The sequence below is a fragment of the Rattus norvegicus genome, chromosome 18, assembly GCF_036323735.1.
Source record: "Rattus norvegicus strain BN/NHsdMcwi chromosome 18, GRCr8, whole genome shotgun sequence".
NCBI classification, from domain to species: domain Eukaryota; kingdom Metazoa; phylum Chordata; class Mammalia; order Rodentia; family Muridae; genus Rattus; species Rattus norvegicus.
The window spans coordinates 63,095,609-63,608,091 of NC_086036.1; the positions used below are offsets into that span (position 1 = coordinate 63,095,609).

Below are 512,483 nucleotides of genomic sequence, written 5' to 3' on the forward strand. Positions count from 1 at the left end.
GTGTGTGTGTGTGTGTGTGTGTGTGTGTGTATGTGTTAGAGTTCCAGAACACTGAAAGACTCTATGGAGATTTTAATCAGCCCTTGGTCACATTTGGGACTGCAGCCCTGGCTAGAACCAAGCAGGTGTGGAGTATGTGTGTGTGGGCGGGGGGAGGGTGTTAAAGGAAAAAGGCAAATTTGTGCCTTTCACAGATTCCAATTCTTGTGGACATGAACCCTGGGTCCTTTGCATTCCTTGAATTCCTGGACTTTTCTACTGACTCAAGTTGCTGACATGCCAGTCTCAGACCTTTTGGATGGTTGCTTTAGTCAAAAATGGTGTCATTTTAGCTGCAAAATATACATTAAAGGGGATTTATAGCCTGACGTGGTGGTGCACACCTTTGATCCCAGCACTTGGGAGCAGAGGCAGGCAGATCTCTGTGAGATTGAGGCCAGCCTGTTCTGCGAAGTGAGTTCTAGGACTGCCAGGGCTATTATACAGAGAAACCCTGTCTCAAAAAAACAAAAATTAAAAAAGGGGGGAGAGGGAGCTATTAGAGTGGCTTACAGGCTGCAGTGTGGTCCAGCTAGTCGAACAATAACTGTCTACCAACAGGAAGTCCAAGAAACCAGTAGCTATTCAGTCCACAGAGCTACATGTCTCAGCTAGTCTTAAGAAGTAGGCCCTAGGGGTTGGGGATTTAGCTCAATGGTAGAGCGCTTGCCTAAGAAGCGCAAGGCCCTGGGTTCGGTCCCCAGCTCCGAAAAAAAGAACCAAAAAAAAAAGAAAAAAAAAAGAAAAGAAGTAGGCCCTAGGGCTGGAGAGATGGCTCAGTGGTTAAGAGCACAGACTGCTCTTCCAAAGGACCTGAGTTCAATTCCCAGCAACCACATGGTGGCTCACAACCATCTGTAATGGGATCCAATGCCCTCTTCTGGTCTGTCCAAAGACAGTGACAGTGTACTCACATACATGGAATAAATAAATAAATCTTTAAAAAAAAAAAAACAACTAGAGAATAAAAAAGAAGCAGGTCCTAATATCAACAAAAAAGAAAAAAAAAAAAAGAATGCTTCAGCAGTAGAATGCTTTGCCTATAAGAGTGAGGGCAAGAGGGCAAAAAAAAAAAGCTTCCTGTGGGATGATGTTACAGGTGAGGAAGATACAGGGTAGAACGAGGCCTGTCATTGAACGAGAAGGAAGGATGGGCAGGAGAAAAGTTTGAAGGAAGGGGAGGGGACTCCAGAGAAGCCACCATAGGGAGAGAACATGGAGGCTGACGTTAAGACTCCACACTGTACCTTTACAGGTTGTTATGAATGTTCTTAAGGGATGGATGTGTACAGGGCTTTGTATGTTTAGGTGGGCAATTATATCAATTATTGGATCAGAGGTCATTGTGGTGTGTGTTCTTTCTTGTGGTGAATTAAGTTTAAGAGTATGTGGCGGTTTAAGAGTACTAAGCCGCCACAGAATTGGGATGTGCGTTTCTGGCATGGAAACCTGCCTTGGGAACTAGGTAGGTAGAGAGATTGCTGCCAGGCTCAGAGAGAGGTAGCAGTGTGATATGGGATGGAGCAAAGCGGGTGAGAGGCTTTGCTGACTGAGACTAAGATATCTAGCAGATATCTTGGGGCGCTGTGGTAACGGACCTAGTAGGGGATGAAAGACAGCTTTTTATTATTTATAATTTTACAACAACAGCTTCCTTCTTCCTGGATCTTTTATGTAGGCTGCCACCAGAAGGTGTGGCCCCAATTTATGAATGATCGAATTAAGAAAATTCCTCAGCTGGGCATGATCACACATCTTTGATCCTAGCGCTTGGAAGCAGAGGCAGGCAGATATCTGTGAGTTCAAGGCTAGCCTGGTTTACAAATCGAGTTCCAGGACAACCGGGGGAACTCTGTTACGAGACAGAGAGAGGGGGGTGGGGAATTCCCTCACAGCTTAGGTTTTAGTTGATTCCATTCCAGATGTGGTCAAGTTGACAACCAAGATTAGCCACCATACCCACCCTGCAGGGTGGGGCAGGCATTGGTTGGAGGAAGAACTCCGAACAGAGCCAAGTCTTGTAGTACAGCTCTGATAAAGAATATAATAAGCAAACTGACAAAGATAAGAGACGGTGTGGGAAACTCTCTGGGAGCTCTCTGAACCTTTCTGAACCTTCCTCTTCATTTTGTTGTCAACCTATAACAAGAAAACAAAATAACAACAACAACAAAAATCCAAGAGGAAAGCATCTTCCTTGCACACATGAGACCCTGGCTTTATTCCCAGCACCACGGGATATTAAAACATATCTAGGATGGAGATGAAGAACCAGACTGCCTCGCCTCCACTCTAGGCTAAAAAGCCATCGTAAGCTAAAGGCAAACTAGGCTTGTTTTTGTTTATGATTAAACCTCTGTTTCTCAAGGATAGGACTATGCCCCAGCTGTAACCTTACCAACAAGTGGTCTGTACTGCCTCTTCCAGGAATGGCAACTGTGTCTTTGTTTCAAAAAGTTTATAATCATCTTGCAACCCTACCTTTGTTTCAAAAGGGTTGTTATGACTACCTTGTACCTTGTTGTGACTACCTGTTGTTAAGTCCACCTTTGTTTCAGGAGGTCCTTAGGACTAACTTATCATCTTCTGCTCCTGTAAATCTGCCTATTTTACCGGTCAAATCCCCCTACCCCTGAGCTCTAGAAAAGTCTTGTCTTCCTCAAATGCAATACTGACCTCCCAAACTCCACCCTAGTGGGAGGCAGCCTGTTGGGGTAGAAATCTTGGCTTGCCTCTGGACAAACCACAGCAGGCCAACATGGTTCCATATGAAGAGGTTTAATGAGTGAAGAAGAATAGAAGAGGAGAGGAATAAAGGCCAGCCTTGATCACATGGAGGGAAGTGGGGAAGGGAATGGGGAGAGAAGGGACAAAGGGGAAGAGAGGAAGAGCTAGAGGGAAGAGAGCAAGAGAAGACAGCAAAGAGAGTGAGGAGGGGGCAAGCAGGCCCTTTTATAGTGGGGCATAGCTGGCTGTTACCAGGTAACCATGGGGCAGAGCACACCTGGCTGTTGCCAGGTAACTGTGGGAGTGCAGCTTAGACAGAATGCCAACATAGCTCATGTACACTAATTTAAAAAAGCTTGCTTTAATTAACTTGGCCATGATAATTTGGGTCAGTGGTCTTTCTCCTCCCATCTTTAGAATAGCAGAGGGAGGTGTACCGACACAACCTGACCTCTCCTCCCGTGGCCCTGAGTCAGAAGAGGTAGATATAGGACCATCACATAGCCAGAGAGGCTTTGGGCTGAGGCTCTAACCAGGCAACCTGCCCTGACAGGAGCAAAGAGGTGTCAAAGTGCAGGATAGCTCTTCTGGAAATAGTTAGGTCTCAAGACTGTCTATGATACTAGGGAAGCAAGCTCCTAGCTTCCATCAACAGGATGTCTGCATGAGAAAAGGTTGAAGAACAAAGTGGAATATTCCACCCAAAGAGTGTGGCAGGCATCCCAGGCGCTTGAGGGGTGGGACAAGAGACCAGAGTCATAGAGATCACTAGCTCTCAACCTTCCTGATGCTTCAGCTCTTTAATACAATTCCTTTTTTCTTTTTTCTTTTTTTTCAGAACTGGGAACCGAACCCAGGGCCTTGCGCTCGCTAGGCAAGCGCTCTACCGCTGAGCTAAATCCCCAACCCCAATACAATTCTTTATATTGTAGTGACTCCCAACCATGAAACTATTCTCGTTGCTACCTCATAACTCTAATTTTGCTACTGGTATAAATCATATCTGTGCTTTCCACTGATCTTAGGTGACCCCTGTGAAAGAGTTGTCCAACCCCAAAGGGTTGCACCCCACATCTTGAGAACCACTGCTCTAGAGAACCCTAATACACACATCAATCACCAATCAAGAAAATGCCTCACAGATTCGCCTGCAGGCCAGTCTTACGGGGGAATTTTCCAATTAAGGTTCTGTCCTTCCAGAAGACTCTAGGTTATGTCAAACTGACAAAAACTAACACACCAGTCTGGTCATTCATATTTCGTCAGAATAATCTACTTTCTACTTTTCTTTTACTTATTCTTTTAAATATTTTTATTTATATGAGTACACTGTAGCTTCAGACACACCAGAAGAGGACATCGGATCCTATTACAGATGGTTGTGAAACACCATGTGGTTGCTGAGAATTGAACTCAGGGTTTCTGGAAGAGCAGTCAGTGCTCCTAACCACTGAGTCATCTCTCCAGCCCTCTACTTTTCTTTTAAAACAGAGTTCTTGCTTTCCATGAACATGTCTGAATTGTTTGAGAGCAAGCAGGCTGTTTTCATTCTATCAGGAGAAAAGGAGGCAAGAAAGTCAACTTCACTGTGGGGAAACAGAGAGAGCTACAATGCCATAGAACTGAGTCTGTGGACCACAGAGTGTCAAATGCAACGTTAGCATTGTTAATTTCTATTGACGTCATCATGAACAATTACAGATGAAAAGTTTAGAGGACTCAGGCCTTAATAGTTCAAGTTTAATAGAATGTAGGTGTGACCACAATTAAAGGGCCATTTCACAGCATCCAAGATCTTTAGATTTGGAAGACCAAGGAGTGACTGACTGCAGGGCAGAGCAAAGGTGTAAGGCAAGTCCAGGAAAGGTTTGTTACTGAGTTCTCAGGGAGAATCCTGGATGAAGTTACACTCAGCAGGAAAGAGGCTGATGACCACGTTAGCCCTCTTCTGTGTTGGAGTGTTGGGGGGAGGAGCGATATGGGAGATTTTCCCGGAAGAAAAATACTTCTAGTTTTCTAGTAGAAAGAAGTGAGAAATAAACTAGCCCTTAGGAGAATTATTTAACACATGACTCTTCCAGGGAAGAGCTACAAAGGGGCTCCAAGATTTGTTCCTATCGAAGACCCACCTGGCCAGTTCCAATTCAACTGAATTACCCCTTTAAAGCTGTTTTCAGCTGGCTGGTAGTGGCACCAGCGCTCTGGGAGGCAGACAGATGTCTATGAGACAGGGTTGCTCTGTGTAGCCCTGGCTGTCCTGGAACTCACTCTGTAGACCAGGCTGGCCTCGAGCTCAGAGATCCACCTGCCTCTGCTTCCTGAGTGCTGGGCTTAAAGCCATGGACCATCAACTCCTGGGTGATTTGTGAGTGTGGTGGTGGGAGACCGGCAGGTGTGGGGAGACATCATGCAATTCAGCCCCAGATCGTGGCTTTGTATACATAAGGTTATTAATAGTCAGACATTATGAGGAGTCCACTTCTAGGTATGTGTTAAGAAGATGAAAACAGGGGCTGGAGAGATGGCTCAGTGGTTAGGAGCACTGACTGCTCTTCCAGAGGTCCTGAGTTCAAATCCCAGCACCATATGGTGGCTCACAACCATCTGTAAATGAGATTTGATACCCTCTTCTGGTGTATCTGAAGACAGCTACAGTATACTCATATATAATAAATAAATCTTAAAAAAAAAAAAAAAGAAAATGCCTCCAGGAGACCAGACTAAGGCAAAACTGTAGGGCATTTTCTTTATAAAAAAAAAAAAAAGAAGATGAAAACAACTAAAAAATGAATATACTGGACAGGCCAGATTCTTTGATTTATGTAGCCCTGGAACATAGTATCTGGTTTCAGTGTAACCTGTCAGAGAAGCAGATAGAAGAAACTTTCACCTGGCATTTTACTTCTTTAGCCTTTGTTCTGCTTCAGAAAGGACAGGAAGGGAGTTCTTGCACATGGCTATCCCCCGGCTTTCGGGCTCCTGCCAAGCACTTTGCATGAGGCCTCCTGGTGACCAAAGCACACGTTTAAGGGTGTGCCCTGGGGACATCGAAGGAAAGGGAAGTTGAAAAAGGTTTTCAAGACAGAGCACAGGGCAAGCACATGTGGCTTGCTGAGATTAACATGGCTTCTAGCTTCTGTACTCGGCAACACATGAGCAGGAAGCAGGTGGAGAGCTGTCTCACATGTCCACTGAGACTGTCATTTAGACATGGAAGGGGTGTGATCTTTCGTTTGTTTGTTTTTGTCTGTTTGGTTTGGTTTTTCAAGACCGGGTTTCTCCGAGTAGCCCTGGCTGTCCTGGAACTTCTGTAGACCAGCCTGGCCTCAACTCACAAAAGTCTGCCTTAAAGACATGTACCAACAATGCCTGGCCCAGAAAGGGTGTGCTATTTCAGTATTCAGTGAGTAACAGATTTTTTTTTAAGATTTATTTATTTATTATATATAAGTACACTGTAGCTGTCTTCAGACACCTCAGAAGAGGGCATCAGATCTCATTATAGATGGTTGTGAGCCACCATGTGGTTGCTGGGATTTGAACTCAGGACCTCTGGAAGACCAGTCAGTGCTCTTAACCACTAAGCCATCTCTCCAGCCCTTTTTTTTTTTTTTTTTTTACTAATTTATTTAACTTTTGTAATGCCAGGGATTGAATTTAGGGCCTCAAGCATCCAAGGCAAGTAATTTAGACTTATTAAATATCAATTATCTGGCACACAGCATATTACTCTCTTGAGGCTATGCTGGGGCATGAATGAATATCTCTATCTATCTGTCTATCTATCTATCTATCTATCTATCTATCTATCTATCTATCTATCTATTTATTTTTGATTTGGTGCTAAGGACAGAATCCAATCCCCCCTCACAGGCTAGGCATGAGTTCTGCCACTAACTCAAATCATAGTCACAAAGACCATTGTATATTTGAATGGAGGTAAGAAAAAAAGAGAGACCTGGCTGGTCGCCCAATCTTCCTACCTGTCACAAAACACACTATTATACCTTAAGAGATTTGCCAGTTAGACGAAGAAGTTACCGATGTTTTCTGCAGGAGGGTTGCTATCTATCTATAATAAAAATTTTATACCGTTATAACTGAGCTTCTAGATTGAGCGGAGTGACGGGGGAGAGGAGCTAGAAAGAGCCAAAGTCAAATCTTATCATCCCTCCTTTTAATCTCCAATGAAAAATAGCAATGCAACACCTACCACTTTTAAAAATTTTGTTAGTTTTCAAATAAACCCGGACAAGTCTCACTCAGTACCTGAGGCTCCTCTGAGCAGTCCTCACCCCACCAGCTACCCTAAACCTCTCCCTTCCAGGAACTGGGCTTTAGCTTCCCCTCCCCCAGCTTCTCTTCCCTATATAACTCAGTCATTTTGGCTACAGGATCTCTCTGGTTCTTTTTGCTCCTGGCTGGCTCTTCTGGGATCCCCTTGCTCTCACTCCCAACACACCCCACACCGTCTTGGTTCAGTCTGCTCACCTGGTTCAGTCTGGCTGTGCTCTCCCTCATTTGAACCACGCTTTGGGGTGGTCATGTCCTCATTTTTTATACAATTTTTTCAAAACTACGCGTATTTATTTTTGTACACACCTGTGTACACGGCACACCACTGTGCATGTAGTCAGAGGACAATTTTCAGGGTGGGTTCTTCCCCCCATCCCCCCTGTAGATGCCAAGGATGGACCTCAGTTTATTGGGCTATGCAGCGTACACTTTCGGAGCCATGTTCACCTGCCTCATGATTCGTTTGTAAAAGAAACAACTCAACGCAGTTTCAAGCGTTTTCAGTAGTCCGACACTCTTCTCTTGAATATTACGGGGGAAAAATGGACAAAGATGGAGGAGAAAATGCCTTTAGCGGCCACATACTGATCTCAGCAATCCTGGGTCCTCCTTTCCGTGTCATAGGACGAGGTAGGTCGTGAAGCTGACCCTAGCTAAAAGGGCTTACCTCCATCCTTAGGTTAACTTAGAAAAATAAAGTCCCGTCAAGGTTTTTACACAAAAGTCCTCCCAGACTGAGAAGTGACACTCCGGAATAATTTTATATGGGTCGACTTTTATAAAAGCGGTGGATAGAGGGACTCATAAAGTTTAACTCTTGAACACTCCGGGGAAATGCCTTCCTAGCATTTTGTATTTCACAATAGGCGTGGAATCGTTTTCAAGGTTAAAAAGGTCACTCCTCGCTATAGAAATTCCAATCACAGTCATAGCTAGGGCTCCACACAAGTTTGGAGTTTAAACAGTTTACAAAACCCAGGGACGGCCCCTGTTGTTTGGCTTGCAGTTCCCACGCACCTCACACCTGGGGACGCGGCAGTTATACGTGCCCGCAGGAATGAGTTCCGAGGCCTCGCCAGCGGCCAAGGACTAAAGGTGCCCACCTAGGGTTCCCAATAGTCACCTGGCCAGGACCGGCTGGAAAGTGCGCCTGGATTGGCGCGTGGATGGGCGGGGCGAGCATGGAGTAGGGAGGGGGGAGCGGGACGGGGCGGGGCGAGAAGTGGAGGCGGTGAGAGGGCGGGGCTAGCACTACACTGGACGCAGAGGTGGGGCGGGGCAGGGCCTGGGCTAGGAAGGCAGTGGGGGTGGGGCAAAGAACGCAGGGCGGGGCCTGTTGTGGAAGGCGGGGCTGGTGGTGAAGGGCGTGGTCTGGAAAAGGGAAGGCGGGGCAAGGGCTTGAATTGGGAGCCGGGGGCGGGGCGGGGCGCGAGGCGCGCCTACTTGGGCTGCAGCCCCTTGCGGGCCTTCCTGCTGCAAGGCGCGCTGGAGGACGCACGGCTTGGCGGGAAGGCGAGGGGACCGTGCGGAGCCTCCGGTGCTGGCGGCGGCCACCAGTTCGGGAGCCGGGAGCCGGCCGCAGCACGCGGAACAGAGCAGAGGGTGGCGGGGCCCGGCGAAACCACGATGAAGCCGAACAGCGAGGAAGAGGAGGAGTTGGTGCAGGGCGTGGGCCCCTGGGACGAGTGCTTCGAGGTGGCCGTGCAGTTGGCGTTGCGTGCGGGACAAGTGAGTGCGGTGGCAGCGTCCAGCCCCTCAGAGCTCCAAGGAACACCCTAGATGGGCGGCGTGGGCGTGCTGCGGGCACGTGGGCAGGAGCGGAGTGAGTTGCAAGGACAGGGCCTGTGTTGTTTCAGGACTCACCTTTCTCTGGCCCTTCACCCCCTGCAGCGGAGGGAGGCTTGCTTGGGGAGAAGGGGGGTCAGCACCACAGGGTAGAGGGCGCAGCCATCGGGAAAGCATGAGGGATGCACTCCTCATTGGGCGATGGAATGACCAAGCGCTGGGTTCTTGACCTTGGCGTTTGAGTCACCTGGATCACAAACGTCCCTACGAGGCTAGAATACCGCAGTTTCTTTTTAAGGATCAATCCTGCAGCCAAGTTGTGGGCGTTCCCTGCTTCAATCTCAGGCGCGTGGAGCTCTGGCTGGGTTGCAGCTGGTTGTCCTTCTCCAGGCATCCTGAGCCCAGACAGCCTAGGCTCACAGCCTGAGAGCGCCTCCAGGGAGTGACTGGCACCGACCCGAGTTCAGGAGGAACTCGTTAGACTGCCGGAAGGATGGAAACCAGCGCAAAGCTGAAAAAAACCAGACTGGGTTTGAAAACTAACTGTGGCGCCTCTGTTTTTCTTTTTCGTTCTTGTGTTCGCTCTCTCACTGTTCCTCCGTCTCTAAAAGCAGCGCCGAATTTACAAGATTAGTGGAGTAAATGTGCAGATGTCCCCAAGACCGTCAGAGCAGGCCCCGTTTAAGTGAGGGCTCGTTCTGTGCTCTGCTCCTTAGAACATGTGTTTGTGCTCTGCTGACTTGGGGGAGGGGGCAGGAGTTACAATAGTGCTGTGGACAGAAAGGCTTATATCCAAAAAGCATTATATTCAGGTGTATCTAAAGAGACTCTAAAGAAATGCCTGTATTTAAAAATATCAGGGTGCTGGGGATGGAGCCCAGTGGTACAGTGATAGCTAGAGATGTGCACATCCCCAACACAGCAAAAAGCAGAACAAATGCTTTGAGACTACCCTGTGCAATATGCAGTGAAAAAGGCCCTTCCCTGACAGCTGATAAAGCATGAAGCTCAGGGCAGATAGTCTTCCTGGAAAGTAGATCCTCTGTCAGCCGGAACTGACAACCCTCTTTGCCTTCCCTGTTTCAGAGCATCCTTTTAGAGAGCCTTGTCAGTGTGTGCAGGAACTTTAAGGTTCCACTACAACATTGTGTTGTTTTTTTCCCCCTGGTGCCTTTGAGAAGCACATTTAGGACTCAGGCACTACTGTGTAAAAGCTGGTGAGTGGAGTGATAGGTCCTTGGCCTCTCAGATTTAAATCTTTAAAGAAATAGAGGCTTGAGTGGTTTTCAGTGTTCAGTGACACTCATTGGAAGCTCGCAGCGCCACACGCACAGTTCCCAAGGGGTTTTCTAAATTTTAACTTAAAAGAGATTGTTTTTGCAATTTCCCAACCACAAAAAAAAAAAAAAGCTTAAAAAAAAAAGAGGCAGTCAAATAAAGATTCTGACATTAGGAGTCTGGTCAGGAAGCTCAGGGCTCTAGGCTCCCTCTAGGGAATTATGCAGCTTCCTGCCTGCCTGGCATTGAGTGAGGGAAAGGCTGAGAGTGAGCGAAGGCGCACAAGGTCATGGTAACCTGTGAAAAGAGGGTAAGAGTCTTTAAATGATGCTCTTTAGTAAACCAGTCCTGACTGGAGAAAACAGCCTTGAGCTAGGCAGCCTGCGGACGGAGGAGAGACGGTGAGTGGCCTCTCTGCGCCCTCCTTAGCCACATGCTCCACCTGTGCCAACGCCCTACCATTTCATTGTGGGCTGCTCACAATTACCAGCTGAGGGTCTGGGTGCCGAGTGATAAAAGGTCAGGGAACTCCCAAGGCATGCCTAGTGTCTCCGGACCACACTGTCTGCTCCCAAGTTTTCTCTACTACATCATGAGAGACCTTCCTGTTTCAGGGGTGCCCCCTTGCCTTGCAGTCTCCCTGTTCTCCCCCTTACCTTCTTTTTGAGCCACTCTCCCTTTATCCCTAGCCTGCTGGAGTCATTCTTCCCTTCAGAAGTGCCTCTGTCTGTCTGTCTATCCATCCATCTGTCTGTCTGTGTTGCAGGGGACCCCAGCCAGGGCCTCTAGCACATGCTCTACCATAGAGCTACACTCTTAGTCCTTACATTATTTTCTCCCTCTTTCCTTCTGTTCTTTCCTTCTCTCCCTCCTCACAGGGTCTCCATATTTAGCTCAGGTTGGCCTCATTATCCCCTTGGCTCTGCCTCCCCCAGTACTGGGATTATAGCCGTACAGCATAATGCCTGCACACTGTAGTGTTTCCCACAAGGGAATAGAAAGGTAAACAGTTTTTCCTATTGCAAAACTGAAATTTATTCCCGATAGTTTAGAAAAATTGTGCCGCTACAGTTGAAATTTTCACAGATGTCATCAACTGAAAACTTCGGATTTTCTTTAATGCGGCCACTTTTTACGTATTACTTGTTTCTTTTTTTTTTTTTTTTTTTTTTTGGGTTCTTTTTTTCGGAGCTGGGGACCGAAGCCAGGGCCTTGCGCTTCCTAGGCAAGCGCTCTACCACTGAGCTAAATCCCCAACCCTTTACGTATTACTTGTAACATGAAGGATGTTAAGCAGGCTTCGATTCCGGCTGCATGCGTTTAAAACCTCTCTTCTAGCCTATCAGTACCCTTCTCGTTGCCAGCTGTCCTATACAGGCATATTCCTCTCTCTGTGCCAAGTGCTGGTAGCAGCAGGCCAGGCCAAACGGTGTGGGGGACAGGAGGAACACTTCTGAGAGCCATCCCTTTATAGGTTAGCTAACAATAACTTACAGACTGCTGTGCTCGTACACGCCACAGATAGGTCTCATGTAACCTAAATATCTGTACTTAGATTCTTGCCCAAATTGTTCGTACCCACTTCAGTACCAGCTGATGCCGGGTCTGAGGGGGGCTGGGTTTCGAATCCAGGAGACAAGGTCAGATCTACAGCTGACTTCTGCCCGATTGCAGAAAAAAGGGGGGGTAGGGGATTCTGGGGAGGTAAGACTATAGTTCAAAAATGATTTTTCAATATTTATTTGCTTCTTTGCATACGATTTACTTTTAAACCGTGGTGCTAAATCAGTGAAATTTGTTCACCAGGCAATACCGGCTGAGCAACTCAAGGTCTGTGTGTAGCCTTCACTCTGAATGTGATGTGTGAGGTGCGGTTTGGAGTCCTGTCTGAAACTCTACAGCTGCAGCCTACCTGGCTGCTGTGTCGATCCTACCTAATATGACTGAGCTGGGTAAAGAAAGGTGATGGATGATAAAGGATTGATTTCAAAGCCTGACGTGACGGTTTGGGTTGGATGTGGGTCGTGAGGGAATGGTATTAGAGCGATATCAGGGATTTGAGCCTGAAAGTCAGGGATCACCCAGGACGGTGTCTTGAGAAAATGAGTTGCAGGTGCGGCACGTGTGGGAGCGTTCTGAGCTTATGGCCCATGGACGGCCAGTGGATTTCCCAGCCGAGCATTAGAGGTAGAATGGGAGGAGGCTTGTCAGCTGGCAGCCCACAGGATGCCATGACCCCAGCCTTGGGCTCCTGCTCTTCTCTTTGGGAGAGTCCCAAATGCCCCTGTATGAAGTCTTCCTCTGATGGACTCCGTTCTCCTGCCCGGGCTGGACGGAGACATTTACCATGAAAGGAAGTACGGAGAAAGAGGGTAGTGATCTCACACTTCCACAGTCAGCCCCTGAGTTAGTCTACAACTGTCCTCCACCCCCACCATTCCCCGTTTTCTCAGGAGCCAGCCTGTGAGGGGAACTCTGAAACTTCTGCACCACATGTAGAGCCATCAGTAGGTAAGGGTCCCTGTGAGGCAACAGGTCAGTAGCACTGACAGGCAGGCACCCTGTGGAAGCTGTGCTGGTTTTCCAGTATCCTGACCCCACCCTCGAAGCCAGCTGTTTCCCTTATATACAAAGTCATGATAAAGGGGGTGTGTTTCTTTTCATATATTTAGGTTTTTCTTTTTTTCTTTTTTTTTTTTTTTTTTGGTTCTTTTTTTTCGGAGCTGGGGACCGAACCCAGGGCCTTGCGCTTCCCAGGCAAGCGCTCTACCACTGAGCTAAATCCCCAACCCCTTTTTTTTTTTTTTTTTTTTGAGACAGGGTCTTACTATGTAGCCCAGGCTGGTCTTGACCTCAGGATCTTTATCCCCTCAGTGTCAGTATTGAGTTTCATCTTCCTCCTTGTTTTTTTTCTTCTGGTTCATTTCCTTTATTCAGATTTTTCTTTAAATGAAAAAAAAAACAAAGATATGTGTATGTATTTGAAAACAAAAGCTGAGGTCAGGTGTCTTCCTCTGCTGCCTCCCACTGTAATTTATTTAAGATTTTCTATTTCCGTACGTGGGTGTCTTGCCTGCATGTATGTGCACCACACGAGTGCAGTGCTGAAGAAGGCGAGGAGAGGGCGCTAGATCCCCTGGACCTGGAGTTACAGAAGTTAACTGCATGTAGATGCTGGGAATCAAACCTGGGTCCTGTGCCAGAACAGTTAATGCTATAAACCCCTGAGCCATCTCTCTATCTCACTCTACCAATGTTGTATTTTTTGAGACAGAATTTCTCAGTGTCTAAGCTAGACTGACTGGCCAGCAAGCCTCAGGAACCCCCCCCCCCCCCACACACACACACACGCGCGCGCGCCCGCCACCATCACACACACACACACACACACACCCCCCCCCCCCCCCCCCCGTCTTCGTCTCCCTGGTTCTTGGATCCCAGGTGTGTATGTTGGTGGCGGGAACGCAGACTCAGGTGATCACACTCATATGACAAACACTTCATTGACTGAACCTTCACCCCAGCCCCAAATTCTATTTAACTTTAATTTTGTTTGGTTTTTTCCCCCTAGTGGGGAAAGGACTCGGGAACTTTGGATCCCCGTCTTCATGTTCCTCATACTCCTTTTGCTAACAAAAGCTTCCTGAGAAAAATGGGGCACCTTTAAGAAGAGAAAGACTTATGTCTGTGTCTGGTGCCTTTGGTTTCTGGCAAGTAGAGAGCCTGGTGGAATTCCTCTTTGGTGTCACCTGAGGAAAAGCTGGTGGAGAGCGGGTTCTGATACCTGAGTCTGTGAGGTGGTCCTTTGCTAACCCAAATGGGGGAAGCTCTGCCTTGTGCCGGTGATAAGTCCTTGGGGCCAGGGGAGGGTGTGGCAGGGGAGGGCGTGGCCATGTAGCTGGAAGAGTGAAAAGTTGATAACCAGTTCCAGGCATTCCCCTTCTAAGTTCATCCTAACACTGGAACCAAGTGGGGTGCAGAAGAGGGGATCCTGGCCCAGCCTTAGCTGGCCTGACTCTTAGCTAGCCTGGAGTCAAGGAGGGACTTCAGCTGAGGGGAGGCTTTGGTTTCTACAGACTGGGTCAGTCTCAGGATCTCAGCAATCCCAATGTGGCCGCCTCTGCTTACTCCTAGTCTCTGATGAGCACTGCCCCATATCCCTCTGCCGTGGATGGATACTAGTCATAGAAGCGTGTCCTAAGACCACAGAGGAGGTCCTAAGAGAGCCTCAGGGGGGCAGCTTCCTGAAAGACTCACAGTTAATTTGCATCTTCAAGAGGATCGAGGTGATGGGCTGGGGGGTGTGGGGTGGAGGAGAAGACACAAAAGGTCAGGCAAAGGTGCATATGAAGATGGCGTGGCTGAAATAGATAAGAATCCAGGAGCTGCTGAGAGCCTTAGCCTAAGCCTGAGGTGAGACTGTGGTGGGGGAGGGGTGTCAGTTAGCCGCCAGGCTGTGAGAAAGGGAGGTGCACAGTTGGCTAGGAGAGGCTCTTGGCTTAGGTGGTCTGACACTAGGGGAGATGCAAACCTTTCTTTTTAGAGTTTAGAATTCAGGCTTCAGCGACTTAGGTACACATTTTATATATTAAATATTAACCGAGGGCTCTTTGGACAGGGGAGAAGGTCATGCCAGAAGGTCTCTGAATCACGTGCTGTAGATAGTACCTCTGAGGTTTTTTTTAAGTGCACGCTAACTTGTTGCTGGTAGAATTATTAAGCTATCTTATGAGTAAAGGGAAAGGAGTCACAGAAAAGGGCTTTGAAAATAACAGTACACACTAACCTGTTGCTGGCAGAATGATTAAAGTCTCTAAGATTACGGGGGAATGAGTCATGGGAAAGGGCTTTAGCTGGTACTCAGCATGCACCCCCATATCCCACTGCAGCTTAGCTATGACTACGGAGCAGGGTGGCAGGTTTTTAAATCTTACCGCTTGGCTGAAAACATTCTGTCACCTTTCCTCTCAGTGTGTGAAGATTAAGAGTTAAGAGTTGAAATTCTTTTGCACCCTTTTTCTTTTAATGTATAGAACTAGTCCCAGCTACATCATTACTTTTATATATTTTATATGTATTATATTATTTTTCTATATTTAACTTATTTATATACTTATAAGTTTATAAATTATTTGTAGATATTATTTTCTCAACCTCGGAGTTTAGGTTCCTATTTGACATTTGCATATGGTGTATGTGAAATGTCTGGTCATAAGCCATTAAATCTTGTCAGATTTATGTTCTAATGAAAGCCAGAGTAGTGGGAGTTGGAGTGTTACCAGTCAGCACAGGCGCCTGGCCTGAACTCTGAAAGCAATGCCACCGTGTCTCAGATGCCACTGTTGCTGTAAACAAGGACACTGTGGCTCTGGCCCCAAGTGGCTGTCGAACTCAGAGCTCTGGTTGTGAAAGGTCTCTACTCTGTCAGCAATAGGAAATGGGCGAGAGCAAGAAGGTAGCTGAGCCCACAGTCGTTGACTCACTGGCTGAGGTACGTGACTTTGTGTAGCTGCCCCAGGTGTGGGTCCACAGGGCTGGCACCGTCCACATGATGCTTGCTGAGCTTTATCTGCTTGTGGAGGATGAGCTTATGCTGGAGCTGCTGTGATGCAAGGCTCACTCGCTGCCTTGAAAAGCACACAGTCCTGGGAAGAGACAAGACGGTCAGTGTCCCTTCCCCCTTCCCCCTAGTAGTCAAATGCTATGGCTACCAGCCACTGACTCAGAAGGAGGGCTTAGCCAAGGCCTAAATGTGCTACAGTGTGACTGGGAGAGCAAACCTGTGGTCAGGGGAGCTAGGGGTGTCATTATAACTGAAAGGGACATTGTGTCTGGAGAGGCAGATGAGAGGATCATGCAGGAGGGACCAGCGAGAGACTTGGGGTGGCCTCACGGCCTAATGCAGTTCAGGCTGGCTCTGAAGGGCTTGCCACGCAAGAAACAACAGGCTAGTAACCTCACCGAATTCATCCGGATCCCCATGTTCCAGAAGTTGAAGCAGAAGGAGCACGGTTCAGTGCTAGCCCAGACTGCATAGTAAGACTCTGTCTCCAAAAACAAGGGCAGGACAGGAAGAAGGCATATACAAGGATTAGTATGAAGCCAGGACCTGATAGAAGGGATATACTAGGTAAGGGGACATACCTGTCCCATTATTGGAAGGCACAGGCATGCTCTATTCACTAGGGCATCCACAATAACACAACAAAAGTATCGTACCCCTCTTATAGAACCTGTGGTGAGGTGAGGCCTGGTGTGTGGATAGAGGCTTTTGGGTCATAGTAACCAACCCCACGTGATCCCTGAGCTTCACACTAGGGGGGCAGGACTTTTAGACTGAAAAGCCAAGCTTGTTAACTTTCCCTGGGGCTAGGCATGGCATCCCAAGTGTTCTAACTAAAGCCTTCCGGTGTGGTTAGCAGGCAGCTCAGCGTATGGTGTGGTTAGCAGGCAGCTCAGCATACAACAGCGAGACATCTTTATCTGCTCTCTCAGCAAGTGTTCATGGAGAAGGCTCACCTGCAGAGGCTCACACCTGCTGTGGGAGGTGGACATAGAATGAAGGAGTCCTCACCAAGTGCTCTGGAGAACCCCTGGGCTGCGTTGTGCTGAAGTGCTGTGGCACAAATGCTGGTCTCTGTGAGAGGCCCCTGGTGGAGGGGGTGCTTCTCTGGCTGAGTCAGAAGAAGGATGTCTTAGTCACTGACCTATCGCTGTGAAGAGACGCCGTGACCAAAGCAACTCTTATGAAAGACAGCATTTAACTGTTTTGCTTGCTTACAGTACCAGCGGCTTCGGCATCACCGGAAGAGTAGCTGTTAGCTACAACCTGATCCACGGACAGACACAGAGAAACTCTAGAACTGTTGGGCTTTCGAAACCTACCTACTCCAAAAAGGCCACACCTCCTGATCCTTCTAATCTTTCAAACAGTTCCACTCCTTGGTGACCAAGCATTCAAATATAGGAGCCTATGGTGGCCGTTCTCATTTGAGCCACCACAAACGGGAACATCTGGCAAAGAAAGCCTCGTCGAAGGATACCACCCTTAGAGTGACAACATAGGAGTGAGGGTGTACATGACAGACAAGGCACTTGCCAATCTTGAAGCTCTTCAGACCCCTATAGCAAGAGCAGGATGATGTGCAGTACGTGCATGGTCCAGTGAGTGGCTCTGCTTGTGGAACCCCCCAGGAGTTAAGGTTCTCTGTCCCATGCCTAGGGCCTCTTCCTGTGACCACCCTGGCTGTCATTAGCAAGGATCACAAACTCTAGAAAGGAGGAAACGCACTGAAGGGAAAGTTCGAGGACACGGCACCAAAGATAACAGAGGTTCTCCATTCATACCTCAGAAGCAGGGCTTGCCACGCCCAGGAGTACAAGGGGGGAATTTAGGGTAACCTCTGGAGGCAGCTATGGGCCGTTCTGAAACATGGGGGCTTTGTTCCTAAAAGGAAAAGGGGGAGATAGACGTCTAAGGCCAAGTTCAGAAAGGTGCCCCATGCCTCCCTTGGGACCTTGACCACCCAGGGTAGTGAGGGCCATCTATGCTTTATGCTGGGGAAATGTGTGGTTATGGAGGTAACAGCTGGTCAGCTATGGTGGGGTGAGTATCTAAGGCAGACTGAGCATGGCTTTGAAAGCAGAATAGTAGATGAGGCCATGTTCTAGGAAAGTCCAGAGGATAGTAGGTTCTGGGCACGTTGGAACCCTCGCTAGCACGACCAGAGGAAGAGCCAAGAGAACAGACACGGGGTAGCTAGTGTTCACGCAGACATTGGTGGTCCTGTTGGGAGAGAGGCCGCAGCAATCACTCCAGCAGCCCCTGGGCCTTATGTTCCTCCACAGTTAGCGTATGCCAGGCGCAGCTCCACATAGGCAGCTAGACAAACTGTAGAAGAGCTCATACTGCAATGAAGAGACACAGCCAAGTACTAGCCATATAAGACAACAGAAGGTGAGAAGGAGGGATGGGTTGAGGGCCAGGCTGTGGAGAGGCCCTGAATAGAAACAGATCAGCAGGGAAATCTGAAACGGATGAAGAACAACTTAAGTATGTTGGGCTGTGCAGGATGAGCCGTGCAGCATTCGGGGGTTTGGGCAGCCGTAGGAAGCCACTGGGGAGTCTTCAGAAGTTTTCTAATCTTTGTCTTAAATCCTCCATCCAGCTTCTGTGTGGAGGCCACGGGGGTGTGCAATTGGGATAACCAGCTGGTTTCCGCGTCTGCTTCCTCTTAAGCAGGTCCCAGGAGGCACTGGTTCAAAATGGAGATTTCTGTTATGTGCACACACACTTGAACACACACATTACCTGCCAAGTAAGACTGTGTAAGACTGTCCCAGCCTCCTGGTGCCCCTCCTTGCTCCGAGGTATGAAAACTGCCCTGGCCTCTTACCACAATGGAACTTGCCAGGAATGTTGATTTCAGACCCCAACCTAGAAACCAGCCTTCTTTGAACAGGATTCCAGAAGCTCTGCAGCTGTGTCGTCCTGTCAGACTCTTGAGATGGATCCCTCTCCCCTGCCAACCCCACCACAGCGTGCACGTTACCCAGCTACACTTGCACCCATACACTGAGTAAGAGACACAACAGTGCCAAGTAGCCTGCCTGGACTGGCCTAGACCTTGAAATTCCTGAAGGGTGTCAGGCTTCGTGGGAGAGACTTTGGAGAGTGTTGAATCTATGAGCACCTGTGGAGATGGCTCTGGCTGTGTGTAAATCGGTGTTGTCAGAGAATTAACATAATGCTAATGGGCAGGATATTGCACATTCAAGACAGGAAACCCTGCAGTGCAGGAGGAGGCTGGCAGGATGTGACCAGTAGGGGTGAGCTGAAGCGAATGGACTGGGCTGATCTCTTGGGCTTTTGTATTACCCATCATTTTCAAATCTCTGTCCCACATATCTGTTTATTTTTGCAGCCCAGATTAAAAACAGTACCACCTAGGTAGGCTCGTCTGGGAAGAACATTGAGGCTAAGCAGGAGAGAGCTGCTGCAGGGAATGTTGCGGTAGAAATCTTCTGCTCGAGTCCGGACAAAGCACATCCAGCCAACATGGTTCCACGTGGAGAGGTTTAATGAGAGAAGAGTAGAGGAGGGGAAAGGCCGGCCATGAGCGCGAGCGTGTGTGTGTGTGTGTGTGTGTGTGTGTGTGTGTGTGTGTGTGTGTGTGTGTGTGTGTGTGTGTGTTGGGGGGAGGGGGAGATGGGGCAGGGAAGAGGGCAAGAGAGCAGAGCAGAGAAGACCAAAGAGGAAGAGGAGGGGGCAAGCAGCCTCTTTATAGTCAGGCGTGCCTGGCTGTTGCCAGACAACTGTGGGGCGGAGCTTAGCCAAAATACCACCAGGGAATGTGGAGTGTAGGGACCGCTGGATGTCTTGTTTCTGTTTTTTAAGATTCCATTTGTGGGCCAGATAGATGGATCAACAGGTAGAGGTACCTGCCACGGACCCTGAGGGCCTGGGTTTATATCTGGGACACACCAACTCCCGCAAACTGTCTGTCTCTGACTTTCCCACATACATTGTGGCTCATGTGTGCCCGCACAGATGGACAGACAAGCACAGAATGTGGAAGTAAACTGTAACTCATTCCCACTGAAGACCTCTTCGCCTTGGCATCCTTGGTACACACTGAGGGCCAAGTAGTGCTTCTCAGATGCCCCCCAAGTGTCACAGTGGGTAAAGGGTGTCACGTCTGAGTAGCCAGTCTGGGTCATACTTTTTTATGAAGTTAGTATGTGTGTGCATATGGTGGGGCCAGATGTGTCCCATGATGCACACGTGGGGACAGAAGGACAACTTTGTGTATCATTTTTTTCTCCTTCCACCTTTATGAAGATTCCGGAGACTGGACTCAAGTCAAGAGAGATGTGATTTGGGGAGGTAGCTGGTTCTGGAGGGAATATGTCAATTCTATTTAGGTACCCTGACTTCACTTTTATCCAGGTTTGGACAGATGGACGGACAGACAGACAGACATGAAGAAAACAGCCCAGACAGAACTGGAGGTGTCGTTTTCTTCCACAAGCTGTCACTGATCCTCCTGAAGCATTCAGTGATGGCTTGACTATGTTCTGGTTTCCTGTTTGGGTCTCTAGGGGTTCCTGGAACTACACCAGGGCAGCAGAAATGGTGCCAACCTAGGCCTTAGTCATAGTGGGTTCGATCCAGATGTCCTGGCAGCCTGCCCAGCTGTAGAGGCTACACTTGTGGTCCCTGAGAATCCTTCAGTCCTTTCTTTTGCTGTGCCCCTGTAGGTGGCTGGTGCTCTTTTGCATACAACAGCCTCAGCCTCAATTCCTATGGCATAGCTCAGCTCTCCTGAGCATGTTTGTAGCCTGTATTCACAAGCATAGTGTGTGTGTGTGTGTGTGTGTGTGTGTGTGTGTGTGTGTGTGTGTGTGTGTGAAATCATGGGATTCTCAAAAGCAAACCTGTGTTCTACCATCTTTTGGGGGGGGGCTCCTGCTGATGACACCCCAAGCCTTTTTCAAATCTTTTCTCTTCCAGAGAAAACTTGTTTCAAAGGTAGAGCTTCAAGTGGAATTTGAATGTAGAGAGAGTTTCAGGTGGGGAGTCCGAGGAGTAAGGTCTGATGGTTAAGGTTCCTAGAAGAACCCTGGGAAGCGGGTGAGATGCCATGAGTCAGTGAAGGAGGAGAGGAGAAAGTCCAGGCCCTGGTCAAGGCCAGGCAGTCCCCTAAGAAGGCTGAGACCAGTGAGGGGGCCTGCAGACTTCACTGCCTTCTGTGGTTTATTTCAGATCATCAGAAAGGCCCTCACTGAGGAAAAACACGTCTCGACGAAAACATCTGCTGCAGATCTTGTGACAGAAACAGATCACCGAGTAGAAGACTTAATTGTTTCTGAGTTGCGAAAGCGGTTCCCTTCACACAGGTGAGCGCTCTCTTCTGGAGGCACACCCCAGTAACTCACCACAGGGAGGAGGAGGCCAGGAAGGAGATCACAGTCCTGCTGGGAGGCAGGTAGATGGGGAACCCCAAGTTCCCAAGCCCAGAGAGAGATCTTTCTATTTTTAGGGATGTGAGTTGATTGCTTCAATTCTCTTCACTGTGACTTAACAACCGCCCAGCTCTTATGTCTCCTTAGGGATACAGAAGAGCCTCCACTTTTTTATAATGTATGTATAATCTTTTTATTAGACTATTCTGTAGGTTTCTTTTCCATAATTGTGTGTGTATGTGAGTGTGTGACACGCACACACACATACACACACACACACACACAAATCAACCAGGTCATACCTGGAAGATAGCAATTTCACAAGCTCCGCCCCTTCCTCTGACCTTGAAATTCATTCTGCTCCCTCTTCTTCTGTTCCCTGAGCCTTAGAGGGGATGATGAACCACATTTAGGGCATGCTCACTTATTCTCACTTACAATGGTGCTTAGACTAGTTGTAAGATACTCAGTAACTGTCATCCACTACAACAAGAAATCTCTCTCCTCAAAGTTCTATAGACTTATACGTAAACTTTTTTAAAATTTATTTACTCTCTTATGTTATGAGTACACTGTCACTGTCTTCAGACACACCAGAAGAGGGCCTCGGATCCCATTACACATTGGTTGTGAGCCACCATGTGGTTGCTGGGATTTGAACTCAGGACCTTTGGAAGAGCAGTCAGTGCTCTTAACTGTTGAGCCACCTCTCCAGCCCCATACATAAACATTTTAAAAGGCAATTTGACAGGTAAATCATGCACATTCACTGAAACAATAGTAACTTCTTTACTTGGGACTACAATGGCCCCAGCCATAGACTGTCAGTGACACTATATATAACTTTTCTTCCTGTTCAATGGGCCTCAAATCCAGTCAGAAAGTGTGCACATCTTGCCTGGCAGGTTGGTAAGATGCTTACAGTGTCTGCAGCCAAATAAGACCACTGACATTTCTCCCCTCAGAAGCCTCCATTGCACCTCCTAGCTCTGTGAAAGCTAGTGACAACAGGGCAGCTTCCAGATCAGTTTCAACTTGGTTTCTCTTAAGTCCTTCAACCAAAGCATGTGGTATCTCCAGCCTTAGGGGTTTGCCATGGAGTCTGGTGGGCAACCAGCAACAGTGGCAATAGCCTGTATTGTTTTAAAGGCATCAGGGATCTCCCTGGCCACACCTTATAAGGAGGTAACCCATCCCAGCACTGGGTTTTTAATTTAATAATCTTATTTAGTTTTTTTAAAATGTGTGTATGTGTGTGTGTGTGTGTGTGTGTGTGTGTGTGTGTGTGTGTGTGTGTGTGTGTCCTGGTTAGGGTTTTACTGCTGTGAACAGACACCATGACCAAGGCAACTCTTATAAAGGACAACATTTAATTGGGGCTGGCTTACAGTTTTAGAGGTTCAGTCCATTATCATCATGGCGGGAAGCATGATAGCATCCAAGTAGACATGATGCTGGAGGAGTCAAGAGGTCTACATCTCGATCTAAAGGCAGCCAGGGGACTATCTTCTGCACTGGGTGGAGCTTGACCACTAGTAGCCCCCAAAAGCCTGCCCATCCAGTGACACACTTCCTCCAACAAGTGACTCCTAATAGTGTCACTTCCCATGGGCCCAGCGTATTTGAACAACCACGTTGTTTGTGTGTGTCAGAAATTCTACTTTCAATAGCACATGCCCAGAAACCCTCCCTGCCTCTACCTCCAGAGGGATCTGCGAAAGTTTTTTGCCCCACTTCTAAAACTTAGCGGTGCCTTCCATGCCACCCAGGGTCGTATGTTAAGAGCACAGGGTAAGAGGTGAGCTGTGTCAGACTCCGTTCACTGCCAGTGTTCAGTAAGTAACACCGACACACACCCCTTGCTGGGGTCAAAGTAGATGAAGAGACCCGGGTCTTTACAAGGGTGTCTCTTTTCACCAAAGGCCAGAGTTGTTTTGTCTTCTTGGGCCATCTTGTGCAAGATTGAATATAAGACATTCATCTTTACCTTAGAAAAGTTAAACTCTTTGCTTGGCATTTTGTGCATAGCTCTAGAAGTTCCATGGGCTCTAGAGTAGGACCGTAGAGCAGTCCCTCCCTGGACCCTGGTTTCTATATGACAGAGCTTGAAGAAAGGGCTTTGGATTCAGGACCTCCCTCTCTTTCCTCATGTGATGTCTCGTAAAGATGCTGCCCTTCTAAAACTGGGAGAGCAGTTCCTAGAGTTTCGGGTATTGATTATTCTAGTCTGGCTGTGTATCTGTGTGGCCGTGAGTGACACATAGTAGTCTCCTCGGGGTCTATTTGGAGCACGATAGGTGTCACCCATTTTTCTCCCCTGTGGAAAAATATATGAATTAAAGAACGAGTTTTGGTTAAAATACATACATTCTTTTACTGCTTTTTAGCGCTCTCTGATGGGGAGGGGTATCAGTTGAACTCATGGCCTAAGCAAGTTTTCAACCACCAAGCTAAATCCCCAGGGGGGTTGGGAGGATGATACAGTGTACAACCAGCCTTGAAGGGACACCATGACCGTGGCAACTCTTATGAAAGAAAGCATTTAGTTGGAGCTGGCTTACTGTTTAAGAAGCTTAGTCCGTCGTCATGGTAGAGCATGGTGGACATGGTGCTGGAGGAGGAGCTGTGAGATCTACCTATGGATCAAGAGACAACAGGAAGAGAGACACTGGGCTTGAGCTTTGGAAACCTCAAAGCCCACCTCCAACAAGGCTTCCTCCTGATCCTCTTAAATAGTGCTGCTCTCTGATGACCAAGCATTCACGTATGAGTCACGCAAACCACACTTTCACTTCTTTCCTGTTTTTAACCTTTATATCGTTCAGCATATGACTCTGAACGCTTCATTGGGTAAGAATGGAGAACGTTGGCACTGTCCTTGTCCTGTTCCAAGTTTTAGAGGAAAAGCTCAGGTTTCAGTATTGCATGTAACTGCCTATAGGGTTTGTTTTTTTTAACTTTTATCCCCCCCTGCCTATAGGTTTGTCAGGTATACTTTTTATTCCTTTGAGGTTGTGGTTCATCTATTCCTAGTTTCTTCTGGACTTTAATCATGACGTCATGTGGACTTTGCCAAACGCCTCTTTTTCACTTATCAAGATGGTCTCCGTCCTTCCGTCTGTCTCTGTGATGTATAACACTTGTGTCATCCTAAAGGGTAGTTATATGGAGTATTCCATGACTTGCAGTATTGAAGCAACTTTGTATCCTTAGGCTGGAGCCACCATGTTGGTGAGGTAGGACCTTTTTTTTTTTTTCATCTTTATTAAATTGGATATTTCTTATTTACATTTCGATTGTTATTTCCTTTCCCGGTTTCCGGGCCAACATCCCCCTAGCCCCTCCCCCTCCCCTTCTCGATGGGTGTTCCCCTCCCCATCCTCCCCTCACTACTGCCCTCCCCCCAGCAATCACGTTCACTGGGGGTTCGGTCTTGGCAGGACCAAGGGCTTCCCCTTCCACTGGTGCTCTTACTAGGCTATTCATTGCTACCTATGAGGTTGGAGCCTGGGGTCAGTCCATGTATAGTCTTTGGGTAGTGGCTTAATCCCTGGAAGCTCTGGTTGGTTGGCATTGGAGGTAGGACCTTCTTAATGTGTTCTCGAACCATTTGCCGATACTTTGTTGTGAATGTATGCATCTTGTAGTGTTGGTTTTTTAAGTCTTTATCCAGTGTGGGTATTTAGATACTACTGTATTTAATTATTTAGATAATATTGACTTGGTAGAATGAATTTGGTAGCGGTCGGTCTCTCTCTGCTCTGTTAGAATAGTTGAAAAGTGCTGTCATTAGGTCTTCCTTAAAGGTTTAGTGGTATTCAGTAGTGGATTCGTCCAATCCTGGACTTGTGGAAAACTGCTTCAATCTCATTGTCTGCCTGTGTGAACTGTTTATATCTTCTGGGTTTAATTTGGGCAGGTCTATAATTAGAAAATTTGTGAGTTTCTTTTAGATGAAAATCTGGAATATTCTGTGGTCTCCTGGATTTTACTGGAATCTGTTCTAACAACTCTTTTTTCATCTCTAGTCTTATTAATTTGCATTTCTTCCTTTTGCTTGGATAGGCGCTTGTCAGTTTTGTTAATCTTCTTTAAAGTGGGGCTGGGGATTTAGCTCAGTGGTAGAGTGCTTACCTAGGAAGCACAAGGCCCTGGGTTCGGTCCCCAGCTCCGGAAAAAAAGAACCAAAAAGAAAAAAAAAAAAGTTAAAGAACTAGCTGTCTGTTTGGTTCTGTGTTTTCTCCTTGTCTCTTTCACCCACTCTGGTGACTTATAGTCATCAATACCCTCCTGAGTGATCCATACAAGATGGCGAGGTTGTCTGAAGCTGGGGAAAAGTCACTCAGTATGCCCTGCTGCCTTCTGCCCCCTTCTGCCCCCTCGAGGTCATGGTAGCCTGTGCCCTGTGGTGTGTTCAGCACAGAGCCATCCATGTCTGTTGGACGCTTAAGTCGGTCAGGACATAAAGCAGCATCCTTGACATAGGAAAGCCCTTCCCTGCCACCCAAGCTGGACATTCGTGTCCATTCTCTTCCTGCTGGGCTTCACCCTGTGGGCCAGCTGGTGGATGCAGAGCTGCAGCTTGGGAAGGGAGGACCTCGTGGTATCAATCAGCTCCTTCATGGACTGAAGAGACAGTCGTGACTGACGTAACACCACACTCAAGTGCCAGAAGAGAAGAAAGTCTCAGAAGCAGCCAATGGTCGAAGTCACATGGGGAACTTGTTACCTCTTGACTTGAGGTGTGTCTTTTCACCATTTTTATCTGCCTGGTCCTCCATTCAAGGGTGCTTTGGCACCCATTCCTTGTGTTTTTAAGAGTTCAGTGTGTTTTGAGGGGCCTAGAAAGATGATTCATTGGCTAAGAACAACAGCATTGGCTGCTCTTCCAGAAGACCTAGGTTCAATTCCCAGAACCCACATGGCAGCTCACAACTGTCTGTAACTCTAGTTCCAGGGGACCCAACACCCTCACATAGATATATATGTAGGCAAAACACCAGTACATATAAAATAAATAAGTCTTTAAAAAAATAGAGTATGGTTTGTTTTCGTTGAAAAAAATTTTTTTAAAAAGTGACTCTAGGACACTTTAGGAATATCAAGTACCTTCAGAAGACAGTTCTGGGAATGGTATGACTCTTAAGTCTTTGTCCTATGGCCAAGCATTTGTCACATTTAGTGTCACCTAAGAGGGCCCCTTCTCTCTGAGCCTACATGTGGGTAGAAAAGAAGTAGAAGGAGCTTCCCTACCTTTGGCCTGGGCAGCTGGTGCTTGTTGGCCCCATTTGTACTAATGACATCCCCTTCTGTGGTGGTTTGAATACGCTTGGCCCATGGGAAGTGGCACTATTAGGAGGTGCGGCCTTGCTGGAAAAAGCCTATCACTGTGTAGGCGGGCTCTTTGCAGGCTCCTAGTGCTCAAGCTCCACCCAGTGCTGACGAGAAAGCCTCCTCCTGGCTCCTTCAGGTCAAGGTGTAGACCTCTCAGCTCCTCCTCCAGTACCATGTCTGCCTGGTTGCCACCATGATGATAATGGACTGAACCACTGAAACTGTAAGCCAGCTCCAATTAAATGTTGTTCTTCACAAGAGTAGCCTTGGTCACGGCAACAAGAATCCTAACTAAGACACCTGCAAATATTCAGCTTAAGGTTTTGTCTCCTAGTAGGATAGAGATCACACTCCTGAGGAAAGTTAAGGGAGCCTTATTTACATAGGGCCTTATAACAAAGGAGGGGCCAGCCCAGAGCCCCCTTATCAAGAACCTCTGATCTGGAGACAGCCAGAGTGGCCCTGAAGGAGCATGTCAAGGTGACACTATGAGGACAGGGTCTGCTTTGACACTGAGGACAAGGGGGGCATGAAGCATCCTGCTAACTCTACTGCTCCCTTGTCCAGCTCTTATTTTCTCCCAAAGGGGAGCAGAGACCAAGGAGGGAAGAGTAAAGGGTCCAAGTGGGGAAGGGAGATGTAGGTGACCGTTTCCCTTCTACGGTCCAGGTTCTGCTCTGCACACTAGCAAGACCTCTTGGGCCTCTGCTGCCTCCCCTCCATCTGTAGCTCCATGCTGAACTGGGAACCAAGTTTTGCTTGCCTCTGTGCTCTTTCAGGTGCTCTGCACTCCCGCATCTCTGCCTGGCCTGCTCCATTTCCCCTGTGTGCCTCCAAAACTGCAGCTGTGAGAGTCAGTCTGGTGTGGGGGGTGTTTTGGTACTGGGGCTGGAACCCAGAGCCTTGTGCCTGCTACATACGCTCGTCTGCTGAGTGTTGGACTTGACTCAGGCTGAGCCCCCTGCCCCAGCAGGTTCATTGCAGAAGAGGCCACAGCCTCCGGGGCCAAGTGTGTGCTCACCCACAGCCCGACCTGGATCATCGACCCCATCGACGGCACCTGCAACTTTGTGCACAGGTAAGCAGGAGCTGGGAAACATGAAGTTACGGGGCTCTGTGGGACCCCTAGGTTTTCTTTACAATAGCATAAGCATCTAAAATACTTACGTAATGTAAAATATTGTAAAATATTGAAATTTCTAGTCTTGTTAAGAGGAAATCAGAACTTGATATTTTTAAAAGGTTTTCTATTTATGACTCTAAAGAATATGTAAGGAAAATCTGTCTTAGAAAAATTTTTGGCAAGGCATGTTGGCACGTGGCTTTTAATTTTAGTATTTGGGAAACAGAGGTAGGTAGATTTCTGAGTTCCAAGTCAGCTAGGTCCATACAGTAAGACCTTGTGTGTGTTCGTGTATGTGTGTGCATGTGTGTGTGTGTATGTGTGTGCATGTGTGTGCGTGTGTGTGTGTGTGTATGTGTACATGTGTGCGTGTGTGTATGTGTACTGTGTGTGTGTGTGTGTGTGTGTGTGTGTGTGTTATGTGTGTGTGTTGTAGGGGGTGACTACTTATGGTGGCGAGCACCTGTAATCCCAGCATTTGAGAGGTGGAGATAAGAAAGTCAGAAGTTCAAGGCCAGCTTGAGCTATGTTTTGGGGGATTCTTTATTTCTTTAAGTGTTTTTGGTTACTCCTGACCTATAGCACAAAGGCCAAGATAGGATCACAAGTTTGAGATCAATTTTCCCTATACTTAAATATTTTACTATACTTTAAAAACTGGAAACATAATTGCCTAAGAATGAAGCTCATTTGGGAGACTGTTTACAGCTGTAAGACACTGAATTCCATTGTGTTGCGGCTCCTTTAAGAAGTTGCCCCTAGAAAACAGGTAGAGTTGGAGCAGGAATCCTGGGCCTCAGGTACAGAACCAAGACATGCCAGTGAGATTTGAGAAGTCATTCTCTCAGGAGCCAACCTTGTGGCTGCAGATAGGGCTTACAGGAGTAAGCCTGAAGGCCTACCAGTCCCTAACGGTGACAGGTATGAGAGCTATGTATACTTGCTGAAAGGCACGTAAAAGGAGCCAAAGACCCAGCCACACAATAGGCATCATGGCTTCCCTGGGGGCGGGGGGGGGGTGTTAGCTTGCTGTTCTCTGCAGATATTTCTATGCTGCGAGCACTTCCCCACTCATACTCAAAAGTTACTATAGGGCACGTTGAGGAAGTAACGTGAGCAGAGCTGGGTGTGGGGCGCCTAGCTCTCTGGCCTCCGTGCTGTGCTTATCTGCTGAGTAGCACACGGTAAGCATGACCACTGTAGTGCCCGTTGCCTTGAGAACCCAGTCGTGCATGAACAAGGGGACCCTTTTGATGCTTCGGAGCAGTGCCATCTGCTGCCACCAGGCCGTCACTTCACGCTTCGCTAAGTGAGGCGCCTTTCACCTCTGAACCGTTTGTCACCCAAGGTGGTCATAACGGGGATGCAGCGGCTACACCACATTCCAGCTAAAGGCCACGATGGTTCGTGCTAAGGTGTCCCAGGGCTCTGGTGTCCTTGGGATCTACAGTACTTCCTGATCTGCAGCCCTCAGGGAAATCCGGGCTGGAAAGAATGTCCTCTGAGAAACAGGCTCTAATATTGACCTGACAGTTCCAGTATATCCAGGCCACAGCTGGGCCTGAGACCTGAGCCATTAGAAAGGCTGCGGTGCTGGGCCACAGCCAATGAGGCTGAGGAAAAGCTGAGAGATGCCTGCCTTAGGACGCGCGCAGGGAGACTCGGCCCGGCCTTTGAGGGTTTCTGCACAGGGTTCTGCCCACTCGTGGTCTGGGTTGGTATTTTCCCCAGCCAGTTCACAGTACTTGGTCTTTCCTGGCCCCTTCCTGTTTTTTAAGTCTCACAAAGGAGAGACTATTTTGAAACACAGCAACAAACTGGCGAAACTAAAACCATGGTCAAGCTGTGGCATCAGAACCATCCCTCTACCGCTGGCTCACCCTGCTGTTGCCTTCTGGGAGCTCAAACCGGAGACGGGATGGGGATATTATTGGCATTGTCGAAAGGTCACATCTGTGTGGTGGCTGCAGTCCAGGGTCTGTGATATCATCTACTGGGCCCTCCACATACATTCTGAATTTGGGGTTGGTCTTTTGCGAATTCTCTACCTGCTTAGGTTGCTGAGAACCAGGACTGTGGTTATTATAGTCATGTTGATTAGTATTATGTGGTCGCTGTTAAGTTGCCTCAGTCTTACCACGGCTCCCAGAGCGCTACGGTTGCTTTAAGTTCGCTATTTTACAGCATGGCGAGCTGAGCCTGTTTATTTTGGAAGCAGTAAGTGAAACTGGAAAGTCATTTTGAAAATCAAACCTAGCCAGAGTGCCGAAAGGTCCTTGTGGGGCGGGAGGGAAGCCTTCACACAGCTACACACAAGAGCTTTTGAGAGCCAGTGTTCTATGTAACCCATTCTGCCTTCCCTCACAGATTCCCCACTGTGGCAGTTAGCATCGGATTTGCTGTTCACCAGGAGGTAATGCGGCCCTCCTTGCCTGGTTTCAGTTTCTGTGTTGCTCTTTGACACTTACCGTAACCGTGACTAGTGTGTCGGGGTGTGGGTTTGGGTCTTATGTCTCCTGGGGTGGACTGGCTCTTTTTTTTTTTTTTTTTCTTCTTCCGTGGTCCAGTCATAGCTGCTGTGGAAAGCAATGTTCTGAGCAGATGGCCCGATGAGTCTCCATCTGACCCCTAGAGCGTGTGATCTAGTCACAGACAAAAGACAACTCCTATTTTTGGATGACATCTCAATATTTCATTAATTCTTCTTTTCCTCCTGGCTATTAGTATGAGAATGTGGCCCTATCAGGATTCCCAGGGACTTTCTGGACTAAGCCATGGCGTGAGACCTAAAAGAAAGGCAGACAGAGGGCGAAGGCTTATGCAGGAAGACAAGAGCCTTCATTTCTTGTAGTCATATGAGCAGAGTTGGGGTACAATGTCTCCTACAACTGCCCCCATTCAGAGCAGTGTAGCAATATCGACGAATGTTCCTCTCATGGGGACAGTAAGTTTGCATTATACCTCAGGGTATATACTTTTGGTATATTGGTAAAACTTTTCAATATTGCCAGTTGGGTAAGGAATTGATGATCCATCGGTTTCTTTGCATCATCACAGAGATCTGTTAACATTAATGCTCTCCTAACCACCAGGTTATTATAATAGGAGTCAGGGCTGCCAGGAAAGAAAACTGGGGCCACAAAGCTCAGACAGGTCCTTGTCCTGGCTGGGCCGTCCTATTCTGTCCTGCGTTTCTAGTTCCAGAGCACAGGAATACTTCTAATCAGTCATGGTCCAATCCAGGAATCAACTCTCCCTTCCCCACAGCTCACTGGACATTCCCCTTGATAATGGGGCCTCATCACAGGTGACCACACAATACGGTGACGCCTAGATCTGGATATCATGTTGGGGCCAGGGGTGGGGGTAGGTGTAGGGCAGGTAAGTATTGCTAGAGAACCACGGACTGTCGGGAAGCCCCTTCCAGAAATACAACTTGTTCTATAGGCTGAGTGGCGAAGATTCTAAGGGCTGCCTAAGACTCTGCTAAGGCACTGAAGATGACCACCCTGAAGATGGGCATATGGTACCAAGCACAGACACATATTCACCCCAGGGTTGTGAGAAGCAGGCAGAGAGAGACAGGAGTGCTGGACACAAGGCTTATCGCTTCCATATTGACCTCTTCCTCCTGCTAGCCAGTGGTCATGCCCCTGGGGATGTCTGTGGGTTCTTTACTTACCAGTAACGTGGAGGATACCTAAGAGTTGTTTTTTTTTTTTTTTTTATTCAGTCACAATTATGGGTGGAGAGGGGAGAGAGTTCATTACGATAATTTTAATACTCTTATTAGTATTAATATAGTTTTGATATGTTCGTTTATGAAACAGCTCGCTTTCATGACCAGAAGTAGTTCGAAGTCTGCCTGTCTCCATTCCTCTTTGGAAGACAATTCTGTCCCCTTGTCACAGTGCTAGTTCCTGCTCTAAGAGGAGTGTCCCTCTTTAGATCACTGTTGCCTTTGTGTCAAGAAGTGACGTTGTCCACTTTCTTCCTGCCCCCTCTAGCTGGAATTCGGAGTGATTCACCACTGCACAGAGGAGCGGCTGTACACCGGCAGGAGGGGCCAGGGCGCCTTTTGCAATGGCCAGAGGCTCCAGGTCTCCAGGGAGACAGGTGAGCTTCATCCAGCTCTTTTTGGGTCGTTTCAGATAGAGCTAGATGCCCAGGGACTATTACACATAGTGGTGGCCATCTTCTTCTTCTTTTTTTTTTTAATTTTATTTTATTTTATTTTTTAAAGATTTATTCATTTATTATATATAAGTACACTGTAGCTGTCTTCACACACACCAGAAGAGGGCATCGGATCTCTTTACAGATGGCTATGAGCCACCATGTGGTTGCTGGGAATTGAACTCATGACCTCTGGAAGAGCAGTCAGGTGCTCTTAACCGCTGAGCCATCTCTCCAGCCCTGGTGGCCATCTTCTACAGAGAGTGCTAGCTCTTTTTTAGGAATACAGTGTCCCTAGTGGAAATCGACAACATTTATTCTGTGTAGGTGCTCAATACTTTGAATACATTATCAGAGCCTCTTGTATCTATTGTCTTTAAAATGGTAGTTACTGGTGAACAGTTTGGTCTGGTGGGACCAAGAGAGCGGCTTAGACCAAGGGCCCGCAGAGCATCCAGGCACAACTTGGTGGGGGACCCATGACCACAGCATGTATCTGGTCTCTGACCTTGCTGTTGGAAGCGGAAGCACGGTGGAGAGGAACAGTGTTTGAACGTGCCCCGGGGCCTGCCACCAGGATTATGTCTGTCCTTTGTTTTCCTTAAATGTAGAGGTCTAAGGACATTGTTTGCTTGCAGGAGGTAGCCCATGGAATGGCACACCGAGGGTGTTCTCTCTCCTCCACCCTTTAACCCACAATGATTAAACTAGTAGTTTGTTTTTGGTTTGTTTGTTTTTTTATCGGGTATAGGATAGGTGTGGTAGGCAACAGATAAAGCCAGGGTTTTTTGTGTATGTTGGCCAAGGTGGAGACATGGTAGTGAACAGAGTCAGGGAAGAAAAGGGATCCTAGAAGAGCAGCCAGCCGTGGAAGAGGAAGACTTTCAAAGCCCCTGAGTGGCCACGTAATTGAGTTTGGAAAGGCAGTGAGGATGGGAGCGAAGCTGGCCGTGGAGTGGCTCCCCTAGCATCCCCTAGTTCCTTCTGCAACTCTGAGCAGGACACGGACGGCAATTGCAGCCTCTGCTCTTTACGTGTCAGAGGCCGCATATCATAACGTGTCCCAGCCTCAGTCCCTGCTTTCTGTTGGCTGACACTGGCCTCAGTCCCAAGATGTCAGCACTTGACTCTCAGCCCGTCTACTTTCTTTACCAGCCATTTCTCTGTGCCTGTTGTTGGTTTATCTTTTCACAGTTCCTTCCTCTCATCTCCCTCCTGGGTAGCTTCCTGGTTAACACTGGCATGCTGAGCCAGCCTGTGAGCATCTAGCTTACTGTGTGAAGGCACAGTGTGGATGTGCTCATAGGCCCGTGGGGAGGAGAGGTTGCTGGTGAGAGTCCCGCATGGACCCAGATCGGGGGGCTAGAACTCACAGGAGCCCTGTGAGATACCCCAGCAGGACGATTGGCAAACCAGCGCTCTGAGCCCGGAGCGGGCCAGGAAAAGCACCTTGCCCCATTTCTCCTTCTGCCAGAGTGTTTAGTTTGGCTGTGGAGTGATGTTAATTCCAGCCATGCTGGCAAAAGGCATCCATCCAAGCCTAGCTGGGAAAGGCAGGGAGGAAGCCAGCCATTAAACATGCCTGGGTGAACTTTGCTCCAGTTTTCATTTGATAGGACACTAAACTATTCACACGCCCGCTTCCTGGTTGACTGCCTTCACAGCTCAGTCAGGTGGTGACGGCTCGCTCTGATGGCTCCACCCACCTTTGCTGTGCTTGCTCCTAACCCCAGAAGGGCGAGACTTGGCCTGACTTCCCTCTGCTGGGCCCCAGGAAACACCCAGAGCAGAAAGAAGCTGCTTGCTGTCTCTAAAGCTCCTGCCCCTACTGGTTACCTGCCTCCCTTCTGCCTCCTCGCACTGCCACGCTATGTCCTTACCTCACCAAAGCACGGTTGTGACTTGGAGTCCGGGTGGTGAGCTGTTCTCACCTCTGGTCACAGATGTCAGAGTGCTCGCACTGGCTTCAGGTCCCCACTCTGATGCCTGAGGCTGTACATAGAGCAGGCAGCATCTGGTGGAAAATAATTAGTTACAAAGGTGGGACGTGGTCTTGTAGGACTATAATCCAGTACTTGGGAGACAGAGGCAGGTGATCTCTGTGAGTTCAAAGCCATCCCAATCTGCATGGTGAACCCCAGGACTGCCAGAGCTGTATACTAGAGAGACAATGTCTCAAAAAACAATCAGCTGGGAGTGTTGCACGCCTCTAATCCCAGCACTTGGGAGGCAGAAGAGGGCGCTTTCTGTGAATTCAAGGTCAGTCTGGTCTACAAAGTGAAGGCAGGACAGTCGGGGTTCTGCTATGCAAAGAAACCCTGTCTTTAAAAAAAAAAAAGAAAAGAAAGTGTGCTCTGATTGTATAGGTGGCAGGGGTGTGGTGCTGTGTGCTTATAATCCCAGCACATGGTGGGTGGAAGCAGGAGACCTCGAGTCTTTAACTGTTGGAAAACATACAAGTTTTCCAAAGTTCTCTTAATTTTTGAAATGGGCTCTCACTGATAGACCAGGCCAACCCTGAGCTGGTAGCGTCCTCTCTCTCTGCCTCTTCCGTGTCGGGTCACAGGCATGCACTGCCTCCCCTGACACAAGTTCTCTCAGGTTGTAAGCCCCACTTGAGTTTATGTCTGGTGGCACTGGTAACAGAAGTGGCAGGCTCACTTTTTCTTTCTCACTTCCAAACACTCAAGGCCTAACAATCTTAGTTTATCAAAATCCTTTGGCTACCTGTTTCCTTACTGTAAAGGTTATTTCCAAAGAAAAAAATACACACACACACACACACACACACACACACACACACACACACAAATTCAAGATTAATGCATTTGATGATGTTCATAGCTTCCTAATTGGGAAGGACATCTGCTGCCAGTGACTTACATAGGAACTTCCTGCCTATTAGCGCCAGCTGGGATGGTGACATCACCGGTTACCTTGCTGGAGACACCACCACCTCCCATTGTTACTGTTGTTTTCTGGATGTGCAGGGCAGTGAGGATTGATACATTGTATCTTGATTTAATGGGGGAAGTGCTCCTAATAGAGCTGCCCAGGGGAAGCAATGAAGGTCGAGGGTCGCACTTGTGATGAGAGTAGAATCCTAGTTGACATCTCAGGGCAGAATCATGGGAACCGTGCCCCGATTCCTGTGTTCTCTACAGATTATCATTGTTCTTGCTACTTGTCACCTCTTCTTGTGTAGAATCTCTAAAATGTCCCTGCCATGTGCTGGCAGAGTTGGTGAACAGTAAACTGTTCAAAAGATGGATTTTCTTTTTACGACTGGATCTCACTGTGTAACCCGTTCTGGCCTTAAAACCCCAATCTTCCTGCCTCACCTTCTGAGAACTGAGATTACAAAAGGGCAGCCATACCTGAGATGGGTTGGTTTTCTTTTTTTTTTTTTTTGGTTTTCTTCCACATGTAAGGGATTTTCTTTTTCTTCTGGACACACATGGACCTTGTAGTGTTTTGTTTTAGGGATTTGGGGTTTTGTTTTCTTGTTTTGTGGAGTGTTTTTTGTTTGTTTTTGTATCCAGACTCCAGAACCGAGCCAGTTCTGGGGGCATAGTTCTTTGAACATTTCCTATCTTTTCTCACTTCAAAAAATTATTTTTTAATTATAATCCACAGTATTTTTTTTCCCTAGCTCATTGCTTCGTGTTCTGTCTTTTGGGACATCTATAATTGGAAATTGGTGTCCTTTACTTAAATCCGTAACAGGCAGATGCCCTCAGAGTCCAGAAGAGGGCATCTAGTCCCCAGAGGCTGGAGTTATGAGCTATCCATTGTGGGTACTGGAAACCAACCATAGCCCGGGAAGAGCAGGAAGTATAACCGCTGAGCCATCCTCCCCTCAGCCCCTAGTTCATGTTCTCTTTATTTACTATCTGAAATATTTTCAGGTTTGTTTCCTAAGCTCTGCGCCCTCTAGTTTTGAGTCTTGCTGTTTTTCATGCTTTTTCTGTCCCATGGGCAGGTCTTCAAGTGCCCACTGACTGTCGACATGTTACTCTGCCTGTTTTGTTTGCCCTCCATATCGTTGTGTACGGGATTCACCATAGTTCATTGCAGTGTAAAACATGAGTTTGCTTGTATAGAAAGGGGCAAGGGGCTCTGGAATATGGAAGATTCTGCCGGAGGTGTTATACTGAATAAGGGCTGCAGTACAATACCATCGTAGAGGCTGGTTCCCCGTAGTCATGTGGTAGCCAAGGTTTTAACCTGGGCACACCTACTATGACTCCACCCTGCCCGTGGTGTGACCTTCTGAGGTAGAACCAGCTTAGCATCTGTAGCAAAGCAAGGACAAGCTGCTCCTGACCCTGCTACAGTGAGCCTCAGCCATGTTCCTGACCCACAAGCCAGGCTTGTCACCCCCTCATATTTCTCATAGCTGTCATTGGCGCGAGCACTTATATGGCCCCTGGTAAAGGTAGCCATGAGTTTCCAGATGTCGGCCCCTCTTCGTCCAGATCACAGCAGATCACGTTCACCCTCTCCATCGGAAGATGTCCATTTCTGTGATCAGAGCAGACAGACAAAAGTTTTTAAACCCTCATAGCAAGATTTATCTGGTGAGGTGTTTTCTCGTCTTCAGTCATGGCATACTGCTGTTATGACAGCTATTTTTATACACCACTGGAGGTCTTTGTGTCCCTCTGTGTGACGGAGCGTCCCTGAGAGGAGACTGGCAAGGGTTCTTCAGCAGGCAATCCCAACCAACACAGCTCCCCGGGGTAGTGACAACTTGAATTAGAGCAGGTTAGACCACCTCTGCCCATCACCGCAGAAAGACCACATAGAATCAGCCGCTCTTGAGGGAACTCAGATGATTCCGTTAGAACCGGGGCTTCTCGTTGACGGGGACTTCTTTCTTGCAGATCTCGCAAAGGCCTTGGTTCTGACAGAAATCGGGCCCAAACGTGACCCCGATACTCTGAAAGTATTCCTGAGCAACATGGAGCGGCTGCTGCACGCCAAGGCTCATGGGTACAGGTCCTCAGTCCCGTAGCCAGTGGGTTGAAAACCAAATATGCTCTTGGCTAAACACTCCCAAGGCATGTGAAGAGGAGGCACGGAGAGGTAGGACAGGAGGCTGCTGGCACCAGGCTTGAGGCACGCCATGCACCATCATCCACCGAACACTCTGGCTGTCAGGTGTCAGGAAACAGATGGGTCCTGTGTCCTAGTCTGTATTGGAAAGCTGAGTAGTGAAGCATGGGTCCCTCCATCAGTGAACCTTATGGATCTTTAGAGTGTCTCAGTGGCCTTGTGCTGGACCATGGGTGTCTTTCTTAGATACCTTTCTATTGCTATAATCAGACTCCATGACCAAGGCAACTTACAGAAGGGTTTATTTGGAGCTCACAGTTTCGGAGGATTAGAGTCCACGACCGCCATGAGAAACGTGGCGGCAGGCAGATGTGGCACTGGAGCAACAGCTGAGAAACTCAAGAGAAAGAACTGAGAATGGGGTGGGCTTTTGAAACGTCACAGTTCGCCCCTGGTGACAGACTCCCTCCAACAAGGCCACACCTCCCAATCTTTTCCAAAAGTCCCACAAGCTGGGGACCATGTACTGAAATAGACGTGCCTCCAGGGGCCACTCTCCTTTAAACCACGGCGTCTGACCGTTTGAGGTTGTGTCTGGCATTCCCGTTTATACACAGGTTGGGTCACATTCATAACTAGCCTAGGACTAATGGGATCTACTAGCCGCAGGTTAAGCAGGCCTGCTAGATAAACTTTGGTTATTTATTTCTCCTACATGCTTAGGTCAAAATTACTTCACCCTCCCCTCCCCCTCATCTATGTGGCAACCACCAGCCACTTGAAGGCCCTGCGTGTAACCTTCTAATGTTCAGTAGAGTAAGAACTTCAGGCCTCTCTGGCTGCCCTGGCCACAGTTCACACTCAGGAGCCCCTCGTGACCGGGTCTTAGTGCATGCAACATGCTAATGTCGTTGTGGAAAGGTCATCTGCCCGGGCCATTCACTCCAGGCCTGCTCTCTGCAGCCTGAGCTGTTGGCAGAGTCCCATGACTTCATTCCTGAGAGCTGAATGTGCCTAGCAAGGGGTGAGGGGTCAGGGTCAAGCATGCCTTGCCAGGTGTCCCCTCACTCACCGGCATCTGTCCTCCCACCCACCCACCCCACAGGGTCCGAGTGATTGGCAGCTCCACCTTGGCGCTCTGCTACTTGGCCTCGGGGGCTGCTGATGCCTATTACCAGTTCGGCCTCCACTGCTGGGATCTGGCAGCTGCCACAGTCATCATCAGAGAAGCAGGTGGCATTGTGATTGACACCTCAGGTGAGCTCTATAGCCTTGGGCTACCCTCCCCTCGATGTACCCAGCGGCAGACACCAAAGCAGGTGACACTGAATAATGTACCCAAGATCAGAACCACATTGGATTCCTCCACTTCCTCTGAATTCTGCAGATGGAGACCACACCAGGGTGCGTGGCAAGCAGTGGCCATCCATGGTGGGCCTTGGTTCTGCCCTTCCGACACTTGGCTGGTAACAGAAACAGCCACATTCCACACTCACCACCACCCACACTTTCCCGTGGCTTCTGCAACAATCCTGTGGGTTAGACAGAGCAGACACTTCCCCACGATCTCAGCTCAGAGCCCAGAGCCGGGACAGCCCAGTGCCCAGCAAGAACTGTCCTGTTCTTCTGCCTTTGTGCCTCCGAGTCCCAGGCACTGGTCTTTCTTTATAGAGCATACCTGAGCTCCATTCGCGTCTGCTCATCCACTTAAGACCCGAAACAGTCCTCCCCTCAGTTCTAACAGAGATGGTTAGACTCGTTTTTCCTTCTTGATTTTAGAGTTTGTTACTGAAAATGCCGTGTCCCACTTTTAACTGTTGGGTGTAGGACGTGGATCTCCTGCAGTCTAGCTTCTACCTCCGTCCTATTTCTCTTTCGAGAGACTTGAATCTCCTGGCGATGTACAAAAGTGAAGTGGTGCTGGCCTTTGGCAGTGAACTGTACAGGATGAGCTCACACTAAAAAGCACCTTGAGGCCCAAATCTGCATTTTTATCGTGCACCCAGGAAGGGGCATGGGAAATCTGGGAACACAGGCGTGGCCCTCCCAGGCTCACTGAGTCAGGGAAGTACATCATCCCTCTGCTGTGTGTCAAAATACAGGATATCCCACCCCCATCCTGGTCTCTTCCAGTTTTACGTTTTGCAGAACCATCCTAACTCTAAGATTGGGGGGGTCAACTTCAGTGCTCAGTGCAGCCCTGGCTCTGTTCCCGCGAGGGCAGGGTAGGTATCGAGAGTTACCATGCCTCCCACACAGCCGGCTTTATTCCTTGGCTGCTGGTAGGGACCCCGCCTTTGCCTGTGGACTGTTTTCCTCTGCACAAACATGTGAAGTTGCTGTGTAAGGCTGCAAGACTGACTGACGTACAGGCTTCCCTAACTCAGACGCCCGCCCTCCTCTCTGTCCACAGGTGGACCCCTTGACCTCATGTCGTGCAGAGTGGTGGCTGCTGGCACCAGAGAGATGGCAGTGCTCATAGCTCAGGCCCTACAAACCATTAACTACGGCCGGGACGATGAGAAGTGAGCCGTACAGAGCTCTAAGGCTGACATGAGCAGCTCCCTGGGAAAGAGCTGTCCAGGGGCTTGAGTTCCGGGATAGTCTACCATAGCTGTCCCCGGACCTCGGTGCTTAGCTGATCCTCTCTAATCTCGGGTAGCCCCTTTCCAGGTCGGTACATGGTCTTTCATCAGAGCCAAACCCAAATCTTGTGAGGTGTGTTAGTCACCCATCCTGGTTGTTCGGAATGCAAATCTCAGGTAATAAAGCTTTAGAACGAGTTCTCAGGCCCTCCCCTGCCCGTGGTGATACAGAACGCAATAAATCAGAACTTTAGTGTCGTGCTCTGGGTCTTCCTCCAGCCCCTGGTTCTCAGGCCGGGCTGCTCCTGCTGTTACCCTGCAGGTCTTCGCTCAGCTTGGGTGTCTGGCAACCCCGACCGACCGTGGCAACGGTGAAAACTTTCCCTAAATATCAGTCTCCTGATCTACAGGCTCTGTTTAACCACATGGAGATAATCTCTAGCCGTTTTTTTTTTTTTTTTTATACCGCCTTCAGTTGACCTTCAGGGAGTACGTGTACTGTATAAACTAAAATGCTGTGTGCAGAACCTTTGACATGGAAAAAATGAGAAACTGAAAAACAATGCTAAAATATTTTGTGACGAGCGTTTTTTATAAACATAAAATCTTTTAGGAATTGCAACTTTTAAACAATGAAGTTTTTTTTGGGGGGGGGGTGTCACTGGGGTAGAACTCAGGCCCTGGTGTAGATTAGACAGACTGTATACCACTGAGTGAGGTCCCAGCACGAGGGACCAGAATTCTGGTTCCAGGTTAAGCTGTGGCCCTAGACTGTTGAGCCAGGTGGCGTAGACAAGGCCCAGATGATTCTGAAACATCTGGGCGAGCAAGGCCTTGGGTCCTTTTCTATCTTGAGAACCCGGTCAGTTCTACACCTGCCGGGCCACAGGTGCTGTCAGGGAGACAGCACTTCCTCCCTTCTGTGCTAGAAAAAGCATTTTTCTTAATTAGTAGGAAGTTTGCATGTTTCCCTTGTTCTGGCTATAACATAACATGAGCTCTGTGCTTGTCAAGCACCCTTTCTCTTTGAGGAAAAGGTCTGTCACCTGTGGCTACACCGGCCACACGGAGCTCTCCGTCCATTTTCTTCCTGAGATCAGTCGCCCTGGTCTTTTCAAGCTACTGAATGCACCCAAAAGCAGCTGAGCCCCTTTGAGATGGCCGTCGGGTTCATCTCCAGAAACCGTTTTCTGTCTTAATGGGATTGTATATACGTAGTCATTCTCCATGGGTGAACTGTTCTGTTTCTATGAGAAGGGATTTCATGAACCCCAGGCTGGCCTGGAACTTTCTATATAACCAAGGATGGCCTTGAATTCCTGATCTTCCAGGCTCTACCCTCCCCTCCCCCTCACTGCTGGGATTACAGACGTGTGCTACCGTGCCTGCCAGTAAGATGCTTCCTGATTTACCCCAGTAGGCCGGCATTTGTACCTTTTTTTCCCCTCAGAATAGCACTAACATTTGCACAGATACACAAGAAATTCCTCAGACCCTTCAACAATTATGAATTGGGCTGAATGATTATGAGGGTTATTTTCAAATTATCCTCAGGAACAAGCTGCCCTTGGGTCCTCAGAGCACTCACACAAGCTGTGTCTGCGCTAATCCAAGAGAGGGCTCTGGGGAACAGGGAAGCCCCGAGGTTGGGCCAGGCAGGGACCCTTGCTTGTTTGCCTTCACTCATTACTTGAAGGACCTGCTAGGAACAGAGCTGTGCTGCTTCAGGTCACCCACCCAACCTCCCACTCAGGACATTTTTATTTCTGTTTCAAACAGTATCCATCTTGCTTGGTGGTCAGTGAGTCCATCCCTTCAGAATTCTAATCAGCTTCCACACACTTTCCCATAACTCCCCTCTCTATCTCAAAAGCTTCGCTGATAGCATCCTGTAGGGCAGTGGTTCTTAACCTGTGGATCACGACTCCTCTGGGGGGAGTTACCTGAGACCATCAGAACACACATTTATACTATGGTTTGTAACAGTAGCCAAGTCTCAGTTATAAAATGGCAACAGAAATAATTTTAGGGTCAACATGAGGAACTGTGTTAAAGGCTCGCAGCACTGGGAAGGTTGAGAACCACTGCCGTAAAGGAAAGACCTGTCTTTATCAATTAACCAAATGATAAAACCCTGCCATCCTTAGCAGAGTGTCAGTCAGGTGTGGGTCTGTGTTCTGGTTCGTGTCCTCAGGAAAGCCACTGGCCTCTCGCTTCCGGCATGCCCTTCTATCAGGACTCTTGAGGGACGTCACTGGGCATTATAGAAAAGCCAACACGTGCAAAGCACCAGGTAGTGGATTATCTCCAACGTTCTCGTAACAACCACAGCACAGTGTCCTGCACAAGTTCTTCCGTGAAGCTGAGGGAAGGGGCTGGTTAGTCCGATGGTCAAGAACAGTGGTGTCTGTCACATTTTATCAAAGTAATGGCCTGTTGCTGTCTTGTCTGTTCTTTTAAAAATAATTTGACACATAACAATGTAAAAGTTATATGTTTATGAGAGATGTAGTGTTTCTATGTGCGTTATATAATGTTTAAGTCAGTAAAGCCTACCCAGTGATTTGCCATTTCTTTTTTGAGAAAACATTCAAGCGGTTTGTTCTAGCACTTTAAAGATATGACACTAATCATTATAGTCAGGCACTTTACTGTGCACAGTTAATGACTAGATTTTTGCTATTGTTATTTAAAGGTTCAAAGATTACAACCTCTCCCATAGCTCACTAGGGTACCTCACCCGTTAGAGGAAACCAGAATTGTCTTGCTGGGCTGCCCTACAGCTTACGTGGGCTTCGACTGATTGGAAAACCATTTATAATCTGCACTCCAGGTTCTAGGGATAACCTCAGAATTTCCTGTGCCTCTCCTCATCAGGAAACAACATTAATCTCTGTCTTTTCCTACGGAGGCAAAATGTAACTACAGCAAACGTTTAAAAATGTGAGCAGGGCCTGGGGAGGTGGCTCAGTCGGGAAGTTTCTGCCTGCAGGCACAAGGACCTGCTTTGAGATGCCACGTTGGAGAAGAGCATCAGGGGGCGCTCTGGGGCTCACTGGCAAGCTACTGTAGCCAAATGGTGACCTTCCGGTTCAGGGAGAGCCTGTCTGAGAAACTGAGATGGAGAATGACTGAGGGAGAATGACTGAGGGAGACTCCTAATGTCAACCTCTGGCCTCCACACGCAGGGTGCACAATCAAAAGACCCAATGTCCTTAGCCCCAGTCCTTCAGAGCCGATGGGATGGGCAGGGCTGTGTGTGAGGATACAGTTAACCACTGAGCATACACTGTTGTAGGCTTGGGAGTGGAGGTTCTACAGACAGATTAAATGGTGCTCCAGTAGAGACCAGGAGAAGTGTGTGCATCAACGCAGACTTCCATGAAGGGCAGGGCCTGTGGAAACCACCCCCAAATCAGGGCTTTTCGTCCTGGCTGCTTTACACCGTTCTCTCTCAGGCTTCCCAATTCAGCCCCACAAGTCACTTTCCTGGCTATCCGTGGACGGATCAGGATAGTTCTATGCCTGGTCCCCAGTGAGTGGACCTGTTTGGGAGGGTTAGAAGGTGTGTCACTTGGTGGGTGGGCTTTAAGGTTTTTGAAAGCCCACACCATTCCCAGTTAAGTCTGTTTTGTGGATCAAAGTGTAAGCTCTCAGTTACTGCTCCAGCGAGCGCACTTTCCCCCATGACGGTCATGAAGTCTAACCCTCTAGAGCTGTAAGCCCCAAATAAACTCTTGGACAGAATGCCTCGGTCACCGTGTCATAACGCAGCAGTGGAAAAGTAACTTGAGACTGTGGTGATGCAGAATCACTTGGAAAAGCTGTCTGTTGAGGCCATGAGGAGATGTAGCCAGCCGGGGGAGAGATTGGGCCAACACTGACACCACTCAACCTGTGCACGACAGCAGCTGCCCCAGGACAGATAGGTCAGGGGGAGTTAGAGCTAGAATGCAAGTAGGGCTGGGTGGGAGGTAATCACCTTTAAATGCATCACTCAGGAAGCATACATAGGCAGGCCTCTGAGTTGGAGGCCACTCTGGTCTACATAGTGAGTTCTAGGACAGCCAGGGCTACATAGTAAGACTCTGTCTTAAAAGACCAAAAAACAAAAGGAAGAAGTATTAAAACAAGGAGTTTGCACACAGTATCCAAGCCAAGATGCGGGACAGACACCCCAGTCACCACCAAGGGGACTGAAGAGCATTTCAACCTGAAGTCCAAACAGTGAGTGTCTGAGGAAAAATGAAGATGGAGCTGATGCAGCCCAACCATGGGGAGGTTTGAGGATGCTGCTTGAAGTGCTAAGTGTGGCCTGAACCAGAACCTTTGGTTGGAAGTTCTGCTTGGGTCAACTGATCGTGAACCAACATCTCGTGGGCGCATGTGTCCCGGGAGCCAGTCACCCAGTCTGCAGATTCACAGCACCCAGGGAGGCATTGGACGTGGTGGGAAAGCTGGACAAGAGCACAGCATGGGCAAGCAACCAGGCTTCATAGCGGCCATGTGAATGACCTTGGAACCGAGTGGGGTTGGGTGAGAACCCAGAGCAAGCCATCAGGTGGGGTGCTGGCTGGTTTCTCTGTGTCAACTTGACACAAGCTGGAGTTATCACAGAAAAGAGCCTCAGTTGAGAAAACACCTCCGTGAGATCCAGCTGTAAGGCATTTTCTCAGTGATCAAGGGTGTGAGAGCCCATTGTGGGTGGTGCCATCCCTGCGCTGGTAGTCCTGGGTTCTATAAGAGAGCAAACTGAGAAAGCCAGGGGAAGCAAGCCAGTAAGAAACATCCCTCCATGGCCTCTGCATCAGCTCCTGCTTCCTGACCTGCTTGAGTTCCAGTCCTGACTTCCTTTGGTGATGAACAGCAATGTGGAAGTGTAAGCTGAATGAACCCTTTCCTCCCCAACTTGCTTCTTGGTCATGATGTTTGTGCAGGTGGGTGAGGGAGGAAAGGTGTGGAGAGGGACAAGGAAATGCTTATAAGAAGCAGGGGCTCCCATGTAGCAAATACAATGCCACTTGGGGACAATGCTTCCAGTCATATGATGATGTGCCCTCTTTGGCAGAAGGACCCTACATATAGATAAGTAAAGAAAGCTGAGACTCACAATGTCTCGGACTGATGGACTCCCTTCAGGATGACCCAATTCTCCCAGTGCCATTAGGCTGAGTGTACTGCAGACATACGGACATGTTCAACATTGGGAAAGCCAATATTGGTAAACCAATCCCTGGATGTTTGGAGGAGAGACAAGGTTGTGTGCGGCTCAGGTCAAGTACAATCTTCCAACCACCTCCTGCCGGGAGACTGGATCATCAGCAGAAAGGAGCCCAGCTTGTCTCAGTGAAGACATAGCTCTCTGTCCAGCATCATCCAGGAACCTTCTGCAGCCAGTGCAGTTTCCTGGAACGATGGCAAAAAAATGTCAGGGTGCTGACAAGCCCTCCACCCGCCTGTGAGTTCACCCCAACTGCTAGTGACTGCAGGAGTGTCCATATTCTCTCTAAGAAATGCCATTAAGGTGTTACACCCACTGCTGTCCCTCTAAAGGTGAAGGGCTGCTGGACAGACACAAGTCACCCCCCCCAACACATACCCTTAGAGTATGTCAACAGGACTGAGGGTCACACTGCACACACATATGAAGTATCACAATCTGGAGCTTGAGGTGTTTTTCAGCTTTCAACAAGGGTTGACTGGAAGCCTTTGATAGATACAGCTATTAAAATGGGTCCCCAGGGTCCCATCCCTATAGTGTGGCCTGTTTGTTTCCACCTATAATTTCGTTTGACCTTCCTGGGATTGTAATAAAATTGACATTCCTAGGGAGATGTTTACCAGTGTTTCTCTTTCTGTGTGCTTTGGACTCAGGTCTGCATACCCCAGGTTCCCCTGGAGGCAGAGGGATGTCTGGACTGGATTGGGAAAGTGACTCCCGGGTGGTGGGCCAGGTCTGATTGAGAAGGGATGGTAAGTAGACTAGTCTGAAGGGGTCGAGCACCTAGGGACTATGCTAGAACTTCTCCTGCAGTTCCCAATGGAAGATTCCATCCTGTGCAGTCTCTGTAAGGGCTACTGGGGCACAGGAACTGGCCTTGCTTAAAGATATGGGGTGGGAGAAACGGAGAGATGGACTTACCTGCCGCTTTTGACTTTGTCCCGACTGCATCTGTTGTCAGCTTTGTCCTTAGATCCCTTTTCTCCACAGTGCAGCAGGCAGGTAAGAGAGGAGAAGCAGGCAGGTTTTTCAGGCCCTTCTATTGTCTCCTAAGCCAAAGGTGAGTGCTGACCTTTGAGGTCAGCTTCCCAAGGAGAAGCAGGGAGGCCAATCCAGTCTCAGGACCCCATGAACTATAATACTTAAACAAACAAATAAAATAATACCTCGAAGCTTCCAAATGCCCCCAGGGTGCGGCTCTCGGGTCCCTACGTGGGACCACACCCAAAGCATCTGTGCTGGGATGGAGAGTTGAGAAGTAACCTGTCATCTTTGTCCTCAGTACTCACGGAGCTTCAAGCTGCAGTGTGAGAGCACAGTTCTACATTACTGGGTCCCAGTTAACCCGGCCCAGGACAAGCCGTTGTCAGAAGATTCTGTACACACCAACTTTCTGCAATCTATCATCCCAAATGGCCTTGATGGTGCTGACAGCCTAATGGAGAGTCGTCTTCCTAAGGGTAAATCGCCCTCTGGTGTCCGTACTGGTGAACTGCACCACACGCTCGGACCACAGTTCCCTGGACGGAGCATTAGGGTGTTTGAGGTTTTGTCTGTCCCTGGAAGTTGGGCAATTTTAGCAGCAGTACTCCTCTGTCTCTATGGTTGTATGGGCACAAGGTGACAGGATTATGATGGATTGTATGTTGTTTTGTGTCCTGTGATAGATGGTCTCTGAAAAACCAAAAAGTATCAACAGGAACCGTGTTAAAATGCGTGAAATCAAAATTCAAGTCTAACAGGAAAAAGAAGGGCTGGAGAGATGGCTCAGTGGTTAAGAGCACTGACTGCTCTTCCAGAGGTCCTGAGTTCAATTCCCAGCAACCACATGGTGGCTCACAACCATCTGTAATGGGATCTGATGCCCTCTTCTGGTGTGTCTCAAGACAGTGATTAGTGTACATAAAATTAAAAAAAAAGAGTTTTGTTGTTATAGTTTGTTTTTGTTGTTGTTTTGTGGGGGTGGGGGTGGGGGGTTGTTTCTTTCTGAAACAGAGTCTCCCAGGTAGCCCTGTCTAGACCGGAACTTGCTCTGTAGACTAGGCTAAACTCACAGAGATCCGTCTGTCTCTGACTCCTGAGGGATGCCCTCTGGTACCCAGCTCTGTTACGTTTTGGATGTGTGTTTCGGTTTTGTTGTTTGTGGCTGTGGTGATGACTTGGGAGAGTTACTTCTTCAGTCTCTGTTAAACATAAGATGGAGACAGAGCTGTGTGATCTGGGCATAGGGATCCGGGGTTCGATTTTTTTTTTTTCCAAAATCTCTCCAGAGTACTAGAAAAAAAAAATCTTAATTCATCTGACTTAAACATGCTCACATTGACCATATTCTTGGATATTTTTTATTTACATTTCAAATGTTATTCCCTTTCCTGGTTTCCTGGCCATAAGCCCCCTATCCCATCCCCCTCCCCTTCTTCAATGAGGGTGTTTCCTCCTCCCCAACCCCCCTTCCCACCCTCCCTGACATTCCGATGCACTGGGGGTCCAGCCTCAGCAGGACCAAGGGCTTCTCCTCCCATTGGTGCCCAACAAGGCCAGCCTCTGCTACATGTGCAGCTGGAGCCATGGGTCTGTCCATGTGTACTCTTTGGGTAGTCATTTACCATATTCTAATGATACTGTTTACTAGTATGTACATAGCCACAGTGTAATGATCCTTGTGTAACGGTGACCATATAGTGACCACTGTGTTATGACTAATGTGGGATGGCTACTGGGTGATGATCACTGGGTGATGGCCTCCGTGTGGGGTAACTGGTAGTCACAGTGTGATGACCACTGTGATGTTCTGTATGTGATGACAACTGTGAGCGTGTGGACCGCTGTGTGGTGGCCGCTGTGTGGTAGTCATTTTGTAGTGATCACAATGGTGGGATGACCACAGAGTAATGGCCACTGTGCGACTGTCACTGTGTCTTGGTCAGTGTGAAACTTGAAAAAGTATTCTTATACTACCTCTGCCTGCTTAATCATCAGTGAGGTAAGGACAACATAATAACAGGGCCTACTTCAGGGCAGGGGTCAAATGAGATGCAAATTGATGGACAAGAAGAAAAAGATTTCCTCACCCCTTCTGGACTCAACTAATACAAGCAACAAATTTTAACTCTAAGCATTAACAGGAGAAAGATGTGCCATTTTAGTCATACTTATGTGTGACAATTAGATCAGGTAATGTGTGCCATTTAACAAAGCAAGTGAGAGGCTGAGCTTCGAGTGACCGTGGAGTGTAACTGGGAACGGTAGAGAGAGGTTGCATACGTGTCTACGTGTATGCAACGTGGGCCCTGACTCTCCTGTAACAAGAGTCACTTTCCTCCTAGGAAGGAGGAAGGGGACACCATCACAAGAGACGTTTTTGTCACTTTGCAAAGGGAAGTTCATGTCCTGTTCTTAGAAAAGAAGTGGGCAAAAAGCCATGGGCTGTCAAATAAAAAGCCCAGTGCCAGGCATGGGACGTCTCCTTCCAGTCGCTGGTCACAGACGTGCTGAAGCCCTCCAAAACAAGGCAGGCTACTGCCATTGCTCTTGGGTGTTTGCCAGAACTTGGGGGTGAGACTCTATGACTAAAAACACCATACGTTTTGGTCACAGGACTTAGAAAAATCAACCTGGTACTAACCAGGGTGCTTCTTCCCTGACGGCTGGTTTTCATAATAGTAGGGCATGCTAGGGAGAGTGCTGGGGGAGGAGTTATCAACAGATGCACCCAGCTTGTGAGCCCTGTGAACCATAATAATGAGTGTCCCAGCAAGACGTGTCCATGGACATGCAATGGTGCCATGAACGTTACAGGGGTGACTAACTGCTTTGTGGTTTGATTTAAGGTGCTCTCCACTGGAAAACTGCATACCCAGTAGCGTAAATCTGACCAAGAACCCAACTGTGGAACCTGTAGGTCCCATAGATCAACCTACTACTACTATTTTGTTAAATGGACGCCTAGATTAGTGCAACCCACTGGCTTACCTCTCCAGTTCCCTTGTGCAGTGAATGACAATTAATGCAGAAACTCATAATTAATCAAAATTCAGAGAATAAGTGTCTGTAGGGTGCCAGAGAGGGGACATCTACATCGGGAGGATTGTAAGAGCCGGAAACTGGGGAAGGCGGTGTCTTCCAGATGCAGCAAGACCATTGCACTCATGAACGCACAGCAGTTGTGGTTTGTATTAAAACCTCAAAAAGGAAAAAAAAAGACACCTGTACAAGATCAAGACACTCAACATTCTAGCATGGAGCACGGAAAGACAAAGGAACCAAACCCCCATCTAAAGAACCATTGACAACTGGAGGCTCTTAGAAGAGAAACATTTTTCCTTAGGAGTTCCCCTGGTAGGTTTGCCCTGCAGCTGTGTATTGACAGTACAAACTGGACTCAGTGGATTATTTTTTTATTTAAAAAAAGTATATGAGGGACTGGAGAGATGGCTCAGCGTTTAAGAGCACTGACTGCTCTTCAAGAGGGTCCTGAGTTCAATTCCCAGCAACCACATGGTGGCTCACAACCATCTGTAATGGGATCTGATGCCCTCTTCTGGTGTGTCTGAAGACAGCTACAGTGTACTCATATACATAAAATAAATACATCTTTAAAAAAATAAAATAACAGGGTTGGGGATTTAGCTCAGCGGTAGAGCGCTTGCCTAGCGAGCGCAAGGCCCTGGGTTCGGTCCCCAGCTCTGAAAAAAGAAAAAAAATAAAATAACAAGGATAGACTATTAGCCACCAATAGTCCCATAGGAAAGGGGACGTCATAAGCCCCTCCGTCCATGAAGAGTTGATATAGACATCTCTTGTAGGGCCAAGCACTCGACAGTCATTTCTCCTTAGTCTGAGCAGCTGTGAATCCATTGGAAAAAGAAGCTTCTCCTACCAAGGCTGAATGCAGCAGGGATGGATGGGTATGAATTTAAGTATTTAGAATACGGTTTGACGGGGTTGGGGATTTAGCTCAGTGGTAGAGTGCTTGCCCAAGGCCCTGGGTTCGGTCCCCAGCTCTGAAAAAAAGAAAAAAAAAAAAGAAAGAATACAGTTTGACACTGTACCAGATAGTTTTGTGTCGACTTGACATAAGCTAGAGTTATCTGAAAGGAGAAAATGCCTCCTTAAAATTCATCTGTGGAATTTCTTAATTAGTGATTGATGGGAGCTGGGGGCGTTTCCAGGTCATTGTAAGTGGTGTGATCCCTGGGCTGGTGGTCCTGGGCTCTGTAAGAAAGCAGGCTGAGCAAGCCATGAGGAGCAAGCCAGTAAGCAGCACCCCTCCATAGCCTCTGCATCAGCTCCTGCCTCCAGGTTCCTGCCCTGCGTGAGTTCCTGTCCTGGCTTGACTACAGAAGTGCAGAAGTGTAAGCCAAATAAACCCTTTTCTCCCCAATTCACAGCAACAGAAACCCTAAGGCAGATACTGTGACCATTTAGCAAATCAACACTAAGGTCCACGACTTCCCTAGCCCGGGGTTTTTGAATGGTTTTATAGCACTAGACACAACTGGCATACTGTGGTAGGCCTCAAATTCAATTAGAAAACATTTGGTCACCCCAGCATATAGTCAGATGACTACCGTACCACGGTCTTATTTGTAGGTTGTCATTGCTACTCAGAGAGTTCACCACTGGGGAAGTTGACCTTTCTCCCACAGCTGTCTGCAGCTATAATTAGATTCTGACCTAAGTGCCAGAGTCACGTTTAACACACATCATTCCTCTCCTCACAGAGCGTACAGTCCCGTGCAGAGGTAGGCAGCGTGTGTACAAACAGACACCCGAGGTTGCAGTACCAGCTCTCCTGGTGCTGTACTTGAAAGTGAGGCAGGGGGACTGGGGATTTAGCTGGGGCTGGGGATTTAGCTCAGTGGTAGAGCGCTTACCTAGGAAGTGCAAGGCCCTGGGTTCAGTCCCCAGCTCCGAAAAAAAGAACCAAAAAAAAAAAAAAAAAAAAAAAAAGTGAGGCAGGCTCCTTGCTAAGAAATGAGCTTCATTTAGCTTACGGTTTGGGAGGTTCAAAGTCCAAACAGCATGGCGCAGACACTGGCAATGGGCCCTCTTGGCTTCGTTACCTCATGCATTGGGAACACATAGGGGACCAAGAGGTCACAGGGCAAGACTGGAACCCAGAGAGATGTGAGCTTCCCTTCCCTTCCTAGAGCCTTTTTCCCAACTCGCCTCACCAGCTCCCTCTAGGCTCCACCTCTTAAAGGGACCCTTGCCCGGTATCACCACCCTGAGGGCTGAGGTCCCAGGACAGGAAGCTTTGGGAGCACGAAGCACGGCCATACCACAGCAGTTGTCAGCTAGCATCGGAGGAGAAAGACATAACAGTGTTGGAAGGAGGAGAAACAAGTCGCTGAGGAGAGTCCACTCCAAGCCTCAGCATGTTACATTAAAGGTCACCTTTGCACTGGATCCCAAAGGGTGGATGACATTTAGACAGGATGAAATTCAGTTCTAAGAAGAGAAAGTATAAATGTTACAGAATCGTGAACTGGGAAGACGGCTCAGTGGTTAAGAGCACTGGCTGCTCTCCCAGACAACTTGAGTTTGATACCCCAGCACCCACATGGCAGCTCACAACCATCTGTAATTCCAGTTCCGGGAGACCTGACATCCTCACACAGACATACATACAGACAAAACATCAACGCATGATAGACACATACAGGTAAGGAGGCCTGCTGTGACCAGCCTGAGAGAAAGCTACGGTGCCAGGCACAGCCCTGGGAACGCGTGGTGCCTCGTGACGTCATCACAGACAGTGAAAAGCTGTTCAAGGTAATGGCGGACGGACCGATGCCTGCTTGGGAAGGGAAATGCCTCGACCGGCTTCCGGTAAGCATGTGGTGAGTTGCAGTGTCCTAAGTGGAAGCAGGGCGTGTCTGGGGGCAAGTCCCGTGTAACCACGGCAGAGTGTGAAGGCAGAGACCACAGTAGTAGAGTAGACCAAAGGCGGTGGGTAAGTAGCCACAGTGAGACGTTCAGGACTCGCGGCTTGGGCTGGAGAGATGGCTCAGCGCACTGGCTGCTCTTCCCTACACCCACCCAGCAGCTCATAACCATCTGTGTCTCCAGTTCCAGGAGAGCCAACATCTTCTTCTGGACTCCTTGGGTATTTCACACATAGTGCAGTGCACAGACATGCAGACAAAACACACATGCACCGAAAATGAATTTTTTTCTCCATCTTTATTAAATTGGGTATTTCTTATTTACATTTCAATTATTATTATCTTTCCCGGTTTCCAGGCAAACATCCCCCTAACCCCTCCCCTTCTATATGGGTGTTCCCCTCCCCATCCTCCCCCCATTGCCGCCCTCCCCCCCAACAATCACATTCACTGGGGGTTCAGTCTTAGCAGGACCAAGGGCTTCCCCTTCCACTGGTGCTCTTACTAGGCTATTCATTGCTACCTATGAGGTCAGAGTCCAGGGTCAGTCCATGTATAGTCTTTAGGTAGTGACTTAGTCCCTGGAAGCTCTTTTTTTTTTTAGATTTATTTATTTATTTATTTTATATGAGTACACCATAGCTGTTTTCAAACAGACCAGAAGAGGGCATCTGGTCCCACTACAGATGGTTGTGAGCTACCATGTGGTTGCTGGGAATTGAACTCAGGACCTTTGGAAGGCGAGTCAGTGTTCTTAACTGCTGAACCATCTCTCCAGCGATTTTTTTTTTTTTTAAGTGAAAGACTTGCGGCTTATTTCAGAAAACCTGAAAACCCAGAGGTGCTGCAGAAAGCCAGTGTCTTTGGAAATGACCCCTCCCTATGCCTGTCCAGTGAGGGAAAGGCCTCTGAGTATTGTTTCCTGTTGCTGGGAGAGTGGGGAAGAAGATTAACCAGTGTTCGTGACAGAGGGGAGTGTACGGTGGGGGATGTGTGTGGTCTCCATCTGGCTCTGAAGGTATGGGGATGAAAACCTAGATCGGAGCTTGAAGCTTCCGGAGCCGACTAGAGCAGATGCATTCAGGGTTGAGCTTCGTTTTGCTCCAGCTGGTTCCCACAGCCTTGCTCGGGTGTGTGTGGGAGGAGGGGCACTGCACTGGGACCTGTCTGCGCGCCCTGAGGAATCGACTCATTGTTCGATCCTCCCTGAAAAGCCCTACCCACCGGGCTACACTAGTTAGAACCACTTCTGTTCTAGAGTGGAACAGAGAACACAAGCTTGCAGCCCATCAGAGGCGTTCCTAAGTCCCCGGACCTCCCCAGGGGTGTCACTAACTGTCACGTATGGCTGCAGGGGGTTGAAGCCCAGACTGTGAGGAGGTGGCGATGGGGCAGGCCAGAGAAAATTCAGCTACTTAAGTGACACTGTGTTTAACACTGCCAATCTACGCCCAGAAAGGGTTGGCTGTAGGCAAGGGTTGCACCTTCTTCTCCCTGGGGGCTAGTCACAGGTTGCAGCCTCTCCCTAGGGCTTTCTGGTCCCACTGCCCCATCTCCCCAAAGGGCAGAGGGCCACTTGAAGAGCCAACCAGGCCAGGAGTGAGCGTTGTGTAAGGATCCCACAGGGCTTTAGAGTCACCGCTTCATTTCGTCCTTTGGACAGAAGGCGGCTTTGCATGGCCAAGGTCACTGTCAAAAATCCCTTTCAGCTGCAAGGCCGGTCAGTGCCCAGAAGAACAGGGAAAGTGAGGAAAGACATCCCTTATTTCTTGCTTACACAGCCGCCTCCCCATGCCCAATATCAAGGAGGAGAAATCAGTCCGCATACGGCTCAGCCCTGAAAATGACGGACATACTCGGTTGCGTGTTGATGGAATATGAGGGAAATGGGCCAGCCCGTGGTGTTCAGAGCCATCAGACCCAAAGAGACAGAAAGTGGTGGGGAGGGGTGGTAGGCAGAGACTGGGTATGGAAGCTGCAACTGCTGTCTTGTGGATGAAGCAATTCCACTCGGGAACCTAAAGGATTTGGGCCACAAAGCACCATGTGACTGACTGTACATGAGGCTGTTTACCAAAGATGGTTGGTGGACTGGGTGAGGCTCAGGTGAGCTCAGGGTGGGCGCCAGCCTAGTCTGAGGAGGCCCTGCACCTGATCCTCAGGATTGTAGGAAAAGACAAAAGGTTAGGATAGCTGGCTTTATGTTAGGAATATTTTTTTGTCACAATAAAAGACTCTTCTTTAAAAAAGATTTATTTCTTTTCAATTTCATATGTATCAGTGTTTTGCCTGCATGTATATAAGAGCACTACATGTGGACTTAGTGCTCACAGAGGCCAGAAGACGTCATTGGGTCATCTGGGACTGGAGTGACAGATGTTGTGAGCCGCCATGTGGGTGCTAGGAATCAAGCCCAGGTCCTCTAGGAGAGCAGCCAGTACTCTAACCACTGAGCCATCTCTTCAGCCCAACTAAAGGGTTTTTTGTTTGTTTGGTTGGTTTTTTTTGTTTGTTTGTTTTTGTTTTTATTTAGAGATTAATTTATTTAAAGTCCACTGTATCTGTCTTCAGACACACCAGAAGAGGGCATCAGATCCCATTACAGATGGTTGTGAGCCACCATGTGGTTGCTGGGATTTCAACTCAGGACCCCCAGAAGAACAGGCAGTGCTCTTAACTGCTGAGCTGTCTCTCCAGCCCCGTTGGTTGGTTTTTTGAGACAGGGTTTCTCTGTGTAGCCCTAGCTGTCTTAGAACTCACTCTGCAGACCAACTGGCCTCAAACTCCTAGAAATCCACCTGCCTCTATCTATGCTGGGATTAAAGGTGTGCGTCACCACCATCACCCAGCAGATTCTTAAAATTACTTTTTAAATATGATGCCCGCATTGAGCTTTTTGCAGCGTTATAGTTTGTATTTTATATTCTATTGTGTTAAGATGGAGTTTAATCTGAACTAGACTACACTGTTATGTGTTTAGCTCAGAGGTTTGCTAGACTTGTTCATTTGTTTGTTTTATTTTTTTGTTGTAGTTTTTCTGTGCAGTGTCCAAAGTTTCAACTTCTCCAAACTAAATACAAACAACCCCATTAGCCTAAAAAGTGCCCTGTGTCACATTCCCCTCGGCTCCCAACCCAGGCTCTGTCACTCATCCAGAGGAGGCTACAGGCACATGTACTCTTTTTTTTTTTTCCGGAGCTGAGGACCGAACCCAGGGCCTTGCGCTTCCTAGGCAAGCGCTCTACCACTGAGCTAAATCCCCAACCCCTTCGGCACATGTACTCTTTGGGGGAAGTGTCAGTGTAGCTCTCCATACCCTGTCACCTCCCAGACTCCTCCTTAGGCAGATGCTCACTTCTCTCCTCACGGGCACTGCCTGCTCGACCCTTCACAGTCTCGGTGCTTTGTGGCTGGTTTTTGCTCTGCCCAGTGTTTGAGACCCAGCCATGTTGCAGCATAGATTAGCCACTCGCCCCTCTTTAGTACAGAGTCCAATGTGTGAGCTCACCCGCCTTTGCTTAAGTCGCCAGTGTTTGCTGCCTGTTCCCTGTGAGCCCGGCTTTTTGAGGACACATGTTGAATTCTTTTGGATAAATACCTGTGAGTATTGGAGTTCCTGGGTAATTAGATAACTGTACGTTTAATTCTATCGTTTTTAAATTGCCAAGAGCTTTCCTAACTAGTTATAGCATTTTGCACTAAGATCTTCGCAAAAAAGAAACTATGACTGGGGCCAGTGAGTTGATTCAGCAGGTAAAGGTGCCTGCCTCATAGGCCTGACGACCTGAATTGAATTCCCAGGACCATGTAAAGGCCCAAGGATAGAAGAAACCCAAAAAAACTAGTCCTCTGACCTCAGCATGCACACAGTGGCAAACACAGAAAGATAGACAGACAGACAGACCCACACGAATAAGTAAATACATTTTTAAAGTTAAATATGTATTTGCCTCATGTTCACCTCAAATTTTGACAACACCGTTCTGCGACTTCTACTTCAATCGAAATAAACAACAAGCCCCTCATCCCCAGAGCCCATGTGTGCCCCCAGGGAGCCCCCCCCCGCCCCTCCAGCCCCAGGGCCACTGCCTTCCAGCCCCAGGGAAGATCTGTTCCCAGATGTTCCAGAACCTGATGGAGTTGGGCTCACACAGCACATGGTCGTTTGACTCTGGCTTCCTGCACCTGCAGTAACACATCCGAGGTTCATCTGTGGAGTTTCCCGTATCCGCAGTTCATGTTTCCCACCAAACACTCCATTCCCTACATATGCTAAGCTGTCTATCCTTCCCCAGGTAACACACCTTTCTCTATAAATATTCACTTAAAGATTTTGAGGAAAGCTGAGGGTTTTTTGTTTACTTAAATACTGGAAAGTGGGATTGCTGGATTGTGGTTGAAGGACTGTTTAACTTTTATAAGAAACAGAGACACTGTGGTCCAATTTGCATTCCTGTGGGAAACGACTAAGGTGAGAGGTGAGAGGTGACAGAGTCACATGACAAATCCCCAGAAATGAGACTCCAGAGACCAGCATTAGGGTGCAGCTTATTGTGCAGCACATACAGTGTTTGAGCCAATCCCAAGTCTCTAAATCCTCTGCCAATCATGTCTCACCATACTATCATGGTGCTCCAATGAAAACCCTACCTGGTGAGGTAACTCAGAAGTAGTGGGGGGAGTATAGTCACCTGTCAGGGCTTCCTTGTTGGGGGAGGGGAGGAAGCAGCCATCGCCCTGGCCTCCGGTCCTTTTTGCTGTCTCACCGGTGTTTTAATAATCCCATCTCCCGCAGATCAGGATTCTTCAAGGAGACTCAGGAGCCTGTGGCACCTCAGCCCTCCATCACACTTTGTCCTTCACAAGGTTGACCTCCACATGCCCCACACATCCTCCTTGGCCACTCTGAGAACCTCAGTGTGCTGCTTCCTTGTCAGCACTTGGGATTGTCAAGACTTTAGCTTTCCAGAGAACCTCGGTGTGCTGCTTCCTTGTCAACACTTGGGGTTGTCAGGACTTCAGCTTTTCGTTTTACACAGCTAACAGCTAACGGGGCTATCTCCCTGCTGTTTTAGCCTGTATTCCCCCAAGGACTATTGTTAGTCACCACTCCGAGCTCTGATCTGCACGTGAACCATCTTCCTTAGTGAAATGCGTGTTCATAACCTCCTACCTTTGCCTTGTTGCTCACTCCTCAGCACAGAATTAGAGACGTCTTTGCACATGATGCACAGAAATCAGAATAGCAGGTCTGTGGGTTTGTGCATTTGCTTCAGGTCCATCGCCTGTTGAAGTGGAAACTTAAGGGTTCTTTGGGGCAAACACACGAAGTGACGTTTAACTGAGGTGGATACAGGTGAAAGACTAAGGCAGACTCATGAAGGAACATTTAGCTGAAGAAGACACAGGAGAAAGGATGTTCTGCTAAAGCACGCATGTGAAAGGACACAGATGAAAGATTCTTTTCTAAGAACACACATGTATCAGTCCGCCTTACTTTGTGTAGTTGAGCTGCATTTGTCTGGACTCCATAGAGAGAAAAATCACCAGAAAACTTCTAGTAGGTGTGCTGCAGTTTCTTACCACTTCTGCAGACTTGACCTGATGGGCAGAGTGATGTCAGCTGAGGCAAGGCCCGTGGAGGACGTGTGATGTTTGGAGGGTATAAATAGGACTCAACAGATAGTGACAGGGACTAAGCTAGGCTTGCTTAGAGAGCTAGCTATGCAACAATAGTGGGTCTCATGTCTTCACTGATCTTCCTTCTCTGAGAGAGGCACAGCTGAGAGCTTCTCTTGGCGTTCCTCCCGGTCCCCCCTGCTGACTCAAGCTGAGGCTGAGGCCTGACTGTCCCTGCTAGATCATGCCACTGCTGCTGATCCAGTATTTCCGTGAGGTGGACCAAACTGCCTCTGATAACCTGTGAAACGAGCTGCCGATTTCCAGACAACACACATGGGAGTTGCTCCAAAGAACCTTTCTAAACAGGTCCACTTCCCCTGTGTTCCTTCTTTTTCACTACCTCTGGTGGGTGGTGGGCTATAAGGGAGGTTAAAGCGTTTAAGAGCCGCCATTAAAAACAGGTTTTGAAAAAAAATTAAAGTTACAGCCTGCCTTCCTTTTCTTCTTGGAAGGCGAGCAACTGAGTCTTGGAGTCCTACCTCCTTTTTTCCTTCCATGAACTATGACTTTACGTTTAGGTAGAGCTAAGAATTTTCCTTCTAAACTAAGATTTTTTTTTCTTTAGCTTTCCTGTTAGCTCTGGGAGGTAGCTGCAGTCTGGCGCTTGGCTAACGTGTGAGCTCTGACTTCCGGTGCTGGCGCTGAAATGGTAGATAGAAGATCAGGCAGCTGTGTTGGTGTTAGCCTGTCAGGAGGCTGAGGTAAGCGGACTGAGTGAGCCAAGCCTGGCTTCATAGTAAGATTTGTCGTTACAAAACAACTCTGCTGTGTGTGCAAGGGTCAAGCTTCAGGCCTGCGCTGGGCACACGGACTTGGTCTTGAATACAGAAACAAAGCAAAGGAGCCTCCCTCTTAAGCTTCTAAAACGTAGTTTTTTGTTGTGCATTTAGATCCATGGTTCAATGCGAGTCACGTCGCACACGGTCAGCATGCAAGATGGCTCAGCAGGTAACACCACGTGCCACCAAGCCTGAGGACCCGAGTTCCACCTCCAGGAGCCACGTGGTGAAAGAAAGTTCTAAGACCCACAAGTTGTCCTCTGACCTCCACAAGTGCACTGTGGCACGTGAATGAGTCCTGTCTCCACGCCTGCCTCTACCGAAAAGATTAAATTCAAAAATAAAGATGTAAATACAGAAATTCACTCTATACAAGTATGGGTCAAAGTTCATCTTCAGACAGGAGGCCTTGTTCTAGAGCCCCTTGCTGCAGGGCCTGATCCCTGCCCTCCCCGTCCTTGTTCTACTGAAAGTCAATGCGTGGCTCTAACTCTGAACTCGCAGCTTCCTTTTGACCCACATCTGTTTATCTCACCAATACCACACAAGCACTGCTGCTTTTGCTGGAAATTAGGAGGAGGGAGTCCTTCCACGCTGCCCTTTTTCAAGATTGCCTGGCTTGGTTCTTTTCTATAGAAAGTTTAGATCGGTTTTTTGGCTTGCTTCTTTAAAATTATGCACACACATACATATATGTGCATGCATGTTCACATACATACACACTTATGCACACATACATCTCTTTCTCTCTGTCACACACACACACATTTCTCCCTCACATACACATACATACACACACATGCACATACACATCTCTCTCAAACATGCAAACACATACAGAAACACACGTGCACATATCTGTCTCTCACACACATACATATTCAAACATGCATACATGTACCTCTCACACATACATGCACGTGTGCGCACACATATACACTCATGTGTGTACACATATGTGTACATGTACATATGCATGCACACATCTCACACACATATGCACACTCATGTCTAACATACATAGACATCTCTCTCTCTCTCTCTCTCTCTCTCTCTCATAGACACTCATAAGTGTGGGTGCCTTCAGAACCCAGAGACCATCAGTTCCCCTGGAACTAGAGTTACAGGTGGTTGTGAGTCATCCAGTATGAGATCCGGACCCTGAACCCTGATCTTCTATAAGAGCAGTAAATACTCCCCACCACTGAGCCATCTTTCCAGCCCCTGATGTTGCCTTTTGAAGGTTAACTACTGAATGTACACAGCACCTTCTGCTCATGCATTCTCTTGATGGACATGTGAGTTGCTTCTGCCTCTTGGCTGTTGTGAATATATAAACATTAAACAATGATCGTGAGTACACAAGTATTTGTCTGAGTGTCTGCTGCAATGTTTTGGAGATGTTGTGGGGCTTGAACCCACAGCCCCACATGTGACAGTGAGCTCTGCCCCATCTCAACCATACCTGTTTTGAAGAACAGACACACCTTGCTCCAGACAACTATGTCACCTCCCTTCCCATCAGCAGCGGGATATGAGTTCCAGTTTATTCACATATTCACCAGTACTTGGAGGAGGAGGAGGAGGAGGAGGAGGAGGAGGAGGAGGAGGAGGAGGAGGAAGAGGAGGAAGAGGAGGAGGAGGGAGGAGGAGGAAGAAGCAGAAGCAGAAGAAGCAGAAGCAGGAGAAGGAGAAGGAGAAGGAGGAGGTGGAGGAAGAGGAGGAGGAGGAGGAGGAGGAGGAGGAGGAGGAGGAGAAGAAGAAGAAGAAGAAGAAGAAGAAGAAGAAGAAGAAGAAGAAGAAGAAGAAGAAGAAGAAGAAGAAGAAGAAGAAGTTCTCCCAGTGAGTGTGAGTGGAATCGTACCTTGTTATGGTTTGGCTTTCATTTCTCTGATCAGTTGGGTTGTAGGTGAGCATTGTATTAGTTGCTTTGCTCTCTGCTGCAACCAAATGTCTGACAAGATTTCACCTAAGGGAGTGTTGCCTTTGGCTCCTAGTCTGGGAAACACAATGTGCTGTGGTAGGTAGACACCGTGCCAGAAGCAGGGGGTGGCAGGTCATATTGCCTCTGGAGTCAGAGAGCAGAGAGCAGAAAGAAAGCCAGACCAGACTACTGACGCTCAGGTTTGACCCCAGTGACACACTTCCTCCAGTGAGGCTCCACCTGCTAAAGGTTCCACAACCTTTCCACACCAACATCACCAGCCATGGGCAGTGCTCAACACACAGCACTTCTTATACTGTGGACCAATGGGAAATTGCCAATGTTCAAATGGGAGGAGATATTGAATACCCTGTGTCGTGCATATGCTTTGAAAATGATATGATATGAGGCAGAGGTAAGTTCCTACATCCTCAGAGGAAGAGCCCATATTGTTATGGGAAGCACATTGTGGAATGTGATCCACGATGCCAGTCATATAAACAAACAAGAACAGCACACAGCATGTCCACGTGTATCATCCATCAAGGAGATCAGCAGGAGTCCGTGTGAACTGAGGGAGTGAGCAGGAAAGGGCCCAGAGCCAATGCTGTACGGGATCCAGGGGATTCTTGCTTTATCCATGATGTCTCCATAAAGGTGGCCTGCAAGAGCACAGTGCTTCTGCCACACAGACTGACAAGAATCTCTCCCAGCCAGGCATGGCAACTCATGTTTGTAATCCCAGCACTTGGGAGGTGGAGCTGGGAAGTTCAGGGAAGCCTGGGCCATAGGCTTTTCTGTCTCTGAAAAGAAATCTCTTGGGGCTGGCGAAATGGTTTCCCATTCAGAGCACTGTCTGCTGCTCCAGGGGTCCTGAGTTCAAATCCCAGCAACCACATGGTGGCTCGCAGCTATCGGTAACAGAATCTGATGGCCTCTTCTGGTGTGCAGCACACATATAGATAGATCAAGCATTATACAGAAATAAGTAGTAGTAACAGCGATTATCACGATGATGATGATGAAGGTGGTGATGATGAAGAGGAAGAAGAAGAGGAAGAAGAACAAGGGGAGGAGGAAGAAGGAGGAGGAAGGAGAAGAAGAAGCAGAAGCAGAAGAAGGAGGAAGAGGAGAAGGAGAAGAAGAGGAAGAGGAAGAAGGGAGGAGGAAGGAGGAGGAGAAGGAGGAGGAAGGAGGAGGAGGAAGCAGAAGCAGAAGAAGCAGAAGCAGGAGGAGGAGGAGGAGGAGGAGGAGAAGAAGAAGAATAAGAAGAAGAAGAAGAAGAAGAAGAAGAAGAAGAAGAAGAAGAAGAAGAAGAAGAAGAAGAAGAAGAAGAAATCTCTTCAAAAGACCAAACCAATCACGAGAAAACCAGAGCTAGGAGCTGACACACTTTGCCCTTCTGCTCAGTTAAGAAAGACCTGGAATCTCTAACCCTAACCCTGACACAGAGGCTTCTCTGGACATATCAGAGACAGAACGAACCAAAAAACACCTTCCACTGAACTCAGCAGCAAAGGACATCACGGTTGTTCCTATACTTGGAAGGAAAACAAAAATCCAGCAACAGCAACAACCAGAGAGGCGCCAGGCAACAAGACGCCAGCACTCGGGGTTATTAATAGCGCTGGCTGAGGGTCTGCCAGCTGCCCGGATAACCCTTTCAACAGAGCAGGCTTCCAAGTGGAGCTCCAGGGACTTCTGGGTGTTGGCACACTGCTGGGGGGAAGGTCATGTGAGCCCTTTCGGCAAGAGAGTCCATGGCCTTTGTTAGATGTATGTGACCTTGAACCCCAAAAAGTTGCAGGCCATAAAGATCTCCAGTGCCTGTGGTGTTTAATACTGAGTTTCGGTTTTGCTTTATTTACGGTCTTGGTTTGGCTTACACTATACGTAACTTGCCTCATACTGACTAGGCAAGTCCTCTATCCCTGAACTGTATCCCGTCCCAATATGAAGGTTTTGTTGTTGTTGTTGGGTTTGTATTTGTTTGTTTCTGACACAGGGTCTCACTGTGTCGCCCTGGCTGTCCTGGAACTTACTATGTAGACCAGGCTGGCCTCGAACTCACAAAGGTCCACCTGCCTCTGTCTGCCGAATGCTGTCATTAAAAGTGTGCACTACCATACCTGGCTTCCCATATATTATGTTTTAAGGCAATTTATACACAAAATTGTGAAGCTACTCATCCCCACTCTAGAATGCAAGGCATATTTCTTCTAATCTAGTAGAAGTAACTTCATGAAGCAAGAGCGCCTTGCCCAAGTGTCCCAACCACCCCCACCTTTCCACGCAGCCTCCCTCAGTCTCTCACTCACATCCCCCACCCCAAGGCTCTCATTCATAGGACAGTGAAGACGACTTTCTTCATATTCCTCAGAGTGAAGCTGGCCTTGGAAAGAGTAGAGGACTTGAGCCAGTCAAGAGCAAGCCATTCATCTCTAAACCTGACGGTGCCCCCACTTACGGTGTTGTCCATTCTGTGGTAGAACTGAGAGTTACTGTCTGTAATCCAGAGAAAGCCTGTGACGGGATATAATTACAGAGAAAGGGATGAAGGACTCGCCTACCTTGGGACTTAAAGTGTAATTGGTCAATGCTCCAGTCACAGCCCTGGGCTCTCTGGCTATAAACACCTGCACTGGGTACCCCCCACACACACACACACACTCACACCCAGATTTCTCTCCTCCGTCTCTCAGGAGATTGAGATGCACTTCTTCAAGGCTTTGCTGTCACTTGCTCAGAACCTTGGCATTGTGTGTATGATGTGACCTGGTCTCAGAGGCCCCTGAACCCAAACCGAGCCTCCTCAAGCTGCAGGTGGCGGGGCCCGACCACCAAGCCGGCCCCCAAGTCTTCCTCCCATACCTGCTCCTGAGGGACTAGGCTTCTCCATCCAACCTGCATTCCTGAGATTCTCGCTCTTGTGCCACTCAGATGTGAGGGAGCAGTACATAGAGAAAACCCATTAGCAGCATAGATGGAGTTTTCTAGTCCCAGGCTCACAGATGTACCTAATTCTTCTTCAATGATACCTTAAGGTAAGTTAGGTGCACTGAAACCAGGACATTCACTTTTGTCCTTGGCCATAAATACACCTTTCTTCCTGCGGCGGTCTGAATGAGAACGGCCTCAGAAGCCCATATGTTTGAATGCTAGGTCAGTGGAGCTGTTTTAGGAAGGATTACGTGTTGTGGCTTTGATGGAGAAGTCATGTCCTTGATGGAGAAAGCATGTCACTGGGGATGATCTATGAGGTTTGAAACGCCACAACAGGCCCAGTCTCGCTCTTTCTGCCTCCACCTTTTGAATCAGGCTCTTAACTACTGCTTCATCCCCACGCCTTCCTGCCTGCTGGCAGCTATGGTCCCCACTATGATGATCATGGACTCACCTCCGAAACTGTAAGCAAGCCCCCAGTTAAAATGCTTTTCTAATGCTCCAGTCTTGGTGTCTCTTCATAGTAGTAAATAGTAGCTAAGACACTTTCTCTTTTTTAAAAAGATTTATTTATTTTATTTATACGAGTACACTGTAGATGTCTTCAGACACATCAGAAGAGGGCATCGGATCCCATTACAGATGGTTGCGAGCCACCATGTGGTTGCTGGGAATTGAACTCAGGACCTAGCAGTCAGTGCTCTTAATGGCTGAGCCATCTCTCCAGCCCACTAAGATACTTTCTGATCCAAAATTCAGGAGTTCACATGATCTTGCTGCTGGTCAGACCCATGCCCATGCTTCTGTGATGAATAAGTCCCACACTAAATTGATCTGTCTGCCTCTTTGGTCAGTTTCACAGTACCTAGCAGGGAATCCTTACATAACAGAATTGAATCACTTCATAACACGCATCCTTATTTCCCAGGGCCTCTGTGCAAGAGGAAACAGTGTACACACACACAAACACACACACACGTACACACACACACACACACACACGCACACACACCACACACATAGACACACCACACAGACATACACACATGCACACCACACACACACACCACACACACACACACACACACACATTCTCTCTCTCTCTCTCTCTCTCTCTCTCTCTCTCTCTCTCTCTCTCTCTCCATACATATAAAGTTTTTTGCAACTGTACCTTAGCCTTATCACCCAGGCCATAACAGTAGAATGTATAGATATGTATTTGATGTGTCCCTCAGTGGAATTCTACTTGGCAAGAAAATAACAACAATAGTAACAGTGTATCAATGTGAATGAGTCTCAGGGTAGGGAACAAGCAGCCAGCCACAGAGGAGACCTTCTCATTACATGTCTGTAGTCCCAGCTTTGGAGAGGCTGAGACAGGAGAGTCATGGGTTTGAGGTTAACCTGACAACCCAATAGGACTCTAACTCTAATTCCTCTGGCCTCCACTGGCAACTAGGCACAAGTGTGGCACACATACATGTATGTAGCCAACATGTACCTACACATAAGATAAATCTTTTTTTTTCAAATTTTTTTTTTTGGTTCTTTTTTTCGGAGCTGGGGACCGAACCCAGGGCCTTGCGCTTCCTAGGTAAGCGCTCTACCACTGAGCTAAATCCCCAGCCCCTCAAATTTTTAAGAGAGCTGGGGAGATGGCAATAGTAGAATAGACTGAAATTGTTCACCTTCCTGACGATGCTGATAGGACAGCCTTGGTTAGGTCCCCGGCTGAGTGTGAGTCCATCTCTTCAGAGCTTGGTTTCTGACAGGCTGTACCATAATCTACGTTGTGCTAGTGTAAAACTTGTACTTCAGACCCCATCCCACCCAAACCACACTGGGACCCTCTGAGAACGGGTAAGGAACCCACACCATCAGGGGTTAGTAGTCATTTTGATTAACTTACACTAATTGTCTACAAAAGAATAGTTTTCGCTGGGATCCTTTCACACATGTATGTAATATTTTGATTATGTTCACCCTCATCACAGATGGTGAGGAAGAAAGAATGAAGCTAGGTGGTGGGGACGCAAGTCTTTAATCTCCGCATTCTGGGAGGCAGAGGCAGGCAGATCTCTGAGTTCAAGGTCAGCCTGGCCTACAGAGTGAGTTTCAGGACAACCAGGGTTACACAGAGAAATCCTGTTCAAAACAAACAAACAAACAAACAAACAAACAAACACAAACTGAAAAGGATGGCTGGATGGATGGAAGTGCACTGAAATTGAAAGAAAGAAAGGAAGAAAGAAAGAAAGAGAGAAAGAAAGAAAGAAAGAAAGAAAGAAAGAAAGAAAGAAAGAAAGGAGGAAGGGAGGGAGGGAGGGAGGAAGGAAGGAAGGAAGGAAGGAAGGAAGGAAGGAAGGAAGCTTTCTCCTTGTGTCTCTTGAATTGCTGTGAGAAATATGACCAAAAGCAACTTGGGGAGGAAAGGGTTTATTTCAGTTCCCATTACAGCATGAAGGGAAGTCAGTGCAGAAGCTGAAGGAGAACCTATGGAGGAGAACCATTTACTAGTTTGCTAGCTATCTTCTTTAAGAGTTATTTGTTTATTTTTTGGTATTTGAGTGCTCTATCTGCACGTATGCCTGCACACCAGAAGAGGGCACCAGGTCCCAGGAAAGATGGCTGTGAGCCACCATGTGATTGACTGGGAATTGAACTTAGGACCTCTGGAAGAGTAGCCAGTGAGTGCTCTTAACCACTGAGCCATCTCTCCAGTCCCATCATTACAAATATGGTTTGCATTCTTATACAACCCAGGACCACCTGTCTAGGGATGTGCTGGCCCACACCAATCATCAATCAAGAAAATGCCCCACAGATGTGCCCACAGGCTAATCTAATGGAGGCTCTTCTCAGTCTAGGGTCTCTCTTCCCAGATGACCCCAGTGTCAAATTGAACCCTCCCCCAAAACAACAAAACCTAATTAACCAGTGCATTTAGCCATGGTATTCAAGGTAGCAAGACAGGAATCAGACTCAGAATTCATTGTTGTTTTCCAAACACACACACAATTTTGAGCAGGTGACTACTAAGCTTTCTCTGATTCTCAAGCACCTATGTTCTCCACAGTGATTCCTGTACTGAGAAGGCACATGGCCTTTATTTATTTCTAGTGAGACCTCCCCTGAGCCACAGTGAGGAATTGGAGATGAGGGACAGCTCCTACCAGAGTAGATTGAGTTTAATCTCTACTCCAACCTCAAACTGACCTTCCTACTGTCTCTCCTCTGTCAGGGCGTTGTGGTGTCTCTCCAGCAACCCAACTAAAAATACCAGGGGATCCTTGAACTCAGTCCCCTTTGCTATCATCATGTCTGTGATCGTCATGCCAGTGAAATGCCCCCAGCTTCCCTCATGTCCATGCCCATGGACGGCACTTGGCATCTTTCTTTGGTTCACTGAAGTTCCTTCCCCTACCTAGTCCAGTCTCCTTGCTCCCACTCCATTGGCTTTCTCAAACCCAGATCTGAACAGCCATGTCTGCAGGCTCGCCACCGCTCACCTACGACCCACACCTACCTGCCCTGGACAGCTTTATAGGTAACTGATGTCCCGTGGGGCGTTTGCTCTTCCTAAAAGCAACATAGAACAGCCTTGCAGCCTCTCCCATCTCCAACTCCTTTTCTTCTCCTCTTCTTTTTTTTTCGTCCCTCCCTCTTGCCCCTCTTCTCCTTTTCTTGATTCTCCTCCCCCATCTATAGCTCCTCCTCTCCCTCCTCTCCCTCCTCTCCCTCCTCTCCCTCCTCCCCTCCTCCCCATCCCCAATTCCTACTCCTCTCCCTCCTCCCCATCTCCAACTCCTCCTCCCCTATCTCTAACTTCTCCTCCCCATCCCCAACTCCTACTCCAACTCCCACTCCCCCTTCTCCCTCCCCTCCTCCCCCCTCCTCCTTTTCCTCACCTTCTCCCTCCCCCTCTTCCTCCCCCCCCCTCCAGCTCCTTCAGCCTCAGCATCACTTCACTGCTTCACTGCCCTCAGGACTGAATTTCTTGCTTTGTTTTTCTACAATTTGTAGTCAGATATTACATGGGACCTCATCCATTCCTTTGCTTTCAAGTCTGCAAGACTTCTGAGTCAAGCAGTTCTCTAGGTCATAGAGATGAATATTCTCATGACCTTGACCTTGACTGTCCAGACGCTCACCCCAGTACATGGCTAGTGCCTTATTCATTCAAATCAACTACCTGGATGGTTAGGGCATAGAGCATGGACGAGCATTTTTTTTGTTAGGAATGAGCCCGCTGGTCTATGGGAATGTTTCCTCATTCTTTTATTAATTTTGCTACTTGAGAACTCCAAACTTTCTATAGTACATTCTGGTTACTCTCTATTCCCCACCCCCTCCTGTCTCCCTCTTATACCCAACCCCTAATCAGCTCTTTCCAGATTCCCGGCTTGGTTTTGTTCTGTGACCCACTTAGCATACACAGGGCCAATCTGTATGACAATCAGATTAGAGCTGTCCATCAGAACCTGGTGTGGCCATCCGTGGGTGCTGAAGGTGATATCATCACTAGCAAATCGTCCAGTAGTGAAGACAGGGCTCCTCCATCCATGCCTCATGTGAAAGTATTTGTGTTATGTATGTATAGCGAATTGCGTGATGGGGGAGCAGAAGGGGAATATCCTGCACTATCCTCTCCTTATTTTCCTAGAACTAGCTTGGTGGCCAGCAAGCGGCAGCAACCCTTCCTGTCTTTACAGCCCTGCCTCCAGGACGCTGGGGTTACAGGCTTCTCTAGCCTCTGTTTTGTTCTGTTTTGTTTTGGAGATAGGATCTCTCTAGGTAGCCCTGGCTGTCCTGGAACTTACTATGTAGACCAGGCTAGCCTCGAACTCATAGAGATCTTCCTGCTTCTGTCTCCCAAGTGCTGGGATTAAAGATGTGTACCACTATACCTAGGCCCTTCCCCCAGCTTTATTTTTTTTTCTTTTTTCCGGAGCTGGGAACTGAACCCAGGGCCTTGCGTTTGCTAGGCAAGCGCTCTACCACTGGGCTAAATCCCCAACCCCTTCCCCCAGCTTTATATGGGATCCAAACTTAACATTTTTCCAGCCCTGAGACAGCCCCTTGTTTTTTTAGAAATGCAAATTTGCTGGACGTAGAGACACAAACCTTTAAGGACAGAACTCAAGAGGAAGAGGTCAGGAGGATCTCTCTGTGAGCTTGAGGCCAGCCTGGTCTAGAGGGGTGGGAGAGACTAAGGATTTATATCAAAGGCGTTTAAATGAACAAGCAAATCCTTCAGAGGGCTGGGTTCTGAACCTGACTAAGCAGATGTTCACTCCCGTACCCTGTGCATCTGGACATTAGAATTTCTCTACAGTGATACTTTTTCCGAATAGGTGGTTTGAATGGATCAGTTCCATTTTCTCACCTCCTCTATGAGGTGTCAGTGGAAGGGTCTGCTAATGACCTCAGGTGGCTTTGGCCAGCCCCATAGCTCTGGGCAGGAAAGGCAGCTCTGAGGGCCTCTTGTAGGGTGTTCACGGGAAATTGCTTTTGGCTTCTACTTCCCTGCAAGGTCAGGTGAGGTGTGTTGACACCAATGACCCTGAGGAAGGAGCAGTCTCTGCTCCTGTGAGCTGTACTGGAGAAAAGGGCGATGACCGAGCCTGGAACACAGTAACAAGCTCTTGGACAGCGACTGTGAGCAGAGAGGAGCTTCCAGCAACTTATTCCAGAGTTTGTAGCTTGAGAAGAAAGTCAACTTTCTTCAACTTTGTAGCGAAACTCCGGTGAATGCTCGCCAACTCGGCTTTTCCTGGGCAGTGGCTGTTTACTGAGTGCACGAAAATCTTCCACCTTCCGGACCGATAAACTTTGCGCTTTCCTTCTGTGTCTCAGAAACTGCCAATAATTAGGAGGCAGGCTTATGCTTCCTCCACTCCCTCTACTCAGACTCTCTACTTACACCCACAGGGAAGCCCTGGCACCTCCGAGAACCCGAAGTGCTGAGGGTACGCGTGTCCCCAGAAACTTCCTCCTGTCCCCTAGGAACTCGCTGGCCAGCCGCCCAGCCCTGGTCCGGGCTTTGGAGACTCCAGCAGCAGACAGCCTGTTCGGACACTGCTCGCCCCACGCGCACCTGCTTTTCTACTGCCAAGCGATACCCCTGGCACTGGTGATTCACCAGTGTCCCCAGCCCCCAGAAGAGAAAAACAATACTGACAATAGCCACCAACACCACCAAATCTGGGGTCCTGGGGCCCTCTGTACCGTTTGTCCACGAAGGGGCGTGGCCCCGGGACCCAGGCGTGGGAGCCGGAACTACTCGCTGCTCGCAGAAGCGCAGCCTGTCGCCAAGATCTGGGCTCGATCGGGTCAAGTCATCGCGGGGCGGGGCGGACAGGGCAGTGATTTAAGAGGCGCGGCCTTGGGACCCGAGGACCCACACCAATGGAGACCGCCAGGGACTACGCGGGAGCCCTCATCAGGCGAGTGCTGCCCGTGTACCCCTGCGCGCGGTCACCCTTCTTTCCGAGTACTCTGCTCCTCTCCATTTCTTCTGCTCCCCAGTTCCTCCTGAGCCCCAAGTCACCATCTCCCCGAGCGTTCCCGTGAACCCCGAGCTCCTCCTCCCTTTCACACCCCATAGGCCATCCCTGTCTCTGCTCCCTCAGACGGCTATAGTCCCCCTGCCAGTCCGCACAGCCAGGCCTGTTCCCGCCCAGCAGCCCAAGGTTCCTCCGGAAAAGGGCTACAGCTGCCCAGTGGTGCGCTCTCGAGGTGCGTGGGAGTCCGCAAGTGGCAGTGGTGAACGTGGGGGTAGCCTCATTCTGTTGCACCTCTTGCAGGAGATGAGGAACTCGGGAGTGTCTGTGCTGGATAGGGCTTCTCTAGGGCTTAGAATCAAACTGGAGGGCTAGGAAGGAGTCCAGGCTTAGGTCCTCCGGGTGAGTGCGACTCTGCCTATCCCGGGGTGGGGGATGGGGCTGGATTCATCAGGTTTTGGAGCCGCATTTTTGGCTCCCAGCCAACCCCACTGGTCCCATTCCCCTTCGGTTTATCTCTATATGCTGACAGAACATTTTGGTTCTTGGTACTAGGACAGTATGAGGGTGTGTGTCCGTGTCTATGTAAGAAAGAGACAGAGACACAAGAGAGACGCTAAGGCAAGAGAGTTGGAGACACAGATTTGGAGAGAGAGACACAGAGACAGGGAACAAGAGACAGACAACGAGAATGAGAGACAGGGAGACAAAGAATAAGATATAGAGAGAAGAAACTGGAAACACAGAGAGAAAGAAAGACTGACAGACATACAGGCTCTCCCTATAAGGCCCAGTTTAGCTTAGAACTGGCTATATAATCCAGGCTGGTCTCCAACTTGTAGTCCTCTTGCCTCTGTTTCTGTAATCTAGATGACTGGCTTTCAGAGTCAGGGCAGTGACTTTACAGAACAGGTTGAACAGTGGGATCTTGATTCTCTAAAAACAGAGAAAGTGCTACAAAAGGAAACCTGGGTGCATAAAAATACAGGCTCCACCGTGACAGACCTCACTGTGTATCTCTTGCAGAGAAATGTGGGGAGAATAGGAGAATAGGGCCACCAAACTTGGATGCTCTGACAGCTGATGAGTCAGGGACATAAGAGAAACTGTGTGTCAGTTCATATGGTTAAAAAAGTAGTCACTAAAATGAAAAGGGGCTGGTCTTCCTGGATGGTTCCTGCTTCCTCTCTGGGAGTTGGGGGATTTGTAAAGGCTCTCAAATAACCAGGTATCCTACCTATGAGCAGCAGGAGATGTGTGGGTAGAACATCAATGTTTAGATGGGGAGGATCTCACAGCATGAGAGCAGCTCTGCCGGATTTCTTTTTTTTTTTTTTTTTTTTTTTTTTATATATATATATATATATAAGTACACTGTAGCTGTCTTCAGATACACCAGAAGAGGGCATCAGATCTCTTTACAGATGGTTGTGAGCCACCATGTGGTCGCTGGGAATTGAACTCATGACCTCTGGAAGAGCAGTCGGGCGCTCTCAACCGCTGAGCCATCTCTCCAGCCCATCTGACGGATTTCTTAATTCCTCCTGCAGTCTTCTCTTAAGCTCCTCCTGCTTCCTCTGCTCCTGTCTGTGCTTGTCCTGAGAAACCTTGTTTTTCCCCCCATCACTGTGTCCTGGTGCTTAGACTGGTCAGGGAACAGGGGCTGCTGTTTTCTGTCTTTACAGCAAAACGTGCTGTCTGCCCTCACAACACTTCAAAGCTCAAGGCCAAGAGCCGTGGTTCTGGGGTTCTTTTTCCCTTCTTCAAGGGCTGAGGTTTACAGATGTTAGCATTCAGTAAGCATCATTTTGCCTCAGAGTAGGATGTATGGAGTCTGGGTTTCCCCTTGAGTCTGATCATGAAATCGTTTACTGAAATCCAAAATGTATCCAGACCTGGGTGAGGTCTCTATGGTGTCATGTGTGAGGCGGAAGTGACTCAGTAAATCTAAACTCTGTGGAATATATGATCTACGATGACTCCTCCCTTGCAACCTGACAAGTCTGAGGGGCTTATGGCTTTTTGTTAGTGACAAGCTTGCTTCAGTCCTCAAAAAAAAAAAAAAAAAAAAAAAAATCTACCTACTTCCAAACCAGCCTGCTCTAATCCTTTGGCATGACTCAATTCCAAACGAAACTGGAAGAAAACCTATAGTACTTACTGGTTGGAGGAAAAGAAAAAGTTTTTCCCCTGCCCCATCCCTCTTTAAAATCCTAACGAGGGGGTTGGGGATTTGGCTCAGTGGTAGAGCGCTTACCTAGGAAGCGCAAGGTCCTGGGTTCGGTCCCCAGCCCCGGAAAAAAGAAAAAAAAAAATCCTAATGAGCCACAGGCAAGGCCCACAGCACACTGTGGTCTCACTGCAGTTTTACTTCTTGTCCGTGAATTTAAACAGCCCAGCGCGGTACACTGTAATTGTCACTCATTAGCTAATAACTGGATTCTGCCAGGGGAGTAACTTAATCAATAAGCACAGTATGAAAGACATACTTGTACTGAGGGTGTGGCTCAGTAAACCCGCAGGAAGGAAGCCCTGGGCCGAGATGGGAAAGACGGATACTTGTAAATAATTTGGAGCTCTTTGGGGGCAGAAGGACTAGCTCCAGGGGTAAGAGAGCTTGCTGCCAAAGCATGAAGACCTCAGTTCAGATCCCAGCTCCTGCATATAAAGCCAGGCCTGGTCACAGGCAATCAGAACCCCAGACCTGTGGAAGACAGAGCCAAGCGGGTGCTTAGGGGCTCACCGGCCACCAGCCTGGCTCCAGGTTCAGTAAAGACCTGGTCTCAAAAGAATGAAGCAGAGGGGATGATAGAGGACACCGGGTGTCCTCCTCGCCTTTGTGCGTGCTCCCGGATGCCTGGGCACATACCACCATCACAAATGACAAATTCTTCTTTAATGACTTTTAAAGTTTTTATTAGTGTGCGCATGTGCACACTATAAGTGTATGGGATGCCTGAAGAGGAAAAAACGATGTTTGGGGTCCCCTGGAGCTGGAGTTACAAATAGTTGTCAGCCACCTGACGTGGGCACTGGGTTCCCAACTCTCAGCTGCTGGGTCATCTCTCCAGCCCTAACTGCAGGTCCTGAAACAGCTCGTTGACAAACCTGTAACCACAGGAGACCTTGGTAATAAGGAAAGGGATTGGAGGCTTCTAGTGGAACTCTTGATGTTTGTAGGTGTTTATTATTACAGATGAGGTCTGCTTCGGCCAAAACTCTGAAGCTGTAACAAGGCTGATTTTTACCCTGGAAGGCCAACATGAGGACATGTAACTAACTATTCAGGCGATCCTCTATGGCTGGGCCCTGCTCAGGGGTACAGTGAGCGTTGTGTTAGAATGTTGGCTCATCCGGACAGATCACACTAAGCCAGTACAGTTCCTCCACCGGAGAGAGGTTTATTGTGGGGGAAAGGACAAAGGGGACGATGAAGAAGAAGGAAAGAGAGGGAAGGTCAGAGCTCTCTGCCTTTTATTTGGACTGTGATGTAACCAAATGCTTGGTAAAGGTGGGCCAGGTGGACGCTGGGAATCTATGGCGATTGCCATGGCAACAGAGGCCTGAGTCCTTTCTAGTCGCCTAGGGGTGACATCACTGTCATCGCTGGATTCAGAGGTGACCTACGACTTTAAAGCCGGTTCCTGACTGTAAAACCAGTTCCCGATGCCAGGAGCGAGTGCTTAACAAGTCTGATACCATGGGCTCCACTCCAGCACGGTTCAAAAAAGAATCAGAATGGCGTCCCTTTTGTAAGAATGTGGTTTTCAGCAGCTGCTCTTCCAGCTCAGAATTTATCTCGGCTTCACTGGTGACCTTAGAAAGACAACAAGTTTGCTACAAACAAATTTCAAGACCTAGTTTCTGGTCTGTTCCTGGGACCAAACCTCCTTTTACAATGTTACAAAGTGTCCAAGGGCTTCGGTCTGTTCTTAGAGTAAGCGTTCTGTCAGATTTCAAAAATAGATGAGGGTCAGGCAGACTCTTGAGACTTGTGGGCAAGCATGTTCCAATTGTGTGTGCTACCTACAAGGAGTCTTGTGGGGAGCTTGGCGATGGGAAGTCTGATCTGCTGGCTCTTGCCATTGGTCCTAGTACCCTTGGACTCCACCCTACAGAGAATAGACCCCCTCTAAACCTGATGGGCACCTCCGGATCCTCATCCCTCTCTCCACTTGCTGAAGTGTGACCTCACCATTGCCTACCTTAACGTTTTCACATATTCTTGCCCCTGTGGTGTTTGGCTGATAAAGTTCTGGCCTTCCCTTATCTTCATTCCTCATTTTCTGAACAACAGTGAAATATACAGTAATCACCAATTAGCCTCTATCAATAATATCATCAAAAATCACAGCTGGGGGGTTGGGGATTTAGCTCAGAGGTAGAGCGCTTGCCTAAGAAGCGCAAGGCCCTGGGTTCGGTCCCCAGCTCCGAAAAAAAGAACCAAAAAAAAAAAAAAAAATCACAGCTGGCCTCCATACATTCAGTGTCTGCCTCCAAGGATCCAACCAACTGCAAGGGGGGCAGGGGGGTTGATTGATCTTGTTTGGAGATGAGGTTGGTTGGTTGCCTTTCTTGTTACTAAGATTAGATTCTTCCATGTAGCCCAGGTTGGCCTCGGATTTGTGATCTGCCTGCTTCTGCCTCTTCAGGTATGGAGAGTGCAGTCATTTTGTACCATCTGCAGGTGAGTACAACCTGAGAGTGCAGGTGTGTACCACCTGAGGGTACAGGTGTATACCACCTGAGGGTACAGATGGTACCACCTGAGGATGCAGGTGTGTACCACCTGAGGGTACAGGTGTGTACCACCTGAGAGTGCAGGTGTGTACCACCTGAGAGTGCAGGTGTGTACCACCTGAGAGTGCAGGTGTGTACCACCTGAGAGTGCAGGTGTGCACCACCATCTCTGGCTCTTGAAAATATCTGTATTTTTCAGTTGTACCTGTGTAGACATGGCCTGTCCCGCTATGCTATCCAGTAGAACAGCTATTTACGTTGTGCTTGGTGTATTCAGTAGTGTAGAGATGGTCAAAATATACAAGAGGATGTGTGTAGGTTCTACAAACATTACATTTTATAAAGGAGCTTGAACATCTGTGAATTTGGAGATACTGGGGCCCTGGGGACCCACCCCCTGTGGATACAAGGAGAGAGCTATATTTTTCTCTAAGACCTAGTTTCAGGGACTTTCTTCTAGTGCTTTCAGGATAGACATCAGTCCATGGGTAGCCTACAAAGAAAGCTTTCTATGGGCTTTGAGGATGTTCCGTGTAGAATAGTGAGGAAGGCCAGTGGAGCAGCTGGTAAAAGAACCTACCAAAGGCAGAAAGGGCAGAGGGTTGGTCACAATACACTACAAAGAAGCCCCAGGTGAGCTCCCAGAGATGGATAAAAGTCTTTCATAGTAGCCGAGGGGGGTTACTTAGTCTTGTCTTGTGGGCCCTTGGTATGTGGCCCAAATCTGGTGAGCATTTGCCTATCCTGTAAAACGATACGTTTTATAGAACACGTGTTACTTCCCCCTTGAGACTGCTCTTGCTCAGGTGCATTGGATCATGGGAGTTGGGCTCCTGTGTAAGACACGTCAGTCCATGCGAACAGGTTCCACATAGTCATGTTAGCATGCGGGGAGTTTTTGATCTTGGTTTTGGCCTTTTCCCTCTGGTGTGGAAGTGTATGTCCAAGGGGAGGGGTAGCCATCTTACTGGAGAACATCCATGTGGACTGTCGTCAGTCTGTGGCTTCTTCTTCTAGTCATATTTTCACAAGTTCCCTCAGAGAAGAGTATGAAGCTCCCTCATTAGCCCCTCTTCTGGGAGAGCTGATGTATGACAACTTTCGAGAATATTCTAGGAAGTCTGATTTCTATAATTGATTTTATTTCCTCTGAACAATCTACTTCCTTAAACGCCGTTTCCTTATTAGTTTTCCTCAATGAGTTACTTCCCTTCCAATTTCATGGAACCGTCTGCACCCATTTTCCAAGGAACTAGGGAGCAGTGGCTCTCACTGAGGACAAGGTGAGAAGCGTCTGAGAATTCTGAGGCTTCTCAGTGGTCTTACTGTTTTGATTTTGGGGAGCTATCAAAGAAGAACCAACCCTTCTTGGAAGAAGGCCTTATGTTCTGCTCACGGCTAAGCCACACCCTCAGCTCTTCAGGTCCCCTGTCTTAACGTGGAGAAGTCAGGATATTGGGGGGTGGGGTGGAAATAGAAACCCCACTTTCAGAAGTGTGACAATGGCCAGATACAGCATTCCGTCTTTCCCATGGGACAGAGAGAGCAGAGGCTGCTCAAACCCTGTTCATTAACACCTTGCCCTGTGCGTTTAGCAGCTTGACCAACTGATCATTTAGTTGGGGCAGTCAGTACTCACGCATGTTTGTTACTTGGGTTTAGTGTGCATAAAAGTTCGATCTTAAGTAATCCCTCCATGTGTTAAAAGACAGTCTTGTTGTTGTTGTTGTTGTTGTATTGGTTCGGTTTGCTTTAGTTTGGTTTTTTCCAATACAGGGTTTCTCTGCATAGCCCTGGCTGTCCTGGAACTAGCTCTGTAGACCAGGCTATTCTTAAAAAAAAAAAAAAAAACACACAGAGAGAGAGAAACTGTTGAAGGAGGGTTTCTATTTAGGACTTGGGGTCACAGTGAGCCCAAAGAATCCAAAAGTTTTTGATTTTTGTTTTTCCATCTGAGCCTGATTTTTTTTTTAATACTTTGACACATTAAGACACTCATCCTTGATAAAAAGAAATGGTTGGAGTTTGATTTCTATGTGTGGGGTGTGTGTGTGTGTGGTGTGTGTGTGTATGTGTGTGTGTGTGGTGTATGTGTGTGTATGTGTGTGTATGTGTGTGTGTGTATGTGGTGTGTGAGTGGTGTGTGTGTGGTGTGTATATGTGTGAGTGGTGTGTGTGTGTGGTGTGTGTGTGTGTGTAGTGTGTGTGTGGTGTGTGGTATGTGTGTGTGTGGTGTATGTGGTGTGTGTGTGTGTATGTGTGTGTGGTGTGTGTGGGGTATGTGTGTGGTGTGTGTGTGTGTGGTATGTGTGGTGTGTGTGTGTGTGTGTGATGTGTGTATGTGTGTGTGTCTGTGTGTGGTGTGTGTGTGTGGTGTGTGTGATGTGTGTATATGTGTATGTGTGTGTGTGGTGTGTGTGAGTGGTGTGTGTATATGTGTGAATGTGGTATGTGTGGTGTGTTTGTGTATGTGTGTGTGTGTGTTCTAAGAGTCTTATCTCCAGCAGTGAGCCAGTTCTTGCTTAGGAAATAGAAGGCTAAGAACAATAGATCCACTGTTCTTCCTAGCCAGGAAGGCTACCCTGAGGTCAGGAGAGGTAGGGAAGACCACTGGTGATTGCCAACCCTTATCTTGTCAGACGGGAAAAGACAATGGGACTTCTGAACTCCTCAGCTGGGCCAGGTTACTGGAGTGGTTCTTGGGAAGACGTAAGTGTCTTTTACCAATGAGGAGACCTGAGGCCCAGGTAACTAGGTCAAAGATATGCCTTCTGCTGCTAGCGGCTAGACCTGGCATTTTTGGTTTTTCAATACGGGGCCCTGTTCTCTTGTGTCTCCTACTTTATTCTGCCATACTTTTGACTTAGCCAATAAATGGAGTGCAGTGGGGGTGGGGAGGACACTTAGGCAGACCCTGGGCTCGCTGAGCAGTTTCCAGAGGCTTCATGGGAACAGCAAAGGCCTCTTACTCAGAAGTAGGAGATACACTCTCTACAGGGGGTTCCGAGTCTCCTGTGGGAAGGACATAATTTGGTGGGACTGACACCAAGGTAAGAAAGTTCTGGTTAGAGAGCCAGGTGTGGTAACACCAGATGCGATTATAGCACTCAGGAGGCAAGGCAAAGGCAGGGGATCAGGTGTTCTTGGTCAGCTTGAACTACATAGTGAGACCCTGTTTCAAAATACCCCTGGCCCCCCAAAAAATCTGGCCCCCCCAAAAAAGCTGGCTGTATATTCCTAACTCTGAAACTGGCACTGCTTAATGACCTTCTCCATTGCCTGCTGTCCCCGGGCCACTGTCTCATAACTCATAACTGTGACTTAGAGGTGTCTTGCTAGTCCGTTAGTGTGCACAGGATGTAGAACTCTTGTCGTCCTCTCCTCCTCTAGAAGATATGACCAGCTGGCTAGAGCTTCACTTGGTATGAGTAGGTTGAGAACAAAGTTGGGATTATGACTGGGATGCATAAACATAACTAGTCCCCAACTGCTGCCTTCCAAGCCACCAGGTGTGGTGGCACTGCACGCATTCTGCCCTAGTGTCAGCTCAGCCCTATGTGGACATCTTGTGCCTTGGGTTGTGCAATAGAGACCTGGTACAACTCCTCCGAATCAAGGCAGAAGTTCAGGAGCCAAATGCCAGGGCCACTGCTATGCTAGACCCATCTAGGTCTACGGTCAAGGTTCCACGGTCATTCAGATGGGAGGGCTGGGTCAGGGCCCCGTGGGTCTAGCCCAGTCCCCTCCACACAGTCTCGAGGGAAGCATCTATTGTGCAGCCACTTTACACTTCTGAAAAGGGAAAGAATCCAGTATATAATATAAGCTGTGCTTGGGACTGGAGAGAGAGCTCTGCGGTCAGGAGCGCTTGCCGCTCTTACAAGGGACCTGAGTTTAATTCCTAGCTTGGATATCAGGAAGCTCACAGCCATTTGTAATTTCAGCTTCAGGACTTTTGAGCCTCTGACCTCCTTGGGCACCTGCCTTCACTTGCATATACCCGAAAGCAAGCATACACACCGATACCTAATTAAAAATGATTAAAAAATAGGCTGGATGTGGTGGTACAAAACTTTAATCATAGCACTCAGGAGGCAGAAGCAGGCAGATCTTCACAAGTTCGAGACCAGACTGGTCTGCAACGCAAGTTCCAGGCCAGCTAGGACTACATAGAGAGATTCTGTCCGCCCTAAAAGAGAATTATTATTGTAATAATAATAAAATAATCACGATTTGAGCTGCTGTGCTCTCGACCTGGTTGCTTCAGGATGTTGTAGATTGTTTGTGATCCAGTTCTTCCACCCAACAGAAACTTTTGGCTTAGGAGGGCAGATGCCACATCCCATCCCGTCACTTACCTTTATCACTTTGGATGACCTTGAGACACCGTGTTGGGTCTCAGCCTTCCCATCTGAGAAATGGGGTATGGTGCTGTGGTGACCGTGGTGCGTTTGAAGAATCACCATGACGGGTGCTCAGAGGCGAGCAGTATGGGGTCCTGGGGAGGCTGGTTGTGTGCATTTCAGACCAAATCGTTGCTGACAACCTAGGTCTAATTTCAGAGTGTCAACTTGTTGGTGGAGCTATAGGAGGGGGAGAGGAATGGAGGAGAAAAGGGAATAAGAAGTTACAAGTGGCCAGTGTTGATTGGCAGTCCCCTCTTCTAAACTTCCTTACATGCATCAACACAGATAGCAACCTGACTTAACCTGACAGGGTTTTTTTTTTTTTCCTTAATTTTTATTTTACGCGTATGACTGTTTTACTTGAATGTATATATGTGCACCCCATGCATGTAGTACCCAAAAATGCCAGAAGAGGGCACCATATCCCTTAGAACTGGAACTACCACTGCGACCCACAATGTGGGCGCTGAGACTCAAAACCAGGTCCTCTGAAAGAGCACCTACTGCTTCTTACCTGCTGAGCCATCTTTCCAGCTCCTTGGAATATCTTTTCTCATTTTATATTTTCTTAAAGATTTATTTACTTATTTAATGTATATGAATACACTGTAGCTGTCTTCAGACACACCAGAAGAGGGCATCAGATCTCACTACAGATGGTTGTGAGCCACCACGTGGTTGCTGGGACTTGAACTCAGGACCTCTGGAAGAGCAGTCGGTGTTCTTAACCACTGAGCCATCTCTCCAGCCCTCCTTGGGATATCTTTATGGGTCTGTTCCCACGTGAGGAAGAGCCCTTGGGTTAAAGCTCCCTGTGTGTCACACCCCTGCTTTCCACAGAGGCTTAGCCATCGGCAGGCTCAACAGCACACCTGTCACCTGATGGAGCTGTGTTTAGGGCGTGTCTTAATGCTCCATTTCCCAGGATTATTTCTCTCCTTTGTTGAATACAGGCTTGCAAGTCGTTTGAGGGCATGCAGTAGCATTTCAGAGGCACTCTTTCATGGCGACCAACGTGTCTTGCATTTAATCGCGTGCCCTTCGTTTGTGCCCTTGCTGCTTAGCTCACGGTGGACAGTGACAGTGAATGCCTGGGGCTGAATCTGAAGTTTAAGGTTGTCCTCTGCTGCATAGGGGATTAATTGAAGGCTAACCTGGGTTACATGAGAGGCTAACCTGGGCTACATGAGAGGCTAACCTGGGTTACATGAGAGGCTAACCTGGGTTACATGAGAGGCTAACCTGGGTTACATGAGAGGCTAACCTGGGCTACATGAGAGGCTAACCTGGGTTACACGAGAACCTTGACTTAAAACAGCAACAGGAACAGGCCCATCACACTTTGAAATTTAATTAAATATTAACCCCAAAATGAAACAAATTTTGTTTTCCTAATTAACTACTAAAAGGGTGCCTATCTTTTTCGTTTTCACTAATCCACCACACTACTTCTTCATAGTTTCCCGTTAACAAAAACTGAATAATGGAGGGTTGGGTCGTTCTCAGAAAATGTTTTGATGTTGCTGTAGTCATTTCTTTGGTCCACGTTGGCGTGATTTGGGGGGTACATTTTTTTAAAAGTCATCAGTAAAGATCTGCCTCAGCTGAAGTCTGTGACTTAGTCTCTGCTTAGGGAAGAGAATATTAAATGATAGTAATTATCTCTGAGAGCAGACATGAACAGAATACACCAGAGGGCCTGCTGTTTCCCATGTGGTAACCTGGCTTAGCAGAAGGTGTAAAATTTCACATTCTCCAAAGAATTAAAACTAAATACATGGGCTGGAGAGATGGCTCAGCAGTTAAGAGCGCCGACTGCACTTCCAGAGGTCCTGGGTTCAAATCCCAGCAACCACATGGTGTCTCACAACTATCTGTAATGGGATCCGATGCCCTCTTCTGGTGTGTCTGAAGACAGCTACAGTGTATATAATGAATAAATCTTTAAAAATAAAAACTAAATACAAAAATTCATGGAACTCAGGACCTAGAGTTTCCCCCTTCTGTTCTTCTGGTGACATTCATGATGTTTGTTATTGATAAGGCCTAGGTAAAATGTTAAGGCCTAGGTAACTGTTACTTGGCTACCCTGGGGTTATAAGGAAATTTTTTTATATGTCTTTGCTGTTACTAGGAAACTTTCTAATGCCAAGATCGATTACATCTTTTGTTATATTTTGTGCCCTTGGAAACCAATCATGATGAAAGTCAATAGAACTGTTCTGTATAGTTACCCACGACAAGCTTGGACCCAAACCAACCACCCAACAGCCCTTCCTGCTCCTGTGTAAACTTTCATGGCATAAACTGCCCCAGGGAAGGACCCCAACACAAGAGAGACACCCACACCAATGTAAGAAACTATTTGGAATAAGACCTCCATTTTGAATAGTGGCCCAGGAAAGTTTAAGTTCCCAAGGGGGAAACCCCATTTTTAAGAACAGACAGATCTGTTTGATCTGTGGCAAAGGGATCCGAGTCTTAGGACTCTCCGAAAAGCAATTAGCAGGTATCTATAAGAGCAGGAGTAGAATTTGAGATCTAATAAAAGAGGTGTGTGAGTGTGTGTGTGTGTGTGTGTGTGTGTGTGTGTGTCTGTGTCTGTGTGTGTCTGTGTGTGTGTGTGTGTGTGTTTGTCTGTGTGTGTTTGGGTTAAAGGTCATGGAACATTTAGTGCAAAGGGTTAGATGTACAGATTGAGCAGAGATGGTTTTAGAATGATGAGAAGCATCTTTAAGTCTATTCCGCAGACAACCAAAGAGAGTACCAAACCTCAAAGCTACAACTGAGCTGTGAGCACCCAGCGTCCATCCGGTTATCAGAACTCCACTGATCGATGCTAAAATAACAACAGCATGGGGGAGAACTATGAAACGTCTTTTCGTATTTTACATATCCTATAGTGTTTTTAATATCTTTATAACTTGTATGTATATGTTTTAAAACATCCTTTTAGGCCCTCTAATCTTTTTTATAACATACTGAGCTTTTGAATATTCTCAGCAACTTTTATAGCCTTACATTTTATATATCATATGTATAAAGTTAATATATAATGTATATAATTTTAAATTTTGTAATTTTTATTTAATTGTTAATCATGAGTCATAGATGGTAGCATGAAACCCGTGGGCAAAGCAAATCTGTCTGTCCTTCTTCATAAGAGATTAGTAGTTTTGATTAATTAATAAACTGATTAGTAGTTTAATTAATTAATAAGCAAACCCGGTGAGGGATTACCTTGAGGTAAGGAGCTAGTTGTCTGTTGTTCTCTAGCTGTCAAGCTACAGTTGGCATAGCTGTCAATTTGATCAGAGACTTGAAGAAGGATCAATTTTAATGCCAGAGACTTGTCCACATTTATTACCCAGGCAGATGCCCAAGGCTCCTGCATCTCTATGGCACCAGGGGCAGAGGCCGACTCTGGCCATCCAGCCCAGAAGATGAAGAGGCTTTTCCTGTGGAGGAGGAACATGAGAGAAACTGACCTCACCTTGTCAAAGCGTGGCAATCCGTTCTCCAATGTCCTCTGTCCACAGTTCAGGCTAGCCCTGGCAGCCCTGGCAAGACATTGGGGGTAGTTATGCCCAGTGGTTATTGTACCAGGTAGTGCCTTTGTGACCATATCTTCTTGGAGACCTTGGCAGGGGTGGGGCGGTGTCACTATCAGGCTTTGGGAGTCTCTGTCATGGTAAGTTTAAACATATTAAATGCCTTATTCAGCTGATCTCTGACAGGTTTGAGGGCCAGTATTTACCTAGTATATCTGAGTTAAACAATCTTTGTCTGTTTTTAGTTATCTGTTTTAAACTATGCCTTGCAAATATAAAATAGGAGACTAAATAAAGCTTTAATCTTATAATTAATTTATTTTTTTTCTTTTTCTTTCTTTCTTTTTTTTTTCTTTTTTTTTTTTTTTCGGAGCTGGGGACCGAACCCAGGGCCTTGCGCTTGCTAGGCAAGCGCTCTACCACTGAACTAAATCCCCAACCCCATAATTAATTTATTTATTTCATGTATGTGAGTACACTCGCTGTCTTCAGACACACCAGAAGAGGGCATCAGATCCTGTCACACATGGTTGTGAGCCACCACGTGGTTGCTGGGAATTGAACTTGGGACCTCTGGAAGAGCAACTGGTGCTCTTAACCACTGAGCCATCTCTCCAGCCCAATAGCATCAGTTTTTAGCCTGATTTTAAATGTATTTTTAACATGTTTAAAGGATCTGATCATTTCCTCACTATCAATTCCTGTTAAATTTGAGCCTTAACAATTGCAGTTTTGAATTGAAGCTCTTTTAATATCAAAATAAAATAACCTATAAAAACCTCCACATTTTATAGAGACTAGGAACTTTCCTGACCTTGGCTGAGAGAACTTTTGCCAGAGCTCAGGCAAACTGAAAGGGGGCCAAGGGGTGGTGGATTCCAAGAGCCAGTGATTTTTAACCTCTTCAATGTTGTACACTTCCAAAATTTTTAGAAGGCAAAACCGAGTTTGGACAGTGCAAAAGCCTCATCAAGTGGGCTATTTTCATGTTACAAAGTTTGGTTTTCAACAAGAAAGGTTTTTGTATACAAATATGTGGAGGTGTAATTTTAATACCCCATTAAAGAAACATTGTTTTAAACCCTATCTTTTTAAGTGTGGTTTTAAGACAGGACAGAAATTGCACATCCCAGTTTAAAAGTATCTTTAGAGATCTGTTTCTTCGGTCAGTTCACGCCATGTGTTGTTGCCCAGAATGGCTTTAACTCCTGAATGACTTGTTTTAAGCCAACTTTTTGTTATAGGTGTTACAGATTTTTAACCATACCAAACTACCCTTCTAGGCTGATCTCAAAACCTTGGCTGGGACTCTGCTCAGGGGCAGAGTACTAACCTAGCAGTCACAGAACCCTGAGTTCTAACCCTACACTAAAAATAGAACAAACGAAAACCCTGGACTGACTAACACGTTGAACAGTATTTGGCTTTTAAATTAATTCTGCGCCAGTGTTATACAAATATATACCTACTTGTCTGTCTAGCGACACCAACTCTCTAACTTGGCTTAGCTGCTTTTAGTCACTAGAAATCATATTCTCAAATGTTTAGCTTTACAACCCATCCAGTGAGGTGGCTCAGAGGGGAAAGGCTCTTGATCCACAAGACTGGCAACCTGTGTTTGATCCCCAAACCCACATAAAATAAAAGGTGAGGACCATCCCCCGGAAACTGGTCCTCTGACTGCCCCTCACACACTTCAGCATGTGTACCTACACGGACACAGCATATACATGCGGACACACATGACAACAATAATAATAAAATACATTTATATTTGGGGGCTGGAGAGATGGCTTGGAGAGTACACATCATTCTTGCAGAGGACCCAGGTTCGAGGCTCAGCAACCCCATGTAACCCCAGTTCCAGGGAATTCAATGCTCTCTTCCAAACTCGACAGGTACCAGGCACACGTGTGGTACACCTGTATATGTACAGGCAAAACGCTCCTGCGCATAAAATAAATAAATCTAACATGTTTTGAATCAACATTTGATGAATATAGTTTGGAGAGGAGCTGAGGACCACACTGAGGCCATGCCCGGGTGCGCTAAGCTGATCAGTTACTAGCTTGCTCTTTGGAGGTATGGATAGATTAACAGTTAGTAATTCCTATGTGGTGTGTTTCTTTTAGACACAAGTATTAAAATTGCATTATCTGTGTGTGTCTCAAACCCCTTCTTAAAAGCCTGGGAGCTGGTGGCACATGCCTTTAATCCCAGCACTCAGGATGCAGAGTCACACAGATGTCTGTGAGTTTGAAGCCGGCCTGGTCTTCAGCTCAAGACTAGGACAGCCAGGGCTATTACAAAGAGAAATCCTCTGTGTGCGTGTGCGTGTGCGTGTGCATGTGTGGTGTGTGTGTGTGTGTGTGAGAGAGAGAGAGAGAGTGTGTGGTGTGTGTGTGCATGTGAGTGTGTGTGCGTGTGCGTGCATGTGCGTGTGTGTGTGTTGGGGGTGGGTTGCAGGAAGCAGAAACCAGACCCTGTCTGAACAGTGCTCTCCTCTGTGCCTCCTTCATAGGCCCCTGACATTCATGGGGTTGCAGACGAAAAAGGTCCTGCTTACCCCCCTCATACACCCTGCTCGTCCTTTCCGGGTTTCAAACCATGACCGAAGCAGCCGGCGTGGGGTGATGGCCAGCAGCCTGCGGGAACTTATCAGCAAGGTACTGTGGTCACAGCCTCAGGTACCCTTTGCTAGCTCAGAGTCCGGGCCTGGGGCACTAAGCCAGTGATAAGACACAAGCGTTAAAGGAGACCGTATCAGCTGGGTAGTGGTGGCACAGGCCTTTAATCCCAGGACTCTGAGTTCGAGGCCAGCCTGGTCTACAGAGTGAGTTGCAGGGCAGATAGGGTTACATAGAGAGCTTGTCTCAAAAAGGGGGGGGGGTGGGAGGGGAAGGGAAGAGGGGAGGGGAAGAGGGAGAAAGGGAGGGAGGAAGAGAGGATGGGAGAGAGGGAAGGAGGAATAGAGGAAAGGAGGGAGGGAAGGAGGGAAAGGAAGAGGGAAGGAAGAAAGGGAGGAAGGAGAAAGGGAGGGAAGAAGAAAAGAAAGACAGTATAGTGGTAGAGCGCTTGCCTAGGAAGCGCATGTTAGCTCAGTGGTAGAGCGCTTGCCTAGGAAGTGCAAGGCCCTGGGTTCGGTCCCCAGCTCTGAAAAAAAGAACCAAAAAAAAAAGAAAGAAAGAAAGAAAGACAGTATATCAAACTCATCAGTCTGTTCGTAGGCTCCAGGGCTTTGGGAGGAGACATAACAAGCAAGTGAAGGAAGGGGTCAAAGTGACATTCTATCTCTGCATATGGATGACTGGGGCCCAGAGGTGAACAACTGAAAATGTAACTGTTCTTCTTTGACAAGGGAAACTATGACCTAGGAGATCTGACCAGGATAGACAGTGTTCTCAGCCAAGTCCCAGAGAGATTCCTACAGAAATGAGACGTAGGCATGACGTGGGCATCCAGCCCATGAAGCAGGGGTTGAGGTGTTGCATGAGGCCATGCACTTAAAGTACAAGGTGTGCAAGGCCATCTGCTTATTCCTGTACATGATAGGCAATCTCGGAAACTGTAGACATGCACTAGGTCACTCTAGGAAGAGAGCGCTCTTAATCTGTCCTTCTGAATGAAGGTTGAATCACAGATGCCTGTCAATGGGTTTCTTCACCAGCACGGCTTTATCCCGGTCAGCCAGACCCCCTGAAACCTTAACATAAACGTCATCCTGTTCCCTTCATCCTCTTCCTGTGCTCCCTTGCAAACCTAGACTCTGGATGTCTTGGTCATCACAACTGGCCTGGTCACGCTGGTGCTGGAGGAGGATGGTACCGTGGTGGACACAGAGGAGTTCTTTCAGACCCTAAGAGACAACACACACTTCATGATCTTGGAAAAGGGACAGAAATGGACACCGGTAAGTACAGCCTTGCTATGCAAACAACTGGGTAGATGGTCTACCTACAAGTGCACTGAGCAAGCCACATCTTAATCATAATTAAATACTTTATACTCACCTCTCACCTACCAGCTATAGCTACAACCCTCAAAGGCATTCTCACACATTTCTAGAAAAATCTGATGTCTGAATTTAGACTGTGTGATTTCTTTTTTTTTTTTAAGATGTATTTATTATATGTAAGTACTCTGTAGCTGTCTTCAGACACACCAGAAGAGGGCATCAGATCCCATTACAGATGGTTGTAAGCCACCATGTGGTTGCTGGGACTTGAACTCAGGACCTCTGGAAGAGCAGTCAGTGCTCTTAACCACTGAGCCATCTCTCCAGCCCAACTATGTGATTTCAAATAAATTATTTTGAATCATGAGCTTTATTTAGTCAGTGACCTACCCTAATCTTGTGTGTGTGTGTGTGTGTGTGTGTGTGTGTGTGTGTCTGTACTCATCAACCTTCCACACTATAATAAAATACTTGAGACAATTAACTTAGAAAGAAGAAAGGTTTATCTTGTCTCACGGTCAACAAACAATGCAGCCTCCTTGCTGAGACAGCAGATCCTTGCAGGAGCAAGCAATGGGGCAAAGCCACTTGTATTAGAGGCAGGAAATGAAGACAGCAAAGAAGAAGTGGGTGCCCCATGATCCCTTTTTCCATCTTCAAGACATAGGACAAGCTTCCCTACCCCCCTACAAATCGATGTCTAAAACAACAGGGTTGAAACATAGTTTGCAACCTAGAAACATGGATCCACCCCTGGAGCACACTAACATCAGTATGACAGATGTGCATCAGGACCACCCGTGTCACCTTTGTGAACGGTGGCAGATATTGTCAACAAACCACAGGTCCATTGCGGTGGCATGAAGATGTAATACAGCCATCACTGTATGTCCAGTGGGATGCAGACGTACAGACAGCCATCACCGTGTGCTCGTTTAACTGCATATAGGTTGACCTGCCAATGCCTATTTACTGAGTAGATTGCCCTTCAACCTTGAAGACACATGGCTGCAGCTACAGGCATTGTCTGTGGAAATCCCATCACTGTGCTGAGAGAGCAGCACATCAGAAGTCTTCATTCCGGGATTCACAAAGGGTCATGAAGACTCTGAGTACCTGTCCTTAACAAGGTTTTCACCAAAACAGTCAACAGATCCAACCAGAGGTTCTTACCTGGGGATATTTTGCCTGTAGGAGCCGTGGTGTAACAACTAAAGACGGTCTAGAATGACAGACTGGGGACACTGTTGTTACTGTCGAGAAGGGAAATTGCAATGCACACCCCTTGCAACAAGAAATCACCCAGTTCCAAATGTCATTTGTGCCAAGGTTGAGAAACTAGAAGCCATAAGTACAGACATTCCCAATCCTCAAGACTAAAGTTGAGAAATTAGAAATATGTGTTGACTAATAATAACAGTAAAGGCTATAGCTTAAACCACATATTCTAATAAGAAGATATATTTAAAAAAATTTTTTTAAATAGATTTTATTTATTCCCTTAATATATGCGTGCTCTATCTGTAGGTACACATACATGCCAGAAGAGGGCATGAGATCCCAGTACAGATGGTTATGAGCCACCACGTGGTTGTTGGGAATTAAACTAAATTAAGGGCCTCTGGAAGAGCAGATAGCGCTCCAGCTTCAGAAACTATTTTCTTTCTTTCTTTTTTTTTTTCCTTTTCTTTTTTTCGGAGCTGGGAACCGAACCCAGGGCCTTGTGCCTGCTAGGCAAACGCTCTACCACTGAGCTAAATCCCCAACCCCAGAAACTATTTTCTTAAAGTAAATAAAAACAAACAACCACTCTCCAAAAGAGAGCAAGGAACTATACTTTTTGTATTTTTGCAAACCTCTTTAATGTCTAGAAGACATTTGAATTCTCAGAGCTGGAGAAATGGCTCTGCAGTTAGGAGCATTCGCTGTTCTCGGAGAGGACCCAGGTTCAGTTTCCAGAACCCATATGGTGGCCCGCAGTCATCTGTATCTCCAGTTCCAGGGATCTGATGCCTCTTCTGATCTCTGAGTAGGGGTGCTTCATATACTCAGGTACGCACGCACGCACCATAAGTGATTGTCAGAGATATTTTTGCGTTTAACCTGCTATACTCTATTGTTTGGGTGGAATTATGAAGGAAATCTGGCTGCAGATATGAAGACAGAGAGGAAACAGTGAGGGTACTCACGGTCTTTTCACACCATTGAGAATGCTCTGCTTTGATTCAGCGTGAGAGCCAACAGGTGCCGGTTCCACAAAGCTCAGCTTCCATGGAGAATCTGAGGAGGTCCCAGTGGAGTTGATTACTCTGCTCCACTGAGCTCTTCGGTCTGTCTTGCGTTTTGAAAGGATCTTTCATCAAAGTGATCTTGAAGCATTATGCTTAGATCATTTGGAAAACCCTGACTTTGAACCGAGGTGTAACTTGGTGGTGAATGAAATTCACGAGCATGAGGCCCTAGGTTGGGTCTCGAAGCCCAAAGGAAAAACAGCAGAAAAAGAAAAAGAACAAAATAAAATAATGGTTCACTGAGCCACACATGTTCCCTAAGCATGCTGTAGAAAATCAGGACCTAGGGGAACAGAGAAGGACAATTGTCTTTTCGTATTTATTGTATAAATAGCTTTAACCCGGAAGGGATCTTAAGCTTGATCCTCTCTCTCCAGACCACACTGTGAGAACTTCTGCATTAAACCATTTCTAGGTCATTCAAAACTATACAAAGTTGGCAATATAGTGTTCGTGGGAAAGCCAAGGTGGTTTCCTCCTGCGTGCTGGTGAGATAGCCAGAGGAGACTCACAGGACCTCTGGGATAGATAAGATCTTGTTTTATCTTATTATGACATTAAAGCAAGCTTTATTTGTCCACAATGGCTGCATCCTACCGAGGTAGGCTTTAAGAGATCAGTGATGGGCATGGAGAAGGTAAGATTCTTGTAGTTTAGGAGTAGGGGCTTTCCAAATGGGGGATTGGGCAAGCAAATAAATTGGGTTGCAGGAGCAGAACATAAGGCAGGGTTGGTCCAAACCTCCCGAAACAAAGAGGTGGTTGTTGTTTCCTGGAAAGGGCAGTACAGAAGCATTAGGAGTCAAGGTTACAGGTTGGATATAACGTAATCTTTGAAAAACAGATTTAATCATACGCAGGAATGACTTAGTTTGAGTTTCCTATAAGATGGCTTCAAAGCCCAAGATGGCGGCTGGTTTATCAGATGTGCACCATGTATGTGCTTGGCACCCGCGGGTAGTGTTGGGTCCCCTGGACCTGGAGTTTCAAATGGTTGTGAGCCTTCATGTGGGTGCTGGGAACCGAACCTGGGTACCCTGTAAGAGCCATCCTGCATCCTCCTTAAATGCTATTCTTAAAATAGGCAACTAACTGTCTTAGTGAGGGTTTTATTGCTGTGAAAGGACACCATTACCGTGGCAACTCATAAAGGAAAACGTTTAATTGGGGCTGGCTTGCAGTTCAGAGGTTAAGCCCATTGTCATGGCAGGAAGCATGGTGGCACACAGTCAGACACGGTGCTAGAGAAGGGGTTGAGATTTCTACATCCAGATCCACAGGCAGCAGGGAAAGAGAGTGAGACACTGGGCCTGAGCATCTTAAACCTCAAAGCCAGCCCCTTAGTGACATACTTCCTCCAACAAGCCATGCCTATTCCAACAAGGCCACACCTCCTACTACTGCTACTCCCTGTGTGTCTGTGGGGACCACCACAGAAACCATGCCTATAAAATACCTTCCTCTTCCTCTTCTTCTCCCTCTTCCTCTTCTTCCTTTTCTTCCTCTTCTTCCTCTTCCTCTTTTTCCTCTTCCTCTTCCTCTTCTTCCTCTTCCTCTTCTTCTACTTCTTCCTCTTCTCCATCTTCTTCCTCCTCTTTTTCTTTCTCTTCTGTCTCAACTTCCTCCTATTCTTCTCCCTCTTCCTCTTCTTCCTATTCTTCCTCTTCTTCCTCTTCCTCTTCTTCCTCTTCCTCTTCCTCTTCTTCTACTTCTTCCTCTTCTCCATCTTCTTCCTCCTCCTCTTCTCTCTCTTCCTCTTCTCCCTCTTCCTCTTCTTCCTCTTCTTCCACTTCCTCTTCATCTTCTTCCTCCTATTCTTCTTTCTCTTCTTTCTCTTCTTCCTCCTTCCTCCTTTGTCGTCATCATCGTCATCGTCATCCTCTTCCTCCCCCTCCCCCTCCCCCTCTTCCTCCTCCTCCTCCTCTTCCTCCTCCTCCTCCCTCCTCTTCCTCCTCCTCCTCCTCCTCCTCCTCCTCCTCCTCCTCCTCTTCCTCCTTCCCCTGGAACTCACTATATAGACCAGGCTGTCCTGGAACTGACAGAGATCCACCTGCTTCTGCCTCCAGGAGCTGAGATTAAAGATGTGCACCACCACTGCCAAGCTTCCAATTCCTTCTTCTCCTGAGCTTTTTTCTTTTGACTGTTACTGCTGGGAACAAGCTACCTGTGGCTTGTCACAGGTCAGGCTGGTGTTCTCCCAGAGTGGTTCCTCTATCCCTGTCTTTCTGTGTGAGACCTCCAGAGCGTCTGCTCTCATTCTCAGAATGGTTCCCAGCAGAGGGCCTTGGCAGATGTGTGTCCTGAGATGGGAAGGTCACCTCACTATTCCTGAGGCTGGTGTCACCACAGCGTTCTCATGGGGTGGTGAAGCCAGAGGATATGGGCCAGGTTGAGGTTCAGGGGGAAAGGAGAACCACATGCCAAGGAAGGTGGGAACACTGGTCAGGACCCCTGTTCCCGGCACCTTTAGAGCAGAAGCATGTGACTTCTAAGCTGTGGTTCTGGGAACTTATTATAGCAGCGATAGAAAGCTAACACGGATGGAAAAGGTGTTTGCTGTTGGTTTATACAAAGAGAGTTTAGAGGCAAATTCAGAAGTGGCACATTTAAGTCCTACACAGTAATGGGACCTAAGAAATTCAGCACAGTGCCAAGTCATGCTAAGATGTAGTAATTGTGTACCACACTGAAGGGTCAGCTCAGGCCCTGTGAATCTGAAATACTTGGTTGGTTTGAGGACTGGATTTTGAGGGTGGAGTTGGGGTGGTAAGAATGGAACCCAGGCTTTCACAGATAGGTACCTCTCATGCTCTACCACTAAGCCCCATCAAAGATTCTGGAGTCCTCTCCTGGCTTACCTCCTCAGCCATTTTCCTGTAGGGTAGAAATGGTGGCTTCCTGAAGAGGACAGATTGCCACATTGCCTCAGGAAGGTTATCCCAGAGGCTCCTTCTAAAGGGAACAAAGATTTCAACCAAGAAACAGCCACCAGATGTCTCCCTTGCTCAGTCCCAGAATCCTAAAATCCCAGGGGAATATGCTGTCTGCCACCCTGGAAGAAGACAGTGTGTCTTCCAGCTGTGCCCTTCCTCTCTGAGAGGCTGTAGGATCCTGAATGCCCACATGTGAGGACCCCTAGCCTAGCACTGTGATAGCATCTTGGTCAATTCTACAGGCAGCCTAAAAGGAGCGTCAGGTAAACTTTGAAAAGCCAGAAAGCAACGTGAGGCAGTAAAATAGAAGCAGAGGGAGGCAATAGATTTAATTCCTTCTATTCCTTAGCTTTGAATTTGTTTGTTTGTTTGGAGAAAGGGTCTCTTTTCATAACCACAACTGTTCTGATGCTTGCTATGTAGCACAGGCTGGCCTCAAACTCATGGAGATCTTCTGTCTGCCTCTGCCTCTGCCTCACAAGTATTGGGAATAAAGATGTGTGCCACCATGTCAGACTCAGTTTTGGATTTTTAAAACTTTTTTTTTAATTTTTATTTATCTAATGTATATTACAGATGGTTGTGAGCCACCATGTGGTTGCTGGGATTTGAACTCAGAACCTCTGGAAGAGCAATCAGTGCTCTTAACCACTGAGCCATCTCTCCAGCCCCAGTTTTGGATTTTTAAATGATGTTTCTTTCTTGGGTGATGGATGGTAGGTTTAGAAGTGACACAGGCTCTTATGCGGGGTACACTGGGCAACAACCAAAATCACTTGTCATCATGATCTGGGTGGTAGGAAGAGGGGGACACCGACAGTGGCTTCAGCAAGAAGGACTGGCACGCTTTTAGGGGTTACTTATGTTTTAATTTCAAGATTGATTGATTGATTGATTTCATGTATATGAGTACGCTGCTGTCCTTGACATACCAGACAAGGGCATCGGATCTCATTACACATGGTTGTGAGCCACCACGTGGTTGCTGGAAATTGAACTCATGACCTTTGGAAGAGCAGCCAGTGCTCTTAACCATTGAGCCATCTCTCCAGCCCCATGTTTTAATTTCAAATGTATTTGATCATGTTGTGTAATACTCGAAGTTTTCCAGCACTCCCAACCCCCAAAGCTCCTGAGGCGTATGGGCTCTTGCATCATCTAAGCCTGACCCTGAAAACAGTGGGGCCTGTGTGTGGTAGGGAAAAAAAAAACCCACTTAGGAAAGCAGCTCTTGAGCCCCTCCTACCCTGCGACTGGGACTAGAGATTGTACTTGAACCCAGAACCTTGCACATGCGAGGCAAGTTCTCTCTCACTGAGCCATCTCCCTGGACTTAGCATTTGAATCTTGGGATGCCTTTGTTCTCTCAGGGTGTGACAGAGCTATCTACAAGTTTTTGTAGTACGTGTCTCTCCCAACCTGAAGGGTCACCTGGTATCCCTGGGACAGAGTGATTCCTTAAGTGGCTAATGTTTCCACACAGTCATCTGTCCTCCTCGGCAGTTACTGGAAAATAGGAGACACCCCAAGAGACACGAGTTCCAGCATTTGCTTCATCAGAGGCACTTGTGAAGTGAAACAGAAATAGTGCTTTCTGTTCCTCCATGGCTATGTGACAGTTGCAAAGGAGTCCTTTCATCCTCAAGGTCTGGCCTCAGGGCTCTATGCAAACAAGCAAGGAGGCTCCCTAAGACAGGTACACCTCTCTACATCAGACACTAAATCCTCAAAACCAAAGCAACGTATCCGGAATCACAAAACTGTAAGTTGTTGAGGGAAGAGATAAGGGCACTTGTAGTATAACACGTCAGCCTGATGGTCACTTGGCAGGAATAATTAGAACTGACAGTTAGGAGACCCAAACTTTGCCATCGCCCCAGAACTGTGTGGTTTTTGACTGTCTTTGCCAGCATGGGTTCGAAGCCTGTTCCTTGCTTCTTTACTTCAGGGCAATAAGTATGTCTGCACACAAACAAAGAAGTCAGGAATAGCCAGAGTCACCTTCGACCTATACAGGCTGAATCCCAAGGACTTCCTCGGCTGTCTCAATGTCAAAGCCACCATGTATGAGATGTACTCAGTGTCGTATGATATCCGCTGCACAAGCTTCAAGGCCTTGTTAAGGTAACAAACTCCAGGGGATATCGTGGGGGCACAGTGGGGGTCTGGACACACCCACGTGTGGGACAGGTGGCTCCTCCTAACTTGTCTTCTGCCCCAGAGCCCAACAACAGGGCTTGGATCCTCTGTTGTCAACCGGTGTGCTCTGACCCACGTGGTCTTCAACTTAACTTTTAGATCACAGACTTATACCAAAAAGCGCAAAGCTACATCCCCAACTGGACTTTGTGCTTTTTGATGTAAGTGTGAAATAGCTCAGTGGTAAGTCATTTGCCTGGCGTGTTAGAGGCCCTAGGTCCAATACCCAGCAAGGGACACACCCATGCTGGCACCACGCTCGCACCACGCTCGCACCACGCTCGCACCACGCTCACACCACGCTCGCACCACGCTCGCACCACGCTCGCACCACGCGCTCGCACGCCATGGGACCTGGCCCAGACGTTCCGCTGATGTGAAAACTGGAGAGAAAACTTCGGAGACCAGGAAGAGAATTAGAACATGAGGAAACACTTTTTGTTGGACCTAATCTGAAATGAGACTAGTTCAGTCTCGGGACTTCAGAGGCTAGGACAGGGCAAAGTGTCCTCTTGTTGTGAGGAGCAAGTTGAAACACCCCCAACGACCTAGCCTCCACATGCCCTATCAGAGGATCATAATTCTGGTTCTTTCAACCATTTTCCTCAGTTTTACTGGTCTTGTCACCTTGACCTTGGGGTTGTAGGAGCAAGCCCCTCACAGTCACCTGGCTGCTAGAATCCTCGGATAGCAAGCACATGCTCTGTGCCGAGGTTCTGTGGGAGTTTCTACTTAGGCAGGCCCCTGCCAAAGTTGCTTGAGGGCCCTGTCCCCAGTAGGTGGCGCTGGAGAGTACTGGCAGCCCACCAGGGAGCAATCAGACACTGTGTGCTTTGAAAGTGGTATTACATGGATGCCGCAACTCCCAACATGATTGGTGCCCCCTTGGAGCTTAGTAAGGTGGGGTGGGGTAAGGCATTCCCATCATTCCATCTCTGGCCAGCCCAGAGAATCGCACGCCTGATGTGTCTTTCTCTTGCTTTCTTGCAGGAGTCTGCTGCGGTTCGCATCCTATGCTGCCCAGGTGACCGGACAGTTCCTGGTTTATGCGGGCGCTTATGTGCTCCGAGCACTGGGTGACACAGAAGAGCAGCCATCCCCCAAGGCTAGCGCCAAAGGCTGGTTCATGTAATCAGATCACAGATACAGAGGTCCAGGGACCCAGCTTTCACGCAAATTCTCTACCATCTGTTACAGGCTGTGGGATGTCAGAGGAAGGAACGGGGTTTGGTGGTGGTACCCAGGGCAGGACCGAGCAGCAGGATTCCCGCAAGAGAAAGGAGGCAGATGGGCCTTTCAAGAGCTTTAGGAAGCGACTAACAGCAGAGTGTCTGGGAACATACGAATCAGTCTCTTGCATATTGTAATAAACCAAACACAAGACTCGCCATTAATACTTGCCGTGCTTCCTTGCAACTGGTTTGTCTCTCTGGAGAGGACCACTCACACAGAACGAAAACCAGAGCCAAAGACAGAAAGATAGATACCACTGCTGTTTGATCTTTCTTTTTAACTTTATTATATTATTTGGCGTGTGTGTATGTGTGTGTGTGTGTGTGTGTGTGTGTGTGTGTGTGTGTGTGTGTTTACTTGTGTGGTGTCTATGCAACATGTGCATGCGCTGCCCCAGAAGGCCAGAAGAGGGCGCCAGATCTCTTCAGAGGAGTTCTAGACAGTTGTGAGTGGGTGCTTGGAATGGAACCTGGGTCCTCTGGAAAGCCAGGGCTCTTAACCACTGAGTCATTGCTCCAGCCCCATTGTTGTTTAATCCTTATCAGTACTCAGTGCAAAAGTAACAAGCCTGGATTATATTTGATTTACTTTTTCCCACCAAAGAATCTCTGCCTCTCTCCTGTGTGTGTATACATATAGTGTGAGTGCAAGCACACGGGTACCATGGCATATGTGTGGAGGACAAAGGACGACCTGGGGGGGGGGGGGTCAGTCCTCACCCTGTTTAGAAAGCCACACAGGCTAGCACACACTTCTGGGGATTCTTGGGTCTCCACCTCCAGCTGGCCGTAGGAGTGCTGGGATTGTAGATCCATGGTACATGTAAACCAACGGTTCTCAGCCTTCCTAATGCTTCAACTCTTTTTTTTTTTTCTTTTTTTCGGAGCTGGGGACCGAACCCAGGGCCTTGCGCTTGCTAGGCAAGCGCTCTACCACTGAGCTAAATCCCCAACTCCGCTTCAACTCTTTAATACAGTTCCTCATGCTGTGGTGACCCCACAACCACCATAAAATTATTTCTTTGCTGCTCCATAGCTGTAACTTTGCGGCTGTTGTGAATCCTAATGTAAATATCTGATAATGCAGGATGTCTGATAGGCCACCCCTGTGGTAGTCTCGACCCACAAGTTGAGAACCACTGATTTTAAGTATCAGCCTTACGTGGGTTCTGGGGATTCAGACTCAGATCTGCAATCATATACAGCAAGCCCTTCATCTACGTGCTATTTTCTGCCCCTGCCCCTGCCCCTGCCCCTGCCCCTGCCCCTGCCCCTGCCCCTGCCCCTGCCCCTGCTCTCGCTCCCAACCCCGCCCCCGCCCCCGCCCCCACTCCCACCCCCCACCCCCCGCCTCTGCCCCTTTAAAGGCTTTTAATGAGTCCCAAAGTCCCTAAAGCTTAAGGACCTGCATAAAGGGCTTTCTGGGGGTGGCCGGTAGTTTCAGCTTTGCTTCTAGAAAGCAACAGAACTATGAGAACTCGCGTTGGAGGCAAAGTGTTGCCATGCTGCCAAGAGAACCTTTGCGGCCAAGAGCCAAGCTCTGCCTATCACCGGCCAAGGCAAAAGCCCTGCTGGCTGTGGGTTCTCGCTGATGCTCAGCTGGGTGTAGGCCCTCAAAGCGCCTTGTGAGAAGCCTGTTTCTCACCTGGTTCTTCCTTTGAAGGGAGCTTTATCACTGGGTCACCGTGCTCAAAAGAAAGCCAGTGAGTGTCGCCCTGGGCCTCTGTGTGGGAGTCTCTGTGTCTCTCCTACCCTGTCATCAAAGCAGGGAGTAGACTCCCCAGAGGAAAAGAGGTGCGGTCCCCTGACTGAAGAGTAATAGTCCCCGGGAGAGACACATCGGGAGACACATCTGCTCCTGTTAGATCCATCCTGTTGAGTCAGCCTCTTCCCTAGCGGTGACTTTGCTGATGAGAACTGTGGTCCAGAGGCCTATTCTCACTCTACTGAAAAGACACTAAGACTAGGAGTCCCCCTGTTCACCATCTCACTCGCGTGTACACACACACACACACACACACACACACACACACACACACATATACGGCGCGCGCGCACGCGCGTCCTTGGATGTCAATCCTATAAAAGGAGCGGGGTGCGGGAGCTCTGCAGTGACAGCCCAGGAGGGAAGGGGGTGGGATCTGAATGGGCGGCCTCAGAACTCAGTTCCCCGCCCCCCCTCGGGTTCGCATCACTTCCCCAGGATCCCACCCTCCTGGGAAGCCACAGCCTGGCTTCCAAAAAAGGAATTTTCACTCCGGATTGCTCCTGCTGAGTCAGCCACTTCTCTGACTCCCATTACTCAGTTGCCAGCGAGAGGGGCTTGTCCTTCTCCTCGCAGAATGCGAGTCAGGGAGGGTGGGGGAGTGAAGGATGCCACCAAGGGAGACCTGGGGAGGGACCGGGCTCCCTGTGAGAAGGGACTTGTGGCCAGGAGGACCACCTGGCTCCGAACAGGTGGTGGTCTGCCCGCTTTTGACTCCAGCTAACTGAGTGAGTCAATGACCCTGAAAGGTCAGCTTCTCCCAGAATACTCAGAGACAGGAAGACCTGCTGGGAGGAAGCCACAAAGATTGGTATTGTGTCATCAAAGACTCCCTGCAGAGGGCTCTTTAAAGAGCCTTTGAAGCTGTGTGTGGTGTGGTGTGGTGTGTGTGTGTGTGTGTGTGTGTGTGTGTGTGTGAGAGAGAGAGAGAGAGAGAGAGAGAGAGAGAGAGAGAGAGAACAGTTAATAATCACCCTATATAGCTATATATGGGAGGGCCTTAGCAAGACACAGCTCTTTCTCTGGGTCTAATTGGGCAGCCGTTTTTCCAAACGTAACACTTTCACTTTAATCTTGGTTTTTCTCCCACCAAACATCTTGGAGAAAAGCAGGAGCAGGCAGAACTGGCTCAGCAGGAGAAGGCCGTGCCGGGTGTCTGGTGCTAGCCCACTCCTTGTCAAGAGCTGTGTATCCTGGATGATGAATAGAGACAAGCACACGAATTCTAATTTGTGTCTAGAATAACAACTCAGGGGGGAAAAAGAAAGAAAGAAAGGTTCTCATGAGCTCAGAGTTCATGACCCTGACACTATGTTGATCTTGATATTCCTTTTCCCCATATTTTTACATTTTATTTTATGTATATGGACGTTTTATCTACATGTATGTATGTGTACCATGTGTGTGCTTGGTGCCCATAGTGGTCAGAGGAGGGTATAAGATCACCTGGAACTGGAGTTACGGATGGTTCTGAGCAACTCCATGGGTGCCGGGAACAGAACCCAGGTCCTCTGCAAGAACAAGACTCTTCCATGAGCAGAGTCCCATGAGCCTCACCTTGATGTTTCTAAGTGGATCTCTTTCTTCAGACAAACTAAAAACAGCTGCCTATGCCCACTGTGGCTGTCCCCATATACACAAAGACATGCCAGTGCCTCTACCGTGTGGCCGGTGGCCTGATCCCAAGTGTTTTGCCACAGTGGGGTCCATGTGTCATCCAAACTCTAAGAACATAGAATGAAGTAGTCCATAAGTTATTCCCTCATGGCCAAAGCCAGGCTCCAGTGTAAACCCCCACTGCAGGAGCAGAATGTGCTGTCCAAGCCTCTATCTGTAAAATTAGGATTCAACTTAAGTGGCCCAGAAATTCCATTCCTGGAAAACTCACTTTGCACAAAACTTATCTTTATCACCACCACCACCATCATCATCACCATCATCATCATCACCACCATCATAATCAACATCATCATCACCACCATCATCACCGCCATCATCATCACCACCATCACCACCATCATCACCACCACCATCACCATTATCACCATCACCACCATCACCACCACCATCATCACCACCATCATCACCATCACCATCACCACCATCATCATCATCACCATCACCATCACCACCACCATCATCACCATCGTCATCATCACCATCATCATCGAGATGGTCCCATTACATAGCCTTACCTGATCTAGAACTCACTATGTAGACCAGGCTGGCCCCAAATTCACAAAGAACCCCCTGCCTCTGCCTCCTGAGTGCTGGGATTAAAGGTATGCTGCACCAGCATGGTGTTTGCAGAAATTTTCAATGTGAGCATCATGCCTTTGGTTGGCAGCATCTGTCCCTGGGCCACACACAATTCCTCTGCCACTCTTATCCACTCTTTGTAAAACAATTGCTTCCCACGAGACACACAGGCCACCCCCCCCCCAAAGACACCAGAGCCTACAGCTGGGGCTCCTCTCATCCAAGTTCTTCCTACTCACACAGCCACAGACTTCCTGCTCTTTCTTTTCTTTTCCTTTTTGGGGGTGGGGTGTTTTGTTGTTTGTTTTGTTTCAAGACAGGGTCTGTGTAGCAGCCCTGGCTGTCCTGGAACTCACTCTGTAGACAGGGCTATTGTTAGTGTTCCTTCTAGACTATGCCCAACAGTTACCACCACCACCTCTCCCTCTCTCCCTGTCTCTCTCTTCTCTCTCCTCTTTCTTCTCTCTCTACCCTTTTTGCTGCCCTCTCTCCTCTCCTCTCCTTCCTCTCCTTCCTCTCTCTCTCTCTCTCTCTCTCTCTCTCTCTCTCTCTCTCTCTCTCTCTCATATTTTGACGTAAGTTGATCGAGGGAGTTTCCGTCAATCAGGATAGGAGTCGGTCGATTCCTGGACCTGGGACCATGAACTTAGTGTGACCCCGACAGCGAGATGGAGAAGTTGTCCCTGGGGTATCTGGACTCAAACAACTTTCTCCTTACAGCAGAAGCTGTTCAGCTACTGGAAGTCCCCAGCTCCCCTAGGGCCTGAGACCTTGAATTTACTTTCTCCCTATAATTAAATGGAGTCTGCAAATGAAATGGTAGTACTTAGAATACAGTTCTTTTGCTTGTTCCCAACACCTAACAGACTGTCACTGCTGTCTCTCCCGTTCTGAGTCACCTTCGTCCCAGGGTGGGGTGGGTGATGCAGGAGGACTGACCTTTCTAAGCAGTTCAAGGAGAAGGGGATTTTGCACGTTTGAGCCAGGACTCACAGAGTCACTGTGGAGGGGCTCGACCTGGACCACAAGCTGAGCTCTGCTTCTGTAGATTCCCATGGCTGCATGAGCTGTAGGTGCCGTTGTTGTTGTTGTTGTTGTTGTTGTTGTTGTTGTTGTTGTTGTTGTTGTTGCTGCTGCTGCTGCTGCTGCTGCTGCAACTACCCTGGGCACTGTTTGTCTCTCTTGAACCAGGAACGTAAAGAGGAGAGTTTTGCTTCCAGAGTAAACCGAGAGCCTTTCATCATTGCTCTCGGATTGTTATCTTCCCCCCTCCTGGTTCAGGTCTTCAAAACAACTCAAGTTCCACACAGCAAGGCCCCCAGCTTCCTGAGTGAGAGCCTTCCTTCCAGCCCAGGAGTTCGAAGCCAGAGAATTTTAAAACTATCTTTTTGAGCAGAGCATGGTGATGTGCACCACACTTAATGTCAGCACTCAGAAGGCAGAGGCTGGTGGATCTCCGAGAGTCTACATAGTGAGTCTGTGGTCCGCACGGCAAATTCCTGTCCAACAGAGTTACACAGTGAGGCCGTACCTTAAAATATATAATTTTTTTTTTTGCTTCTTTTTTTTCGGAGCTGGGGACCGAACCCAGGGCCTTGCGCTTCCTAAGCAAGCGCTCTACCACTGAGCTAAATCCCCAACCCCAAAATATATAATTTTTTAGATTATAAAGTATTTACAGACTTGATAACTGTATTTAATATTGAAACAAGACAGCTAAGGTCAATATTATGATCGTTCCACTTGTGAGGAAACCTTTAGGCCTGGAACCTGGGTTCGCCAGGACACACGTGAACGCGGTTGGAACCACACCAGGGCTGCGGACACCTACCATTCTCCCTTGGCCTCCAAGATCAAGCTGGTGTTCTAAGACAGAGCTGACGGAAGCTTGGTCAATAGACACTGTAGACACCTTTTCATTCTCACTGAGGAGAAGAAAAAAAAAACAACAGAAAAATTTGATGTCTTTTAACATACCTTACCCATCTTTCCTCCCTAAAAATGAAAAACAAAAACATTTACTATAATTAGATGCAAGCATTCTGTTTTTCTTTTCCCATTTCCTTTTTAGGAAGTAGATATAAGTTTTAAGAAAACAAAACATGACCTTGAATGATGATATGTGGAGGTTCATCATTCTAGTTTCTAGAATATGTTTAGAATGTTCTAGAATGAGTTTTTTAAAAAAATGTTCATACCTCCCTCTCAAAAAGCTGAGTGAAATAAAACCTTTTATCCTCAACTCTGATGACTGCTGTCTCCCAGGCACCCCATCTCATAGCAGCCACTGGGGTTGGGGGACAGAACCACCACCCTGACCATACCAGGCTTTGTGGACCTGGGCTACAAGCTCTGTAGGGGCTTGTCACCAGCGAAGCCACATGCTTTCTGCTGATTGGAGTAGTTTCTTGTAAGGTTGGTAGCAGGAGGGTCAGCAGAGTCCGCTGGCCAGCACTGGACCCACACTCTGGCCAGGCCACCCTTACCAGGATCACAACATTTCCTCAGATGGTTCAGGAAGGAGGCCGCCGCACCATCCTGTGTTATGATGGGCAGAGGACCCTTCTGGTTTCTATTCTCAGCCACATTTCCAGCATCCTTGGCTCCATGGTCCATGAAGGGTTGGCCCAGGGAGTGGAGCAGGGGGAGGATCCTCAGCTGTCTGGGTGTCACCACCTGCCCTGGATTCTTAGGCCTGTGTTTGTCTGCCAGACCTGGCCTAGGTGGCAAATGGTCGCATAAAAATAGCTACACAGTCCTTAATGGGCCACTTCTCCAGCTGTTCTTCTGAGTGGAAGGCAGCTGAGAGGGTGGAGGAGGAGTGTCCCCAGCTAGGCACAAGGGTGGTGCCCAACCACTCTGAGTATTGTCACTATGGGGCAGTGAAAGCTCTACCCAGGCAGGGCACCTCAGAGACACAGGCTAGGATTTGCAGCTCAGCCAACAAAGTGTGGTGAGCCCAGCTCTCCCTGGTAGAATTCCTCCCTCCCGCTGTTATGGGACTGAGACAATCCACTGAGGCTGAAGGCAGTCTGGTGGCCCTCCCAGCACAAGGATAGCCTGATGTAGGGGCTGCTGAACTTGTTTAAAGATATAGGGGCTGGAGCGTGATTGAAGCCTTATGTATCACCCTCAGCTCTCTAAACAAATGGAAAGGCAAAAGGAGAAGTTGAGGGGTGAGGAGGGGTGGGGAAGGGAACACAGTGGATAAAAGCCACTTGCCACCATGTGTGACGATATAGAAGTAAAGAACGGACTCCCCCTATGACCTCCCTGTATGTGGTGTGGAGTATACACACACGCGCGCGTGCACACACACACACACACATACACATGGTGGAGGGGGAAGACAGACAGACAGAGACATACAGACAGACAGAGACAGACAGAGAGACAGACAGACAGAGACAGAGAGACAGAGAGAGAGAGAGAGAGAAAAGAGAGAAAGGGGGAATCAAAGGAAGAGACAGCACAAAATGTCTGGCTGAGGTTAGATTACGGGCCTCCCCAGCCTTCGTTTCCACCTCTGAAAACACCAGTCAGTTTACAACCTGTCTTGGACGGGATAACCATCAAAAGAGGTGGAGTGGACACTTGACACATTCCACTCTGCCTTCCCATAGATTCTGGCCCACATATTTGGGAGTTAATAACAAATGTAACTTGGAAGGGAAGGGAAGGGTTAAAGATACAGAGGGTGAGAGCTTTAGGGTGGGTGGGGGAAAGAGGTTTTCTGGCTCCCTGGGCCAGCTGAGAGCTAGGGAGTGGCTGCTGCAGAATTCCAAAGAACAGCTGAGCCAGCTGGGGAGGGGCGGACTCCTGTGTGAACTGAGTCAACTCTCCCCACAGCCACAGTTTTAGGTTAAAAAGTTACAAGAGACAGAGAGAATGCCTGCCCCATCCCTGGAGCTTGTCCAGGGAAAAAGCAGAGATATAAGGAGGGTAAAAACAAACACTGCCGCTCGTGCCTTTGATAGTGAACGAGTCACACGGCAGTATGTGATCGTACAATTGGTGATGGGGGAGGGGAGAGACAGACAGATCCAAACGTTTCAGTACAGTCCAGGGGCAGAATGAGCTGAGAGGGAGTGGTGCAAGCGACCTGGGGGGGGGGGGGCTCTTGCAGAAGTTTTGGAAGTTGATGAACACACAGTCAGGCATCCGGGCAGAGTCTGGAGGTAGAAACCTGAACCCAGGGACAGATACTGTGGCTGTGGAGAAAGCAGGTGACAGGAAATGGGTCTTTCCCAAGGAGTGGCCCTGGTAGTCTAACAGGACTCTGGAAATTCAAGATAGGGGAGCCAGGCAAGGTCTACATCTCAGGAAAATAGAGGTACATGTGAGTGGACCAGGACAAGACTGAGGTAGCCATTCCACAGACAACATCACTACCCAAAGATGAGAGGAGCCAATTCAGGCACAGATTCTGGTGTACAGAACTTTGATCAGGAAAGGTTCTTTGCTGGTGACAGGAAAACTTGTCCATTGTGAGCACAGTTTGGAAAGCCATGGAGAGCTTGGGGAGGCAGGGCAGAGGTCATCGGGCTAGCCTGGATGAAATGGGTATGAGCTCCACTCGGCCACATGGCCTGAGGCCTGTCTCATACCAGGTGGTATTGCACCAGCAGCTTCCAGGCTGAAGAGGCTGGCAGCAGCCCTCGCCTCTGAGACACTTGGGGGTCCACAGACCCTAGGGTTCACTAGATCCCTACGTTCGTAGGTCCAGTCAGTCCAGTCTAGCTTACCTGAGGGGTCTGCTGGATTCACACAAATAAATCCCACTGAAGACCCCCCTGTCCCCTCACATCCCCAAGGCAGCCTTCTGGCGCACTCCTTCTTCTTCAGCAGTAATGTAAAAACTACTTAATTAATTCATGCCTCCTATGATGACTAGATGTAGTGATGTATTCCTGTGATCTTAGCACTTGGGAGGCTGAGGCAGGAGGATTGTGAGTTTGAGACCAGGCTGAGACTACAGGGAATTGTTCTGATGCTAAGGTTCTATTCCCCAGTTGGTTCTTGATCCATCAGTAAAGATGCCAGGGCCTAATTGCTGGGCAAAAGGAAAGAAGAGGAACTTCTGGGTCCCCAGAGAAGGGGTGAAGAGACTCGAGTAGAAGAAAGGTGTCTTTGACATGCTTTGAAGGGACAAAAGGTGACCAGCCATGTGAGATCTTGGGTAGAGTGGCCATTAGGATGTTGACCTGGGACTGTAGGTAACTCAGCAACTAAAGCTGAGAGCAGGTTGAGAGGTGCTGAGCTAAGTGTGGGGAAGGGCACGCTGGCAGAGGAAGGATTAGAAGAGCCCAGCAGTTGAGCCAATAAGGCAGGTTGAACTTGAGCAGTGTGTGTGTGTGTGTGTAAGTGTGTGTGTGTCTGTGTGTGTGTGTGTGTCTGTGTCTGTGTCTGTGTGAGTGTGTGTGAGTGTGTGTATGTCTGTGTGAGTGTGTGTATGTCTGTGTGTGTGTCTGTGTGTCTGTGTGTGTGAGTATGAGTGTGAGTGAGTGTGAGTGTGTGAGTATGTGTATGTCTGTGTGAGTGTGTGTATGTCTGTGTGTGTCTGTGTGTCTGTGTGTATATGTGTGAGTGTACGTGTATGTGTGTGTGAGTGTGTGAGCATGAGTGTATGTAAGTGTGTGAGTGTGAGTGTGTGTGAGTATGTGTGTGTGTGAGTGTATGTCTATATGTGTGTCTGTATGTATGTCTCTGTGTGTGTGTCTGTGTGTCTCTGTGTGTGAGTATGTGTGTATCTGTGTTCCTCATCCATGGATCAGTATTCTCTGGGTGAGGACTGGTAGCACAGACTACCTGGAGCTTAAGGCAGGGTAGCAAAAGCCACACACTGCATGAGACCATGCCTCATTCAAGAAACGAACAAACAAACAAATGATGATGAAAATCACCGGATCATCCTGTCGTTCTATTTTTCTCTTTTGCTGACACATAAACATTGTGCACGTTGAGGAAGCACAGCATGATACTTTGATTCCACTCTGTTCCTGCTAGCTTTCTATTGCTGTGATAAACACCATAACTCAAAGAAACTCGGGAAAGAAAGGGCTTATTTCCACTTACAGCTTACCATGAAGGGAAGTCAGGGCAGCTGAAGCAGAGGCCATGGAGGGGTGCTGCTTCCTGGCTTGGGCCCCATGGTTTTCTCACTCTGTTTTCTTATAGAACCCAGGACCACCTGCCTAGGGGCAGCACCACCCACAGTGGACCCCCCCATCAATCATTAATCAAGAAAATGCCCCATAGATTTGCTCACTGAGATCTACTTAAAACTGACAAGCCGTCTTCACCCATCCTTCCCTCCTGAGCACCCTCCCCATCCTCTGGTAACCACTGTTCTGCACTCCATGTCTTATAATTATATATATGTACATATATAATTTTTTCAGTGATGGGAACTAAAATAATGGTCTTGGGTGTGCTAGACACATGCTGTACGACAGAGCTGCATTCCTGGCCCGACATCTGAGAATTATTTTTTATCTTTCAGATGTTCCCAACTGTGCCTAAGGATGGCGATTAGCACCTAGCACTGGGGTTGCAAGGCTGTAAGCACTCGCTATTTTTGGAAGAAAAGAGTGAGCAAATTGTGAATCATTATTAAACACGAAAAATAGTATTTTATAATGAAAGAGGTGTGCCTTGCTCACATGGCCATGACCATCAACGTTCTACAGAATAGGCCTTTGAGCTCTGGGTCCTGTTTGTGAGGGGCCTAGTAGGAGTTAAGGGCCATGGGACAGACAAGTCAGGAGCCCTAGGGGAAGCCTCTGGGGAACACCAGCCATAGGGTGCCTCTCCTCTTTCTTCTCCCACACCCTCTTCTCACTCCTAGCTGAAATAGTAAACAGAACACTTACTGTTTCTTCTGTTATCTTGGGTAGGTACATGTTTAATTGCAAATTTAAGGGTTTGAGAGAACATCTCATCTCTCTGTATTATACACACAAGGTCACAACACAGTTCCCATCCTGAAGTGATAGTATCCTTCACAGCCAGTGTGGTCTTCAAAAATATTTTTTAAAATTTATTGTGTGTGTGCATTTGTGTGTATGGGCATTTGTGTGTGTGTGTGTGTGTGTGTGTGTGTGTGTGTGTGTGTACACGAGTGCACAATTAGAGGACAACTTTCAAGAGCAGATGGTTTCTCCTTCCCAAGTGGGAGTCAATTAGAAAGGCTTACGTGATAATTACTTCTACACACTGACCATCTCCTTGGCCCTCGATCTGGTTTTGATTCTGTGATGAAGTCAGTGCCCCAAGGAGGGTGGAGTGTCTTTGCTGAGGCCTGTCCTGTGGGTTCACAGTCCTCTTTCTCAAACCCATCGGGGAGCTGGGCCCCTAACCTCACGAATGATCCTCAGGGGTAGGTCCCATAAAGATGGGAGCTGTCTTCCAGAAGTGTCTCTCACATCATGGAGGTTGCACAGGAGAGGGCACAGCAGCGCTGCCAGGTTCCTCTTCCATTAGACTTGCTTCTCAGCAGGATCTCAATCTCCCTTAACCTGCCCCTAACTAGGGGCAATATGGCCCCATGAGTGCTCTGCTATCCTGCTGGCAGCCCTACCGGTCTCCCTCAGAGGAATCCAGAAAGGAAATGGAGGCTAGGGTACAGTTGGGAATTTCCTTTCTCACCAGGTAACCTTGAGCCTCAGGTTCTGAGAAGCCCCTACAGCAATGCTACTGTGCCTTTTCTAGAATGTTCCTTTTCTGGACCAAGAACTGACATCTGCCTAACTCTTCACACCAGTTACCCAGGAACCAGTCCTCAGTCCTAAATTCAAAACACACCATGGGTACAAAGATGTCTACTGAAATGTTCTAATGCTACTAATAGGAATCCAGAAACACTCCGACTGTCCACACACAAGGACCAACTAAAACCCCAGAGCGGGCAAGACGGCTCAGCTGGTAAAGGAACTTGCTCCCGGGAACTCATGACTGATGGCCTGGATTTGATCCCTGGAATCCATAGGAGTGTAGTAGAGAACAGAATTCACAAAGTCGTTCTCTGACTCCACGTGTGCTGTCTCACATGGGTGCACGTGTGCTCACACAGATAAAAATAATAATTTAAAAATTGAAGCAAACACCAGCACCCACATTGAGGTACAGTTCAATGGTGTTATCTTGCCTAGCATGAATAATGATTGTCTTACATAAAAAACTCAACATTCTATGCCTAGTAACACGTGCATGCGCACACACACATGCACGCACACACACACATACACACACGCACATGCACAAGCACATATACACACACACACACACACATATGCATGCACACACAAAAGGGTAGGGGTAAGGAACAAAAATTAAAAGGCTAAAGCACTTTTTATTTCCTCTTCTTTTTACTCTAAATCATCTGATTGGGCTATCCCAGATGAGACTTCACTAGGCTTCTCTCTGCCCAGGCCTCTGTCCTTCCCACCTCTGTCCTTCCCACTCCCACAGTTCTTTCCTTAGTCCATATGGGTGTATTCAATGTGTGTGTTTGTGCATGTGTGCGTGTATGTGTGTGTGTGTGTGTGTGTGTGTGTGTACAGGAGGGGGGGCCTCCTGAAGGAGCAGGAGAAAGGTCCACCATTATCTGAGAGCTGCCAATGCAGCCCAGGACATCTGGGCTCAGGAATGTTCACAACCATGTATCACAGAGGGAAAACTGAGGCTTGGAGGTTGTGAGGTTGTAGAGATAGTTAGGGGTCTCTTAAGGAATAATCTCAGTGTTCTCTCACCTTGATCAGGCCTCTTCTACCAAGCCACACTACAGACCTGAGTTGGTTTTGGGAAAGCCACTGGCTGCAGTCCTGTGTGAACGCCACTCCTCCACATGCACTACCTCGCTCAGAAACACTGCTACCTTCCAGAGTTAGCAGGTCTCAGAAACAGGTAGCAGGCCTCTTCTGTCACAGGCTGGGTTTGCTGCAGTCCCTGTCTACACATTGTGTGACTTCCCCTGGAGAGGTGCACAGAAGTGTCTGCTTCCTCCAGGGAAGATACCAAGAGACCAGAGAAATTACCTCATCTAGGTCCAGCTTGCTGAACCGGTGAGTTTATTGGGGTTACTTAGGGGAACATGGGTAACTTCAGGCAACTAACTACATCATCAAAAAAGCCCCAGTTCAGCATGGTACAACTCACTTGAGGCCTGCCCCCCGCAATAACTTAATGTTACTACAAGACTCAGCTGCAGGGGAGTCCACCTGGAGGAAATTGCTGGCCTCTCAGGCAAGGGTCTCCTGACCCTCACCCCTTCTACAAAAGGGTGAGCCCTTACCTCCCAAAGGGGGAGTGCGGGCTCCTCTCATTGCTCTAATTTGAGAATGGCAACAGCTATGCCATTCTGAAGGGCATCCATCCCCATCATATACTACACGGATGTGTGCCTCTGCTTTCTTGGAAACAGAGGAAAGAGGGGCTTAGGAAAGATGGGGGTCAGAGGAAACAAAGGTTCAGTAAGAGGAGACAACTCAAGGCAGTGGCTGTGCCAATGTCAGGAGCTAACAAGAGTGCACCTCCTACCTCCTCCATGAACCTTGCTGAGAGTAGATTTTAAAGCGTAGTTTTCCTTAGAAGAATGTCACATGTAGTAATGCATATTAATTGACTTAATTTGATCAGTTTATGATGTATACATATATCAAGGCAAACAAAATACGTGAGAGATAAATACACAACATACACATATATATATACATATACATATGTATATATATATATACATACATATACTAAGCCTATTGTCAATTAGAAAAATAAGCGGTGTTATGTTTTGTTTTGTTTTAGAAATCCCTTTAAACTAGAATTGGCACACAAGGGTACAGCTCTGTGGTAGCACAAGCCCAGCATACCTGAGGCTCCGGTTTTGTCCTTAGTACTGCAAAAAAGCAAACTAAGGATGAAAGAAAGCTGGGTGTGGAGGCCCTGCTCGTAATCCCAGCACCCAGAGAGCTCAGCCAGGAGGATCTTGAGTTTGAGGCTGGGCTGAGACCAGGCAGCTGTGGGGGTTGGAGGGAGCACCATCTTTGACTGTGTTAGCCTCGGCAGATGCCCATTAGTCACAGGATGTGACCAGGAACGACTCAGAGGTCATCTGGCTTTGTTCACAGGCTGATGGGGAAACTGGTGCTCTCTACACCCAGAATGTCCAGAATCCAGGACAAAAGGGACGCAAACTTCTGAACTCCTTTTCCGTGTTTGGCAGACTCACATGAGACCTCCTCAGGTACAGACCAGAAATACATCCTAATTGAACCTCCCAAACATGTGTGGACTCTCTTGTATAGAGAGATATGCACATAGGATCTTGTTTGTCTCCTGTCCTGGGCAAAAGTATTCTGATGAGGGAGTCAGGGGAGCTGTGGCCTGTTCCCCAAGCATAACATTGTCCAAATGACCTGGGAGATGGTGGTGTGTGCCTTCAATCCCAGCATTCAGGAGGCAGAGGCAGGCAGATCTCTGTGCTTGAGGCCGGCTTGGTGTACTGAACAAGTTCCAAGACAGCCAGGGCTACATAAAGAAACTCTGTCTCAAAAGAAGCAGACCAAACCAAACCAAAACAACAACAACAAAAACCAAACCAAACAAACAAACAAAATAAAAACCACTGTCCAAAATGAACCCAAACTTAAGACTCAGGGGTGTGGAGTGGGAGTGTACTGCTTACCCTTGGCTGTGCAGTGAAGCCCCTACACAGACCATCACTAACAAAGGCTGAGACAGACACCATGACACTGAGCTTGTCCAGAGCCAGAGAGTGCAGAGCTGTCCAAGAGTTGACAGCCACTGCCTGTGTCCACCGACAAGGTGGATCCTGCCCAGGGTCTTAGGCTCAGGCAGGCTGATAAAAGCCCTTGGGTACCACAGGCACATAAAGGGCCGGTCTAGCAGCTACTAGAATGGGGTTTTCATTAGATACAATGTTTCAAAGATACCTTAAGATGTTCCTGTCCCTTGTACTTCCCTGGGTATTTCCTGTAGTTACAGTCAAAATTATCGTGACTATTAGCTGGGCATGGTAGTGCAGGGCTTCAATCCCGGCACTTGGGAGCAGAGGCAGGCCGATCTCTGTGAGTTTGAGGCCAGCCTGATCTATAAAGTGAATTCCACAGCTAGGGTTACACAGAGAAACTCCATCTCAAAAAATCAAAATAATAAAAAAGTAAAATAATTATTATGACTATAATTTACTGTGGTTGACAATGTTTTCCAAATAAGAATTCCTGGCCGCTGGTGCCTCTTGCCACCTGTCCTGACCACCTCCATATGCCCTGCCTCTCCATATTGAATCCTCTATCTTATCCCCACAGTGTCTCCCATGTTTTCTATAATTTCTTTCTTTTTTTATACAATTCATGCATATTATTCTTTTTTCTTTTTCAGTAGATCTCCAGCATGTGAATTGTAGTTGGTTAAAGTCCTTGTCAGTCAGAGAGTTTTAACATCTGGCTACAGCGCTTAATCCCGAGATCTTACCAATTCTATGACCTATTTTGGTTGTCCTGGACCCAGTTGGGGAGCCCTCCAGGCTGTGCTCTCATAGCTTCTTCACATGATGGCTGTGCCTCTCTGTCCTCAACTCTTCTCAGGCCTGGTGTCTCTCCTCTCCTCCACATTCTCCCAGCATGACAGACCTCTTCCTTTTTCTTCCTCCCAGTCTCAAGCCCAGGAATCCTAAACCCCCGTCTCTGCCTGCCCTCTGCAGCTATTGGCTGTTGACATCTTTATTTACTAATCGGAACCAACTAGGGGCAGGCTCCCAGAAGTTACACGCAGACCCTCTCATGTAAGCAGTTTTATAATTAGCATTCATAATACAAACAGCTCTAATCTCTCCAACCCACTGAGCCATCTCCTCAGCTTTAGGTCTTCTTCTTCTTCCTCTTCTTCTTCTTCTTCTTCTTCTTCTTCTTCTTCTTCTTCTTCTTCTTCTTCTTCTTCTTCTTCTTCCTCCTCCTCCTCCTCCTCCTCCTCCTCCTCCTCCTCCTCCACCTTCTTCTTTCTCCCCTCCTCCCCCTCCTCCCCCTTCTCCTCCTCTTCTTTCTCTTCCTCCACCTCTTCCTCTTCCTCATCTTTCTCCTCCTCTTCTTCTTCCTTCTCCTCCTCCTCCTCTTTTCTTTCACTCTTGTTTATGGAGTTGAGGTAAGTGACATCAGTGTCCTGGAAGGATCATGCATCTTGCCTTAGTGTGGGAGTTGGAGTTAATCTGACCCGGTGTGGGTTTTAGCCCCATGGCTAGTTACCTCTGCCTCCTGAGTGCTGGGCTTAAAGGTATGGATTACTCACCCAGGTTTACTGATAGTTTTTTTTTTAATATTTTTTGAATATCGAAGCCAAGAGGCAGACAGATCTCTGAGAGTTTCAGGCCAGTCAGAGTGACATGACGAGGTCCTGTCTCAAAAAAGAGCTTTAATGAGCTCCAACTCACTTACATCTGCTCATCTGAAGGATCAATGTGATGGTTATTAGTACAGGCACAGATCAGTATTCCAACCCCACATGTCTATCTTTGAACATTTTTACCTCTTAGAAGGAAACCACTCCTTAGAAATCCATTCACTCTCCCTCCCTCCCTAGACATGACAAACATTATTCCACTCTGCAATTTCACTGGAGTGGAATCTCACAACCTCTACACAGCATGCTTTTCCCAGTTTACCCACCTCAGTGCACACACCACTTCTCCATTCTTTTTTTTTTTTTGGTTCTTTTTTTCGGAGCTGGGGACCGAACCCAGGGCCTTGCGCTTCCTAGGCAAGCGCTCTACCACTGAGCTAAATCCCCAACCCCCCACTTCTCCATTCTTGTTTCCAAGTGGTGTTCTACCTTATGCGAGAGGGTATCCTGTGTGGTTCCTACTCCAGCCTCAGCTTTCATGCCCTTACATGACTCTATCCATGGTACTCCGTTAACCTCAGATAAAGGCTCTGAACAAACCCCAGTCTATTCACGAGGTCCTGTCCCACTCCTGATTAGGTTGGCTGAGCCTGGGCCTGAACCTGAGACTTTGATTTCTCAGATTTCCAGTTCTTTCTTCCAGAGCAGTGATGTTCCTCCTGGCCCCCATGGGCCTGCTCCTACCCCAATAGTGTGGTCCTTCCTGGGTATACCTACAGCAGGAAGGGATGCTCTGGTCCACATCCTACCCACTTTATCTGGAAGGAAGCCCCTAAAGCAGGGACTGCCATGAGTTTCTTCATGTTCTGGGCCTTCCAGGAACCCTGAACAGGTCCCATGAAATTGTTCAAAGAACCTCTTAGAGTTTTAGCTACCATTCATAATCATTCCTTTTTGTTGTTGTTGTTGTTGTTTGTTTGTTTCTGGTTGGTTGGTTGGTTGGTTGGGGTTTTGTTTGTTTGTTTGTTTGCTTTTGTTTTTGTTTTTGTTTGATTGATCTCTCCCTACCTTGCCATAAGTGAAGCATCTTGTTCTCTCTCTGGGGGTGGCCTGACCACACCACTTGGAACTCAGTGCAAACTCCTCCACACCCACCAGATTGCTACTGCTGCCTTCTTTCCAGCCTGTGGTGCTCTTGGACACACCTACTCAGTCTAGGGTCTGCCTCAGGCATCACTGTAGTCCCAGAGCCAAGGGCAGTTCATGGTGTGCAGTAGACACAGTAATGTGTGCAGTTTTAAGAGAGAATTTTAAAGGAGAAATAAATCAGTGGTTTCTAGCCAAGGATGAACATTTCTTAATACTTAGCTCACTATGCTGGAGACACAGAAGCTCTATCCAGCATGGCTGGGCGGTTTAGTTCCCATGTGATAGAAGGTCTGTCTTAGTTAGGGTTACTATTGCTGTGATGAAACAAACACCATGAACAAAAGCAACTTGGGGAGGAACTGTTTTGTTTGGCTTACAAATCTTGAATCACAATCTACTGAGGGAATCCAAGACAGGAACTCAAACAGGGCAGGAACCCGAGGGCAGGAGCCGATGCAGAGGCCATGGAGGGGTGCTGCTTACTGGCTTACTCCTTATGGCTTGCTCAGCCTGCTTTCTTAGAGAACCCAGGACCACCAGCCCAGAGGTGGCACCACCCACAATGGACTGGGCCCTCCCACATCAATCACTAATTAAGAAAGGCCTGCCTACAGCCCAGTCTGATGGAGGCATTTTCTCAATTGAAGTTCCCTCCTCTCAAATGTCTTGTGTCAAGTCGACATAAACCCAACAAACATAGATTTTGAAATAAATAATCAAGATGGAGAAAAGGAATAACACAGTGATGAGGGTTCCACACTTGCCACAGTTTAAGCAAATTATAATCTCAGTCTCCATTATTGTCTGAAAGGAAAGATGTCTGAGATACCCAGGAGTTGAAAGCCCCATGAACAGTTTTGACTTAATGACCTAACTAACCCAGAGGAACCGGGACCTTGGAGAAGTGGTCCAGGAGCCAGGGTGGAGACAGGAGGTGCTAGGCTGGTGTGGTAGAACCAGCAGCATCCCCCTGCAGTTCAGACAGGCCCTTCATGCTTCCTACAAAACAAATGGTTGTCCTGTGTGGTGGGTCTCTAACCACTGCCTTTGAAGGGACTACTGGCTCAGGAAGGGGTACCATTTGAAGAACAGGACCTAATGTCTACCTAATATGCAAGGTACTGAGCAGAGCTGCCAAGCAAAGGCAAGTCAGTCAGGCACAGGGCTTCAATACCCTTTGGTGTCTAACCCCATCCAGCAAATGATGCAGAATATTGTATCAGAAAATTCCAAATTCCAGCCTGGCCTTCCTGAGTGTCATGAGGGGCAGGCTTATCAAGTGTGAAGATAGGTCATGCTACATGAAACAGAAATGGTTTCCTGGGGTCTGGGGCTGCAGCATAGTCTAGAGCAGTGAGCACATTGGGTAGGCAGCCCAAGGGCTCTTATCTGGGTCAACGGCAGCAGTGGTTCTGACTCGGACCCTGGCCTGCTGCCTGGGGGTTGAGGACACGCATATGATGGGCAAGTTTCTAACTGTCCAGTTATCCTGGACTCTGCAGATTTGGGGAGGAGAACTGTGATGCGCTCAGTCCAAGGAGTGGCACTATTAGAGGGTGTGGCCCTGTTGGAGTAGGTGTGTCACTGTGGGTGTGGGCTATAAGACCCTCATCCTAGCTGTCTAAAAGTCAGTATTCTGCTAGCAGCCTTCAGATGAAGATGTAGAACTCTCAGCTCCTCCTGCACCATGCCTGCCTGGACACTGCCCTGCTCCCACCTTGATGATATTAGACTGAACATATGAACCTGTAAGCCAGCCCCAATGAAATGTTATAAGAGTTGCCTTGGGCGGGGCGGGGGGGGGGCTGAAGAGATGGCTCAGTGGTTAAGAGTACTGACTGCTCTTCCAGAGGTCCTGAGTTCAAATCCCAGCAACCACATGGTGGCTCACAACCATCTGTAATGGGATCCAATACCCTCTTCTGGTGTATCTGAAGACAGCTACAGTGAGTGTGCTTACATATAATAAATAAATATACCTTAAAAAAAAAAAAAAGAGGGGTTGGGGATTTGGCTCAGTGGTAGAGTGCTTGCCTAGCAACTGCAAGGCCCTGGGTTCGGTCCCCAGCTCCGAAAAAAAGAAAAAAGAAAAAAGAAAAAAAAAAAAAAGAATTGCCTTGGTCATGGTGTCTGTTCACAGCAGTAAAACCCTAAGACAGGGACCTACCTGTACTCTGTTTCTGCCACCACCCAGCTATCGAAAAGGTTATTCACAGTGCAGCTACTGGGCACTGTTTTGTCTAATTTGCAATGTATAGACAAGACGCCTGAGACATCTGAGGCAAGTCACGAGCCTGTGATAACAATATGGCTGCTTCCCTGCAGCAGAAAACCCATTCTGTGTTTTATTGTCTCCCAGAGCATCCTGCAGTGTTCTGGGCTCCTCATCTGTGAGCCTCTTCTATTCCCTCAGCTCGTGAGCACCGTGGTCTGGTTGGTTTTTAAAAAAATGTTTTAGTTCCTTTACATGAAGTAATTGGAACCAGGAAATGCTTTTACAATGATCTGGACACAGTCCACCAGCCTGTCTCTGGCCAACAGCCTTGAAATGGGCCATATCTATGTCCACACACACTGGAAATAACCCCCAGGCCTTTTTCTTTTCACTTTTAAAAAAAGATTTATTTCTTTATTTTATATATAAGTATACTGTAGCTGTCTTCAGACACACCAGAAGAGGGCATCAGATCTCATTACAGATGGTTGTGAGCCACCATGTGTTTGCTGGGATTTGAACTCTCTTAACCACGGAGCCGGAGCCGGAGCCAGCTCTCCAGCCCCACCCCACTTCCAGGCCTTTTAAATACAAAGCACATGCTCTGCTTAAGCTAAGCTCCCCCAGTACCCTGGGCAGGCCTCAGACCTAGGGTAGAGACTTTCATCCAGTTGTTAGCAAGGATGATGGGGTCTAAGCTGTCCCCCATTTTTCTCACCTGCTAGAACACCTACTAGGACTATGATAATCCCATGAATTCCAGACAAAAACATCCAGCAATAGGTCTCATTATTTTCTTACCCTCTCCCACCACAGTGTAAGGGGCAGGCGGGAGGAGGAGACCTCCAGAAACTTCCTTAAGATATGTTATTCCTTAATGAATCCTTATCTTCCTGGTAGAGTTCCTGGAGCTGCTCTGGCACCCACTTTCTAGCCCAACAGGAAACTATAGGCTCAGATCACAGCCTCAGGACCACCTGGTAGAAATGGTCGCCTCGGAAGAAGTGGGAGGTGTCCTTTAAACTGCTCAAGACTGAGGAGGAAGAGCGGAGCCCCGGGAACTGCACAACTCCTCTATGGCCTCCTCCTACCCTAGACTCCGCTCTGAGCAGAAGGAAAGGGTAGCATTTACTGGGAGTCACTAATTACATTGAGCGAGGGCCAGAGAGAGCTCTTACACTGGGGAGGCTGCTGAGACAGCTGAATGTCCCGTATGGGGAGCTGGGTAGGTTCAGGCTCATGGTTCCCGGGCACCTGGGTAAGGTGGTGGCCTCTTCCCAGCTTCTCCAGGAATATTACTGGAGAGCTCTGCACGGGGAGGTCCCGGAGACCATAAGAAGGCAGGAGAACAGCGCTGGAGTGGTGGAGGTGGGAGGGAGAAGATCCCAACAATACCCAAATTTGGAAACATTTGAAAAGCTCTAGAAGAAAACTGTTTTTGGATGTCTTTTGCCCTCTTTCAAAGGCAGGTAGATATATTGTCTCAGGGTCAACATCCACACACACAATGCTGGGCCCTCCCCCATCATTGCTAATTAAGAAAATGTCTTACAGCTGGATCTTATAGGAGTCTCTTCTCAATTGGGCTTTTCTCCTTTCAGGTGACTCTAGCCAGGAAACACAGGTTCACCCACATTTGTGTTCTCTCTCTCTCTCTCTCTCTCTCTCTCTCTCTCTCTCTCTCTCTCTCTCTCACACACACACACACACACACACACACACACACACACACACACACACACAACCCAAGTTTGTCTCAAATGTATTTCTAGCCTAGATCAGTCCTAACCTCTGAGCACGGGGAATACTGGAGATCTGACGCAGGGCTTCTCGCATGCATACAGGCAAACACTACCAACGGAGCACTTCCCCAGCTCCACACTACGGTGTTGTTAGTTTTCGCAGATCTAAAAAGAAACCACTGCTACAAATTACCGATCGTGATCTTGCTGCTTCCTCATTTTTGTGTGGCATTTCTGCCTGGCTTGGGGTCAGGAGGACACAGGAGGTCCTGACAGGAAGCGTTTTGAGAACACCTGGGAATCTCTGACGGCTGCACAGACTACAGGTGGCAAAGAATCCTGGCACCTGAGAGCCAGTCAGGTGTCTCCAGGACAAGCCTTTCATTTTACAAACAAGGAAGGTGAAGCCTGGAGTGTTACCACCAGAACCGAAAAGCAAGTCGTTTCAGTTAGGGCTCGTTCCTCTCAGGGTCCCTAAGGATACACTGATTTTCACCTGTTGGTCTTTTCCCCTGGCATTGGACCGGACCCTTGCCAGATGAGCCTCCGATGGGATTCCAGAGCATTCTAGGCTCCCTGGTGTCAGGACATGCCTACCATCCCTGCTGGTGACTAGTCCTTGTGGGTTAAGTAAGGGCATCTGCGGAACAAGAAGAGGCTGCCTGCTGGAGGGGCCGGGGACAGCCTCCTAGGTTGGAATGCCCAGCAGTGGCAAAGTTGCTGAGGCCAAGAACAGACCGGGAGCCATCATACAAGAAACTTGGGGCCTTGGGCATCAGAGTCGTAGCCTCCTAGGTTGGAATGCCCAGCAGTGGCAAAGTTGCTGAGGCCAAGAACAGACCGGGAGCCATCATACAAGAAACTTGGGGCCTTGGGCATCAGAGTCGTAAGGCACTCCCGCATCTCTGAGGGGCCCCTTGCCCCTGCTGAGACTGATTACTTTCCTCTTGGTCCTCTCTCTCCAGCAGCACCGCGCCTGTGTATTGCCCCTCCCTCAGAACAGTGCTCAGTTTTGTTTTGCTTTCTTTCAAAAGTTGAGGGGGTGAGTGAGGGTGGGAGCGAGTCCTGTCGTTGGGAGGCCGCGTGGATGAGGGTGTTGCTAGCCAAACGCAGAGGTGGAGTCACTTTATAGACGGGGCTGAGAGGTAAAGCGGTGCAAGCTAAACACGCGTGTCTTGGGTAGAGCTACAACCAAAAGAATCCACATCGGGTCCGAAAGGTCGCCTTCCACCCGCAGGGTTATGGGTGGCTCTCTCAGCTCTCTTGGAGAGTTGTAACTCACCCGATGACAGGTGACCAATACCCTGGGTACTAATAGCACCGTGATGCAGTGAGAGTCTAGGGCTTCCCTCCTCTCTTCGGGAGTCCCCGCCAGTCCATCCTGCTCCCCCTAGTCCGACGGACAGGGTTCCAGCAGTCAGGACCGCGAGCCTGGCTTGGGATCCGCCCGCTAGCCTTTGGGAGGGGGCGGGGACTGCCAGCGGGACAGCCAGCTGCCATTGGAGGGGAAGGCGAGGGCGGAGGGCCGAGCGGGGTCGAGTCCCGGGAGCGCGCGGCGGGCCGCAGTCACGCCTCAGTCGGGAGAGCCAGCGCCCGAGCGCAAACGCGCCCGCCATGAGGGAGATTGTGCACATCCAGGCGGGCCAGTGTGGGAACCAGATCGGTACCAAGGTGGGTCCCGGCGAGCGTTTCCACCCACGGGTGGGCAGTTAGTGTCGCCGCTTTCGGAGGACCCCGCCTTGCTCCTCCGAGCCCGGCTGACCGTGCGCACTCCTGGGAGAGCAAGCCCCGGAGAGCCCACCCTGTGTCCCCGCGGGCAGACCCGGAGATCCGGCCCAGAGAGTGGGCCAGCTGGCCCTCGGGATCCGGCTCCAAGTGGGCCACCGGTCCCAGCCGTGTGTTCTAGAGGGTGCGCCCCGGAGCTCGGACTCGGAGAGCGGGCCAGCGGTCCCGAAGGGCGCGCCCTCGAGAACTGGCCCCGGGGACTGAACCCCAGGTTCAGGGGGCTGACTCAGGGTTCCGACCCAGGACTCTGAGACCCAGGGGAGCTGGCTCTGGAGAGCGGGTCACAGGTCCCGGTGCGGGTGGCGGGGACTTCTCAGGCTCCGGGTCTGACTCTCTCTATCCCTTCGCCGTCCCCTCGCAAGTTTTGGGAAGTGATCAGCGATGAGCACGGCATCGACCCGGCCGGAGGCTACGTGGGCGACTCGGCGCTGCAGCTGGAGAGGATCAGCGTCTACTACAATGAGTCATCCTGTGAGTCGCGCGGCTTCGGGCTGTCTCCCCCAACCCCCGCCTCCGGCGCCGGCACCTGGCCTTTCCCGGCTGCCTCTCGGGCTTGCCCTGACAGGACCCGACCGTACCCTGCCGGGACCCCGGGCTGGATCCGAAGGGGGGAGGCTCGCGGGGTGCGGTCTTGGCGCCGGGAGAATTTGTTCAGGGAAAAGTTAGGGCGGGATGGAGCTGGATGCCCGGCCACTCCCTCACTCCCCCTGGAGCGGGAAACCCGCCCTAGGTCTGTTCAAACTGTGGGATCCGGCCTATCCCGAAGGCTCGAACCAAACCATCCGTTGAGGTTGTGAAATAACCTCATCGCTCCCAGGCCCTCTTTTTAAGCTTTGAAAGAATAGAGCGGCGGAAACGAATGGAATGGGGTTTTTAAAGGGCGTCTTTTATTAAGGATGCTTAGCTAAAAGTTTGAGAAACACTTGCTTAAGTGATTTTTTTTTTCCTGGTCTTTCACCTGAAGTTATATTCATTGGACGCCAAAACTGTAGGCGGCTCTGATAATTAATGGGGAGATTAGTAAAATTCTAGACTCTGGCTAATCCCAGTTTGGGAATAATAGCGCCTCTGTGCTCTGAAGGCTACTTTAAGACAGGGCAAGTTTTATTATAAGAGTGTGACACACACCTCACGAACCAACGAAATCGCAGGACGCAGAGAGAACACTCAGAATGGCAGACGTTCCCACTGAATGACACTGAAAGTGTGCAAAGACACTCTGGAGTCACCAGTTACTTCCCACCTGTTCACCCAGAACCGGGAAGGGCGGTAGAAATGAATCATGGGATATTGCTCATCTAAGGAGACCTGAAACACATGGAAGCTTTAGGCAGCTCTTAAGAGACACTCCAGCGTTCACTTCCTCTTATTCACTGGGCGACATTTTGTTGACCCTTTCCTCAACTTGGTTCTGGGCAGAGCCAAGCAGGATGTGGTGGAACTCGCTGTAAAGCCTGTCCTCACCGGATGGGAATTAAAGCTTGCCCTGGTGTCATGTGGTGCTACACGGCACATTTTCTACTCAAACGAGTGAAGAGCTCATTCGAGTTTGAAGACGAGGGACTCGGCGCCCCTGGGCCGGCGCCTGGGAGCTGCTCAGAGAGCTTAGGTACCTGTATGTACACCATTATCTGTAGGGCAGGTGCCCAAAAGCAAACGGAAGGCCACGCTGCTGCCACAAATCTTACTTATTTCTCTGCAGCTAGAGGAGTGCAGCGGTCTAATAGGAGTGTTGGAGGTGAGCTGGAAAATCCAGTGGACACGAAGTAGGCCGTAGTGTTGATTTCCCACTAGTCCTGCCTTTTTGGCTTAGTAGTTATGATAGAGAAACTCACAGTACCCTCTCTGAAAAGACACGGGTCATCCCTGCCAGTCCGCTCTGGCCTAGTGGGACTTGCTGAGTCGATTTTTCCAGAAACCTGGAAGTAACTCTGGTGGGCTTTTCCCCCTCCAGCTAAGAAGTACGTACCCAGGGCTGCCCTGGTGGACTTGGAGCCCGGCACCATGGACAGCGTGAGGTCTGGGCCTTTTGGGCAGCTCTTCCGGCCTGACAACTTCATCTTCGGTAGGTTCCACCTGCTCGCCTGCGTTTCTTGTTTCATTTTTATGTGTTTGTTGTGGTACCAGGGGTTGAATTGGGGTGGTCCACTTGTGGCACTTTGTAGATGATAAAAAAGATTTCAGATTTGGAGCACGGCACAGCATTCCTAACCTGTAAATTCAAAATGCTACAAATCTGAAATCTTTTTATGCATTATGTAGCTGAGGATGACTGTGAACTGAGCCTCCTGCCTCAAACTCTCATGCGTCGGGATTATAGACGCTGGCCTCCATGCCTGGTTTCTGCTGTGTATGCATAAAGCAAGTGGGTTTCCATGCCTGGTTTGTGCTGCATGGGTATATTTTTGATTGTGAGGCTAGCTTTAAATGGCTGAGCCATCTCTTCAGCCCATATGTGCATAGGTATAAATGCACACACACACACACACACACACACACACACACACACACACATATATATGATCCCTGATACCTCAGAACCCCAGTGTACACCTATAATCCCAGTGGCAGGGGAGATGAAGCCAGGATACCTGGGATACCTGAGGTTTACTCAGCCAATCAGAGAGTTCCAGTTAATCCAGAGACCCTGTTAATGGAGGAAGGCTCTCTGGCCTCCTCTCATGCATGTGTTCACACACAGACTAATGGTCTGGGAGGGGTGGCATGGGCCTGAAATCCTAGCACATCAGATTTGGAGGTAGAAAGTTTGGGAGTTCAACGCCAGGCTGGGCTATGTGAGATCCTGTCTCAAATGAGCCAGCAGAAGAATACTGTGAGAACTGAATATTGAGCTCAGATCTCCAGTTCTCACAGAACAAGCCTAGTATCCCACACACACTTGTAATGAAAGCTCCAAGGAAAGTAGAGACAGGAGGATTGCTGGGAATAGAGAGGAAACAAAACAGGCCCCAGATTTGCAGAGAATGATAGAGAAGTCCTGAAAGCTGTCTCTGTCTTCTGGGCATGTATGCGCTCAGACATGGACATACATACACTCACAAACATAGGTCCATGCAGAAATCTTTTTTAAAATAGAAGATGAACATATTGTCCCACATAGGGTTTTTTTCCTGACTTTAATTTCAGAGTCGACTCTCAAAAGTCAAATATTTAAGAAGTCTTGGTCAGTTTTCCCACTGGATAAGTACCACCACAGCACAGTTTACCTCTGCCTCTACCTGAACTTGATATTCGAATGTTCTGAGAACTCAAACCACTGAGCCTGAGCTTTACCAGGAATGGGGTGTGGCTCAGGGGCAGAGCATGTGTTCAGGATATAGAAAGTCCTGGGTTTGATCCCAGGACCACAAAAAACAAGCCAAGGAAAAAAGTTCACTCAGTAGGAATCATAAAAAACAACCCTGAAAGTGGCTGTTCTGTGTGTAAAGTGTCCACACCCAAGTATCTACACTGAAAAGAGAAACTGAGCCCTGTAACAAAAGGCTCACCCCAGAGAAACCCGAACAGATCAAGCCTAGTATCCCACACACACTTGTAATTGAAGTGACCCAATGCTGACCTCACAAATGTAAGAAAATGGCATTAGGGGGGCTAGGGAGATGGCATAGTCATCTCGGTTAGTAAAGAGCTTGCTGGACAGACATGAGGTCTACGTTCAATCCCCAGCATCCAGTTTAAAAAAAAGTTGGGTACTTTGTGTGTTCCCCTGGAGATGGGGGCCCTGGTACTTTTTTCCTTGGCCAGCCAGTGTACCTGAACCAGCCAGCTCCAGGTTCAGTGAGAGCTTGTCCAATAAAGAAGGAGGAGGAGGAGGAGAAGGTGGGGGTAGCAATTGTCAGCCTCTCACTTGTATACTGTACACACATACACAGGTACATATGTATATGCACACATGCAGAAGAAAATAGCATTTGGCATTTAAAGCTGTCCCTAAAATTTCTTGTACCTTTATGCATTCTCTTTCCCTTTTAAATATTTTTAAAAAGGCAGTACACAGGAATACATACTTAGGAAAATATTTATTCCATGTGTCCTAGTGCTCTGTTCCCATGCACACCAGAAGGAATCGGATACCGTTATTGATGGCTGTGAGCCACCATGTGGTTGCTGGGAATTGAACTCGGGTTCTCTGGAAGAGCAGCCAGTGCGCTCTTAACTGCTGAGCCATCTTGCCACCCTCCCTTTTAAATATCTATAGAGAGAGATAGCTATAGATATAAATATAGATAGATATAGATATATGTAGATATATAGATATAAATATAGATAGGGTCTCACTGTGTAACTCTGGCTGACCTGGAACTTGAATATACTACCATACTCAGTCTTTTTTTTTTTTTTAAATTCTATTTGTGTGGTGTATGGCAACAGGTAGGAGAGTGTGTGTGTGTGTGTGTGTGTGTGTGTGTGTGTGTGCCCACAAAGGTCAGAAGGTGTTAAGTCCTTGGAGCTGGGGCTTCTAGGCGCTCATGAGCACCTGAAGTAGGTATGGGGAACTGAACCTGGGTCTCTGGAAGAGCAACGGCAGGTGTTCTTAACCACTGAGCTACCTCTGCAGCCGCCACCCACTCCCAGTTACGAATTAATTACATGGGGCGGTATAATTAAAGGTGGTGAATGCCTTTAATCCTAGCACTCAGGAGGCAGAGGCAGGTGGATCTCTATGAAGTTTGAGGCCAGCCAGGTCTACAGAGCGAGCTCCAGGCAGCCAAGGGTAGACACAGAGAAACCCTATCCTGGAAAAGAAAAAAATAAAAAAATAAAAAATGTATTTATTTGAAGTTACCGCTGACTGGTGGATGGCTCATCTCAGCTGGTTCACAGCCTTCAGCCAGCTTTGGTAAATTAAAACAGCGTTGTCAAGCAGAGCTTAGTGAGTGGACCAACGTGAGTAAGGGCCCTTCCTCAACAACAGAAGACTGAATCAGGAAGCCGGCGTCATCTCAGTTCTGGATAGAGTTTGAAATGGCGACCACCTTTTGTCCCAGCACAGAAGCAGGTGAAACTCTACGAGTTCAAGGCCAGCCTAGTCTACCTATTGACTTCCAGGATAGCCAGGGCTACATAGAGAGACCCTGTTTCAGACCAGACAGAGAGAGAGAGAGAGAGAGGAAGGAGAGAGGTGATTGCATTAGTAATATATAATTTTAAAAGTGAGAGTTCCCAATGATGTGATCATACTCTCATCTGTAATTGCTGGTCATCACATGGCACCCCTGCCAAGAAGACAGGGAAAGAAGCTAAGCCCCTTTGTGGGTTCATAGTTTTCCTTCAGATGAGCGACTCGCTGAGGAGCCAGGGAGCACGGGGAGCTGGCAGACTTAATTCTTCACCCGGTGTGAGTTGGAGGAACACCAGAGGGAGGGTTGTGAGGAAAGCCTAGGCGTCTGCAGTGTGCCTGCCAAGCTTCAGGTTTGCAGCCCGTGTTTAACAAGCCGGAGTCACTGATTAATGGCCAAATGCACTGTGTGGATGTTCAACTTATGACCCCCAGATAATTTAAGCAGGGATGATCTGTTGCTAGGAGACAATGGCAAAATATTTTTTCAAAAAGTCACCAGCTTCCTTCTTTTGTCAAGCGTAGAGAATACTTCGGAGCTAATCCGTGCTTCGGGTTGCGAGGGATCTGAGTTGCTGGCATAAACTGGAGTTCAGTGTCACTGGAATACTTAAAGCTTGAGCAAGCTTCATTTAAGGTTCTGTCTTGCCTTCAGCTGCCCTCTACGCTTTCTGCGCTTTTAATGAATGTTTCTAGCTCTGACCGTGCGTGCAGTCCTTCTGTGAAGAAGTGTTGGTTCCACATGCAGTTCCCAGTACAAGGTCAAACCTGAGTTCCGAGTTGACCTCAGGGTTTGTTCCTCTCACTGCCTGGCTTGGGGTCTAGCCTGGCTGATGCCTGCTGAGTTGTGTGGGAAGGGGTAGACATGGGTCTGTGAGTGCTTAAGAAGGACAATGACAATCTGTGCTGGCTAGTGCTTGGTCAACTTGACTGATAAGAGCTAGAGGCTTTTGGGATGAGAAAGAAAGAAAAGAAAAGAGAAGAAAACCGATTGCATTAATGATATGTAATTTTAAAAGGTGAGAGTTCCCAATGACATGATCAGTTGAGAAAATACCCCATCACATTGGCCTGTAGGCAAGCCAGTCTGATGACATTTCCTTCTTTCCTCCCCTTCCCTTCCCTTCCCTTCCCTCCCCTTCCCTCCCCTTCCCTCCCCTTCCCTCCCCTTCCCTCCCTTCTTTCTTTGCTTTCTCCTCCATCTTTTCATCCTTGTCCTCCTCTTCTTCCTCTTCTTTTCTGGTGGTTGTTGCTGTGTGTGACAGGGTGTCTCTGTGTAGTTCCAGCTGTCCTGGAACTCCCTCTGTAGGCCAAGCTGGCCTTGTACTTGCAGAAACCTGCCTACAACTGGGATCAGAGGCATGCACCACCACCCAGCCAGTGGGACATTTTCTTGATTAATGATTGACGTGGGAGGGTCCAGCCCATTGTGGGCGGTGCCAGCCCTGGGCAGGTGGTCCTGGGTTCTGTAAGAAAGCAGGCTGAGCAAGCCAGTAAACAACACCCCTTCATGGTCTGTGCATCAGCTCCTGCCTTGAGTACCAGCCCTGGCTTCTTTCCATGATGGACTTAAACCAAAAGGTGAAACAACTCTCCTCTCCAAGTTGCCTTTTGGTCACGGTGTTTTATCGAAGCTGTAGAAACCCAAGACATCATCTGAGAGACAGCCAGGCTTCACCAAGTAGCACAGCTGGACAGAATGGAAGAGAGGCCCATCTTAAACAAGGTTAGGCCAGGGAAAAGCAAAGCAAGAAAATGGCTACCTCAGAGGCTAGAGGGACCAGTGTCTATCAGATGTGCTGTAGTCATGGAGTGGGCATCTGCCCAGACCACCATGGAGCGATGATCTTGGTACCTCCCTGTACACAGAGAGACAAAAATGGCAGGACCAAGAGTCTGAGCACCCTCCTGAGGCTGGCAAGAGGGAGGTCACTCTGGTCATGCGGGGTGCCCACTCAAAATCCACCTTTTAATATTGAAAGGTGATTGGGGCTGGGGATTTAGCTCAGTGGTAGAGCGCTTACCTAGGAAGCGCAAGGCCCTGGGTTCGGTCCCCAGCTCCGAAAAAAAAGAACCAAAAAAAAAAAATATTGAAAGGTGATTAATGTTTTCATCACTGAGTGAAATCAGAGTGTCTTCACGTGGCATGAGTGTGTAACAGCGAATTGCTGTCTTGAGAAGGAAGTAAGTGTGTGTTCCTTTATCTAAACACTCTTGAAGCCGGGGAGTGTTGAAACAGTTGCATGTCTCCAGGGAGCTTCGTTGCAGACCCGATTGGGAACATGAATTGTATCATACACTTTAGACATAGAACCTGAAGGCAGTCCATGCACTGTTGTCAGAGTTTCTGCCTTTGTTAGACCTTTCACATGAGGTCAGGTTTGAAACTTCCCATTGTGGCATCAGATCAAAGCTCAGAAAGTTTGGGTTTTGAAGTGTTTTTGGATTAGTACAAAGTTTAGAAAGCTCAGAACCATGATGTATACATTGTATCCTCTTTGAACCATGAACCGTGTGCCAAAATTATTTAAAAATAAGGTCTGAGCCTGGCCTGGTGGGGCTACATGAGTTTGAGGCCAGCCTGGGCTATATAGGCAGACTGACTCAAAACAAAAAGAAATGACATTACCAGGTCGAGACACATGTACCTTAAAATTTTGTATTGTTTAATATAATGTCCTAAGGTTGATTCCAGGTTCAGGGCCTCAGTGAATTAAGTGCACTCTTTTAGTGAGCAGGACCCCAGATTTATAGTTAGCCTCTGAGGAGGTCCCTGCTCATTTGCTGTCTAGGCACGGTGATGGGTACCTGTTACAGCCTGATTCCTGTTCCTTTGCTCCAGTCTCTCACTAAAAAAAATATGGTTGGAGAAATGAGGTCACTGATAACCCCCTTGGACTCTTCCTGCCTTACAGGACAGACGGGTGCCGGGAACAACTGGGCCAAGGGCCACTACACGGAGGGCGCGGAGCTGGTGGACTCGGTGCTGGATGTGGTGCGCAAGGAGTGTGAGCACTGCGACTGCCTGCAGGGCTTCCAGCTCACTCACTCGCTGGGCGGTGGCACGGGCTCGGGCATGGGCACGCTGCTCATCAGCAAGATCCGAGAGGAGTACCCAGACCGCATCATGAACACCTTCAGCGTCATGCCGTCTCCCAAGGTCTCAGACACCGTGGTGGAACCCTACAATGCCACACTGTCGGTGCACCAGCTGGTGGAGAACACCGATGAGACCTACTGCATCGACAATGAGGCCCTCTACGACATCTGCTTCCGCACGCTCAAGCTGACCACACCCACTTACGGGGACCTCAACCACTTGGTATCTGCTACCATGAGTGGTGTCACCACATCACTGCGTTTCCCTGGCCAACTCAATGCCGACCTGCGCAAGCTGGCTGTGAACATGGTGCCCTTCCCGCGCCTGCATTTCTTCATGCCCGGATTCGCCCCGCTCACAGCCCGGGGTAGTCAGCAGTACCGTGCCCTGACAGTGCCTGAGCTCACACAGCAGATGTTCGATGCCAAGAACATGATGGCTGCCTGTGACCCACGCCATGGCCGCTACCTGACCGTCGCCACTGTCTTCCGGGGCCCCATGTCCATGAAGGAGGTGGACGAGCAGATGCTGGCCATCCAGAACAAGAACAGCAGCTACTTTGTGGAGTGGATTCCCAACAACGTGAAGGTAGCCGTGTGTGACATCCCACCACGGGGCCTGAAGATGGCCTCCACCTTCATAGGCAATAGCACTGCCATCCAGGAGCTATTCAAGCGCATCTCAGAGCAGTTCTCAGCCATGTTCCGCCGCAAGGCCTTCCTGCACTGGTTCACCGGCGAGGGCATGGATGAGATGGAGTTCACCGAGGCCGAGAGCAACATGAATGACCTGGTGTCCGAGTACCAGCAGTACCAGGACGCCACAGTCAACGATGGGGAAGAGGCTTTTGAAGATGAGGATGAAGAAGAGATCAACGAATAGGGGCCGTAAGATGCTACAGTGCATATCTACTTAGCCCTGATGGTGTGCCAATGGTGCCCTGGTCTGTCACAGGCCCCTCTCAAACCAAATGTACCACACTGTTCCCCAGGTTACCTGGACAGAGAACTTTATCAGAGAATTGGCAGTCCCAGCAGCCCAGGGAGACTTTATATAGGAACACTGCAAGCTAAGTACGGGGCCATACAGGGCTAAAGAAAGTGACCACCCCCGGCCCCATCAGAGTTAGCGGGGGAGTTAGAATAAGGATTTGTTTTTCATCCTTGGTGATAAAAACTGAAGCCACACCGTGCTGCCTTAATTGAATACATAATATGGAACTTGATGACAATCCATTCATAATAAAATGCTAAACCTGCCCATTGGTCTCTTGAATTTCATCAAAATATGTGTGATATGTAGGTCTCATTCTTCAGATACCTGTTTTGTGAGGTACCAGACCATTACATCTGTCCTGGAAATAGCTGTTTGGAGTAGGCCTTGCTGTGGGTCAGGCTTCGATTGCTACCCATTCCTGTGCAGAAGAGGGAAAGGGTGAGGTGGGTACCACTGACATTGCCCACGTGCAAACTTGGTGTCATTTTCCCAGGACAAGAGAGACACCATTCTCCTGCACCCGGGCTTGCCAGGACCTGGCATCTGCTGGTCCCTCGATTACTGTGAGGCAGGTAGGAACCACCACACGAGGGCAGGAGAGCCCTTGGACACTTGTAAGGGCCCAAAGTCTCAGCTCTACCTGCTTGAAAACTTGAGTTCTTTCAGGCAAGCGAAGACCTGGCCACTCTACAAGCCACTGAAGGACATTTCTTCCACTGTTCTTCAAGCAATCTGGTCTCTGGCCAGTTATTTCCCTTCACAGGAGAGGCTCAAGTTCCATTACTACATGGGCTTCTCTTCATAGGACCCAGGGTCCATTACCAGCATCCACATCCAGGGCAGCTCTCAACTGTTTATAATTGCAGTCTCAGGAGATCTAATACTCTGCTCTATCGTCAGGGGACAGGCATGCATGTAGTACACAGACAAATTCAGGCACAATACTCACATTAAAAAAGATAAAAATCTCTAAAGAAAACCAAAGCAGAGAGATTGCTGTAAGTTCAGTGTATAGTGACTTTTGGGCCAGCCTGGGCTACATAGTAAATCCGATTTTAAAAAAAGGAAAAATAGATAGTAGTACCTTGAAGCTCAAACAATGGCATCTCAAGATGAATCAATCTTCACTGGGCAACCTTTATAACCCTCTCTAGTGACTGACAAGAGCAACAGTCACCACACGCCCCCAGCATCGTCAGGGACCTTGATCTACCATCCCCTCCCTGAACTTGAGACGGCTCAGGGCAGCCTCGCTTAGATGGCACAACGTACCTAGTCATGAGCAGCTCAGGGAGAGCCCAGTGATGTAGTCACCAGAGCTGCTCCCAATGCCTGGCTCTTGGATCCAACAGTACTGATCCAGGACATGAACCTGGAAGGCTGCGGGTTTCTGTGGGAGCTGATGAGACCAGAAAGGTGAGATTTTGAGGAATCCATCTCCAAGGCAACGCTTAATTTCTTGACATTGTTTTCTAAACAGAACATAATATGGCAACCCTTCATATGCTCAGGAAAAAAGTACAATGTCCACCTTTTATTTCTAATGTAAAGAATCCATATTTACACAATACATTCATGTTTTTAAATATGTTACAGTTCTCTATAGAAAACCACTCCATTAAAACATCAACGAGTGATCTGAATTCAAATTTGAAAATATTTGGTTGAATCAAAATATTCTCATCAGGACTCCAACCGAATTTCACAGCACTCCTGCAGAGATATCGCAGGAAGAGGACTGAAGAGGGCCATCGATGGGAAGAGTCTTCTCCCTCGTGATAGAGTCCACGGGACAGGCGATGGCAGGTGGTGCTGTCTCTCCTGTTCCAGCCAGTGTTCGTGAGGCCAGGCTGAGGGCGGGCAGTGCTGACACTGCAGCTCAGTGGAGGCCGTCCTCAGCCTGGCTGAGTCAGCAGCGGGCTGCATCAGGGCTGCTGTTCTGACGGCCCGAGAGGGGAAGGTAAATGGGCCTCCAGCCCTGGGAGAGCCTAGCTGACCACCTTCTCATTCACGGGCTCCTCCTTCTCCTTCTTCTCCTTCTTCTCCTTCTCCCGCTCCTTGTTCCAATCCTGAAGGCCTTCAGGAAGAGAAGTGTCCTCATCTAAGCTGCCAGTGCCTTCCACAAATTCTTCATATGTGGATTTTTCTGTAAATGGTCTGGGACCCAGAAGTTCAACCATGTCGTTCTTGTCTAATACTTCTTTCTCTAACAGTAGGAGAGCAACCTGAAATACAAGCAATCCATTGAGTTACTTAGCAAAATCTACTCAGAAGTTAAGATTTCCACTTATAGCTGCTCTTTCTAATAAAAACCTCAGGTACTGGGGAGACAGCTCAATGATTACAGCACATACTGCTCTTGCAGAGGACCTGGGTTCAGTTCCCAGCAAGCCACCTTCTTGTCACTCTAGTCCCTACTTCTGGTCACTGAGAGCACCAGACATGCACACTTGCACACACATACATTCAGGCAAACACTCATACACATCAAAAAACTTTAATATTAAAAAGTAAAGAGATAAAAAGGACCTAAGATAACAGAACATGTCTCATAAATAAGGTCACACGATTTTAGAGTAAGATGTGCATTATATGGAAGTCACAAATATCCTTTATAAGCAAGCAGGCATTTTGATACATCTATATGATTAAGGACTGTAGCTGTAATAAAGGAATGCACATAGTTGCATGAAGATAAGAAAAGCACAGGACACGTAACACATTGACACACGTAACACACACTATGCTTGCTTTTAGGAGGACGAGGAGATTGTGTGCCACGGAGGAGGCTGTCACCTTGGGCTATTAGTCATCTGAAACCCTTACACAATTAACCAAACTGTATGCATTTCTCATTATTTTTAAATGGAGCACAGGAGAAATGAGAGCTTTAGGATTCCTTCTAATTCTAATTCTAATTCTCAACCTGCTCCTACACATGCAAGTACACAGCACAGTCATGGGTGACCACTGAAACCTTAGTCACAGTTACCATGGGACGTCTGATCACATAAACTGAGCACCCCACCAGCATGTCACATTCAAGCACCTCTCAAACCGGTCCTATCCAAATGGTAACTACCCCCAGTGATCATGGGCACAGCATAGGCTGAGGTGATGTGCAAAGGCTCCCAGCTGGTCAGAACGCTGCCTCTGCTACTCACTCACTCACTCACCGACTTTGTGACCTTAAGCCATCACATGACCTCTCTCTGTTGTTTGTCTCTGGAAAGTGGGGATAATGACTCTATGTACCTCAGGAAGCTGCAGGTTTTAGCTGGTACTGTTAGCTACTTCCCCTTATCTTGAAGAAGGACCTCAGACAACCTGCCAAGTCCTTCCTCCACAGGTGAGGCCCTGAGCAAAGCCCTCAGCCCCTCTCCTTGAAGTAGACTACTTCCCGGCTGGCTCAACTTTCTTCATTTGCTTCCTTTTCTCTGTTGGGTCAGAAAGTACTTCTAAAACCCAGTGTTTCAGGATCCTTACCCCATTCCACGGATTTTCCTCCCAGCAAGCATTCTTTTGCTACACACTGTAAGCTCATGCATCTGGGTAGGGATGCAGTAAGTGCACCCCACCTCCCCCGCTCACTTACATCATGTTGCCATCCTCTCTGCAGCACAGACATAGTGATCTCATTTTTAACTACTTGGTTCACGGGTGTTCTGGCAAAGCCCCTGGGAATGAGGCTGGCGTGAAGCAGTTCTTTACAGTTTCCCCTCAGCTAACACAGTACCAGAACAGTTCTGCTTCTGTTCCCAGGCACGGGGAAGACACTCAGCCTCAGAGAGGAGGAGCACAGCAAGCAGATGGAAGGAAGGGGCTAAAAGCTCTTCAGATGCCAGATGTGGTGACTCACCCTGCAATTCCAGTACTCAGGAGGCAGAGGCAGGGCAATCACAGCAAGAATGGTGCCAGCCTGTTCTCCCCAATGAGTTCCAGGCCAGCCAGGGTTACACAGCAAAATTCTGTCTCAAAAAACAAGGCTGGCAAGAAGGCTCAGCAGGTAAAGACACGAGCTGAGCAGTCTTGATGACCTCAGTTAAATTCCTAGAACCCACAAAAGGTAGGACAGAACCAACTCCACAGAATTATCATTTAATTGACATTTGTGCACACGCGCATGCACACACACACACACACACACACACACACACACACACACACACACACACAAGCAAACAAAGCAGCGTGCAGACCTATCCATATGCTGGCACCCACCTTCTCCACGTCAGCCTTCTTCTCTGTGAGAAGAGCCACAGTTCTTTTATAGGCTTCACTAATGAGTATCCTCACTTCATCGTCTATCATTCTTGCAGTGGCTTCACTGTAAGGCTTCTCTAATACCATGTCCCCCTGTCGTGGGAGGTCAAAGGAGATCTGCCCCACTTTCTCATTCATGCCAAACTGAACAATCTGAAAAAGATCCAGGACTAATAGGTTAGACAGAGGACCTTCACCCCTAAAGACTGACACAGGGGCTAGCGGAGTGGACAAAGATACTCTGTAGATGGTGGCAAGAGTAGCAGATGGTTTAAGCTCATCTGGGAGTACATTCAGGAAACAGTGGGCAAACTTCAACAGCTCTAAAGCCTATAGGCTACTCCACTGTGGAGAGAAGACAAGAGCTAAAAGCTCTTGATGTGAGCAAACTGCCAACGAGTTCTTCCTGTGAATGGACAGCCACACCCAGAGAACATGGGACACAGGGTGACATCTCCATTTTTTTCACAAACTGTATGTCCATAGAGCAAAGGGACAACATGAAGAGGCTGATGTACTATGACTCATGTGAGGCTCCCAAACTAGACAGCTCTGGTGAGGGAGAAACTTCTGGAAGTAAAGCACAAACTGACCTGGAAAGAGAAGGACCAGGGTCAGAGATGGCTCAATGGTCAAGAGCACTGCATGCTATTCCAGAGGTCCCAGGTTCAGTTCCCAGCACCCACACAGAGGCTCTCTGCTATCTGTGACTCCAGTTCCCAGAGTGAGGAAAAGCACAGGCTTCCCCACTTCCACACCCCAGCCCTCCCCACTCCTGAGGTCAAAATGGACAACAGGAAGTTACTGGAGAAAAAGAAATAAGATGCAGAATAATGTTTCCTGGATGAAAGGGCAGGTCTGCAGCAGAGGAAACTGACCCACTGTTGCAGAAATGAGGCCAGCAAGGAAGCAGAAAGGAAGCCATGAATCAAACACAGGACTCATGGGTGCTAGAAGGCAGGAAAAAAATACACACAGATTAGAAAGAAATAAGAGCAAATAATAAGCAACAATGTCTTAGGAAATGTAACATTAAAAAATTAGAAAATATTACTTTCAAAAAAAGACATGGAGGATAGACAGGCAAAGAGCTGTCAGTGGAGAGCAGTTCCTGAAGGAGCTGTTCATGTCAGCCTAAAGAAAACAGCCTACTGCTGGGCCAAACCTGTGGTAGAAGCTGAAGAAAACAGGAAAGGTTACAGTTAGGAGAGGCAGCTGCTCGGGGAGTGGCAAGGGATAGGTGCAGGAAGACCCCGAGTTCAGTTGTCAACTGCTGTGAGGACACGGAGTGTAAACCTTAAATGCCGGGGCCTTAGAGGAGCAGAGTTTAGTTCCCAGCATCTGTGCGGCAGCTCAGTCATTGGACTCCAGTTCTAGGAGGTCCAACGCCCTCTTCTGACCTCCAAGGGCCCCAGCACACATGTGGTATACATGTATGTACACAGCCAAGACACTCATATACTTCAAATGACAAAAGAATTCGTTTTTAAAAATGAAGGCTTTACAGCTGGGCATTGCGGCACATGCCAAAACCCCAACACTTGGGAGGACTGAGAGTCCAAGGTCACCTTCAGCTACTTAACAAGTAGTGAGGACTAGGCTGGGCTACATGAGAGCCCATCTCAAAAATATACTTTGAAAAATTAATTTTAAACTACCTGTAAGCATTACACGCAGGACCCTAAGGGAAAACTTTGAAAACCATGGTACAATTTTTTCTTCTGTAAGTTTTTATTATTTTAAAGTGGATTTTTTAAAGTATTTAAATTAGTTCTATGTATGTCTGTATTGTGTCTTTACCCATGAGTTCAGGTGCCCTTAGAGGCCAAAGGGGTCAGATTTGATCTGGAGTTCTGGGTCTTCTGCAAAAACAATACGAACTATCTGTCAACCGCTGAGTCCTGTCTCCAGCCACCCCCGAGCATTTAAGAAAGAATCTCTGCTGCACAAACCTAGCCCGGTGACCCCTGTGTACTTCAGTGACCCACAAAGGCTACCTTTCCAGGCTGGTAAGAAAGGGAGGCAGAGCCCAGCTCCAGACTCACCTGGGCATAGGCACTCTGGGTAACCTTCCTCAAGTCATCCTGGGCACCGGTCGTAATTCTTCCAAAGAAGATCTCCTCGGAGACACGGCCACCCAGAGTCATGCACATCCTGTCCAGCAGCTGCTCCTTTGTGTACAGATACTGCTCCTTGGGCAAGTACTGAGCATAGCCCAGCCCCTTTCCACGCGGGATGATGGACACCTGGTGAGCAGAAAGCACACACTGCCAATGCAGACCTGAGCAGAGTGTCTGCAAGGACACTCACTGATGAAAAGGCAGTACAGTGCTGGGCTGCACACCCACATCACTGCCACGAGACCTAGCAATGACCAGGAGAGTTCCAAAAAGCATTTACTGCCCTTACATAAAGGCAAACTAAAACCAGTCTTTAACAGAGAAGTCTTGATGACTGCGGGCTGGGGTCCCTTCTGCAGACCACAGCGCTGACTCAACTCCTGCACAACCACTTGTGTCTCAGAGGACAAAGGGACCAAGACACTCAAGAGCTGTCACTGTCCTTCCAGGTCACTTTTATGAAATTAGGTGAGTTCTGTTTTCTTTAGAAGTTAACTATATTGAAGGAATTTTCTATATAAACTGTTAACCACTCTAAGTATAAAACAGAGTTTTATAAACAACTTCCAACCACAACTAATAAATAAAATGGGGGCCACCATACCCCCTAGCTGCTACACAGAGCTCCCAGCAACTGCATGACCACTGACTGACAAGTCTGCCCTTCTAGAATGGCATCTAAGTGCCACTGCACAAAGTGTGCTTTGGGTCTGGTTTCATTGCGTTTGTGCGATTCATCCATATTGTTGTGTATACTAACTGCCTGCTTATTCATTTTTACAGCTTTATAGCATGCCACTGGATGAACATCAGGGATCCATTCTTTGTTTTCTGAGACAAGGTCTCAGACTTCCCTAAGCTGGCCTTCAACTCATGGCAAGTTAATTCTACTGCTCCACCCTCTGAAGTGCTGAGATTCCAAGCATCAGTGTCCCCCACCACCTTGCACACAGCTCCAGTTTTTGATGGACAGCCAGATTGTTTCCAGCCTACAGACACTATAAACACAGCAGGAAAATTCTTGTGTGGAATCCATTCTCACTCATCTTGGGTGAGGGCCATTTGATCACTTTCATAGAACCCAGCAAACAGAGCCATTTACTATGTCAGCAGTGCACACAGCCTGTAAGTGGCTCTGGTATCTAGTTATGATTCCTTTGCAACTTCTCGGCTTGATGTCAGTTCCTATGTCCTATTCTAACAGAGTCTGTATGGAAGTCTTGCCCACTGCTTTACTGTGCCAGCTTTAAGACTTGTTTTTCCAGATATAACTCTCCTTTGTTGCACATATTTACTGAAAATCATTTTCAGAATGATTACATTTTTGAGACAGGAAATCAGTATACAGCCCAGGCTGACCTGAAACTCCTATCTTCCTGCCTGCACCCCCTGAGTGTACCACCATGTGCTCACCCCACCTTTTACATTTCTTCATGGCCTTTCTCTAAGTCACGGGTGCTGTTTGTTTTTCCTTGAGTCAGGGTCTCATTCTGTGCCCAGGCTGGGCTCACCATGCATGCTGGTCACATGTTCTGCCACTGAGTTACATCCTCCAGTAGTGCGGTGTCTTCATATAGCCCAGATTGGCCATAATTTTAAAATCCTCGTCTCTGCCTCTCGAATGCTGAGATTACAGGCATGTGATAGATACCATGCCTGGAGCTCAGTAACCATCGTAAATTTCAATTTTTAAAGGGAGAGGTTCCATTTATAAACTCTCCCTTTTCATTTATTTATTGATCGATCCCATGTATGTGTGGCTGTGTGCATATAAGAATATGCTCTCTTGTTCCCCATTAAGTGGCTCCTAGCATTGAACTCAAACTGTCAGGTTTGGTGGCAAGCACCCACTGAGCCATCCTGTCTACCCATTCACCAACCTTTCATGCTTTTCATGTTCCAAGAAAATTCCTACATATTCTGTGAGAAGTTTCATCATTTTACATTTTAGCTTCTCTACTCCGTCTATTTCCTGGCACACGATGCAAGGGTTAATGTTGATTTTTCATACGAGCCCAGAGTTATCAGAATCACGTGTTAAGAAGACAGTCCTTCCTTCTGTCTCTCCCTCCCTGTCTCCCTCATCTTTTGACTTTATGAAGTTAAGAGTCTCAAAAGGCCAGACTGACCTCAAAAGTCAAGGGTGACTTTAAGCCCACTGGAGATCTTACTGCTTCAGCCCCCAAGTGCTATTATTACAGGCAGGCACCACCACACCCAGCTTCCCACCTAAGAAGGCACCTCACCTGTCCCCTCACCAGTGCCACAGGCTTGAATGCAGCAGTACATAGTCTGAAAGTCAGGCAGGGTCATTCTCCCACCTAGCTGTTCCCACGGTTCCAGCTGCATCTCCAGAAAACTACAATTCAGCTTCACAATTAAAAAAAAAAAAAAAAAAGCCTGTCTGGGCTGAGAGTGTGGCTGAGACTTGGAGTGTTGGCCTAGCATGTGTGAGCCTAGGTTCTGCAAAAGAACGCTATAATCCTGACAGAGATTGCAATGAGGCTACGGGTCAGCTTGGGAAGAAACAGCACATGATTCTATAAACAGAATGCACTTTTATTTATACCTTAATTCAATGTATAAACCCTAGGATATTTTCTTTTTCTTTTTTCTTTTTTTTGGTTCTTTTTTTTGGAGCTGGGGACCGAACCCAGGGCCTTGCGCTTCCTAGGTAAGCGCTCTACCGCTGAGCTAAATCCCCAACCCCAGGATATTTTCTTAAATTTATATTTTATGTGTTCAGAAGCTAGTGAAAATGCAATTGAAATGTTTTTTTCTTTTTTGAGACAGGGTTTCCCTATGCAGATGTAGCTGACCTGGAACCTGCTATGTAGGCCAGGCTGGCCTCAGATTTAGAGAGCTATACCTGCCTCCACATGCACACGATGGGATTAAAGAGATGGGCTACTACACCTGGCTAATCTCTGCATTTGCCAAAAAAAATTAAAATTAAACAAAAACTTATTTTCCAATTATCCATTAACAAATACAGAGACATCACAGGTCTTTGTGTATTAGCCCTGGATTCTGCACATTTCTTCACTCATTAATTCTAGTGGCTTCTCTGTAGATTCCTTGGGTATTTTATGTGTATGTGAATGTGACCTCCTCTGTGACTCCTTTCCAGCTGACCCCATCAACCATCTTCTGACATCACAAGGCAGCTGGAAGTCCCAGAGGGAGACCTTGCTAGCCTCTGCTGTGCTGTGGCCAGGATCTCTGGGATTCCCCATTCCATACATAGCTCTATCAGTATGGTCAGTTCCTGCTCAGATCTGGGTTTCAACTCTGCAGTATTTTTTTTGTTTCTAGAATTTTCCTGTTAAATTTCCAGTATTTTTGGAATTTTGAACCCTCTTCTCTGGTGTTGTGGTTTGCCCTGGAGTAATCTGTATTTTGATGCTAATTCCACTGCCCCAAGGACAGCTGCCTAGTCCTGTACTCAGAAGTCAGATGACTTCACCAGAACCACCTCCCCAACGAATTTGTAAAGTACAGGTGAGGGGCAGGTACAGGATAGAAGGAGGCCTGTCATTGGAGGAGGAGGAAAAATGGGCGGGAGAGAAGTTTGAAGGAGGAGGAGACTAGGAGAGAGAGGAAGAGACAGGACAGAAGGAGAGGAGAGGGTGAGAAGCCATGGCAGGTGATGTTAAGATTCTGCTCTGTGTATTTACAGGTTGTTATCAATGTTCCTAAGGGATGGATGGTACCGGGCTTTGTATGTTTAAGTGGGCAATTATATCTTACCAATTGGGTCAAAGGTTATTGTGTTGTGTGTTCTTTTATGTGAGGGTTTGAGTGTAGGAAAGTGTGTGGCGACAAGAGACACTGGGCCGCTGAGGAGTTTCCACCCAGATATCTAGCAGATATCCTGGGCACCGCTGTGCGGATCTAGCGGGGTAAAAGACAACTATACTTTTTTATTTTTATATTTTTACAACACTCTGGCACCTCAAGATGGCCAATACCTTCACCCACTGTGGTGTAATTACAGAAGCGCTCAGGCCAATGCCAACACTGCTGCTCACTATGGCTCAGCTCTCTCCCAACTCTGCTCTGCCTCTGGCTGTGGCTTTCTGAACCAGGCATAGTAGCACAGGCCTCACTCTAAGAATCTTGAGAGGCTGAAACAGAAGAGTGAAAACTCAAGGTCTGCCTTGGCTACAGAGTGAAACATAGTGAGACTCTACCTCAAAATAGAAAGTAGAGAGGTTGGGGCAGTCAGTGAAGTGACTGCTGGGCATGCATTACGACGTAGATTCAGACCCCAGCACCTACCTCATGTTATGTGCCTGTAATCCTAGCACTCAGAAGGCAGAGACAGGAGGATCCCTGGCTGCAGCTAGTCTGGCCACATCAGTGAGTCCCAGGTGAGTGAGATATTTTGTTGATAATATTGATGATGGTAATAAAAGTAATGTAGAGAGCAATGGAGAAAGATACTCTACATTCAAGTGTACACATGAGAGCAGGTGTTTATGTGTGCACACACTTGAACACAAATACACATATACACCACACATACTTCAAAAGTAAGATAAAATTTTGAAAGGGCTAGAGGTATAACTCAGTGGCAGAGCATTTATCCATCATGAATGAGGTCCTAGGTTCAATCTCCAGGACAGCAAACAGGAAAAGTGTGCTGTCTGAACGTGGGCAGTGTCTGCAGGAGGGTAAGTACCTCCTTCAACCTCATCAGTCTCTGCTACATCCCTCCAAAGCTACACTGTGTCTGCTATTTCTTGAGTCACTGCTTACACACTAAGCTGGCTTGCCTATTGAAATACACGCTGCGGCACCTTTAAGAGTGGGTCTGCATGCTCCAGATACCAGCCGGCGACTGCGTGGCCTGCTTCGTGGTAAGCCACAGTCTTCTTCTCCTCGGGTTGCAGAACTTGGGTTTTTTTCTCCAAGCCTAACAATAACAAAATCCCCAAACCACTGTTTTAGTGATAATGACATTAAAAAATAGCAATACAGTACTATACACCTCCTTACCAAAGACATAAGTAGGCTGCCTAAACTTCCTGACTGAAATCAGGCTAAGAGACAAAGTCTAAAATATATCCAACTGCAACACAAATGTATTTCTCATCTCTGCCTCAAGCTCGTTCCTAAGCCCCATACCTCTCTTGGGAAAATCAACAGACATGTAAATATAATTCGCATCTAGGTCATATGAAACAGGAAACTCATAGGAAAGAGAGAAGACCAGAAGAGTCTTCTGCTTGGCTTTGTTATGTAGAACCCTCAAGTCCTTGGAACACAAGGATGCTTGCTGTGGCTGCCAGTGGAAGGCAGAGGACAGGAAAGATCATTCTAGTCAAAGACCTGAAATTCCTACTCAAAGCTGGCCAGGCCATCACACAGGCCAGACAGTTAAAGGGATGAAGGAGTTTGTCAAGAAACACTCTAGGAAGGTCAGGTCCCAGATCCACAGCCCAAATGACCCTGTGTAAGAGTTCAATACCAGGGCTGGAGAGATGGCTCAGTGGTTAAGAGCACTGCCCTTCGGGGGGAGGGGGATGTTTGCCCGGATACCGGGAAAGGGAATAACACTTGAAATGTATATAAGAAATACTCAAGTTAATAAAATATATATATATATATATATATATATATATAAAAAAAAAAGAGCACTGCCCTTCCACAGGTCCTGAGTTCAAATCCCAGCAACCACATGGTGGCTCCCAACCATCTGTAATGAGATCTGCTGCCCTCTTCTGGTGTTTCTGAAGACAGCTCCAGTGTACTCATATACATTAAATAAATGAATCTTTAAAAAAAAAAAAAAGTTCAATACCAACTGTAGAGCTCAAAGACCTGAAATTTCAGCTTCTCCAGACCGCAGAGAGGTAGACCCCAAGGCTCATTTTATATCATGATCTATAATTGCAAACCCTAATAGTGCTCATTCTGTAGTGGGCAAACCATCACCCTCTAAGTATTTTCTCTGTTTAAAGTAATTCATGTGAAGGGGAAAAAAGCTATGCTCCCAATGGTATAACCCAAGATAAGTATACTCCACAAAGCTACTAGGGTCAAAAGTTACTAAGGATGAGTTAATGCACCTTCTGTTTCCACAAGCATTTCTTTTTTTGGGTGCTAGGGATGGAACCCAGAGCTGTGTGCATGCTAAGCAGGCACTTCACCATTATTTGATAAACCATAACCTTCGTGCTTATCTGACTTTACAAACCATCTCCTCATACTTCATCACAGGCTTCCTCTCTGTCTCAGTGTGCCCCATTATTACAAAGCATGAGGCTTTGGCTCAGAGAGGCAGCAGAGTCAACAGGCAAACTCCCTTCTACCTCCCGATGGGGAAGGGTTCAGGTGCAAGAAAGCAGGAGGCAGGACTGGAGATGGCACGGCAAGCCCCAAGACCACATGGATACACTTTTTCTTTGGTAGCTCTTGGAAAAACAGAGAAATAATGGACTGGAAAGTCCTATCATGAGCTTTTAAAAAAAGAGTCATGCTCTCACCATTCACCATTTAACCTAGACTGGGCTCAAATCTGAGATTCTCCTCTCACCTCCTGAGTGCTGGGATTATAGCCACAGACCACCTATCACCTTGACTACAACCATCCTTTTGACCCGAGTAATGCTCAGCTGCCTTACCTCCAATCACTCGCTCAATCGCTTGTTCGAAGTGCTTCTCGTTAATGGCATCTGAAAGGTGTCTGGCAGCAATCAAAGCAGCTTCATTACAGACATTGGCAACATCAGCGCCTGCAAAACAAACACACGGAATCATCTCACACTGACCGGTCACACACTGACACCCATGGGACTGACAAAAGGTTTAACTGAAATACAATGGGAAGTGTGTAGGAACTCTAAACTATTCTGGTATTAAGTACAACCTATATAATCTTGGCCCTGTGAGCTAAAACAAGAGGACCAGTCGTAAACAGGTAACTTTAGAAAACTATTTACCTTAATAGATATGATTCATGTAAGAGCAAAATATGATAGCATTTAAAAATGTTCATTTTATTTATGTCTATAGTGTTTTGCCTACATGTACATCTGTATATTGATTGCATGCAATGCCAACAGAGACCAGAAAAGGGCGGTGAATCACCTGGAGTCACAGAGTTGTTAACTCTGTGAGTGCTGGGAATAGAACCTGGGTACCTGGGAAGAAGAGCCTTTTTTTTTTTAAAGATTTATTTATTTATGTAATTTATGAATAGGAGTGCTCTATTGCAGGTGTGCTTGCATAACAGAAGAAAACATCAGGGGTTGGGGATTTAGCTCAGTGGTAGAGTGCTCGCCCAGCAAACGCAAGGCCCTGGGTTCGGTCCTCAGCTCCAGGGGGGAAAAAAAGGAGAAAACATCAGATCCCAGGACAAGTCAGTTGTGAGCCACCATGTGGTTGCTGGGATCTGATCTCAGGCTCTCTGGAAAAGCAACCCGTGCTCTTAACCACTGAGCCATCTCTCCAACTCACAGCCAGTGCTGTTAACTCTGAGCTTTCTCCCCAGCACAATGACAATATTTTTAAATGTTCATTAATTTTTTTAGTCTCACCCATCTTTACTGAGAACGACTCACAGGCATGTTAAACAAAATGCTTATATAAGGTATAATAAACATACATTATTAAAGTAATCTATATTTGGTAACGAACTAAATTTACATAACGTGAAGCTTGTCAAATGCTTGTTTGGCCAATAGTGGCTCTATGTGGATTTTTCAGATTAAGTATGTGTTAACTCAAGTAAGCTACAACATGTGCTAAATAAACAAGTTTTAAACAGTACAGTGGGTAAGGTGACCCACAGAAACTGCCCCTGAAGGAGAAGAATCTCAGGGGTAAGAAGAAAGACAGTGGGGCTGGGGATTTAGCTCAGTGGTAGAGCGCTTACCTAGGAAGCGCAAGGCCCTGGGTTCGGTCCCCAGCTCCGAAAAAAAGAACCAAAAAAAAAAAAAAAAAAAAAACAGCTTCACAAGGTCACAAAGGTCTTGACTCCAGCTGAGACACAGAGCACAGAAGGGTGACATGGGAGAAACCAGGCCATGAGAACACTGCTCCAGCTCTGCAGCTCCCAGGCGGCAGCAGCAGCAGCCTCGTCCAGACGGCAGCAGACACTGCTACCACAGAACGGGCACAGGCCGCACAGCATCTATTTTGGTGGCAAGTTTCAGCAGAGGAGAGGAATCCTAGTCCATATGACTTGGAACAGTCAGGTGCCATCTTGGAAGGAACCTAGTTGTTTTTAAATTTCTGCTTTCCCAGTGGTCTGAGAACACAGAACAATAGCTATCAGGACTTGAATTAACCCACTACAGTCCTAGGGTAAGCCACAGCTCTGAAGGACACCGCAGCAAATATGAGGACCAGGAGCTGACAACCAAACCCGCAGGCAGCAATGCAGGCTGAGAGCACTCAGGGGCAGGCAGCGCCCCACCCCCAGTGGCTGGAAGAAGACACCACTCACTGAGGACAACTGAGAACACGGGGCCTTCAGTGAGCAGGCAGAACCATTTGCCAGCTGCTTTCTGCTGTAGAGATCAAGCACACCGACTCTCCAACAAACCCTTGGCATCCACAGCTCCAGCAGGGTGATGGGCAGGTAGGGGACTTTGAAAATGAGAACACAGGTCTCATGCCTGTACAGATTTCTTCCCCAACCCTCAATACCCTTGAGAAGCCCCCAGCTTCCAGCCAGACCCTTAAGAACCCCAGGGGACATAGTTCAGGTCTGTGGAGCGGGACAGAGCCTACACAGCTGGCAGCTGGCAAAGCACAGCTAGCAGGGGCCCTAGGGACACAAAAGGGAAGCCACATGAATCGACACTTCCTTACAACATGCCCAACACCTACAATCAGTCACTTAAAAGAGTCACTGGCTAGTCCCCAGTGCTCATACCTGGCACCAATTCCTGCACACTCAGAGACTACTCAGATTTTGGTTTTCCTGAAACATTATGGTTCACTATCAGGGCCAGTCACGGTGACTCAGGAAAGTGCTTCCAGCGCAATCCTGATGACCTGAGTTCAAGCCGAGAACACAGGTAAAGGTAGGAGAAAGTGACCTGACAACTTTGTCCTCTGACGGCCACACATGTGCCACAGAATGCACATGTGCCTCCCTTACTCCCAAATAAACACAAAGACTGGAAGGAGATTTCTGCTGTCCAGGCTGGAGGTGGAAGGAAGGGCTGCTGACAGATTCCTCTCAGAGCGATATGGTGTTTCCAAGTTAAATTATAGTGATGGCTGCACTACAATGTCAGTACACTAAACCCACATGCACACTTGGTAGTGGTGGGCATTACAACATGCTATCTACTCAAATAACTGTTGAAAGACAGCTGGGAGCAGATCCTAAAGACGTTTGGATAAAGTGATGTCTGCCTCTATCAGGAGCTGATGATAATGCACTATGCAGGCAGAGGATGGGGCCCAGATGTTAAGTGCCACCCGCTCTCCCAAAGCTGCTAACGTGCTCGGCGTTCAATCTACTGCATCCTCTAATTATTGCATCTGTGACGTTTCCCATAACTAAAAGGTAAAAACAAGTGATGGGGCCCCAAGTGAAAGGAACTACCATGACCTGGCCTTACCAGTGACTGAAATACAGTGAGAACAGCAGCAATTTCCACTCACCTGAAAACCCTGGAGTCAAGGACGCCAGTTTTCTGGCCAATTTATCTTTTTCCAAGGCACTGTCTAGTTTCAATGGTCGAAGGTGAACTTTGAAGATTGAAGCTCGTCCTTTTATGTCTGGGGGTCCTTTAGAATTATATTTAAGGGGAAAAGGGTCACAGTGAGACACAGCTCTACCACAAAAGTGATCTACTGAACCCAGTGACTACCATCTCACCAATGAAGATCTGCCTGTCAAAGCGGCCTGGTCTCAGCAGAGCTGGATCAAGGATGTCTGGTCGATTTGTGCCTGCCAGGATGACCACGTTGGTGGTGGTGTTGAAGCCTAAAGCAGGGGTAGTGGAAACGCAGAGTCAGAACCAAACAACGAAGGCCGAAAACAAGACTGGCGGCGGTGGCAGGACATCAGAGCCATAGCTGTAGACGCTGTTTTCTATTCTCACCTAAAACGTTTGAAAGTCTCATGTGCACAGGTAGGTGCTTTGTCGGCCCGAGGAGGGCATCTGACCCCCTGGGACTGGAGACAGATTATAGTGAGCTGTCATGTGTGTGCCAAGGACCAAACCAAACCCTTCGGAAGAGCAGCTGGTGCTCTGACCTGTCTCTCTAGACTCTCTCTCTCTCTCTTTCTCTCTCTCTCTCTCTCTCTTTTTGCCGCTGCTGCCCCCACCCCCACCCCGACTCTTATTTAGCACTTTTTAAGCCAAAACCTTGAATTATTTTTCTCATTTGTTACCTTGTTCTTAGACATAAAAATCACATATTAAAGTTTTGGCCAATATTATTCCTATTTTCAGAAATGCCTACTTACTAACACACACGTTTGCCTGTAAATGATGCACAACGTGACACTTCAGCATGAGAGACAATGGGTGATTATTGGCACTTGTGCTGGGAACACGGAAAATGCCCTCTGCTAGCTATTCTGAAAGGTAAACAATTGTTCACTGCTGTGCTGGCTATTCTTGGTTGTCAGCTTAACTTCATCTGGAGCTAACTAAAGTCCAATGGCTGGCTACACCCCTGAGGGATTTTTTCTTAATTAGATCATTTGAGGTGTGAAGATCCACCTTTAATCTGGACCACACCTTCTACTGGTAGTCTACACATCCAGTCCATTCCTTCACTGGCATTAGCCTATCCTAAAGACCAGCCAAGGCACCCAGCCTCATGGACTGAACAACTACTGGACTCTTGGACATCCATTGGCAGACATCCCTGGCTGGGCTAGCTGGATCACAGCCTGTAGGTTACTCACTCTAATAAACTCCATATGTGTGTGTGTTCTCTCTGTGTCTCTCTCCCTCAGTTCTGCTCCTCTAGGGTATTTTCAAACCCACAGAGGTCAAAAACCACCTGCAGTCAACATCTGCCAAATCCACACTTTACTGTGCTTCAGTTTTCATGTTCCTGCCTGGTAACTACAACTGTGGTCCCTGCTGTAAGAGACTAGAAATTACTCCTCTATAACTACACTAATACCCACCACTCATTCTCTCTCCAGCACTTTCCTTACATGGCAGTTTTAACAATCAATTTCCTTATTTTTAAATCATTTTTTCCTTGTAAAGATACAGAGAGTAGTAGGTGGGTTGAAGAAGGAACTACAATCAGGATGCAAAGTGAATAGATAGATAGATAGATAGATAGATAGATAGATAGATAGATAGATAGATAGATAGATAGATAAAGGGAAAAGAATATTCAGGACAAGAAATCCAGTTTGAGTGGTCAAAAACTGGCTAAAGAATAGTGGTGATAACATGAGTTCATACCGTGATGAATCAGCTAACCAATCATGAGTCAATAAACAAGTAAAAGAAAAAGAGACACACAGAGGCCACTCTGTGTTCTGGACTGGCCTAGAACTTACCGTGTGGACCAACTTGTGGTGAGTCTCTTAGCTCTGCCTCCCAAGTGCTGTGCCCTATGCCCAGAATACTTGCTTTGTTTTCAGATTTTTATTATTTTTAACTACATGTGTGTATCTGCATGTAACTTAGAGTACATTTAGAGTGCAGAGGCTGGAGTTACAGGCATTTATGAGCTGCCCAAGTTACAGACAGTTCTAAGGTACAAACAACTTAGGTTGCTGAAAACAAAACTGGGGTCCTCGGCAGCTGTACATACTCTTTCTTAACCATTACGCCGTCTCTCCCACCATCAATCGGCTCAATTTTATTAACCATTCTCAAATGTTCAAACCCTTCCCGCAACCTTGCCCCTTGCCCACAGGCACTAAAGCATTCCTGGGTGGTACCCCAGTGTGGCACTCTGATTTGAACTCAAGAGCTTGGAGGGTAAACTGACTGTCAGAGGATGGGCAAGGTCTCCACCCTCACACACACTGATACTGTGTCTGCTTCCTCATCTAAGCCAGTGTGATGCCTGGCACTGTGCCTTCCCTTTCTGTAAACAGAAGCAAGCATCCACACACCTCCCAGCAGGAGGATGCAGCCCTAGAAATTGTGTCTTTAACTGAAAGACAGGCTGCCCAGCATGGAAAGACTGCTACTTCCTGGGTTAAGAAGTACAGGTAGCTCGTACCTTCGGATTTTTTAACCTGAAAGATGGGGTGAAAGTGGTTAAGGCTGTACTTCAGATTCTGAATCTGCTTCTTCCCAGGACCAGCAGTTTGGCTTGATCCTCTCTAGCTATGCAGGTGGCAGCAAGGAGCTGCAGCTTCCAGTTAGCCACACCACCCTTAGGAAACTCCACAGAGTGCTGTGCTGCTCAATAGAAGCTCTGTGCACCAGAGATACTCACTGTATTTTGGACTTAGGGTATTTTCAACTTAAATGCAAACCCACAGAGGTCAAAAACCACCTGTAGTCAACATCTGCCAAATCCACACTTTACTGTGCTTCAGTTTTCATGTTCCAGAACCACCTTCAACTCTGAGGACGAGACAGACATTAGCTCTTGGTTGATGATTACTTCACCAGTTTTCTTAGTCAGCATCATCTTATCGCCAATACTGAGGCAAATGCGAGCTAAGGGACTGGTATAGAATAACGTTAGATGCATGGATGTACGTGCATCAGGTGTGTGTGCCTGTGGAGACCAAAAGAGGAGGTGGATCCCTTGAACTGGAGTTGCAGATGGTGGTGAGCCAAAGCACTTGTATATTTCTCTTCAGGCAGCTGCCATGCAGGGTCGTCCCCTGGAGGAGCAGCAGCTGCTGTCATTAGACTCTCATCTCTAATGATTCAATGTTCTTTTACTCTTTAAAGTTTGTCACAGTTAAAATTCTCATTCAGGGGGCTGGGGATTTAGCTCAGTGGTAGAGCGCTTGCCTAGGAAGCGCAAGGCCCTGGGTTCGGTCCCCAGCTCCGAAAAAAAGAAAAGAAAAAAAAAAATTCTCATTCAGAAAGAGTTGGGGATTTAGCTCAGTGGTAGAGCACTTGTCTACCGAGCGCAAGGCCCTGGGTTCGGTCCCCAGCTCCAAAAAAAAAAAAAAGAAAAAAAAAACTTCTCATTCAGAGATGTGAGACAACTAGAACTCAGTTTGACACAGATGGTTGACCGCTCACCGTCCATCTCCACGAGCAGCTGATTGAGTGTGTTCTCCTGCTCACTCTGTCCTCCAAAGTTGCCTCTACCACGCTTCCTTCCCACAGCATCAATCTCGTCAATGAAGAGAATGCAAGGAGCATTCTTCCGTGCAAGGGCAAATAAGTCTCGGACCTTGACAGAAAGAAATCTGAGTTACTCTGCTGACTCGATGTTACTAGTTCAGCAAAGCTAACCTCAAAACAGGGCATGGTGGCACACACCTGTCCTTGTAGCACTCAGGAGGCTGGGGGAGGAGGACTGAAAAAGGGAGGGCAGCCTGGGCTACACTGTAAAACACTGCTCCCTCCCTAAAGACAATTAAATCCTAATCTTTCTGTGATTCACATTACATATCCAGATACTGTTTCAGTTATAAGTAGTAAAGCTGGTGAAATGACTCAGTGAGTAAAGGTGCCTGCCACTGAGCTTGCTGACCCAAGTTTGACCCCCTGGACCCACCCAGTGGAAAGAGAACTGACTTCCTGGAGGTGTCCTCTTCCATTTATATATATGCTGTGGAACACACTTGCCTACACACAAAAATAAATGAAAACATAATTTAAAAAGTCATGACGAGTAAAGGAGCAGGAAATGAGAGTATTAAGCAGCTGACGTAAGACGGGTCAATATCATTCCTATAATCCATAAATTACTATGCTGACCACATCGGCTGTTTTTATAGCATACTCAGTACTGTGCAAGATGCCCTGCAGATACACTGTAGTTGGCCTCTCCTCTGACCCTGAGCTAGTCAGTTAGCTTCTTCCATGCTCACACTTCATGCCCAGGACAGCTATTAACAACCAAGGCTCTTAACAGGCTTCACACAGAGCTCAATTTCCACACCCACCAGCTCACCAACAGAACTGGCAATGGCGGTTCTTACCCACAACTCACAACAGAGGCCACTTCTGCAGCTAGCTGCTCCCCTTAAGGCTATAACTTGGAAACATAGAAAGGGAAATAGCCCTGGGCCTCACCATCAGCCCTGGCAAGTGCACAGTCCAGTTTCCCATGCTCAGATTCATGTCCTTTCCCAGCCTAGATTCTAGATTTTCATTCCAACTCTGCCCTGAAACGATTCATCCCTGCTTGTGAACTCCCAACCCCAGCTTCAGAGCTGTGATCAAAAGACCTCTTGCCCTCAAGCCCAATCCTTCAGCTCCTGGCCTTAACTGGAACTTGGCACCCTTGCAAAGCTCTCAAGTGGGGTCTACCCTATGCCCCACTACTACTGCTCCTCCTTTTTAAAAATTTTAACCTATGTTGACTTAAATGGAAAAAAAATGTTATGAAAGGGCAAGGTGGTGTTACTTTCCAAACAAGAAGATATAGCTTTTAATTTGTAGGAAAGTTTCAGAATTCTACTGCAAAGTCTTATTCCTGCCATGTGGAAGGCCCCACCCTCCTTGCTAAGATCCTCCACACTCCTGATGCCTGCTGGGCACTCTTCCCTTTGTGGATATACACATGCACATGATTGCTGGACCCACTGAAGGCCAGCACCACCACTGGCCTTCAGTAAAGTCAGCCAAAAGCTGTCCATCCTGCCTACTCCCACCTGCCAGACCAATTCACCACGTACAGCCCAAGCACCTCATATGACCAAGGCTTCATCCCCTTTCGGCTCCCCACCGTCCAGCACCATTCACACACCTCCCTTCTTCAACACCCCTGTGCATGTAAGGGTTAGTGGTATGTCACCTATCACCTGACTCCATCTTCTGTTGTTCTAGGGAATATCTGTCCTGCAAATCCATAATAATCCACCTGCTCCATTAACTGTGACCATCACTGACACTAAGATCCCCACAGTATACTCGCTACCAGATAACACACTTTCCTACAGATTAAAAGCTATCTCTATCAGCGTGTTTGCAGAGTGCTGTGACACCACCTCACACACTGACAGCTTTTTTTTCATTTAGGTTAACATTTTTGACACAGGTAAAATACATTAAAAATATCTCTTTAAAATTAAACTATCCCCATACCTTCTGATTTCAAACTTTATAGAACTATAGTAATTGTTTGGTTTCAGACCCTAGGGCAAAGGATTTAAGTGCATATTTTACATTCCAAGGCAGATCTGGCCTCAGGTTTCTCTCAGCATCCTGCAGTCCCTAGCTGGCAATATCCTGCCCCCAACCTTGAACTTTCCAGACTAGGGGATGGGCTGCCCTTCCCCCAGAGGCTCTTCCCTATACATTCCAGTCATTATGGTTTTCTCTCTCCTCCCTCCCTCTCTCTCCTCCTCTCTTCTCTCTCTGTGAGAGCTCTTTTTCTCTCTTCCCTTTCCTCTCTTTCTCCCTCCTCATGGCAGTAAAGCTGCCTATGTGTATTTTAGTCTAGCTTCAACTGGCCCATTTTACCTTACAGGTAATCAGAGCATGGTGCTAGTTAAGGAACAGATGTGCAGATCAGCAAGAGAACTGAGAGTCTAGCAAAAAATGCATGAATCTGTGGTTGACAGTGCAAGACCATTCAGTAGGGGAAATGGTATTTTCAACAATAACGCTGTGAGAGTTGGATGTATATGTGTGTGTGTATATATATATATATATATATATATATATATATATATATATATGTATATATGTATGTATGTATATATGTGTGTGTATGTGTATATGTGTATATATATGTATGTATGTATATGTATATGTATATGTATATGTATATGTATATGTATATGTATATGTATATGTAAGGAGCCAGGCAGTGGTGGCACATGCCCTTAATTGCACACACAGGAGGCAGAGGCAGGTGCCTCTGAGTTTAAGGTCAGCCTGGCAGATAGAATGAGTTCCAGGATATCCAAGGCTACATAGAGAAACCTAGTCTCAAAAAACTAAAAGAAAGAAAGAGAGAAAAAAAGAAAAAGAAAGAAAGAGAGAAAGAGCGAGTGAGCCACACTGCCTTGTCCATAGGTCAATCTCCCCTTTCCTTTCAGACACATACATATTCTTCCTCCTTCTCTCTCCTCCCCAACACAATACATTCTTATTCCTCCCACCCCTACTTACTTACACACACACACACACACACACACACACACACACACACACACACCTTAAGAAATCTTTTTTAGGGCTGGAGAGATGGTTCAGAGGTTAAGAGCACTGACTCCTCTTCCAGAGGTCCTGAGTTCAATTCCCAGCAACCACATGGTGGCTCACAACCATCTGTAATGAGATCTGATGCCCTCTTCTGGTGTGTATGAAGACAGCGAGAATGTACTCACACACATGAAATAAGTAAATAAACCTTTAAAAAAATCTTTAAAAACAAACAAACAAACAAGGAAACAAGTCCTTGCTTCAGGGTGTGCTGAGCATGGTAGCTTACATCTTTTATCCCAGAACACAGGAAGCTGATTTTTGTGATTTAATACAAAAGACCTCTCCATTGCCTAAAATTATAATCCATTAGGTTAAGAATTCAATGATGGGCTGGAGAGATGGCTCAGAGGTGAAGAGGACTATTTGCTCTTCCAGAAGTCCTTAAGTTCAATTCCCAGCAACCATATGATGGTACATAACCATCTACAATGAGATCTGGTGCCCTCTTCTGGCCTGCAGGTATACATGCAGGCAGAATGCTGTATACATAAATAAATCTTAAAAGAACAATTTAAGGACTTTTTGCTGAACATTGGTGGCTAATGCCTTTAATTCCAGCACACAGGCAGTAGCAGATGGATCGCTGTGAATCTGAGGCCAGTCTAGTTTACATAGCAAGTCTCAAAGAAAAAAGTGTTCATAAACCAATTATATAACAAGGAATTAGTAGCCAAATGAAACTTTTGACCACTCAATTAACAAAAGCATCAATAAATAAATTAATAAAAGAAGAACCAGGAGGTGAGGCCAGGGAGACAGCTCAACAGTTATAAAAGCACTTGCCACACCAGCCTAACACCTTGAAGCTGCTAATCCCAAACCCCATGTAAAAAGGCAGATACAGGGACAAATCCAGCACTCCTCTAGTGAAATGGGAGGCAGAGGCAGGAAGTACAAGCCTACACAGGCAGTACAAACAAGAAAAACCATCTCAAGCAGAATGAAAACGGACTCCACAAAGCTGCCATCTGACTTCCGCATGCACACCATAGCACAGGCATGTCCATAGGCATGCAATAAATAAAGGCAGGCCAGGAATGACGGTGTACATCTATGAGCCTATCCTTTGGGAGGCTGAGGCAAAAACACTGCTGTGAGTTCAAGCCAAGCAGAGCTACAAAGCTAACACAAGGCTAGCCAGGGCTACACAGCAAGGCCCTGTCTCAAAACACAAAGCAAGGTCTCAAAACACAAAGCAAGGTCCACATGACGACGTAGAGGTCTTCTTCCAGAGGACCCAGGTTCAATTCCCAGCACCCATGTGGTAGATCACATAGTTTGCCTTAGACCTAAAACAATTCCTCCTTCTCTTCCTCTTCCCCCTTCCCCACCCCTGTAACTCCAGTTCAAAGAGATCTGACACAGATATTTACTGAGGCAAAACAGCAAAGCACATTAAAAAAAAAAAAAAGCTCAAAACAGAACAGATCACACATTTATTTGAAATGTCTGAAAATATGAAATCTATAGATGTTAGTCTCTGCTTACGGATGGGAGAAAGAGAAGACTAAAGGACCTGGGCATTTTTTTATCATGACTAAAATGAGTTAGCTGTTCTAACAGTTGCACAGATCTAAAACCCATTTAATTGTACACTCTAGGACAGCGTGTCAATTACCCAACATGCCTCAAGAGCCACTACACACAAAGTAAAGCTGTTTACTGAAACCTATCCATCAGAATTATCTTGAGAAGGAACTACAAGACTGGCTGGGGCGGGGGGGGAGGGGTAGATGGGAGTCGCACAGCCCTGCTAGTGTAGCTGAAGACCTAATGAGGGCATTACCAGTGAGGGGTCCCTCTGGGAACTCAGGAATGGTCATCCTCACCAGCCACCCAGGGGCAAAACAAGACTTACCCTGGCTGGACCAACACCGACAAACATCTCCAGAAACTCAGATCCACTGACAGTGATGAAGGGGACATTGGCTTCTCCAGCTGTGGCCTTAGCTAGCAGTGTCTTCCCAGTACCTGGGGGACCAGTGAGAATGGCACCCTTCAGACACAGAAATGAAAGAGTACATGGAATCAGAATTTTGAAAACGTACACTGAACATTCCTAACAATTCCAAAGGATACCTCTGTTTCTAAATCCTACTGATAAATGAAATACTTACATTATAGCAGAATGTCTTTACAGCAGTAAGGTTAAGAAAGGGATTGTTAGAGACAATTCTATTTCTAAATACTATGGTAACAATGTGTTGTGAAGTCTCACACATCCCTCTTATCCAGACCGTTGGTGCTGAGCTGTGCAGTAGCTTGGTGCTGATTTGGCTAGCACGTACAGCACGAACAGCACGTACAAGCACGTACAAGCACGTACAGCACGTACAAGCATCCGCAACACTCCAAGGTTTGGGGGCTGTTTCTTTTTTTTTTAATGGTTTGGGTTTTGTGGTAATGGTTGTCTTTAAAACTTTCAACCTAATGGTATAAAAAGAAACTTCAGCTAGGCTCTAATAAACTGCTGTTTAAATAATAAAGAAATATAAATACCACACTCCCAATTTATAAAATTCTTTTGCTTTTTACAGGTAAAACTGGTTTTTGAAACTGTATAAACACAACCACTGACTTTTACGTCCATGAAAATGTACAAGTCAGGAACTTCTTAGCACAGATGCACATCTACCTTAAAGCCTAACTGTATTGTGGTAGTTTGAATGAGAAATGTCCTCCCCAGTCTTGGATATTTGAAAACTTTGTCCCCAGCTAAGGTACTATTTGGGAAGGGTAAGGGGGTATGGCCTCAAAGAAGAAAGTATGCCCTGCAGGTGTTCTTTGAAAGTTTAAAGGTCTGCAACATTGCTGGGAATGGTAGATCACACCTTTAATCCCAATGTTAGGTTGGCAGAGGCAGACAGACCTCTGAGTTTGAGGCCAGCCTAGTCTACAGGGTGAGATCCAGGACAGCCAGGGCTACAGAGAAACCCTGTCTCAAAAAAAAGACCTGCATCAACCCTAGTTCATGCTGTGCTTTGTGATTGTGATTCAAAATGTGAGCCCTCAGCTTCCCACTCCTTCCACCATCATTGGCTTCTAGGCCCTAGAATCATGAGCCCAAATAAACTCTTTTATAAACTGTCTTGTCTATTGCAGCAACAGAAAAGGACCCAACACCTGTGTGAATTCACTGTTTACTTTCTATTACTGTTATAAATATACATACGACTCTTATTTCCAAATACTGTGTGTGGAGAGATGAATAATATGGCCAAAAATGCTTTTTTCAAGGTTGTAATACAACACTCAAATACTTTTTAAAGTTTGTTTATTTCCATCTGCCTAGGCATTATGTAAATCTTTTACTAAGTAAATTATTTTTATCAGGAACATGAATTTTTAATTCATACAGGTAAGACATGAAATCACAAGAACAATTGGCTTTACAGAGCTTTCATCAGCCCAGATGTGGTGGAGTGCACCTTAAAGGCAGATCTGTGAGTCTGACACCAGCCTGGTCTATGTACCCAGACCAGGGCAACAAGAGCTATACCTCCAAACAAAAACATTTCTTTTACAAAATATTTACCTGTACTTAGTGTATGTGTGTGTACATGTATGCAAGTGCCTACAGAGGCCAGAAGATGCCATTAGACTTCCTGGAACTAGAGTGATGTTTGTGAGCCACCAGACACGGGTACTAGGAACCAAACTCCAGCTCCCTCAAAGAACAGCAGAGGCCTGAGCATAACTACTGAGCCATCTTTCCAGAGCCTAAGCATTTCTTAAAGTAAACTTTATTGATGAAGATGAAGTATTTTATCCAGTTACTTACTAGCTAGTCCCAGATGGCCTTATGGCCTAGATCTATAACCCCAACTCCCTGGAAGGCTGGTGCAAGAGGACAGTAAATTCAAGGCCTACCCGGCCATAGGAAGAGCTCAAGGCCAGCTCAGATAACTTAATGAGACTTGCAAAGAGGGCTGGAGTACCCACCGCTCAATGATAAAGTACTTGGTGAGCTAGCACACATCCTAGGTCCGTCAACAGGACCTCCACCTATAAGCAAGCTACTTGACAAACGGGAAGTTGCTACTTTATGCCTAGCCAAGGGCTATATATAGGGCTGACACAATATAGGCACAGCATTAACACAGCAGCTATGAGATATACGTGTTAGAAGTGAATATTAGCATTGTCTCTTCTTCAACACACACTGTGCCAAGACCATCAGTCTCAGGTACGAGCAGACGGCCTATCACTCTGTGGAAGATGAGATTGGAGCCCTGCAGTATGAATATGCTACCAGGTGGTATAGCTGCCACAGGAAGGGAGGTGTCTAAATCAGATGGAGGGAGAACAAAGCCCAATCAAAGAAGGCTTCTGGGGAGAACAACACTTGTAGGAATACACAACATTTATAAATGAGATATAGAAAACAGGCTACAGAACTGAATCAGACAGAAACAAAATCTGGAAAGAAGAATGAAAATTTAATTGAATAGGCCATAGGTGACATCTTGATAGACATACACCTTGAACTTAGTCCTCTCCAAGTATCTTTTTACCTTTGGGATTTTTGCTCCTAGGTCTTGATACTGCTTTGGATTTTTCAAGAAATTCACAAATTCCATTATTTCTAGCTTGGCCTCCTCACAGCCAGCCACATCTTTAAACTTCACATCTATCTCATCCTTTAAGACCTTGGCTGTCGTTTCCCCAACACTGAAGAGTCCACCCATTCCCCGACCGGTCCGACCAATGCCAGCGGGCCCTCTTCTTATGGTGTAGAGTAGAAAAGCAATAATGAGTACCGTGGGCAACATGCTCAGCAGGAAGGAGCTAGAGAGACAACACACAACAGTTCAGCTGGTAAGTTTCCTATGCTTCAGATATCAGGGCAAACATTGACAAGTTCCAAAAATCTAGTAGTTTAAAATAATCTAGTAATTTATCTGAGGCACGGGAGAATCTTGGCATGTTTATATCTCTAAAGCAATAACAAGTAACGCACAGTGAGTGTGTGAACACACGGGCTCTCAGTGTCTTGTTCCTGCGTAAGTGCGCACAGGCCTGCTGGCTACTACTATGGTCTCCAAGTTTCTTTTCTTTCCAGTTACTCACTTAGATGCTGAGCATAATCCCGGTGTTAGCCTCAGACTCCGGTTCTCTTATGAGGAGGCCTCAACCTCCAGAAAAGCCTTCGTCAGACAGCATGCCGGTGTGGAAAGTAACGCATACAATGTTTAACCTCCGTGCATGAAGCTGCACAGGCCGCTCTGGCCTGACACTCTTTCAGCAGAACGTCTCCAGCAGAACGTCTCCAGCATGGTGCCTGCAAAGACGCCTCAGAGCCTGGGGAAGAATCTGTCTTTTGACTGAGTGACTGTTATTCAACCTAACTTTCGAGTACAAACTTACTAAATGTTTATACATTTTTAAACACTGTTAAAGAATCAGGGGGAAATAACCTGCACTACAAAACAAGTTTATGAAAGAATGAAATGCAACTGTCTATGAGTATGCCTAACCTAAAAAACATGGATCTGAGATACCAGAGAACCTGTACTTTTCAGTGCCAACAGATGTTTACAAAATTTAGAATTTTGGAGATATCTGAATTTCAAGTTTTGAATGAGGAATGCTCAATCAGCAAAGTCTACGTACATTCCAAAACCTGAAACAGTTCAGGCCCCAGGCGTACCACATAAGGGTTATCCAGCTTGTGAAATTCTAGCCTATTACACCCATAACAGCTTATCAACTTGGGCAACCACCTTAAGATCTCATGCAAAAGCATCCCATCAGCTGGGAGGCATCATACTAGAGGGAGGTGAGCTGCCAGAGCCCAATTCCAGAAGTCTCTAGTTATGAGTGACACCAACAGTGAAATTAACACACTAGCTGGTTTTGTTCTCACACACAGAGAAAAATGATACACTGTAGACCTGCCTGTCTCACAGCAGGACACAGTTTCTGCATTCAATGAAAAGGACCCAGCACTGGGATTACACGTATGCACACCACAACAGATGAACAGTCTACTATTCATTCCCCAGCCCATATATCTTCAACATACAGGAGTATCTGCTCAAACTATAAGTGGAGTTATTCAGATAAACCCTAGGAGAAGTAGTTCTGAAGAAAGATAAAAAATTTTTTAATAGGGGCTGGGGATTTAGCTCAGTGGTAGAGCGCTTACCTAGGAAGCGCAAGGCCCTGGGTTCGGTCCCCAGCTCCGAAAAAAAGAACCAAAAAAAAAAAATTATTTTTAATGTACGAATGTTTTATCTGCATAGATATCTGTGCACTGTGTGCATGCCTTGTGTTTATAGAGACTCAAGTAGGCACTGGATCTCCCAGGATGAGAATTACCGGTGGCTGTGAGTCACCGAGTGGTTGCTGGGAATTGAATCAAAGGTCCTCTGGAAGAGCAGCCAGTGCTCTCATTCACTGGGCCACCTCTCTAGTCTGGGAAATTTTCTTTCTTTTTTTTTCTTTTCTTTTTTTCTTTTTTTTTCTGGTTTTTCAACACAGGGTCTGTCTGTGTAGCCCTAGCTGTCCTGGCAAGCTCTGCACACCAGGCTGGCCTCGAACTCCTAGAGATTCACTTGCCTATGCTTCCTGAGAGCGGGGATTAAAGGTGTGTGCCACCACTGTCCAGCACTGAAAACTTTCTTAAATCCTGAAAGACTGTCAACTAGAAAGGTAAACAACAGCTAAAGGTAGGATGCTACTCCTTCACATGGGGCTGTTCATGCAAAACTTATACAAGGACAGCACACTGGACTGTAACACTAAATCCTGCTTAACCGAGAGAACATAATCATGTAGAAAAGACAGTAGTCATATGCAAAGACTAAACTACTAATGATTTATTTTTCAATATAGCTAAAAAGAGCAAGGCCTGCTTAAGACTTGCTTGAGAGATGACTCAGCAATTTAGAGCACTGGCTGCTCTTCCAACGTCCTGAGTTCAACTCCCAGCAACCACATGGTGGTGGTTTACAACCACTTTACAATGCGACCTGATGCCTTCTTCTCGTGTGCAGGTGTACACACAAAGCACTCACTTACATAAAATACATGAACAAATAAACCTTAAAAATTAAAGAGACTTTAAATTTATAACCCTGTCACTTAATGACAAGGGACAGCGAACCATCCATAGCATAGTAAATGGTACTCAAATCTGTCTTTTTATTGTTTGTTTTTCCAGCTTTTTGAGACAAGGTCTTTCTATGTACCCAGGGCTGACCTCAAACTCATGGCAATATTCTTGCTTCAGGCTCCCAAGTGCCAGGATTATAGGTATACGCACCCTATCTGGCACAAATCATGTATTTTAAATGATTTCTTACCCATCGCTTTCAGCAATGTAAACCACAGGCACCCGGTTCTCCCCTTCTATGCCCAATTCTTGCTGCAAAGTCTCCAGATTCCGCTCAAATGTGTCAACACTGCCAATATTAAACCAGACGTATTGCTATAAAAACAGAAAAACAAATATCCTAAGAATGAAGAACAAACAGAATTTTGATTTTTCTAAAGCATTTAACCTGCTAAGAATTTTTCAGAAACCCCAAAGACTTCAACAATAATAAAAGTCTGGCTGCAAAGACATGGTGACTGTTTAATTTGCTGAGAACATGTGGCAATCCTTAGCCATCTTCCTCACTGGCTTAATAATTATAAACTCAGAACAACACTGACACTACAGGATGCTCAGCGGTTAGAAGCACTGGCTGTTCTTTAGAAGACCCAGCTTCAATTCCCAGCACCCACATATCAACTAACAACTCCTAACTCCAGCTCCACAAGACCTAGCACCCTCTTCTGGCCTCCACACTCACTGCATGAACACAGCGCACAGACAGATGCAGGCAAAACACTCACACACACAATAAAAATAAAATATAAAAAACCACAAATCGTTAAAAGAGAAAAGCATTTAAAAACCTACTTGAAAGCAGGTGAACAAGTACTCTTTCCTTCTTGTGCACTTCCCACAGGCCTATTTCCACAGTAAAACCCAGTCTGACACAGCAGGAACAGGTTAAGGCAGCCGTGCACACACTGCTCTAAGCCCTGATGGGTACATCAACTCATTTCACCCTGAGAATATTCCTAAGAAGTGGGATCAGGAATAATCAAAACCTGGCTAGTAGAAAGTACCAGAAATGCTATGCTGGGCATTACCCTTCTAATACCTAGGACTGGAGACTTCCTGAGGTCCTGGAAGAATATGGAAGAGACAGCTATTCCACAAGAAACACAAAAATAATGATAACCCCCCCCTCCCCAAGATGCATAGGGAAATGATTCCAAATCCTAAGAAAATCTCAAACAAAGATGTGAGATACACAAGTCCCTTCTCTGAAATGGAACAGTATCTGAATACTGTATCTTATATACTTTAATTCTAGATGACATAAAATACTGACACCATGGAAATGCTACAGAAAATCTTCATGTTCTCCTAGTTAAGGACAGTGATGGGGAAAAGCCTCAGTGCAACCAAGAATGACTCTGAAGTCCTAACTCAAGCATTAGGATTACAGTGTGTACACCAGACAGACTATGATCTTAAGATTTAGGGCTAGGGACACAGCTCGGTGGTAAAGTACTTGCTATGAGATAAAAGTATCTATGAGGCGACTAGGTTCAATCCCCAATACCACAAAACGAACAAACAAACAAAGCCAACAAGCTTGAGATAGAAACCTTTACTGTGGCATAATGGAGAAATAAAAATAACACAATGCTATCAATTTTAGATGTAAACATTTGTGAATGTTAGTCCTAGAAATGAGGCTTCTCCATTATCAAAGTTGTCCTTTGGAGATAGTCCCACAGGACAGTACTAACAGGGTGGAAACAGACAGTTAGGGAGGGTAATCTCAAAAAGCAGGTGCCTGATGTGGCTAGAAAATGGTTAGAGAACAGGCCACGGTGCGAAGTCTGGCCTGGCAGAGACAGTAGGGTGGCAGGACACCCAAGAACTGGGAGTAGGGTCGGACCAGGGAAGGGCTGACATTACCTGAGTCTTCCTCCCCTATGCATTACCTCCCCTGATCATCTGACACTTCTGCTGTCTCTACAGAGTCCAAACTAGGTGGAGGAGAAACACAGATCACATGAGAAGAGCAAAGCCCAGTGTGATGGTTTATGTCTGTGCTCTGTAGGGGCTGAAGCATGGAGACTTCTGTGAGTCCACAGGCAGCCCGGTCACAGAGAAAGACCCTGTTTCAAAAATACACAAATAAAAACTGGGAAAACAAACGGCTACCACAAAAAGGTTGAAGGAAAATAAGCAGAAAGACTCCGAAATTGGCTTGAAAGAATCCACCTCAAAACACATGGGATTCAAAAGTTAATGCTTTGCCCAACTGAGCAAATGTTTTTCTGTGTTCAAGAATCGGAAATTATTCTGGAATGCTGAACACTGAGGTCCTCCTCGCTGTGCCCTAGGTGTGAAACTACAATAACGACCAACACCAGCCCAACACTGAAGCCTCTCCATGTGTCAGCAATGCACACGCCAGCTGCCAGTGAGCATCCGCCTGCGCTCGCAGACCCCACTGTCCCCAATACGCAGCTAATGCAATGCCAGGGATGTTTTCTTGTCTAAACCTGAGAAAGCTTAATTCTGACTGACTCATGTCAATTTATAAAATTACTTACCCCATCAACTGGAGTTTTTCCTGGAGTAAAGGTCACACGAACAAAACGTTTGTTGACAACTTCTAGTCTGTCCACCTAGAATGTTAAAAAGGCAAATATTTAAACTTAAGATTATAAAAAATACTTGAGATTTTATTTTATTCTCATTTTTAAAAGACATATGACAGGCTGGGCATGGTGATCCCAGCACTTGGCAGGCAGAGCCAGCCAGTCTCTACAGAAGTCAGCCAGAACTACCATACTATAGGGCTGAGACCCTTTATCAAGAGGTAGAGCAGCTGGGCAGTGGATGCGAGATGGCTCGGAGGTGAAGAGCCCTTGCTGCCTTCCCACAGGACCTGGATTCAGTTCTCAGCATCCACACAGGGGATGCCCACCCCCTGGAACTGCAGTCCCAGAGGCTAAGACAGCTCTTGCCTTTGGGCTAACCCTGAATGGCATCTACATTCACTCCAGCCTGCTTTCAAACTTTTACATGGCTGTTTTTATTCCCCTTTTTTCTTCCTCCCATCACTACATTTGCAAGGTTCACTACATCGGCATTTGGGTTCTGTGGAGCCTTGCCTTGCCTTTGATGAGCATACTCCAGGTTACCTCCATGTTCATCAACAGTTTTTCAGATTGTACAGTCCTCCCCAATGCTGCAATAAACACCCTTGTGGATAATTTCTGGAACATCTCTTCAAGTTTTTCCAGGGTACACAGTCTACAGACAGATGCAGATGCACTGGTAAGAGGTAGACTGCAGTCCTTCAGCTTCCCTAGGTATTGTCAAACTGCTCTCCACAGTGCCTCTGCAATCTACACTCTTTAGCCAAGGATTCTTATTGCTTTCCTCTCTAATACTCGCTACTATAAGATATTACTTCTTCCCCATTCCCTGAATATCAAATAGTACAGACTTTGCTTTACTCTAATTATTTCCGATTTTTAAACTATTATCATTTGTATTATTTTATATGTGCTCATTTGTTACTGTATGAGAAGACACATGCTGACCTGGAATTCCCAAACAGTTTTAGAACGCAGATCTTTTAGCCATTCCTTCCCAGACAGAGTAACCCCTTGTGCTAGCTTCTCTGGAACACCCTCGCTTTTGGTTTGCCACTATCACTTGGAGGACTTACTGACAGCAGATCATGAGAAATAAATGTCTTAAAGGACACCTTCTGTCACTGTCCTTCAGATATGGTATTTCAAAAGTATTATTAAAAGTGCAGAGGAAAGAATATCATTAAGAATTAGATATAGGTTGGGGTTGGGGATTTAGCTCAGTGATAGAGCGCTTGCCTAGGAAGCGCAAGGCCCTGGGTTCGGTCCCCAGCTCCAAAAAAAAGAACCAAAAAAAAAAAAAAAAAAAAAAAAAAAAGAATTAGATATAGGGTGCTGGAGAGATGGCTCAGTGGTTTAAAACACTTGCTATGAAACCTGATGAATTTAGTCCCAGTAGCCCATGTAAGGTAGGAGGAGTTGACCTCTGACCTCCATTTGTACCCTGTGGCAGCTAATGCTGAGCCATACCCCGCCACCTTACATTTTGAAATGACAAAGAAGGACATTTCAAGACAAGCACAAATGAAGGAACTTCATGACCAACGACATGGCACTACAAAAGATGCTTATGGAAACAGTACACACAAAAGAGGAAGAAAGGAAACAGGAGCACGAGAAGCTTACATTTTAGGACAGGAATAGCTCAACAGGGGTGAAACAAGGAAAGCACCTACCACGTCCTCCACCGTGTCAGCAGGTCGGACACTAAAGAGGAAAGGCCAAGAGCAAACACTCGGACCAGAAAACAAACCAAAAGAAACATCCCACAAAACCCCCAGGATTTACTAAGCATCTCTCTATAATAACTTTATACATAAATGGCCCAAATTCATCAGTAAAGAGACAGGCTGGGGGGGGAAGAGGCGGCTTAGCAGTTAAGAGCACAGAACCCAGGCTGGATTCTCAGCACCTACACCAGATGGCTCACAAGTCTGTAACTCAAGTTTCAGGGATCCAGTGATCTCTGCAGGCACTGGCAAGCATACGGTACACAAAAATCATATAGGTACACACAAATATGCATAAATAAGAAAAATCTATTAAAAAAGACAGGCTTAGGGGTTGGGGATTTAGCTCAGTGGTACAGTGCTTGCCTAGCAAGCACAAGGCCCTGGGTTCGGTCCCCAGCTCCGGGGGGGGGGGGGAGGGGGGGAAAGACAGCATTACTAGATTCAAAAAATGAATGAAAGAACAGCATGGCAGTTCCAAGGTATGGTTGAAGAGAAAGCTTTTATTATACATAAGAAGTAGGATATAACCAGAGGCATCTGAAGAGTCTAGAGTAGGGAGAGAAAGTACAAAACTAGTTATGGACACAGTGAACTGGACCATGAGAGGAGAGGGAAGAGAGAAGAAAGAGGGCCAAGAAGACCAAGAGCAGAGACCAAGAGGGCAGAGAACCAGGAGATATAAGGGAGGCCATAGCCAAAATGGCAGGGTTATATGAGAATGAGAAGCGAGGGGAAAGGAAGCCCAGGAACCAGAGAGGTTTAGGAAGTAGAGGAGGCCACCATTTGCTTTGATGTATTAATGGACGCACAGTTAGCCATTTGTTCTGGGTTTCTTTCAGGCCTGACAAAACTGTATCTAACTTTGTTGTCTCTACGAAACACATCTTACTGGTTAAAGGCACCAACAAATTGAGAGTAAAAGGATGGAAGACATTTATCACGCTAATAGAAACTAAAACTGGAGTAGCTATTGTAGAAAATGCTGCAAATACCACACACACACCTCTAAACCTGGAACAAATATATGAATTCAGAACATAGCAGGATTCAAAGTCAGCTCACAACAGCCAACACACCGCCAGGCAGGGTGGTACCCGGCAGGTTTGAAGGAAACTCCACCCACCCCCTATTCTCTCTACCTAAGGAGCCATTCCTTATCACTGGCAGAGGGACAAATGGCTGTCTTTGATAACCTGCTGGTTATAAACCTCCCGACTCATGGGCTTCCCTTCCCCTCTCCTTCCCATATAACCCTCTGTTTAGGCCATGCTCTCTCTTTCATCTCTGGGCCCCTTCTCCTTTGCCTACACTTTGTCTCCCTCTCTCACTCTGCCCAGCTCTCTCCTCCATGGCCAATTCCAGTCTGCAGGCCATGTTCAAGCTACTACTTTCTCTCCCTGCACCAGACCTCTAGACGCCTTTGGCTGTAGTCTCTCTCACAGCTACAATAAAACCTTCTCCTCAACCATCTTTTGGAGTGGTCACAGTGTCATTTTATACAACACATGCCTATAATTACAGCACCTGGAAAGCAAAAGGCAGGAGGATTGCTATAAGTTTGAGGCCAGCCTGGACTACATCACAAGCTCCAGGTTAGCCAAGGCTACACATAAGGAGACCCTGTTGCCCCCTCATGTGTAGCCTTAGGAGTAGTGGGATGGCTAAGTAAGCAGACACTTTCTGCCAAGCAGATAACTTAAGATTGATCCCTGAGACCTTCAGAGTAGAAGGCAAGAACTAATTCCCATAAGGTGTCCTCTGACCTGCACATATGTACACACATACACAGGGAAACACATTAAAAAACTGTAAAACCAGCACTTGGGAGCCAGAGGCGGATGGATCTCTGAATTCAAGGCCAGCCTGGTCTACAGAGTGAGTTCCAGGATAGCCAGGGCTTACATGGAAAAACCCTGTCTTGCAAAAAAACACAAAACCAAAACAAAGCAAAGAATTAATAATAATAATAACAACAACAACAATAATAATAAATTAGTAATATTTCTATTTACTAACAAGAATTAAGAAAATAGTTATAAATTACAATAGCAACCAGAATAAAATGTATAGGGACTAAATTAATTTAAGCAAAGGGCGAAAGAAATGTGCAATGAAAGCTATTTAGAAATAAGAAAGATAAAAGAAAATCTGCACTCATAGATTAGAAGACTGTATACTGTTATGAAAGTGATCCACAGACTTAATGTCTAAAAATGTTTTTTTGTAGAAATAGAAAACCATTCTTACAATTTGTATGGACTCCCAAAGGAACAGCCAAAACAAACCAGAAAAAGGTAACAAAGTTGAAAGACCTACACAACTACACAGCTACAGCACTCAAAACTGTGAAAAAAGATAATGGAAAGGGGGCTGGAGAGATGGTTCAGTGGTTAAGAGCACTGACTGCTCTTCCAGAGGTCTTGAGTTCAATTCCCAGCAACCACATGGTGGCTCACAACCATCTGTAATGAGATCTGATGCCCTCTTCTGGTGTGTCTGAAGACAGGTACAGTGTACATATACATTAAAAAAATAATCTTTAAAAAAAGACAATGGTATAGAACAGACAACACAGAAACAAATGGAATCAAATGATTTTTGACATGAATGTCAAGACCATGCAATGAGAAAAGGAATGTTTCCAACAAACATGGATACTCAGTTTAAGACCTGTGATGGTTTATATATGCTTGGCCCAGGGAATAGCACTATTAGAAGGTGTGGCCTTGTTGAAGTAGATGTGACCTTGTTGGAGTAGATGTGTCACTATGGGTATGGGCTTGAGACCCTCATCCTAGGTGCCTGGAAGTCAGTATTCTGCTAGCAGCCTTCAGATGAAGATGTAGAACTCTCAGTTCCTCCTGCACCATGCCTGCCTGGATGCTGCCATGTTCCCACCTTGATGATGACTGAGTCTCTGAAACTCTAAGTCAGCCCCAAGTAAATGTTGTCCTTATAAGACTTGCCTTGGTCATGTTGTCTGTTCACAGCAGTAAAACCCTAACTAGGATAAGGCCCATTCCAAGATTTGGAACCCATGCCTGACACTGCTCAGGTGCCCAAGATTCTGAGACTAGGTAGACCATGGGCCTAGGGGAAAAGGAACATAACAGTAAAATGACTCCTAATGACATTCTGCTATGCCCATAGATCAGCATCTTTCTTAGCTGTCATCAGAGAAGCTTCTTCCTAACATAGAAGGAACAAACACAGAGTCTCACAACTGGACAGAGAGAAACTCTGTCCAGCACACTTGTTCCTAAATGGGATGTCCATCAAATCCTTCCCTTCAGGGCTCAGGCAACCCTGTGGAAGAGGAAGCAGGAAGACTATTAAAGCTGAGGAGATGAACGGAATCCAGGAAACACTGCCTTACAGACAAAACTGACAGACATGTGAATCCACAGGTTCAAGACAGAATGGGTGGGTCCCAGTGCTGAGAGTGGGAGAGGACACGAGCTTGAATCCCTAACCAAGAAGCTATCTCCAAATCACAATCGCTTTTGAAGGAAAAGTTAGTTTCTCCAATCAAATCTCACTGGGAATTAACTACATTTAAGGGGGGCCCTTATATGGGTACATAAGTATATAAACTATACTACACTTATATGTTGGGCCCAGCAGCAGATGGCCAACACAAAACAAACTCAATGGTGTTTTTGTAGATATTTTTTAAAATCTCATTTCTTGTTTTGACTGGGAATATTTTAACTTCTTGGTCTTTTGTGGCTTTTGATTTAGTGATTTTTATGAGATTTTTGTGTGTGTGTATCTGTCTTTGTTTCTTATGTTTTGTTTTCTTTTTTAAAGATTTATTTATTATATATAAGTACACTGTAGCTGTCTTCAGACACACCAGAAGAGGGCATCAGATCTCATTACAGATGGTTGTGGGCCACAATGTGGTTGCTGGGATTTGAACTCAGGACTTCTGGAAGAGCAGTCAGTGCTCTTAACTGCTGAGCCATCTCTCCAGCCCTGTTTCTTGTGTGTGGTTTTTTTTTTTTTTTTTTTTTTTCCTTTTCTTCGGAGCTGGGGACCGAACCCAGGATTTACCCACTGAGGTAAATCCCCAACCCCGCTCTTGTGTTTTTTAACTGTATTTTTTTTTCCATCTTTATTAAATTGGGTATTTCTTATTTACATTTCAATTGTCATTCCCTTTCCCGGTTTCCAGGCCAACATCTCCCTAAACCCTCCCCTTCCCCTTCTACATGGGTGTTCCCCTCCCCATCCTCCCTTAACTGTATTTTTTAATTATTCTGTTTTTATTTGGTTTTGCCTGTTTGTTTTCTAAAGAGAACAAGAGAATGAAGACATGAAGTTGGACAGGTGAGGAGTTAGGATGGATCTCGGGGAAGGGAAACTATAATGAGAATATATTATATGAAAGGAATTATTTTCAGTAATAAGCAATAAAAAAAAAAACTAGATATCCATGAGCAAAAGAATAGGGTTGAACTTTATGTAACTACATAAATCTTTTATCTAAGTATATGAAAAATTAACCCAAGTCAAAGACTTGACTATCAGAAGAAAATACAGCATAAAATTTTCATGACATGGGATTCATCAATGATTCTTAAAATGCTAACAACAGGAAACAAAAGATACATGAAATGTAAGAATGTAGAGCTGGGGGTTGGGGGGAGTGGTGGAGAGATGGCTCAGCGGTTAAGAGCACTGACTGTTCTTCCAGAGGTCCTGAGTTCAATTCCCAGCAACCACACGGAATCTGATATCCCTTCTGGTGCATCTGAATACAGCAACAGTGTACTTACATACATAAAACATAAATCTATTTAAAAAAAAAAAAAAGAATGTGGAGCTGGGAAGATGGCTCTGTAAATAGAGGTGCTTGGAATGCAAGGCCTAGCACAATCTTCAGGACCCACATAAAGGTAGGGGAAGAGTCCACAAAGCTGTCCTGTGACCTCCACACACATGCCATGATACATGCATGCCCCCTCCATAATAACTGTAAACTAATTAAAAAAAATTCAAGGAAAATATTTGCAAAGTTATTTATGATGGCCACTCTATGGTCTAACACAATTGCATTTCACCATCTAAAGCACGACACCCCCAGCCCCACATTACTCACCACTCCTTTAGAAAGATAGTTATTGACAAAGTCTTTCCATGTGATTTCTCTCCCAGAGCTCTTGAACAGGAAGTAAATCATGACTCCACTCCAAAAAAGAGCAGTCCAGAGAAAGTACATCCTGAAATCCTTGTCATCCCATGGAAAGTCACCCTAGACAGAAAGGGACAACAGTTTCTGTGTAGAAATACGATCTGTGCTATGTGGGATTTTCTTGGGGCCACCAACCCAACCTCAAAAGTAAACAGTTTGAAATCAAACCTTCTGGAACCTGGACCACCAGTGAGAATCTTCTTTCTTGCCACGGCGCTTCCCTCCCCCACCACTTGCACCTCCAGAAGACTGGGGACCGGAGAGTTGTGATTCTATAAACAGAGAGCAGCACGTCCAGCATGAAGCATGTCCAGCGTGCAGCACCCCTGCTGTCGGCAAGGCCTGCACAGCTCCACACTGAGACTGAGGACCTAAAAGAAACCACTGACTGGCTAGCACATCAGTTACTGCAGAAAGCACTATGAAGAAAGCCATTGATACAAAGTGGCAAAGGCCAAGAGGCTCCAATGCACTTGCCTAGGACCTCAGCAAGTACACAGTCACCCAACAACCCCAGAAGATCGCTACTGTTACACACATTGTACAGAGAAGACCTGAGCGTAAGTAACTTGCTGGGTAATTTGTTGCCATGTGACATGTGTGAATAAACAGGGCGGTTTAAACATGAGCAAATTCTTGAGTCCACATCCAATATTGAAAAGTGTGGGCTGGGCTGGGAATGTAAGAGGGAGAGCAGAGGAACATGGGAGGGAGACTAACTGGCTTGGCTGTATGGGCCTAACACACACAAAACTGAGGTTTCTGCCTCCAGCACCACAAAAGCCAAGCCTGGTGGCCTCCAGAACTTGAGGTGACAGTCTGTTCTCTAACCTCCTCCCCAAAGAGCTGACCCCTTGGTAAAGGAGCCCAGACAAATTGACACAGTCACTGATTCTGTCACTTCTCTATCTTCCCAGTGACCTACCATTCTAATGTCACCAACCACCATGAAACAACCTCTCTCACAGAGCAGACAGTAAGGCCACGGGGTGCCTGTCACCCCGAGTGGCTTCATGACACATTCACCGAACCACTGCCTGCACAGAGGCAGACGTGACATACGCCAGCTCAGGGCACCCTACAGCACAGCACTGAGAAACTGAGTTGGCACAGGTTGGGTGACGGTATTCCTGACTGCTCTGGTAAGGTCGCATCCAAAGGGCTGTAATGTAAGTATATGTCGCTGGTGAGCCTGCCAACTACTGGACTATGCCCGTGTAAATCCCGCAGCGCTGCCCATGTAACCAACACTGCAACCCGGAGCTTGGGCTGGGCTCATTAAAAACAAGGGCTGGCCCGGGGAAGCCACTCAATGGTCTGCTTAGCATAGGTGAAGACCTGGGTTCAATGACCAGGACCACCAATAACAAAAGGCCAAAGGTCTGACTTACATTTCCCTTATGTTTCCCTGAAAGGGCCACCACTGGATACCAATAGGTGTCAAAGATTATGCTCAACTGCACAATACTTATGAAATGGGACCGGAAGACTTGGTGCCACAGTATCTGTCCACCTGCCCAGCCTTGTAAAACCTTCTCCAAGCCAGTAGACAGGGCTCTCTTAAGGTTCAAGATTTTCATTTTTAAATTTAAGTTTTTAATTTAAAAATTTAAAACACTGTACTGTGAAACTAGAGTGATGGCTAAGTGGTTAAAGAGCACGTCTTACTCTTCCAGACAATCCAGGTTGGTTCTCAGTACCCAAGTTACCCCAGGCAGCTCACAACCACCTGTAACCAACACTAGGGGATTAACGGCCTCTTCCGACTCCACAGACACCTGCACTCACATGTGCACACACTCATACACAAACATACATAATCTAAAATAAGTCTTTAGCCAGGCAATGATGGCACGTGCCTTTAATCCCAGTATTCGGGAAGCAAAGGATGAAGGAGCTCTGAGTTCCTGTAGTATAGTCTACAGTGTAAGTTTCAGAACAGCCAGAGCTACACAGGGAAACCCTGTCTCGAAAGACAAAAACAAACAAGCAAACAAAAATAAAAATAATGTAAAAATATAATTATTAATAAATATAATTACTATTATCATTTAAAAAATCTTTATTAAAAACAAACAAAACCCCAGCCTGCACTATCCCACAGTAAGTTGCATGTGTTCTGTTCCTAAGATTTTTCTCAATAGTTTAAATTATATGTCCAGAATTCCTACCAAACAGTGTTAGTTTGAGCAGTCAGTCTCTCTACAAGTGAAATGAACTACTTCAATGTGTAAAGTGGCAAGAAAATAGAGAGACTCAAGGAACAAAACAGGACCCATGGAATTTTGGATGTGTGTATAACTACAGTTACATAGCCAACTTCTGGCGACTCTCTGATAGAAAAGCAAAGGAAATAAAAACTCAGTCTTCTTTCCCAACTACCTTTTTTTTCTCCAACAGCTTCCTTAGATTCGCTGGCCTTTTTTCCATTTTTCCCATTAGGAAAGTATTTTTCAAATCCTGTTAAAAAAGATAAAATATATCTTCAAACTAAATTTCATCAGGTTTTGTGCATATTGTTATAAAGCTGCTGACACACCACTAGAAATCATAATATCCCTCTCATAGAAATATAGCAAAGTCTAAATAATACAGTTCACAATCCAGAGGTGTCAATTCCACCACCTGTAAGATGTTCACTTGTAGGTCACATAATTATCCCTGCTACCATCAGACAGAAGCTGAAGTCAGAGTGAGGACAGAGCAGACAACAGTTAGTCACCCTGAAGTCAACCTATGTACCCACACAGGAAGCCCCTCCTCCTGGGGTATGTACCTTTAGCAAGAACACACAGCACTGGAGTCAGACTGAAGCACTCACCTTTGGGAGGTCGAGAACAGAATCTTTGATAAGCAGCAATTACATCCCTTAGAAGAGAACTTCTGCTGTTTGCTGTTTGGACCGTAGCGTACTGATAAAGCTGCAACATGACATTAAATAAGAGCATGAGGTTATTTTACAAAACAGAGGGAAAGGACCTCACTCCTGACACCCTGAAGTGAGATGTGAACTTCCCTTTGGGAAGAACTAAGGCTTGATGTCACAAAGCTACTCATCTATTTGAGCAACAGAAGCAGGAGATAGGCAGTAACTACTCCAAAAACATGTGTGCTTCTACGTCAGGCACAACCCAGGGCGCAGTCCAAGTATAAAGACCTAAGAACACATTCATTGGCAATGTTTATCTTATTTATAGCACCCAAAACTTTACCCCAAGGTCTGCTGATTCATGCTGAGTCATTTTTGGGTACTAGCTGAAGTTACAAGCCAGTGTTGCTTATAAACAATGCTAACTCTATCACACTGCTGTGATGAGAAAAATCAGAGCTAAATGTCACTGGTTTGGCAAATCCCAACATGTTTAATGTGTGTGTGTGTGTGTGTGTGTGTGTGTGTGTGTGTGAGAGAGAGAGAGAGAGAGAGAGAGAGATCGAGAAATAAATCAATCTATCTATCTATCTATCTATCTATCTATCTATCTATCTATCTATCTATCTATCTATCTATCTTTGGGAAGTGTTTTCTGAGAGCACAAAGAAGCTGTGTTCCAGAGATAGCCAAGGTTGTACCTCACGCTGCAGCTGGACTTGGTAATGTTCTAAGAGTCACCCAGGTGGTGCTGGTTTTGAAGACATGAAGGAGTCATAAAGAGTAGCTGAGGCTTGGCACTGTGAGAGGCTTTTGGTGAAGGTACAGCCCCAGTTGCAGTTGATGGCTCAGGAGTGAAGGAGTCATGCAAAGGAGTTGAGGCTTGGCACCATGAAGAGAGCCTATGAAAGACTATAGGTGAAGCCTAGTTGCAAAGGAAGACCCCAGTGCATGGGAGATGTCAGAACCATGGGATGGTCACCAAGAACAGCACCAGCAGTGGAGTGGATTAGCCGGGGTAGAGTGCTACAGAGGGCAGAGCTGGAGAAGTGATCTGATCCCTATGGAGGAGGCCTGAAGATCATGTGTGGATACCAGACATTGGAACAAGAAACTGTGAAGGTGACATTGCCTTGGAGACCCAAAGATTTTTAAAGATGCCACAGCTGGGATATCTGCTGAGGAAAGCTGCTAACAGGGAGTGGAACCTACACAGGAGAGAGAAATTTGTTGCAGTCCTCAAAGATGAAAAAGGAGTTGAGATGTGAAACTGCTCTGCCATCAGACATGGAGATGCAGTCTGGGTTTGCCCAGCTGGTTTCCTGTCTGGCTTTGGAGATTACAGTGAACTGATTGGATGACTCTCAGAAGCGACACTGAACTTTGGAGTTAACATTGTTGAGACTGCTATAGAGTATGGGGACTTTGGAAGTTGGACTAAATGTATTTTTTATTATACTATGACTAGGTATTCATCCCATAGACTTGAGTGTTTGAACAAGCCTTTGGGGGCCAGGGAGTGGAATGTGGTTTGAATATGCTTGGCCCAGGGAATGGCACTATTTGGAGGTGTGGCCTTGTTGGAGTAGGTGTGTCACCATGGGCGTGGACTTTAATACCCTAGTCCTAGTTGCCTGGAAGTCTGTCTTCTGCTGGCAGTCTTTAGATGAAGATGTAGAACTCTCAGCTCCTCCTGCACCATGCCTGCCTGAACGCTGCCATGTTCCCACCTTGATGATAATGGACTGAACCTCTGAACCTGTAAGCCAACCCCAATTAAATGTCCTTATAAGAGTTGCTTTGGTCATAGTGTCTGTTCACAGCAGTGAAACTCTAAGACACCACCTTTATATTACTTATAATGCATAATACAAGAGAGTTGTTCTCTAACTTGTTGTTGGACTGCATCTTCTAGGAACGATACTGTATTTTCCAGAAGGAAAGTTTCTCCATGTTTAATGCTCTCAAAGTACTGATGTGGAGGGTCAGCTCAGAAGCGAGGGGATACTTCTCCATGTCATGACATGTGACAGGACTCTGCAGCTTGGCATGGAACCAGACACACAAGTTATACTCCACAAATATTTGTCACCTCCAAATGCCCTATGGGGGGTGGGGTGGAGAGTTTAATGCCCTCTGGAGGCTGAGGATATAGCAGTTGGAATGGTTGTCTAGAATGCACAAGCCCTGGGTTTGATGCTCCAACACCACTAATAAACCAGGCACGGGCCACATTCCAACATATAGGAAACAGACAGGAGGATAACATGTTCAAGGCTATCCTGGGCTATATACATTCTGTACAGCAAAGAAAGGCATACCAATTAACTGTAGCTGTCCAAACGAGGACTGTGTCTCAGCGTGCGCTGGTGACTCACTGGGACAACAGTCCCGCTAAGGCCTTTTATGAGATTCAATCTCACAAGGTAGATCCCTGAGTCCAATGTCCACTGATGATAAAAGGGAAGGGATCAGATGAGCAAGGTAAGATGGGAAAATGGTCAAACACTGAACAGATGGCCTAGAGCAGGGCAGTTCACAGTAGAAACGAGGACTCAGACACGAGGGTGACAAATGAGTTTCACAATAAATGTCACAAACAGGCACCCTCAGCCATCTTTACCCATGGCTTCCTCTCTCATATCCACCAGCCTGTGGTGGAAAACAACCAGAAAAGAACACACACACAACCAAACAAAAATTTACACGAGTTGGTGTGGTGATGCACAATTGTAACCCCTACACTTGAGAGATGGAAGAGAGGATCAGTAGGTCAAGGCCAACCTCAGCATGAGGAATGTTTGAGGTCAATTTAGGGGTTTCTTGTTGTTTCCTGTGTGGGGAAGAGTGGGTTGGGTTGGGTTTTGGTCACTGTTCATTGAGTGTTAGGATGTAAAGTCTACTTACTAACGGTTTACGACCACATTAGGTACTGAAACAATCTAGAAATGAGCGGATAAGCGAAGAGCCAGCATGATTAGGAGGATCGGGTGGGAGATCCTGGAGGCTAGCCTGGGCTATACAGTAAGACCTCATCTCAAAAATCCCCAAACAAAACATAAACAAACCAAAGCCCATAGGAGGGCATGCATCCTTTAAGTTTGGTAAGGGTCCATGCATTAATCCCCTCCAGAAACTGAAAGGCTGCTGTATTATTACCTCTAGCTTCTAAGTGAAGAGGCTAGACTAATCACCTCAAAGACGCTGGACAGTAAGTTGTCTAGCCAGGTTCAAGCAACCAATCACATTTCTCAACCGCCATGCTATGTACCTCCGGGTAAAACCTATGCTGGACTGGCACACAGCAAGAAGCTGTGTCATGGTCCTGCCAACACAACACAACATCACTTCAATAAAAGGTACTAGGTAGTTAGTGTGTGGCCCTACAAGAGCAGCGAAGCCTCCGGATAGGCGCTGTTATGCAACTAAATACATAGGCCCTAACCTGAACTATATATATATATATATATATATATATATATATATATATATATATATATATATATATATGAATGACACCAGTGGCATTTGTATTCCGGATGCCAGCAACGGCCCTCCAAATTCAACAGATGTTCGGAAAGGGAAGTTCCACAGCCCTCTCTCTCCCCTCCAGCTCGCCGGTGCAGTCCACTCGACTGTCCTTTTCCAGTGGCACGAAAGCCAACGAGACCACGGCAGCGAGTAGCAAAGCAGAGGCGTGACCTTCCCGGGCTCAGAGCGCCACTCACCACAGCGCGGTCCACAGGGCCCCGGGGTCAGGAGAAATACCACCCACGGGGACCAGGAGACTCAGGCCGTCACGCGTCCCCGGCCGGTGACCTTGACACCTGCGCCCTAGCCGGAAGCTGGCCGGAGGGAGCAGCAGCGACGCGGGACTCACCGTACGGAGGCAGGGCCGCCGGCCGGGACCCAGGCAGCCGCTGGGCACGAGCAGGGGAGGAAGGCCGCGACGGCAGCCGCCCCGACCCCACAGCAGCAGGCAGCGGTGAGCCATGATGGGCCCGGCCCGCTCCGGGGCGCGCGCAGGGACCGAGCCAAAGCCGGCGGTCGGCAACCCTCAGCTTCCGCAACTTATCCGGGAGCTGCGCGCCACCGGCGCAGGAGACCCGCGGCAGAACGCGAACCCACGCTCCACGCGCGCTCGTCAGGCCCCGCCCCAGCGTGCGGACGTCGACGTGCCCTCCAGGCGGCGGACCACGCTCTCGGGTAGGGAAGGGGTAGGACTGGAGGCCGGAGTAAAGGAAGAGTGGAGCGGGGGTGAAGGGCGTGGCCTACTAAAGAACTGGAGGGGCGTGGTTGGGTGAGCCCAAAGGAGGCGGGTCAGAGGAGAAATAGTTGATGGCGGGGCTGGGCGGGGCTGGGGCGGAGTTGGAAGACTGTGGTGGGGAGGGGCTGGCGGTGGTAGCAAATGAGAGCTTTGGAGGCGAGGTCAAGGCGGGGTAAAGCTGGTGCGAAGGGCAGTGTGGAGGCGGGCAGGAGGCGGGGCCTAAAGAGGATCGGCACAGGAGAGGCGGGTCTGAGGGAGGGACCGAAGAAGGAAAGCAGGAGGGGCCAAATAAGGAGAGCAAAGGTTCGAGGGCGGACCTTAAAGAGTTGACCCGAGGCTCTATGGAAAAGGACCATTTTTCATTCAGGACTAGAGACCACTGGTCTTGTTTGACATTTTAGCATTCATCTCTGACTACTTACCGAGTAGTTAACTGATTGCTCACTGACGGGCATGAGGCAAGTTCCGCAAAGGCCAAGACATCTACTTACTTATTTTCTCCTGGTGCTATTTGGGACAGGCTCATAGCTCTGGCTGTCCTCAAACACTACTGTGAACTGAGGTTGTGTTAAAGATTCTGCAATGCTGAGTGACTGGTCAGAACTACCTGATCGTGAAGAGTTGGGGTGTTGCAAAACCAGAGCCAAATTGTCTCGGGCTGTGTTTAGTCCCTTTAATAACCCCAAGCATTATTCATCCTCGTGTCTAACCCAGCATCACAATGACTAAACTAAACCTAGTTGATATTTATAGAAAATTTCCACATGACTTGCATGTGTGAATGCCTAAGTTCAATTCCCAGCACCACAGACAAGGACAGAAAAAGAAATTTCCTGGGCACAGTATTTTCAGGTTTATTTACCCAGACAACCATGAATCATAAGTAGTGAGACCCTACAATGTATACTTGCTAGCCACAACAGAACCAAACCAGAAATCGGGATCAGAGAAAGACCAACAGTGGGGCTGGGTGATGACTCAGTGACAGGTTTCCATAAAGAAGGCTCATAGTTGTTCCTTTGGGTCTAACCTTCCCTTCGACTTTCTCTTCACTACTATACCCTTTTGCCCCAATCTCCCCTTCCACGTTGCTCTACTGTCTGCACCACCACCTTCCCTCAAAGCCTTTTTTTGTCCAGTTTCATGGCTGCCTTTCTGGATTCCTAGCCTTAACCCTTGTTTACTTCCAGAATATTTCACAGAGACTAGGGGCCACATATGAGGGAAAACGCACAGTATTTGTTTGGATTACCTTGATTAATGTTTGTCAGTTCCATCCATTTTCCTGCAAGTTCCTTCCTTCCTTTCTTTCTTTTCCTTTTTTCCCCTTAGTTTGTTTGTTACCAACAGTGTGCTTTTAAGCAACCCATGTGTCAAAAGGAAATTGAACGTTAGGAATCATTTTAATATAAATAAAAATAATAAAACATCTCATCTCAGAGAGAAATTGTAGATGAAGTGAGAGCTGTAATTACATGGATTTTTTTTTTATTACACTTACAGGTTTATGTTAGATCAGTGTCCTCAGCTTCCGCTCTAGGCAAAGAAACTGAAGTGAGGCTCGGAGATGTGGCTCAGTCAAATGTATTTATAGTTTATAGAACGACTTGGGCTCGATTCCTCCGTGCACACAAACTGGACATGATAGCACACACCCGTAATCTCAGCACTTAGGAGGGAGAAGCAGTAAGGTCAGGATTTCAGGGTCATCCTCAGCTTTGTCACCCTCACATACAGGAGATGCTGCCTCAGATAAGTAAATGAGTAAAATTACAGCAGAAAGAAAAAAAGACATAAAGGCAGATCCACAGGGGCTGGAGAAATGGCTCCGTGGTTAAGAGCACTGCCTGCTCTTCCAGAGGTCCTGAGTTCAATTCCCAGCAACCACATGGTGGCTCACAACCATCTGTCATGGGATCTGATGCCCTCTTCTGGTGTGTCTGAAGACAGCTACAGTACATTCATATACATAAAATAAATAAATCTTTTTTAAAAAATCATAAAGAAGAAGGGGTCAAATGGAGGGCAGACCCGCAGTTGCAGCATCAAGTGGGTGGCGGGATGGTTTTCGAATGTGGTGTTATGATGCTACAGGATTCAGTAAACTGGAGTTAATGCGAGATGATACAGTACATGAAACTGAAGATGTAAAAGAAGCCATAAGAAGGCTTCCTGAGGACCTTTATAAGGACAATGTTTCAAACGAAGAGAGCCCTAGACCTGACTGTGAGGCATCAGATCTCGCCTAAGGACCAGTGGACAAAATATGAGGAGGACTAATTCCACCTTGAACCCTATCAGAGAGAGGTTATTCAGGAAAGAAAGGAGAGAGAAGAGTGGTCTTGTAGTGATCTTGTAGTTAAGATCTGTGGGTGCGCCTGGCCTCCCCATATCTTTATGAGGTTATTTCAACCCCAATCACAATTTAAGAATTATTTGCTGGGGTTGGGGATTTAGCTCAGTGGTAGAGCGCTTGCCTAGCAAGCGCAAGGCCCTGGGTTCGGTCCCCAGCTCCGAAAAAAAAAAAAAGAAAAAGAAAAAGAATTATTTGCTCTACATATGTCTCACTTTAAATACATGTCTATTGTAACCGGAAGAAGGAGGAGAAGAAGGAGAAAAAGAAGGAGAAGAAGAAGATGAAGAAGAAGATGATGAAGAAAAAGGAGGAGGAGGAGGAGGAGGAGGAAGATGAAGAGGAGAAGCTCCATAGAACATGAGAGCTCATAGCCTTAATCTCGGCATTGTAGAAGCAGTGGCAGTTGGATCTCTGAGTTCCCAGTCAGCCTGGTCTGCATAACGAGTTCCTGAATAGTCAGGGCTGCACAGAAAAATCCTGTTTCACACCTCCAAAAAATGTATAGAATTGAATCTTTAATAAAAATAGTGAAAATGCCTACAACGGCAGGGTGGGCCGCTCAGTGGCAGAACACCACCTCTAACGTGCTCACGCTTCTGGTTCCATCCCAACATCACAGAAACAAATAAATACGATTGGAAATGAAAGTGGGTCACTACCATCAGCCTAAAGATGTAAATGTTCTAAAAGAAAAAACAAAAACTCGGCAGAATGATGGTAAAAGTACGGTTTTAAACAATCAAATACAAGAGAGATGAACAAGTCCGCTTTCTTTTCTTTTTAAAAAAAAAGGTTTATTTATTTTATGCATACACTGTAGCTGTCTTCAGACACACCAGAAGAGGGCATCAGATCTCATTACAGATGGTTGTGAGCCACCATGTTGTTGCTGGGAATTGAACTCAGGACCTCTGGAAGCGGAGTCAGTGCTCTTAACCGCTGAGCCATCTCTCCAGCCCCACAAGTCTGCTTTCTTATATTTAAACAGAACAAGTCCCTAGGACTAAAGGAATTTAAATAGAAACAAGTTTTTAATGGACTGCAAGAGATTGAAGCAAAAATTAAAAACATTGAAACTTTTAAGTCTTTTTTTAAGATTTATTTATTTATTATATATAAGTACACTGTTGCTGTCTTCAGACACACCAGAAAAGGCATTGGATCCCATCTCTCTATCCCAATTTCTTTATTGTATGTGTATGAGTGTTTTGCTTGCATGTTTGTATGTACATCACATGTGTGACAGAAGAGAGTGTTGGGTCCCCTGGAACTGGACCTCCAGACACTTGTGAGCTGCCAGTGAGTGCTGGGAACTGAACGGGGGCCTCTGTGAGATCCACAAGCGCTCCTAACCACTGAGCCGTCTCTGCATTTTAAGAAAGAAAATCCAGGATGTCTTAGTTGGAGTCTTATTGCTGTGAACAGACACCATGACCAATATAAGTTTTATAAGGACAACATTTAATCGGGGCTGGCTTACAGGTTCAGAGGTTCAGTCCATTATCATCAAGGAGGGAACATGGCAGCATCCAGGCAGGCCTGGTGCAGGAGGAGCTGAGAGTTCTACATCTTCAACCCAAGGAAGCCAGGAACAGACTGAGCATCCCCAGGCTGCTAGGAGGAGGGCCTCCAAGCCCACTCCACAGTGACACACTTCCTCCAACAAGGCCACACCTTCTAGTAGTGCCACTCCCTGGGCCAAGCATATGCAAACCATCACACAGGACCAGGTGACTTTTGTGGTAAATTTTACCAAGCAATTAAAAAAGACATTAACTTTAAGCCAGGAGTGGTGGTACACACTTTTAATCCTAGCACTTGGTCTGAAGAAGCTAGTGAATTCTTGTGAGTTCAAGGCCAGTCTGGTCTACAGAGTGAGTTCCAGGACAGTCAGGGTTGTTACTCAGAGAAATCCTGTGTGTGTATGTGGAGGGCTGGGGGTGGGAGGCGGTCATTAACTTTAATCTTTGACAAAGTGTTTAAAGAAGAGAAGAGAAAGGGATTCTCTAACTCTTTGATTACTGGCACCAAAACCCAGAATACAAACAATAATCTTAGCCAACATATCTTACAGACAGCTATGCACGAGAAGCCTGAACAAAATTCCCGAAAACTAAACACAGAGTTAGGCGCACTCTTACATATTTAAAATACACATCATGACCAAGTGAGATTTACTTAGAAATGGAAAGTTGGTGAGGGGGGATGTCAGATCAATAGAATGATGAGAAAATTGTACAATCATATCAGTTGATAGAGACAAAGTATTGGCGGACACGCACCTAGCACCATTGCGTGATGAAAACACTCGTCACCCTGGGACCAAATGGGACATTCCTTAATTCGATTAGAAAAGATAACTGTGGGAAAGCCCAGTTAGCATCCGATTCAGAGGTGAAAGACTGAACGTCCAGTGAGACATGACTTCATATTTACCATGACAGGCAGTAAGTATGCGCAAGATGAGGAGAAGCTGGGCTGGGGATTTAGCTCAGTGGTAGAGCGCTTGCCTAGGAAGCGCAAGGCCCTGGGTTCGGTCCCCAGCTCCGAAAAAAAGAACCAAAAAAAAAAAAAAAAAAAAAAAGATGAGGAGAAGCTGAAACATCCAGGCAGGAGTGTCAGGAGTGTTGCTGCTATGGAAAGATGCGAGCTGTTCTTCCAAAAGCTGAACGTAGTCGCTGCATGACAATATGGTGTCCCGAATCCCCACCCTATGCCAGTGCCTTGTCTTCGTTTGGGCTTTATGGTTGTTGCTGTCCTGGAGCTCACTTTGTAGACCAAGCTGGCCTGAAACTCAAGATCTGCCTGCCTCTGACGCCCAAGTTCTGGGATAAAAGATGTGAGCCACCACTACCGGGTCAACTGCAACTCTTCTAAAGAAAAATACTTCACCGGGGCTGGTTTCAGAGGTTCAATCCATTATCACGGTGGGAAGAAGCATGGCGCCATGCAGGGTGACACAATGTGTAGTGGTAAATATTAAACACAGGAACTCCACCTCACGTTAGCGCTGGCATCCGTGGGCCACCTGGTGCCAGCGGTCTCACTCGGTCAGCCAGACTCGGCAGACTCTTTGGCTGGCCCAGAACTCTCAAAATGTCTCCACCCGACTTGCTAAGTTCCCTTGGCAGGTTGCTTCTTCACCGGCCCCACAGTCACAATTCCCAGTAACCCGGTAAAATCAAAACTCTAGAAGCTTGTAATTTATCAGTCAGATTTATATCCGTAAATTCTCACTCCACAAAACGTCCACACAATAAACTCAGAGCCAATTGATATTGATATAAGCTGCCCACCCAGATAAGTCAAATTGTCCTGTAACAATCCATCCCTTACAGGATTTTCATAGCTACCTGTGGCTAATTAAAGCCACACATGGATGGGTCATCCTTCTCCTCCTCCTTCTCTTCTTCTTTCCTCCTCTCTCTCCTCTCTCCAAAACTCTGCGCCCGCCTTACTTTTTCACTGTCCAGTCACAGGCCTTGCCTTATCTTGTGCCCGCCCTCACCTGCATACAGACATCAGTCCACAATGTGGTGCTGGAGAAGGAGTCCACAGGCAGCAGGAGGAGACTGTGAGCCACGCTGGGAGTGGCTCAAGTATACACGACCTCAAAACCCAGCTCCAGAGTGGCATATCCTCCAACAAGTCCATGCCTCCTAATAGTGCTGTTCCCTATGGCCAAGCATTCAAAACCATGAATCTGTGGGAGTCACGTCTATTCAAACCACAACATACCTCTTATGGTTTATGTTGCATGTTAACTGGACAGGATCTAGAATCACCTGGGAGACAAACTCCTGGGCACATCTGTGAGGGCGCTTCTAAAGTGGTGTAATTGAGAAGGGAGGACCCTCCCTAAATGTAGGTGGCTTCATCCCACAGATTGAAGGTCTTGTACTATGTAGACTAGTTGCACTAGGAACCATTCCCTAGTTAAGAGCTCTTCTTGCTTCTACAGAAAATCTGAGTTCCCAACACCCACACAATCGCTTAGAAAAACAATGCCCCCCCTTTTTAATATTTATTTATTTCAGTTATATGAGTACACTGTAGCTGTCTTTAGACAGACCAGAAGAGTGCATCAGATCCCATTACAGATGGTTGTGAGCCACCATGTGGTTGCTGGGGATTGAACTCAGGTCCTCTGGAAGAACAATCAGTACTCTTAACCACTAAGCCATCTCTCCAGCCCAGATCAACAGTTCTTAATCTGCGGAGTGCAACCATTTTGGGGGGGGGGCAAATGATCCTTTCACAGGGGTCACCTAAGTCCATTGGAAAACACACAGATTTATAAAAGTAGCAGAATTACAGTTTAAACAGAGCAGCAAAAATAATTTTATGGTTTGGGGAGCAAGGTGGGGGGCGGGGGTCGCCACAACATGAGAAACTATGAGAGAGTCACAGTATTAGGAAGGTTGAAAGTCTGGCTTAGAACCTTCTGTGACTGCACTTCCAGGAAACCAGCGCCATCTTCTGGCCTTCTTGGACACTGCAGGCACATGATGTACAGATATTCACAGGGGCAAAACACTCAGACTACTGGGCACGGTGTGGTGCACTCCTTCAACCCAAGACCTTTTAGACAAAGGCAGGTAGATCTCTGTGAGTTCAAGGCCAACCTGGTGTACAGACTGTGTTGTAGGGCAGCCAAGCCTACATAGTGAGACTCTCTCAAAAACAAAAACAAGGGGTTGGGGATTTAGCTCAGTGGTAGAGTGCTCGCCTAGCAAGTCCCCAGCTCCAAAAAAAAAAACAAAAAAAAAACAAAAAAAAACAAAAAAAAAAACAAAAACAAAACAAAATCTCCACTCATATGTATAAAACAAAAACAAATAAAACTTGTAAAGAAAAGTAAGTCAAAAAGTGGGAAAAGGCAGACAAAAGGGTCACATATTGGATGACCCCACCTAAATGAAAGTTCTAGAATAGGCCACTTCTTAGAAATGCAATGTATTAGGTAAATGCATTAGAAGGGAGGCTGAGAGGGGGTGCTCAGTGACTACAGTTTCTGTTTGGAGGGGGAAAAAAGTTCCGAGAGTAGATGGTGAGCAGAATTGTGACATTAATTAGTTTTACATTTTGGTAAGTGGCCAAGATGGCAAATTCTATGTTGTTAGTGTTTTCCACAATGAAGGGGGGTATCAGTTAGGAGCTGAAGGCGTGGCTCGGTGGTTAAGAGCACTTTCTATTCTTGCAGAGGACCTGAGTCCACAGGGTAGCTCACGACCATCTGAGAAGCCAGTTCCCGGAGAGCTGATCCTCTTTTGCCCGCCTCCGGCTCCAGGAATGCATGAGGTGCACAGATGTAAAAGTGCTCAGAGACAAAGTAAGCCGGGGGCGGTGGTCCACATCTTTAACCCAGCACTCAGAAGACAGAGCAGGTGGGTAGATCTGTGTCGTTTAGGTCAGCCTGGTCTACCTAGTGAGTTCTGAGGTAGCCAGGGCTACAGAGAGAGACCCTAACTCAGGATAATGATAATAATTTTAAAAGATGATGACAATAGTGTAAAAAGAAAGCAAGTGGGGTGGCACTGTAGGAGCCTGGGGGTGGGTGGAGGATGGAGAATTCAAGGCTACTCTGGACTGCAGAGTGAATCTGGTCTCAAAAACAAGCAAGGGCTGGTAAGATGAGTCAGCCTGTGAAAGTGCTTGCTGTGCAAGCCGGAGACCTAAATTTAATACCAAGAACCCACAGAAGGGTGAGGAGACAACCAACTCTGAAGGAGGGCAACACACACAGATACAGACACACACACATATACAAATAAAGACAGACACACACAAATACAGACACACACAGATACAGACACACACACAGATATAGGCACACACAGATACAGACACACAGAGATAAAAACAGACACACACAAATACAGACACACACAGATACAGACACACACACAGATACAGACACACACAGATACAGACACACACACAGATACAGACACACACATAGATAAAGACACACACAGATACAGACACACACACAGATACAGACACACACAGATACAGACACACACAGATACAGATACAGACACACACACAGATACAGACACACACATATACAGATAAAGACAGATACACACAAATACAGACACACACACAGATACAGACACACACACACAAATACAGACACACACAGATACAGACACACACACAGATACAGACACACACACAGATACAGACACACACAGATACAAACACACAGAGAGATATACAGTCTCTTTCTCTCTCTCTCTCTCTCTCTCTCTCTCTCTCTCTCTCTCTCACACACACACACACACACACACACTCTTCACATCGGAAGGGGAGCACTTTTCCCCCTGAATTGGCAAAGGCCCTAAGGGTAGAAACACAAACACCTCAGAAGCCTACGGGTGCTGCTCAGTGCCACTATCTATCAGGGTCAGGCAGGTCAAAGGCAGAGCTGGGCGTGGCTGTGCACATTTATGGTCTCAGAAGTGGAGAGACTGAGACAGGAGGGTGGCAAGTTCAAGGACAGCCTGAGCTGCATAGCCAGCCCTCATCTCAAACTCTATGTAGGCAGAGCTGGGCTTAGCAGCTCGTGTCTCTAACCCCAGCATTTGGGAAGCAGAGGCTCACTGCAAGTATGAAGCTAGCCTGGTCTACAGAATGAGGTCAGGGCCAGCCTGAGCTATCTCATAAAAAAGCAAGAAAAAAAAAGCCCTCTTAATTTCTCATCCTTCTTCCCTAAACAGACAGCTTTTCCATGCCTGATTTATGTTTTGTATGTGTTTGCAAGCAAACACACTTTATTTTCCAGGGAGTTCTACTTTATACACATGGCATTTTGCTTTATATACATTTTTGTATGTTAATAACAATGAATATTTTCTTTGCCCCCCTCCCCCAGTACTGGGGATTAAAAACAGTGCTCATAGAACTGGACGTGTAAGCCACAGCCCAGGCCTCTCTCAGATTTTAGTCAGCTCCATTATATTCCGCAATGGTTTGTAAGCTTCCCAACCAGCGTTGAACGTCTCTTTATTGCTCTCCACCTTGCTCTCTGAGGCTGGGCTGCTTGCTGAACTTGGAGCTCACTATTTAAGCTGGTCTCACTGGCCAGCAGACCATCAGGAGCCTTTGGTCTCTTTCCACACTTCCCAGCTGGGGGTTACAGGCATTTGCCAACACACCCTGCATCTTACAAAGGTTCTGGTGATCTGAACTCAGGTCCGCACGTTTGTGGAACAAGCAATTTACCCACTAGGAGCATGTAAACAACTCCCCAGGGGTTTCCAGTTCAGATGATAAAATGAACATGTACATTTTATCTATGCAAGCGAGCGAGCATCTGCAGCGTGTTTCTTCTGAGACAGGTTCACTATACAGGCCAGACTGCCTTGAACCTCACTGCATAGACCAGGCTTGCCTCTGCCTCCTGAGGGATGGGCTTACAGGACGGTGCTACACACAGTGCGTACTCCACAGAGTACAGACTTGTTTGCTGGAGATGAGCCCAGAGCCTCACACCTTAGTTAGACAGGCCCTGAACTATATCCCCAGCCTTAAAACACACACACACACACACACACACACACACACACACACACACATATACATATATACATACACACAAATATACACACATATATATTCATATATACTTTCTGCTTAGCTAGTTTATTTTTTTATTTATTCTTGTATTTATTTATTTGTTTTTTTCAAGACAGGGTTTCTCTGTGTAGTCCTTGTTGTCCTGGACCTAGCTGTGTAGACCAAACTAGCCTTGAACTCACAGAGATCTGCCTGCCTCTTGGGATTGGAGGTGTGATGCCACTTCCACACTTGGCTCATTTTATTTATTTTTTTTTAATTTGAGACTAAATTGCTTGATGTAACCTTGAATGTACAGTGTTAGCTCAAGCAGGCTCTGAATTTGTGATCCCCTTGCTTCTCATAGGACCTTGGGATTGCCTAACCGAGCAGTGCCGCATGTTTGTCCACTAGATGTCAGGAGAGAGCTACAAAGCTCTTCAAGATGCTCAAGCAGCTTAGCTGCATTAAAAAAAAAACACACACAACAAACAAACAAAAATGTAAAATAAAGCAGGACTTGGTGGCAGAGACTGGCAGATCTCTGAGTTTGAGGTCAGCCTGGTCTACAGAGCAAGTTACTGGACAACCAGGACTACACAGAGAAACCCTGTCTCAAGAATCCAAACCAGGGTTGGGGATTTAACTCAGTGGTAGAGCGCTTGCTTAGCAAGCCCAAGGCCCTGGGTTCGGTCCTCAGCTCCGGAAAAAAAAAGAAACCAAACCAAAAACCCTTAAAATAGGTTTACAAGATTGGCCTGCGGTTCTTTTGAAATTATCATTAAATGATTTTACTATTGCCCATAGTTTATCTTTCGAGATCCTACGATTTTTTCCACAAGACAAAGCTGTGTGCAAGATCTGCCTCCAGATAACGTGTCTCGGGTAAAGTACTCTAAAAATGTCCACTTAATTTTCACAGGACAATGAAAAATATCAGGAGTTACAACAGTAGCCCTGAGGGTTAGCAACACAAGCTGTGTGAACGGTGCCAGCAGAGCATTTAGAATTCCTTAACCAGTCCTTTCCTCGGAGCGAGTCAGTATTTCCTTGCACTGTTTCCTCAATAGTACAGTAAAATAAACCAGTAATGTCACAATGTCCCTAGATTTAGAGCTGGAGCACAGCTCAGAGACGGAGTGCTTTCCGAAGATGTACAAGACCCCGAGTTCAGTCCTCGGCAAAGCAAAAAGCCGGATGTGTCTCCTTGCCAGAGAATGGGTATATCAGACTCCTTGGTGTTTGCCACCTTACAGTATGATATACTGCAATGCCAGAGGCACAGCGGAGAAAGGTTTGCAAGGAAACGGCTTCCCAGGTTCCCAGTGGAAAACTATGTGCAGTAAACTATATAGAATTGATGTGTGTACGACAGAAATAAGGAGGAAAACTTAAGGCATGTGTTGGCGAGACTCCATTCAGATTCCGAGCAGGCCTTGGGAGAAGAAAGCATCCCAAAAAGAAAAGGATCACACTTAGGAAGCAGGGCTGTGGTATCACATTGCCTTTGATCCCCGCACTCGGGCAGGCAGATCTCTGAATGTGAGGCTGGTGTGGTCTACAGAGTGAGTTCCAGGACAGCTAAGGCTACACAGAGAGACCCTGTCTCAAAACAAACAAGCAAACAAATAAACAACAACAAAAAAAACCCTGACAACAATAACAACAACAGCAACAGCAATAATAATAATAATAATAATAATAATAATAATAGTACTATGCTTGGATACCTTTGCAAAATAAGGCTCAAGATAGATATGATTATGTCTGGGTCTGGATTCCAGAAATTCCTTTAAGATTTATTTATTTATTGCCTTATGTGTTACGAGTGTTTTGCCTAAATGTATCTATGTACACCACATGCACACAGTGCCTGTGGAGGTTAGAAGAGGGCATCAGATCCCCCTCAGACTGGAGTTAGAGATGGTTGCTAGCCACCATGGGGGTGCTGGGAACCAAACCCAGATCTCTGCGAGCACATAGTGCTCTTACCCTCTGAACCTTCTCTCTAGCTCCTCCAGTGATTTCTTTTCCAGTGCTGGCATTTAAACCCAAAGCACCAGGGCCTAGGCAAGTTATACCACAGGCTACATCCGCAGCCCCTCCCAGCGTATTCTGTCAGGAAGAGCTCAGTAAACCTCCACAGGGCAAGGCACTCTGTGGTGCTGGTGCTCTGTTTGCTCTGACAACACAACAGAGCAGTAAGGCTCTACAAACGGAGTCTTTACTGCTGTTGACTTAGTTGGTGATACACCCGAGCCTGTGTCTTCTTGTAGTTCTGGGGAAATGAATGAAACAAATATCTGTGGGAAACAGGCAGGGAGCAACTCCAAACGTGTGTTGTGTTGTTGTTGTTTTTCTTTCTAAGTTAAAAACAAAACAAAACAAAACAAACAAACAACAACTACCTGGGTATAGCACTTCTCAAATATTGCACTCATTTTTAGGAACAGAGTCTTTAATTTAAAAAAAGAAGAAGAGGGGGGCTGGAGAGATGGCTCAGTGGTTAAGAGCACTGACTGCTCTTCCTGAGGTCCTGAGTTCAATTCCCAGCAACCACATGGTGGCTCACAACCATCTGTAATGAGATCCGATGCCCTCTTCTGGTGTGTCTGAAGGCAGCTACAGTGTACTCATATACAATAAAAAAATAAAATCTTTTAAAAAAAATAGAAGAAGAGGAAGAAGGAGGGGGAGGACAAGGAGGAGGAGGAGAAAAGGAAAGAAGGAAGGAAGGAAGGAAGGAAGGAAGGAAGGAAATGCTTGAGTTATACCTGGTGGCTCAGGCCTTTAATTCTGACATTCAGGAGGTAGAGGCAGGAAGATGAAGACCAGATTGATCATACTTCTATCTCTATCTATCTATCTATCTATCTATCTATCTATCTATCTATTTTAATATTAGCCCAGGTTTCACTGAAACTCTGCCAAGAAAGAGAAAGAATTAGAAGTGTGTGCCACCATGCCTGGCCCAAAAATAGATGTTGAAAGAGTGGGAGAATGTATCCTAGTAGTAGAGGGCATACTTAATACCCTGGGTTTAATCTCCAACACACACACACACACACACACACACACACACACACACACACACACACACTGCAGGCCTATAATTCCAGCACTGGGAAGTTGAGGCAGGAGGATCAGGACTCTGAGACCAGTCTGGACCACAAAGTGTGTCTCAAACAGCTAAAGAGCAAGGCCACTGCTGGACTCGCCTGTAGGTTTCCCCAGGGGGCAGTAGGGTCGAACAGGGCTGGAAACACTGCACTAGCTGACTGCTGGGAGTTACCCTGGGTGGTGTGCCTGCCACGCAGGGCCAGGCCCCTCTTGACCTTATCACTCCCGAGGAATGATTCTTGAGTCACTGAACAAGCAATTGCCAGATACTGCCTGTTTGCTAGAGACTGGGTTAGGTCTTGTGTGCACAGCAAATGGGGTTCTGATCCTGTCCTTGGAGAGCTCAAAGAAGCTGAGACCCGCTTTCTAAACTTTGCTCAGCATTTAAATGGCTCAGGACAATCACAAAGAAGAAGAAGGAGGAGGAGGAGGAAGAGGAGGAGGAGGAGGAGAAGGGGAGGAGGAGGAGGAAGAGGAGGAAGAAGAGGAGGAAGAAGAGGAGGAAGAGAAGGAGGAGGAGGAGGAGAAGAGGAGGAGGAGGAGAAGAAGAGGAGGAGGAGGAGGAAGAGGAGGAGGAGGAGAAGAAGAGGAGGAGGAGGAGGAGAAGGGGAGGAGGAGGAAGAGGAGGAAGAAGAGGAAGAAGAGGAGGAAGAGAAGGAGGAGGAGGAGAAGGGGAGGAGGAGGAAGAGGAGGAGGAGGAGGAGGAGGAGAAGGGGAGGAAGAGAAGGAGGAGGAGGAGGAGAAGGGGAGGAGGAGGAGGAAGAAGAGGAGGAGGAGGAGGAGGAGGAGAAGGGGAGGAGGAGAAGAAGAGGAGGAGGAGGAGAAGAAGAGGAGGAGGAGGAGGAGGAGAAGGGGAGGAGGAGGAGGAGGAAGAGGAGGAGGAGGAGGAGGAAGAAGAGGAGGAAGAGAAGGAGGAGGAGAAGAAGAGGAGGAGGAGGAGAAGAAGAAGAGGAGGAGGAGGAGAAGAGGAGGAGGAGGGGAGGAAGGGGAGGAGGAGAAGGAGGAGGAGGAGGAAGAAGGGGAAAGATAATTTCTGAATATTGCCCCAGAAATGCCCACTCAAGAGGCTTTGAGAAGGCCTGAGCCCAGCCCAGTGTGAGTCTGGTAGGAGGGACAGACCATCAAGTCCAGCAGCCAAGGAGTTTGTTGAGTAGGGCCAGAGGTGCAGGAGGGCTTCTGAGCCTTAGGAGTGAGGGAGGGGCACCCAAGGGCAGCCCTGATGTCTATAGGGCATGCCTACAGAGGCATGAGACAGGTCCTGAGGGACAAGGCACAGCTGTCAGGTATGGGGTAGCACCATGTATTCAGGCAGGCTGATAGGAGGCAGAAACCAGTCATGAGGAGGAAGCGGGTGGGGTTAGGATGGCAATGACAGCTGTCAGGCCACTCTGCGGAAGGAAGCTAGTCTCATGGTTCCATTCCAGTCTCTCCCACTCTTGGGGTAGCTGCTGCTGGTCAGCTTCTTTCTTAGATAAAGGCCCTAAGGTTTAGAGAAAAGTAACTCATGAAGGGGGTGGGGGGATGGGGGGGGTGGGGGGCGTGGGAGGGGCGACCTTAGCCCAAGACTGCTGTGTCCTGTAGGATGGAGATAGAGGAGTGGCTTAGCACCCTGTGCGAGCGGTAGATTTCAAAAGGCTGTGGCTGACTGGCTTTAAGGGTGTCTAGCTTGGGGACCCTAAGGAATACTGTGCATGGAGCCTGCTGCGAGACTGTAGGCACCCAGGCCGCTGGAGCGAGACTAAAGCTTGAGGAAGTATGACACGGAGACCGTCCAGTCAGGGTTTCTAGTGCTGTGATGAAACCACGATGACCGGAAGCAACTCGGGGAGGGGAGGGTTTATTCAGCGCACACTTCCACATCACTGTTCATCACTGAAGGAAGTCAGGACAGAACTCAAACAGGCAGGAACCTGGAGGCAGGGGCTGATCCAGAGCCCATGGAGGGGCGCTGCTTAATGGTTTGCTTCCCCCTGGCCTGCTAAACCTGCTTTCTTATAGAACCAGGACCACCAGCCCAGGCCCATAATGGGCTGGGCCCTTCCCCATCAATCACCAACGAAAATGTCTTACATTTTACGGACCGTCTCATCTTATGAGAACGTTTTTTATCAACAGAGGCTCCTTCCTCTCCAGTGACTCTAGCCTATGTCCGTGACGTAATATCAGTCAGCATAGAGGTACAGGAGGCTTGGGACATGCTTTCAGGGAGAGTGCTGAGAAAGAAGAAAGTGCTGAGAAAGTGTGGGAAGAACACAGGGAAAACACTGAGTGAGGGACCCATACAGTGTGCTGCCAGTCCAGCACCATACAGAGGGCCAGTGAGACACAGGGCTGAGCTGCTGTGTGTGTGTGTGGTTGAGGTGCTGGGTGGCCTTGGCTGAATGAGAAGCCCTTCAGGAACCCATCCCATGTGGACTACATAAGCCATTAAAATGAAACGAGAGCCATTTTATGGCAGTTTACTCCTATAATCCCAACACTCGGGGAGCAGAGGACCAAGAATTGCTAGTTTGAGGCCACAAATAGTGAGATTCTGCCACAAAACAAAAAGAAAGAGATGGACCCACGTTTTCCCTTTTCTGTCTGATGGAGTCGCTGGTCTTGGTAGTTGTAAATGGGGAAGATCACACCTGCTGTCCTCGCTGAGATGCAGTCTGGTATAGAGCTTGTGGGCCAGAATCCAACGGGCCTGAAACTTCCTTTGTAAAATGGGGTAATTGAGGATTAAATAGATGAACGTGAAGAAACAACCACACCTTAAGCTTGGTTTAATCAAATAATGCATAGCCAGTGGCCATGTCTCTTGTCAACGAAGGGGGAGACTCTCCCTTTTCTCCTTCCTCTCCCACCTCTACCTCCCCATTTTATCTTTCTTAGGGGATTTATTTTAGAAAACTTGTAATCGCACACCTCGCCGTTAGAGTCAGGGTCTCTTGTATCTCAAGCTGGCCTTGAACTCACTATGTAACTTAGGTTGACTTAATTCCTGATCCTCCCCCAAAATACTGAGATGTGACTGTGCACCACCACACCCAGCTTGGTTTTTATCTTAATTGTGATTATCTGAGAGCAGGTTTGCTGTGGTAGGCATGAGGTCAGAGGACAACTTTCAGGAGTTCGTTCTCTCCGTCCACTGTGAGACCAGAGGAGCAAATTCAAGGTTTACATAAAGTGCTTTTCTTTTCTTTTTTTCTTTCTTTACTTTAAAACCTTCCTAAGATTTATTTATTTTTTTATGTGAGTACACTGGAGCTGTCTTAAGATGCACCAGAAGAGGGCATCAGATTCCACTACAGATGGTTGTGAGCCACCATGTGGATGCTGGGATTTGAACTCAGGACTTCTGGAAGAGCAGTCAGTGCTCATAACCACTGAGCCACCTCTCCAGCCTTAGAAAGTGCTTTTAACCACTGAGCCAATGTTTGCTTTTGAGCCAGGGTCTCACACAGCTCAGGGCCAGGGCCGTCTCAGCTTAGACTCCCGATGATCTTCCAAGCCTCTGAATCTGAGGGATAACCGGCGTGAGCAGCCACCCCTGGCAGCAGAGGCCTTCGCTTCTTGAAATGCATGCACGCGTTTGCAGGGAGTTAAATAAAACCCTTTCAGTTTTAACCCACCAGGGCCAGTCTTTCTCAAAGATTTTGAAGCCATCCCTTTGAAATGGTGACATCAAAGATAGAGAGCTTCCTTTTCCCTAGGATCAGAGGATGACTTTGGAGACCACGAGATTTCAATTTGCAGGTATACCTCGTGTCCGAAAGAGGTGCTGAATTTCTGATATTTGTCTCCTATTCGGGGAATTAAGCCATGCGTATTGCTCATTCTAGGCAGTTGCTTCACCGCTAAGATATATTCCCAACCTCTTTTTACTCTCTTTTTTTTTTTTTTTTTTTTTTTTTTTGCATGTTTGTTGCCTCTGTTTGTCTTGACAAGATTTTGTGCTGTCCAGGCCGCAGACTCCATCTATAGCTGAAGATGTCCCAGGTGAGGTGTGCCCTGCTAAGCTCAGTTTACACCAGGCCACACCACGTCTGGCACATCTTACTTCGTATTTAACACTTGCTATGTAGTCCAACCTGGCCTCTCTCACTCCTAGTCTTTCTCTACCCTACTAAGTGCTGGGATTATAAACACGAGCCACCCTGCCAGCCTAATTTATGATCAATCTATTTTTCTGAAGTTCCCAGGGAAAAGAAAAGCCACACCTTGTTAAAGACTCCAAGGCGGACTGACTGAACTTAGTGCTTACGGAGAGTTAAAATGTTGCCGATTAGAGCCAAATTATCTAGAGCGATTTTTAGTCCTTTTTAAATTTTTCTTTTTCGTTTGTGTTTGTGTGTGATGTTTATGCTCCTATTTGCATGTGTGTGGGCACATGGTGCGTGTGTCGGCATGTATGTATATATGTATGCATGCATGTATGTAATCTCTTGCTAAACTGTAGCTTCTTAGTCTAGCTAGCCATCTTGTTTGCTAGATTCCATATCTACCTCCAGTGAACTGGGCTGCCATACCCACCCAGCAGCCTGGTTTTCAGTCCCTCTGAAGACAATTCATTGCATACCCGTGTATCTGACCAAATATCCTTGCCTATCAGAACCTTTACACTGACTTTTTTTTTTCTTTTTTTCGGAGCTGGGGACCGAACCCAGGGCCTTGCGCTTGCTAGGCAAGTGCTCTACCACTGAGCTAAATCCCCAACCCCTACACTGACTTTTTACCAATCCAAATGCTAAGAATGTTAACATCTGAGGCCTATAGCCCTACGGGCCTAGAGTTCCCTAGTTGCCCTGGTCCCTGCTGACTTGGTAAATGCCACGATTTGTGATTTTCTTTGTTCTGAAACTAATTCAGGCTCACATAAGTAACCACATCCGCTGTGGGTCATGCCTTTCAGGGAAACCTCAATCCTTGTTCCTGAATCATGATCACTCATATTTGGCTCAAAAATAAACTGGGTCTTACTCCCCTCGAGGCGAGAACTGTTTTGTGTCTCCAGGATAAATGTAATTAGTTCCTCTGGAGCAGTGCTCCAGTTACTAATAACTTTAGGACGAAGTCTCTTTTTGTCCCCAACCCTTTTGGGGCAGCCCCATAATATATTGTTCACGTAAAAAGCGTTCGCAGAACTGGCTACTTCTGTTTCTTAGCAGGAGAGCTCCGTCTTTGTAGCCTCTCTAGTAGGTTGCCTGTGACGGGCTTTGATAGGATTGGGGTGTTAAGCTTATTCAATACCCAGACTTTATTTTGAATTGGCAATTCTAGTTTGTCCACGACGTTCGCGTGTGGTTGGAAAGGGCAGGGCCGTGATTTGGACAGCGTCAAAGAACCCAGAGCTGCGGTTTGTGGCTGCGCACTCGCGAATGTCCCTGCGGCAGCGCCGCTCTGGGTACCACTCGCCTCCCACTTCCCTATTTTTAGCCGCCGCAGTCCGGACCACGTGACGGGGGAGGCGGTACAGCGGGCGCCCCGCCCCCACGGCGCCGCGCAGCATCCCGCAGAGCGCCGAACTCGCGCCCTGGGCCTGCGGCTGCGGCGATGAAGATCTGGAGCTCGGAGCACGTGTTCGGGTGAGCCATCCGAGGGCTGCGCTGGGAAATGCGCGGACGTGGCCATAGCCGTGCGGCCTCGGGGAGGGGCGGGGAGCCGGGACCCGCAGCGGCTCCGGGGCCGGGGTCCTGCCGGGGCGAGGAGCCGGGTGTCAGGTGCGTGGGGAGGCCTCCTCATCCTCAGCCGGTTTGTACCGACTGCGAGCTGCGCGGGGTCGTCGCGATCCATCCGGAGTAGGGCAGCGGCCTACGGCCAGCTCCCCTTGCAGCGGGTGTCACCCACGGTGCCCTAGGGGCTTAGGTTCCCCCGAGAAATCTAGACATGAGGAAGGCATTTGGGGCGTTTGGTCCTGAATACGTTGTGCACACGGACGCCTCTAAGCCCCCACCAGGGAGACTGCGAACTGCCTCGAGTGCTCCCCCGACCCTTGGGGCGCCTTCCACCGTGTCATGGAGTGTTTTGATATCTTTTCAAAGGATTTTTGAGACTTTCTGATCCCGATTAGAGAAGCTTTTCGTTCCGAGCGAGGGTGGACGTGAAGAGACTGCATGAAACAGAACTGTCGTCCATTGTCCTTTAAAGTGTAAAATTTCTAATAAAAATTGACCACCTGGCTTCAGAACTCCTGGCTTCTTTATTTTTATTTTTCGATGGTGCTGGGCCCCGACCCAGTGTTTCGAGCTTGCTAGAAAAGTGTTCCATCATTGAACTATAGCATCCGCCTTTAGAAAAAAATCCCTTTTAAATATGGAACCTTAGACAGGTGGTATGTAGATTTTTGGAAAAGTTGGCAGGCTTTCTGAAGGTTTCCCCAAGATTCAGACATGATTTGTACGGGCCAGAAGCAGAGACGGGTAGAAAGTCATCAAATGCTGAGATGCCAAGAGTATTGACTTGGGCCGGCTGAGAGTTACCCTAAGGGTCCTGAAATGTTGACTGCCACTGGAAAATCACTGTTGACAATTTTGACCATTTTTGCAGCGTCCGTTCTTTTTTTTTTTTAATCATTATTATTTACATTTTGTAATCTGTAATGTGTTACCACTCATTTTAATGTGTGTGTGTTTGGGGGAGATTATTTTTCTTTTTTTGAGATAGGGTTTCACTGTGTGGACTTAGACCAGGAGGGCCCCGAGCTCACATAGATCTGCTTGCCTCTGCCTCCCCAGTGCTGGGATTAAATACATGTGACACTAAGGTTGGCTCTTTTTAATAATTTTAAAATTACATTTAATTAATTAGTGTGTGTGTGTGTGTGTGTGTGTGTGTGTGTGTGTGTGTGTGTGTGCGCGCATGTGCATGCACTCAAGCGCAAGCTGCGGTCAAGATAACATGGGGGATTCGGTTCTCAGCTCCTACCTTGTGGATCAGGAGATCCCACTGAGATTTCGAGGTTTGACAGCAGACATCTTTAGCAGCCGATCCATCTTGTTGGCCTCAAGTCATCCACTTAAAAGTGTATTCTACAGTTCTGGGCTGGGGAGATGGCTCACTGGCTAGTCTTTGCCATGAGTGCGTGAGGGCTGTAGTTCAGATCTCCAGAACTCAGGCAACTCAGTGATTGGAGAGGCCGGCCTGTGAGTCTAGCTTGGTTAGATGGAGATGGGGATGCCTGGAGCAAGCTAGCTGGCAGGACTGCCCTGCCTCAGTGAAAAGGGGTAAGAGGATCTCTGCATCGGTCTCCGGCCTCCACAGGCACGCACACCCCACGCACAGCACTCACCCTCATACATGTGAAAGAGAACATGAGAAAAACTTTAAATATATTATATAGTTGACTAATTTTTAGTACAGTTACAGAAATTGGTTTTTGTCATTTTTAGTTTTTTGCAGATTGTGCAGCCATCACTGTGGTGGTCCAGTTTTAGAACATTCCTGTTATCGTCTAAAGATATACTGAACTTTATGTGGGAGATGTACTCCCTCCCCATTCCTGCCCCGAGGAACCACTGATCTGTTCCTGTAGATTTATCTCCTGGATATTTTATATAAATAGTCAACATCATAAGTGCTTTCCTGTGTCTGGTGTCTTGTGATAAGCATTGTCGTCGTCGTCGTCGTCGTCGTCATCATCATCATCATTTTTGAGGCTCACCCATATGGTAGCTAGCATGTGTTGGTTCTTTGTTTTATGACCCAGGTCCCCTGCCAGTGCCTGACCCTGGCACTGCTCACGGGGAGAAGCTCACAGGAAGACCACATGCCCCTCCAGAATAAGGGCAGCAGTAGACTCTGGCAGGCCATCAGCACCCACTCATGGTAGTGGGGCTTTGAGAAAAACCTACAGCTAGCTTGCTTTCTAGTGAGGAGCTGGGAAAGAAGTAACCTTCCAGAGAGGCAGAAAATGTCCACTTTACCTTCTCAGTTTTATCTCTTCTTTTTCTTTTCAACAAAGGCAACTGAGATGGCAAATGTCGAAAACATGCTGACACATGTAAACATGCCAGCATCCACGCCATCACATACGTGTATGCCTATGTGTAAATCCGCATAATGTGGTTTGTTTTTCCCAAATAGGGATCACCGACATCATCCCGCAAGGGTCTTTGGCAGTTTCTTTTTCCTCCAATCATGTGTGTTTTTGAGCTCTAAGCTGATACATATGGATATAAGTTGATGTACATATACCTTGATTACACTAGCCGTATAACCTACCTTATGAATGCGATAATTTGCCCTATCTTATGAAAGGACACATGTGCTTGTTCTGTACTTACGGCCTGTGATGGCCAATACGGTTATCTTGGATTGAGAGACACCCGGAGATTGGTAAGGCACGCCTCTGAGTATGTTTGCAAGAGCTTTTCTATACAGTGGCTTTGAACCTTCCAATCCTGCAACCCTTTAATATAGTTCCTCGTGTTGTGGTGACCGCCAACCATAAAATTCTTTTCATTGCTGCTTCCTAACTAGTTTTGCTACTGTTATGATTTGTAATGTAAATATCTGATATGCAGGATGTCTGATCTATGACCCCCGAAGAGGTTGTGACCCAGAGATTGAGAACCACTGCCAAAGGAGATGAGTTTGTGAGCTCTCTGACCTAATATTGATCTCCTACATTGAGAATGGGAAATGGTGGACCCATGTAAGCTGGGATCTTGTTGGAGGGAGTCCCCTGAAGTGTGCCTTGGCCCTCACTCCTTCTCTTACTTCTTTCTGCTCTCTCTGTCTTGAGGGGAGCTGCTCCTGTACTCCATGATCTTTTAAAAAATATTTTACTACTTTATTCTTTTTTAAAATATATTTATGTTTATTTAATTTTATGTATATGGATTCACTGTAGCTGTCTTCAGACACACCAGAAGAGGGCATCAGATCCCATTACAGATGGTTATGAGCCACCATGTGGTTGCTGGGATTTGAACTCAGGACCTCTGGAAGAGCAGTCAGTGCTGTTAACCCCCGAGCCATCTCTCCATAGTCTTTGTCATTGTGTTCTGCCTTGTCCCAGGCACAGAGACAAGTGGCCATAGACTGAATCTTGGAGATATTGAGGCCCTCAGTTTTGTTTATGTTGATTATATCTTATATTAATTACTATATCAGAGAGCCAGGTATAGTGTCACAGCCTGTAACCCCAGCATTTAGGAGGAAGTGTCTTAAAACATACAGAGACCCTATCTTAAAAAAGAACCAACTAACTATATATTACCATTAGAAATTGTAATTGAAATTTTAAAATATTAATTCCTTACATTAAACAATAGTAACCCTGCTCCCTTTTGGTTTTGGACACAGGGTTTCATGTAGCCCAGGCTGTCCTCACTATGGAGCTAAGGATGACTTTGAATTCGTGATGCTTCTGTGTCCGTTTCCTGAGTGCGCCATCATGCCTGGTTTTAAGCCTCTACTACTTACTACTATACAATTTAGAGTAAAAATTGGGATGAGGATGATGGATGTTTGCCTTGAATGCATGAATTCTGGGTTCAGTCTCCAACCCCAAAAGCTTGACTTAATGGTACATGCCTGTAGTCCCAGCAGTTGGGAGGTAGAGGCAGGAAAATCAGGAGTTCAAGGTCAGCTGAGTATATATGAGACCCTCTGTCAACAATTAAAAAAAAATCAAAAACATAACTATTTTGCAGAAATTGGGAGACTCTGGTACTTTAAAAACAATATCCACGATTCCTGTATTTCTGTAGTTTGACTCTCTTATCTACGCCTGTATCTGGTGTTTTGTAATGTATAGCCTTTGTTAGGGTGTATGGGTAGAGTCCAGCATCACACAGATAAGGAGTTGTAAAACATGAATATGTCTGACCTCAGTTAGGGTTTCTGTTGCTGTGACTGAGAACAGCATGACCAGAAAGTGGTGCATCCGTCCTGTGGGTGTGTGTGAGCCCCCCAGGTTTGTAGTGTGGGCTGGTCATGCTCATGGTAATGGATACAAGTTTCCTAAGATTCCAGCTTTCATTCAGAAGCCCAGGTTTTATCTTTGGACAACGAACACTAAAGATGTTTGCCTTAAAGTGACAGGCTCGCTCCCTTCACTTCCCAGAAAACACCCGCCAAGTCCCCAAATCTGAGCGAACAGTTTGTGCATTGTTCCTGCAAGGGCAAGCAGGGGTGTTGAGAGGCAGCTTGTTGTGTGTGCTCTCAACAGAACAGCTGCCTGACATACCCAGGGCAGCCTGAGATCGGCTTGTCCTGCGCAGATATTTCTGGCACGCTTCCTGTTCTCTTGCAGATTGTCAAAGAGAAGAGTCCTCAGGGTCAAGTGATGATCAGATTAACCACTTTACCATTTCATCACCTACTCCTTAGAGAATCCTGAGTTGTTTCCCTAAGTGCGTGTGTGAGCAGCAGTGTGACAGACTGCGGTTTGGAGCCTGCGTTGCTGGGAGAGCCCAGTACTTTCCCCTACTGCTCTAAGAGTCATCAGTAGAAATATTGATATGGTAAAAGCTAGTACTGTCCCAGTCACATTGTGACAGCCAGGTCCAGAATCCCCAGGGTGCGGCCCACGCTCTGCAGAACCCACTGGAGGTAGGATAGAGCTGATAGTCCTGTGACTGCCTCTTAACCTCCAAACTTACAACTTCTAGAAATAAGCAAGAGTGGGAAGAGCAGAATCCTGGATCCTTGGTGGATCTTCTGGGCTAACTTCCTCTCATAGCGCGATTGATTCTATGTTGTATTCGCACCTTGGCCTTTTTACTAAATGACTTAGACAAATCATTTGTTTGTTTGTTTGTTTGTTTGTTTTGATTTGGTTTTTGTCTTGTTTTTCATGACTGGCCTTCTCTTTTGTAGTCTTGGCTGTAATGGAACTTGCTCTGTAAACCAGGCTGGCCTTGAACTCACAGAGGTCTGCCTGTCTCTGCCTCTGCTGGGATCAAAGGCCTGTGCCACCACTGCCTGGCTGATTTAGGCAGATCTTGGACACTGGTTTCTACCACCCTGCTATTGCCTGGGCTTCTTTCCCCCTTAGACACTCTCGCTCCTTAGCATGTGCGATGAGTCTTCATTGCTGAATTTACTGGACCTCAGGTCAACTGAAGTGTAAGCTACTGAACACTCCTTCGAGGGACTTTCTTGACCAGATGACTTGAAGCAGAAGACACACCACAAGGGTGAGAAGCATCTTCTGATTGCTACACAGATCAAAGGACATGAAAAAGGGGAGCTTCGCATTCTGTCTGCTTGCTTGCTCTCACTCCTGCTGGCAAGTTCATCCTTCCTGTCGATATGGTATTCCTCCATGGACATTCGACATTAGGATCAGTTCTTCAAGATTCCAATGCCTTGAAGACCAGCAGCTCTGTAGTTGTCCTCTAGGCATTCAGCACCAGATGGGGACTGCTGGGATCAGCCTTGTGGGTTGAGCAGGTACCAGCCTCTCAGCCTCTCCAGTGAGACAGCCACTGAGGGGGCTACCTAGATAGGATCATGTAAGCCAATCCAACAGATCCCCTTGAATATATATAATCAAATAATTCGTATACATTCTCTCCCTCTTTCTGTCTCTCTCTGTTCTCTTCCTTCAAAGAACTATAATACAGCACAGAAGCCAGAATTAGTCCTCCCATTGCTTCGTTGTTCCAGGCAGACCTTGCTATGGATGCTTGGGACCATTCTGGAATGGGGGTTGGCAGAGGCCTCCCTTCCTTTGGGATAGGACACAGTCACCCCAGTCTCTGTGTAGCTGGGACTTTGCCTCTGGAGATTGGCCTCCATTCAGCTTCTTATCTGCCAGAGAGAGCTTTGTGCCCTTGCAGCTTCTTCCTGCAGGCTAATGAGCAGCAGCCCCTCCACGAGCAGCTCAGATGCCTACAGCCAGCCGTGCCATTCTCAGCTCCTAATGTACGAGGTTTGCACGCTGGCTGTATAGTACTGTTTTCTTAGCCAGTGGGTGCACTTTGTGCCTAGAATTTGCTGCTTAATTTTATGTTTTGTTTTTCCATACACAGTTTCTCTATGTGGCCTTGGTTGTTTGGAACTTGCTCTATAACCAGGTTACCCTCAAATCCAGATCTCTTCTGTCTGCCTCTGCCTCCCTGCTGGGATGAAGGCTGGGGCTGGGTTTTGTCACCTTAGACATAGCTTTAGGGACAGCTCTCAGCAGGTAACTCCTGTTCAGGGGATCTGATACTCTTTTAGCCTCCATGGGTACCAGATACACATGGGTACACATATAAACATGAGGATAAAACACAACACATCCAGGTGGTGGTGGAGGAGCACACCTTTAATACCAGCACTAAGGAGGCAGAGGCAGGCACATATATCAAGGCCAGCCTGGTCTACAGAGGAAGTTCCAGGACACTTAGGACTACACAAAGAAACCCTGTCTTGAAATCCAAAAATCCAACAACAAAATACAATTTATAACTTACACATATCTACAATAACTTCTGTGGTTATTTTGCTGCAAGTAAACAAGTTGTTTATCTTTGAGTCTGAGTCAGAAAGAGATATGATGGCATGGTGGTGATACACTCCTCTTTGCAAGGGAGACTTCCAGGACAGGTAAGAGGAAGGAAGGGAAGGCTAGCTGACCTGACAGTAGTTCTCAGCAGTGGGGGAAGGCCTATGTTGAACATCTGGAAGGATGGCTCCTTTAACTTTGCTCCATCTCAGGGGTCTGAGGTCTGAGGTTAGGTCCATCCTAACCAAGGGCATTGCTCTGGACAGGAGTAGACTGCTGTCTGAGGCTTTGGCATCTCTGAGAGCAAGAGGTAAATTAGGAGGAAAGTTCTTCACCCTTTAGCTCTAAGCTCTGACTTAGAGAAGTGTGACTCTAAAAGGGATACCTTGGGGAGTTCTTGGGACATCCTTAAGATTCCTTGGTATTCTGCCGGATAGCCAGGCCATCCTAGGTAAGGCCATGAACCCAACGGGAAGTCAGGGGCCATCCTGCATTGAGGACTGCAGCGAGGTGCAAATAGGGAGCTGGTCTCACTGTTGAGAAGTGCCCACAAAAGGTTTCTGCCTCCGTGGACAGGAGGAGGACCTGGACAGGAAAAGCCAGAGATCAACTAAGCTTGATGAACCCGTGTAGCCTCAGTACAGACACCCCTCGCAGCGCCCCTGGACCCCCGGCCAGAAGACACGGGTTTAGACGGCACCCAGGACAGCCTGGCCGGAGTAAACACGGGAACCTGAGCCCCAGGACCACTTCCTATACTGATTGTGTTCTCTTGACAGCCATCCCTGGGACACGGTGATCAAGGCAGCCATGCGGAAGTACCCTAACCCGATGAACCCGTGCGTGGTGGGTGTGGATGTGCTGGAGCGCAGCGTGGATGGCTATGGGCGCCTGCACAGCCTACGCCTGCTCAGCACCGAATGGGGGCTGCCTGGCCTCGTGCGTGCGGTGAGAATTCCCTGCGTGTTCCCTGGGTGGCCGCAGGCACTTACTGTGGTCGGATGCTACAAATGGCTGGGTAGAGTGGGTCTCTGCAGCCCCTCCCCCCTTCTCCTTAGACTGTCCATGGATCCCATTCTGTTGTCTGGGAAGGACTCTAGTCCCCCTGGGTTAGGTGAGCTGGGTGACCTTTCTTCAGTGACACATGTGAAGGCGCAGAATCCCACATTTGCAGTTACACCTTTTACATGTGCGCTTCGGGTAGACACAACTCAGCCTACACTCGCTTTTAGAGCCAAAAAATGGGGGTGGGATGGGGTCGGGTGGAGAGCTGTGAGAATGTAGACCTTCTCTCTACTCCAAGTGCAGGCCCTTGTATAGCCCCAGGGTCTCCTTGGGGCTCCTTTGCCACTCCTGGATTGTGTGTAGGATGTGGAAACCATTCCCGCAGGCCGATTCTTGCCTTCAAAACTGTCGGCAGGGAGCCTCTTTCCTCGGATCTCAGGTTTCCCTGGTTCAAGTTTTGTCGAAACGTTCTCATGTTCTAAACTCTTAGCTCCACTTTCTAATATCTGCTGGGGGATTGATCTCTTTGCCCGTCTTTGAATCCATAGAGGGTTTGTTGTAAGGAAATGCATAACTGGTCCTTAGCATGGTGCTCTACTCTATCGTCTCTTAGATTTTGGGAGCCAACAGGACCTTGACGTACATCAAAGAGCGCTCTGTCGTGGATCCCGCTGCCAGGAAAATGGAGCTGTGTTCCACCAATGTAAGCAGTGGTCTAGGATGAGAAGGTGCTTAATGTTGCTCCCCGATGGTGCGTAACGCCTCCCTGAAACCGTACTTCCAGCTTGCCTTTTGCTCGCTCTGAGCGCACTTGTTTTTAGGAAGTGTATTTTATAAATAATAATAATCGCAATCGTAATCATAAAACAGGGTCTCACCATGTAGCTCCAGCTGGCCTAGCACTTGCTATGAAGACCAGGCTGGCTTGGAACTCACAGATATCCTTCAGATATCCCAGGTATGTGTGTGTGTGTGTGTGTGTGTGTGTGTGTGTGTGTGTGTGTGTGTATTAAAAGAACTAAAAGAAAATATTTAGAAATTTAGAATGTCTCTACCACAAAGATATAAATATTTGAGGAATCAGAAATGTTTATGCTGATTTTTTAAATTTTATTTATTTTGATACAGGGTCTAACTAAGTACGTAGACCAGGCTGACCTGGAACGCCAAGAGATCTTCCTAGTGTGGGATTAGCCACTTCTTACCCTGATTTGAATGTTATGCAATGTGTTCAGTTTTCTTGTATTAATACAAATAGGATGAAGAATGAGACGGAAGTGCACACAATTTTCACAAAGTGTGAACAGTTAGATAAAGCAACAGCCATGATCGAACCCAGTCTGTCCTGAGTCACAGTGGTGGAGTGTGAGGTGGCTGGCACACCACAGCCAGAAGTGATAATCCCGGGGGACAAGAAGGCAGTTGGGTTCAACAGAACTCAGTAGCTGGTATTGGTTCAAACTTTGAGAGTCTGACCCCAGGTAGTTTGAGACATATTTAGCACAGCACAACTTGGTGAGGTTTTCCAGTGGTAATGAACTCAATGCATGACAAAGCTTAAGACGGGACTACATCGGATCTCTTTGTAAAGAACAAGTGACATTGTCCGTAAGGATAGCTTCCTGTGGTCTGACTGAGAAAAACAAGCTCAAGATGAGGAGGAGGAGGATCCTGTGTAGTCAGTGCCACAGACAGCACAAAAGTCACCAGGCTATTAGCTATGTTGGCTCCCAGCCTTCTAGGCAGAAAACAGGTTATGCATCTCTCTCTTTGAAGAGACAACCTGTGTGTTAACGTCGTTCCTGTTTCCCTGGTGCCATTCTCCAGTCTGCATCCTGGGCATTCATTAGCCACACACAAATGGAACGCCGTAGTGCTGTAGCGAGCTCTGCTCACCAGGATAGTCTAGAGGCATTTTTTTTTAGGTAGTTTTTTTTTATTTTTAATTTTTATTACTGTATGTGAGCATGCCACTGAATGCATGTGGAGGTCAGGAGACAGCTTTATGAAGTCAGTTCTCTCCTTTCTTCTTTAAGTGGATTCCAGGAATCAAACTCATGTTGGTAGGCCCATGTGGCAAGCACCTTTATTTGCTGAGCTATCTCACTGGCTCTAGGAAGGTTTTAATAGAAAAGACAAACAGTAAGTTAGTTTGCTGAAGGAAGTAGGACTGACTGGAGACAAGGCTGCTGATGCTTCTGTGCAGATCCCGGCATTTAGAGAGTCCATGAGGGCTGGAAATTTGGCTACTGAGTGGACTCTAGCCTACAGCTGGTGACAGGCTTGGCGATGGATGGGTACCTTGAAGGTAGATCCTGCCTCGGGTGTAGGGAGAGATCTATAATCATCATCAAAAGGAGCCGCCCCGTGGTGTCCCTAAAGCCAGTGGTGTTTTCTTTTAATGTGTGTGTGTTTGTTTTAAAGATCACGCTCACGAATCTGGTGTCAGTGAATGAGAGGTTGGTGTACACGCCTCATCCAGAGAACCCTGAAAAGTGAGTCACCTCATCCTGGGACACACTGAACAACCGGGGTGGGTGGAGCCTCCCTCCTGGGGTTGGTCAGCCACTTACTTCTGCTCTTCTGAAGGACTGTGCTCACTCAAGAAGCCATCATCACTGTGAAGGGGATCAGCCTTGGGAGCTACCTGGAAAGTCTAATGGCCACCACGATATCCTCCAATGCCAAGAAGGTGCACACCTCAGTAGAGGGCCCTGGTATACTCCATGGTTATGTGCCAGGTGAAGTGGGGACGTGTCTGGTCCTTGGGTCCTCCTGAGGACTAGGATCTTTGTAGTTGAGCTTCTCTGGCCATAGAATCCCCCTCCAGCTCTATAGAGATACAGAAGGGCTGGCCAGGTTCTGAGGGGAAAGACATCTGTCCCAGTAAGTATTACTATTGCTTTGAAGTTCATCCTGGTCTCTCTGGTCTCCACACGGCAGTTTGGCTCTGGGAGTTTGGGATGTCTTAGGTCTCTCTCAGATGTGGATTGGCTGTGTTATTCCAAGAGGGTGTTGACCTTGAGATGACCAGCTCAAGCTGGTACATTCTTTAACTCTAGAGAAATTTAGGTATCGGAAACATCCCATTGTGTTTCTGAGCTTGAATAGCTTGCGTATGGGGATTGTTTTAGTTAAGGTTTCTATTGCTTAAAGAGATACAGTGACCATCTCAAGACTTAAAAGGAAAACATTTAATAGGGGCTGGCTTACAGTTCAGAGGATTAGTCCATTGTCATAGTAGGAAGCATGGCATTGTGCTGGCAGACATGGTGCTGGAGAGCAGCCGAGAGCTCTACACTTGCGGTATCTGGAAGAGGCAGTGAGCCCACTAGGCCTGGCTTGACCTTCTGAGACCTCTAAGCCCACCCCTAACAACCCACTTCCTCTAGCAAGGCCATACCTACTCCAACAGGTTACACCTCCTGTTAGTGTCACTCCCTATGGGCCTGTGTGGGCCATGTTTATTCAGACCACCTCATTGTCCATGGTTCAGGGAGATTATTGGTACATTTTACCACAGCAGTTCCCTCCTGCATGTGCAAGAACTGAAGTCCTTCTGTGTTGTTGCAGGGGTGGGCTGCCATTGAGTGGATAATTGAACATTCCGAGAGCGCCATAAGCTAACAGGTCTGCACCCATGCCTGGTGACACAAGGGGCAGTCACAGAAACTTCTTAACCTGGTACAGTTTTAGCTTTTCATTACCTGTGTGCATGGCGTGCATGAGAGATTGCTGCATACTGTCTGTCACAGTGGACAGCTCCACCCTTTTCTTGCCCTTAGTCTGTGCCAAGGCTTCTTTCCAGGAAACACCTAAGCTCTTGCCAGCCGGAGTCTGGGAAGGAAGGCGGTGTAGCAGTTGCTTCCCTGAGGTCTCAGCACCTGGCTGTCTGAACATTCTTCAGGACTGTCATGGCTGTTGAAGAGCCTCTGCGATTAGGTTCACAGTGTTATCAGCAAATTTAATCTGGAGTGTTTCGTCTTGGTAAAATTTGTACTTCTTGAAAAACAATTCATTGTTATTATTTTTATTATGCTGGGGAGTGGACTGAGGACCTCACGCCTGCTAGGCTTGGGTAAGCCCTCTACCTCTGAGCACCAACCCGTTTGTACACGTCTCTATGAAGAATGCTTTGTGCCTGTTCACTCATCACTGTAGTGGCAAAAGCAGCTCCTCACAGATGTTCCTTGGTCTCTTCAGCCCTCAGATCTTTGACACTTAATTGGTTGGCATTTGTCTTATGTCCTCACAGAGAGCATCCTACTTCCCTTTAGGTGAGACCTCCTCACTTCCTGCCTGAATGTCCCTGCTGACAGTGGTGGCTTGCATCCCTCTGTTGCCTCCAGTCATGTTTGCTTCCTCATTTCCCTCAGCCAACAAGCTGTGGGGTTTGAGGTATCTTTAAGATTTTCTTGCTTTTTCCTGTCAACAAAACATGGCAGAGAAGTTTCCCTTGAATCCAAGGCCAAGACCTGCTTTGGGGTCTCTAAGCATCAATCTGAGCTGAGCTTGTGGGAGCTGTGTGCAGGTCTGTGTGTGTGTGTGTGTGTGTGTGTGTGTGTGTGTGTGTGTGTGTAGAGAGAGAGAGAGAGAGACAGAGGGAGAGACAGAGAGAGAGACAGAGAGAGAGAGAGAGAGAGCGCGTGAGCGAGCCCTGATGTGATGTCTAAGCTCTGCAGGTTGTTTCTTCATCAACTAGAGCTAACCCACCCCTCTCTTCACTCAGATGTCTCACCAAAAAGAGTCAAAGAAGAAAGGAAAGAAGGAAGTGTGGACAAATAAGACGAGAGGCAAGTGTGGAGTGGCTCCCGCCAAGTCTGGAAGAGGTATCTGCTGGAATCCTCCTTGTCCACGATAACCTCCCAGTGTAGCATCAGGCCAAGGCGCCAGCTCTGCGAGGCTGTTTGTGAGAGGCTCTTTCTCGGGAGTGGCGTGGAGCCCTCGTCTGCTGGGCTCTGCTGTAGGTCCTGTGCTAGGCTGTACTGCCCATGTTGGTTTTAAGCTTTTATTTGCTTCTGGAAGGAGTGTCACTTCTTTGTGCTGGCTCTGGACACTCCACCAAGAGAAGAGCTCCCCTTTCCTCATGCCCTGCAGGCTAAGCTGGGGTAGATCCTGCAAACCTTCTCTAGGGGCCTGGCTGTTGTCCTCTGTTCCTGGTGACCCTATGTCCTTTATAGTGTCCCACTTGCCTCTGGGAAGGAGAATGAGAAATTGCTCTCTAGCCCTCAGGGTCCCCATCATGCACTGCATCCAAAAACAGTTCAGGAGCTCTCTACACAGGCCACTATGAGTTCCAGCAGCAACTGGGATTTTCAAACTCAAAACTGGCCTTGAACTCTGTGTGACTGAAGATGGTCTTGAACTCTTCCTCCTGCTTCCCCATTCCCAAGTCCTGAGATTACAGACTTGGGCCGCAATGCTTGACTCTTTTTGGTTGTTGTTATTGAGACAGATCTTGCTATGTAGGTAGCCCTGGCTGCTCTGAAACTCATGGCATTCCTCCTGCCTCAGCATCTCAAGTGCTGGAATCACAGGTCTGTACCACCATGCTCGTCATGGAATCCTTGTCAAGTTCCAACTGTCTTTTCATCAGGTTCTCCTGACAAGCCTGGTTGTCCCTGAAGGTGGGAATCTCCTGCTAGGTACCAGGAGCTGTCCAGCTAATTCCCTCTCTGTAGCCTGGGCTTCTGGGTCTTGCTGGGGTATGAGTGCTTTTGTGATCTTGTCCTAGACTGAAGCCCCTCCCCCATACCTACATCGCCTTCCTGCCTCAGAGTTTCTGTGTTCCTCATTTTTTTGTGGTCTTTAGTCTGTCAGTGTTTCAGTCAGGGACGTGGGCATGAGGTACTGCCTACTGTATTCTGTTTTGAGACAAGGTCTCATGTAACTCAGTTGGCCTTCAACTCACTATAAATGCGCTGGCTTCCTCCATCTTCTTCCACCTCTTATGAATTACGAGTCTGTCAGGTCTGGCTTCCTACCATCAAGGTTGTTTAAAACACACACACACACACACACACACACACACACACACACACACACACTCCATATTTGTAGTTTTAAAAAGAGGTACTGAATCTGTTGAATAGTATAGACTTCTGCTCTCCCTCTGTTGGTCCACTCACTATTTTTAGACCCCTCTAGAACTTTCCTATGACTATTCCTATGTCTTTTTCTTTCATTAAACCTGGTTCATACTATAACTATTTTTGTGACTGACTCTTTTCTACTTTTAAACAACAGTGTCTTGAAAAGTCCCCTTTGAGAACTCATTGCCAAGAGCCTAGGCCTTAGTTCCTGAGGTCACTGAAGGCTTCTTGCCACAGTCACTGGGTTAGCCACCGTTTGGCTGAAAGGACACCTCCTCTGACCATGGGCAGCACCATTCCCCCCACAGGCAACTGGGGAAAGGCAAAAGCCACCAGAGTGCAGGGTTCTCATTGTTTGCTTGGCACCTCAGACCACACCACTTCTGCAGCCACAATGGACTATACTCTTCTGAACTGTGTCAAACCCATAAGCTGCCTCCTGTCACAGCAGTGAGAAAAGTAGGTAATTCTTGTTTGAAGTTCAATCAAATTAAGGAGTATAGTTGTGTTCAATGTTTGTTCTGTGTAAAGCCATTTGGCTTTATAACTTCTGTTTTAGTTGGAAGTGGATTCCACAACCCTCCTTCCTTTTGGGATTCATCATCATAAGAGTTAATGGTTTATGATCTAGTGTTATAAGAGGTTAGACCTTAATTTTTTCCATTTGTCTCTGTTTTACTTTAAAACCTTCTGCTACCATATCCACCACTTCCACCTCCAGATCCATAGCCACCATAGGGACTGCCTGAGCTTCTGCCATCAAAACTACCCCCTTCATGGGACCATAATTAGACTGTCTCTGTCCACTATAATTTCCAAAGTCATTATAGTTCCCACCACCACCATAGTTACCTCCACCAAACTTTCCTCCTCCATTGTAACCATAATGTCCTCCACCATCACCATATCCACCACCTTGGTTTCCACATCCTGGTCCACCACCTCCATAACCTCCTCTACTACTGTAACTAGAACCAGCACCATAGTTGCCAGCATCAACTCCAAATCAATGATATCCACCATTGCCACCTCCATAACTGCCTCTGCTGCCACCACCTCCACCACCATAGCCTCCTCCTCCACCAAAGTTTCCTCTATGACCCATAACGTTGCCAGGTCCACCTCCGTGACCTCTCTGTGATGGAGCAGACTGCATCTCCTGTTTAGAAAGGGCCTTTCTCACTTCACAATTATGCCCATTAATAGTGTGGTGTTTCTGAACAACAATTTTATCAACTGTGTCCTGATCTTCAAAAGTTACAAAAGCAAATCCTCTCTCTTTCCACTCTGCCTGTCTTCCATAACTTCTATGGTTTCAATCTTGCCATACTTTTCAAAGTAGTCTCTCAGATTATATTCTTCTCTATCCTCTCTAATACCACCAACAAAAATTTTCTTCACCATTAAATGGGCAACAGGCTTTACAGAATCCTCTCTAGAAACAGCTCTTTGGTTCCACCACACGTCCATCAACCTTGTGTGGCTGAGCACACATTGCAGCATCCACCTCTTCCACATAAGAGTAGGTCACAAAACCAAAGCCTCTGGAATGTTGTGTTTGAGGATCTCTCATTACCACAGTCTGTAAGTGTGCCCCATTTCTCAAAATGTTCTCTTAAGCTATCACCTGTGCTTTCAAAGCTCAACCACCAATAAACGGCTTCCTCACTGCTCTGGCTCCTTTGCATCCGCCCCCAACCCCAACCCCACCTCTACTCCAGCCTACTGAGGCTGGAGTCAGGCTGGGGGGCGGGTGGTTTTACCTCCATTTTGAGACCGGGCATGCCTCTTCCAACTCGAGTTCAGTATGGGACCGAGAGCTAGACCTTAATTTTAAGTTAAGAAAACAGACACAAGTCAGCTCAAAAAAATACAGTATCACATCAGCCTCACACATCCCACTCCACAGCTAGTCAGTGCTCAAGTACCTGGAAGAAACATCTCAAAGGACAGCCTCATATTCCAGTATGTTCCACTGAAGGATCCCATAAACCCCCAAAGTAACAAAACCCACAGAAAAAACACAAACTAGGAGCCTAACAGGCAAAACCCAGAATATAGTGTGTGAGGAAGCCCCACTCGTCTCTAGGAAGTGCCACAGTGGGGCGGTCTTGGCAGGGTTGAGAGCCTGTGGAGCCAGGCCTTTGTGCACTCAGAAATGTGGGCTGCAGCCGTGAGAGTGCATGAGACTACGCAGGGGACGGAGGCTTGAGTTGGGCTTACTGCCAGGGTGCTGTCCCTGTCTGCTGTCACACTAGGGAAGGTGTGCCAGGAAGCCAGTGGCCTCACTGCTTGCCACTATGCCGGACTGTTTTCCACACGTGCTGGGGATCTGAGTTAGGCCCTCATGCTTGTGTGCTAAGCACTTTACTGTCTGAGCTGTCTTTGTAGTCACCAAACTGCTGTTTTAAAGATTTACTTTTATTTATGGATATGTCACAAGAGTGCAGACGCCTGAGGAAGCAGGCGGATTGGTGGGGGGTAGGTCTTCCTGGAGCTGGAACCAGAGGCAGTTGTGAGCTGCTTGAGTGGGTGCTAGGAATGGAGCGTTGGTCCTCTGGAAGAGCTCGACTGCTGTCATCTCTCCCATCACTCACGAGAGAAGTCTTTATGGGACTTGGTGTTACAACAGTCCCATGCTCAAGCCCAAGACAACCATGAAGTTGCTTTTATCTAGTGCTTTCCTGCCTAGTGATTCTTCTTGGGCACGAGAGCTGGCTAATGTTGGATGGAGCTCCTTGATCTAGAAACTAACTTCCCTTTCTAGAAACCCGTAAGAGAAGGCACTCAGAAATCCTTGGAGGGCACTCCCTTGCCAGAAACTTGTAAGAGAGGGCAATCCTTTAGTTACTTTGGAATTGAAGGCTGTTTCCCTGAGACTCATGTGCAACTCTGACACACTTTATAATGGAGGGGATCGACAGCTTTTCCTTCAGGACCCTTGATGGCTACCCCTTCCAGTGAAACTCATCTTGGCTTGCCCTCCTCCTTTGGTGCCTCATGGCTGCCTGAGTCCATGTGCTATAACTTGTCCTTATAAATTCTTCTAAAGACAATTTGTTTCAGCTTTTTTTTTTCATGAAATGACAATGTTTTTAATTTTAAGACTTTCTCAATGATAAAATACCTAAGTCTGGGATGGAGAGATGGCTCAGTGGTTAAGAGTACTGACTGCTCTTCCAGAGGTCATGAGTTCAAATCCCAGCAACCACATGGTGGCTCACAACCATCTGTAACAAGATCCGATGCTCTCTTCTGGTGTGTCTGAAGACAGTGACAGTGTACATGTCATATATAAAATGAATAAATAAAATCTTTGAAAAAAATACCTAATTCTATACATTACATAAATACTATTACAGTGTGTTGTTTAAGGGATAATGACAAGAAAGCTTCTAGGTTCTATCATCAGATAGTATTGGCAAGTAAGGAGTGTGTTAAGCATCTGAAGTGGCTGCCACTCTTGAGGAGAGCCACACAGTGCTAGACCAGCATTCAAGGGAAGATAGTGTTCCCTCTCAGAAGCTGGGCTTCTGGAACCCAGGAAAGAGGCTTAGCAGGCTTCTTTGTAGAGAATCACTGGCATTCATTTTCAAAGTTTCTCTACCTATTTGGTTTAGGGATCAAAATTCTATCTATAGGACTGGAAATGTGGCCCAGCTCTTAAAGAGCAGGAGGATCCCAGTGTCTAGCACCTACATGGTGGCTCATAACTACCTGTAACTCCAGTTCCAGGGATCTGATACCCTCTTCTGGTTCTTAGCCATCAGGCAAACATATAGTACCAGATATACATTCAGACAAACATTTATACACATAAAATACAAATCTTTACACATATGCATGCACGTGCACACATAGTGTCTGATTACCTCTCTGTGCCAGTGGGTTTTAGCTTCTGAAGAGGTCTTTCAACTCAACTCATATTCAGGTGGCCTGAGTGTTGATATGGAAGTTTGCTAACTTTTTTTTTTTTTTTTTGGTTCTTTTTTTTTTTTTTTTGGAGCTGGGGACCGAACCCAGGGCCTTGCGCTTCCTAGGTAAGCGCTCTACCACTGAGCTAAATCCCCAGCCGGAAGTTTGCTAACTCTTTTCTCTGCCATTTTCTCTCCAACTTATGGGCTTCCTTAGGGCTGAGCCTACCAAACACTTTTTCTTTGGTGTGCTCTCGCTGAGCCACAATTCTAGGCTCGAAACATTTGTTAGAACTTTGGTATCCCTAGGATTTGAAACTGGATTGTGCTGGGAATTTGAGGTAGCCAGGCATCATCTGGTCTTTACAGTGATCTGAGAAAACTCAGTTGGCCTGTGCCTGCTGAACATGCAAGAAACAAGGACATGGAGACATACTCCAAAGGGCTGTGAGCATCAGAGCAGAGTGAGGGGCTCCCAGGCTATGGGGCTGCTGGTGCTGAGGAAGCTGTAGTGACAGAGCTTGCACAGTGGGCGAGGGTACTCTTTCTTTGTGTTAACTTTGAAGTCATTAGTAAGAAGGGTCAACTGTGACACCATCCAGTAGTAATCAGCACTTCCCAGAATCCATGTAGGTCTCCATCCTGCTCTTTCACATTCTGTGCTACTTGCTGGTAAGAGCACACAGGCAGACAAGCTTACTGCTGGGATAGTTTTGCTATTTTCAGAGGGTTATGGAAAATAATCTCTCAACTCCAGGCTATCTGGCAGAGACATGGACGCCCACAGTGCCCAGTTTTCTAAGGGCCCCACTGTGTTCGGTCATTGTAAATAAAACCAATTTTTCTCCCACCAGACAGCTTTCCTCTCTTGATATACAGTTATATTTCCATCAACATAAAACTCCTACTAAGACACTTTCTCCTGAGGTTCCTGCGCAGCCATTTGGACAAGAAAGCCTCCCTAGGAAGACCTTAGATCCATCTGCTTCATATTCTCACTGTCTCATTCTGCACCAATCTGTCACTTCCATGATGGTCCCAGGAGGCTGTGCCTCATGACCTCTCCTGAGCTGTCTGTCTGCATGTATATGGGCTGCTGCACTCAGCCATGTAAGGCAGGCAGTGCCTGTGGTGCCGTGACTCAGTCTGCCATATGGTAAGGTCACTGAGGAGCCCAGAAGGCCCATAGCGCACTTAGCTGTGCAAGCAGCCACGTTGGAAGCAGAGTTGCAGCCCAGTGCAGCCTTCAGATGAAGATAGGTCCATTGTCGTCTCTAATGTCACTCTGCATGTAAGTACAGTAGGTCCTCCCTTTCACAACGATCCAGTCACTCTAAGTTTTCCCTCAAATAATACTATCCTGACTAGGAAGCCTCTTTTAGGGAGATTTAACTCCATTCGTTTATTTATTGTACTCTTTTCTGATGAAGAAAGATCTCTGAAATCTAAGCTGAGGTCCTGGCACAGGTGGTGATGTGGCTGGCAGATGGCCCTTGCTCTCCCTCTGAGCTGCCTTGCCTCCACGTGCCATTGTTCTGTGCTACAGCTGGCAGTTCACTGCACATGTGAGCAGACTCTGTGAGGATGCATCCCAGACCCATCATCAGGTGAACTACTTTGCACACAGAGCTGTGCCTCGTGATGCCCACCTGTGATCCTAACACTTGGGCGGGAGAAGAAGAAAGTCAGGAATTCAAGGCAGCCTGGGCTACATGAGGTCCATCTCAACCAACAGCCTCTCACTCTTCTCTCTAGGCTTACTTTTCATTCTACTGCACCTTTCTGCAGGAGCACCTCATCCTATCCCACCTCCATCCATGCCCTGCAGACATGCTGTGGACCCCAGTTCCCCCTGGCACCCAGTGCCCCCTTCAGCCTTTCCTCTTGGTCCATTTCCATTTTTTGTGGCATCTGCAGATGAGAAAGTACTCTGTACCAAGGATCCCAGAACCACCAGACATGCTTAGGATTCAGGGTGGGCAACAGCAATCAAAGATCAGAACAGGGGTTGGGGATTTAGCTCAGTGGTAGAGCGCTTGCCTAGCAAGCGCAAGGCCCTGGGTTCAGTCCCCAGCTCTGGAAAAAAAAAAAAAAAAAAAAGATCAGAACAAAGACAAGACCAACAAACACCTCGAATATACGAATAGTCAAGCAAATGTCTCTTCCAGCAGTGGGAAACACTGAAGCAGGCTGAGACAAGACTCAGCTGAAGCACAAGACCTTTGAAATAGCTATTATGAACATGTCCAGGGACCTTAGAGAGAGTATGACTAGCATCTAAGTGAAAGAACATGGGGACAAACAATTGAGTCAAAGAAAACCTGAACTAAAGTAAAACTGGAAATGAGAAGCTTAGAATATAAAACAAGCTTAGAATATCTAGACAAGGAAGAGAAATCTCAAGTTTTGAAGATAGGAAGATAAATGGCCAGATGGTGGTGGCATATACATTTAATCCCAGCACCCAGGAGGCAGAGGCAGGTAGACCTCTGAGTTCAAGACCAGCCTGGTTTACAAAGCAAGTTCCTGGACATCCAGGGACACAGAGAAACCTTGTCTCAAAAATCAAACAAACAAACCACACACACACACACACACACACACACACACACACACACACACACACAGAGGATAATTCAATGTGGTGATTTCAATAGATATGGCCCCATAGATGCATGCATTTGGATGGTTAGTTCATATGGAGTGGTATTATAGAAGGCGAGGCCTTGTTAGAGTAGGTGTGGCTTTGTTTTGACCCACTATGATCAAAGGTAGGCTTGATGTCTTAGAAGACCAAGTCTAGATAGTGTGTCTCAGTCAGTTTGGCTGCCTGTAAATCAAGATGCAGAACTCTTAGCTCCTCTAGCACCATGTCTACCTGGAAGCTATTATGCTTCCTGCCTCGAAGATAGTGGACTAAAACTCTGAATTGTAAGCCAGCCCCAATTAAATGTTTTACTTTATAAGAGTTGCCATGGTCATGGTGTCTTTTCACAGTAATAAAATTCTAACTAAGACACTCAGTCAAAGAAAAAAAAATCCAATCATAAAACAATTAGAAAATCTGGGACATTATGAGAAGATTAAACCTATGAGTAATAGAGATAGAGAAAGGAGAAAAAAAAAACTAAGGTCAAAAGCTCAGAAAATATTTTAACAAAAAATCAAAGAATTTCCCCAATTTGGCCAGGTGTGGTGGCACACACTTGTAATCCCAGTACTTCAGAGGCAGACGCAAGTCAATCTTTGTGAGTTCCAGGACAGCATGGTCTACATGGTGAGTTTCAGAACAGCCAGGAATATGTAGGAAGATCCTGTCTCAAAAAAACCAAAGGGGGAAAATGTCCCCAGTTTGTAAGAGGTACCTTAATATAAGGTACAAGAACACCAAATAGGACCAGAAAAGAAATACTCCATGATACACAATATAATCAAAACACTTAATGTACAGAGCAAGAAATAATATTAAAAAGTGAAGGGGAGGGCTGGAGGGATGGCTCAGTGGTTAAGAGCACCGACTGCTCTTCCAGAGGTCCTGAGTTCAATTCCCAGCAACCACATGGTGGCTCACAACCATCTGTAATGAGATTCGATGCCTTCTTCCGGTGTGTCTGAAGACAACGACAGTGTACACATATACATAAAATAAATAAATTAAAAAAAAAAAAGAGTACTGACTGCCCTTCCAGAGGTCCTGAGTTCAATTCCCAGCAACCACATGGCGGCTCACAACCATCTGTAATGAGATTTGATGCCCTCGTGTGTCTGAAGATAGCTACATTGTACTTACATGTAATAAATAAATAAATAATAAATAAATAAATCTTTTTTTAAAAAAAAAGTGAAGGGGAAAAGGGCAAGTAACACAAAAGACAGGCCCATTAGAATAACACTTGAGTTTTCAATGGTGAGTCTGAAAATCAGAAGGCCCTAGATGCATGTTCTACAAAGTCTGAGATACTACAGATGCCAGCTCATACTACTATACCCAGCAAAACTATCAAGCACAATTGATGGAGAAAGAAAAAAAAGTTCAATGATAAGACCAAATTTAAGTGATTTCTATCGATGGATCCAGCTTTAAGAATGCACTAGAAGGAAAACTTCACTCTGAAGAAGTTAACTACACCCAAGAAGACAAAAGGAACATATAATTGCCAAACAGTAAATCAGAAGGGATAAAAAAACTACACACAACAAAATAACAGGAACCAATAAAAACTACCCATAACTATTATAGTCTCAATTTCACATCAAAAAGACACATACTAACGGACTGAATTAGAAAGTAGGATCCAGTTAGGTGTGGTGGTGCATGCCTTTAGTTGCATGGTGCATGCCCAGCAGTTGGAAAGCAGAGGTAGGCAGATGTATGTGAGTTAGAGGCCAATCTAATCTACAGAGTGAATTCCAGGACAAGAGAAATCTTGTCTTGAAACGCACGTACATGCAACGCCCCCCCCCCCCACACAGACAGAGACAGACAAAGAGAGAGAGATTCTGCCATATCCAAGAAACAAACACACTTCACCTCACCATTAAGGGCAGGTTGGAAAAAGCTATTCCAAGCAGTGGAACCAAGAAGCCATCTTAGTACCAGACAAAATAGATTTCAAACCAAGTTCATAAAAGAAACACTACAGCTCAAATTGCATACTGACCTTCACAGAGATAGTGTGTAACTTCCAACATCTACTCACCATTAGACTTGTCATAGAAACAAAAACTAAACCTAGAAATTATGACATTCACACCATAAATCAAATGGACCTTACAGACATCTATAGAACATTCCACCCAACCATGAAATATACTTCCTTTCCAGAAGCTACTGAGTTTTCTTTAAAACTGACCACACACTAAGACAACAAATATAAGAAAACTGACATAACATTCTGTATCCTATCTGACCATCATGGTAAGATTAAAGGTGGTTATCAATAGAAACAACAGAAGTATACAAAAACGTGGAAAATCAGCCTAGTCTGGTTGGTAAGCAATGATAGACCCTTTCCCAAAGATGTGGGCAGCATTCTTGATAATGATACCCGAGACCCATGTTTGCACTTTCCCCCTCTCCTGTTAAGATGGCCGATGGGTGACAAGCCAAGTGGATGCACACAGTGGAGGGAAGACGGAGGACCACGGCTGCTGCACCATGGCCACACTGCCCAGGCTAACTTCAACTCACGATCCTTCTGTTTCCGTGTCCCAAACACTGGAATCACAGATGCTCCACCGTCCCTGGCAATCCCTCTTTAGTCACATAGCTTCACAACAGCAGTCCCTGATGGTGGAGCTGTTTTAATTTGTTTGGTCCTTGGGAACTGTATTTATAAAGTTGTTTGTTTGAAGACAAAGTCTCTCCCTAGCTGTCCTGGAACTCATTCTGCTGACCAGACTGGCCTCAAACTTGGAGGTCCACCTGCCATTGCTTCTAGAGTGCTGAGAGTAAAGGTGTGAGCCACCACCACTTGGCTTTCAAATATGTTTAAACTGCTGCTTCAAGAACCTACCTTTTCTTTACAGCCTGAGTGATATCTAAAAGCTTGTTAATCCCTGGAAACATCACAATTTTACAATAGGAATTCAACACAGAAGGTATGATAAAAGCCAGTTTATCTTCCCTCTTCATAAGTTCTAAAATAAAATACCTTAAAAAAAAAAAAAAAGACCAAGTCTTACTGTGTAGACCGGGCTGGCCCTGAAGTCACACAGATTTTCTGCCTCTGCTCCTGGAATGCTGGACCTAAATGCTGGCGTCACACCTGGCTGAAATACTCACTCTGTGGAGCACACTGAGCACTGTCACCTCCCCTGGAATATCAGCCATCCTCTGCTCATACACTGGTCCTTCAAATGTGTAAAATTTTCTGTTTTATTTGAACAAATAGCAACAAAGGTTAAAGCTTCCATGCCTCCTGCACTCACCTAAAGTCCAGTCCTCTATAGTACAGTTAGGAAAATAAAATCTTGCGGATTTCATGGCGGGAGTTCATGGTACTAACCACTCTTTAAAACACATCATTTTAGGGGTTGGGGATTTAGCTCAGTGGTAGAGCGCTTGCCTAGGAAGCGCAAGGCCCTGGGTTCGGTCCCCAGCTCCGAAAAAAAGAACCAAAAAAAAAAAAAAAAAAACCACATCATTTTAAGAATTACTGTATAATAACTTTTGGGTTTAATTTTAAAGGTCAGAGACTTGAAATCAAGTAATTAAGGTCATTAAGTCAATGTGCAAATCAATTATTTAATTTTACTTATCTTGGGAGAATTAATTTCCATTGCCAATGACAAAATGCCTTTCAAATATTAATGAGTATGTTACAATATTTACAGCAGTTTTACATACTCGACCTCAGGGACATGGGACCACTGGTTGGTGCTCACACTTGGAGGCTCAGGAACGACGTACAGCTGTATCCAGGAGAGGCATCGGACTCTGGGGTCAGCCATAAACAACTGTTGATCGGAGAGAGCAACACAGCAGGGAAGCAGGACAAGGGGCCCTGCACAAGGTTACTGGAGGAGCAGGAAACTCTAACTGTTGTCAGCTAGGACTTTAATCGAGCCACACTGGCAGCACCCGCTCTCTGGCCAAAGCCCTAGCCTATGGAACCCTAGTTTAGTATGAGTGCTGAGGGGAAGAGTCAGTCTTGCAGAAAAGACACAGTTAAATGCACATTTTTTTTTTTTTGGTGTCTCCCAAACAATGTTAATTTTATTTCTGTAATTTCTACCTTGCCACCTGCCATTTTTTCCACTATTCCCTGCAGGTTGTTTACTGGGCATGGCATATACTTGAACTCCTAACACAGTTGGCAAATCCATTAATGTGCTGAAGAATTTATATCCTGATGTTCTGGTACAAGGGGCCGTAATGTTCAAAACACTGTGCACAGTGCTGTGCGCCTGAAGGAATGGAGTCAAATGTGTGACAGTTACTAGATCACTGAGTTGTGAATGTGAATACAATTTTCACTTGTGGAGTTGTGGGCTCCGTATCTTACGTGGGAAGTCAAACACTAGTCACCATTTTGCAGAAGCATGTTACCCTATATGCATGCTTATAAACCCACACAGGTATACTCCTTCTTCCTTGCTTCCTTCCAGGAGATCATTTTAGAATACAGACCTGGGGCCATAGCAGCAGTGGTCCCACCTAACTGCAGTCTAAAGTTCTGGTGGTCTTCAGGAAAACTGTAGAAACGGAATTCACACACTGCAATTTTTACAGCTCTTAGTCTTAAAAATAGCTGGAATGTGAGGGTTTTCTGGCGGCCCACTTCTACATGCATACAGATGAACTACTAACATGCATTAAATCAGTCAACTGGTAAAGTTTATTTCGTCAGTATAAGGAATTTAAAGCCATTTACTAAACTATAAATTCCAGTGCATTAGAAATGACTGTTGGAGCATTTCTGAGGTGTTGCTGTCAATTTAATGGGAAATGTTACTGTCTGGATGTTGGTATGAAATGCAGCTGTCATGCCTTTTATTAAACAGAACTGTCATCAGTGGTGATTACGATGGTGGGTTTTTATAGCTTTCAGGAGTTAGACTGTGCATGTGCTTTACATCATTTTCCAAACATTAGTGGTGATTTGGTTGACTGGTTATTTCTAACTAAGCTTGTGGAAGTGAGGGGCAGCCATGATATGTGTCACAGGAGCTGAGGAATTTCAGGCACACAACACTACCTGTCAGTCACCCTTCATCAGAAACTCAGTGACATTTACAAGACAACTAGTGCAAAAAGCATCAAAAAATTATGCATGGCAGCAGATTAATTTTCTTGAAATTTTAAAACAGCCAAGGTTTTTCTTTTAAAATTCATTTATAAAAATAAATTTCAGTTTGAGACTCAGGTACCAAACTGTGGTTAATTTAGTCACGATGGCCACACTATAAAGTTATGGAAAATGTAGGTGAAAAGGTAGGAGACACAGCTCCTTTCTGCTGGCACCCCTGCTGTTACAGCCTATCAGTTACCACACCTGCTCAGCTGCTTGACAAAACTGTAGTCTTCCTTTTTCCTCAAACGTCCACAAAGTCTTAATTCTTAGACATGTGTTATAAAACTATCCAAAACCGTAATACATTCACAATAGGCCTGTTAGCAGCTCAGGAAACACTGAGGCTTGTGCCTGGGCAGACCCCGAGCTCAGAGAAGTGGCTACCCATGCAGTGTACAGCTTACATGATTGTTCCGCACTGGATGTAGCAGAGCCCCAAAAGAGAATTATCATCAAGGCCTTCTAGACTTGTGCTGTGAGACTGAACCAACCTGGCCCACCCCAGGGAGCCGGTGTGTGGCAGGGCTTTGGGCCACTCTGTCTGTGCATGAGATAGGGACACTGTGGTGTGGAATGCAGTGTGACTTACTGCTTACAACTGTGCTAACGTCAACACTCCAGCAGACTGACTTCACACACAAGAAGCTTTTTGCCTTAGTCAGGAAATTATCCGAAGAACATTGAGGAACCGAACTAAGGAAGTTTCTGGCTTCCCTACTCACATACACAAAATCAAGTTTTAGGCTTTCTGAGTGCAAATGAACAAGTGGCTGACCTGCCGCGTACCATCAGCTGATAGGAATACAGCCTTGAGTCTGTGTCTCATGGTACAGCCCAAGCCTGAGCTGCTGCCGACGGAGCCTGGGAAGTAAACCCCTGGGAAGAGAGTCAGTCCTGCAGCCCTGCTGCACTGCCCGCCTCTGGACACAAAGAACGGGAAGGCACAGGGCTCAGATCTCGTTGATAGTCCGTTCTGAAGGGCAGTACTCCGAGGGGCCCGCTGAGGACATGTAGAAAGACTGTGTCTTCCTTTTCAACCTGGCTCTTTTGTTGGCCAACACCAGGCTGCGCCGGCTTGAGCTGATGATCTCTGAAATGAACTTTTTGCAGTCTACACACACCTCCATTGTGCTCCAATCTTCCATGAACTCTTTGGGAAACTGGAGTTCTTCATCTGATTTGTCCACAGACTTTGATTTTGAAGAGAATCTGGGGTGGGGAGAGCCGACAAAAAATATTTAGGTTTTTTTTTATTTTTTCTGGGAGAGTGCAACACAGTCCCTCACTACCACAAATTAAGTAGTCGAGCTTCCTCTCATTTGGGGAAATTGCAGGGGTCAGTACATCCGGAGTGCAATGGACAAGCCTTGCCCTGGGAAAATCACCTTTGTGATCATGGTATCTTCCCATGCCAGCTAAGTGTAATATTTAGTATTTTTAATAGTTTAAATGAAATATTAAAAATTGATAAAAGAAAAAACCTTAAAAGGGTTGACAAAACAACACAGAAAAGGGTGTGTGATTATGTCATAGCTATGAAGGAATTTATTATTGCAGATAGAGTTCAACAACCTTTTTAGAAATCAGGTACACGTTTTATTAAGAAGTAATACTAAGGGGTTGGGGATTTAGCTCAGTGGTAGAGCGCTTGCCTAGGAAGCGCAAGGCCCTGGGTTCGGTCCCCAGCTCCGAAAAAAAGAACCAAAAAAAAAAAAAAAAAAAAAAAGAAGAAGTAATACTAGCTGAGCATGGTGGTCCATGCCTTTAATCCTAGCACTTGGGAGACAGAGGCAAGTGGATCTCCGAGTTTGAGGCCAGCCTGGTCTACAGAGTGAGTTCCAGGTCAGTTAGAGGCCAAGGCAACACAGAAAAACACTGTTTCCAAAAACATACAACAAAAGAAGGAAGGAGGAGGAGAAGAAAGAAGAGGAAGAAAGGGAAGGAGAAGAAAAATAACAGGGCTGGAGAGATGGCTCAGTGGTTAAGAGCCCCGACTGCTCTTCCAGAGGTCCTGAGTTCAATTCCCAGCAACCACATGGTGGCTCAAACCATCTGTAAAGAGATCTGATGCCCTCTTTTGGTGTATCTGAAGACAGCTACGGTGTACTTATATATAATAAATGAATAAATCTTTAAAAAAAAAAGAAAGAAAAATAATAATACTCTAGGATAGGGTGGAGTTGGAGAGATGACTCAGGGATTAAGAGCACTGGTTCTTCTTCCAGAAAACCTGGATCTGATTCCCAGAACCCATGGTAGGTCACAGGCACCTGCAGCTCTAGACCATGGGGGTGTGAAACCTTCTGGGCTCCATAGGTACCAGGCACTCAAGAGGTGACAGACTTCCTTGCAAGCAGAATACCTTTATGCATAAAGTAATACAAAAGTCAAGAGCAGAGCTGAGTGATGGGTCAGCAGGTTACAGCTCCTGCTATACAAAGTGAGGACCAGGAGTGCTGATACCCAAGTGGGCATGGTAGTTTGCCTTTAGTCCTAGTACCCAGGAGGCAAAGTTTGGGGACCCTGCAGCAAGAGGACAGCTAGAGGGAGGGCCCAAGTTCAGACCCAGTCTCAATATATGAGACAGAGAATGATTGAGGAAGACACTACTCATCAACTTCTGACCTTTACACACACACTTGTGTGCCCATACACATGCAAACACACATAAACACTCAAAACCAAAACAGAGCCAACAGCAAAAACCAATACTGTGGTTGGGTGCTGCTTGGGTGCTCAATGGTAAATTTGTCTAGGGAGAGAAGCCCCTGGGTTCAACCCCAGGACCACAACAAACAAGAAACAAAGAAAATGAGATCTCATTTTGTAGGATTCTCATCTTGTAGAATTTTTGGAAAATAGGGTGTCCAGGTATTTTCTTGATCACCACACATCATGGACTGAGTTTAAATACCTGAATGGAATACAAATATGTGTTGTAAAAACTCTATTGATGACTCAGAAGGCCTTAAGGTCCTTTTCCAAGGTCCAGCTCCCTGTGTCATTACCAATCAACTTTAGTAGGTGGTAGACAGTAAGTCAGACTATAGGAAGCTAAAGAGCTTATGTGTCTTATTCTGAAAAACACCCTTTCACCATTGTTCTTATCTTAACAAATGTGTTCACTTCTCCCCAACAACTCTATTAAGAGTGACTGGCTAGGTAAATCCAGAGAGCTGAATTATAATCATGTTTTCAAGTCTGAGGTAATCAACCTGGGGATCATCTAACTCATTACTACATCAATTAACTAATTCCCAAAGGGGAAAGCAAAAAGGAAGTCACAGAAGGCTCAAGGTCATCACTGAATAGAAAAAATGCCCTGACCATGGATGGCTGTCCTGGCTTGTCTTTGCCCTACCAGTGCTCAGTATGGGCACCCAAAGACCTGGAGGGCAAGTCAAGACCCAAGGCTTCAGGATCCAGGTTCAATGCATGAGGTGTTCTTACCCCACAGTCCAGAGCCAGGGATATCTTGGCCCAGCCAGCATGTGGCCTGAGTGGACCTTTCTGTTAAGAACGATACTGCCTTACCCTGTACAGAGTGCAACAGTTTGAGACTCTGTTCTTGGCATAAAGCCTTTACAATAAGCAGAGCAACTCAAAACTATAGCAGTCATTATAAACATAGGTGTCAATGGGTTTTATCTTAGCTAGACACGGAGGGCTGGACTGGGGAAAAGGACTTTTTCTGTTTTACTGTTGTTTTGTTTTGTGAATAGGCTCTCAGGAAACCCAGCCTGCTCTTATTATCTGAAGATGAACTATTTTTTTTCAGCCTTTACATTTTAACGTGCCTTAAAGAGCACAACAGATGGGCCACTACCTAACCTCCGCTACCTCCTACTGATAACCCCAAGTTACTTACTACATTCTGTGTTCTAACTTGGCTGCTCTGGACCCAGTTGAACAGCCCTCTGGGCTGCGATCTCCTGGCTCCTTCACATGGGGACTATGCCTCTCTGTCCTGCACTCTTCTCAGGCATGGTGGATGTCTGTAATTTATTTTTTTAAGATTTATTTTCTTATGTGTATGAGGATTTTGCCTACATGCATGTGTATAGTGCCTGTACAGGCTGGAATAGCACCAAAGTCCCTAGACCTGGAATTATAGTTGTGAGGTCTCATGTCAGTGCTGGGCACTGAACTTAGGCCCTCTGTAGGCCCTCTGGAGAATGTAGGTCTACTGAAGAGTCTACTGAAGGGGGTTTGGAAGCCCTGTGAGTATGTATGGCAGTGCTGACACACTGGGACCAGCTGCATGGAAGCAGATCAAGTTACTTGGGGCGACTTAAAGCTTATATAGTTCTGGGGGTGGAGGGGTTATGGGTATCCAGAAAGTCATAGGTTGAAGGCGGAAGATACCAAGGTGCCTCATTGACACAGAGAAGCATTTCAGGAATCCCAGGTGCTAGCTGAACGGGTTCTAATCCGGAGATAGGAAGTTGAACCTGTAATCTAATTAAGGCTAAGTAATGTTCCACAGGTAGAGGTGTGTGGAGGATTTTAAACTCCCCAGACAAAGTTAGAGAAGGAGAAGCCCTGCTGCTAAAGAGAGTCTGTCATCTTGTGCCACCTCTGGAAGGCCGCTCAGACAATGGTAGGCTTCATTAGCAGGGCAACAAGAGTAGCAAATGCTTAAGCACTGAGCCTCTCTTCAATCCCAGTGACTTCCTTTCCATTCTTTCTGTCTCCCTCTCCCAACTGTTGGGATCACATGCATGGCTCATTTAGCCTAAAAGTCAGTTTTAAAGATGTCTTTGAAAATGTATAAAAGTTATTACAAAATCTAATTAAAACAAAGCTATGCTAAAATAACTTTAAGGAAATAGCCATTATCACCTAAAAAGTACCTTGGGAAACTCTGAAGAATTGTGCTAGACTAAAACTATTGAAAACCAATGAACCGGCAACATGCCCCGAGTCAAACCCTAGCCCTGGTCATGACCACCCTAACCCCAAGCGTTCTTTCTTCAGAGGATGCTCTAGGAGATCCAGGTCCCCACTCACCTGGTAATACTTCGAAGCGGCCGATGGTGACCAGTAGAAGGTTTTTCTGACCTCGAACAACTTTCCCCTCTTTGCAAGGCAGAAGGTCCCAAAGAGAAGATAGGTAAAGTGGAGTATGGCTTCGAAGGCAGCCGCATCTGTTATCCCAAATGAGGAGAAAATGAGCTCCAGCACTTGCAGAGGCCCTAACCAGATGCACTGGTGATTTCACCGAGTTCAGCTTACCTTTTTGCAACACTGTGAGCACACGGGCCTGTGGATAAAACGAGAAGTGTTACTTGGTGGACACAGTGAATGTAAGTGAAGCCAGGGCTACAGAGCTGTGCTGTTCTGTCAGACATTATCGGTCTGTTGGAATGTAATGATACAAGTGTAGACTGCCAAAGAGACAATCTATAAAATTTAGCTACTACACTGCTTCATAAAAACAGGATCAGCTAGCAGGGTGGTGGTGGTGCACACCTTTAATCCTAGCACTCCAGAGGCAGAGGCAGGCTGATCTCTGTGAGTTTAAGGGCAGCCTGGTCTACAGAGTGAGTTCCAGGACACCCAAGGCTACACAAAGAAATCCTGTCTTCAAAAACCAAAAACCAAACTAAGCCAAATCAAACCAACAAAAAACTCAGGTCAGTCAAGCATGGTGGCTCATGTCTGTAATTTCAGTACTTGGGACACTAGAGGGAGACCATTGAGAGTCTGAGGCCAACTACAGCCTCATAATGAGTTCCAGACCAACTTATACTATAATATGATCTATCTTAAAAAACAAACAACCAAAAAGGGGTGCTGGAGAGTGGGTCTGGAGAAATGCTCAGTAGTTAAGAGTGCCTACTACTCTTCCAAAGGGAGGACCTGAGTTCAGTTCCCTGCACCCATATTAAGAGGCTCATGATGGATCGTAACTCTAGATCCAAGGGATCCATGCCTCTGGCCTCCATGGCACCGCACTGTGGGGTTTCACTCATAGAGCACACATATGCACATAATAAGAATAATATAAAGAAATCTTTTTCGTTTTGAGACAGTCTTACCATGTAGGCCTGGCTGGCCTGAACTCACCAGGCTGGCCTTGAACTCACAGAGCACTTCTTGCCTTTGAGTACTGGGATTAAAGACCTGTGCCACCACCACCACCACCTAAAAATTAACCTTAAAACAACAACGTAACAACAAACAAATAAATAAAGAGGATCAACGTCCATGCGGAATTTTAGTAGTGTGTCCAGGGATCATATGATAACCATGGCTGGTTTTTGTTTTTGTCCTGTTCGAGGACGACAGTCTCGGTTTGCTTATATAAAAGAAACAGACCAGGCATGGTGGTATGCACCCGTACTCCAGCATTTGGGAGGTAGAGGCAGGAGGATCAGGAGCTGAAGCTCCCCCAAGGCTATGGAATGAGTTTGAGACTGGTGGCCACATGAAACCTCCTTTCAACAACAATAAAAAAGAAAGAAGTAACATGCAGAGTAACATTTCCACCCAGGTTTATCAAGTGTTAGGATCCACTATGCCAAGCCAGTAAGGAGGCAGAGCAAAGCCACAGACCGGGCCACCTCTAACTCCTCTCCCAAGCGGGGAAAGACGGAACCAAAAAGGCAAGTGCATTTCTCGGTGCCGCTGGACCCCCAGTGACAGAACCCTTACCTCTTACAGAACTGACAGGTGTAGGACCAGGTGAAGAAGGAAAACCTCCGGGTTCGGCAACAGAAGCAGAGCTAAAAAATACAAAGTTAAAGGAGAAGAGAGGTGGGGCCACTGCTTGCAGGCTCCTGGGATGGAGCCACTTCCTGGTCATCTAGGGATGGTCCAGGTACATTTGCAGAAAGATGAGGGTGAGGAACACAAACCTGGGCTTTATGCTTGGTTTGGTCATGAAAGGTCACAGTGCTCAAGCATCCCGTGGTCACAGGATCAATTCTGAGGAAAAGTAACTAACTTCTGCTTCTCAGGCATGTTTTCTTTCCTGATACTTTATTTTATTACTTTTTAAAAGATTTATTTTATGTATATGAGTACACTGTCGCTATCTTCAGACACACCAGAAGGGGGCATCAGATCTCATTACAGATGGTTGTGAGCCACCATGTGGTTGCTGGGATTTGAACTCAGGACCTTTGGAAGAGCAGTCAGTGCTCATAACCACTGAGCCATCTCTCCAGCCCCTCCTGATCCTTTAAAATTACAACTCTAGTGCACATGGCCTTAGGAAGCCATACTATTATCTTTTAGGGTGGTTTTTAAACTTCCACTAATTTTGCCAAGGAAAAACAAAAATCCCATCTTGTAAGTGAGGAAGAACAGGGATCAGCCTAGAATATAAATACCTCACCTCTAAGACCCCTAAAATCCTGTACCACCTGTCTAAGCACACAGGCCTCTTACAGAAGACCATGCCTGGGACTGGCCATTCTCATACAGGTCAATCAACGTTAAACAGTTCTACCTTTCCTTTTTTCAGGGCAGTGTAGACATCCTTATACTGTTGGTACTTTTCCAGCTCCGCTTTCACCAGGACCTGACGAATGTGCATCACTTCCTCCACAGTGAGAGCGAGGCATTCCACTGGGTAGCAGAATTCCTCCTGCAATTCAAAGTTCCTCGTGAGCAAGGCGCACCCGCTCTGCTCTAGGGCTGCCGTGCTCCCTTCAAATCAGACACCTGGTTAGTAGCTCCAGAGAACAGGATTCCCATGATCACTGGGACAGAGCTGGCTCCCTCTGGGGACCACATCACTCCTAAGCCCATGGTAGAGAACAGGACCTTGGCAGAGTGAAACACTGTAGCACTTTCTAATAAACCAGTTCCTCACATTAAGGCAGGTATTTTGCCTCCAGCAGAGCTGAGAACTTGAGAAAGCATTGTTATGCTAAACCAGTTTTGTGTCACAGAAGATTATGCAAATGTGCTGTGAGTTATACTCTTATTAGAAATGCAGCAAATTCACAAGTTTGGTCCTGTTTTCAAAACTGCAGGATTTTGTTTGTGGTACCCAGAGTAGCCAAGCGAAGGTGGTTAGTACTTTATATGGACAAGCATTACTGAGTGATCAGTTACATCAGCACACTTTCAAAAATCCCTGAAGGCTTGAGTGGAATTGTAACAGGAAGCGGGAGGCAGGACAGCTCACTCCAGAAGCCCATCTCTCTCGTTGCCCCAGGTCTTTTCAACGCTGCTGAATGCACAGTCAGCACAGATGGAGACAGAGCCTTTCGTGATAAATATTTATGTTGGGTTCTTATGTTAATGGCTTCCTTACAAACAGCTGTGAAAAATGTTGATGTAACTGATCCACTGAATAAGAGCCTCGAACCATCCGTTCTCCATCCGGCGCTGCTGATTGGTGGATCTAAGAGAAAGACAGAACAGCCCTGTGCACTCAGGCCCTGCCAGGCTTCAAGGGGCCATTGTGGTGTATTGACACTGAAACTCAATGTTCTCAGCACACACATTACAATTCACTCCCACACACCACAGCACTGCTCCCAGGCATTCTGGAACCAAACAAGCCAAATGAGAAAGCACATGACCACGAGGGCAGTCAGTTTATGGAGTGTTAGCATTCAGTTCTGTCTTTCAATCAGAGAGACAAACATAAATCTAGGTTGCAAACTTGAAAAACATTAGCATTTACTAAAAAAAAAAAAAACAGTAGTCTGGCTAACTTGTTTCAGTTCAATACAGAATCCGATTGAGCTAACTTAGGGAAGGCTATGCTTGCTTTGGAAAGAATCACTACGCTGTTGAGTTGTTAGGAGGGCTTCTCGTAGCTGGGGGCCAGCTGAAGAAGACTGTGTCATTTACTTTACGATGCCAACAATGGGCATTCAAAAAAGAGCTGCCCATCTCACAGTTTCCCATTTAGTGGGAACAGCTTTCAGAGATGACAGTTAAGCAGTATGCTCAATTTATATATGTGTTTGTTTAACCCACTGAACAGAGCTATGTCAAAGGACAACTTAGACACCTCTAAGTTAGATCATCTAAGCGGGCTAGTAAATAAGCAGTGTTGGCTGAACACGCTCACAGGAGTTTTCAGCTTTAGCTTTTGTAGAAGTTTTCCCACCAGTATTTAATAAAAGGTGGCTGACAGCTAACTATGACCAAACTGCTAAGCTGCACCAAAATACTGTACTGATCTAACCAGCCAACCAACCAACCACCCAACCAACCAACCTAGTCTAACCTAAGGAGGCACTCAGACCCCTGTGCCCTGTAGGTCCCTGGCTGCTGAGTGTTTTAACTTGGGGACAGACTTCCACGGAACAAGCTGACGGCTTGCTCCTTCCTTCTCTGCAGTCTAAGTCACAAGACTTTTGTCCTTTGTCAAGTGCACCCTCAACTTTCAGCTCTGAACCATTTTAAATCTGTACAGCATTGTAAGAGATCATGAAGTTTGTGTATTTCCTTACTCTTTTTAAAAATTTCACTCATACCATCCTTTAATAAAATGATTTCCATCAGGTCAAATGCTAATGTTAAATCTGGAGCTTGCCCAAGGACAACAAGACTTCAATGCAACACGAAATAAAAAGATAAATTAACTAGAATAGTTTCAATTATTTTTCCAATTGACAAGAACATTTAAGAGAGTACCTTGTCCACCATGACCCTGTACGTCTCCTGCTGTGGGTTCAGTGGGTTGGGTTATGCCAGCCAGCCTGACACCATCACCCTTGGAGCTCTATGTCCCAAAGTAACTCAAAGTGTGGGGAAAGCAGCAAAGGCGTTGGCAGTGGGGCAGTTATGTCATAGCTTATTTACAAGTTGAGCTTTACTGAATATTCTGGTTAACTCTTAGACAAATGGAGTCAGAATGAGGCAGCACAGAAACCAGAGAGCAGAAAGTGAAACTGATTATTAGTGACTGGGCCACAGAGAAATGAGCTAGATCTACCTCCTATCTATCTATCTATCTATCTATCTATCTATCTATCTATCTATCTATCACATGCTAGGCGTGGGACATATATATAACAGTGAGGTGTGGACTGATCACTGTGGTTCTCTTTTCCACCATGTGGGTCGTGGGGACTGAGTTCAGGCTGGCAGGCTCGGCAGGTAACAGACGCCTTAACCTGCTGCGCGCCGTGCGGGCTTCAAACAGACATCTTTCATATGATGGCTTCCGTTAGAAAGAAGCTCCATACACCAGCTGTAAAACCATCAGTTAAGAACCATCGAAAGGGAAGTCAATTTAAATAGAAAATTTGACATATACTTAACCACTTCTTCAAATCCAATTTTAAAACTCAAAGTGAATTTGTTTTTTCCTTAAAACAGTCTATGGACCGCATGTAGATATTTCTGTTTGAGGGTGTTCATAGTAAAAATGTCAACCTGTGGCTGTAAGAGGAATTAAGAGAGCCACCCATTTTGTCTATGGAGCTAATCTAAAATTAGGTGGGGAGTGTTGGACAGAAGACAGGACATAGAGATTTCATGACAAATGATAAATATAGGATCAGGCTCTCTGTGCCCCATGTGTTTTATATTCAGATGAATAACAATGAGTAAAGAATGAGTCATCTGTCCAGAGTTTGTTCTATAACATAGATCCTTGAAGAGCCAGGTCCTGGCTGCTCTCTACACTGGGGAATGAGTGGGGGATTTTAATGTGTTTTTTGTTTTTTTTGTAAACATTCAAATGATAGTGACATTTATTATTCTGTGAGGAGAAAAATCCCCCAAAAGTAATGAGAAATAATAAAAAATGTTTTGAATAACTATCAGTAAAAAGACAACTCACTTCTCTCTGGAGAAGCAGCACTCCGAGAGGGGTGGGGTATTGGGCCACAGAGCTGATGATGAAGTGTAGAGGAAATGCCAGGGACACACCTCTATAGGTGTGGCAGGCTGTCCATCATGGCTGTTTGGCTAGCAAGGGGCTGGTTTGCCAGCTGGGCGAGTGAATAAACCCTTCCCAAAACTCCACTGGTGGGAGAGCATGAGTCAGGAGGAAGCAATGCCCTGCTGACAGGGAGCCATTCCCAGAGACTAACACCCACAGGCTCTCTAGCTGATGCTGCATTTTGAGTTTGTTGTCCTTTCAGCTATTTTCTTCTCCAATGAGATCACAGCATGATCTATGCGTCCTATACAAGATTGGAATCAGCAATCAAAAGCAGAGTGCCCATCTGAGCTGTTAATTCTTGCAGAGTGTAGTAGCTGAGGTGTCACTGTCAGACAGAGAGTAAAGGAATTCCCAGAACCAGCAGAAAGAGGCCAACCTTTGAGGGTTTCCACCTGCTGGTAAAAGCTCTCTCAAACAGATAATACATAGCCCCTGCTACCCCAAACATGGCTGCTTCAAAAGGATGAGAGCTCAGCAGAGAAGCTGTTTGTATGGCAGAGAAAAGTGGTCGGAAAGGCGTCCTTGGCCATACACTGGTTATCCTAGGAACCTGAACAATGGAGGGAGAAAGAAAACAGCAGGGAAAAGAAAAGGAGAAAATGCTGAACAAGTGACCTGCAAACAGCAATTACAGACCGTGAAAGAAAAACAAAACAAAGCACAACAGAAACCATGAGGATGGCAATGGTCCACGAGACATCCCACTCATTCTCACCGTCAGGATCAGCAGTAAGCCATGCCCCGGGGTCACACAGCAGAGACACTGATGGCTGTTCTAACTTGGTGGTCTGTGAGCACTGATTCTCCCAAAAGAGGCTGGCTGAGATGCAGGGCAGGGCAGAGTGCCTGGGTTCTGTGCCCACAGGCCCAGCTGCTGTGCCTGAGCAGGTCCTTAAAGGCAACTGCTTTTCACTTGAATGGGCAATCAGTATCAGTAATTTCACCAAATAATAAAAGAGCATTTAAACATAATAAAATGTATTAACTGCAATAGCATCCTGACATTTTCAGTTGAAGGGACGAAAGGGAAACTATTCCTAACTGCACTGCAGAGTACAGCGAGAGTTTCCCAGGACATCCTGTAAGAACTTCACTGTCAGTGATTTTCATAAACTCACCAAGCTACTAGTGAGGAGTTATTAGTGAGAAAAGCCATTATGTGGAGGAGGCTTTCTTTCTCTCATCTGGGGCCCCTGTGCACTTGAGGGAGCTGCCCCCAGCATGACCTCCTTCCCTGCCCTTTAACCTGCACTATCTGTGTGGCCCAGGGCTCCTTTCCCACTGCCTGTTCGCAAGACCCTTCTCGGTGACTCCCAGCAGGTTTCTTTGTTTTCTTTCCTTCTCCACAGAGAGCTCACAATCTGACCCGGCTCACACCACAGTTCACCTTCATCACAGACAGTTTTTGTCTGCACTGCATGTGGCTGCAGGTCTTGGCATCGCTTAGTATGAGATCGAACTCCTTTATGCTGACCCCCCATCCCCCGAGAGACAGGGTCTCATGGAACCTTGGAGGCTGTAGCCAAGGGTGACCCTGACCTTCTGACCTTCACTGTCTCAGCTTCCCAAGGGTCAGAATTACAGGTGTGCACCACCATATCCAGCTGTGTATTTGGGTAATAATTTATCCATATTCACTAACAGAGTTAAAGTCCGAGCTTCTTGTGCTGAGTTATTTTATATCTAATAGGCCATTAACAAGGCTGTATTTCAAAGAGCAATTTCTATTTTTTAAACAAATTCCTATTCTGTAGCCCAGGTTGGCCTGGACCTTGTGGCGACCCTCTACATGTACAATACTAAGTCAGGCAAGAACAGTGGCTCAATGACTATGTAGGAGTTAGAAAAAATTCATAAAAATACGGCCATAACCCCATGAATGCTTTAACAGTACCATTTTGGACCAGAGGTGACAGCAAATGCCAGCACTCTAAGCTCTGCTCATACTTCCTGTCTACACTGACTACCGTGTCTCCTCCTTGAACAACTTATGACTCATCGCAGGTAAAGACGGAGCTATAAGCACGCTCATGTGATTTTCCTTCCTCAGAATTTGAAGAAAACAAGAGCTGTCAGACTGTGGGCAGAATGTTGGTGGACACCTTGGAAGCTCATGAGGAAACCAAAAGGAAATTCTGCACACTTCTGGCTGCTAGGTCAATAAACTCCCCTACTGCAACGAGCAGTTAGAAGCTGTTAAGCGGCTCACATAACAGCTCTCCCCCTGCATTATAAACACACTAGAACACAAGTTACAGTGGCTATGTGTGGTCGACTCTTCTGTTTTGCTCAGATAAAATAATCTACTCTAGTCAGATTATGCTAAGATGTCTTTGACAATTTTAAGTGGATTAATATCCTCTAAGAGAAAGAAAACATTTCTTTAATAATAACTCACCGATAAAGCTTTTGAAAATGAGTGCATAAAATAAACCAAAGGCTGGGCCAGTGTAGCCAGAGCCCACCCCTTAGATCTTGAGCAGAGAGATGTTACAGTGCAGCTAACTTGTGGGGCTCTCCGCCCTGTTCTTTGCAAACAGGCTTGCTGCCTTCCTAGGCACATCCCTGCTCATCCTTTGGTACTTACAAGAGAACGTGAGCTCTGCCTGGATGGGGGCAGAAACTGCCTCACATTTGTAGGAGTTTCCTTCTCAATGGAGTGGCGCCTCTGTGGTGGTTGCCTTCTCTCGGGCTGGGGTGTTGATGAGATGGGCAAGAATTTTGGAGGCTCTGAAGATTTAATCAAATAAATGAACTCTCTTACAAAATAAAATCTTGGACTCTGAGATTCCCAACAGAACCTTTGTATCACGCAGGGCCATTGCATTCAGATGAAGGACTTACTTCAGTAGAAAGCTATTTTAGGCCAGCAGCTCAGGAGGAAGAGGCAGAATTGTTTCAAATATTTTTGAAAGATACATTGGTACAGAACAGCAAGGAAAATGGGGGTGGGGTGGGGAGAGTTCTGTTTGAGTTCGCATTAAAACACATTATGATAGCTTTAAGATGTGTATGTGCAGATGCCCTCATGCTACTTCCAGAAACTTTCCAACTGGGCTCTCTACTCCTACTTATAAACACAGAAATACAGGAATTCATGGATTTGGATCAACCCATGAAGGCAAGCTACTAAGACAAACAAAAGACTAAAAGTAATTTCCAGTCAAGAAATTGTACTGAAATTCACTGCACAATATGATGGGTACTCTATAATATTTATTTATTTACTTATTCATTCATTTTGAGCAGGATCTCATGTAGTCCAGGCTGGCCTCAAATCTACTACATGGCTAAGGATGACCTCAAACTACTGACCTGATCCGATTACATCTACCTCCTGACTGTTTAGATTATAAACTCGATCCACCGTTCCTGGTTTAATTCAGTGTTAGAGTTCAAATCTAAGCCTTCGCGTGTACAAGGCACTCACCACTCTTCGACTGAGCTAGAGCTCCAGCTCTTGCCTCCATATGTGCAACAGGCCTGGCCAAGTACTAATCACAGGAAACGATCAAAGCCAACTCCTACTGACTTAAGTTTTTTTCATTTATTGTGTGTGCATGTGTGTGTGTGTTGTCCGTGTGTGTGTGTGTGTGTATGTGTGTCTCTGTGCATGTGTGTCTGTGTGTTGTCCGTGTGTGTGTATGTGTGTCTGTGTGTGTTGTCCGTGTGTGTGTGTCTCTGTGTGTGTCTCTGTGTGTGTTGTCTGTGTGTGTTGTCCGTGTGTGTGTGTGTGTGTGTGTGTGTGTGTGTGTGTGTGTGTGATATGAATACAGATGTGCACCTGCCACCATTCTCCCCATCCACAATGGGATCTATGGACAGAAAGCAGGTTGTCAGGTTTGCACGGCAAGTGCTTTTCCCCTCTAAGTCATCTTGCCTGCACCGCCCCCACACTGTTTTTTATATAATCTGTTTAAGTAACTGAAATGCTACGTAATTCCCACACTTGGGAAGGAGAGTCAGAAGGATCAAGAGTCCAAGGCCAGACTTAGCTATGAATCAAGTTCAAGGCCACCCTGCAGTACATGAGACTCTGTTTTAAAAGAATATGGAAAATCAAGCCAACATTCTAAGGATATCTTAAATTTTTTTGTTTCTGTCTTATGTGTATAAGTATTTTGTCCCCATGTTCATATTTGCACAGTGTGTGCCTGATGCCTTAGGGGCCAGAAGAGAGTGACAGATGAGTCTGAGCAGCTATGTGGGTGCTGGGAACCTAACCTAGGTTCTCTGCAAGAGCAGCCAGTGCTCTTAACTTCTGAGCCGTCTCTCCATCCCCCAAGAATAGCTTAATATTCAATGAATTAATTTTTAGCTCTTCACAATGATTTCACATTACTAGAGGCCTTTAGAAATCTCTTAATTTTAGACACTGTGTTTACAATCCACTACCCAATAGCTGTAAAGTGTTTTCCCTACCTATACATACACTGGGCATGGCTGTATATATGGGGAGGTAGGGAGCAAATATGGTTATTTAGTGCTTCTGAGCTTAAATTCAGACTAGGAGGTCATTAATCTAAAAAGCATGCATGCATGTACATCGCTGACTTATCCATATGTATGCTATGTTTAAATCAATCAATCAATCAATCAACCAGTATGATTGAGTTAACGTAACTGTTCATGCAGTGTGGGAAGACATCTGAGCCTGTCATTAATCTAAAAAGTATGCATGCATGCATGCATATACACTGTTGACTTATCCATATGTGTGCTGTGGATGGACAGGTGGATGGACGGACGGATAGATGCACCTGATCGAGCTAAGGGAAGACACCTGACCCTGTCTGCTCCTGACACTGAAGGGTTAGCTTTATCTATTCCAAATGATCAGTGCACTGTGGGGTCCTTGCTCTAGGCCACGTGTTTTACAGTGTGCACTCACTCTTCTTGGAGCACATGGCCTCCAGTACTGGGTCCTCATAGAGGGAGGGAGATGCACTGCTGCTGCTGGTTGACTTGTGCAGAGTTTCCTCCTGAAAAAGGCAAATTCATGAGCTTCAGATTAATAGCATTCTAGTAAACAGATACATTAACAGGAGACACCAAATTACATTGTCAAAGGCTCCAGACAAACGAGAAAGGGTCTAAAATTAGGGATTAGCTGATGTCCTCACTTTGCCTAATTAAAAGTGATGGGACAGGGCTGGAGAGATCCAGGCAGTAAGGTCCTTCCTGCCTTCAGGTTCCTGCCTTGAGTGCTAACCATGAATTCCCTCAATGGTGGACCTGTAACCTAACCTATGGGCTGAAATAAATGCATGAACATGGTGTTTATCATAACAACAGGAAAACAGACTAGAACAAGAGCTTTATCCACTGGGCCCCAGCCTCGACACTTGCTCTTAAAGTGGAAGATGAACTAACCAGTGTTCCCTACGGTCCTGAAAGGTGAGGTGCTGGGTGGACTTAGCTGTAGTTCCATCCCATTCTGAGCTGTTGGACGTATACTTCTCTGGGAATCTGATGTAAAAATGTGTCTTGACGTTTAAAAACAAGGAATCTGGATGTTCCTCAAGATGGGGAAATGTTCAGATAAACTGGAAAAACGAGTGGAAAGGGAAGAAGGATAAGGATGAGGATGAGGAAGAGGAGCAAGAGAGGGACAGAAGGACAGTTCATTGTACAGACTCACAGCAGAGCCAGAGACACAGACACACAGTCAGGATCAGTTCTGAGGAAGGTGTGTGCATGAGTCTAGTGGGGAGAATCAGATGAGCATTCCACGACACAGCAAGACCAACCAACATCACACAGAAACATGGGAAGTGCCCTGTCGGTCTGAGGTATGCACCAATCAATCTTGAGGCTTCCCTAGCTCTTCCAGACTATTCAAGCTCTGAATTCTGCAGGATTTAGCTGCACAGCCAAGGTGCTGCTGAGCAAACGTGTCTCACCAGGCATGCTTTGTTCAATTAGAAGCAACAGGTGTGAACGCCATCACACTTCTGCCTCTGCATTTGATACTTACTATGGGAACATGGAAACTTTCACTGGAAAAAACTGAGGAAAAGTTGGAAAAGAAAAAGAAGAGTGAAAGAATACATGAAGTAGGAAACAAACTTTACCATATAAAGTGAATAGAGTCTGCTATGGATATGAGGACACCAGCAGCTTTGCTTTTATGGCCACTATTAGAAAGCAAATATGGCCAAGCAAATCAATATTGTTTTAGGGTATCCTTTACCAAGGCTGTAAAGGCTGCAGACATCCAGTCACGACACTGTACGCAGTAATGCTGCAAATGTGTGATGGGGGCTGGACAAGGACGTGGACAGAGGTGACGTGGCGGACACTGAAGGAATGCAAATTCCCAGGAGAATAGATCAGTGAATTCCCCACTGAATAGATCAGTGGGGCCCAAAGAAATTTCGTGAGCGGACGGTCATATCTTCATTGTCCTCTTTGGTACCCCCTGTGACTGACAATGAAGATCCTTAATTTAATTATAACCTATTTAAATAAAAATAGCGACAAGGAACACTGTTCCAGATAGCACAGAGCTCCACTTAGATAGCACTAAGCTAAATGCTTTCACAATTTAAATTATCCTTATAAAGTTTGCAAAGATTTATTTAAATCCTTGAGTGTCTCCTGCTGGGCCATAGTAGTTATGGTTCAAAGCAGAGAGAGAGATGGAGATCAGCAGTCAATGACGTGACAAGAGGTTAGGGGCTATGCTTTCACTGATGCAAGCTAGGGTCACTTGGGAAGAAGGAATCTTAACTGAGAAAATGCCTTCGTAGGATTAGGCTATAGGCAAGTCTACAGGTCATGTCCTTGACTGATGTGAGGCAGAGCAGCTTACTGTGGTGGTGCCACCCACGAGCTAGCAGTTCTGGGTGCTATAAACAATTAGACTGAACAAGCCATGGGGAGAAAGCCAGGAGGCAGTGCTCCTCCATGGCCTCTGCAGCTCCTGTCTCCAGGTTCCTGCCTTGACTTCCATGAGTGATGGACTGAGTTGTAGAATATTGGCTAAAACAAACCCTTTCCTCCCACAAGCTGCTTTTGGTCTTTTTTTTTTTCTTTTTTAAATAATCACAGCAATAGAAACCCTAACGAAGACAGGGGCTCTAGAGCAGTGGTTGTCAATCTTCCTAATACTGTTACCTTTTAATACAGTTCCTCATGTTGCGGTGATCCCCAACTACCAAATTATTTAACTGCTACTTCAAAACTGTAATTTTGCTACTGTTACTACTTATGAATCATAATATAACTGTCTAGGTTTTCCAATCTCTATGTTAGACAATCTCTATGAAAGGGTCATTTGATACCCCCAAGGGGTCTTGACCTACAGGGTGAGAACCACTACTTGAGGGGAACAGAGCCATTGAAGGGTTAGCACAGAACCACAGGAAGAGCCCGAGTAGCATGGGAAATACACTAAAATACAAAGACGCCTTCTGACTCCTCAGGGCTGAACAGATCTCAGGAGTACAGACAAATTGTGGGCACAGATAAGCACAGAGCTGAGGAACTGAAGACTGTTTAGGGAAGACAATGGCCACACCTGTGGTCACATAAAATGGGAGGCTAGGAGAGTGTGGGACAAGGATAGAGGGGTCATAAGCATCTCTCTGCAGGGGATTGGGGAAGGGCTCTCTAACATCTGTATCCTTCGGAAACATGAAGTATCTGCTATATAGGATGGGGGCCTTCAAACTCTTGAGTGAAAAAGGATCCCTGCAGGGTGTGATTTGGGAAACTTGAAAAGAAAATCAAACAGAAGAGGTAGTGAGACATTCATTAATGTCAGCAATAAGGATATTTGCTGTGTGTGTGTGGTTCATGGGCACATTTATATGCCCTCAATTGCACAAATACACAAAAGCCTTCAAAGAAGCCCAAGGAAGAGGTCTGTTACCTGTCAATATCATTCTCTGCCTTGTTCCCTGGAGGCAGGGTCTCTCACTGAACCTGGAGCTTAGCTGACAGCCAGCATGCCCCAGTGATCCTCTTGTCTATACCCTCATGATACTGGGCTTACAGACATGGGTGCATCCATGCCTTGCCTTCTACTTAGGTGCTGGGGGTTTGAACTCAGTTCCTCATGCTTACACAGCAAATACTCTTACCCACTGGACCATCTTCCTAGCCCTATTGGGAAAACTTCTAGTAGAAAGACCGTATTATTGGTGTTGTTTGGGATGGTGGTGAAGACTGAAAATAAAACAATTAAGTAGCATTTTCTGACGTGGATAGACATGAGGAAGATGGAGCCAGCAATACAACAATGTGTGTGCATCCATGCAGCATGGAGAAGAGTGGGGGATCATCTCGTTTTGTCTAAGTTTGGGTGAGGCAATGGAGACCAAGCAATGTGCACCGTGACACTCATAGCTCAGCAGAAGCTGGTGAAGGCTCAGCATGAATGGAGGTAAACTGAGGTACACTGAACGGATGAGCATTCATGAATGCAGGGCACGGAGTAGAGCAAAGACTCAGGGAAGGCAGCCTCTTTTTGAAGGCTTGTCTGTTGGCATTGCTGTTATGGAAAGAAGAAGCCCACATGTGTCTATGTGCACTGCAGAGGGACAAGAGCCTACAGAAACATGTCTCGACCTCAGTTTCTCCTTTTCTCACAACGATGGAGGCCGTGCCAGTTTAAGATTGTCGATTTATCTTAATCCTACTTCTAATCTAAGACTACAGACCTCAAGTTCAGTAGCCATTTTCTAAGCATATCCACCACACTGGTCTATAGTAAGAACAGTAACTAATCTCCCTGCCAGCCACATTAACTTCAGCCTTACCTTTACTGATTGGAACATGAGAAGAGATGAGGAAACAGCTCAAGGAACTGGGAGAGGGACAGGGTCAGAGGGCATCTGAGTGCCTGGCAGCCTTACCTCAGAGTCAGAGCTGTCCAGCTCAGCCAGCGTCGGGGCTTTGAGGAGCCTCTTTGGCTGTGCAGGCCCCGGCTGGGCAGCACCCAGCCCATTTTCTTTCGTTTGAGATGTTAAGTCTCCATTCACCACAGATGATTTCCCCACATTCTTTGGAGATTCTGGTGTAGTAACATCTAGTAAGAGAAAGACAAAAGTTTACCTTTTCTGGAGCCAGGAAAGGTAATCTGTGTTAGAAGCACAACCAGGTGACAGCATTTCTCTGTCACACGAATAAAAATACAAAGGCCCGGCACAGTGATGCCATGCCTATTCATATGGAATATTTGTTAAAGCTATGGTCAGATTAAAGGAAAACTTAAAATGAATAACTATATATCCACATCTGTAGTTCAGAACTCAAGGAGTTCTGGGAGGAATCCTAGAGAAGTGACCTTGACCTCTTGTTTCCCAGATAAATAAAAGGAGTCTCAGAGAAGAGAAGCTAGCTGTGCTCATTTAAAGGGGCTAGCAGTGGGTGGAGGGAAGATACAGTACACATAGTCTTCCTACGGATAAGATCTAAAAATGTTTTGTCCTAAAAATCAAAGTAGTTAAGAATCTTCACTCATATAAATACATTTATATAAGCACAGAGAATCTGGGGCAGGTCCCCTCAATACATCAGATTTAAATGATTAAGGGCTCACATCTGAATGAGGAAGGAAGCTCTCCAGTATATGGGAGAAGACAAAGCAGTATACAGTTGGTGTAATGCAGACAGGACTCAAAGTCTACCTCTGATGTTAGCTGTCTGGGCAAGCTACCTAACCTCTGCTCCTCCCCTGGAAAGCAGAGTGGTAACATACAGCTACCTGTGAAGATTAAGGAGGGTAGCAACAGAATGACATACTGTGCCTAGTACAATGTTAGCCAAGAGTAACACTGGTTTTCAGTTCTCCAAGTAACTCAGTCCCTTGACTGACAGTGATGTGGGCCAGAGCTGATTCCAAGGCCTGCTCTTGGTACTCTAGCCTAGAATAATCCCATGCAAACAGAATTGATTTTCCTGAGCATTTCAGATAAAGACAACATGGGTTACTGCTAATAGCTAACTATAAAATCAGAGAAGTAAAAATGTGACAATCAGTGCAGAATTTAATGTGCAGATCAGGGCAATCAATTGCTCTTTGCATATAGAAACATCTACGAAGCTTCTGTTGGGTAATGGGACTTCTAAACACCAGACAGAGAAAGACTTTGAGATGGGAAAGCTTTGTAATTAAAGGTTAATTTTCTCTCATCTACATGCCTGAAGTAGAAAACATTCAGTGTGTAGCTATCATCTTTTCCTCTTCCTCTTCCTCCTCCTCTTTTCCTTTTTTTTTTCCCCTGAGATGGGGTCTCATGCTTACCAGGCTGGCCTTGAACTTACGATGTAGCTGAGAAGGATCAACTTCTGATCATCTAACCTCCACTTCCCTTATGCTGGGATTACAAGTGTATACCACCAGGCTCAGTTTATATGATACTGGAAGATTAATTTCTATTTAAGAAAAAAGAAGCCAGACTTGGTAGCTCAGACCTATGATCCCAGCACTTGAGAGGCTAAGGCAGGAGGATTGCTAGGTGGCTAGATTGGGTTAGGGAATAAGACCTATTTCAGAACAAAACAAACAATAAGAACAAAAAAAGGAAAAAGAAAAAAGGTACCGTAGTTCATACCTCCTACAAAAATTACTTTTGTAGTTAATCAACAAAAATAGTAGTAAAACAACTGTTGAGCCAGGCAGAGTCCCAGCACTCATGGGCAGAAGCAAGAAGATAAGGCCAGCCTAGTCTACACAGCTCCAGGACACCCAGGGCTACATAGTAAGACCTCATCTCAAAAAATAAACAAACCCAAAAAGGAATAAACATATAGACAAACTGCATTTGTGTCCTTTCTCAGTTACCTGTGTTCCGGCAGCAAAAGTCAGTGACCTAGCTGACCTCCTAGACAGAGATTTAAGACTCCCAGCTTCCACGACTGGGCTCGCACTGTCAAGGCAAACAGACTTTACTGGCCATATATTCATTTACTATCTTGTAAAAAACTATGATATCAGACCCACATTTTTGTGGGTGCTATTGCTGAAGAAAATTTAGAAGTTATTTAAGGATTAAAAATTTTTAAGATTTTTTTTTTGTGTGTATGCGTGTTTTTGCCTAAATGTAGGTAAGTGCATCAGGCATGTACCTGTGGAGATCAGAAGTGTGTGTTGGATCCCCAGGACTGAAATGACAGAGGGCTGTGAGCTGCCACAACCCTCCTCTGCAGACTAGCCATGAGTCTCCCCTCAATCACCAAGTCATCTCTGCAGAGCCAGGGTAGACTAAAAATGTTAAACTGTTGAGAGCTGGACATGGTGACAGACACCTTTAATCTCAGCATTTGGAAGGCAGAGGTAGGCATTTCTCTGTGAGTTCGAGGACAGCCTGGTCTACAAATAGAGTCCAAGGTGGCCAGGGCTGTTACACAGAGAAACCCTATCTTGAAAAACAAAACAAAATAAAAAAATTTAAAGATGTGTTGATAGTATTTAATTTAGATTAAAAATATTTAAGTAGTGTTGGTGTGATGGTTATTCTGTTTATTAACTTGAGTATATCTAGATTTAGCTAAACCCAAGAGGCTGGATCCACCTGTGAGGGATTTTTCTTAATTAAATCCCGTGAATGGGGTGGGAAGACCCACCTTCACTGCGGCGGCGGTCTATAGAAGGACCACGGAGGAGGAAGTGCTGGCTCTCTGCCTGCTTGGCCTCTCACTGGCAAGTTCATCCCCTCCCAAGCATAGTGACTGCCATCAGAGACCAGCATCTTGGACCAAACAACACTGGATTTTTGGACTTTTTGTCAGAGGATTGTCATTGTTGGAACACTGGGAACACAACTTGTAAGCCAAGAACTTATTAAATCATGTGTATATATTATATACATACAATGCAGATTTCATAATAACCCATTCTTTGAGTTCCATATCTCTAGAGAATCCTGAAGAATTTCAACTGGCAAAATCCAAAGCCTGGTGTGGTGGTGGCAGGAGGGTCGACAAGTTCAGTGACCAAGGTCTGCTTGAGACACAAAGTGAACTCAAAACAAGCCTGAGCGACCCTGCTTCAAAATGAAATGGACTCCACTGGTCCAGTGCTTATTCAGTATATCCAGGTTCCGGGTTCAATCCTCAGCACCACATAAAACCAGGCATAGGAGCCAGCCTGAGTTACATGAGACCCTGCCTTAACAAACAAAACACACTTCAAAAAAGAAAAGAGCAAGGGAGTAACTCAGGTGCTGTAGCACTTTGCCACACTGTGCAACTCTCTGGGGTTTAGTTCACATTAGTTACACACACACACACACACACACACACACACACACACACACACACACACACGAGGAAGTTGGTAAAATGACATATAAACTTCAGTTTAGGGAAATCCACTAAATGACATCGTGATATTGTGATACAGCGGCAGGAAGAGCTTTCCCAGCAGCTGTCATGTGGTTCACTGACTAAGATGACTGAAACAAACGTCTGTATTAAGTGAAGCTTTGCGAACGATGTGACTGGTAATGGTCCTGCCAGGAGGCTTCTGGTGACTCCAACACTAGACACTGTGTAGTTTCATTTCCTATAAGGCTTGGCACAATGTATTTTAAGGAGTTTGATTACTTGTATCTAATATTGAAATAATATATATGATTCAGTATATTAAGTGAGATGAGTCAAACTCTTAAAGACAGAATTTCTTGAGGGGAAAAATGTTATCTATATTTAGAGCACATGTTAAAATATAAAATAGAGATTTTTCTTTTTTAGAAATTATCATGTCTTAGATTCAGGCACGTCCAAGATATTAAATACTTGAATAATTCTGTCTGTCCCTTTATTCAGTTGGAGGAAATATGATTGGAACATGGATTATATATTTAATATTTGCATAAGAAAAATAAACCAGACTTACCTCAGTTGATGTTGAATGGCTTATTAGGATTCTCACTAAAAGATATTTCTAAGGTTCACGTGAACGGCAGAACACACTTCCTTATGTCCCGCTCTGCACTGAAGGTCAGTCATTTACTAGGCTACATGCTTAGGCTGTTTACTCCTAGTCATTTCCCTACTAAGAGGATGTTCTCCCATCTTCAGAGTTGGAAGAATGGATTACTCTTCCCACTTATGATCTGGGGCGATTTAATGAAGAGTGAAGGGCAGCGATGAGAAACCAAGCAGCACGAGAGGTCAGCAGTGAGCGCCGGCCCACAGGGCAGGCACACAGCACAGCACCAAGGCACAGAGAGATGACAGCAAACAAGGAACACTGACAACACGAACCTAGGCTGCCCGGCTACGCCCGCCGGTCTGGGACATGTGCTCAGGCATTCCTACTCCTTATACAATCAGTGCAAGTGCGGCCAGCACATATCCAGAGTGACAGGACAGGAAATGGATGTGGCCAGCTTTTAGAGATCAGTCATAACACACATGGTCCAAATTTTGGCTTTATTTTTCAGTCTAAATTTTTTACAGATTCACTACACAAATGATTCATAAAATAAATAAAATCAGCCAAATGGATAAAGAAAATAGAAAAGGCTCTTTGGTGGTCAGTCAAAAAGCAGTTTAAGACCAAAATATTAGTCATGCCTGAGAGCTACAAAAATAAACAGAAAAGTGTGGAGACTAGCCTGTGGTCACAAGACAGTAGACAGTCAATAATGTAGAAAATCTGCTGGCTTATTAAGGATAAATTTGTATGTCAACAATTCTTTGTAACTTAAGAGGTAGTCTGTAACATTTCAAAGAACATTCTGAAAGAATACATCTTAATCTCATGTTAGTCTGAATCCGTGACTTGTGAAATTAAAAAACTGAATTTGCAAAATATCTTAAGAATTAAGAAAAATATGAAAATTTACTCATAAATATATTTAAATTTTTATTTAAAAAAGCTAGTTTTATAATCAAATATAGCCATTTTCAGTTATTCATTTAACCATTATCCTGGCCCACTCAACACAAACCGTTAAGCACGCTGTAAACTTAGGGCACATGACAGAAGGTAGTGACAGTGAGCTTCTGGGTATAATCGGCAGAGACATGAGGACAGGCTCTACCACTATGCAGAGTGGTGCAGAAACAGTTTCTGCCCCCCAAGGCTCTCGGTGTTTCAGAGAAAGGAGCACTTTAAAACTTTCTTTACAGTTTTCTCTGCTCCCTTACAGGAAAGGTCTGACCCAGTGAGAGCAACCATATACGGGGTGGCCACATCCACCGCCTTCTGTGAGGCTGGGAGGCTGCACGTTCACTGTGGTTTAATTACATGCACTGCTTTGAAAGAGGTAGGCTACTTTATTTTAAGCTGACCACAGCTCAGAAGAAAGCTTTTCAATTTTCCTTTCTGACATGTTTAAACAAGCAGACAAATGAATGTGATTCACAGAAACCACGCAACCAGGTCAGGTGTGAAAGTGCTTTTTTTTTTTTACCTGACAAGTCAAAACTGTGAGACATGCTAAGTGGCCGAACTGCTGCAAAAAAGAAAACAAACAAAGAGAAAGTAATTCAGCCATCAGGGATCCAAAGACAGACAGGGCAGGGAGGGCCAGAGCTCTCACTGGCTCTCCTTGGGAGTCTAGCTAGAAGCTAGTGGATGCAAGTCTGACATGTAAAACAACTATAAGAGTCTTAATTCCAGTTTTATGACAACAAACTAACAATAAAAAGTAAAAGTAATACTTTAAATACACTGAAAATGACAACAAGATAAACAAGATACAGAGAAAAGATAAGAACCTAGTCTTCCCAGACGTGACGGCATCCTTCTGTATGCAGTGCTCAGTTTCATTCAAAAGTTATGTTCATGACAAAATAAATGAAAGAATGTTTAATGGGCAGGAACCACCCCAATGTGCAAGTTAGATGTTTAGATGTTTCAGGAAAGTAGATAGAGACTTTGTATTGATGAGAATAATTTTTCACTTGCCATCTAAAAATAAAATAAAATACTTAGTTCTTAATTCAAATATATTCCAGATTTCCCTTTCTAAGTATAGCCAATAAAATAACATACATTCTCAAACCACTCTTTAATCAAGTTTGCTAATATCTTTTGTTGAGCTCTTCTCTGGTATATGAATATAACTTTTGAATAAACTGGCCACCACACACAAAAGAAATGCTATCCCTTCTTAGGAGATGTGGTTCATTTTTCTCCTCTCCTTTTTTTTTGTATTTGTTAAGCTAACTGAACTGGGGGGCTTTATGCAGGGAGGATAGTATACCATAAACTGAGCTGCACTCCTGGCTTCTCCTCTTGTTACTTGCTTGCTTGGGGTCTGAGTGAATTTCCCTAACTGAGGCTCTTGTTTTCTCAGCTATAATCATATACCACCAAGAGGACCACAGTGAAGGATCACTGTAACTAAGAAGTTTAGAACAGAAAAATATCAGTGACATGAACAGATTGAGGAACAATAATAATTTCAGATTTGTTAGAAAAAAAAAAAGAAATGGCTCATGTAACAGTAAGGGAGTAGGTAAATAAATCACTTAGGCATTGTTGGGAGACCATGTCCAAATAAATCATGTTTGATTCATGTTTAATGATGAAAAATGTTCAGGCCATACCCAGTATTAAACTAAAAGAATAGTTTTTGTCATTATTTTTTGTTTGTTTGGCTGGTTTTTGCTTTTGTTTTTTTCTTCTTTGTACTTCCTTCTCTTTTTTGTTTTTTAAGACATTCTCTGTTTAGCCTTGGCTTTTCTGGAACTTACCAGAAAACCAGGCTAGCCTAGAACTCAAAGATCTGCCTGCATCTGCCTCCTGAGTGCTGGGGTTAAAGGGTAAGACCACCACCCATTTAAAATTTTTAATTTTACTTTTTATGCGTGGAAGGGTGTCCAGAAGCTGAAGGACAGGCTTGGGTGACAGCACTGGGAAGGCCTCTAGCTCCTTTAAGTAATGTCTTTCAGTGCCTGCAGTTCAGGAATAGACGGGGTGGCCGAGGAGCCTCAGGGATCCTCTTCCTCCTCCATCCCTCAATGCAGGGATTCTGGGCACCGACTACCTTCTGGGCATTGTGCATGGCTTCTAGGATTGAACACAAGCCCTCCTGCTTGAAGGCAAGGGCTTACGGACTGAGCCATTCCTTAGCCCTCACCGTGATTTTGTAAGGCACAAGTTCACAGTGGATGCCCACAGATTAAAGTAGAGGTAATACTCTCTGTGGGCATTAAGACTTTCCCAAACATCAGCATTGTTTCTACTTGCAAATACAAGGAAGAAATATAAAAATATTCAGAGAAATTTGTTTTTTTCAAGGTAATCCTACTAATCCAATCTTAACCAAATACCATAAAATACAAGTCTATAGGAAAACCCAACACAGTGGGGTAGGGGTTGGGGAGTAAAATTTCTTACTTTCCATTTGAGGTTTAAGATTAGTTTAAACTCAGAATTCTAGAAGCAAGAATCCCAGAGTAATCACTTTTCTTCAAAAATTTATAATTTATTTTATTTGTGTGTGTGTGTGTGTGTGTGTGTGTGTGTGTCTGTCTGTCTGTCTGTCTGTCTGTCTGTGTCTGTCTCAAAGAACAACTTGAGGAGTCTCTTCTGCCGAGTGTGTCCTACTGGAGATCATCTTGTATCGCAGGCTTGGGCAAGGGTTGTAAGAGCTGAGCCAGCTCACCGGCGTCTGAATAATCACTTTCCACAACCATCGATGCTAGACACTGAAATACCAACCTCAGGTTTAAATACAGTAAACAACATAAACCTGTCCTTCAGCTTTTCTGAAGCAGCGTTAGCCTTTACATAAACTCTTAAGAGGTGAAATAGAAGGAGTGTGTATGAGAAGGCCTGCCATGACAGACTGAATGTATCAGTAGTCCGCAAGCTCCCAACCTGAGATTTCAGCACTCAGGAGGACCACTGCCAAGGTTGGGCCCATCATGGTCTATACATGAGGCCTGTCAGAGCTGTGACCTTGTCTCAGGAAAACAAACAAAAGTGTAGGAGTGGTGGCACAGCCTGTGACATCAGCACCTGAATCAATCAATCCTCAGCTACAGAGCAAGTCCGAGAAGCACCTGACACTGTCTCAAAAGACAAATCAAACAGGAAACCTCCCAAGAAGAAAACTCCCAAAATAGATTGCTTCACCCATGACTCTACCAAACTTTGAAAGATGAATTAATTCCAATCTTTCCAAATTGTTCTAAAACACAGAAGAACACTAAAGCTAAAACACAAAGAAAGAAAACAAAACCTTGAAAGGTCATACACCATGACTAACTAGGATTTATTTCTGGGACACAAGGATGGTATCTTGTTTAGTTTTTGTTACCTTGACAAAACCTAAATTCATTTGGGAAAAGAGAACTCAACTGAAGAGTTGCCTCAAGCAGACTGGTCTGTCAGAGATTGTCTTGAATGATGAGTGACGTGAGAAGGCTCATCTCGGTGCAGGTGGACCTCTGCTGTGTAAGAATACTAGCTGAGGGCTGGAGAGATGGCTCAGTGGGTAAGAGCACTGACTGCTCTTCCAGAGGTCCTGAGTTCAATTCCCAGCCACCACATGGTGGCTCACAACCATCTGTAATGGGATCCTATGCCCTCTTCTGGTGTGTCTGAAGACAGCAAACACCGTGCACTCACATATATAAAATAAATAAATCCTTAAATAAATCCATAAATAAACAAACAAACAAACAAACAAACAAACAAACACTGGCTGAACAGGAGCTAGTGAGCAAGCCACTGTGATCCTCCATGGCTTCTGCTTGAGTTCCTGCTTGAGTGCAGCCCTGACAGACCCTCCATGATGGACTGTGATCTGCAAGTGTGAGCTGCAATAAATCCTTTCCTCCCCTAAACTGCTTTTGGTCAAAGTATCTATTTATTAAAGCAAGAGAAAGTAATTAATGTGATACACATTTAACAGACTAGAGGATTAAAAAAAATATGGTCATCTCAAGAACTGCAGAAAAAGCATTTCACAAAACAACCTTCTCAGGCCGAAAACTCAGCAAGCTGGAAATACAAAGAAACCGTCTTGCCAGAATGAGGCCTTCCTGTGAGAAGACCACATTACACTACTCACAGTGAAAACCTGAAAGGTCCTCTGACATCCGAAATAAAGACACACGGCCTTTCTTGTGTTCCTTATAATACTAGGAGTCCTAATTAAAGCAACTAGGCAAGAAAAACAATACAGAGAGAATGAGGATATATGACTGAACTGATACCCGAATTGGAAAGAAAGAATAAAATTATCCCAGTTTATAGATATAATCTTATAAAGAAAATCCTACAAGTGCCATTAAAACCAAACTAAAATGAAGCTGTTAAAGCAGGACTGGAGAGATGGCCCAGCAGCTAAGGGACCGGGTGCTCTTCCAGAGAATGCGGCCTTGATTCCCAGCACCCATGTGGCAACTCAAGTATCTTTAACTCCACAGGTACCGGGCATGTGTACGGTATATGAACTTACATACAGACAAAACACCAGCACACATAAAGGAAAATAGTAATAAAAATCTCTTTAAAAGTGCTACTAAATTCAGCCAAGTTTCTTGATAGAAAATCAGCATAAAACAAATGTACTGTGTGTTAATTTAACCCATGTGAAAAGTAACACAGGAAAACAAGCCCATTGGTTACATCACTAAAAATAATCAGCTATTCAGGAACATCAGTAATGTGGGAAACTCTGAGACATAAACAAATGCAAAGATGGTTTGTGCTCCCGGATTGGAAGAACTAATACTGTTAAGGTAGCCAGGTACCTTCTGGGCATAGTAGCACATGTTCTTAGTCCCTGCACTTGGGAGGCAGAGGCAGGGCTATCTCTCTGAGTTCCAGGACAGCTAGAGCTACATGGTGACTGTGTCTCAAAACCAAACCAAACCAAACAAACCCCCAAAATCAATATACCCAAACTACCTACAGATTCAACTCAATCCCAGTAAAAAGAAAAAAAAAATCAGTGTTTCTTCTTTCTCTCTGTGCCTATTTATTCCTCTTCTTCCTCTTCTCTCCTCTTTTTAAGGCTACACACCATATATAGCCCAGGCTGGCCTCAAGTTAATGATCTTTCTGCCATCAAAACTAGTGCTGGGACTACAGATGTGTGTTCCCATGAAAATCCTTTTCCTTTTTTTTTTTTTTTTTTTTTTTTTTTTTGAGACAGGGTCTCAGCATGCAGACCTGGTTGGCCTCAAACTGCTTCTGCCTCTAGAGTGTTAGCATTAATGGTGTGCACCACCACACCCAAGGAGTAAACTCAGGGCCTTGTTCATGATAAATGCTCTACCATGGAGCTATACTCCTAGGCTCCCAGAGAATCTTTTTAAAATTTTTTTAAAGATTTATTTAATTTTATGTTGTCTGAGTGTTTTGCTTGCATGAAAGTGTGTATACTACTTATATACGTATGTGGGCCCTCAGGGCCAGAAGCATGGGGTGGAAGGCTGGCAGCAGCAGATCCTCTGGAACTGTGGCTGTAGACAGTTGAAGCTGCCATGTGAGTGGACTGGACCCATGTCCTCTGGAAGAACAGCCAGTGCTCCTACCCACTCAGCCATCCCTCCAGTCTCCTCCTGCCTATGCCATGGGGATCTCCAATAGTAGTTTCCCCAGAAGAACCTAAAAAGACAATCCCAAGGTTACACGGAAACTGTTCATAACTTCATGAAAGAACGTTCAAGTATCAATTATCAATCACTAGGGAAATGAAAATCCAAACCACAATTGGAAATCACCTTAGACATGTCAGGATAGTTATCAACTTCATGAAAGAACGTTCAAGTATCAATTATCAATCACTAGGGAAATGAAAATCCAAACCACAATTGGAAATCACCTTAGACATGTCAGGATAGTTATCGTCAACAAACAAGTCCCTCCAAGCCCCCCGTGGTGGAGCAAGGATGTACAACTAGAGCTTTTGCTGTTGCTGGAGAGAACACAATGGTATGGTCACTACGGAAAGTCCTGCAAAATCGAGTTCAGTGGGTAAAGGGCTCGATGCACAGGCCTGAGGCCCTGAGTCTGGACCCTGGCACTCCTGTAAGAGCTGTGCTGAGAGGGGTGGAGACAGATGGATTCCAGGGGCTACTGGGCCAGCTAGCGTACCTGCAACAGTGCAGTGAAAACTTTTTCTCAAAACATATGGTAGATGATGGAGAAGCCCTCCTTATGTTGACCTCTGGCCTGTGTCTGTGCATACAGAGAAGTACACACACGCACATGCGCACACATGCACACATGTACACACAGAGGCAAGCAGGCAGTCAGACAAGACACGTACACACACACATACATGTACACACAAACATACACACAAGTGCGCGAGCACACACACACACGCACACGCATAATCAGAAGGATTCTGAAAGAAGTGAAGTAATGCTATGTCTCTATCATCTCTTATTGCACACATGTCAGTTTATAAGGTTTTTCTTTCCTTTTTACCAAGATCCTATTTAGTTCTCATAGAAAAAAATATAACAGAGGTAAGATCCTTTATCCTCCTTTCTGGTGATGAAGGCAGTTATGTTTAGAAGGGGAAAGCATGCTATCTTAGAGTTTTATTGCTGTAAAGAGCCCATGACCATGGCAACTCACAAAGCACAGCATTTAGCTGGGACGAGCTTACCGCCTCAGAGGAAAGTCATCACTGCTGGGGTAAGAAGCACTGAGCTATGCAGGCAGATGTGCTGGAGAAGGAGCCGAGTTCTACAACTTGATCTGCAGGTAGCCGCAGGTGACTGCGCTACACTGGGTACAGCTTGAGCACAGGAGACCTCAGAGCCGGCCCCCACAGAGAGGTATTCTCCAGCAAGGCCACACCTGCTATTAGTGCCCCTTCCTATGTATGGCTCAGCATTCTCACACATGAGTCTAAGGGGCCATTCCTATGGAAACCACCACAAGTGTCATCCTTAAACCTCAGCTCTTGCCATTGTGCCACAATGCTCTCATGTAGTCCAACATCAGAGAAGGGGAACACTGCCATGTCACATAAATTTCAAGTGTAAACAAATGTGAGGGTATACGTACGCAAGCTAGGTGGAGAGGAGAGGAGAGGAGGAGACAGGAACAGGAGGTCTAGACAAGGACCGAGAAGTCTGTGGGTTAACGTCTATGTGTGTAAGTATAAACAATTTTCCTAGCGGTGACTCATGAGTAAAGGAAGCGGAGACTCACCTAGTCTGCTCCGTCTAATTTCTTCTGGTGAGACAGGCCGAAGCTTTCTTTCTGCTTTAATTTCTTCTAGTATTCTTTCATGGAGGCTCCGTGGCCGTGGTGGGGTTGGTTTCAGTTTTCTGGCTGAAGCCTTGAAAAGGCAGTACAATGGTTAGAGACTTGATTAACTATTCTTTATTTAATAAAGTCATTCATATAATGCAGAATTATGAACTTTATGTCACTGGCTGTAATGTTGCCTAATAAAAGGCTAATCAGGTCATTCAATATCAAGACATACATACATACATACATACATACATACATACATACATACATAGTGTGTGTGTGTGTAATTTACTTTGTGTGCTTGCACAGGAGTGGAGGTCAGACAATAACAGAGTTTTGAGTGAAGACATACCAAATAATTACATTAAAAAACTGAAGGTATGGGGCTGGGGATTTAGCTCAGTGGTAGAGCGCTTACCTAGGAAGCGCAAGGCCCTGGGTTCGGTCCCCAGCTCCGAAAAAAAAGAACCAAAAAAAAAAAAAAAAAAAAACCCAAAAAAAACTGAAGGTATGTCTCTGTGCTTTAGTTTGTAATTTATAGGTGGGCTTCCTACTGTCAGGGGAGAATGTGGTGGAGTGCTACAGACCCATCCTTGGAGAGAGTGTGTTAAGTTACATACTGGATTTAAAGGGGGTCTTGATCTGATGAAGTCGAGGATGATCTCATGAGCACTCTTTCTTAACCGAGGGGGAATGTCACCATTTACCTAAAAGGAGACAAAAACAAGAACAAATCAGATCATGTGAAGAGAGGAGTCACCACTGTTCATTTAATAACAGAGAGTCTGCTTTCCTGATAGCACAGTTGTCACCACTTTACCATGTGGTAGGTTTTTGTAGTAAGGCCTTGTGTATTCCAGGCTGGTTTTGAACTTGATATGCAGTGGACTTCCACTCTTCTTGTTTCTACAGCCTAAGTGCTGGGTCACAGGGGTGCTCCATTGTACATGGCTTTGTTTCCCAGTCTTTACTTAAACAGAACAGGTGGAACTGCCGCCTCAGGCCTGGTTCTTCCCCTATGACAACTGCACTGGGATCTACCTAACACCATCCCCTTAAAAACCAGCTCAAAAAATCAAAAGGGTGTGTGTGTACTTGCACGTGGGCTTGCACACATAGCGCTGTGGGACTTAGCCTGTTGTGGTGTGACCCTTACCTGTGGATTTCCCAGTGTGTAACATTTTTAAAAACCTGTGATATATACAACTTAACCAGATATTCCTATTCTTAGGATTCTACTTTTTTTTTTTTTTTTTTTTTTGGAGCTGGGGACCGAACCCAGGGCCTTGCGCTTGCTAGGCAAGCGCTCTACCACTGAGCTAAATCCCCAACCCCAGGATTCTACTTTTAAATAGGAGTAATCCTTCTAAATAATTTTCATATGCCTTTAATATTTTCCATCACCAGAAAACTGAGAAAAAATGGAAAAAAAATGAGATTGGCTTGCAAGTGCCAACATCCACAGAAGCGTGTCCCATGAGATACTTTCCTGGTATTTCTGGCTTTTCAGTCAGGGTCTTATGTAGTAGCCTGGGCTGACCTCAAGTTGCTATGCCTCAAATTCCTAATCCTTCTGTTGTCAACTCCTGTGTGCATGAACCAACACTGCTGGCTTTATCTTCAGTGTCCAAGAGCTACAACATGGGTCTCAACTGTGCGCTGACTCCTGCTGAGGACCCCAGTGATGGACACAAAGGAAGCTACAGTGTGTGGAGAGCACTGTAGGGCCAGCAGATGCATTCTCAGGTCACAGAACCACTGCCAAAACAAAAGGCAGTCCCAACCGAGATAAGAAATGATTCCAGATGGACAAATTGTCAATTCAAAGAAAATAGGATCAATTACAGGAAACTGATCATATTTTAAGGGCACAATGGTTTACAAACAAAAATCTTGTAGTATACAAAAAGTGATTTCTTTGAAGTATTTTAAAACTACCCTGAACCCTGTCTAGTTTCTTAAATAAATATTTTGAGGCAGCTGAATTTGAAGTAAAGCAGATAAAGTAATTGCTTTACTGCCGTCCCCTTGGTTCTCACAGGTCATAGCCTTCCCTTTTAGCAGCTCTCTGGACGTGAAGTCTCACAATTCACTGATGCGCACTTCAGTAAGCTGCAATGTACACTTCAACTAGTGCCAAACATGGAGAGGGCTGAAAAACCCCATGCCCTGACCTGAGACCCTGGCTCATGTAGAGAAAACAGCTTCTTTAGAACTATGGGAAGCTATAGTCTTAGAACTCAGAATTACTTCAAATATGTGTATCTGACTTTCAAATCACAAAGAGGCTTACAATTATATTAGACAATCTGGCAATATTTATTAGTTTTAGAGCAGACCTTTTCAACCTATGGATAGAGACCCCTTTAGGAATAGAATATCAGATATTCTGTATACCAGATATTTGCATTACAATTCATAACAGTAGCAAAATTATAGTTATGAAGTAGCAACAAAAAGAATTGTATGGTTGGGGTCACCACACATGAGGAGGAACTGTATTAAAGGGCTGTAGGTTCAGAACCACTGCCTAGAAACATGTATGTCCACTGAGCCAGTAGCTGTGGCTACAGCTTATATTAAGAAGGTTTACAAACAGTAAATTAACAACAGATAAGCTCAACTATGGTTTGCCCACTTCTAGATTACTCTGGAATATTAGAAATTGTAAACCATGGGCTGGGCTGGGGTGGCAGTTAAGAGCACTTGCTGCCCTTCCAGAGGACCTGAGTCCAGTTCCCAACCCCCGCATGGGGTGGTTCACAGCTGTCTATGTGAGGGTCCTGGCAGGTGTCCATGCAGGCAGTGATGTGAGAAGAGATGAGAATAAAAACCCAGAGCAAACCGACTGTGTCAACTGATCAGACTTGGGGGACTCTAGTGCCAGGCAGGTCACGGTCAGCATACTCAAGACACTCTACATGGTTTCCAGGAAACAATCATTCCAACTCCAGGTACACAATAAAGCTTAAGGTGTGACTACATAGAAACTCCTTTACAAAATGCATGTGACCATGAGGGTGGGTTCTATAGCTAAAAGGCCTAGAATCTAGTGTGACCTCTGACTGATAGCACAGAGGTCAGCAGGTCATAAAGTACATGTGACATCTCCCTTAAGAGCGAGTAACAGTTTAGGGAGGGAAGAGTCTGGAAAAACCATTCTGGAGAATTTGGGTGAAGTCGGCCTCTTTAGCAAAAGGTAGGTGAGGTCTGCCTTCACAGATGGCAAAAAGGTCACCAGGTTGTTAGCAAACTCCATTTGCAGACTTGTGGATGGGAAAGCAGGTATTTTTATCTCCTCCACTAGGAAGAGGCCTCTGTGTATTTAACATTCCTGGTGTTCCTTAAAGCTTTTCTGTGAGTACAAAGACCTCTGTGCCCCCGACATCTCCAGCTTTAGGGGATCTGATCCCTCTGGCCTCCATGAGCACCTGCACTCATGTGCGCTTACCTACACACAGACACACATATCTATTCATAATTAAGATGTAGTAAAATACATCTTTTAAAAATTCTAGACTGCCTTGGCTACTGAATGGGTGTAGCTTATAAGCGCAGGAGTGGGACTGTTTGAAAGACGGGCTCTGGCATGGAGGAGGGAAGGAGCCCAGGACAGCACCATGTAAGTATGACAACGCACAGTGAAACTCCGCATGCTAATTAGAAACAATGGAAAAGAAGGCTACAATGTGAAAGGCTCTGCACATGCTGCTTCACAATGCAGTCATCAGATACAGACACAGACATCTGTAATGTGCCAGAGATGTTCCCTGTTAATTAACAGGGAAGCACATCCACACGGAAAACAATACAAAGAAATAACGTTGGTTGTCTCTAAGAAACAAACTTATGAAAGAGCAACTTTTCAAAAGTAAACCATAATTTGTTCATATAGAATAAAATGCATTGTGTACGTAAACCAAATTATTTTCAAATTTTAAATCAGCTAGGAATGCTGGCATGTTTATAATTCTAGGTAGCAAGAGGTGTAGCTAGGAGGATCAGGAGTTCAAGGGCATCCTTAGCTACACTCAGAGTTCAAAGCCAGGCAGGGTTCTATGAAACTCTGTCTCAAAACAATAATGAAAAGAGCCTTTTTAAATGACTTAAAAATAAATAAAAAGGCTGGAGAGATGGCCCATGTTCAAGAGCACTGGCTGCTCTTGCAGAGGACCTGGATTTGGTTCCCAGCACCCACATGGGAGCTCATGACCATTTATAACTCCAATTCCAGGGGCTCCAATGCCTTCTTCTGATGTCTATGGGTACCAGGTTTGCACACCACATAAACAGCTGCAGGCAAAATACTGATGGACATGGAATCTTCTTAAAATGACATAAACTATATTTTATGATATAGAAACAAGTTTACCCCATATTCAACAGAAGGGAAAGTTTACATGGTATTACAAGAGTATATAATTTAATTATATTATATAATAGTATATAAAATATCAAGAAGTAAACACATTACAAAATGATAGAACTGAATTTTATTTTATATATATTTTGTAATATTTATAGTGAGCGAATTACTTTTAAGATAAAATAAAAAATTAGGGGTTGGGGATTTAGCTCAGTAGTAGAGCGCTTGCCTAGGAAGCGCAAGGCCCTGGGTTCGGTCCCCAGCTCCGAAAAAAAGAACCAAAAAAAAAAAAAAAATTAAAAAGAGGGGCTGGAGAGAGGACTCAGGGAGAGCACTGGCTGCAGAAGACCTAGGTTCCTTTCCCAACACCCAAGTAGTTCCTCACAACTATTCGTAACTCCAGTTCCAGGGGATCTGACACCTTCTGCTCCCTTAGATACCAGGCAAACACACGGTGCACATACATACATTCAGGCAAAGCACTCAAATGTATAAAACAGATAAGTCTTTAAAAAGAAAAAAAGAAATTTGCATGGATAAGCTTGAGAGTGAGGGGTGGAGAGGAATGCCAATGTAAACCGTAAGCAATGGAAGAAAAGAGCTGGGTCAGCAGCATTGCAGCCAGGCAAACACGTCTGGCAAACATCTCTCACGAAAGACAACAGACACCAGTTACTGAAAATGTAACAACTGTTAGTAAATATGAACCAAATTCCAGTCCAAGATACATGAGCAGACAGACAACGAGAGGGAAAGGAGCAACTGCACAACAGCTGCGTCCCTTAATCCTTCACTTACAACAGTGCCCTGAACCAGACAGATCAACCAGAAAACAAAAAGAGGGATTTGAAAGTTTTCATAAATTAACTAGAACTCTCCACCTAATAAGGAATATTCTTCTCTTTCTGCCTTTCTGTGATATTCCTGAGAGGTAACTTATGTGGCCTTGAACTCCTGACCCTTTTACCTCTATGTCCTGAGTGCTGGGAATCACAGATGTATGTCACCACACCTGGCAGCTTTAGAATACACATTTTTCCCTAAGGGTACATGATTTCTTCAAGACAGACCATATGTCAGGGGAAAAAGACTAAAAATTTAAAGATGTAGTATTATACACTTGTAGTCCCAGCGAGCAGGAGAACAGTGAGGCCTGTGACAGTCTCAATGAGAGGTGAGGTGACAAGGACAGGAGATGGGACTGAGAGGAAGTGGTTTAACACAGGAGACATTTTCAAGCCAGAGCTTCTAGGATTTGCTGATCAGCTAGAAGTTCCTTAGAACTTCGCTCAAGGGCTTCACTGTATAGCTATTACTAAAGATGTGTAGAACAGGATACATTAAACAGCCTGCCTATACCTGATACTGACCTGCTTAATGACCTCTGATATATCCATAAGCTAGAAAATATATAATCATTTATAATTAGTAATGTTGAACTAATGACATGGAAGAATATTGATAACATGAAACTAGCTTAATAAGTTATAAACTGAAATCAGCCCATCTTGTCTAATAAAGTGCAGAAAAAAAGACTGAGGATTGATTAAGCCAGGCATAGTGGTAAATGTTTGGATCGCTGGCACTCAGGAGGCGGAGGGAGAGGCATGTGGATCGCTCTTGAGTTGCTTTGGTCTACACAAGGGCTTCCAGGCCAGCCAGGGTAACACAAGACCCTGTTTCAAAACAAGAACAATAAAACTCACCAGAAAACATGGGGTGGGGGGGGTTGTTAATGAGTATGAATGCAAATGGTAAAGCAAGATAATAAAAAGATTCTTCTTGGTTATGAAATCACATGTTCATAACTTTCCTTCTTTGATCTTAAAGTACTTTCCAAGTTTCCACAGCGGTCAAATATTTTATGAGAAGAAGTACCTGACTGGCCCATCTCTAACAAACACAGTACAGGCGACCATTTGTGTGCTTACCATTACTTTTCTCAAGGTGTATCTTTTGCACCGAATGTCGTCCATGAGCATCTCATACGGGGTGAGCTGGTATTCAATGGGCAATGGGTTGTACTGCCGCTGTTGGACTTTCTTAAGTTTTACCCCATTTCGCAAATCCCTCATCACCTGTACCCAGAACCGTGCCTGAAAGAACCAAGAAAGGATAGTTATCAAGAAATAATCCACTCGTTTTCTTTGAATGGTTACAGTCATAGAGAATCAAGGAAAGGCATGGATTATAAAACACCAAATAAAAGAAACACGTTACATTTTAGAAAATTATGGAATGGGTAGAAAGCCAGTAGGCTGTGTTAAAAGGCGTGTCCCTAATACACACTACTGTGAGACTCCGCTTACTGCAGGGAGTATTCCCCACATCTTGACTTGGAGTTTGGCCATGTGGGGTGTGTGTGTGTGTGTGTGTAAGGGGGGGGGGACAGTACAAGTACAGCAAGCTATCCTCCTTGTACTTCTTCTTCATGCAGCAAGAAATACCAAGTGTCAAGCCTGGTGGCTCTGTTCCTAGGACAGAGCAGAGGTGCCACAGCTGACCTGAAGAATGGTGAGCGAGCTAGGTAGGTTCACTGCTTTACACTCTAGACTGCGTCCTGGTCAGTGTCACAGCACGGCTGCAGCTACAGCCGACGGACACAAGCATTTCTCTTAGCTGCTGACATCCAGCAGTGCCTTTATGTTTCCGAGTTCATCTCATCAAGAAGAAATAACTAATAATGAAGACTCGACATGTTGTCTTTTATATAAATCAAATGCTCAAAATGACAAATTTTCAATATATACTAAAATATATATAATTGTTTCTTTTTTTTTCTTTTTTTCTTTTTTTTAAAGATTTATTTATTTATTATATATAAGTACACTGTAGCTGTCTTCAGACATCAGAAGAGGGCATCAGATCCCATTACAGATGGTTGTGAGCCACCATGTGGTTGCTGGGAATTGAACTCAGGACCTCTGGAAGAGCAGTCCGTGCTCTTATCCGCTGAGCCATCTCTCCAGCCCATATAATTGTTTCTTAATCTGTTTGTTCTCTTGTCTTACAATGTATCATTGTCTATTTCAGTGAAAAGTCAATTGATAACAGTTTTTAATTAAACCGTTCCCTATTAAAGTTAAAGTGATTTCAGTAGCTCTCTAAATGTATTTGTTATAAAGTCGAGTCACAGGAATTTCCACATTCAGGTGTGTTGCTCTCTGACAGACGAGGTGGTTGGTGTGTATGAGTTTCTAGGTCCTATCTGCAATACCAAAACATTTTTCTATTTAAAATAAGTGACTACATTTCTAAAAAAGCCCTCCAGACAGTATTCATTTACAACATGTAACGGTACACTCCACACTCTCTTCTGAGGATGGATGTACTTGTTGGGCTGCTGGCCTGCCTTTACAATAACCAGGTTCTCCACCTTTCCCTCCTTCCACTCTCACCTTTCTACATAATTCACCTGAGTGGTGTCATGAAGAAGAGGTGGAGTCCCCACGACATTTGTCAGGTTCTGGTCAGTGACTGCTGTAGTTTGGATTGTTATTTTAATTACTATATTTTTTGACTTTTTTTAAAAAAGATTTATTTATTTTATGTATGTGAGTACACTGTTGCTGTCTTCAGACACACCAGAAGAGGGCATCAGATTCCATGACAGATGGTTGTGAGCCACCATGTGGCTGCTGGGAATTGAATTCAGGACTCTGGATGAGCAATCAGTGCTCTTAACCACTGAGCCATCTCTCCAGCCCCTTAATTATTATTTTTAAAAACGAGTGATTCCTTACTATTATTATTAGGTATGATGTGCACATACATGGGTGTAACACTCCCACCCCCGCCCTGTGGAGCACGTGTAAGTCAGAAGACAACTTTGTAAGTCAGTTCTCTCTTTCCACCTATTTTTCTTTCTTGATTAAAAATGATGTTGGTGTGTGTGTGTGTGTGTGTGTGTGTGTGTGTGTGTGTGTGTGTGTGTGTGAGAGAGAGAGAGAGAGAGAGAGAGAGAGAGAGAGAGAGAGAGAGAGCGCATCTATGTGAGGTCTGAAGACAACTCCCAGGAGTCAGTTCTTTCCTTCCACTGTGTGGGTTCTGTGGATTAAACTGAGGCTTGAAGTCAGGCTACAGAGCAAGTTCCAGGCCAACCAAGGCTACACAGAGCTTCCATTTTGAGTACATGAGTATTATTTAAAGTCTTTATAATTATAAATGTTAATACAAATATCTCCAGACACAATGGAAACAACTTTGTCAAAAGAAAAGTTTTAATAATGAAAATATTTACTTACTTGTAAAATCAAGTGTGCAAATTTATGTACTAACTCATGCTTCGGTCCTTAGTGGCCAGCATTTTTTTCAAGCTAAACCAAGCAGCAGCTCATCCATTTCCTTACCCAGTCTGCATTTTTCAGGTCCTCCAGATCTGTGCTACAGTCATCACTCTTTTCCATTTCTTGAATCTTCTTAAGGTTCTACCAGTTAAAATAAAAATTAAAAACCAACATGAAAAATATATTGAGCTACTTTCTCAAATTATAACTGCAAACAGTTATCTTTAGATCTCTGGCTTGGCCTCTCTCTCACTGTCCACTCCTTGTCTGTAGACATCACGTTCAACTGAAACCTGCCCCTCAGTCCGGCCTTCCTTTCTCCCACGTTACAAACCTCTTGACATCTGTGGGCTCTTGGCATCCATCCTGCTAGTGTCACACTTGTCTGGGGCTCCCCTCTAGGCTTCCCGAGGCAGAAGTCCACCCACAGAGCTAATATGAGCTTTGGAACTACTAGATGCTTGGCATGCATTTGTAATGGTTAATCTTGATGGTCAACATGATGGGATTTAGAATCACCATGGAAACAAGTCTCAGGGCATGTCTGGAGTGGTTTCTTAAAACTAGGTTAATTGAGGTGTACTCACTTTAAATGTGGATTATACCATTCCATGGACTGGTGTTCTAGGCTGAATAAAAGGAAGAACAGTAGCATCCCCATCCCACCCCACCCCACCCCACCCCACCACACCCCCCGACGGTGATGCAGTGTAAACAGCCCCGCCTCAAGCTCCAGTTGCCATGCTTCCCTGTCTTAAGGACTACACACTTACACATTGTGTGGACACAAACTTTCCTTCCTTGGGTTGCTTTTTCAGGTATTTTGGCTAGCAACAAGAAAAGCAACTAGCACAGTATTTATCAAGTAATTTATTTATAAACTTCAATTAATAAAATGCATTTTAAATAGTACCAACCATACATTTCTAACTTGTAAGAAAATCTGACTAATAAAAGATATGGGGCAGTGAGATGGCCTACTAAAGGCACTTGCCACCAAGCCCAATGATGTGAGTTAGAGCTCTAGGACCCACATGGTGGAAAGAGGAACCTCAGTGCTAATAAGTTGCCCTCTGACCTCTACACAAATGAACAAACATGTATGTACACACATACACACCGACACACAAATGTAATAAAAAATTTGGTTCTTTTTTTTTTTTTTTTTCGGAGCTGGGGACCGAATCCAGGGCCTTGCGCTTCCTAGGCAAGCGCTCTACCACTGAGCTAAATCCCCAACCCCAAAAATTTGAAATGAATATTTACAAGTTAATTATAAGCTTTCTGTATTCCATTCCTACTAATAGCAACTCAATCTTAATATACTTTACCTTTGGCTCAATTATTTGCCTGCTTGTCCAGAGAATGGATTTAAATGTACTATATGAAAACTTAGCTCGTTTTATATGACAATATAAACAAACATTTCTAAACCATTTATTTTTACCTTCCCAAGAACTCATATTATCCATCTGCAAAATGAGGATAACATCACCAGCTTTTTAAAATACTCTAATAAAGAAGTGCTAATGAGAGGAAAAAAGAAAAATTACTGTGAACACTGTAGATGTGATATAAGTAATGTGTTCTTTCTTCTCTCCCTTGGGGAAAAAAAAGAAAAAACCCCACCCATTTCTAGCTATTGCAGAATGTGTTTACACAATGTTCTTTAAAAGCCAAGATTCCTTCTGAGATGCAGAACGACCTGCACCGTTCTTGGACTGCAGGCCTGTCTGAGTCACCTAGTCTGGGTGCTGTCCACTCCCCAGCCCTCTACTTTCTAAGGACTAAAGGGACTGTCACATTAAATCACGGACACACTGCTTGGCACAGGAAAGGGGTCCAGCTTAATTCCTTGTACTTCAATCAATCATAATTCATTATGCCATAGGATATATCAAAACTTAAAACACAATCAATTATTCAAATTTGCATTTGCAGTCTCTTCAGAAGAGCAATTTCACCAACTACAGATGGTTTCCGTGCTATCTCAGCTCTACTCCCTACTTTTATCTGAACATCCTCTTTTCTAGAACATCACAGCTCTTTAAAAAAGATTTATTTATGTATTTATGTATTTATATATTTATGTATTTATGTATTTATTTATTTATTATATATGAGTACACTGTAGCTGTCCTCAGACACACCAGAAGAGGGCATCAGATCCCATTAGTGATGGCTGTGAGCTACCATGTGGTTGCTAAGAATTGAACTCAGGACCTCTGGAAGAGCAGTCAATGCTCTTACCCACTGAGCCATCTCTCCAGCCCCCTAGCTCTTTCCTAATGTATCTATCTACCGGACTCACCTAGAGTAGGGTCCTGGGGCAATAATCATGGCAGCTACTAAGTGATGAGACAAGTGAAATCCACCCTAATCCACATTGCTGAGGATCTGAGGCTCAGAAGGGCTAACTCCCAACACTGTGGCCTGTCTGCAATGAGTGAGGCCTTTTGCTTCAGAAGCAAAAGGGATGCAGACACGCTGATGATGTTTGGAAGCTGATGAGAAGAATGGTCACCCATTACCAACAAACCCACCCCACCTCACCCTGGCTGAGAGTCCTCATGAGATAGCTAGGCCCAGTTCTAATGAATTCATTAAAAGGAACCTTCAGGAATACTTAGAATTCTAGTAACACACAAGAAAATGTAACAAAACCTATGACTACTAACTGGTCTTTCTAAAAAGTAACATGATCTTACATCAATTTTGAATAGGAATTATTATTATTAAATCAGGATTTTTCATTCTCTATTAAGATGTGTCAGGTGCTAGCCTAGAGAATAGTATTTGTGATATTCAAAAACCCTGCTTTCCCATCCCCCAAATTAGTTTTTTTTTAATTTGTTTTTAATAGCTGAATAGTAGTCCATTGTGTAGAGGTACCACATTTCCATTATCCATTCTTCAGTTGAGGGACATCTAGGTTGGTTCCAGTTTCTGGCTATTATGAATAAAACTGCTATGGGCTTTATTGAGGTGTCCTTGTGAGATGTTGGAGCATCTTCTGGGTGTCTGTGCAGATGTGGGACAGCTGGGTCCTGAGGTAGAACTATAAGCAGTTTTCTGAAAAACCTCCAAATTGATTTCCAAAGTGGTTGTACAAGTTTGCAATTCCACCAGCAATGAATAAGTGTTGCCATTGCTCCACATCCCTCCCAGAATGTGCTATCACTCGAGTATTTGCTCTTAGCCATTCTGATGGGTACAAAATGGAACCTCAGGGATGTTCTGATTTGTATTTTCTTGATGAGAAAGGACTTTGACCATTTCTTTAAGTGCTTCTCAGCCGTTCAAGATTCCTCTATTGAGAATTCTCTGTTTAGATCGGAACCCCATCTAAACTACCAGCCAAAGAACATACAAAGGCTAGACCTAGACCTCCCCGCACATATATAACAGACGTGCAACTTGGTCTTCATGTGGGTCCTGAACAACTGGAACAGGGGTTATCCCCAAAGCTGTTTCCTGTACATGGGCTGGCTACCCTGTCTGGCCTCAGTAGGAGAGGAAGCACTTAGCCTCAGAGGGATTTGAAGTGCCAGGGTAAGGGTATATGGGAGAGGAGGGTGCAATAGTTCAGCAAAGATGGGGATGGGGGAAGGATTGTGGGAGGGGGTAAAGGGGGGTGCAGTGAGCAGGATGTAAAGTGAATAAGTAGAAAAATAAAATAAAATTTAAAAAATTCTGATGATTCAAAACCACAGTCTGAAGTACATGATCTCCATGAAGTATCAAAATCACAGCTAAGTGGGGAGGGGCCCACACACAGGTACAAGTTCTTATTTGTTTTCCCTGGTGTTATTGAAGTTCTGTGCAAAAAGGATTAATGACTGAGAGTACACACTATTCTACTGACTGAAAGATGTTGGAGTGACCTCTTTTCACATTGTGTGAAGGAGTGTCTCTGTATTTTCAATTGTTAACTCTGTACCTGCAGAGGGTTAAGTGCTGGCAGGATTGTGGTACTGTCGTTTCTATGGTCCATCACTGGGTTTCCTATTTGTAAATATTCGTCCTTCTTCACCTGCCTAAAAGCAATCTAGAAATGTATCAGAGGTTGTCTCGATACTGATTGGTTGTAATAAAGATCTGAAAGCCAACAGCTGGGCAGGAAGTAGGGAGCAAAACTTATGGGCAGAGGAGTGACAGAGAGAAAGAAAAGCAGAAGTAAGACAATCCAGAGTGGACTTGGAGGGGACAGGCCTGGAGCAGGGCAGAGCAGAGCTGAGAGGTACAGAGCCGGCCATGGCAGGTGGTGGGCAGGATAGTAGGGTTAGGTTAGGTGAGGCAGCTGGGGTGCTGCCCTAGCAGACGCTAAGCTTTACTTTATTAGCAGGCTCCATGTCTTAGTCATACTGCTGGCGGGTCTGAGGAGGTGCAGTCTTTAGGGGTCTTAGATTACAACAAAGAAGCAAAGGGGGTTAGGAGGTGAACTGCTTCTGGGCACCTGGGGTTTTACCTTACAGACTGAGGGTTTAGGGAAAGAGCACTGCCTAGACCACTAAGCCAGAAGATGCCCATTTCCTGCCTCTTTTGAGCAACTGCTGAGGGCTCCCTCTGCTCTCCTCAGATACCCACCAAGAACTCTTTCCTGCCCTTCAGAGTCTTGCCCTTCAGAGTCTCTCCAATGCCATCTTCTCAATAGGCCCAACCTCACAGCCTAAGTCCCCCTAGCCTCTAGCACTTAACCTAGTCTACACTGTTTTCAAAGGACACTGTGCCATTACAAGTCTGTGTTTTGTGTGTTTTCTTTCTACCTTCTGTAACAAGAACAGCATTGTTTAATCATTTACTTTGCTTAGTGATGGGATTCTCCAATATGTATAACACTTAATAATTGTCCAATAATAGATTAAGACACTTTACAGCAAGAAGTTAAATGCTTAAATGTCTTCAACAGCTCTTTACTAAGTCAACTTCAATTGGAACAAATTAAATTGGAAGGAAAATAATTCAAAGGAAATCTCAGGCCTTTAAACTCAGAATACTATGAGAGAACTAGAGGTAGAAATGCTCCTGTTCAGGAAAATACTTAACTTGAGCTCATACTCTGCTTAAATGTTACATTCGACCAATAGATAATGAATAATAAAAAGGAAATACATTCCTAAGAATGAAGTAATTATGTTAGCAGCACAGGAGGCTAGCTCCTTAAGGGCAAACTTGTATGTGAACATATCTTTAAAATATCCTTTCAATTTGTTTCAGCTGAAGACTTTTGGGGAAAAGTTAAGAATTCCCTTAAGAATTCCCATCTGACATCTTTATAAAGCAAGGTAAACACACCCAGAAGTGTTCTTGTCTATTACTAACTTTCACACGGTTGTATGTGCCCCTCCTTGTCTATTACTAACTTTCACATGGTTGTATGTGCCCCTTCTTGTCTATTACTAACTTTCACACGGTGTGTATGTGCCCCTTCTTGTCTATTACTAACTTTCACACGGTTGTATGTGCCCCTTCTTGTCTATTACTAACTTTCACACGGTTGTATGTGCCCTTTCTTGTCTATTACTAACTTTCACACGGTTGTATGTGCCGCATGACTCTGGGCTAATCAGGTTCAGGGATGCATCTACCATCTTCCCCGGTTAAATTGAACACGCTTAACAGCGTGCTTCTTAAATACAGCATGCTCAGAAGTAACTTTAAGCATACGTATGTTCAGACTTCCTGAATAAAAATCTGCTTGCTTCCGTTGTCTGAAAGGCACTGGCTGCTTTCAGAACAACTACAGTGGTCTCCTGGCTGGGTGCAGGCAATAAGCCTTCCTCTATTCTTTGACCTAGCTTTGCAGTCTCCAAGAAAGAGCCCATTGTGTTTGATTATAATTGCAATACTAATCAGGCCAGCAAGATTCAACCAGCATCAAAACGAACTGACTTGAAATCGCAGTGCCCGAGAAAAATCTAACCAATACTCCCGTGCCAGCACATAACTGAGAGTTCAGCATGGGGGCTGCTCAGGGCCAACAGGAATTAAGTTTGTTCTATCATGTTCTTCTTGTCATTTAAAGGTTCATCCCATAGCAAGCACTACAGTTTGTTCAAAACCAAAAGGTAACAAAATTCAGGAGGCACAGTAGAGCAAAATGCTGGATTATGCAGATGCAGCAGAGGCTAGCAACTGAAAGTCATGACTCAGTGTGCTCATGTAATTCCGGAAATATCAGTTCCTGCTTCTGTGACGTTTAGTCCTGGGGTGGAATGGCATGAGAAGCAGTAATTAGATATATTCACTTCGAACTCTTGCTTTAAACCTGCCATGGCTCATTCTCCATTCGTCCTTTTTTAGTTATTATTCACTTACATATTTCTGACTGAATATAGGTCTTTACACTTCTTGCCTTCACTTTACTAGGATCAAGTTCTTACCTGCCTACTGCTAAGAAAAAAGATGTTTCTTATAATATTAAATATGTTAATATTATATTTATAAATTTATAATAGTAATATAAAATATAATATAAATTTAAATGACTGGCTCAAGAACTTCGTGTGTCTTAACAGCAGCAGCATATATGGTTAACAGATGCTTTCCAGCTGTGTGACTTTACATATCTTAGCTCTAATCCTCAGCTGATTTTATCATGTGTAGAAATGGCCACAATACAAACTTTTAGATTTTAGTCAGGTGGTGGTGGTGGCCTATGTCTTTAACCCCAGTACTTGGAAGGCAGAAGCAGGTGGATCTCTGAGTTTGAGGCCAATCTGGTCTACAGAGTGAGTTCCAGGACAGCCAGGGCTACACAGAAACCTTCTCTCCAAAACCCAACCAACCAACCAACCCACCAACCAACCAACCAACCAACCAACCAAAATGTAACAAAAAACAAAAGCTAAGAATGCTTAGCTTTTAGTACAGCCTGGTTTCTATGCAGAGCCTTAGTAGCCAAATAGGTGGTCTGTGCGAGCCAGCTGAGGGCATGGGCGGATGATTAGGAAGCCACATTTCATCCCTAAAGATTTTCATTCTTACAGATTTGTTTCACTAGCTGATACCTCCTTCTAATATCTTCATGAAATTAAACTCTTAACTCAGAACAAATCAACAAATTTGTTTTAAATACTATAATTGTACAAGTTTGATCAAATATGTGACTTGAAACTTCTGGTTGTCTAGTTAATAAAAAAAAGAAATTGAATTATTTGGAAATAAACTACAAATTGGTCTTATTTCAGAGATGAGCGTCTGTCCTCTAGTTTATTTTAACTTCTGAATGAGTTTTTTTTTTTCTTGCATAAATGTAATGACAGATGCCAGCCTATGCTTAGAAGGCAGTGAGAAAACTCTAATTGGGAGTACACACATGCCAATTAACTCTTCCCATTTCTGGTGAAACCGTTCTCAGCTAGCAATTAGAAGATCTCTGTGATGGTTTGTATATGCTTGGCCTAGGGAGTGGCCCTATTAGGAGGCACCAGGGACTGGGGTACTGCTGTGATAGGCCTGACCATGATTTTGTGTGGAAGAATGTGGATTTTGGGACTTTGGATTTGGAAAGCAGTGGAATGCTTTAAGTAGGCCTTAATGGGCTATCCTAGAAGGAATATGCAAGACTTTGTTGCTGCAAGTGATTTGAACTGTGCAGACCCAAGAGGTTTCAGAGGAGAAGAATTTCAGTATGTAGCATAGAGAATATTTTGTGGTATTTTGGTGAAGAATGTGATTATTTTTTTGGCCTTGTCTGAAGAGTCTGCCTGAGTCTAAGGTAAAGAGACTCAGATTAATTGCATTGACAAAGGAAGTCTCAGAAATGCCCATCATAGACTTTGATCTCTGGTTAAGTCTCATGAAGAGCATTTTAAACAAGCATAGGAAGCTGAGAAAGGAAAAATATCAATGAAATATACGGCTTGAGTATTAAAGGGGTACCAGGAAGTGAAATGGAGCTAAATCCTGTATTCCAGGATATTAAATTAAATTAAGGGAGTAATGACCTTGAGGTAAGATTCCACCCAGCTAGATTTAGATCCAGGAATGGTAGTGTAAGCCTTTAGTCCCAGGAGGCAAAGACAAGCAGATCTCAGGCCAAGCCTAGAACAGAGCAAATTCTAGGTAAAGAAAAACTTAAATCCAGGTTTGGTGGACCACACCTTTAATCCCAGTGCTTAGGAGACAGACACACAGATCTCCGAGTTCAGTCTACAGAGGAAGTTCCAGGATAGCCAAGTTTAGGCAGTGAAGGAGTTGGAAAACAGGAAGAGATACTGTAATAGAACAAGGAGGCCATGCTCCAGCCCCAGTAAGCAGCAGAACTCCGTAGCTTTGGCCACATGGCTCTGACTTTAGAGTCCAGAATAGAAGGAACTACTGGGGCAATTGATGCTGGCTAGCTGGAGCTAAGAAAGTAGTCATGATTAAGAAGAGACCAGTGTCGCTGAGGTGAAATCTTATAGGAAGTGTTTTCTGAGAGCACAAAGAAGCTGTGTTCCAAAGATAGCCAAGGTTGTACCTCATGCTGCAGCTGAACTTGGTAATGTGTAAGAGTCACTCAGGTGGTACTGGTTTTGAAGGCATGAAGGAGTCATGAAGAATAGCTGAGGCTTGGCGCTGAGAGGCCATGAAAGGCCATTGGTGAAGGTACAGCCTCATTTGCAGTTGATGTCCCAGGAGTGAAGGAGTCATGCAAAGGAGTTGAGTCTTGGTACCATGAAGAGAGCCTAGGAGAGGCTATATGTGAAGCCTAGTTGCAGAGGAAGACTCCAGCGTACTGGAGATGCCAGTACCATGGGATGGTCACCAAGAACAGCAGCAGCAGTGGAATAGATCAACCTGAGCTTAGAGTGCTGCAGAGGGCAGAGCTGGAGAAGTGACAATAGCGCTTTAGAGGAGCCCAGAAGATCATGTGTGGATCCCAGACATTCAGAGAAGCTGTAACATTGAAGTTGCTTTGGAGACCCTAAGATGTTTGAGATGCCAGAGCTGTGGACTATCTGCTGAGGAGAAGCTGCTAACAGGGAGTGAAAACAGCCCAGGAGAAAGAAGACTGTTGCAGTCCACAAAGACGAAAAAGGAGTTGAGATCTGAAAACTGCTTTGACATCAGACTTGGAGATGCAGGGTTTGGAGTTTGCCCAGCTGGTTTCCTGTCTGGCTTTGAGGATTACAGTGAAGTGATTGGATGAATCTCAGAAGAGATCTTGAACTTTGGACTTTTAACATTGTTAAGACTGCTATAGACTATGGGAACTCTAGAAGTTAGACTAAATGTATTTTGCATTATGCTTTTTTTAGGCATGGCCCCCCATAGACTCATATGTTTGAACATGTCTATGGGAGCCAGGGTGAGGAATGTGATGGTCTGTATATGTCTGGCCCAGGGAGTGGCCTTATTAGGAGGTGTGGCCTTGTTGAAGTAGGTGTGTCACTGTGGGCATGGGCTTAAGACCCTCATCCTAGCTACCTGGAAACCAGTCTTCCTCTAGCAGCCTTCAGATGAAGAGTAGCACTCTCAGCTCCTCCTGCACCATGCCTGCCTGGATGCTGTTATGTCCCTGCCTTGATGATAATGGACTGAACCTCTGAACCTGTAAGCCAGCCCCAATTAAATGTTGTCTTTTATAAGACTTGCATTGGTCATGGTATCTGTTCACAGCAGTAAAACCCTAACTAAGACAATCTCTATGCCAACATAATTGTTTATTGGCATATTCAAAACAAGTAAATAAAATGTACTTTGTAAATCACACATATGCCAAATACTCAAGAGTACAATTCATTTTAGTAAGTTCAAGGTCAATTCATATCTAAGTGCCCCTTTTGATTAAGTCTCTCTTACATTTTAAAGATCACTGTTTTTCTCAAGGTGGTAACCATTTTCTTTCATGTGTCATTTCCTCTCTGCATGGGTATTTGGAGGAGTTTTTTCATCATCTTTCATGCAAAGTATTCTTGAGACACACTTTTAAAGTGGGACAATAGTGACAACAGCAAGGACACTCTGGGCAGAGATTATTTAAATCTTGTTGGGAAAGTGAGCACTCTCATGTACACCGACATTTACAACAAAAGAAAACCACACAGCAACGAGGATCCTGAAGGCTACAAACGATGAATGATCTAATTAACATGAACAAGTGGCTACCATGCACAATGACGTCTGGTGGTGACTCTGACTGCCAGAAAGTGGTCTGTTCACCATTTGGTAGGATATAAACCCACTTTAGGACTGGGAATAAATTTCGAGCCAACTTAAACGCCACAGTTGTTTAGCTGGAAGTGTTGGGAACGGACCTGAGGGAGGATAGGGAAGGAGAGAGCTGATTATAATGCACTTCAGTATAAAGAGAAAGATGTCTGTGGCTTTATTTCTCTGAATCTATTTAAGCCGAATCAGATCACTAACAGGCATCTCAGTGTTCGCTAACATGTGGTCTGCACTATGACACAGCTGGCTTTGGTTAAGAGATGGTAAGATTGGAAACATTTACATTTGGTTTTCTGAAAAGCCAACTTTCAATTTTTAAAATGTAGTTACAGTAGTTATGAGCCAGACAAAAGCCATTTCATAACAGTTGAGCCAATTCCAAATATGCTCTCTAAAGCATTTCATATTTCACATATGTACATAAAAGTTCTATTTTAAGAAAGATATTTTAGTCATAGTCATATTCAAGATACACTGAGATCAAAGATTTCAACATGAAGTCCTTTCATACATAAGACTGAGTAAAACAATGCATGTAAGTCATGTAGAGCTTCTCAGTAATAACTGTGATCACACGGTATAAAATGTGGATAGAAAACCTGAAAAATCCCTAAGCAACCATTCTTATTCTTCATCCCAGGACTTCACAGCCTGGTGAACTGTTAGTAATTAAATGCTAAGTGGCGTCTAGAAGTCATCTTCCCATCTTAGGGTTTTGTTAAGCTTACGACATAAAACCATTTTGAAGAATTTGATGACAAGTTTTTACAAAGTTACATGTGAGAATTGTTTCAGCATCTGAAAGTCAAGACATTAAAATACTGACATTATTTCTGGAGGGTTTGCATGCTGGGTACGTGCACATGCGTATGTAGGTGAACATGGATGTTTGTGTGTGTAGGGACCATGGGTCAGTATCTGGTGTCTTCCTCCATCACTTTCCTCAGGTTTTGAGACAAAGTGTCTTACTGAAGCTGGAGCTCACCAATTAGGCAAGACTAGCTGCCTAGCAAGTCCAAGGATCTCCTGTCTCTAGCTACCCAGTGCCAGTGTTACAGGCATCCACCACCATGCCTGAATGCTGGGACTCTGAACTCAAGTCCTCATGTGTGTATAGCAAGCCGTTTCCTGACCAAAACATCTTCTCAACACTAAATAATCCCACTTTCTTTAAACAGTAGAAGCTCTTAGTAGTGACCCAGAAGAAAAGTATCTCCTTCTCTCGAACAACTTTAGAAAAAAACTAAGATATGAAAGACCAAGAAAGCCTATTAACTTCTCAGTATAGCAAATTGGAAGTCAAAGGTGAACAATTTAACACTGTTCTTTTAATAGCAAAACTATTACATCCTTATTTACATCTTCTAATTTGTAAAGTTCAAATCAATCAATCAATCCTTGAAAAACACATGTTCTTGGGGTAAGGAGATGGACCAGTGGGTAAAAACATTTGTTGCACAAGCATGAAGACCTGAGTTCAAATCTCTAGAACTCACATAAAAAGCTGGGTACAGTAGTGTACATGTCTGTAACCTCAGCACTTAGGAGGTCAGAGACAGGCAGGTGCTGGGGCCAGCAGCTTAGCTCCAGGCTCAGGGAGAGGCAGAGAGGGACACTGGACATCTCCAAGCAAGAAGAGAGACAGCTAAACAAGCACTGAAAAGGGAGGGGGAGGAAGACATAGAAGCTGTTGTTCCGGGCTCCTTTCATGAAATCTATGAGATTGAGAATTATGGATTTGTTCTGAAGAGATGGCTCAACACTTGCGGCTCTTGCAGAGGACCTGCATTTGGTTCCAGGTACCTAGGACGTAGCACGCAACTGTGTGTACCTCTAGCTCCAGGGAATCTAATGTCCTTTTCTGTGTGCATGGTTGTTTACAAGCACTGCATATGCATGGTTGTTTACAACCATGCAGGCACAACAAAAATAAAATAAATCGTTAAATACAAAAGAATTATGTGTCAAAGATTGACAATCATAAATCTAAATTCCAGCTTTTTATGTAATTTACTGTATAATCTTTATCCTTTTTAAAAAGAATTATTTTATTTTTAATTATATACATGTGTGGATATGTGCACACGGGTGTTTGTCCACAGAGGCTAGCAGTATAAGATCCACCCGGTGCTGCAGTTACAGGTAGCTGTGAGCCACCAGATGTGAGTGCTGGAAAAGGCCAAACTCAGGCCCTCTAAAAGAGGGAGCTGCTCTCTTAACTGCTCAGCTGTTTCTCCAGCCCCAGAGTAGACCTTAAGAACAGGAGGAAGAAAGGAAGCATTAACTCTCTCCTTTCCTCCGTCCTGCAGAAGGCATGCCTGGTTCCCTGCTCCCTCAGGCCTGACCCCTCTTGCTGGATCCATCTCAGACCTCAGTTAGCACTGGCCTAGAAGCACCAATCACCGAAAGCTGGAGCTTGCCTCATCACTCATCCCATTCTCTAGCCAAGGTTCCCCAATGAGCCAGGTTCATCAAGATTTCTATTTTTAAAATAAAGCAATTTCATTTCTGGAAAACTGAATAACAACTAATGGTATTTAGTTTGTCTGTGTGTCCTGCAGGTTCACATGTGAGCATATGTAATGCAGGTTCACATGTGAGCATATGTAATGCAGGGCAGAGATCAAACCAGGAGGCGGTTCCTTGGGAGTCACCCACTTGGTTTTATTGAGACAGGCCTCGCTTTCTGAGTAGGTTCCAGGGATCCATCTGGAATTACAAACTCATGAGCCAAGGCCTCCAGGGTTAAACACAGGCTGTAGGGATTAATCTCAGGCGTCAGCACTTTACTGACTGGCCTATCTCCTTGGTCCTCTAACTGTATTTTGCAAGTGCTTTATTTTCAATCTAGTCATAAGGAGCACCAGAGAGAAGACTATCCCTTGGATGAAAGTTCATTCTCTTTATCAAGTGTTTCGCTCAGAAGGAGGTCCACAGCATTTCCATGGAGACAAAGTGATTTGCATGTGCTCAGAGGCTTACTACCTGACTAAACACAGAGGTATTGATCCACATATACAAAACAAATTCAGTGAAAGGTCTGAATCCCAAACATAGAGACCAAAGAAAGCATTCATAGTATAAGTAGTTACAAAGGGAGGCATCTAAGGTCCACCCCATTTCAGATGCCCGACTTCCCCAGTGCACCCATATGAGATGCTCTCCTAACAGTGGTCCCTCGGTCTGAAGGACATATCTTCCTGTAATCTCCCGCTTGCCCTTTCTCCTAGCCTCACTCAGGCTGCTCCCATTCACCACTCTGCTCAGCAGCATTCCGGCTGGGGCCAAAGTCGGTTCTGAGTGCAGTTCAGGCCCCTCACTGTCTCAGCTCTTGTACGTGCCCACCGAACTTTCTCACACTGTGCTCGGTCCACACCTAGACTAACACTCCTGCTTAAAGAGCTGTGAAGATGGGCCAAATTCATCTTGTTCGCCTTTAAGGGAAGAGGCAGTAACAAGCACATTTAACACATGGCCTTCTGTGATCACTAAGTGAATTAATGTGCACAAGTTTCTTAGGATGGCATGTAGCACAGAATTCCTAAGGAACAAATGATTAAATGTAGCATTGGTACATAACACGCACATTAAATAACTGCTTTGGGAATGTAATCATTGTACCCATGTTCCTGGATCTCCTAAAGTCTAGTGCCTCCTTCTTTCCCTAGCACACCTCCCTAGAAACAAGTGCTGCATCCTGTGGACCTTTCAGCATAATTCCAAGGTCCTTCATTGCTCCTCATTTTAGGGCTAACAGAAACAAACCTTCATGTTCTGGTTTCTTACCTTGAGTCCCATTTTCATTTTATAGATTGGTTGGTTGATTGATTGATTGTGTGTGTGTGTGTGCGTGTGTGTACATGTGTGTACATGTGTGTATATATGTATGCTGAGGCCAGGGTCTGACGTTGGATGTCTTCCTCTATCACTTTCTACCTTATTTTTTGAGACAGGGTTTCTTACTGGACCTAGAATTTGCTATTTCAGACAGACGGGGATCTGCCTGTCTCTGCAACCCCATGCTAGGATTACAGACATATGCTGCTATGCCTGGATGTTACTTGGTCACCAGGGATCTGAACATCAGGTTCTTACGCACTTTACCAACTGAGCCTTCCCACCAGTCCCCTTTTCTAGTTCTAAAAATTATAAAGCTTCTGGGTCATGGTGATAAAAGACCAGCCTGGTCTACAGGACAGCCAGGACTACATAGAGAAACATCATCTTCTAAGAACATAAACAAACAAACAAACAAAGCTAACCCTAATCTTTCTGTCACCACTATTTTACTGAGGTTTAGAAGCACTTTTCCTATCTACACAGAGATGGAAGGCAAAGGGCAACGGGAATTTTACCAGGATCAAAGTGGGAAGGTCAAGCTACCCAGGCAATAAGACAGGTCTTCAAGGGATGAACTCTGTCTAAACTGAGGTTTTCCGTGCAGAGGTTTTGCATTTCTCTTCTGCAAGTACGCAGCTGTCCTACAGTAAGAACTAAAACCAACACAGAGCAAAACAAAACCAATAACAACAAAAAAACTAATAGAAATCAAGTAGTACTCCACACCAGTGCCTTGGCCAGCAGAGGAAGGGAAGGGAGGCTGTGTGAGCAGTGTGTCGGTGTCCATGGGCATGTGTAATTACTGCTGCTGCTTTCTGCTTCCTCCTTACTCAGCTCCTGACACATTAAGGCAGATGCTGTTCAAAATGTCATGTTAGTTTACAAACAAACAAACACACAAACACACAAACACATAGACTGCATCACTGACAGATGTCCAGCCAGGGGAACATTACCCACCTGGAATATCAGCTCAGCTTTCAATTCTGCAATTGCTCTGACAATGTAAGACAAGATTACCGATCTCAAAATGCCCAAGGGGAAAGAAAACTTTGTCCTTTTAAATATATTTATCTGTTGTTTCTGTGGTGCTGAGGACCCACAGAACCATACCCCCTTCTTAATTTTAATTTTGAGATAAGGTCTTGCTAAAAATTGCCTAGGCTGACCTTGAACTCACTCTATAGCACAAATAGGCCTTGAATTTGCAGTCTTCCTGCCTCAGTTTCCCAACCTAAAGTCCATTATTTAACTATTACTGTGGGTTTTTTTTTTTACTGTTGTTTTGTTTTTGTTTTTCAGGAAATAAACATCCTCTTTAAGGGAGTTATCTACCACTAGATTGTAAAAGAAATCGTTTATTTTTAGTGTCAAACTAGTGTCCATATTGGGTGGTATAGTTAACTCACCAATTTAAAAGTTAAATCTGTAGTTTCTATGAAGATCTGCAGCAATCTAAAATGTAATCAGCACATTTATATCTATAACACTGAATTGCTTATTTGTAAAAATCTGTCTTGATTTAAAATGTAACATAAGGGGCTGGAGAGATGGCTCAGCAGTTAAGAGCACTGACTGCTCTTCCAGAGGTCCTGAGTTCAATTCCCAGCGACCACATGGTGGCTCACAGCCATCTGTAATGGGATCTGATGCCCTCTTCTGGTGTGTCTGAAGACAACGGCAGTGTACTCATATAAATATAATAAATAAATCTTTAAAAAAAAGTAACATAAGTTGAAATAGGGTAACAATCTCAAAAATTTTACAAGGCATGTACTTGAAAGTCAGACTTACACAATATAAAAATGTCTAAGAGTTTGGATGTGCACTTAAAATGCCTCTATGTGCATATTTTGCCTATAAGCTAAAACTGACACAGAACTGAGGAATGCTTGTTTAATGAGTACAGCATTATAAAGTCCTATTACTCTATCTGTTTGTATAGGCTTCATCACTCTTTGGACCTTTGCAAGCCTCACCTTCCCTTTTCTGATTGAGACAAGAGAAGCTCTCTGCTTGAATGAAGGTTGGGGAGCAACAAAGGTTGAGAATGAGGTGCAGAAGGAACCAAAAGATAAGCCTGGGAGCTGAGCTGCTGTGACTTCACGGCTTCCCACCGCTGTATCAGCTTTTCAGGGCGGTCAGGGAGGGGTGAGGTAGGAGTGTCCCTACTATCTAAGACTGGGACCTTGGAATCCAAGTCCCCCCTCTCAGCCTACTCAGTGCGGTTCCGAGGACATGGCTGCATCCAGTATAAGAAGCCTTCCTAGACGCCTTGGAAACTGTGGATAAAAGGAAGACGCTTGGGAAGGGAATGATAGCTTCCCTCCTGAGAAGGAAGGATCTGTTAGTTCACAAAGACTTCTCTGCTACAGTCAAGAGAATCTGAGACCCAGAGACAGGAATGGGCCGTCTGGTCAGAAAGCAGTCCATTTTCTCAGCTGTATTTGGAGGGCTCTCTCTTGCCATGATCACTTCTGAAATCACCCACACACACCCTTTCCTTTCTCCTCCCATTGGCCTAACTACTCCTGGAAACTAGAGGAACCTCAGGCTGCCTTAAAGACACTAAGCCCTCTGAGACCTGTGAAGGGTTGGGCCAGGAGGGCTGTGATCTGGCTTATTTATTTTCCAGCAGGACCTGAGGAGGACATGAAGACAAGACTGGTGGGGTAGTACGGCTGCTATCCAGGAAAGAAATGCTGGAGGTCTGAAATGCTAGGCCACAGCAAGAGTAGGAGAAAGACAAGACAGCCAGGGACAAGGAACAACACTATGAAAGAAAGAGAAAACACCATGGAACTAGACACAGAGGTTGACATCAGGCAGTGATGGAGAGAGAGAAAGAAAAGGTGGGGCAGAGGTGTCTAACACAGGCTCTTTCTTAAGCAGTCACATGAATAATGAGTGGTAGACTATCATTCAGCAACAGTAAAGGAACTTTTAAAAATTAGTATTTAGACAGTCATGGAAAGGAGGCAGAGGCAGGAGGGTCTCAGAAATCTCAAGGTTAGCCTAGTCTACACGAGCAAGTTCCAGGCCAGCTAGAGCTAACAGAGACTAACAACAACAAATTTAGTAATTATTACACAGCAATGGATTTCATTATGACATTTTAGAACAAGACACCAGGGTCTTGTACCATTTAGCTGACCTAGTATTAGCAATGTAGGCCAGGCTGGCTCTGAACCTGCAATGGCTTTCTTGTCCTGGCTGTCTGGTGCTGGAATTACAGCCACCATGCTTAACTTCTGCTTATTTTCATGTCTTTCATCCCTTTCCCTTCTAAATTCTATATATGAAAGGGAATGTATGATTCTTGCCTCTATGATTCTGAATTATTTTTACCATATATATAATAAGCTCCTCATTGCATCTTTCCCCCTACAAATAACATAATTTATTTCTTCCTTTTTCAATGTGTGTACAGGCCCACATGTGGAGGTCAGAGGACCACTGAGCCATCACTTCCAGGAATGATGTTCATCTCTTTTGAGAAAGCAAAGCTTAATCAAGAGTAAAAAGTTTTTCAAATTAGTGGAGTACAGTGCTAAAAATGCTCACCGCTCTTTAATTCAACAATGTCTGCTGAGAATGTTAGTGCTGGACGATTTCAAAACTCCTTTAATTTACCGTACAAGACTGAAAAAAAATGCTCTGGGAAGGGTTAGGTCAGGACAACCTTAAAAAAATACTCTTTCCTACTCTCCGGTACTCTAGTGAGGACAGGCTTGAGATGTTCACCTGCGAGCTTCCTTTTGCACTGAGTACTGCCTGTTTCTGTATCTAAATAGGCATGCGATGTTCAATAACTCAGGCCACCCCTTTCTGCACTCTTCTGACAAGTTTCCTCTGAGTCTAGTTTATCAACATGTCTGTAAGCACTGCTGCGAGCAGTACCCGACAGGAGCAGAGGTGAGCTTAACAGTCACTCACCGCCTGTAGTCCTAAATAGAGAGGCTGAGGGAAGGGGATCACGAGTTGGTGAGAGAGAGGCCAGCCTTGGCATATAACAAGACCTTGTCTTTAAAAGAAGAAAACAACAAAGCTCAAACTAAAACGCACAGAATGGACAATACTGAAAACAGGCTACCTATTCCAAAGTCCACAGACATCCGTGTTTGTACCTACCTCCTTCGCACTCTTAATTTTGGTCAGAAACGTATGCAGTTCCATGGTTTCTGCAAACAGTGCCCGACATACTGCCTGATAATGATTCGGTGCCTCCGACTCAGTGGGGAGATGAGCAGCACATATCTGTAGAAGAAAGAAAAATGGAATTTGGCATTTTAGGTGCCATTAAAACAGACACACGTGGTCTACCTATACCTTTTCTTTTCGATGTCCTGTCATCTGAGATTCAGTATACTACAGGACCACAGGTACATCCCACACAAACATGTGGACAAAATGGTTTAGTAAAAGATACCCAACAGCAAAGGTAAGCTGACTAGAATCAGCTCCTATTTGAAAATGAGTGATTCTATCTTTTACCTGTCGGAGTGGCTAAGATCAAAAACTCAATTGAGCACATGTTGGCGGGGTGTGAGATGGGACACTTCTCCATTGCTTGTGGGAGTGCAAAGTTGTACAACCACTTTGGAAATCAATTTGGAGGTTTCTCTGAAAATTGGAAATACTTGTACCTCAAGTCCCAGCTATTCCACTCTTGGGCGTATCCCCAAAGGATGCTCCTCCATCCCACAAAGACACGTGCTCAGCTATGTTCATAGCAGCTTTATCTGTAAAAGCCAGGAACTGGACACAACCCAAATGTTCCTCAACTGAAGAATGGATAAAGAAAATGTAGTGTATCTACACAATGGAATACTATTCCGCTATTAAAAACAAAGACATCATGAAATTTGCAGGCAAATGGATAGAACTAGAAAAGATCATCTTGAGTGAGGTAACTCAGATCTAGAAAGACACCCATGGTATGTACTCACTTCTAAGTGGACATTAGCATAAAATACAGAATAATCATCCTACAATCCACAGACCCAAAGACACTAAGTAACAAGAAGGGCTCAAGGGAAGATGATTGAACCTCACTCAGAAGGGGAAATCAAATAGATGTAAGAGGTGGATGGATGGAGGGAACTGGGGGTGAGGAGGGGACCAGGGATGAGGACCAGGTATGGGGGGGGGCTGGGAAAGAGAATGGAAATGGGGGATGTCTCTAGGATAAGCCAAGGACCTGGGATGGGAGAGGCTCACAGGAGTCCGTAGGGGTGACCCTAACTGAGACTCCTAGCAGCTGGGGACATGGAGACTGAAGCAGCTACCTTTTGTAGCCAGACAGGACTTTTAGTGGAGGGAGGAGGACACCAACCCACTCACAAAATCTTGAACCCAAAGTCTGTCTGGTCTACAAGATGCACAGGGATAAAGATGGACCTGAGATTGAGGGAATGACTAAACAATGACTGGCCCAACTAAAGTCTCTTCATATGGGAGAGAGCCAACCCCTGACACTATTAACAATACTCTGCTATGTTTGCAGACAGGAGCCTATAATAACTATCTCCTGAGAGGCCTCATCCAGTAGCTGATGGAAACAGATGCAGAGACCCATGGCCAAAACATCAGGCAGAGCTTAGGCAGTCCTGTGGAAGAGTGGGAGACTGAATTGAGGGAGCCAGAGGGGTCAAGGACATCACAAGAAGACCTATAGAATTAACTAACCTGGGCTCACAGAGGCTCACAGAGACTGAACCACCAACCAAAGAGCATAAAGGGACCCAGGCCCCCCCCCCCCCACATCTGTAGCAGAAGTGCAGCTTGTTCTTCACGTGGACAGGGGGCTGTCTCTGACTCTGTTGCCTGCCTTTGAATCCCCTTCCCCTAGCTGGATGCTTTATCAAGCCCCAGTGGGAGAGAATAGGCTTAGTCCTACTTCAACTTGACTTCCCTTTCTCTGAGAAGGGGAGGTGGTAATAGAGGGGGGTGTGGAATTGGGAGAAAAGGAGGGAGGGCCTCTGTAACTGGGATGTAAAGTGAATAAACAAAAAAAGAAAAAAGAAAAAAGACAATAATACACATAATAAAGACTGAGTTCCAGTTTGGAAAAAAGAAAAAGAAAATGAGAGGACATGTGTCAAAGTTCTCCCTGAGATGGAAAAGTGGGGGGAGGGGATTTGCTAAATAATGACAATAACTCAGGTATTTTAGCAGTATCATAATTTGTTTTGGCTGTCAACTTGACAGAAATGTAACCTGGAAAAAGGTAACCTCAATTGAAGTCTTACTTGCCTTGAACAGACTGGTCTGTGGCCACGTCTTAACTATGGCCATTTTCTTTTTTTTTTTTTTTTCCTTCTTTTTTTCAGAGCTGGGGACCGAACCCAGGGCCTCGAGCTTGCTAGGCAAGCGCTCTACCACTGAGTTAAATCCCCACCCCTATGGCCATTTTCTTTCTTTTTTTTTTTTTATTAATATCTAATACTTTTTTTTTTTTCCGGAGCTGGGGACCGAACCCAGGGTCTTGCACTCCCTAGGCGAGCGCTCTACCGCTGAGCTAAATCCCCAACCCCAGCCATTTTCTTAATTGCTGATTGCCTAGACATATTCCACACCGGCACTGCAATCCCTAGGCAAGGGTCTGGGTTGTATAAGAAAACTAGCTGAGTAAGCCAGAGGGAGCAAGCCAGTAAGCAGCATTCCTCCATGGCTTCTGCCTCAAGTTACTACCCTGACTTCCCTCAACAGACTGAAAGACGAAACAAACCCTCTCCTCTCCAAGTTGCATTTGGTCATGGTATTTACCACAGCAACAAGCAAAGAGCCAGCTACCACTTACCATGCCACGGGCTGTGTTTGGCATGTCACATATACTGCACGATCATGCATTCTCCAATGTAGTCCCGAATCCTTCCCATGTGTTTTTTGTTTTGTTTTGTTTTGTTTTGTTACCACAAGCAGAATCTAAACATACTTGACTAGGTTCTGAAGCCCACATTCATTCACTTGTGAGGCCTGGGTGGGGAAGTGGCAATGGAGGGTGGCGAGGAAGGCAGAGCTGGTGGTGTACTCAGGTACTGCCTGTGTCCTCATGTCCCAAGATGACTGACTGTGAGTTAAGAATGCAACATAGCATGATGAAAGGTGATTTGTTCCTTTATTTTACTGCAAAGATATCCTCTTAAGATTCCAAAGAATTATGTTATGTTTCTATAACTATTATCCATACATGTTCAGTAGGCACATTTTAAAGTTCTTCACTAGCACTAACTTCTCTTAATAAATTAGTCACTAATATACTTGTCGAAAAATGTTATATTTTAACAATTTCTAAGAAAGAATAAAAGAGAGCTGGGTAGGTCAGTGTATGCCTATAATCAATCCTACCAGTTGGTAGGCAAAGACAGGAAAGTCAGGAATCCACGGTTATCCTCCACTGTGTAGAAGGTTCAAGGCCAGCCTGGGCTCATAAAATACTGTTTATTTTAAGAGTCAAACGAAGGTGGAGTTGCACACACCAAAGGTCCCAGCACTCCAGAGGCAGAGGCAGGAGGGACTCTGAGTCTGAGGCCCGCCTGGTCTACACAGTCAGTCAGACAAAGCTGCATAATGAGAACCTGTCTCAAAACAAACAAAAAAAGAATATCAAGGAAAAAAATTATGAAAAGTCAAAAAAATAAAAGGTGGTCAATGGTAGCTCTATTGCTTTTCATGTTTCTTTTCTGTGTTCCTATTTTTGCTGTGACAAAGTACTGAGAAAAACAAAGGAGCAAGGGTTAACTCTGAGGCCCGGCTTCACACGTTTCAGTCCGTGCTCCCTCAGCTCTGCTGGTTCTGGGCCTTTGGCTGGTGAGAGTCTGAACAGCATGAGGTAAGATGTGGTAGAGTACTGTGGCTGTATCATGGTGGACGGGTGGCAAAGAGAGAGGGCCAGCAGAGGAGAGTACCCTTCAAAGGCACCCCACAAAGGCCTACTTCCTCCAACAAGGTCAACCCAACTATGATCTCATCAGAGCAAGAAAGCACTGATGAAGTCATCATAGCACCTTTGTGATTCAATCCCCTCTAAATAGCACCACAGGTGGAGACCAGGCTTTAACAAGAGCCTTCGTGGGGTTATGTCATATCCAAATTTAACAGTTTCCCATTCAAACTCAAAATGATTTCCTTAATTAAGACTTTTTATTTCCTGGAGATGGGGATCAAACCCAGTGCTCTACTCCTGAACTAAACCCCCAACTCTAGAATGTATTTTGCAGGACAGTAATTCAGTATCAAATTGCATAAGCTGTTCATCAAGAAGCAAACCACCAAAAATCACATTTATGAAGACTATTATCAATCTGAGTCCTCTGGAAGATGAGCAAGCTTCACTGCTCAGCCTTCTCCAGCCTCTTTATTGAAGAGGAATACATGTCTAACTTTGTGTGTACACTCGTGTGGCTCTAGAATCAGCAGCAAAGAGCCCAGGTGGAGTCAAAAATCTAATTACATGTATTTTATACTTAACCTGTGTGTATATGCTTTCTTTCCAGCATAATCGAGGCATGAATAAGATATGAAGTGTTTGTATTTGCTATACACTCAGAGATCTTTAACACTAAAATGAAAATAAATGTATAAGATCCTAGAATCCTTATCAGTTGTATTATTGTAACTTAGTTTCATGTTTCTACATCTAACGATCACAAAGCAATCAGAGTTTGGTGAGATGGCTCAGCGGGTACAGGTGATTCCGGAACTCACGCAAAGGTGAAAAGAGATAATTACCTTTACAAAGTAGTCCTCTGTCTGTCTGTCTGCCTGTCTCTCCCCCTGTCTCTCTCTCTCTCTCTCTCTCTCTCTCTCTCTCACACACACACACACACACACACACACACACACCCCAAAGCACCTGAATACTCTCACACACACTAATTAAAAGTTTAAAAAGAGAAAGAACAGTCATATTTCCTCAAGTCAATTCTTTGTCTTCTCTTTCAACAAAGCCAAGCAGTCATTGCTAACTGATCCCACTGAACCAAGATTCTTGTCTGTCTCTATTGTCATAAACAATGGGTTTTATGATATTTGTTTCAAATTTTCAAAACTTGTTAAACGTCTTAGCAATTTCCCATCATTCAGTTGAAAAGAGCAGTCACAATATTTACAAAAACGAGACGTGTATAGGCAAGGTTGAGTAACACTGGAAACCAAAAGCAGACAGTGAAGTTAGGATATTCTCAAACAAAGGTGCTAAGACTAGAACTGATGAGGTACGGCTCTCCTCCAGACTATAAAATATGTCTTAAGTACACTTTTACTAATTTATTTTTTCATAGGCATAGTGGCTCAAATTTAAAAAATAGGTAAAATGAATTCATTCTAATTGTTAGGTGCCTAAGAACCTTTTTAAAAAGTAAGTCATTATATACTGCTGCTGAGTGAGAATTCTAAGACATCCATTCATCTTCTAACCCTGCAGAGTGGGAGCCGCCTGGTGCTCATGAGTCCTGGTGCCGGGCTGACTTCAGACCACGGTCCCTGTGCTCTTCCCTCCTCCTCTGTTCTCTGTGCAGCGCCCCTAAGCCTGTGGCTACTGTCAGAATGTAAATTTTGCTTCTTGTGTAACATCTTCTATTCTTCACATCACTGTTTATTAGTGGTTTTCACAGAATCAGGTCAGTTTTGGTCTGTCAGCCTCCAACTATGTTTATATTCTTCTTTATTTTATTTTGACTACTCTGTAGTAACTGTATGCATTAATGGGGTTTGTATAACTTTCACACAGGCACATGCCCACAATGACCAGTCCAATGTGCCTAACCCTACTAACCTCCAGTTTATGTTCAGATCAGTTTTGTTTTCCTTTTACATGAGGGGAAACAAAATTTCTTTTTCTATCCAGCTTATGTCACTTTAGGACACTAGCCTTTCATGTCTATTTTAAATTTAGCCCTTAACTTCTAGAATATCTAAAATGAATAAAATTTGTGAAAAGTTAATGTAGGTGGCTTACAACAGCTTGTAATTCCAGTTTCAAGGTATTTGTTACCTTTTGCTGGCCACGCACGCGCACACACACACACTCTCTCTCACTCTCTCATTTTCTTTCCCTCAAAAAATCTTTCAAAAGGAACAACAAAAAAAAGAAAGAGAGGGAGGAGGAGGAAAGGGAGGAGGTGAGGAAGAAAAAGAGGGGGAGGAGGAAGAGGAGGAAGAAGAAGGGGAGGAAGAAGAGGAAGATGACTTGGATTATCCCTTCGGAGTCCTGACGGTGTTTCTCCAGAGAAACAGGGATGCACCCAGGTACACAGTACAAAGCACAACTGAAAAACACTGTTTTCATGGTGTTTCTCTATATTCTGAAACACTAAGGGATATACATTTAAAAAACAAACAAAAACCCTAAAAAACAAAACCAACCAAAGAAAAAACTAGTAAAGGTTCTATCTAAATAACTCAGAACAGAGTATCACAAGGCTAATTTGTCAAATCCTTCATAGCGTTATCGCTATACATTTACCCTTCATGTAGGCAGCAAAATTGACAAAGAAAACTTCAGTCTTATCATTGTGCACAGATCCTATGGGAAGGCCAGAGTAAAAATCCACAGAACAATGAACTGTGACCAGCGCAGAGCTGTGACCGGCGCAGCTCAGACTTCAGGACACAGCCACTTGCAGGTGCCATCTACCCCACAGACAGGAAATGCAGCAGCCAGCTGATAGCATCATGTGCAGCCAGACTGAGGTGACACCAAGATAACCTAGATGTGGTCAAGAGCTGTGACCCAGCGAAGGCCAAAGCCAGGCTGTCAAAGCCTGGAAACTACTCTCAAATGCTGGGTCACACCAGCCACTCTTAACCTGAGATGACAACTCCCAGGGAGACAAGCACTCAGTCTACCTTCATGACATCTTGATAGGACCGAATGGCTGCGCTGCTTCTCCTCTCTCCATCTTCCTCGTCTGGGCCTTCATCTGCTGCCTCGTACCCTTCATCATTGCTTCCATCCGCCTCCGAGGTATTGGCCATTTGGTCGATGAGCTGCTCGAGAGGAGGGCTCAGCTCCCTCTCTTCATTTTCCTTCAAGCCATAGTCCAGTGCTTTATAAATAATAATTCCCAGGGATTCGATAACCTAGGAGCATTAAAAGCAAGGAGGTAAATGGAAGTGACTGCAGAGTCTAGGATATAAAATTATCATTATTTCACACATAACTAATACTTGAGAAATTTAAAAAATTTATATAAACATATGTATTAAACTTGAGACAGCCATTTTACTGTGATTTTGTTATAACCTATCCACCAGCACTTTTCATATTTTCTTAGATTTATACTGGAAACTAAGATCAGTTTTTCCTAAGCATATGAAAAAGTAGCCAAGCTGACTTGCTATATTGCACAACAAAACAAAACAAAAACAAAAATCAAACCAAGGGGTTTGGGATTTAGCTCAGTGGTAGAGCGCTTGCCTAGGAAGCGCAAGGCCCTGGGTTCGGTCCCCAGCTCCGAAAAAAAGAACCAAAAAAAAAAAAAAAAAAATCAAACCAAAACAAACTTTATGCCAGTGTTTACAAACTTCATAGATACCCCAAAGTATTTGAAAATTCAATTCTAAGACCAAATAACAAACCGTTTCATACCAGAATACAGACTGTTCATTGCAACCCACTCATTGAGAAAACATCACTTTCAAATGATATAAACTAATGGTAGATTTTTTTCTTTTAAGCCCAGAACTTACAATGAAGGACACAGATGATCCTCCCTAAAACCCACCTCCATCAGCAATACCTCCTGGCAGTGTGAACCTGACTTGTGCACAGGGTCCATCAGGTTGCACCGCAGCCTGACAAGTGCTGCAGACGTGGTTAGTACAGCAGGATTCACATTACTTCTTAGCACTGCCTTTTCCACCCACTCAGTTACTTTACTGTATAACACTATGCTTTTTATCTTACATATTTTCCCTTTAAAAAAACAATAGTCAATGACACCAAAGGTTTATGAGTAAAAATTGACCTTTATCACTAGTCATCTGGCACAAGAAAGATTATTTTAAATCATTTTTCTATAAAATAAGTACTAGTAATATTTCCATTTGTGAGTTCTTGAAGACACTAAACATGATAATGTATGAAAGCAGGATAGTACCTGAGTTACAAGAGGTTCTAATAACTGTTGTCTGTCTCCTTCCTTCCCTACACTGACTTGTTTCTGATGTTTATCCAGTTACCAACCTTGAAAGTGCATGAGGAAACTTCAGTTTCTTTATTCTATTTTTAGTCAACGATGTGATTTTAAAAACAACCTAAACAGTATTACTTTTAACTGAAGAGTTTTAAGGTAAGTTAAACACAATAGCACCAGTGTCATTATTTACAAATCCTGTAAAAGCATTGAAATATTCACTTAACAAACTCTACAAAATCTAAAAATTATAGTATCAGAGGGAATACTACAAGCATTTAAAAAGAATAACACTTAAAGTTCTTAACCTCTCATTTTGAAACAATGATACTATTTTTTAAAAAAGTATTTCTGGGTAAGATGGCAGATTAGACGCTGTCTCTGTATGACCTGATGAGGGAGAAGAGTTAAGATAAGACAGAAAAGATTACTCCATAGAGCGAGAAGCTAAACATCAGAAGTGCACAATAGGAGGATTCAGGCAGCAGGACATGTGGAGAAACAAGATAACAAACAGTGTGGTGAAAGGAGCATGGAGAGGAGATCTGGGAGCCCTCTGTGCTAAAGGAGCTTTGGGAGCAGTTGCCATTTAGTGCAGGGCCTGTCCATGCACACCAATTGCTTGTCTGGAATGCATGGCACCCAACACAGGACTCAGAGCCACGGGAGCCAGAAGACGATGAAAGGGTTCTAGAAGAGCCAGCAGTCAGTAGTGACAGGAGCTGGCTTCAGGGGCATGGAACATGCTAGCCTAAGGCTGAGTCTTGTTCCACCATCCTCCCAGAGTGACTCAACTAAAGGAAAGCCGTGTGCTAACCACATCCAAGGCAAGGGACAACCTGGGAGCATAAGCACCAGAAGAAAGCCAAGGTGAGGGAAGAGACTCCACAAGGACAAAACACAGCTTTAGCAGAGACAGCAGAAGCCAAAAGACCCAGAGGCTAAAGAAGTCCACACACTGTCCCACTGTCTTGGACACTAAAACTCGTGTATCCATTGAAGTATGGAGTTGGTAAGCCATAGGGGAGCAGAAGCTGGTAGATGGGAGCAAGAGACTAAAGGAGTCATCCTGGTTCTGAATGAAGAAACTACTAACTAGATCTGACATAAGTTCTTCTTAGCAGGAAGGACATTCTGACCCAGGTTGCTTGGCAAACACCAAGCAGGATAAATGCAAAACCAAACAAGCAAAGAAACAAACAAGAATTGAATTTAGAGATGTATTTTCAAATCACAGAAAAATCAAAGGTAGAGAAATTATTTTTGAAAAAAGCTAGTGGGGGAACAGGCATCTAATAAGTAAGCTAAGGATTTGAGGGTCATCAGACTCAAAACTGTGAAGGAGAATCCAGGGAAGGCCCTGTGTCTCCAGACTGACTGACTGGCCAGAATCACAGTACTGTGGGAAGAAGATTGACGTGTTAGACAGTTACCTTGTCTTGGGCTAACATTTGTCCCTGGATAGCCCATCTTGTCCACACCTCTGTGTATGTACTAACATTGTATGAATAATAGATAAAAACTTTTGGGAACCCGTTAATTTAGCAAACCCACTGGTTTCCACCAACCCAAAAGCTAAGAATGTTATCAGATAGCTTTTGAGGCCTGTAGAAAAGATTCCCTCATTTTGCTGTACCTGCCTGTCTGAGGTACACACCACTGTTCTATAAAACTATAAAACTCCATGAAATTTCGCCTGGCTCCTGTGCCACGGTCATTCAAACTAGCTCCAGAATAAACTATCTTTTATTTTCTTTATGGTGGACACTGCGTTGTTTGCTTTTGTTTTGTTTTGTTTGTTTTTATATCAACAGAAAGCATTCAACCAGTAAGAGATGGAAGTGGAATATTCCGTGTCTTGGGGAAAAACCAAAAATCACCAACCTAGACTTTGTACTCTACAAGGTTATCCTTATTTAATAGCCTAGGTCCATGACTAGCCTGGGAAGTGGTGAATACTTCTTTAGAAAGAGAGAAAAAAAGTCAGAAACTCAGATCTCTGTGAAAAGAAAACCACTTAAGAAAATAAATTAGGGTGAAGTAAAAACATCTGACTATTAACAGATGACATTTTAAAATAATAACAGCATACTATGTGTGCTTATATATGTATCTCCTGTGTTGTATGTGTATACATGTGAACATGTGAGTATATGCACATATGTATGTATGCATGGAATGTAAGCTAGAACTAATACAATACGACAAATAACAAGAGGAAGAGATGGGATTCTTTTGGTAGGAGAGGTGATCTGCATGGCCTACAAAGCGATGGATAGTGTTACCAGAAGCTGTGCTTGACTTAGTTGCAAATGCTCACTGCAGACATTAGGGCAGCCACTAAAGAAAACAAGAAAAGTTCAGCACATACAAATAGCTGGTGTGCTAAGAAAAGTGAGAGGAAAAATCACATTAAATGCTCCTTTAAAAATCACAAAAGGTAGAAAGACCACTGAGTGCAAAAGAGAGGAGCAAAGAATAGAGGTTACGAGACTAGAACACAAGTGTGGTAGACACCGATGCAACTTTGTCAGCAATGATTCTGAACGTCAGGAGTTTATATGCTTCAAATACGAGTCTAAAAGTGAACTAAAAACCAGTATGTTGTCTAGAAGAAACCACTTAAAGGAATGGAGACAAATGAACCAGATCTTGTGAATCTCTGTGGCCCATTCTTAAGTCTCCAACAAAATGAAGTTCCTTAAAAGCAAAACTTCCTCTATAATTCATCTTCATGTGTTCAAATTGTTGCATAAGCAACAGGGAACTAGAGAACACGTCCTAAGATAATAACTTTCTTTCCACTCGTGTGTGCATGGTTTCTGCTTAGATATGGCACTACAGTCATAGGGAGGATTACCTGTCACTCCAACCTGTTTTTCTAACTGACCACCTGGTAGTCCAACCTGATTGGCTCAGAAACATTCAGGAGGATCTCCTAGCCCAAAAGTAAACAGCATCTGGTCCATTTAAACCTTCCAGAACTGTTCATCTTAAGCCTGAGTCATGACAGGTAGCTCTAAATGCAAGCCGGCCTCTTACAGATGCAGGCATAACCCAGCTGGACATAATTAGACTGGCACGTATACTGGGTGGCTCTTCCCTCAGATGGGAATGAGGGGACCTCAGGAGTATGTAACTCTTCAGTCTTCAAAACAAGAGGTGATCTGCAGAAAAACTACTAAAAATTGAAGTAAGGATATTTAGACACATTATGGACATAGCAGCTCCCACATACAATTACTTAAAACTAAGTTTAGGAGAACACCGCCCAAATCACGTGGAAATGTTAAAAAAGCATTAAGGAGCTGGAAAGATGGCTCAGTGGTTAAGAGCATACACACTGCCTTTTAGAGGACCTGAGCTTGGTTTCCAGCATCCACATTAATGGCTCACAACCACTTGAACCTGCAACTCCATGGAGTCTTGATACTTCTGCTTCCACGGGCATGAGCACTTATGTATACACACCCCCATCACACAATATTAAAAATAAAATAATTATTAAAAAATAAAATGAGTAAGTGTGTAGACTCCTCATCAGAGAGAACACAGATGGTAACAGGCACGTAACAGAGAAGCTATTGATTGTATGATTGTCAAAGAAACTTCAAGTGAAAATGAGAGACTACTAGACCACTTTACTAGAAAGGCTGGTCCAAAAGCTGACAGTAGCACGCACTAACAAGATGTGGAACAATGGGGACTGTCTTTTTTCTTTTTCCCCCGTTGTGAGACAGGGTTTCACTATGATGCTCTGGCTGGCTTCAAACCACCCTTCTTCCTCAGACTTGGAAGTGAATGAGACTAAAGTGCATGCCAGCTCACCAGTCGTGACCAAAGGGACTCTTATTCACTGAGGCTGGGTTAACTCCATGGTGAAGGGACTCTGGCCAGGCTAGCAAACATGGCTGTGGCAGGACTTGTTCTTCTCCCCTATTGAAATCCAGCAATCAAAAGCCGCTTTGGCTCGACAAATTAACATGCCCAATTAAAATTAAATATCTTATCCTAAAACAGGAGTTCCTCTTATATTTATAAACCACCATTTTTCTGTGGGCCACATCTGTCTCCTCTCTAACCAGAGGCAGCCCTTCGTTCCACTCCTGGACAAACATCCCTGTTCACCCTTCCTTGTTCCCTTCCCCCTCTCCTTTGTCCTCTATCTCCTGTCCTTGTCTCTCATTCCCTGCCCTCTGTCCTTCTGGGGCAAATAAATCTCCTTTGTGCTGAGAACTTGGCTCTGATACTTCCCTTTCACACAATCCAGTAGTTTCTTATAAAAGTAACCATATGACCCAGCAACTGTATTCAAATAAGCTGAACATTTATGTGCACATAAAAAATATCAAGACATGAAATATTGATAGCAACTTTATTCATAATTGCCCAAAGAAGTAACCAAACTGTCCTTCAGTTAGCAAGTGGATGGATAGCATGCAGCACATCAAGACACTGGACATCACCCACAGATAAAAAGAGCTGAGTTAAGCCTGGGCACAGCTCATTGAGGCCTGAGACATAGCAATGAAAAAGGCTGTCAAGTTCAAAGAACTGTAAACAAATGCAAGCCCTTCACAATTTTACAAGACGAAGCGGCTACTTTGCTAGGCTATGCATTGTTTCATTCTAACTATGTGATATTCTGAAAACGGAGACAAACAGTGGTTGCCAGGGTTCAGGGAAAAGGAGAGGTAAAGCATAAGAGTTTTTAGGGTAATGAAAGTTCCCTTATCAAGTAGTACAGCTATAGGACACAGTAATGAGAGACATGTGTCATTACATATGTGTCAGAACCTCATACATGTACAACACAAAGAGTAAACCTTAATATACTATGGACTTGCATCAATAACAAAAAACCAATGTACCAAAATTATGTAGGGAATTATAGGAGAAAGACTCTATGGGGACTATTCTATTTAATTATTCTTCAAAACCAACGAAAGAATAAAGTCTTTTAACTTGAAGAACTATATAGAAACTGTAAATTAAAAGGCACAATGTCAAAGAACAAATTAGAAATCAGCCCAAATGGTGCTTGTGTTTGTTTGCTGTATCCTTAGCACATTCTCATTGGGAAACCAGCAGTCCAGAAAGTTAACCTACAGCATAACTTTCATTTATTTATTTACTATGAAAGAACCATGTGATGTTTTGAATGCTTTATTTAGGTTTAATGTTAAGTCCACATGGTGTTTCAGTAGAGATTCTCTATCTGTTGTCTCTAGTCAGATCCAGTAGTACGAATCCTACAAGCTACACACACCAAACAAGAGGTTGAGCTAGAGAAGGAAGACAAAAAGGGAAGGCTAGGGGAGAGAAGAGGGGAAGAAAGAATAAAGAGGCAGGAGCTTTTAAAGCCACTTCCAATTCTAAACTGTTTGAGAGGAAGTGAAAGAATGGCCACAGACTATAGATCTGCTAATTAGTATCATCATGGCCCCAGCAACACTTAGGGACAACTTATCTCATTTCTAACAGCAAAACCATCCCTACCCCAAACAACCTCAAGCTAAGGTCCAGTTAAGTTTAAGCACTGGTAAAAACAATCCAAACAATTAAAAGAGGAAAAATGATAGCATGAATGCCTCTGTAATATGATCTCACTTAGATTTACCTCTTAGACATCTCATGGCTTTCAAATGTTACTTCCATTTGTGTGCATACATACATATGTGGTGTTTGAATGCATAAGTATATATGTGCTCATGGAAAAGCACAGAGATTGTTAGGTATCTTCTTCAATCATTCTCTGCCTCATTTTTAATTTTAAGTTTCATTACTTGTGTGTGCAAGATTGTGGTACATGCATGTCACGTGGTGTACATGTGAAGGGTTAGAGCGCAGTTTACAGGAGTTAGTTTTCTCCCTCCACCAGGGATTCAAGGATAGAACTCAGGTCATCAGGCTTATATGAAAGACTTTCACCTTTACTAAGCCACCTCAGCAGGCTTCCATCTTTTTTTTGAGATGGGATCTTTCACTGAACCTCAGCCAGAATGACTCACCCACAGGCCCTTCTGTCTCTGCTTTTCCTCCCACACTGGATGTGTTGCACTGCATCTGGGTGCTGCGATCAAAGTCGGGTTCCAATGCTTGCACACTCTGTGCAGAGAATTAGAGAGTCTCTGAGTGTCTGATTCTCAGGCTTCTAGTCTAGACCTGAGACAGCAAGGGTTTTAAACATAACTGAGAGATAACTATGGAATCATGCACTTAGAATTATCAGCCACAAAATAAAACTGCTGAAGGAATCATGTGATAAATCTCCCAGTGAAAGCACCAGTCTGGATGCCTTCTAAGACTCTGGGAATTACTGTAAAACCAGGACCAAAAACCTCTGTGCTGGAGTCTCTGAGCTCTCAGGGAAAGTTAGCAGATGAGGATCCAAAACTCACTGACTCTCATACAGCCTTCTGAGATGGGAAACAGCATTCATCAGTATTGAGCTAGGAATGGAGGCTGACGTCACCATGGCAGATGCTTAAGCCAACTGTCAAGATGACTGAGGCTTTAAGAGGGGAGGAGGGAGGGTAAGATCAGTGGGTTAAAGAGAAGTGTATGGAAGAAGAAGGAATAGGACTTCTCAGTGTATTAAATGTACGAGAAAGTTCAAGAGAGGCCTACCTTTTAGCTTGTGCTATAAAGACTGTGGTAGCATTTTGGTGAGTTCAGACATGTTTGGGGAAACATGAAACAGGCAGAAATAGGCAGCTATGTGGCCTAGCTAGAAGGAATTTCTTGGTATATACTTAGTCAATGAAGTCTTATGAAACAGTATAAGGAGAAAACAGACAGGGAAGGAAGTAACTACTGAACCATCAACTAGAGGCTAAAAAGCCCAGGTCTAGCCTACAAAGGGGTGACAGTCCTGGGGTAGGAATGGGGAGATGAAATAAAGACAGGTAGTCACAGAAATCAGAGGAGAAAATACTTAAAAACCACAGTCGTGTGTCCCAAATGTGGGAATAGGTAGGCAAGCACAGAACCACCCACTGCCTCAAGAGGTGGCAGCTATGGACTTCAGCAAGGGCAGGCCTCATGCATGAACAGTGATGTGTGTCTCCAAACGTTTGATCAGGAGGAGGAACAATGCATACCTGCAGCTGATTTCCTTCAAAAACACTTTCCCTGAGGTAGATCTGCTCTGTTCATATGGTTTTGTTTTTGCAGTGCTGGGAGCATTGAGCCCAGGGTTTGCAATTCAAGTGCTGGCTCAGTTGCCTTTGTTAACCTGTTAACCGATAAGGTCTATTTGCCGTAGTTACTCCTTGACCAACATTAGAGGACTTTCTAGGTCAGCATATCACATATTCATTCACGCCCTTTACAAAGGGCCCCACCTCAGCTCCCCAGGGTGTATCAGTCACCTCAAGCACTTCCCATGTTGTCCTTTTCTTTTTGACTCACAATGCCCTCTGCTAAGCTGTCCTTTTGTCTGACAAATTCCACCTCCACTTAGCCTTTAAACCTAAGTATTAGGGAAGGTGGAAAAAAAAGAATTCATATTTGCTGATATGAACAGAAGAGAATATGACTACAACTATATTGTAAAATGTCTGACAGTTTCTTTTAAAAGTCAAATGTATTTACCACCCTAAGTACCAATACATTTCCAGTTATTTACTGTCTTAGGGTTTCTATTACCGTGATAAAGCCACCATTATCAAAGGCAAGTTGGAGAGGAAAGGGTTTATTTCACTGACACTTACACATCAGAGTCTGTCATTGAGGAAGTCAGAGTAGAACCTCAAGCCAGGACTCTGGAGGAGGAGCTAAGCAGAAGCCATGAAAGAACACTTATTGGCTTGGCTAGCTCCTCATGGCTTCCTCAGCCTGCTTTCTTAACACTATCTAGAACCACAGGCCCAGGGTGGCACCACAGTAGGCTGGATCCTCTAATCAATCAACAATCAATTACCACACACTGGACTACAGGTAATCTGGATGAGACAATTTCTCAATTAAGACTCCTCTCCCCAGATAACAGTAGCTTGTGTTAGGTTGACAAAAACCCAACCAGGTCACTTCCAAGAGCAGTAAACATGTGTGTCTATAAAAGACTCATACAGACCAGTAACCCTGCTACTTGGGAGACACTGGCAGAGACAGGTACATCTGTGAGTTCAAGGCCAGTCTAGTCTATACAGCAAGTTCTGGAACAGCCAGGGGTACATAGAGAGATCCTGTCTACAAACAAAGACTCAGACAGCGGGGAAGATGGCTTGGCAGGTAGAGTACTTGCAAGCATGAGGACCTGAGTTTGATCCCCAGAACTCACAAAACGTCTAAACGTAGTAGCACACACCTGTAATTCCTGCCTGTGTTCCTATAATACGATGGAAGGCAGAAACAAGAGATTCCCCAGAAGTCCTCAGGCCAGCTAGGCCGCTGTACACAGACAGGGTAAGCAACAGACAGAACCTTATCTCAAAGAGAAAGCAACAACTAACGCCCGAAGGTGTCGTCTGACCTCTACATGCACAAGTGACACACACACGCACACACACACCATATACAATGATTCTTTACATAAATGCTCATAATGGCCAAAACTGTAAAACAACCTACCTATTCAACAAGAGCTGAACAGTCTAATATGACACGATGGAACACCAGGCTGGTGACAATCTAGGTGAACTGCAAACATTTGTGCTTAATCAGAAAATAGCAACAGAGAAACAACCCAACAACAACAACAACAATGAAGACAGCGTTAAAGGTGCACCCTGTACAGTGCCATGTGAAGGACCCTGGAGCTCAGGTAGGGCAACAGAATGCAAAGATAACTTTCCGGGGTGATGCAATGATTTGAGTATCATTTATGTAAGAACGCAGGTTTGTTTACACTCATCAAACTGACCATCAACGCTTCATTACATTTAAATTATGCCTCAAGATTTGTTGTTTTCTGGCAGTGCCTCACCTTGATAGCCTAGGCTAGCCTGGTCCTCACTTTAACCTATGCTGGCCTTGGACTTTCTATAGTCTCCTGCCTCAGCCTCCCAAGTGCTAGGACGGCAGGTGTGAGTTACATACCCTGGCTCTCAAGATTGTTAAAAGCTGAATGAGTTAATGCTACTGAGAAAAATAAATAAATAACTGAACCAGGAGCCACGAGGTAGGATTCCACCTGCTATCTGATACGTAACCTCAGACTCAATCAAAGGTCATGACATACAACTTGCACCAGCAACAATGGGTATGGGAAATAATAAAACACAGAATTAATACATGAAAAACTATAGGTATAATACTTTAGTTGTGATGAATAGAAAGGCTAAGTAAATTTTTTTTCAAGTAGGTGTTAAAAGGAATTGTACTGTAAAGGATGCCTATATTAGCAACCTAATTGTCATGGGAAACTGCCTGGCCTCCTTAAGAAATACTCAATTTTGGAACTGGCTCTCTCCTTCAGGTGGACAAAACAGGTTTTAAGGTTATTGAGAGGAAAAAAAAAATCAAAGACAATCCAATCTGAACAGTGCTGGGGGAAAGAGGCATTCTCAACCATTGAGAAGGAAAGGATCCATTACCCAGTAATAATGAAGTCTGCTTAAATAATTGAGAGTCAGGGCATGGTGGCACACGCCATCATCCCAGCACTTGGGACACTGAAGCAGAGGATCACAGGTCAAGGCCATCCTTCGCTACACAGTGAGTTCAAGGCCAGACAGTGAGTTGCACCACTGCCACAAAGTAGACTGAGGATCATCAACACAAACGATACGATAGAGCATCATCAAGCCCTTAGAACAATGAAAGTCTGAACCACACCAAATCAGGGTTGAGCCTTAAAAACATGTGTGCTGAGTAGTTTTTTTTTTTTTTCCTTTTGTTGTCAACTTGATATAAGCTAGAGTCATCTGGGAAGAGGAAACCTTAATTGAAAGATTTGCCTCTGTCAGATTGTACTGTGGCGAGCTGTGGGCCATTTCCTTGATTAATGATTGACGTGGGAGCCCACTCCACTGTGAGCAGGTGTTTAAGGAAGCGGCTGAGCAGCCCATGAGGAGCCAACCAACAAGTACACTCTCCACGGTCTCTGCTTCAGTTCCTCCCTCCCTCCTGGATTTTTCTGCTAAGTTCCTGTCCTGACTTCCCTTCATGATGGCCTGTAAGCTGTACGATGAAATGAACCCAAGCTGGTTTTGGTCACTGTGTTTTTAATAGAAATAAAAAACGGGGCTGGTGAGATGGCTCAGCGGTTAAGAGCACTGACTGCTCTTCCAGAGGTCCTGAGTTCAAATCCCAGCAACCACAACCCCTGAGTTCAAATCCCCACAACCATCTGTAATGGGATCCGATGCCCTCTTCTGGTGTGTCTGAAGACACTGAGAATGTTACCTAAAACAAATAAATCTTTTAAAAAAATGAAAGAAGTAGAAAGCAAACATATATTATGCTAAATAAAAGAAGTCACAAAAAAGATAGGATTCCACATCTAGGGTAAGGAAATTTATAGAGACAGAACACGTTTTTTAAGACTAGTAGGGAGAGGGTTAGTTAAGGTTTGCTGAATACAGAGTTTATGTAACGATTTTGGAAGCAGACAGTAACGACAGATGCGAATCACTATAAATGGACTGAAACAGTTAAGATGGTGTGTGTGTTTTATTACAACAAATACTAGGGTTTGAGCAGGAGAGACGGCTCGAGTGGAGAGCAGACCTTGTTCTCGTAGAGAACCTAAGTTAAATTTCCACACCCAGCAGCTCACAACTGCCTGTGACTGCAGGGCCTGACCTCCTAGTACATATGAATAAACTGTAACATTTTTAAAATATTGAGGATTGTAATTTTTATGATGTTTTAGCGCTTAGCAGCATTCAAAAGATCCAACTCTTCTTATTTACCGTGGTTCCTAAAGTTTCCGAAACAAGGAAGTGTCCCAGGAACCACCTACCTCCACTTGTGGGGCAGCCTCAGCTGCCTTCAGTCATTGAGCCTCTGAAGACATCATGGCTGACTAGGACCCAGTTTGCCTGACCTCCTCCTGAGCCACTTTCTTCTCATGGTTTCACTCTCTCTGCTGCTTTCTATCTGGATCACCGCCTTCATGAAAAATGCCCTTCCTGAGTGGGAATCTCAACAGGCTCTGGCAGTGCACAGCGTGGAGGAACACAGTTCTCCTTGGGCTGTTTCTGCTTTCTTGAGTGAAACTGCAATTAGAGCTAAGACTGAGGAAGGAGAGTATGGAGGGCTGAAGAGAAAAACAAGGTTTGAGAGCGCTGTGTAGGAACATGGTGTCAGTGACATCCATGGTACTATACTTCTCCTGCAAAGGCAACATTGCTTTAAAAAAGAAGTACACTAAGAAAATTTCCAGTAAGAGGGCATGTGAAGAAACGCCTCTGCACTAGGGAAGAAAGTGGTAGTCATTTTTAGAAGAAGGGAAGTGCCCAGGGGCCCTGCATGTCCTCAGACTGTATAGGAAGGCACAGCGGCATCAGCTACAAGTGCACATGGGGAGTGAGATGCTATGTAATTTCTATTTGCCACAGACTCATTTTACACACACACACACACACACACATATAAATACACACACACATTTATATACACACATATATATATATACACACACATATACACACACACACATATATACAGACACATACACACACATATATACACATACACACACATATATATACACACACACATACACACACTCACACATACATATGTATAAACATACACACACACACACACACACACACACACACACACATTTGATGCTAAGCCACAGACCCGACATGAGCAGTGATGCAGTAAATTCTCCTCACCAAGCACACACCTGATGATCCCTCCCTTACAAGGCACCAAGCTTGCATGAGGACTCATAATATGTAAGTCAATGAACTAAGGCCAGTTGTGTCTCCAGAGAGTTCAGCAGTTTATTTGCAATGTTACTATGAATTCTGAAGAGACTTTCATCCCATGATTACAGCACACTATACTAAGTATCAATTAAGGTTCCACACAGCACAAAGTTATAACCTCCATTTTGAAAGCCAAGGCACTGGGGTTGGGGATTTAGCTCAGTGGTAGAGCGCTTGCCTAAGAAGCGCAAGGCCCTGGGTTCGGTCCCCAGCTCCGAAAAAAAGAACAAAAAAAAAAAAAAAAAAAAAAAAAAAAGAAAAGAAAAGAAAGCCAAGGCACTATAAGGTTAAATGCTAACCATAAGTGAAAGATAAAGATGTTGAAAGTAAAAAGCCTGTTTATTAATTTTTACTTTACTCTGATTAAATATGAAGCATCCCCCACTTTAAAATTTAGCTATTGAAAAAAATTCACTGAGACTAGCCAATGTTCCCAACACTCGAGACTGAGAGCACAAAGGAACTCAGTGAATTACCTTTTCAATCCTGGGTTTCCCTAACAACTGTCTACAACTCTACAGGGATCACGTGCTTTCCAAGAAAACCCCATTCCCGGTTCCATGGGTGGCTCAACTCAAATCAGTCACCATGACACAACGTAACAGAGAACCATAGGAATCAAGTCACCTTCATGACCGTGATAACTCCGTCTACTGGGAACTGAAAATTACATCTCTGTCAACCACTCCTTTCTGTGCTTCGATGCCCTCTGGCTTTGCCAACTATTGGTACTGTCTATAAGAAGGCAAAAGGGCATGTTTAATAACATTGTCTCTTCTAGATCACATGGAAAAGGGACAGGAAAGCTTAAAGAACATTTGAAGAGAAAAAGAATAAACAAAAGGTGTGGTGAGGTGGGAGGGTGCCTCGGTGGGCCCGTGCAGAGGCATCCCTTCCCCCTGAGGTGGTATAGTGTAGAATAGATATAGTGTGGAATAGAGTTTATTTAGGGCGTGGGAAGGGGAGTTGAGAAGGGAGTAGAAATAGGGAAAGACAGACAGAAGACAGGCAGAGAGGACATGGGGAGAGAGGGGAGAGAGAGACCGAATGGGGAAGGGAAGGAGAGGGGTCAAGAAGAGTCAGCGAGAGAAGGGGCAGAGAGCAAGGAGGGGCCAAACAGCCCCTTTTATAGCAGGCCAGGCCTACCTGTCTGTTGCCAGGTAACTGCTGGGTGAAGAATGAATTGCCTAGAAGGAATGCTAACATTACCCAAATGGTGAAGCCCACTTATCCCTCAACTTTAATTCAAAATAAATAAATAAATAAAAATTGTATGTGTTTGATAGGAAACTATGACTCAATATTAATTGCATTAGCTAGGTTACCCAGTAATCAATGTCTTGCGTTATAATTTTCAACACTGAGTACAGGTATCCATAACACATCAGTTTAAGTGATTGCAAGTCTGTCTGGCACTCATTCTCTGAAGGAGCTTCTGTCTTGGTCCTGCTATGATGGGTAAGACGAGCAGAAAGTTGTGGGGACTTTGATCAACTGGAGAGAGCAGTGCCCAAAGCTCTTCTATGTCAGTGACTCTCTATGTAGAAACACATGCTTGACAGCAAAATATGCTTTTCAGGGTGGGAGAAAGTACTAAGACCAAAACAGGGCAAATAATACAAAGACAGACATTAGTCAATGTATGTTAGATATCATAATAAGTTAAATCAGGGGAAACATGCCCATTACAGGCAGATTCTCAAGTGGAAATTTTTTTTTAAGTTAAGTTTACAACACACTAGTCACTACAAACACTGTACAGCATGGTGTAAAAGGACAGAGCTGCCTTGCTAGGAAAAAGACAAATCAGGAGAAAGACTTAATAACAAAAAGAAAAAACATACCTTGAAGAGAATCGCCAGGCTAATATTAGGTTTCACTATTGAATATTTTCTTTTGATAAAATTTACCTCTCTCCCCAAATCCTCCCCCTCCCAACCCCCCTCCTTCTGCTCCCTGGCCCCAGCAGCCTGCTTTCCTTCTTCCCACTTCCCCTACCCCTGTTCCTTCCTCAGCACCTCTGGTTCCCTTCCCCTGGTCTCCAGTCTAGCCTCCTAAGCCACACCCATTTTCATGCCTCCTTATTCACACACAAATATTAAAAATTACATCTATTTTCTTGTGAATTTCATGGTAATTTTCTTAACAGCTAAGCAGTTAAACTTCCTTTGTGTACACACACACACACACACACACACACACACACACACACACACACACATACACCATATCCTCACGGTATATATGGACACCTGGGCTGGCTCCGTTCCCTACACAAATACCGCAGTAATGAAATGGACGTGTAAGCACATCTATAGTAGAACTTAGAGTTTTGGGCACGTGTCCAGGCGTGGTACAGCTGTGTCCGTGGTAGTTCTAGGTTTGAAGTTCCACACTGATTTCCACTCCCACTGCAGTGAGTAAGGGAAAGGTCCTCCTTCCCCAAAGCCTTGTCAGCATTCATTGTCTTTTGTTTTCTTCATGAGAGCAAGATGGAATCTCAAGGTAGTTTTAATTTGCATTCTCCTGATGGTAATGGATATTACACATAACAATGAGAATAAATCAAAACTTTACTTGCTATTTAACTTCTCTTTGCATTTTTGAGAACAGATATTCACTTGATCTTAGCCAAAAGGAAGTAATAAAAAACTTAAATAAGACCAAAACAAACAGCAACAAAACCAATCCAGCCTCTGGGGAAGAAATGTGAGCCATAGATAGATCCCTGAAGCTCATTGGCCATCTAGCCTAGATGAGCTTCATGGGGGGAAGAGGGGGGTGGAGAGAGAAAGTGGGGCAGAGAGACAGACGGAGAAGAGGGGTCAGAAAGGGAGGGCAGAAGGGAGAATTTTTTTTAAAGGGCATTTAAATACAATGATCAAGCCAAAAGAAATATACACGCACACACTTGAAATACGGAAAACTAAAACACTTCACTTTTTAAGAATGTGTGTAAAAAAGAAACGCTGAGGGGATGAGCAGAAGACAGCTACAAGCCCTATAGCGCAGAGAGCTACCAACAGTGGCAATGTTCAAATTCAATAGTCAAATAATTCTTTCCACATCTGTAAATTCCACAGAAATAAAAGAGAGGATAGACTACTTGTTCTGATTGACACAACAGTCTGTTAAGTAAGTTGCTTGGGCCCATACTTTGGCCCAAGTAATCCAGGGTCATGGGGCTTGGGAAAGTTAATTGACATCCCCCCATACCTGCAAGTCCTCTATGCAATGTGAGTAGTTGTGCCTAGTTCATGGTTGCTGTGAGTATTAAATGAGTGATAGAGTACACAGAGAGCCCAGCAAGCTGTCAGCTTTTAAAGTGGTAGAAACTGCCGGCAATGGGCAAAGAGGCACCTGTGGGTGGCGCACTTCTTATACCAGTCAGGGGCTGGGCGAACGGCAGTCCTCTGACGCCTGGCTTGGTGCCTAGGACACATAAAAATCAAATCAAGTCAAGTCAAATCCAGGCAGCACAGCATGAGGGAAGACTGAGACCTGTGTTCCCCCAGGTCACACACTGAGGGCTGGAAAGACACCCACAGACCTTCCCCTGACCCCACAGCCAGGGCAGGCCATAGACATACAGAACTCCACCTACCACCACACAGTGCAGCATGGGAGGAGGAAGATAGAGAGATGTGCAGACCACCATGTCACCCACAGGCCTGCCCACGGGCCTACAGCATAGGCAGGCAATAGACTGCTGTTGCAAGAGCTTATCAGCCTGTGCCAAGGTCAGCCTGCAGCAGGAACCACCTCAATGTGCGAGTATGTGGTGGACAGAAGGAATGAAAGAAATGGGGTAGTTTGAGCACTATGAAGAGAGATGAACTGGAGACTCTAGGGTGAGAGGCGCAGGCTGTTTGGAGTGGCAACTCCGCTACCTGGGGTCATGATGAGGTCCCAGTCTAAGCTATGGCTGAGGACCGTGTCTGAGTTGGGGACAGATAGCCACTGGGGACCACTTGGATGTCCAGGGGCTGTGCAGAACTGGCCTTATCTGGGGTTAGGGATTTAGCTCAGTGGTAGAGCGCTTGCCTAGCAAGCTCAAGGCCCTGGGTTTGGTCCTCAGCTCTGGGGGGCAGGGGAGGGGGGATTGGCCTTACACCTCACTGGCTGCAGCACTTTGGAAAGCTGGCCCACCTCTCGCCAGCCACAGCACTAGAGAAAACAGGCCCTATGCCTTAACCAGGCAGCACAGGTACTGGCTTGGTGGCAGAGGCACAATTAACCTAGCCCCTTACCAACTCCGGCAGTTGGGAAAGCTACCCACATGGTCAGAGATATCCCTGCCCCTCACCAGCTGCAGTACTAGTCTGCAGGGATGCTGCGTGGGTGTGGGTGTGATGCCCTCCCCACCTCACCCCTCCCATCTACAGGCTGTCTGGAGAATTTGCCCTGGCATTATGAGATTGAGAGCAGGTGAGCTGGCCCTGCCCCTCACCTGGACAACAAACCAGTACAGCCTGGTGGTAGGGGCACAGGTGAGCCAGCCCTGAGGGTAAGAGCGTGGGAGAGTTGGCCCTGCCACTCCTCTGCCATTAGTCTTTGGAGAAGAGGCATGGGTGAGGTGGTGTGAGAGTGATGAGTCCCTGTCCCGGCCTCCCCACCCCCAGCAGTGGGAGAGCTAGTCCTAAGGGCAGGAGAGCAGGAGAGCTAGCCCTGCCCCCTCACAGGCTGCAGCACTCAGGAGAGCAGACCCTGCACCTCACCTGGTTAACAGAGGAGCTAGCCCTGAAGGTGAAGGCATGGGTGAGCCAGCCCCAAGGATATGAAAGCAGGAGAGCTGGTTCAAGTCCTCACAGGCTGCAACACATGGGAGAGTGGGCCTGACAGCAGCACAGTGGAGCTGGCCCTGGAGGTGTGGGTGCTGGTGAGGCGATCCCAAAGGCATGAAAGAGAGCTGACCCTGCCTCCTGCCAATGGCAGCATTGGGTTGGCCCACCCCTGTTTATCTGAAGTTGCAGGATCTCCATGACACAGGGCAACAAGATAACCTGGAGGAAGCCTGGTGACAATCTAATATTGATGGTGTCACAGAAGCCAGAGATCTTGAACCAGACCAATGACTAACTGCAAAGAACATTTGCGAGTGAAGATGTGTGGACAGAGGGATGCATTATGGGACGCACTGTGACATGCTACAGCTTTCACAATAAGATGCTGCCCATGCTTTTTTGTTTGTTTATTTGTGTTTTTTATTTTGTTGCAAGAGCAAAGAGTGGATATGAAGGGACAGGAGATGAGTGGGATTGGGGTGCATGATATAAAACAAAGAATCCACAAGTTAAAAAGATGTTATAATGCATACTAAACACAACGAGGTAAGTCTGTATAATATGATTAAGAAAGGAAGATTGTGGGGTTGGGGATTTAGCTCAGTGGTAGAGCGCTTGCCTAGGAAGCGCAAGGCCCTGGGTTCGGTCCCCAGCTCCGAAAAAAAGAACAAAAAAAAAAAAAAAGAAAGGAAGATTGTAAGTCAGCCAGCATAAAAAATTCACATAAAAAGAAAGCATATGACAAATATAAAGGCCTATAAGTCATTTAGCATTATCTCAGGAGAAGAGCCTTCCTATGCTGTGTATTGCTGTATTAGTTCCATTAAAGTATATAATTACACTCTGACACTGTGTCACCATAACTCTGTAACATTAAACTCTAAGTAGAGAACTTATTTATCCCTCAAAGAAAGAAATTTTCTTTTTTTTTTCTTTTTTTTTTGGGGGGGGGTTCTTTTTTTCGGAGCTGGGGACCGAACCCAGGGCCTTGCGCTTCCTAGGTAAGCGCTCTACCACTGAGCTAAATCCCCAGCCCCAGAAAGAAGTTTTCTTAAACTATCTCCATACTCCTTCCTTTGCCCAAGAACCACAGTTCTCAAGCCAGGCTGTCAGGTCACCTTAACATTCCTTGGAAGGAATGAATTGTGAGCCCACAAGAGCAAGAATGATGACCTTAGTCACAGAACACCTGAATTAATAAAGACAATTCTTTAAATAAAAAAAAATCTTCTCAGTACAGTATATGCTACAGTCTTAGCAAGAGATGACAAAACAAGTTGAGAAATAATGTCACATTCTATATGCCCAAGACTCTCTCTAGTTTAAAAGCCAGTTTACCATGTGTGCTGAAAGCAGCATAGGGCTCCATCTTCGAGAGGAATTTGGTAAAATTTGGTAATATCTGTTCTTAGTTTTTAGCCTGTGCCTCAGCTAGAAAGTTACATTGCATGAAAGTTGAGAAAAATATCTATTTTAGGGCTGGAGAGATGGCTCAGCAATCAAGAGCTCCGGTTGCTCTTCCAGAGGTCCTGAGTTCAAGTCCCAGCAACCACATGGTGGCTCATAACCATCTGTAATGGGATCTGATGCCCTCTTCTGGTGTGTCTGAAGATAGTGACAGTGTACTCACATACATAAAATAAATCTTACAGGGGTTGGGGATTTAGCTCAGTGGTAGAGTGCTTGCCTAGCAAGTGCAAAGCCCTGGGTTTGGTCCTCAGCTCCAAAATAAATAAATAAATAAATAAATCTTACAAAAATTGATATTTTAAACTTTAATTTAAAGGTATTTAAAGGTGAGAGGCTGTTAAAAGCATCAATATCTGAAAAATCTATTCTTTTTTTTTTTTTTTTTTTGAGACAGGGTTTCTCTGTATAGCCTTGGCTATTCTGGAACTCACTCTGTAGACCAGGCTGCCCTTGAACTCACCTCTTCTGCCTGCCTCTGACTAACTAAGTGCTGGGATTAAAGGCCTGCACCACTATTACCTAGTTAATGAAAATGTATTATTAGGAAAAAAAAGTGCAACTTTATCTGCACATATGCCAGCATCTGCATCAATATCAATATAACACTGCAGGTCCTCACTATCCTTCTACCAAGTAGACATGACTGTTACCCTAACTCTTCCTGATTAAGAAACTGAAGCAAAGCTAGGCTTGTGGTACACCCCTTTAATCCCAGGACGACTGGGGAGACAGAAGCAGGTGCATTGCTGAGGTAAGACCAGTCTGGTCAGTCTCAGGACAGCTAGGGCTACATAGAGAAGCCCTGTTGAAGAAAACATCAGAGAAGAGGAGGACTGGGGGAGGAGGAGAAGGAGACGAGTTCAATATCTAATATCTAAGTCCCCTGGGACTGGGTGTGATCTCCAACTCACTCTTCTGCCCTCTGCTCTCACCCCACACAGTGGCTTAACTCACAACACACACACACACACACACACACACACACACAGACACACACACAGACATGCACACGCAGACACAGACACACACAGTAACAATAGTTACATATATATATATGTATATATATATATTTTTTAAATTGAAGCAGAGCCCAAGATATGGCTCAGCAGGTGAGACACCTGTAACCAAATCCAACAACCTGAGTTATACGTTACAGTCCCACACAGTGAAAGAACTGACTCAATCCAACAAGTTGTCCTCTGACCTCTACACATGCGTCTATCACGTGTGCTATATACATACACATGTCCACTAAACAAATATCTTATTAAAATCAAAAACCAAAACAAACAAACAAACAAACAAACAGCCAACGAAGAAGAAAGGGAAGGCTGAGGCAGTGGAGCAGAAGCTCTGAAGGAACTCTCCCCACTTCCTGCCGCCTGGAATCCACAGTGCAGACCTGGGGCCTCACAGTGCAGCCAGTGACGCCACATTTGAGAACCACTGCTTTAAGAAAGAGCTGCTGCCCACTTCCTTCAGTATCAGGGAGAATCCAAGTCAGTGTAAGTCTCAGGTTTTACCTTGTATACCTTAGAGGTTAATTTAAGACACAACCAGCATTTATGCACATTAATCACATGCCATGCCAGCACTCACTGTACTTACACAACCACAGGCTAAGACCTTCCACTTGTTCACTGCCCTCCTTTCCCAGAACACTGCGACCTTTAACAGTTAGCTGTTTTCCAATCCCTCATCCCTGTTTCCCACACACAATGACTGGTCTACTTTCTGTCTAGAGATGAACAACTCTGGACATAATACAAATGCAACCATACGACACATGGTAAACAGCCACTCTCACCTAGAACGTTCCACTTACATTATGCTCTATTTGGATTTCACATCTGTTTATCCTCAAATAACATCCCATTGTATGATTATACCTCATTTTAGTCATTATCAGTTGATGGCTATTGTTATTTCTAAAATTGACTTATTTTAATATAAAGCAAAAAACTACATTCCTATTCTTTAAAAATAAATACATGAATGCACTTAATCTGCTCATTATACCAAACCTTTTGTGGTTGTTATTCCGAGACAGGGTTTCTTTGTGTGGCTCAGGCTGTCCTGGAACTCATAGGATTAGGATTCAACTGCTTCTGCCTCCCAAGTGCTGGATTAAAGGCATGAACCACCATGCCAGGCCCTCATATGTTAAATTATATTTATCATAGAAATAAATATGGTGTGTTAGGGGCTGCAGCAATGGCTCAGTGGTTAAGAACACTTCTGCTCTTACAAGGGACTTGGTTTGGTTCCCAGCACCTACATATATACATATAAATACATAAATACATATATATTTACTTATTATATATGGTACACATACATACACATGGGGAAAATCACTCATATAAATAAAAATAAATATGTTAAATGATATACTATTTACAGTTGACAGTAAACTTTTACATGATATTTGGTTATACCAAAACCAAACACGACCCCATACCATGTTAGCGCTGTTGGGGTCTATTCACACTGTTAAGCCAAATTTTGTTTCTGGCAAAAACAGCTATTAATTCTGACTCTGCTGTCAGAAGTTACAGCTTCAAAAGTTATGCTGGAAAATTCCGGACTTCACTTTCCAGTTCACAATTGCTTTCCTTGTTTCACTTTAAAAAAAAAAAAAATCCTCAATGGACTTGCTCCAGTCTGCTTCACAAACCCTGTTTCTTTCTGTCCCTTTCTTCCGTTTCTACTGACCTACTAACTGTCCTTGGAGGACAGTTACACAAGCTCTCTCAGCAAATGTAAGCAACTCTTACTAAAAACTCTGGAAAACTACTCTCTCTCTCTGTTTCTGGAGTTTTTAAAAATTAAACTGTGTATTTAAAACTTTATTCCTGGTTCAACTTAAATGTTCTAGTAACTGTCAGACTTCAGGGCACAAACCTCTTTCCTCTGTGATCAAGGTCAAGTCTGTTTTGATCACCTTGTGTACTCAGCACAGAGCACAGATCTGAGAGTTATTCATATGTGCAGATAAGTTAATATACATAAAAGGAGACTGTGAAAGAAAGAAATACAACTTAAACGAGATTTTCCAATCAACTGACATCTACTGAACTATGCTGTGTAAGGTCTTATGTTAACTATTTTCACTCTTATACTAGCATTTTTAACAGGCATTATGCATATTAACCTACACCCTTCCAATTTTAGAGACTCACAAATTGGGGTTAAGGAACATGAGAGATTTAAGTAAGCAGTGGCGCTAGATCCACTTCCCTCAGAGGCCATAAACTCCAGAGTGCTGTACCACTCTATTCACATACAGTCAAAGTCAGTGAGGGAAAAGAGAACCCTGACCTTGGACCACCCTGCCCAGGGACTGGGAGAGGAGGTGTGCAGCCCTGTTGGGGTGTGAGATCAGGTGTATTCTTACCACAATCTCTCTTCAAACACACACAAGCATTAGCAAGACAGAAAGGGTACAAAACCCAGATACTTAGGTAAAAGTTGCTCTTAGGTAAACCAACCTGTTCTAAGCAGTTTATAGATCATCACTTCTAAAAAAACCTTTTGTGCCAAGTTGAGAAAACAAACAAGGCCCAGCCTGAGGAGAAACAGGACAAGGACAGATGGACACACAGCAGCGGGCTCCTTCTAGTCTAATCCAGTGACAGCAACCACCTCTGCCATCTTATGAAAACAAGGAAGTGGGGACCTAATGCTGTGAAAGACAAAATTACCTTTTGCTACATGGAGGGCAGTTCAATGTAACAATATGTTAACAAAATAAGTATTTTCGGGGTTGGGGATTTAGCTCAGTGGTAGAGCGCTTGCCTAGCAAGCGCAAGGCCCTGGGTTCAGTCCCCAGCTCCGAAAAATAGAAAAAAAAAAATAAGTATTTTCCCACTAGCTGTTCACATACACTGTATCGGCATGAAGGAGACACTGATGAAGAACTGCGAGCTTATACTAGCTGGCAGGTGAGGACATTTTTAACCAGTAGCTGAATAACCAAACATGCCAACTGCTGAATAGAGTAAGCTGGAAAGTTTTCTTCTGATGTGATCTGTAGACTAGGAATTAATGTTCCTCATAAAGATAAAAAGCATTCCAGTGTCAGGACACAGCAGATCATTTAAACTGGAAGGAGCACAAAGCTGGCATGGGCCCCATGTCCACCACACAGCCCTCAAGCCTCCAGGGAAAGGGCAGCATGAGGGGACGAAACACAGAAAGGACATGAGTGTGAGGGTCCCCAGAGGGTCCCTAAGGATGCTACCCTCATGGGGGAAGGGATGTTGCAGAAGTCCCCAGACCAGCATGGCCTAGCAGGACAGCTCTTCCGAGTCAGGGGCGTTCTAAACCTGCTTTTCTGTGAAATGGATTTCTTTATGAGTCTTTACTTCTTCATGAGCTCCCTGGAGTACTTGATGCCTACAAGTACTACAAGCATGTTGCTGTTTTTATACAGATGAGCGAAATCTGTGAGGATGATATTATTAACTCAGTACTGTAGGGCCAGCCAGTGAGTGACACACCAGTGAACCCAAGGAAAAAATCCTGCTCTCTACAATCTGTGTTCTCATAGGGAAAAGACTAGATACCTTGTGAAGAGAACAGCATTTCAAGACAGCATTGGAAAATTTTAAATAGTCAATAGATAGTTCATACCCCACGACTTAACAAGGAGCAAATTAAGCTGGGTAAGGGGTAGTTGGCACTAAACAATCTCAGAACGAATGACGCAGGAGCCAGTACAAAGGCTCAGACAGAAGGTGCCTGGAATGTTTTTATCACATTCAAAGGTAGCCAGTGTGTGCAAAGGAAATGAACAGGAGCTGAGAAGCCTGGTTCTCCATCAGTGGAAGCCTGGTACTCAATCCTGTAAGCACTCTTACAGAAGGAGAATGGGAGCCCCTGAAAAGCCCGCAGAGTGACAGGAAGGAGGCATGGTAACAGCCTGGCTTTGAACTGCAGGGAGGGAATGAGGGGTGAGATGGCAAGTGCCAACTGCAACTCAAGAGTAAATATTTAGAAGAGGGCATTATCCCAGTTTTCATTTGCATATTTCTTCTTTTGATAACAAAACTGATAGTTGAAACACCAAAAATCTTTTTGTATGTTTGAACAACAGAAAAAATATTCAAAGAACATGCCTTTTGTTCACAGAAGGTAAAAAGAGGTTAAATGACTTGCTCAAAATCCACACACATAGCCCAGGGTAAACGACATCATGAGTTTGCAGACTCCAGGCCCAGCCTCCCTTCCACTGTATCTTCTCTGTCAAGAGGTGCTGTCCACCTTATATAGCAGAGGCTCCCAGTCTGCTTCTAACTCATAGAGCTGCCAACACGAAGGATCTCTTTATGGCAATAACTGCAAATCTAACATGGTTCCTCAAGGTGTCTTACAGTTGCACTGCACCTTGTCAGAATCCTTGTCAGAATCGATACCCTTTAGTGACAATGCAACTGCTCCTTAGTTTGTGAGAGTGTGTAGAGGTTTAAATGAAAAACTATTCCCACAGCTCATGCATTTGCATACTTGGCCCCCAGCTGGTAGCAGCATTTAGGGGGGCTGTCCAGCCTTGAGGAGGTGGAGCCTTGCTGAAGGAGTCCGTCACGGAGAACATCGTGCTCCTGCTCCCACACCTTCCCCACCATTATGGACAGCCAGCCCTCTGGAGCCAAAATACATTTTTAAGTTGCTTTTGGTCATGCTATTCTCTCTCTCTCTCTCTCTCTCTCTCTCTCTCTCTCTCTCTCTCTCTCTCTCTCACACACACACACACACAGAGCATAATTACCACAGCACTGAAGTTTAATAACCTCGTCCTATCCAGCAGCTGGATCGTCCATCTCTACCATCAAAGCAAAGATCAGGAGGTTCTGAGTTAGGTGAAAAATTTGGTTACAAACCAGTATTGTTCATATGCACTATAATTCTTATTATAATCCACAAGAAAAAGCAGGTAAGAAACTATTAAATGCTAAATGTTTAGTTACTACAGAGTGGAAGTGGAGGTGATGGGGTGTTTGGGGCTTATTTTCTAGCCATTCCATTTTTTACTGTAAAACTTATATAAACAAAGCCTGATACACGCCTTTAATCTCAGCACTCAGGAGGCAGAGGCAAGTAGATCTCTTTAAAGTCGAGGCCAGCCTGGTCTACATATCAAGTTCTAGGCCTACCAGGCTTGGATAGTGGGACACTGTCTCAAAAAGAAAAAAAAAAAAGTAAGTAAGCCAAAATAAACTAGAATCCTTTTTATGTGTTAAGTAATATTAAATAAAACTACATATCGCTCACCTGTCCCAGAGCCAGACAGACTAGGGACAGCGAAGCGTGCACAGGTGCTCCTGCTGTAATCCGAGCTCTCTGAAGGTGGAGGCAGGAAGCTCAGGAGTTTACAGCCAGCTCGGGCTGTCTCTGTCTCGGGAAAGGCTAGGCTTCCTGAGAGCTTTTCTCAACCTTCCCTCTTCGCACACAAAGTTGTGCTGTGGTTTTTAAACAACTCTGCAACTACTTTTCAATAAAGGCCTCCTTCACCACACACTGAAGTATGGATATGAAGACCGATGAAGCAGTCCTTGACCTTAAAAAGCTCAGTAAAGTGACAGATACACAGGTAAATACAAAGTGTGACCTGGAGGGCCAGGAAGACAGTTCAGCTAGGAAAGCGCTTGCCACAAAAAGCACAAGGACATGAATTTGATTCCTGGCACACACATTTAAAAAATACAGCATGGTGGTACACACTTGTAATCCCAGCATGGAAGAAGCCAGGAGCCAGATCCTCATTGCTCACGGGCAGGCTTGCAATCACCATCCCTCAGGTCCCAGAGAGAGACTGTCAAAAACAAGGTAGAAAGCTCCTGAGGAAAATACCAACCTCTGGCCTCCACACAGAAATGTACACGTGTGCAACTACACACACACACACACACACACACACACACACACACACACACACACACACACACACACACACGGGGGTGAGGGGAGAAGAGAAGAGACTGTCTGGCTTAGAGAGGTAACTGTGGAGTCCTGAGGTCAGAGGCTACTGTCATTGGAGAAGCCTGTCCTTGCTATCTTCCTCAGGTACCTCAGGGAGTCACCTTTATCCCACATCACCTTGACCTATTTGCACCTGAAGAAAGTTAGGGAGAGGGCTGGAAGAGACACTGTACCAATTACATGAACCAGAACTACAATGTAGTATTGATATACGCTCCTGCCTTACAAGGAGCCATTGTTGGGAGGACACAATGGCCAGACCAAGAGTGTCCTTATCTCTCTCAGCTCCCACTCTCGAGTTCTGGGTTGCCAAAACAGGTGTGCACTTGCGTCTGGCTACAAGAGGACAGTTTTCAAGTAAATTCAAAGAGCTCAGAAAAACAAACTGCCTGGGGTGCCCACCCTTAGGAGGGAACTTAATAAAAAAAGAGTGACTTCAAGGAAAGCCAAGGAAGGTAGCTAGCACTTTCTCTGTCCCATGTGTCCAATAAAGCAGGAACCTCCTGTCTCCACTTTACTCTTAGCTCTAACGCCTTTCCAAAAGCACTATGATCTCAGTTTTCATTGGTCTTCTTGTGTCACAGCTGTTTTTCTCTTTTATAATTCTACTTCCAATTCTTTTAAAGATTTATTTATTTGTTGTATTTAAGTACACTGTAGCTGTCTTTAGACACACCAGACGAGGGCATCAGATCCCATTACAGATGGTTGTGACCCACCATGTGGGTGCTGCGAACTGAACTCGAGATCTCTGGAAGAGCAGTTAGTGCTCTTAACCCCTGAGCCATCTCTCTAGCCCCCTATTTCCAATTCTTAAAAATATACAGTAATATATACATAATTGCACACAAAAGTCAAATCACCAAGTATTAAAATTTTACTGTATAGAAATCCAGAAGAAATCCTTCTCTACAAAGTGTGAGGGAGAGTATTTTGAGTAATCAACAGAAACCACTGTGATTTGCTTGTGACAGATATTCATGTAAGATTTCATTAGCGGAAATTTGTAGCTTACATAAAATTGCATATATTCCCAGACAATATGGTTTTGTTCATATTTGAATAACCTTAATATTTAAAATAACAGATAACATACACAGAATTGAGAGACAGAACATTTCTCATTAATTCCCTAACAACAGACTCCATGTTCCTTAAGAAGTCATTGTAAGCTAGGAAACATAGCTCAGTTGGCAGTGTTTTCCCAGTGTGCACCAGGTTCTAGGTGTGACCCAGAGCATAAGCTGAGCAGGATGGTGCACACTTGTAACTCACTGTGATGGTTTGTATGTACTCAGCCCAGGGAGTAGCACAATTAGAGGGTGTGGCCCTGTTGGAGTAGGTGTGTCACTGTGGGTGTGGGCTATAACACTCTCATCCTAGCTGCCTGGAAGCAAGTTTTCTGCTAGCAGCCTTCAGATGAAGATGTGGGACTCTCAACTCCTCCTGCACCATGCCTTCCTGGATGCTGCCATGTTCCCACCTTGATCATAATGGACCGAATCTCTGAACCTGTAAGCCAGCCCCACTTAAATGTTGTCCTTACAAGAGTTGCCTTGGTCATGGTGTCTCTTCACAGCAGTACAATGCTAACTAAGACACCCACCACTTGGGAAGTAGAGACAGAAGGATCAGAATTTCAAGATTATCCCACTGCAAATTAAGAGGCTGGCCTGGGATATACAAGGTCCTGTCTCAAAATACATGCTCACTGCAGATGTGAGCCATTCAGGACGCTACTGACCTCACTGTAAGAATAAGCTAGCCCCGCTCCAATCTCCATAGCCCCGGGGCACTCACAGTTACATCTCCCGACATAGCTATGTATGCAGGGCCTTTTACAGATCCTGAGCACCCCTTACTCAAACTTGGTTATTGCTTCATTTCCCACCAGCCAGTCCTGCCTTCTGGGCTCCAGAGGCAATAACACAGAAGGGAAGGCTGTGCCTGCCGTGAGCAGTGATGGCGCTGCCTTAGCCCACAGACAGACACTGAAGACTCCTGAAGACAGGCAGGAGCTAGAGCAGCTTTCCAACGCTACAATGGTACAACTAAGGCAAGGCCACTTCTGTGTGTCTGTGCCTCTCTGCTCTACATTTGTTAAATGATTGTCTTATCTCAAGTCCCCAAAACAAAACTGACTGCCTCAAAGACATGTTTGGCAGGAGGACAAGAAATGCCCAGTAACAATTTGCTGAGAATGATAAACCAACAGCTTCAACTCTGGTTTCTCTTGTACTCAAGGTGCTCAAAAAGCAAAGTAGGTAAGCTTTCCCACTGCCTTTTCAGAGCCTCTCGGAGACCTGAGACAGCTGAGTTAAGTTTCCTGACAGCACTTTCCAAGAAGTCTGTGATAGCTAACACTGGTTGTCTACTTGACACACCAGGAAGAGGAAAGGCAATTGAGGAACTGCCTGTCAGACTGGCGTGTAGGCATGTCTGTGACCCAGTACACGGTGGGTGGTACCATCCCTACGCAACAGGGTTTGGGCTTTTTAGGAAGCAGAACACAAGCCTGAGAGCAAGCCAGTATGTAAGCCGTCTCCTCCATGGTCTCTGCTTCAGTTCTTGTCTGCATGTTCTTCTTTGAGCTCCTGGCCTGGACTTTACATTATAAGCAAACTAAACCCTTTCCTCCCCAAGTTGCTTTGTGCCAGTGTTATTACAATAGAAAGCAACCTAGGACAGTGTCTAACTAAATATGCAGGGTGAAGGCAGGAAGAAGAATGGAATGCAGTCGCTCTCTTGCCCACACTAGTGCATAGCTGGGTGTGTAGGCCCTGCCCAGTCGCATCTACCAGGGACTCTATGAAGCCGGATGAGGGGTGGGTGCAGAGACAACTGGCCTGTGCTGGTGCCTGCAGGCCGAGGCCAGCCCAGAGTCTGAATACTTTGCATTTTTAAACTAGAGACTAGACTGAGTCAACCCAGGAAAGGGTATTAGATCACAAGCATTTCAAGATTCTGAAACAGTTGTGGAAACTCAGTAATAACCGTGACATTTACTTTCGGGTTTTCTGGTACTTGCCTGGCATGGCTGTGTCGTTCCATGGCTGTGCCACTCTAACTGTATAAAACCCTCTTATTTAACTAGCTTAGCTGCGGGTGGCCACACTGAGCCACCTCATAGGCCTGTGATTATATCTTAAGCTAAACTAGACATATCCATAATATTCATATACAGACATGTGATAAGGTATCTGAAATCTAGAATTGATTTCAAAGTATTTCAAAAGCCAGTCATTTTGTGAATCTTCCCCAAGCTCCAGGCAGTGTTTTACCTCTAAGAACTCCCTCATAGAAGACACAAAGGCCAATGACATTTAACGACCACAGAAAGAAAGGGAAGGGCTGTCCCCTCATCCTGCTCTCAGACTGCATTTGTCTCAGTCTATGTGCATCCTGAAGCACCACTTACAGGTTTTTAGTAACAAACTTTACCAACCAAATTCACCAATAATGCAGGAAAGCTTTCAGTGTTAGCGGTAACACTCATGTTAGTGATTTCAGTGTTCGCAGTAATACTCATGTTAATGATTTCTTTGTACTAGTTTTGAAACTTTTCTGTGAGTCGTGGTTTATATCAAAAGGAAGACTTTCAAACTCTTAAACCAACTCAAATGACTCAAGGAGAAAGGGGGTGGCTCTAAGGATTGCTCGCACGTGGCAGAGGAAGTGCTTTGGGCTTAGAGCTGGGACTAACAGGTCAGCATTGACGGTGCCAGCCCCAAGTGACTCTCTAGACTCCCAACTTCCAGGACAGCTTCCTTGTTCCTCAGGTCAGTCGGGGAAACTTTATTTTAATATTATTTTAAACTTTCAGAAACACCCTAAAAGTAGTCCTTAAGAATTTCTATTTATCTTTTACCAGATTTATCAATAGTTAAGCATCTGCCTCATCTGCGGTGCCATTCTTCCCTCCCTACCTCTCTCAGACCTGAGAGTGAAGCACACTTACTGCCCACCTCAATTCCAAGCGATGTAGAATTCTATTTTCTAAACTAAGGGCATACTGCAGATGACCACTGCACAATTATCTGTATCAGGAAAATTATTGCCTATACGACATAATGCAAAAACATACTAAACTGTCAACTGTCACTCCTCGGTACTGTGTCCCTAACCAGTACCACCAGCTGTAGTTGTCATTAAGTCTCTTTAGCCTCCTTTAACCCAGAACGGTTCCTGAGTTTTGTCTTTGTAGTATGGCAGCTGAGGAGTACAGTCTACACAGAGCTCCTAAGGTATTTGTCTGTATCATGTCGCTGGGTCATGCACATCTGACAAGAGGCAGGGGTATGCTCTTCCAGCAGGGAGAGGCATGCCCCAAGGTCTGTGAATTCCGGCCATATGGACAGACTCTATGGTGACCCTGTGGGCTCCACATCTAACAGTCATGTCCATGAGCCCTGTGATTTGCTTCTAGACAACAGAAGATAGAGCAGATGTGATACTGTGATTCCAATCCATGGCCGTGTTACCCAGTGTTAGAGGAGCTTCTCCATGGCTGGCTCTGAGGAAGAGGGTAGCCACGCTGCAGTCTCACATAAGAACTGCAGACTAAGAACTGAGGTAACCTTCCAGTCAACTGCCAGTAAACGCACCAGCTCTTCACTGGGCTGGGGTCACAGACAGGCACCTCATGCCTGAGTTTTCCACAGGTGCTGGGGGTATGAACTCAGGCCCCCAGGCCTGTGTACCAAGCACTTTACCAGCTGAGCCATTTTTCCAACCTGCTAATATTTTTTTTTATTAAAAACACCATATTCTTTCAGATTAGATCGTTTCATTTCTGAAATTAACCAACACTTATCCAATGTCAACTTAAAACCCAGCATGCACCCAACTGTCACATAACCATTCATGAGCCAGAGGGGAGGTTAAAATGGAAGGGGCAGATTTAGCTAAAGACCAAATACACACTTTCCAACATTATACTCTATATTAAAGCAATGTACCCCATGTATTACTTGTAGTGATTTACTTTAGGCTATTAGGAAATGAATTTTTTTAATATTTTTTAAGATTTATTTATTAGGTATGAATACACTGTAGCTGTCTTCAGACATACCGAAAGAGGGCATCAGATCTCATTACAGATGGCTGTGAGCTACCATGTGGTTGCTGGGATTTGAACTCAGGACCTCTGGAAGAGCAGTTGGTGCTCTTAACCACTGAGCTCCATCCCAGGAAATGAAATTTTTTGTCTACTGTAATATGGGCCTAAAACTAACTATATCCACAAGAGAGTAAGTCCAAGAAACTAGCATCAATGTATTTTTTTGGTTCGTTCCCAAGACATTTAAGTTTTTCCAAGGAAGACCTAGAATTATAGGTCCAATTTCCCTGAGAATTTCAGTATACAGGACAATTGCTAAATCATTCTGAGTAATTTAGAACTGGCCTATCTCACAAGCTTCTACAGAAAAAAGAACTACATCTAATAACCCAGGAGGGCTGAGCCCTGGGCAGTAAGTGAAGCTGTGGCTGCTTAGAGGCATTTGCAGACTAGGAAGTCACCTACTCAGCTCGCTGCTCAAAAGGGGCATCATGGCCTGCAGCACCGTGTGGCTGCATTACTCTGAAGCTGGATGAAGGCAACGCGGGGAGCAGGTGAGGAAAACTCCAGCTGCCAACCGTGCAAGCCGGGGAGGAAGTGTGTCAGCTACTGCTGCGGTAACGAGGTGCCAGACAGAGCCGGGGAGCGGGCTCCTTCCTGGCTCACAGTTGAAAGGTGCAGTCCATCCTGGTGGACAGGCAGGGCAGCAAGAGCATGAGGTGGCAGGGCACACTGTTCACAGAAAGCAGGACGAGATGACGCTGGTGCTCAGCCTGCTTTCTCCTTTTTCTCTTTCTATAGAGCCATGGACCCTTGCCCCAGGGACAATGCTGCCCACAGTTCGGATGACTCTTCCCTCTTCAGTCAAACCTCTCTAGAAACCCCTCACAAGCATATCCACCAGTATGTCTCCCAAGTGACTGTACATTTAACAGGAAAGATTAATATCATAAATTACTGTGCTTTTTATTCTTTAGTTCTTATCCATCAAATGTCAACAATTATAGATCAACTTTGTAAATTTGTTATTAATGTCTTTATCAATATCCACCACAGTAGGCCCTCAAGTAGTTTTTTAAGGATGTATCAGGAGTGAAGATAATATAAGTATTACAAATGGTACTTATGGATATAAGATCTAAGCACGAGAGGCTGGAGAGTAGACTGGGCGGATAAGAGCACACACTACTCTTAAGAGGGCCTGAGTTCAGGGTGGCTCTCCACAGCCATAACAACTCCGGCTCTGGCCTTCACAGGCACTGCGTTCAAACACATACCCACACATATGCATACTTAAAATAAAGTAAGCCTTTTAAAAAATAACCATGAATGTTTTTAACAGTTTCCTTCAGTTTTCTTCTGCTGCACAGATTCTGATAAGTTCTATCCGTGAGTGCCCAGTTAAATCAAGTCTATCAAGATTGAGTAATGACAAACTAATGTTATATAACGCATTAACCTAGTCCACTTAAAATGAGCCAATCCGGCCCAAGAACAGCAGCCTGCTCTAGTTATTCATTTAGCCACCTTCCTCTCAGAGGGAAAAGGCTCTAGTGCTATGTAACTGGCAGCAGTTAATACAAGACAGAATGGAACAGGCTGAAACTAGAAATTACAAATTAAGTTACAATCTAGAAAATTCAGCAATTTCATCAAGGATTACAATCCATTCATACTATTTACACAACAGCAGTAAAAACAACCCTGTAAAATGGCAGTGCCAGCAGCTATCCCTAACCCTGAACCAGAGCTGCCTTCTGGACAGGCAAGCGCAAGCACAGGCCAGTCGTCCACTCGCAAGTTTATAAGTCAGCAGCCGGGCTGTGAGCCACTTCTAGGAAGAGAGAGTCAGGTCTCCTTAAAGCATTAAAAAGAGCACCAGAGACCGGTGGCTGCTGGGAAGAGAAATGGGGTGAGAGTTTCAAAGATGACAGAATTTGGTTATAAGGACGGCTAACAGAGGAATGCACCCATAAAACACTGGAAAAACAACGTATAAGGGCGAGCTTCACTGTACGCAAATTATATGTTCAAAAACCAAGTCATTTGTGGTCTAAAGTCATATACATACAAACAACATAAAACAGGCTCAGGGTGTATTCATATAGTGTTTATATATACAATAATAAAAGAAAGAGACCATAAATTCAAGAGTCAGTAGGGATGTGTGGGAAAGGTTGGAGGGAGAGAACATGAGGGTTTGGGGAGGGTAAAAAAAGAGGTGTAATTATATTTTAATTAAAATTAAAAAGTTAAGAACTGAAAAAGTAGGGGAAATTTAACTATTTAAAACTTTTAGGGTTGGGGATTTAGCTCAGTGGTAGAGTGCTTGCCTAGCAAACGCAAGGCCCTGGGTTCGGTCCTCAGCTCCAAAAAAAAAAAAAAAAAACCTTTTAAATGTTCATGTTGACGCCTGGTATGATGGCACATACCTGAACTCCAGCACTCAGGAGGTAGCTTCAGGAGAGCGAGTTATAGGCCAGCATGTGCCACACAGTGAAAGCCAGGCCTTTGTTTAAATCATATGAAAGACTTCCCTTCCCTAGAAAGCTAGCCTGGCACAGTGGTACGTCCCAGTTGCCCTGACCTACAGAAGCACAGCTGCATGGGTAAGGCCATCTTGAGCTACACATGAGTTTGAGGCCAGCCTAGGCTGTACAGCAAGACCCCCATCTCAAAGTCCTAAAGAGTCAGGACACGACAAGACAAGGGGTGTTTCCTTCACAAACTCCAATGCTGAGAACGCTAGCATCAAGTATGTGAAAACATTTCCCAGGTGGCTGCGGTATAGCTTTGAAGAACAGCACTGGTTTAGCATGTGCCAGGGCCTGAGGTAAATACCCAGCACTGAAAATAACAAAAGCTTCCCAAAGGGAGAGATGTGGTAAAAACAATTGATTTAAAGATATACAAGATTGCCTTAAGGAAGAAGGCCTGACTGAATATCTATACATACTCTCCTGGCTTTCTTTATACTCAATTTCAGTTTGGTTTCTATGAATTAGGAAAAGTATTAAAAAGAAAATTACAGGGGCCACGAGATGGCTCCATGATTAAAGGTACATGCCACTAGGCCTGACTACCTGAGTTTGAGCCTCCAGAAGCCACACAGCAAGAGAAATGACTCTCAAAAACTGTTCTCTGATCTCTATAAACATGTGTGACACACTAAATAAGTAAATGTAAAACATCCACAAATAAAATAAATTTAAAAGAAGGAATTATAGAAAAAATAAGACCAGTGAGGGCAAAGGAGAGGGCAGAAAAGAGACAATAATAGGATGTCTGAAGAATACAAAAGGAAACCTATTTAATAAGCTTCCTACACACACACACACACACACACACACACACACACACACACACACACACACGCACAGGCCAGGGTAGGAGGGAGTAAATGAGAATTACACTACACCAGAGCTTAGGAGGCCCCCAGCAGCCACAGTCCAGTGCAGCATGTTGGGAGCGGGTGTCTTAGCTAAGTCTCTGTTGCTGGGATAAAACACCATGTCCAAAAGCGACTTCAGGGAGAGAGGGTTTACTGTTGCTTACGGGTTATAGTCCATCAGGAAGGGAGAACGGAGGGATGCAAGCAGAGGCCATGGGGGATGCTGTTTCCTGGCTGCTTCCCAGGTTCACCATCGGCTACGTTCCTTATGCTTCCCAGAACCATATGCCGAGGAATAGCACTGCCCACACCAATCATTAATAAGAAAATACCCCAGATGTGCCAAAGGCAATCTGATGGACACATTTTAATTTAGATTCCCTCTTCCCAGATCCTAGCTTGTATCAAGTTAACAAAACCTAGCCAGCTGGGCATGGCGGCACACTCCTTTATCTCCACACTTGGGAGACAAATGCAGACGGATCTCTGTGACTTTAAGGCCAGCCTGGTCTACCTAGTGAGTTACAGGACAGCCATGGTTACATAAAGAGACCCTCTCTCAAAATAATAACAACAAAACAAAACAACCTAATGGGGGTGGGGTACTGTGTGTGTGTGTGTGAGTGTGTGTGTGTCCATCTGTCCTCAAAGACAAAACCTCAAACAATACCAGATACTGCCTTGCCCCTCCTTGTCTTCCCAAACCTCATGGTAGGTAAGATCCTACTGCTGAAGACAGCATCACACTGATCACAGGACATGGAGAGACCAAGCTGGTACTGATTTTGAAGCTTCCTCCCTAATGGCTGGCTCTAATGGTACCAGAAAGTGATCTGTAAGCTGCAGCAGGGATGACATCAACACGTTTACCCAGCTGTGACCGCTGTGGGCTACAAATAATGACCAGCATATGGCAAGATTGATATCCTCCCGGGTGCAATAGTTAGCGGGAACGTTAGAGTAGCCAGCACTTCCTGCTACATTTAAGGCCTTTCCACAGGAGGAAAGCCGGCACCCTGGTACAGTAATCTGACCATAAACTCATGGCTAGTAAGCTCACAAGCACTAGGAGAGAACTTACTAATATTTCATCAGACAGACACAGTGCTAAAATTGCCCTTTAAATAATATCCACAGATATAAATAATATACCACAGATCAGTGCTTTCAGTCCTCATCTGAGAAGCTTCCTTGTACCGTTTACTGTGGTCAAAGCACAGGAACACATGTCTGTGGTGTGCTCAGCCATAAATGAGATATCTGTATCATACACTCTTGCCACCAGGTTCAGTGAGCGCCACAGGAAAGGTGAGAGCTGGAGGTCCTTGAGAAACAAGGTGTCTTCTGGACATGACAGGACAGCTGCACTCATGAACTCACAGCAGTTGTGGCTGCCTGCACAGGACCTGCACAAGATTAAGCCAATTGACATTTCAGCATGGGCTGAGAGGAGGGGCTCATAAGCTTCTGCCTTGGGCTGAAGATTTACTGACAGCTGATGGCTGCTAGGGAAATATTCTATTTTGCTTTCTATTGTGATAAACTTAACTAAAAGCAAGGGAGGAGACACTTTATTTCATCTTATCACACTTCACCATGAAGGGAAATCAGGGCAGGAGCTCAACCAGGAACCTGGAGCAGGAACTAAAGCAGAGACCCCAGAGGAACACTGCTCACTGGCTTGCCCCTCACGGCTTGCTCGGCCTGTTTATACAACTGAGGACCAGGGATGTCACTGCCCACGGTGACACTCCCACACCACTCATTAATCAAGAGAAGCTGATGGAAGCATGTTTCAGTTTAGATTCCCTCTTCCCAGATGAAACTAGCTTGCATCAAAATGACAAACCAAACCAACCAACCAGTCAACCAACCAACCAACCAACAACGAAAACCAAAACCTAACCAGCACAGGGAAAGCCTGATGATGTTCCAGTGGATGGCCTCTCATCCATGCACATGGGGCAGCACAAACTGTCTCAGTAGTTTTTTTTTTATCTTTTTTTAAAAGGGCCTTGGGGATGGGGGAGGAAGAGGATCCAAGAGGAGTTAGAGAGTGAAAATAAGAGTGGCTTTGATAAAATACATTGTATATACTTATGAACTCTCGAAGAATGAACTAAAAATCATATTTAAAAACTAAAAGATAATTCATAACATGGTTTTTACGTGCTATAAAAACTCTTTGTGGACTACATTGTTTTGATCAGGCTCCTTCAGTCTCAGAAAAGGTAATTTTATTTCCCTCCGTTAGCCTATGAACCCTGCTTAGGAATCAGGTCCTTCCTGATCCCCCAAGGAAGAATAACAACATTCTATGCCAAGGCTTGCTTCATTCTTCCAGCCTCCTTCACAGCCATCCACTGTGGCTGAGGACTCTGGAAAGACAGGAGGGCTCGGACGAACCCTTCCACCCCTCCACCACCCTCCACCCACTCGTTAGCTCAGATTTGAAGTCTGAGGCAGCTAGCTCCATACATTCTCAGTCTGACTTTCCACCAGCGAGAGCACGAAAGGCTTCCGCATCACACTAGGATATGGGAGTCTCCTTCCTTGAGAGAAAGTCAATTCAGAACTAAGACAGCTCTCAAAGAATCCTTCTATGGGCTGGAGAGATGGCTCAGCGGTTAGAGCACTGACTGCTCTTCCAGAGGTCCTGAGTTCAAATCCCAGCAACCACATGGTGGCCCACAACCATCTGTAATGAGATCTGATGCCCTCTTCTGGTGTGTCTGAAGTGTACTCATATATATAAAATAAATAAATCTTTAAAAAAAAAAAAAAAAAGAATCCTTCTAGCCCAGTGCAACCTAGCTTTTATATGGCCCACCCACCCCCATAGTGACTGCACATGCTGCCTCAGCCCTCTAGCTTCCTCTCTTCCCCCAACTCCACCTCCTCAAGACCAAGTCGCACTTGCAGGTGCTCTTCAGCCCCACAGTGCCCGGGTTTCCAACCTCGACACTCTTTAGATAATAATGGCTGCTAAAGAGAATCATTGATGCAGCCTGTGAACAACTAATGTTCACGGTGCTGGAAATCAAAACGAAGACTGAAGATACTAAGTTAACCTCTTTAACCTGCAACACATTAATATAAACAACACTTTTAAAGGAAAGAAAACTATTGTTTAACAAAAAATATTAAAAAACTTTTTTTTTAAACAACATTCTAAATCTCTAACGGCCTTAGGAGTAGACAGCCAGATCTCACACTTCTGCAAGTAGCTGACAGTCATCCTCCAGGTGGGAACAGTGTCAAAGTCACTCTGACCTTATGGCAATGCACCACTGGATGGACCAAGCCTCACATCAGGACCACAGACAGATGCAGACGGATCTAGACTGACAGTATACTCTTAATTTACAACAGTGCCTTGGAGCTAATGACGTATTCCACATATACTCTCTCTTTACAGCTCCACAGCCCTGTGAGTTTAACAGAAATTATTCTATTTTATAGGCAAGGGTCTGGGATGAAAAAAATGCACCACTCAAAATTTCACAGATCCTGAAACTACGACAAAACTATCTTCTGACTCAGATTGAACCTACTCCTTAACTTGTGTGGGAAATACATCAAAAATAGTAATTATACGTTAATCCATTTAAAAAACTAATTTAAAAATGTATCTGTACCTTCAAAGTTGAGTAGAAAATATAAAAATAAATTGAATATAAAAAGAATGTATTTTTTTGGTTTTTGTTTATGAAATAACATTTTAAGGAATTGTGCATTTCACATAAAACTAAAATTTACTGAAATATCCAGATGCATTATAAAAGTAGATGCACAATTTCTTTTTTTAAAGATATATTTATTTACACTGTCGCTGTCTTCAGACACACCAGAAGAGGGTATCAGAACCCGTTACAGATGGTTGTGAGCCACCATATGGTTGCTGGGATTTGAACTAGGATCTCTGGATGAGCAGTCAGTACTTTTAACCACTGAGAAATCTCCAGCCCGATACAATTTCTTAATTATGTAGGCGTTAACAAGGCTGATACTACGCTAGTCTAAGGATGGTGGTCTGCTACAGATGGCCTGGTACCTAATGTTATCCTTGACACCTTGCAAGAGCACAAACAATCACATGAAATTTCTCATAAAAATCTGGAATAAAATTAAAATCATGAAACTTCTTTTAGAAATAACCAAGCAAACTGGACAGTGGTGGTGTGCATCTTTAATCCCAGAACTTGGGAGACAGAGGCAGGCAGATCTCTTTAAGATCAAGGCCAGCCTGGTCTACAAAGCAAGTTCCAGGATAGCCAGGGCTACACAGAGAAACCCTGTCTTGAAAAATCAAAACGGGGATGGGGGGGTGGGGGGGAGAGGGGGAGAGAGAGAGAGAGAGAGAGAGAGAGAGAGAGAGAGAGAGAGAGAGAGAGAGAGAGCGCGAGCGACCAAGCGCGCAGTTCTTCCCATTACTCTTCTCACTGGGGCAATGCCCATGTCCTAATTTTGTTCTACTAAAGAAGCACTATGGAGGTTCTCATCCTCAGCACGTTATTATTATGACATACCAGACTGTATTATGAGAAAACAGACCACTCCTAAAACACTCTCATTCAGGGCTCTGGGTGTTAAGTAATTTTACAAATACAGGAAATCAGCTGTTTCTTCTAATGCTATAGACGAGTGGACAAGTACCTGATTCTTTTCGCACCTGTTCTTCCTGAACGGAGACGATATGTGTCTGTTCTCCATATAACTATCTGAAGACTGGGAGCCACGGCAAGAGTTCACCACTCAAGTCATACCAAAAAGTATAAGCTTTTTTACAGAAATATTTGTATATTTCTCTTACCTCTGTTTCTGTACAATGTGAATATCCCAATTTACCTGTAATAAAAATGCAAAAAGTTACTTTCAAATGATTGTGGGTTTTTAAATCATGGATAACATACTCAAACAACTTTTGCCTAGGCTTGATTAAACATAAAAATAGCTAAGAAAATACTAAATACTAAATAATACTAAAATTTTTTTGTTAGTTTTGCATATACAGAGTTACTGGTTTATTCAGTCACCAAGCTGGCTGCATAATCAGAATCCCAGAACTCAAGAGGGTGGAGAAGGAAGATTACTGTAAGTTCTGGGCCAGCCTGATCTATATAGCAAGGCCCAGGGCAACCAGGACTAATGAGACTGTCTCACTACCCCACTCCAAAAAAAAAAAGATTTTAAAAACAAAACTGCATATCCAAACATGGTAGTGTAGGCCTTTAATTCCAGCACTCTCGAGGCAGAGACAGGCGGAGCTCTATGAGTGTGAGTTTGGAGCCAGCCTGGTCTACGAAATGAGCAAGTTCCAGGACAGCCAGAGCTACTACAGAGAAACCCTGTATAAACAACAACAACAACAACAACAACAACAACAACAACCGCCACCACCTGCATTCATGAGCTAAAGAACTTAAAAAAAAAAAAAAAAAAAAAAAAAAAAAAAAAGCTAGGCATGGCGGTATACACCATAGTCCCAGAGGCAGGCGGGCAGATCTCTGGGTTCAAGGCCAGGCTGCTCTACATGGTGAGTTCCAGGACAGCCAGAGCTACACTGTGAGACAGTGTCTCAAAAATAATGACAACACAGAGAAAGAGACACACACTGACTCACTGACTCGGGCTGAGGCAGGAGTGTCTAGAGCTTCTGGCCAGCATGAACTAGAGTGAGGCCTTGTGTCAAAACAACCACTCAAAGGAAGAAAGAAACCTCTCAAATTGAACAGCAACTGGCTGTTCGATACAATAGTAACTGTTCTCATCGATAAAACATAATATCCAAGACTTGTACAACCATATATTTTGTCAATTTGGGACAAAATCATACTTAGAAAATAAAAGCAGCTATTTCAGAAGACAGTCATTTATTATACAAAAGAACCAACAATAACTGTACTGGGCTAGCAGAAACTTTAATTTTCCCCATCTCTGTCTTTTCACATCTATCTACTTGTGTATATGTACATGCAGACAGCTGCCACAGCACATGTGTGGGGGGACCTTTTACTCTGTAGGTCCTGAGGACTGAACTCAGATCATCAGACTCTGGATTACTCACTAAGGCCATCTCATGGGTCCCATCTGCTCTTAAGTGTCACTGTCTAAGGGTCATGCACACAGGTCTGCACAGCCTTCCCTCCAGTAACACTCTATTAACTCCTCCTTCTCCCAGCTTGCTCCACAGTAGTGGCTCTAACATGCTTGAAACCTCAATGTTTAAATACTATTTACCCATCTTACTGTTCATGGTGACATCAAAGAAAATATAATCAGGCTGGAGAGATGGCTCAGTGGTTAAGAGCACTGACTGCTCTTCCAGAGGTCCTGAGTTCAAATCCCAGCAACCACATGGTGGCTCACAACCATCTGTAATGGGATCCAATGCCCTCTTCTGGTGTGTCTGAAGATAGCTACAGTGTACTCACATACATGAAATAAATAAATCTTTTTTAAAAAAAAGAAAGAAAAGAAAATATAATCATACCCAATACTTTTTTTACTTATTTATTTGTTAATTTTTACTTTGCCTACATGTATGTCTGTGCACCACATGGATGCAGTGCCCAAGGAGGTCAGAAAATTACACCAAATCCCTGGAACTGGAGTTGTGAGCCATAATGTGGGTATTGGGAATTAAATTTTGGTCCTCTGGCAGAACACTCAGTAGTCTTGACACTAAGCCATCTCTCCAGCTCCGCCACCCAATTCTTAAAATAAAAAATAAAGTTGAAACCCTTCCTTAACACTCATAATATTAATATAATCTTAAATATTATAAAACAGTAGCTGAAATTAAGACTAGAAGAAAATGGGAACCTTAGGTATTGTAAAACATAAATTATATATAAGCAACAAAAACACATGTATAAAATTACCTTAATTTATTATAAGGCTTTTATATAGAAAGTGGGACTTGCTAAATATATGGCATAAGTTTGTTGCTAACATGAAATTGTATTTATATGTGGTGATATATATACATATTTATATAATTATAAGACTGTTCAGATCACAATACTTTGGTACATTACTTATAGGAGTTAGGACTCCTGAAATCAGTAATTAATTTACTCAAAAGCATACTGCAAGAAACAGCTCAAAGCAGAGCATAGATGTCTGTGAGGAAACATTTACTGAATGCTTTACAGGAGAGGACAGGACACCAAACTGTGGCACAAATAAAAACAACATCTTTAAGAGTACATGGATCATCAGGAGCTGGAGAGGAGAGATGGCTCGGCGGCTAAGAGCACTGACTGCTCTTCTGGAGATCCTGAGTTCAATTCCCAGCAACTACTTAGTGACTCACAACCATCTGTAATGGGGTCTGATGCCCTCTTCTGGTGTGTCTAAAGACAGCTACAGTGTACACATATATAAAATAAATAATAAATAAACCTTAAAAAAATCTGTGCTTTGGGTTCCATATTTTAAAAAAAGAGTACATGAATCACATCATCAATAAGAAATGTTCTTAAAGAAGAAAGAATCACAGAAATTCTGGAATGTAGTTTGGTTGGTAGAGTGCTTGCACAAAGTACTGGGTTCAATTCCCAGCTCTGTGTAAACCAGGTATGGTGGTTCATGCCTGTGATTCCGGCACTTGGGAGATGAGGGTCAGCGAATCACAAGGTCAAGATCATCCTTGGTAATGTAGTGAGTTTGAGACCAGCCTGAGTTATAACATCTTGCTCTCACTCTTCCCACCAAAAGGCAAACAAACACACAAACAACAAACAATATTAGAAACCTATACTAACTTGGACTTTCTTGCTTGATTTTTGAGACAAGGTCTGGCTATGCGGCCCTGAGTGGCTATTGGTTGTCATGGCTTGTGCTATGTGACAACATACAAACCTAACCTATGGGAAGGAGAGGAAGCTCTAGGTGCTGATCTGGGAGTAGAGGTATTACCCAACTTGAAAAACTAACTCTGCCCACCAAAAATGGGAGAACTCCACTTTGCAAAGGCACACCTGAGCCTATCCAGCCTGATTCAGCAGATTCAGAAACCCTCAGGAGACTGGCAACTCTGGCTAGGACAGCTATAAGAATCTGTGAGCAAGTCTTTGCACCAGAAAATAATGTGTTTAAGGAACTGTTGAATGGTGTTAAAAAGCATCACTACTGAAATTAGATTCCTTCTAATCACCTCTGATGCAAAACTAAAGATACGAAGATCCCTCATAGGGATAACCTCCTGCGCTCTGCGGGGAAGCATCGCCTGGAAGCTGGCCTATTAGCAAGTGTGTGCGCACGCGTGTGGGCAGGCATAGAGTAGTTTAAAAGCTAGTCAGGGAGCAAGCCAAAGCTTATGGACTAGGCATAGTCATAAATAACTAAGCTCCGAGTCCTTGTTCGGGAACTGGCCCATGGGTGGAAAAGTCCTCAGGTACAACTTTTCTCTAAGAAAACCAAAAACTTTGTGTGTAGCTGTGCGACTACACTTGGTTGTCCCACACAAACTGCTGAGCACCTCAAGAAAACATGCAGGTTGAGAGCACAACATTCCCAACCACCTACAAAACTCTGTCATCCAATTCCACACCCAGGTACTGACCTAGGAATCGGAAATCCCAACCACCTGTCATCAGAGCTGAGAGGGCCTTGGACATTCCATTCACTCAGCAGGTGACAACGGGAAGTCAGCGTGACGTCTCTTCATCTGACTACTGATTGACACACACTCTCATGTCAACACAGCAGGCTGGAGGGCTACAGAGATACTCTAGGGCTCCCCTAGCTTCGTCAAAGGTGCTGACATGGTTTTGTTACATTGTTTATTGCTATGGCGGCTGGGATTGCAGGCATGCTGTCCTAGCACATTAACTGCTTTCTTCCAACACCTTCTGCTGCGGCCTGCCAGTACAACGTAAGGCATTTCTGTTTCATCAACGTTGAGTCCTTTTTCAAGGGCTGGCTACCTCTGCTTCAGAGAAACCACACTCAAGGAATCCCTCTCACCTCTGAAAAACCATGGTTTCACTTTCTACATTTTCAATAATCTAAACTATGGTAGGCCTTAACAAGTCTTCAGATTGTAATCATAGCAAATTAGCTTTCAATCATGTTATAATTTCATTGGGTACATTTAGAACAGATATTAATAAAATCTGAAATGGTTGTAATCATTAAGTTTTCAAGTATCTCAAAATTCTCACAAAAATAGGAGGACTGATTTGCTCAGAAAGTTAAAAGCTTAGCTCTGTATTTAGGGCTATAAGGACCATGACTATGCTTCAGATCTGTATTTTTAACTCAATGTATAAGATCTGCTCTGAAGATGAGACCCCCCTCAAGGCCTAGCAATTAGAAAATCCTTATAAAGTGATACAAATGGGTTTAAGTAACAAAGTAACCTGGTAGACAATGCCTGTTACTATCCTGTTACTAAAAACAACAAACACACAAGCAAAATCCCACTTACTTTATGAGACATTTACAAATTTTACATTTGTATTCATTTATTTGTGTGTGCACACTACCATCAGCCACGTGTGAAGGTCAGAGAACCGCTCCCTACTCACAACAGTTGCTTCTCTCCTTCTATCACGTGACTCTCGGCTAGCACTCACGTTATTAGTTTGTTACCAGTTTATACCAGCTGAGCCATCTCACCAGCCCTTTTAGACATTTTAAACCTTAAATGTTAATAATCAGAAAAACTCCAGTTAACCAATATGCTCCAAAAGTCCCAGGAAGAACATTTCTGGGAATGCCCCTAAATGGCCCCCTTAATCTTGGCTGCTCAGGATTGGATATTACACACTTCTCACACACGTCGACACAGCTATAATGTTAATGAACCACACAGCCTGTAGATAGACCTTAAGGTAGGTTCAGGAAAAAAATCAGATTTTCATGTAGATCAATATTATTAAATAATTAATATTAACAATGTTAATATTAATGTTAAATAAATGTGGACAGCTTTCTCTGGAGTAACAAACCTCACAGACTTCTTGAATTGTCAGTCACATATTATCAATGGGAGGCAAATTAGCTGACTAAAAAGAAGCAAGGAATACCCACCAAAATGAGTTTCCAAAATTTTAGACTAAATGGTTCAGAACTACTAATTTTGTCCTATGTGATTCAAATCAATCTGACCCACCTGACCATGTGCAAATATGTCCTGTTTCATGCTAAAACTGAAAGCCTTCAACAGATGCACCCCTCTGTTTCACAAATCCTTGGACTCCTACAAAGCACCATGGATAAACACCAATACACATAGAGCAAGTCAGACTTAGCCCTTGCCTTACAGAGCCTTCATTTTAGTAAATATAAACAAAAATTAACAACAGATGACAACTAGTAATATGTTATCAGGGGCACAAAAGGAAGAGAGAAAGTAAAAAAAAAAAAATGACCCAACTTAGGTTAGCCAGGCAAGCCCTCCTGATATTTAAACAAAGACATTGAATTTGTGTAGGGCCCACTGAGGACTGGAGGAAGAGCCTGCTGGAGAACTAGGAGGGAGCTCGAGTCCTGGCTATACCTGGTGGTACACAGAGTGTGTTGGGAAAGGCAGGCAAGGCAGGCAGATCATAGGGCCCCAACTTTCAAGTGTGCTCTTAAACACAAGCGGATGGCAGTTAAGAGACAATGGTGCACCCCTGCAATCCCAGAGCTGGAAAGGGAAGTAGGGGCATCTGTAAGTGAGGCCAATCTGGTTTACACAGCAAGTTCCAGGCCATCCAAGGCTACATAGGTTCACAGTGAGAGCCTGTCTCAAAAATGACAACAACAAAAACAAACAAAAAAACAAAAACAAAACCAAAGGGTGAGCTGACTGTATTTCCAGGTCAGCCTTGTCCAGAGGGACAAAGGCCAGCCAGGAGGCTGCTGTCATCCTTGAGAGTAAGGGGGATGGGCAGCACAAGGTAGAGACAGGATTATAAAAGGTAAGAGACGTCAAAAGATAATTTGAAGAGGTTAGGGATATAGTTCAGTGGAAACGAGTGTTTATCAAGTGGAAGGTACTACATACAATTTCTCTGTACAAGCACAGTAGCTAACTTTTAGGTAACAGGACTGTTCTGAGTTCTCCAACAACCTGGGATGCAGTTACAAATTCCAGGCCCTGTCTCCAAAAGGGTGGTGTGGAGTGGTGCTGAGATTTAAGATAGCTATCACATTAATACAAAGGGAAAAAACATTTTGAATTATGAACAGGCTGACATTTCGTAATTAAAAACTTTCTGCAACCTAATGAGACTTGAATTTCTAAAGGATTAAGACCACTGGGGACCTGGGATTCATCCAAGAACATCGTTATATTTTAGTTCCCTATTAATATATTAAAAGTTAGCTAGGTGTCATGTCAGTCCTTTAATCCCAACACTTGGGAAGCAGAGGCTGATAGATCTGAGTTCGAGGATAGCCAGGTCTACATGGGAAACTGTCTCAAAATAAAAACAACCAAACCAAAACAACAACAACAAAAAAAAGTTAGGATTATAAAACTAGGCATTCATTAGCTAGAATTCATTTTTTCTAACAAAAGCATGCCTTTGGCATAAGAAACAACCATAAAGAATACTTTTTACTTCATCAAATTATCAACTCCTTTCCCTCTTTGTTAGACAATGCCACCAATACAGATACCTAAGAATGGGCAGGAATGTAGGAGTATGCCATGGGTAGAAACTGGTTTTCGCAGACTACTAGAGCATCAGGCATCTCCCCGGGAAGAATAAAGAATGGGGTTGGGGATTTAGCTCAGTGGTAGAGCGCTTGCCTAGCAAGCGCAAGGCCCTGGGTTCGGTCCCCAGCTCCGAAAAAAAGAAAAAAAAAAAAAAGAATAAAGAACAATATTGTATTCAACTGCCCTCTGGCACACGTGCTTTCTTCACCAATTTTCATGCTTAAATAGTAAGTTTAGGTGAATAATGTCATTAAGTCTTTAAAATTAATCACACCTGCTTTATGTGCGTGTTTGCTGCTCTAAAACCCAGACCCGAGAACTCCAAGTTAGAGCCTCATTTTCACAGATGTGGAGATATAAATGCTAAAGCATAAAATGAACCATCAAAGGACAAGGGACTGCTGCCCTGTCCCATATTCCTGGTCCCTACTGAGGAGAAGGTTGGCCCAGACTCTTCCAGCCTACTGTATGGCATTTGTCCTCTCCTGAATAAGCCAGGCTGGCTGGCACCATGTTAGAAAACAAAGAGAAGAGAGTCTGGTACTTTTGGCAAACCATAGAGATTTGAATTAAAATTTCCCCTAGTAAAAGTAATTCAAACATTGCTTAAATTTCATAAAAGGAACCTTAAAACTAACAAAACTCCTGCACTCTAATGCTACGTTATTTCAAGAGCAAGGAGTATTTGGAGGGGAAATGTCAGGTCAAATAGTGGGGTCAGCTCTACCAGCAGAGGCAACCCCAAAATTGATTTCTATCTGCACTTGACTTAGAGTTTCCTCTCCCACTTAGGAACTTGATTAAATATGAGAACACTCAGCCAAAAATAATTTTCTCACAGTCATGTACTTTTCCCTTAAAAACAAACAAAACCCAAAAACATTATTTGGACCTAGGTGTGATGGTGCTTTGAATCCCAGCACTCAGGAGGCAGAGGCATGCAGATCTCTGAGTTTGAGGTCAAGCTGATCTACAAAGAGAATTCCAGAAAAGCCAGGGCTATAGTGAACAATCCTGCCTTGAAAAATCAAAAACCATATTTATTTAGTGGTGTGTGTGTGTGTGTGTGTGTGTGTGTGTGTGTGTGTGTGGCACAGAGAGGTCTGAGGACAACCTTTGGGAGCTGGTTCTCTCCCTCCCTCTACAATGTAGGCTCTGAGGCTCTAACTCAGATCAGCAGACTGTAATCTGTGGAGCCATCTTGCTGGCCTCCCGCTGGTACTTTTCTACCTCCCTAAGACACAGTACTATCTGGCCACTCCTTCCTGCTCGAGCCTCCTCCCCCTGCTCTCCCACCCCTACCCAGACACAGCGTCTCTCTCTCTAGCCTTGGCTGGCCTAGAGTTCAGAATGAAGACCAGCCTGGCTTTCAGCTCAAAGAGATTCGCCTGTCTCTGCCTCCAGAGTCCTGGAATCCGGCACAAAGCTGCACACCACCGTGTACGGCTCCCACCTAATTCTTCACTACTAATTCTCTATCAAAACAGTAGCAAACATCCCTAATCCCAGTACTCAAAAGGACAGGCCAGGAGGATTTCCAGTGTGAGGCCAGCTGGGACTGCCCAGTGAGTCAACTCAAAGGATGAAAGAAAAAAGGAAGAAAAATGGAGAGCAAAAGTGGAAGCAGAAGAAAGGAGAAGAGAAAGGAAAGGGGAGAATATGAATTCTTTAAACTATGCAAACTATCTATGTTGGCTTGGGAAGCATACTGGCCTAATACATACAAGTCTCTGAGGTTAATCCCCAGTCATGAGAGGAAAAAAAGGAGTGAATAAGTAAATAAATAAAACCAACACAAACATTTAGCTGTTTAACTTATACTATGTATTATTACCAAGAAATAACCCTTCCGTAACTAACTTTCTAATTAACATTTTATTGCATTCATGAGTAAAAGACTGTTTTTGTTCTGTTTTTGAGTAAGGGGTCTTACTTAATTACCCAGACTAGCCTGGAACTCACTAGTGTTCAGTATCCAGAGAGCTTAAGTTCTCTAAAGATAACCAGAATGAAGTGAGCACAAATTAAAGAAGCACATTAGAGCAACCACTAAGCTAATGAACGGTCAGTTTCCACCAAGATTTAATTCTATATACATCAGGCAATAGTCCAAATGTCTCATCTAAACTACATCTCAAGTGAAATGTTACAGAAATTAAGACATACATTTGCACACTTCATGATCAATGTAAAGGAGCCCTCCTCCACTTTCCAGAGGACTTACAGAAGCTACATAGTCAACAAATGACCAGCCAGTTGGAAAGAGAAGAAACTGAATTCAATAATATGTGCATTGGAAAGTTAAAGATCTCTGTGTCTTCACGAAGGCCAGCTAATGAAGAAGGAATAGTTTCTCCAACAGAAAGTCTTGGGGAAACTGGATAAAGATAGAACTTTGTCTCATTCCATCCAAAAACTTCAACTGAACATTAATCAAAGACCTGATATAAAGAACCCCCTCAAACTCAACCACAATAAGAAGAAAACCAGTCCAATTTAAATCTGGTTAAAAGGATTTAAATCAGCATCTCAGGAATGGCCCATAAATAGACAGGGAGCATCATCACAGGATGCCACAGTAATGACACCATCAACATGCTGTCTGAATGGAGTGCCTCCTCTAGGTATTTCATAGACATAGAACCACACAAAAAACTTTGCATGGAAAGCATGCAGAACTATGAATGGTGCTCAGACACTAACTTTGACAGCTGTGAGAAATTCTCCACAGCTCCCAAGTCTGTTACAAAAAAAATCTGGTCATAGACCTAGGGCAACTATGAATAGCTACCTACATTTCATATTTTGTCAACCTCAATAACCATTTTCCAGACTTCAAAACATAAATTTAATATTGTTTTAAATTTTCTTTATCAATCTTTGGTCAAACGATCTTGAAACATTTTTCACAAAACGGTAGGGAAAGACCTTTGTACGATGTGTATGAGCTGACAGAATCCCCTCACGTACATTAGTCTCCATTAGATTTTCACAATCACAAGTGCTGGACAAATACAGCTCCATTTTTACAAATTAAAAAAGACAGAACCAGAAAGGCTAAGTGGCTTACCAGAGCCTTTCACTACCCAGTAGGCCTCAGAACCTAGACTCTAAAGCACATCCCCTGCAGTCACCATGCTGCCAGGGGACATCAAAAGCGATTTGCCTGCATCTGAAAAAGCAAACTTGGTGGAAGTTAACATGACTCTATCAGGAAGGTATGCTCCACACCATCTTAATTTCCATGCGGCATAAATCATCATCTTCCCACCCTAACCTGCTCCTCCTGCCTTCCCCATGCATCACCAGGTAGGACTCTGGGAACCTTAGAGGTGTCCTCCCTCCTTCTTGCACCTACACATCAAAACTAAAGAACCAAGCCACGTTCCGTTCTCTAAAGAACCAACCTGGCTTTCTACTCTAACCACTCTTTTTCCTCTGTCTTTCTTACTCAAATCCTCCTCATCTCCTGTCTAAGGAGCTGAAACACTCCTAACTGGTTTATCAGCTCAGAGGCTACTAATACCTAAAGACAGCATGAAGTGCTGTCCAGTTACATTTGCAGATGTAATCTACTCATTTGTTTTGCTTTTGAAACAGGGTCTTGCGAGCTCTGGTTGGATTGGTACTCACCAGGTAGCTGAGGTCAGCCTCAAACTCACAAAGAATCCTTCTGCCTCAGTGTCCCAAGTGCTGGGATCACAGCAAAGCCAGAGATGGGTACTTTCTACAAAGCCCGTGTATCTTTCTAAAAAGAGTAATCTCATATGCACTCTCTAGTTTACATTCCTCATGTGCTCTCCACTGCCCACCTCGCTTATAGACACACATGATCTGTGTGGCTCTCAGTAAACACGGCTTTCCAGCCAGTCTTACTCCCCACCATGCCCACACACATCCTATGCCCTGGGCAGTGAACACCCACCACAAAGCAGACAAACGGGTTTAACCTCACATGCCAAGTCCAAATAATTGTAGTGGCCGCCTGAAGCATCCTGTTGAGAACTAAAGAGGTTGCTGCTAAAAGTCGTCACTGATTAGTAAAGCAGCATTTGCTTCTAGCATGAGAAATAGGTAGCCCGACAAACGTCACAGCGTCTACACACGCGGAGCCTTGTCCTATAGATACTGTAAGATGTCCGTCTACACTTGTAAACCTTTCTAAGTACATACCTCTGTCTGTGTGGATACCATTTCACCCTACTATTCATCTTCAGGGCTTCAGAACTTAGTCTTCTATGTGACACATGCTTGTCATGAGGCAAAGGTAACCACTCTCTGGGCTCACGGTTTTCTACACATCCCTTGCCTTCTGAAATCACTGAACTGTGCCTCATGTGGTACTGTATGTACCTGTGAGCTTCTATGTGCAGTCATTCGCCATTCCTCTATGCACTTCAACATCTAGCACAGTCCACTTACAAGACATGCAAACAAATCCCAGTGAAATCAGCAAATGGAACCTTTAACAGGAATTCCTCTGATAGAGTACTTGGGTTTCCACTGAAAACCTAAGCCCACGTGCTAGGCTGAGTACACACTTGCCAACTGGACCCATCATTATCTCTCATAAACACAACACACTGAGGAAGCATCCTGGGTGTAGGTAGAAAGTGGAAAATATGAGAATAAAGGGCAATAGTCCTAATGAGCACAAGCAGTGTGAAAACGTGAGATTCAACACAGCACAAGCAGTGTGAAAACGTGAGATTCAACACAGCACAAGCAGTGTGAAAATGTAAGATTCAGTGTTTCCAGAAGCTGACTATGGATGGGCCCTGAGGTTGCGATTATTAGGACTGTAATCCCTCCACATAACACTAATAAAAACATGCATGTGCTAATTTGGATGGATAAATAAGACTATAATACTTATGAACTGTAAAGTGACATTTCAATACATTCTAGAAGATCTATCACCTTAACACTGTATCATTTCTGGACTGGTTTTGTCTTTGTAAACAGGGCCTCACTATGTAGCTCTGGGTGGCTGGAATTCCCTATGTATAAATTAAGATGACCGCAAACTCAAGAGATCAACCTGTCTATGCTTCTGAAATGCTTTTGTTAAAATGCAGATTTCTTTAGTTTTTCTGCCCTTTTCTAGGCCAGGATTCCACCTGAGATATCACATGTCACTTATCATGTGTCCTTGGTCTCTTCAGACACTTTTTGGTTGAGACAGCACCTTACTACGGAGTCCGTCCTTACTAACCTGAAACTCAGTAAGTAGATCATGCTGGCCTCCAACTCAGAGATGTACCTACCCCTACCTCCAAATCCTGGGATCTTGAGACTTTCTGAGGAATTACTATAGTGTATGGATGTGTATATTGGGAGCATTGGTGGGAGGTGGGGGTGCCACAGCCTTCTAGGAGTTCAAAGGCAATCTCATGGAGTTGACTCCGCTGCTATGTGGGTTCTAGGGATCAAATTCAGATCCCCAGGCTTGCAAGTAAGTACATTTACCTACTGTGTGTGCCATCTCACAAACCCTTGCTTCATTTACTATTTTGAAATATACATTATCAGTAAGTACAGTCACCTAAATGTCCCAGAGTGGTTTTAATTTTAGGTCTGTGAGGTGGGTTAGACAGATGATGATGGCTCAGTGGCTAAGAGCCCTCTCTTAAACTGCTCTTTCAGAGTACCTGAGTTCGATTCCCTGTGCCTGTATGGTTGCTCACAACAACACGTGTCTCCAGTTTCAGGGAATCCAACACTCTCTTCTGGCCTCCACTATCTGTGTGTGGTGCACAGACATATATGCAGACACAATACTCATAGACATAACATAAAAATAAATAACCCTTAAAAAGGTTTGTGAAGTATAGTCACTTTGGAAAACGTTAAAACACAGTATCTACTATAATGCTGAACACACAAATAAGGAGAGACCACACACGTAGGCACATTACTAAACATAAATGCTACATCTGTTCACCGAAAGACATGTTCAATAACAGCATTAATCACGACAGTGGGTATCTGAATCCCAAATGTCAGTGCAGGGTAGGATGAATGAATCAACAGCATATTCATACAAAAGAATGTAATACTAAAAAATGAACCAATTATAACCATATGCAACAATCTGGATTGATTTCACAAAGTTCAGAAAGAAAAATCAGACAAGAAAATACATTTTGCCTGAATCACTCCATAAGACACGGAGAGTGGGAAGAAGTCAGCCATCAGAGTCCTGGCAATGCTGACTGCAAGGTGCACAGAAGACCTTTCCAGATGCTACAATAGCTCTGTTCTGTCACCTGGGTCCTGGGTGCACAAATGTGTGTACACACACTGTGATGTACATTTCTGTAGATTACATTTTAATTCAAATTTGCCTTCAATAAGGACAAAGGCTGGTGAAGTAACTCAACTAGGAGTGCTTGCCTAGTGCACTCAGCAGCCCAGGGTTTGATCCCCAGAGCTGCATAATCCAAGCACTCAAGCGAAGGCAGGAAGATCAAGCTAAGGGTCCACAATAAGGAGCCCAGTGGAGTGCTAGCATGGATAGGCGCAAGCTCTCTGGGCCTCAGCCCAGGACAAAGAACTGAGGCAACCTGGGAATGCTAAGAGCAAGAAAAATGGTCTTTATCAGAGAAGAGTCCCCCAACTGGTTATCCAACACCCAGTGGCCAGTCCTGAGGTCTTCTGCATACAGGTAACATTAAACAGACGAACAGGTGGTATTTATGCATGTAGGAATGTGTGTATGTATGTATATATACATGCACATATGCATGTATGTAACAACACAGGAAAAGAGGCCACGTATTTGAGAAAGAGCATGGGGACTGCATGGAAGGGATTGGCGAGAGGAAGGGGAAACAGGAAATGATGCAATTATACTATAATTTCAGATTTCTAAAAATTATTAAAAAAACATCAAAGATGTTTAAGGCCAAGTTCCTCACTGACTACATGGTGAATCCAAGGCCAGCCTGGCATAAGTGAAACCTTGTCTCAAAAGGGAGGAGAAAAAAAACACAACAAAATAAGAAATAAAGGTATTTTCAAACTAAAAACTGAGTGAACTCAACAATGGCGTTTATAATACAAAAAATAGTAAAAGAAGTTTCAGGTTAAAAAAAAAGGTCCTGGGTTGGGGATTTAGCTCAGTGGTAGAGCGCTTGCCTAGCAAGCGCAAGGCCCTGGGTTCGGTCCCCAGCTCCGGGAAAAAAAAAAAAGAAAAAAGAAAAAGGTCCCATGGAAAATATAGGATATAATTAAAAAAAAAAAACAAAAAAACAAGACAGTTGGCCTTCTCCATCTGTGAATGGAGCCGATCACAGATGAAGTGTTTACAAAAACTCCCGTATCCTTGTTAAACATACAGAGTGTTTTTTCCCCTTCTTATACCCAAAATAATAGAGCATAACTACAGGATGTTTGTATCACATTATGTATCTCTTTAAACCTAGGGACCATTTACAGCATAGAGGAGGTGGGGAATGTGCAGAGAGAATATGTGCAATATTTAACCATCTTACGTAAGGGACTTGAACATTTTGGGGTGTTAGTGCCTGGCAAAGAACGGGAAGGGGAACCTTGGAACCAATCCCTTGCTGATATCTAGGAAAGACTGTAGTAATGTCTTGGATGCATTTTGAAGATAGCTTAATCTCATATGCAGAATCCAGATGCCAGTTCTCTCCCCCTCTCCCTCTCCCCCCAATCCCCTCTCTGTAGTAACTGGTTGGTTTTATGTCAACTTGATACAAACTCGAATTGTCTGAAAGGAGGGCCCCTCAACTGAGGAAACGCCTCCATGAGATCTGACTGTAAAGCATTTGCTCAGTGATTGACGGGGGAGGGTCCAGCCCACTGTGGATGGTGCTGGGTTCTAAAATGAAGCACCGGGGTTGGGGATTTAGCTCAGTGGTAGAGCGCTTGCCTAGGAAGCACAAGGCCCTGGGTTTGGTCCCCAGCTCCGAAAAAAAAAAAAAAAAAGAACCAAAAAAAAAAAAAAAAAAGAAGCACCTGAGCTGGCAGTCCTGGGTTCTAAAAGCAAGCAAGCTGCACAAGCCATGGGAAGCCATTTAAGCATGGCTCTGCATCAGCTCTGCACCAGCTCCTGCCTCCAGGTTCCTGCCATTTGTGTTCCTGTCCTGACTTCCTTCAGTGAAGATCGGCAACATGGAAGTGTAACCTAAATAAATCATTTCCTCCCCGACTTGCTCTTTGGTCATGGTGTTTTGATGCAGTAATAGAAACCCTAACACACACACACACACACACACACACACACACACACGAATAACATAAATGTATATATAAAAAGACTAGAAAACAGGAAGTATTTAAGGGGACTAATGGAAGGGGTGCAGAACAATGGATTCTAAATATAAGTAAAGTATGATGATATATATATGTATATATATATATGAAGAAGTCAAAATGAAACTCATTATTTTATATGCTAAAAAATAATTTAAAAAAAGAAAAGTAGGTTTTTATCTTACAGATCTCCTTGAAGATCAAGATGGCATTACATGTATCTATCTAGATAAAAAGAAGATTATATAAAAGTATTATCTTGGGCTAGAGAGATGGCTCAGTGGTTAAGAGCAGTCACTGATCTTCCAGAGGTCCTGAGTTCAAATCCCAGCAACTATATGGTGGTTCACAACCATCTGTAATGAGATCTGATGCCCTCTTCTGGTGTGTCTGAAGACAGCTACAGTGTACTTATATATAATAAATAAATAAATTTTAAAAAAGTACTATCTTGACAAGTAAAAAAAATACTGCCTTATGATAGTTTAAAGCAGGAATTAAAGTATTTCTCAGCAGTCTATATATAAAATCAGGAAATAAATGGAATAGAAGCATTTTATAGTCTTTGCACTTTCTAGAAAGCAATACAACTAGCAATTTGTTTAAAACTTTAATAAGGCAACCACATAATGACAAAGGAATATTATACTAAAGGTATACAACTGGAAGAATTTTTTAAAAAAAATAATCAAAAATCAGTCAGACAATAAATATAGAAGAGGTGGGACAACTAGTAAACAAGTTTATAAAAACCAAATTTCAGCTGGGCATAGTGGTTTATGCCTTAACCCCAGCACTTGAGAGGCTGAGGCAGGTGGATCTCTGAGTCCAAGGTCAGTCTGGTCTACAGAGAGCTGTTATACAGAGAAACCTTGTCTTGAAAAACCAAACCAAACCAAACCAAACCAACAAAAACGAAAACAAACCCAAATTTCAGTAATCAGACTAAATGTAAACAAATCTGAACTAAAATTAAAGACAGAAGGTTTGGAGACAGGAGACTGCTTAGTGGTAGAGTGAATGCCCCACATACACAACGTGTCTTCAGTATGATTCAGAACAATACCAAAATTTTTTAAATTATATTTATTTTCTGTCATTTCTAAACCATCATATAAAAAGGTAAAAATGACTTTTGGTACAAAACATCTTGATAAACACTTTCTTAACCAACCAGGGCTAATATCAATGTTACAATATAATGAGCACTGGATGTCATGTGCTCAGACATGCTGTAATAAGATAAGACCTTCACCACTGTGGTATTCTTCCCACCTCCCCACGCCAAGCCTACAGCCCTAGTCTAGTCATAAAAGCATAAGGCAAATCTAAGCTTCTGAAAAATTCCCTCAGCTCAGAAGAGACTGAGGAGCATGGTGTGTAAATACAAGAAGCATTTCCTGTTTGCCACGGGTGTGTTTGCTATAGGTGTCCTCTTCTCTTTTTGTTTGTTCATTTTGTTTGGGGCTCCTGCTAAGTAGCCCTGGCTGGCCTGGAGTCTTCTGCCTCTGCCTCCTGCATGGTGTATAGCACCATGACCATCCCAAACACAGAACTTTAATGGTGCTTCTACAGAACATAGATGGGAATTGTTTCTATTTTACAGAGGTTGTGATAACAGGAGAATGCGTCTGACTTGATGAAGCACACTGTCTCCGTGTTCTATCCTATTCTTTCTGTGTGTGTCCTTTCAACCTCTCTCTCAAACTCACTGTGTAGCCCAGGCTGTTCTTGAACCTTTGACAATCCTGTCTCAGCCTCCTGTATTCTGGGATTGAGCCACCATGCATGCAGAATATGAGTAGCCTGTTAACATGCAGTCATTGGTAAATGTGAGTGGGTTTTTTTTCTTTTGTTCAGTCTTTTTTGTTTGTTTGTTTGTTTTGTTTTGTTTTTCAAGACAGGCTTTCTCTGTGTAACCCTGGCTGTCCTGAAACTCACCCTGTAGATCTGGCTGACCTTGAACTCAGAGATTCTCCTGCCCCTGCCTCTGCCCCTGCCCCTGCCCCTGCCTCTGCCTCTGCCCCTGCCTAACTAATCATTTTCTAACAGTTTATCAATAGCTGAATATAATGAGACTACTTTTTCCTTTGTAGAGGCAGAAAAGCAAACTATGAGGTATCTTTCCCAAATGTCTCCCAGAATGCTGTGGCTACTTCCAGCTAATCCAGCGCAGTAAGTATCTGAGGAGTAAACTGAAACTCAAAGTGACAGCAATACTATCCAATCAGGTTTCACTTTGCAACCGAGGGTTTGAACGTGTGATTAGAGCTTCCCAGGTGCCTGGAAAAAGACTAGGCCTGACATTTAGGCAGCATTAACTTCATGGTAAATTCATCACTGTGTTTACATTTCTTCCTTCTTACAACTATTTATGTTTAAACTGCACTGGAAACCAGAACACTGCCTGCGTATAAGATAAAGTCAAGATGTTTGCTAAAACGAACTAGTCTGACACAGGCAACGAAGATGATTCTTACTTCTTCTTTTAAGCAATGATGTATTTGGGAGTCTATAATCCCACCTCTGCCTCCCAGACACCTACACTGGACTCACACACATACACTCTTACACATACACAGCCCACAGTGAGCAGGTTAGGAACACTCAAGAAGCACAGCACGCGTGGACCAAAATATTCTGAGGCCCGTGTTGAATGAGTCCACCTTTTCCACAAACACTGTTTCTCTTAAGAAGCAAGTAGGCCATGTTCCAAGACCACTCTCCTCAAATTAGCATGAGCCTTGCTGAGAAGCCTGGTCACACCCGCTTTTCACAGCCCAAACAAAGCCTGAATGTTCCCCATACCCAAAACCACCCTCCAGGGACCCCTCATTAGTATGCACACTGCCTTCATTGTTCCTCCCAGGAACATCTAGTTTGCCACCACCCTTCAGGTTATTTAAAATCAAGATGGGGCCATAATTTTTAAAATGTTCTTTGTACAACTTAAGTTAAAGGTATACCAAAATTTTGGAACCCAAGTTGAAATAAATGATTGCTGTCCAATGGGTACTGAAATTCTGAAAGGCTGATGGGGCCAAGCAGGCTTCTCATTTCTAAGATGACACTACGAACTCTCTTTGTTACAATTCAGATAAACAGACATTTAACCTCATAAAGAGCTAGGCTATATTTAAATCTCACCAGTTGCAACTCTCTCTTTTATTTTAGAACAACTCAGTACAATAAAATTCTTTTTATTGAACATTGTTTCCACACATAGGAACAGACGAACAAACAGCCACTATAAAGGCAGATGGCGGGGGAGAAACCTTTTATCTTTAGTCTTTTTAACCATGTCATGCAATGCAAATGCTTATATTTCAGTGAGGTAACTACACTAAAAGTTCTCTGGGATGCTTGAAATAAGATTGTTTTTTGTTGTTGTTTACATGGCCTTTTTTTCTGCTTTGATGATAAAATGAGTGTAGTCACACCACAGGTCAGAAGGACAGGGTCCACTCTACCATCCTCAATCCCAAACCAAGTCAGAAAGGCATGTGTGGTGCTCTTTCTCCTGGTGAGGTCAATGGAGTTAATACTGGCAGGCAAGACCAAAGGTGATCATTTCATTCAACTCAACAGCAGCCCACAGGTAAAGGATTAAGGCGTTAGCTGCCACAATTACCCACCGTCTGCTAGCAACAGTGCTCGTCCAGGATTACTTTTGACAATGTCTGAAGATGTTTCTTTAATTTTTTCTTAAATTTACATATTTTATGTGTATGCTTTGCTGGGGTGTGTGTGTGTGTGTGTGTGTGTGTGTGTGTGTGTGTGTGTGTGTGTGTATTGGCTCTGGAGGTCAGAAAAGGGCATCAGATCCCCTGGAATTGGAGATTTGGATAGCTGTAAGTCCCTGTGTGGGTGCTGGGAATGGAACCCAGGTCCTTGCAGGAACAAGTACTCTAAAGCATTGAGTAATCTCTCCAGTCCCCAGTTCAAAGATTGCCAGCTTCTAAAGATCTTTCATTGCCAAGCATGAGGGCACACACCTTAAATCACAGCCCTTGGGAGACAGAGGCAGGAGAAGCTTTGTGTATTCAAGGCCAGCCTTACTACATAGTGAGTTTCAGGACAGACATGGCTACATAGAGACCCTACTGATCGATGGATGGATGGACGGACGGATGGATGGATGGATAGACAGACAGGTCTTTTTCTGGAGAGGAGGGTTCTTGGCAGCAGTACAGGAGTCCTGAGACATCGCGAAGAGGGAAGTGGCACTCAGGACAGCCCCACAACGGAATTATTTGGCCCAAAATGTCAACTGTGTTGGGATTAAGAAACACTTGCCTTAGATATCTGTCCCTTTTTAGTGAGTAGTTAAAACAGTTAGATAAGACCCTCTGGTGTTGCTAGTGGACAAGGCTTTGGGAAGAATGAATGTGTAAGTCATTTTACATATTGCCTCATACACTGATTTAAAGGCAGGAAAGGAAGACACAGATTCCCCACAGCATGTGGGACACTGGAGACCGGGGAACTTTCTTGAGGTCTTCATCTCCGAAGGAGTCAAACAAAATCTCTGTCACTTCACAATGTTGCAAAGCTGGGTCTGAGTGACAGTTCACCATGTGACTTTGAACATGTCACTGGACTTCTCTAAAACTCGACTTGGAGACTAAATGAGCAGGGACTGGGAGTAGGAGGACTGTCACAAGTGAGAGGTCGGGCACCAGCCTGGACTAGAGAGTGAGGTCCTGAAATGGGGTAGAGTGTCACTGCTTTGAATCAGCAGAGGCAGGCAAATCTCTGTCATTTCAAGGCCATCCAGGCCTACATAGTGAGACCATATATCAAAAACAAACAAAAAAGAAGCAAGCAGTATTTTATTATTACCCAGTCTGATCCCCCTTGGAGTACACTCAATAAACCTGTTTCATTTCTAAACACCCCCCCCCAAAAAAAACCAAAAAACTTACAGAAATGTACCCAGTATCAAGTATCAAACTACTTTTTAATCACTTTTTTCTTTCTTGAGAAAGATTCGGGCTGGAGAGATGGCTCAGTGGTTAAGAGCACTGACTGTTCTTCCAGAGGTCCTGAGTTCAATTCCCAGCAACCACATGGTGGCCCACAACCATCTGTAATGGGATCTGATGCCTATTCTGGTGTGTCTGAAGATAGTGACAGTGTATTAATATACATAAAATAAATAAATCTTAAAAGAGAGAGAGAGAGAGAATCTATGCAGACAACCATAATAGACATTACTAACCACATTTTAAGAGCAAATTTAAAGCTAGAATTAATTGTACACATCTGCAGCCCAGTAGTTGGACTTAGGAAGTTGTAGACAAGAAGATCAAAGAGTTCAAGGTCAGCCTCTGCTCCACGAAAATGTCTGGGGCCCACTCAGGCTATAGAGGACCCTGTCTTAAACAAAATTCAACATTAAATGTTTAAAACTAATGTATTTTCTACAACCAAGGACCCAGTATTACATCCCAGGATGAAATAAACTATTATTACATTGACAATGAACAACCCTAAATATTTCTATTAAAAACTTTCTCATAAATGTATTTTTATTCTATTCTTTCTCCTGCCCCCATCTCTAATGCTTTAACCAACAAGCCCTGAGATGTTCCAGACTGTACCAACTACTCTGATTAGGTTCTCTTGGTATCTGGCAGCAGAGATCATGAGTTGGATAGGAGACAGAAGATGGTTAAATCCATTACAAAGTAGGGTGTGGAGGTCCATGCCAATGATCCTAGCATTTGTGAGGTGAAGACAGAAGAACCAGGAGTTCAAGAACAGCTTCTGCTGGAGTACAGGAGACTTAGTCCCCCAAAAAGGAAAATTAAATGTAAAATAAAGGCCTGGTGAGATGGCTCAGTGAGTAAAAGGCTTGCCTCACAAACTTGGCAACCCAAGTCTGACCCCCAGAACCCGTTTAAAGGTAGGAGAACAGGTGTGGCGACATTGTCCTCTGGCTGCACATGCCTTGAGGCAAGTGCTCCGCCACAAGATGCACTCAATTAACAATATATAGACATTTAAAAATACGTTTTAAAAAATTCATTAGTTTCTGGGAATCATCTATTTATTATTCTCTGCAAAATGTATTACACCCAATATTAATGATGCACTCATTTCATCGTTCCTCATCGTTCCAACAACAACAGTTAGAAGAATCACCCACAAAGAATCTATCGGTCTTTGACAGTCAAAACATTTCTGGGATCAAGTTCCTTAACAGTTCTTGATACACCATACAACCAGGCCTGCTCTTTCAATAGAACCAAAGATTCTTCTGAAGCGAGGTCGCACACACTCTCTCCTTTGGAAAGAGTTCTGGACCAAGACAAAGCCTCGTTGTTTGGGGGAAAAAAATTATCTTTTCATGGCATCTTATAAATAAGTTACAACTGAAACTGTAATCTACTAAGGCCAAGGTCTAAAATCAAGCAACAGATCAAATAAAAGAAAAAATGTTTGTTTGAAGGGAGAAAAAAGATTCAAAAAGATCATCAAAAGGTCGGCTTTAAATATCATTCGAGGTACACGTGTATGAAAACGTCACACGGTATTCTGAAATAGTGCAACATTGAGGTTATTAATACATCCCAATGGCTGGCTTTAAATAAATAAACAAAACTATGTTTACTTGAACTAAAAATGAGAGAATATTCTAGTAGGGCTGATAATACTGAACGTTTCCCTCAATTTAGAAAAGGATTTTCACGAAATGTCGTTTTACAGACTATTCTAATTACATTTTCCATCCTTGAGCATTTTGACACTTCCATCAACTTTCTAAAGGTGAAGGTGGATTGTTTTGCTATGTTTTGAATAGACTTGCTTCTCAAAGAATGAATTAGATAAAACCGGATAGGGGAAACCTATTACTAGTCTTCCCATCAATAAAGCATGTGAGTAAGCTCCTGGTAATGTGTCACTGTTTAGGTGACAAGTCATGAAGAATGTACGCGGACTAACCAAAAGCAATTTCATCTAAACAGCCTGTTTACTTCTTATAAACCTGTACTTTTCACCACAGCGAATTTTCACACAGGGTACCCGGAGTCCTCATTTCTTCTATTTCTCTCCAAAATAGCACAATTCTTGGGGGTTCAGTGGTTTCCCTACCATTTCCAAGGACTACTGACAAATTCAAAACGCTACGAAGGGCCAGCTCCTTTTCCCAAGGATGTCATCTTCCTGACCGAACCTCACACATGCATCTCCGGAGCCCTCGCCACCCCACCCCACCCCCACCTCAGCCCCCGGTAAACAGCCGAGGCCGGCGGACACGCACAGAGCCTCCCGGGAACCCGGGTCCCGCAGCCCCGCCCGCCCTCCGGGAGCCGCCCGCCAGCTTCCCACCGGGCCGGGGGCATCGGGCCGCGACCTCACCGGAGGCAGGGGGCGGCTCTCCCTCCTCGTCCGCGGCGGGCGCCAGGGTGACGGCGCCGTCCCTCCAGACGCGGATCTGCGCGGCCGAGCGCACGCGGCGGTGGGGCTGGCGGCGGGCGGCGGCGCGCAGGGAGCCGCAGCACTGGAAGCACACGGCCCACGCCTGCTCCTCGTTGATGGGCTGGTTGTAGAGCCGCAGGATCTCTTCCAAGCTCAGCGCGTCGCGCGGGTCCCCTGTCGCGCCGAGCTGCGGCCCCTCGCCGCCCGGGCTTGAGGGCTGCGCCATGCGGCCCACGTCGCTGCGCCGCCGGCGCTCGGCTGCCGCGTCTCCTCAGCGCTGGAGCATCGTCTCTACGAGCCGCCGCCTCCGCATCCCGGGCTGCCGCCGCCCAGGCCGGCTGCGCGCCGCCGCGGGGACTAGGCGGGGACACCGCGGCGCTCGGTGCTGACCAGCACGCAGCCGGCCGGTAGCACGGCGATGGCGTCCACTAGCCCCGCCCCGTCTCGCCTCGCCCCGCCCCTTCTTGGGGGCCGCGCAGCGGAGCAGTGCCTGGGGGCGTCACCCCCGATGTGAATGACGCGCGGCCGAGCAGGGCCTGGGGGCGTCACCCCCGAGGTGAGTGACGCGCGGCCGAGCAGGACCTGGGGGGGCGTCACGCCCCCTCCCGATGTGAGTGACGCGCGGCTGAGCACGGCCTGGGGGCGTCACCCCCGAGGTGAGTGACGGGCGGCGAGGGGCGACCGCAAGGTTGGGGCCCGAGCCGTGGTCCTGCAGGCGTCTGGCCGCGAAGTCGCTGTCACCCGTTCGGCTCCCACAGTCTATTTAAGAACTTGAATTCAATCTGGGGCGATTTATCAAGAAGAAACGGTCATCTGAATCACCCTCGCCACTGGCTGCCCAGCGCTTCCAGCTTTGGCCTGCGAGCACAGGCCCCCTGGGTCCTTTGAGACTCGTCTGTTTCTCAGGACCATTTGACACATACTATCTCTCTGCACATCTGCAAAATTATTTAAATATATTTTCCTATTCATTTATTTTGAAACAGTCTCCCTGGGTAACCAAACTGGCCTTGAACCACCATGTCCCGCTACTTCTTCAATGCTTCTTTAGTGTTGGTACTCTCTCCACTCAGACGTTCAGTGAGGACAACGATCAAAGGCTTGCTTTGCCAAATTCTCCGAAAGCCTAGATCAGGGCCTGAGATGTGATGCACAAGGCCTTACAGATTCAATCTCCCCTGAGGTAATAACCACACTCATCCTAGCCTAGTTAACCCAGAAGGAATTCGAGAAGGAATAGGTGTCAGAGACAAAACTAAGGACAATTATCTGGAGTACAAAAGAACTCTAGGGGCCTCTCTGAACCCCTTCCAGTGTGCGATTAAAGCTAATAACTCTTTAAAATGTCCATCCAATCATGGATGGTTTTAATTGGTAACATTCTACCCAGGCTAGCCTTCGAAGTCCTTAGAGTTGTAGCATCAACCAAGTAAGAACATCGTAGTAGGTACAATTTTATGTGGAATGTGGGAAATGGCACCCTACAGTTAATTTTATAGTAGAAAGTCATTAAGGGTTAGAAGTTGGCGGTTAAGGAAAAACTCAGTGGACGCCTTTTGTTTTCAAGGCAAGAGATATAAAACAAGCTCTTCAAGAAAAATTACTTAATTATGGGTTCATAATCTCAAATATAAAAATGCAGTATTTAGGGCCAGTGAGACGGCTCAGCAGGTGAACGGACTTTGCTGCCAAGCTGCAGCCCATATAGTTGAAGGGGAGACTCCACTCCACGTGGTTGGTCTTTGAACTCCGTGTGTATGTGCACATACCCAATACATACAAATATGTAAAAGAAAACAAATGTAGTATTTGTGTGCCAAAACTCTGAGGCAGAGGCCTTTCTCAGTCCTGTGTGGGAGACTAATACATACTAGGATTACTATGATAATATTAATACATACTAGGATTACTATGATAACATTAATAATATATGATATATTAATATACCAACATAGCCAAATTTTGCTTTTTTTTTTTTCCGGAGCTAGGGACCGAACCCAGGGCCTTGCGCTTGCTAAGCAAGTGCTCTACCAACTGAGCTAAATCCCCAACCCTCAAATTTTGCTTTTTTAAAAGTCCGGATCCTGTGTGACTTTTGACAATACCGAGGAGCTTACCATCCTTTGAACAAGGCAGAGAAACAATGGTCCGCTTGTATAGACACCACCGCCATCTTCTGGCCTTGTGAAGTATTGCTGCCCTCTGCACACGAACTGCACAAAACCAGCTTTGTCCTTGCCTTACCCATTCAAAACAAGCCATAAACTGAAGTAGGGCGAGGGGGGAAAATAAATGCTCAATTAACTGTGAAAATGGAGGGAAAGAGGAAAGAGGTGGAAGTGAGCAGAAACTTTATTAAAATCCAAATTAGAATTAGAATTTTATGAATGCTCTCTGTAGCCAAGGATAAGCCTTGTCTGTGTGTCCATGCTTGATTGATTGCAGCTTCAAACCCAAGGCTTCATGCATCCTAGGCAATAATGCTTAGCAGCTAGCTCCAGCCACAGCCCCCGGGTTGACTACTTATTTAGGTTTTTCGAAAGTTGATTTGCAACCCTAGGATTATTTTCATTTTCTGAATAATAATTTTTAAAATGTAAACATTTTGAAAGGAAAAAATACCATGAATTGCTGAAAGATATGTGTGTGTGTGTATGTGTGTGTGTTTTATATATATATATATGTGTATATATATATAAAGGTTTTATATATATAAAGAAAAATTCTTGAGTTTTTGTGTTTTGAAGTACAAATCTTCTGATATATACTATGAAGTAAATCTATCTTTTGTGAGCACACACGTTGAAGCAAGATGACAGCTAGAACACTGCTTCATAGTCTTCTCTACACAGAACGAGTAGGAGGGAAATCCTTCAAGTGATAGACTTTAACTGGTACGCATCTCCTCAGCTAGGAGCTGAGCACTGGACACTCCGTACTGAGATTTCAGTATCTTTCCGGTTCTGACAAGCCCCTCATATTCGATTCTCTTGAGACCGACAGCTAGCTGCTAAGGGAACGTGCTTCTCACCGAGATCCTGTCCCTGGAATACTGTGCCATCGGGGGCAGCTTCCTGCTCACCGTTATCATTTCAGTCTTAAAAATTCCAATACCTTTGGTTTGGTAAATTTCGATCTACCATCATTTTAAAAAAAAAAACTCTGTAATTTGGGTTTATATAACTTTATATAAAGTTCAAACAACCCAAATCAACATTTACGATATTTTCAAAGGATTGGGAGATCAGTGAAACTAAATGGTGTAACTCAGAATATAATTTTAGTTTTCCTTGATTTCCGTATGTTTATTTTGAAAATAGGATCCTTGAGACTTCTATTTACTTAACATTTTTGTAGAATAAATGTACTTCCCGCTTGATACTCTGGACACGATGAGGCTGAGCTGCTCCGAGGCCTTTGGGGAGCCCGGCCTGTGTGTACAGCCCAAGTTAATCCCAGACAAATGCTCCTAAGAGGCACATTCACCTAGAAAAGTACACCAAAGGGAGGAAAATAGAACAGTGGGTTTTTTCCATGTTGTAACCTCAATTTCCATTGTCAATAATTACATATATATACACTATAGTGACTTTGAATGCTTTCAAAATTTGTTTGTTCTTCAACTTATCAAAGTTGAAGGGTGAGTTATTATTCCTATCTTACAGTCAGGACAAAATGGAGGGCTGGAAAGTGAGAGAGTGGGAGTGGAGTCCAGGCCTCCTGACCAGCTCGCTTTTCTCTGTTGCTGACCTGCAGCCCTCCTCCTTTCAAGTCTAAGAAAATAGGAAAAGAGCAGTATGATGGTTTAAACGTGCTATTTTAAAACACCAAAAATGCCTAAGTCAGGCCATCCCTTTGGTTCGTTTTTGTACACTAACTGGCATTTGGGCTTCGTCAAGAGTCATCTCCCATGGGGCTGGGGATTTAGCTCAGCGGTAGAGCGCTTGCCTAGGAAGTGCAAGGCCCTGGGTTCGGTCCCCAGCTCCGAAAAAAAGAACCAAAAAAAAAAAAAAAAGTCATCTCCCATAGTAATTACCTCCCATGGTGGTTGACATGGTCCCATCTCTCTAAAACAATTATGAATTGTCATGCAGGCTAACTTCCTATTTGAAACTGGTATCTTGGGCTGGAGAGACAGCTCAGCAGTTAAGAGCACTTGTTGCCATTGCAGGGACCCTATGTTCAGTCCCCACCTCTGACCTCCACATGTGCATGTAGATATGTGCACACACACACTAAAATGTATGTATACAGGCACACACAAGTGCACATACATATACACGTATACAAGTACCAACTAAATAACTGGACTCTCTTCTATACATACTTCAGAAGACAGATATACCATTTACATGTTTTTCTCAGACAATCTCACTCTAGAGCTCAGTCCACCTGAAGCTATGTCGTTCACCGTAGCAATTCTTCTTTCTCAACCTTTGGAATGCTGGGATTACATGTGTGAGCCACCACATCCGACTAAAGGCATCCTCAAGCCTGGCATGGTGGTATACACCTTTAATCCCAGGCAGAGGCAGGCAGATCTCTGAATTCAAGGCCCTCCGGGTCTACCTTGCTATCTCCAAAACAGTAAACCTTGTCTTAAAAAAACAAAAACAACCCCCGCCCCAAAAAGGCATTCTCAAAAATAATACTGAAAATACTTTCTTATAAAGGACGTGGGGCTAGACATGTGGCTCAGGAATGAGCTCTTTTCAAATTACAGAACATCTGCTTAACAAAATAAAAGAACCAGTGTAGGAAAAGGAAAAAAGGGATGAGGAAGAAAAATAGAATAGAACATGGTGGCACCCAGATGTAATCCCATCCTGGGGAAGTTGGGCAGGTAGACCTCAAGTCTGAGAGCAATCTGGGCTGCCCAGTAAGATTCTGTCTTAAGGGGCTGGGGATTTAGCTCAGTGGTAGAGCGCTTACCTAGGAAGCGCAAGGCCCTGGGTTCGGTCCCCAGCTCCGAAAAAAAAGAACCAAAAAAAAAAAAAAAAAAAAAAAAGATTCTGTCTTAAGAAAGATGATACCACAGTGGGGTGGGTTCTCATGACACGAGTACACCAAAACCTCAAAGCAAAACCAGGGTTTTATAAACTAACAAAGTAGTAAAGGACGAATAAAAAGAAAACGGGCACTAGGCAAAAAGAAAAATGGCAGACCTGAATACGATTACATCAGGAATAGTGAATATAATATAAACATAGAATAAGAATGTGTTTTTTGGGGCTGGAGAGATGGCTCAGCGGTTAAGAGCTCCTGACTACTCTTCCAGAGGTCCTGAGTTCAATTCCCAGCAACCACATGGTGGCTCACAGCCATCTGTAAAGAGATCTGATGCCCTCTTCTGGTGTGTCTGAAGACAGCTACAGTGTACTTATATATAACAAATGAATAAATCTAAAATAAAAAATGTGTTTTTTGAAGAGGTTACTGGGAATTTAATACATAGCTTTCTACATGTGTTCTACCACTGAGCCTAATGTGAATTTAACAGTCCCTTTAAGACATACAACTTTCAACTGGATTTTAAAAAGATTCAATTATATCATCTGCATGAGACATGATTGCCATTCAGAGACATTGGTTGAACGGTTTAAGAATGGACAAGGCTATCATCATGAAAAACAGCATCCCCCTCAAATCACCCACTCTTTCTAAGTGACCCTTTAGAATGCCAGTTGATTTTCTCCCCCAACCTGCCCCACCCCAACTACTGAAAATCTGGGTCTAAAATTAATAGGCAATTTTCAAGGTACTCAGAACAATCTAAGTGATCTTGGGGAATGAAGTTTGTGATTACTTTCCCAAATAGTAATCAAAACGTGTAGTGTGTGCTAGGCTTGCAGCTCAGTGGGTTGAGTGCTTGGGTAGCATGCATCAGGCTCTCTACGTTTGATCTCCACCACTGCATACAACTGGGTGTGGTGGCACTATTTGTAATCCCAGGATCTAGGAGTCAGACTCAAGAATCAAAAATTCAGTTACCCTCAACTACAAGAGTCAATTTAATGCCAACCTGGTGTTGTGAGACTGTGCCTCAAAAAAGTGTCGCAAAGTAGGCATGGTGGTTCACACCTATAATCCTGGCACTTGGAACCAAAGCAAGTTCCAAGCCAGTCTGGTCTACTTGATGAATCCCAGGTCAACAGGGATACATAAATGGGACTGTTCTTTAAAAAAAAAAAAAAAAAAAAGTGTGGTACTGACATAAAAGAAAAGACTCAAGGAGATAAAAACATGTACATCTATAGTCAAATACTTTTTTCCAAGGAGGTAAGACTAAGGGGGAAACTTTTTGTAAACATTAAAGTCTTTTGTACTTCCAAGGACACTCTCGTCTGACCTGATTACACTGTATGAAGCACACACACGCACACATACATAAAGATAATTTTATAAAGCCTAGACTACATTTGGTTCAAACTTTAAGTCATTGGAAAATGGGTTTCAAGTGTATTCTTCATGTGTCAACTAGGAATCAAATATAATTAGAGAATATACCAGTCTGTTGGTGATGGATCAAACGAACCTTTAATCCTAGACTTGGGAGGCAGAAGTGGGCAGATCTCTGAATAGCCAAGGCCAGCCTGGTCTACAGAGTGTGCTCCAGGACAGCCAGGGCTGTCAAGTCCTGTCTCAAAAAACCAAACAAACAAAATGAAGATGCAAAGGAACGTGATGGTTGATATTGACAGGATCTGGGTCGGCACCTAGAAGAACCTTGGGGCACACCTGTGAGGGATACTGAACTTGGATCAGTCTCTGAGCATGCCGTTCAGGGATTATCTTGCTTGGGAAGTGGCACCATGCCCTGGGCTTGGGACCTCTCTGTTTCTTGACTGTGGCTGGAATATGACCAGCTGCTTCAAGCTCTACCACCGTGACTGAGCGCGACCAACGGCGAGCCAAAATAAGCCCTTTCTCCATTAAGCTGCGTTCAGCCTGGTACTTGATGACAGCAACAGAAAATGTGACGAAGACACAAACACAAAATTATTAGCACGAGAGTTCTACTGACCGATGAATTAACTGTACTAAGTAAACCAAGTTTAAAGAGTATTAATACCAGACTCTTAAGTGTATAACAAAGAAATTTATTTTAGAATTTATAACAAAAGCATGCCGAAATACATGTGCTATTATATAGGAAGACAGGGGGACCAACCGAGTAACAAAACAGCTTTGATCTTAATACATCCAGCTTCTTTGTATATGCCTCAGTTTATCTCAAAAGCAATTTTCTGTTGATGGATTTATGTATAATTATAGTAACAAATTACTTCTCTAAAGTCCTGTCAGTGTTACAAGAGATGAAAGTGAAGAGAAAATAATATTTTGACTTTAAAAAAAAACATTAAACCATAAATATCATTGTAATTTTTTTTTTTTTTTTGGTTCTTTTTTTCGGAGCTGGGGACCGAACCCAGGGCCTTGCGCTTCCTAGGTAAGCGTTCTACCACTGAGCTAAATCCCCAGCCCCTCATTGTAATTTTTTAAAAGTTTTATAATATCTAGCTATCTTCAGGGTTTTTGGTTTGGTTGTTTGTTTTTGTTTTGTTTTGCTTGTTTGTTTTTGTAGACAATGTTTCTTTGTGTAGCTCTGGCTGTCCTGGAACTCCTTCTGTAGTCCAGGCTGGCCTCAAACTCACAGAGATATACCTGCCTCTGCCTCCCAAGTGCTGGGGCTAAAGGCTTGTGCAATCACAGCTAGGCATGGTATCTTTAGATTTTAATTTCAAACAATAATTTTTAGGCCAGTGAGATGGCTCAAGGTGAAGGCACTTACTTGCTGGCAAGACTGAAGACCTGAGTTCAATCTCCAGAACCCACAGGTGTGAAAGACAGAACCCACTCCTGAAATTGGCTTGATTTCTACAAACTCTCTGACTACACTCACACGGACGAGCACACGTGCATGCACACACACACACACACACACACACACACACACACACACACACACACACAAAGTCAATATAAAAAAAACAGACATTCAAAAATAAATAAATAAAATTATTTTATTTGCAACAGCAAGTAGTGAAAAGAATAAATACTTTGGATAGTGAACTGCTATACTCTTATTTCTTTAGAAGACCAATGGATAAAGCAACCAAAGTAAGGACTGCACACAGAGACAAGCAAATTTCTGTGAGTCCTGGGCCAGCCGGGGCCAGCCAGGGCCAGCCGGAGCTACACAGTTGAGACGCTGTGGGTGCAGCTCAGAGGTTGTGTTTGCCGAGCATGGAGGAAGCCCTTGATCTAATTCCTACTATCACCAAAACAAAACAACCCTCTGCACAGAAATGCAGAGCAGACAGTCACAACAGCCATCACTAGCTACAAGTCGAATTCCTTTAGTTTTTAATACTTACTTTTGCCCTCTTAAAATGTTTAAACTTTCCTCGATTTAAAAATATAAGTTCACATTTTCTCCATAGCCTCTTATGATTTTTCCCACGACACTAATCACATGTAGGCTGGTCGGTCTCTTTCTTGGGTTTTTTGTTTGTTTTGTGAGGCCGGGTTCTCTGTGTAGCCCTGGCTGTCCGGGAGCTAGCTCTACTGACAAGGCTGGCCTTGACCTCACAGAGATCTGCCTGTTTCTGCCTCCCTAGTGCTGGAAGTAAGGGTCTGCACCACCACAGCCTGGCAACAGGCTGATGCTTTTGTCACAACAAAAACTAAAGAGCAGCCAGTATCGTGACAATGACATGTAATAAGTCACTTTCTAAAGTGCTCAATGGATTTTAGAAATATCCATAAATTATTCATAGTCCATATCCATGTGCGATTTGTTATTAACATTCAGCATTTTGGTTACCACATTCCTTTTGTCGTCGTTGTTTGTGTTTTGGAGTCTGGTTCTCACTGTATAGCCCTGACACTTGCTATGTAGACCAGGCTGGCCTCTTGTGGAATTAAAAGTGTGTGCCACCACACCTAGCTTTTTTCTTACATAAAAGTCTTCACAGATTTCTGGGAAGCCTCATATACCCCTAGTACCACACAAAAATGATTAATTTAGCAAAATATATCTTCATCTATGTAATAAATAAACTATTATGAGGTTAATTTCTCCCAATTCGTGTAAAATAATCTTTCATTTATGAAAAATAATGACCATTTCGATTTAGCTATGGCTTAAACCATTAGACAAATCCCTTTACTTACTTATTAATATGAAGTAGCAGATCTTACATTCACATTTAAACTACTGAGTCCCTCAAAACAAAGTACCATTTATTATCATACCCTTAATTCTACTAAATTCAGTACAAATTTTTATCCTTAATTTTTAAGTACATACATGATATTTTAAAACGTTACCAGTCAGATCTATACAAAACAATGACATCCAAAAGGCTGATTTTAAATTAAGAAACCTTCACACAGCTATCCATATACAATTCTAATAAAACCCAGGAATAATTCTTAGGAAATGTTAGTCCTATAATACCGAGCGATATTTACAAGCAAACATGATCCAAACAGCACACGCAGACTCAGGGTAGGTAAACACTCGAACACGAACTGCCAGTCGCACCTGGTCTCCACGGCAACAGATTATTTCTTCACAAAAAGGAGACCTATTTAAAAAGAAAAAACATTTAAGGACAAAGTCACTCTAGAAGCTCCCATGCATATATGTTGTCACAACTAGCAATTAGCAGATTAATTGCTTTCTAAATTCTTAGCACAAAAATATCTATGAATTAACAAATTTTTAAATTATGAATTAACAGAATCCTTACCGAAGACAAGTGGCAAATGCACGCCTTGCATTTCTGTACACAAAATGTATGGGGAACCCTTTAAATGTGTGGCCATCAGGTACAGCCCTCCTTATGGCATCCTGGAATTCTTCGTTGCCTGCAGATATGCTTGTCGTTCGCTCAAATTCATATGAAGCCAAAGCTGGTGATAAAAGATAGGAGAGCTGGTCTTCCCAGACAGTAGTGAGGCCGAGGTCCTATATCAGTTAAGAATGTGAAATACGTTAACATTTTAAAGACCAATCCATAGAAATGTACTTTTTGCTATTGGGCAGGGAACATGGCCTAACTGGGCATAGACTTTGCAATCCTCCTGCCGTAGCCTTTGAGTGCTATGATGTAGGAATGCGCACTACACCTAGCGAACTGCTCACTCTAGCGTGCGTTTGCTCACTTTTGTTGCTCTCAGACAGTTTCATACAGTCCAGTCTGGTATCAACCAAGTGTGATCAGAGCGGATCCTTGATTTTCCTGTCTCCGTGTTCCAAATGCTGGGATTACAGACATGCATAGTCCTATCTAGCATCAAGGATGGCCTCCATTTGACAAGGTTCTCCTGCCCCTGTGTCCTGAGTGCCAGGATTACAGATATGTGCCACAGTGACACGTGCTAAGAAGAGATAGGTTCTTACCATGTAGCCCTGGAGGGCCTGAAACTCGGGGATTTGCCTGGTTCTCCTTCCCATGGTTTCAAGATTTTTCTTCCTTTCTTCTTTTAAAGACAGAGTGTCTTCTACATAGCCCTAGCTGTCCTGGAACTCAGTATGTAGACTACTGTGTCCTCTAGAGATCGGCCTGCCTCAGTCTCCCAAGAGCTACGATTAAAGCTGTGTGCCATCACACCCGCCTGAAGAGACTTTTTAAAGCTGTCCTAATATCTCAATTTCCTCTTAATTATGCTAGGGCTAGATAGAAATAAAAATAAGAAGTAACTTCTAAGAAATAGACTATAATAATTTGCTATAAACATACTTTTTATCCATTATTGCATAAAGCATTTAATATTTTCAGCATGGTGCTAGTAAGGAGAGTACTTATTTAAGGCTCAGAAGTATAAAATAATTACTCATTAGGATAGAATACACAGAATCATCCTAATATGGAATTCATAATAAAGTAAATTTTGGGCTATATTTGTTTAGATTGGTTGGTAAGGCATGGAGCCCTGGGTTCAATCCCCAGCACTACAAAAAACTAGGTGTAAAGGTGTGTTCTGTAACCCCAGCACACAAGAGGTGGAGACAGGAGGATCCGAAGTTCAATCTCAGGGATGAAAAGCCTGAGGCCAGCTTAGGACATACAAGGCCAGCTTCTCCCTCAGTAACTTTAGTAAGACAATCTACATAAACTCAACCACAGTAGGGGCAAAGTCAGTAAGTCGATTGATTAAACGAACGTCAAGAATTTCGAAAACAGTTCTCTGAAAGACACTGTCTTCAACACTGTAGAGAGTAAAAGGTCAAGACAACTAAACAGTTAAGAGCACTCATTCTTGTAGAGGATCAGGGTTTAACTCCTATCCTAGCACCCACATGGAGGCTTACAAGGATCAGAACTTTGTGGACACTAAGCACATAAGTAGTACACATACACACATGCAGGTAAATACTCATAGAACAATAAAAAGCAGTTTGGAAGGTCCTTTTTCACATGTCCCTTGACGTACATATCTCTCTTGAAGGTTTACAGGCACCACCAACTTAGCTAATGATCAGAATGACCAGCACTGACACAGGTCTCAGCTACGAATAAATATCTTCACTCTGACTTGATGTCCCTGATCACTAACAGGTGCTTTCTAGCTATGTAAATTTTCATAATAATATAAGAAAGCCATGGTCAAACCTCAGGACTGTGTATAGTATAATAAAATATTTCCTCCATTTGTATATATAATAATAGATAAGAAAGTTACCAGGCAGCATGAGGCAAGGAGAGAGCAAGGAGGGACTCTCATTCCCAGCAGTGTAACTGAGTTCTCTCCTCACCAGCACCGCCATGCTGAAAACATAAATGCTTTATAAGCTGACGGGCAAGCAGTATGTTAGAGGCCAAAGCTGTGAGTGATCGGGAGCCCAGAGAATAAAATGAATCAGTTTGCCATTGATGGTGCCAGGGAAACAAGGAACATTTATCCAAGAAGGGGATTTTAAGTAGGAGCATCAGAAGCCAAGTAGAAGTAAATATTGTTTAGAAATTTCGGATTTCAGTTGCTTGTCAGTCGTGAATTACAAATAACTTAATACTGTAAGACTTCAGTCTTCTAAGAGTTTCTTTTGATAAATGTCAAGTTTGGGGATTGAGTGTGTGCATGCGTGTGCGTGTGTGCATGTGTGTGTGTGTGTGCGTGCGTGTGTGCGTGTGTGTGTGTGTGTGCGTGTGTGTGGTACTGGGGACTGTACATGCTAAACAAACAATCTACCATTGAGGTTATGTTCTTAAAATATGTTAATCTCAACAGCTATGGTGGTGCATTAAGAGGAACAGGCAGGCTCTTGGCGTTCAAGGCCAGCTTGGTCCACATAGTGATGTGCAGAGCTACACAGAGTGAGACTATCTCAAAAAACCAAAAATAAATAAAATTTAAAACATGTTACTCTCTTCCCTTTAATAACTGTCTAATGCCCCATATGAAGGCATTTACATGGCCAATAAACAAGATATCTGATCCTATTATTAAAGGAATGCAAATTAAAACTAGGATGAGAATATAATTTTATCTCCATCTATACAGAATAAAGGAAACAGGAAGCGGGCTGGAGAGGTCGCTCAATGGCTGAGAGTACTTGTGGTGCTTGCAGAAGACCTAGTTTCAATTCCTAGTACTCACATGGCAGTTTATAACTGTTAATTCCCGTTCCAGGAATCCAGTGCCTTCTTTTGACCTCCTCAGGCATGAAGCACACACCTGGCGTACTTACATACATGCAGGCAAAAACACCTTCACATGAAATAAATCTTAAAAAAAAATTTCCCAGAAACAAGGCAAGGGAGCAGGGCAGCGGGGGGTGGATGGGTGGGAGGGGGCGTTGGGTATGGTGGGGTGGTAGGACTGAGCTTAATCTGACTGTAGAATGTGAACAAGCCCATCATTCTCCAATTCTAGGAAGAAATAAGAAGCATTTATTTTTTCTTATGTGCGTGCACATGTGTTTGTGTATATGGGTACCTGAATAACCCAGGAGAGAGTATCAGATTCCCTAGAACAGGAGTTACGACCTGCGCACCCCTGGATATGGGTGCTAGGATCTGAACCAAGTCCTCTGTAAGGGCAAAGTGTTCTCAGCCACTCACCTATCCATCCAGCCCAGGCTTAGCCATTTTTAAGTCTCACAACTATGTGTCCTGACTTTTGCCACTATAATCTTCATGAAGATAGACTTGTGTTTGCTTTGCTTTGAGCTAGAATAGTGGGTGAGTTGGGGTGGAGAGTTGGCTCTTTGGTTACGTGCACTTATTGCCCAGCATTCACACGGCGGTTGGTAATCGCAACTCAATCCAGAGCCCTCTCCTGACCTCCAAGGGCATCAGGCATGCAAGTGGTATTCATAGCGATCTACAAGCAAAATAACTATCCACATAAACTAACAATTCCAAAGGAAAAGTTAGAAAATAAACACAACAAAAGGGAGCATGAAGCTACAACTGCTTTCGTGTTGGTTACCTTTCTGTGTTCCGACACCAGCAGCCTTAGCTGCATTTCAATTTCATTGCTCGTGGCTGACGCGTCAATCGTGGACGCGCACAGAGGGGGGAAGGGAGGGAGAGACGTAGTAGCACCTGGAGCACACACAGACTTAATTGCTTCTTCGCTCATGGGTTTCCACTTAGATTCATCATTCAAATCAAATACGCATGTCTCTACTGCATCCGAGGGTTGACAGTTCCCCAGGAACGTCTGATGGTTGAAAACGCAGCCGACTGTTCGGTAGGGGTACAGGGGTTTGGGCTGCTCAGCAAGAGGAGGTTCATCAGGATTCGTAGGCTTGTGGATGTACCTAAAAGAAATGGCAGTTTTGCACTATGAGAATCTTTAAAGATAAAGGAGTTCTCTTACTCTTGCTTGCTCACATGTGTGCGCTTCTGTGCAGATGGGAGGCCAACACTGTGTCTCACTGCGACACTGTCCACTTTCCTTCTTCTGAAGATGAGGTCTTGCCCTGAACCCAGAGCTCACAGTTCTGGGTAAAATAGATGGTCACAGAATCCCCGGGGCCCTGCTGTCTTCCCTACTCACAGGTCTGGGGAGTATAGGACATGCCCACACTCAGCTTTTACGTGAGTTCTGAAGATGTGAACTCATGCTTGCACAGCAAACGCTCTACTGAGCCACCTCCCCAATTGAATACTCTGCCTCATCTACAGAGCACATCTTTAAAAACCAACTTCTATTTTTTTAACAATAGAAAATATTCTAAGCTGGGTGGCAGTGGAATACACCATTAATCTCAGCACTTGAGAGACAGAGTAGGGGTTGGGGATTTAGCTCAGTGGTAGAGCGCTTGCCTAGCAAACGCAAGGCCCTGGGTTCAGTCCCCAGCTCCGAAAAAAAAGAAAAAGAAAAAAGAAAAAAGAGAGAGACAGAGTAGGGCAAATTTCTATGAGTTCAAGGCCAGCCTAATCTACAAAGCAAGTTCCAGGAGAGCCAAGGCGACACAGAAAAACCCTGTCTTGAAGAAAAGAAAGAACGAAGGAAATATTCTATGTCTATGGTGAAGATCAAGAAAGTTTATCCCAGAGAGTATAAGAATTAAAATAATTTACCTGTATAATATTAGGCATGACTATTCAAAATGATTATCAGCTAGGGAGAAACAGAACTTAGGAAAATAGGGAAGCGGCCCAGCCCTCTACAACACTGAACGCTTAACACAAGATGAAGGAAAAACAAGAAAGAACATCCAAGAAGAACAGAGTTGGTGCCCACTTCAGATTTTCAAACTAAACCATGATTTTCAACTTGAACTCATTTTTAGTCTTAGGAATAATCACCAGAAAATAAATGTGCCAATCACACAAAATGAAAAGTCAATATATCATATGTATTTTACTAATAGCATGATAGTAAATATTTTAGAAGTACATAGTATTCTCCTAAAAGTCATTTACTTAGCTACCATATGTCAAAAAGCCTCTAATAACTAAGATTATAAACATGTACTTCTGAGTTCCATCCAAACAAGAAAAACAATTTCTCGGAGGCTCAGTGTGGAAAGATGCTGCCAGGCCTCCCGACCTGAGTGTGAGCTCCAGAATCCACATGGAGGAAGAAATCAAGTCTGCAAGTTGTCCTGATTTCCTCACACTGAATGAATGAATGAGTGAATGAATGAGTGAATGACTGCAGGGCCTTGGGTTTGATCCCCAGCATCACAATAATGCCTGTGTTTTATTTAAGTTTTCTCACGCTGTGGCATGCGAGTGGAAGTCAGAGGACAGGTGTGTGGACCTAGCTATCTCTCTGCTTGTGTCTACCCGCTGAACCATCTCATTGGCCCTAACCCTGCGGTATACTCTCCTTGTAAACTTAGCTGACTGACCTGTGCCCTGTTAAACTCTCCCAAAACATGATGGTCCCATCAGTTCCACAGGTCATAACCCATGCATGAGGTGCCCCCTTGGCCTTCGTCCCAACACAGACAAAGGCCTCCAGTCCATATCCAAGAAGAAGGCTGCACAGCAGGTTAGCGTGGTCTTCACAATCACCCTAGAAAGAAAGTCCAGTAAAATTAGTATGTAGTCATAGTTCTAGTAACACCTAAGTTTAAAAGATCAATAAAAACTTCAACTTTAATTTTTTATCCAGTGTTAATCTAAAACAAGGAGACAAATATGCTAATGTGAAGATTTATAAGGTAAAGGGGATGGACAAGCAAGTTGAAAAATACTTCAGTAGGAGATGCAAATTAATGAAGTGCTCAAATTAAGCAAACAAGTTCAACAGTGTTATATATACTTTTAAGGTAGGTAAAATGATTACAAGAACAATAAAACAATAAGATGTTTATTTTTGGGGTGAACTGACTTTCTGTGTTGTGGCACTGTTTCCTATAGGCTCTCACTATCTGGCAAGGACTAGCCTTCGATTTGCTGATGGCTGCTCTCTGGCAGAATGCGTGGATTACAGGAATGTCTCCACGCCCACCCCTCATTACACTGTGTCTAACTTAAAAACAGTATAAAACTCGGTAAGATCAGAGTAGAGTGAGTGCCTCGCACGCACAAAGCCTGGGTCTCCAGCACGCCACAAGCAGGCCAGATGGTACATATCTGTAAACCCAGCCCTCAGGAGGTAGACCAGAAGTTCAAATTCATCTCTGGCCACATAGTATAGGCATCTATTAGATATGTTTAAATGGACAGATATTTTAGGTATAAGATTATTATAGGCTACATGCAAAATTAGTGACTGAATATAAAAATGAAGAATTCTTTCCCTCAAAATTTTATTTCTGGTTCTATGGTTCTAACTACCCCTCCCCCAACACCCACCCTTTTTTTGCTGTGATGTAAACTGAACCCAGGAATGCTCTCCCACTGAGCTATACACCCTTATCATAATATTTAATGAAAACTTTTGGAGCCAGTATGTTTTCTTCCTGAGATTTTTGTTATAAAAAACCCGAAATAAAATTTAAGAGGCATTTAATGCAAAAGTTCATTTAATAACATCAAAAAGCCAAAGCAAACTAGGTATAGGGGGTCATGCCTTCCGCCCCGGCACTGGGGAAGCAGAGGCAGGAGGATCTCTTATATGTTGGAAGCAAACCTGGTCTACAGAGCAAGTTCTAGGACAGACAAATGGCTCAGCAGCTAAGAACGCTTTCTACTCTTCTAGAAGTCCTGAGATTAATTCCCAGCCACCACATGGTGGATTATAAGCTGGATGGAATCTGATTCCCTCTTTTGGCGTACATGAAAACAGAGTACCCATATACATAAAATAAGAAAAAGCTATGAATTCAATAGAAAAACTGTTCTTAGCATAAAAGAACAGGACCAATGAAATTTTATCTATATATTACCTGCAAATTATGGAATGATATGCATAATAAATAAAATTATAAAAGGTGATAAATTGGGAATGAATTATTAGTTGCTTCTTTAGTGTTATAATGGTCATACAATAAAACTATTTTAATATTTAAATAGTTTTCAAGGCTCTACTTTAAAATGTGCTTTTTCTTTAAGAGACTTGGTGTCCACTCTACCTTGTTCACTGAGGTCCTGCGTCCTATGTCCTGGCCACTAAGGGCAGACACCTTGGGATGCTATGCACAGGATGGCCCTACTCTGGTTGCATAATGCCATGATACACGAGGAGCTTCAGAAAGTGGTGCCAGAAAAGCAGAAGCATCGATTTTGCACAGCAAGCTTTAGGAGACTATAGTCTGTCTGGACTGTCTACAAGTAGAGCTGAGAACTAAGCCTGCTCACATGCCATTCCCTCCGCTCGGCTGTTTAGGTTCTTGTTGCCTTGACCCCTGCTGTGGTGGACCATAACCTTTCTCCCTTCTTTTGTGCCATAGTATTTTAGATTAGTAACAGAAATAAAACTGACAAGTGAGGGGCTGGGGATTTAGCTCAGTGGTAGAGCGCTTACCTAGGAAGCGCAAGGCCCTGGGTTCGGTCCCCAGCTCCGAAAAAAAGAACCAAAAAAAAAAAAACAAAAAACAAAAAAAAACAAAAAAAAAAAAAACTGACAAGTGATTACTTGCATTACAAAACTGCTTATTTAAATAAAAACGTTTAAAACACGTTATTCCTATTGTACTAGAAACTTTAGAAGTTGAAATATATAAGCAGAACTTTTAGAAACTATAGTTTAGAAATAAATTTTGTTTTGGATAAATGTGTTTCTCAACTATTTTAAAAATATAACCTATGGGGTTTAAAGACAAGGCTTCTTTGTGTAGCCTTGGCTACCTAAGAACTAGCTCTGTAGACCAGGCTGGCCTTGAACTTACAGAGATCCACTTGCCTCTCCTGCTGGCACTACAGTCATGGGCCACCACTTCATGGCCAATACTACCTGTTTTAAAGTACCACCAAGTCCTTTGAGTTTTAAGTGTGGCAAGAGTCCGCCAGCAAGTAATTTTGCTCATAAATTAATTTGGTTTAAGGCTAAGCATAGTTGGGGATCTAATCCCAGTTTGGATCTTAGCTGTTGTGGATTTAGTGAATTACAATTACTTTCATTATTGGATTTAGGGTCCTCAATGAACTTTCACATACAAATTGGATGTTTGGTTGATTGTTTTTTTTATTTTTCAAGACAGAGTCTGTCTACATGGCTCTGTCTGTCCTGCAACTCACTATGTAGACCATACTAGGTTTTTTAATTCAAAGCAAGACACCTGCCTCTGCCTCCGAAGTGCAGTGTGAGTCACAATGCCTATCTATTCTAAGTCGGATTTTAATTCTATTTGATGGCTTTCATAAAACAACATTTTTACAAGAATAATTACCCTGGGTTAATCATGTGACCACAGTAGCTGACAAGAAGCTTACCAACTCTAGGAGGTATAACTTACTCAAACTTTTCTTAATTGCCTAAAATTTTTAAGATTATTTATTTTTATGCACTGATATTTTGTTTGCAGGTACATCTGGTGTGAGAGTTCGGATCCTCTGGAACTGCAGTTATAGACAGTTGTGGCCTGCCATGTGGGTGCTGGGAATTAAATCCAGGTCTCCAGCCAGTGCTCCTAACTGCTGAGCCATCTCTCCAGCACTATTTGCTTAATATTTATAACTGCTAGCTCCCAGGAGGACACAGGCAGGGTGTCTTGGTACACTCTTTTAATTTACCATGTGAATTTTAAGGGATTTCACAATGGTTTAGTGATTTTGCATATGTAAATCTACCTCAAAATAATCACCAAAGTCAGAACCAAACCTTTTGTGTTTATGGGATTTTTTTAGAACGCTGCTGTTATTAAATATTTGCAGTTATTAAACTACATGAATTGGGTAAACATTACTACGTAACATTCACTTGAGAGTTTCTGTAATATCAAGGTTTTTAAGAGTTACAATGTTTTGTTGTTTGCTTTGTTTTGTTTTGTTTCTTGGGCAGTTAGTAAAGTTTAAGTTGTAAATTTGGAAACCCTTACAAGTAAGGTGGGTAGAAAGCATTCATTCACTGAGCTTCTTGTTTTGGAGTTCTAGGTGTAAGTAGTCCCAGCACTTGGGGGCAGAGGCAGGTGGATCTCTGTGAGTTCAAAGCCAGCCTGGTCTATGGAGAGAGTTCTAGGACAGCTGGAAATACACAGAGATCCTGTCTCAAAAATACCACAAAACACACACACACACACACACACACACACACACACACTACACACACACACCACACACACACACACACTACACACACAACACACACACACACACACAGCCCATCTTTTAAAAGTGATGACAACCTGTCACTCAAGTGCTTCTTCTGCTATATGAGCTGTCCTGTGTGACTGTACTTTCTATTTACACAATACCAGACAAAATTAATACAAAACAGCAGTGCTGATATAAACCAGCAGCAGGTAGAAGCTGTTTTTCCTGTTGCACTGACAGTAAATGTTAAAAAGAGTCTACGGGCTGCACCATTTTAGCACCATTGGTAGAGCTTGTAAGATGAGGAAACATCCCATACACTGAAGTTAGTACTGAAATCACTAAAAGTTTAATATCAGGAGCTGGAGAGATGGCTCAGCAGTTGAGAGAACTGGCTTCTCTTCCAGACAACCTGGGTTTGCCAGCACCCACGTGGTGGCTCACAACCCTCTGTAACTCGAGGTACTACATGGATGTTGTGCACCAACAAACATGCAGCCAAAACACAGAGATACATAAAATAAAAATATAAAGAGAGATGGCTGGAGAGATGGCTCAGTGGTTAAGAGCACTGACTGCTCTTCTGGAGTCCTGAGTTCAAATCCCAGCAACCACATTGTAGCTCACAACCATCTGTAATGGGATCTGACGCCCTCTTCTGGTGTGTCTGAAGACAGCTACAATGTACTTATATATAAATAAATAAATAAATCTCAAAAACATAAAAAAATTTAAGACCTTTTCTTATACTCATTCTGTGTATGACTTTGTTCTTTCCTTTTCACCTAGGCTGACCTGACTTGTTACGTACACTAAGCCTGCCTCACACTCAGCCACTGGCCTGTGCCTCCAAGCACCACCACATCCAGCTCTTCTGTTTTGAGACAAGATCTCACTGTACAGCACAGGCCAGCCAGAGGCTTTCTGTTATCTAGATTGACCTTGAACCCAGGACCTTAGCCAGTGTCCTGAGTTCTGGGATTTCAAGCTTGAGCCTCCACAGTCAGCTCTACGACTGAGTCTCTATCTCAATGGAAGAACTTTCTATTCAGTAAGAAATCCCAACAAAAATAAAGACGGTAAGTTCTAAGTGCTGATGTGTAAACATTACAGATAATGGTAGTAAGAGTTGACTTGTTCCAGTTGATAATATGGACTCTTTCAAGGAAATTAATTTATAAAGAGAGTAGGTATTATTTGCTATGTGTTTGATACCTTGTTTCTACAGAGGAAAGCCAGCAGAGTGCACCACTGCTCCTGCTTGCCGCCTCCTCCAATGACAGGGGCTCGCTCATAACCAAGGACATTGACAAATCGAGCCGCTTGTCTCGGAGTATCCAGAAGTCGTCCAGCTCGAAGTGGCTTAACATAGGAACAAACTGGTCTATTTATCCCATTCTCATCCTGGAGGAAAAAAGGAAGACATTAAAACAACAAGCTAATCACCTGAAGTACCACGTCTTTCTGTTCTGTAGATAATTCTGGGTGTCATTTATTGAGTGCACACCACTCATCTAGCACTAGGCTACTGTATCTTTTACATTTCTCTGTGTAGCCTTGGCTGTCCTGGAACTGGCTCTGTAGACCAAGCTGTCTCAAACTCACAAAGATCCACGTGCCTTTGCCTCCCAAGTACTGGGATTAGAAGTGTGCATTGCCACTGCAGGGCACTAACGTTCTTATGACGTCTATTTCACTGCTTTTCATAAGTGAAGCAAACTACAGCTGTTATATAATAGAGCCAGGGTTGGTTTTGGTTTTTATTTTTCTCATGACGGAGTTTATATTAGTGTAGCCCTGATTGTCTTAAAACTCGCTCTATAGAACAGGCTGGCCTCAAACTCAGCCTCTTCTTCCAAGCACTGGAATTAAAGGCATGCACTGGAGCCAGGATGTTTAAAACCTGAGCTGTCTCACTCCAAAGCCTGGAACAGTTAGGAACTGCTCTGAAAAAAGGAGTCAGCTGATGGGTAAAGGAAGGGAATGGGATCTAAATCTAAGCTGAGGTCTTCTTTTGTATTGCCACACAGAATATTTAGAATAACCAGACAAAATATTTTTAACTGATTGATTAAAAAATTGTTAACCAAGTCAATTTTAGGATAATGACATATATTCTAAATACAGGATGGTTTTCTTTCTTTCTTTCTTTTCTTTTCTTTCTTTTTTTTTGGGGGGGGGGAAGACAGGGTCTCATCAGGTATAGCTTTGGCTGGCTTAGAACTGTGTAGAGCTACTTGGCCTTGAAGTCATGGATCTGCTACTACATCCAAGAACAGGATACAGCTTAGCGACTGTGCTGAATGACAACTGAGTACACAAAGCTCTCTGACAATTACCTACTATATCATGCTTTTAGAATTAGCATTAACTAAGCCTACATTTTTCCTAACTTTATGATTGCTAATACAGCAAAGTGAAGGAGCCACTGAAAAATGAAAACTCTGGAGATGAGTAAAACATTCTGATGAAATAAAACCTAACTTAGGCAACAGAAACACTACTGCTCAATTTTCAGAACCACTGGTGTATTTCTCCTATGTAATCCCATACCTTAACAAGGACAACACTATGGAAAGTTAGGAGCAGTTTTTCTCCGTCCCACTAACAGTTAACTTAGGATCTTAGTCCCAAGATCCCAGTGTGGAAATGAGGCCGTCTGAGGTTTGTCCAATGACTAGGGAGTGCAGGGTGTATGCATGAATGGACAGCTCTGCGGTTGTCTGAAAGAAAATGAGCCCTGTGGACTCACACTCGCTGTGGGAGTAGCACCATAAGGGGGTGTGGCCTCGTTGAGGGGTGTGGCATTGGTGGAGGAAGTGTGTCACTGAGACTCAAGCCAGCTCCAGTGTGGCGTTGTCTTCTGCTGCCCCCCTGAGAACTCTCAGGCCCTTCCTTCTCCAGCCTGCACGCTTCCATGTCTGCCATCACGACCGTGACAGAATAAACGTCTAAAGCGGCAAGCTGCTCCAGTAATGTCTCCTTTATAAGAGCTGCTGTGGTCACGGTATCTTTTTGGACAGGACAATTAGATAGCAGATCCTGGCAGATCTACCACAGGAGGATTTAATCTAGGATGGCTTACTAATTAGAATGTTAGTATTGCGTCCAGTGATTGAGTTACCCGTTGATTTTAAACTAAGTTTGTGTGATATTTTCCTTCATGGGGTGACTCAACTGAGTTCCAGAGAAAGGTACAGTGGCAGAGCACCCTAGCCAGCCACAGAACTTGGATGTGTGGGGCTGTCGTGACAACGGCCCACTATGGGAACATAGAGAGTCAGGTGCAGACATTTCAATAGCTCTGGGCCAGCCAAAGAGTCTGTGAGTCTGTCAGGGAATGTGAGTGGTGTCTGCAACCAGAGAGTCTCGAGATGGGCGGTCTCTTTTTTTTTTTCTTTTCTTTTTTTTTTTTTTTTTTTTTCAGAGCTGGGGACCGAACCCAGGGCCTTGTGCTTGCTAGGCAAGTGCTCTACCACTGAGCTAAATCCCCAACCCCGAGATGGGCGGTCTCTATGTGGGACTAGCCAGGGAGGCAGCAAAACCACTGGGGCAGGAGAGTAGCCAGCGCTGGCGTGGGATGTGTATCATTTTTTGGTATTTCCCACTACACTTCACAGCAACAGAAACTCTAAGACAACATCTAAGACACTTAATGTCAAAAATAATCTAACACTGTATAAGAGGTGAATATATATAAACTATTTGATCTATCCCTCAGAAGCGATATAGATATCTATATCTATATCTGTCTGTCTATCTATCTATCTATCTACTCAGTAGAAACTATAAATTTTGATTTCTAGACTAATAATATGTGGCATGTACTATTTTTCGATGCTATGCGGCCACAGCTCCAGTGTAACCTGATCAGAAAGGTAAACAAGAGATGTTCCTTAGTGTGTTGTGTTGCTAAGCTACAACATAGGGCAGGTCAGCTGTGCTAAAGGCACCTTCAAGTTAATATGCTCAACATGAAACTGCACTGAAGTCAAGGTCTCATTTGTGGTTGAAATGATGCAGTTAAACATTTCTGGCCACTGGCTTAGAAATAGTGATTAGACACAATTACTGCACTTACTACCATTGTTTTAAAATAGTTTATGTATTACTCTTACTATCGTGTGTGAATGATGTATGTGACCATACATATGCCTGCAGCGAGCGCATGTGTGGAGGACAGAGGCTACTTTGAAGTTGGTTCTTTCCTTCTATCTTTGTATAAGCTCCAGGGTTGTCAGCTCACAAAGCAAGGGCTTTACTCAGCAAACCATCCAAATGGTACTTAATGTGGTTTTTGTTTTCTATTTTTTTTTTTTTTTTAGGATTTATTTTTATTTATTTCATGTATGTGAGTACATCGTCACTCTCTTCAGACACCAGAAGAGGGCATCGGATCCCATTACAGATGGTTGAGAGCCACCATGTGGTTGCTGGGAATTGAACTCAGGACCTCTGGACCTCTGGAAGAGCAGTCAGAGCTCTTAACCACTGAGCCATCTCTCCAGCCCCCTTGTTTTCTATTTTTTAAAAACTAACAATGTATGTCCAGAGCCCCTGTTCTGTATACAGAGTTCAATTTACATATAAGCCATAAATATCCAAATGTTTAATCAATCTTAAGTATTATGAAAAGGAATATTCCAAGTTAACAAAAACTGTTATCTTACCAACCTAGCCAATAAAAGATATCTGTTTTAGAAATAAACTTTCATTTGTGAAATGAATATATTTTACAAATATAAGCTAAATATAAGTTAGATATTTAGAGCATTACATTCCAAAGATAGGGACTAAACTTTTCTAATAGAATTTACAAACCTGGGCAAAAATCTTGACCAGCCGTGAATTGTGTGAGGGTCGAATTTGCAAATACTCTCTCCACCACTGCTTAGCATAAACTAGAAATAATCGCTCTTTCTCTGCAGTTTTCTGGCGTTCCAAGGCAAGCTTGAAATAAAAAAAATGTTTTTAATTGAATGTCTATAAAATGCCCTTAATTACCAGAACAATCCACCGTTGTCCATTGCTGCTTCCAATTTTTTTTTTTTTTTTTTGGTTCTTTTTTTCGGAGCTGGGGACCGAACCCAGGGCCTTGAGCTTCCTAGGTAAGTGCTCTACCACTGAGCTAAATCCCCAGCCCCGCTGCTTCCAATTTAACCTGAACTAACACACTTTTCTGCAAACAACTCAACATTTCCTGGATTCTATAATCACTTCAATATCCCTGGTCTCCACTCCATAATGCAAATGACTTTCCCTGTACACAATGGAGTTTTTAAAGTAAGGAAACACTTGAGTCACTTCCTACCCTAGTGAACACTACCTGCCTAAGCTTATTGTCACTCTATCCCGCCTCACTCTCTCTCACCCACATAAGCCTTTGGCTCAAGGATGTTGCACCAACCACCCAGACAGAACACACAGGCCCAATCTGGGAATTAAATACTAACATTTCCTGCAATTCAGACATTTCTGTACCCTAACGATGTGACCTAAATTGGCGTCCCAGTAACCATCCGTCACATATCACCCCATGGTAACTTTTTAAGTTTAACACTTTCTGTATCTGGAGGGTTTTGTTTTCTTTTGTTTTGTTTTGTTTTTGAGAAAGGGTTTCTCTGTGTAGCCCTGGCTGTCCTGGAATTCACTTTTAGACTAGGCTGTCCTCAAACTCAGAGATGTCCCTGCCTTTGTCTCCCGAGTACTGGGATTAAAATCATGTACCACCATACCTGGCTTATAGCTGACATCTTGTTTACTCACTGTCCCCAGACTCCTAAAAATAAGCTGCTATAAACCAGGCACGGTAGCACATGCTTCTAATCCCAGCATTCGGGAGGCAGAGGCAGGAGGATCTCTGTGAGTTCAAGGCCAGCCTGGTCTAGGAAGTTCTAGGCCAGCCAGAGTGACATAATCAAAAGACCCTATCTCAAAAAAGAGGAAAAAAAGAAAGAAAGAAAGGTTTCTGCCTGTGTGCTCTTCCATTCCCAGTATGGGGTACCTGGTCCTTTTTATTTCTCCTTAAACTGTGTGTGTATGTATGGGATGCAGATGCCCAAAGAGGCCAAATGAGTGACTGGGTCCTTGGAGTTAGGAGTTGCAGGCAGCTGCCTCAAGTACACGGCGTTTTGTTTTAAAGATTTCTTTATGTTCATTACTGTTTCTGCCTTAATGCACAGATGTGTGAGTTCCAGATCCCCTGGAACTGTGGTTACAGACATTTGTGAGTCTGCCATGTGGGTGTTGGGAACTGAACTCCTCTGCAAGAGCATCCAGCGCTCTCAAGCACTGAGCCTTTCTGTTGGGATGGTTTTTGTGCAGTGTGTAAGTTGGTCTTTGTATTACTCAATGCTGATCTCTGTGCTGAAGAGGACTTCAGCACTATTATTCATACAGCTACGGCTACATCATAGTCTATAACCCTCCCTCTCACCTGATTGGCTCAATAAAATGCTGGTCTACAGCAAAGGAGGAGAGAATAGGCAGGAATTCTCCAGCAGAGAAGGGAATTCTGGGAAAGAGACAGGGAAGGAAGAATTTCCCAGCCAGATGCAGAGGAAGAAGCAGGCCAGGACTGAAGAGAAGTCACAAGGTACAACACAGATTAGTGTAAATAGGACAATTTAAGTTATAAGAGCTAGTGGGAAGCAAGGGTAAGATAAGGCCAAAGGAAGCATTCATTAAAAACAATCTCCACGTCTTTATTCAGAGCGGGAAGGGCACAGGAAGTCCCTACAGTTCTGCCTCTTCAGCCCACACGTAGTCATTTTAATGCGTATTTAAGACAAGCAAGCACTGCTGACTAAATTGTAAGAATGAGGCCAGTGAGGTGGCTCAGTGTGTTCAAGGTGCTTGTCATGTCAGCCTGGTGCCCAGAGTTCAACCCCTAGTAGGAAAGAATCAATTCCACAAAACTGTCCTCTGATCTCCACAAACACAAAACATGCCCCACCCCATCCCATTAAGTGCACACACAATAACATATAAAACTTCTTAAATTTTACAAAGAATGAGATTTTTAAAAAGGAGTCTGGAAATTAGCAATTTTATATATACATATACACTTATACACAGACGACTATCACAAAAAATGACTAACATCACCACAGACTTTAAAAAAAAAAAAAAAAAGAGTCTAGAGAGATGGCTCAGTGGTTAAGAGCACTGGCTGCTCTTCTAGAGAAACTTAGCTTCATTCCCAGTACCCACACTGGGTGGTTCCCAACCATTTTAACTTCAACTTCTAGTCTAGATTCTTTGGGCACCCCCACAGCACACATGCACATATACCCACATACACATAAAGATAAATATTTAAACACAAATAAGTAAAACAATGCTAGGTTTTAAAAGAAGAACCTGCCAAGTGTGGTGGCCTAGGCCTTTAATTCTAACTCACGGGAGACTGAAGCTGTAAATGTCTATGGGGCTCAGGCCAGTGAGATATGTCTTAAACAAACAAAACAAAACAAAAAATAAACCCCAGAGAACCCAGGGGTCTGGGGATGTCACTCTGTGATATAAGATGTCTATAACTCATGAAGCCATGTATCCAATTCCCAACTCATAAACTTATAAACTTTGAGCCTAGGCCTTCTGGTAGAGCATCTAGTAATGTTAAACACTGGCCATCCCACCAACCACAACAAAAAACTTCATTTGTCAATATGAGTAACAACAAAATTCATCAGATCATGTAGTGTTGGACACAAACTTGGAACCCCAGCACTCAGGAAGCTGAGACAGGAGGAGCACAAGTTCAAGGTCATGTTGGGCTATACCAGGTGGGTGATCTTGTCTCAACAACAACAAAAAACTCCTACAACATAAACTGTAACTGAAATAGTTATTTGAACCAGGTGTTGATGGTGTATCTCTTTAATCCCAGCACTCGGGAGGCAGGGGCAGGCAGATCTCTGAGTTCAAGGCCAGCATGGTCTACAGAGTCCAGGACAGCCAGCAAACCAAACCAAACAAAAATAAACACAAACAGTTCTTTGCTTATCTACCATATGCTTTATAAATAACATACATACACATATTATGACAACATGTAAATAAAACTGTGAAGGGCTGTGGCTATAATTCACAGGACACTGCTTAGCATGTGGCAAGGCCTGGGATTTGATGCCCAATACCACAGATAGGGTGGATGAGAGGAAAGGAAAGGGGAGAGGGAGGAGGAAGTCATAAAAACAGGATGGCGTTGAATAAAAGCACAGCTCCGAGACTAAAGTGAAGTATATAGTCAGAGAGAAGTTTCCACAAGAAATCAGAACCGCAGCTGAACAGAAATCCAAATCAAGGACTGGTGCGTCTGCTGCTCTTACAAAATCTGACAGTGGAGGTTGGAGACAAAGCCTCCCCAGCATCCCACCATGGATCACACAAGAAGCCAGTTCTCAGTAAATGTCCATGCACTGAAGACATCTGTTCCCAAAGCCTTGTGACCTGAGCTCCACCCTAGGCCCCTGAGGTGAAGGCCAGTGGCACTGCTAAGTTGCACAGCAGCACAGCACACTTACCGCCTGCCTCCATGCACAAATACATACTACCTAATAAAACTTTCCCTCCAGCGTTGTGACTCTCCTCCCGACACACCTGAGTCCTGGAGTTTGGTCAAACACAGGGCCTTGTAAATGCTAAGCAAGCACTTACCACTAAGCTGCACTGCCAGCCCCATCTTAGCATTCCTTTCCCATCCCTTATGGTAAATATTTACTACAACTGAAGCACACGTAGAAGAGGAAGTGAGACTCACCTGTGTGTTCACTACTTCTTGAGACAGCGTTTGGCTGAGTGGTGGGTACATTTCGAGTTTTATATTTAAAATTCCCACGGAAACTTTTGATTCTGTGCCTATAAATAAAAATAAATATTTACAATTCTACTTAAACTCTATTTAAAACATGGAACTACTGTACTACTGTAAAGTCAGGCAAAGTCTACCCAAAGTAACTTAGGAGTAAGCTCCCTTATCACCCAGGTAGAATGACAGTGCAAAAAGTACTTAATCTGCACACTAAAAATTAGCCAAAGATGTCAAAATGAACCAAATCAAAATGGTTTTTATTTTTTACTGAAGCACATACTTAATATTAAAATATATTCTTAGTTTTCAAAAAACATGTTAAGGAATTTTTCTGACTTCATGGATTTGAAATTCCTAAATTTTTATTTTCACTAACCATATAATTCCAACTAGACTTTACATTAAGTTCAAAAGCAAAGCAACTGTTACTAACCCATTCTGTCTCCATGAAAATCAGAGAGTATTCATACTTTTTATAATATACAGTAATTCCATTTACCTGTTCTTGTTATCCTACGCTTTTTATCCATGATTTGTGTGTGTGTGTGTGTGTGTGTGTGTGTGTGTGTGTGTTTCATGATAGAACAATTTGATATTTCTTCAGCAAATTAGAATATGCTTGCCTCCAGGTCACTGTTATGATTTTACAGTTTTACGTGTTTGCCTGAATGTGTGTCTTCGCACCTTGTGCACTTTATGTATCCAGTGTCCTTGAAGGCCAGACCCCCATGGACTGGAGTTAACAGTCAGTAGTGAGCCATCATGTGGGTACTGCGTACTGAATCTGGGTCCTATACAAGAACAGTCAGTGCTTTCTTTCAACCACTCAGCCATCTCTCCAGACCCAGGGCTGTTTATGAAAACAAAGACCTGGAAATCATTTTAAATTAAACACACACACACACACACACACACACACACACACAAAACACACACCAAAAAAAAAAAAAAAAATCTCATCAGCCAGGGCAAGGTGGCACACACCTTTGACCCCAGAGCTGGAGAATCAGAGGCAGGTGGATCTCTGTGAGTTTGAAGCCAACATTGCCTACAAAGTGGGCCCAGGACAGCCAGCCAGGGATATTACACACAGAAAAACCAAAACCAAACCAAGTAAAAAAAAAAGCGTGTAAAAATAACTTTTTAAATATTTATTTATTTATTTGGATTTTCAAGATGGGGTTTCTCTGGATAGCGTTGCCTGTCCTGGAACTCACCTATAGAACGGGCTGGCCTAGAATGCATAGATCTGCCTACCTCCCAAGTGCTAGGATTAAAAGTTGGGTGCCAGGGTTGGGGATTTAGCTCAGTGGTAGAGCCCTTGCCTAGGAAGCGCAAGGCCCTGGGTTCAGTCCCCAGCTCCGAAAAAAAGAACCAAAAAAAAAAAAAGTTGGGTGCCACACAGCCCAGCTAAGACATATTTTGAGTCTGACTTAAATTTTAAATTGCTAAGGACTTGCTGCCTACTGGCCAAATTTAGAGTTTAGTTGTTACTGTTTTTTCAAGATAAGGCTGCTCTGTATAGCCCTGCCTGTAGACCAACTCCCTCAATAGAGCTGGCTGACTTCGAACTCACAAGAGTTCTGCCTGCCTTTGCCTCCCAAGCTCTGGGATTAAAGTCATGCACCACCACCACCGCCTAGCTTTTCTTTTCTTTGTGTGTGTGTGTGTGTGTGTGGTGTGTGTGTGTGTGTGTGTGTGTATGTGGGTATGTACATGTGCATGCATATGTGTGTGCACTTGCACTTGCCCAATTTACATGAGTGGAGACCAGAGGCTGGGACTAGGTATCTTCCACTGTTGCTCTCAGTCTTAGCTTTTGAGAAAAGGTAGCCCACTGACCCTGGAGCTCACCGACCAGTTAGACTAGATGGGAAGTGAGCTTCCAGTACGCATGTCTCCACTGCCATCAAGAGCTAGGGTTACAGATGCATGCCCTCAGCTTTTCCTGTGGGTGACGGGGATACAAACTCAGTTCTCCTACTGGAGCAGCATCTTAACCACTGAGCCATCTTGCTAGCTCCAAGTCTAACTCTTATGGATAAGCTGTAATACCAGTGCAATTTCATGACAGGTTCTGCATAAACATTACCAGGTTTTGGCTTTCTTCATTTTGAGTTAATATATGCAAAACTCCAAGGAAATAATGACCAGGAATGTTCAACCCCGGTCCTCTATTATTCATTGCTAATGACACTGAACAAGTTACTACCTCTCCAAGTCTTACTTGTCCGCTGTAAGGAACATGTACTCATTCCTCAGGAACCACACTTTGGCACATTCCTATAACCCTAGCAGAGGCAGGTCCTCTGGTTTATATGGGGAACTCAAGGACAGACCTGGATACACTGAAATTTCAGCCATAATCAAAGACAAAACAACCCAGATGTCCTCTCCCAGGCTACGGCTGTGAGGACAGTGGTGTACTGTACTTCAGGCTCTGCCAGAGAGAAGCATATGCACACGCATCCGTGTGTTTAAAAGACTCCTGTTTTTCTTTATAACCTTATATTTACTTAACAAAAAAGAAACCTTACACTTCCAAAATTTCTATTCACTTTTCAGGAAAAAAAAAACCCTGGGCTAGAGCAGACTGACTTTGAAAAAGTTCAGTGGCATTCTTCAAGATACCCCCTAAGACAGTTTAGTGAAACCCTTTTTCACAGCCTTCCCCTGTAAAGCCATTTTGACAAAATAAAGTGCATTTACAAACCTAAGTATCTGTAGAAAGCCAAGAGTGACTCTAACCATCATACCTACACCCATGAGCTCCACAGTCAGGCTGGTCACTCCATTTTCTGAGCCCAGAACAGATCTCCATTCCAGGAAATAGGATGCAACTAAAGTGGTCTCACCAAATATGTCTGTTTTGATTAGGACCATGTGAATTGGATCACTTATTGATAGCATTGTTGTTGAATCGGCCATTCTAGTCCCATCACCTAGCAACACAAACCAAAGAAAAAAATTTTACTATGTATTACTTAGAAACGGAATAATTTTACAAGCTTAGGATGTAGCTAAGCGGTAGTAATTACCTAACATGCCCAAGGCTTTGGATTTCATATCCAGAACTGCATACATGTGTGCACACACAAACAAGCAGCGGTGTGCACACAGACACACAAACTTTTGATGTAAATAAACACTAAGTTTATGTACAATGAAGTAACCTGGTGATATCTGTGAGAGCATGCCTGAATCTGGTGAAAACATCCAGTTTCTATGACTGACTTGACAGGACTGGGGGACTATGAGGAAAGTTTTTTAGCTATGTTACTTACAGCAGTCAGTCCCTTCTAATCCACGAGAAGACTTTATTACAGCATGTGCTACTAAGAAACAAAGAGCCATTGGCTGGGTATGGGCAATTCCAGCACTCTGGAGGTAGAGGTGAGTGGATTTGTGAGTTCAAGGCCAGTTAGGGCTACATACTGAGACAGATCTCAGAGAGAGAGAGAGAGAGAGAGAGAGAGAGAGAGAGAGAGAGAGAGAGAGAGAGAATATGAATCCCTAAGAATCCCCGGGGCTGGCGAGATGGCTTGGCAGCTAAGAGCACTTGTCCTGCAGAGGACTTGCATCCAATGCCCAGCACCACAGGGCAGCACAGTTTTCTGTGACTGCAGTTCCAGGGACTCTGATGCCATCTCTGACTTCTGTGGGCACACGCATGTGCAGGCACAATACACACATAAAATAAAGCTTACAAAACAAATGTTAACATTAATCCTTACATTCAGAATTCAACTCCAGAAATGATCACCGTATTGTCTATATACAATTGAAAGACCAGGGGCAGAGGAGAAGGCTTGGTGGTTAAAGTGTGTGCCCCGCAATCAAGAGGACCAGAGCTGGGATCTACAGAGCTCACACAAATGCCAGGTGATTGTGGCATCTTGCCTATTATTCCAGCACATGCTGGCACAGCATACATACTCACACACTGAGACAAAAAACAAAAAGCAAAACCTGAGAGCTCTAACACCCCGAGCTAGCAGTTAAGGCTTCCTGTACAGCGGAGTATATGGAGGGGGATGCATGTGCCACAGCATTGTATGGAGGACGAAGGACAACTTGCAGGAGCTGATTCTCTCTTCCCACCACGTGGATTTGGGGGCCAAACTCAGATCATCAGGCTCATGACGCTATGGTTTTATCTGTGGAACCATCTTGCCAGGCCCCCATTAACATTTTTATAGGGAGAGGGAAATTCGAAAAAGGGCTGGGGACGTAGCTCAGAGCATGGAGTGCTTTGTTCATTATGGACTCGGCCTTGGGGTTGACCTCATCATCACACAGACCCAGTGTGTTGGCACAGGTCTAAAATCCATGCACTGGATGCATCGGTGTGGGCTTAAGGCCATCCTCAGCTATACACTGACTTAAAGGCAGCCTGTGCCACATGAGACTATTATCTCACGAAAATACAGGGAAAAGGTTAAAAAAAAAGTTTGAAGCATCTTCTAAAGGTGTTTAAATTATTTAGGCCACTTCTGCAATTCTGCTTGCTTTGTGGCTTTAGATTGGTAAGTAAACTATATAAACTGGCTTCTTTGTTTTGAGTTTTTGAGATATGGTTTCTCTGCGTAGTTAGTCTAGGCTGGCCTCCAACTTGCAATCCTCCTGCCTGAACTCCCCTCTCCTGCCCCAATCCCCGCAAACGATAAGATTATAAGCATGAACCACCACGACCAGATTCAAACTTTGACTTTTAAATTTTAAAACTAGGTGCGGTGGGACGTACTTGCAATTCTAGTACTTGAAGCCTATGTACAGGATAAAAATACACAATTAACTAAAAAGATCAATTAATATAGCAAAAAGAAATGAGAGAAAATCAGCAAATAAAGGAAGAAGCAGAAAAGAGCTCATTTAAATAGAAGACGGCATTAGGGGAAAAGACATAACAAACACTAGACTCATCTACCACCCTCAGTCTCTCCACCCCCACCAAGGACTCACTACACAGACCAGGTTGGCCAGGAACTCAAAGACAGACAGCTGTGCCTTAGGGTTGGGACCAAAAGCTGAGCCACAAGGCCAGGGCTACAATCTCTCTAACAGAAGTCGTGGAAGTCGTCTACGACGAAGAGCAACACGTGTAATTAGATACCACTCTTACCTAAACTTTCTCTGTGAACTTCAAGCAAGAAACCGTCGTGAAAATCAGGCTCGCAAGCGCAGGGCACAGGCTTTGAGCGAAACCGCTGGTTCCGATAGTGCAAGCATAGAGTGAAAGTTGAGCAGATCTGCCCCGGCAGAGGCTCCGGTTCCTGCAGATGTTCCAAGAAAGCTTTTCCACCCAAAACCTGAAGGTAAAGATACCTCCGTGCTGGGTCAATGTTAGCTGTAAAGTGTAGCGACATATGAGGAGACTGCCGAGTAACTGAGTGAATGTCACCAAGACATTACAGACACTTGACAGAGATAAGGATTAAAAAACGTCAACTTCACTACAGAGCAGAACCTGGACTTCATAAGGTCCTCTTTCCTGAGGGAAATAAAGCAAGGCCAGGCGTACCTTTGCTTCTTAGCTGTTTATAAAGCATATAATGCAAGTACCAACTTAGTAACCACATCTGTCAGATAATCACCAAAGATTCAGGTTTATCTTGTGTCTTTGAGACAGGGTTTCTCTGTGAATCCTTGGCTGTTCTAGAACTTTACTCTGTAGACCAGGCTCACCGTGAATTCAGAGATCCACCTACCACTGCCTCTAGGTGCTAGCATTAAAGGTGTGAACCACCAAATCTGTCTTTTATAAAATATACCATTAAAATGCAAGGAATCAGTGCTCCTAGTTTTCGACCAACAGTACCAGATAGTAAGTCTCATATATTTCATGCAAAGCAGCATTAAAGTTTTACGTTAACCAATGACAAATTTTGAGTACTTCGCTTTGAAAAGAAAAACTTAAAATATTTATCAAATGCCAAATACTAGCATATGTCCATTACCAAACACACCAAGTTTATATTGAAAATATATATGTATATACATACTTTTTTTTAATGTTGACTGCTTATCAAAACCAACAGTTTGCTTTGGAGAAGAAGGGAGTTCTTGATCAACACTATCCTAGAAAAGTAGGAAAAAAATACAAATTAGAATTTTTTTTTTTTAAAGTTCAAGCTAAGAAAATTTCAGTGACAGAAGAAAACACTATGGAATCAGGCTCCTTCAGAGAGCCTTCTACCCTAAGATGGGATTAGATCACACTGCCTCCAGGGTTGGGGATTTAGCTCAGTGGTAGAGCGCTTGCCTAGCAAGCGCAAGGCCCTGGGTTCAGTCCTCAGCTCCGGAAAAAAACAAAAAACAAAAACAAAACAAAACAAAAAAAAAAACAAACAAAAAAACAGAAGATCACACTGCCTCCAAAGTAAAATAAAATAAAGATAAAATCAAACCAAAGCCTTTATTTTTCTAGCCTAGTTAAAATGAAAATAATACCCATGTCAAAGAGATTTAACTAGCAACAGTCTAAAATGAAGGGATTCAATAGTCTTTAAGTCTTGTCACTCACTAAATGCTAAAACATGTAGACCAGACTGGCCTTGAACTCAGAGAGCTCTGCCTATCTCTGCCTCCTGAGTGCTGGAACGGGATGCCAAGCCTGCCTTTAAAAAACAAATCGATACCTTAAATAAGGCTAAACTTCTTTTAAACCCCATAGAGCATTTGTGTGAGCACAGTGGCACATGTCTTCACTTCCAGCACTTGGGAGGCAGAGGCAGATGGATCTGTGAGTTTAAGGCCAGTCTTGGCACACAGTGAGCTCTAGGACAGCCAGCATAATAAGAGTACTGCTGCTGTCTTCTGACACACTTGTGATGCCAGAAGAGCATCAGATCCCATTACAGATGGTTGTGAGTCACCATGTGGCTGCTGGGAATTGAACTCAGGACCTCTGGAAGGGCAGTCAGTGCTCTTAATTGCTGAGCCATCTCTCCAGCCCGCCATGAACTGATTTTTAAAAAGTAACATTTATGCAGCAGAGGCTGTTAATAGGTCAGTTTTTAATAACAAATAGGTTTGCAAACCTCAAAACCCAAAAAAGGATAGTGTATTAAAGTACCCAACTCTCTGGAGTATTATGAAGTCCATTCTATTTTTAGTAGAATATTACTCTTATATTGAGGTCACAGTTTTTCATTATTGCCTCATTTTCAAAATAAGGCCTGCCTACTTAGTGCACTGGGAGATATCCCATTACTGACCTATTTGTACAGAGAAATGAGGGGTTTTATGTCGCCAGCTCTTTTCTTACGGAATTTCATGAGTGTATCTGTTTTAAAACAGACCTAACCTAAATAAATTAGAGATCGAAGGAATCTGACACATCTGACAGAAGTTTCTGTCACGTCAGAGAAATACTGTCCAACAACTCCTATCTTATGATCTCTGTTAGCCAACTCACGGTGGGGCCAACTTAAACACTCAGAAAAGGAGCCAGGCATTGACTGTGGACACATGCCTTAGTCCCAGCACTCGGGAGGCAGACAACAGGAGATCTCTGTGAATTTGAGGCCATCCTTGGTCTATAAAATGAGTTTCAGGCCAGCCAGAGCTACACTGAGAAAACCTGTCTCAAAAAAAACCAAAAGCACCAGAGGGCAGAACATTATGGAGACGGCAGAGATGACTCAGCAATTTAGAGCACTCGTTTGCTCTTCCAGAGGACCTGAGATCAGTTCCCCCAATATCTTGATGGTGGCTCATTCCAGTTCCAGAGGATCACAGGCCACCCTGAACACTGTGGGCACCAGACCAGCATGTAGCCAAAACAGCCATACACATCAAGTCTTCTTAAAAATCTAAGAAAAATGGCTATTACCAGAGAATGAACTTAAGGTGGTTTTAAGAGAAGCCACAAGTGTGGACCCTGTAAATTGTTAGACAGAGGCAAATATTTTACACTTTCAATTTGTTTAACCTAGGAAATTACTCACAGTCACAAAATTAAGCTCTTTCATTACATCATCAATGATTCCTCGACGTCTGAGAGCTTTGATCAGATCTTCTGTTGATAAATGTTGTTGGTCAGGTGCTAATTCTTCTCGTATAGTCTCGGCAAGAATTTCTCTTATTCTGCCATGGACATCCATCTGTGGAGAAAACCCCACATTACAATTTACAAAATTATACCTGGTGGTGATGGTGCATGCCTTTATTTCTAGCACCCGGGAGGCAGAGACAGGTGGATCTCTGGAGTTCCAGGCCAACCTGGTCTATAGAGTTCCAGGACAGCCAGAAAAACTACACAAAGAAACCCTGTCTCAAAAAACAAAACAAAACAAAAAACCCAACAACAACAACAACAAAAAAAAACCGCACAAAAACAATTTACAACATTATAAAGCAGTTAAACGCCACTTGTAGATTTTAGGCTTCTGAAACTAATGGCAAGTGCCCAATGCCAATAAAATTGAGCTTTTTAAGTGGTGGAAGTTTTGAGCAACATACTAGAAACAATCTGAACTGGTTGGTTATCAACCTTTATTGCTGGTTGCCCGCAAATGATTCAATGAAAACAATTCTTAAGAGAGGGAGTGGAGGACAATCAAAAGAACACAGACCTAGAAGGAGGCAGAACAAAGAGCGAGTTATTTCAGCCTTCTCACTTATTCAACTTGCAACTCTAATTTGTCCGTCTATCTCCTTGCCCATCCGATGGAAAAGCGAGATTGTTTTGAGGATTCGCCAAAAGACGCTAGAGACGCAAACACCGGCGCACCAACACACCATAAAGAAGCTTTATTACTTCAGCTTACGGCCAGCAGTCGGGCGCTGCTGCTGGGAAGTCGCGGTTCTCCTGAAAGCCCCGAGCCGGGTAAACGCGTTCCTTGTCAGTCATTGGAGCGCCCTGTCTCCCATAACTTACTGCGATCGGGCTTCCAGGCGTAAAGAAACCCTAAACATCTGGCCTCGGACTACTTGTACATGAACATCTGGAAAGCGCCCGGACCGCCTCCGGTTTACAGCGGCTCTCCTCCACTCTAGCTAAAGAGCCTTCAGCGCTCCCTCGGGTCACACGCCCAACCGAAGCTTGCCCGCCGGCGCCCGCTCCACAGCCCTGGCTCCGGTCCCGTCCGCCCGAGCTCCTCACCTTGCTCAGCTGCTGGTGGATGAGCTGCTTCAGCTCAGAGGCTTTCTCCGGAGGCAGCGACATGCCGGCACTGGCGCCTCCCGGCCGCTACTCTCCGTCTCACACGGTGCAGCCACGGAGCCCGTCGTCCCGGCCGCGCAGCATCGGTGGCGGGCGTAGCACAAAGCGCCGCGGCCGCGTCAGACCTGGCAGGGCGGGAACCCTGCAGCCGCGGCGCCACAACTAACTGTCTTCAAACCGGGCGGACTGACAGTCGCCGGGGCTGGCCTGCCAGCTGCCTGATCGACGCGGTCCAACGCGCCGCCTCCTCGCGGGTCCCGCACGCGCGGTTCCCACGTCCTCTGTCGCAGGGCCTCGACCTACGACCCCGGGGAACGCCGCCTGCCGAGCGTTCGAGCCTCGTTCAGCACTGAGCGCAGGCAGTGCGTCGGACGCCTACAGGACCCGAAGGACCCGAAGGACCCGGGCGGATCGCGAGTTCCGCCTTCTATCCTAAGGATAGGTATCCTAGCTGTCCCGGACAGCGCTCCAGCTTCTCTTACGCCCACTGCAGTCATGTTCGTTCCCTGCGGGGAGTCGGTCCCCGACCTAAAGAACTTCACACTCCTGATGGTGAGTCTCCACTTGAGTTGGCGCTGTCGCCACCCCGACCCGGGAAGCGCCACCTGGCCTTAGGAGAGCCGGGCACGTGTTTCTGCTTCAGGCTTTAAGCCTGAAAAAAACAAACCAACAAACAAGTTGGTTATCCTTAGAGGCGGCGGTCCAAATTAGCACATTTGTCCGCTCTATCAAGGCCTGCCTGCTAGCTGAAGCCTTCGTTGCCTGGCAACTGTAACGTTTGTACATTGCAGATACATTGCACATAAGTGGCACCGGGGGAATCCCTAAGTTTTATCCGTTGAAGTGTTTTTATGTAGTTTGGGTCCGTGTTGATCTAGGCAATCAATTGCATTAGAGAGCAGATCGTTGTCTAAAAGGCAGTAGTAGAATTGTCCTTGTTTAGTCATCAAGGTTTACAATATAGCTAGAAACACGTGCATATACTAAGAGCATTAAATAAGACAGAAGTTTGAAAAAGAGAACGACCTGAGATTACCGACCTGCGGAAGTCTGGGTGGGAGTGGTTTGACCAAGATTGTATTCCCAGCATTCCAATCGTGAGGCAGGAAGCCCCAGCCTGAAAGACACCTATCCCCGCAAGAAATAAACAAATCAACAAGAACAACAAAGCTTGAGGGGAGGGGGCTAAAGAAATGGCTCCGTAATTAGAGCCTGTGTGGCTTACAGAGGATAGAATTCTTACATACTCACAATGAATGGCTTATAACTCCAGGTCCAGGGTCCCTGACACCCATTCTGGCCAAAGAGAATATCTGAACCCACGTCTGTAAGTACTGCGTGTACTTACAGACACAGTATTTTAAAATGTTTTTAAATTTTAAAAAGTCAACGGGAGAAACACAAGGGCTTTTGATCTTTTAGGAAAAAGATGGGCTTAGGATACCCTTCTGAAAAATGGACATCTAAAATCAGAGGCACATATTCCTGGAGTACCACAAATTTAGAATGATGTGTGGTGAGAATAGGCTTGAAGCCTTGTGATCTACAAGGCAGCAGAGGAGAATGTGTTTAAAGTAAAGGGGAGAGGGGTATCTCCTATTCAGGTTTCAAGCAAGTAAAGTCTAAAGTGTTCATCTGGGAATGCCAACACATAGTTGGTCAGGTAGTTAAGCAGTTACTAGCGCAGTGGCGAAAAAACTCCTCTCGGAGAGGTCAAATGAGTGGAGAGGAGGGGTGGAGCAGTGGTTCTCAACCTGTGGGTCATGACCCCATCGCAGGTGACCTAAGACCATTGGAAATATCAGATATTTACATTACCATTCCTAACAGGAGCGAAATTACCGTAACGAAATAGGAACAAAAATAGTTTTATGGTTGGGAGTCACCACAGCATGAGGAATTGTGTTAGAAAGGTTGAGAACCACAGAGGTAGAGCATGAACGTTTGCGTATTAATTCAGAGGTAGTTTATTTTTACACCGTAGTGGACAACCGTTAGGAGACTTTTAGCTCTGTGGGCTCCTGAGAAGTGAGGGTACTATGTGGTATCAAAAGTACACTTTTGGGGCTGGTGAGATGGCTCAATGGTTAAGAGCACTGACTGCTCTTCCAGAGGTCCTGATTTCAAATCCCAGCAACCACATGGTGGCTCACAACCATCTGTAATGGGATCAGATGCCCTCTTCTGGTGTGTCTGAAGACAGCTACAGTGTACCCATATAAAAATAAAAATAAATATGTAAAAAAAAAAGTACACTTTTTTTTAATGAATAAAAATACAGGCCAGGTGGTGTTGGTGGTGCAGATGTTTAATCTCACCAGAGTAAGGCAGATTCAAGGCTAACTTGGTCTACACAGTGAGTTCCAGAACAGCCAAGGCTACACAGAGAAGCCCTGTCTCAAAAATAAATAAAAAATCATTTTTATAAAAAAGGAATAAAAACACTGAAGTGTCTTTACGTGCTGGTGGGATGAGACTGAGTTTCTTACTCCAAAGTCGGAAAATCCTTAAGAGAATTAAAGTAACCAAGGAATGTGGTAGAAAATACCAGTGAGTCATGGGAAAGTGCTCAGGGAAGACTGAGTCCAGGAAGGTTGAGGAATGAGGAGCTATTGGCTGACGCCAGATCGCAGTTGTGTTTTTTTGCCTTGGGACACATACATAGACTACATTTAAAACAAAAAACCCAGCGCTTCAGGAGGCAACTCAGGGAGAGCTCTTGTAGCTCAGGCTTGAGGATCTGGTGTCACTAGCAGGCACACAAAACCAGTGTGGCCATGCTGGGCTGTAAGGCCAGCATCTGGGAGGGCAGAGACGGGAGGGTCACTGGACCTTCCTGGTCCCTAGTTCTGCGTCTGAAGGGAATAAGACAGTAATAAAGCAATGTACCCGAAGACCCAACAGTGTTCCCCGTGCTCCCTGCATGCGTGCATATGCAAGCACCTGCACATGCAACAGGCAGCTAGCTGCACTCGCACACATGCGCATGTGCACACAAAAGATATTTTGGTGGTAAATCAATACGATTATTTGTATCTTATATATTGGATATAGTTAGTTAGCAAACAGATAATATTGCTCTTCAGCGAAATATATAATAGTGCAAGTTCAGGCAGAAATTTAGCTTTGTACATGCTGAATGGGAGTGACTTTATGATGTGTTCAGTAGACTGGAGTTCTGGATGATTTTAGGGGTATAGGTAAGACATTTGGCACTTTGAAACTATGGGACTCTTTGTGTGTGTGTGTGTGTGTGTGTGTGTGAGAGAGAGAGAGAGAGAGAGAAAGTGTATGTGTGTGTTAGAGAAAGTGTGTGTGAAAGTATGTGTGTGTGTGAGAGAGAAAGTGAGTGTGTGAGAGAAAGTGTATGTGTGTGTGTGAGAGAGAGAGAGAAAGTATGTATGAGAGAGAGAAAGTGTGAAAGTGTGTGTGAGAGAAAGAGAAAGAAAGTGTGTGTGTTTGTGAGAGAGAGAGAGAGAGAGAGAAAGTGTGTGTGTGTGTGTGTGTGTGTGTGTGTGTGTGTGTGTGTGTGTGTGTGTGTGTTATATCTAATGTGGGGATAACAGTTGCTCCAACCTCTGGAGCAGATAGTATGACAAGTAAACTGAAAGACTACCCAAGGTCTGGTGGCTGTTCATACCTCAGAGCCCCTCTACTGCTTTGCACTCCTTGAAAATAGCGTTTTCAGCTGAGGCGCTCTACTCTGCCTCTTTCCATTCTATAGCCATTTGTCACCTACAGTAAGCCGTTCCTTCATCATCCTCCTTAGAAGTGGTATTCATATACACTGTATCCTTTCCCAACACTACTGTCTCTTTTACTGCTTATCACAAATGAGCCACTTCCTTGGTAGAATGGAAACTCCACAAAGGCGGAAGGCTTTGTTTGATTTTGTAAAACAATCAGTGTCTTGCCGTGTGCTGAGCATAAGCATTCAGTACCTTAGCTATCTAAACTTAAAAACGTGATGTTAATTTTGGTGATTCATAGGACATATCTTTTCTGTTTCAGCCAGCAGTATCCGTTGGGAATGTTGGCCAGCTTGCAATAGATTTGATTATTTCTACACTGAACATGTGTAAGATTGGGTATTTCTATACTGATTGCCTGGTGCCAATGGTTGGGAACAATCCATATGCAACTGAAGAAGAAGACTGGAATGAGCTCAGTATAAATGCTGAAGGTACGTCTGTCTGCGGCACGTTGCCTGCTGTAGAGTGTGTAGTTATTTGAGATGGGGCCTCATTGTACAGCACAGGCTTCTCTGGAGCTTGTAGCCCTCCTGCCTCTGCCACCTGAGTGCTGGGATTGCAGGTGAAAATAATTGTGTCCAGCCTGAGTTCTTTTAAACCAGGAATACTCTCGGGAACAAAGTACGATGACACTGTGTTAGAATGCCGTGTGCTACTTTGTGCTAACTTAAAGCCATAGTTAGGGACTGGGGAGATGGCTCAGTCTTAAGAATACTTGCTGGGGTTGGGGATTTAGCTCAGTGGTAGAGCGCTTGCCTAGGAAGCGCAAGGCCCTGGGTTTGGTCCTCAGCTCCAAAAAAAAAAAAAAAAGAATACTTGCTGCTCTTCCAGAGGACCTGAGTCTAGTTCCCAGCACCACAGGAGGCTGCTCGTAACCACCCGAAACTCCAGCTTTTGAGGATCAGACATCTTCCAGCCTTCATGGGCACTGCACTCAAGGGTGTGCGTATAACTTAGTTATACACAAACAAATTTTTTAACTTAAAAATTTAAAAAGAAACTATAAACCAGGCATGGTGGCACATTCTTACTGTCCAACTGCACGGTAGAGTAGAAACTGGATGATAGCTTGAACAGACTAATCTGGGTGCATTGTAAGACCCGTCTCAAAGCAACGGAATAAAACAAGCCCGAAAGGAAGGAGATATAGGACAGCAATTGGAAAGAGCATAGAGTTTTTATGTTTCCCCTTGCGTGTGTGTGCTCGTGTGTTCATGTTTGTTGTGGGAAGTGTACATGTGTGTGGGAGGCTGGAAGTTGACATAGGAAGTCTTCCTTGATCACTCTGCACTTTATTCATTGAGGCAGAATCAAGTAAACCCAGAGTCCAATGATTCAGCGAGTCTGGCTAGACAGCTTGCCCCAGAGATCTCTTGTCTTCACCTTCTAAGAGGTGGAATTAGAGGTGAGCCACCGCATGCACCCTCATGATAAATACATGGCGAGTTAGTGATGGACCTCTAGGTCAACAGAACTGACAGAATGAATATATACGTGACTCAAGGAAAAGGCCAAGGATCCAGGAGTTGTTCAGTCCACGAAGCCAAAGGAATGCCTCGGCATCAGGGTAGATGAACTTGCCAGCTAGAGTGAGGGCAAGCAGGCAAGAACCAAAAGCTTCCTTCTTCCGTGTCCTTTTATATGAGTGGCCACCAGAAGGTGCTGCCCAGATTTAGGGAGCAGCTTCCCACCTCAGACAATCCAGTCAAGAAAACCCCTCACGGGTGTGCCTAGCTGCTTGGGTTCCAGTTGATTCCAGATACAGCCACATTGACAAGATTGGCCATCACAGGTGTGTGTTAAGGCTCTAACTCTGATCTTCACTCTTGAACACCAGCCCTAAAGCCTATGTTTTATTGTTAAAAATATTTAAATGCTAAAGCTGCTGTAACTCAAGCATTATTTGTCATATTAATAATTTCAGCTTAGCGACTTGCTTGTTGTCTTCTGTTCTGTGATTTCCTTCTCTCTTCTCTTTGTAGTGTATTCCTTACCGTCAAAGAAGCTAGTGGTGCTTCAGCTCAGGTCCATCTTCATTAAGGTTAGTGTGCTTCCCTTCTACGAGCCTCACTGTATAGTGACAACAGTCAAATAGCACTAGGAATCAAGACTAAAGAGGTATTTCTATTACATTGTCTTATACACTTAGGAAAGGGCCTGATTTAATAAAGAATTTCATAATATTTCAGGTGTGACTATCATTTCATTTTTATTCTGAAAGGAATTGTGGATTATTCATGAGTTTAACACATTCTCTGCAGGTAACTCTGCAGAAAAATTTTGAGATGTCAGTCATTTATCAAAACATATTCTAAGCCAGGCATAGGTGGCCCATGCTTTAATCCCAGCACTCGGGAGGCAGAGGCAGGCGGATCTCTGAATTGGAGGCCAGCCTGGCCTATAGAGCAAGTTCCAGGACAGCCAGCCACACAGAGAAACCCTGTTTCGAAAACTCAAAAAAGCTCTAACCCACCATTGCTCTGTCGTACAAAAGAACTGTCATCACTCTGCCCCTTCCAACAGCAATACAACAGTCGTCTAAACCTCCCTTGAACCTCAGGGCTTCCCATCTCAAAAAGAATGAATGCATAGTGCTTTACCAGGGCCTGTGAGCCTCTGTGCCTGGCTCTCTGATAAAATGGTCTCTAGCGCCATCCATCTATTTAGTCTCGGTAGCGACACAGAGCAAGAGACTGCATAAGAACATGGCCGTGTTAGGGGCCTTCTGTTGGTAGCTGCTCAGCATATCGGGCCTCCAGGCACACTGGCACCTGTGGTGGTCTTCAGACACTATCTGTTCAGGAGGTCAGAAATTCAGAAGGTTCTTGGTTTTGTTTTTTGAAGCCAGAACCTTATGTAGCTAGAGTTAGAGTCGGCCTCTGGCTCTAGGATCACAGGTGTGTACTGTCATGCCCAGCTAATAGTAGAAAAGTTAATGGTATAGTACTTTCTTATACTTTCTAATTTATTTTACCTTAGTATATGTGGCAACAAGTACAAGTAAAATTCTCCCAAGAATATTCATGAAATAGAATATTATCAACCACCCAAGGACACAGTGATATGGTAAATCATCATAGAGGTGGACTGACTCCTAGAGCAGATGTTTCTTTCTGTCTGGCTTCCTTTCCTCAGCATTCTGTGTGAGGTTCATCTGGACCTCACAGTAGCGTGCTCGTTCTCTCTCTGTGTGGCATTGTGGATTTAAGTACACCTCTACGTCACTTATGCTCTGGGTTCCCACAGTAGTGCATTTATATTTGTATGATTGGTATGTGTGTTGTTGTTTTGCTTTGGTTGTCGTATTCAGCACTGGGGATTAGTCCCAGGACCTTGGGCTACTGGACAAGAGAACTTGTCTAGTGTATTTCATCCTTAAACGTTCGAGTGGCTTTGAGGAACAAGGATGGGCTCGGGCTTTGGATGAGCAATAGAGCACTTGCCTAGTCCGTGTGATGAGATGCGTCTCGGGGTTCCATCCAGTCATGGGAAGAGGAGCTGAAGTTAGAAAACGAGGGTGGCCATAACCACAGACAGCATCATTCGCAACCCTGATGACATCACTTACGTGGACGTGTCAGCCAATGTATTTAGTTCTCCCCAATTATTTCCAAGAATCGATTCAGTCCTAGAAGCAGTCAAGGCTCACAGGTTTCGTCTTACCGTTTCATCCTGCAGTCGGTGTCTTTAACTGTTCCCCTCCTCTTTCTGTTCTTCTTGGTGTTGATTCCTTTGAGGAATCAAAGCCAGATAATCATTACTCTGTGTCTGACTGATTAGTTCCTTGTGATCATAGTACAATGAACTTTATAATAAGAATACCTTGTAGATGACTATGTGTTGGTTAAGTAAAAAAAAAAAGAGACTTTTTCCTTAGGATACAGATCTACATTCTTCACAATTTATTTTATAATTGTAAAGATATATTAAATCAAAGTAAGTGGATTTGACAGTACTCATCATTTCAGTGGCAGTGAATTATGTCATTCATTGTCAGGTGAGGTTGGTAGGGAAGGGGTTACATGGGTTATCTTTACACTCTGAGATCTCAATTTCATATTTTCTTTCTGCTATCTCAATGGCATATGAAGTATAAATCCAAGTCATTCTGTGAAAAACTGCTGGCCTGGGCAGAAAGTAGCTGCTGTGCCAGGATCATCGTTCTCTCCAGCAGCCACTCATATCACCGTACTGATGTACAACTCCGCAGGTATGTTCCTGCCTGTGTTACAGTTGATACAGTGGTCATTTGTTTACCTAAAATTTAAAGACCAATATATTTAAAGGGCAGTGTATCCTTTCCTAACTGGATTTAGAAGGAAGAAGGGGAAAGAAGGTGAGAGGAGAGTAGGTGGGTAGGCTTTAGCTCCTCTAAGGCCAGTACAGCTGAGTAGAAGGAAGAGAACATCTTATGTGCTTTATGCACAGCAAGCACTTTGCTGCTGAGTAAACCACTCTCGGTCCCTACATTAAATAGAAGCATTTGAAAGATTAAACCAACTTTATTTATTTCCCTATATGCCACCATTTGTATTTGTAGGAATCCTTTTAATATCCTAGCATGTCAGTAGGGTCATTTTGCACAGGGTAGAGAGGTAGACACGTGTTGTGGATCAAGCCGAGGTTATAGAGGCGTGGTATATAACCGAGGTTATAGAGGCGTGGTATCTATAGAGTGTGCTGTGATTATGCTGGAGATCTAACCCAGGGCCTGGCATACTCCAGACAAAACTCCACCATGATTCCCCAGAGTGAGTTCTTAAACATTAAATGAGACAAAACTTACCAGAAATAGAAGCTTTTATATTTGATCACTGATTTAATAAAATATTATAGGGACTGCTCTCATTATTACCCTAAAGTTTGACTTTTGTTTTGTTTTTCTCTGATATTTGTAATTTTTTAAAAACATAATATGATTTTTCTAGTACTCCCTTTCGGTATCTTCTTACACCTTGTTTGCAAAAGAGTGTTCAAAATAAAATAAAGAGCCTAAACTGGCTAGAAATGGAAAAGAGTCGGTGCATCCCCGAGATGAGTGATTCTGAGTTCTGCATTCGCATTCCCGGAGGTGGAATCACAAAAACACTCTATGAGGAAAGGTGAGTGTCATTTCCTTCTCACTGTTGAGTTATACAGAGTCTCATGAAGCCCAGGCTGGCCTTGAACCCCTGACTTCCCTGCTTCCACTTCCCAAGTACTGGGGTTGCAGGCTACCATGCTTGTTTGCTTGCTCCCTCCCTCCTGTTCTGTACTCCAGGCTGGCCTTCAGCTTACTGTAGTGGCCCAACTCAAGATCTTCCTGAAAGTTACCGAGGAGAAAAACTTGTCCTCTGCTGTTCATGTTCTACAAGTTTTACAGCTTTTGTTTTGTTTGACATCTTTTATGGTAGTCAGTGTTTTGTAGTGGTACATTCTGATTCTTTTCTCTTTCCCCTTTGTTTTTGTATTTATGTGTTGTTCAAGGGACTGAACTCAGGGCATCATGCATGAGTTCACGCATGAGTTCTCCCTCTGAAATAGACTTCTAGGCTTTCTGTAGAGGTCCTTTGTGCTGATTACACATGTGCCTCCAAGTTAGCTAATTGAAACTAACACTAACATCAGCTGCACTGTGTCCCTCCGTCACACTGTCAGCACATTTGGTCTTTATTTACTGCATGCACACTAACATCAGTTTTAGAAGTGTATACAGTTGCTTCTGATTAGTTTCTGAAGTATAAGCAAGTTGTAAATGAGAGGAAAGGTGAGAACTAGAAAGCTATCATATTTCTCTCAGCCTCTTTTCTTGCAGATTGACTTTTATGTGCACCCCATGTCTGCTGTCAGACTCTGGTGCTACAGGTGCTAATCAGTGTTCCTGGCTTTATCCTTGAATCCGCTTTTCTTCCTCCAACATGGGCCTGATTAAGTTCATGGACAACAGAGCCCATGGCTGTGAAAGGAAGATGCTGCTTACAGGGAGCCTCTGTGGACTGTCAGTGCCATGTGTTCTACTCTATACTCTGCTGTGAAGAGAGATCAAATGAGCATTGTCCCTGTGGTTCCTCAGAAATAGACTCGAGTAAGCCAGAGCTGACCATAGACAAACACATCTCTTCTCTGCCATTGCTCAGAGTCATTTAATAAATCTGCCTCAGTGGGCACATTGTCACATGCCTACAGTCCCACATTTTGGAGACTAAGGCAGGAGAATTAACAATTCTAGGCTAGTCAGGTCTGTGTTGTGGGACTGTCTTAGAAAAATCAGTGGACCAGGGACTGGAGAGATGGCTCAGTGGTTAAGAGCACCGGCTGCTCTTCCAGAGGCCCTGAGTTCAATTCCCAGCAGCCACATGGTGGCTCACAACCATCTGTAATGGGATCTGATGCCCTCTTCTGGTGTGTCTGAAAACAGCCACAGTGTACTCATGTACATGAATTAAAAATAAATCTTTAAAAAAAGAAATGAGTGGACCTTCAGCTTGGATGCTTTTGCAGACCCTGGTGGAGTCATTGCAGCTGGTACTGTAGTGTAAATAGAGGTGACGGACACCCTTGATGGTGCTTGACACTCTCCTGTGCTGCTATGCCTGACTCACTGCAGACACACACCTTTGTAACCACGTAAGGGAAACAGTTGAAGAGCTGAAGGCCTAAATGACTGGCTCAAAGCTATACCAATAATAAACAACAGAGCCAGAATTCAGTCTTGGTGTCTACCCCAGAGACTGCACTTTCAGCTCTTTTACTCTCTTCACTAGCAGGGTTAATCCCCACAATCTGTGGCACATTAGAGTTTATTTTGGTTAAAACATCACATTTCTTGTTATTCACAGGTATTTATGTTTGTCCCCTTCCCTGAGGTAAGGATTAAACCCAGGCAGTCAGGAATGCTACCTGTGCAGGACCTTCACCACCGCGCCTCATTCCCAGCTCCTCCTGTCCTCTATTTTGAAAATATTTAAGATCTCTTTCCTAAATACTGTATGCGCATTTCAGTTTGTTTTTCTGCAACTGTCAGTGTTCTCTATTCCTGAACATTTCTTTCAGCTGCTGCTTCCTTGTCTATCTGTCACTCACTCAGCCATTGTCTGACCAGAGCCTGGAGCCCCTGTGGTCTATGTGTTCTCTGGTCTGCTAGGTCAGTCAGAAGCTTGGAGTTGTTCTTGTGCCTCATTTGGCCTGTCTTCTTTGCAGCCTAGATACTTGTATCAGACAGCTGAGAGTGCTATGGCAATGTGAGATGGCCCAGATAGCCCAGGACAATAGAAACGTTCCCTCTCACAGTTGGGGAGTAGCCCTTCATGTAGCCATTTGTGTAGCCAGCCGATCCGGTTGTTTGTGTTCATACAGCAGAGACAAGTTTTCTCTTGATGTACAGCCATGATTCCCCTTTTATGACCTCAGTGAGCCTCAGCTACCCAGTAAAGACCCGTTCTCTTGCTTCAGTCACAACATGATGAATTGTGGGAAGGAGCAATTCATTCCATAGCATCTGCTTATGGTCTCTTAACTGACTGGGCTGTGTGCTCTGTCCTGACCTGCTCTGCTCTCTCCATGGGCTATCAGCAGGTAGTGGTTGCCAAGAGTCCCCAGTAAAATCTATCAGTGATTTTTATCAGCACTTGATTCCTGCTTTTTAACAGGCCATCCAACGGCTTCCACAATCTCTTCACCTGACTCCTTCCTGGTCTTCCGTACACTCTGCTCTCTGTACCCCAGTAAATGTCAAAAGGATAATTCCTTGAAGGGTGTCTCCCTCCTGCTCTTGTTCTCTTTTCTTCTCCTCACTTCTAGTTTGCAAGAGTCTGCTCTCAGTTTACCTCTTCTTGTGTACTGATGCCTTCTGTACATACATGGGGCATCCTTGTACCCTCCTCTCTGCTTCTTCTCAAGTCAAAAAAAGCCCATATAAGAGGTACTGTCCTCTTAGTGAAAGAAAAAAAATGAAAGTTTGACATAGAGAACTGCTTTTAGATAATGTGCAACAGACAGCACTGTGTGTCCTCTGTGAAAACGCCCTGTAATTGTCCTAACTTTCTATTGGCAGCTGCCATCTGGCTGCAGCACAGCAGGGACAGGAGATGAGACCGGGAGGCTAAGGTGACTAGAAATGCAAGCAGAAAACCAGAAACAGGATTGTGGTTCTAGGGGTCGGCTCAGGCCTCTGAATTCTCAGCCACACATGCAGGGTGAAACTTCACAAGGCCAGGCTTCTTGGTTGGTCAGTCTGTCAGTCTCTACCTCTCTTTCCCTGGTGCTTTTTATTTTACTTTGTTTCCGAGACAGGATCTCACATAGCCTAGGCTAACCCCAACTCAGCAGTTTTCCTGCCTCAGTCTCCATTGTGCGAGGATTGCAGGATGTGCCTCTGTGCCCATTGAGGTGGGGCACATAATTCTCTTATGGATGAGAAACTTTAGAGCCCAGAAGTGTTACTCAACACTTCTGCTAAGTGGGACAGCCAGAGTTTGAATCCTGCCATTCTGTTTTGTTCCTGTGATTCCAACTGATTCATGAATAAGGTTGGAGACAGTGAAAAATAAAATTTCCAGATAATGTCAATAAATAGTAAGGGTATGTTATTGCACACATCTAATCCCAGCATTCAGGAAGCAGAGGCAGGAGGATCTCTATGTGTTGAAGGCCAGCCTGATCTACATAATGAGTTCCAGGACAGTTGGGTACATAGAGACCCTGTCTCAAACGGAACAAGTTATCTGTAAGAAATAACCTTTCTTCTCTTTACCATTTCATTCTCTTCCTGTTTTCTTTCACTGTTTTAGATTACTAAGTGTGGAGCCAAGGCTGGTGTTTCATACCAGTAATCCCAGCACTTGAAAGGTGGAGTCAGGAGGATCAGGAGTGTAAAGTCAGCCCCAACTATGTAGCAAGCTTAAGGCTAATCTTTGCCACAGAAGACCTGTTAAACAAGACTGTTAATTCAGTCTCTTTGCTTCTGAAAACCACTCTCAAAGTAGGCTTTTGAACTAGTGCAGAGCATGTCTTCTGTGCCAATAGCTAAAGCTATTGTAAGTTTTTCCTTGAGAGTAAGAATGAGGCATACACTTGCATATTCCCGAGGCTGCAGAATATATGTGGGACAATGGGAGGTAAGAAATCTTTTTTTTTTTTTTTTTGGTTCTTTTTTTCGGAGCTGGGGACCGAACCCAGGGCCTTGTGCTTCCTAGGTAAGCGCTCTACCACTGAGCTAAATCCCCAGCCCCGAGGTAAGAAATCTTAACGTGAGGCAGGTTAACTTAATGCTGTAAGCATCTTGTATCAGGAAAAAACAATGAATTGTTCTTTTTATTTCTAACAGCTGTTGTAAAGAAATCCAAATGGCAGTTCTGCTGAAATTTGTTTCAGAAGGGGACAATATCCCAGATGCAGTCAGCCTTGTGGAGTATCTTAATGAATGGCTTCAGATAATCAAACCATGTGTAAGTTTTACTGTGGTGTAAGTCTCTGTGCTGATTCACTGAGTGTCCATTACTTGTATTATGTGTAAAGTAGGCTCCAGAGGTGAAAGTTTGTTTAACAAATAATATCTCAGCATAAACGTTAGTTTGAGCCAAACCTTTGAAAGTGAGTGAGAACAGTTAGCTAACCTGTCGCCGATTGCTGGTGGAGGCAGCTTTGCAGACAGGAAAGCCCTGAGAGCCTCAGGGTGCTCGCTGTGTACTGGGTAATTGGGATGACTTTGGTTTGGTTTGGTTTTTCCAGACAGTTTCTCTGTGCAACCTTGGCTCTCCTAGAACTCAATCTGTAGACCAGGCTGGCCTTGAACTTACAGAGATCTGCCTGCCTCTGCCAAATGCTGCGGTTAAAGGCATGGACCTGAGACACTGCCACCCAGCCTGTTTTGTCTTGTTTTGTATGTTTTGTAGTTTTGATTGAGCTGGTTTGTATTTTGAGACAAGGTTTATGTAGCCCTGGCTGTTCTAGAGCTTGCTATGTAGACAAGGCTGACTTCAAATTCGGAGAGATCCTCCTCTCTCTGCCTCCCACAACTGGGATTAAAGACATGTGTCATTATATCCTACCCCAAACAACTTTTTTTTTAAGATTTATTTACTTATTTTATATATGTAAGTACACTGTTGCTATTATCAGACACACCAAAAGAGAGCATTGGATCCAATAACAATTGTGAGCCACCATGTGGTTGCTGGGAATTGAACTCAGGACCTCTGGAAGAGCAGTCAGTGCTCTTAATCACTGAGCCATCTCTCCAGCCCTAACAAAAGAGTAAACCAGACTTCTGTACAGTCCATCTTTAGGGAATTGCTGTGACCACTGAGTAGAACCCTGTCTCTTGGACTAATTCTAACACACTATTCCCTGCTGTGAAAGGAACAGTGTGCCCAGAGAAATGAGCCTGGAGGCCTCACAGAAGCACCACAGGCCAAGCATGATATCGCATGCCACTAATCACAGCACCTGGGAGGCAGAAGTAGCCAGATTAATGTGAGTTTGAAGCCGGCTACCTACATAAGTTTTAAGACAGCCAGAGCTAGGCTGTGAGATCTTGTTTCAACCCCGACCCCAGCCCAAATTCTCAAGCTACTTTGTTTCTTTTAACCTCACCCACACACACACACACACACACACACACACACACACACACACACACACACACACTCACACACTGTGTGTTCAGTAGACCAGGTCCTATGTATCAAGACTGTTAACACTGACTGTAACTGTCTGCCTCCACCTTCCCAGTACCTGCACTGCAGCAGTACACGGCCATGCCCACCCCTGCTCCTCTTGAATTTAATTTACTTAATACACTTTCTTTGTAGCTATTTTGGCAGATTGTTGAGGTAAAACTTAGAAACCTATTATTTTATATGAAGACAGAAACTTACCAGCTTTGGTTTTCCTAATAATGAAAACTAGCTACAAAAGAGACCAAAAGAGAGATTTGATGGTGAGACTAAAGATGAAGTGTCTTCCTATTGTTACAGAGTGACGGCCCCGTGGCCTCTGTCTTGCCATGGAAGATCCCCAGCTCTTGGCGGCTGCTCTTTGGCAGTGGACTTCCTCCCGCACTGTTCTGATCTGTTTTCAGCCTTCTCCCTCGCCCCGCAGACATCACAAAACCAGCTGTTGGGTGTGTGCTGTGCAGAATTTTGTGCTGCCCCGGGGTGTGTTAGAAGTGCTATAGTAAAACCTCGAAGAAAAGAGGTTGTAAAGGTTATTATGCTTGTTATATACAATAAATGTAAATTCTGTACAATAAATTATATTTACTAAGCAGTTTTATCTGTAAAGTTATCCCTTTTTGGATCAGAACTGTATTAACTTTCTATTTGTACTATATCAGTTATTATCACAATCCTAGTGGAATAGAGGTCTGAGTTTACTTTACCAGAAAGGTCAGAAGCCCACAGATCCTTCCAAGGCTGCAATCCAGCTGGCATCCAGAGGCCCTTGTTATTCTGATAACGAATACATTGATGTCAAACAAAACTAGGAAGGAAAAGGCTACTACATGTGAAATCAAACAATTCTTTTTGTGTATCTTTAACCCTGGCTGTCCTGGAACTCACTGTGTAGACCAGGTTAGCCTTAGACTCAGAGTTCTGCTGCCTTTGCCTCTGGAGTTCTAGGGTTAAAGGCGTGTGCCATAGCTGGTTTTTGCTACTTTGTGGTTTGTTCTTTTTCCCACCCTTTATCCCCCTGCACTCTAGTTTCACCCCCTAACACTAGAAAGGAGAAAAGGAAGAAGGGAGAGAGACCCCTGATCTAATTACTTTCACAACTGCTCCCAGTTCCCAGCCCAGCCCCTTCAAGTGTTTCTCCCAACCGTTCCTCCATCAGATCCCCAACAGGCCGCTTAAACAGTCCCTTCTCCTAGTTTTCCCAGTATTAACATCTCCAAACTATACCAACCGTTGTAGCCTATCTGCTGAGCTCAGCTTCTCCTTGCTTAACTGTCTCCTAGCAATGCCTTTTCCACCAACTGCCTTTCCTTCTCCTCCATCACTCCAATTCTCTTTTCTTAGCCAGGTTTTTTGTTTTGTTTGTTTGTTTGTTTTTCTATATTTGATTCTATTCCCAGAAATCCAGAGGCAACCAACACTGAAGGTCATAGGGTCAAGAAGTTCTGACAGATAAGGGTCAGATGCACAAGGACAATCACACTGCAGCGTGCATCTGGTCAGACTAAGCAATCTTAAGAAAACTAACAGTTATACACAATGATATCAGGGCTCCCAGTGTCATACAATAAACACTAACAGGCCTTATTAGACTTTAGTCTACTTCTGATAGAACAGTAGACAATTTCAGTATTTTTTTTTTCTTTTTCTTTTTTTCAGAGCTGGGGACCGAACCCAGGGCCTTGCGCTTGCTAGACAAGCGCTCTACCACTGAGCTAAATCCCCAACCCTCAATTTCAGTATTTTGCTGTCAATCTCGGTATATCATCCAAACAAAATCAATGAAGAAACTTCAGAGTTTCTACGTGATAGACCAAATGGACTTAACAGACAACCTACAGACTTCCGTTTAACAGAGGACTACACCTCTGTCTGCAGCCTGTGGAACCTCGAACAGTGATTATATCCCATGCTACAGAGCAAATCTTAACAAATGCAAAAGAACTGGAAGTATGAGAACATAGTTATCAAGTCTAGCTTGGTAGAACAGTCCGTGCTGTCAATCCTGACAACCTAAGTTTAAGCCCCACAGAGCTGCTCTCTACTTGCCTGGAAAGCACACCATACATGCCCTAGAAAGGCTGAAGGCTTTCTCACCTATAGTGGCCATGATAACTATGTTGGGGACATTTCAGTCAGAACAGCTCAACCCAGATTTGCAGATGGGGTCTAACCGAATGGATTCCATGCCATCCAGAGCTGTGGCCTGTGGAGAGCCGTCTGCTTCTCAAGTGGCCTGGGTGAGGTCAGGAATGAGAAATGAGTTCTGGCCTGCCTTCCTGACACAGGCATATGAGGAACACATGACTTCTCCTGTGTTTTGACTGTGTCATTCCTAGTAGGAGCTCAGTAGACTCAAGATGAGTTCCGAGGGCACAGGTGTCTATCAGAAGCTGTAATCCTGGATGCAGACAGTCGAGATTTACCCCACCAATGCAGGACTGCGTTTCAGTTTTAGGAGAAAGATCTAGAAGTCACTGATAAACCTTCCAACCTCCTCTAAAACTTGCTATGGAATGCTTGGGATTGGAACCTAATTTCCTGACTGTCCTCTGAGAAGAGAAAGGTAGACTGACACAAACACTGAAGCCAGTCATGGTGACACAAGCTTGTAACTTCAGCACTTAGGAAGTGGACACAGGAGGGTCAGGAGTTCAGGCACAGCTCCAACTACACGGAGAGTTTGAGACCCATCGGGGCTACATGAGATCCTGTCACAGAAAAACAGTGAGAACCTCAACACACAAAACCCCACTGAAGGGGCTGGGGATTTAGCTCAGTGGTAGAGCGCTTACCTAGGAAGCGCAAGGCCCTGGGTTCGGTCCCCAGCTCCGAAAAAAAGAACCAAAAAAAAAAAAAAACAAAAAAAAAAAAACCCACTGAAGTCTTTAAGACAAAACTGAATTGCATTCAGCTCAGGTTACTCAAGCCCCAGAGAATATGACATCCTCTTCTGGGCACAGGTTCTTTCTTCCAGTTGTTGAACTATAAGCAATAGATATACTCTCGGTATAAAAATTTCAAAATAATACAAATATAAAATGTCCTGGGGTTGGGGATTTAGCTCAGTGGTAGAGCACTTGCCTAGCAAGCGCAAGGCCCTGGGTTCGGTCCCCAGCTCCGAAAAAAAAGAAAAAAGAAGAAAAAAATAAATAAAATGTCCCTAGTCAACCTTTCTGTCACGTGCCCTCAGGTAAAATGACATACTTCCAAGCCTCTGTGGAGGCTTGGCTGCCCTGGAACTCACTCTGTAGACCAGGATAGCCTCAAACTCAAGAGATCCACCTGCCCCTGCCTCCTACATGCTGGGATTAAAGGTGTGCACCACTACCACCTGGCCAGAAGACAGAGATTGTAAAACCAGGAGTGATGGCACATGTTTAACATCTGTGGGATGGAATCAGGAGGATCAGAAGCTAAGGTTATCCTTAGCTACATAGCAAGTTTGATGCCAGCCTGGGCTACCTTGTCTCAAAACAAAAAACAAAACAAAACAAAATAAAAAAAAAACCCAAACAAACAAACAAAAGAAACATTTCGTCATTCATGATGCTATGATTGGGAACACTGTACCTAGTGAAACTAATAAGGTAGGGCTAGGATCTAAACAAGTGAGTTCAAAGTAGCAGAGACTAAAATGGTACCAGCCAGAGGGTGGGTGTTGGGAAGAAGATAAGAGATCATTATCAAGGAGGCCTCAATTTCAAGAGAAATGGCTTTCTCTGAAATACACTGCATATGATGAATATGCATTGTGTTGTACATTTAACTATTGAAAGTCAATTTCAAATATTCTCAACATAAAGATGAAAAATAGTTGAAATGATGGATACATAATTGGCTTGACTTATTCAGTTTACATGAATCATAACCTCACTTTGTACCCATCAATAAGTTATCAGTTCACAATTAAAATAGAAAAAAAATTAGTAATGACAGTCCCAGATCCCTCAAATTCAGTAATGTTTGAAATGGCTAATAATTATTTTCCAATATGTATTTGAAATGAAATGAAATTTAATTTTCCACTTCCTCAGGTTTCTGTCTTTAGACTGTCAGGTGATTCTCAGATGTGTAATTCCGTTCATTTTCCCCTGCTCTCTGCACCTGACATCTATGTACCTCCTGAACACGGGAAGCTGTGCCACCTTCTCCCTGGTCTTCTCTTGCACAGGTCTTGGGGGAAGTCCTGAGGATTCTCATTGTATTCACACCTGAGGACCTGCTAACCTGCACTGATGCTGCTCTAGGCCACTGTCACCTCTTTTCAGAGTGGTCTTGCTCTGACTCTCATTCTCCTTTCCTTTTTGGGACAGGGCCTGTATCAAAGAGTATGTAGTCCTGGCTGCCCTGGAACTCATATGGACGGGCTGACCAACTTAGAAAGAAGCTTAGGTTGGCTCACTGTCCCAGCTTAAGGGGAATGTTCAGTGGGCTGACAACAATGCACAGGTTTTCCTGGGGTTTACATGTATGACAGTGTACTACATGTGGAGACTGCATCTGTTAAGGGCATTCACCTATTCACGTCGAATGATCATTTTTGAAATTAAATCTGATGTCCTGATGGCTAGTGTTTAGTGGACATTTATTTAGACTGAGTGCCTCCTGTGTACAGTAAGACACCATTGTCTCTTCAGTTCCTCCTCATTCTCATCCAGGACTCCTCCCACCTCCCCAACAAAACCCACCTTTTCTGTCAGTACATTTTTGCCTGTCAGAAGACTTTTTAATAGGAAATCAGTTCCTCTTCAATAACTCACATTTTTAAAATGTTTTAAACATTTAAAAGCCTGTGGTGGCACATGCCTTGAATCCCAACTCACTGGAGGCAGAGAAAGCAGATCTCTGTGAGTCCAGCCTGGTCTATAGTAGTGAGTTCTAAGACAGCCAAGGCTATGTTGAGACCCTGTTCCAAAAAAAAAAAATCTAATAAAAAAAGTAATCTTAATTTTATCTTTTTTTTTTTTTCTAAATAAGGTTTTGTTCTGAAACTCATACCCTGTTCTGAAGCTGTGCCCAGGACTGGTATAAATATGCAGACGACCTTACCTGGAGGGAAGTCTCTGCTGTATCGTATGATGAATCCACATCATAATAAAGCAGAAACCAGGATAGGGACAAAAGGCAACAGTCAGAGTACAGGATTAGCAGTTTGTGAACAAACCGAGCAGAGCCTAAGTGGAGGAAGTAGGAAGGACTTTCACGTGTACAGTGAGGCAGAGCAAACAGAATATGGGAATATGGGTCATGTTCCATTTGGAGGTTAAGGATCTAGTCAGGGATGTGAGTTTCAGGTTTGTAGCCATGACATGAGATCTGGCCTAGGGTTTGAGATACTGCATGTAATCAACCTCAGTGTATGATCTAGACTTGTCCAGAGAAGAGACCATCCACAGTCAGTGTGTTAAGAGCCATAGATGGAGTCTTAGGGAACAACTGAGTGGAAGAAAGCGTAAGGAGGCCTAGGAGTGTGAGCAGCTCAGTCTCATTACCAGAGGCTGCACGGACGGGCCTTATGACTATAGCATAAGTGAAGATCTTTGGGGGCCATTTCTGGGGGTGCAGGCTAATGGGATGAGGACCAAGAGAGGAAGGAGATTGGGTTAATGGACAGTTCTCCAACACTGGGAAGACAGCACACTGTGCTACCCTGCAGGGCAGTAAGCCTTTTAGGAAGGAGAAACTTGGCATACATATAGGAACACACATAAAGCAAACCCTCTAGGCTTCTTAAAAAGTAGGAATGGGTATGTTTATAAATGGTAAAATTGTGATATACTTCTTGAAAGTACTGTTGTATGAATAATGTGTGGTTTAAGTTTCTCCAGCTATCAAGTGTTAGCATCTGACAATCGATTGGAACACATTTAAAGCCCAATACTCACTGTGCAAATAGATGGGAACTAAGCCAGAAGCCACAAGCGGGAAGGAGCCTCTGGCATCTTTACAAAAGGAAATGCTTGGGAATACACAATGTCCAACACGGGAAAACTAGATATTAAAACCAGCAAGGTATTGTTGGACTTACAGAAATGAATGCTGTCCACAGGACAATACTATCGTAAGACTGGTGTTTTCCTAAGTAACAACGGCAACATTGTAACTTATCTGTTGTTGATTTTGCCTAGCTAGTATTACTTAGGACAGGAAGACTACTGAAGGATTATGAACTGACTTAAATTTCAATGCCAGATGCTTTAAAAAAAAAATTGGAGTAAACCAATGAGAAAATATTCATTATTTGAATTGTAACTGTCCTGAGGTAACACACACACACAAACCAACATAGTCTATTTAATAAAAATATTTAATGCTGCCAAAAAGTATAAAAATACATTAGGAATGGCAGTACAATACAAAGTAGTCTCTCCTAATTTATTTTCTTTACATCTTTCTACAATTCATACACATGTTAAAAAACAATACATCAAATTAAAGGGTTTGCAAGTCTTCTGCTGGTGGCGTTCTTCATCCCCTGGATGTAAAGCTTACTTTGTAAACAGACAACTTGTGAGGCAATCTACAGGGTTAGCAAGCCTCACTTTAGTTTCCGGAGTGGGCTTCAGGTCTTGCTTTGCACATCAAAGGTTCAAAATTTATAGCTGCAGAATAGTCTCAAGTCATGAACATTTAGGTGTCTGTCAATCTTGGCCTAAAACATAAAATAAGAAGTCATCTATTCAATTCATGTCCACCACACACACAGATGTACACAGATGCAAACACTGAGCTAAAGACAAACACCAACAACAAAATCAATCCGACATGTCACATCCAATCACACCAAGTGCTTCCCAAAATGGCAGGTTTCCAAATGGAAGCAGGGCTGTGAGACGAACTGGTCTGAGGCACCATGACACATTCCTTCAGTAATTACACACTGAATCTTTTAGGCCATCCTGTTTTACTCAAGAAATGACCTCTATATAATATGCTAAGAGACAGACAAGTTTAAAAGAATAATATAGCCACAAGAAATAGCAAGATTTTAAGTGCTAGACTTACCCATACTTTGATTTCAATGCAAAAGTCTAACCCAGTTTGGACAAGCACTGTTAACACTGCTACAAACAGTTTAAATATAGTTTGCACATAACGTTGGCTGGTACCTCTAAATCAGATTTCCAGCATTGATATTTTCTCCCAAAGGAGGATACTAATGATTCTAACTACTAAACTAAGGAAAATGGGCCAGTTCAGTGCAATTTAATGCTAAAAGGTGGGAGAGCAGGGTACTTAAATAAGCAAGAATCAGAGGGAATGATCATTAAGAGGAGTAGACCTTGCTGATATTTCATTATTTGCCAGTGGCTAAACCTTTTGGGAAATTAAAAGTATTCCCATTTTTGTACCAATCCCCCTCACTCTCTCCCTTTCCCTCTCTAAACACACACACACACACACACACACACACACACACACACACAGAGAGAGAGAGAGAGAGAGAGAGAGAGAGAGAGAGAGAGAGAGAGAGAGAGAGACGCTACCTATGTAAATGCTTGTTACTGCTTTATCACATGTGTAAACAGGAAATAACAGATCTCTACAGCTTAGGCCCCCTCCCCAGTCATGAGAATGAAGTTTCCTCCTGTCTACTCGCTTGCTCCTCTACCAAGCACCTGCGGTGGTCTACAAAGTCTTGTTTGATTTTCCAACCCTGACTCCCCATAGTGCTGTCATTAGGAAACCATACCCTTCAGATATCAATGGGTCCGAGAACCTGGAACATGACAGAAAGGAATGAAGTAGGGCTTTGGCCAAGAAACTTTCTGGTAGGACACTGCCGGTGAAGCAGTTTAAAAAGGATTTCACCCCCTCCACCTAATAAAAAAAATTATTTGTATCGTTAGTGGGCTGTCTACTATTTCCCTGCTTAAACATCTGGTTTTAAGTAAATACTTGGGAGTAGCTAGCATAAGGAGAGCAGCCCAAGTCTCAGAGGTACTGAAACCACAGCCCAGAGTTTGCATCTCTGCTTTATCTGTGTAGGCTGGGTAGCAATGGGTGAGTCACTCCACTCAGATTTCTTATCTGAAAATAAGGTAAAAGTGTCACGGAGCCTATATTTAGACCAAGTATTTAAAATGGCTGTCATAACTGCAGATGTTGAACACACACACACACACACACACACACACACACACACACACACACCCCAGTTATCCTTTCCTAGTGTTTGTTAAATACACATTTACCAAGAATAAAAAGTTGATCGTTTAACAGACACACTGTGTTTTTTTTTTTTTTTTTCCTTTTCTTTTTTTTTTCGGAGCTGGGGACCAAACCCAGGGCCTTGCGCTCGTTTGGCAAGCGCTCTACCGCTGAGCTAAATCCCCAACCCCACACTGTGGTTTTTGAAACTCATTACTTCTTTACAAATAGTGTTTAGGGGTAGCAAAATAAGAGGAAATCATTGGAATAGCTTCTAAGAAGTGACTTTATTTGTAAGACTATTAAGATAAATACGCTTTTTAGATAACTATTATATTCACTCGAATGGATCTTCACCATTTTATTTTTAATAAGGCAAATCAAGCAATGAGCCATGTGGATATCCTGGGGGCTGGCTGTTTCTGTGCTGCAGTGGCAAACACTAGTGTATTATTTTCCTGTCCATAGTATAGGGAAAGTCAGACTGCATTAAAAGTTGTTTTGCCACAAGACATTTATTCTAGCATCCAACTGAGATTGTCCAGGGCCCCACAGTGAGCCAAGCATGCTTTAAAGGAACTTACCTAGGCTTCCTCTCCTGAACTTTCCAAACTCAAAGACTTTTAAAATAGTCATTTAAAATATCAACAGCATCATGGGTCTAAAAAAATAAATCTATGCCTACTGAGTGACTACACAGAGTAATTCAATGCTTCTTAAACGTGGCCTCTGTAGAGGGAAAGAAAAACAAATCCCATGCAATTCTCCTTGCAGCAGCCCCAAACTGTGAAACAGATAAATGTAAAGGCAGGTGGCATCCAAGCAGCCCCTATGGGCGATGGCCTCCCACCTCACTGCTCAGAATCAACTGTGAACTTTACAACCAAGCAGAGCTTCAAAGTCAGAACTCAGAGATGGTCCAGGCTCTTTAAATCCTAAATGTCAGCTTACACAAAGCCCATTAGGCAGGTCAAGCTTGTCACTCAAGCACTGCTCACACTGGCTGATGGCACTGTGCTGGGACAATGACAGCCAGGGGGAAAAAAACCCAACCTGTGAAGAACAACGGACCTTCCCAAAAGCCCCAGCTGAGAGAAAGCACTTAACGCAGAAGGCTTGAAACTGTTTAGGGCTGTGTGCCAAGTCCTCTAACTAGGGACAGGCTCACAGGCAGAGCAGCAGTGGATGAGGGCACAGCCTGAGTTTCTCCCTCCATATTCTGGGGACAGTTATAGCCAGCTGTGACTCCAAGTGTGGTGCTCTGCCACATGGTAAAAGCCAGAGACCAGTGTGAGGAAGAAATGTGGCATCCGACTCAAACGAGTAAGTTCAAGGAAAGGGAACAGGCCTGCTCGGGAGCAAGCCGCTGCCAATAACCAAGGTCTGCGTTTCAAGTAATAAGATGAAAAATTTAATGAAAAAAATTTTTTCTATTTTGGAAAAAAAGTATATACAAGATTCTATGACAAAGCCATATAAAGGAATCTCAAAAGAAAAAAAAAGACTTTATTTGCTGTTGGCATATAAATAAATGTTGGTATTTTGTTCCACACTGTGAGCGGATGGATCAGGTTCAGTCAGATGGAGCCTTTCCTTCCTACCAGAGAACAACATAGATCTGTACACGCTACTCATCAGGACCCAGGGTCGGCCCTACTAGACGGAGGTATGAGCCGAGCTTGACTAAGGCTTGAAATCTTACCTGAACATTTAAAAAAACAGGCTACACACCTAGAGGCATCTGATTTAAGACTTCAGTTTTAAAACAGTCTCGTTAAGATTTGTATTTGAAAGCCGTGTGCCTGTGGTGTTAGCTACTCCACAGGCTGAGGTGGGAAAATCATTTGAGCCGAGGGCCCTGGCAAGGTACTATCTCAGCACACATACAGAAAAAGGGAAATATACAAACCTACCCAAAACAACAACCACAAATAAAGATTTACATTGGTAAGTAAAAAGTTACGGCAATGTGGACCTTGACGGGCATATCTGGAAATGTACATTTGCTAAGTGAACTGTATACGGTGGCCATGAAAAGTACTTCGCTACCATCGGTCTCTACGGAATCTAGCCAGAGATATTTTTACAAGAATCAGTTGCAGCCTGGTAGCCAGCACCCTGGGAACCGGTGCTAAAAGCAAAGAAGGAAATGAAATGAAATGAAAACCAGAGGGCCGTTCCATGTCATGATTTAAAACGTGGGATATATTTTTGAAATCATACCATCACCTTTAGTTTAAGACAAAGGAACACACCAAGGGCATGTAAGATGTGCTCAGGATCTGCAAAGCACTGCTGTCTGAACAAAGCTGATTAATGCACGCCTTCACCTCTTTCCGTGATCACTGTTTGATACACATGGTAGCACAAAACAGAATGGCTATAAAGACAGAAGAACTGAGACGTAGAAAACGTGACAGATGTGCAAAGTTTCTGCTGAACATGACAAATGGCGCACATGCATACATTTGAAAAGAAGTGTACTTTTACACTTTAGGTTTGGGCACGGAGAGAAACCAGGAGGCAGAGATAACACAGTACCTGGTGAATCTTGGGAAGGAACACATGATCACAGGCATGATCACAGGCATGACCACAAGCGTGACCACTGACCGTGGCATTACAGCAAGGTAGGAAGAAACAGCAAGGTAGGAGGAATCAAGGATTCTTTTCAGTAAATAATGAGCCCTTTAAAAAGCCCATTTCTTTTCCCAATTAAAAAAAAAAAAAAAAGAATAGATTTTGATTCAAGTCAAGTCCAATATTAGTTTAAAATAAGTAGACACTGAGTCTAATGCACACTGTGTTTGAAGATGTGGAACCATCAGAAACGGCTAGCATCCCTTCTCACCAGCACCCTTCTCTGCCCAGCACCCTTCTTACCAGCTCAGACATCTCATACAGGGTCAGGATGATGCCGTGGGCACTGTCACCAAAGGCCATGACATTTAGTAAGCAGCATTAACAATGTTACTTACAGTGTCTGCTGTTAAAACTCATCCTTAAAGATGGGCCCTGGTGAGGAGCACTGAAGATTCTCTATGCCAAACGAATTTTCAGAAGCACTGAGCATACACGAAGATGCAGAAGAAAGAGTGCTGCTCAGTGCTATCCCTACATCCTTCCTTCCGAGGAAGGCTGGTTGCAGCCTTATCAGTATTTCCTTGTAGGAAGTTGTTTAAGCCGAGGCTATCTCCAATTGGATTGCTTTCTTTCAAGACAGGGTCTCAATGTATATCCCTGGCTGGCTGTGAACTTATTATATGGATCAGGCTAGCCCAGAACTCACAGGGATCTGCCTGTCTTGGCCTCCTTAGTGTTGGGATCAGGGTTCTGTCCCACCTTGTCTGGCTTCAACTGGTATTTTTAATAAGGTCCAGTAGCATAACATACTACATTTTTAGAAAAACAAGCCAGTAAGCATTAGAAAGCTCAAAACCAATAATCTAATTCTAAAGCATATGCTTGAACATAGGACTAAACAGACAAGAGGAAACATCCTTCTTACCTACTCTCCAAAGTTATAGGACATCGCTATACTGACACAGAACTGCATTTGATAAAGTTATAGGACATCGCTATACTGACACAGAACTGCATTTGATAAAGTTATAGGACATAGGTTTGAAACCACCAAAACCCTATTAGTGGTTATGCTTTAAAAATACTCATTACAAAGGTAAGGGACAATGTAAGTTTGTACACCATCGTACTATTTATTGAACTTAGAAAGAAATTAAAATTTTTTTACTTCAAAATTTCAGTCTAGTGAACTGAAATCAAAAGTATAAAACACTGTTTCCTTTTACTTACTAACCATAATTTATCCCATTTGGGTAATTACATTAACATTTTCACAAAAATAATTAACAGTATAAGTCATGCATGAGCTTTACTTTACAAAAATCAATCCTTTTCCTTTCTTTCTTTCTTGCTTTCTTTCTTTCTGTTTTTAACCACTTCAGTTTCTGAGACAGTGTTTCTTGCAGTCCTGGCTGGTCCCAAACTGATGCTGGCTATGTAGTTGAAGCTGGCCTTGAACTTGTGGTCCTTCTGCCTCTATCTCCCAAGAGCTGAGATTATAGGTTTGTGCCATTAAATATGGCTCAGAACTGATTTCTTATTCTTGTTTTCTGATCTGTCCTCCACCCCCTCTGTTGTTCCTCTTATCTTTAAAGATAGGAACTTGCTATGTAGTTTTGGCTTCACACTACTGAGCCTCTCGTCTGAGCTTCCTGAGCTCTGTGTGTGCCACCACATCCTGCAGAAACCAATTTTTTGTTTGTTTTCTACTAAGGTTTGATCAACTGTCACTTAACTATCCCAGAAGAAATAATTTCCTTCAATGACGTGTTTAGGAAATTTGTTTTTCTTTTCAAAATAAGATAAAGCATAACATAGAAAGGAAATAAAAATGTGTAGTAGAAATAGCTTGCTCATAATTTCTCAGCTGCCTCTATCAAACTTCTGTTTAGGAAAGGGAAAATGTATTCAGTATACAATTGAATCAACATACAATTTATTTTTCTATGGTAACAGACTTTCAAATTGAACCTTTAAAAAGTACATTTAACTACAAAAGTAAGATTAAATAAGTACTTATAAAATATATTTACCCAAAAATGCCTACGCATATAAAGTTGTAATGCCCATTTCAACAGTACATTACACATTACATACATTGTTTAAAGGATATTTTCTTTCCATTAATAATGTAGAAAAAACCCACAATGTTTATTGCTTATATCAAGTGCAGGTAAAATCCAGAAAGCCTCCACAGCCGATCCTTTGGATAGGGGACCTCAGTGTACTGGTGTGAGCACAGCTGTAGGATGGAGCCGTTTTCTCAAGCATGTCTGTCTTTGCTTTGAGCCATTGACAGTCTGGGTCTCAGAGGAACCTGCAGTGAAGAGTCCTGAGCTGTGGGCTTGTGACTGTAAATTTCCCTTATCTGGTTGAGGTCTACTCTAGCGCAGTGTTCTGAGTCTGAGGCATTCGCTAACAAACCCTTGATATGAGTGCACCACTGTCAGCTACTAGTGCAGAAAGGTGCCAGGTCAAACTGTTTATAGGACATTTAACTGAAAAAGCAGTGTCCAGCCAACCAAAGCGCCAACCAAAATGACGGACACAAACCCCATCTTAGTGAGAATAGGTTGCCAATATAACCACCTTTTCCTTTTCCGTTCAGTTTCATTTAGCCTCTGTCTCATCTGCTGCACCTTCTGAGCGGTTGTAGCCTTTCTATCCTCTCGAATGCGTTTCCGGAGAATACTGTGAATAGAGAGAAACAAGTGAGTGTCTGCACTGCAGGCCTTCATTACACGGCAGTAGGACCCTGACCACCAACAAGACCATGGCATCCATTCGTGTACTTTCCACCTCATTCCAACAGTGCAGTAACACAGGGAAAAGCTGACAGTTCAGGGGGAATTTCTGCTGTGCAAACAGTAATGCTTTAACAGGACCTGAAGCTAAGCTACACAGGTTTTCTGCATACTGTCTTTCCTCTCTGCTGAGAGGGGACAGACTGGAGATCCTCCAGCATCTGGTCCTCTTGTGTGACAGCATATGAAAATACTTGGGACGAATACTGTTGACAATTTCATGAATGCTCTGTTTGGAGGTTCCCCAGTCTTCCGTTTGACCATACATGATACTTCTAGCCCCCATTTTCCAGTCCAACATAAAATTTTGTTTCAATGAAAGTCCTCTGACATCCAAGGTAATGAAAAACCACCAGTGCCACATGTCAGCCACTTACTCTCTTCCTCTAGAAAAAAAAAAAAAAAATCTCACAAAATCCATCTCTTTTCACTCGCTGTGTGTGATGGCAAGCACCTACCCAGCTTCAGTCTTGGCAGTAATTTTTTTAAGTCACGGCTTTGCACATGTACCTTGATAAAAAAAAATCCTGACTGGCTCTTCAGTGTCTACTAGATCACAAGACTTTTTCTAGTCAAAACATTTAACTTGAATCAAACCAAGAACCACGATTAGAGAAATCCAAACTAGAAGACATTCTAAAAGATCATCTGTCAAACAAAGGAGAAAAAGTGGGGATCTGTTCTGACTAAGAACATCAAAGTATCACCTCCTTCAGATCCAAGCTTGAGCCTTGACTAGATCTAGCATTAATGATTCACTCTGAGGCAGAATCCCATTATGTAACCCTGGCTGTCCTTGAACTTGAGATTCTCCTGCTTCTGCCTCATGAGTACATGGGTATAGATGTACAGCTCAGAATTTCTTTTTTTAATTACTCTGCTTGAGTGCATGAGAGGTGGGGAGGGAGGGAGAGGGAAGAAGGAAGAAGGAAGGTATAAACCTGTAGAGGTCAGAGGACGCATCTTGATCCTCCTGCTTCTGCCTCTCAAGTCTTGTAATTATACATGTGTACCATCAATGTACATGCTCTTATGTAGTGCTGGAGATTTAACTCAGGGTTGTAGAGCATGCTAGGTCAGCATTCTACCAACTGAAAAACACATTTTAATTTTTTTTATATGCATTGGTGTTTTGCCTGCATGTATATCTATGTGAGGTGCCAGATCCCATGGAACAGGTTACAGACAATTGTAAGCTGCCATGTGGTTGCTGGAAATTGAACCCAGTCTTTTGGAAGAGTAGCTGCTGCTCTTAACTGCTGAGCCATCCTCTAGATTAATTTAATAATGATTTGTTAATTGAACCTCATAATACATGAGCTATATGAGGGCTGTGTATGCATATCTTTCTAAGTCCTGTGGCATCTCGCTTGTCTCTTAACTATTTTTTACACAAACAGCTGCCCTTGCTGTTTAAACTCTGTCAAAATGTTTACTTCTGAGTTGGGAAAGATATTTGCTAAAATTTGTTCTCTGAACTGAAAATTCACCACCACATCTGGTAAGATGATGTATATGCACAAAGACCTTAGAGTCAAAATGAGGGAGTCAGCCTATGTGCAGAGATTCCCTTTAGCCAGGATTCCAGGAGCTACCACCTTTAAACTTTCTCAGGTCACCTACAACTACTACAGCAGTAAATTCGGAGTTAAGTTCCTACAGTAAATACATCATTAAAACATAAAGGCACATGTAGCTGGATACTGAAATGTTAGCTTTTATAAGTTCACTGAGACACTTATTTTCTTCCTGATATAAAGACTGAGTCCAAGGCCTTGTGGATAATGAATGTGGGTTCTGCCACTGAGCTCTATAACACTATCCCCACAATTAAAAAAAAAAAAACACAAAAAAAACACAAGAGAAAGAAAAGTCATCAGAAACAAGTAAAAAAGAACTCATTCATGCACTAGGATACTAGCTTCCTAACATATGTTTGAAATGCTATGGATATACAGTTAATTGTTTTACGTAATTCTGAAGAAAAATACTCCACGATGGAAATTTATTTAGGTATTTTTATATGACTCATTTTCTATATTAAACTATCTATTTTTTTTTCTTTTTTCTTTTTTTTTTTCGGAGCAGGGGACCGAACCCAGGGCAAGCGCTCTACCACTGAGCTAAATCCCCAACCCCTATCTATTTTTTAATAACCTAATTACACTAACTTCTGTATACAAGCAGTATTGGGATTTTTTTTGTTGTTGTTGTTTCTAAATATTAGCTTTTAAATTTATCATTATTATATATTCAAAATTTTATTTATTGGGGCTGGAGGAATGGATCGGCTTCCTAAGAACAGTTATTCTGCATATGAGCTGACCAAGTTCTCAGTGCTCCTGTGGTAGCTCACTATATGAATGACCAGTGTAAGGGAATCTGGCACTCTCTTCTGGCCTCTGTGGGTACCAGGCACACATGTAGTGCACATGCAGCCAAAACACTCGTAAATGTGAATTAAATAAAATAAAATAAAATAAACTCAAAAGCCTGAGGTGGCTTGTCTTAGTTTGGGTTTTATTTCTGTGAGGAGACACCATGACCAAGGCAACTCTTACAAAGGCAAAACATTTAACTGGGGCTGGCCTACAGTTTCAGAAGTTCAGTCCATTCATCATGGTGGGAACCATGACAGTGTGCAGGCAGACACAATGCTAGAGATGCTGAGAGTTCTACATCTTAAACCCAAAGCCATCAGAAGACTGTCTTTCCCAGGCAGCCAGGAGCCTACTTTCCTCCACCCTGGATAGAGCTTGAGCCTAGGAATGCAAAGCCCATTCCCACAATGACTAACTTCCTCCAACAAGGCCACTCCAAGGCCTTATCTCTTAATGCTGCCACTTTCCATGGACCAAGCATATTCAAACCACCACGAGACTAGAGGACATTGGATCTCATAAAAGCTGGAGTTATCCTTGGTTATAAGCCACCGAATTTGGGTGCTGGGATCTGAGCTCAGATTCAGTTTAATCTTCTTTTTTTTAAAGATGTATTTATTTATTTTATATATGTGAATACACTGTCGCTGTCTTCAGGCACACCAGAAGAGGGCATCAGATCTCATTACAGATGGTTGTGAGTCACCATGCGGTTGCTGGGAATTGAACTCAGGACCTCTGGAAGAGCAGTCAGTGCTCTTAACCACTGGGCCATCTCTCCAGTGCTGTACTGGCAATCTTATTATGACAAAAAACTCTTTGAAAATACTTATGTCATCAAACACCACCTAAACACGTTGACATAAGTAAAAGGTACACTAACTGTATGAACACAAGGTCTGTGTTGTCTCAGGCTCCCTGCATGCATTACATCGCCTTGTTAACATATATATGCACGTACCTCTCACTGCTCTCTTCCACAGTATCTGGAACCTTAGAAGAAAGTCCTGTTAACTTTTCATCTTCTGACCCTATTCTCTTCCCGTTGTACTTCTCAGTCATCGTTCTGTTCTGTGAGTGATCACAAACAGGAGATAAATCTTCTTTAGAAAGTTCTTTCCACCGTTTCTAGGTAGAGAACAGAAGCAATAAACAATAAAAATTTGTTTTCTTTAAATCACAATCAACAAATAGCAATTATTCAATATGAGACAGAGACAATAGGTAAACTTGACATTCACTTTTATCCCAGCATTTGTCCACAAACACAAACATACACACATAATTAAAAATAATCACATATAATTTATTTATTTTAAGGATGTATTCTATTTTAAAGCAGATATTCATAAATAGATATTCGAGGAGTAGTGGATTTAGATTGTTGATCTCTATCTAGATATGTCTAATACTATGGCCAGACCAGACAGGAAGGGGATATACTGTTATTTCTGTTTCTACCTTATACTTTTCCTTAGTTCATCACATGATACTAAATTCTGATACTCTTTGAGCTTACTGTCTATAAATATACAATAAAAACTACCTAAAAATGTTGCCATCAGACATGAAAAGACTATTCTTAGCATCTCATGTCTGTTTTAGGAACTGAAGTTTTTCAGATATAAAGGACCTATGTATAAAGCAAATAGTCTTTACTCCCACATGAAGGCTTTTACCTTTTTATTTCCATCTTTTTTTTTTTTCCTTTTCTTTTTTTCAGAGCTGGAGACTGAACCCAGGGCCTTGCGCTTGCTAGGCAAGCGCTCTACCACTGAGCTAAATCCCCAGCCCCTCCATCTTTTTTATTATATGTGTGTCCATATGACTGCAAGGGTCATCAGAGGCCAGCGATGCTGGATCTCCTGGTGTTGTACAACACGAGTTCTTAGAGCAGACTTGGGTCCTCTGAAGAGCAAGTGCTTGTAACCTCTGACCATTCACCATCTCCCCAGGCCTCCACATTAAGTTTTTACTAAGTCAAAGGTACTTACGTTTTCTTGGTTTTTTTTTTTTTTTTTTTTAATAGTTAAATGCTTAAATCTCACATGGAAAAATTTATTTTAACTGAATTTCGTTTCCACTCAGGCTAAGTATATATGATCCTATATTCTTATATACATGAAAAAAAATTTAAAGTCAGGCTCTCCCTGTGTGGTAGGCTCTCCCTGTGTAACTGACAGGCTCTCCCTGTGTGACTGACAGGCTCTCCCTGTGTGACTGACAGGCTCTCCCTGTGTGACTGACAGGCTCTCCCTGTGTGACAGGCTGGCTGGAGCTCTCAGTGACTAGCTTCCATCTGTGCCTTTTGAAGTGTGGAAAATTTTATAATTTTACGGCAATCAGCTGTGTCTACCAACTAAGGGAAGGATGAGGATTTAGATGGAACCGAGTTATCTGACATTAATGGTACTGAAGTTACCTGTATATTTGAATCTCCTTTTGTATACTTTGCTCCTTCTATTATGGCCATGTAGGAGAATCTGAGCTGGTCCGGCGTCTGAATGAGTCCCATTCGATACTTTCTCATACTCAGTAATATTTGTTTCACATTAACATCCTCTCCTTTCTCCATCTGCAAGAAACGTAAAACCAAGTTGTTTGAGCTGAGAAAACAAAAGCAATATAAGGCCACTTGCTGCTCAGACCTTAGCTGTGCATGAGTTCCCTCTTAAAAAAATAGTTTGACACACACACACACACACACACACGGGGGGGAGAGAAGGAGGGAGGGAAGGGAGAAGAGGAGGGAGACAGAGAGAGAAAGAGAGAGAGAGAGAGAGAGAGAGAGAGAGAGAGAAAGGGAAGCATACAGACACCTGGGCCATCAAAATCAAGGCAGCCCCTGAAGGGCTCTGGGTCTCTTGATAACTCAGCCAATTCCAAAATATTAAGAGACTCTCATTCACTCAGTGAAAGGAAGGGTTTATAATCGGTTCTGGCAAATACAGGGATTACTGCACTTGCTTTGTTTTTTCTCTTAAAGTGGCTTATTGGTTTCTCTCCTTTTCTTTTAATAGAGTGTTATGTAGTCCAAGCTAGCCCTGAACTCGCCCTGTACCTGAAAATGGCCTTGAACTCCTGAGTCTATGGCCTCTACCTCCCGCGTGCTGGGATTGTAGGCCTGCAGCACTCACTCTGCCAGTCTTGGTGAGACATGGGAAACGCTGTAATCCCAGCACCAGAGGCAGGGCTACTTCCAGGTCAAGGCTAGCTTGAGCTACATAATGAGACCTAGCTTTAAAAAAAGAATCACACCCTTCTCTTCCCCTTTATGGAGGGGAGGGGACCTCTTTGATGAGGAAATGATATTGGAGCCAAGCTGTACAAGTTAAGAGGAATAAATGAACTATCACATCCTAGTTTTTGTGTGTGTATATCTATGTGTGTACATGTAACATAGCAAGTATGTGGTGCTGAGGTGACAACTCGGGGGAATCAGTTCTCTCTGTGGGCATTAAACTCAGGTTATTATTAAACCCACTGACTATTGTGCTGGCCCCCAAGGACAGTGATTTTCAACTCAGGGCTGGTTTTTATATCCAAAAGGCTGCCACTGTGGTGTTCACTTTGTTCTGTTTTGTTTTGTTTTCCCCAGACAGGGAGAGTTTCCTGCATCTTAGATTAGCCTTAAATCTGTTATGCAGAGGATGACCGTGAACTTTCTAAAGAGTAGTAACTGCCCTTAATCACTGAGCCACCTCTCCAGCTCTAACAATTCAAGTTTTGATCGAAACTATAACATGTCTAGTTAAGGGGTTGGGGATTTAGCTCAGCGGTAGAGCGCTTGCCTAGCGAGCACAAGGCCCTGGGTTTGGTCCCCAGCTCCGAAAAAAAGAAAAGAAAAAAAAAAAAAAAAAAAAAAAAAAAAAACCAAACATGTCTAGTTAAAGTTATCCATTACGGTGTGTTTAGGCCTAATTGTTTCTAAGTCCTAACTTTATTAGAGAAGCAATATCTAAGATGTTCCCTTATGGTAGTTAAGTCACCTGAAAATCTACTGTTAGCAGATGTGTTAGGAAGCCTAAGAATATAGGTATCACGGATAAGAAAGGTTCATGGAAGAAAGCAAAAGAGCACGGGACCTTCATGGTAACATCAACACCTAAGGTTAGGTTATCCAATACAAGCCTAAGAAGCCAGAAATGAAAGCTAGGCATGGTGGTATATGCCTTTAATCCCAGCTTTGGAGGCAGAAACAGGAAGAGCTCTGTGAGTTCAAGGCCAGCATAGCTTACAGAGCAAGTTCCAGGATATCCAATATTACAGAGAGAAAACAGAAATGAATCTATATAGGAAATGATATAAAAATCAAGGCACAAGGTATCATTGATAGGTTTTATTCTACAGTAAGAGGGAGGGAGGAAGAAGGTAGCCATTAGATGGAACAACAGAGAACCTGGAAGTCCCCATGTCCAAAGTAAAAAATACTGAAGGTCATAAAAAGAAAAAATGGGAGTGCTGGAAGGATGGCCCATCAGGCGAGAACACTAGATGTTCTTCTAGGACTCAGGGTCAATTCCCAGCACACACGGTAGCTCACGGCCATCAGTAACCAGTTCAGGAGCCCTGACATCCTCTTCTTGCCTGCATGGAGACCAGGGACGCATTTACCTGGTGCAGTCAGACATAGAAGGGGAAGGAGGACTGAGTCAGCTGAATCCATTGTGGCTGTGGTTGGCTTAAAAAAACAAAAAACAAAAAAACAACAACAAAAATACCAGTACAGTTCTTGGGGTCCCATATAAGAATCTCAAGATTGGCACTGTACTAACATGGGGTGTTCTGGCTTCGCTTCTGTTGCTGTCACAGAGCACTGACTGGAAGTAGCGTAGGAGGAAAGGTTTTATTTCAGTTTACAACTCCAGATCACAGTCAACTATTTAAGGATTAAAGGAGGAACTCAAGACATCACTTCCAACTCCTGATCACAGCCAAAGAATTCCACCCAGAACCGTGAAGGATATTGGGTGCTGACTGGCTCACAGGCGAGGCTGTACACATCAGCCTTCCTTTACAGTTTAGGACCACTGCCTAGGATGGTAACTGTTGAAGTTACAGTATAGTTCTTCCTCCTATTTCTTCCATGCTCCCAGAAATAAGACTCATACTCAAAATATAGTTACAAATACCTTGGCCATACAGCTAGGCACTTCTCTGACTAGATCATACCTTAGAATAACCCACTTATTTTAATCTACATTCTGACATGTGGCTGATTACCTGTGTTCAGGTACCACACATCCATCTCCTCACATCTCCCTTGGCAAATCCTTCCACGCCTGGCTCTATCCCAGAAGTGATATATCCTTAAAACATACGAGATAGAGATAACCCACAGTGGGCTGGGCCCTCCTATATCGACTAGCAATCATGACAGTTCCCTACAAATAACATCAATCTGGTCTTCAAATGTCTTTTTGAAATTGAGGCACTCTTCTCAGATGACTCTAGACTGTGTCAAGTTGTTAGTTGAAGCTGACCAGGTCAGAAAACATCATTAATTCACAGAATTCTCACAGGAACCCTGGAAAGGACTTTTTAGCTTTGGCTTATAAATAATAAGAGATGAAGTACGTCTTCAAGAAAGAAAAACTTTAATATCAAAATGAACTTATAACTGAAGGCAGAAGCTTTTAATTCTGTATACAAAGCACCAGAAAGAAAGGGGGTGTTGAAACAAATCTCATGTTGTCCAGGCTAGCTCAAACTCTACATGGACTTGCTTCTCTTGCCTCCATCACTCAAGCATGGGATTACGGGCAGGTGCTACCACATTGGCTTAAAAATATTTGAAGTCTGAAAACAACTTTGTGGGAGGTGATTTTCTCCTATCCAGTAGGGTCTAAAGTAGAATTCAAGCCATTAGGCAAATACCTTAATGCTGAACTAGCCTGCCAGCACTCAGTTTTTCAAATAGTTTTTAAAAGCTTATAAATTATACTGTGCATGTATATATGATGCATGTGTGTCTATGCAGGAGCACACCCGTGTGTATGGGGGCCAGTGGCAGATGTCAGGTGATTCCTCAGTTGCTCTTTTGATTCTGAAACAGGGTCTCTACTATGTCGCTCTGGCTGTTCTGGAACTTGCTGTGTAGACAAGGTTGGTCTGGAACTGACAGAGAGCTCCTCTGTGGGAAATAAACCATACCTGGCCTTCGTTCTTATTTTGAGACAGTGTTGTTTACTGGGCCTGGAGCTCAATGACTTGGGTAAGTTGGCTGTTCAGTGGGAATCCACCTAACGCCACTTCCCCAAGCTTCCGGATTACAGACACATGTCACTATGCTTGGCTTTTACTCATGCACTGGGAATCGCTGTTCATGCTTGCCATGTCCCCAGTCCCTTGGCATTCTCCTCTTTTTTGAGGTGGCTCTCATGAGGTAACCCCAGATGCCTCTGACGTGGAGACAACAGCCATTCACCACTCCTTCAGAACTGCTTTCCTTTGTCATGTCCCTCTTTTAGGAAGGAGACTGTATTTTATTCTTCTTTCTTTTTTTGGATAGGGTCTAATTCTTAGCCCAGGCTAACCTCAAACCTGAAACAGATTTTCTGCCCCAGCTTACTTAGTGTTGGGATGAAAGGTATGAGCCAAGCCTAGTTGAGAAAGACTTCTGGGGAATCTTTGGACTTATGGACACACACATACTAGCAGGAGCTAGTCACTTTAAACAGTACAAGTCAAGAGTTTTTTCACAACAAAGTATAGGCTTAACGAAAACAACCCTAGAGTTTTGGAATATGACATCAACACTTACTGCTGCCTGTAGAAACAACTCAGAACACATTAGGGGCACAGCGGTTAAGAGTCTGACTGCTCGTGCAGAGGATCAGGGTTTGGTTCCACCCATAGCTATAGTGCCCTACTATCTGCAACTCTAGTTTCAGGGATGCGGTGGTTTCTTCTAACCTCCTCAGGCACCAGTCATGCAAAAATATTTATCTTTCTATTATAAAATATTTATATTTCATCATTATCAAACAATAAAACAAAACAGCAAAAGCATACAACTCCAATGAAGTCACCACAGACACTTACCAGAACGAGACAGGTATCTACAAGAGAGAAGGTGCCAGAGCGCCCGATGCCTGCACTGCAATGGATCACTGCAGGCCCATGGTCAGGGTTCAAAGAACCAGATTCTCTAACTTTAAACAAGAAATTTAGGAATGAAGCTGGTGACTCTGGAACGCCAAAATCTGGCCAGGTGGTATAATGAAAGTGAGATATGGTTCTGGTTTCACCACTCTGAAATGTGAAAGTCAAGGGGAAGTTAGTTCTAGTATTTTTCTTATATAAACACAGAGTAATTGATGCAGAAACATAATGTGTTGGGAATATATAAAAACAACAAGAATAAAAACCGAAGACAAACACAAGAAGGTGAAACACTTGGCTTACATAACACAGCCCTGGGTTATACATCCCTCTCTGGCTCAGTCCCTGCTGTCGAATAAAACTGGGTGTGATAGTGCATGCCTGTAATTCCAGCAATCAGGGCACAGGCAGGATGATTAGAATGTCAAGGTCATCTTTGACTATATATGGAATTCCAAGGCCAGAAAAGCTGGACATGAGAATACCAAACTGTGGACCTGAGAATACAATCACGGAGCTGTACTTATCATGGGTAAGAGGCATGTCCACACATCTAAAAAGTAGATGTGCACATGCACCTATCCTGTCTTCTGCAAAGCTGTGTGGTTAGAACATTCCGTGTCACTTACCAGCTCAAACAGTATTTCACTGAATAGACTAGACACATACTTGAAGTCAGCTTGGCCATATTTCCTTATCTTCTTGTTATCCTAGTTTCTACTGACAACTGAAACACTCTACCTCATTTTTCTTGTTTCTTTGATTTTTCTGTGTAGGCTTGGCTGTCTTGGAAGTCTTTGCCAAGCTGGCCTCAAACTCTGAGATCTTTGAGATCTGCCTTGTGGATGCTGGAATTAAAGGTGTGGGCCACCATCACCCAGAGGTTTTTTGTTTTAAAAAAAAAAAACTTACTCGGGCTGGAGAGATGGCTCAGAGGTTAAAAGCACTGACTGCTCTTCCAAAGGTCCTGAGTTCAGTTCCCAGCACCCACATGGTAGCTCACAACCATCTGTAATGAGATCTGATGCCCTCTTCCGGTGTGTCTGAAGGCAGTGACAGTGGACAGTGTACTCACATACATGACATTAATAAATAAACCTTTAAAAAAAAAATCTTACTCTATCGTGGTACAAGCAAAGGAGATGCGTGGGAAAGCGGGAAGGAAGCCTCTGAAAGCGTGTGTGACAGCAGCACAGGCAGTCTGCTGTGCAGATGTGTCAAAGAACTTGCCAGGGAACAGTCAAGGACATCTGTAGAAAAGACCCACATCAGGGTCCTGGGATCATATGCCACCTATTTCACCATTTCCTTCACACCTCAGTGAACACTTCTGTGTGGTCATTTATATTTCAACTGTAGGTAAGTTCCAGGAACTATCATTTGCACCTATTTGGCATGAGTACGCATCCATACTTTCCTTTGATCTCCACAACAGTCTGCAAACATACAATTTCCATTTTATATGAGGTGAATTATACCTCCACTGAGTAGCAGAACTGAAATGTGAATCCGGTTCACTCCAGTCATCCTCTTTTTATTCCAGTACCAAGTTGCTTTGTATCTTCTTGGTGATGCAGACTGAACCACAATCTGACAAGCACTCTAAGAAGATTCCTCACACCTCAGCTATACCCACAGCCCACTCATATTTTAAGTTTTGGTTCGTGGGACTGAATATAGGACTAGAGTAAACTATAAACAAGTCCTCAATCCACATTATACTTATAACATCCCCTCCTGTATTTTTAATAATTACTTGCTTCCTTTTAAAAACTGTAATTATTTGAAACTGTATGTATATTTGTGTGTCTGTGTGTATCTATGTGCATCACATATAGACTGTGGAGGCCAGAAGAGAGCACTGGATTCCCTAGAGCAGGAATTATAGGCAGTGGTAAGCTTCTTGACATGAGTATTGGGAACCGAACCTGGGCCTTCTATAAGAACACTGAGCCATCTTTCCAGCTCCAACGGTTAATTTTCAATTCTCAAATATTAATATTAACCTGAACATTGTAATTCTTTGATTTTAGAGTTCTTCAGAATGCTTAAGAGTTACTTTAGACAGAAATACAGTCTAAAAACATGTTAACACCCAGATACTATTACAAATATCCAAAAGCAAGTATAGTACCAAGTCCCAAGAATTCTTAAAACCATCAGATAAAACTGAAACTTTGAAACAAGAAAAGCCTTACATTGATATTTTCTAACTGTAGTAGATGTACTGTATAATATGATTTCACATCTTCAGATAAGAGCTTCACGCTGAATCCTGTTTCCTTAAACACCATCTCTCGGTCATCCGTTGGCCAGTACTGTGCACATTTAACCTAAATGTAAGAATAGTTTAGACATGTTATAAAACCATAACAACAAACCCCACAAATTCACACTATACGCCTTCAGGCACTGAAACCTAAGAATGTCTAAGGCAGTTTAATGAGAAAATTTTGTAAAGTAGCTCCATAAAATGTTTCCTTCCCATTTAAAAACCATAAACATAAATGTTCATCAAAATATGCTATGCTTCTTTATTTTGAGAATCTCTTTATATAGCTGTGGCTGTCCTGGAACTCACTGTGTACATCAAGCTGGCTTCAAACTCACAGAGATCCACCTGCCTCAGCCTCCCACATGCTGGATATGCTACCATGCTCAAAAGTGTGCTTTTTTTTTTTTTTAAAGATTTATGTATTCTATATAAATACACTGTAGCTGTCTTCAGACACACCAGAAGAGGGCAACAGATCCAATTACAGATGGTTGTGAGCCACCATGTGGTTGCTGGGATTTGAACTCAGGACCTCTGGAAGAACAGTCAGTGCTCTTAACTGCTGAGCCATCTCTTCAGCCCAAAAGTGTGCTATTCTTAAAAGCATAATTACATTTTAATATATTGTTTGAGTTTCCAGAAGTATCAAGCTCTTGCAAGAATCTTATCTTCAGGGGCTGGGGATTTAGCTCAGTGGTAGAGCACTTACCTAGGAAGCGCAAGGCCCTGGGTTCGGTCCCCAGCTCCGAAAAAAAGAACCAAAAAAAAAAAAAAAAAAAAAAGAATCTTATCTTTAGAGAGCACTAAAGAGGTTTTCTGTCAAGCTAGATGGTGGTGGTGCATGCCTTTAATACCAGCACTTGGCAGAGGCAGGCAGATTTCAAGTTCAAGGGTAGCCTGGTCTACAGAGCGAGTTCTAGGACAGCTAACCAGAATAAGCCTTTTGGTTTGTTTTGACACCTAGAATTGTAGTTCAGGTTAAGTGTAATGGATAAAGCTTAAGAAGAAAAGGACATTGTACAATAAAGGGAGAAATAGAAATAGCATTAACGAGAACAGGGCAAATATAAACGAAGTCCAAACACACACACACACACACACACACACACACACACACACACAGAGAGAGAGAGAGAGAGAGAGAGAGAGAGAGAGAGAGAGAGAGAGAGAGAGAGCGGCTCAAAAGCACCAGCAATGACAAACAGGAACAGAACAAATCCCAATTATGATTTAATAATCCTTTCTTTAAAAAAAAAAGGGGGGGTACAGATTACACATTCTTTTTTTTTTTTTAAAGATTTATTTATTTTACGTGAGTACACGTTAACTGTCAGACACACAAGAGAAGGGCATCAGATCCCATTACAGATGGTTGTGAGCCACCATGTGGTTGCTGGGATTTGAACTCAGGACCTCAGGAAGAGCAGTCGGTGCTCTTAACCACTGAGCCATCTCTCCAGCCCCAGATTACACATTCTTATCAGCAGCCTAAGAAACATCCTTTAAGTTAAATCACTGTTGTGGAATGCTGTCCTCCCAAGAAGGAGAGTGTGCTTCTGAACCCTAAGCAGCTGTGATTACCCATAGGAGATCTGTATATGACCGAGCCCTTTAACTATCCATTGCGGAGGCTGGGAGGAGCTCACTAGGTTTTTCTCTTTAGGGTCAGAGACCATTAACAATGGCTACTGGGACAAAGAAAGGTTTTCTCTTTTGTGTTTTTTGAGATAGGGTCTCACTATGTAGCTCTAGCTATCTGGAACTCATCGTGTAGACCTACTGGCTGGCCTTGAATTCAGAGATCTGCCTGCCTATAGACTGCTGGGACCAAAGGTGTACACCGCCATGCCCAGCTTTCAGAGTTGTTTTTCTTTGATAGTGCAGCCACTTATAGATTCCCTGTGTTGTTACAAATAATCTCACATCTACGCTACTGTAAGAAGTCTTATTCATCAGCTTGCCAAACTACGCTTGGGTGCAACTGTCTCTGTTGCTATCACTGATGCCCCACCTGGAGTTAACAGACATGTGCCTCAGGAAGCATCCACACACAATCTTATAGAAAGAAAGTTAATAGAATAAAACTACAAAGCAACACAAGAAACTACAGAAACCACAGATTTACACACTGAAAACAACACACCAAGCAAAAAGGAAACAAAAAAGAAAACATATCACTGAAAGAGAAATGGGCCACTGAAAACAAAAGATGTATAGAATTGAATGAAATATTTAGACACAACATTCCAAACCCTCTGGCTACAATGAATAAACACAGAAGAACGCTTATAGTTCTAAATACTAAGTAAATAAATACATCAGAGATATCTCAAATAGGCTAGCTATGGAAAAATGAGAAGCCACACCCAAAGGTAGTAAAGGTAAGAATTAAAGCCCAGCGCAGAAACTAATGAAATGGAAACTAGAGAAACAATACTAAGAATCAGTGAAACAAATGCTAGCAAATTTACTTTATGAATCCAGCATCACTCTAATAATGTCAAAGACCAACATACATAGAACATAACTGCAAGTTCTCAATATAATACTTGCAAACTGAATTCAAGACATAAGAGATCATTCACCATGATCAAGTGGGCTTCACTCCACAGACACAGGGGTGGTTCAACATATGTAAATCAACAATCGTACTTCACCACATAAATTGACTCAGGGACAGAAACCACATGATATTGAAAAAGACATCCCTTTATAACAAAAGTCCTATAGAGACTAGGAATAGGAAGAACATATTCCAACATAATAAAGGCTATAAATGACCAACCAAAAGCCAACATAACACCAAACAGAGAAAAATTTGAAATATGTTGGCTAAATCAGGTACAAGACAAAAGTTTTCTTCTTTCTCTACTCTTATTCAATATACTTGAAGTCTTAATTAGAGCAGTGAAACAAGAGAAGAAAACGAATGGGATACAAACAGGAAAGGAAGAACCCGGGGCTGGGGATTTAGCTCAGTGGTAGAGCGTTTACCTAGGAAGCGCAAGGCCCTGGGTTCGGTCCCCAGCTCCGAAAAAAAGAACCAAAAAAAAAAAAAAAAAAAAAAAAAAGGAAAGGAAGAAGCCTATGCATTTTTATTCACAGATAAAATAATTCTATGTATAAGAGATCCTAAAGATTGCAACAAAATTCTAGATTGATTTGTCTTTGCAAAAATGTCAAGATACAAAATTAATATATAAAATCAGTAGTCTTTATATATGTCAATAACAAACATACTCACAAAGCATCAGGGAAAAAAGCTCATCCTAACTGCTTTAAAGAAGACCATGTAATAAACCTAGGTAAAGAAAAGTCTCTATAAAAGCTACAACAGTAAAGGAGGAAAAAAACCCAAAACCCTGAGGACAGTAGAAAATGGAAAGACTTTCTCTGCTCACAGGCTATATGGCTTAGCTGGGAAAATTCCTGCTTAGCAGGCATGAAGGCTGAGGTCCAGTCCCCAGTACTGACAAACAGAAAGAAGGAAGGAAAAGTATGTAGGCTAGTTAATATTGTAAAAAAGGCCAGACTATCCAAAGCAATGTACAGATTCAGTGCAATCACCATCAAAATTGCAATGCTATTTAAAAGTATATTTTAGAAAAATCTTAAAGCGCTTAGCCTGGCTGTGGTGGTACACACCTTTGATCCTAGTACTGCTCTTACAAAAATTCTAAAGGCCTGGGAGAAGGGCAATCCAAGTCTGAGAAAACAAAACAAACAAACATAAGGGCTAGAGCTATCACCATACATGGTATACTAGAGCCATAATAACAAAGGCAGCATGGCACACAAATCCATCCAATAGAAGGAGAACCCAGAAGAAGCCGCGGCAGCTTCACCCAGGTGCTTTCTGATGCAGCTGTCACTGGGGTGGGTGGGGTGGGGCAGATAAAAGCAGATCCTGAGGGTTCAGACAGTCCAGTCAAAACAGTTGGTCTCAAAAAATAGAGTAGAAAGCAGTGAAGAATTAACTCTGCTCCCCTACACACACACACACACACACACACACACACACACACACACACACACACACACACGGCAATGACTTTAACAGGACTCTACTCACTTAAGAAAATAATGCAAACAGATGACAGTAGAAACCTCATAAGATTAAGAAGTTTCTGCACAGAAAAGCAAGTAGTTAAGTGAACAGACCCTGCCAAATAGGATAAAATATTTGTTACCTGATTTTTCTGACAGACAACTAATAGCTAGAGTATATAAAGAACTCAAAAAACTAAACAAAAAGACAAACAACCCAATCAATAAATGGGCTAATGAAATAAACAGACAAGATGAGACATAAATGGCATTTATACTTAAGTGTTCAATCTAACTGGCTACTAGAGAAATGCAAACTTAAACTACATAGATAATCCAATCTCCCTCTAGTCAGGATGACAGTAGAAAAGACCTGATGGACAGAGCCATAAACGCCTTTAACTCCATCACTCAGGAGGCAGAAGAAGGTAGATCTCTAAGGCCAGCCTGGCCTACTAAGGAGTTCCAGGACAGCCAGGGCTACACAAAATAAAGGAAACCACAACAGTAACACCACTACGAACAAAAACCAAACCAAACCCCAAAACCTCTGCTGGTAAGGATGTGAGCAAAGGGGAGTTGTTACATGCTGTTGATTGAAAAGTAACTAGTCCACGGCTATGGGAATCAGTATGAGGGTTCCACACAAAACTGAAAGTAGACCCAGCAACATGACCCAGCTGTATCGCATCTGTGGACCTGACCACAGAACTCTAAGGTCAATGTAGGCCTATCACAGAGAGACCTACGTTTTATTAACATTTACAAAGGCACTATTCACAAAAGCTAAATTAAAAAATCAATTCAGGTGCCTAACAGCAGAAAAATGAATAAAGAAAATGTATATTTACAGAATGAAAACTTTTAACCAAAACCAACAAAGTTATGTCCTTTGCAGAACTATAGATCCAACTAAGATAATGCACCAAGTGAACTATGATGATCTCAGAAAGAAAAATACCGGGCTTTCTCTAACGTATCTATCTACACAAAATGAAAGTGGAAGTGGAACTATCAAGGAGTACAAAAGAGCCAAAGGAAGAAAGTGGGAGAAGGGGGCTGAGGAAGCAGGGCAGAGAACACACCCAACACATCTCTATGATACAGAAAGGTGCTTATGTAGCAGAATGAGACATTTACTACTACGAATCTATAAAATCCATTTTAAAACACTGTAGGGCTGGAGAGATGGCTCAGCGGTTGAGAGCACCCGACTGCTCTTCCAGAGGTCATGAGTTCAATTCCCAGCAACCACATGGTGGCTCACAACCATCTGTAAAGAGATCTGATGCCCCCTTCTGGTGTATCTGAAGACAGCTACAGTGTACTTATATATATAATAAATAAAATAAATCTTTAAAAAAAAAAAAAAAAAAACACTGTAAAGAAATGAAAGGATGGAAAAGCATCTATTGGTCCTGGTCAGAAATATCCTGGCCACCACAAGTCCAAAATAGTAAGTGAGCGTCCACCAAATACAAAATGTGCACGATGACAACCCCATGCGACACACCAGACCATCAGTGTTAAATATTACTCACCAGCCAGGCGTGTGGAGCAAGCCTTTCATCCCAGCACTCAGGGGGCAGAGGTCAGGATCTCTGTGAGGTTGAAGCCAGCCTGGTCTACACAGTCAGGACAGCTAGGGCTGGTTATACTGAAAAACCCTGTCTCAAAAAAAAAACAAAACAACAACAAAATACTCACCGATTCTTTCTCTACAGTTCGGTTTAGCATGACAACTGCTCTGGTCTTTTGCTGCCACACCATGAGCCAGAAATGGCAGCACGTGTTAGGAAGTGGGCCCTGTAAGGACAGAAGAGCACATCAGGGATGGAGCTGGAGAAGGACAAGGCTTTGAGGATGCTACTGGAATGCACTATTATAGTCAGTGGGTTAGGTCCTGATAGTAAATCAACATTTCAAATGCACTGAAATTCTAAATACAGTGTGCATTCAGTAATAGTTACCTCTGTGTAAAGACATTTTATTTACTTAGGCAGGAAAAGCAGCATATGGGAATACCTGGTATCTTTCAGCGTTAAGAGTTGGATAACTAGGTTCAAATACCAACTATAAAATACAGGTAAGACTTTGTCCCAAACAGAGCTAGCCTAGTTCACTATTTCTGATACTGTCTTATTCATATGGCCTTGCCGCCATTACCATAGGTGCCTACAGTACAGCACCTCCTGGCTGCTCACTTTCTAGCTACAAAGGCTATTAAGAAAAAGGAAATCTGTCTCTTTCCGTTTGCATAACAGACAGGTGATATGTCACAAAGATCATCAGGAGACCTGTGAAATAGGGAAGTGTGTCATCAATGCCCAACCAACAAGCCCAAGTCAACACAAAAGAACTTGCAGAGAAAAATAACCATGAAAGTACCTACAAATCAGTTTGTCATGCCTAGGATCACTTGGCAGAGCTAAAAGTGAGTAATAGTTCATATTACAAAACGCAATGGAGAAGGAAAAATCAAATATATACTTCCAATTACTTTTACATTTGGTAGTTAGGAACACTAATGATAGGGTTAAAAAAAAAAAGATGAGATGAAAAAGCATGTACAAACTGTGACTTCCTTTCCTCCTTTGTGTAGGGCTGGAGACAGAACCCTGGGCCTCAAACACGCTAGGCAGATGCTCTACCACTGAGCTTTATAAAACCGACCTCCTCCTTACTAACTCTGAGTGAAGGCTGAAACAGAACCAAGTTCCACTGTTCCTAAAGTAACTGCAGCATGTAACCAACTCCCAGAGCATGCAGCAGACTTCAGTGTCAGGAGCGGGAAGAACGGAGCTGTACTAACAACCCAACTGACACTGAAATCATCTTTAGGGCAGATGTAGTTTTGGTATACAGTCAATACTTAAATACTGCTCAAAATATATTGCTTAAATAAATAAGCTCTAAGGTTAACCTGTTTTTAAAAAAAAAGACTAGTAATGTGGGATATGACAACCTTACATTAGAGGATACTATTCTCTCCATCCAGTGTACATTATCTACTTACAATATAAAATACACAGTTGAAAGGTGAAAAAACAAACCACATCCTCCCTTCCAAAACGAACAAGAGAAAATCCCCAGTAAAATAAATGCCTTTTTCTTTCATCTTAAAGAAAAAAACCATGCCCCCCCCCCCCCGGAGAGATGGCTTGAAAAACAGAAGCAACAAAAATCACTGATCCAATAATTACTATTTCTTTAAAAAAAAATTTATGTATTTATTTATTTATTATAAGTACACTGTAGCTGTCTTTAGACACACCAGACAAGATCTCATTACAGATGGTTGTGAGCACCATGTGGTTGCTGGGATTTGAACTCAGGACCTCTGGAAGACCAGTCAGTGCTCTTAACCACTGAGCCACCTCTCTAGCCCTACTATTTCTAATAAAAGCGGCAACAACAACAACAAAAAAAAAAGGCACAATAAATAATTGAGTTGTTAGGTACTATATGAGTGCACTGGATAGTTTTATATTAACTTAACACAAACTAAAGTCATCTGAGAGAAGAGAACCTCAATCAAAAAAATGACTCCATAAGATTGGGCTGTAGGCAAGTCTGTAGGGTATTTTCTTACTTAGTGATTGACTGGGGAGGGCCCAGCCCACTGTGGGTGGTGCCATCCCTGGGCTGGTGGTCCTGGATTCTATAAGAAAGCAGACTACATAAACCATGAGGAGCAGCCAGTAAGCAGCACCCCAACATGGCCTCTGTATCAACTCCTGCCTCACATGAGTTCCGAGCTCTCATTATTTTTGATAATGAACTGTTATATGGAAGTGTGAGTGAAAACAAGCCCTCTCCTCCCCAAATAACTTCTGGCGTGGTGTTTCATCACCATAGTAACCTTAATTAAGCAATGAGCTTTCATGAAACACCACTTTCTAGGTGACAGATGGACAGACAGAACAGATAGTACGAATATAAATGCTTGGGGAGATAAATCATTTATACAAGGCCGTGCAACACCTATAAGAAAACAGAGAAGGAGCAGGTGTGGTGGTGCCTTTAATCTTAGTATTATTAGTCCAAGGCTTCTCAGGCCTACACGATGAAACCTGTTTTTTTTAAAAAAACCAAGAACACAGTAGAGAAGGAACTGTAGCTTCAAATTTTGGCTTCATCTTACCCACTGTTATGACTGTATGACTTAATTACATTCTTCCTCTGAAACATAAGATAGTAATAACATTTAACAGAGAGGCTGTTAAAAGGTTAAATTATACAAAACATGCAAAGTAGGGAGATGTTACAAAGCTGCCTTTTATTATGTTTATTTCTTTTGTGTGTGTACTAGGGAGTGTGCATGTGGATGTGTGTGCTACACGTTAGAGAGTGCAGCAAGTCAGAGAACAACTTGGAAGAATTGGTTCACTATACCGCATGGGTTCCAGGGACTAAATTCAGGTCGTCAGGCTTGGCAAAAAGCACCTTTACTTGCTGACTCATCTTGCCAGCCCACAAAACAGTTAACTCTTTTTAAAAGAATGTGAATGTTCATAGTAGTAGGGTGTTTGTCTACATAATTACTGTGAAATAGGCCCCCATGAATTGAGACTGGCCTTAAACTTCTGCTCCTTCTCTGCCTGGGATTACAAGCATGTATTACCGATTACCAGGTATGGTTTTTTTGTTTTGTTTTGCTAAAGAAACCTGTTTTATTTAAGCAGTGGCTGCCAAAGTAGTTCTCAGTCTTTGGATGAACAAAGGGTAGTTTTAGTGTTATCAGCGGGATTTTTGCAGATTCTGTTAGAGCAGAGCGCACTTTAGGTTACAGAAGTTGCGAGCTAAGGTCTCAGGCAGGGGACACACTTCAGACCTAACAGACCTCACCTCCATGTGTGTGAGGTTCCTTAGATTCTACCCTACCAAAAGCAAACACAGTAACAAAACATGGTCCCCAACATTGAAGTGGAGAATTGGGGACAGCTAAGAGAATCATAAGAAAGACCTGCCTTAGGGACTAAGAAAAAGAATGAAGCAGTGATACAGAGGGAAATGGCAGAAGGAAGAGCTGTATTAGGAGTAAGCAGCCATCTGTCCTGGTCTAGCTGTAAGATGTTCCCCCCTTGGGCTCAAGTGTTACAGGCCTGACGTAATCTGATGGATGCTTGGGAGGGCTCTGGCCTAATCAAAGCTTAATCTGTTCATAGGTTAGTGTGCCAGCACTAGGAGGCAGTGACTAGCATGAGGAAGCAGGTCACTAGGGAATGCCCTTGTCACATAGCTCTTTTTCTGTGTCTTGGCTGCTACAATATGATGCCTCACCTTAGCCTTAAAGCTGATCTCAAACTAAATCTCTGGAAATTAGAGGCCAAAATAAATGAATTTTCCTCTTCAATTTCCCTTCAGGTATTTGTCACAGCAATGAGAGCCTAACTTAAAAACATGCTTTTTTGGGGTTGGGGATTTAGCTCAGTGGTAGAGTGCTTGCCTAGGAAGCGCAAAGCCCTGGGTTCAGTCCCCAGCTCCGGAAAAAAAGAACAAAAAAAAAAAAAAATGCTTTTCCACACTCTCATGCTCATTCTCAGTAGAAAGTACTTTTTTAGCTCTGAATATTGATCTTTTTAAAAAAAATCCTAAATGATTACAACTATATATAAGATAAACGTCACTCACTATATAACAGCAAATTAAAGTTTACACTCCCTATCCCCATTAAAGATTGCTACTAAAAGGTATGTGTATGATTAATTCATTCAACCCACGTCAACCCTTTCATGTGGATTCTCAGGTCAGTTTCTCAAACACATTATAACCACTGAGTATTATATACTTTATTTAGTTGTTTATTTTCAATTCACTTCATGAAGAAAAACATACTGGGTCCAAGTTAAAGAGACTTCAAGGGATTCAAATTATAAACAATGAGGCTATTAAACTTGTGACCATAGACGGAGGAACACGAGTCCAGGAACTTTCAGCTTATTATTCTTAGCCAGCCCAGACACCCAGCAAAGAACTAGAACTGTCTGTCCTCACACTAGCCTCAGTGCAGCTGAGTTACTTCTCCATCTTCTGGATGTTTAGCTACAGTACCAGTGCGGGCAAACCTGTTTCATAAGCTGCACCTACTGGCATGAACACTAGCAATCCCACAGTGGCAGGCAGGGTACGGTTATTCCTGCGAGTTCTGTGGCACCTCAAGGGGGTGCCAGCAGGAAGCAACTCATCACTCTTCTGTGGATGAGCAAAGGAGTAAGGAGGACTCCTAAATACTCCCCACTCCTAGGTGTAAACTGTGACCTTAGGAGAAGGAAGGTTGGGAGGCAGGGGCAGGACAAGATCTGAGGGTGGGATGAGAGGAGACCTGAGGGAAGGCTGCTGCATCCTCCATGGAGGCTTGCTCAGTGCCTGGACCCACTCTAAAATCTATGCTACAGATGAACATAGCATCTTTTCAAATGTGTATTCTCGAGGTTTCTTTTGTTCTATGAATTGTGAATTAATATCCTTAACAACGTTTACACAAGACTGTTTCTCCTTCCTTTTAGTCATAGGGAACTTCAAGTGAAACCTTCTATTTCTCTAGCAGAGAAAATTGCAATAGCTCACAGGTACATTAGTCTGAACTTTAAAAAAAATTACTTCACACTTTTCTCTGTCTTTCAAACAGCAGATTACATTAATCTCTTGGCTTTTTAAAACCTCAAACATGGTGCTACAACAGTTAAGGACAATTGCTTCTCTTCCAGAGGACCAGAGTTCAGTTGTAAAACTCACAACAACCTATGATCCCAGTTCTAAGGGCCACTTCTTTTGGCCTCCATGGACACCCTGTGCACATGTACATATATACATATACACAGAGACACATAATAATAAAATACAATTTAAAACTCTCAGATATTATAGGTTATACCTCTGGACATTTTTTGACTGGGAAAAATGACAGTGCTTGTTGCCGTCTAAGCTCTGATGATCTCAGACTGAAACACAGCTCGTGCACTGTGAAGGCCGGCATGAGGAGCCGCTGCGGAAGGTTAGAAAAGGCAGGCGCGCAGCAGTGTGCAGATGTCTAGGCTCTGCAGACGGTCAGACCCTATCCTCAGCCTACATGGCTGTACTCTCTCAAAGTAATATTCACAGAACAGAGAAGGATAGAAAAGAGCATTCGGGGCCTCCCTAGTTCTTCATCACAAGTTAGGGGAAGAGATACCCCAAGCCATTTCAAAAGAATTTCCTCCATTGAAAACAACCCTGAGATTTCACCTCACACCAGTCATAATGGCTAAGATCAAAACTCAGGTGACAGCAGATGCTGGCGAGGATGTAGAGAAAAGGGAACACTCCTCCATTGTTGGTGGGATTGCAAGATGGTACAACCACTCTTGGAAATCAGTCTGGAAGTTCCTCAGAAAATTGGACATTGAACTACTTGAGGATCCAGCTATACCTCTCCTAGGCATATACCAGGATGCTCCAACATATAATAAAGACAGATGCTCCACTATGTTCATAACAGCTTTATTTATTTATTTCTAGAAGCTGGAAAGAACCCAGATGTCCCTCAACTGAAGAATGAATACACAAAATGTACATTTACACAATGGAGTACTACTCAGCTATTAAAAACAATGATTTCATGAAATTCATAGGCAAATGGATAGAAATAGAAAATATCATCCTGAGTGAGGTAACCCAAACACAAAAAACACACATAGTATGCACTCACTGATAAGTGGGTATTAGCCCCAAAGCTCGGATTACCCAAGATACAATCCACAGACCATATGAAGCTAAAGAAGAAGGATGACCAAAGTGCAGATGCTTCAGTCCTTCTTAGCAGGGGGAACAAGGGGTTGGGGATTTAGCTCAGTGGTAGAGCGCTTGCCTAGGAAGCGCAAGGCCCTGGGTTCGGTCCCCAGCTCCGAAAAAAAGAACCAAAAAAAGGGGGGGGGACAAAAATATTCACAGAAAGAAATACAGAGACAAAGAGTGGAGCAGAGACTGAAGAAAAGGCCATCCAGAGACTGCCCCACCTAGGGATCCATCCCATATACAGCCACCAAACCCAGACAATATTCAGATGCCAAGAAGTGCAAGTTGACAGGAGCCTGATATAGTTGTCTCCTGAGAGGCTCTGCAAGAGCATGACAAATATAGAGGCGGATGCTCACAGCCAACCATTGAACTGAGAATGGGCTCCCCATTAGAGGAGTTAGAGAAAGAATTGAAGAAGCTGAAGGGGTTTATAACCCCATTAATACAATACCAATCAACCAAATCTCCCAGGGACTAAACCAAAGAGTACACATGGACAGACCCAGGTCTCCAGCTGCATATGTAGCAGAGAGGGTGGCCTTGCTGGGCATCGATGGAAGGAGAAGCCCTTGGTTCTGCCAAGGCTCAATGCCCCAGAATAGGGGAATGTCAGGGAAGGGGTGGGTGGTTGGTTGGGGGAACACCCTCATGGAAGCAGGGGGATGGAGGAAAGGGAGTTTATGGACATGAAACCGGGAAAGGGGATAACATTTGAAATGTAAATGTAAAAAATCCAATAAAAAAGAAATAGTAACATTAGAAACAATTTTACTTTTCATCAATATATTCAGAGTCTAGAAGCTATGACATTTACAACTGATTTCAGAATCAGAAAACTAAAAGATAGCATGTAATTTGCAAATTTCAAAATACACTTTTAGATATGTTTCAAGCACAGCAGGCAAACTCCACTTTCCAGGCATCTGCTCAGCACCACAGTACTTGCCTGTGTTAAGATGTAACTTCTTTGTGCCTCTTCTATGTCAACTAAGCTGGCATTAATATAATCATTTTCAGCACTCTGCAGTTTAACACGACTGTGATCATCTGAAAGTAGAGAATGATAAATCGTAACTGTCATTTCAACCTCTCCATTACTTTTTATTTGATGCTAATATTCTAAGGTAATTAGAACTGACAGAAGAAATAAAACAAATTAACACCAAAGGAGAACTGACACATATCCTTAGTTATCGATTTCTTTTTTTTTAAATAAGGAAGTGAGAATATAACCTTGTTACTGGGTGTTGGAAAGAAGTGCTACTGTTTGCACTCCATCATCTACGGTAACATGAAAAACTGTCCAGCATGTGCCGTCAAGTGACGAAGACACTTACCTTCCTGGAAGCGAAAGTCATCTCAATCCTCAGTGCCTAGGAACTGAGATCTATGTGCAAAACCGTAACTGGGCTCAAACTGAGAACAGACCCTTCATTTCTTGGTAGCATGAATACAATTGTATTTAAATAATTCTTAACAAAGAAAAGTTAAAGTAACTGGATCATCCAAACTGTATTCTTTATAAGAGTACTGGAAACACTTTATTACTTAAGACTACTAACAGGTTAGACACATTTCAATATTTTAAAAATAAAATTTTCAGATTTAGAATTATTCTAATTTCAATGTCTAAAATGCAACACTTAGGGGTTGGGGATTTAGCTCAGTGGTAGAGCGCTCCAGAAAACAAAAACAAACAAACAAAAAAACAAAAAAACAAAAAAACCCCAACACTTGACCTTGTATCATTTAGATGAGGGAGGAAGAAAAACTGAGGAGCATGTAAGCACTATCATGTAAGCAGTTACTCTAACTTAAATTTAGAATCTTAAACATAAAAACAACACAAGCATAAACTAAGTTACAAACTGAATGTATGATGTTTAACTTCAGAGAATATATTCTGTGATAAACTACTCCCCTCAAAGAAATCTGCCCTGAATATTACTCTCTTTCCACTGTCTCTTGGCTTTTTCTTCTTTAAGCTAGGGTCTCATGTAGCCCAGGCTGGCCCTCAATCAACTGGATATGCAGCAAAGAATGATCTTAAAATCCTAATCCTTTACGAATACCTCTCACAGCTTGGCTACCCCTATTTCTATCCTCCTTTTTTTTTTCTTTCTCCTCCATCCCACACCTTTTTGTGGTAGACCAGGCTAGCCTCAAACTCATAGATCTACCTGACTCTGCCTCCTGGAATGCTGGGATTAAAGGCAGGTGTTACTTTACCTAGCTGTCAGGCTATCATTTTTTTTTTTTTTTTTGGTTCTTTTTTTTCCAGAGCTGGGGACCGAACCCAGGGCCTTGCGCTTCCTAGGCAAGCGCTCTACCACAGAGCTAAATCCCCAACCCCTCAGGCTATCATTTTTAAACCAAAATCCATAAAAACGACTGTAACAAAACAAAACCCCAAACTGTCTAAACTATTTAAGATAGTTTGAAGGTACTCGGCCCCTCCTAGATCTATAGGGAGTGGCCCTAGTAGAAGGATGTAGTAGGTGTGGCCTTGTTGGAGGAAGGGACACACAGTCTCATTCTGCTTGGGCTAAACCTCTGAACTGTAAGTCAGCCCTAATTAAATATTTCCATCACAAGAGTTGCCATAGTCAGGCTGGACAGATGGCTCAGAGGTTAAGAGTGCTGACTGCTCTCCCAGAGGTCCTGAGTTCAATTCCCAGCAACCACATGGCGGCTCACAACCATCTGTAATGGGATCTGATGCCCTCTTCTGCTGTGTTGAAGACACAACAGTGTACTCACATAAAATGAAAAAAGAAAAGAGGCCAACTAGAAAAGAGTTGCCATAGCCATGGTGTCTCTTCACAGCAGTAAGACCCAAAGACACTATTTCTTCATACTATAACTGTTAAATGGCTTTAGTTTCCAAATGAATATATCTCAGATGTTCCTATTAGAATGAACAAATGACCTCTGTAAATATTATATGTCACTTGCCAACAATCTTGCTATAGTAAATAGTAATACGATCTTGCTATAGTAAATCACATACACTAGTCTTCAGGGAAAGATGACGTCAGTAAGCACTTTTTTTTTTCTTTTTTTTTCTTTTTTTCTGGAGCTGGGGACTGAACCCCGGGCCTTGCACTTGCTAGGCAAGCGCTCTACTGCTGAGCTAAATCCCCAACCCCCAGTAAGCACTTTTTAAAAACTTTTTTGTTGTTGTTGTTCTGTTAACAGTTTAATCATCTTATAATTGATACACTGTACAAGATACTGGACAGCTTCCTACTTAACAAAATAAAGACCATTATGTCTCCTGGATAACATGCTAACAGAAGAATGCAAGCTCTCAGAGAAAGCAATACAACCACCAAAATGTAGATCCCTCTACAGTATCCTGCAAAGGGGTGCATTCCCTCATGCTGCAACCACAGAAGAATACAAACCCAAAGTCACACGCACACGCACGCACAGGCACAGGCACACGCACAGGCACACTGTGCTAGGAATTCAGTTCGTCTGCATAATGTTTTCCCAGACCAAGGCACGGTGTAGAAGCTAGAACTACAAAAAAGCTTAGCAGCTTAAGTGTGTTCCCTGTTCCTGGAATTCAGATATTTCCTTTCAGTCTTTAACCTAAAACTTTACAGTAATCACACCCAATGACTAGAAGCACAGCAGGCACTGGATACTATGTGAAAGTCGCCCAAGGTCCAATGCAACTACAGGGCTTTGTTTCACTGTCTAATAATAATTTATCCAATCAGCACAGGAAAACTATATTCTCTAGGGTTTAAAAAACAAGTTTTAAATTGTTGTTAGCAGATGAAAATAGAAAATAGTAATCCTTATAAAATGTAATAGCTTTTTAGAATTAAGCACAGCTGATGACTGAATCTGTATTTTCTCATCAGGAAACCAACCTCTCAGATCCACAGCTCTATGGGTTGGGGATTTAGCTCAGTGGTAGAGCGCTTGCCTAGTAAGCGCAAGGCCCTGGGTTCGGTCCCCAGCTCCGAAAAAAAAGAAAAAAGAAAAAAAGAAAAGAAAAGAAAACAACGGTGAGAGCAGACCATGTGGCACACCTTTAACTTCAGCTCTCCAGAGGCAGACACAGACCATCTTTTTGCATGGTCTTTATGCATGCATGCATGCATGCATGCATACATACATACATACATACACACACACACATACATGTAGACACATTAACTTTTTTATTCAAAAGAATAAAAGAAAAGTTCTAAAAAGAAAACAGAGAGCTCTGGGTGTTAACTAAAATACACCACCTTGAAATATCTAACAAAGAACACACATACATGCATTTCAGGAAGTGAAACTGCCATCAAAACCTTGAGAAACTGTGACTTTACAATTTCCAAACAACAAAGACAAAGGACCCTGCCTTTTCACTTACCAGGAATCGCTTACACATGCTCAGTCTGAATAAACATGCAGGTTCCCCGACAACCTGGGGGTTAACTGCTTCTTTTCCCTGACCCAGTAGTGTTAGCCAGTTCCAAATCTGTGAACTGTTTTAATATTTAATTTAAATTTAAATCTTTAAAAAATATTAAAACAGTTTACAGATTTGGGACCGGCTAACACTAAAGATTTATTTTTTCATTACATGTATGTATGTGGGGGTGTGAATCATGTATGAGTATGTGGGTGCTTTTAAAGGCCAAAAGAGGGCTTCAGATTCCTGGAACTAAAGTATCTGGAGCTTTAATCTGCCAGATGCAGGGAACTTGAGACCTTTTAAAAGGGCACCAAGAGCCCTTACCTGCTCTTTGGCGTCCTGAATTGTTTATTTCTAACACGGAAACATTTGACTTCACAGTTAGAAAAAAAAAAAAAAAATCACATGCTTTCTCCTCTTCCGTTTTTTTTCTCCAGACTCTCTAAAGTGAGATCACCAAAATGGCACATGAGTTGGGAAGTCCACAGTCTTGCTCAACATTCTATGGCTACAGTTCATGCACACATCTCTGCCCCTGTCTCTGTCTCTCTGCCCCTTGCCCACCCATCTTTTAAACAATAGAGGAAAGAGAAGGAACCACACTTCGCAGGCTCTCACACGTCTCCACTGAGAACAGTACCAGCAGCAGCACCGTGAGGAAGGAACACGTTTTATTATTCTGTAGGATATTATTTGTTCTTAACTGTTATCACTGACTGAATTAGTGAATCATAAAATTCAATATCTAACAGTACTGTAACTTAAAAATTGGATAAAAATGAAGCCCACCCATTTCTGATGAAGTCTCTTTGCCTCCTACCCTCAGTATCTTCTGAGAAATTATTTCAGCTCTCAAGAAATGACTCGCTCAGCCTGTGGCTGACGTACACAGAAACTTCCTCTTTTGGCATTCACAACCAACTGAAAAAGAACTCTGTAGTGTTCACCCAATTCATCACTATCCAAATGCCTCTGCTGCTGGAGAGTGTCACATGTCAAATAGAGGGGAAGTTCATGTTCATCATGGCAGAAACCCATTACAAACTCACAAGCTGAGCAAAGTCAGGACAATTCTACTGATACAGTATTATTAGTTATTTTTTCTCCTTACATTTTCCTAATCTCTACTTGGGGTACTTCCCTAATAAGAACTCAGCACATCTTATAGTTATGTCAACACTATTCAACTTGAAAAACTGATATAAAATATAATTTTTTTCATAAACTGAGCAAGGAGTCTTATGAAAAGACAGAGCTAAATCTAAGTACCATAACCACTATCATTTTAATAGAGACGAAATATAAATCTAGCACGGAAGTCTGAACATTTCAACTGTTTACTTATAAAAAAAACCAACACACTTATAAATCGCTTCTCACTGACCATACAACCGATTTGAACTACCAAAATGCACTGTTAGTGATTATGACATGCCAGACACTGTCACATCTTACTAGGCTGTCACCACCTCAATCCTCATAACTTTATAAAGTAGATGGTACACTATCATGTCCATTTTGCTGATATTGGGAAGTAATGTCATCATTCTTTTCAGACTAGAGGGATTTGAACTAAAGGATTTCAATCACACAAAACAGTTCGCTGCTACAGACAGCAATTGGACAATTCCAATCATTTGTGTGATCGACTTAGAAGAAGAGAAGAAAGGCCTAGACAGAGTTTCCTTAAGGTCATGTTCAATCATTGGCACCCTATTTCTATGTATTGTTTAGGGAGGATTATGACTTCACCAGGGCCCATGAATAAGGCAATTCCATTATTTTGACTAGAGTACTAGTGCTTGGGATGTAGCTAAACAGACAGAGTGCTGGCCAGGAACACCAGACGACTAGGCATTAACTCCCTAGTCCCTCCTAACCCGGATGATGACAGATAGGCCTGTCATCCCAGCAAGAATACCACAAGTTCAAAGTCATCCCAGCCTCAGCAACTCCTGACCAATGTTAGACTATCTTAAACCCACAAATAAAATAGCCTACATGTTTGTGTTAAACAGAAGAATCACATCCAATTTCAGTTTAGTACTATGTTCCTCTTCCAGAAGCCACATGCTTGCAATCACACCCTATGTTAAGCAGACTGCTGCAAAAGAAAAGAGAGCACGAGAAGGAAAAGATGGAGTGAAATGACTGCTCGGTCTTTATTATTTTTACCAAAGAATCACCCTTAACATTCCAATGACAAGTACAAAATCTTTGACATTCCTATTTTATCTAAGTCTTTGAGTAATTTGAAATTCCACTTCATTCACCTTCATTTTTAATTCCCCCAAATTCTGAATACAGGTAGCTCTGAAGGACAGGCCATGCTCTCCCCACTCAGAGCACTCTCCATGAGCACTTCAGCTGCACCATCCAGTACAAGTTCTACAGCAGAGCTTCCCAGACAATGAAATGTAGCTTCTACAGGGGCCTGCTCAAAATTCTACCTTAGGACAAGATTCTAGGTCACTTAGTCAGCAAGGAGGAAACATTCCCTCAGGCCCCCAACCCATTATGATTTGCCTTTAAAATGAAGCTTGCGGTAGTCCAGGACCGTTAGTCACCACTAAGTCCCACCTTTCGTCCTGGCTACCCAGGACCAACTTTAATAAACTATTAACATGATATTGGTCCAATTTACACTTTACTGTAATTCTCGCATTTTTACAGTGTTGTGGTTTGTCAGGAAGTTATCTGTATTTTGATGCTAATTCCACTGCCCCTAGGACAGCAGCCTAGTCATGTATTCAGGAATCAGTTGACTTCACCAGAACCTTGCCATTGAATTTGTAAAGTACAGGTAAGGGGCAGGTATAGGATAGAAGGAGGCCTGTCATTGGAGGAGAAAGAAGGATGGGCGGGAGAGAAGTTTGAAGGAAGAGGAGGAGACTAGAACAGAAAGGAAAGACAGGAAGAGGAGACGGTGAGAAGCCATGGCGGGTGATGTTAAGATTCTGCTCTGTGTATTTACAGGTTATTAATGTTCTCAAGGGATGGATGGTACCGGGCTTTGTATGTTTAAATGGGCAATTATATCTTACCAATTGGGTTAAGGATTATTGTGTTGTATGTTCTTTTATGTGAGGGTTTGAGTGTAAGAAAGTGTGTGGCTGAGATGTGTGTCCGCCAAGATATCTAGCAGATATCTTGGGACACCGCGGTGCGGACCTAGCGGGGTAAACGACAACTACTCTTTTTTATTATTATATTTTTACAACAACATTACAGGCATTCATTTACGTGTGTATAATTCTTCATATATGCATGTAACTATGTATGTAGTATAAAACTATTACATCACAGAAGGTACTGTGTGCTATTTCACATTTCTCTCACCCCATCTCTAACTCCATTACTAAACACAGTCTCCGCTACTGAAAGGCACACACCTTTAGTCCTAGCACTTGAGGCAGAGGCAGGTCAATGTCTATGAGTCTAAGGAGAGGCTGGTGGTCCACACAGCAAGTTCTAGGACAATCAAGCACTTAGAAGAAAAACAAAAAGTCAACTGGACGAAGGCGCTGCCAGCACTGCAGAGGCAGAAACAGGTAGATCTCTGAATTTGATGCCAGTCAGGTCTACAGAGTTGAATTTTAGGTCTACACAGAGAAACCCTGCCTTGAAAATAAGTTACAAAGGGGCTAGTAAAATAGCTACTATTTAAAGTGCTCACCATGGAAGCCTAACAGCCTAAGTTTGTAGAACCAAATCCCAGAAATTGTCCTTTGATGTCTGCCCTTGTGGGATGATGTCACAGGTGAGGCAGGTACAAGATAGAAGGAGGCCTGTCATTGGACAAGGAAGGATGGGCGGGAGAAAAGTTTGAAGGAAGAGGAGGAGGCTGGAACGGAAAGAGGAAGAGACAGGAGGGAGAGGGAGAGAAGCCGTGGCAGGACAATATGGCGGTGACGTTAAGATTCCACGCTGTTCCTTTACAGGTTGTTACAAATGTTTTCAATAGATGAATGTGCACTGGGCTTTGTATGTTTATGTGAGCAATTATATCTTATCAATTGGGTCAAAAGTTATTGTGTTGTGTGTTCTTTCATGTGTAGACTTAAGTGTAAGGGAGTGTGGGGTGGCTGGTCTGGGCCACCACCGAGTTGGGATGTGTGTTTCTGGCATGGAGACCTGCCTTGGGAACTAGGTAGGTAGAGAGATTGCTGATGGCTCAGAGAGAGGCCTTTGGCAGTGTGATAGGGGATGGAGCAGAGCAGGTGAGACGCTTTGCTGACTGAGAATTAAGATATCCAGCAGATATCTTGGGGCACCGCGGTGCTGAACCAAGTGAGGTAAAAGACAGCCATACTTTTTTTTTTTACAACAACACACTCTTGTGCTGTGACATATATACCCACAGGCAATAATAAAATTTTTAAAATTATATTTAAAAATAAATGTATGTAATCTCTTGACACTGGATTTTTTTTTTACTCTCAATCTGAATTCTCTGAAATCTACCCATTGTGTGTGTGTGTGTGTGTGTGTGTGTGTGTGTGTGTGTGTGTGTATGGTTTGTTCCTTTTTATTGGTTAGCAATATCCAACAATATAAACTTACTAATCACCTATTACTGAAAGACATTTGAGTTGTTCCCAATTTGAACTCATTACAAATAAAGCCATTATGAATATTCATTTACACATCTGTGCATGAATAGGGTTTTCATTTCTCTGAGATAAATGCTAAAAAAAATCTAACTGCTAGGTCACAGAAGTATAAATTCAGGTGTGTGAAGAATACTCGTATCATTGGGTATGGTGCCATATGCCTTTAATCCTAGCATTTGGAAGACAGAGGCAGGCAGACCTCTGAGTTCAAGGCCAGCCTAGCCTACAAAGAGAAAACCTGACTGGGGGGAGGAGGGGGGTTCAGAGGGTATAGCTATACCATTCCTATCAGCCACTTAGGAGATCAAGGTTCTCTGTAATCCTGGGGTAGTATGTCCTCTGTTTAGTAGGTATGTACAAGTATTTCTAATAGTTAATGGTGTTTTTCTTGTTCATATTTATCTGCCTTATGTATTCATACCTTCTGTCAACTTTCTAGTCAGTCTATTTCAAATATATCCCTAGTCAATCTGTATTCATCTCATTCTCCAAGACTTTTAAATGTCCACTTACTCCTTTTTATTTTGAGAGGAGGTCTCACTATGTATTTGTAACTTGTCTGGAACTCCCTATGTAATCAGGTTGGCTATGAACTCATAGCATCCCCTGCCTTAGCCGCCCAAGTGTTGGATTGAAGGCAAGCAGTACCATTCAATAACTAGTCTTATTTTTCTGAACAAGGTCTTTCTCTCTGAAGCCCAGATGAATAGAGAACTCAGAGCATTCTCCTGTCCTGGTCTCGCAAGTACTAGAGGTTGTAAGTAGCAAAGACAGACAGACAGACACACACACCTATTACAATTTCTAAAAACTATATATAATTTATGCTTTTGGTCTCTTCTTAAGACATCTTCAACAGCCTTAGATCCTGAATTTTCTCCCGTTCATTTCTTCTGGACAATTACTATCTCTTCCTTGCATTTAAGTACTTATTTATTTAATAGGTAATAAAATCATTATGTAAATGTTCAAATTATTCTGAAGTTGGCCAGTGGCTATCAGACTGGCTTAGGTATCTTCATGACATACTCCTATCAGTTTTTACTTGTTTAAGTCATGTCTGTACTTTACAGAAATTTGAGACATTCTAAACTCTCCCTTCTTTCTTCCTTTTATTTGTTTTGTTTTGTTTTATTTTAAGACAGGGACCTACTTTGTAGCTCTGGCTAGCTCTGAGATCTGCCTGTCTGTGTCCTGAGTGCTGTGATTAAAGGCATGTGCCATCATATCCAGGCCCTTTTTGAGCCCCTTTGTGAAACAGAGCCTAGCAGTGTTGTTCAAGCTGCCCTTCAGCTCACAATTGTCCTGCTTTTGACTCCTGAGTGCTAGGAACACAAGCTTTTGTTACTGTACCTGTCTAAGGGATTACACGTTGTTCCAGCCCCAGAGATCAGCATTTCATCCAAGGAGCCCTATTTCCTTGTAGTAAAGAATGAACTTGAACAATTAAAGCTAAGTATGCCTGGTGCCAACATTGCTCTTAACACTTCTCAGTGAGGTTGAAGACATGGCTCAGTGGTTAAGGGCATGTCCTCTTGCAGAGGACATGAGTTTGGTTCCCAGTATCCACAATGGGTAGCGCACAACAGCCTACAACTCTAGTCTCAGGTGCAGCAACACTCTGAGCTCCAAAGACAAGTGTCCATACATGTTCATGCCTACCCACCCCAACACAGATGCATGCACATACAAGTAAAAATGTTAAAAGAATGTCTCATTAAAGAAGGCTAATCAACATATGGATATGGCTGTCAAATTCAAACCTATCTTTATAACTGGGCAAGCACTCTATTTCTAAGCTATATATTCCCAGCCTTTTCTACATATCAGTACTCAGTGAAAACCAGGTCTTCACATACAGCAAGTCTACTCTAACAGTATAGGGCTCACTCTAGCTCACTTGTTACACAAGGTCTTTCCTTTAGGGACATTATCACCTTTCCATGCCTTTTAAACAACCCCAAGGGCAGTCACACTGAATTAGTCAGTGACTGAGAAGAGTAAGTAGAGGGAAGTGTTTTGGTTGGTTGGTTTTTGAGACAAGATCTCTTTGTTGTGTATCTCTGGCTGTCTTGGAACCTGCTATGTAGAACAGGCTAGCCTTTAACTCACAGAACCTTGAACTCAAAAGATCCACTTACCTCTGCCTGAGTAATGGGATTAAAGGCATGTAACAGGGCAGTGTAATGGTGTTTTCAATACTCCCTTTGTTATTCTATTATCCATAAATAGCAAAAGAAAACTGGAACACCCTAGCTATGAATGAATGAAAAATGGAAGCTAATATATAAAATCTTAATTAAATAGTTAACAAACAACAAAAGAACAAAAAGACCCCACAATTTTTCAAAAGCTTGGGCAAAGAAATCTATGTCAACATGCTACAGACAGTTGCACATCCATGTATATACTATTATGAACCATTCACAACAGCTAGGAAATGAAACCAACCCAGAAGTCCTCAGCCCAGCATGACTTCTGGCACCCAAAAACAAACAAAACATAACCCAAACAACTCCTTACTGGGGGATGGAAACTTCAGTCTGGAAAGGGTAAGGAGGAAGGCTGCACTTGATAAGGAATCAAGAGATGGAGGGGGAGAGGAGGGGACAAATGGACAAATAATGGTGAGATACAATGAGGTAGACCTGTACTTCCAGTCAGTTCGGAGGCCGAGGCAAGAGTATCTAAAGTTTAAGACTGGTTTCTTGCCTAGGCTTACATGCTGGTTCAAGGGCCAGCCTGTGCAACTTAGCAGAATGCTGTCTCAAAAGAGAAACAGTACAAAAGGGATAGAGATGTAACCTGCCAAGCATGCACCAAGTCCTCGCTTCAATCCCCAAAAAACACAAAGAGTATAAATCAACTGTTTCCAGATCTCTAGTGAAGCTTTCCACATACTCAGAAATGTTCTCTAGGAAGAACCTGCAAAGAATCTACACTCTGTATGAATAACACAACAATGAATGTAGTGGTTAACAGTTCACTGTCTATAAAACTAGAATCCAATGTTATCCTGTTTACTCATGAACCTAATTCCTTGATTTGGACTTAATACAGAATAGTTTCATTCCTATATAAATACGTTCAAGAGTTAAAATAAGCTATATACTGCTCTGTTAAGGTCATTTCTTTCTCTGCATAATAAACTCTAGTGTCTTCACTGAGTTCTGGTTCTTTTATGCTTTGAATCTACTCCAGTTCAGCTGATGGCTTACAGAAATGAATTATTAAAAAGACAAACAGCTTTGATTCAACTTTGATTAAAAATGAATATTAAAAACAAGTTTTAAAAACTGAAGACAGAAATACTCAAGTCCTCTAACAGTTAATGAAAAGCTTTTAAATAATTTTCATTACTGACAACATTTTTTTAAGATTTATTTATTTATTATATATAAGTACACTGTAGCTGTCTTCAGACACACCAGAAGAGGGCATCAGATCCCGTTACAGATGGTTGTGAGCCACCATGTGGTTGCTGGGATTTGAACTCAGGACCTCTGGAAGAGCAGTCAGTGCTCTTCACCACTGAGCCATCTCTCCAGCCCATGACTGAGAAATTAAAGCATCAAACTAAAATGTCATCTGTATTTTTAAAGTTTCATTTTGATAAGGAAAAGTTAAATATGCATTTTTCTGGTTATTATCCTATAACCAAATTTAGATTAGTCCTAGAACATGTCTCTGTAATTGTTAGATACAGAGTTTCTATATATTTTGCCTACTATATCAAACTTGGTACAAACTTGGTGCAAACCTCCCATCTTCTCTTTTTAAATATAATTTAGAAAAAACCTTTTTATAAATGTACATATCTTATATTTAGGTGTATGACTATCTTCTCTGCCTATATGTTACGTATGCCAAGTGTGTGCTTGGTACCAATGGATATCAGAAAAGGGCATCTGATCCCCTGGAACCAGAGTTAAAGACAGTCTGTAAGCAACCTGTAAGTGTTGAGAACTGAGCCCAGGACCTCTGCAAGAGCATACACTCTTACCCACTGAGCCGTCTCTCCCCCAAGAAAAGTTTTTACTTTTCATTTCTTACATTTGAAGTCCTCATCAATGACATCACTAATCTGAGTCTTTGGTATAGTCCTTAACCATGACGCGAGTGCAGCTGAGCAAGTTTTCCCTTCTGTCAGTCTCGCAGAGGCTTACTCATTTCCCTAGCTTCTAATCATGAACCCTAAGGAGGTTGATTCTGCAAACCTGACACACATCACAGGTGGATGAGTCACACATAAAGATAGGTATGCTATTGTGTCAATTCCACTTCGCTAAGATAAGGGCAATCTTCAGCACCTCTGGCAATGCAGAATTAAATTTAATACACTTCCATCAGCAATACCTTCGTAGGCTATGGAGGGTTAGGTGAGAAGTCAATCTTAAATAAATTCAAATTTCTGCCCCTCACGAGATTCAGTGACAGGTGAGAGATAAATCAACTTCTTTGTAATACTGTGTCCTCCATGAGCCCACAGGGTCTTAGCACTTTGGAGGCAGAAGAAGGAGGATCAAGGCCAACTTGGGTCTGAGAAAGGGAAACTTTCTTTTTTCAAAAAGCTAAGGCTAGCTGTGGTGGCTTAAAACTGTAACCCCAGCATTTGGGAAGCTGAAGCAGGAAGAATTGCCCAGCAGGGGAGGAAGAATCTGTAGAGACCATATCCAGAGGTTAAGCAAGGCCCCTGGTTGGGAGATTGGGTCACCCACCCTTCTCAAAATTTTAACCCAAAGTTGCTCCTGTCTAAAGAAAATAAAGGGCAAAGTGTGGAGCAGAGACTGAAGGAAAGGCCATCCAAAGACTGCCCCACCTGGGGATCCATCCCACATGCAGTCACCAAACCCAGACACTATTGAGGATGCTAAGAAGTGCTTGCTGACAGGAGCCTGATATAGCTGCCTCCTGAGACACTCTGCCAGAGCCTGACAAATACAGAAGCAGATGCTCATGACTGAGTACAGGGACCCCAATGGAGGAGTTAAAGAAAGGACTGAAGTAGCTGAAAGGGTTTACAACTCCATAGGAAGAACAACAATATCAACCAACCAGACCCCCCCCCCCAGAGCTTCCAAAAACTAAACCACCAAACAAAGAGTACACATGGAGCGACCCATGACTCCAGCCGCATATGTGGCAGAGATGGCCTTGTTGGACATCAATAGGAAGAGGCACCCTTGGTCCTGTGAAGGCTTGATTCCCCAGTGTAGGGGAATGACAGAGCGGTGAGGTGGGAGGGGGACCACCCTCATAGAAGCAGGGGGAGGGGGGATCAGATAGGAGGGTTCCGGAGGGAAAACCAGGAAAAAGGATAACATTTGAAATGTAAGTACATAAAATATCCAATAAATAAATAAATAAATAAATAAATAAATAAATAAATAAATAAATAAGAATATGTGCTGGTCTTCTAGTTTTAGTTTCCAGAACCTTCATGGCAGATCACAGTCATCTTTTAATTCAACACATTCTCCTAGCCTCTTCAGATACCAGGTACACATTTGGTACAGAACTACAGACAGACAAAACCTTGATATACATAATAAATAAATTTTAAAAGCCCATAAACACAGACTTGTTGCCAGGTGTGGTAATGCATACCTTTAATCCTAGCAAAATGAGAGGCTGAGAAGGTTGATCTGAGGTCAAGGACAGCCTGATCTATACAAAAAGTTCAGACCAGCCAAGAGTACATACTGAGACCCTCTCTCTAAAAGAGTACCATGTCATTTCACTGGAGGGAGAAGGTAAGTCTCTAACTTTTTGTTATTTTCTCTCCACGTATCAACTCATTTAAACACATACTTACTGAGAATATTCTTCTTCTGTAGCAGAATGGACTATGATTATAGATCACACACACACACACACACACACACACAAAACATTGCTTCCACAACTTCCTCTACATGGTGAAAAGATCAGCCAGTAGGCTGTCAAGTTGGCATTTCATGGAGAAGACTGTCACTGTCATTAAAGAGAGGAGTGATACTTCAGTGAGGGAGCACCATATTTGAACTAGTATGTTAGAACTAGTCATAATGGGAGAATGCTAAGTAATTCAGTCTTACTGAAATGAATAATTTGTAGGAAAATAGGCTATAAGAAAAATCTAGGTGTATAAAGGAACCTAAAGGTATATAAAAAGTTAGGATGATGATAACAAACTTAAATGGGCCGGAAAACAACTTGGATAGTATGAGAAAGGAAGAAAGCAGCAATAGATTGGTGCTCTGTGTGTGTGTGTGTGTGTGTGTGTGTGTGTGTGTGTGTGTGTGTGTGTGTGTGTGTGAGAGAGAGAGAGAGAGAGAGAGAGAGAGAGGGAGAGAGGGAGAGAGAGCAAGTGCCTGTGTAAATATACACACATGTCTGTTGCACATGTCTGCTGAAGTTGAAGGTGTTTTGTGAGCCACCCTGTGGATACTGATGACTGACCCCAAGTTCTCTGCAAGAGTAGTATTTGGCTCTTAACTCCTAAGCCATCTATATAGCCCCAATACTTTAGAAGTTATGTAATAAATCACAAAAACAAGTATATACATAAGAAAACATTTTAAATACATCGTGGAAATCAAAGTTCTAACTACTCAGTTACTAATTAGATGTGGAAGATGAATAAGGAGTCTGTTTCCAGTATTAATCAATATGTAAATGGTGGTACCAGTTACGAACAGAAGGAGTAAAGCAATATAAGGAATAAGCACCCTACTGCTCATGAAGACTAACTCCATGTCAGGTTGGCACATGACAACAGAGATGGACATCTGCAAACATCTGGAGTTAAGACCAAGACTGCAGATCATGTGATGCCATGAAAATCAACACGGCAATTGGCCCCAGAAAATGAGACCACTCATAGATTAAGGAAAAATAGTGCAAAGATCCTTGGACAGAATAAAGATCAATCGAGGATGCAAGGCTCTAAAAGAGGGAGAGCCTTTACAGAAAAAGTAAAACAAGTCTTTGAGAAGGAAGATACAGTCAACAATCTCACAAGACACAGAAGGGTAAGAAGAGAAAGCAAGGGAAAGTTTTCTAAAGCATTTGAAAGCTAGTAAGTGTCATTAAGTTCCAGTGAAGAGGGTATGGTAGGAGCATGGGGGGGTGTGCGTAAAGACATCACAGGTGATCGGGACAGACAAAGGAGAATTGATCCTTTTTTTTTTTTTTTTTTTTTGGTTCTTTTTTTCGGAGCTGGGGATCGAACCCAGGGCCTTGCGCTTCCTAGGTAAGCGCTCTACCACTGAGCTAAATCCCCAGCCCCAGAATTGATCCTTTTTATCCACACCCCCCACCCCTTTCAAGACTGCCACCACTACCTGGTTTCTTTTATTTTTTTTTTTAATTTTATGTGTATGGGTGTTTTGTGTACATGTTTATCTATGTACCACTTGTGTGCCCAATGCCTGCAGAGGCTAGGAGAGGGCATCAGATTCCCTAAACTGTATGTAGTTAGAGATGCTGTGAGCCACCATGTGGGTGCTAGGAATTAAACCCGTGTCCTCTCAAAGAGTAGCCAGTGCTCCTCTAAGCCATTTCTCCAGTCCGAGAATATACTCTTTCTAAACTGTTGTGTACAGCTGGGCAGTGGTGGTGATGGTAGAGCAGACCTTTAATCCCAGCACTTGGGAGGCAGAGGCAGGGATATCTGTGAGTCTGAGGTCAGCCTGTTCTACAGAGTGAGTTCCAGACAGTCAGGACTACACACAGAAATCCTGTCTCAAAAAACAAAAACAAACAAAAAAAACCCTGTTGTATAGATGCATAGATCTACCTAGGAAATAAAGCAAGGGTGGGAGGGGGAGGGAAAGGCATTCTACAGCATATTTATATAATAAGAAGGAAAAGCAAAGAGAAAGAGGAAGATAGCAAGGCCCACCAGGAGGGAGGAAGGAGGGATATACAAAGGGATATACAAAGGACTAGACAAGGCATGGAGAAACAGATGCTCTGCTTCTAGGACTTCAGGGACGTGTTTGAACTGAGGCACTCACTTTCCAGGTGGCACATTGTAGCTTAAGTGTTATTTGTTTTTTAAAGATTTATATATGCTATGATATGAGTACAGTGTCACTGTCTTCATACACACAGGAGGGCATCGGATCCCGTTACAAATGGTTGTGAGCTAATACATAGTTGCTGGGAATTGAACTCAGGACCTCTGGAAGAGCAGTCAGTGCTCTTAAGTGCTGAGCCATCTCTCCAGCCCCAAGTGTTATTTCTTGACTCAAAAGTTTTTAAACTCTCTAAGGGATCTTCCAAAATGGGGCTTCACAAATTGGAGAAATAAGGTCAAAGAGATTTTAAAATAGCTCAATAGCTATGAGTAACAGGCTGGTTAAAGAAGGATATGGCAACACTTGAATAAACTAAAAGTCAAAGTATTAAAGAACCTAGTGGGGGTTGGGGATTTAGCTCAGTGGTACAGTGCTTGCCTAGCAAGCTCAAGGCCCTGGGTTCGGTCCCCAGCTCTGGGGAAAAAAAAAAAAAAAAGAGTGCAGGTGAAAGCTGGTGAAAGCTGGTGTGGTGGCACTGGCCTGTGATTCCATCACTTAGGAGGCCGACACAGGAAGGTCGCAGTTGGAGGACAGTATAGGAGAGGCAGGAAGCTCTGCCAGAAAATAAAAATCCCTCCCTGCTTTCTTTGTGGGCATGGATCAGAGTAGAGAATGCTGAAGAGGTCTAGGAGCTCTAAGGCTGGTGTTTCCTGGTGTTTACTCAGATATTAGGGCACCAAGCAGAATGTGCTGAGGAGGGGGATGACACGAAGCACTGTAAATGGCTCTGAAGCCTAGAGAAGAGGGCTGTACAACAGGGATTAATAGCCTTGGTGGGGTCATTTCATTGGCAGACTGAGGATCCCCGGATGAGGCTAGGAAATACTAAGGGGTTATAGGTAGCAAGAATAAGGAACATCCTCCATCTAAGGGCAACAGACAGATTAAGTGCTGAATTCTACCAGATCTTAGAAGAGTTAATCAGATGTTCCTCAGACCAAAGAGGGATGGTGAGGTGACTAAGTAAATGTAAGGGCTGGAGCCTGGATCCCCAGAACCTGCGTGGAAGGTCAGTTGGGTGTGGCAGCCTGACTGCAATCCCAGTACAAGTTATAACAGAACAAGTCGGCTAGCCAGATTAGCTGGAATAGAGTTCTAGGTTCAGAACTTGATCTCTAGGGTGGAAAGTGATCAAGGAAGACATCTGCTCAACCTCAACCTTCTATACATGTATGTACATACACATGAGAAAATGTAGACCTTAGACCTGGTGTGGTGGCTGACACTTAAAATGGAAATACCCTGGAGGCTGAGGCAAGAGAACTGCTGCGTATCTGAGGTTAGCCTGTGCTACACAGTAATTTCCAGAACAGCCTGGACTGCACAGTAAAAGCCCATCTCAGACAAAACGAAAAGGATATAAAAGTTTAAAAATTGCTACACTAATCAATCTTTCCCCAAAGATTGTCACTGCATCATGTCTCCTGAAACAAACTGAAAAGCATACACATGCACATAAACCCACAGTACTTACATGGGCTTACATCTCTGTATCTGTTTCGATTTCTGTTTTCTGGAAACTTGGCCACTCTATGAGGATAGTCATGGGATTCATTTCGAATTTCCTTAAAATAACAAAAATATATATTTAATATCCCTCTTAAATTTTATAAAGCAACATATACTCTCCCAGCCAATATAGGATAACATTAAAAGCACTTAGGTTAAGCACTCTACAAAGCAGTGTTTCTATCATAACAAACCTCACAACACTAACAGAAATGACTTGTGCCACTTATGCATTTTTACATTCACCAGTTACACTTGCTCTATATCACAGTGTAATTCTATTTCAAAATATCATTTTTCATCAAGATGACTAAACTTTAGTACTAATGCTTAGTAAGTCTAAATATACGGAAATGAAAGTTGCTTCACTTCTATTTACTCACCCCATGTGTGTCACAGCTCGTATTTTACGTTAGTTTTCTTCAAGAAAAGTACGGTTTCACCTGAGAAATCTTTTTTTTTTAAGATTTATCTATTTATTTGTTTACTTTATTTACTTATTATCTGTAAGTACACTGTAGCTGTCTTCAGAGACACCAGAAGAGGGCGTCAGATCTCATTACAGATGGTTATGAGCCACCATGTGGTTGCTGGGATTTGAACTCAGGACCTCTGGTAGGGCAGTCAGTGCTCCTAACCACTGAGCTGTCTCTCCAGCCCCTCACCTGAGAAATCTTATTAACACTGATGCAACTATAAAAGGGATTTAAAAAAAAAACAAAACTGGGGGTTGGGGATTTAGCTCAGTGGTAGAGCGCATACCTAGGAAGCGCAAGGCCCTGGGTTCGGTCCCCAGCTCCGAAAAAAAGAACCAAAAAAAAAAAAAAAAAAACTGCTGGTAACTGCGTGTGGTGGCTTTAATCTCAACGCTCCAAAGCTAGAGAGGTAGGTGCACCACTTGAGTTCCAGGTTAAACTTGACAGACAGACGGATGAATGGATGGACAGACACATATAGATAGATATACACACAGAGAGAAAAACAAAATTTATTAGTGAGCAGAGGATAGGGCTCCCTCCAAAATATCTTCACAAGAATCTTCAACTGTTCTGTTGTATACCTTCCACAGTGAATCTATTAGCTGCTAGTTCTTAGTTTTCAGTCTAGACAAACAATGACATGTATACCCTATAACAATTACTGATGTTGGGGGGAAAAAACAAAACAACAACAACAAAAAGAAACCCAAGGGCCAGGCCTAGTGGCCAACACCTTTAATCCTACCTAACACTTGGGGAGTCAGAGGCAGGTGGATCTCTGTGAGTTCAAGGCCAGCATGGTCTACAAAGTGAGGCCAGCATGCTAGGTGTCTGTTACACTGAGAAACCCTGTCTCAAAAAACAAAACAAACAAAAGACTCAGGAAAAACCTAGGAAAAAAGAGCAGAAAGACTGAGAAAGATTGAGTCAAAGGACCAGGATACCTGCAATAAGAGTTTGTATCCTGACTGTCCTGGAACTCAATCTATAGACCAGGTTAACCTCAAACTCAGAGATTCACCTATCTCTGCCTCCCACTGAATTAAAGGCCTGCACCACCACCACAAAGCTAGATTGTCTCTTCTTTTTTTTTTTTTGGTTCTTTTTTTCGGAGCTGGGGACCGAACCCAGGGCCTTGCGCTTCCTAGGCAAGCGCTCTACCACTGAGCTAAATCCCAAACCCCTAGATTGTCTCTTCTTAAGGATTTTTTTTTAAGATTATTTATTTTATGTATACAAGTGTTCTATCTGCATGTACACCTGAATGCCAGAATCAGGCCACATTATAGATGGTTGAGAGCCACCATGTGGTTGCTGGGAATTGAACTCAGGACCTCTGAAGAGCAACCAGTGCTCTTAAGCACTGAGCCATCTCTCCAGGCCGGGTCTCTTTTTTTTTTTTTTTTTTAATATTTTATTTATTTATTATATATGAGTACACTGTAGCTGCCTTTAGACACACCAGACAAGGGCATCAGATCTCATTACAGATGGTTGTGAGCCACCATGTGGTTGCTGGGAACTGAACTCAGGACCTTGGGAAGAGCAGTCGGTGCTCTTAACCACTGAGCCATCTCTCCAGCCCCCCGGGTCTCTTCTTAAAATAGTAAACATAGGGGCCAGAGAGATGGCTCAGCAGTTAAGAACACAGACTGTTCTTCCAGAGTATACAGATTCAAGTCCCAGCACCCACACGGTGGCTAACATGTATAACCAGTTCCAGGGGATCTGACCCTCTCTTCTTAGCTCTGTAGGCACTATACACACATGATACAGATATACATGCAGGCAAAACACCCAAACACATAAAATAAAAAATAATAAATCCAAAAAATTTAAATAAAAAGGGCACAATGTGGTGAGGCGATAGGAAGCAGATGGACCTGGGAAGAGCTCCAGGGAAAAAGCAGGGATGTATGAATAAGATACAGGATATGAACTTCTCAAAGAATTAACTAAAATGCATTATTAAATAAATAAGTAAAAGATGGTAGGAGCTAGTACAGCAAGGACTTAAGATTTACAAAACAATGCCATACGTACACCCCATTCCAAAAATTCAGGCCTAAAAAAATAGAGCCATAACTTTCTTTTGTTAGCTCAGAATATAAAGAACTCTCTTGGTGAGTTCATTCTCTCTCGGCTCCTCCGTCTGCCACGTGTTTTTAACTTTGCCCAGTGTAAGAGCAGTTCCAGAGACGCACACTGACAGTCAGCCCCACTTTCCCTTCTTCCTCACTGAAGGTTCTAATTTGATTTTCCACTTACAAGAGCCTGATAAAAGGCCTCCTTCCCAGTTAAGAGCAGCCCAGTGAGCCAGGTGTGGTGGCCCAGTCTTAAATCCCAGCACTAGGGAGGCAGAGGCAGGTAGATCTCTGAAGCAGCCTCACCTACATAGAGAATGAGACCCTGTTTCAAAATGTTAAAAGGAGTATGACAAAAGGTAGCTAATGGGAATAAGAATCAGCACTGGGGGGCTGGGGGTTTAGCTCAGTGGTAGAGCGCTTACCTAGCAAGTGCAAGGCCCTGGGTTCAGTCCCCAGCTCCGGAAAAAAAAAAAAAAGAAAGAAAAGAAAAGAAAAGAAAAAAAGAAAGAATCAGCACTGGGCTTGGCTGTAAAAAGATTTATCCTGATGACTGCAGCCAAGTCAGCGAGCTGGCACACACTGGATATGCTGCTGGGTAGTAGCAGATACTGGCTGAGGTGGGAAGCCCACCTGAACCCAGGAGGTAGTGATCAAGGGCAACACTTAAGACCAGATCCTGCCTCAAAAATGAAACCTTAATCAATAAAGGAAAACTGCCTCAGCTAACTCTTGTCCTCTCTTGGGTTTTGACGTCCAGGAGTAAGAGGTGGGAATACGCAGGAACCTCCTGTGATCACTAGGTTTAAAAAAAAAAAAAAAAGGCAAATTGCAAAAAAGCTACACAGAAATTAAAGGCTACCATCAATGGCACTAGGGAGTCACATCTGTAGCCCTATCTTCAGAACTCTCACTATACAAAACATAAACTTATAGTCAATTATTGCTTTATTTTCCTTCCTTTGCAGCTAAATCAGGTGTCTAAATAATAAGGAGAATGTGCTGGCTAGTTTTATGACAACTGATAGGAAGGAACTCCAAGTGTTCCATAAGATCCAACTGTAGGGGCTGGGGATTTAGCTCAGTGGTAGAGCGCTTACCTAGGAAGCGCAAGGCCCTGGGTTCGGTCCCCAGCTCCGAAAAAAAGAACCAAAAAAAAAAAAAAAGATCCAACTGTAAACATTTCTCAATGAGTGATCGATCAATGGGGGGGAAGACCCAGCCCACTGTGGTGGTACCATCCCTGGGCTGGTAGTCCTAGGCTCTATAAGAAAGCAGACTGAGCAGACTTAAGGAGCAAGCCAGTAAGCAGCACCCCTCCCTCCAGGGCCTTTGCATCAACTCTGGCCTTCAGTTTTCTGCCCTGTTTGACTTCCTTCAATGAACAGTGAGTGCTGTGGAAGAGTAAGCCAAATAAACCCTTCCCTCCCTAACTTGCTTTTGGTCATGTTTCATCACAGTAACAAAAACCCTAAGGCAGAAGAGCATAACCAAATCTTATCACAAACTACCACCTGACACGGGACAGCTTGAGTCCCCCCACCCCCTTTTTTTTCTGGGTAATAACCAAGACATAACTTTTATGAGCATTTAGTGTTAGCCCTCAAAGACATAGAGGCAGCTTATGTCATCCTCCATACCAGCTAAAAGGTGTGACAGGTGTGGCAGGTGCACAAAATGTATAACCCCCACCTAACCCCGCCCCATCCCACCCCACCCCAGATCTCTTCTCATTCTCTACCTGTCTTTCTGTCTTGTTTCTCGCTCCAATTCCCTTCTCTCTCCCTCATTCTCTGTTCTTTTTCTTTTTTTTTTTCTTTTTCTTTTTTTTGGTCTGTCTGCCTGTCTGTATCCATCTCTCCCCAAAGTCCCCAGTCCAGGGAGACATTTCAGTCTCCTCACTCCCCCTATAAACCTCTAGTATGTTACATGGCATAATTTCTTAGCAGCACAGCTTGGCAAGGCCCCCCAAAGGTACCCCACTTCCCTTCATGTATCCTATCACTTAGTATAGCCAATGAAATACATGTTTCTCAAAAAGAAACAAGGAATGCCAACAGCTGAGCTACTCACTCACCAAGGCTATGTTGCAAAACCAACTGATGTGCATTCTGGTGCTCAAAGTTTCCCTTTCTACAGCAGAAAGAAGCCACAAACCATGCTTCTACATCACTAGGTGAAGAATGCTGCCTGAAGGCAATTTAGGCTTAGGAAATCATTCAAGTGTACATTACAGTCATTACCATATTTTCAGAATTTTTTATTGCAACAAACCAGATGGTAAAATAATTCTTTTACAAAATCACAGAATTGAGAAGATCCTCCAAAGAGACATTTATAGAATCCTTAAAACAATATTATCGGATGATCATTAAAGAAACAGCCATAAGAAAATCTGTATCTTATGTTGCCTTTCTCACCATAAAAATCAGCATTTAAAGGAAAAAGGCATCAGGCAGCCACTCCCTTTACATCAGCACTACCGTGGTTTGAATGAAAATGCACCTATTAGCTGGTGTACATGAACACTTGGTCCTCGACTGATGGCGATTCCTGAGGGGTTATCGAACCTTAAGGACAATGAGCCTTGCTGGAGGAAACACCAGGATTTGAGAGTTCATGGCCTCACCCACTTCCACTTCACTCTGTTTTCTGGGCAACTTGCTGCTGTGTCTCCCCACCATTATGGACTCTTTCTGGAACCATAAGCCAAATAACCCCTTTTCTTCCTTAAGGTATTTTTGTCATACATATTTTATGACAGAAAAAAAAAAATCAATGCTTAAGTTGGAACCAAGAAGTGAAGCTGTTTATAAAGAAGCTGGCCACGTTTTGTTTTGTTTTGTTTTGTTTTGTTTTGTTTTGTTTTGTTTTTGAGGAAGTGGAAGACTTTGAAAGTATGAGTTAGAAAAGCCACTGACCCAGCTCTGAAAAAAAGAAAAGAAAGAAAAAAAAAAAGAAAGAAAAGCCACTGAATGTTATAAGCAGCACTTTAATGAGCTGTGCTAGTAGGAACATGCAAGACAGAAGGGCTGAGAACAATCAGAACAGCTCTAGCTCACAGGGTTTCAGAGGTAAGCCAGGACTTTATTAGTAACTGGGCTACAGACTATCCCTGTAATTTTTAGCCAAAAAATCTGGCTATCTTCTACCACTGCCCTAAGACTTTACATGAAGCTAAATTTAAAGCGATGCACTAATTTCTTCATGGAGGAAATTCAAGAGAGAAACATATGAGTCAGTAATGTGATTATTACTGATCAATCTTATTCAGATCTACAATAAAAAGAGCACCTAGGACGGAAAAAATAGGAAATGTTCATTTGCAGAGAACAGGAGCACTAGAAAGTTTAGTACCACCCCAAGGCATGTGTTGCAAAGATTTGTTTTTTTTTCATTTAAGTTCATGCGATGGTTTGAATGAAAATGGCCCTCAAAGTCTCAAAGGGAGTGGCACTATTAAGAAGTGTGACCTTGTTGGAAGAATGAGTCACCAGGTTTTTGAGGATTCAGAAGCTCAACCTAGGCCCAGCCTAGGCCCAGCAGTTCATTCTTCCTTCCTACAGCCTGAAAATCCAGATGTAAAATTCTCAGCTCTAGCATTCCTACATTCCACCATGCTTCCTGCCATGATGATAATGAACTAAACCTCTGAACTTGAAGCCTACCCCAAATTAAATGTTTTCCTTTATAGGAGTTGCAATGGTCATGGTGTCTCTCTTCACGGCATCAGAAACTCTAAGACATTACACTGATGCAACTCAGTATAAAAGTGGAGCATTGGGGTTAGGGATTTGGCTCAGTGGTGGAGCACTTGCCTAGCAAGCGCAAGGGCCTGGGTTCGGTCCCCAGCTCCGAAGGAAAAAAAAAAGTGGAGCATGTAATGCTCTCATACTTGATCCCTTCATACGATGAATTGATAAATTTTAAGACCACACAAATATACCCTGAAACAATGCATAACCTATTCCATAACCTATTAATAGCTAATATACCTCACCTTTCTTTGATATGTCCTTGACAGCAGCTTATTTAAAAGCCCATACAGGTATGCAGTTCAATAAAATATTGCTCTGTTGGATATGACACAGTAACAAGTTTAAGGCAAGAGGGGGTAGATTGTTTTTAAAACTATGCATATCAACTGGGGTGGTTGTGGCACATAGCTTTAATCCCAGCACTTAGGAGACAGAAGCAGGAGGATCTCTGAGTTCAGAAGGCCAGCCCAGTATACAGAGATAAGTTTCAGGACAGTCAGGGCTACACAGAGAAGCCCTGCTCAAAAAAGGAAGGAAGGAAGGAAGGGGGGAGGGAGGGAGGGAGGAAGGGAAAAGGAGAGGAGAGGGAAATGTGGAGGGGGAGAGAAACTACGCATATGAAATAAGAGCATAAGGGCATAAGCAATCTGGGCATAGTTTACACAGGCACCTGGGAAACTGAGGAATGCCTTGAGTTTAAAGTTAGCCTGGGCTACGATGCCATGTGCCAGGCCAGCCAGGGATACACAATAAGAGCTTATCTCAAAGAGAACCAGATGGTGGTGGTAGGGAAGATTTGAATACAAGACTAAGCACTGTGGGGCGTGGGGGAGTAGGGGTCTGGAGACAGTGATACCTAGTCTAAATACAAATTTGGGGGAGGGGGGAATTTACTTCAGTGCAATTATTGGAACTGAGATAAGCAAATGTTTTTAGTTAAAAATCCTTCTGCTAGGGGTTGGGGATTTAGCTCAGTGGTAGAGCGCTTGCCTGGCAAGTGCAAGGCCCTGGGTTCGGTCCTCAGCTCCGGAAAAAAAAAATCCTTGTGCTGTGTTACATATTAAAACAACCTTTTAACTTTAAAAGTAAGTAAGTATGTATGTATATATGTATGTATGTATGTATGTATAAAAATCTTTAGTCTCAGGCAGTTGGGATGATGGTTCAGCAGATTAAGGGCCTTGCCTCACAAACTTAATGACCTAAGTTTGATCCCAGGAACTCACTGAGGAAGGAGAAAACTACTCCCAAAAGTGACTTTTATATATGTATGGCATGAACCGGCTGTACTTACACAACAAAAAACCTTACTGTGTCAAATGATAGTATTTTTCCTACACTGTATCAACTTAAATGGACTAAGATCTCATGCAAAGCTTTTGTTTGGTTCAGGTTTCTTGTTTTGGTTTGTTTTTTTAAATAGAGCCTTATTTTACAGCCCTGGCTAGCCTTAAATTCATGGCAAACCTCTTAACCTCAGACTTCTAAATTCTGGGATTACATGCATATACACCAAACCTAGCTTTAGCTTACAAGTGTCTTTTATTTTCTTTTGTTTTAATAACCAATGATCACTTTTAAAATACAAAATATTCTGAGCATGATGGTATATATGCTTACAGTTGCAGCACTATGGAGTAGAGGCAAGAAGATTATAAATCCAAAGCCAGTCTCAGTTATATAGTTAGAAGCCAGTTTGGGCTCCTTGAGACCCTGCTCCAAAGCATGAGGGCCTGGTGGTTCATGCCTGTAATCACAGAACTCTGGAAAACCAAGCTACCAAGTGGCCAAAGAATCTTACTGTTTTTTGAGACAGGGTCTCACTTATGTAGCCCTGCCTCATCTGAAACTGAGAAATCTAATGGTCTCTGCCTCCTAAGGGCTTGGATTAGAGGCATGTACCACTATACCTAACTTACTTTGAGTTTTTATTTGTGATTTTATTGGAGAGAAAAAGAAGTTTGCACCTTTAATAAATTAATTCATATTTATTAAGAGAATTTAAGACTATATATACCAGAAGTAAAACTTAATAGTAAGCCATCACAAAGATAATCTTAAAAATAACTATAGATAATAATAGTCCAAGGGACTTATCTGTGGGAGTTCATTCCTAGCTCCCCAGTTAGTATAACACCAGAGAATTCTCAGCTCTGCAATTTAAGTCCTTTTCCATCTCAGCACCCTTACACACAATACAGCAGCAAAGCCAGCAAAGGTCTTTATCCTTCCAGTTCCTCAGACTGAAGATTTGGCCTTAATATAGACCTTAGCAACTGCAGTATTTCATTTTTCTCTTCTTTCTATAAATCGAGAACTTTCACCTTGCCCATCCTGGTGACCCAGGCCTGTAAACCCAACAGCTTGTAGGCTAAAGGAGGAAGAAAGCATGTTCAAGGCCAGTAAATTCAGAGACCTAGTTCAAAAACTGTGTGGGGAGAGGGGGAACTGTGGCCATGGCTCAGTGGTAGAACGTCTGCCTAGCTTGCTAAAGCCATGGACCTGATTACTGGTATCCCCCGAAAAAAAAAACAAAAACACACAAATCCAACATTCACCAGGTGTGATGACCCATGTCTGGAATTCCAGTACTCAGAAACTGATGCAGGAGGATTAGCACTGGTTCAAAGCTAAACTGAGCTAAACAGTGAGTTCCAAAGTAGTAAGAGCTACAGATTGAAAATCTGTCTCAAAACACAAAAACAAGTGGGGCATGGTGGTGCATGACTTTAACCCCAGCACTGAGGAGGCAGAAGATGGATCTCTAGTTGGAGCCCAACCTGGTTTACATTGTGAATTCTAAGTCAGCCAAAGCTATAGTTTTTTTGTCTCAAAAAACCTACCAACCAAACAAGAAATTCTTCCTACTACTAACTCACAGCTTTTTTTGTTTGTTTAGTTTTGTTTAGAAATAGAATGATCCTAAATTACATAAGCTGACTTGAAACTAGATCCACTGCTCAGACTCACCTCCGAGATCCTCAAGTATCTCAAGTGCTACTGTCACTATGAGCTACCACTCCTATTTCTCTAAAGCAACTGTCTACAGGGAATAAAAAGACTAGGAGGCCAGAACCTCAACCAAAAATATTCATTTTATTCTTGCCTGCAAAAACTGTAATAAAATATAAAGTAAACATTCTCATGTCCATCAAGCAGCTAAAAGCTGAGCATCTTGGTTTACCCTTGGGAGCAATCCTTTCTTCTCCTAACTCCTTTAGCATTACCAGAAAAAGCAGAACTCATAAAACGTTATTACAAGCATTACCTACTTGTAATAAGACAGAATGCTCACTTAAACAGGAGTTACAACATTTGTGAGCTGCCATGTGGGTGCTGGGAATGAACACTCTGCATTTCTTCAACCCTAATGTCATATCCAGGATGGACTGGTAGGAAAGCTTCCCAGAGGAAGTCCAACCTCAGACATGAGCAGAAGGTGTTAAACAGCAGGGGAAAGAAGCAACAGGAGAGCAGTTATGCAAAGGAAATTTCATTCTAGAGGCCTTAAGGGGATAAGTGGCTATAGGCATTTCCAAGAACAGACCATAGTGGGGGAGGGGAGAAAAAATGACATGGGAAATGAAGTCATAGAGGTACCACCAGTGGTGCTGAGACAGAAGGGATGAATTTTACATGTGGGCGCTGGGAAAACAGCAGTTAAAGGGCTGAAGTAGAGACATAACTGTGCTTCACTTTAGCTACTTCCCCGCTTCCTCCCTTCAAGGTAAGTTCCTCCAACATCTACACTTCTCTGCACTGCTTCCAACTCTGTCCCCAGCTCTGCAGGACTGAAACACTGACAGTGCCCTTTTCGTCATCGGCTGGTCTGGCAGCTCAATCCAATGAGCCCGTTTAGCCTTGATTGTATTTGCTCCATTGTAGCACATGGCCCTGTGGACTATCAACTCTCCGTTCTTGACAGCTTTTCTTCCATACTTTACTAGTTATCTCCAGTCTTCACTGCAAGCTTCCTTTCTCCACTTTTAAAAACACTGCTAGCAATGAAGGAAGCATCCTTGGCCTTCAGTATTTCCAAACCATTTATATGTTACCTGAGTAAAATTTGTTTTTGTTTTCTTTCTTCAAACAAGGTCTCATTACATATCACTATGAATGTCAGACTGGCCTTGAAGTCATGGAGACCAGCCTGCTTCTGCCTCCCAAGAACTGGGTGGTATCAAAGGTATGCACTACACACCTGGCTATCTGAATAATCTTGATGAACAGGGCCTAGTCATCTCAAACCTTAAACACAACCTACATGCCCATATTTGATAATTGTATTTGTAGCTAAGTCCTCTCATCTGAACTCTACATTCAGTTATTCTAGTATCTTAAAAGTAACTCAATTGGGGTTGGGGATTTAGCTCAGTGGTAGAGCGCTTGCCTAGCAAGGGCAAGGCCCTGGGTTTGGTCCCCAGCTCTGAAAAAAAGAAAAGAAAAAAAAAAAGTAACTCAATCACAACTGCTTTAACTTTGTGCTTTCAGTGGAGGAAAGACATGTATGCCAAGGCACAGAGGTCAAAGGACAACTTCAGGAGTCGATTCTTGCCTTAAATCTTATTGAAGAAAGATCTCTGCTGTACACTCCAGACTAGCTGGCCTGACTGAGAGCTTCCAGCTAATTCTCCTGTCCCTTCCATCTTGCCTTTCAAGTGCTAGGATTAAGGATTGTACAACTACATCTGGATTTTTTTTTTTTTACTTTTGGGTTCTAAAAGAGTGCAGGTTATGAGGCTTGTACAGTAAGCACTTAGATTTGCATAGCCATCTCCCAATTTGCATAAACCATCTCCCCAGACATACTTTAACTTTTTTTTTCTAATTTTTTAATTTTTAGTTATATGAATACACTGTAGCTGTCTTCAGACACACCAGAAGAGGGCACCAGATCTCATTACAGATGGTTGTGTGGTTGCTGGGAGTTGAACTCTGGAAGAGCAGTCAGTGCTCTTAACCTCTGAGCCATGTCTCCAGCCCATAATTTAACTTTTCAACTGGGTTTTTTCCCTCTATTTCTCTTGCCATAGTCTATTGTCAAAGGCTTAAGAGTTCAGCCTGACTTGACAGACTTCTGTGTTGTGTACACTTAGCCCTATCTAACCAACATACTACATCATACTACAAGTAAAAATAATACTTCCAGGTTTACTTCCAATCTCCTTGGTGAGTCTCTATTAAGAAATTCAAATTCATCTCCAACAGCCTTCTAGGCCCTACCTTATTCTCCCACACTTCAACCTCACAGCAGGCTGAGCCCCAGATTACACTGTAGGGATCTCTCCCTGAGCAGTGGATGGATGCTGTGGCTTTCCCACACTCCCCTCCCACACCCCGCCCCCGAACACTAATTTTCTTCCACTCTCCTTATCTCTTCATAGCGGACAAATTTGCCCTTCAAGAATTTGCCCTTCGAGACTGTTAAGCACTCCTTTCTCAAGAAACTTCACTATTGGAGCTAGAGAAGATGGCTCATCAGTCAAAAGCATGGCTGCTCTTCCAGAGGACTAAGATTTGATTCCCAGCACCCACATGGTGACTCATAACCATCTGTAACTGCAGTAACAGGAAATCTGATGCTCTTTTCAGGACTCCTAGAACACTAGGCACAAACATAATACACAGAAACACATGTAGGCACAACACACACAAGAAAAGAAAACCCTACTTTTTGAGAAATAGTTCCAGAAATGGGTATTCACTCACCGTCTTTTACTAATCTAGCTTTGTACTTTAATAAACACTTTGTAGTCAAAGCTTTAAAGCCTTTCTATCTTTTCCATCACAATTTCATACATGTACATATATGTTCATTGAACATATTGTTTTCTATTCACCAATCCTCCTATCACTCTCCCACTTGTTTTTGAGACCAGGTTAATTCTAATTTCTAATCTTCTGCTTCTGCCTCCAGAGTAGAGTCCAGGCATGCACCATCTTGCTGGGGTTTGAACTCAGGGCTTCATGCCAGCCTTGCTTTCACATACAAAATACAAACAAACCGTTGTGTATGCCACAGCACGTGTTGGCAGAGAACAGTGTGACCAGCTCTCTTCCACCTGTACAAGGGCTCCAGGTAGAACACTCAGGTGCCAAGCTTTGGTTAGCACCTTTCCTTGCTGACCCCTCCCGTCAGACCCTCACTTTTTTACACCTTTATCTGCCTCGCCATTTACTACCTCTCACTGGGTTGGACCTTTTGAGTATTATCTTTAAACAGTTACCTTCAGTGCCAAATACTAGCACCCAACACCTAAGGGTTTGAGACCTATGACCTTCAGATGACACACCACCCACTATTCAGAGGTCAACAGAGAGCAAAGAGGTCCTCAAGAAGTCCTCAAGACTCACAGAATTAGAGCCTTGACCGCACAGATGTTGTCAGCAGTCTTCTGTACGGAATGGTGACATGGATGCTCCAGGATACTAAGAAAGCATTGAGTCCAAACTCTTCCTGACTTGCTTTCCATTAGCTACAGTGGCTCCTGACTTGCTTTTACTGTAACACCAATGTGCATAGCATGGTTTTAATGCTCTTGGGCTTGGAAAGAAAGTACCAGCACAGAACTACTATTTTGCTTGGGCACTTGTCTATGGAGGGTTTCTGAAAAAGAAATTTTCAGTGAATACAATGCATTTTTGCCTGTATCTATTTTTTCCAACATTTACTTATGAAAGCCAGGGAACAACTTTCAGGAATGAGTTATCTTCTTCCACCATGTGGATACCAAGGATCAAACAGTCAGGCTTGGTAGGTGACACATGCTCTGAATTATCTTGCCACCGACAGTTCTGTACCTTTTTTTTTTAAAGTTTTTATCTTTATTCTTAACTGTGTGTAAATCAGTTGTGTTTGTGCACAGGATTGCACTCCCCAAAGAGGACAGATGATGTCAGGTCCCCTGGCACTTAAGTTACAGGCAGTTCTGAACTACCCGATGTAAAACTGGGAATGGAACTAGGGTCCTCTGCAAGAGTTTTAAGTGGTCCTAACCCTTGAGCCATCTCTCCAGTCCCCAAACCACTATCTTCTGAGACTGGGTCTCTCATTAAACCCAGAGCTCACTGTTTCAGCTAGGCTGGCTGGCCAGTGAGCTCCCAGGATCTGCGTGTCTCCACCTCCCCAGCACAAAGATTAGAGCCACACACCTAGCATTTTATGGAAACAGGGAGGATCTAAATACAGGTCTTCATGCCTTCAGAGCAAACATTGAACAAATAAGCCATCTCCTGGAACTTCCAATTATTTAAAGTTACATTTTATTTAACTTTGCTATAGTGGGTTTACACAAAAGGCAGGTATATATAGATCAAAGGACGGATCAGTAAAAGAAAGGTGGTTCTTTTCTTCCTTGTGAATCAGAGGACTGAAGCCTCTATCAGGCTGGGCAACTGTTAACTCACAGAGCAACCTTGCCAGCAAGATTTTTTTTTTTTTTTTGACAGTCTCAATTACCCCATGCTGACCCAGAACTCCATAGGTAGCTGGAGATGACCTTAAACTGGAGATACTTTCTAGGACCACTTCCAAAGTGCCTGAAAAGACAAGTCCTCTTAACCAAGAGTCATCTCTTCAGTCCCTCTCCCACCTTTATATATACACACACACATACACACATACACACATACACACATACACACATACACACATACACACATACACACATACACACATACACAGATACACAGATACACACATACATACATACATACATACATACATACATACATCTTACTATATACTCCCCAGCTGGCCTGGAGCAATGTAGACCATGCTAGCTTAAACTCAGATCTATGCTGGACATGTGGTACATATATGACTTTAGTCCTAGCACTTGGGAGACAGGACGATATGAGTTCAAGGCTAGCCAAGGCTACAAAAGGAGACCATGTCTCAAAAGCAAAAATAAAATCACTTCACACACTTCCCTTTGCCTCTTAAACTTTATGATTAAAGGCATGCACCACCCAGCAATTTTTCTTCTTGGTTTAGTTCTTTTATCATTGGCATTTTGAGAAGTCTCTGCTTAAACTAATGTAACCATAGAGAAGGAGACCTGGAAGTTCATTCACACAAATCCACTAGAATTTGCATTTAAGATTTTCTACAATTTCTTTCCAGAACTTTGACAGTGGTAGTTAAACTAGGACTTTCAAGACCAGCCTGGGCTTCAATGAGACCCTGTTACAAAACAATATACAGCGTAACACAGATTCCATCCGCTCTCCAGGACCCACATGGTATAGAACCAAACTCTGAAAGTTGTCCTCTGATCGACACACAAAGCAAAGGGGAATGTCTGCCCCGCTGTAATGATGATGATGATGGCGGCAGAACTAGTGCCTTATTCTAATGTATGCTGAACATGGCAAATCAAGGTATTTAATAAATTCCTTACTAATGTGTTTAAGAAAATCTGTTCTAGACAGACATCGTGGCACACACCTTTAATTCTAACACTCGGGAGGCGGAAATGGAGGAGGTAATTTGTGAGTTCAAGGTCAGGAAGCTCTACAAAGCAAGTTCCAGGCCGACAGAAGTTATAGACTGAAATCTTATCTCAAAGGAGGATGGAAGAAATAAGTCCTAAACAAAATGAAATTTAGTCTCATCTAAAGTGGAATGGTGAAAACCCAGAATCTAAAGTTAAAAGAAATCCAGAGCGAAAAGAAAGCTTTCTAGCTTCTTTCCGTACTGTAGGAATGAGCCAAAACAAGGAGACATATTTAACAATTCACCAATCACTAAATTTGATCTTGGGTAGCCTGGATTAAAAAGTAGCCCACACGCTGTAAAAAGGTAGTCACTAGCATTCGTAATAAAGATTACTTTAGTATGAGCTCAATAAGTAAGGTTATTCTCTGGTGACAGAGCACTGCGGCGGCTTGTAGACATGTGGCCTCTTTTGGACCGAAAGAATTGTTGGATTACTTGGAGTGCTACTACGAACGGTGCACTCATTTGGGAAATGAACCCAACTGCACAGCTCATATAAAGATCTGTGGTGTACTATATATACTCTATAAAGTATGCCTAAGCAAAGGAAATTCTAAAGAGGACGCTACTTTAATCAATGATAATACAACCAAAGCCTCTGTTGTTCCGGGAAACTCTAGCAGAAGATGACCCGCTCTCCCGGAGAAAGTAGCCAATGAAAGGACTGGCGATTCCCCGATCCCTCGGGAGCTCTCGCCGCCGCTTCAGCTCCTGACTCTGCTTGCCACAGGCCCCCAGGATACCGCAAGAGACCGAGACCCCATGAGATCCCGCTTCGCTTTCGCTGGCCCCATCAGAGGGCTCTCTCGCCCTTTTCGCTGCTCCGGCTCCGCCGCCGAACATCGACCAACAAAAACGCGGTCAGTCAGCAGACCAGAGGCTGTCCCACCCCGCGCCGACTGCCCCTGGACCCTCCACCAGGCGCAACACAAGCCGGGGCCGGCCGGACAGCCAGCAGGCGCCGCTGTGGCGCCGCCTTCAGAACCAACAGCCTCCAGCTACCTCCGAGCTTCCCGTCTAAAGCCTCACAGAGGTGAGGACTGTCCGCGCAGGCGCGCCCCTGACGCGGCCCGCGCTCGCCACTTCCGCCCGAGCGGGAGGCGGGGGAGGTGACACGGAGCCGGCAGGCGCGAGCTCGGATCCTCCGAAGACCGGGACTCCGCGCGGACCTGAGACTCACCAAGTATAACGGCTGCCAGCGACACTGAGCATCCAGTTCCTCGAACTCCCGCTCGATGGTAGCCGACATGGCGGCGGGGGAGCGCGAGCGGAACCACCACAGCGGACAGGCTCGGGCCCCGCTCTATCCGGGGAGAGCGCTGGCACTGTGGCGCATGCGCGCTCCGCGCCCCGCCCCGCCCCCACGTTGAGCCAAGCCGGCCTTGGGGAAAGTACCTGGAGCGTCGGACGTCAGCGCGCCGCTTGGGCGCCGCGTGGGTCGGACGTCGTGGAGGAGGCGGGGCGGGGCGGGGGCGTGGTCCTGAGGTTGCCCAGGTGGGAGGGGCGGGGCCGGGCGCCACCCAGGAGCTACATTGGACAGAGTAGCCCAGGAGGTGAGAAAGTCCCTGGAAAGTCTCTGGCCAGCTCGTCTTCCTGGCCGTTCCAGTTCTCCTTTTCTCCTTTAGTCTTCAAGGTTTTTTTTCTTAAACTGCAGTAACCGTTTTCTATTTAAATACCATCTAGGTTAGTCAGTGGCCTGTGTTCAACTTTGAAACACATTAGGGTAATGTCAGTCTCAGCAAGTTTTGTGCCAAGCAAACCGCTATAGGGAAAGGGAAGGCGTTTAGGAGAATATGTCTTGTTTAGTTTAGAATGTAACTCCCAGATCCAAAGTTAGTGTAAGTCCCCTCCTACGAAACAAGTGCCTGGCTCCGGAAATCATTTTGCCTCAGATTTAAGATAACTCAACGTTGGTGAACTCATGTGCTTAAGAATCTTACCATCCGATAATCTTAAAAGAGATGTGAAAAATGCTTCTGGGCCTTTTGGCCAAGATCAAGTGAAAAGCTGTGAAGGGGTGGAGAAGCATGAACTGTTGTCCAATATTGAATTTAAAATTTTATCTACAGTTAACTCCATTCTGGGAATTCAGAGAAGCCCTGTTTTCAACCCCAGCACTGGGCACAAAGAGCAAAATCCCTAAATACAGCAATTCCATTTCTCAGTGTCTGTCTGCTTACTTGCTCTGTAGCCTCATGGGGGCTAGTGGCTGCTCTGTGGTGAAAAGCACAAGTAGAATGTTTGTGTCATCAAGGAACATTCTTCGGTTTGATTGGTTGGGGTTGGGGTTGGGTTTTTTGGTTGGTTAGTTGGTTGGTTTTATTTTGAAAAGGGCTCAAAGACCAGCCTAACCTCCAAGCTATGGAGGTTTCAAAATGAACTCAGGGCCTTGCATATGCTAAGCAAACACTCTTACTTAGCTATAGCCCCAGTTTGCCCTTTCTTTCTTTTCTTCTTTCTTTCTTTAAGATTTATTTATTAAATACACCGTAGCTGTCTTCAGACACACCAGAAGAGGGCGTCAGATCCCATTACAGATGGTTGTGAGCTACCATGTGGTTGCTGGGATTTGAACTCAGGACCTCTGGAAGAACAGTCACTGCTCTTAACCGCTGAGCCGTCTCTCCAGCCCCTCTTTCTTTCTTTCTTCCTTCCTTTCTTTCTTTCTTTCTTTCTTTCTTCCTTTCTTTCTCTCTTCCTTTCTTTCTTTCTTTTTTCAATTTAGGCGGACTCATCTGTTCAAAGCACTGGGTGCTGTTTCAGAAGACTGGTGTGGTTGCTCACAACCATCTGTAATTCCAGTCCCAGGGGTCTGATGCCCTTTTCTTGTCTCCACAGATACCAGGCACACACTATTTTGCCTGCAAAATAATGGTGCACATAAAGATTATTCTTTTTTTAGATTTTTATTTTAGGGTTTCACTAAGTTCAGCAGGCTGGCCTTGAACTTATTCTCAAGCTGAATCAAGCCTGTACTTGCAATTCTCTAAGTAGCTGGGGTTATATAGGCCTGCCTCCTGAGGCTTGTGTTTCGTTTTGTTTTGGTAGGGTCTTATGTTGTAGTCCAGTACAGTCTTAAACTTGACATCCTCTTGCCTCTGCCTCCCAACCACTAGGGTTATAGGCTTGTACAACATATTCCTGACAGATTGTATTTCTAGAGGAATAAACAAGCTGATTAGTCCAACTAAATCAAGCAGCAGGCTTACACCATCATCCAGGGTGTGCCTAGTTCACAATGGCTGATAGCCAGTGAAAAGGGAAAATGATGAGGTCGTCCACGAGTGGTGCTAGACTCAAAAGGGCCAAATGTATTGTGTGTCTCCATTTACATGAAGTTCAAGAGCACAGAGGTGAGTAATGCTGGGGCAGCCGGGATGGTCGAGGAGTATTGGTTGTTCCAGAATGTTGAGGATATTTTACATCTTTAAGTGCAATATTGTACATAATATAGTCATATTTTGTGTGTATTAGTCAATGAGCTGTGCATGTAAGATTTTTCTAACTTTATGCCAACATCAATAAAACTATAAAGTTTTTTAAAAGTCATGACTATTTTACTTAGAAATGGTAGCCACACACAGTATCCCACTTTGTATTTAATAGGTTAATGCCACCTCATGAATATAACAAGATTAGGACATCCCCAGGGCCATATAAGGCACTTTGATTCTCTGAAATTGCTAGCAGCTACAAAGTACAGGTGTGAACCACATGGGATTGAGACCAGGACTCTATTGATGCTTAATTTTGGACCCATAAAATATATCCGATGTCTAGTCTTACAAAATGGCACTCCACGCTTTGACCTGGGCCCTTCTGCTGGCATCTGTTAGGCTGGCTAAGTATCTTACGACAATGCTGTTGACTCCCCGCCCAGGGTGGTGATACATACCATTAATCTCAGCCGTCTGGAGACAGAGGCAGAAGATCTCTGTGACTTCAAAGCTGGCCTGGTCTACATAGTGAGTTGTAGGCCAACCAAATCTACAAAATGAGACCCTGGCAGGGCGTGGTGGCAGACAACTTTAATCCCAGCACTTAAAAGACAGACACAATTGGATCTCCAAGTTCAAGGTTACACAGAGAAACCCTATCTTGCAATAAATAAGTAAAAAACCAAGGACCAAATATTATGGCCTGGAAAGTAGGCTCAGCAGTTAAGAGCACCTGTTACTCTTGCAGAGGACACAGGTGGTGACTTAACAACCTTCAGAAGTTCCAGCTCTAGAGGACCTGACACCCTCTTCTGACCTCACACACCAGGCATGTGTCAAGCACACATACACACAGGCAGAGCATTCACACACAACGTGGATCTTGTTGGGGTTTTTTTAAAAGTAAAACAAGCAAACAAAAATCTTTCAGACAGCTAGGGTAGGGTCCCCTGACTGTACCCCCAGCACCCAGGCATGAAGACTGGAAATTCAAGGCAAGCTTAAGCCATATAAGACACTATCTCAAAATACCATTGAAAGTACCATTGACTAACTCTCTAGACCAACTATAGAGATCGGTTGAGTCTCTCAAATGAATTGTCACTCATTCATTTGTCCTAACATCTGAATGAGCTGCCTATCTTTGTTTAAGCTCCAAATTTGCCTTTTTTCTCTTCACTCTATTTACATACTTACTGTCACAGGCCCCATCATGAAGTGCAGGCTAGCTTGGAACTTAACTGTGTAAGCCGGCCTGGCTTCAACTCGAGAGGTCCTCCTACCTCTGCCTTCTGAGTGCTGGGACTGTAAAGACTTTTGCTACTTTGCCTGGCACAAAGTTTCCTCTCTTTAAAAGCCCTTTCTGTAAGAATGTTGTGGACCCTTTGCATGCTGATGCCTTTGAAAATGTTGTCAAGAGAGGGCAGTGAGACACTGCCGGAGTAAAATCAGTGTCTGGGCTTGTTTGCCCCTCTTAAGGGTAGCCTTACTGTGCAGTGATTCAGTGAGACATTTTCCCATGAGCAGTTTCCAGCTTAGATGACTGGCAGCAAGCTCTAGAGAGTGGAATGGTGGCCTAGAACCTGTGAATGTGGCCTCCCATGGGAGAAAAAGAAAGGTTTTTACAGATGTAATTAAAGTAAGTGATTTAAGATGAGATCATCTTAGATTATGGGGGTGGGAGGAGAGGGAGAGGGAAAGGAAAAGGCCATGTGAAGACAGAGGCAAATAGGTCCAGTAACCACAGGAACACTTGGAAAGTAGAAGAAACAAGGTCAGGTTCCATGCTGAACGCCTAGAGGAAGCAGAGCCTGCTGACCCCGGTCTTGGTTGTTGGCTTCTACATCGGCGAGAGAATGAACTGCTGAGCAGTTTTGCTTGGTTTTGTTTTGTTTTTAAGATACTGTCAATGAAACGTGTAGCCTAGGCTGGATTTGGGTACCAAGGCTACACATTTGAGCCGTCATGCTAGCTGAACTGCCGTTTCCTCAGGCCACCAAGATCCTGATTTGTTCCGACAGCTAGCTGCCTGAGGTTTTCAGCATGTTTTCCCAGTGCAATACCACAGGGACTCATCCTCCATTCAGTGAACCAGAGGCAGTGCCTTCCCCAGAGAGGCCCTGGTTGCAGGCTTGCTAGGGCTAAAAGGGAGGGAGGGGGGAGCTCTCTTCCTAGAACACTGTACCCTTCTCCATTTATCCTCACATCCTTTTGAGTTCTCCAAACTTATCAGTAGTACATCTTTGCTACTCCAACCCACTTTACTTAACACTTTAAAAATATATTTATGCACACCAGAAGAAGGAATCAGATCCCATTATAGATGGATATGGACCACCATGTAGTTGCTGGGAATTGAACTCAGAACCTCTGGAAAAGCAGTCAGTGCTCTTAACCTCTGAGCCATCTCTCCAGTCCTACTTACTTATTCTTTACAGTAGTTTTTTTTTTTTTTTCTGTCTACACTCTTGTGTGGTTGGTCGTAGCTAATTTACCTAGCACGTTTAGGATCCCCAATACCACAAACAAAAAACTACCTAGTAGGTTAGGGATTTAGCTCAGTGGTAGAGCGCTTGCCTAGCAAGCGCAAGGTCCTGGGTTCGGTCCCCAGCTCCGGAAAGAAAAAAAAAAGAAAAAAAAACTACCTAGTAATTGATCTGTTCTTATTAGACATACTGACATGAGGGGTAGGGAAAACTTACACAACTCTAAATTTAGTCAAGTGTGATGGCCTATGCCTGTAAATCTAGTACTTAGAAGTCTGAAGTCTGAAGTCTGTCATGAGTCTGGGGTTAAGCCTGTGCTATGTAGTAAGTTCTAGGTTATCCTGGGCTGTAGAGTGAGACACTGTCCCGAAAGTTAGTAAATAAATTGTAAAGTCAGCTGTTTTCTTTCCTTTTAAATTTATTTTGAGATAAAGTCTCATGTACCCCAGGTTAATCTGGAGTTTTCTATGTAACCAAGACTGGCCTTGAATTCCTAGTCTTCTTGCTTTCACCTCCAAGTTCTGAAATTATAGAGGCACAACACCATCAGTCCTGGTAGGTCTAGTGGAGGCAGGAGGATCAGGCAATCGAGATCACCCTCTGCTTCATGGGGAGTTTAAAACTACCCTAGGTGTCATGAGACCTTGTCTCAAGTAACTAAAAGAAAACGCAAAGAAAATAAAATCAACGATTTCTGCTGAGCCAAACTGGCATTGACAAAAGCACAGGGCAACAACACTGGACAAATATGGAGCAAGGGCAAAGAAGAAAGATCCCTTAGGCTCCGGAGAAATCTAAAAATGAAGGAAGGCTTATCAAGCCTTCAGCTCTCCATGCAAAGGTGATGCTTCTGGCAATGGAAGAATGGATGAAAGAGAAGGGGTCAGGTACAGGCAACTGGAGCCAACTCTTGGAGAGTTCTGCTGTGTATCAGACAAGGAGTAATGACCTCTGTGTTGTGGAAAGGCCAGCAGAACCCCTATAGCCTGTGTGGTTCCACCGACAGGATCAGAGTATGTTTACTCTGTAGAGACTGCAATGGAACGTCACCTGAGGAACCTGCCTAGCCTTTGCCTAAGTCACTCCTCTCCCAAAGCATAAAAATGAGCTGCAGTGAAAATCTGTAGTGACCCCAAGAGTTATGAATCTGAAGTCTGTCCTGGTACTGATAACATGACAAAGGTCAAAAGACCATACCACAGAACACAGCAGCAGAGGAGCACTGTTTACTCAAAAGACCTCATTCACGAGTTGCCTGCTGGTACCAGAGTTCCCGGAGAGGCCATGGTCCTTCCCTCTTCTGATGGCACTGGATTTCCTCCGGGCGATGTGATCGCCCGGCTGTGAAGATGCCTATACCAACCAGCTCGGTAGATGTTGAACTAGACCCAGAAACCCAAGCACAGTGTACGGTAGTAGCGTTTGGCGTGTGGCGTTTGGAAGTGTCACCAAGTATTTTAGAGATTCCTTTCTGGCTTAGCAGACCCTCTACTGACCGGAAGGGAGGGGTCAGCAGGAAGACAGCAGGTTCTGCTCATGGCAGGCAAGCTCTCGACACACTCCAGTTCCAGGGAAATCTTTCGTTGTTTTCCATGCTGACTTCCTCCTCTGGAATCAGAACATGTTGTGAAGGAAGGGGTCCTGCTTTGTTCTGCCTTCTGTCCCGGGGTTTAATGGTCAAAAATAGATGACAAAACCATGAGCACAAGGCTCCCCAGAACAGCTGTGGACCGAGCCAAGAGCCACACTGAACCTGGATATCCCCAAAGCCTTGCTTTGCAAAGACCTGAAGTACAGCTAGCAAAAAAAGAGCGCAAAAGCAAACGGTCCTCTGCTGTAGATCCCCTGAGTGCTCAGACTTGGTTCCAGGTGATTCTGGGGGCCTTTGTGTCCCACAATGCAACTGACTAAAGGTCTTTTCTGTAACTTAGGGTTTGAGAAAGGAGATACCTTTTCCTAGGAAGACATGCATATCCTTAAAATTCGCTTGTGCTTTCAGGGGGTCCCTAAGCCCTTCCCCTCAGAGACTTGTGCATCTGATGTAACGATATCAGGTGCCCACTAGCCCTTGTCTCTGGTTCCATGTTCTGGAGAGCGAAGTTAACCAAGTAGTTTCCCCTCTCCAGACAACTCAAGTGATTGCTAATAACACAGTGGTAGACGGTGTTATTTCTTGTACCATCCACGGACTCCAAGAAATGCCCACAAACCCTTCCACCTCCTGGCTTCTAGATGGAACTTTCTGGATTCTCTGGTCATCAGCCCTTTTCTTAAAACCCATACTAGGAAAGGCTGGACCATTTCACTAGTTCACCACGAGTAAAATCAGCACTGTTTGTATTTAATGGTCCCAAGCCATCAGCATATGTGAGCCTTTTCTTCAAGCCTCTGGGCTCTAGAAGTTGTGCCCTTTGACCTGCTGGCAGTGATGTAGCAGGCCAGCACCAGGCTCTGGGGTTGTTAATTTGAAGAAAGTGAGTTTGATGTCACTTGCTTTTCCCCCTCAGTGACCACTCCTAAATACGCCTTCCCTCAGTCCCCTCACTCATAGCTCCAGCCTGTCATCTAGACAATTGGTGAGGATGAGCCGGGCTCAGTTATACTTTGAAATGGGTTTGCCTGGCATGGTGGCCCAGACCTATAATCCTAGCACGTAGGACATGGGGTTGAGTTGAAGGTCATCATTGGCTGTATGGTAAGTTTAAGGCCAGCCTGGGCAGACCAGCCTTGCTGGGGTTTTAGCTCATGGTGTTCTATATAGCTTCGAAATTAAGTTAGAGTATAACGATGCTTTCTGGTTACATGACAGTTAATAAAGCTGGTTGGCTCTAGAGTCAGCCTGCCAGGGACAGATGTAATACACGTTACTCTGACATTGTAAAGCACTGCAAAATTAAATTACTTTAAAACCCTGTATCACAAAGGCATGGGAACACAGTTATGGATATAGAAGCCTAGAGTTTATACCTCAGATCTGACTTACATTAAAGACAAAATCTATGTTTTCACACCTGTTGTAGAATGGAGCTAATGTCCTCTACCCTATCTCTCTTTTAAAAGAAGTGGAAAAAAAATGATAGTTTTTAACTTAGAGTTCTGTGTAAATAGTTATCATTTAAATTTTTGACACTTATGTATTTATATTTGCATGTATTGGGTTGTTTATTTGCAATGGGAAGTACAACTTTCCTAAGTCAGTTCTTTCTGTCCACCATGTAGGTCCGGGGCTCAAACTAGGTTGGTCCCTGCATTTGGCAACAATTTCCCCAGCCTAATTTTATAATTTTTATTTTTATTTTTGTTTTTGTTTTTTTGTTTTTGTTTTTTGTTTTTTTTTTTTTTTTGGTTCTTTTTTTCGGAGCTGGGGACCAAACTCAGGGCCTTGCGCTTCCTAGGTAAGCGCTCTACCACTGAGCTAAATCCCCAGCCCCTGTTTTTGTTTTTTTAATTTTCTCTGTGTACCCCTCAATGTCCTGGAACCTGATTTGTAGATCAGGCTGGCCCTGAACTCACAGAGATCCACCTGCCTCTGCCTCCCGAGGGCTGGCATTAAAGGTATACACCATCACACCCAGCCTGAATTTATAATTTTAAAAGGGAAATGGCAAATCACAGTGGAGGAGGTTTTACAATGAACACAAGAAAGAACCAGGTCCAAAGGTATAATGAATGCCTACAAATAAATATGAAAAGACATGTTAGATGGTAGTGACTTAGGCCTTTACGCCCAGCACAGGGGAGGCAGAAGCAGGTGGATCGCATAGTTCAAGGACTGCCTAGTCTACAAAGCAAGTCCCAGGACAGCCAGGGCTACACAGAGAAACTCTGTCTCAGAAAAACAAAAACAAAGCAAAAGGGAAGGAAGGAAGGAAGGAAGGAAGGAAGGAAGGAAGGAAGGAAGGAAGGAAGGAAAGAAGGAAGAAAGGAAAGAAATGCAATCTGAAAATGAACAAGACATTTATTTGAACGGAAATTTTTTGAAGATGATATTCCAATGGCCAATGTACAGATGTTAGTCACCAGGGATTGCAAAATAAAACTGTACTGAGCAATGTAAGACCAACCCCAACATAAAGACGGGAACATGGAAAAACCACAATTGCTATTAGATTTTCTGTTGATATATAAACATCTGAGGGTTTTTTGTTATTTTGTTTTGTTTTGTTTTTAAAAGAAGGTCTCGGGGTTGGGGATTTGGCTCAGTGGTAGAGCGCTTACCTAGGAAGCGCAAGGTCCTGGGTTCGGTTCCCAGCTCCGAAAAAAAAAATAGCAGTGAAAAGAGTTCTGTGATTGGGGGTTACTCCAACATGTGGAACTGTATTAAAAGGTTTCAGAGTTAGGACGGTAGTCATTGCACCTCTCCTAGTGTGGGCACCTATGATCCACTGCAGAGAATAAAGGCAGTCCTCAGAGAAGGTCAAGACTGAGAGATTTCCGGAGAAGCAGCATCAGAGTCACTAGGTTAATCAGAAATGGTCTCTCCTTCTGATTGCCTTGCCTAGATCTCGCTAACATTTCCATCTCGTTAAAACCAGTTTTCGGGGTTGGGGATTTAGCTCAGTGGTAGAGCGCTTGCCTAGGAAGCGCAAGGCCCTGGGTTCGGTCCCCAGCTCCGAAAAAAAGAACCAAAAAAAAAAAAAAAAACAAAACAAAAAAAACCCAACAGTTTTCATTCAGGTTTTGTGTTGCTCGAAGCCCAAAGCATGCTGAGTGATGTAATCCCCCATAGTTCATTAAAATGGAAGGTTTCCTTCTTGATGGAGAGAGTCTTGCTGTGTAATCCAGGGCTTCAACTCAACCCTTCTACCACTACCTCCCTAGTGCTTAGACTCCAAGAATTCTCTAATGCTTGACCAGATCCATGCTACTGGGATGGTTCACCTTGACAGGATCTAGAAGCATCGATGAGAGAAGCCCCTGGTCATAGCTGTGAGAGACCTGATAACAATAACAGGTAGGAAGATGCATTCCAAAGAGGTGGCGGCATTCCCTGGATTGTGTCCGGTACTGCATGGAAAGAAAGCTAGCTGTAGACAGCATTCATCACTTTCCTTCCCTTTCGGCAGATGTGATGTGACCATCTGCCTCAAGATCCTGCCACCAAGAGCGGCTTCTCCATAATGGTCTGTTCCCTCAAACTGTGAGCCCAAATAAACCTTTTCTCCCTGAAGTTTGCTACCTGCTGGGTATTTTGTAACAGTAAGAAAACAAGTAACAAATCCTACCAAGGAGAGGAGACCAACTATGGGTATGGGGCAAAATAGGGTTCAAGCTTCACGGGAGAGCCTTCAGAGAATCGTCAGAGCTTCCATGAGGCAGAGAACTCACTGTACCTTTGGGACTGTTTTATGCCTGGTCTTTCATGCTTTTCCCTACTTTCCCACATTCCCACGGAATGTCAAGTAGGTGAAATTTCAAGGGGGGGGGTGGAAGCTAACTACAGAAAACATAAAGAACCCCTTGTCTATTATCTGACAGGATTTCTCTTTCTTGACCTGTGTGTCCCACTCCCCAGCACCTCAATAAGCCACACCCATTCCCATAACACTCCCCAGAAAGGCTTGACATAGCCTCCAATTTACATTGCTAAGCCTGAAGGGGACTTTGGATTGGGTGACTAAAGGAACACAGGGAGGAGGCAGAAGAAGATGAAAGAAACAGAAAGGTGAGATGTGGGAAACACAAAGGGTTAAATAAGACAAAACCGATACAGAAATGCAAGTGGAAAGAAGCCACTTGGCGGAAATTAAAATTCATCTAAGGTCAGGGCACTTCTTGAAATCAAAACATGTACTCATTTTATTTCTCCTTGCATTGCTCAGTAATAGCCAATCACATAAGAATTTGTCCACTTGAGAGTGAGACATAGACCCCTTTGCACTGGGCATAAGGACACAGTGGACCTTTAGGTGTGCTTGCCTGCCTGCCTGCCTGTCTGCCTGCTCGCTTGCCTGCTTGCCTGCCTGCCTGCCTGCTTGCTTGCCTGCTTGCTCGCTTGCCTGCTTGCTTGCTTGCCTGCTTGCCTGCTTGTTCGCTTGCCTGCTTGCTTGCTTGCCTGCTTGCTTGCTTGCCTGCTTGCTTGCTTGCCTGCCTGCCTGCTTGCTTGCTTGCCTGCTTGCTCACTTGCCTGCCTGCTTGCTTGCCTGCCTGCTTGCTTGCCTGCTTGCTTGCCTGCCTGCCTGCCTGCTTGCCTGTTTGCTTGCTTGTTTGCTTGCCTGCTTGCTCGCTTGCCTGCCTGCCTGCCTGCTTGCCTGCCTGCCTGCCTGCCTGCCTGCTTGCCTGCTTGCCTGCTTGCCTGCTTGCCTGCTTGCCTGCTTGCCTGCTTGCCTGCTTGCTCGCTTGCCTGCCTGCTTGCTTGCCTGCCTGCCTGCTTGCCTGCTTGCCTGCTTGCTCACTTGCCTGCTTGCTTGCCTGCCTGCCTGCCTGCTTGCCTGCCTGCTTGCTTGTTCACTTGCCTGCTTGCCTGCTTGCTTGCTTGTTCGCTTACTTGCTTGCCTGCCTGCCTGCCTGCCTGCCTGCTTGCTTGCCTGCTTGCTCGCTTGCCTGCTTGCTTGCTTGCCTGCCTGCCTGCTTGCCTGCTTGCTCACTTGCCTGCTTGCTTGCCTGCCTGCCTGCCTGCTTGCCTGCTTGCTTGCTTGTTCGCTTGCCTGCTTGCTTGCTTGCCTGCCTGCCTGCCTGCCTGCCTGCCTGCCTGCCTGCCTGCCTGCTTGCCTGCTTGCTCGCTTGCCTGCCTGCCTGCTTGCCTGCCTGCCTGCCTGCCTGCCTGCCTGCCTGCCTGCCTGCCTGCCTGCCTGCTTGCTTGCCTGCTTGCTCGCCTGCCTGCCTGCCTGCTTGCCTGCTTGCTTGCTTGTTCGCTTGCCTGCTTGCTCGCTTGCCTGCCTGCCTGCTTGCCTGCCTGCCTGCCTGCCTGCCTGCCTGCCTGCCTGCCTGCCTGCCTGCCTGCTTGCTCGCTTGCCTGCCTGCTTGCTTGCCTGCCTGCCTGCTTGCCTGCCTGCCTGCTTGCCTGCCTGCCTGCCTGCCTGCCTGCTTGCCTGCTTGCCTGCTTGCCTGCTTGCTCGCTTGCCTGCCTGCTTGCTTGCCTGCCTGCCTGCTTGCCTGCTTGCTCACTTGCCTGCTTGCTTGCCTGCCTGCCTGCCTGCTTGCCTGCCTGCTTGCTTGTTCACTTGCCTGCTTGCCTGCTTGCTTGCTTGCTCGCTTGCCTGCCTGCCTGCTTGCCTGCCTGCCTGCCTGCCTGCCTGCCTGCTTGCTCGCTTGCCTGCCTGCCTGCTTGCCTGCCTGCCTGCCTGCCTGCCTGCCTGCCTGCCTGCCTGCCTGCTTGCTCGCTTGCCTGCCTGCCTGCCTGCCTGCCTGCCTGCCTGCCTGCTTGCTTGCCTGCTTGCTCGCTTGCCTGCTTGCTTGCTTGCCTGCCTGCCTGCTTGCCTGCTTGCTCACTTGCCTGCTTGCTTGCCTGCCTGCCTGCCTGCTTGCCTGCTTGCTTGCTTGTTCGCTTGCCTGCTTGCTTGCTTGCCTGCCTGCCTGCCTGCCTGCTTGCCTGCCTGCCTGCCTGCTTGCCTGCTTGCTCGCTTGCCTGCCTGCCTGCTTGCCTGCCTGCCTGCCTGCCTGCCTGCCTGCCTGCCTGCCTGCCTGCCTGCTTGCTTGCCTGCTTGCTCGCCTGCCTGCCTGCCTGCCTGCCTGCCTGCCTGCCTGCCTGCCTGCTTGCTTGCTTGCTTACGTGCTTGCCTACCTCAGTATAGGTAGCATACCCGTCAGCAAAAGTAAGACTTTTTAACCTTGCAGAAATACTTGGAAGTATCTGGTCATTTTCGTGAGAGTCCAGATCCATTTCTTAGAGAAAAGAGTGGTATGAGGGAGAACGGGACAGGAGTCTGTGAGCACAGCAATGTGAGAAGAAAGTGCAGTGTCCACAGAAGATTTCATGCAGAATTCCTAATGTGTAACTCCTAGGGTGAGGCTTGAAGAAATCCTATGGGTTCGGAGTATGTCTCGGTGGTACAGTGCACACACAGGTGAAGAAAGAGAAATCCTGTCAGGTAATAGACAAAGGGTTCTTTATGTTTTCTGTAGTTAGCTTTCTTTGCCTCTTTTTGAATGAAGGAACCTTTAGACAGACTCTCAAATAGTATGAGGACCCGTGAAAGCCATGTAATATTAGAATAGTCTATTCAACCTTCTTAAACTCTGCATCCAAATCTGACCTAAAGACCTATCTTTAGAACCTGCTCCTTCTCCTGAATTCTCTGTTCCAGTTAATGACGTCACTCATTCATCCACACCCAAACCAGGAAATTCTTGTCAACATATTACTGCCCTCTTGCTCCTCTAGCCGATGGGTCACTTGGTTCTGTTGACTCTTGCCTTCCAAGAAATCTCATTTCTGTGCTCTGCCCTGCCTTTCTCCGAGGCTGCTCTGGTTTAGGGCTTTGCTCTCTTCCTGTCTATCCTTTTCTAGTCAACCGTACAGCATTCCAGTTAGTACTTGGAGTGCCAAGAATGCCCAGAGGCAATAAATACAAAATCAATGAGACTGAAAGAGTGACTGAGTGGATCCTTTTGAATATTACAAGTGCTTCTGCTGTTGCTGCTGCTGCTGCTGCTGCTTCTTCTTCTTCTTCTTCTTCTTCTTCTTCTTCTTCTTCTTCTTCTTCTTCTTCTTCTTCTTCTTCCTCCTCCTCCTCCTCCTCCTCTTCCTCCTCCTCCTCCTCCTCCTCCCCCCCCTCCTCCTCTTCCCCTCCTCCTCTTCTTCCTCCTTTCCTTCCTTCCTTCCTTATTTATTTATTTTGTTTTCTGGGGGGAACATGTTTTTGTTTTTATTTTTTTTTTAATGTAGCCCTGGCTTTCCCGAAATTCATTATGTAGACCACACTGGCCTCAAGCTCACAGAGATCTATCCGCCTACCTCTGCCTCCTGAGTGCTGGGATTAAAGGCAAGCACTACCACGCCTGGCTTCAATTATTTCCTTTTCCCTACTATGGTAAAACATTGTAATATCTTTTTTTTAAATCTCCTCTCAAAAAAAAATCTCCTCTCGCTTTTTTGCCTCAGTACTGGAACCGAACCCAAGGTCTTGTTATGCTAGGAAAGCACTCTATTGACGAGCTATATCCCCATTTTAATTTTTATTTTGAAATGGGAGCTTGCTAGATTGCCCCCAGGCAGTCCTTAAGTTGGAGTTCCTTTCCCTCAGCTCCTGGAGTTGCTGGACTTACAGATCCGTAGAAACATGCCCATGTCTCCGCATGGCTCTTTTTCTTTTCAAAGGATTTTTTAAAATATAGCTAAAAATAAAACTGGCTGGGAGAAGATACTACTGTTCTCTTCCCTCAGTTTTTCTAAGCAGGAAATCCTGAGCTAGAGATTTGGGCTGAGCCCAAGTATTTGATATGGGAGGTGATTCCAGGAAACACTAGAGAGCAGGGAAGGAAGAGAGGGGGAAAGGAAGCCAATAAGGGGTTTATCAGCAACCATTTACCACATGGGCAATTAAACCTGAGGCCCACTGGAGAGCTTGAGGAAGCAGTCAGTACAGAGCATACTGTCAAATTTTCCAAACCATCAGGCAAAGAACTTGGGGTATTATCTGTCAACTGCCCAGTTGTCACAGTTTGAAAGATGTTTCTAGAACAGATTAGCTCCCTAGCACTCTTAGCATGCCCAGTGTATGTAACCTGAGCTTGTTCTATGGAACAAAAATGTTCAAGAGGAAAATAACCTTTGAATTTAGAAGTGAAAGCAGATGGTAATGGGGAAGGCACTTAGAGCGTCTGCTACAGATATTTTTATAGCTTTTATATTCGCCATTAAATTGCTCCATGAATGATCAGAACCGATGTATACTATACTTAGCAATTTGAAACTATGACCTTGCTCAAGCCCCGTGACCCTGATAGTTTGTCCTTTCTTTCTTCGCTAATTTTCCCATGAGGTCACATAGCCGAGACTGTCTTGGAACTCACTAAGAATAACCTTAAACTTGTGATCCTCCTGCTCCGATGCTGGAATTTCTCTGGCTTGTGCTGATCCTGTTCTGTTTTATATAACGCTAGAGATGGCAAATTATTATTTGTAGTTGTTCTTTACTACTTCGTGGGTTTTCTTCCCTTTCTTACCCTTTATCCACCCAGTTTCACTTCTAAACACTAAAGAGGAGAGAAAGAAGGCTAGAGGGGAAAGAGAAAGAAAAAGAGAAAGAGAGATACAACAGCTCTTCCCAGTTCCCAGCCCAGCCCCTTCAAATGTTTCTCCCAACCGTCCCTCCCTCAGTTCCCCAACAGGCTGCTTAAACAGTCCCATCTCCCAATTTCCCCAATACTAGCAGTTGTAATTATTAGTAACAAAAATAATATCCAGATGAACTTCACTGCTTCAGATGTACCTCGCTGCTTTATGTTGTTTCCAAATCTTTTTATAACTATTCAAATTTTCTATTTGTTTTTTTAATATTTATTTATTTTATCTATATGAGTACACTGTAGCTGTCTTCAGACATCGGGTTCCATTACTGATGGTTGTGAGCCACCATGTGGTTGCTGGGAATTGAACTCAAGACCTCTGGAAGAGTAGTCAGTGCTCTTAACCACCAAGCCATCTCTCCAGCCCCCAAAATGTGTAGCCCAGGCTGGCCTCGAACTCATGACCTTCCTGCCTCTACCGTCTTCGTGAATCCTACCAGCATGTGCCATCACAACCAGCCTATTTGTTCTTTTTTTTTTTTTTTTTTTTTAAAGATTTATTTATTTATTATATATAAGTACACTGTAGCTGTCTTCAGATACACCAGAAGAGGGCATCAGATCTCTTTACAGATGGTTGTGAGCCACCATGTGGTTGCTGGGAATTGAACTCATGACCTCTGGAAGAGCAGTCGGGTGCTCTTAACCGCTGAGCCATCTCTCCAGCCCCCTATTTGTTCTTTATGTGAAAATTTTTGTGTCTGCTGCCTCCAAATCTTCAACCTTCTATTAACGTTTACTTATTTATTTATATATGTATGAGTGTTTTTCTTGCATGTATGTAAGAACACCACATGCATACGATTTGTTCCTTCAAAGATCAGAAAGTGGTCTTGGATTCCCAGGAACCGAAGTTATTCCAGGTAGGTGCTGGGAACCAAACCTAGGTCATCTGGAAGAGCAGCAAGTGTCCTTAACTGCTGAACCATCTCTCCAGCCCTTTTCTTTCAAATGTTAAAAGTTTCTTATTGACTCTGTGAGTTCCCCTTCGGCCTGCTCTTCTCCCATCCCCTCAGATTCTCACTTTGCTTTCGCAACCTCCTCCCTCCAAATGAAACAAACAACAACAAAAGCATAGAAAACATCTCATCGTGGAAGCTGTAGTATGTCACAGAGTGCCCCACAGTGTGTCCCTCTGTCCACACATCTTCCCTTTCAAATGTCCGTTGCAATGAGTCACTGGCCTCGTTCGAGACCTCCAGTTTCTGTGACGTCATTAATATTGGATCCTCATTGGGACTTCTACCATTTATCCTGATGATGCCCTGTGTCATGGAGATCCCGAAGCTCTGAAATACCAGGGCTGGCCCTCTCACATGTCCCAGCCATTTACAAATGCTATAGATGTTGGGGTGGGCCAATTCAGAGCCCTGGATCTGGGCCTGGGTGGCAGTTCAGCTGATCAGGCCTCAGGCTCTGCCTTATCCACCAGGGAGAGCCTTTTAGCACTGCTCTGGCTTGACCCCCGCCCCCAATGCTGCCAACCAATGCTGCCATTAGCAGGAGGCAGCATCAGCTCCCCTGCTCCTGTGCCCTCTGGGACGGCTCAACAGCATCCATATCTCCAGAGCCAGCTCCACTGTGCTGCCCAGTCAAGGTTTGGGGGCTCACTCTCCCAAGTGTTACAGTCTATTGAGGGTCTGGGCCAGCCCGCCCACTCTCAAACCCTCTGATTGGCTCACCCATGCCTTCCCTATGGGGTCAGCTCCACTGTATTGCCCAGGTGAGGTGCAGGGCCACTCTCCCCAGTGCTAGGAGCCAATGAGGGGGCAGGACTACCTCTCTTGCTCTTAAGACCCCAGGATTGGCAATCCCTGCTACTCTGGTTAGCAATGAAGGAGGAGGAATCAAGCACACGCACACACGCACAGGCACACCCCGAACCCATACCACACCACACCACACCAGACAAGTGTCAAAGCCAACTCTCCCTTGCTCTCACCCTCAGGGACAGCTCTCTCACACCCTCTCCATCAGGATCAGCTCTATTGTGCTGTGGGCAGATGAGGAGCAGGGCCCACTCTCCTGAGTGCGGCAGCCGGTGGGCGAGGGAAAGGGTCAGTCAGTTCACCTGCTCTCATGGCCTCAGGACCATTCTTCTGACTGCCGCAGGAGGTGAGGAGCAAAGAGGAGAGGGGGTATCACCCTCTCACCCGTACCACCTCGTGGCGAGTAGCAGGGCCAGCTCTCACTGTCGAGACTGGCTCACTCCCACACCCTCAGCCAGGATCAGTCCTGCAGTGCTGTCTAGGAAAGGCGCAGGGCCCTCTCTCCTGAGTGCTACACCAATGAGGGGCAGGGCCAGCTCATTGGTTCTCATGAACCCAAGGTCATCTGTCCCAACTGCCTCAGGTGTCAAGGCGGCAGAGAGCATCTCCCCTCTGTCTAGGCCATCCTGAAGTTGAGTGTCAGAGCCAGCTCCCCGCTCTCACTCTCAAGGACCCCTCGACCGTACTGTGCTGCTCAAGCCAGGTGTAGCTCTCTTTCAATTTTTGAAGACAACTTTATGCTGTAAATTCAAGGCTTTACTATGTAGCTGAGGATGACCTTGAACTCCTGACACTTCCCTGTCCGTTTTCCATATGCTGGGATTACAGGCGTGCTCCATCATAAACAATTGCTTCTCATTCTTAAAATTTTTATTTATTGTTGTGTTTGGTGGAGAGACTAAGACACCTGACACCCACTTCTGGCTTCGCTATGAATATTCATGACCATGTACACCCACACATGTGAGCATGCGTGTGTGCTAAACAAATGTAAAACAAAAAAAATAATTTTTTTAAAAAGGAAGTTGGAAAGCGCATCCAAGATTGGGGATTGGGAGTTGTCGGCTGAGATGAAGTTGAAGCCCACAATGCACTGAACTATAAAGCACATGGTTTCATAGGACATTTATATTGTGTTTATACACAGCTCTCCTTTATTTATATATCATGGGCTTGCCTTACGCAAGCTCTTTTCCTTGCATGTTTCCCAAATAATGCGGGCTTCCTGTCCTTGCCAGCAGACTCAATCACTTGCTGTCTGAAGCCCAGACTGGGGAGGGTTTCCAGTCTTGCTCTGCCAACTGGCATCTTTCATACATTAATTTTGATCTTGCTATCTTTTGGTCTCTCTAGTCTCCTGACACAAGCTCCCACCCACAGCTGTGGTCTCAGAAATCATTCTTTTGGGGGTAGAGCAGGAGTATAATAATTAATATTCTATAATTACTTCCATGCTGGTTGGTGAAGATCACAGCTCCCGACTGAGAGGATCCACAGGATCTCTCCCCACTTTACTCATTAGTTGGAAAAGACTTTAGATGTCCTGTAGTGGTGGTTTAGTTTTTTTCTTTCTTTCTTTCATTTATTTATTTATTTATTATTTATTTATTTATTGTATGTGGTTACACTGTCGCTGTCTTCAGACACACCAGAAGAGGGCATCGGATCTCATTACAGATGGTTGTGAGCCACCATGTGGTTGCTGGAAATTGAACTCAGGACCTCTGGAAGAGCAGTCAGTGCTCTTAACCACTGAGCCATCTCTCCAGTCCGGCGGTTTAGTTTAAAAGTGTTCAAATACCCTAGAACACACAAATTCTGCAAGATTAAATCACAAGTTTTAAGCAAAAGTAGCCAATGGCCCCCAGAAAGGACAAGAACCAGGAAAGCCACCATTGTGTTTGTTTCAGAAGAGACTTCATCACTTGCTCTTGGTGTGGTGTTTGAGTGTGTGCACACACGAGTGCAGTGTTTGAGTGTGTGCGCACACACGAGTGCACAAGTATAATTGATTTCATGTATGGGTGAGAGCCCTTGCATTAGGCTAAAGCCAAGGGAAGGGTAGGCCCAGGGTTGAGAGGTGTCACCAAGAGGTCACACTATGCATCAGATCTAGCACAAGAGCTTTATTGAGGGACAAGGGAGGACAAAAGGCCATCTCCAAGTGGGGACATGGGAGAGAGGGAGACAGACAAAGCAAGCGGCTGCTGAAAGACAGGCTAGCAGGATGCCAAATTTACATCGCTGTGGATTGCTAACAAACAAACCGACCCATCTTCATGATTAATATTAAGACTATCTGGAGCCTAACACACCTTCAATCCCAGCACTCCAGAGGCAGACAGATCTCTGAGTTCAAAGGCCAGCCTGGTCTGCAGAGTGAGTTCCAGGCCATCCAGGACAGCTACACAGAAAAAAAACCCTGTCTCAAAAATCAGAAAATGAGTTAGTTAGTTAGTTAGTTAGTTAATAACAATAATTAATAAATAAAATGTGGGGATTTAAGAAATGGCTCACAGGTTATAAGAAAATACTGCTCCTACTAGATGACCCAGCATTCAGTTCTCAGCACCCATGATAGGCACCCTGCAACTTCCCTTAACTTTGGCTCCAGGGTATCCCTCTTCTGGCCTCCATAGGCCCTCCAGGGATGTGCGCAAGTACCTACCTCACAGGAGCAGATTAAAAAGAAACATAAAGGGGCTGGGGATTTAGCTCAGTGGTAGAGCGCTTACCTAGGAAGCACAAGGCCCTGGGTTCGGTCCCCAGCTCAGAAAAAAAAGAACCAAAAAAAAAAAAAAAAAACCATAAAAATCTTTTCTTAAAAGTGGCAAGCTAGGAAAGAACAATTGTCAGGAGAGTCTAAGGATGGAATAGTTTAAAGGGAAGATAGTATAAAGTTGTAACGACTGAGCAACAAAAGTGTCAAAAGAAACCGAATGAAAGAAGCAAAGCATAAACTTGTAACTACTGATCAATGTCCAAAAAACTAACTAAATAGGTTTACATCATCCCAGTTTATCTATGTGTAACAGTTGAGGTGGCAGTGGTTGTTTACATGGTACTCCCGTAGATCATATGCAGGATTTAATGGGAAGTCATCTAAGGCCTGAAACATTGTCTGTCTCTTTTTCTGTTTACCCTACCTTTTTGTTTGTATTATTATTACCAGTACCAATTGTTTTACTCTTTTTTTTTCTTTGTATATTTTACTGCTGGGCATTTGAAACCAGGGAGGTAGCCTGGTTTAACCATTTTCCTTTTTACTGTTCAGGTCAGATAAAGGACTGCTCTTTGTGGGTTATGTCTAAGAACTCAGAGAAGCTGTTGTGCCCTCTGCTGGAATGAATCAGGGTTTTGGTGACCATACAGCGCCTCTTAGAGCTGTTGCAGCTTTCCCTCTGTGCTGATCCTCCTCTTTTGAGAACAAGGAGGGCTTCCTTCAGAACAGTGACCCATATCAAGATGTAAAACACCGGAAGGGCTGAAGGAAACCCAGCAGGAATCACAGAGGAATCTTATTTGAGTGTGTGTGTGCATGAGTGGATGTGAGCTCATGTGCCCCAAACATGCTTTACAGGATCTTGAGCAGAAGAGGACATCTGACACCCTGGAACTGGAGTTACAGATAGGTGTGAGCTGCCATGTTGGTGCCGAGACCTGAAACCAGGTCCTCTGGAAGAGCAGCCTCCACAGAGATAATTCTTTTTTTTTTTTTCCTCGGAGCTGGGGACTGAACCCAGGGCCTTGCGATTGCTAGGCAAGCACTGTACCACTGAGCTAAATCCCCAACCCCCACAGAGATAATTCTTAAACATTTCAACCTACATCTTACTTCTGTGGCAGGGAGACTATAATTACACATATTATCTCCCAGTTTCCCTCACACATTAAGAGCCTGACTCAGGGGTTAAGACCACTGGCTGCTCCTCCAGAGGACCTGGGTTCAGTTCCCAGCAATGTGTGGCAGCTCCCGACTGTCTGTAACTCCAGCTCCAGGGGATCCAACACTCTCTCAGGCCTCTGCAGGCAGCAGGCTCTCACGTCGTATGCAGACAAATGTGTAGGCAAAACATCCATGCACGTAAAATAAAATAAATAAAATAAAATGTTAACATTTATAAAAGAAAAGAATTCCCAAAATTAGAGAATGGGCCTCAACCTCAAAATCCTCCCTAAAGAGCCTTTAAGGTCTTGAATAGTAGAGAGGAGTGAAACTTGGTAAAAATAGAAAACAGATCAGGCTGATGCCAATCAATTGCCCATTTCCCCTTGCCACCTATGAGGCAGCGAATAGAACTGGAGTCCGTGGCCAAGAGAAAAGCCCATGTGAAAGGATTTGAGATTGACCAGGCAATCAAGGCATGGTCACGGTAATTAGTACCAGAAGTGGATGACTGATGTCTTAATTAGGGTCTTATTGCTGTGAACAGACATCATGACCAATGTAAGCTTTTGGGGTTTTTTTGTTTTGTATGGTTTTTTGTTTTTTATTAAATTGGGTATTTTTTATTTACATTTCAAATGTTATTCCCTTTCCCAGTTTCCTGTCCATCAGCCCCCTAACCCCTCCCACTCCTCTTCTATATGGGTGTTTCTCTCCCCATCCACCTCCTACTACCGCCCCCCCAACAATCCCCTACACTGGGGGTCCAGACTTCGCAGGACCAAGGGATTCCCCTTCCATTGATGCCCCAACAAGGCTATTCACTGCTACCTATGCAGTTGGAGCCCAGGGTCAGTCCATGTATAATCTTTGGATAGTGGTTTAGTTCCCGGAAGCTCCGATATAAGTTTTATAAAGGACAACATTTAACTGGGGCTGGCTTACAGGTTCAGAGGTTCAGCCCACTATCATCAAGGCAGGACAGACAGGTGCAGACAGATGCAGGAGCTGAGAGTTCTACCTCTTCATATGAAGGAAGCCAGGAACAGATTGAGTTTTCTCAGGCAGCTTGGAGGAGGATCTCCAAGCCCACCCCCACAGTGACACACTTCCTCCAACAAGGCCACACCATCTAATAGTGCCACTCCCTGGGCCAACCGTATGCAAATCATCACAGCTGAGAAACCTAGCATTAGCTAGCTGAGGCTATGCAAGTCCTTCAGGGTAATAGATAGCATGTGATTTACCAAGGGGTAAGGTCCCTTCTTTGGGTGACAGAGGTGGAGGAATAGGTAAAGGATATTAGTTTTGCCCTTGTTGCCCTCAGTTACTGCCAATCACAGACAGATAGGCTCTGTGTGGCCCCACACCCTGGCTATGATAACAGGGAGACCCTTCCAGACCACAGTGATAGCTTTTTGGGTCAGGCAGTCATCAAGGTTCTGTGAAATAAACCTTAAAGCAAGGGAAGTTTTCAATCTACTCATTGCCATCCCACAACCACATGGCCATGAAGCTCTAGGGCTTACCTCATGGATAGAGAATCTTCCGGAATTGCCCTCACCTCGTACTAGTGGCTGGCTCTGTCTCATGGTTAGCTGCACTCAAAGGGAATAGCAGAGTGTGTGCGTGTGCTCTGGAGGAGAGAGATGGGATCAAGATACCCAAGGAACCTGGTTCGAGTTTCTGATACCTATCAAGCCCACTCAGAGACTTAGAAAGTGTGGGGAAGAACAACAGAATGAACTTCTGAGGCGTGATGCCTGGACCTCGGGCAGAAACTGCCCATAGCTCCCACTAAATGATGGTGTCTACAGCATATTCACCAAGAGTGGAGAGGCATTTATATTGCCCTTACTGGGGGTGGGTAATAATAGTAGGGGTAAATGTGGAAACCTCATGCCTTCTGACCAAGGCAAATCGGCCCTCTGTCAGCCCTCCTGTTGGTAACGATTCAACAATGGCTTAGAAGAAAACAGGAGAAAATCAGGAACACACAATTCTCTTCAACTGAAAATAATTCCAAGTACCCCCACCGCACCCCCTTTTTTAAACACTACTTAGGCTATAAATTTGCTTACCGGCCATTGGATCCTTTTTTCCTTAGCCAAACCCTGAACTGACTTTGGCTACAATGTAACAAGGAGGGCCCATGTCTGCATAAAGCTTGCCAAAATACATAGGGTCGGCTCTTTTTCCTATAAAGTCTCCAAGGAAGAGATGATGACAGTTTTTAAACAAAGAATTCAGGATATGGAAAATGTACTGATGCTAGGATACAATTTTGAAGAAATAGGTAAGGCAAAAGTAAAGGTTTAACCAACCAGAATATAGCATTTAAAGGATTGTTTGAGGTGTAATAGGGATAGTTTCAAAGTGGTCTTTGATCTTCTATAAGGTAATAAGAGAATCCCTTATTTTATGGAAGTAAAGTCTGTCTTTTTACTGTGCAAAGTTTGCTTTGCTTTGCTTTGCTTCCAAAGACATAGTTTCTCTCTGTATGTCCTGGATGTCCTGGAACTCACTCTGTAGACCAGGCTGGCCTTGAACTTAGAAGTCTGCCAATCTCTGCCTTCCAGATGCCGGAACTATAGGAGTTTACCACCACTGCCTGGACACTATGCAACATCACCTTCCAAATGAAACATCTATGTGGGGGGGGGGAGAGGAGATGGGGGGAGAGAGGGAGAGGGAGAGAAGGGAAGAAGAGAGACAGAAGAGGAGAAGAGGGGGAGAGAGGGAGAGGGAGAGAAGGGAAGAAGAGAGACAGAAGAGGAGAAGAGGGGGAGAGGGGGAGGGGGAGGAGGGGGGGGAAAGGGGAAGAGGAGGGGGAGAGGGAGGCAGCATTTAGGGATTTCAGGCTGGGCCTCCCAAATTGTGGGATTACAGGAGCGTACACCATGCCAAGCTTCAAACGAAAACTTTATGGAAGCGGTTCTCTGGCCTTCTGGTTTTCTTTCAAAGGAAGATCAGAAAGGAGAAGGGGGAAGAAGAAAAGCCAGGAGGGGAGGGAGAGGAACAAAAAGAGGGGGAGGGAGAGGAGTAAAGGTTGAGAGAACAGGGGGGAGGGGAAGCAGAAGGAAAAGAGGAGGATGGGGAAGAGGAAGGAGCGGGATGCCCTCCAGAGGTCGTCCAATGAGAGGTCCCTGGATCACTGGCAGGGGTTTAACCTTCAAAGTGGACTGTGGAATCCTGGCCCTTTCCTTGTGCTCCCTCCCCACGTCTTCCCCATTGTTGCCATTCAGTATCCCCAAAAGTCTCAAAGCATCCCCAAAAGTCTCAAAGCATTGGGTTTGCCCAGCATGGACTGGCACCTCTAAAACTCTGAGTCAAAATGACTGCTTTCTCCTCCGATGTTTGTTAACTGGGTATTTTATCCATAGTAAGAGGGTAGGGGGATCACACACAGAGGCATCTGGCCAGGACCTCTCAGGAATGTCTCCTTGCAGGGTCAGCCATTCATGACTCTCTGGCTTGTATGGCTGCCTTGTTTGGAGTCAGGAGGTGGTGAGAATTATTTTGGCAGACTGACTGTTCTCATTGAGACATAGCTTTTCCAGAACAGAGTATTTTCAGAACATTTACTGGCAGCAGGACATAGATGATATCACAGAAGTGATTCCGGCACTGCTGAGCTGGTCAATTCCCCAGTTAAGTACTGTTCCTATGTCAACAGCTCTGAGTCAGGAGGCCAAAGTCACATCATAACCACAAAGACTGCTGCCCACCCAGGATGCCGCTTTTCCCTGCTTTTAACTTCAAACAAGTTACTCTTTTACTTAATTAATAGGATTTATTTGAGATTTGGCATTTTTAATCACAACTTAAAAATTTCAATACATTTGAAATGATAGAGCCTGGTTTTCTTACTCCAACACCACTTAAATTAAAAAGTGTAAAACCGGGGTTGGGGATTTAGCTCAGTGGTAGAGCACTTGCCTAGGAAGTGCAAGGGCCTGGGTTCGGTCCCCAGCTCCGAAAAAAAAAAAAAAAAAAAAAAGAACCAAAAAAAAAAAAAAGTGTAAAACCGCATGAGGTCATGTTTGTATATTTGCTATACTGTTACTTTAAAAGGAATATGAGGGTTGGGGAGATAGATGGTCAGCAATTTAGAGGACACAAATTCAATTCCCAGCACTCACAACAGCCTATAACTCCAGCTCCAGGGGACCCGTCACCCTCTTCTCACTTCTTAGGTCACCTACTCTTACATGCACACACACACACACACACGCACACACACAAGCACACATACATATGCACACAAACACACAGGCACACACACTTTAAAAAGCAATACCCACAGACTTGCCTCCAAGTCACTCTGATGGAGGCATTTTCTCACTTAAGATTCCCTCTTCCCAGGTAAGTCTATGTTTGTATCGAGTTTACAAAACCTCTGTGTCTTCCTAGGGGAGATGGCAAGCATATGCTCTTCGATACCCTTAGTGGGAATTTGCTTTGACTGCTTATCAAGATGGGTAAACAGACCTTTCCCTCACTTTTCCTGTACCAAATAACCACTCTATTGGTCGTCCAGGTTTTTAACTTGTGTAGTGTAGTAGGAGATGGCTTAAGCAAACAATTACAATTTAAATGTAGAGATAAGTGGCCAAAACAACGAAAGGGCACAGTGACACGATCTCCTGATCATGCCGGCTGAGGAGAGAATTACATCCTGGGGTGAACACTGCCAATAGTATCACGATAGACTTCCTCCCATTTCCCAGGCAGTGTGAACATCCTCATTAGAAGGTTTTAAAAACAGTGGCAAGTAGCAGTGGGGCACGCCCTTCACCACCCCCCCCCCCCACTTGGAAGGCAGGGTCCGGTAGATCTCTGAGCTCAAGGTCAGCCTGGTCTGCAGAGCGAGTTCCAGGACAGCCAGGGTGACACAGAGAAACCCTGTCTCAAAACAAACAAATAACAAAAGGATTTTAAAAACAAAAGTGAGAGCGCTTGCCTAGGAAGCGCAAGGCCCTGGGTTCGGTCCCCAGCTCTGAAAAAAAAAAAAAAGAACCAAAAAAAAAAAAAAAAACCAAAACCAAAAACAAAAAAAAAAAGTGAGAGCAGGTATATTTTTCTTAACTATTTCCATCCTAAATCATGCTCCCTGTGCTAGGAATACATTTCATGGGAATATACATGTCCTCTGAATTCTATCCTGTTTTAGCCCCAACATCTATTTTAATCTAAAAACATATAGCTTCTTTTAAAAATTGTAAAATTCGGGGCTGGGGATTTAGCTCAGTGGTAGAGCGCTTACCTAGGAAGCGCAAGGCCCTGGGTTCGGTCCCCAGCTCCGAAAAAAAAGAACCAAAAAAAAAATAAAATAAAATTGTAAAATTCTAGGTATGCTAATTCTCATCTGTAATCTGAGCACTCAGGAGGCTGAGGCAGGAGAATGACTTGAGGCCAGCTGGGTATTAGAATTAGACCGTACAAAAATAATTAATGGACCAATGAGATGGCTCAATGGGTAAGTGTGTCCGACACCAGGCCTGAACACCTGGGTTTGATTCTGGGACCCACATGTTGAAAGAGAATGGATTTCTCCAAAGATGTTCTCTAGCCTTCGTATATGGTCTGTGCTGTACACACACACACACACACACACACACACACACACACACACAGAGAGACATACACACACACTGAAATCAATAAAATATAAAAAAATTTAAAAATCTTTAAAAATGTATAATGTATAATATGCTAATATGAGTGGGTTTGGTTTTTGTTTGTTTGCTTATCAACTTGACACAAGCTAGAACATCTGAGCAAAGGGAACCTCGACTGAGAAAATGCCTCTATCAGATTGGCCAACAGAAAAATAATAGTCAAATTAAATCATAGAGTGTAAATAGTCCATGACCCACTAGCCTCATTCGCTTATGAGAATCCACAGACTATTTCTGATGCAGGACTTTCCACAAACTTACATTTTTGTCTCTTAAAAAAGAAACTTTAATTTTATTTTACGTGTTTTGCCTGCTTGTATGTCAGGGCACCATGAGCATGCAGTACTCTTGGAGGATAGAAGAGGGCATAAGATCTCCTGGGAACAGAGTTACATAGGCCTGGAAACTGCGTTGTGGATGCTGGGTCTCTGGAAGAGCAGCCAGTGATCTTAGCCACTGAGACGTTTCTTGAGCCCCTGTTTCTGTCTTAGAGGCAGAATCTATATGAATTGTTCCCGTGGATGAGGACGATTTAGAAGTAGGCAAGGTGGTAGATGCCTGTAATTCTAGCACCCCAGGAGCTTCAGAACTCCAAGCTCAGTATAGATAAAATGCAAGAGTGGCCTTCATTTACGTATGATTCAAATAAACATATTTACTTTTGTTAAAATGAATTTACTGTCTATTCTACCCAGACAAATATATGATTCAGATACAGTAAGGGAGGGCTATCCTGGGGAGTAATAGCATTCGTGTTGTCAGTATTGGTTGTATGACTTCTGGAAATAGATAAATGTCTTTTCAGCCTAGATAGAACAGGGGTCACAGACCAAATCAACAATTCTACATAGCTTTTTTTTTTTTTTGGTTCTTTTTTTCGGAGCTGGGGACCGAACCCAGGGCCTTGCGCTTCCTAGGTAAGCGCTCTACCACTGAGCTAAATCCCCAGCCCCTACATAGATTTATCTTAGTGAAACAGTGACCTCATTCAGCTCATACAGAAGTGTGGGTAAGAAGTTACAGTAGTACATATGACTCAAAGAGATCTGTGTCCCCACAAAGTTCACCCCAGTATAAGTGAAAGAAGACTCACAAAGGTTACAGAATTTGTAGTCAGTATGACCAGCTATATTCTCCTCTCATAATTTTTATTACTTGTATAGCCTTGGGAGGAGCCTTGTGATCTTGTGAGCTTTAGGAACTTCCTGAGATTTGTGAGTTTAGTTTACTTTCTGAGACTTAAGAGACCTGGCTCCAGGAGTGGATGTTTCAGTTCAGAAAAGAGAAGCTACAACAACAGTCAGAGATGGGTATATTACATTGGCAACAGGCAGAAATTTTTATTATGAATCTCTTGCCTGAGATAAACTTCAGCAGATGACAAAATATCCCTTTCAGTTAATCTTCCACCATAGTATAAATAGAGCTTCCAAATTAAAAACACCCATAATTCAATGTGAGAAATTGAATGGGATATAGATGGATCACACAAATATACGTAGGTTTACTTTTGGGTCTAATTTCATTATTGCTACAGGATACTCAATGGATATTGAATTATTATTAGTAAGTTCTATGTGTTGCCTGGAAAGCATCCATCTAGGGTGCAGCACTAATGGGCAGGAATTAGAGCTGTGCGGAAGACTCCATTACATCATCCTCCAGCGTCACTAGAGAAAAATGACTTCACGATAGTTCGCTGGGAAGTTCTGGACCTTACAAGGACTTTATAAATAACAATGCCAGCACATCCATTCCTCTCAGATCGGAGCTAATGTGTATTTTTCATGTTATTTTTAAAACAATTGAAATACATTCAGGTAGGCCAATCTCTGTTGGTTATTCTCGTCGGAGTTCTGTTTTATGATCATGAAAGTCGATAATCTAATTTGAATTTACTTTCTTTTCTTGCCATCATCTAAATCATTATTAAATAAAACCAAGTGATGTGCTTCTCCTCATCTCCAAATGGAAGAGCACATTCAATTTATTTTAAAACATTTTGCACAGCAGCGTCACTTTCGGCAAATACTCAATAATTGCCTGATAGATTGTCCTCCTGCAGCCCGGTGGTGTTCTGCTTATGTTCAGGAGCAACTTAATGCAGGAGAAACCTCTGGGGATTGAATAAACATCTTCCCTACTGTGAAGATGGAGAGGAGTCCAGATTCTCCTTCTCTCCCCGCAGAGCTGGACCTTAAATCAGTTTCACCACCCCGGCTCTTAGCTTGCAAATGTCTCCATTCAGTCCCATCTCTGTTGTACTCACCCAGGGCATTCATCCCGCTTGTGGAGCAAAGAGACACAGAGAGCAGAAGGCGTCAGCTGTAGGGGAGCCACAGGTTTTGGTCCTGTGCCTGACCTGGGCCCAGCACAGTTTTACTTTCACTGTATTCTAACCCAGAGGAGAGATTCATTACGTGAAGGCTAGGATGTCTGTCATCTGGCTACTAGGACCTTGCAGAGCAAGGCCCTGCTCGCGCTCCTAACCTGCCTCCTTAGCTGCCCATCTGATAGCTACTAAGTGAGGTAGGTACTTTTAGGTTCAGTGTTTTAAGTGTATTTTCAAAGTGCTCTTTTTGCTTTATCTCATATTTTTTAGAGAAAAATCCATGCTAACGGTAAGGTGTTCCCGTCTGCCTTTTAACCTTTCTACCTGTATAACTTTGTGCTTAGTATAACCAAAAATGGTGTCCAGTCAGGCAGTGGTGACACACACTTTTAATCCCAGCTCTTGGGAGGCAAAGGCAGGTGGATCTCTATGAATTTGAGGCCAGCCTGATGTAGATGTACAGAGTGATTTCCAAGAGAGCCAGGGCTATACAGATAAATCCTGTCCTGACCCCTTCTCCCCAGTTACATAAGTAACACCAGATTCCTCTGTGTCTTCCACTCAGCTTCGCCTTATGATAATTTAACACAGTCATAATCAAAACTATTTTTTAAAAAACGGGGCTGGAGAGATGGCTCAGTGGTGAAGAGCATTGGCTGTTCTTCCAGAGGTCCTGAATTCAATTCCCAGCACCAACATGGACGCTGACTGCTGTCTATTATTCCAGTTCTAGAGGATCCGATAACCTCACACAGACATACATATAATCCAAACACCAAATAAGCATTAAATAAATTATATATATATACATATATAAATATATATACATACACCAACATATCTCTCTCTCTCTCTCTCTCTCTCTCTCTTTCTCTCCTCTCTTTCTCTCTGAGTCAGGGTCTCACTCCATATCCCAGGCTATCCCAGATTTCACTATGTAACCCAAGTCTCAAGTTGTTATTGTTATTAGACTTAGCAATCACAGCCAGTGCCTCTACAAGCCAATGACCCAAAATAATAGCGAAAATGGCTTATTTAGCATGACCACATTGAGAAGAGGAGAGAGAGAGAGAGAGGAAGAGAGAGAGAGAGAGAGAGAGAGAGAGAGAGAGAGAGAGAGTCATCCTCCAGGTCTGCCCCTGGGACCCTAACATGGATGGACAGATAGAGGGACAACATCGAATAGCAGGGTACAAGGAGAATTTAGGTCCTAGCACCAGAGACAGACACCATGGTGAGGTCTCTGAAGGGCCTCAGAGCACACATGTCTGAAGAGAAGAGAAGGACATCCTCGTCATGAGGATGGGGGAGTTTCACAGAAAAAGCCTACAGCTCTCTAATTCCCAGGCAATAGGCTGGGGTTAGGTGGGGAACTGAGGGTTGTGGCACCAATTACATTGTTACCACCAATACCCACCTCCCCTGTGGTGGTGCACACCTTCAATTCCATCCCTGGGGAAGCAGAGACTGAAGATCTCTGTGAGTTTCAGACCAGCCTGATCTATATTTGTGAGCTCCAGGCCTGCCAGACTACGTAGTGAGACCCCATTTTGAGAACAAACAAACGCACATACAAACAAAATTCTTTGATATAAATTTAACTTCTATTGAGAAATCCTGTCTTCCATGACCCAGTAGGGAGTCTGTCAGTACAGGAGAGAGACAGAGAGCTGCGGCAAAGCCAAGGCTCCATGCTCTAACTCTAAAAACAAGGCAAAACAAAGCCAAAGACAAACAACACCCCAGAATTTTAGCCGTGAGTTGTCCCTGGTTGGAAACTTCCTAAATTTCCCTGAAGTCCTAGCTGGACTTGTTTTTGGAAAAGAGCAAGGTCATTTCGCTATTGTTTCCTTTAAGAGGCAATCCAAAGGGTTTCTCAATCACCTGGACAGGAAAATGCCCCTCTGTAACTTTAATTTACAAATTAAAATTTTCAAGTCCTATTTTTTTTAAGTTTATTTATGTATATGAGTACACTGCAACTGTCTTCAGACACACCAGAAGAGGGTATCAGATCCCATTACTGATGGTTGCGAGCCACGATGTGGTTGCTGGGATTTGAACTCAGGACCTCTGGAAGAGCAGTCAGTGCTCTTAACCGCTGAGCCATCTCGTCAGCCCTCAAGTCCTATTTTTAATGATAGTTCTTTTTTTTTTTTTTAATTCTTTTTTTTCGGAGCTGGGGATCGAACCCAGGGCCTTGCGCTTGCTAGGCGAGCGCTCTACCACTGAGCCAAATCCCCAACCCCTAATGATGGTTCTTAAACACTTTACCCTTCCTTGTAGCCCATCTACTACCAGAGGTAGTAGGAAAGAAAGGATACAGGGAAGTGGATCTGTTTAGAAAGGTTCTTTGGAGCAACTCCCATCTGTGTTGTCTGGAAATCAGCAGCTCCTTTCACAGGTCAGCAGTGGCAGCTCGATCCACTCACAAACCCTTCATAGATACACCAGCAGTTCAGTAGAGTCAGGTTGGCAACAGCAATGACACGACTTAGCAGAGACAGCCGGGCCTCAGCCTCTGCATGAATCAGCAGGAGGGACCAGGAAGAACACCAGGAGTTCTTAGCTGTGCCTCTCTCAGGGACGCGAAGATCAGAGAAGACCTGAGACCTACAAGCATTGCACAGCTAGCTGTAACCAGCACGCCAAGATTTCTCTCTGTCACTCTGTGGAGTCCTAGTTATACCCTCCAAATATCACATGTCCTCCATGTGTCTTGCCTCAGCCCGGCTCATGCCTTAGCACAGGTCTTGCCTCAGCACGTGCATCCAATCAGCCCAAGTCCTTGGAAGCAGCAACGAACTGCAGCTCACCTCCAGAAGTTTCTCAGTGCATTTCTCTCTATGGCGTTGCAACAATTGCAGCTCAACCACATGATGTAAGACCGACCAGTACATGCATGTTGTTAGCAAAGTATCTTTCACCACGTGTCCTTTCACGTGCTTGTTTTCGCAGAACGTCCTCTCTCCTGTGTCTGCTTCAGCTAAATGTTCCTTCACGAGTCTGCCTTAGTCTTTCACACCTGTGTCCACTTTAACGTGAAACGTCCCTTCAACGCGTGTTTGCCTTAGCAAAATGCCATCCAACCGGCTTTCCACTTCACCCCTCCTCAGGGGAATCTATCTACTCAGGAGGCATAAAATCCTGTCTAAAATCTAGAGTAGCACAATGGTCCCAGTAGTCATTATCTACTTTGGGGGACTAGAAGCTAGACAGATCCTTGATAGGCAGATGGATAAAAAAGAGAGGCCAAGACTAAATAGATAACAGGGACAGCAAGTTTCCGGTTTCTTCCTCATACTCCTGTCTGAAGATGTAGGCCTAAAGCTTGGTCTTTTTCTCCCAGCAGCAGTCCCTACCCTGACTGTACATAGACCAGTTAGTTGAACAAGTTCAAAGACTTAAGGGCAGCTTGAGTCGCTGCAGGCCTATCTGTCTCCCTATCTTCTTTTAAACTAACCAACCATAAATTAAGGGAGGAAGACCTTGAAGACCTTTAAAGCACTCAGCCCTCAAGGAGGCCAGCTTCTGACACTCTGGGAAGGGTCTTTCCGTGTGTATCTTGCTGTGTGTGAGTGTTTCTTCACCCTGAATAAAAGCATTTCGTTGTTAGGCTGTTTCTGTGAGATTTCCCCTGCTGCTGCTTGTCGGCAACTCGAGATTATTTCCCCTGCCTTTTAATTCGTTAATTGGCAGAGAAAACAAACCTAATCAAGTCCACTGAATGATAACAACTCTTACCTCAAGACGACTGACCCCAGTTTACTTCCTAATAAACTCTAAGCCATATCTATCTCATACACTATGATCTGGGCCTCATCAGAAATCACAGGACTGTGGTAGAGCACTTGCCTAGGAAGCGCAAGGCCCTGGGTTCGGTCCCCAGCTCCGAAAAAAAGAACCAAAAAAAAAAAAAAAAAACACAGGACTGGAACTGGAGAGATGGCTCCAGCCTGAGCGCTCTTCCAGAGGATCTGGGTTCAAATCCAAGCATCCACATGGCCGCTCACAGCTCTCTGTAACTCCAATATCTGACACCCTTACACAGACATATATGCAGTCAAAATACCAATGCACCTAAACTAAAAGTAAATAAAGTATCAAAGAGAGAAAGGAAGGAAGGAAGGAAGAAAGGAAGGAAGGGAGGAAGAAAGAAAGAAAGAAAGAAAGAAAGAAAGAAAGAAAGAAAGAAAGAAAGAAAGAAAGGGAAAGAAGGAAAGAAAAAGAAAGAAGGAAATCACAGGACTGAGGCACTGAGCACGATCCTGGGGACTAAGTGATTGAGCCCAGAACAAGGGTCCTTCTATCTAGTCTATGGGGACCATCCAACTCTGAGGCTGGCAGTCTTATGTCTACATTCCTTCATTGTTCCTTCCTTCTTCACCCTCCACAGGAGTTTTCGGGATCGGTCACCTCAGCTGACGTGGTGACTCATGTTTGGCCTGTAACCTTACGTGCGATTATGAAAAAAATGCCTCAAATTCAAGGCCAGCCCAGGTAACAGCCTGGTGATCAGTTTCCAAAACCAAAAACTCAACTGACCAAACAAACAAATGCTTCTCTAATAACTCTCTTGAGCGTTAATGTTACCAGCTCTTGTCCCAAAACTGGATCTTTGTGTGCGTGTGTGTATGTGTGTGTGTGTGTGTGTGTGTGTGTGTGTGTGTGAGAGAGAGAGAGAGAGAGAGAGAGAGAGAGAGAGAGAGATTGTGGGAAGCAATAACAAATGCCAGTTTAACAGCAAAACCAGATTTTATTCTCAGACCCTAATAGAAGTCAGAGATAAACTCGAAAATCAACTTCTCATCTTTGGGGGTTGAGAAGTTACAGGCAAAAGAAATGAATGGGAAGGGTAGGCTATGGGAGGGATATCTGTGGGCTTTTTGAGAATGGGCCCCATCTTCTAGGAATTCAGGCAGCACCTCCTTCTAGCTCCTTTTATGATTTTAGCCCGTCATTGCCAAGGCAATTGTGTTGTCTCTCCTGGCATTTGAATGCCAGGCAGATGGGATTGCAAAGAAGTTAGAAGCTGGCTGGTATCACTTTGGCAGTCATCTTGGTACTAACCAGTTTCAGTCGATGCACGCAGAGAAGGGAAGTCCTTTGGCATTCTGTCCTAAAGTATAAAAGGGATTAGAGTGGGGTTGTGTGATGGTTTGCATGAAAACGATCCCATAGAGCCCTATTGATGTGAGTGACCTATGCGACCACAGGAGTCAATGGTGATGTCTGGGTTCTTGCTAAGGGCCATGTCTGGATCCGATGCCCTTGTGCAGCTGGGGTCTGTGTTGATGCCCATGGTCCAAGTGACCACCAAGGGCCATTGATGTCTGTTGTCTGTGCTGCCGCCCGAAGCCATGTTGATGTCTGTGGTCCAGGCAGCCTCCGAAGGCCTTGTCTGCATGTGTGGTCCTACAGCATCCGGAGCTATGTTCCTAATCCGTGCTATCATCAGAAACTGCTCTCTGCTCCATTGACTGTGAAGAGCAAGGAGGTTACTTTTGCTGTGATATCAAAGACTGCAGATGTACGGTTGAGAGGGAGGTACCTGGGAGGTACCTGGGAGACTTCGTGTGACAATTCCTACCCACAATCAAAACCCCCTCTCCGCCAAAGAAAGCAACAGCCCCTGAGTAGAACTCTTCAGTTGTCATTGTTTTGTTTTGGTTTGTTTTTGTTTTTGTTTTGTTTTTGCTTTTCCAAAACAAGGTTTCTCTCTGTAGTCCTGGCTGTCCCGGAATTCACTCTGTGGACCAGGGTGGCCTGGAATTCAGAGATCTGCCTGCCTCTGCCTCCCAAGTGCTGGGATTAAAGGGGTGCCCAGTGTGCCGGGATGCTGAAAAGTAGTTCTCCACAATTGTTGGCTCCTGGAAGATGTACAGGAGGGGAAGGACTCAGTCCTAGTTAAGGGGCTGGCCACTGAGGGTTATACCATGCTCCGGGTGAGTATATAGATAACACAAATTGGACTTGTGCATAGTTTTATTTTTACTTCTTTGCGGGAAGGGGGTGGTGGTGAGAGACCAGATCTTTGGTTCAGACTCCATTTAGAGAACCTAACCTAAGGTTGAACTCTCCAGCATGAGTTTCCAGGTTACTCCCCAACAAATGTGTATCTAACACCAGTTTCCAGGTCACAAGCCTGCCCCTGACCCTTCACTCCCTAACAACCACCAATCAGGAGGAAAACAGAAGTTTATGGTTTGGTTCCCAGCACTAGCCAATTATTTTAAAGGGCAACAAAATTCCATAAGAGCCCCACCCCACCCCCAATCAGATGTGTGACAGGCTAGGAACCCCCTTGCTTTTTTTCTTGCCTCTATAAATGCTTGCTTGAAACTGGGTTCTGGACTTCACCCTCCTGTCCTGCTGTGTCAGAGACGATGGCGTGGCCCAAGCTCAACTGTGAATAAAAAGACCCTAATACGACTAAGATTGGAGTCGGCTCCTTGATGGTCTTTTGGGGTTCATGAATAGGCACAGCAGGGGTAGGTCACAAGGAGGGGCAGACAGGGAAGGACTGGGAAGGAATTAAGATCAGGGTGCATGATGTGAAATTTCCAGAGAATCAATAAAAATGTTATGTGTAAAAAAGTAAAGAAAAGAAAATGGCCCCCACGGGCTTATAAGGATTGGCATTGTGGGAGGTGTGGCCTTGTTGGAATGGGTGTGGCTTTGCTGGAGGAAAGTGCGTCACTAGTGGGTGGGGCTCTGAGGTTTCAGATGCTCAAGCCCGACCAGTGTGATGTTTCAGTTGCCTGTGGATCTAGATACAGAACTCTCAGCTCCTTCTCCAGCACCATGGCTGACTGCGTGCTGTCATGCTCTCCGCCGCGATGCTAATGGACCGAACCAACAGAACTGAGCTAGACCCCGATTAAATGTTTTCTTAGAAGAGTTGCTGTGGGCATGGTGTCTCTTCACTGCAATAGGAACCCTAAGATGGGTTGATACGCCCTGGGTCAAACAAGCCAAATTCATGGTAATGTTAGGAGAAAATGTTTTCTAATGCAAGGCCCTTCTGACTTAGCTGTGCTCAAGCTGCTTACTCCTGAGCGTACACCCAAAGGCGGGTGGGTGGCGGGTGGCAATCCAGCAAGACTCACCACTGTCTTGCGGCTGCCTCTAAACTTGTATAGGTACTTAAAATACATTGTGCGCTCACGTGCCCTGGTATGCTTGTGGAGATTACAGAACAAGGCGGGGAGCGGGTGTCTCCCCGTGTGGGCTCTGGGGGTTGAACTAAGGTCCTCAAGGCCTTGGCAGTAAGCACCTTTACCTACAAAGCATCTCGCCAGCTTGGAAGAGCAACTTCTAAATGGTCAGGTGTCTGCAGCATAGGACAATAGAGTCAAACCTAAGACCTGTTGATCCGTCGATAAGGGCGTGGTACTTGGATCATTGCCTACGTCACTGTACAAGAGCACAGCCCTCCCCATAAGAATGTTTCGCTTTTCTTCTGGCTTTGGTTTTCTGGACAGAAGGTCTCTCTCTCTCTGTGTAGCCCAACCTCAATTTAATCTTGAGATCCTCCTGGTTCCGCCTCTCTACTCCTGGGATTATGGGGGGTTGTAGGTCTGTACCCAGTGGCTTTTGCTCTTGCTTTATTTTTCCTTGGCAAACTGGAGATAACACTCACACAGCATCTCCTCCACCCCACTCCCCAATCCCCGCAACCCCTTCCTCTGTTTGGTTTGATCTGTCCGAGACAGGGTTTCACTGTGTAGCTAGCTCTCTGCCTGTTCTAGAACTCACATTGTAAACCAGACTGGCCTTGAAATCAGAGATCTGCCTGCCTTTGCCTCTGAGTTCTGGGATTGAAGGCATGCGCCACCACTGCCTGGCCCATGATCTTTTTTTTTTTTTTTTCTTTTTTCTTTTTTTTCGGAGCTGGGGACCGAACCCAGGGCCTTGCGCTTGCTAGGCAAGCGCTCTACCACTGAGCTAAATCCCTAACCCCCCATGATCTTTTCTTAATAAAGTTATTATCATTGGGGTCCACAAGTTGGCTCACAAACCACCAATCTCAGTCAGTCAATAGTTTATTGAGCATTTGCCCCGGGACCGATTGATTAACTCATAGACTAGAGGTGATTTCGACCCTGAGCCAGGATCCTACAGAGCTCTGAAATTCACAAACATCTGTGCCAAGTTATTTCACCAATCAGGATTTAGGGAAGGGAATTCCTTAGGAATATGTCTCTGCTGTACATTTACCGCGTCCCCATTGGTTGAGTTACTAGACTGTGGTGGGGGGCCTTGACTTGTCTAGCATGTCCCAACTTGTCAACCAGGATGTCAGTTGCCCACATACATATCTCTTTCTGTCAAGTAGAATGTCAATTCCCAGGGAGGTCTTGGGAACTTAAAACTTTATTCAATCCCCATTCAAAATGGAAGTCTTATTTCAAAAAGCTTCTTATATTGGTGCAGGTGTCTCTCTTATGTTGGGGTCCATCTCAGGGGCAGCTTATAAAGACAAAACTGGTAAAAGCTCACACACAGGCACAGGAAGTGGTGCTGGGCAGTTGGTTCCGGTCCAAGCCTATTGTGGCTAACTAGACCAAACGGTTCTAACTGACCTCTACTGTGATTGGTTTCCAAGAACACTAACGCATAGAAGATAACAGACTACGCAATCACCTCTGGCATGAGAAAGCTTCCTAGTAAGAGCACAAGAGAAAGTTTCCTTGTAACAGTAATAACAGCATACGTAAAATGGCTGGCTAGACAGGCAGCAGTGACCCAGGCCTTAACTATTGTAAAGTACATTTATCTAAAACAAACATGAAAGTATTCAGGGCTTGATCTGATTAAAGAATCATGGTAATTAGGCCGTGGATTATCTTTTTTTCTTGGTTATTATTGTTAAAAGTTAACATAAAACGGGGCGGTGGTGGCACATGCCTTTAGTTCCAGAAGAGGCAGAGGCAGGCATTCAAGGCCTGTCTGGTCTAGAGGACGAGTCCAGGGTAGCTGGGGCTACACAGAGAACCCCCGATTTTTTGTTTTTTGTTTTTTTTTTAAAGATTTATTTATTTCATGTATGTGGGTACACTGTCACTGTCTTCAGACACACCAGAAGTGAGCATCAGAGCCCATTACAGATGGTTGTGAGCCACCATGTGGTTGCTGGGAATTGAACTCAGGATCTTTGGAAGAGCAGGCAGTGCTCTTAACAACTGAGCCACCTCTCCAGCCTGAGAAACCCCCATTTTAAAACACAATACAAAACAGAAAGTTAGCATAAAAAGTAAATGGCTGTCTCTTTCTGCAGCAACATGAGTGGAAACAAGAATCCACGAGTTGTAAGAAAATGGCAGATGAGCCGGACATGGGGGAAATCACCAGCTTCGATAAGGCCAAGCTGAAGAAAACTGAGACGCAGGAGAAGAACACCCTGTGGACCAAAGAGACCATTGAACAAGAAAAGAGGAGTGAAATCTCCTAAAAGCCTAGGAAGATTTCTCCACCCCACTCCTTCATCTCCAAGCCCCCCTCGTGATGTGGAGGAAGAACCACCTGCAAGATGGACGTGAGCCACAAGCTGCACTGTGAACCCGGGCACTCCGCGCCAATGCCACCTGCCCCTGGGTCTCTGAAGGGGACCTCCCCCCAACACAACACACACACACACACACACACACACACACACACACACACACATTGAACTGCCAAATTTCACTAGTTTACCATGGGATGTTATAGAAAAGTATTTGTATGATTGATGAAAATAAAAATAAAACACACTTCACAGCAAAAAAAAAAAAATAAATGGTTTTATTACATCGTTTTCACACTCCTATGATGTCCCCCACCCTGCAATTCTTGCAATCCCTGCCCCAAACTTGCTCTCCTTTCTTCCCCCTTCCCACCTGTAGTTTCAGTCCTACCTTCTGCTTTCACGTTGCGTGGATTTGAAAATCTTTTCTTCCTTCGGACAGCTCTCTTCATACTTCATTACTGTTGGGTTAGGGGTGGAAGCCTAGAGAAAACTCACTACAGAAACCGACAGCTCTGAGGAGCTTCATTTTCTGAGTGCTCAGGAGGGTGGTCAGTTTTGGATCTGAACCAACTCCCTGAAGGGAGCCTGTACGACGTTTTAAAAGTCTGAGAACACAAAGCAAGGGGAGCTGGGGGAGCTGCCGTGCTGTCCAGTTGTTGTTTGATATTATAAGGTAAGAAGGGAGAACCTGCTGGAGACTGGGCTCTATCCAGGGCACCTGGCTGCAGGTCCTTCCCTCAATCTCGCACTCAGGTCCATTCCTGGACTCTGGCCTGGAGTTTTAGAATGATAAGGGAACAAAAGAGCGGGCAAGCTGTACTCAATCAATTAGGGCATAACGGGCAATTGGTTATATATTTTTACGACTTATGCACCTTGGTTTAGATAACAGCAGTTTCTATAGTCTTTACAAGTTAACAGACAATTAAAACGTTTGGAGAAGTGGGATAGGTAGTCACTCCTAGGCCTGGGAACGTGAACTTGTTTTGACTCTGCCAAAAAGATGGAGAAGCTGTCCTTGAAACGGCTGGACTCAGACAACTGTTTACAACAGAAGTTGTTCAGCTATAGGGAAGTCCCTGGCTCCCTTGGGGCCTGGGACCTTGAATTTAGTTTCTCCCTATGATTAAATGGAGTCTGAATATAAAATGGTAGTACTTAGAATATGTTTCTTTCCCTTGTTCCCAACATTATCCATACACAAACATATATATACACACACATACACACACGCATACACAGACATACACACACATGCATACAGACATATATACATACATACACATGCAGATACATCATACACATATGCACATATGCACACATGCATACAAGACATACACACATATACACATACATACACATACACACATGCATACACAAACACACATATACATACACCTACACATACTTATACACACGTACATTACACACATGCACATACACACATGCATACACTGACAGACAAAACATAGACACATACACATACACACACACACACAATTTCTTTTTAAGGAGGGGATAGGGCCTCACTGTGTTGCCCTGGTTCATCTGGAACTCACAGAGCTCTACATGCTTTTTGCCTCATGGGTGCTGAGATTAAAGCCCTGAGCCACGATGCCTAGCATTCCACGTTCATGTGACCAGAAAGCAGGCAGCATTTGCCTCTGGCCTCAAAGTATGGGTAGCGTGTAATAAAACTTTCTCTTGGGAAATGCAACACACATGTCCACTCGCCCAGATAGGGAACCTACAGCAGACCAAAGTACAGATACCACCAAGGTCCAGCTTGGTGAGCCAACGAGTTTGATTGGGGTTGTGTGGTGGTTTGAGTAAGACTGGTCCCCGCAGACCCTAAGTCAAATGCTTGATCAACAGGGAGTGCCGATATTGGAAAGGATTTAGGAGGCGTGACCTTGTTGATGGAAGTATGTCCCTAGGGGCGGGCTTTGAGGTTTCAGAAGAGACTGGATCCAGATGTAGAACTCTCAGCTACTGTGTCTGCCTGTGTGCTGCCGTGCTTCTGGTCGGGTTGATAATGAACTAAACTTCCGAAAGACTCAATTTAATTTTTTTTTAAAATGGGTTGCCTTGGTTCCCGTGTCTCTTCACAGAACACTGAGTAAGACGGGGTACTTACAGGAGTACGAGTGAGGGGTGAACTACAGGAGCAGAAATGGCACATTGACCGCTGCATCACCAAACAAAGCTGGGAACCTGGAGCGCACTGCGCAGCTGCGGGCAGCGCAACGGGTTGGCAAACATCCTTTCCAGGGCCTTCAGTTGGTCTGAGCCTTTCCAGGGTAGCCTGGTCAGTTTCTGCTTCTTCCGGTTCCAGGCTGAACTGGAACTCAGGTATCTGCCTGCCTCTGCTTCCTGTGTGCCTTGATTAAAGGTATGTTCCACCACTGCCCGGTCCATCTCAAGATCTTAATGATTTCTTATTTTTTAAAAATTACACACACACACACACACACACACACACACACACACACACACACACACACACACACACACACACACTGTAGCTGTCTTCAGACACACCGGAAGGTGGCACCAGATCCCATTACAGATCGTTGTGAGCCACCATGTGGTTGCTGGGAATTGAACTCAGGATCAGGATCTCTGGAAGAGCAGTCAGTGCTCTTAACCACTGCGCCATCTCCCCAGCCCAACTTAATCATTTTTTTAAAGTTCATTTGTCATGTAAGGCAACCTGTTTGTGGGTTCAAGGGGTTTGGATGTAGACATTTGGAGAGCCCCACTCATCGTGCCGCCCGGTGCTGTTGAAAATGTGCTTTTCCAGAGGTAGGTCAGTGAGAGCGTTCCCCTCTATCACAAAAACTGGAAGGCGAAGGGCTGAGAAAGTTTCGTCTTTCGTCTTTCATCTCACACTAAGACTTAAAAGTGACCTACAAAAAATATTCTCTCTCCCTAGACTCTGACATCACACATCAGTTGTCCCAAATACCCAGACCCCAAGGTGGTGTCTGAGAACTCAATTTCCTTTCTCAGGTCCCAGGACAACAACCCCCATTACAGCAGGACAACTTGAGAACAGTGATTCCCCTGTTACCATGGAGACGGGGAGTGCCGATGTTAGCCATGATGGTGGTTTGTCCAGCCCTGTGCTGTCCTTGCGCACATAGGACAGACAGGAGGTGGATAGAAGCCAGCAAAGAATCTATGGAGATGTCTGTAGTTTCTTCTCTGCTACCAGTCCTGCATGGGGACTTCAATTTTGCTATAGCTGTTCCCTGTGTGTGGGCTTGCTGTACTACTTGACCTAAGCAATGAGGACTCAGGTGCCCAGTCTTGAATTTAGGGTGCGGGTTGGAGAGATGGCTCAGCGGCTAAGAGCACCGACTGCTCTTCCAGAGGTCCTGAGTTCAAATCCCAGCAACCACATGGTGGCTCACAACCATCTGTAATGAGATCTGATGCCCTCTTCTGGTGTGTCTTATGACAGCTACAGTGTACTTATATACGATTAATAAATAAATCTTTGAATTTAGGGTGCTGTCTTGTCTATAGCATTCACACACACACACACACACACACACACACACACACACACACACACACACACACACACACACACCGTTATGTATAGCGCAAAGCCAAGCCTAGCCAATCTAAACAGCGACTTAACTGTTTTCAGTTATGGGACCTAAGGACTATAAACTATTTTTTTTAAAGATTTATTTATTTATTATGAGTTCACACTAGCTGTCTTCAGACACACCAGAAGAGGGCATCAGATCCCATTACAGATGGCTGTGAGCCACCATGTGGTTGCTGGGAATTGAACTCAGGACCTCTGGAAGAGCAGTCAGTGCTCTTAACCTCTGAGCCCATCTCTCCAGCCCCAGGACTAAATTCTTTGTTTGCTGTTTTTTGAGATGGAGTTTTGTAAATAGCTCAGGCTGGCCTTGAATTGCAACTCTTTGAACTTGTGTTTGACTCCTGTCTGGCCCTCAACCCACACCTCCAATGCTGGGATTACAGGAAAATGCACTGTCATTATCTGGTCTTAAATATTGAACCCTTGACATAAAGGTTACATAAAAGCACAGATGACAGTGCTTGGATCCTTAGTCAGCACAGTGAACAGCAGCTCAAGGGCCTTATCCCTGGTCTTGTTCAATGGCCACTTCTTCCCTCTGGACCACATCTGCCCCCTAGTCCCGCTACATGGATTTTTTTGCCCAAAGTCCATGAGTGTCCTGTGTTGTTAATAGTTTACTTGCACCCAAGTGACAGACTCCTGGAAAGTCAACTGAGTCCCAGAAGGCAGAACTCTGAAATGCATCTACAGTTGAGGAGCCCAGGATTTAAGCTTTGACATTATTTTACTGCCCATTTCCGAGGCCTTTCTGCCTGTGAAAACCTGTTAGGACTCTGGGGGGTAAACATCAGTGGCAGACTACATCCCCAGAGGCTTGACCTCAGCGCTGCAAAATAAATTAATAATTAACTTAAAATAGGCTGTGATTTTACTGCTGTTTTATAACACTGTTCCTGACCCTGTTTTTTGCTTTTTGTTTTTTTGTTTTTTGGGGACAGGTTATCACTTAGGACTGTCCGGGGCCTGCAATCCTGCCATCCCCTGTGGGCACTGGGGCTGCAGTATTCACCAGCATACCTGGTTCTATTGTGACCTTTTAATTTATTATTTATATTTATTTTTGGTCTTTTGAGACGAGGTGTCTCTGTGTGGTCCTGGGTGTCCAAGAACTAGCTCTGTAGACCAGGCTGGCCTTGAATTCACAGTGATCCACTTGTGTTTGCCTCCTGAGTGATGGGATTAAAGGCATGTGCCACCACTGCTCCCGCTCTGTTGTGACTTTTAACTATGACCCCAACTGCTGTGGGAAATAACAGCTTTGGAAAAGTAATTGGGGAGAATCTGCCTGTTTTTCATTCTCAGTCACAACAAATGACCCAGGCCTGTATAATGTACTCTTTTTAAAGATTCCTTGTTATTGCTGGGTGTGGCACTTGAGAGGTAGGTAGATCTCTATGAGTTCGATGCCAGCCTGGTACAAGTACCAGGACAGGGCTGGAGAGATGGCTCAGAGGTTAAGAGCACTGGCTGCTCTTCCAGAGGTCCTGAGTTCAATTCCCAGCAACCACATGGTGGCTCACAACCATGTGTAATGGGATCTGATGCCCTCTGCTGGAGTGTCTGAAGATAGCTACAGTGTACTTATAATAAATAAGTAAATAAATAAGTAAATAAATAAATAAATAAATAAATCTAAAAAAAAATAAATACCAGGACAAACAGAGTCATACAGCAGGGCATTGTATCTAAAAAAAAAGTTACTTTTATTTTTTTAATTATGTTCCTGGGGGAGCAGTAGTTAGGTACATGTGAATGCAGATGCCTGTGGGGGCCAGAGGTGTTGGATTCCCCATGAAGCTGGATTTACAGGCAGCAGTGGGCTGCCCAACATCATTACTGGAACTGAACTCAAGTCCCTTGCAAGAACTACCTCTGAGCTACCCCATGTACCCCTTTAAAAACTCACATCAACAAGCCCCTCTGAGCTCCTTTGAGGAAAGAAACCAAGCCCTTCATTCCCCCCCCCAACCCCCAGCCACTGCT

General features: G+C 44.6%; 10 protein-coding genes, 4 long non-coding RNA genes, 1 other non-coding gene and 2 pseudogenes across 53 annotated transcripts; 9 read left to right on the forward strand and 8 right to left on the reverse strand.

Moving 5' to 3' along the window:
• The first annotated feature begins 8,504 nt into the window (after positions 1-8,504).
• Impa2 (inositol monophosphatase 2) lies at positions 8,505-39,624 on the forward strand. Of its 2 annotated transcripts, none has more exons than NM_172224.1 (8): positions 8,505-8,790; positions 20,891-21,024; positions 27,398-27,502; positions 29,915-29,960; positions 31,555-31,663; positions 36,610-36,718; positions 37,887-38,038; positions 39,195-39,594. In NM_172224.1, the coding sequence occupies exons 1-8, from the start codon at positions 8,689-8,691 to the stop codon at positions 39,308-39,310; spliced, it is 873 nt and encodes a 290-aa protein (NP_757378.1). In that variant the 5' UTR covers positions 8,505-8,688; the 3' UTR covers positions 39,311-39,594. The 2 variants fall into 2 exon arrangements, with proteins under 2 accessions (NP_757378.1, XP_038952536.1); XM_039096608.2 differs by lacking the exon at positions 8,505-8,790 and adding an exon at positions 15,651-15,788 and having other exon boundaries at positions 39,195-39,624.
• On the reverse strand, positions 10,999-18,781 carry LOC120098339 (uncharacterized). Of its 2 annotated transcripts, XR_005496531.2 has the most exons (5): positions 18,522-18,781; positions 16,645-18,380; positions 16,087-16,169; positions 15,609-15,770; positions 10,999-13,068 (listed from the first exon to the last, which is right to left on the reverse strand). It is a non-coding gene; the product is annotated as an uncharacterized LOC120098339 (long non-coding RNA). The 2 variants fall into 2 exon arrangements; XR_005496530.2 differs by lacking the exon at positions 18,522-18,781 and having other exon boundaries at positions 16,645-18,456.
• An 11,659-nt stretch (positions 39,625-51,283) lies between the features above and the next one.
• LOC134483046 (uncharacterized) lies at positions 51,284-58,308 on the forward strand. 4 transcript variants are annotated; one of them, XR_010059874.1, is made up of 4 exons: positions 51,284-51,421; positions 55,001-55,077; positions 57,725-57,860; positions 58,050-58,308. It is a non-coding gene; the product is annotated as an uncharacterized LOC134483046 (long non-coding RNA). The 4 variants fall into 4 exon arrangements; XR_010059876.1 differs by lacking the exon at positions 55,001-55,077 and having other exon boundaries at positions 51,284-51,432; XR_010059875.1 differs by lacking the exon at positions 55,001-55,077.
• Positions 58,309-69,208: 10,900 nt separating this feature from the next.
• On the forward strand, positions 69,209-94,776 carry Cidea (cell death-inducing DFFA-like effector a). Of its 3 annotated transcripts, none has more exons than NM_001170467.1 (5): positions 69,209-69,251; positions 84,527-84,671; positions 85,769-85,915; positions 93,132-93,307; positions 94,373-94,772. In NM_001170467.1, the coding sequence occupies exons 1-5, from the start codon at positions 69,214-69,216 to the stop codon at positions 94,512-94,514; spliced, it is 648 nt and encodes a 215-aa protein (NP_001163938.1). In that variant the 5' UTR covers positions 69,209-69,213; the 3' UTR covers positions 94,515-94,772. The 3 variants fall into 3 exon arrangements, with proteins under 3 accessions (NP_001163938.1, XP_038952597.1, XP_038952598.1); XM_039096669.2 differs by lacking the exon at positions 69,209-69,251 and adding an exon at positions 72,851-73,175 and having other exon boundaries at positions 94,373-94,776; XM_039096670.2 differs by lacking the exon at positions 69,209-69,251 and adding an exon at positions 72,851-73,060 and having other exon boundaries at positions 94,373-94,776.
• A 22,902-nt stretch (positions 94,777-117,678) lies between these two features.
• Positions 117,679-127,318, forward strand: Tubb6 (tubulin, beta 6 class V). The gene is made up of 4 exons (NM_001025675.1): positions 117,679-117,766; positions 118,243-118,351; positions 119,835-119,945; positions 125,876-127,318. The coding sequence occupies exons 1-4, from the start codon at positions 117,710-117,712 to the stop codon at positions 126,940-126,942; spliced, it is 1,344 nt and encodes a 447-aa protein (NP_001020846.1). The 5' UTR covers positions 117,679-117,709; the 3' UTR covers positions 126,943-127,318.
• A 1,236-nt stretch (positions 127,319-128,554) lies between these two features.
• Positions 128,555-173,392, reverse strand: Afg3l2 (AFG3 like matrix AAA peptidase subunit 2). Of its 3 annotated transcripts, NM_001134864.1 has the most exons (17): positions 173,104-173,392; positions 169,176-169,275; positions 168,737-168,814; positions 166,523-166,626; positions 166,262-166,414; positions 159,374-159,448; positions 157,051-157,175; positions 154,258-154,531; positions 151,602-151,739; positions 146,600-146,753; positions 143,284-143,391; positions 143,067-143,192; positions 140,069-140,179; positions 138,242-138,357; positions 133,365-133,565; positions 131,278-131,472; positions 128,555-129,281 (listed from the first exon to the last, which is right to left on the reverse strand). In NM_001134864.1, exons 1-17 carry the CDS (start codon positions 173,215-173,217, stop codon positions 129,045-129,047), a joined length of 2,409 nt encoding a protein of 802 aa, NP_001128336.1. In that variant the 5' UTR covers positions 173,218-173,392; the 3' UTR covers positions 128,555-129,044. The 3 variants fall into 3 exon arrangements, with proteins under 3 accessions (NP_001128336.1, XP_038952724.1, XP_038952725.1); XM_039096796.1 differs by lacking the exons at positions 169,176-169,275; positions 173,104-173,392 and having other exon boundaries at positions 128,561-129,281; positions 166,523-166,628; positions 168,738-168,799; XM_039096797.2 differs by lacking the exons at positions 157,051-157,175; positions 159,374-159,448; positions 166,262-166,414; ... (2 more) ...; positions 169,176-169,275; positions 173,104-173,392 and adding an exon at positions 154,814-157,038 and having other exon boundaries at positions 128,561-129,281.
• LOC134482956 (uncharacterized) lies at positions 143,699-146,593 on the reverse strand. The gene is made up of 2 exons (XR_010059725.1): positions 145,845-146,593; positions 143,699-144,385 (listed from the first exon to the last, which is right to left on the reverse strand). It is a non-coding gene; the product is annotated as an uncharacterized LOC134482956 (long non-coding RNA).
• Prelid3a (PRELI domain containing 3A) lies at positions 173,216-206,164 on the forward strand. Of its 11 annotated transcripts, none has more exons than XR_005496076.2 (8): positions 173,216-173,429; positions 181,050-181,233; positions 199,733-199,901; positions 200,572-200,661; positions 202,383-202,453; positions 202,548-202,650; positions 203,532-203,642; positions 204,688-206,164. XR_005496076.2 is itself a non-coding variant. In XM_039097133.2 (8 exons), the coding sequence occupies exons 1-7, from the start codon at positions 173,216-173,218 to the stop codon at positions 203,583-203,585; spliced, it is 885 nt and encodes a 294-aa protein (XP_038953061.1). In that variant the 3' UTR covers positions 203,586-203,588; positions 204,688-206,164. The 11 variants fall into 11 exon arrangements, 8 of the variants coding, with proteins under 8 accessions (XP_038953061.1, XP_038953060.1, XP_038953059.1 ...); XM_039097133.2 differs by having other exon boundaries at positions 203,532-203,588; XR_005496074.2 differs by having other exon boundaries at positions 202,548-203,642.
• LOC134482954 (cytochrome b-c1 complex subunit 7-like) lies at positions 173,719-176,774 on the forward strand (annotated as a pseudogene).
• Positions 195,326-207,738, reverse strand: LOC108353173 (heterogeneous nuclear ribonucleoprotein A3 pseudogene; annotated as a pseudogene).
• Positions 207,739-216,191: 8,453 nt separating this feature from the next.
• On the reverse strand, positions 216,192-345,937 carry Spire1 (spire-type actin nucleation factor 1). Of its 8 annotated transcripts, none has more exons than XM_017600946.3 (18): positions 345,437-345,937; positions 322,943-322,977; positions 283,268-283,501; positions 276,548-276,673; positions 258,482-258,559; positions 256,064-256,228; positions 250,387-250,473; positions 249,719-249,848; positions 242,997-243,035; positions 237,486-237,658; positions 233,516-233,606; positions 231,212-231,354; positions 229,001-229,174; positions 225,217-225,354; positions 224,418-224,488; positions 222,996-223,023; positions 222,771-222,907; positions 216,192-218,969 (listed from the first exon to the last, which is right to left on the reverse strand). In XM_017600946.3, exons 1-18 carry the CDS (start codon positions 345,720-345,722, stop codon positions 218,711-218,713), a joined length of 2,394 nt encoding a protein of 797 aa, XP_017456435.1. In that variant the 5' UTR covers positions 345,723-345,937; the 3' UTR covers positions 216,192-218,710. The 8 variants fall into 8 exon arrangements, with proteins under 8 accessions (XP_017456435.1, XP_006254922.1, NP_001402610.1 ...); XM_006254860.5 differs by having other exon boundaries at positions 242,997-243,038; NM_001415681.1 differs by lacking the exon at positions 242,997-243,035 and having other exon boundaries at positions 345,437-345,926.
• On the reverse strand, positions 219,019-219,183 carry LOC120098357 (U1 spliceosomal RNA). Its single transcript, XR_005496545.1, has one exon. It is a non-coding gene; the product is annotated as a U1 spliceosomal RNA (small nuclear RNA).
• Positions 345,938-348,780: 2,843 nt separating the features above from the next.
• Cep76 (centrosomal protein 76) lies at positions 348,781-382,750 on the reverse strand. 10 transcript variants are annotated; one of them, XM_039096664.2, is made up of 13 exons: positions 382,527-382,668; positions 381,370-381,525; positions 379,423-379,498; positions 378,543-378,767; positions 376,177-376,362; positions 373,370-373,467; positions 369,427-369,555; positions 365,821-366,009; positions 360,816-360,982; positions 358,940-359,273; positions 355,255-355,472; positions 354,974-355,089; positions 348,781-348,982 (listed from the first exon to the last, which is right to left on the reverse strand). In XM_039096664.2, exons 1-13 carry the CDS (start codon positions 382,587-382,589, stop codon positions 348,966-348,968), a joined length of 1,974 nt encoding a protein of 657 aa, XP_038952592.1. In that variant the 5' UTR covers positions 382,590-382,668; the 3' UTR covers positions 348,781-348,965. The 10 variants fall into 10 exon arrangements, 9 of the variants coding, with proteins under 9 accessions (XP_038952592.1, XP_063133263.1, XP_063133264.1 ...); XM_063277193.1 differs by lacking the exon at positions 382,527-382,668 and adding an exon at positions 381,997-382,122; XM_063277194.1 differs by lacking the exons at positions 381,370-381,525; positions 382,527-382,668 and adding an exon at positions 380,059-380,299.
• A 261-nt stretch (positions 382,751-383,011) lies between these two features.
• Positions 383,012-397,585, forward strand: Psmg2 (proteasome assembly chaperone 2). 2 transcript variants are annotated; one of them, NM_001106138.2, is made up of 7 exons: positions 383,012-383,138; positions 386,598-386,769; positions 388,321-388,379; positions 390,430-390,548; positions 391,267-391,440; positions 395,643-395,763; positions 397,294-397,585. In NM_001106138.2, the coding sequence occupies exons 1-7, from the start codon at positions 383,082-383,084 to the stop codon at positions 397,384-397,386; spliced, it is 795 nt and encodes a 264-aa protein (NP_001099608.2). In that variant the 5' UTR covers positions 383,012-383,081; the 3' UTR covers positions 397,387-397,585. The 2 variants fall into 2 exon arrangements, with proteins under 2 accessions (NP_001099608.2, XP_063133262.1); XM_063277192.1 differs by lacking the exons at positions 383,012-383,138; positions 388,321-388,379 and having other exon boundaries at positions 386,630-386,769.
• A 5,696-nt stretch (positions 397,586-403,281) lies between these two features.
• Positions 403,282-468,963, reverse strand: Ptpn2 (protein tyrosine phosphatase, non-receptor type 2). 3 transcript variants are annotated; one of them, NM_053990.3, is made up of 10 exons: positions 468,727-468,873; positions 452,691-452,781; positions 435,064-435,164; positions 428,046-428,144; positions 422,215-422,349; positions 419,957-420,166; positions 415,335-415,487; positions 413,874-413,983; positions 410,317-410,418; positions 403,282-403,645 (listed from the first exon to the last, which is right to left on the reverse strand). In NM_053990.3, the coding sequence occupies exons 1-10, from the start codon at positions 468,793-468,795 to the stop codon at positions 403,624-403,626; spliced, it is 1,092 nt and encodes a 363-aa protein (NP_446442.1). In that variant the 5' UTR covers positions 468,796-468,873; the 3' UTR covers positions 403,282-403,623. The 3 variants fall into 3 exon arrangements, with proteins under 3 accessions (NP_446442.1, NP_001401160.1, XP_008770303.1); NM_001414231.1 differs by having other exon boundaries at positions 413,874-414,040; XM_008772081.4 differs by lacking the exon at positions 403,282-403,645 and having other exon boundaries at positions 408,841-410,418; positions 413,874-414,040; positions 468,727-468,963.
• On the forward strand, positions 462,168-471,091 carry LOC134482957 (uncharacterized). Its single transcript, XR_010059726.1, has 2 exons — positions 462,168-462,773; positions 463,141-471,091. It is a non-coding gene; the product is annotated as an uncharacterized LOC134482957 (long non-coding RNA).
• Positions 471,092-505,263: 34,172 nt separating this feature from the next.
• Positions 505,264-507,206, forward strand: Tmsb10l1 (thymosin, beta 10 like 1). The gene is made up of 2 exons (XM_039097341.2): positions 505,264-506,036; positions 506,648-507,206. The coding sequence occupies exon 2, from the start codon at positions 506,687-506,689 to the stop codon at positions 506,819-506,821; it is 135 nt and encodes a 44-aa protein (XP_038953269.1). The 5' UTR covers positions 505,264-506,036; positions 506,648-506,686; the 3' UTR covers positions 506,822-507,206.
• The last annotated feature ends 5,277 nt before the right edge of the window (positions 507,207-512,483 follow it).

Bases quoted from the DNA above. Each gene is read 5' to 3' on its own strand.
- Impa2 (NM_172224.1), top strand. From the start codon at position 8,689: ATGAAGCCGAACAGCGAGGAAGAGGAGGAGTTGGTGCAGGGCGTGGGC. The intron at 27,503-29,914 runs GTAAGCAGGAGC...CTTCCCTCACAG, and splicing joins ACCTGCAACTTTGTGCACAG to ATTCCCCACTGTGGCAGTTA. The intron at 38,039-39,194 runs GTGAGCTCTATA...CTCTGTCCACAG, and splicing joins CATTGTGATTGACACCTCAG to GTGGACCCCTTGACCTCATG.
- Cidea (XM_039096669.2), top strand. From the start codon at position 73,009: ATGGGCTCCACTCCAGCACGGTTCAAAAAAGAATCAGAATGGCGTCCC. The intron at 73,176-84,526 runs GTCTGTTCCTGG...CCTCCTTCATAG, and splicing joins ATTTCAAGACCTAGTTTCTG to GCCCCTGACATTCATGGGGT. The intron at 93,308-94,372 runs GTAACAAACTCC...GCTTTCTTGCAG, and splicing joins AGCTTCAAGGCCTTGTTAAG to GAGTCTGCTGCGGTTCGCAT.
- Tubb6 (NM_001025675.1), top strand. From the start codon at position 117,710: ATGAGGGAGATTGTGCACATCCAGGCGGGCCAGTGTGGGAACCAGATC. The intron at 117,767-118,242 runs GTGGGTCCCGGC...TCCCCTCGCAAG, and splicing joins GGAACCAGATCGGTACCAAG to TTTTGGGAAGTGATCAGCGA. The intron at 118,352-119,834 runs GTGAGTCGCGCG...TTCCCCCTCCAG, and splicing joins CTACTACAATGAGTCATCCT to CTAAGAAGTACGTACCCAGG.
- Prelid3a (XM_039097131.2), top strand. From the start codon at position 173,216: ATGATGGGCCCGGCCCGCTCCGGGGCGCGCGCAGGGACCGAGCCAAAG. The intron at 173,430-181,049 runs GTAGGGAAGGGG...CTATTCTTGCAG, and splicing joins GCGGCGGACCACGCTCTCGG to AGGACCTGAGTCCACAGGGT. The intron at 200,662-202,382 runs GTAAGCAGTGGT...TTTGTTTTAAAG, and splicing joins TGGAGCTGTGTTCCACCAAT to ATCACGCTCACGAATCTGGT.
- Afg3l2 (NM_001134864.1), bottom strand. From the start codon at position 173,217: ATGGCTCACCGCTGCCTGCTGCTGTGGGGTCGGGGCGGCTGCCGTCGC. The intron at 169,276-173,103 runs GTGAGTCCCGCG...GTCATGTTGCAG, and splicing joins GGCGGCCCTGCCTCCGTACG to CTTTATCAGTACGCTACGGT. The intron at 146,754-151,601 runs GTAAGTCTTGTT...CTTTCTGTCAAG, and splicing joins TCGGTGTTGGTCCAGCCAGG to GTCCGAGACTTATTTGCCCT.
- Spire1 (XM_006254860.5), bottom strand. From the start codon at position 345,722: ATGGCGCAGCCCTCAAGCCCGGGCGGCGAGGGGCCGCAGCTCGGCGCG. The intron at 258,560-276,547 runs GTAGGTACAAAC...TTTAACTGGTAG, and splicing joins AAATTAAGAGTGCGAAGGAG to AACCTTAAGAAGATTCAAGA. The intron at 243,039-249,718 runs GTGAGTCTCCGC...TCTTTTTTGCAG, and splicing joins AATTAGACGGAGCAGACTAG to CAGTTCGGCCACTTAGCATG.
- Cep76 (NM_001100514.1), bottom strand. From the start codon at position 382,589: ATGTCGCTGCCTCCGGAGAAAGCCTCTGAGCTGAAGCAGCTCATCCAC. The intron at 360,983-365,820 runs GTATCAAACACA...CTTTCTTTCTAG, and splicing joins CTTTCCTCTGTAGAAACAAG to GGTGATTGTGAAGACCACGC. The intron at 355,090-355,254 runs GTAAGGATTCTG...CTTTTTAAATAG, and splicing joins GCATTTGCCACTTGTCTTCG to GTCTCCTTTTTGTGAAGAAA.
- Psmg2 (NM_001106138.2), top strand. From the start codon at position 383,082: ATGTTCGTTCCCTGCGGGGAGTCGGTCCCCGACCTAAAGAACTTCACA. The intron at 388,380-390,429 runs GTTAGTGTGCTT...TGGCATATGAAG, and splicing joins TCAGGTCCATCTTCATTAAG to TATAAATCCAAGTCATTCTG. The intron at 391,441-395,642 runs GTGAGTGTCATT...TATTTCTAACAG, and splicing joins AAAACACTCTATGAGGAAAG to CTGTTGTAAAGAAATCCAAA.
- Ptpn2 (XM_008772081.4), bottom strand. From the start codon at position 468,795: ATGTCGGCTACCATCGAGCGGGAGTTCGAGGAACTGGATGCTCAGTGT. The intron at 428,145-435,063 runs GCAAGTACTGTG...CTGTCCTTACAG, and splicing joins GAAGTTACATCTTAACACAG to GGCCCACTTCCTAACACGTG. The intron at 414,041-415,334 runs GTAACTTCAGTA...TTCTCTACCTAG, and splicing joins AAGGAGATTCAAATATACAG to AAACGGTGGAAAGAACTTTC.
- Tmsb10l1 (XM_039097341.2), top strand. From the start codon at position 506,687: ATGGCAGATGAGCCGGACATGGGGGAAATCACCAGCTTCGATAAGGCC.